General features: G+C 49.9%; 27 protein-coding genes, 1 long non-coding RNA gene and 3 other non-coding genes across 81 annotated transcripts; 15 read left to right on the top strand and 16 right to left on the bottom strand.

The window, feature by feature from the left end:
* The first annotated feature begins 3304 nt into the window (after positions 1-3304).
* Positions 3305-36310, top strand: CTCF (CCCTC-binding factor). Of its 12 annotated transcripts, none has more exons than XM_071814257.1 (13): positions 3318-3424; positions 11676-11788; positions 15090-15217; positions 24408-25185; positions 25842-26012; positions 26894-27027; positions 28492-28612; positions 29435-29584; positions 30829-30989; positions 31403-31585; positions 31986-32121; positions 33554-33724; positions 34728-36310. In XM_071814257.1, exons 3-13 carry the CDS (start codon positions 15164-15166, stop codon positions 34907-34909), a joined length of 2241 nt encoding a protein of 746 aa, XP_071670358.1. In that variant the 5' UTR covers positions 3318-3424; positions 11676-11788; positions 15090-15163; the 3' UTR covers positions 34910-36310. The 12 variants fall into 12 exon arrangements, with proteins under 12 accessions (XP_065704298.1, XP_071670358.1, XP_065704299.1 ...); XM_065848214.2 differs by having other exon boundaries at positions 3319-3424; positions 15123-15217; positions 24405-25185; XM_065848217.2 differs by having other exon boundaries at positions 3319-3424; positions 24405-25185.
* Positions 36311-40308: 3998 nt separating this feature from the next.
* On the top strand, positions 40309-66398 carry CARMIL2 (capping protein regulator and myosin 1 linker 2). The gene is made up of 39 exons (XM_065848489.2): positions 40309-40348; positions 41747-41838; positions 41961-42011; positions 42314-42373; positions 43637-43758; positions 44018-44115; positions 44643-44713; positions 45346-45419; positions 46339-46414; positions 46491-46579; positions 46943-47037; positions 47201-47287; positions 47531-47643; positions 48422-48499; positions 48775-48851; positions 48948-49052; positions 49300-49369; positions 49573-49654; positions 51394-51490; positions 52018-52075; positions 52597-52769; positions 53428-53496; positions 53826-53919; positions 54005-54100; positions 54864-54992; positions 55982-56412; positions 56850-56937; positions 57385-57501; positions 58015-58081; positions 59128-59402; positions 61970-62073; positions 62497-62902; positions 63154-63273; positions 63601-63637; positions 63802-63870; positions 64131-64445; positions 64626-64733; positions 65265-65375; positions 65479-66398. The coding sequence occupies exons 1-39, from the start codon at positions 40309-40311 to the stop codon at positions 65652-65654; spliced, it is 4620 nt and encodes a 1539-aa protein (XP_065704561.1). The 3' UTR covers positions 65655-66398.
* Positions 66278-75022, bottom strand: ACD (ACD shelterin complex subunit and telomerase recruitment factor). Of its 7 annotated transcripts, none has more exons than XM_071814249.1 (14): positions 74918-75022; positions 74281-74410; positions 72817-73024; positions 72279-72369; positions 71669-71748; positions 71423-71525; positions 70497-70531; positions 69953-70116; positions 69672-69759; positions 69437-69517; positions 68676-68774; positions 67445-68124; positions 67001-67077; positions 66278-66800 (listed from the first exon to the last, which is right to left on the bottom strand). In XM_071814249.1, the coding sequence occupies exons 1-14, from the start codon at positions 74998-75000 to the stop codon at positions 66737-66739; spliced, it is 1983 nt and encodes a 660-aa protein (XP_071670350.1). In that variant the 5' UTR covers positions 75001-75022; the 3' UTR covers positions 66278-66736. The 7 variants fall into 7 exon arrangements, with proteins under 7 accessions (XP_071670350.1, XP_071670354.1, XP_071670351.1 ...); XM_071814253.1 differs by having other exon boundaries at positions 67871-68124; XM_071814250.1 differs by having other exon boundaries at positions 69672-69756.
* A 1562-nt stretch (positions 75023-76584) lies between these two features.
* LOC136107275 (C-signal-like) lies at positions 76585-78854 on the top strand. The gene is made up of 6 exons (XM_065848200.2): positions 76585-77001; positions 77340-77391; positions 77570-77757; positions 78039-78197; positions 78322-78441; positions 78657-78854. Exons 1-6 carry the CDS (start codon positions 76855-76857, stop codon positions 78768-78770), a joined length of 780 nt encoding a protein of 259 aa, XP_065704272.1. The 5' UTR covers positions 76585-76854; the 3' UTR covers positions 78771-78854.
* A 475-nt stretch (positions 78855-79329) lies between these two features.
* LOC136107276 (C-signal-like) lies at positions 79330-84886 on the bottom strand. Its single transcript, XM_065848201.2, has 7 exons — positions 84728-84886; positions 84188-84239; positions 82339-82341; positions 81129-81316; positions 80360-80518; positions 79948-80058; positions 79330-79624 (listed from the first exon to the last, which is right to left on the bottom strand). The coding sequence occupies exons 1-7, from the start codon at positions 84869-84871 to the stop codon at positions 79511-79513; spliced, it is 771 nt and encodes a 256-aa protein (XP_065704273.1). The 5' UTR covers positions 84872-84886; the 3' UTR covers positions 79330-79510.
* Positions 84887-86874: 1988 nt separating this feature from the next.
* AARS1 (alanyl-tRNA synthetase 1) lies at positions 86875-103224 on the top strand. 2 transcript variants are annotated; one of them, XM_065848118.2, is made up of 21 exons: positions 86875-86982; positions 88037-88200; positions 88851-89039; positions 89715-89860; positions 90967-91158; positions 91584-91728; positions 92922-93067; positions 93617-93725; positions 93822-93972; positions 94346-94470; positions 94764-94908; positions 95547-95725; positions 96244-96357; positions 97096-97302; positions 97941-98125; positions 98557-98665; positions 99313-99426; positions 100310-100429; positions 100928-101014; positions 102454-102567; positions 102939-103224. In XM_065848118.2, the coding sequence occupies exons 2-21, from the start codon at positions 88057-88059 to the stop codon at positions 103122-103124; spliced, it is 2907 nt and encodes a 968-aa protein (XP_065704190.1). In that variant the 5' UTR covers positions 86875-86982; positions 88037-88056; the 3' UTR covers positions 103125-103224. The 2 variants fall into 2 exon arrangements, with proteins under 2 accessions (XP_065704190.1, XP_065704189.1); XM_065848117.2 differs by having other exon boundaries at positions 86893-86982; positions 87991-88200.
* Positions 103225-103324: 100 nt separating this feature from the next.
* Positions 103325-104795, top strand: EXOSC6 (exosome component 6). Its single transcript, XM_065848119.2, has one exon. The coding sequence runs from the start codon at positions 103325-103327 to the stop codon at positions 104171-104173; it is 849 nt and encodes a 282-aa protein (XP_065704191.1). The 3' UTR covers positions 104174-104795.
* A 386-nt stretch (positions 104796-105181) lies between these two features.
* On the bottom strand, positions 105182-112019 carry LOC136107341 (RNA-binding Raly-like protein). Its single transcript, XM_065848330.2, has 7 exons — positions 111917-112019; positions 109823-109901; positions 107780-107830; positions 107305-107453; positions 106849-106962; positions 106594-106760; positions 105182-106217 (listed from the first exon to the last, which is right to left on the bottom strand). Exons 1-7 carry the CDS (start codon positions 111951-111953, stop codon positions 106179-106181), a joined length of 636 nt encoding a protein of 211 aa, XP_065704402.1. The 5' UTR covers positions 111954-112019; the 3' UTR covers positions 105182-106178.
* An 898-nt stretch (positions 112020-112917) lies between these two features.
* LOC136107357 (C-type lectin domain family 18 member A-like) lies at positions 112918-118150 on the bottom strand. The gene is made up of 12 exons (XM_071814247.1): positions 118050-118150; positions 117218-117309; positions 116267-116491; positions 116081-116172; positions 115539-115660; positions 115343-115450; positions 114559-114651; positions 114312-114418; positions 114042-114171; positions 113868-113964; positions 113677-113768; positions 112918-113519 (listed from the first exon to the last, which is right to left on the bottom strand). Exons 1-12 carry the CDS (start codon positions 118147-118149, stop codon positions 113482-113484), a joined length of 1296 nt encoding a protein of 431 aa, XP_071670348.1. The 5' UTR covers position 118150; the 3' UTR covers positions 112918-113481.
* A 106-nt stretch (positions 118151-118256) lies between these two features.
* On the top strand, positions 118257-123475 carry LOC136107418 (fibulin-7-like). 2 transcript variants are annotated; one of them, XM_071814246.1, is made up of 9 exons: positions 118257-118369; positions 119829-120054; positions 120466-120622; positions 120777-120962; positions 121136-121261; positions 121418-121540; positions 121631-121768; positions 121868-122006; positions 122752-123475. In XM_071814246.1, exons 2-9 carry the CDS (start codon positions 119986-119988, stop codon positions 123110-123112), a joined length of 1299 nt encoding a protein of 432 aa, XP_071670347.1. In that variant the 5' UTR covers positions 118257-118369; positions 119829-119985; the 3' UTR covers positions 123113-123475. The 2 variants fall into 2 exon arrangements, with proteins under 2 accessions (XP_071670347.1, XP_065704536.1); XM_065848464.2 differs by having other exon boundaries at positions 118260-118369; positions 120777-120947.
* Positions 123476-124898: 1423 nt separating this feature from the next.
* Positions 124899-145067, top strand: ZDHHC1 (zinc finger DHHC-type containing 1). 2 transcript variants are annotated; one of them, XM_071814245.1, is made up of 11 exons: positions 124899-125033; positions 127066-127284; positions 128851-129026; positions 129648-129749; positions 130598-130722; positions 131023-131181; positions 134610-134722; positions 140168-140253; positions 140888-140957; positions 141622-141727; positions 142078-145067. In XM_071814245.1, exons 2-11 carry the CDS (start codon positions 127066-127068, stop codon positions 142554-142556), a joined length of 1635 nt encoding a protein of 544 aa, XP_071670346.1. In that variant the 5' UTR covers positions 124899-125033; the 3' UTR covers positions 142557-145067. The 2 variants fall into 2 exon arrangements, with proteins under 2 accessions (XP_071670346.1, XP_065704534.1); XM_065848462.2 differs by having other exon boundaries at positions 140864-140957.
* A 4991-nt stretch (positions 145068-150058) lies between these two features.
* On the top strand, positions 150059-154374 carry TPPP3 (tubulin polymerization promoting protein family member 3). 2 transcript variants are annotated; one of them, XM_065848665.2, is made up of 4 exons: positions 150059-150135; positions 151405-151596; positions 153072-153225; positions 153459-154374. In XM_065848665.2, the coding sequence occupies exons 2-4, from the start codon at positions 151409-151411 to the stop codon at positions 153645-153647; spliced, it is 531 nt and encodes a 176-aa protein (XP_065704737.1). In that variant the 5' UTR covers positions 150059-150135; positions 151405-151408; the 3' UTR covers positions 153648-154374. The 2 variants fall into 2 exon arrangements, with proteins under 2 accessions (XP_065704737.1, XP_065704736.1); XM_065848664.2 differs by lacking the exon at positions 150059-150135 and adding an exon at positions 150505-150795.
* A 6429-nt stretch (positions 154375-160803) lies between these two features.
* On the top strand, positions 160804-181110 carry KCTD19 (potassium channel tetramerization domain containing 19). The gene is given in 20 exon segments (XM_071814420.1): positions 160804-161038; positions 163091-163223; positions 165455-165515; positions 166316-166466; positions 167954-168079; positions 168314-168491; positions 169710-169870; positions 172820-172923; positions 173307-173449; positions 175342-175408; positions 175410-175426; positions 176468-176576; positions 177563-178104; positions 178106-178218; positions 178353-178415; positions 178615-178625; positions 179273-179462; positions 179893-180047; positions 180602-180703; positions 180998-181110. Coding segments are annotated over 20 exon segments (2760 nt in total). The 3' UTR covers positions 181097-181110.
* A 2127-nt stretch (positions 181111-183237) lies between these two features.
* Positions 183238-271837, bottom strand: PLEKHG4 (pleckstrin homology and RhoGEF domain containing G4). Of its 5 annotated transcripts, XM_071814242.1 has the most exons (24): positions 270988-271833; positions 255731-255928; positions 246557-248705; positions 241266-241481; positions 237614-237737; positions 236467-236560; positions 231377-231463; positions 229420-229536; positions 226577-226675; positions 225403-225551; positions 211768-211906; positions 209161-209283; positions 208438-208629; positions 192338-193287; positions 190648-190897; positions 189805-189894; positions 189244-189468; positions 188180-188350; positions 187499-187712; positions 186774-186890; positions 186421-186687; positions 185629-185825; positions 185029-185112; positions 183238-183782 (listed from the first exon to the last, which is right to left on the bottom strand). In XM_071814242.1, exons 1-23 carry the CDS (start codon positions 270988-270990, stop codon positions 185071-185073), a joined length of 6213 nt encoding a protein of 2070 aa, XP_071670343.1. In that variant the 5' UTR covers positions 270991-271833; the 3' UTR covers positions 183238-183782; positions 185029-185070. The 5 variants fall into 5 exon arrangements, with proteins under 5 accessions (XP_071670343.1, XP_071670344.1, XP_071670342.1 ...); XM_071814243.1 differs by lacking the exon at positions 185029-185112 and having other exon boundaries at positions 270988-271835; XM_071814241.1 differs by having other exon boundaries at positions 183238-185112.
* Positions 271838-285604: 13767 nt separating this feature from the next.
* SLC9A5 (solute carrier family 9 member A5) lies at positions 285605-300322 on the bottom strand. Of its 5 annotated transcripts, none has more exons than XM_071814237.1 (16): positions 300135-300322; positions 294488-294790; positions 293694-293860; positions 293351-293429; positions 292689-292866; positions 292337-292557; positions 291954-292156; positions 290963-291052; positions 290762-290832; positions 289917-290046; positions 289654-289742; positions 289392-289518; positions 289104-289274; positions 288352-288421; positions 288013-288144; positions 285605-287713 (listed from the first exon to the last, which is right to left on the bottom strand). In XM_071814237.1, exons 1-16 carry the CDS (start codon positions 300265-300267, stop codon positions 287247-287249), a joined length of 2631 nt encoding a protein of 876 aa, XP_071670338.1. In that variant the 5' UTR covers positions 300268-300322; the 3' UTR covers positions 285605-287246. The 5 variants fall into 5 exon arrangements, with proteins under 5 accessions (XP_071670338.1, XP_065704389.1, XP_065704392.1 ...); XM_065848317.2 differs by having other exon boundaries at positions 293694-293857; XM_065848320.2 differs by having other exon boundaries at positions 293694-293811; positions 300135-300319.
* A 1878-nt stretch (positions 300323-302200) lies between these two features.
* FHOD1 (formin homology 2 domain containing 1) lies at positions 302201-317793 on the top strand. Its single transcript, XM_065848424.2, has 22 exons — positions 302201-302424; positions 308074-308180; positions 308318-308382; positions 309710-309777; positions 309862-309967; positions 310160-310254; positions 310513-310624; positions 310904-310998; positions 311096-311239; positions 311359-311573; positions 311729-311839; positions 313088-313254; positions 313501-314396; positions 314642-314794; positions 314955-315137; positions 315411-315530; positions 315743-315904; positions 316004-316194; positions 316270-316462; positions 316542-316695; positions 316800-316976; positions 317366-317793. The coding sequence occupies exons 1-22, from the start codon at positions 302254-302256 to the stop codon at positions 317446-317448; spliced, it is 3768 nt and encodes a 1255-aa protein (XP_065704496.1). The 5' UTR covers positions 302201-302253; the 3' UTR covers positions 317449-317793.
* An 8015-nt stretch (positions 317794-325808) lies between these two features.
* HSD11B2 (hydroxysteroid 11-beta dehydrogenase 2) lies at positions 325809-341884 on the top strand. The gene is made up of 5 exons (XM_065848084.1): positions 325809-326101; positions 339919-340131; positions 340346-340531; positions 340774-340911; positions 341389-341884. Exons 1-5 carry the CDS (start codon positions 325831-325833, stop codon positions 341748-341750), a joined length of 1170 nt encoding a protein of 389 aa, XP_065704156.1. The 5' UTR covers positions 325809-325830; the 3' UTR covers positions 341751-341884.
* Positions 341885-342928: 1044 nt separating this feature from the next.
* ATP6V0D1 (ATPase H+ transporting V0 subunit d1) lies at positions 342929-376698 on the bottom strand. The gene is made up of 8 exons (XM_065848085.2): positions 376531-376698; positions 366810-366981; positions 353787-353965; positions 350628-350707; positions 346776-346853; positions 345794-345970; positions 344806-344883; positions 342929-344313 (listed from the first exon to the last, which is right to left on the bottom strand). Exons 1-8 carry the CDS (start codon positions 376658-376660, stop codon positions 344152-344154), a joined length of 1056 nt encoding a protein of 351 aa, XP_065704157.1. The 5' UTR covers positions 376661-376698; the 3' UTR covers positions 342929-344151.
* A 1532-nt stretch (positions 376699-378230) lies between these two features.
* Positions 378231-381157, bottom strand: AGRP (agouti related neuropeptide). The gene is made up of 4 exons (XM_065848495.2): positions 381050-381157; positions 379338-379528; positions 378962-379056; positions 378231-378517 (listed from the first exon to the last, which is right to left on the bottom strand). The coding sequence occupies exons 2-4, from the start codon at positions 379510-379512 to the stop codon at positions 378323-378325; spliced, it is 465 nt and encodes a 154-aa protein (XP_065704567.1). The 5' UTR covers positions 379513-379528; positions 381050-381157; the 3' UTR covers positions 378231-378322.
* A 2787-nt stretch (positions 381158-383944) lies between these two features.
* LOC136107559 (SNF-related serine/threonine-protein kinase-like) lies at positions 383945-389089 on the top strand. 2 transcript variants are annotated; one of them, XM_065848671.2, is made up of 6 exons: positions 383945-383981; positions 384662-385284; positions 386610-386751; positions 386901-387113; positions 387221-387358; positions 387512-389089. In XM_065848671.2, the coding sequence occupies exons 2-6, from the start codon at positions 384696-384698 to the stop codon at positions 388365-388367; spliced, it is 1938 nt and encodes a 645-aa protein (XP_065704743.1). In that variant the 5' UTR covers positions 383945-383981; positions 384662-384695; the 3' UTR covers positions 388368-389089. The 2 variants fall into 2 exon arrangements, with proteins under 2 accessions (XP_065704743.1, XP_065704742.1); XM_065848670.2 differs by lacking the exon at positions 383945-383981 and having other exon boundaries at positions 384371-385284.
* Positions 389090-389765: 676 nt separating this feature from the next.
* Positions 389766-389838, bottom strand: TRNAK-UUU (transfer RNA lysine (anticodon UUU)). The gene has a single exon. It is a non-coding gene; the product is annotated as a tRNA-Lys (tRNA).
* Positions 389839-390084: 246 nt separating this feature from the next.
* SETD6 (SET domain containing 6, protein lysine methyltransferase) lies at positions 390085-394385 on the top strand. Of its 2 annotated transcripts, XM_065848271.2 has the most exons (9): positions 390085-390158; positions 390344-390442; positions 390528-390672; positions 391168-391309; positions 391595-391789; positions 391966-392089; positions 392384-392564; positions 392794-392936; positions 393420-394385. In XM_065848271.2, exons 1-9 carry the CDS (start codon positions 390132-390134, stop codon positions 393729-393731), a joined length of 1368 nt encoding a protein of 455 aa, XP_065704343.2. In that variant the 5' UTR covers positions 390085-390131; the 3' UTR covers positions 393732-394385. The 2 variants fall into 2 exon arrangements, with proteins under 2 accessions (XP_065704343.2, XP_071670337.1); XM_071814236.1 differs by lacking the exon at positions 390344-390442 and having other exon boundaries at positions 390088-390158.
* Positions 394386-395973: 1588 nt separating this feature from the next.
* Positions 395974-454644, bottom strand: CNOT1 (CCR4-NOT transcription complex subunit 1). Of its 10 annotated transcripts, XM_065847928.2 has the most exons (50): positions 454487-454644; positions 453431-453516; positions 447935-448211; positions 443668-443775; positions 442881-442979; positions 442264-442332; positions 442111-442165; positions 441476-441679; positions 439966-440134; positions 437804-437930; positions 437406-437516; positions 436153-436323; positions 435497-435624; positions 434253-434493; positions 432532-432651; positions 431326-431448; positions 430943-431094; positions 426277-426427; positions 424712-424913; positions 424153-424299; positions 422982-423106; positions 421845-422131; positions 420443-420521; positions 419027-419257; positions 417771-417911; positions 416726-416905; positions 415521-415637; positions 414930-415040; positions 414272-414349; positions 413774-413951; positions 413149-413279; positions 412279-412575; positions 409846-409986; positions 409641-409745; positions 408937-409056; positions 408193-408387; positions 407144-407286; positions 406469-406577; positions 406206-406375; positions 404863-405115; positions 402535-402783; positions 401853-402016; positions 401458-401575; positions 400888-400989; positions 400449-400622; positions 399243-399392; positions 397987-398167; positions 397455-397587; positions 397217-397351; positions 395974-397071 (listed from the first exon to the last, which is right to left on the bottom strand). In XM_065847928.2, the coding sequence occupies exons 3-50, from the start codon at positions 448034-448036 to the stop codon at positions 396993-396995; spliced, it is 7155 nt and encodes a 2384-aa protein (XP_065704000.1). In that variant the 5' UTR covers positions 448037-448211; positions 453431-453516; positions 454487-454644; the 3' UTR covers positions 395974-396992. The 10 variants fall into 10 exon arrangements, with proteins under 10 accessions (XP_065704000.1, XP_065703999.1, XP_065704004.1 ...); XM_065847927.2 differs by lacking the exon at positions 453431-453516; XM_065847932.2 differs by lacking the exon at positions 453431-453516 and having other exon boundaries at positions 404884-405115.
* On the bottom strand, positions 416055-416200 carry LOC136107569 (small nucleolar RNA SNORA46). Its single transcript, XR_010652301.1, has one exon. It is a non-coding gene; the product is annotated as a small nucleolar RNA SNORA46 (small nucleolar RNA).
* LOC136107570 (small nucleolar RNA SNORA50) lies at positions 425815-425950 on the bottom strand. The gene has a single exon (XR_010652302.1). It is a non-coding gene; the product is annotated as a small nucleolar RNA SNORA50 (small nucleolar RNA).
* A 754-nt stretch (positions 454645-455398) lies between the features above and the next one.
* On the bottom strand, positions 455399-462968 carry SLC38A7 (solute carrier family 38 member 7). 3 transcript variants are annotated; one of them, XM_065848454.2, is made up of 11 exons: positions 462865-462968; positions 461211-461652; positions 460781-460979; positions 460550-460694; positions 459709-459807; positions 458929-458986; positions 458448-458562; positions 458074-458221; positions 457790-457989; positions 457472-457526; positions 455399-457378 (listed from the first exon to the last, which is right to left on the bottom strand). In XM_065848454.2, the coding sequence occupies exons 2-11, from the start codon at positions 461475-461477 to the stop codon at positions 457276-457278; spliced, it is 1389 nt and encodes a 462-aa protein (XP_065704526.1). In that variant the 5' UTR covers positions 461478-461652; positions 462865-462968; the 3' UTR covers positions 455399-457275. The 3 variants fall into 3 exon arrangements, with proteins under 3 accessions (XP_065704526.1, XP_071670336.1, XP_065704528.1); XM_071814235.1 differs by lacking the exon at positions 462865-462968 and adding an exon at positions 462399-462512; XM_065848456.2 differs by lacking the exon at positions 462865-462968 and adding an exon at positions 461822-461954.
* LOC139829032 (uncharacterized) lies at positions 462041-473405 on the top strand. Of its 4 annotated transcripts, XR_011741221.1 has the most exons (6): positions 462042-462261; positions 462383-468783; positions 469852-471276; positions 471402-471968; positions 472499-472549; positions 473118-473405. It is a non-coding gene; the product is annotated as an uncharacterized lncRNA (long non-coding RNA). The 4 variants fall into 4 exon arrangements; XR_011741219.1 differs by having other exon boundaries at positions 469852-471968; XR_011741220.1 differs by having other exon boundaries at positions 462043-462261; positions 469852-471517.
* On the bottom strand, positions 463872-475693 carry GOT2 (glutamic-oxaloacetic transaminase 2). The gene is made up of 10 exons (XM_065848115.2): positions 475543-475693; positions 470744-470900; positions 469109-469237; positions 468671-468730; positions 468389-468550; positions 468075-468179; positions 467002-467152; positions 466589-466754; positions 465496-465646; positions 463872-465014 (listed from the first exon to the last, which is right to left on the bottom strand). Exons 1-10 carry the CDS (start codon positions 475602-475604, stop codon positions 464892-464894), a joined length of 1266 nt encoding a protein of 421 aa, XP_065704187.1. The 5' UTR covers positions 475605-475693; the 3' UTR covers positions 463872-464891.
* Positions 475694-476937: 1244 nt separating this feature from the next.
* On the bottom strand, positions 476938-483074 carry CALB2 (calbindin 2). Its single transcript, XM_065848116.2, has 11 exons — positions 482944-483074; positions 480166-480242; positions 479908-479997; positions 479736-479816; positions 478869-478925; positions 478713-478790; positions 478512-478567; positions 478280-478319; positions 478121-478174; positions 477678-477749; positions 476938-477420 (listed from the first exon to the last, which is right to left on the bottom strand). Exons 1-11 carry the CDS (start codon positions 483032-483034, stop codon positions 477304-477306), a joined length of 813 nt encoding a protein of 270 aa, XP_065704188.1. The 5' UTR covers positions 483035-483074; the 3' UTR covers positions 476938-477303.
* A 2495-nt stretch (positions 483075-485569) lies between these two features.
* LOC136107120 (purine nucleoside phosphorylase-like) lies at positions 485570-499106 on the bottom strand. Of its 2 annotated transcripts, none has more exons than XM_065847936.2 (6): positions 498937-499106; positions 495502-495671; positions 495123-495226; positions 493585-493760; positions 490564-490754; positions 485570-489667 (listed from the first exon to the last, which is right to left on the bottom strand). In XM_065847936.2, the coding sequence occupies exons 1-6, from the start codon at positions 498957-498959 to the stop codon at positions 489450-489452; spliced, it is 882 nt and encodes a 293-aa protein (XP_065704008.1). In that variant the 5' UTR covers positions 498960-499106; the 3' UTR covers positions 485570-489449. The 2 variants fall into 2 exon arrangements, with proteins under 2 accessions (XP_065704008.1, XP_071670334.1); XM_071814233.1 differs by lacking the exon at positions 498937-499106 and adding an exon at positions 495840-495995.
* A 7222-nt stretch (positions 499107-506328) lies between these two features.
* Positions 506329-514912, top strand: CMTR2 (cap methyltransferase 2). 5 transcript variants are annotated; one of them, XM_071814230.1, is made up of 2 exons: positions 506329-506538; positions 507974-514912. In XM_071814230.1, the coding sequence occupies exons 1-2, from the start codon at positions 506423-506425 to the stop codon at positions 510285-510287; spliced, it is 2430 nt and encodes an 809-aa protein (XP_071670331.1). In that variant the 5' UTR covers positions 506329-506422; the 3' UTR covers positions 510288-514912. The 5 variants fall into 5 exon arrangements, with proteins under 5 accessions (XP_071670331.1, XP_065704484.1, XP_065704485.1 ...); XM_065848412.2 differs by lacking the exon at positions 506329-506538 and adding an exon at positions 506906-506961; XM_065848413.2 differs by lacking the exon at positions 506329-506538 and adding an exon at positions 507017-507206.
* The last annotated feature ends 3379 nt before the right edge of the window (positions 514913-518291 follow it).

Genomic DNA, 518291 nt, shown 5'->3' with positions numbered 1-518291 from the left:
GCTGACGTGTTCTTCACAGGGCTGTCAGGCACATATGTACGGACTTGTTCTCCAGGGACCACTCCTAGGGTGACAGCTGGGGCCTCATTTCATACAGAGACCAAAGCGTGCTCCAGGCAGACTCCAAAACTTAATTTAATGCTGGCTCTCCAACTCCACTACTGTCTTCCTTAATGCCGAGGGAGGAGAAGGATGGTGACTCCTGAGGGCTTGTACACCATGAGGGGGATGGAAGCACGGAGCTAGGAACAGCCGGGAACGAGAGGGATGAGTTCACCTGGGGTCTCGGCAAAGTGGTCGGGAGCTCCTCAGCTTCAGTTCACACAATTCTGCTCCTGGGCAATGTGTCTCTGGGAAAGGCCTTGCTCAGGCAACTGTTCTAGAAGGAGTATCTGCCTCTGGATGTCTAATTTGGACAGGCTTGGAGGCCGATTTTCAGGAGCACGCACAATCAGGACTGAAGCTGGGGGTTTGAATCCTCTGCAGATCAGCTCAAAAGCAGCTCCAACTAAGAAACCCAAGATCGACAGGTCATACCCCCAGCACATGTTGGTGAATAGATGGTCTGGGACACTTCTGGCAGAAGTAGTCCAGGAATAGGTGTTTGCTAGAACAACTTCTGTTTCCTAAGCAGAGACATTTCTACCACAAAAGCCAAGCGACCATCTGTCATAGCATGGCTACAAACAAAAGGCAGGGGGATCATCAGCACTTGCTCACTCCCAGACCCAGGTGAGTGTTTAAAGGAGCATAAGAAGCTATTTTACACATAGATCGTGCTCCTCTCCATTTTGATTTGTGTCTGAACTAAGTTTTGAGCTTAAAGCAGGATTTATGGCTAGACACGAAAGATACGCCATTCTCCCTAAAATTATAGCATGTGATGGGTTGACAGCTTAGAATAAATGTAAATGACTTTTTAAAAATTCACAGTACAGAATCTCGTTTCCCCAGAAATGTTCTTAGCAGATTATCCATGCCATACTGACTTAATATCCTCTTGCAACAACCTGCCTAGTGGACAAAGGGAAGGCAATCGATGTGGGGTTTCTTCTTTCATTTTAGCAAAGCATTTGATAGTCCAACAGGAGTTGGACTCCAAGATCCTCAGGAGTTCCTGCCAACCCAGGATCTTTTGTTCCTGTGATTTAGATTTCTCATGCAATGAAGACCCTGTAGGTTACAGTTGGAGGCTACACCCTGTCACCTTGTAATTAATTATCACTTTTTGCCATTGCTTTGTAACTAATTATTTTCTCCTTCAGCCGAGGCTGAAGAAACAAAGCTGCATTCTCGTGACTCAACACAGCTCGTCCCCTCTGGCCACTCAGTAAGTGACAGTTCACCCGCTGTAATGAATTAATGGGCTCAGCCTGGTGTCATAATCCTCAGAAGGGAACTCGGTCTCAGTTGTCCACAGCCTGGAAAGGAGTATCGGCACTCCCAGCACTGCTGTCGGCACTGCCACCAGCGCTCTGCTTCTTCGCAACGATGAGGAGAGCTGAGGCAGGAGAAACCTGTGAAGCAGGGTCAGGTACTGATGTCCTCACTCACCACCACCTCCTCAGCACACAGCAGCCGGGCAGGCCCTTCTTTCCACCACACAGCTCAACAGGACACCGACATTATTCGGACTAGGATTTAAGGGCACAATTTACACGCTAATATCTGCTACGTTTGCTTGATGGTTCTGTCACTTGCTAAGCAGGTTGGGGTAAAGCCGAAGCTGTTGAACAGCTTTTGCTCTGCCCCCGCAGGGACATCTAAAGAGGGAAAAAATTGGGGCAAGATTTTTAGTATCACTTTCAACTGTGGCAGCTTTAGTCCTTCCAGCATTAGTTTGTGTTGGGCTTTCTTCACATTCAGTCTTCTCTCTGAATTCCTGGCCTTACTAATATCCAGGGATTGGTAAGTGGACAAAGGGAGCCAGAAATGCAGCTTCCCTCCAATATATCTTATCTTTGTATTATCAGTATTTTAAACCATTACTCCAGCTCCATTTTATGTGTTTTTATGGTAAGACAATACAAAAAGGATGCAGCATGAGCTCACAGAAGTCTCCCCTCCTCTCAGCTTGCCTGTCAATCAGCTACAATTCTGCAACAACGCTACTGGAGATGAGAAAGTATGTTAAAGTCAGAAGATTCAGCAACACAGGAAACTGCAGAAAATGAAAGACACACGAGTGTCTGTGCTTTCACATATACATTTATGCATCTCACTGTGGATACCGTGGCTGCTTCCACCTTTTGGGGGTGTACGAAGTTGTGGACAGAAAATGCTGTGATGTCTGACTCCTGATGGGCAGGACCCAACCTTGTTAACTTCTCTAGATGCTCCCTACTTAATACCTGGCACCACATTTGCCATGCCTGCAGTCCTGAAGCTAAAATGAGCAGTACGTCCCATTCGATTATGAGCTTGGCAAGTCCAAGGTCCTTCAAAACATCAGTCAAATACCATCTAATTCCAGTAACTTATTGGGTGTTTATAAAACCACCCTAGAACTTTCCTAGAGATTAATTCACAACAGTATTGCTGACTCTGCTTCCATCTCGAGAAGCGATCTGGTCTTTCCACTGGCTAACCCGCCCTCAGCACATTTCCACGTGGGCTTTCCCTGTGGCCTCCTCCTCACGAGCTGTTTCCTCTGAAGCTGAGGCACAGCCTCCTGCTCTGGGGAGGCTGAAAGTTTCACTTAGGTGAAGGAGGGAGTTTCATCTTAGGTGAAGCTTAGGAGAGGCGCGCAGATCACAGGTGTGTGAGGGGGCACGAGGCCCGCAGAGCCTGCGGCCGGGGCACCGGGCTCTGGTGAGGCCGATCGGCAGCAACGCCGCGCGGTTCCCAACGCACACGTGGTCCCAGCCCCGATGTCCCCCAGACGGTGCCGCCGCCGGGCCGCCCCTCACAGCGGGCCCCGCCCTCCCGGGGCCGGGCGCACTCGCCGAGGGCCGCGGGAAGGGGCCAGCCCGGCCGCGGTACCGGCCCCGCCTCACCCCGCCGGCCACGCCCCCAGTGCTGCGTGACGCACGGACGCAACGCACGCACGAGCGCGCGCACCGGCCGACGCCGCGGCCCAGCGTTTGAAGTTGGCGCGCGATTCGCGCCCTCGCCCCGCCCGCCGCTCCCAGCCTGCCCCGCGCGGCCGCTTCCCCGCGCGCCCGGCCGTCCCTCCCCCCCAGCCCTCCCCGCTCCGGCCGCGGCCGCGGCAGCCGCGCTGGCGCACGCGCATTCCGCCCGCCCGCCGCCATTTTGTGTCCGAAGCGACTGTGGAGCGATTAAACCGCGAGCTGGTGCTGGGCGCTAGCGGCGGCCGCGGCGGGGCGGGCGGGGCGCGGCGCGGCGGCTCCGCGGGGCCCGTGGGCGGCGCGGGGCGGCGGCGGGGCCCGGCGGTCGGAGCGAGCTCGGCGGGGTGCGGGCACAGGTAAGCGGCGGCGGGGGGTTTGCAGTCGCTTTCTCCGGCCTCTAGGTGTCACGATGGGGCTCCGGTTCGGCTGGGGCCCCGCAGCGGCCGCCGCCGGGGAAGCAGGGGGCTTTGTCTCCCTCTATCGTCCCCAGCGCGGCCGGCGCCTGGCCTGCCACCGCCGCCATTCCCCACAGCGCGGCGCTGGGCTGCGGGCCCGCCCGGGCCTCCCTTCCCACCGTCCCCGCCCGGGCCGCAGCTGACCGGCTGGCCCCGACTCCATTTTCTTTTTCTTTGTCTCCTCCGCCGCGCCACCGGGGCTGATTGCCGCCCCCTCCTCCCCGCCACGCGAGCGGCCGGCACCCCCCCCCCTTCCCTTCCCCTCCCGTCCCTTCCTCCTCCCCTCCCCCGCCCTCCCCGCCCCGCCGGGCCCGCTCCGCTCCCCACCCGCCGCTTCCACCACCCCGCCACCCCCTCCGCCCTCCCGCTGTCTCCGCGCGAACCTCAGCGGGGCTCGGCCCGGCGCCCTCCACCCGCGGCTTCCCTCGCCGTCCGCTCGGCTCCCGCCCGCGGGGCGGCGGCGGCGGCTGCGTGTCCCGCTCCTGCCGGCCGCCGCCTCGCTGCGCTGGCGTGTGCTGCGGAGTGAGAGGCGCTGCGAGGCGCAGAGCGGGACTCGAGCTCCCTCTGCAAGGCAGGCTGAGCAGCGCCATGCAGCACCGGGACGCGGGCACGGCTGGGGGGCGCCCGCTCTCGCCGCGCTGCCCGGCCACCAACCCCCCCCGCACCCCCCGCCCCGCTCAACGCGGCCGCTCGCGGACGGCGGGGACCGCGGGCGTCCCCCCCGCACCTCCCCTCTCCCCAACCCTTCCCCTCCACCGGGGCCGCCACCGACCCGGCGACAAGTTGTGTCACTTGTTTCGACTCGGCCCGGGCTGCGGGCCCGCCGGGGCTCGGTGCTGGGCGGCCGCTCTCCGCAGCCCGGCGGTTGCTCGGGGATGGGCCTCAAAGCTCATCGCAAACCGGGGGTTTATTCCCTCTCTGGCCTGGGTTTGTTCGGCAGGAGTGAGGGGCGAGGGTGGGGGGAAGCACAAAACCCGATTCTTTCTGTGATGCAGAGGAGGAAATCGCACATGCTCCGTGTCCAAACAGTTTGCGTTTTGTTCTCTACATCAACTTGAAATTGCTCCGGTAAATGTGTTTGTACGGTGTCTGATTTGGCGTTGCCTTAGCTTTGTGAAACGCCTTCGATACAGGGGTTTTGGCACGCTGTATGCATCCTTTTCTGGTCCGTGTAATCCTCAGGACTTGCCTGCTGGTGAGAACGAGCTCGCTTTCCTGTTTGTGACTTCCTTTTTTTTTTCCCCAGTCTTTTCCCCCTTAAATAAATGCGTGACTGCTCCTCAAGTCCTGCCAGATACTGAATCCTGGTAATAAACTTCAGAGGTGTTATTAGAAGTATCTGAAATACTGTTTACCACTTCCATTATACTCATTTTTTGTTTCAGTGCAGGGAGTATGTAAATATTTTCTCAAGTTCTCCAGTTTATTCTGCTTGTGCAGAGCCTGTTGAATTTGCAGGAGTCTGTTGGGTATAAGAAATAGCTCCATATTGTATTCAAGCTGTAGTTGTTACTTAAGCTATACCTAGCATTTTGCTTTAGTAGGGAAGACATCATTAGGACTGAAGAAAGGAGGAATTTGAGCATAAAGACAAAGCAATGCTGCTTTTTTTTTTTAGGTTGATAGATTTCTTTTACTGAACTTCAGTTTTGCTTTTTTGGATATATAGGGCTAGCTCAATTTGAATGTCCCCTGTACTTGTAGTATACATGAAAGATATTGGGATGCACAGAATGGCTTCATAAACACTCTTGAAACTTCATAGGATATTTTTGAGGGTTAATGTCTAGCAAAAGGTGCAAAATTTTACTTCCTATAGCTTCAAGTGACCGTGCAGCTGAAATAATACATCAGGTGTTGTCCAGTTTGGACAGAGCTGGGGGAGCTGTCACTACAGCGTTAAGGTTGCTGGCAGCTTGTGTCTGCAGCGTTACTGAGGGAAGGAGCTATTTCAAGAACTGCTTTTCACATTAGCAGGCTGTATCTGGAATATGAACTGTAGCTAATTCATGTGGATCATTACCAGCTCTTGTGACTGCAGGTTGATACCTGCCTGAGACCATTGCTGTTGTCTTGAAAATGCCAGAAGCTGACCCACATTATTATTGTGTGTATTTAGCATTTACCCCAAAAAATAGAATAATATGTGATTACTAACTTAAGAATTTCTGTATAGAACCTATTCCAGAACTTCATTTCTTCTCTTCCCCTTAGTACTTCATGTCCAAGAACTGCTTTTCTAAGGGAGGTTTTTAGAAGTCAGTTGTTAGGCACGATGAGGCTCATCTGCTCTTTGAGAAGAGCCAGCCTGTTCCTTGCCCTTATCCCTCCTACTTTGGCAGATGCCTCATCGCTTGTAACAGCGAGCACTGTTGAGCTCTGACTTCTTGAGAGCTCTTCCTGCTCTGTCTAAACAGTTTTCTTGTATACCGGCTATTTCAGATGGATTATCTGCATAAAAACTCCCTGGTTTACTCATTCTGGCAACTCTTGCTTCTCTTACCTCTTCTTTACCAGAGTGGGAATGCTTGAGCATTAGGATCACAAATATTGCTACTTCCTGTGCTTGTATGTGCTCTAGAAATACCTGTAACAAGGAACAGTCACAGCTGCTACCTGCACATGTGAAGGCACACGCTGACTGAACTTCTGGTGTTCAGCTTTCACAGTGGAGCTGAGAGAAACCAAAGCCTTAACTGCGTCGCAGTTTTGTTTGTGTTAACTTACTGAACTGCACTGATTTGTTTGCTTAACTTTAAACCACTGTTCATCCATTTGGCTCTAGTTCAGATGCCCAGTTCAGTCTCTGTTGTACAAAACCTTGAAATGTCAATACAATATCAAGCTCTACTGCTCTGCAGTGCTATGTGGTCTTAGAGACAAGCACAGATTCAGGAAGTTTCCTTTTTTGTTGTTCAAAGGGTATATTTACTGCTCATAAAAGTGGTTAAGAACATGGCTTTATTTTTTTACATTTTTTGCTGAAACTTAGGAATAATCTTTGTCCTATACTGACTGTAACTTAAGATTTTTATTTTTTTTTACTGCAGGATATTTGAATTTACTTTAAAACACTCTGTTCTGCTTCTATCCTGCTTATTTCCAATAATCCATCATGCTTTGGGAGTTAAATGAGATCTGCTTATTCTAGGCATATTTTAAGACAACTAAATAGTAGCTGCTTGGCTGAGTGATCTTGGTGTTTTCTGATAAACAAAAATAACGCTGAAAAGTAGAATGAACGTTGGGTGGATAGTAAGTTTTATTTTTCAGGTCGTATGAACATTCAGGTAACTGTACACTGAACAATTCAGTTTTGGCATCTAATGTAAATTAAACTTAAGGTGAAGTTCCCCTCATTTAGTATTACAAAGACTTGGAAACTATCAAGCCTTAATGTCTTTTCAATATGGTTCTTAACAGGTGAAATACAGAAGTAGTAGAGACAGCTCTCGAGAACTGTGCAGTTAACGTTACTTAGGGGAGATCTGGGATAGAATGGTTTCCTGAAGAATTGTTCTTTAACTGTCCCTACAGATGAAGTTGAGAGTCATAGATGTTTACAGTTGCAAGGTAAAGGTTTGTTTTTAGAGATCCTTCAGTTCCAGCCTTCCCATGTTTTACTGTCAGCTACCTGAGGATTTCGGTTTGCTGTATGAAGCTGATATGGAGAGGCAAGGCCAGGTATGTTGAAAAGCATTTACAAGCACAAGAAGTGCAGCGACCAGGTAGGATGTGCTGGCCAGGTAACTCAGGGGAGACTGCTGTACTGATAGCAGCACAGCAAGCTGTGCTGCAGGGTATTTTCTTTGCACCCTATAGTTCAGGTGGTATGCCCAGATACGTATTTTGTCAGTCAACTGTTGGAATCATCTTATTTTTCTGTCATAGCAACAAACTCGTGAAGTTTATAGAACTTCATGGGTTTCACCGAAAAGCTTCACTCAAATGTAAAGACACTGTGAACTAAGTTCAGCTTATACTGAAAATCTTATTTTACCTCTCTTCTTTTTTCCCCAGAATCTAACAGTTTCTGTTGACATAATTGAACTTGTCAAATTCTAACAAAACAGAAGCCAAATCACAGATTGTTTGGAGCATGAAATATACCTTTGTCTGTATTAATATCATTATTAGAAGCTTGTATGTGTCTCATACATCAGCAGGTAAAGTAGCTGTCTGTAGAGGAGAAAGTAACTTGGCCCAATTGTAGAAATAATATTACTTACCTTAATTGGAATGTCAAAGTAATCCTTACCCCCTCTTTCAAGTGTTTAGAATTAAGTTGCTATTCTGAAAGCTTCTGAAATTCCTCTGTTTTTTTAAGGCAAAAAGGTAAAAAAGACACAAGACAAAACATAAAAAAATACCCCAAAAAACCCACCACCAAAGTACACTGGGGAGGTGAGTGAGGCCTTGACCAATGTGTTTTTTTTCCACTTCTAACACTGGACTGTCCCTAGCTGTACTATTGGAAGGACTACTGTGTAGTTGATGCACTTTGGAACACTAGGGAAATTCCAGGAGGTTGGAAAGGTGCTGGTGTGTTAAAAGGAGATGGAGTGGATGACTGAGGTATTTGATTGGCACTGCATGATGTTAATACATATATAGTTTACATGTACTACCAGCTCTCCCATTTGTTCTTAGTAGAGGTTTTAGTTAACAAGGAGAGGAAAAAAAAGTATGTAGTTAATCTTAGTAAATAAAGCTTGAATGAAATAATAGCTCATTAAATGTATTATTTGACTTTGTTAAATGTATCTGTATATATTGAGGGCCTTACAGAATATAAAAATTAATACTGAATACCAGTAAGTGCTATTAAGTTCAGGATACCTCAGGAATAGTCTGGTTGTGTACAAGACTGAACGGTTTCCATGGATGTTCAGCAAAAACTGGTGATTGCTTGTCACAGTTTGTTTTCCTTACTGATTTTCTTGGTGCACAATGTCTGTTGATCTAAATCTTTGCGTGATAAAACTGTGGTTCATGGAAAGGCAAATAGCACTAAGGCAGCCACTGTGATTGCCAGGTGAAGTAGATCCAGTCACATTTGTGTGCTAAGGCTGCTGTATGTGAAGCTATACACCTGGGAACAAGGTGATTCAGCTGAATGTAAATCAAGGCATGTGGCCTCCTAGAAAGCACTGACTGAGCTGCATTGTGGAGTCAGAGTGGCTAAACAGCTTAAACATGAGTTTCCAAGGTGATGCTGTGACAAAGAAGCTAATGTAGTTTTAAAATGCATTAATGGAATGAGTAGAGATGCATTCTTGCCCATGTGGGGTGGGCTGGAGTCATTACCAAAATATTGTTTAATTGTTCTGGCATCAGCACTTAGGAAAAAAAAAAGTGCCAAACAAAATTACTGTCTGCAAGGGAGATTAATCTCCAGTTTGATGGAGAGCTAGGAAGTAATGCCATGCAGTGAAGTGTTCAGAGTTTACTGTGCAGCTGCTCGACAAAACTGAGAGGTGACTTGATTAGAGTCCTCAGGCATCTCTCTGGCAAGGTAATACTGGATATTAGTGAGCTTTTTTTAATCTTACGGACAAACACAAGGAGAATTTGTAGCCAGATAAGTTTAAATTAGAAAAAAAGTTTTTCACAGCGAAGGTGATTAACCATTGGACTATGATATGAAGAGCAGTTGTGTATTTTTTACGGTCTTTGAATCAAGATTGTGGAAAAATTCAAAATTCAGCCAGCTACAAGGTGCTGAACTTTTGTTTCGTGTATGTAGAGAACTGTAATTCATAAGAGATCAGACTCAGTGATCAAATGAGAAGTGATCATGTGAAAGAAAAAAGATGGGGAGAAGCTCCTCTTACCACCTTCCGTCTTTTTGAGCAGAGATAGATTTAGGACTTTTCCTTAGAAATCCAGAACATGATCAAGGCAGTAAAATCTTCTGAACAGGAGAAAGTAAGCAGGTATTAATATACGTTGGAGGTGTGGAGGCGTATCAAAATAGAGCCCCATATATTTACTCCAAAAAGAAGTCCTTATCTGTGGCTACAGTATTAGTGAGCTGTTTGTAGGATAAATGTTACTCCCTTGCTGCTGGGTCATGTTCAGCTTGCTGTCTCCCAAGTAGCTGTAGGACCTTGTGAGCAGCACTGCTGTCCTTCCAGTCAGTCCCAGTGCTCAGTGAGGGTGAACCAAGGTGATTTTTATGGAATCCACTTCAGAAAATACAGTTTAGTAAAAGTGTTATTTATTCTATGTGTTACAAAATTATTTAATTGTATTTTATTTACTGCATTTACATGAACTGAGTGAAATTATTTTACATGCAGTGATCATTTTAAAGTGGATGCTGAGTAAAATACTGAATTAATCAGAAATGAAACTAGGGAGATTGAAGCTGCAGAAGAAGGAGCAAACAACGCTTAGTAATTATGTGCTACGATGCATAATGTGTGGAGACTTGACACAAGTGTCTGGCACTTTCCGAACTCTCCAGAAAGTTACAGTGAGTAGCCTGATGGTGGACTAAGCATCTCTAGGTAGAGACTGCTGAAAGCTTTAAGTACTTTTCATGAATTGCGTATGTTAAAAAGGTGGGAGGTGGGGAAATGTAAGCTTGAGAACAATCCCAGCTGCAGAGCTAACTTCCATATAATCCACGTGCTCCTCTGGATGGTCATTTCAACAAAAGCACCTGATGCTTGAGTTTGGGAACTCTGGTTTCTCTTGGCTGTTTATAAGATGGTAAATAGGGCAGCTCTGCTATTGCCGCTTGTGCTCGTTACAGAAATTCAGTCTGTGTGCAGTCTGATTACTGTTCTGTGGTTCCTAGAATTCACACAAGACCGACTTTTAGGTAGATGCAGTGAGTTTTATGGTGATCCTGTACCTTGTAGAAGGAAGAAATGGGGGAAATCCACCACAACTGATGGAAAACCTCTTTTGGTAAGAGAGCCTGGAAACAGTGTAGGTTCAGAAGGGGATCAGCAGCTCCAAAGGCTCAGATCCCTGATCCTGTGGCTGGGTGTTGGGATGAGGGTGGTAAACCACAGATGTGACTGACTGCTCTCCCTGCACAATGTTTCCCATTTGAACTTTTGGAGACAGACTGCTGGACTAGATGGACACTGATCTGTCTTTGCAGGGTATTATTTTAATGTTAGCGTTAGAAAAAGGATTTTTTTTTTCCCTCAACCTATTGATAAAAGCTATATAAGTGAATTTACAGCTCTTGCTATGTTGGGAATAACTCTGAAGCATTTAGGAAAGTGAAAGCTGTGGTTTCCCTGGAGAATGGAGTTGGCTTGCGTTGGGACTGTTGTGACCCCATTGCCTTTCACTCCTGTTCTGGCAATTGCATTGCCAGGTAATGACTTGGTCAGCTGAATTTGCTTCCTCTGTGTGTCCATCCATTCCCTCCCATCCCCAGCCCACCCCCCCAAAAAAAAAAAAAAAAAGTGCGGGCAACTAATATAAGTGGATGTGGAAAAACTGCAGCTCTGGGTTTGATTTAAGCCTTTTTGGAATCACACCTCAAAATATTTTTGGGTAAGTAGAGGCTTTCTGGAAAGTTGAGACCACAATTACTGATGGCAGCATTTAGTTATTTGTAAACTTTTTTTAGTGTTTTGAAATGGAGTGATAAACTTTGCTGTATGTTTAGAATCACTATCAAGGGAATTGAATTCTCCCATTTTTTAATGATGAAAGAAACATCGTTGCTCTGGACTGGCTCCTGGAAGAGCTTTTGGCTGCAGTGGAACTAGTAGTGATTTTTGGCCAATTATTTCACCTTCTTGTGTAGTTTCTGTGCCTTCTTTTATTTGATTTGTGGAACTGTTCCCTTGAAACCACCTATAACATCCAGAGATTTAAAATGAAAACAGAAAATGGTACTGAATTAAAAATGCCCCCCTGGTTTGGACTGTACATACTTGACATAAATGTAACAATACTACGTTTTAAAACAGGAGCTTTTTACAGTGCTGTTTACAGTGGAGGTGCAATATGAACTTTAGTTTTGCTTTCCCACTATGTACTGTGAGAGAACCCATTAGAGGTACTTCAGGAGTGTTCAGATAACAGGTTGGAAAAAAAAATCAAATTTTTAAAGACTGGTAGTTTCAGTCAAAGTTTATCAGATCATTAAAACCTTTTTTCTTTTCTTTTCTTTTTGGAGGATGGAAGAAGTTAGTGTTTTCCAGCATTCCTGCTGAGTATATAACTTACTGCCATTTCTGATCTTTGAAGAGAGATTTATCGCTTCCTGTGGCAATACTGAATACTCAAAAGGTACTCATTGATTACTTAATCCTTGCCTACCTTCCATATTAATGCATTCCTCTCCTTCCTGCTCAGGAATGACCACTGTTGACTCCTATCTGCTCTGAGCTACTAGAGCATTATATGAGCCCAGAGCAGTTTACACTTGGCTCCTGTAGTGTGTGGAAATAGTTTTGTCCTGTTGAAGCAGCTGCATCCTCTCCCTGTTCTACCAGCATTTTGACCTACATGAAGAATAATTTGGCAGCTTCCATGACAGTATGATGGAGGAAACTATCAAATAGTCAGATGTCTGACTTACCTGACATGACATCTGTAACATTTTTGCAGACATCTGCTTTGAGTGGCTTGTGCAAACAAATCCTTAGGCATGTTTTCTCCAGCTCCACCAAATTCAAAGAAGGGAGATAGCATTGAATGTCCTGCTCTGTTATCAGTCTGGCTCTCCCTGCTTCATATGTACATGATCCAGAGCAATTGTTGGTCAGTATGGTGTTTTAATATTTATTTATGTCCCAGAGCTGCGTTTTCAAACAGACTGTCCATGTGCTGGCAGCCAGGGAGCCTCTTCAGCCACCTCCTGGCACTCAAGATATAGCTTCTTGTTAAGATTCTAGAGAAAAGAGCACACTAGTTTCTTTAAAGACAGATTTTTCTTTTTCATTCATTTGCATTTACTCATTGTCCTGGGTTTTCTCCTGCAAATTAAAAAGAAAAATAAATTAGGTCCTTTGCCAGCACTGCTTCCAGCTTGTCTGTAGGAAGTTCATATAGGAGCCTTGTCCGATGTTGATCTTTGTACAGCCCTTCTTTGACTTCACTGGTTCAATCCTGGGGTCAGTGCAGGGCTGGCTTTCAAGTTAGATGACAACGTTTAGGGTTCTTTTTAGCAAATATTTTAAATAGCTGTAAGATTAGAGTTTCCACAACATCTCTGAGCAACCTGCTGCAATGTTTGACCACTCTTGTTGCAGCTTGCTTGTTGCATCTTGTCCTTTCACTGTGTACCTCTGATGGTGTGGTTTCATCTTCTCTTTACCCTCCTGTTAGGTAGATGAAGGCAGCAGCAAGGTTGTCCCTTGGCCTTCTCGCAGCTAACGGTGTCAGTCTGCTCTTGCAGGTCTTGTCCTTTAGAGCCACATCATTGTTTTCGCAGTCCTCTAATGGGCTCTTTCCACTGTATGTCAGCATACTAAGCTCAAAAATGGACGTGTGGAGCACTTAAACTTTCGGCTTATCCCTGTTTTCCTTCAAACTTATAAAATCTTCCCCATATGTCAAAGATCTGATTGGAATGTAAATTTATGCAAGGTATTTTATGCCAGAAAATACACTGGTTACTGTAACAGAAGTAGGCTGTCTTCCAGGAAAGGAGGATGGGAGTGGCTTTTCTTCTCCCTGGGACATTACCATGGAGTGGATCAGGACGACTATGCCTTGCAATTTTGAAATATGCGGTGCTGGGAAGCTTTGCTCCTTATGTTGTACATGAGCAAGCTGATGTTCCTTGAGCAGTGTCTGAGCTGCTTACTTGAAAACTCCAGTAACTTGTTTACTTATGGAGAGTCTGTATAGACCTTGTGAAAAGAGAACAGCAATGGTTGTGCTTTGTAGTAACGCACCATCAGTTGTAATCTGCACATATCCCTGTATCCCTGAATTTGTGTTGTCTATAGTGTGGAAAAGAAATACAATTATTATTGGTTTGTTTCTTTTTTCCTCTACTAGGAGATTGGGTGCAATATTTATTCAAAACGGATCCTTTCACTTGTTAAGTCATTTGCCAAGCAGAAGATTTGGTTTTGAAAATTGGAAGAAAACTATTTCTTGATTCAAAATTTCAGGAAAACCCAAGTTAGGATTAAAAAGTAGCAGCAGGTAAAAAGATGCTTTCATTCCTTTAGGTGTGCTCAATTGAAGAGTCCTGGTGTGTTTTGTCAGGTGAAGAAACTTCTGAGATAATACAGTTCCAGGCAGGAGGTGTTTGTTGTGCATCAAGTGTCTTCTGAATTTAGAAGTCCTTCACTCTTAAGGCTTTTCTGTGTTAATCTACAAGTCTTTAAGAAATAGCAGTGTTCTCCAGGATTACAAGTCAGGAATAAAAACTCAGCTACTGCCTGTAACTATTTTACATGCCAACCGCCGCTGTGCACAAGCTCTCACCAGCACAGAACTTGGCAAGGATGCAGCTTGTGTCAGCAGTCTTCGTGTGCCCTTAGCACCCCACGTATCCTCTGAGCATCCCCCTTACTGGTCAGCAAATGCATGTAGCACAGGTGATTTTTTACAGAGTAAGCATTAAATAAAAGGAGGTCAATTCCAGATGCTTTTTAGAAAAGCTTACTATCCCTGAACATCCAGAGCCCCAACAAACTTATCAGTAGTGCTCTGTGAAGCTGATAAACAACTAAAAATAGACTTGCCAAGGAGAAAATGAAGCCAGAACCCAGACTTGAGTGCCTTGTACTAAATAAATGACAGAAGAACCGGTGTGGGGGGAAAAGTACTTAAATTCAAAGGGCGTAGAACTAGTGTGAAATTCAACACTCCTTGACCTGCATCACTGAGTGCGGCAATATGTGCCTCGCTTTAGAATTACTCCAGTGGAGTTGCTCACTCTTCCCAGGGTTTCTAGGGTATATGCAGACTGAGGACTGAACAGGATTACAGATGAGAAATAGTGTGCTGACGTGTAAATATTTTAGTTCTGTAAATGTGGATATTTTAAGCTCTTAAGTGATTAGGGTAATGCTTTGCAACCTTTCAATAAGCTGAGGTTGTTCCTTCTCACAATAATAAGGTTAGAAGGCTGGTAGAGCTGATTTTGTTACTTTATTGATAGTGTTACTACATCAACAGTATGTAACAGGTTATATTTGCTCTAGTTTACATCCCTTTAACAATAAAAACTGCTTTTGTTTTGTGATTTGGTATTCCAAAGCACAGCAGGAAAAGGACATCTGAAGTAGGCATAACCGGATCTAAAATGTCACATTGCGCCCTTAATTTGACATGAGACATTCAGAGTTTTAGATTGTAGGAACCATAAATACTACAGAGTTTGAGAACAGACAGAGAGAGGAGTTTGTAAAACGAGTTAATTCTTCCTGGTGAACAGCATTAAAGCTGATTAAAATATTCTTTTGGTGCTCTTTATGATTTAAGTGAAGGGATCCTCAAGCAGTTATCAATGCTATTCTTAGACGTGTAGGACTACGCATTTTCCATTAAACAAGCATGAAACATTCAAACAGTGCTTTTTTTTTTTTCTCCCCCCCCCCCCCCCCTCTTCCCTTTCTCTTTTATGTAGTTTCACTAGTACGACTCATCTGTTCTGTTCCAGAGTGTGTTCTGACATCAAGAGCTGCATGAAGAGTAGCCATCATGAAGAGAACAAATCAGTCCAGGCAGAAGTGCAGAAGCGTCAAGAACATAAATGTAAATTAAGGGGTTTTAAAGTGTGGTATGTGTTCCATGCTGAGGCAGTAGTTTCCTGAACGCTTAAAAGTTACCCTGTGCTGGAAGAAACCCTCTTGCCATGCTTTTCTTTTGGCTGGCCTGAGTGTTTGGGCACACCAGAGACCTGGTCTGGATGGAAATAAGTATCTTTTTGGCTGGGTGACTCGTGGCCTGGATTAGTTTCCTGACCAGTTAGCTGCAGTCTTAGAAATGCTTGTGCTATCATAAGGAATAGTTTGGATGATGTGGGTGGGAACAAGCAGGCAGTTTAAAGGCAGGGATGGCTTCTCTGGCAGAGTTAGTGTGTCTGGAAATGAGGCCTTACTTCTGGTGGAAAGGTTTATTATCCTCCAAGGTCGACTACCTTTGTGGGATTTTTCTTTTTGCTGCTTCTGCTTTAACAGTTGATTGTAATGGCACTTCTAGGGCTTGATGTATGAGAATGTTTGGAACATGAGTCCAAGTGAATTAGATACATGTATAAAATAGGTTAAACTGCTTAAAACTTCAGCATGAGGACCACTGTCTAGGGCTCACCTGGGTTTGATTCTGTTTACATCTGTTCTAGGCATTTATTAATTCAGATGAACTTTTCTGCAATCTGTGATTTAGGCTCCAGGAGTTTGTCTTGTCCATCACCCTTTTCCCATGGGTGTTTTCAAAACTCTCCTGGAATTTCCTGTCCCTGCTGCAACAACAGTAAGCTACACATCTACGTTTGGTAGCCTGACATTAAGTTAACTACCACTGACTTTTAGTTTTCCTTATATGCAGTAGGGTGTAATTTGTGAGGTGACTAACAGTTGCTGCTTGGACAGCTGTTGTTCATGGGGTAGGACCCATGTTACCATCCCAGGGATGAGCATTTCCTGCTTCTCTGATTTGAAGCCTGAATTCCCTTCTCCAGGCAAAGTATCAGTAATTAATGAGTACTCATGCAAAGATAAAAGGGTACTTGCTCCCAAAGGTTTATTCTTGGATACTTGTTCATCTAGATGAAGCCTTAGCAGAAAACAAAATCCAAATACTTGTACCTTATTATGAAGTCACCAGAATGCCAGGAAACTCGTTGCACTGGTCTCTTTTCAGGTGTGGTACTGTCTGGTGTTGCTGTTTTGGTATCATGCAGCCCTGCATGAGATGGCCAAAGAATCCTGATCTGGTCAGCCTGATTTTGAAGAAACAACTTTTTTTTTCTCTTAGCAGTTTAATAGCCTAAATAAAAGCCTGAATTAATGTGGGAGGCGCGGGGGGAAATGTCCACAAATACGTGTTGATAAAACTATTAGCCTTTTCCAGTATCTACCTGCAATATTAGACTTTTTGTCATAATGGATTTTACAGACTGTTTTTAGCAGAAATAGTTTTCTGTTGTTCATTGCATTTCATTCAAGTATTCTACTGGTCTTTTGTGAGCTCCTTCATCACTGTTCTATTATGAGGTACTGTAAAAAGGAGGGACTGATTAGTTTTATGACCCAGCATCAGCTGAAAGTGAATTCCTCTGTGACTGCTGCTTCTAAAGTGTAACTCTTTCTGTATCTTACACCTGATAAAATTGCGTTTGTCCTTCTGAAATGAGCTGTTGGGTTAGAAAAATAGAATACCTTTCTTAATATATTAAAAAAGGAAACATTAAAAACCAGGTTGATACGGAAACGTTTAATTTGCATTTCCTCGCTTTCATTAGAGAATTCTCTGGGTCACTGAAGAACTAATGTCATCCAGTGAGACTCCACTAGCAATTGTTGGAAGAAATAGGGAAAATTTAAAACTAAAATTAGAAGAATGTTGGGAGTGGAAGGAGACATTAAGGAAGAATGGAACAAAGTTTAAGAACAAGAATATTTACTAAAATTGACCTTAGTACCTTCTCAATAGAACTTTAGTTCTCCAAATCTAAAGGAAAAACAAGGAGAAAATCTTACTTCCAGAAATAAAGCTGCAAGGCTTCCACCGGACTGCTTTATTCATTAAGGCTTACCACGTCAAGCTAAAACTCAGTTCTAGCCCAAGTGACTTGAATGTGTTCAGGATTTTTTGTCACTAACTGCAGTGGTCTTTGTTATTGTTTCTCTTCACAATGCAAGTTTCAAGCAGTTGATGTTATTGTGTTATGCTTTCCCCTCCATTGTAGGCTGCAGCTTATTACGGCAGAATTAGCTTTATTAGTGCTGGGGAACCATGATTCTGGGGCCTTTTGCTGCTGTCAGATGCAAGGATTAAGAGGGAGCTTGTTCTGCAAACAGCTGAGGAAAGATATGGAATTGAGTTTCCTTCTGTCTTGCTGGGAGACCCTGTATATATTCGCTCCGTTTTCATGTCTTACACTTCTTCCCTTGGGTTGTTGATCCAAAGTAACTGGTTAATTTTATCCTGAGTAATTGCAGAAAATCACAGGTGTGCTACTCGCAGACTGAAAAATAGGGTTCAGTGCTGACCAAAGGCTCTTATTGCTTTGAATTATTTCACAGGACGTGATGAATGTTTGAAAGAACTCTATGATCCCTGGGCAGCAGCAGCATCCAGGAGGATTATTTTTGTAGATTACAGAAAGAGAGTGGGGAAAAAATAGAAGGGGAGGGGTGGGAAAGCCTGGAGGTAGTTGTAGAAATGTCATGGGATGCATTTTGATTGTAATTCTACACCACACTAGCTGTGGGTAATCAATGTCAGGGACATGGCTTGGCTGTGCTCTTGGGAGTTCAGAATGGTGAAAGGTAAAGATTACTTTTGATAACATCTGGCTGAAAATGTGCTACCTTCACATAAGTGTATGTAAAAGGTAACTGGTTCACAATTAACCACTGATGTAATAAAGTAGTACTGTGCGAGTTTGATCACAGTTAAATGCTGCTGACCTTGAATAGGAAGTTGCCCACAAACTGACCGTGACCCAGAGGGTTGCAGGATGCTTGAGAGAAAGCAATTTCACTGGTAGATGGCACAAAGTGGAGGGACACAACTCAGTGTAGCCACCCAGCTTCTGGGCCACAAGGGTCTTGGTGCTGGGCTTTGCTTATAGTTCTAAGCTGGCACTGCTGCTTCAGGTGCCCTGGAACTCTTAACCTGCTCCCTTCTGAATGCCCAAACATTCTTGTGGGGTATTGGATTGGGAACTCAACATGTTCTAACATAATGAACTGGTTTTCCCTGCATTAGTTTTCAGCTGAAATTAGCTTGTGATTGAGTTCATTATGGTGACTGAATTATTCTGTCTATGCAAAGGAAGGCAAGAGGTGAGAGCAGCTCTTTTGGCAGCAGTGCTGTGTTTTCCTGTCTTATAGGGATTATGAAACCATTAGGCAAGTTAATAATCTGGTCTTCTGTCTGGTTAATGGGGAGAAAGGTGGGTTACTCTGGATGGTAATTTAGTGTAGGGATCCACTTCAAAGCTTTGAATCACTGTCTGGAAGGTTGTGCTCTTCTCCATGCCCTATTTAGGGAGGCCAGCCTTCCAGCCCAGACACCTCGGTTAGGTAAGCGCCAACAGGACTTCAAACATTGCCAGAGCTGACTGGCTGCGCTCGATCCCTTTGCGCAGGGTCAGTACTTAAAGAAGCCATCCTTCTACAAACAACTACATGTTTACAGTGGCAGCTGTCATTCCTGTAGCTTTTTTCCAGATTTCTTAAGGCTTCTTCACATTGTCAAATTCTGCTTGTGGGTGCCTGACCCTACAGAGAACTCTCCAAGCTCTTTTTCCTACCACCATTCCAATTGTGTTAGGATTTTTTGCTTCTACTACCACACTGTGTGGAGAACAAGAATTGACCTGCTTTGAGAAGAGGTTGCATGTACACCTAGTTCATGTTTGCAATTTCTTGCCTGTCTAGGGGTACTACTGATATACCCAGGAGACTGGGAGCAATTGTAGTGAATAGTGAATAAGAGCAATGCAGTGCTAGGAAAGGCTGTGTTCAATGCTTTGTGTTTAGTATAGGTCTATTTGTCTTAAAAAAAAGTTACATTAATGCCATGTTCATCTTGTACCAGGGTATCCCTGCTGCAGGAAATACAGAGACCTGTTAAACTGCATTGTCTTTGACTGAACCTAGTGGGAGGCTTTTCAGAAGAAAGATACGGCTGTTTCACGATGGGGAAGAGCGGCCAAGTTCTCCTGCAACTACCTTCCCTCTGCTAATGTCCTGAAAAACAGAGACACACTTATTGACTGCAAGCAGGAAGAAGAAAAAAAAGAAAAAAAAATGCCTGTTTGTCGTTGGATGCACCTTTAAAAGTAAAATCTTTCTCTTGCTTTAGGCAGAAATATTGCATAACTAGATCTTTAGGTGAGGTTTTTGCTTATTCCTTGTTCCAGCTTGCAAATGTTTACAGGGTATGCAGAAGAAACATAAGTCTCTCATGTTAACATAATCCTTTATTTCCACTCCTGTATCAGTTTTAATAAGTGGCTAATCAATAAGTGTCTGAGCCAATTTTGGAGTGGGATGTGTATGTGGATTGACTTGAGTTCAAAGTCTGAAGGTGGTGCATGGGGTTGTTTTGCTTGCAGTAGGGTAGCTGCTGATATTTTCATTATTTTATGAAAACCAAAGATTTATTGACAGCTAGCACATGGCTTCGTTGTTTCTATTGATTTTTTTCTTTTTTCCTCAAGTGAACTGTATAATATAGCACTAAGTCTGCTTTTCAATTGCTTTGAATGCCCCACAGTTTTTGAGAGTGTATCTTGTTTGGCAAAAAATTAATATTTTGCTTTTATTTGGTCCATGAAACTTGATGCAGTTCCAGGTTGTGGTGTGGGGTTTTTTTTTTTTTGGTGTGTGTTTGGTCTTTTGGTGTTTTTTGTTTTGGTGGTGGTGGTGGTTTGTTTTTTAGATGTTGGCTGAGAGGCAGGTAAATGCCTTTTTCTGACAGTAGCTTTATTATAAATAGCCCAGCTAGAAAAACATGCAATAGCACTACCTGTCCTAATACCTGAACATCTGTCTCTGAGTTTGTACTGTCTGCATTGACATCTAGAGCAAGTTGTCGTTAATGCTTCTACAATTAAAATTTTGCAGGATTGCATTAATTGAATGCTCTGTGTCTCAGTCTTTTTGTGTTGATGTGGTGACTTTTATCAGCCTTGCTGTACTGCAAGCAGTGTTAAATCATGTTCCTGTCTATTAAGAGTTCATACCTTCAAGATAAATACTTTGCTGGTTAGGTGTGAGGCTTTTGGAAGGGACCTGGAATGGCAAAATGCTGTGTAGTAGTTTGGCTGAGACCTCGTGTGCTGCAGTCAGTAGTGCTAGTTGGCTTTAAATTACTTTCTCTCAAGCAACCTTTTGATTCCTGTTACTGGAATAAGATGTCAGTTGTATCGTGTGCATACCCCATCTTATTTCTACTTGTTTCAGTTTTTTAGGTGAGTTGCTCATCAACTATTTGAGAAAGCTTAGGCTTGTTGTTTGGATGTCACAACTCATTACCTGGCTAATTGGGTTGTGACAGTGCGTTGAGCTGTTCAGTGACGCGGTGTGTCTCATTTGAGTTGGGAGAGCCCGTTGAGCGAGCATGTGTGTAAAGATGAGCTGAGCTATTAAATTAGAATTGTGGTGTTGATTGCAGATGTTCTTTGCACCTTCTTTAGTCACTCTCCTTTTGGAAGTTCTTATCTTTCAGGTTTTTTTTCAGTCTTGATTCACTGAATCATTTTCTGTTAACCTCCTCCTTTGTTTTCCTTTTTAGATTCAGTCATTGTAGAACTAAGCTATTGGTATAAGGTACAGTAACTGGTAGGAAGAGAGCTGAAGATAAAAGCCAGAAATAAAAGGTTGGGAGAATGGTAAGACAAAATACGTTCAGCAGTTTTTATTCCTAGTGTTCTGCTGTAATGCTCTTAGTTGTAGCAAACAACACGTGTTCTCTGAAATATCATAAATGTTTTCTCAGAACTTGCCTGGGTAATTTTCAGGAGTCTAAATGGGTAAAAAAGGTTGAGGAAGATCTGCTTCTGTTAAAATTAGTGGAAATGGAAAATCCTCAGCAAGCTGCAAGATCACATCCAGTGAGTTGATAGTATCTTCTGGTGCCTCCTCTAATAAATATAAAACTTTCCTCTAAAACCCTCTTTGTGAAGAAGGAGGATTACATTTTAAAAAAATAGAGAAAGGAAAAAAGCTAGCAAATGCTTTAAGACAAAATGGTTGAGAAGTGAAATGGACAGGCAGCACAAAGCTCAACACAGCAGAGATGGAGGGTCTCTCCAGAGAGCTGGTTTAATAGGTGAGAGCCTGTACATTTTGCTTCCTTTTCTCTTTCAAGTTTAGAGACCATCCCTTGTTGCCCCATTTTTGTTCGAAAATCCACACTTCAGAAGAAATCGTGGTAGCATGATGAAATTTTTGAGCTGGCTTAGACATGGCATAGGACTCCTGTATATTTCTTTATCTTCATAGTACATTGTTAATATAACCTGGAGTGGTTTGTAGTTTTCTTCAAAATATGTAACACTTCCTGTGCTGGCAAGAGCCTGGTTTAAAAACAATGGTTTTCAAATTTCTTTACTGAGAAGAACAGGCTGCAGTGCGTAGCATGGAATAGGCAGGAGAAAATGTTCATCTGTACGCTAAATTTTGAAGCGTGGGAGGTCTGAGTCAGGATGGACTGGAGGGCAGGGCAGGAGAACGTCCCTCTGTGCCGCTGCAGAGCGTCTCGCTCACCGCTGGAGGACAGCTGTGGTTTTCCGTCCGCTGCTTTGGGGTCTGGCTTTCTCAGGTTACTCTAGGGTAAGAGAAAAGCATCTCTAAGATAGGAGAGTTACACCCCTCATTGTGAGCGTCCTTTGAACAAAGTCTTGTGTGCAGGTGGTTATTTGGTCTCAGGGTAAGCCTGGCAAAACTTCCCGACCACGTGAACCATGTCCCAGAGCCTTCATGTACATGAGTGACCTGGTGTGACTCTGAGATGATACCTTCCTACCACTCTGGAGGACCTGCTTCTGCAGGATCCTGGAGGACACTGGCTAATCTTGGCTGTTTGGTTTGCTCTCAGGTGACTTAGGCAGGCTTGTTACCAACTTCGGTATTGGCATTTAATGTGAAGGTCCTTTATGAGAGTCCCCACTCTGCTCAGAGCTGCCTGTGTTTGTGTTGAGGTTGCTCACCTCTTCTGGTCCTCTACAAGGGACCAAAATGGAACTGCATTAGCTCTGCGGATGGACTCTTGCAATTTTTTCCCTCCATCTTAATTCTTTTGTTACCCCCCCAACTCCCTCCACCATGTTTTGTTTAGCTCTTTCCTTCCTTCCTGTTCTTGTTCAGAGACTTTTGGTCACCTGAAAATGCTTTTCATTCGCTTTCTCTCTGCACATACTTGAGATAATTGAAAAACAGTTTGCTCCGATTGTTTCGCAGTTGCTGTAGGCCAAAGACCAGCGCTCCGTTCTGATCGCCTGCTGGCTAGTGTTAAGTACTTACATCATCTTGTGTACTTCAGCTGTTTGTCCATATGGATTTGCTCTGACTTGAAAAGCTGACGGGTGGTAAAGGAAAGGAGAGGCCGGATTCCTGTAGGGAGTGCACATGAAGCCATATGTCAGTATTACTGGGTATCTGGTGCCACCTGGAGACTGCTGCTGCCCACATCATCATGAATATCAGGACTGCATATTAATAGATGTCTGAGGTCTGAGCAGGCTGAAGAACAATACGAGCTGTATTGTTCTCACAACAGAAGTGCAGGGTGTTAGAAAAGGTGGTAAAAGCAAGGACTTGTATGTGTCTTATAATTCTTAAAGCTAATGAAGACTGACAGCTGTTTCATGCTTATGTATCTCAAAAATGAGTACACAAGATAAATGTAGCTATTTGAAAGTAGAGTGGTGTGAGATTCAAGTGTTGAGCTGAGACAGGTTAAATAGGTTCTGTCAGCTGGTTTGAGAGACCAAGTGAGAGACCAATCAATTCACAAGTCTCTTATCAAATCTGGAATGGGAAGCTGAACTTAATCATAAGCTTTGCTAGGAAACTGCCATTTTTGTTACTTATTTCAGCAGTAAAATTGACCTTGGTAATCTCAACACTTAAGCAGTGGGTATAATGCTTCTGTTTGTAATGTGTAAACCACCTGAAACAAAAGTAGACTTGCAAAATACTCCTTTACTATGATATTTATTTTCATTTGGGGAAAAGGATGTAGCTGCAAAATTACTTTCTTTTAGCTATTATTACTCTTGAAACAGCCTTGTTGCAGAATCAGAATACAGGAATTTCATAGTATATCCGGAGTGTAGAGAAAAATGTTGGATTGTCTGAGGGGGAAGAAAAACTTGATTGGATGCATTTACAGACTTAGAGTTAAGGCCCACCTAAATGCTGAGCTTCAGTGTTACTATTTATGACTGTGTGGACAGATTTAACCTAGGTCCCATCAGAAATTATTCAAGTCCACCAGGTCTGAGTCCGCATCATTTAAATGGAAGTAAAATTTTACCTGACTCTGGTCTGCCTGCTGTGGCTCGGTCGGCCCGAAGAGGGCACCATGCATCATCTGAAGTAGGAGCAGGAATTGAACTCCATGATGCTCATGAAATATACGCTTGACTAACTTGATTATGTCCTTTTTTGTTGTTCAGAGAAATTTAAACATCCAGGAAATAGTAGCTTTTTTGACATGAAACAAGCGAGGCTGAAGTTCTTGTGCCTAATTCTTAGTGCTTTTTCTTCCTGGAAAAGTTCTGCAGTTCTTAAATGTAATACTTTCTTGAAAGCTGGCTTTTTACTTTTAGTGGTATGTTATTTTTATACCTTTAAAAGGTATAGCCAGAGATTGCCTCTGATATTGCTAAGCTATGTGAAGTGACTAAACGATCTCAATAAGGAATAATACTGCTTTACATCTTGCCTGTGGGATTTGTGGTCTTTGAGAAATGGGAACATGTGTATCGCTTCATCTCTCTCCTCCTTGCTTTCCTTCCTTTCCAAGAAACCTGTACAGTTGTCTGACTTCAGGCAGCGTTCTGTGATTGCCTTGGTTTACACTGGTAACAGGGTAGGGGTGACCTAGAGTTCTCAAATCTGATTTCTGAATATGATCACAGTATGTTGCTGCTGTTGAGCTGGTTGGTTTCGCTTGGGCTACTTGTCCCTCTCTGGGGGTTGTGCAGTTGTTAAAATGCACTGGATGGTGTGCAGCATTAATTCTCTTCTCTTTACAGCAGGAAGCTGAAATGGAAGGTGAGGCAGTTGAAGCGATTGTGGAGGAATCAGAAACCTTTATAAAGGGGAAAGAGAGAAAAACTTATCAAAGACGCCGTGAGGGTGGGCAGGAGGATGATGCTTGTCATATAGCACCAAACCAAGCAGATGGAGGGGAAGTAGTGCAGGATGTCAACAGTGGTGTGCAGATGGTGATGATGGAACAGCTGGATCCAACTATTCTCCAAATGAAGACTGAAGTAATAGAAGGTGCGGTGCCTCAAGAAACAGAGGCCACAGTGGATGATACACAGATCATAACACTTCAGGTTGTTAATATGGAAGAGCAGCCTATAAACCTTGGTGAGCTTCAGCTGGTCCAAGTACCTGTACCAGTGACTGTACCTGTTGCCACCACATCTGTGGAAGAACTTCAGGGAGCTTATGAAAACGAGGTTTCCAAAGAGGAAGAACCCATGATCTGTCACACCCTCCCTTTACCAGAAGGCTTCCAGGTTGTAAAAGTGGGTGCAAATGGTGAGGTGGAGACACTGGAACAAGCTGAACTTCAGCCACAGGAAGATCCCAATTGGCAAAAAGATCCAGACTATCAGCCACCAGCCAAAAAAACAAAGAAAAACAAAAAGAGTAAACTTCGCTACACCGAGGAAGGCAAAGATGTGGATGTCTCTGTGTATGACTTTGAAGAGGAGCAGCAGGAGGGTTTATTGTCTGAGGTCAATGCAGAAAAGGTGGTAGGCAATATGAAACCACCAAAACCAACAAAAATCAAAAAGAAAGGTAAGCTCCCCATCTGTAAGTGAATATTGTAAATGTATTTGTTATGATGGGACCTTGCAGTATGATTGAAGTGACTGAGTAGATGCAAGTGGGAGTAAAGCAGACATGCTTAATGTGACTTACTCTTTAAGAGTGCTCAGCTTTATTGTTTCCTGAGCAAACCTCCCATCTTCACCTAGGCTACAAAGGAGCTCATTTTCCTTGAGCGTGATGCTGTGGCGTTAGTATTCCCATAAAACTACAGTTGAAAAGGTTCTTCTCTTTGCTGTAATACATACATAAGAGTTAGTACATGTGGCTTACATCAGGAGCCAACATATAATTAGTTCTGTAGGTTTTTCCTTACCAATTTCTGGGAAGGGTAGATGGTGCAAAATACAGCAATAGGTATGTTTGATTTTTCTAAAAGTGTAAATTGAGGAATCCTTTTTAGAGTGCAGAAGGAACATTGAGTGCTGGCGTACTAATGAAAACTGAAGCCAAGCCAGCCATAGGCAACAACTGTTCCGAAGGATATGCGGTTGCATTTCATGGTACACGATGGCTCCTTGTAGTATTTACACCTTCAAGAATCTTTCCTATTCCTGGCTAATCTCTTACGTTATGCACTTGACCACAGTACCATCAAGAGTAAAGATTATTTCCTTCATGGCTAGGTGTAAAGAAGACATTCCAGTGCGAACTGTGCAGTTACACTTGTCCACGTCGTTCCAACTTGGATCGCCACATGAAAAGCCACACTGACGAAAGACCACATAAGTGCCACCTCTGTGGCAGGGCCTTCCGGACAGTCACATTGCTGAGGAACCACCTCAACACTCACACAGGTACTCTTGCTTTTGCGTGCACTGTTTTTGTAGGATATGCTGTGTCTTTAGAACAGATAGAAAACGAGAGCGGGTCTGTCTTGAATCTGTCCAGTTCTACTTACCAAACAAACTAAAAAGGCAGGAACTTTGCAGTGCTGCTGCTCATTTCTCATTTGAACACAGTTTTCTGCATGGGCAGGTCAGGTGCACATCTCATCATGTATGTAGGTATGTGAAATTACCTGACACTATATAAGATGTTCCACTTGTCTTGAATATTAGTAGTTGTGTTCTAAGGTTTGTGGTTTTGGTGGTGCTCATGGAAAAATAACATGAGAATGAGGCTAGAGCTAAACATAAAGGAATTGAAAAACAGAAAGAAAAAAAACATCAAAACCCTAACCCCAAGGACTAGATTATAAACCGGACCAATAAAACTTGTAGCTCGGAAGTGTAGCATGTTTCTGTTGCTCCTTACTTAAATTTCTAGTATAAAACTGAAGGTAACTGAACTGTAATTAACTATAAGCTTGTTGTGACCTTTCTACTGAAAAAAGTGTACTTCATATTCGTTGTTTTCTCTGCATATTTATGTCTAACTGGGTGGTTTGAAAATTGCAAAAAAGTGATACAAAAATTAGATAGTCTGTTTCCTCATTGAAAGTATATTAATTATCTGAGATATTCAGTCCCTTAGTTATTTATACAGAAGTTGTGATTCTTGTTTATTATTTGCTGTTCTAATCTAATCTTTCAGAACACAAAAGCAATGTTTCTAATTCACTTTAAAACAGACAAACAAAAAACAAACCAATGACAAAAAAACATCCCTGTCTCACATTTTATTTTGTCGCTAAACCTGAATGTCATCATCTTCCTGTTTTGCTGCAAACAATCAGGTACTCGCCCTCACAAGTGCCCAGACTGTGACATGGCCTTTGTGACCAGTGGAGAGTTGGTTCGGCATCGCCGCTACAAACACACCCATGAGAAACCATTCAAATGTTCGATGTGTGATTATGCCAGTGTGGAGGTATGTTGGTTAATTCTTACAGTGCTGAATGCTTCCTTGTACACTTCAAAGCCTGTTCAGTATCTGTTAGAAACTCTGTTCTTAGGTATTTCCTCTTTGGCCGCTTGTTTAAAAGGCTCTGAGCAAAAAAAAAAAGTTATAAATCAGTTCTGCTCTTGGAAGCAGATGGTGGGGTTTCCTCAGTTAATGAGAAAACAGTTTGAGAGCATTTATGCACAGAAATCCTAGGTGATCTCTGTTTCCTCTTTGGGAGACAATAGTTGTCATAGTTTCTTAAATTGTCTGACCTATAGGATGGTTGCAGGAATTGTAGCCTGCTCCGTGTTGAAGGGCGCAACCGTCTCCTGCTGCAGTGGGCTGTGCTTTCTGACTAGAGCTACCCTCCCATTTTAGAAATGTGCATTCTACACATTGTCCGTTTAGTTTTGGCTACATTCACCTTAATTATATAATGAATCTTTGCCTCAATGTTGGTGAAAAGCAGCTTTGCTAATATTGGGCAATTGTCTAATTTGCTCATACAAATTAAGCTTCCTTGAAGGCTCTGCCCTATGCAGTATTGTTACTTAAGCTACAGGACAGCTTTTATATTGTGATAGGAAATTTGAGCAAGATGATGAGCACCAGAATTTTGAAGAAATTAGATGTCTGCAGTGGAAAAAGGCTACAGTGGGAGAGCCTGAGCAGGGATCTGGGGCTTTTTTCCTCCCTGCACGTTGGCTGCAGTGCTGTAATTCCAGGCCCTGTGGTTCGAGTGCTGCATAAATTGTGTTGCAGTGGTTTGCGTAGGACAAATTAGGGAAGAGTAATCAAGTTGGTCCTTATGTGAGGTCGTGCTGTGTTTTCTAGTTGGTGACTAAGCAGCTTGGTCAGGCTAGAGTAGAAAATGCCTTAACACTTGTGTTTGTGCTGACCTTTGAGCTGGGTTTGTACCTTCTAAATAAAAGCAGAAGAGGAAAGGAATTAAGTCATACTTTTGATGGTAGGACTATATTTTTATTCTTCTTAGGAAGAATTTGCTTTATCTTCTCCCTCTCAAAGTAACTAGAGAGAACCTAAGAAAGCACCCTGTGGAGAAAAATATACTGTACAGTAGTCACTAACTCCCTACAGTGTTCCTTGGGTGTGTGCTTTCCCAGAATGCTTCCTTGTGTCTCTTCAGGGTGCTTTCAAATTTTAGTGTGTCTTCAAATGCTGAGATGGTTGGTAACACTAAGGTGAGCACAAGACTAAATCAGGCTGTGCTGAGTGTGCGAACAAGCATCAAGCAAAATTGGGAATGGGGTTGGGAGGTGAAGCAGAGTGGGCAGGAGCAAGTGGCTGTGGGCAGTGTGAGAGCAGCATTGAAATGTGCTTGTTTTAGTGGCAAGATTAAAAATGCCTTAAACTCTTGACTGATTTCTTGTACTTTTGGCAATCTGACCTGTTACCTGTGCTAACTTCAGTCTTGCTCTTGAATTGCAGGTTAGCAAATTGAAACGCCACATTCGTTCTCACACTGGAGAGCGCCCGTTCCAGTGCAGCTTGTGCAGCTATGCCAGCAGGGATACCTACAAACTGAAGAGGCACATGAGAACTCACTCTGGTATTGATGCCAGTTTTCTTCAATGTGGTGTTTATGTTTTAGTGTCAGAGTGCTGAGGCTGTGTACGATGTGTGCTAACACTTGAACAGCAAAGAAAATAATATTTTGTAGCTTAATATAAAACCTCTATAAAGTCTGTTGCTGAATAGAATGCACCATGATTTGAAAGTGCTCGAACTCGTAACCTGATAGTAATTACTGCACTGAGAAATGAGCTTGGAGGATTCTTATTTCCATTTTGACTGTGAGGTGATAAAATACAGACATATCCAGTACAAACGGAAGAAACGTCAGTTATCAGCGTTCCACCTCCAGTTTAAGGTTATAGCTGTTTACAGTTTTCTTGTGTGAGGGCAGTTGCAAAAGCATCTCACACATGTTAGTTTGTAAAGATCCTGAATTTTTTCTTCAATAGAATAGGGATGTTTCTTGACCAGAACATTACTGGAGCGTCCAATTAATCATATTGCTAAAAATGAAGGGGGGAAAAATGCCCTTGCATATATACATGAGCATTCAGAATCCTGTCCCCCCAAAAATATGATGCTACTTCCTGTCTTTCAGCAGCCTGTGTGTAGGTCTTCCATGCATTTCTCAGAGTAAAGATAATAATTTAACATGAGGCTCGTTGTAGAAAGATGCATACTGGAGCTAAAACTTCTAGAGAAAGAGACATTACTGAGGTCTCTGTAGAGTTGCTATTTCTGTGAACTATAGCTGTCTGTTGCAAGTTTCTGGGAGGTTGTTTGGTTTGGGGTTTCATGATAAGATTTCTTTTTAATAAAAGTACTTTTGCTATTTTTCTTTCTTCTGCTACTGAAGGAGAGAAGCCATATGAATGTTACATCTGCCATGCTCGCTTCACTCAGAGTGGTACCATGAAGATGCACATTTTGCAGAAGCACACGGAGAACGTGGCCAAATTTCACTGTCCTCACTGTGATACTGTTATAGCGAGAAAGAGTGACTTGGGTATGTGGCTGGTAATACACATTTTTAACTTACAATAGCTGCTGCAAACTGTAAGAATTTTCCGTTTCTTCTCATTATGTGAAAACGTAGTATGTTTTTCCAAGCACATGAGACAAGCTACTGTTTTCAGGCCTATAGATGCAAGGCATTTCTTGAACTTGGACTGAGATTACAACTGTGAATGGGTTGCAGTCTGACAAACCAAAAGATCATTTGGCTTGACCTCTTGCACATTGGAGGCCATTAAGTTTCATGCAGAGATATTTTCATCAAGCTAAAAGGTTTGAATTAGAAAAAATGGTTTAATTTTCCAGGATGTGGAGCTGCGTGGCACAGACAGGGTAGGGTCACAAAAGCCTTGAGTACTTGCAGCAGGAGAGTCTTGATCTAGTGAGCAGCACCCAGCAGACAAGCTCTCTTTAATGTTCTACGAGAAGGTGAAAAATAATATTAGGCCCAGAGCAGCTGAGGAGAAGGAAGAAGCCACGATTTGGCAGAACTTTCTGTCTACAGACAGTATATCACCCAAGTAATGGGAAGGCAGGCTCCCTTCCAATAAAGACACATGTAAAGTGCTACAAAGAGAGGCAGTTTGAGGGAATGGCAGTCAGTTGATGTCAGGAGAAAATGAGCTGATGTACAACAGAGGAAAGCTGCTGTTAGCTATGAAGGAATTTTCTTCTAATAATGCTTAGTCTACCCTGAGCTACCTCGTGCAGCTGTGGTATGCCCTTAGTTGGAGGATTTTAAAGATGTGACTAGAACCTCTGTCAGGTATTATCTGCTTGGTTTCCCTGTTGCCTTTTTAGCACTGTCGCTCTGACTTCTAATCCTGCAGAAAATCCTGTTTCCCCCAGTGTATTACCTGGCTTCTGGCTGTATCCAGGCAATTCAGAGTAGTCTTAAACATAATGGTCCACAAGGCACTTTAGTCTGACAACATACATTATCAAATGCAAGTGTGCCGTATTGGCACAGATTGCAACTAATAACCGAATCTGGAATCCCATGGAAAAAACTTAATGGAGTTTTTTGGCAAGACTTTTCTGTCTATAAATTGTTCTGGTTGCTTTTATTATGATTACGAGTCTCTTAGGTTTTTAGTTGAATCCAAAATTAACTATTTCGCTTTTTCGGCTCAAGCTCAAGAGTATGTGGAGGGAAGATCACTCAGGGGACTGTAGGCTAGTCTTTTGTGCTTGGAAAGCTGTGCTCATTAAAGCATCTGATCCTTTTCCTCCTAGGTGTCCATTTGCGAAAGCAGCATTCCTACATCGAACAGGGCAAGAAGTGTCGCTATTGTGATGCTGTGTTTCATGAGCGGTATGCCCTCATACAGCATCAAAAGTCTCACAAGAATGAGAAGCGCTTCAAGTGTGACCAGTGTGATTATGCATGCAGACAGGTAAGGTGGTGAGACTGGCACCCTTAACAAGTGTTAGAACAGGAGCTAAAAATATGGGGTGGAAATCTTAGCTGTTAAGTTTGACCAGCTGTCAAGATCAGGTTAGCTCTGTAAATCTTTTAAAGGGTGTGAAGGAAAGCTCAGTAGCCTTTGCTTCTTGGTGTAGTGCTTCCCTGTATCTTCTAAGTCACAGCCTTGATGTACCTGTGGACAAAGGGATAAAAGCCCGTATAGGATGGAAATGGCTGGGACTGGATCATGCCATCAATCAATGTTCTCGCATTCCTGCGGAATCACCCTTTCCTTGCCACTAAGGATAAAGTTTTGGCTTCCTTTTAGCTGAAAATCTGCTCTTCTGTATCCATATGTCTGAGTTCTCAAGTTACTTTTCCTGTCTTGGTTGTCTGTGTCAGGAGCGGCACATGGTCATGCACAAACGGACCCATACTGGAGAAAAGCCTTATGCCTGTAGCCATTGTGATAAAACCTTCCGTCAGAAACAACTCCTTGATATGCACTTCAAACGATATCACGATCCCAACTTTGTCCCTGCTGCCTTCGTCTGTTCCAAGTGTGGCAAAACGTTCACTCGCAGGGTAAGGCGATACTCTGTTTCGAATTGTGGGGTTTTGGTGTGGAATGAGGCTTTTAGCCAAGGGGAGTGGAGCATGTTTACCCAAAAGGAAAGGTGAGGTACAGGGCACAAAACTGACTTGTTAAATAGACCACTTCTTTCTGAGAGGAAAAAAGTGGAGAGGAGACCTGGTATGATGCAGAATTAGTACTAGCACATGTTAGCATTGTCATCATGAGCAATGTGAAAATGCAACTATATGAATCAAAGTTAATGACATTTAGCCATTTCCCCTAAATAGTCTTCATTAAAAGAGGCATAAGTTCCAGAAATGTGTTTGAAAATACAGACCTAGAATATCTGAACTTAAATTCAATGCCTGTTCTATTTTTTACTGTGTTTTTTTTAATTCCCTTGAGTAGAACACAATGGCCAGACATGCTGATAACTGCTCTGGCCTAGATGGTGGGGAAGGAGAGAATGGAGGAGAGACAAAGAAAGGCAAACGTGGCCGGAAGAGAAAGATGCGGTCTAAGAAAGAAGATTCCTCCGATAGTGGTAAGAAACAGCTCAATACATTCTGAGACTTACAGGTCCATGATTCAATGTGTTTGTGTGTGTGCTGGCATCAAGAAGAGGGCTTTTGAGAGGCTCTGGCTGATGGACAACATGCCAGAGGATGGGTTAGGTGCAGTTTGTAACAGAGTGGCTACTGTCTGTAAGCTTCTCCAGAACAGGGAGACGACACAAGCTGTGGGGGCACATAGTGATCCCTTTACTGCGGTGTTATTTGTGAAGGAAAAACTCAGTCGTCCCTCCTGGGAGAGGGAAATCTTAGTCATGTCTTCAGGAGGAAAATTCAAGTAGTCTCAAGACCAACCACTTCAAAGATGATTCTGCAAAAGGAGTATTGCTGATTAGTCTCTTATCTGGAGTGCTTTATGTAATTAAACAAGGAGTGTAGGTTGGGAGAACAGGGATCTCTCTGGCTAGAAAACGTGTATCTGAAATTTTTATATGGCACGCGTGTTCTATAGGATGAGTATGGTCAAATGGCTTGTGCAAACCTTGACAGCAAAGACGCTATAGGAATAAACACTTAAACTCGTGTGCCATATTCAACTTGAGATTTTGGGGGTCTTGGACACAGGTCCCAGCATCTGGGAGCTGCTGCCCTCGTTTCCTGCATACTTAACAGAGAAGGACTCAAGTACTGCATTGCCCTTTCTTGAGGGCTGGGAGACTTGTTCTTTGCTCCCTCTTGTTCTTGTATTTCATAGAGATTGTGTAGTGGCTGCTACCACTATTTACATGTGATTGGCTCTTTTATCCTCTCGTCCCTCTATTTTACCACACTTACTCCTCTCCAAATCACCTCAGCCCTTCCTGTAAATATCCTATGAGTAGTCCTGTGTGATCCCAAACTACCTGTCCCCGGTGTCTCACCCGCAGCCAGCAATTCCCCCATGCCCCTTAGTCTGAAAGATGATCTGGAGAGCTGCTCATTATGGTGGGTGCTGGGGCTGATGGCTCTCCTGGGAGCAGCCCAAGCAAGATATTTGTTCCTCAGAAGTCCTTGATTTGGGTTTCCACCTTCCATTGTGCACCCCTGTGCTCTTCTGGGTTGTGCAGGTGGGACTTTGATGGGCTGATGGCTCCTCTGATGGGGCTGGGAGTAGCCCAACAGTCTATTATTTGGTCCCTCTCCTGCCATTGTCTCTCTGAGCTCCTTTGTGGACATGCAAGAGCTTTTATCATGTAACCTAATGTAATTGTTTCCTTTTGCTTTCTGAGAGACAAGCTGTGCTTCCTAGTGTGGGGGTAACAGACTAACAGCCTGTGCTACCAGCTTCTCCACAAAGGCCTTGTTTGCCTCTTTCTTATCAGAGTTGGCTCCTTTTGGATGAGGTTTTGATGGTGGTTCTCTGTAGATGGATGTGTTTTATTCTTGTTTAAACTGAAGACTTACCTGATAAAATGTTTCTTACAGAGGAAAATGCTGAACCAGATTTGGATGATAATGAAGATGAGGAGGAGACAGCAGTAGAAATTGAGGCTGAACCAGAAGTTGAGCAAGAGGAGGCTCCTGCACCACCTCCCAGTAAGAAAAGAAGAGGAAGACCACCAGGCAAAGCTGCCACCCAACCAAAACAATCCCAGTGTAAGTCATTAATTGAAGCTCATGTTACACTGCCTGCTTGAGCTGCTTTTTGCTTGGATTGGGCAGTTCTTGTAGGAGAACTGCTCCCCTCAAGTGAGCTTATTTTAAAAGTGGATAACTGTACTTTTTCTGCTTTGCTGAGACTCACTTTTTGCATGAAACTTGTTGCAAGGATTTCCTGGTCATGAGGAAATGTAGTCACTTCAGACTGTGCTGAAAAAGAGAGCGTGTTATTTTTTCTTTAGTGTTATTCCATTTCATAAATGCGCAAACTGCTCACTACTTTTTGCACTAGTTATGGTGTCTCTACTAATGTACAGTTCATGGCAACGCAGCTATTACTACAATCACCATGCTGTTCTTACCTGTGGAGACTTTTGTAGGTATTGCCACAAACAAATGTGCTGCAGGTCTGGAGTTCCGAGCATAGCATCAGTGCAGAGGTCATTTTAATTGTATGGTTTTCTCTGTTAGATATCAGTAACTGCAAAGTCTTAAGTAAATAGATTCTAGGAACACAGCAGGATGAGCAAATTTGTTTTTCCAAGGGGTAATAGCTTCCCAAGTGGGCTGCCTGTCTGCTCAGTGCTACAAGTGTAGCCTGTCTCCTTCCTAGAATTACAGCTTGTGGAAATGGTTTATGCTGAATTTGTCACTAGTGTCACTGGATTCCTCTGAATTTGGAGTTTTGCCTTATAGCCATACATTTTGATTGATGACCAAAATGCATTGTTTGAATAATGTCTTAGTATCAAAAGGCATGTTGGAACTGTTGTAGCATATCATCAGACAGGGGCAAGGAAATTGATGCTTGGATGAACAAAGTGGGTTGAATTGCTTCTCACTATTGTGGGAATGTGAGTTGTGGACCCACCTTCCCTTTCCGTGGAAGAGTCTTTTAAGTATCTACCAAGAAGTTATGTGCTGAACATGCAGGCCAGCTCTGGAACCAGTAAAAAATTGGTCATTTTCCCTCCTCTCCTTTTGTTTTCTGTTCTTCTAGCTGCAGCAATCATTCAGGTTGAAGACCAGAACACTGGTGAAATTGAAAATATTATAGTTGAAGTAAAGAAAGAACCTGATGCAGAAACGGTAGAGGAAGAGGAGGAAGCTCAGCCTGCTGTAGTGGAAGCTCCCAACGGAGACCTCACTCCTGAGATGATTCTCAGCATGATGGACCGGTGATGGAGGAAGACCATGCTGGCTGACTGAACTGGCCTGGGCTGTGTTTAAGCGGCTCAAATCTATTTTTCCTTTTACCTTTTTTCTTGGCTTTGGGAAATGCATCATTTTAGACCATTTTACCAAACATACTGGGAAATAACTTCAAAATGATGTTAGAATGTGATTTAACTAGAACTTGCTGTTTTATGTTAGCATTACAGGATCATGGAACATTAGGAAATATTTTGGAGTCCTTGAGGGTTTCCTGTGAGATGCTTGATTTAGTTTTACTCTGAACTGCATTGTAAAGCTGGTCCAAGGGCCGTGTTTACATGCACCAAGTTTTAATATACACAAGTGGAAGCCTTGACTAGAGTATGTGGTAAACCACTCTGGACTTGCCCTTCCAGTTCCCAGAGTCCTCGAGCCTCCTTCTCTCAGTAGTGTTTTTAACTGTAAATGCAGACTTGGGAGGGTTCTAGACTTTTAAATTTTTTTTTAAATTTTATTTTATTTTTGCTTTTCCCCACTGACTAGCTCCAGTTCCCCAAGTCGGCTGCACACGGTAGTTTTGGCATGCTCCAACTGGTTTCTGTCCTTAATATGCTTTGCTTTCTGCAAAGCATTTCTGTAATGGTCAAGCTTGTAAATAACTTTTTTTTTTTTACATTTTAATCTTTTTCCATTAATTAAGAGGTATGCAAAAATGCGGTTTAAATAAACCCCAGTATTTTAATTCCTTTCAAACTAAGTGACAAGAGAATTGGTAGAGTGTAAATGTTGGAAAAGCGGTTGATAACCGATCACGTAGAGAAGAGACGTACCCAGACTATTGCTTGCAGAACAAGAGAAACCCACATGTGAAATCTGGTTTTGAAGCACACAGAACTGGCATTTGAAACATGTATAAGTAACCTTCTTTTTTTGAGTTGTAATTTCACGACTACATTTTCTTTGCTCTATCTTGTAGTTGTATTTTGTGTTTATGAATCCTATGTTAAGGCAGAAGTGGTGATTTACAAGTGGGTCACTGCAGCCCTCAAAACCTGGGCCAGGAAATTTTAATAGGTCAGTAATTATACAATTTTGGATCTCTGATAAAGACAAAAAAGGAATAATGTGAAATACAAATGATGCCTGTATATGAACTGTCACATGTTAAAATATGTAAGCTTTTTATAGAGCCTCAGTCTTGCTGATTTCAAACAAATTTTTCTTCTATGTATCGCTTTTAAGAGAGCTATCAGTTTAGCTATCAGACTCTAGGTTGATGCATTTTTGTACTTAGCTGTACTGTGTGATATTTTTCATTATTTTAGGAAGCCAACATGGGAAAAAATACTGTTATAAAATATGTAATGGGGTTTGAAAGCTGGGAAGGAGAATATACTGCTGTACAGCTAATAAATAATAATGGATTAATATGTGTGCTCACCGGCTGCTTTCTTGATATGTGTAATAACGGTGTGACTGAAGCTGCTCCTGCAGAAGGATGCTGCAGGCCCGACCAGGGACCGGCTCTTCTCTCGCTGGGGATGTTCCCTCAACCCTGTGCCAAGCGCGGGGTGTCTGTGACATTAAATCACGGTGTGCAGCCGGCAGCAGGTGAGTGTGAATGTACACAAGTGTCACTGCTGGAGGAGCGTGCAGGAGAGGTGATGGGAGATGTGCCAGGCTGGCCGCTCGCGAGGGTCAGTGCGTACAGCTCGAGCGAGAACTAATGCGGGAGTTGTTCTATTGGCTGCGAGTTTAAATGATTGTAGCTGATGGTTTAGAGAGCGGGAATATTAATTTCATTTCATTCTGAGAAGTAGGAGTGATACGTAGGTGGGGTTTTCATGCTGTGTTGTCTTAGTTACCTGTGAAAGCAGCTTAGAGCCAGCTGAGAGTAAGCAGTGATGTAACTGCAGCACACTGTAAGTTTAGGGTAATGCCTCGTATCACTGGCTTCAGAACAGCGATTGCTGCCAACAGCACAACACTGCTTATTTTAAAAGAAATCTGAAAAAGCGCAAGAGTAGCTAGACTCAGTTTTCGCTAGGTGTTGGGTGACTAGTTCCTGAGAGGATGATCCTTCTTAAACTTGCCAAGAGAAGCTGGAAGTTGATACCTGGAATGCTGAGGAGGATGGAGGTGGATGTCAGGGCTGCTGCTGCCAGGAGCCAGGTCGGGCTGCTGCTGCCAGGAGCCAGGTCTGGCTGCAGAAGCCGGTAAATCCTCAAGTGCTTTCTCAGTTGGATAACGAGCTTGTGTACTTGCAAGCCCAAAGATGCTTCAGAGGGAGGCAGTGCTCTGAAGATGTGGTTTTGCATGAGCCTGGAGCTTGGGAGGCTTTGTGCTGAGCTGGCAAACAGGATGTCCTCAGGATCTGTAAGGAGCAGCACCAACCATCTCTTCAAGCCACCCTGGACAAGTGGGGCGTTAGCGATACTGCGGTGGCTTCATTTTAACTGCTGACCTGTGATGGTGCCCCAAGGAACTGCGGTGTATGCTCAGGCACCCTTGGTCTGCTGCAAGACCTCTGCGCAGCAGCTTGTAATCCCAGATCTGAGTGACCCCAAAGCACGTGTCACCAGTCCTCCTGGAGTTCAGAGGAGCTGGAGCAAATGACTGAGTGGGGACAGCTTGATGGTGGGCTGAAAGGAAGAGAGCCTGAGAGGTGGATTTGTCCAAAGGCTACAGGTGTGGTTGTTCCCGAGTAGTCCTTGATCTGCTGGTGGTCTGATGCATTCCCTGGCAGCTCCTGCCTTGCTGGCCCCACCAGGCCTGGAGAAGTGAGGTTGATCTCTCAGGGACCACTGGTGGCTTCTGTTGTGTTTATCTGAGGAAATGATTTCTAAGCAGCATGGTGTAGTTAGTGTAATAGATATGTGTAGTGTTGTGGCATGCAGACTGGACCTGGTCTTTTATTGTGGGTTGTTTTTTGATCTTCCCCCAGAGACCCAAGCAAGGTTTTAGCGGGGATGAGAGCAGTCGACGTGTGACTATCTCCCTTTTTTCCTCAGCCTGGTGTGTTACTTCGCGGTCTGCTCAGTTGACCTGGTTTCTTTGTGCCTGTTCAGTCAATAGTCCTGTTCTGCAGCCTGGTTTTTATTTGATTTGAGTGTGGGCTCCTGCCTCGGGCAGGTATCTCTGCTCGTCTGCCTCTCTTGCAGGCTTCTGCTTTGCCCTTGATGGAGCTGCTCTGGAGAGGTGCAGAGCAACATCCCATCCTGTTCCTGAGGAGGCAGCTCAAGCCTGAATGTGAACAGGATGTCTCTGCTCAACCCCAGTGCTGTTGTTGATACTGGAAAAGCTGTGACCTATGTCCCGGACTGTGAGTGAAAAGCCAGGGCTGGTGTGGATCTGAGGAACATCGCTCCCTTCTGTTGCTGGTGCTTAGGCTGCTGTCATGGGGACATGCTGGAGGGTGGCAGCAGGACAGAGAGGGGCTGAGACCGGCTCTGCGTGACTGCTGCAGCCTGACAAAGGCTGGTTTGGCTTCCAGCGCTGAGAGCTCCCCCAGGTTAGAGGGACCGACTCCTCTGACATGAATCTGCAGGGGGCTGAGCCACTGAGGGTGTCAGTGTCATAGTCTGGTTTGTTGGAACAAACTGTGGCTTTTTCTCTTTGCTTCAGTGGAGGAAAAACTGACCTCTTGTACTCCTTTTTCCTCACATCATCGTAGCAGATGATTCTGCAGGTGCAAAGAGGACAAAGGTAGATCAGGGGACAGCTCAGGGAGACCAGGGCAGGGACACAGCTGTTGGCAGAGGTGGAGGAGACAGGGACACCCTTGGTAGAGCAGTTAGTGTTTCCCAAGCTGCCTGACTCCTGGAAGGTGGGCAGAATCCAGACCAGTGCTGACATGACCGGGCTGGTAGACTAAACTGTCTTTCGCTACCCTAAGCTGTGCTGGTAGGAGCAGCGGAAGAGCTGCAGAGAAATTGCTGGTCTGAGCTTGTGTTTAAGAGCAGACTGAAACACGAGCCAGAGCTGGGCAAAGTCCAAGGGGGTCTTCAGCAGGCAGTTGGGCAAGTATGGTGGGCAGCCAAGGTGGACAAGCAGGAAGGGAAAAAGGAAACGCACAGAAAGTACAAAGGGGACAGGCTGCACAGGAGGAGCTTGCGTGTGCAGGGATGGAGTTGGAAGAGCCAAAACTCAGCTGGAATTGGCCTTGGAGAAGCATGTGAGGACAAAAAGAACAGCTTCTGTATTAGCAAAGGTTTCAGCAGCAGGCAGACTTCGGAAAAATGCAGGCCTGCTCCTTAATAGAGGACTTAGTGGCAAAGGATGTGGAAAAGACCAAGATGTACTCAGTGCTGCTCTTGCCTTGATTTTTGGCTGGTGAGCTCTGTTTTCAGACCTCCCAGGGCTCAAGCCTAATGGCAGAGTCTGAGAGAAGCATCTGAAGGTGCTGAGGAACCCAGCCAAGGTCATCACACACACTCATCTTTGAAAAGTCCTGTTGAGCTTAGGAGGTTCATGACACCTGGAAAAAGGCAGATGTGACACCTGGAAAAAGAAGGCAGATGTCCCACCTGTCTTCCAGAAGGGTAAGGAGGAAGATCTGGGGAGCTACCCCTTTGCATTCTCCATAGAATCATTTTGGTCAGAAGAGATTCTTAAGATAGTATCCAACCATAACCTAACTCTAGCACTAAAACATGTCCCTGAGAACCTCATCTCCATGTGTGTTCAACCCCTCCAGGGATGGTGACTCCACCACCGCCCTGGGCAGCCTGTTCCAGTGCCCAACAACCCTTTCTGGAAAGAAATTTTTCCTAATATCCAACCTGTCTTCCTCTGTCCGCTCTTAGGGAACATCTTCTGCTACACTGATGCTCGGTGTGCTCCAGCATGTGGAACCCACTGGATAAATACCCTGCAGTGGGCATCAGCACCCATCCCTATTAGCCCTCCCTTACAGATGCCTGATGCAAGATGACAGGGCTGGGCAGATCTCCCGATGCTGGGAACGGTAGAACTTTTCATGCTCACCACCCATCTTTAGGCAGAAATATGTCCCCATGAACCAGCCTGGGGGGTGCTGTGGGGCAGAGAGAGGTCATGGACCCTCAACCCTTGAAGGCCAGAGCCATGGGGAGATGCTGCTGCTCCTGGCGGGGAGCACCGATGGGATGTCCTGCTGGCCCAGGTGAACCCAGGCAGGGGGAGAAGGGCTGGGCAGGGATGTCTTCTCCTCCTGGTGGGCCGTGGGCGCTGTCGCTTTCATTTCTCTTCTCTTGCTCAGGCGGTAAATCTCGCCTGACGGGGCAGGAAGAGGCACCGAGTGCCGGGAGGGGGAGGAGGCACCGCGGCGGCAGCGCTGCCGGTTGGTAACCTCAGCGCTTCCTCCCAGCAGGGTGCCTTTCCCGCGGCACCCGAGGATGCTGCCCTGACACCTGCATCCCCGGGCGGGTGACCCTGTGGTCCCAACCATGGCCTCATCCCCTGGAGGGATCCCTGCCGAGCTTCAAGGTAAGCATTGCCCGCTGCCGCGCTGCCGGGGCACTGATGCCACATGGAAGGTGCCGGTGCGGGGCCTGCTCGGCCGTGGTTTGCTGTGCTGGGATTGGCAGAGCCACTTTTGGGGTTCCTCAGCAGCTGTGGTTCAGGAGGGGTCTAAGCAGGGTGTGAGGGCTGCTCTTGCGCCACAAAACTCCTGTACTTGAGGATGCTGCTCAGGGCCAAAAGCATCCTCAGATAACAGCCTGGCTCCTCCATGGCTCCTGCTGCCCCGTTTGTGGGTGCAGTTGGTGCTGCTCACTCCTATGGGTTTGAGGGTCCCCCAATCACTTGGGGTTCCCTGGCAGCTCCTCAGGAGTCACTGCCTGACACCCTGCCCTGGCTCCCAGCAGCGCAGGGGATGCATGAAACATTGCTGCTTCCAGCTTCCTTCATTTGATCGATAGAGCAGAAAGCCACGGAGGTCTTGGGGTCCTATAGCCTCATCAGCCCCACCAAGGCTTGCGGTGAGTTGGAAGGAGCTGAGTCGCTGTGTCCCCACAGCCCAAAGTCCTGGCTCTATCAGGATGTGTTCTCGAGGGTGTTTGGCTCAAGTCACTGAACCCACAGGGCTCTTGATGTCATTGTGAAAACCTGGCTTGGTTTGAATGGCAATGAGCAGTTGGGATTCTTGTCCCGCTTCTCCGAGTGAGCAACGTGAATCAGGAGAGATGGGGAGGCAGCACAGGGATGCGATGCTCAAGGCAGGAGGGAGCAGGCAGGGGCGACGCTCATGGTGGTCTGTGGAGACTGTTGGAGTGACTGGTTTGCAAGTGGTTGGTGTGCATGACCACCCATGTACACCATGGCCAAGAAAGTTCCCCAAAAAATGCAAAAGTAGAATATGTCCCTGACTGCACCGTGGGGAGGCAGGACTGGGGTGCTGAGGTGTTCCCCAGTGGTAAGTTTGGGAAGGAGAGGGAAAGGAAGAGAAACCAGGACTCAGCTCCCAGTAAGCAGGATTATTCTGAAGCTTGTACAGTGTAAACCTGGCCTAAAGAGGCAAAATAGTTCACATTGGAATAAAATGACAGCTGCCCTAATAAACCTCAAAGCACACCCTGGAAAAAAGGCCCCAAAACTGAGCAGTGTGTTTGCCAAGGGGAAATTGGTGTCCCCAAAGCCCAGTGTTTGGTCAAGGCTACAGAAGCTGATGAGGAGGTAGATTTATTGCCCAAGCAGCAAATGAGACCTGAAGCTGATGAAGCAGCACGTGGCTTAGCTGAGAGAGCAACCAGGGTCTGACAGTTGGGTGTGGATGGACAGGAGTCAATTCAGGCAGGGATGGTGTCTCCAAGGCAGGAGGGCATGTGAGAGAGAACCAGGGGTGGCTTCAGCTAACTTGGTTCATGGGGATGTTGGTCTTTTCAGAGAGCATCAGTGCCTTCCTGGGGACAAAGAAGGTCCTCCTGGTGATGAGCATCCAGCTGCAGGTGAAATCCAAGTACTACGACTACATCTTGGTACGTGCAGAATCCAGCCTGATTCCTGCTTTCTCCAGGCAGCTGTTTCATGGCTGCAGCAGGGGACAGGGTGGCTCGTGTGTCAGCCCTGTCCCCTGTGACACCAATGTCCCTCTGCCTAGGTCCTGACGCCCTGGCGAGCCTACGTGCTGCCAGCGATGCTGCCAGTGAGGGTAAGTGCTGGGGACCCTGAGCTGCAGTAGTGCCCATTGGCTCCCAGGACAGCATCGCTCAGCGACCTGGTGCACTGGGGGCAGACGTGGGTCAGCCGGATTAGCAGGTCTGGAGAGCCCTCAGGAGCAGGATGAGGAGGCAGATGGGGGGAAGAGGAGGGGGGGTTTGGAGTCAGGGGGTTGACGAAGGCAGGGAGGGGGCATGGCCGGGCACTGTGTGGGGCAGTGTGGGAGCCAGGGCTCCGCCTTGGGCCCCCTTTCTCCACCAGTGCTGGGGCTGATCCAGCTCCTCTCACCCCCAGGTTCACAGCAGCTTCAGCTTCCTGGAGGTGAGGGAGATGACGGTGCAAGAGCCCAGCTTGGTGAGTGGCACCAACGCCAGTGGTGAACCCAGCCTGGGCACCCACCCCACCTTGTGTCCATCTTCCTCCATGGAAAACCCTGTCCCAGAGCCCCACACGTGGTCTGGGGGGGTGTCCTTGCTCCCTGTTGCACGTTGAGGGTTCACCAATGATGATCTGTGAGAGCTCCGCAGTGTACTTATCCCTTCATGCGCTCTAAAGAAATCCTCTTATAGCCTCACCTGGGGGATCGCCCTCGGGGCTGCAGGTGCAGGGGAGCACCCCAGGGATGCTGGGGGGACCGGGGGTGCCTGCACCTTTTCTCCCATAGCTGCAGGCGGTGCCTGGACACGGCACTTCCCGCTTCGCAGGGACAAGGTGACAAACGACTGCTGGCTTATCGAGGCAAAGCCAAATTTAGCAGGAAGGTGTTTTAAATCTCGTTAATCCTCTTAGAGCGAGGTGTGTGCATAGGGTAGATGCAGTGGGTGGGAGAGAAACGGGATGCCCTGGTTCAGATGTGACAGCTGAAACAGGGCTGTGGTCCTCGTTAACCTCTCGTCTGACTTTTGCTCATTAAAGCATCATCAGTGACCATAGCCCCAACCTCTAAGTAGGGTTTATGCTGCTTGGCAGGCTGCATGGCTGAGGTCCAGGAGAGAAATAAAGAGGAGATGGGTGGAGAGCAAAGGGCACCAGGTGCCAAAACCCTGTGGTGGAGCAGGGTGAGACATCTGAGAGGGGTAGGAAAGCCCAGGGGTTATTAATGTGCAGGCAGGCCGGGCCCTGGGCGCCTGTGAAAGCTCCATCCTCATGCGGTGCCAGGAGATAATTGTCATCTCGCTCCCACGCCTCAATCAGCGTGTAATTAAATCAGGGAGCGTGTTGCCATGGGATTTTTTTTTTTTTTCTGGTAGGAACAGAAAGCTAAAAAAGCTTCAAAACCTGATTAGATAAATTCAGGGAGGAAACCTCTGTTCTCCAGCTGCGGCTGCTGCAGGCAGTTAAGGCTCCTCTCACCCCTACTGCTTTGGGCTGCTTTTGCATTAGCTTAGCTTGAGTTTTGGGGAGGTTTATGCTTTATTCTGGCACATTATTATCTCTTTAATGTATTTTATCTGAATTTCTGATGCTCGCAGCCTTCCCTGTGCTACAGTGCTCTGACTGGGTTTAAAAGCAGCATCTGGGTGTTTGCAGAGAAAGCTGATGGGTGTCACCGTTGTGTCTGGGGCTTGGAGATGCTGCCAGCCTGCTCAGGCATCTCCCATCCTTTGGACCCCGCAGGTTGTCATAGAAACGGATGCAATGTCTTATGCCTTCCGGTTCATGTCCTTCGATGATTTGGAACAAGTTGTCATCCACGTCACCATGTCACTTAAGAAGGTCTTTCCAGACTCGTCCCCTGGGTAAGGATCTTCTGCTCCTCAGGGGTACTCGTGTTGGTACCAGAGCGACCTCTTTTCTCACAAAAGGCCAAAATATGGAATGGCTTCACAATGAGCCCCTTTTAATGAGAAAAGAATGTACTGATGGAGGCCAGATCGTGCTTCCTGACTGCATCACACTTCTGGCCACCCCCACATGCAGGGATTGTAGTGAAGTGTGAAGTAGCAGGCATGGTCTTCTCCAAGCCCACCACCATGCACCCCTCTGGTCCTTTCCCAGGATGCTGCTCAAGAATTCTCCCCCCAACCTGTACGAGAGGATCCGGCAGATCACGGACTCACTGGAGGAAATGCTGCAGAGTAGCCCTGGTCCCTGCGGTGAGTCAGGTTGGAGCACCCTGGGGACCACCACAACCCATCAACACCAGCTCTGCTGGGAGGGCACCCATGGTGGCTTAGGTGGGGAGGAACCCTGCTAGTGGGGTCTGTTCTCCACCAGACCATGGGGCAGGAGCAGGTTTGAGGGGATGTAGCTCCCCAGAAAGGAGCAGGACAACTGTGGGATAAGGATGCTTGGTGTCCACTCATGAGAACGTGTATGCTTCCACCCATCTCATATGGCATCGCTGCAGAGCAGACTTTTCCTGTAGTCTGGTTTGGGGTAGAATTAGCTCTGTGATCATCATGCAGTGCACCTCACCTGGTATCTACATGGATCAAGCAAAGCAAACCACAGCCCCTGACTTGTGTGGTCACTTTTGGTCTGGCAGGAGAACATGCAGGCCACTCTGGTCCCTTAAGGAGGGGAGATCCCTCACCATCCCTCTCCAGCTTTCTGCCCTTCCCAAAGGTCTTCTCCACGTTCCTGTGGAAGGTCTGCCATCAAGACTGCCTTCTCTTTGCAGGGGGGTTTTCAGAGACCTACGCCGCTCTGTGTGATTACAATGGCTTTGCCTTCCGCGAGGAGATCCAGTGGGTAAGCTGGTCTGTCCAAGTGAAAAGAGACAATGACAATGAGCCACCTGACAGGCAGGGAAGCAGGATGCTTGAAGAGCTGCTGGGGCTTGAAGCATCCCAGGGACATCCTAGGGATGCCTCAGAGCTGGGAACTGCAGTTTTGCCTGGCTGGTGTACTCTGCTCCTTGGTGGGGTGGAAGCAAATCACAGGAGGGATGAGACGCCTTGAATGAGGCTGTTTCGCAGACCATAGTGTAAGGAGATCCCCTGGAAATCTGGGACCTTGCTGGGTGTCCCTAGTTGAGGAGAAGCCTGCTGGGACCCAGCTACAGCAGAACTGCCTGTCCCCATCCTCCTCTGCTGGGACACTGACTTCAGCCCGCCTCTCCCCACACCCTCATTCCCACCAGCCTGGGGTGCATTGCCTTCCTCTGGCCAGTCCCTGCAGAAGTGGTACAAGACCCACCAAGCTGTCCCACCAATTTGGGACACACGCCTTGGCAGCCACAGCCCCAGGGAAGGTTTTATGCTCAGGTTTTAGGCATGTGGCTCCTCAGGGTAGGATGCCCAAAGGTTCAGCTCCCTCTAGCAGTGCCAGACACTCAGGTCCTACCCAGGTGCCAGGTCTGATCTATGTGTCCATCTGGGCAGGATGTGGACAACATCTACCACAGCCAGGACTGCCGGGAGTTCAACCTGCTGGACTTCAGCCACCTGGAGAGCCGGTGAGTTCCCCGCTGTGCCACCCGCATTGCCTCATGCCACACCAGCACTTGTCCCCATCCTCCCTGTCAACAGCAGGGTTGGTCCAACACACTCGTCTGCTCATGTCAGAAGCTTTTATTGCTTTACACGCTTCAAGAACGCCACATCTGCAGCCTGGCACTCCCCCGCACCAAACACAATGAGCCTCGTCCCATGGGGTGATGGCCTCGAGGGGCCAGGCAACGTCCCCTCTTCATTTTTAACATTTAAATAAGCCCATGAGCTTCTTACGTAGGTGAAAATCAAACGTCATGGCAGCTTCGGACAGCTCGTGGCTGTCAGGTGCTTCCCTATGCAAAACAACTGGTGCTGTTTTGCTCTCTGAAACTTGGTGCTGCTCCCTACCAGCACCACAAATCTCTGTTATAACCTCATAGTGGGGTCATAAGCTCAGGCTGTGTTGGAGTTTCCCCTGTGGGGCTCAGCCATATCTCCATCCTGAGAAAGATGGAGCAAAGACTCAGGTCTGGGGGAAGTTGGGTGCTGGGCTGGGGCATAGTGAGTCACAGTTTTGGGCTGAGAGTTTTGGGGAACAGAGGGTCTGTATTCAGCTGACCAAAAGGGCAGATGGTTTTAGAGATTTCTGTGGACCGGAAAGCCAAAAAGAAACTTGTTTCTGCTTGAGCAAAACCTGTTTGCTCTTCACATCAGAGCTCAGAATTACAAAGAAAAACCGCAGAGGTTTTCACAGATGCATGCAAAAATTGTCATTAATTTGATTTTCCCTGGGGGAATAATGTGGAGAAGCTGAGCTGCTGTCTGTGGACCCCAGCCCTGCTCCACTAAACACTGTGTTGGGGCACCCTGAGGTTGGGTGTGTTGGGGCACACATTTGGGATCAGCCTAGCCCCTGACTCCTTCGTCCTTGTCACCCTGCAGAGATGTGGCGCTGAGTGTCGCTGCCTTGTCCTTCAACCTATGGTTCACTAAGCTCTCCTGCAAGGACTTCAGGCTGGTGAGTGCTGGTGCTGTGGTGCTGGACATGCCAGAGGTGGCCAGGTTTCCAAAAGAGCTTTCTTCTCCCCCTCCAGAACCAAGAGATTTCAGAGCAACTGCTCTACATGCTCAGCAAATCAGTGATGCTGGAGGAACTGGTGCTGGAAAACAGCGGGTTGAAAGCGTAAGCAAAGTCATTGCAGGGCCCTGGCATGGTGATGAGCCAGGTCTTGGCAGCCTGGTGTTGTTCCCCTCATGTGCATGGAGCAGGGGCACCCACGCACCCCTCTGCCAAGGGGTGTTGGTGCCCCATCCCCTCCACAGCATGGAGTTCACTGGGAACAGAGATCTCCTGTAATCTGGAGGCCAGTGAGCATCACCCACCCTTGGAGATGCTCTGTTTTCTCTTGTTGGCTCCTCAAATGGAGCCAGCTCTGCCATGCAGACAGGAGCTGGTGGCATCTCCCCATAAGGCTACGGGGCTGCTGGCCATGTCTCCTGGAGATGGCTGTACCTTGCCTCAGATGGGTGGCCCTTCTCCCTGCAGTGATTTTGCACAGAGGATGGCCCAGGCACTCAGTAACCATCCTGACTCTGTCCTGCACACCATCAACCTTGCTGGAAATCAGCTGGAAGACAGAGGTACCCAACTTCTGGGCTGGGATGAGTTTCCACCTGTGAAAACTGATCTTCAACTCCGGATCCCACCAGCAGCTGTCCCATGCCATGGGGGCTGTCTCTCACGGTGGGACAGACACCTGCCTGCACTGGCACAGCTGCTCAGGGCTCTCTGCTCTTTCGTCAGGGATTGTTGCCTTTAGCCGGCATGTGGACAAGTGTCCCAAGGGTCTGCAGAGCCTCAGCCTGGCCAGAACCATGCTCACGGCCAAAGGTACAGCCACACATTCTGCTCCCTACCCAGTCACAGTTGGGAGGCTGGGCATGGTGGTGCTTGAGGGAGAAGCTGACAACAAAGGGGTGGCTGAAGGGGCTGCAGGGACAACCTGGAAAGACCATCATCAGGGATGGGATGTTTTGCTGCCCCAGCTGTAGCAAAGTGCTCCTTCCTCTGCTTCACAGCTGCCCCTGGCGCAGGGGACCCATGGGTATCCATCTCTTGCCCCCTCTCCTCAAGCAGGAATGAGTACGTTGTGCAAGGCCCTTGCAAATAACAAAGCCACTGCATCTTCTCTCCGGCACTTGGACCTCTCCGGGAACCCCGGCACCCTGGCTGGAGATGACATCATTGTGAGTGCCTGGGCTGTGATGGGATGACACTATCTGGGCTCCGTCCCGTGCACAAGCTTGATGGCTTCAGTCTCTTGGGGTCTGCCCTGCCTTGCAGGACACCAGGGACAGGAAGGTCATGGCTATGAAACCTCCCCACTTACCCGGGAACTGGAGGATGTGCTGGGGATCACAGAATCACAGAATGGTTGGGGTTGGAAGGGACCTCTGGAGATAATCTAATCCAACCCCCTGCTAAAGCAGGTTCACCAGAGCAGATTGCACAGGAACGCATCCAGGTGGATTTTGAATGTCTCCAGAGAAGGAGACTCCACAACCTCCCTGGGCAGCCTGGGCCAGGGCTCTGGCACCCTCAGAGTAAAGAAGTTTCTTCTCATATTCAGATGGAACCTCCTGTGCTTCAATCTGTGCCCATTGCCTGCCATCCTGTTGTTGGGCACCACTGAAAACAGTCTGGTCCATCCTCTTGACACTCACCCTTGAGATACTTATAAACATGAATAAGATCCGCTCTCAGCCTGCTCTTCTCCAGGCTGAACAGACCCGGCTCCCTCCGTATTTTCTTGTCAAAAAGATGGCCTAATGGGACGGTGGGAGATCCCACCTGGAACAGGGAGACATCCAAGGAGCAATTGGCATGGGACTGTGTCCCCCTGTGCAGGATTCACCCCTGTGTCCAGCAGGAGCAAGGCTGGAGCTGGGATTTCTGGGATAATGGGTGTGAGGGTGGTGGTGGTCAGGCTCCTGGGTGAAGCTGCTGAGAAATCTCTGCCCACAGAACCTGCAGAGCCTCCTCCACCAGTGCCGTGCACTCTCCCACCTCAGCCTGGCCGGCACGGACTGCCCTCTGGATGCTGTGAGTACCCACACGGGGGGTCCTGGCAGCAAGTCCCTGCCCTCAGCCTCCCTCGCGAACCTGTGCCACGCTGCTGGGAGGTGCTGCCACCCCATCCCAGCTGGGATGTGGCTGTGGAAACACGAGGAAGAAGGGAGCCCTACCACTGGGGCAGAACCCCCCGAGCAACCCCCACAGTTCGTCCCATCCCAGTACCCATCCCTCCCTGGGCTGTGTGAGGGGCCGCAGCATCGGCTGAGTGGTCCTTGGCACAGCTTGCATCTGCACTTCGGTAGCTCTTTGGAGCCCTGATCCATGGATGCCACACCAGCCTCGTCCATCTGGATCTCTCCAGAAACATGTACTCCCACAAGTAAGTCCCTGAAATGGCTGCAAGGTGAGTGCAATACCCAGGCAGGCAGCCAGAGCTGGGTAGCAGACGATGCCATCTTGTACACGCTCTTTTCAGGAGGGTGAAAACCATCTCTCCGGACATCAAGGAGTTTTTCAGCCAGGCCTGTGCCCTCAGGCATGTGTCTCTGTCAGGTACCAAGCTGCCTGCAGATGCTGTAAGGTGAGGTGGGGACTGATGGAGCTGTGAGTCTGCCAAGGGGGATGGATTTGGGGTGATCATGGTCGGGGGGACCTCAGTCAGGGCTTTGCATGTCAAGGGGACTGGATGGGGCTGTAGGAAGCAGATATTTGCTTGCCTGAGGAAGGATGTCTTCCCCAGCATCCCCCTCCCCCATTGCCTGGACACTGGGCACTGTGCTGGTGTTCCTGTTCCTCACAGCAATGGGTGACTTTGGTGACTCTTCCAGGGCATTGCTGCAAGGGCTGGTGGACAACAGTCACATCAGCGACCTGTGCCTGGATCTCAGCAGCTGCGAGGTGAGGGGCCAGCACCCATAGGTGTCATCAGTCCATCCAGGGGGTCCCGTTGTGGCAGTCGAGGAGTGGCAGGGAGCTCAGTCCCTGTGTGGGATGGTCCATGTCCTGTCTGCTGTGGGGCTGGGTGACCTTCCCAAAAGCAGGATCCTGTTTGCAGGGCTCGGCGCCTCCTCTTGTACTGATGTCTTGCTGTTTCTTCCAAGCTGAGATCAGCGGGGGCCCAAGTCATCCAAGATCTCATCCCTGACGCCAGCTCCATCAGTGACCTGGACCTGTCTGACAATGGTAGGTTGCCTTTTCCCTGGGCGGGTGAGGACCTCTTCCATCTGCAGGTCCACGCAGCACAGGCAATTTGGCAGAGGCCAGCTCGCTCCCAGCACCTCGTGAGCTTGTAGCAGTCCCCAGGGAGATGAGTAGGGTCTGCTGCGCTTGTCTGCCTCTTGACTGTGCTGATAAACGCAACATTTAATTGCACTTGTCACCTGTAAAAGTCCTGCAGCAGCAGCTGCAGCACTACAGGTGATGTCTCAGAAGGATGAAGGCATCCAGCAGCCAGCAGGAGATTCCTGCCTGAGAAATTATCACCTCATCAGGCTTTTATGGCTTGTTACACCCAAAACCAACCTCCCCCAAGGCAGGTAGTCCTCACATGCACTCTTCTCCCTCTACTTAGTGTCCTTCCCAGTGTGCCAGGCCTCTTCCATCATCTTCCAGCACTGCATCCCATGGCAGGCAGCAGTGGTGGCCCTTGCCTCTTCCCTCTTTCAGAGACGGCATCTCCAGCACAGGGTATGGGATGACTTCTTCCTCCCCTCCTGCTTCAGAACCTGCAGAAAACTTTTTCATTTCATATCTGTCTTGGCTGAAACCTCTTCAGCTCACTGAATCCAAAGTGGTTTCATGCTGCTGGCTTGGGGTCTGAAGCATTGGGATGATCTCCCTGGGCTGAAACTTTTTGCGCATCTCTGAAGGAGTTTGCAGCCTCTGCTGCTCACCTTGTCCCACTGTGGCCTCCAACCCAAAGGCAAGCAACCCAAATTACCACCAACATCACTTCTACCAGCTCCTAATTTTCCCTAAAAGACCCCAAACCTTAAAGCAGCCTTGCTAAGATCTCACAGCAGACCATGCAGCCCCTTGACAGTCAGGTGGCTCTGGGAAAGCTGACGTGGTTCGAAGTCTTTCAAAAACTTGTTCAGGCCACTGATGCTCCAAAAGCTCACTCTCTTACCCCAAATCTCTGGCCAACCTTTGCCAAAATGTGCTTCTATTTTTGACTTTCTTAGTCGAGCAGTTCCATGCAGGAAGGACAGTCCCATAGGTCATAGAACATAGAATGTCCTTGAGTTGGAAGGGACCCACAAGGATCATCGAGTCCAACTCCTGTGTCTGCACAGGACAACCCCACAGTTCACACCATGTGTCTGAGGGTGTTGTTCAGTCTCTTCTTGAACACTGTCAGGTTTGGGGCTGCGACACCTCCCTAGGGAGCCGGTTCCAGTGCTCCAGCACCCAGGTGGGGCCTTGGTGCCTCTTATCCTTGGGTGGGAGAGCAGATCCCTGCCCATGTCCCTGCCCTGTGGGAAGGACATCACCTTTGCTTGCCAGATTTCCCTGGGGATGCTGCAGCTGGGAGGACAGGAGCGCAGGCAGCTGCCTGCAAACTGTGACAATTCCTCCTGTGTTGTCCAGGGTGGCATGGAGGACATTTCCCTATGGGATGGCAGAAAACAGGTGCCATCTGTTGCTCTGTAAGTGCTCCCCCTGGTTCAGCACAGCCTTGGCACCCCAAATAGAGGGAGTCCTCAGGGACTCATTCCCAGGGACCCCAGCTCTGTGCAGGTCATTGTTCTACCTGGGGAAGCATGAAGAGAAGGAAGCTTGGGACTTGCCCTGGGCATGTCTCTACCACCCCAGAGCTTGGTGGCTCTGAAGGTCTCCTTTTGTGGGGGACGACTCTTGATGACACCTCTGTGGTCTGGACTGCTTAGAGCATCCCAGTGGGCGTCTCCCATCTCTCACAGGCTTTGACCCTGACATGGTGACACTGGTGCTCTCCATTGGCAGAAGCAAGTCCATTAGGCACGTCTCCCTGGGAAAAAACTTCAACATTAAATCCAAGTAAGTGCAAAGCTGCAGCACCTGGGCCAGGAGCCATCCTGGCACCATGCACCCACCTTGAGACTCTCTCCCCATTGAAAGGCCATGGGCTGGCTGGGAATGCCAGGAATTACCTGCCCATCTTGCCTGCTCCAACCCAACAGGGAGCCTGGGGCTGGGGGTGACTGTCACCTGCTACTGGAGCAGTCCCAGTGGGACCGCAGGTACTGCAGGGACAAGACGAGCCGTGAGGGAGAACAGAGCTCTGCCAGCTGCCCCTGCGGCCCCAGCAGATGCATAGATTGGATACTGGGAAAAAATTATTCACAGAAAGGGCTGTCAGGCATTGGCACAGGCTGCCCAGTGCAGTGGTGGAGTCACCATCCCTGCAGGGGTTTAAAAGACATGTAGATGAGGTTCTTAGTTACGCGGTTTAGTGCCGGAGTTGTGTTAGCAGTTGGACTCGATCTTGAGGGTCTCTTCCAAGCAGAATGATTCTAAGTGGGATGTGCGTGGGATGCACATGTAACCCCCAGCCTCTCTCACAGGGAGGGGCTGTTGGACGTCCTGCACCGCATCGTCCAGCTCACCCAGGAGGACGACTGTGTAAGTCCTGCTTGTCCTCAACTGTCCCCAACTTGTGCCCTTGCCTCCCCCTGCTGTGCAGCATGCGTGCTGGGGCGTTGTCCAGATCCCTCCCAGCACAGGCTGGGAGCAAATCTCCCTTCCGCTGCTATTCAAGTTCCTCTGCTCTTATTTTCTTTCGTCTGAAGCAGATGCTCAGGCAGAGAAGCAAGAGCTGTTCCTGTTCATCTGGGAAAGTGTGAGCCTGTGTCTGGCTAAAGGCACAGAGGAGATGCTTGGTGTAACCTGGCTGCAGCCCAGCTTTCAAAAAAAACCCTCTTTCCTCCTTACTGCCTGCCAGGCATTTAAGCTAAATCCAGGGTGTCGCGTTAGCACCCATTTTCCTCCTGGTTTTTTGGGAGTTCAGCATGACTTGGGCTCCACAAATCCAGCCCTGGATACCCACAGCAACTACCAGCCCAGGAATGGAGGCTGTGTTTGCAGGGGTGACACACATCCTGTTGTGTCCTGGCCAACTCTCCCCTTCCTTGTCCACTTTCCAGCCTCTCCAGTCCCTGTCCGTGGCTGAATCGCGCCTCAAACTGGGAACCAACGTCCTGCTGAGCGCCCTGGGCAGTAACACCAGTCTCATTGCTCTGGACATCAGTGGCAACGCCATGGGGGACACAGGGGCCAAGATGCTAGCCAAGGCCCTGCAGATCAACACGAAACTCAGGTAGCAGCAGCCCATGTCACCCTGTCGGTGCCCTTTCCAGCTTGTGCTGGATGCCCCTGGTTGTGATGCTGATGCCATCAGAGGAGGCTTATTGTGGCTCCTAGTGACCATGGACGTGGCCCTGGACCATTCCTGGCACATGGTCAGATGCTGTGACCATATCTTGCTCTCATTGCAGTCATCTGTCAGGGCTGGCAGGGGACATGTACCTCTTGCCAGTGCTTTGTCAGGCCCCCGCACAGCCCAGGATGCTGTCCCTACCCTACGTTCTGGCAGCAGTCCCTAAAAAGCCATCTTTTGACCAAATAGTGCATGCAAAGGCAAGGCAGGGTGCCTGCAGGGGATGAGGAATAGGGAAGGTTGTCCCAGGCAGGGCTGTTCCTCTTGGGGACATCTGCCACTGCCAGCAGGATGGTACCTGCCTGACCATGTCGTCTGTACCCGTTGTTCCCTTCAGGCACCCACATACTTTACTGTTGCTTTCAAAGTCCAAGTTTAGGTTTTGAATATTGACATTGAGATTTTTAACCCCATTTCCAGGCTTTCTGGTTCTTGGGGGTTGGCCTTGGGGCTCTCTTTTCCAGGCACCCGGCAGGTGGGCATCCACCTCAGGGCTGTGTGGATGCAGGCAGGCTCACTCATGTCCTTCTCTTTCCAGGACTGTGGTTTGGGACAGGAACAACACAACTGCCCATGGGCTCCTGGAGGTGGCTCAAGCTTTGGAGAGGTAAGGATGGAGTATCTTGGTCTTCCTGGCTTGTTATCGCTATGCAAAACAGCCTCCAGCATCAAGATGTCACCATTCTCAGGGCCTCTTGTCTCATCAAAACTGCAAGTACATCACACGATTGCATGCGGGTCCCAAGGGACTTGATCTAGAGCAACATGCCACTCGTTTGGTGATGGCACCTTCATTACTGACCTCAGGGTCAGGCTTGGGCCCCCAGCATGCACAGGGAGGGGGATCTGCTGTTGTCAGAGATACCGTGATCTTCTCCCTCCTCATGAAAGATGGGTAGGAGTTTTCCACCTGCTGAGCACACTGTTGTGTGGTAGGAATTACACCCTCAAGTCAATGCCCTTGCCCATGAGCGACGTGATGCAGGCGTACCGCAGCCACCCCGAGAAGACGGAGGAGGCCGTGCACAAGGTGAGGGGGACATGTGGCTGGTTGGAGTGGTGGGGCCAGGTGCCACCAACACCAGCAGCTGACAACAGCCTCCTGCCTGCCACAGCTCCAGTCCTGCCTGGCCAGGAACCAGCTCCGGCGCACGCTGCCCACCCAGACCTTTCGCCTGCAGCAAGGCATCCTCACCACCTCTTCTGAACAGGTTTGCTGGCCAAATTGCTGCATGGGACTTGTGTGGCTGCCCCAAACAACACTATACAGTTTGTGTGAGCTCTTGTGAGCAGGACAAACTCCTTTTCACCTTTTCTGAGTGGAGGAGAGTGGGGCTGCATGGAACAGAGATACCTGAGCAACCCTTCTCATTGTTCCCTACGACTACGTGAAAAGAGGTTGTAGCATGTAGGGGGTTGGTCTCTTCTCCCAAGTAGTAAGTGATAGGACAAGACAAAATGGCCTCAAGTTGTGCCAGGGGAGGTTCACATTGGGTATTGGGAAGAATTTCTTCCCTGAAAGGGTTGTTTGGCACTGGAACAGGCTGCCCAGGGAAGTGGTGGAGTCACCATCCCTGAAGGTGTTTAAAAGACCCATAGATGAGGTTCTCAGGGACATGGTTTAGTGCCAGTGTTGGGTTAATGGTGGCACTCAATGATCTTGAGGGTCTCTTCCAACCAAAATGATTCTCTGATCCATGTGATTCATGCATATGCAGTGCTGGGATATCTCGCTGCTACACTTCCCCATGCAGTGTGTCCCCGACTCCCTGTGCATGCTTGCAAGCAAATCCCCGCTGGGTGGCATCCCCAGTTATTAGGAAGGCATGTTCTGGGAGCTGTCGCTTGTCTGTGCCCCTACTTGCCTGATCAGGCAGTGCCGGAACATCCTTCTCCGGGGAAAGTCACGGCAAGGAGGGGAACTGGCAGTGCTGCTCCAGCATCGGTGCATGACACAGCCTCTCTGCGCTCCAGATGGTGAATGAGATCTGCCTGAGTGTGCAGAAGCACGTCGACATCCTCAGCGCCTGCCCGGGCAGGGAGGCGGAGGTGGACATCCTCTGCGCGGAGGAGGCCATCAGGAACGCCAACCTCTCCGTCAGTGTGAGTCTGCCACGGAGGGAAACCCCTCACCCCCTCCTGACTTAGTTTCGGGATCGAAGCAGGTTATTGATTAGTTAATGACATAATTAACTGGCAGTTGGGGAGCATCAGAATCATCCGTGCAACAGATGCACATCACAGGGCACTCACAAAATGTTAAAGGACAGCTGCAAATTTCAGAATCCCCTTCTAGAATAAGGCCCAAAATGTTCTTAGTCCCTTCCCCACAAATGCACACAGCTGTGTGCACACCCTCCAGGAAGTGGGGATTACGAGGGCACCCCCTTTTCAACAAGGGCACCCCGTGATCATGCAGCTCTCCTTTGGAGAGGTGGGTGCTCCAGCTTTAGGCACAACCCGTGGATGCCCACACTGGTGAGAAACACTCTCCACATCCCTGGGCTGGTCCCTTCTTGGGGCATCCCCACTCTCAGCGCCTCCAGCTGAATGCAGCCCAGTGATGAGGATGCAGCCCATGACAAAGGTCACTGCATTGGCTGGGCAGCTCCTGACACTGCGAGCCCTGGTTTGATCATCCTGGTCCTACTTCTCTCTCCCAATCACACATTCTCTTTCTTCTTCTACACTTCTCTTTAGACCACCTCCTCCTTCTTTTTTCCCAAATTTATTAGCAGTCCCCTGGGTATTTATCTGGCTGAGATGGGATTTAAGAAGATGGTGCTGATGGTAGAAAGGTGGTGAAAGGGATAGGAAAGGATCTCCCCTGATGTGGGCAGCAGCATGGCTGGGCATAGGGGGAAGGAGGCCCAGTGGGTGATGGGGAGTAGTTGAGGTTACAACTGGGGGGACACAGGGACTGTGAGGGGCCAGGATGCCCAACCCTGGCCCAGCAAAGCCAAAAGGTCACTGGATCTCCTCAACTTATGCTGGCCATGCTCTTCCATGGAACAGCCACAGATGCATGGAAGGATGGAAAGCAAGGATGAGGTGCCACGGTATGATCCATGCCATCTCTCTTCCCACGGCAGATCCTGCCCCTCTTGTATGAAGCAGGAAACACCCCATACCAGAATGGCAAGCTGCAGCACAAGCTGGAGTGTCTCACTGAAGAAGCATCGCAGATCTGCGGCCGGGAGATACAGGTGGACACTGCAGGGAGCTGCCGGTGGCACGAGATTCTTGTCAGCCTTGGCCCAAGGATGAGGGACATGGTGCCTCCTGGAAACCATGTGAATCCTAGTAGAAAAGACACTACAAACTCTTCTTTCTTCCTCAAACTTCAGGCGATCATGCAGGCAGTGCTGGACACGGCACACAACCTGTGCCCAGCTGTGGTGCAGAAGAGCAGAGTCAGGGACCAGCTGATCAATGCCATGTCGGAGCGGATCTACCTCCAGGACCACCTCAACCTCAGCACTGTCCTGGACCAGATGGTCAACGATGTCTTCAGCAAGCTGAAGTGGGTGATGTGCTATTCTTCCTTCTCACCCTGGGGTCAGATGGGGATTTTGGGGGCTCTACCAATCACTCTCATCCCCACATGGTGGTGGTGTGATGGGTCCTGCTGCTATGTTTTCCCAGCTGTGGCTTTGCTTCCTGCTCAGACCCAGTTTGGAGATGTCCCTAGGGAGCTGGGGAGTCCCAGGGGGTGATGTTACTGAATGCACATCCCTCTGGCAGGCAGAGGGGAGCCCTGACCATCAATGGAGGGGTGCACTTGGCATCCTCCATCCCAGCCAGTGCCTGCTCCCATTCCTGCTCTGGCAACACACACCCAGTGAGCCAAAGCCCAGGACATGTTCTGAGTGACTCTCCAGGTGCCATGGCTGAACACCCATCTCCCAAGTGAGACTTTGCCAGGGGGGATGGCCCTGACACCCCTCTCTCTGTTCCCAGTGAAATCAAGCTGTCTGTCACAGCTGCTGTGGCTGACTGCATCATGGATGCCGTGCTGGGAGATCTGACCATCGCCCAGTGCAAACTGGTAAGGGGGATGCCAAAGCCTGTGGGATGGGGATGAGGATGCAGGGCTGGGATGTGGGATGGGGATCTGGGTAGTCTGGCATTTCCTGGGCACCAACCACTGCAGTGACCATGGATTTGCCGTCTGGGAGGCAGGACAATTCCTACCCAGGCTGGTTGTCCTCCCAGGTTAATCCTCTCCCAGTGTAGTCATAGCAGATTTATCGTCCTGAGCAAAGTCCGGGAGCCACTGTCTGGTGGGGGATGCTGGGGTGACGCCAGGCACCGGCCGCTCATGCACCAGGGCAGGCGTGGGGCAGCTGTGTCGGGGCTGGCAGTCGGCTAATCAGCCCTAAATCCGCTCACAAATCCCGTCCGTGGGTAGAGAGCGGAGCAGCACGGAGTACGTAGGGCAACCGGGTGCGCTTCAGACCCCGAGGATAATTTAAGCACTTCCTAATGGTTTTAGGCAGAGAGCCTCCCCAGGCAAGGGCTCGACCTCCCGGCGCTGCTGCCGGAGCTGGCTGAGGATGATGCCGTCGTGCTGATGAGGGGCAGGAATGCTCCGGACCTCACAGCGGAGGAGGTAGGGTCTGACCCTGCTGTCACTGCGTGATGCCCGCGCTATAACTGTCTTTTATCCGCCTTACCGGATGATGCCAGGCTTAACGCTGCAGCCTCTCTGGGCGCACACACCCCTGGCACCCCCGCCAGGGCAGAACTAAGGCAATTAGTGCTGGGAAATGGGACCGTGGTTAGCCTGCCTGGCCATGCTGCCTGCACTGCTGACACCAGGAGCAGGTCCTTGCGGTGGCCCAGGATGGTCCCAGCCACACATAGCCCCTCTGGCTGACCACTGCTTTGGGACCTGGGGTCCAGCACAATGTGTGGTCCCAACTAGGAAAGCATCCAATTTGGCATCGTGGGTGATTTTGGTGTCAGACCAAGATGAGGGGGTGCAGCCCTGGGGCTCTGGGGGTGATGGAGGGATTGCACCCATCACTGGGTGAAGCCTGGCTGGCTCTGGCTGCCAAGGGATGTCGCTCACTGCAGCCAGCTTGTCAGCACCGAAGCCACCACTGTCATCCTCTCCTCGCAGTACAAGATGGCCCTGCGGAGGAAAAACAAGCATTTCAGGAGCATTCGGCCCACACCAACTGTGAGAAGTAAGGTCACCACGCGGGTTTCCCTTTGCTATGACTGGGTGTGGGGTGTCCCTGCTTTGCCGGGGGTGGGAGGCTCAAAGCAGTGACTGGAGGGGCTGCTGGGCAGAGCCATTTGCAGTGATGCTCCAGGCTGGTGGGGATCTAGCTCCTTTGAAGAGCCCCTTCTGGTGCCACGGTACAGGTCTGCAGGCAAAGCTCACCTTGAGCTTGCTGTCGTGTTGGTTTTGGGGGCCTGGCTAGTTCAGCCCTCATGGGTGAGAGGGTGAATACCCTGAACTCCCTCCCCATGTGGCTGGGCAGGGTTGGGAGGTTTGTTCATGACTCTGGATGCTGCAGCATCTCCCCTCACCCATCCCAGGGACCACCCCAGGCATGGACATCACCAACCCACCCAGCACCCCAGGGTCATGGCACAGGGGAGATGTTGTCTATGGGTGCTCCCGTTTCTGAGCTGGTGTTGTCCCACATAGCCCTGTGTGCTTTGGGGTGCCAGGATCTGGGGGGGGCTGGGGACAATAAGCGGGTGATGGGTGACTTCTGGCTTTTTTGGCTGCGATATGTATTTGGCTTTGGATGAAGCAGAGCTTGCACTGGACCCCAGCGCCTGTCACCCAGGTGTCCCCAGGGGACCCCTGATGTTTTTGAGCCCAGCAGCATCCTGACCCCCATCCAGCGGGTAACCGGGGAGGGGCAAGGACCTGCCTATTAAGCAAAGCAGGGTGTGATTGTGGGTGCTGCTGGCCGGACCTGCACTGGCAGAGCTTGTGCAGGCTGCAGGGTCAACTTGGTCCCTGCTGGAGCATCCCTCCCCTGCACCCCCCCGTGCACTCAAACCTCCAGGGACCCTGCAAAGCTGCTGGCCCGGGGGCTACCGTGCAAGCTCTCACTCTCGGCAGCCACAGCCACGCTCCCCTCCCCGTGGCGTGGCACGGCACAGCACAGCCAGCGCCCTGCCGACCCCAGGCACGCGGGCGAAGGTGACGGTGACAACGATGGGGAGGCCTGGAGAGGCCAAGTGCCAACCGGAGCCCTCTAACCCCTTGTAGGTGTCTCGGAGCTGGAGCCAGCGGCGGGCAGGGACGCCAGCGGGCTCCGAGCTCACCGGGCGCCGCCGTCACTCAGCCCCGCCGCGCCGCCGGCACGCCCTGCCTCCACAAAGGATGCTGAGCCTGCGAGCGGCTCGCTCCCCGCCACGCAGCCTGTCACCGCCGCCACCGGATCCCTTATGGACCTGCCGACCGCCGGCCAGAAGCTGGAGCATTGCACCAAAGCCAGGCCCCGGCCCAACCGCCGGCACAAGCAACCGCCCAGCAAGCCCAATGTAAGGAGGTGGAGGGGGGGATGGTTGACAAGGGGGTGGATTTGGGGATTTTTCCCTTTTCTTCTCAATTGGGTGAATTATTGCAGTCGGTATTTGTTGCAAGGCAGGAAAATGAGATGCGTGCAGCTGCGGCTGGTTTATTATCCTGCATTTCAGCCGCTGCCGGAGCTTCCTCAGAGGAGGGGGGGTGCAGCCTGAAAGGATGGGCAGGGGGGCTGGCGAGGGGGGCAAGGAAATCATCCATCCCTTTTCCTGCTGCCTGCCGGGAGATGCTGAGCGGTAGGAGCCGAGAGGGAGGCAGAGTGGGATTAAAAAGCCTGCAGAGTTTGGGGATAGAGGGCCGGCACATTCAGCAATGGCCCCAGCTGCCTCTCTCCTGTGCCCGATTTGCTCTCCCCCTTCCAAAACCCATCGGCCCCAAAGCACCGGCAGCTGCTGCAGCTCCTGGTGGTGCTGGTGGGGCTCTGCCAGCCGCGGTGGGGTGGGTGTCACCTCCCCCCCACCAAAGGGCGAGTGGCTGGGGATCCTGCCTTCACAGCCCCCCTCCCAAAAGAAAAGTAACTTTTGGGTGCAGTCAGTGGAAAGTCTGGCTCTGACACTGTCCCCAGAGCCAGATCCTGCCAACATCACCTTGTCCGCATGCCACCGTGATGCAGCTGGATCCTTCCACCTGCTGGAAATCCGTGGCTTGCACAGCCGTGGTGATGCTCACCCTGGGGCTGCGGTGGGACCAGCGCTGCTGTGGGGCTGGATGAGAAGCAGGAGCCGTTTCTTGCAGGTGGGGTGGGTGCTGGAGGCTGGCAGGGGCCTGGAGAAGGCCATCACCTTGGCACATCTCTCTGTAGCAGGATGGGCATGCTCAACACCCAGGGTTGGCCAAGACTTGGGTTAAGATGGGCTTTGATGGATGTGATGTGACAGGGAAGGCAGGTCTCGGATGGCTGGAACGGCTCCTGAGCAGCATCAATCCAGCTGTAATGAAAAGTCGTTATGGATTGAAATGCCACTGATGGGGAAGTGCTTCCCCCTTGTCAATAGGAAGTCACCGATGTTGTGCCATGTGCTGGGGCAAGGAAGGTGACACAGAGCAAGGCTCTGATTGGAACTGATTTGCCATGGGGATGGAGTGGGTGGCCTTCATGGCTGTGGTAGCACTCCAAGGTTGGACTTGAGGATGAGCATCAGCCTGAAGGATGGAAACATGGGTCCCGCCAGGAGTGTGGGTGTCCCTTTCTCAGGGCTCAGATGGAGGAAGCATCCCTGCCAAAGACTTCTCCCATGGGGACGGTGGGATCAGGAAGCTGGCCCAGATCTAGGAGAGCTTTAGCAGGATTTGCCATTGCGTGTCACCAAGGAAGGTCTGTTTTACACCTGTGTGTAATGAATGGATGCTGAGTGTGCACAGATGCTGCGCCCCAGCCAGCAGCACCCCAGACATGGCACCCAGTGAGGTGCAGGGGGCTGGCAGCCAAGCTGCCCTGCCTGCGTGGGCAGGATGAGGGGCCAGCAGGAGCCCAGGGTGGGCTGGAGCTCCTGTTGCCCCAGGGATGCAGCAGAGTCAGAGCTGGGATGCAGCTGATAGAATCATAAATCATTTTGGTTGGAAGAGACCATCAAGATCATCAAGTCCAACTGTAACCTAATTCTGGCACTAAACCGTGTCTCTAAGAACCTCATCTACACATCTTTTAAGCCCCTCCGGGGATGGTTACTCCACCACTTCCCTGGGCAGCCTGTTCCAGTGCTTTACAACCCTTTTCGGGAAGAAATTCTTCCTAATATTCAATCTAAACCTCCTCTGGCGTAACTTGAGGCCATTTCCTCTTGTCCTATCACTTGTTACTTGGAAGAAGAGACTAACCCCCTCCATGCTACAACCTCCATTCAGGTAGCTGTAGACAGAGATAAGATCTCTCCTCAGCCTTCTCTTCTCCAGGTTAAACAGCCCCAGTTCCCTCAGCTGCTCCTCATCAGACTTGTGCTCCAACCCCCTCACCAGCCTTGTTGCCTCCTTTGAACTCACTCCAGCACCTTTCTTGTAGTGAGGGGCCCAAAACTGAACCCAGGATTTGAGGTGGGTTCCCACCAGTTCTGAGTACAGGGGGATGGTTGCTGCCCTGGTCCTGCTGGCCACACTATTCCTGACAGAAGCCAGGATGCTGTTGGCCTTTTTGGCCACCTGGGCACACTGCTGGCTTATATTCAGCTGGTTGTCACCCAGCACCCCCAGATCCCTCTCTGCCAGGCAGCTTTCCAGCCACTCTTCCCTGAGCCTGTAGTGCTGCCTGGGGTTGTTGTGGCTCAAGTGCAGGACCCAGCACTTGGCCTTGTTAAACCTCATACAATTGGCCTCAGCCCAACGATCCAGCTGATCCAGATCCCTCCGTAGAGCCTTTCTATCCTCTAGCAGATCAACATAATGCGCTGACTGTGTTGGATACACAGCAGGACAGAGGGTGCTGGCACCCGTTCTCCAGAGACACCCACTTATAGGTGCACAGGCTGGGGTATTTGTGCGTGGGGGTATCTTTGCCCCTCGCCAGGCTGACAGCCATGTTTCCTTGCAGGTGCAGCCCGTGGCCTGCAAGAACAGCGAGGACAGGAGCATTACCCGTGTGGACGAGGGGCTGGACGACTTCTTTGCCAAGAGGCTCATCACAGAGGAGTTGCCGTAAGCACATGGGGGTGGTCAGGGTCCTCTGCACCCACCCAGCACCCTGGCACACATCCAGGATTTCACCTGCCCTGCAAACACTGCTGGTTCCAGTGGTAAAGGGATGCTGGGGAAAACACCCCTCCTTACGGCAGGCACCCAGCACCCCTCCAAGGGCAAGGCTGGTGGGAGAGGGTTGGGAGACAGCTGTGGGGTGCAGGATGCAGGGGAGGTTGTGGGGTCTGTCCCATGGTGGAGAGCAATGGGGCAGCACCCATGAAGTCCCACATTGGAAACAACTGCCTTTGCCAGGATGACATCATCTCAGCTGAGGCGTCTGGAGTCTAGATCCATCCTTTTGGGATGAGCAGGGGAGAAATGCAATCCCAAGCCCCTTGTCCCTCCAAAGCTCACCTTTCCCCATGTTCCATCTCTCCCCAGCGCCACGGCTCCAGAGACCTGCCTGGGATCTGCCCCTCTGGCCCCCTCTGGCTCTCGCACCCTCAAGAAGAAAATCGGGAATTTTTTTGCCTTCAAGAAACCCAAATCCAGCCGGGGCTCACGGTGTGAGAAGGAGCCTGAGGGTGGCCCTGCCATCCCAAGGAGCAGGCGCTCGATGCTCAGTGACATTTTACGGGCCCCCAGCAAGGCGGGCGAGGCGGGCAAGCCGCTGAGTAAATCGGAGGAGGGGGGGCTTGCTGCCGAGCCCCGGGCAGAGCCTGAGCACTGCCAGACCCCTGACTCTGCCCGCAGGATCCGGCCCAAGTACTCCCGGGAGGGCAAATCCCAGTCGCTCATATTGCTGTCTGGGGAGGATGAGGATGCACTGGGGGTCAGACATGACAAGGTAAGTGCCGCCACTGACCCTACTGTTTGATTTGGCTGGTGGGCACTGCTCCCCACCCAGGGTGCTGGTGTTGGGGTCAACCAGGGATGTGGAGGCACCAGAGTGATGTCTGAGAACATCCCTGCTGAGTTGTGGCCATATGTTCATCTCCTGGGGGAATAGCTGGGGCTGGCAGCATGGACCCGGGTGCCCCACAGGCAAGTGGGTGCTGTGGGTGCTGTGTCACTGGCAGGGCTGTGTCTGTCCCACAGAAGAGACACCTGGAGAAGAGCGAGGGTGAGCTGCCCAGCTCCTTCGAGCAGCGTGTGCAGGTCATGCTCCATCGCATCGGTGTCACCAAGGCCCCGGCCACTGAAGGCAAGAAGCAGCAGGTAGGGAGTGGCCCTGGTTTTGGGATGTATCCTGTACTAAAAGAGCAGATGGAGGTGGTGGTCCATGGGATGGGGATCCCCCAGCCAGGACTGGCAGCACCCATCCCTGTGCCGCCATTGCCTATGGCCTCTGTCCTGTCACCTGACCCTCTACAAAGGGACCGATATGTGAGCTCCTCTGCCACTCAGTCTGTCCCTCATTCCCTGGTATGCACACATCCCCTGCAGCCACCCCGGAGTCCAGCAACATGCTGTCCTCTGCCACCCACTGTCCCTCAGGGTGCTGCCACTCTGGCTCCCCATTACCAACTTTCTTTCCCTTTGCAGAGCAAAGACAATGAGATCAAGAAAGCTGGCTCAGACGGTGAGGGGCCGCGTCCTCCCCACCCTGACCCCCACCTGGCTGGGCACCCATGCGGTGGGCACTGGCTCCCAGTTGCAGGTCCCACCACATCTCCTCTCGCTGGGTGCCGGTGGCACAGGGCAGACCCCAGTGTGCTGATGCTGGCTGGTGGCTTGTGCTTGCAGGGGACATTGTGGACAGCTCTGCGGACTCCCCCCCTACTCTGAAGGCTCGCACGCACTCTGTGTCCACAGGTGGGTCACCGATGGGTTTCAGGAGGGTCACACAGGCTCTGTCCTCTCTGCTAGCACCAAGCAGTGCTATATGGGGACTGGTGGGCATGGGCACCCAGGCAGGATCTCACCCATGGGTGCCCAACCCTGGTGACGGCAGATGGAAACCCAGCCCCTTACCCCATCCCTGGGTTGGCTGCAGCCTGGATCCTGGCGCCAAGAGCCATCCACTGGGGCTGTCACCACCAGGCACCCACAGCTCTGCCCTGCCTTCCCTGCAGATGCACCCTTCCGCAGCCCAGCCACCGCCATGGAGCCCAGCACTGGCCCAGCCGAGCCCCAGACAGCCTGGAAAGCCCTGGGACGGCAGCTGCCGGCTGAGCCACAGGCCACCAGCTCTGATCAGCCTCAATGGTCCTTCATCCAGGCCGAGCCTGGTGGGCTGATGGAGCCTGGGGTCCGGGAGGGCTGGAGCAGCAGCCTGCCGCGGACAGGGAGGAGCGTGCCAGCAGCTCTGCCACGGAGGGTCAGCCACGGTGGGGAGATGGTTGCTGGCAGCCCCCTGCCCACCCTGCCTGTACCGCCTGACACCGAAGGTAGGGATGTGCCAGCTGCCTAAAGGCTCCCCAATACTGATGCTGGCAGGTTCTGTCCCCTTGGGGACGGAAGGCAGCAGGGACTCAAGCACCCAGCACTGGGTGCTGTTGCAGGGCTGCCAGGGGGTCAGGGTGTGGCAGGCAGCCCCCTGCAAAGGCACTGGGTGCTGCTTTTTCCAGACAACTGGTTGACACCACGGCTGGTGGCACCGCGAGGAACCAGCCGCCGAGCTGTGTCTGTCCATGAGGAGCAGCTCAGGGAGCCTGAATGCCCGGCAGAACTGGGAAGTAAGTGGGGGCTGGAGTGGGACCCCAAACCCCCCTTCTACCCCATGCTGGAGGAGACAGGTGGTGGCAGCTCACTTATATGGTGGTGCCACCTGTCTTAGCTGTCAGGTGCTGGGGTGATGTATGATGGTAATCATGGATGAAGGAGTAATAGTTTTAAACTAAAGGAGGGGAGATTCAGGGCAAACATGAGGAAGAAATTCTTTACACCGAGGGTGATGAAACACTGCCCCAGGTTATCCAGAGAGGTGGTGGATGCCCCATCCCTGGAGACACCTCAGGCCAGGCTGGACGGGGCTCTGAGCAACCTGAGCTGGGTGAAGGTGTCCCTGCTCATGGTAGGGGTTGGACTGGATGAGCTTTGAAGGTCCCTTCCAACCCCAACTATTCTATGATGGCATCCCTGCACTGGGACACTCCTGGGTGGGGGACTGGACACTGGGATGGGCTCTGGCAACAGCCGGGGTGCCTGGGCTTGCAGGCAGAGAGGCAGCAGGAGCTCTGACGTGGGACTGGGTTGTGTTTCCGCAGCCAGCACTGTCCCCATGCGCCTGCGGCGGTCGCCTGTGTTCAGGCGAAAAACCAAGCATGACTCCCTCCCAGAGCCAGAGGAAGAGCCCACACTCTCCTCAGATGCTGCAGGTGAGACATGATGCTTCCTTTTCCTTCACAGACCTGCTATAGAGGGTGCTGGGGTACAGAGGGTCCCCTCCCACACTCACCCCTGCACCCCTGCCCTCTCCAGGTGCCACGCCACAGGACCGTCCCCACGCTGGGCTGGAAGAGTTGCAGGCTGGAGCAGGCACCGACAGCAAGCGGCCACAAGCCCCGGCACAAACTGTTGCGAATGCACAAGACTCAGCAGCCATAGACCAAAGATGCCTGGTGCCAGGCCGGGGGGAGCCAGCCCGGGGACAGTGAAGCCCCTGCATGCCGCTGCCCTTTTCCCAGTAAAACCCTGCAAGCAAGTCTGCAGTGCCAGGGTGATTGGCAGCCCAGGTGCAGGGAGCAGAGCCGGGGCACAGGCTTGCTCTGTTCTGTGGCACCAGCTCACGATGGCATCAGTCACCTCTGGCTGCAGGGATGGCTGGGCCACCAGCGTCGCCCAGGAGGGCTGGCATGCCCAGGAACCACGCCAGAGCCTTTGGGATGCACCTTCCCCATTGGCCTCTGCCACCCCAGGGTGCAGGAGGGGCAGCTGCTGATTTTTAGGCAGCAGCCATGCTGGCAGCCAGACATTTTTAGTAAGCGTTACGAGGGCCCTTCTGCCTCTCCAGCTCCTCATCCCGTGGGTACCGACTCCAGCTCCCCCAAGACGCAGGCTTCCATCAGCAGGACCACGAGCCATGGCATTCCAGCACACAGCTCTGCAGCCCAGCTCCAGCCGCGCCGTCCCCGCAGCTCTCCCGAAAGCACCAGCGTCACCCCAACACCCCAGCGGCTTCCTCCCATGTCGCCCTCTGCTCCAGACCAAATGCATTCCTTCCACAGATGTTTACGACAGAGCAACACCATGCTTTTTTTTTTTTTTCTTACAAGAGCTGTGTATTTAAAAAATATACAATTTTTATTTTTAATTTCTACAGCATAACCCTGCGGGATATTTTTTTGTAACAAACAGCGTGGGACCCTATCTAAACCCAATCAATAAAATGTCCAAACTCCTGTGCTGCCTTTAGAGTGGGGTTAAGGTTCTGGGGCCTCTGTCATCACTGCTGCCCCTGCTACGGTGACACCAGGTCACCTCTTGTCCCCACTTGCCAGGCCAGGGTATTTGGAAAGGATGGAGAGTGAGAGGTGGGAGATGCTGAGTGTGCTGGCCTTCAACAGATCACCTCCCCAACATTTCTGGAGCCAGGGTCTCTGCAGGCAGGCCAACCCATTCAGTCGTCCCCTTGGGGACAGGGGTCCTGGTGTTCCCCCCTGCTTCCCCTAACTCCTCTTCCCAGGCAGCTCTAAATTGTTTTTGCTGAATCAGCCAAGAACTGAAGTGTGGGCTGGGCTCAGGAGTCCACCTCTCCGTCTGTGAGGATCCAGCACGCCCATTTCAGCATTGCCTTGGAGATCCTGTGAAACCAGAGGAAGGGAGCTGGAGTAAGAAGGGACCTGGCTGGGGACACTCTGCTGCACGGCAGGACGGCCCCATGACAACAGGTAAGGCAGAGTTTGGGGACCCGCTGCAGGGATGCAAACAGTGATACCGGCATCCCCTGTGAGCAGCCATAGGGGGGACAGGCGACAGCCCTACAAGCCCATCACTCACTGACCTGACAGATCTTATCTGCTCGCAGAGCTCGGGGCTCGGCGGATCGTATTTGTACTGGTCCGGCTGCTTCTTCACGTACTGCAGAAGCAAAGGAGAGGTTGAGGCTAGTCTGCCCAAAACACAGCCCCCCACCAATGTAGCCCAAGACCCTGATCCATGAAGGGAAACCCCCGGATCTAACCCCTCAATCTTTTCCTCCTCTGCCAATCTTATTTTACTCAGAGAACTGGAAGATGCTCCAATAAGTGTTGGTTCCCACCCAGCTCAGGCTCAACGTAGTGCCCAGATCCTCCTTTGGGAGGGTTGGGGCCACCACCTACATTGACACGTGCCTCCAACTCCCCATCCCAACCAGCCAGGTGAGGAAAGGTCTTGGGGATGGACTCTAGCAGCAGAGGGACAGAGAGAACCCCCCAGGGGACCCCAGCAGCTGCTTCATCTTTACCGGCTCCAGAGCTCTGCGCTGCTCTGGCCGTGAGCTGGGACCGCTCACTGGAGGTGCTCGCTCTTCCTCATCATCTTCTTCCTCAGAAAGCTCCTTTCCAGGCTCCTTTCTGCTCTTCTTTGCGCCCCGTGTGCTCACGAACTCCCCACTCCTGCCCGTGTCTCTCCCCCTGCCCCAAGAGGCACCTTGGGGATGCTGCTGGTCATTTTCTAACACCAGCTTTCTCTTGGTGCCCCCAGCATCTCCTTCCTGGGTCTTGGCACGAGCTGGACCACGCTCCAACATATCTGGAGGGAAATCTGTGCCACTGGAGTCTGCCTGCTCCCTATGAGGTGTCCCTTCGGGCAGGGATTGCAAGCGGCTGCTGGGCAAGACGGGAAAAACTGGAGAAAGAAACGGCAGGGTGGCCAGAGAGCACTCTGATACCTGTGGGGCTGGAGCAGGGCAGGGGACAGCGCAGGCTGGCTCTGCAGCCGATGTTGCCTGGGTGGTGCTGGTCCCCACCAGGCTGGTGTTGCGGTAGGAGTGGAGCAGGGAGGGAGAGGAGGTCTGCACCAACTCTGCCTGCGGCAAACGCTTGGGAGAGTCCTGGCTGCAAGGCTCCAGCAAGTCGGGGGTGTTGCTGTCAGCAGCCACATCTTGCTGGGGCTTTGGGGAAAGGTCGTGTTGAGAGGCCTTATCTGAGAACAGAAAATGCACAGTCAGCTTAGGCAGGGCGGGTGCTGGGATGGTCAGGCTGGGCAGGAGATCAGTGGGGCTGGAATGATGCAGGCACAGGGCAAGGGGAATGCTGCAGTACTTGTTTTTGGCTAGGGGAAAGCAAGCCAGCGTCCAGGGTGAGCTACATAGAGAGGGGACTCATATCTGTAAGTTGCTTATTAACATGGCACATAATTTATTAGGTTAATATGATTAATATATGATTAACATATGATTAATATATCTAATACGATGATGTTTAACTCCTGTAGTTATTATGTTAATTTTTTACAAACTATAAATGGACCTTTAATAGGACATGCTACAGTAACTGGTGGCTGCATTAGCTTCTGCCCTGTGCGTCCTATCTAGATGAGGTTCTTAGGGACATGGTTTAGAGGTGGACTTGACAGTGCTGGGTTAATGGCTGAACTCGATCTTAAAGGCTTTTTCTAACCAAAATGATTCTATGATTCTATGACTGCCTGCTGATGGTGAGGCAGGCTGGATGCCCTGGGGCATGGGGACTCACCCTCTGAAGAGTCCAAGGTCAAAGATATAGGGGGGAGCCTGTTCCAGGGGTTGTCCTGGGATCCCGTCGAGCTCTCCGACAAGGCTGTTGACTCGGCAGCTGCAATGATCAAGTCAGGGTAGGGGGGTTGATTCTGGCAAAGAAAGTAGCAGCCCCCGCCCAACCCTGCAGCGGCTACAAAGAACTGTGCATGGGGTCTCAGACAGAGATGGTGCGTGAAGGGAGCTCTGAGAGCCCTTTCCAACCAAAACTGGGGCATGCTCCAGCCAGATTCTCAGCCAGCCCCTGTGGCAGGCAGCAGAGAGGCAGACACTGCCCAGAGCACAGGTAGGTGGCAGGAAAACCTTCTCCAACACCCTGCACTGTCCAAGACAGCAGCTCACTTCATCTCCTCCTCTACGTGGAGGTACTTCTGCAGCAAAGCTTGGTGAGGCCAAGCGCAGTGAGGTGACACAACCCTGTGCTGAACCACAAGCCAGACAAGAGCCCGCACTTGGGCAGGTGACTTGAGCTCTGTGATGGCATCAAAGGGACAAAATGTTCTGTTGTGCTCCCAGCACAAAAACCCAAAGCTGCTCAGCTTCAGGAGGCTGCAGAAATGGGGCCATTGCCTGCCTGATCAAGACAGGGCTGGGAGTCCTGGTCTCCCAAAGATCTGGCTATGCTGGTACCTCCTCTGCTCAATCCAAGAAGATGGTCTGAGTCAACTTCACAGGAAGCTACTAAGAAGCTGGATGGGGTGTGGAGGTTCCACTACTCACGGCTGACTTGGGATACGACACTTGAGTCACCTGGGACCATTCTTTCATCGCCACTCTTCCTGGGATTTGCTTCACATGTGTCTGCAATGAAAGGGGCACTGTTGGTTGTGTCCCAGCACAGTGCACAGCCAGAGCAAAGGAAATCTTCTCCCCACCCCTGGGAGACCCTTATTTTACATTCTTGGACACTGAACTGCCCCCCTGCCTGTCCCACAGACAAAGCCACCTCACTGACCTGCATTGGAAGCATCGCAAGGAACTGCCTCCTCCTCAGGAGGGATCACCAGGGTGTTGGCTGGAACCTTGAAGACATCTATGCCCTGCTGAAATGACACACGTGATGTGGTTTTCCCTCAGCATTCCCACTCAAGGTGCTGGAGCCCACCCGTTGCTGGCAGCTGAACACCATCTCTCTCCTCAGCAAACCCTCAGCTCTGCCCACCACTCTTTCCCTTCCATCTCCCCACCTTCCAGAGCAGGGTGCCCACCACGAGCGGGCTCAGCAGCCAGACTGACCTCTTTTTTGCGCTCTTCCTCCCACTGAGTGATGGGAACCTCATCCTTTCCCATCGCTGGGGTCTCCTTGGGCACCTGTAAATCCAAGCATTCCTCAGCCTTTTCCTTCAAAACCTCCAGCTGGTTCTGTCCAATGGCATCGATCAGCTGAGAGATGGATGGCTCTGGAGAGAGAACACATGAGTATCAGTGGAGAAGACACCTTAATCCAGGCAAGCCTCACTTGCAAATGCTTCTACTCTCATGGCATGACTGTCATGTGCACTGCAACCTGCAGAAACAACTCAAAATTCTGCATTTCATCTGCTTCTGGAAACTTTCCTTTCTCCACACAGGCCCTGGAGCAGCAGCATAAGCATGAGCATGCAACAGCCCATGCTGCTTTAGCTGTCAGCACCACCTCGTCTTGCTTTGGGCTTAGCAACGTTGCCTTGTGAGATCTGGTCAGGTTTGTGCTACGTCTACCTAACACAGCCCTAGCTCAGGAGAGCCAGGAGCTCCCCCCAGGCAGCCAGAGTATCACGTGCCCCCCACAACCCTTTACCTGAGCTGGGAGCATTCTTCAGAGTGAGACTCCTCCTGCAACAACCAAAGAGAATACAAAGCCAGGTTAGGGCTCGGGCACACATGGGCCAGCAGCCCTTTGCAGCTCTCAGTCACAGATCAAGCACCCTGACTTGTGGGAGAAGCAGATTCCCCAACGGGTGCAGGATCCAGCCACTGCTCAGTATCCCAGGAATTCTCATCAGGGAGCCCTGTTCCTGAAGATGGACCCATGGAGACCCCTGAGGATCTCCAGAGTTTGGGCTCTCAGTGTAGAGTGAATCACAGAATGGCTCGGTTGGAAGGGACCTCTGGAGATCATAGTGCAACCCACCTGCTAACGCAGGATCACCAGAGCGGGTCACACAAGGCCGCGTCCAGGTGGGTTTTGAATGTCTCCAGAGGAGACTCCACAACCTCTCGTGGCAGCCCGTCCCAGGGCTCTGGCACCCTCCGAGTAAACAAGTTTCTCCTCATATTCAGGTGGAACCTTCTGTTTCAGTCTGTGCCCATTGCCCCTCACCCTATTGCTGGGCACCACTGAAAACAATCTGGTCCATCCTCTTGGCACCCACCCTTGAGATATTTATCAGCATAAATAAGATCCCCTCAGAAGAAGAATGAGACGTGCAGGGTTTCACCCACTCGGCCATGCTGCCCTGCTAGAAGCAGCAACTTCTCCACAGGTGTTTTCCCCACAGCTCTGCCAACCCAGAGAAAGAGGTTGGGGATGGGGAGCTCTCTCTGTCACCAGGACCTCACTTTGCATGGCCTGCTCCGCTCTGTCATGTCCCATGGCAGGTAGTCCCACAGGTTAACCAGGAGCTGCCATAACGTGTGCCTGCCCTCGCCAACCTGCTCTAACCCCACTCAGAGCCTCCATGGTGTCCGTGCATGTTCCCCAGCAATGGCCAGCCCCATACTTACAACCAGAGTTCCTTTATCTTCTGCATCACAGAGGGCTCCTGGTTCCTGCGGTACGAATAAAGCCGATTACTGACTTGCTCCACGTCCCCGCCTTCCTTCACAGCTTGGGATGGAGACAATTCCTCTTGAAAAGAGTCCCCACCACAAACAGCTCACACCAGGACTCCCAGGGTCAGCACCACTCTGGGGAGATGAGGACACTCCCCCACAAAGCAAAGCCCCCCCCGCCTGCCCCATGGGCCATACCCATCAGATGATTCCAGCCTCTGCCTCTCCATGGGCAGCACGATGAACCGGTGTGCTGTGAGGTAAAGCTCGCAGTCCTCCTGTGGGGAACAGAGCCCGTGAGGAACCTCTGCAGTCCCACCTCTGCTCCTGCCTCCCCTGGGGCCTGCAAGCACCCACACACCCACCCCAGCTCTGCCACCAACCCTCCCATCGAGGCGAGAGCCCCCTCACAAAAGACAACCCCCTTCAACCTGGGGTTTGTACCCTCCTGCATCATCCTGAAGAGCCACAAGCCAGGTTTGGGCCAGCCTGAGGCCACGGGGACACTCCTGAACCCCTGCAACCGAGAGCAGGCAGCTCTGTCACTGCACAACAGCAGGAGGTGACAGCAAGTGGCCCTGGGGGAGATGTGCCACATCTCTGTGGAGGACTCATGCCATCCCCAGCGCCCAGGCCAAGCCAGTGTCACTGCCACAGAGCCCTCCAGGGGCTGCAGGTGAAGAAGAGAGAAGAAAGGCCACCCATCGTCCACCTCCAGCTCCTCGCCACACGGCTGGGAGCAGCTCAAGCGGGCAGGAACCAAGGCAAGGTCAAGGAACAAGTTGCTTTTGTTCATCAGAGCACTTACCAGCCTGGCCTCCTCCCGGAAACACACTGTGTACTTCTGCAAGACAATAATTCTGCAAACAAGGCTGGAAAGTCTGAGCTGAATGTGAGTGCTAGAAAAAGAGCAGAGCAGGAACGTCTTGGAGAGATGAAGGATGGAGCTGGAATACCCACACACATGGTGGGCCTCCCCCAACAGCCATGCCAATCACCACGGCGCACCAGCACACATCCCAGCACAAGCACTCCTGGTTCATTCAACTTATTCCTGCTGCTTATCCCTGGCTCTTCTACCAGCACCCCACCAGTCTAGGGGTGAACAAATGAGGCAACTGAGGAAAGCACTGAGGGAACAGCCCAGGCTACTGTGGTTAATGCTCTGGCTCCTCCCATGGACTCTTCAGTCCTTTCTAATCCCATCTACATGGCATTGCAACTTCTGCCATCGACCCCTGCCCACCCCAGCCAGCCAAAACTGGAGCACCAAGCACAGGCATTCAGGCTTCTCCTCCTAGCACACAGACTTTTCCCACCCTGTGATGGCTTTAGCTTAACACAACCTGAAACAAGACCAGGCGGGAGCCCCACTAGCAGCTGTGGAGAACCGCTGTCCCGGCCACAGCCGAGACGCGGTGGAACCCACTTTTCCTCCGCCCGCAGAGCTTCGGATGTAATGACCACGCGGATGTAGTAGGAGCCATCTGAGACCTGTAGGACGGCATCTTGGAGGACCCCAGGATGGTCCGGAACAGTCGAGTCACTCAAAATCTATCAAGAGATTGAGGAGGAGAGGAAAAAGAAATCTCATTTACAGACTTCCCTGCTGGATCTTCATCAGCACAGACACAAGCAATCTCCTGCTTGGGAGCACGGACTGGGCCAAGAAGTAGCAAACCAGTGGTTTTACCACCTCCATGTCCTTACATGGGATGGGGAACAGGACCACAGGGCTTCCTCTTTCTCGCTGTCATTTTTTTCCCCCCCGCTTCTTATGTCTCCTTCCATTTAAATCATAAAATCCATCTTTCTCTTTCCTTTTCCTGGCAGTAAGGAGATACCTGACGCGCCTCAAACATCTCATCCGCAAAAGACATTAGGAGATTGCCAACAATAACGTTGTCCATGGTAGGATGCTGCCACAGGCACCCAAAGGCTGCAAGAGAACAGCAAACCAGAGCACTGGAGCTGGGTCTCTCCAGCATCCAGATCATGACCACAACCCATCAAAAAATAGGAACCGCATGCCCTGCCTGTGCAGGTCTCACATCTGCTTGTGCACCCGGTTGTCTCACAGCACCTTCATCCAACCCCGCTAAGTCCACAGCTGATGACCAGCAGCACTGACTCCACTCGGTTGTTTTCCTCCTGCTTCCTTCCCGCTGCCCAGCAGGCCCCAAACGGGCAAGAGTGCCCTGACTGAAGCTCTCTCCTGCCACGTGGGGCAGATCAAATGTCAAAGACATTGTCAACACTGCACATAAAGCTCTCCAGGATCTACACAGGATCAAGTGTTGTGCCTCGGAGCCCCATGACCTGAATCACCACCAAAGAGGCTCTCCTAAAAGAGCCAGTATCCAGGGGAGGATGAGCTCATGGTCCCACTAGAGCTCATCACCAGGAAAGTTGGAGGAGGCTCCAGACATCGCAGCAGGTTCTGCTTCTGCCTCCTGCTACCCACTGTCAAGCCCACCCATCAGCTGGCATGGTACAAGGAAGGACAGGACACAGAGAGGAGGAGAAGGAAGGCAAGGTGGCCTACAAGTGCCAGGTTAGGAGAGAAGGTGACTTTGGAGACTGTAAACTATTTGGATGAGAGCAGGGCACACCTTCCAGAGATGCAAAAGTCAGCCAAGGCCACCAGAAACAGGCAAAGCAATATTCATCCACCCCCCAAAAAAACCATCAGGGACTTTGAGGAGGTTTGCCCACCCAGAGCCAACAAATTGGGAACCACTGAACACTTTCAGGAATTTGGATTTCAGATGTTGTTGGTGCATTGTAAGACAGCCGCTCTCCGTACCTACCCGCAGGACCTGCCCGGCCAGGAGATTCTCATTGGCATCCAGCTGCTCATAATTCACCAAGAGGTTGGCAATCCAAGGCTGCAGGATGTAGAGCTTAGGAGAAACCATGTTCTTGTCTTCATACTCAAAACTATGGGAGAAGAAAGGACGCACCAAATCAGAAGAGCAAGATGCAGCAAAGCTCCAGCATCCCGAGAACAGCTTTACACACCAAACACAGCCACAGCCCCAGGGGTGGCTCAAATCCAGCCCAAATCTACTCGCTTCTCTGCACGGACACCCCTGCTACGGGAGGAAGATGGGCTTGCAGGTCCTGCAGCATCCCAGTCGTGATGAGGGGGGACATCTGGTCAGGTTGAGGACATTTTTTTCCAACTGTTCCCATATTGTTTATTATGCCCCAATAATCATTTTCCTCTGCCCAGGACTTGACCATCACTCTCTTAACTGTAAAAAGGGGAAGGGGTCTCTCTTTGCTGGATAGGGGCCATGCAGAGGGGTTGGGACGGGCAGGGGTTTGGGGATATGATGGGCTGGGGACTGCCAGGGTTGTGGTCAGGCAAGGGTTTGGGGACAGGCAGGAGTCTGGGGCCAGCCAGGGCTGCCGCGCCGAACTCCCCCGATCACCCCGCCTCACCTGGGCCCCGGCACCGACCGCCGCCCCTCCGGCTGCTCCCCCGCGCCCGCCCCGCCGGGACAAGCGGCCGCCGCCGCCGCCATGGCCGCGGGAAGGGAAGCGACAGTGGCCCGTGCCCCAGGAACAGGAAACGGGACGCGCTGCCCGGGATCCGGGGCGGAGCGGCTGGCGGTGCCCGCCCGACTCCAGCTCTACATGTATCGTCATTCTTGTCCTCGTTTACACCGCCCATCCACATCCCCAGCGCATTCCCAACCCCATCCACATCCCCGTTTCCAACCCCAATCCCATCCACATCCCCAACCCCACGCCCATGTGCATCCCCAGCCTGCACCTGGTTCCACACTCACCTCCAGGCTTTTCCCAGGCACACACAGACTTTTCCCTGTTGTTTGGTAGGTTTTCTGTTACTGGTTGCCATTTGGTGGTTCTGCGTGATGACAAACCATCACTGAAACACGACCTTGTTTTTGCATTATTTCCTCTGGTTTTGGCTCTAACAGCTCTAAGCAGCCCCAGATTCTCCCCCATGGGAAGAAGCATCCTTCTGTGATGGGCTCGCACACACTTTGCCTCTTCTTGAGGCGTTAAAGCTGCTTACCTGCTTAAATCTGGCAAGCAAACCAGGAAATGCTCCGACATGCTGGAGGGATGGCAAACACCTCCTCCTCTGGCGCAGGTCAGGGCTGACACCAGGACATGCACGTTGTGGCTCAGTCTGGTTGGTGTCTTTCCAGCTCCAGGCTGAGGTTGTGGCTGCACCAGTGGGCTTGAGTGAGCGCAGTGAAATGCCACGACAAGACCGATTAGTGCTACACAGGCGAGTAGACAGCAGGGTTTGTTTTTAAAGAAAAAAAACCCTAATTTATTAGGATCTCTGCATTAGGTAGCACACACAGGGAGGATCAAATTTCCAGAACAGGGGGGCTGGTTACTGTACAGTTGCAAAGGTCCTTGTAGCAGCATCTCCAGCTGGAGCAGGTGAGACTCCCCAGGCTTATACCTACCTAGTCCTGCACAATCACCTGCCTGATCTCTTGTTATTAATTATCTTAAACTACTTACAAAACATCTCCTAACTATCTTATATGTATCTTCTGCTATTACAAATTGTCTGTGCATGGTTTGGTCAACGCTGTAGCAGGAACCACCTGGGGAGGCCATGGGATACCCAGGTCCTCCCCATCAGCCCATGGAGACATGCAAGTGGTGCTCCTCCATTGACTTTAGACAGAGCAGGACCTCCTGGGGATTCTTCAGGCCTGTCCTGAAGCTCCTGTATCCACCAGTCAGAGTTTTCTTCGGAGTTCAGTATATCACCTCCATGCTGCTTGGTCTGCAACTTAAATACTAGAGATGTTGTTAGAGCAGACCCTCAGGAAGGTGTTCCTCTGAGCAGTTCTGAAGGTTTCCAAGAAGTTCTTGAGGGTGTAAGGGACACTCATCTGTCCTGGCTGCTTCACCCCTGGCTTTGGGGTTGCACAAATTATGTTCAACAAACTGTGCTGAACAGGGTCAGTGGGTTAACCCTTACCTGCCTGACCTCAGGTGAGGGCAGGGACAGAGCCTGGTGTCCCAAGAGGGAGGGCAGCAGTGGGAGAGGGCATCTTGGTGGAGGAAGCACGGTAGGACAGGCTCAGAAAACCAAGCAGCTTAGGTTTGGTGGAGCAGGGAAGGTACAAAGAATAACTCTCCATACATCCAGCCCAGGGTGTTCCCTGCCTGGGTAGGACACTCAGCTCACTCTGTGTCATTCCTTGGCTGCCAAGAAAGCTGGATTGTGGGTATGGACCACAGCCAAGAGACTCGAGTGCAGGCAGAAAACGCCGTAGAGCCTTGGGCTGATGCAAACCCTCGCGGGAAAATGCGAGATAACCCAATAGCGAAAGGTACCTGATGAGTCAGGGTGAAAGTACAGCAGTGGCAAACAGAGGGGCATGGCAGACCTTCGTGTCCACTCCGTTCTGGTGACTGGGGCCAACCGGGGAATCGGCCTGGGGTTTGTCCGGCAGTTCCTGCAGATGCCAAAGCCACCTGAGCGGGTCTTTGCAGCTTGTCGGGACCCCAAAGGACAGCGAGCACAGGTGGGGCTGGGAGGGGGTGGGTTGTGCTGAGGGATGGGAGAATTCAGTGCCAGGGCAGCAGGTTGGGCAGGGAAGGGGTTTGCAAAGGGCTGGAGCTGCAGCTGGGCTGGGACAGCTGTGGGACCAGCTGTGCATGGGATGTGCGGTGGGGACAGTGGCTCGTGGCCTGTGCAGGAGGCACAGATCCCCATCTGATGGGAACAGGGCAGCCAGAGCGGAGTGCTGGGCGCCAGGCAGTGCAGGGACGAGCTGGAGCAACACAGGTTTGCCTGGGAAAGGCTGAGCCTCTGCACAGCCCCTCCTGCCTCTCTGTGCCCATATGGTCCCCTCTGTTGCAGGAGTTACAGAATTTGGCCTCCAGGCACTCCAACCTGGTGATCACCCAACTCAGTAAGTACCCCGAGGTGAGGGTCCCTGGCCCCGGTTCCCCTTTCTGCGCAGCACCATGGCTCCCACAGCCCTGGCGAGAACCTGGGCGCTGCGACACCCTGGGAGCCCAGCGCTGGGAACACGGCGGGCTCCAAGCCAGCATGGGGACATGGGCACCCACCTCCCCTGTGTTCTGCAGATGTCACTGACCCCACCAGCATCAAGGCGGCTGCAGCCAGAGTGGAGGAGCAGCTGGGGGGCTCAGGGCTGAACCTCCTCATCAACAATGCTGCGATTGCCAAGATGAGCACGCTTGATGGCGAGACGCTGGAGGACATGATCCAGGTTTACACCACCAACACAGCTGGGCCGCTGCTGCTGGGCCAGGTGAGAGCCTCACCCCATCTGGGCTGTGCTGGGGGACAAAGGGCTGGTGGGAGGGGGCCCTGCTGCTGCTCCAGTGCTTGATGGGCTCTTGGTCAGTGGAGCTCATGGAGCCACAGGCTGGAGCTCAGGAGCTGGAGCCTGATGGGCTGGGGCAGTGGGAAGGGGAGGGAGGATGCTCCAATGCTGGCGCTAATGTTAACACTGTGGAAGGAGCTTGTCCTGTTCTCTGTGCTACCTCTGTGCACAACCCTATCTCCTTTCCTCCCCTTCTCTCCTCTCAGGCCTTCCTGCCCTTGCTGAAGAAGGCTGCCCAGGGGAGCCCGGGCTCAGTGCTGAGCTGCAGCAAGGCGGCCATCGTCAACATATCCAGCGCTGCAGGCTCCATCACTTCTCCTTTTGGTTGGGATAAGTTGCAAGTTGTCTCCTATCGCTGCAGCAAGGTACTGCCAAGCTGTGCCCGGGACAGATTTGCTTCCCCTTCCCTGACCCAGCCATGGAGTCTGCACATGTCCCTTGCAGCCACCCTTCCCCTCCCATCACCATCCCTGCTCTGTCTCCTTACAGGCTGCTCTGAACATGCTGACCAAGTGCCAGTCCCTGGGGTACCGGGAACACGGCATCCTCTGCATTGCTCTCCACCCTGGCTGGGTACAAACTGAGATGGGGAGCTCAAGTGGAGACACGGTAGGAGTTTCACCGTGGTGGGTCCATCAGAGCCCTTGACCATGACCTCCCTGCCCTGTCCCCAGATATCCAATGCTCCCATCTCCTCAGCTCCCTGCCTGGCCCCTCTGCGCAGGGCTGGTAGCTTTCCCCAACCCTTGAGCGGCTCCTGCCACTGGCTGCCCCCCTTTAGCCAGGCCTTGGGCACAGGCTGCCTCTCCCCCTCTGTCCCGCAGCCCCCTGTGACGGTGGACGCCAGCGTGCAAGGGATGCTGAAGGTGCTCTCCTCCCTCTCTGAGAAGGACTCCAGCACCTTCCTGAATTGGAAAGGGAATGTCGTGCCCTGGTGAAATGCCAGCCCGACCTCCTGGCAGAAGGACTCTGTGCTCCCCCCTGCCCCATGTCCTCAATAAACCCCTGACTGAGAGCTACCAGCTCTGCTGCGCAGCCCCGCTCCTCATCTGGGGGTGTGGGCGTGCCCGCTGCCATGTGCTGAACCCATGGCTGTCACTGGAGTCCCTGTGAGTGACAGTGTGCGGGTCCCATGGCACCGTGACCACCTTTGGAGACAACACCTCCAGGAAGCACTGGAGCCAGGGCAGAGCCCCTGTACTGGGCAGTGAGAGAGAGATTGTCTGAGCATCCGCGAGGCTGGCGAACATCCCAAGAACCCACAGTGTTGGCTTTGCCCCTGCCTACCTGCAGGGCACTGAGGGCTCTGCTCAGTCTGGAGTGCTCAAGGGGCTGGGGGTCACAGGGACTGGGGATGCTTGGTCACAGGCAGGAAAGATGGACACATGGCGCTCAGGCAGCACATGGGGAGCGGGTGGCAGACTCAGCAGGGTGTGCAGAGACAGAGCAGAGAGGCGTCAGCTCCTGATGTTTACAGAGGTGGGGGGTACAGGGCAGCTGAAGGGCCACATGTGGGGTGGGGAAGGGGAGAGAAGCTACTTCTCGTGCCTTTCCCCTCTCTCTGGCAGCCTGGGGCAGGCTGAGGGCGAGTGGGGCGACCACACGAAGGGGTGAACCGGCGAGTGGGAGGCTGCACAGTCAGCAAGAGGTGTCGTCCATCTGTCCGTCTGTCTGTCCATCACCAGGGCAAGCTGTTCCCTTCCCAGTCAAGGAAGGCTCCAGAGGTCTCCTGCGAGAGGCCGGCCAGCACACTCAGGATGCCCCGCACACTCTGCTCCACTGTCAACGGCGCCTGCAGAAGAGGACCAGGCGCAGTGTCCCTGCCACGGGCTGTGGCCAGCATGGAAAGCAGCCAGGCTTGGCCAGACTGGGGGAGCAGCACCCAGGGTGCTCGTGGGGGCATTTTTCCTTACTGCCACCCCCCTCCTCTCCCTGCTGGGCAAGGTGGACAGGGCTGGCTATCACATGCATTTGGCACATTGCAACTTGCTGCCTGCTCCCTGCCTGCTCTGCCCCAGGAGATGGTCCCAACAGCCCACACAACGTCCCCTGCCCTCCCTGAGAGATGGGGGTACAGCGGGGGACCTGCTGGCCCTCCTCTGCACAGCCCAGTACCTTCTCCGTCCCCATGTCGGTTTTCACCCAGCCGGGATGGATGGCAGTGCACAGGATGCCCTGGTCTCGGAGCTCTGCAGCCATGCACCTTGTCACCATGTTCTGGGCAGCCTGGAAGAGGCACCACTGTGCCAGCATGACCCAGGGCATGGGTGGGCAGGATGGGGGACATTTCCGAGCCAGAAAATGGCTGTGAAGGTGGGAAATGGGACTTGGCTCTGGGGTAAAGCATCAACACAACCCACCTGAAGGGTCAGTCCTATTTACTGCTGGTCTCAGTCTCTGTGCTTATGCTTGGGAGAATCTGACAGGGGGTGATGGGTGGCCTGGGGCAGGTGGGTCCCCCCATGGGCTCCCCTCCATGGACACAGGGGACAACAGAGCAATCCCAGCCCCTCCCCTGGCACCTCACCTTGCTGGCACGGTACGGGTACATGGGGGCCTCCAACACGCCGAGGCACAGCCCGATGGAGCCCAGTTTGGTGGAGACATTGATGACCGCAGCCCTGCTGCAGCTCAGCCCCTCCTTCCCCATGCCCTTCGCTGCCTTGTTCAGGAGTGGCAGAAATTCCTGATGCAAAGACACCGATGCTCTGTCAATACGTGACAAACGCCAGGCTTGAGGACTACTTTGGAGGTCTCTGTCACAGACCATGGACAAGCAGCTGGAAAGACACCCCTGGCAGAAGGGCAGAGATGGGGAGGACGCCCCAAGGATGGGCCAGGCTCCAGTCTTTCCCTTCCTCAGGAAAGGAGCAAGCTGGCACAGCCAGCCTGGGGCAGGGAGGAGCTCCAGCTGGGGAGGAGTGAAGCAGGAGACATTTAGATTGGATATTAAGAAAATGTCTTCCTGGAACGTCAGGCATTGGAACGGGCTGCCCAGGGAAGTGGTAGAGTTACTATCCCTGGAGGGGTTTAAAAGATGCATAGATGAGGTTCTTAGGGACATGGTTTAGTGTCAGTGTTGGGTTAACGGTTGGACTAGATGATCTTAAAGGTATTTCCAACCAGAATGATTCTATGGGAGATGCTGGGGCTCCTCGGCAGAGGAGACCCACGGTCCTGGTCTTGCCTCCATCAGTCTGTCTCATACGAGAAAGCAAGAACCCACTGAGCTGAGAGCACCTTTGCCATGGGGACCATCTCCCCGGGCAGGAGAAGCCCCAAATCTGTACACACACCTTGGCAACCTGGATTGGCCCGACCGCATTGGTGGCAAAGATGGAGAGCATCTCCTGCAAATCCAGGGAGCGCAGCGTGGCGTGCGAGCTGACACCTGCATTGTTGATGAGCAGGTTCAAGCCTTGGTCCTTCAGATGAGACTCCACAGCCTGCACAGCCCCTCGGATGCTGGGCAAGTTCACCGTGTCTGCCAGGGCAAAAAGCAAAGTGGAGGAGAGCTCCAGAGAGTCAGTGTCTGCTGGAAACTCTGCAGTGGCTGGAAGGGCACGCTTTAAATCAAAAAGAAAGAACCAGGTTTAGGAGGTCAGGGTGTGAAACACATCGAAATGAGCAGCTGTTTGTCCTCGCCTCTTGGTTTCACAGCCTTAGCTGAATCAAACCTGAGTTCAGCTCCTTTCTGGTTATCTGGAAGCTACTGGTAAGAAGAACATAGCTGTATCTGTTTTCTGTCCTCAAGGAACTGATGATTCCATGGGGGATGCTCAGTCCTTGCACACTGAGACTCCCAGTTTCATGCCCACCAGGGGCCAATGCAGTTGGATGGGCACATTTTGAGAACAGACACCATCTTTGGGCTAACAACCCAACTACACTCTTTGAGTACTTCCGCACTGCACAGCAGCTATAGGGGCTGTTAACATAGGGGGACAAATTAATTTCATTTTTAAAAATGTGAAGATCTTTCCTGGTTGATATCTGTTCTGACATAATTTAGAGCTACCTTTTCCTTTTTTAGCAATTTGTGCTTAAATTGATCTTCCACAGCACAAATCACCACAGCTTTGCAGCCATTTGTATGTGCAAATCCTGCCTTTTTTTTAAAAAAAAAATATTATGATTATTTTCTTCTGTTTAGATTTTTTTTCTTCACATCGTTACTGATGAGGATTTGGAGCTGACAGATGAGCTGAGCACAGGTAAAGAAGATTGGGCACATAACCTGCAGTATTGGATTGCAGGCTCTGAGTCTGAACCTCCACAGCTGCTCCAGCCAGGCTGTGTGGACAACCCCCCTCCAGCAACAGCCGACCTCCCCGAAACGGTGCTAACAGGGGTAAGCACTTCCAGTGCCTTTTTCATCATTTAAATGTTGTTATCTCTTTGAAAATCTGCTATGCTTTAATTGCAGGATTTCTTGGCTAAAGCAATGCAAGCAGTATTTTTTGTGCTCAGCTTTTGGATTTGCTTGTTAGGATGTGCATCCCCTACCAGCTGCTCACCCAACTGAAGTGGTTGTTGTTTATTTCAAAGAGGTCACCTAAACACCTTCAGGATCTGAAATGGGCCAGTTAGGCCAACATTAAACTTTGTATATTGCTTTTTAACAACCCAGCTACACTCCTGAGCCCTTAAGAACCATGAATATTCACGTGTATGGGCACGCTGGCGTGGGCCTTTGCCCCCCCAAGCACATTTCTGCACACATTTTTCACAGGGCTTAATCTGATGAGCTTGCTGGGCAGGGGTGGATCACAGACCTGGGTTTCTTTTTTGCAACACTTTGGCCTGAGTTGTTTTTCTGTTCTCGTGCTTAGGCAAGACTGACTTAGCAAAGGCTTGCAAGGCTGAGGACTCCCTTCTTGCAGTGTTGTTTATGCTGTGGAGCAGCAGAAAAACCCGTTTTCCTGGCATTTTTAACTATCCCAATGCCTTTATGGTGGTAAGCAAGTATTTGGGTAGCCCAGGGCTTGCACCACCTTGCTCTGTGCAGCATGGGACATCACAGAGGTGTCACGAAAACATTTGGGGGGAATTTAATGAGAATCTGCTGTGGAGCTGCCATACGTGAGGGGATGGAGTTTGGGATTTAAGAGCTGCAGGACATATCACGGGAGGCTGTTCAGTGACTTCTCTGTGGATAACGATCCAAAGGAGTTTGAAGCTCCATCACTCACCACGCGTGAGGGATCTTTCAGTTGCGTTGCTGAGTGGTTAATTGCTCGGGTTGGAGTAATTGCTCCAAGAAGCCTGGAGCAGCTTCTCCTTTTAAAAAATACTTCGTTATCATTGGATTATCTAAAGCTTTTTAGCTTATTTTTGGGCTTTATTTATAGCCTGTTTTTTGGGGTGTATGTGTTTTAGTAAAGGTTGTTTATTCAGTGGTCAGCCCCTTGAGATGTCCTTTTTATTTTAGCCACGCTTTAGTGAGCAAAGTGAGCACTGTCTTCTCATCACGTACTGCTGTTTAGGGCTCACAGATAGTTTTAAAGATGCTACTTTTTATCACAGAGAAGGTGTTCTAATTTAATGATCTATTTAACAGTAAGAGAGAGATTTTCTGCCTCCTGTCAGTAAAGGCTGACTTCAGGAGTGCCGCCTTTGCTGATAAACGCTAAAAATTTACTTCAACACTTTAGTTGATTTTAATAAATAAATAGGCAGAAACCAAAACGCTCTCTGCATTGCCTTAATTTAGTTTTCTTCTTATTGGCTCTTATTTAAAAGCTCTGGTTGCTTCCTACCTCATTTATAATAGTGATGGCAATTCTGTGAAAACCCTTCCTTTAAATGCTTCTTTTGGGTTTGGATGGGTTTTTTACCAATTCATCATAAAAAAAGGAGGCTCCAAGCAGCCCCTGCGCTCTCAGACACTGCTGTCTGCTTCCTCAAGACACATTTTCAGGAAAACATGTTCCTCAGCCTGGTGATCCTTATCTCCCCAGGCTTCACCCCAGCGCTGCCCTCCCCAGCGACCCCCCAGCCCTGACCAGCGCCCTGGAAACTTCTCACCTGCAAATACCCCAGGGACAGGGCATTGACCACTTCTCTGAGCAACCTGTGCCAGTGTTTCACCACCCTCACCGTAAACAATTTCTTCCTTGTACCTAGTCTGAATCTCCCCTCTTTTAATTTAAAACCATCACCCCTTGTCCTATTGCAACAGGCATCTGGATGCCTGCCCAGATGTGTGACCAGATGTGCGCCCATCCCTCCCCGCTTGGCAGGGCTGAAGCTGCCTGGCTGCCAGCATCACGGCAGGCTGCCCGACAAAGCTGTCCCCAAAGCAAGGGGAAGGCTAGAAGCCATGTTGGGTGCAAGGAGGTAGATTGCTCCATACCTAGCTGGACCAGTTTGATGCTGGGGTGCTGGGCAGCTAATTCTCGCAGGGCCTGGAAACAAAGTGATGGAGCAAATGGAGGGGGTTAGATGTCACCAGTGGCACCCCCAGGTCTCCCACCCCTTCTCCCAGGTCACGCTAGCTGGAGCTGGGACAGGGTGGCTTTGCTTTCACTGGGGAAGGAGTGTGGGACCGTTCCCAGCAGATGGGGCAGGAGAAGGGGTGCACTGGGATTGTGCATTGCCCCCCTTCCTTGGCCATCCCAGCACGGCAAAGGGGTTGGCTGGCCATCAGCATGGCCAGGAGCAAGTGCCGAGGACACAGGCACCCTGTCTGCCCCTCCAGCCTCATCCCACCCACCTGGATCAGGCACAGACATAACCGCGGGGCTTGGAGGCCATGAGACCCTGCTGGAGCACCGCCACCCCTGCTGCCAGAGCACCCAGCCAGGGCCAGACCCAGCAGCACCCGGCAGGGACCACAAATTCCCTTCGCCCGTCCTGGCTCAGGACCATCCCCGTGCCCTGTGCCCGCACTCACCTTCCCTCTCGGACCCTCGGGGTCACGGCAGGTAGCAAAGATGTGCTGGGGGGGCTGGGGGCTGGCAGCGAGCTGCCTCACCAGCTCCAGCCCGATTCCGCGGTTGGAGCCTGTCACTAGGACGCTCCGAGCCAACGCAGACATCTCTGCAGCCTCTGCGCCTGGTGGTGACACAGAGCAGGATTGTCACCTGCTCGGCGTGAAGAGGAGCCAGGCACAGCCCAGGGTGTGGCTCTGGGCGCCCATGGGGACGGGGACAGTGCCAGCACCAGCCCTGGCCCCTCGCCTGCCCCAGGCAGAGCCAGGATCTGGCATGGACCAAGGGCTCCACAGCACACAGTACCACATGTCTCCTGCATTACCTCATCCCCCATCACTCAACTCCTCTAAAGCTCCAGCTCCCAGAGTCCCCGCAACTGATGGAGAAGGGTCACCTCCACCATGACCTTGGAAGAGCACTTGGAAACGCCACCAGGAAGCAGAAAACCGAGTCCAAATCTGTTTGTGGCCAGTGATCTCCCAGTTCAGGGGGGTGAGTTTGGGATCGCTGAGCCCAGAGATGATAGTGCAAAGTCCATCTTGGGAAGTGCAAGGAGGGCATTTCTGGCACTGGAAGCTCAACTCATGCCAATGCTTCACCCAGAGCATCCAGGAGCCAGCAGAGAAGACCCCCCAGCTCCCTGCAGCCCTGTCCCCCCGATGCAGGAGCTCCAAGCCCACAGCCATTGACCTTCTCCTTGCTGGATGCTCACCAGCCCAAGAGGTGCCTGCAATGCCTAAGCTCCTGCAGCCCAGACCAGCCTGGGGATATGTATTTTTCGGAGGCAGGAGTGAGCAAGGTGCTAAAAGAAACAAAGAGCTGCTATGTAAAAAGCTTCAGCTGAAAGGGAAGAATTGGGGCAACCTGAATTTAAGGTGGGGAGGAAATGAGAAGAGTAAAGTGGTGGGGATTGGTCTGTCACATCTGGGTGTGCCCTAGGGACACATCTGTTGCCCAGCCTCGCTCAGCCCAGTGGAGGGGACAGAGCTGACTATTCCCCAAGTGTTTGACTGCTTCTGGGTCTGGCAATCACCAGAGAAATACTTGGGCCAGCAGCTGAGAGATGGTGAAGGGACTCCAGGTTTGGAAGATGTGCTTTCAGGTGACACAGAGCATGAAGCAGTGATGTTTCCTTCCATCTTCGTGGTCAGATAATGGCCCCATGAGAGATGAGCGTGCTGGGTGTGGATTTGGATGGTATCAGACTCAGAGCTGCTGCAGCAGGAGTTATTGAGGGTGTAATCACCCATGTGAGCAATTGCACTGCACAGGCTTGCACACCCCTGCTATCTGCAAGCAGCATCCACAGCAGAGTTCTCATCAGGAACCAACAAGACTGGAGTTTCCTCTTTTCCTTCCAGGCTCTTTGGGAAGGAGACAACAGACACAAGTGAAGAGAGGGGCAGGACCAGGCATGGTGGGAATAGCTGCAGGTGAGCTCTGAAAGGCAACCAGCAAGCAACCTTTGGAAATAGCTGACTGATGGCAAGAGGCCAAGCAGGACAGCAGCACAGACACGCTCATGGCTCAGGAACCACAGCTTGGGGCCAGAAGTGATGTTCTGGGGAAGCGGTGAGGCCAATCCACATGATCCCAATGCTGTGAAGGCACCTGGGGACCACTCAGGTTGGAGAGGACCTGGGAGGACTCTACTCCAAGCCCCATCCAGAGGAGCAGGGTCAGCAATGAAGATCAGGTTGCTTGAACCAGACCTCAAAGACCTCCAGGGAACCTGCAGTCTCCCTGGGCCACTGTTTCAATGCTTAGCTGTTCTCACAGTTAAATTTTTTGTTAACATGGCACCTGCACTGTCTGCAAGGCACAGGGCTGCACCAGGTGGGCCAGCATCTCATGGTGCTGCAGAGTCACGGTGCCCGAAGAGTGGGGGCTGGAGAGCCGTCACGGTCCCTACTGTTCCCCCACGCCCAGCCCCGCAGCAAGACTGGCACTTCTAAAATGGCGGCTCCCTGCCTGGCTTCAGCCCGACCGCATCACGTGGTCGTCGCCTCCCCGTCATTGCATCAGCCGGCCAGTGGCCCGCCCCAAAGTTCGGGCAAGAGGAGGGGGAGGGGCTGATCCAGAGCGACGGCCCCAACAGCCAATCGGATACTGGTGCAAGGCGGCGCGCCGGGGAGGGGCGGTGCGGAGCGGGCGCTGCAGTGGCGCCGGCGGTGCGGTGCGGAGCGGAGGGGAGCGACGGGCGGCGGTCGCGTAGGTAGGGCTTGAGGCGTTCCGTTGTGGTCTGAGGGGTATCCGGGGGCCACTGACTTTCGGGGGTTGCCTCCACGGCCCGGCTGTTCCCTGTGTCCCGGCTGGGCGCCCCCGGGCTGAGGGGAGGCGGCCTGGCAGGGTAGGCGGCCGGGGCGGGTAGCGGTGGCGGGCAGGAAGGTGGCGGTGCCCTGGTCTCCTCAGGCGGAGCTGCGGGGGGATGTCTGGTTGCCGGCATGGCTGCCGGGCACCGGCTGTGACCTCGCCTGTCCTCGGGCACTTGGGAGCGCGTGGTGTGTGGGCAGAGGCCTCGCTGTGCTGGGAGCCGACACTGCGCCGGGCCCGTCCCTCCCCGGCCCTTCCCTCCCCCTCGCTGCCCGTAGTCAGATGGAGCATTATGGTGCCTCCCGGCCGGAGCAGCAATTTGGGAGCCGGGCCCTCTGGAGAACCGCACTGCGCTGCATCGGCAGGGGACAGCCCAGTGCACCCCATAGGATGTAGCGGGGTGCTCACCTCCAAACCCTCACCTGTCCGTGGTGCGGGTGTGGTGATGCAGTTTCTCACCAGGAAGGTTTCCAGGGACCGCTGGTGCTGATCCTGCTTTGGGGAGGGAGGGGGCATGAGGGAATATTCAGAGGTCATTTCCAAACTCAGCCATTCTGTGATATAATGACCCTGAATGGTTTTAGGCATTAGCAATCCTCTCCCTCCCCTGCGTCCCTGGCAAGGCAGATATAACCTCTTGCTAAGCTCAATATCCAGGTGAACATGGTATTTTAGAAACATGTTTTCAAAGAATGGGATATCTTGAGCTCGAGCTCCGGAAATCAGGGAGGTTTGGGCAGATGAGATTTGGGTTTGTGTCGGCACCATTTGGGGTGACCTGATGGTTAAACTGAGGAGTCAGTGGGAGTAATTATCAATGTGGGGAGACCCTTTCAGAAGATGGAGACAATGATCCTGGTGTTATTGCTGGAGCTGACACCATGTAAGAATCCTGCTGTTGTTTCTTCAGACTGCGCCAAGGCCTTGCTGCTTTCTCTTCTGCTTGCTTTGGACAGCTGTGACTTGGAGCTTCAAGATGGAAGCCACGCTCACAGCTAGCCAGATCCGGCAACGGTTTATTGACTTCTTCAAGGAAAACGAGCATACCTATGTGCACTCATCTTCTACAATCCCCCTGGATGACCCCACGCTGCTCTTTGCTAATGCTGGTATGAATCAGGTGAGATTCCCACTCTGGCACTGTGGTCCTTACAAACAGATCCTGTAGCAGTTGAAACTGGTGAAGCTGTTTGCGGAGCTGTTTGTGTGGAAAGTTATTGTTTGCTCCGTCTTTCTTCTGGTCACAAAGAGATGCTTGGCCTGTCTGCCATAGTCCTCTGCACTCTGGCAAAATTGATAATGGCACTGGGAGAGGTTCCTGTGTCTGCTGGGGTGCTTGTGCAGCAATGGGAGCTCTGCCAGTCTCCCTTCCTTCACACTTTGGACCACTGCTAGTCCTGGCACAAGCGACTAACAGTGTCTTTAAAGAATGGTTGGGGCTGGGCTGCTGAAGGAGCTCTGCTGGGGATCAACACACAGTTTTCATTGATTTATTTTTTTTTCTGGTCAGCTTGGAATCTGGCTGCTTTCAGTCGCTTTGGAAGTCCTGGGGTTTGGTGGGCACCAGGAACACGTGCATGTTATAGCTAAGTGCTGCAGTCTCCTCGCACGCAGGAGACAGCAGGCTTGTTGTTTCTGAAAGCCGCTTTGGGTACACCTAGGCTAGTGATATCATGACACAGACAACACTTACTGCCTCGCTGTTGCTTGCAACGTTTGAAAACAGGTCCCTAGTGCTTTCCTTGATTGCTCTTTTTTCTTTCCTTTCAGTTCAAACCCATCTTCCTCAATACTATTGACCCCTCACACCCGCTTGCTAAACTGAACAGAGCTACCAACACTCAGAAGTGCATCCGAGCAGGGGGCAAGCACAATGACCTGGATGACGTTGGCAAAGATGTCTACCACCACACCTTCTTCGAGATGCTGGGGTCCTGGTCCTTCGGGGATTATTTCAAGGTAAAATAGGCTGGGTGCAACTCTGAATCTCGTGCACAAGATTACCCATCTCTATGAACTCAGCAGAGCGACTGCCCACAGAAAAGAGAATATCTTGTCACAGAGTGGTATTCCTAAGGTGCATGTAGCTCCTTTGGAATAAATGAGCTTGGAAGCTGCCTGGACCCTGCAGAATGTTTTGAGATTAATTACTTAAGGTTTAGAAAGCTGGTTATATTAACTCTGCCAGACTGGCATCTTCAGGCAGAGGTTTTAGTTTCTGTTCTGGAGCTGTGGGGAGTTGCATGTGCTGCGTGGCTGTGATAGACCTTCAAACAGGAGTGATAGAATAATGTTGTCCTTTCCCGAGCTTCTTGATAGCCTAGTGTTCAAAGCCAGGAAGAGGATGTTAAGAATGCAGAACAGCAGCAGAATTAGAAGGGTTTTTGGGGGCAGCAAACATGCTGGAAGTTAACTTATCTGCATGTGGGAAGCCATGTGAGATGTTTCTTGTACCCTGTTCGCTGCATGTGGTGGTTTGCCTATTTCTGTGCCGTAAGTCTGAAAGTTTTTGTCTGTTTCTTTGTAGAAAGCTGCTGATACCTACAGTAGCCAGTACTCTGTATACACAAGTGCTACATGTTGAAGAGAAGCTCTCTTTGCATTCACTTGCTGACTTCATCTTTCCTTCTGCAGGAGCTTGCTTGTAAACTGGCACTGGAACTTCTCACCAAGGAGTTTGGCATCCCCGCTGAAAGACTCTATGTCACTTATTTTGGTGGCAATGAGGCTGCAGGACTGCAACCAGACCTGGAGTGCAAGCAGATATGGTTGAATTTGGGGTAAGGCCTTTAACTGAGGAAGGTGCATGTTTTAATGAGCAATAGTCATTCAGCGAAAGAGGACGTCTTATGTGGCAGAGCACATGTAACAGGAGGTTTTAACAAAAATCAGTGTCACAAATAATTTTTGCAGGGTGGTGGAGCTGCCAAGCCAAAGGGATGCACTGGTATTAGATAGAAGAGACCGAGAGCTTTCATTTCAAAATTTCTTTTATATACTTAAGCACATAAGAAGTGTCTCACTGGGTCAGACCAGCACTGTCTAGCCCAGTGTGAGAAAATGTCTCACTGTGGCCTGCACTCTGTTTTTCTCCTCTTCTCCCAGCACCCACAGTCACTGGATTAGTTTGTTAGAGTGTGACCCCTCTACTCCCTTTCGCCTTTGTTTGGGGCCCAGCTCCTTTGGGATACGTCTGATTCTGTTTTGAACCTGTTGGATTTTTCTAAATCTCAGTTGTATTCTCCCACCCAGCCTTGTCCTTCTCTTTTCTGTGCTCCCTTCCTAAGGCAGATGTTCTGCCCTTAGGTAGTTTTAGTTTCCTTCCTCTGTACCTCTTCTACCTCACCCCACTTGAGATGAGCAAGCGAGAAACACCCTCAGTACTCAAGCTGTGGGTGGGCCAAAGCTCGATCATAGAATCATTTAGATTGGAAAAGACCCTAAATATCAGTGAGCCCAACTGTAAACCTAACACTGCCAAGCCCACCAGCAAGGTAGCAGTGAAGTGATGCCTCTGGTGTTGTGACTGTACTTGCCTCTGCAGCCTGCCACTGAGCCCATGACACACCTCTGTTCTGGGGGGCCAAACCTGCCTTGCGTGTATTAAAGTTGGAGATCTGCCTGTCTTCTTGCTGGTGGCTTTGCTGAGGTGTCATGTCAGCCTCTGTCTTCATCTGGGGTTAGTGCCAGGGCCTGACACTCACCTGACCCTCCTCAGCAGGGAACCTGGGTAGTAAGATCTTACATTGGTCAGGCCCAGGACCCTGGTGATTTGTCTACTCATCCAGGGAATTAGTGAGCTCAGATTTCTCTGCTATAGTCCTTGGTTGGGGAATTCTTGCCTTGCTGTAGGTCTCATTTGTTCAATAAGAGTTTCTTGTTACAGGCTGGCTGAGGGCAGGATTCTGCCTGGCAATATGAAGGATAACTTCTGGGAAATGGGAGACACAGGCCCCTGTGGCCCTTGCAGTGAGATCCACTATGACCGGATTGGGGACAGAGATGCTTCCCACCTGGTCAATCAGGATGACCCAAACGTCCTGGAGATCTGGAACCTGGTGTTCATACAGTTCAACAGGTGAGCGAGACCTGCTCCTCGCCTCAGGCTGCTCCAGCGTGACATGAAAGGTCACTTGGGCTGTGTACTTTTCTAACTGCCCCTGGCTTGCTCACCATTTCCTGTTGTCTGGGAGCCTTGTGATGCTCTGTCCCTCGGCCCACCTGTACAGAAGAGGTCAGTCACGCTGTCTTTGGGGCAGACGGGACATGTTTCTTCAGTTCATCTGCCAGGAGTTCAGTAGGGAATAAGTGCCATCCCACCCTGGGTCTGAGTCGTCATGGAGGGTCTTGTTATTTATCACAGTTGCCTTGTGTGTGACTCGTGTATGGGCCCATACCGTAAATCTGATGGAACAAAATCTCACAGAGATGGGGAGAGCAATGGGGATGCCCCTGCAGAGCCTCCATCCATAACGTCTTGTCTTTCTTTTTGTGGTCGGGCAGGGAAGCTGATGGGACTTTGAAACCTCTTCCTAAGAAAAGTATTGATACCGGGATGGGCCTGGAGAGGCTGGTCTCTGTGCTGCAGAACAAGATGTCCAACTATGACACAGACCTTTTCCTTCCTTACTTTGAAGCCATCCAGAAGGTATGAACTGGGGACTCTGGGTCTGGACTTGACCCAGTTGCTTCCATTCCCCAAATCCCTGGGGAGGTGAATGGGGCTGGTTGAACAAGGCAATTATGTCTCTGGGTCTTTGCTTTCCAAGCTGCTGCGAGCCCCATGGATTTTTACATTGTTGAGGGTAGGAGCACAGGCCAGCACAGTAATTGCTGCCTTGGGGCATGTTTTCAGAGGAAAACACAGGACAATGAGCAGTACAGCTTTCCTGTTTCTGTGACTTGTCCTGATTGCACACTCCATGGTCCTCTCTGAGTGGAAGATGCTCTGCTGTCCCATGTGGCCAAGCACCATCTTTTTGCCATGTGTTTGAAAGCACGTGGTGTTGCTGACCCAGCATCAGAACTTGTTCTTCAGTCTTCCACCTGAAACATGCTGATTTGTAGAAAATCCCCTGAGCGAGGAGGTCTTTGCTATAAACCGTGACAGTCACTTGCAGAACCAGCATGCTGTTGCTACATCTTCCTGGATAGGGGCCATGTTACCAGTGCTGGGAACTCTGCGTGCAAGTCCAAGCCTTGTTTTGCTCCATGGAAGCAGCAAAGCTTTGTGGCTGCAAATTGTGCTGGAAGAGCCCAGACTCAAGCCTCTCGGAGGGGATGAGGTATGGAGCTCCAGAGTTGGAAGTAGATGTTAAAGCCACTGGCTAGACGCAGCCCATGTGTCCTTGTCTGTCTGCTGGGAGCCTGGTTGTAGGGACTGTGCCCATGGTGTGAGGTTTGCACCACAAGCAATGCTGCCTTGTTACAGCAGTATCTTTCCTTTGGGTACAGATAAAAACACCCTAAAAGAGAGAAGCTTGGACTGTCTTCCATGTAACAGAATCTGAGAAGTTTCTTGACTGGGCAGGTTATGAGCCAGTGTGGAAAACAGATAATTTCCGTGCACTCTGTCCCTCTCTCTTCTATCCTGGGCTCTTTGTGTTGGGATAAACTGACTTTTCTTCTCTCTGGTCATGGAGATCATTTGGCTGCAGTGTCATGCAGAGCCTCGCAGCTCTTGGTCTTCCCTGCCTTCACTGAGTCACCTCTTTCTTCATCTGTGGCTGTGGGCAGTGGAATGGGGTTGGCTTCTGAGGCATGTCCCCGTTCTGCCATGCTAATGGTCGCCACTACCCATAATCATCCCCTTTTGCCCACTGCCTTCTACTCCCTGCTCAGGGCACGGGTGCCAGGCCGTACATGGGGCAGGTTGGTGCTGAGGATGCTGACGGTATAGACATGGCCTACCGGGTGCTGGCTGACCACGCACGGACCATCACGCTGGCTCTTTCCGATGGGGGCAGACCTGACAACACTGGCAGAGGGTAAGATGGGAGCTGCTGCCTCGCTAGCGCTCTCATTCTGTTCAGCATGGCTTCCCTGAGAGGACTGGGATCTCCTGTGTCTCTGGGATGCCTCTGAAATTGTCATGAGAGCAGTGGATAGCAGGGTGTTTGCTCAGTATATTTGACAATTGAATCTCTGTAGCAGGGTCCATGCAAAAGGTATGAGGGTTCTTGTGAGTACCAATCCTGCTGTGTCAGACCCCAGAAAAGGTCACTGTGGGCACACGGGCACAAAACCCTGCTTGATGCAGTGCTACTGTTAAAAAACCAATGAAGTTTGGGCGGGGGGGCTGTGCTGGACTCACAGGAGTGATTCTTAAGCATGTCATGAGTCTGAGTCACAGAACTGGTGCCTGGCACCTCACCTCTGGCTTGCTGCTGGTGTGAGCAGCTACTCGAAGGAGAATGTGGGGAGGGAAGCCTGTGCTTTTGGTCCTGGGAGGGGGTGGTGGCCTGTGGGTGCTGGTGGATCCCCTGGGAACAGCCCGGAGGTGTGACGTTTGCATGAGCAGCTCTGCTGTTCCATAGGTATGTGCTGAGGCGGATTCTTCGACGGGCTGTGCGCTACTCCCACGAGAAACTCAATGCCCCCAAGGGTTTCTTTGCTACTCTGGTTGATGTGGTGGTGCAGTCACTGGTAAGTTCTCCCTGGCTCTGCTGTATCTGCTGCAGTTTTCCTCTGCTGAGGTGTGCGGATCTCTGTGTTGACCGACTAATTGTCCTGGATGTGCAGGGAGATGCGTTTCCTGAGCTGAAGAAGGACCCAGATATGGTGAAGGACATCATTAATGAAGAAGAGGATCAGTTCCTGAAAACACTCAGCAGAGGGCGTCGCATCTTGGACAGGAAGATCCAGAGCCTGGGGGACAGTAAAACCATCCCTGGTAGGTCTGTGACTTCTGTCTGAATGCACCAAGAGGCTTTTAGTATCTCGCACTGAGTTAAGGCTCAGCTGGGCTGGGAACTGAGAGGTCATGGAAGGTGTTGGGGGACAGAGTTGGAGTCTAAAAACCATTGCTCAGAGCTGGGCAACCCATCTGGCCTGTATTCACTTGCTCAGGTTTCTAAGCTGCCCAGACACAAGATGATGGTGTGATGTCTCTGCTGTCAGAGAGGAGTCTTTTTGATTTTCACATTCACCAGACCTGTTCACTGTGGTGCAGAGCCAGTTGGGTGGGACAGAGACAGTCAGAAAGGGGGTAAAGGAGCAGTGTCTCGCAGAAAAGAAGTGATGACTGCTCTGCTTTTTCTCTGAAGGTGATACTGCCTGGCTGCTGTATGACACCTATGGTTTTCCTGCTGATCTCACGGGTCTGATTGCAGAGGAGAAGGGCCTTGTTGTGGACATGGAGGGCTTTGAAGAAGAGCGGAAAAATGCACAGGTAGATAACAGGTCTGGGGGAGCTGGTCTCCGGGCAGGGAGGATTCTCTTCCTTATAGTTTGCTGTCATGGATCTCTGCCCCTTTGTGTCTGCTCATGCCTCACTCTTACAGCCAGGGCATAGCACTGCAGTAGTGGTGGGATGAATATTTTCTATGCAGCTGGGGCTAAGTTTGCGCACTAACACTGCAAGGCCTGGGACCTTGAGCTCAGCCTTCATACGGAGCTGGTGGGGTGCTGGGAGCACCTCCCCGCTCTCTCTTTTTCTCAAACTTTGGTGCTTGTTGTTGGCAGCTGAAATCCCAAGGGAAGGGTGCCGGTGGGGAGGACCTCCTCATGCTGGACATCTATGCCATCGAAGAGCTACGGTCCAGAGGGCTGGAGGTGACGGATGACTCGCCAAAATACAGCTATGCTTCAGATCCGAGTGGTGCCTATGGTATGTAAAAACCTTCTCAGAACTATTCTCTGCTTCCACACCTTTCCTGCCATGTAATTCAGCAAGATCCTCTGGGCTGACCTTTTACAGGACAGGGGAGCGGGAGTGGAAATGTGCATGGGTGAATTGCCTGCTTGTAACAAAGGGAGCAGGGAAAGAGGAGGGCAGACTGTTCAAGGGCTGCCTTGCTGGTCAGGTCCATTGTTGCCAATGTGATCAGAGAGTCTTAAAGGGATTCCTGTTCCCTGCAGCTTTGTGTCTCCACACTTCCATGTTTGTGTTTCCCAGCTGCCCTTTTGCCAGTGTCGCAGGAGACTGCAGTTTGTGTTTGGTCTGTCCTCAGCACGCTTGCTCTGGCTCTTGCTGCTAATTCTTTGATTCAGTGGAGACTCAGGAGGCCCCAGGCTTGTAGCAGCACATGTGGCTTTTACTGCACAGGCCTCTGCCTTGGAGGGCACAGAATTGAATTTCCTCTTATCCAGCTAACTGTTGCCCTGGTTCTTTCTCCTTACCCCCTACAAATGTAGCTGCCATGAACTCCTGCAATAACTGGGAGATGTAGCTATGAGGTTCTGGTCCCATGTGGTGCCTACAAGGTTTTCCTGTTTCACTGACACTGCCTGTTCTCCTGGTGACAGATTTTGGGAGCCTCGTGGCCACAGTGAAAGCCATCCGCAGGGAGAAGAAGTTTGTGGAGGAGGTATCCACTGGCCAGGAGTGTGGGATAGTACTGGACCGAACCTGCTTCTACGCCGAGCAGGGTGGGCAGATCTATGACGAGGGCTACATGGTCAAGGAGGACGACGGCAGGGAGGATGTGAGTGGGCCTGAGGGCCTTTTGCAAGACTCGGTCTGAGCTGGGGCCTGGGCAGGGGTGCGCTGAGGAGGAGAAAGGGCCCAGCAAGCCCCAGCAATTTCTTGTCCATGTCAAGTGTCAGGAGTTGCACAGGTTTCCTTTTCGGGTGTACAGCACGGTACAGACGTGCTGGAGTTTCCTCCCCTTACTTCTTGGGGACCTGAACTCTGTGCTGCAGCATCAGGCTATTACCAAATGCGAGTGCCTGCGGTGGTGGTGCTGGGATTGCTATGCTTGGGAGCTGAGCTGGGGAACTCTTCCAGCTCTGCTGTGCCCCATAGCCATGCCGCACCTTCATGCTCTTCTCTGTTTTCTGGCCCTGCGTGCTGTGCCTGGGCACACTCAGCTTTCTCCTGTCACACACACCAGTCTGGCTCTCAACTGAGACTTTTCCAGTTGCAGCTCAGAGCTCTGGCTGGACTCTCTGTCTCCCTGTGGCCCTTGCCCTGCTCACTAGGGGTGTTTCCTTCTTTGTACAGAAAACAGAATTCACGGTGAAGAATGTGCAGGTCCGAGGAGGCTACGTGCTTCACATAGGAACTCTATATGGAAACTTGAAAGTAGGAGATCAGGTCTACCTGTCTATTGATGAGGTAAGACACGGTATAACAGATGACTTCATCTTTTGTCTCTGGATTTTGTCTTTGTTTCCGTTGATGTCGCTTGGGTGGCCTGGAGTTTGGGGCCTGCTCTGTCCATGGCACACGATGCAGAAAAGCTTGGCTGGCTCAAGGCATCTCCCACCTGGCACTTGTCTTTCTCTCACCACGAGGCAGATAATGCCCAGCAGGCTCAGTGCCATGCTCACTGGCTTTTGCTGCAGCAACAGAAATGCATTTATGGTCACAACTGAGAGATGGAACATGTACGGTGCTCCACTGTGTTGTGGATAACAGCAGAGAGCCTGGGCTCTCTGCCCTCCTCCAGACATTGCTCCAGTGCGCTCAGCCTGCTGAGTGTGTGCGGGGTTGAACGTGGTCTGCAAAATGCATTTTCCTTCCTTCTAGAGGCAATACCTGTGGAGCAAGAGGGAAGGCTTCCATCTTACAGTGCATGTCCCTCTTTAGGAGTGGAGATCAGTTTCTGCAACCTGGTTTGTCCTTGCCCTCTCTCCAGACAGGCCCAGCCAGGGGATTGCCAGGGAAAAGCCATGCACAAATTTGGTGGGGATCGTCCTGCTTCTTTAGCAGAGGCTCCAAGGCAGCAAGCATGATAAGTTGTTTCTGGTCTCCTGAGCTCATTGAGGTTCCTGTTGGAGTACACTACTGCTGCTAGAGGTGATCTTGGCTCTTTAGTGTGAGACCCTGTCTAACAGTGATTTCCTCCCTCAGACTCGGCGGAGGCCGGTCATGAGCAACCACACGGCCACTCACATCCTCAACTTCGCCCTGCGCTCGGTGTTAGGGGAAGCTGACCAGAGAGGGTCGCTGGTCGCACCAGACAGACTGCGGTTTGACTTCACAGCCAAGGGAGCCTTGTCTACCCAGGAAATCAAGAAAGTCGAAGGGATCGCCAATCAGATGATTGAGGAGGCAAAGGTGGGTACAGCCACTGGGTTGGATGTACTCAGGAAAAAAGTACCTTGAGTCAGGCTTTTGGATGTTCTGCAATACTGGGAGTTTGGCCCAGCAGGAATCTTTCAAGCTGCTGATGCAGTACTGTGCACAGATTGGCATCACAGGAAATTTTGAGTGGAAAAACTCTATTCATTGGTACCGAGCCCTGTCTAGGGTTGGAGTGTTTCTTTACCTGCTCTAGTGTCACATTAGCTACAAGAGCCAAGAAGTTTGGCAGTTTTGCAGGGCTGGATGGATTTACAGTGTACACCCAGACCCTCCAGTGATCTGTCCTTCAGGGCAAGAGAGTTGCTCTGCCTGGTGCCAGCCCCTTGTTACAACAGGCCCTGGAGGACCCTGTGCTCTGCTCAGGAGTCTGGTTCAAAATGAATGTACAGGAGCCCAGCAGGTCGGAGTAGCCAAACATTATCAAGAATTTTGAAGGGAGGGGACCTGTCAATTTTAGGATCTCTGCAGCTCAACAAACCCCAGTGCAGGTGAGGCACATAACTTCCCTTTCAGGATCTTTTACAGGAAGTCAGGATTCCCTGGAAACGAAGACCCTCAGTCACAAGTGACAGTACCAGCTCTTACCAGTGTCCCTTTCCTGTCTCCTGTAGACCGTCTATGCCAAAGACTGCCCTCTTGCAGCAGCCAAAGCTATCCAAGGACTGCGGGCAGTTTTTGACGAGACCTACCCTGATCCTGTCCGTGTGGTCTCGATTGGCATCCCTGTGGAGGAGCTGCTGGCTGACCCCTCTGGCCCTGCAGGCTCTGTCACTTCTGTTGAATTTTGTGGAGGAACGTGAGTATCTGAGGAAGGTCGTGGGGTGGCTGAAAAGGAGTCAGTCCCTGGGGAGCCTGGGTGCTGCTGTGGGTGCCGTGGGTGTGTGCTGGGCACAGCTAGGGCAGAGCTGGAGGTGGTGGTGATGATGTGCCTTTGCATTCCCAGTCCTGAATCAAACTGCATTTTAAATCATCCTTTGCAGGCAAGAAAATTACCTGTGTGCTGTCCCTGACCACACACAGTCTCTGACAGCGCTGGGAACATAGCCCTTGCCACCCTTTCCCTACTCATTTGCTTTTAATGGCTAGGTTGGCTTTTCTGCCTGTCCCTACGCTTGCTGCAGCACCCTGGCAGGATGGTTTTCTTGTTTCTGTGCTGAGTCCTGCTGAGATGAGAGGTGGACTTCTAACTCTTTCTTGTTGTGGGTCTTTTCTGGGTTCTTTCCAAAGGCACTTGCAGAACTCCAGCCACGCTGGCCCCTTTGTGATTGTTTCAGAAGAAGCAATTGCTAAAGGCATCCGGAGGATAGTTGCAGTCACTGGGGCCGAAGCTCGGAAGGTAAAGGGAGGCAGGAGAGATCCTCTGTGAAATCCCAAAAATTAACCCTGTGCTAAGACTCCTGTAGTTCAAATTTGCCAAATATCCCTGTTTGGATAGTCATCACCAGGGAGAACTGGTGTGTCTAAGGGGCTCATGGAAAAGGATGCTGCTGTTAGCAAAGGCTGTGCTGGAGGCCCCCAGCTGTGCTACAGCCAGAGGACAGAGCTGGAAGAGAGGTTGTGGCTGTAGCTGTTTTGTTAGAAGAGCTGAGGGTGGGTCCTGGAAGTGGCTGTGGGGTCAAGTTCAGGTTGTTTTGCAGAATGGGCTGCAGACCTAGAGCCCTCAGCAGCTGGTGAGATTGGCAGGAGAGCTGTGCAGTCTGAGAATTGTCTGCTACGGCAGACTTTGGTCCTGGGCTAGCTTGGGCTGGTGCTTGCTAGAGGAAGGGGGCTGGTGGGGAAGATGTTTTTCTTTTTTGGAGGATTTTGGCATTCCTTCTGGCAAAGAAGAGTCTGGGGGCCTGTCTGCCAACATCATACCCGGTTTCTGGTCAAGTGCTGCTTCCCCTGGGGCTTCAGTATTCGTAACCCCTTCTCATGGGGGTAGCCAAGAGCCCAGCCTGCTAAATCTCCCTGTGTGACTGAACTCGGGTTGTGTTCTGCTAGGCCCTCAGGAAAGTCGACAGCCTCAAGAAGCTGCTGTCAGCCCTGGAGGCCAAGGTGAAGGTCCAGACAGCTCCCAACAAGGATGTGCAGAAGGAGATCACGGATCTCAGTGAGGTGAGGATGGTAGCAGTGCTCTGCCTTCCTAAAGTGAAGGGGACCTTGTTTGCCGGCACTGAGTGGTATTAATAAGGCCCAAGTTCAGCTTCCTGCTCCTGTCCGAACAGCGCTGTGTCCCGTGGGTGCTGCAGCCAGCACCTCCTGCCTGAGTTCTCAGGCCCTGGGAGAGGAGGTGTTAAGGAAGTTTATTTTCCCTAGGCTTTCCTTAGCAGAGACTCAGGCATGGATTCCAGAAATTGTTCTAAAATAAAGAATTTATTTGCAAGGTACAGTCTACAACAGCACAAGGTTGGTGTCTCCTGAAGAAGGGCCCATCAGTGAAAAAAAACTTGGACAATTATACCCTCACAAATCCAGCCCCCACCCCTTGCACATCACTCTGGGCCAACTGCAAAATCAGAGTCTGGGATCTCCCTGTTCTTCATTGGATCTCTTTGTTTTTGTCAGGCAGGCTGTCAGTTGAAGTCCTGACTTATAGTTGCTGTTTTGCACCTGCAGCTGGAGAAAAGTAAATTCTTGGCAGACCAAAACATCCTTCTTTATCGTCTCCTATCAGACACCATTCTGTTCCTTTACTTATCCCCCAGGACGGAGCTCCCCTTACATTCTCGCTTGAAGACTCTGAGGCCTTTTTTACTTAACGAAGCAGAGTTAAAAGGTTCCCAGCTTGCAGAAATTACGCTAAGCAAACTTACTTGTGCTAAACGAATTCTATATAAGCAATCTCTAAAAAAGTTCTGTAAGAAGCAATATACCAAATAATTCAGTAAGCTAAGGCAGTCTATTCCCTGGCAGGAGAGGAGGTTCATGAGTGTGGTGCAGCATCCCCTGCCACAGACACTGATACCTCTGACTCTCTCTGCCCACCCCTGTTTTGCAGACACTGGCCACTGCTGTTATCCCACAGTGGCAGAAAGATGAGCTGAGAGAGGCTGTTAAAGCACTAAAGAAAGTTATGGACGACCTGGACCGAGCCAGCAAAGCCGACATCCAGAAACGAGTGAGCACAAGGCACAGTGTGGGAGGGTTAGGGAGGGCTCCTGTGGGAGCTTTGTTTGTGTCCAGTGTGGAAGGGAGCTGAGCTGTGGGGATGCCCCTCACTCTGTTCAGCCATCCAGCTCCCTCCGGAGGCATGGCTACTTCCACGCCTGTTCCCTGGGGTGAAGTGCTGGCAGCACATCTTGGAAATTGGGGTGCTCCTGCCCTAGTGGTGCCTCTGGGTGCATGGTATGGGTGGTGCGTGGTTCCTCCTCCTAGATCCCATTGGATTTTTCCGGAGGAGGAATCAGACATAGTACTGCTGCTGCCTTGCAAACCATACATCTGCCCACCAGCACGTTTTGTTCCTGGCTCTGCAGCATGAGGCTGTTCCAGGCTGGGCTGTGAGTGTATTGGGGCACCTTGGGTGCCTCTGTACTTGCAGGGAAGCTCCATCTGGGTGGTTCTTGTGTCCATATGCAATGTGTGTGCTCTAGTATCTGATTGCTGTTGTACTCAGGTGCTGGAGAAGACCAAGCAAGTCATAGAGAGTCACCCTAACCAGCCATTTGTCATCATGGAAATGGAAAATGGAGCTTCAGCAAAGGTATGGGAAGGTCTGGTCTCTCATGAAAACCTTCCTTGTGCCTGAGGAGCAGTTTCCTGGTCTCTGTTGGCTTGTGGAGGTAGTGCTGTGTTACAGAGCTGTCTCTCTTGCCACGTGCCAGCCCTGAGCAGCAGCTGGTGAAGAAGGGGAGGACCACTGCAATGCTCTCTATGTCTCACCTCCTGGACTAACACATGGGTTTGCAGGGGTGTGGAAGGGACCTTGGCCATTTGCTGAGCTTCCAAACCTGGTGGTGGATAGGGACCCCAACAGAAATCACATTAGGTCCCAGGTAAGACTCATCCAGGAGCAGTCATGACACTAAAGAGCAGGTCTGAGGAACTCTGAACAGCAGCTCTGCCAACCTACAGAAGTTGTGATGTTTGTGGCCATTGCAGATCAGCTCTGGGAGCAGCATCCCAGGCTGCAGGTGTGGACAGAGCCAGACCAGAGAGCTGCTCCCCAGCTCCTGAGCTCTGCTGCAGCAAGGTTCAAATTCTTTGACCAGGGCTGAAACTGCTCCTTGCCTCCTCCATGCACAAGTTAAGTTTCTTTTTGAGCGATTTCTATTGTGAACAAAAGCTCTCTCGCGTGCTGCAGTGCTGAGCCCAGCAAGTGCCAGGCAGCGGGGACTGATTGTGCCCTTACCTTGGACCTCTTGGGTTTTAATGCTCTATTTAAATTTCCTCTCCGGGAAGCTTACAGACGCTTGCTGGCTCTCTGTGGCCATCCCCACGATGCCAGCACTCCTGCTGGCATTAACTACCAGTGCGATGTTCCCCCTGGCAGAAGGGCACATCCCCAGGGAATGGTGGTGCCAGCAGCCTGAGGAGCTTTGTATTCCCTCTCCAGCTACAGCAGCACCACTTTGCTCACGGGAGGGCCCACTTGCTGGAGCACTGTGCTGCATTGTACTGTCTATGCGAGCAAGGATGATGGTCTCTTTGGGAATAACAGGCTGCCTGGCAGTTTCTCCAGCATGCCTGCTGTGTCTCATAACCCTGGCAGCTTCTTCACGCTGCATTTGAATCCTCCTGACTTGCCGCAGAACATCTGCTCCCTCCTGCTGGGAGCTCGCATCACAGGGCAGAGCATTTTTCCCTCCAGCCAGTACGCTCAGGCAAAGGCTCTCTTGCTTTGGGGCTGCATGGTCACTGATTCTGCCAGTTTCTGGATAAATGAAGGTGAGGAAATAAAAGCAGCGCCTCACTCCTGCCTGCTTACAGCCCTGAGGGTACACAGCCAGGGCTTCTGTCCCCTGCCAAGGCTTCTACACACCTGGGGTTGTGAAAATCACTCTTGTGAGGAACGCTGCAGGGTGCTGCTGGCTGGTTTAATGCAAGTCCAGATCCCCGGGATCTCCGTGGGTGCCGGGGGGTGGAGCAGGGCTGGCTGCGAGCACAGGAAAGGTGAGCTGCAATGACTTTGTCCTCCTCCAGGCCCTGAACGAATCTCTGAAGCTCTTCAAGACTTACTCCCCACAGACTGCCACCATGCTCTTCGCTGTAGATAATGAAGCCGGCAGAATCACCTGCCTGTGTCAGGTGCCCCAGGTAACGCCGACACTTCTTATCTGCCTTTCTCTGAGCCTCAGAGGTGGATCCACAGCCTCCAGGCAGTGACTATCTAACACTACATGGCCAAAACTCATGTGGGTTTGGCAAGAGCCACAACCTTTGTGCTTTGGGTTATCATCAGGCTCTGGGGGGTAGAAGAGGTGTGCCTTGCAAAGAGTGAAAGGGAAAGAGCCAGGAATTAGCATGGTTAAGTCCAGGCTGCCCCTGGACTGCTGGCCTAACTGTCCTCCAGGACCTGCACCTGGAAGAGCTTTGTCCTGAGATACCATGCTCATGGACCTTCTTTACTCACTGCTTGCTGGCTTCAGGTTGAGCTCCTTTAATATTTTTTTTCTTTTCCTACCCAGGAGACAGCAAATAAGGGCCTGAAGGCCAGCCAGTGGGTGCAGGAGGTGTCGGGCCTGATGGACGGCAAAGGTGGTGGGAAGGACGTCTCCGCACAGGCAACGGGCAAGAACGTGGGCTGCCTGCAGCAAGCCCTGAAACTGGCCACGGACTTTGCCACGCTCCGGTTGGGGGAGCTGAAGAACTGACGGGGGGTGTTAGCGCCCCCTCTCTGCCCTGCTGCCCATCCCCTGCCTGCTGCTGAGCCAACCCCGCCGTTCCTATCAATAAATGCTGCCCGTCCTGCGCGCTGCCGCCTCGGCTCTGCTTAACGGGGGCGGGCCGGGCCGGGCCGAGCTCCTCCTCCTGCCCGGCCCCGCCTGCTCGCTGCCCGTTTTCCCCACCGACCATGCCGCTGGATCACCGCCGGCTGCAGGGCCCGGAGGAGTCGCAGCCGCCGGAGGTTTGGGCAGCGGCCGGGGGAAGCGGGGAGGTACCGGAGGAGGAAGATGCAGCCCCGCGGGATCCCTGCGCCCTGCGGCCGCTGTTCGCCCGGGCCGGGCTGCTGAGCCAGGCGGAGGGCTCGGCCTACGTGGAGCTGAGCGGCGGGACTAAGGTTCTCTGCGCCGCGTGGGGCCCGCGGGAGGCGGCCGAGCCCGGCGGGGCGGCGGCGGCGGCAGGAGGGGGCTGGCTGCTCTGCGAGTTCCGCCGGGCGCCCTTCGCCGGGCGCGGGGCTCGGTGGCGGCCGGGCTCGGCGGCGGAGCGGGAGGCGGAGCGGGATGCGGCGGCGGCGTTACGGGAAGCGCTGGAGCCGGCCGTGCGCTTGGCCCGGTACCCGCGGGCCCGCCTGGCCGTCAGCGCTTTGCTGCTGCAGGACGGGGGCTCCGCGCTGGCCGCCGCCATCAGCGCCGCCGCCCTGGCCCTGGCTGATGCCGGGGTGGAGATGTACGACCTGGCCGTGGGCTGTGCCCTGTGCCGGCCTCCCGGGCCCGCCGCCGCCTGGATGCTGCAGCCCGGGGAGCCCGAGGAGCGCCGTGCCGTCGCCCAGCTCACCGTGGCTCTTCTGCCCGCTCTGAACCAGGTGTCAGCGGTGCTGGGCGGCGGGCAGGGCAGCCCTCCCGACAGCTGGGCAGAGGCACTGCGACTCGGCCTCGACGGCTGCCACCGCCTGTACCCCGTGCTGCGGCAGAGCCTGCTGCGGGCTGCCCGCCGCCGTGATGCCGCTGCTGCTGCCACCGCCACTGCCACCACTGCCTGAGTGCCGACTGTGCCTGGGTGGCCCCCGTCTGGGGATGGGGCTGCCTCCCAGAGCCTGCCCAAGCTGTCCCCAATGCTGCCGGAGACTACTGAAGCCTGTCTGACCCAAATCTCATGCTGCCAGAGACACCCCCAGAGCCAGCCTGAGCCAGCCCTTGGGCTGCTGAAGACCCCTGGAGTTGCCCATGCCACTGGAGGCTCAAGAAACCTACCCAAGGACACCGGAGCCTGCCTCCACCCCACCATTGGAGAACCCCCAAAGCAGCCACCACACTGCCCGAGCACCCCGGAGCCTGCCTGAGGAGCCCTGGCATTACAGGAGACTCTTCCCTCGTGGCCTTGCAGGACCCAAGCAGCCTCGCACGCTGAGAGACCCCTCTCCAAGCAGCCGCCAGAACTGCGGGACCTCACAGCCCACCCTGGGGTGACACCAGGACTGAGACCCCCACGTGGAGCTGCCCACCATGACCATCCACGCAGGCAGGACACGGGCAGCACTGAGCAGGAACCACATTGTGGCACAGACTGCATCTCTTGGACCTCCTGCCCAGGCCGCACTTCAGGGTGGCAGAGATGTGTTTAGTTGGTTATTTTTTTTACAATAAATCAGGTTTTTCTGGTGAGTTTTCTGCCTATATGGCTCTACTGGGGCCTCTGCCAGCCACAGGCAGAGGTGGAAGGATGCACTCGGGGTGACCAGCAGCCAGGCATCGGGATCACCTCTGCTCCTGCCGTCCTTCCTCGAGGGGTGAGGAGGAGCCGGGTGCTGCTTTGGGGTCTGGTTATTCCTGGGGATGAAGAGGAGCAGGTCCACACTAGGCTGGTAGGGAGTATTCTGGGTGAAGGTGGTAATTAATGTTTCTGTTGAGAAACAAGGCAGAGCTGCACTCCTCCTGCCTCTGGCTTGAGTTGCAGGGAAAGCAGCCTCTGAGGCAACAGCCCAGAAAGCACCCAGAGCCTCGGGCTGTGTCAGGCAGCATAAAAATAGGTGTAAAAATTACACATACACTTAAGATGGTTAAAAACTGCATCAGAGTGGAATAACCAGAGAAAAGAAATACAAATAATTTTTCTTTCCAACACAATACACTCTTTTACCAGAGCAAATTAGAAATACAGAACAAGTTCCTACCAGCGAGAGAAGGATGACCTGGAAATGAGGGACACCAAACCGAGATGCAGCGCTGGGGAGCACGGAGGGGGACAGCGATTTCCTTGGGCGCAGGAGCCCTGGCAGAGTTGCTCATGGGAATCCTGACTGCGAATGTGATCCACGGCCAAGAACAGCCTGAGGTAAACCACTAAGGAAAACCCATTTGGGAGCAGGGGTGACTGGGAGCAATTGGGTTTGCACTGCCCTGCTCTTGGCCCTGCAGCTGGTGTTGGAGCTGGGCTCAGTTCCACCCCTCCATCCCAAAATTCTACAAAAGCCCCACCAACCTGTCTCAAGGTGGTCCCTCCCCATGGCATTGTGATGGGATGCTTAGCGGCTCCAAAAGCCTCATCAGGCTGTACCCACACCTGCTGAACCTTGCTGAGCTGGTTCCTCGAGCTTGGAGACAGTGGTGGGCTTGCAGGGCAGGGGAGGTTGGGATGCAACCTGTGCATAGGGGCTGGGAACCCTGGGGTGCTTTCTCTGCACCCCACAGCACCCTTTGGGTGGGGGACTGCTTGCACGCAAGGCAACCAGGATTTGGGATGCTCCTCTGGGATACAGTCCTTTTTATCTTTGCTCCTCCCCTCCCTCCCCCAGCCACATCTGTTTATCCCTAGCTCTGAAAACAGGAGGAAAACGAAAACAAGCGCACTCAAACACAAAGGCTTCTCTTGCCACGGCTGGCTGGCGTCTCGCAGGGGTGGGACGCGGGGCTGCCGGCGGCAGGGATGGCCGTGCCAAGAGCGGGCACCTCGCGGCACGCATGGCACTAGCTGGAAGCCTCAAAAAGAAATACGAACACAAGAGGGAAGGGCTGGCCAGGGCGGGAGGCCACAGCATCCCAGTCCATCTACTGGCTCCCCTCGGGGTCTGACATGTGGTTCTTCACCTGCAGGGAGAAACACACAGCGTGGCCGTCCTCTGATGTGCCCAGGCAGCAGGATCAAACCTGGCACCCTGCCCAGCACAGGGACACCTGGGGTCCTGCGCCCAGCTGGTAGATGTAGGTGTGGGAGCAGCAGCTTTGATAAAGGATATTTTTACTTCAAGGGGGGTTTTGCAGCCTGTGCTGCTCGAGTAATGCACATGTGGGGATTTGGTGTTGGAGGCTGTCCCAGAGGCACCGGTGGTTGTATCCCTGGCACACAGGCAGGACAGCATCTCCTCTGCTCTGGGCATCCTCCACCAGGACCCATGTGGGCAGTAGGCGAGGACATATTTTAGGAAAGCACAGAGCCTGGCACAGGATCTGACCCTCCTCTTACCGTCTCTTCTGTGTCTGTGCTCTCCTCAGCACTGTCGATGTTGCGCAGGTCACTGTGCCCATCAGCTCCTGTCTCCTTGTTCCCACGGGGCTCCCGTGACCCCTCTCCTGCTGAGGATGGGGACTCTGCCCCCGTCTCTGCCCTTTTCTTCTCACTCTCCTTGGACCCTGCAAGGACAGAGACAGCAGAAATGTGGGGTATCTGTGCAAACATCAGCCCTGTCCTCGCAGGGTCCCTTTGTGCCCGTCCCCTCACCTGCGAGACGCTCTCTCCGCTGGTCCATGCGGTCCAGGCTCTCCAGCAGACTGTCCACCTGTGCCTTGATCTGGCTCAGCTCTCCCTTGATGGAGTGCAGCTCTTCAGCCCGCACTGCAGAGAGAGGAACCGTTAGGATCCCACCTGGCTCTGCTCAGAGCTGGGGAGACACGCCGTCCTGGGCAGTGACCTCTGGAGCATCCTCTCCTCCAGAGACTCCTCCTTGCCAGAGCATCCTTCTCTCCAGAGGATCCTCCCCGTAGAGCATCCTTGGGGAACAGGGACAAGTCCAGGGGACACCCAACAACCCAGCACAGTCTAGGCCATGTCTGCTGGAGCTGGGTACTTGTAGCAAAACGGTCAGCACTGAGTGGGACCTTTGGGCATCATCACTGCTCTGATGCACCAAGATGCAAAGGCCAAGTCTCCTCTTCCTCCCAGCTGCATTGCACTTACACTTTGTCCGTCCTGCCGTGGAGCTGGTGCTGCTCCTTGCCCCAGGCTGTGGACTCAGGCTGCTTTTTCTTCCTCCTTCCACATGAGTTCGTCTGGCCTTGACCGGGATGCGGTTAATGAGGGGGGGGATCTTCTGGTACTCGTACACCCTGAAAGGGCACAAGAGCACAGTGGTATGAGTGCAACCTCGGAGGTGCAGCAGCATCCCCTGCCAGCCAAGATAGCATCTCTCGAGGTCCCTCTGTGGTGAAGGACCCCCAACCTGGGCATTGCCCAGCCTACACGCTGCCCATGGCCCAGGTACACTGTCCCCGAGGCTGCCAGCCCAGGGAAGCTGTGGCGCTCACGCTCCCCGAAGGGGGCAATGCCATCGAGTTTATTCTGGAGATGGGGGAACAAATGCCCAGGGACACCCTGCTTTCTGCCTTTGCAGAAGCGTGCCCAGTCCCCCCTGCTCCTGGCATGCTGTGCTCACCGGTATGGGAAGTCGTCCCTGTAGAGATCGTAGTCCAGGTCGCAGTTACTGCTGCAGGAAGGGGAGAGAGAGGAGAACAAGTCATGTACACTGCGGGACCATGAACACCATGGAGTGGCAGCAGCTGGGCACAGCAGGGCAGGGACCCCCACCCAGTGTCCATCGCCATCCCTGGGGACATGCCAGAGGGTACCGCGGGAGCTGCCTGAGCTGCAGCGTGGTCCAGGGAGGTGGCTGTGCCCTGGCAGGGGTTTGCTGCTGCCACCAAGGGAGGGTGTTGAGGGGGTGGAGGGAGAGCCCCCAGGACAGCATCAGCAGGCTCTGCTCTCGGGAAGCTGCATTTAGAGCACCCTGATGTTAAATTTCACGGTCCCTGGCTCTGTGTGCACGCTGCCGGCTCACTCGGCTCCAAATTAAGAAGCGATCTGTCAAAGGATTGCCTCCAATGCGGGCAGGCGACATGCCGGTAATAAATCATGCACCGTGGACCAGGAATGAGGGGGGAGGAGGCGGAAGGGTAAAGATGCTGAAGCCCATTTTGCTGCTTCAGCTCTTGTGGAGTCAGGGAGCGTACGATTAAGCCTAACCCTAGGGACACAAAGCCATGCTCAGCATCACTGGGAGCAGGGAACCTTCCCCAGACATGCTGCTGGGACTGGGGGGGACCAGGACAAGGTCCCCCAGGGCTTCAGATTTTTCTGCAGATGAGTCTGTTGCTGTGGGACTGATGCTGAAGCTCAGGGAGAGCTGAAGGTTTGTGGGGGGTGGGGCTGACAGGCAACCTGGGCTGCCCTGCCTGTGGCTACCAAGCCCGAGTCAGGTTTGCCCAGCCCAGAAGGCAGGTTGGAGCCTGTGGCAAAGGCATCCCCAGCCCTGCTGCCACCCTGCCTTATTCAAGGATAATCCACATGGGGCACAGCTGGCAAGTGTCAGCCCTCCTGGTAAGGGTGAGTTTGCAACCCCCAGGGTGCCAGGACCCACCTGTTCCAGTTCTTTGCATTTGGGATTATTTTGGGAGCTTTTGGTCCAGCCTTTCTGCCTTGCAAGGTTCCATCACGGTGACAGGGATGGCGGGTCCTTTGCACCCCCATCCTGCCCCTCACCCAGGGAGGAAGGTCACAACCTGCCTTGGGGACAAGTGGAATGGGCAGCTGGAGAGGAGTCCTGATGCACACACAGGGCACAGGGAAGGTGCCAGCTCCGATGACTGCTGTTGCCCAGAGCCCATACTGAAGGAGATGGGGATGCCAGAGGCCACCCCTGCCATGGGAACACCAGCGGCTCCATGACACACCCAGTCTTGCGGTGCAGCGCCCAGCCAGGGACACAGCAAGGGTTTTCCCAGCTCAGCTCTTTGCTCAGAGCATCCCCTGGGAATGCAGCAGCTACCACGCTCCAATGGCCCAAGAGGGCCCGCGGTCCCTGCCCTGCCAGCGCTGCATCCCTCCAGCACCATGGCAACGGGCAGAGCAATTAGTTCAATCAGGGCGTTTGCAAAAAGCTCTCTAATGAGACAGACGGAGCCCAGCTCCGGTCCCCTCCTCATCACATGCCTGCTGAGCCAGGGAGCCAAAACCTCCCAGGAATGAGGAACTGCTCTTCTGCTTCCATCACTATCATCTATCGCCACCACCAGGGCCAACGCCACCCCTCTGTGCCTCTGTCTGTCCCCTGTGGAACAGCGTTTAAAGGCCAGAACTGCAGCCAGCATTGACAGGCATGGAGACCACCAGGCTCTGCTCTTCTCCTGAGTGCCTTCAGATGGGGAAGGGGGATCTCCACACCCTACCAGCAACACACAATGGACAGGACCCAGCGAAGACTGCAGTTGCCATCGATGCAGCCAGGCAGTGCTCCAAGAGCACCATTGGGATGGGGCAGGGACAGCCCATGAACCCACACCCACCACTACAGGCAGCCAGCACAATCAGATGGGCAAGTGATGGAGAGCAGAGGGAGGAAGAGGAACCAAACGTGGGACAGTCCCCAGCCCAAGCCAGGTGCCCCCCCGGTGCAGCCCCCGCCCCAGGCGCCAGCACTCACTGGTACAGGCTGCTGCTATGCTGCCGCTTCTGGCCCAGCCTGGCCCGGCTCAGTGTGGGTTCCCTGGCCATGTCCAAATCTGAGGGGAGAGAAAGGAAGGAAATGAGTGCTGGGAAAAAAGGAGATGCCAACACCCTATCCCACATGGATATGTCTCTGGCATCGGCTTCCCGAGGCTCCCAGCCATGCTCCTCTCCCTGTTGGAGATGTCCCACTCCAGAGCATGTGCAGGACAAGTCCAAGGCTGGCACGTCTCTTTAAGTTTTTGGGGAAGGACAGGAGCAGCCCAGGGTTGTGCCAGAACATAGAGCAGCTCCAGCAGCCCCTTCCCACAGTTGCCCTATCCCCAGGAGCCCAGCTGAGGCCAGGCAGGCCCCAATTAGGCTGGCAGAAAGCACCTCTTATTATGATGGTAATTAAACCCCAGAAACATTTCCCCCCACTGTGGTGAATCTCTCTTTGCTGTCCCCCCTGCTGGGTGGTTGGGCCATTTTTCAGAGACCCCCAGGCCAGCAGGATGGCAGCGAGTGCTGCCCACCACAGACAGGTGCCAGGGATAGGGAAGCTCCACACCCAGCTGCTTCACACTCTCAAAGGCTGCCCAGATGTGTGCGATGCTCAGAGGCGGGATAGAAATGTCCCCAGACATGCGGCTCAGTGATGCCACATCACACCTCCCGGTGATGCTCTTCAACCCTTCTTTAGGGCTTCACAGCCAATGATGTCCATTTAAAAGGTGCCTTGAATCTGTTTTCTCAGTATACATTTGAGTGCCACTGATGCAAAGCTTTACTAACATCTCCATATATTTAATTTTGTAAATCTGCAGGGCTCCAAAACCTCTCTGGCTGCTGGGGCAGGAGCTGGTGGGTGAGATGTTGAGGCATCCCTCTTGCATGCTTCCCCTTGGCCGTGGTATGACCAGTTGTCCCATAGGTGAAATTGTAGATGCACCAGAGAACCCTGAGCTTAAGCTTCCTGAGTCCTCCGGGAACACACCAGCTCATCGAAGAGGTCTAGACCTCCCCAGGAGTGTGGATACTGGTCATGAGTCCCCTCCAGCCCCATATCTGCCACAGCAAGGTCTCTCCATCCCTGCAGAGGAAAGGGCTTCTGGGGAAGATCTGAGCAGAAAGAAACCAGCACTCTGCTTTCCAGTCTGTCACCTTGTGTGACAAAGTCTGCGGGCTGGCTCTGATCTCCGGGTGAGCTGGGGAAGGTGCTCCACTTGCGCTGTGTGTGCTGGTTAACACTGTCACCCATTTTCTGTGGGTACAGCCAGCATCCTCAAGGACAGACAAGCTCACCGCTTAGGACCAGAGCCCACCGTTGACATCCCTCTCTCCAACCCATCACACCTGCCTGGCAGAGCCACGCACTCCCCTCACTGCCAGTGGGATGGAGACCCCAGCACCCCAGCCAGGGCCCTCAGCCATGGCCAGGCACCCCACCACAGGCCACCTGCAACCAAGAGGGCTGTCCTGTTGGGGCAGGGCACCCAGGCCAGCAGGGCTCCAGCACCCTGGGGCCATCGACCCTGCATCTGGACTTCCTTCCCTGTAATGGCAGGGGGGACATTGCAGTACTTGGAGAACATCCCTGTCCTGGGGGGTAATGGTATGGGGGACTTCCCAGTATTGGAAGGACATCCCTGTCCTGGGTAGGTAATGGAGTGGGGAGCATCCCAGTAGCAGGAGGACATCTCTGTCCTGGGGGTAATGGTACGGGAATCATCATGATGCTGGAAGGACACCCCTGCCCTTGGTGGGTGGTTAGTAGTATGGAGACAACCAAGCATGCCAGTACTGGGAGGACATCCCAGCCGTGGGCAGGGACTGGTATTGAGGTGGGAGGCAGGAGGCAGCTCGGTACCGGGAGGGGGCCCTGCCCGAGGTGGGATGCTACGTATGGGGGACACCTACGTGCACCAGAAGGCCAGCTGCAAGGGGACACCCCTCTCCCAGGCAGGGCAGCCACTGCCGGGCAAGCACCCCAGTGCTGGAGCATTTACTGGGGGGGGCGGTGTTTGAAAGAAGGCCGATCACGGAGGGGGCACCCGGGAGGGATGAGGGCCCGAGCCGGGTCGGTACTCACATCTCCAGCCCGCGTCCCCGCCGCCGAAGAGCGTCATGCCCCCGCAGCCCCAGCAGCCCCGGCCCCGCAGCCCCCGCAGTCCCGCCGCTCCGGCCCAAGCGCGCCGCCACCGGGCCCTACCAGCGGCGGGCGGAGAGGGGGGACCGCGGGCCGTACCACCGCTGCACGGCGATGGGGGAAGGCGACCACGCCCCGCCACGCCCGCGCCCCTCCCCAGGCGCAGCGATGCTTTATTGCAGCGTTGCTGCCTGTCCCTGCCTGCAGGTACCTGGCGGCAGCGCGGGGCCGGGGGCTCTGACTTCTTCCCCCCACCCCGCTGCAGCTGCACAGATGTGGTGGCTGTGCTGGACCATTCTCATCCTCCCCAGGCTGCTTCCCCATCTCCTGCCTCCAGCCCCCCTTGACTCTGCTCCCCTCAGCCGACAGCGCAGTTGCGCTCCAGTTTACCCCGTTCACCCCGAAGCCCTGAGCCCAGCCTTTCTGGTGGCTGTGCAGCTCCTGCCGTCCCTCCACAGAGCCGAGGCCACAGCGCAAACAGCCAGCACGTGGTGCCCTGAATTGTGAGGGTTTAATTTCTACCCCAGTCCTGCAATGGAGTGTGCTGTTTGGAAGGGAGGAGGGCAGGTGAAGGAGGTGGCTCCACAGCTCTGTGGTGGGTGTGTCCCTGCAGGATGCCAGCACGGGGACAGTGGTAGCAAGTCCCCTCCAGAGGCACCTGATAAGGACCAGCAGTGGGGCACAGGTTTGACCCAGCATGTGGGCTGCTGTTGCTTGGGGCTGTCCCAGGGCTGCAAGAAGCAGCTCTGGGCTAACACCACCCCTCCAAACAATCCCAGGGTGATGGAGACATGAGCTTGGGCAGGAGCCAGGCTGGTGCCCACCCCTCTGACCCAGCACCCACTCCAGGGATGGAGCTGGAGGTGCCACCCAGTGTGGGCAGGATGCAGGACATGGCGGAGGGAGAATTTGGTGGGTTTCGTAGGGAAAAGGAGACAAACGGCTTTTCCTAAGGGAGAGAGGGTCTTTATTAACCACTGGGCAGAAAAGGAGGAACCAGGTGATGATCAAGGACCAGGTGATGGTGAGGAACCCGCAGTGCCAGGCTGGGGGTTCCGATCCAGGCCAGGGTGACAGCTCAGAGCTGAACCCAGCCCCAGCCCTCACCCTGAGCCGTGCCGAAGTCTGTGCTCCCCCAGAAGCCAAAGTTGTCCCTTGTCATATTGGCACCCTGGTCCAGACACAGTCCAGCTGCCAGCATAGGAGGAGGATGCTGTTTGACCTGGCTGTTGCAGAGGCATCTCCCTGCCCTGGGGGCTGTTGCAGTGTGATGGTGACAGAGGAAGGTGAGAGGCAGAAGAAGATGCTCTTTTGGGGATGCTGATGTAGAGCGCACTCCCTTCTCACCAGGTCTCAGTGCCATGGGTCCGCTCAGTCCCCTGTCCCCTGCACAGGGGATCTGTGCAGGGGTCTTTCTGAGCCATGGTTTGGGCTTGGCATGGCACTGGGATCCTGTGCTCCAGGCTTGGCACAGCAGCCAGCACTGGCTGGTGCCTGGAGCTGCTGCTTCAGGGGTCCTGTTGCCACAGGGAGATGTGCTCCTGGGCTGCAACAGGATGTGCAGAGTCAGTGTTCCCCAGGTCAGGAAGGACCCAGAGGTCTGGGCAGGGCTAGAAGCAGGGGATAGACCTGGCAGAGCTGGGGACCGGCACCCCTGGGGCTTGGCACCCCAGGAAGGTGCGCCAGGACTCCCAGGCACTCACCAAACTGGCAGATGTACCGGTTTCGCGTCTTGCAGCGCTGGTCGTTCCAGTTGAAGGCAGTTGATGCTTGCATCTCCACGCAGTTCCCAAACCTGTGTCCCAGCAGGAGGCGGGTGAAGCCAGCCAGCGTAGTGGCATGGTGGTGACAATGCACAGAGCTCGGGTGGCCTCTGCATCCAGTGGGCACTTACCCCTGGTTGTCTGGCTGCCCGAAAGCGAAGCTGGTGAAGGAGGACGGCTCGCCCACATCCCAGCGGAAGGAAGCTTTGGACGTCTTGTAGGTGAGACCTGGGGGAGCGGGAGATGTGGTGGCACGTCTGCCAGCACCCCAGGTACCCCAAACCCTGCCCACCACCATCACCCACCGATCCAGAAGTTTCCGGTCTCAAAATCAGTGTCTGTCACCCTGTTACCGGTCTCCAAGCGGCTGAGATAGAAAGCCAGGATGTCCTGAACCTTCTGCGTTCTGATCTGGGCCAGCATCGCCCCTTTCTCCTGCAGGGAAGGGAGCAAGTCAGTCCCAAACACATGGCCTAGACCTGTGCCAGGCAGTGGAGAGATGCATTGGGGGACCTACAAGCACAGGTGGCATTTTTCAGCTTCAAAGGGATGCCCGGAACATTCCAGAGGCTCACCTGGCACTTTATTTTGGCCCCATAGTAGGTGTCAGCCTCAGGAGATACCATGAAGCAGTCACCGTCTATCTGCACGTCGCAGGCGTGGAAAGGGAACCGAATCTTTGCTGGGGACACAGGTGGGTGCAGGTGGGTCCCTGTGCTGGCAGAGCTGGCCCACCAGAGGACCCTTAGCCCCATTCTGGGGGTCCCTGCCTGTAGATTGCTGCTGGGACCCCGAAGCAGCCACAGGCGGGTGCAGACTCACTGCCGCACTCGGCGCCGCCGTAGCCCACATCGCAGAGGCAGGAGCACTCCTCCTTCCTGAACTTCCCGTGGAGGCACTGCCCGCTGCACCTCACTGCAGACAAGAGGGTGTGTTAGCTGGTGAGGGGGCTCCCCAACCCCTGTCTGCCCTCCGTGAGCTCGTGCTGTGCACTGGGGCACCATCCGTGCACACACATGCACTGAGCTGACCTGGTGCATGCATGTGCTGCACCACTGTGGGCACGCAGGCACTGAGCAGACTGTGAACACCACACTGTTTGTGCCATGTGCATGAGCTGCACCAGCACTGCGCACACATGCACCGCACCAGCCATGCACACGCATGCACCGCACCCATCCTTCACAAGCATACATTGCACTGGCGGCGCACACATTGCACTAGCCATGCACGTGTGTGCACTGCACAAATCCTGTGCATGCATGCACTGCATCAGCCATGCCCACACGTGTACTGCACTGACATTGCACATGCATGCACTGCACCCACTCTGTACGTCCATGCATTGCACTGGCCATGCACATGCATGAACCACACCAACTGTTTGCAAGCACATGTTGCACCAGCCATGCACACACATGCACTGCACTGACCATGCACTGCTTGCTCCTATGCACTATGCTTCCCCCATGCATGCATGCGCTGACCAGGCATGCACGTGCCATGCTGCTCATGTCCATGCATGCCCTCTGCCAACAGCATCACTTATCCTCATCCAGAGTCTCTCCCTAGAGGTGCGGGAGGCAGAGGTGGCACGGGTGCCCACCTTGGCAGTACCTGCCCGTGTAACCAGGCGGACAGACGCACTGGCAGCTGCTCATGTCGAGGCGTCCACTGTTCCTGCAGCTCATGCGACAGGGGTTCCTGGGCACCTCTGGGCACAGCAGAGAGGCGGCACAGGCGTCAAGGGCTGTGGCGTGGCCAGGGGCCACGGGGGAGCCAGGGTGACCGCGGGGACTCACCGCAGAGCCCGCCACTGTGGTCCCAGGACTTGAAGCAGCCAGAGAGGCCAGCCGTGCAGAGGGAGCACCAGGGTCCCTGTTTGTAGGGCAGGACAGGCGTCCCCGCCAGCTCCCAGTTGCCCCTGTGGCACCAGCGAGGGGAGGTGGCTGCCCGGCTCCATGCCACGCTCACACAGCCAGGCCACCCCCATTCCTGAGTAAGACCCCTCCCACACATCCAGGTCACACCCCCTCCAGAGTCAGACCCCGCCCACACTGTCCGGCCCCACCCACTCCCAGGGCGCAACCCCGCCCACATTCACCAGCCCCGCCCACTGCCAACAGAAGGCCACGCCCACAGTCCCAGCCCCACCCCTCACCACACGTCCCCATAGGCCAGGCCACGCCCCAGCTGGACACACCCCTGTGGAGACCCCGCCCACACAGCGGGAGGGGTTTCCCTAGCTCCGCCCATCCCAGGCCACCCACACCTCTCTAGCCCCGCCCACTCACACCGAGGCCCCGCCTCTCAGCCCCGCCTCCTCCCGCCCGGGTACCCTTACCCCGGGGAGTAGGCGCAGGCGAAGGCTTCGCCGCGGCCGCCGGTGCAGAGGTGCCTCCCGCAGCCCAGGTGTCCCGCTGTGGCCCACACCAGCTGTGAAAGAGGGCCATGTCACCTCTCTCTCCTGGCCTCTGCACCTCCCCTAGCCCCTATGTCCCTCCGTGTCCCCCCGTGCCGCCCTGCTCACCTGGGTGTAATGGCGGCAGGTGGCATTCCAAGCGCAGCGCCCTGTCCTGTAGTCATAGTGTTGGCCCTCGGCAAACCACCGCTCCAGCACGGCCCCGAAGCCCCCAGTGCCCGCCGGCAGCAGGGCCTCGCTCCAGCCCAGCTGCGGGGCTGTCGGTGGAGCACGGCTCTCCAGGCAGCTGGCTGCCCGCACCCCCGCCAGCCGCCCCAGCTCCTCGCTCCACTCCTGCGGCGATGCACCGTGAGCCACCGGCGGTCCCCAGGGACAGCACCAATGGGTGATGCTGGGGGACAGTGGGGAACAGACCAGGAGATGTTTGGGGATTGCCAAGGGGGTTAATTTGGGGGGTGATCAGGGACACCAGAGAGTTGACATGTGGGATGCTGCAAGGGATCCCAGGGGACCAGCCCTGTGTTTGGTGTGTGCATGTGTGGGGTGATCGGGGGACATCGAGGGCCATCACAGGACATGGAGGACCCCAAGGGATCAGCCTTGCCCTTGGTGTGAGCAGGTGTGTGGTGATCAGGGGACATCAAGGGCCATCATGGGACATGGGGGACCCCACAAGGGTCCCCGAAAGACCAGCCCAGCTCCTGGCGTGTGCACGTGTGGGGTGATTGAAAGACATCAGATGGGATGTGCAGAACCCCATAGGGGACCCCAAGGGACTAGCCTTGTCCTCATTGTGTGCAGGTGTGGGGTGATTGGGGGACATCAATGTTCATCAGAGGACATGGGAATCCCCACAAAGGTCTGTCCCCAAGGAACAAGCTCTGCCCTTGCTGTGTGCAAGTGGTACATCCTTCTCTGGGGGCCCCACACTGGCTAGCTCTTCTGCTTCGCTAGCTTGTTAACGAACTACTGTGTGACACACATGGGCTGTCCCCCTCTCTGGGCGTGGGGTGGGAGGTGGATGACACATCCAAGGGGGGACCCAGAACAGGGACTCACCAGCTTCTGCATGTTGGCGGCAGGAGGCTGCACTTTGCTTCTCAGCTTGTTGTGCAGTGAGAGCACCAGGAAGGTCTCCTTCATGCTGAGAACTGGGGGGGACAGTGGGGGGTGGGGATGGGGACAAGGAGGCCACAGAATGCGAGTGCCTTCCCCGTATCCCCAGCTGTGGTAGGACCGTTCGGAGGGCTGTGGGCCCCCGGAAGGGTCCGGCTGCAGCCGGGGATACGGGGAAGGCACCCGGGTCTCCATGGAGACTCAAGGGGAGAGAAGAAAGCGCTTTTGGGCTGGGAGCACAAAAGGGATAGGGGCCAGGCTGGGTTTGGCTTGCTGAGCCCCCGTCTTGCACGGGTGGGCTGAGACCGCCAGGAATGTACCCACCTCCCCCCCGGGTCTGTCCTACCAGGACCTAGACCCCATTGGATTGGACCCCATCACTAGCACCCACCACCAGCCCCAGGACCACCTCCCCCAGCCCCATCCCATCACCAGCCTCAGGGCCCCCCCATCACCAGCCCCATCCCATCACCAACCCCATCCCATTACCAACCCTATCCCATTACCAGCTCTACAACTTCCCCCACCTCTGTCCCATCACCAGCCCCAGACCCCCCCAAGCCCATTCCATCACCAGCTCCATAACCAGCCCCATGTCCCCCCTCCCATTCCATTCCCAGTCCCAATCACCCAAGACCCCCATTACCATCTCTAGGTGCTTATCACCCATCCAGTCCCCAGGGGATGGTGCTCAGGGTGCACCCCCAGCCCCCCAGCCCTGCTGCTGCCCCAGCCCCGTTGCCAGAGCAGACCCCCCCACCCCTTTCCCAGGTACCTCCTGGAGCCAGCACAGACAACTTCTCTGGAGCATCCAATCTTGTCTCACCCACCCTCCAAGCCAGGAGGTTGCAGACCAGCAGCACCAAGAGCTCCATGCAGGTGGCTGAGGTTTTGGGGGGACCAGACCCCCACAGCTCCGAAGGGAGGATCTGGGAGAGATGAGGTGCCCTGCAGCAGCCGTGGTGTCGGGGCGAGCTTGGCCGTATGCTCCTGCGTGCTTGTGTGTGCCTGTGTGTGTGTGTCTGGTTGCAGGATTTGATCCTATTCAGGACTCCAGACAGGCACCGCTGGTCAGCTCGAACAAAAGCTTGATGGGTGAGTAAGAGCTCTGTCAAAACAGTTGCTCAGTGGCGCAAACTCTGCAGACATCTCCCGGGGCCCCAGGGCTGCAGCCCTGCCGGGATGCCCCGCAGCGGGGTCAGCCCCCCGTGCTCTGCCTCAGCACCATCACGGAGCCAGGGTTGGGATGGAAAGGCAGGCAGGAGCAGAGGGTCCCAAGTGGCACCCGCTTTGGCGTGCTGGGAGATTGAATGCCAAGGGGCTGGGGGCAGCTAAGGCCCCCCCTCCACTGCCGGCCTTCTTCCTGCCCCATGAATTAATCATGCCGGGGAGGTAATACACACCACCATGGGCATGAAGCCAAATACCCGCTCTGGCGAGATGGACAACATGGTAACGGGGTGGGGGGCTGTGAGGGACGGGGGGCCAGCAGTGGGAGAGATGCTGGGCTCAGGAGGTCACATCTCAGCAGGAGACTGGGGTTGGGCAGGGGTCCTGGAGGCAGCGCTGCTCAGGGGGCTCAGTAGAACCCTGATGGCTCTGCCCAAGTGTGGGGCTCCCAGCGGCTGAGGGGGGGCTGGGGGTGCTCCCCTGGAACAGGGCAGATGTCTGGGCTTCAGACCTCCCTGCTCAGGGATGTCTGGGGGACAGGCACACGCTGCACACACTGTCATGCCCCTTTCTCTGGGCTGCCACGGGTGGGAGGGATCAGGAGCATTCCATCCCCATCCCCATCCCCACCTCAGCTATCTGGGCTGAGCTGGACATCTAGCTCCAAAAGCCTTCAGGTCCTGACCCTAACTCTAGCCCTGGCCTGAACCCTCGCCCTAATGCTAATCGCAGCCCCAGCCCTTACCCAAACGCTTCTGCTCACACTGACCTGCACCCTTGGCAATGGTCCTAACACTGGGCTTAACCCAAACCCTAACACAAACCCTGACCTTAGCACTAACTGTGAGCCTAATGCTAACCTCATCCCTAACCTTAATGCTGACCCTAGCATTAATCCTGACCCTAATGTTAATGCTGACTCTCATGCTAATCTGCCCCCCAGCTCTAGGCTGCAGTGGCGCTCTGGGGTCCCTCTCTAAGTTCCAGCTATGGCTGAGCTTAGTCCAGCAAATCCATGCCGAGGTTGGTGAGTCCATGGTGGTGCCGGGCTGCCCCCCTCAGCAGCCCCAGCCCCACCGAAGAGCCGGATCCCAGTGCTGACCCCAAATCCATCCGTTCTGCTGGGAGACTTTCCCACGCTTAGCAAACGCATGGGATTAACTGCATCCTGCACTCCCGTGTGCCGGGGAGCCCCGCAGCCACGGCTGCCTGTGAGGGGAGCCCGGCACCACCGGTACTGCCGTGAGTGCTGTAACAGCCACTGCCTGGCCCCGGCATCTGCTGGCCCTGTGACATGAAAGGCCCCAAAGCCTCTGATGTGCGGAGAGGGGAGGGAAGGGAAGGGAGAGGCTGGCGCCAGTGTCAAAGGGAAACTTTCCTACAGCTCGACCCCGGCCAACGGAAAAACCAACAGACATGTGGGCACACACTGTGGATAAATCCCAGTGAGTGCAGGAGTGCGGCTGCGAGTGAGCAGGGCAGAACTGGAGCATCAGCGTCTCGTCCCTGCAGCCTGTGTGCCCAGAGCCAGCCCTGGTGCGATGCTCCTCGTCCTGCTGCCGGTCTGGCTGGCCCTGGGCATCCTGCAGTTGCCCCTCGGCAGCACCCAGGTAAGGATCCTCATGCCCCCCACCCCCAACTCCCTTGCAGAACCCCCACTGGGAGCTTCTCAGCACCTACCTCGTACACCCCAGCACCTGGGATGGATGATACAACATAGCCGTGGTGCCTGTGGGCCTGCCCAGGGCCAGGGGGGATGGTCATGAGGCTAAACCCACTTGGAGTATCCAAAGTGCTCCTCAGCATCCAAATGCTGGGGCAGGACCAGGTGGGGCTGAGGCTGGAGCCAATACAGAGGCAGGAGCAGACCCCGCACTGGGATGGGGAGGAAGGGGCTCTGCCCAGGACAAGGCGTCCAAAACAAGCCCAAATATGCTGCCTACTCAGGAGGGTCCACCCAGGCTGCAGCAGGGTGGTGGGGGAGCTCGGTGGGTGACGGGGCTGTCCTTGTGTCCCCGCAGGAGTGCCTGAGCCTGCAGCAGGCTCTCGGGGCAGTGCGGCAGATGCAGAAGCTGCTGGTGGTGCAGGAGGCTGCCCACCTGCGAGGCACACGGGGTCTCCGGCAGCAGCTCTCTGTCCTCCAGAGCCACCTCCAGAGACAGGCCACCAAACGCAATGGTATCACTGGGTCACCACCGTGGGGTGACATTCCCATGGGGCCAGCTCAGACCTCTGTCGAGCAGGCTCGGCAAGAGACCCCCAGATCTTTGCCGGGCTGGCATCGGCTCCAGCCTGGAAATGTCCATTGTCACCCATGTCTATCTGTCTGCAGAGACCTGTCCGCAGCCAGCGGTGCCCCTGAACGGACGGATGCTGGGCCAGAACGTGAGAGTGGGCCATGACATTCACTTTGTCTGCAACGCCGGGTTCCGGCTGGTGGGCTCAGAGACACGCACCTGCCGGCACAACCGCACGTGGAGTGGCACCCAGCCCTTTTGCAGAAGTGAAGTGGAGCAGGGTTGGGTTGCTGGGGGCTCCTCCATCACCCTGAGCTGCAGGGTCCCTTTGTGCTGCTCCCTCAGCTGCAGGGAGAGCAGCGCAGAGGCTGCAGCAATGGGCACTGAGGCTGGGCAGCAGGATGGGGTGAGGATGGGCTTCTCCAACTGGTGTTCACGAGCTCCTTCTCCTCAGGTATTGACGACTGCTCCAGCAACCCGTGTGCCAATGGTGGGACCTGTGTGGATGGCAGCCAGAGCTACACGTGCCTCTGCTCCCCGGGCTGGTCAGGCCCCAGCTGCCAGAGCCCCATCTATGCCTGTAGGTGCTTGGGTTTGGGCTATGGAGGATGGGGACACTCATAGGCACAGCACCTGGCCATGCTGCACCCATCTCCCCATGCTTCCCTCTCACTTCAGCCCCCATCCTTCTCCCTGTGTCCCCCACCCCAGCAGTGACACCCTCTACCCCCTGCAGACTGGGTGACATTGAGCAATGCCTCCTTCAGCCGCCAGCCCCGCTGTGCCGAGGGCCGCCCGGGCTCCCGGCGCTGCAGCTGCGACACCGGCTTTCAGATGCGAGCTGGTGGCATGTGCCATGGTAAAAGGGGGGTGAAAATGGTGGGGAGGGAGGAAATTGAGTCTTGGTGGTGACAGGAGCTCCTGGCTGTGCCTCACTTTGTCACCCCAGATGTGGATGAGTGCCAGCTGTTCCAGTCCAACCCCCAGACCCGGATTTGCCTCTACGACTGTCTCAACCTCCCCGGCTCCTACCGCTGCCTCTGCCCCCCTGGATACCTGCTACATGTCGACCACAACACCTGCGAGGGTAGGAGCGGCAAGTGCATGGCAGGGAGCATCCCATGGGACCAGGCATGTGGTGGGGAGCAGCGGGGACAGCCCCACTCACCCCATGTCACTGTCACAGACGTGGACGAGTGCGCCGGGAAGCAGCACAACTGCACCCAGGGTGACCTCTGCATCAACACCTTTGGGGGCTACCGCTGTGTTCGCCCCAAGTGCCCCCCATCACGCCACAACACCAGCTATGTCAAGACCTCCGCCTTGTGAGTAGCACACATGGCTTGGGCTGTGTCATGCCCTTTCCCCTGTGTGATGGGTTCTACATGTGCCCCAGGGATCATATTGTGTCACCCAGGGGCACCAGGGAAAGTGCCAGCCAAATTGCCATATGGGGTGAGCTTTGTATGCTCCCTGATGTCCCATGTCACAGGTATTGGGATGCCGGTGGCTGGGGGTATGAGTGGGAGAACCCCAATACATGGTGGCTTTATCCAGGATGCTGGTCCCTCAGAGCCCCAGCCTGGGGGGAATGACACCATTTCCCCTCTGCTGCACATCCAGGCAGTGCTGTCAGCTGCCATCCAGCAGAGAAAGACCCCTGGTCCTGCTTGTGAGACTGAACTGCTTTGTGGCTGAGCCCAAGTGCCCCAAGCAGAGGAGTATCTCTGCTCCAGATAAGGGATGTTCCTCTGCGGGAGGCACATCTGAGCCTGACTCTGTCCCTGGCCTCCAGCTGGGACTGTGGTGCCCCTGGTACCAGTCTCAGAGCATGGCCCAGAGCTGTGTCCCTGCAAGGCACAGTGTTCACCTAGCAGAGGCAGAGATGGGACAGTGATCAAAAGCTGGGTGCACTCAGATGTGGCTGCCTTGGGTTGCTCTGCCACAGGATGAGCAGTGGGGCTGGAGATGCTCCCTGCACTGTTAGCCAGGCTTGTTTGCAAGGGTGCAGGCAGCTCCCTGAGAGGCCAACCATGGCGCTGAGCAGTGGTACCCCTTCTCTCCTGGCAGCCAGTGCGAGAGGAACCCCTGCCCCATGGAAAGCCGAGCCTGCCGCCTGGCCGCCAACTCCATCTCCTTCCACTACTTGCCACTCCAGGCCAACGGCACTGTGCCCCGCGTCCTCTTCAAGATGTCCACCACCCGCTTTGTGGGTGACAGCCTGCGCTTTGCCATCATGGGTGGCCGGGGCCAGGGGGTCTTCGCTGTGCGGCGCTCTGACCGGCAGACGGGAGAGCTGGTGCTCACCAGCCCCGTGGTGGGGCCAGCCACGCTGGAGGTGGAGCTGGAGATGAGCGAGTTCTCCCGCAAGGTCCTCCTGGGCAAGCATATGTTCAAGGTCACAGCCTTTGTGTCCCCGTATGAGTTTTGATCCGCTTTAGAGGCAGGTTTGTGGCCAAGCCAGGGTCTTTCCTGGGGAGTGACAGAACTCAGTGGTCGCGGTTCTTGTCGCATTGGAGACATCCCTCTCCTGCAATGCTTGCTCATGGCTGGTAGGGTGAAGCCGCAGCAGAAAGGGTGCCTGTGACAAAGGCTGCAAGGAAAGCCCAAGTGGCTGCACCTTGCATTGCTCTGCGGGCAGGGGAACCAGCCTGGGGGTGCCTGCTTCTGCCAGTCCCCCTCCTCTCTGCCTGCGTGGCACACGGAGGGGCATGGCAGAGTGAGCTGATGGTACGTGGCGTCCAGGTCTGGCTCCTTGTATCTTGTAAACTCTAATAAAAGAAAAGCAACCGTAGGAAGGGTGTCCTCCCTGCTCTATGCCTGCTCCCTGGGCAAGGCTCCTGGGGAGATCTGGGGACTGTGGTCACGGCAGGGTCCCCTTGCAGAGCTTGGGGTGCCAGAAAAGCTGTTGAGCCCACTCAGGATCATGCAGTGTCCACGTCCCTCCAAGCACCACTGTTCCCAGGGGACACGATGAACATCTCCGCCATGTAGGACTGAGAGTTGGGCTGAACACACTGCCCTGCATGTCCTGCACAGCCAAGGCTTGTCCCCAGACCCTTTGGCAGGTGCCAGCAAAGGGCAGCAGGGCTCCCTGGTAGCAAGTGAGCAGGGGACAGCGACCAAGGGCCATGCTTCCCTGTGGCCAGGACACTTCCCTCTGCAAGGGCCCTGGCAGAAGCCAGCTGCATGGGGAACAAAGCTGCAGCTCCACAGCTCACCAAGTGCTTGAGCTGCTTCCCTGCTCTGGACTAGAGGAGGGTGGGCAGTGAGGACAAGAGATGCAGCCCCTGCCACCACCAGCACAGCCAGAACCCCACACAGGGAGAGCCACCAGCAGCTGGAGGTTGAAAAGGTGATAAGGGCCTTTGGGGACAGCAAGGAAAGGACACCCCACCCCAGGACACCCTTCCCTTCACACACAGAAGCCTTCTTAGGTGAGCATCCAGCCAGCCCGTGCCAGTGTCCCTCGCACAAAGCAGCCGCTGTGCAGGGCCCGCAGGAGGCTCATAAAGATCTCCTTATGCTCTCGCCGCCGGTGCTGCCCGCCAGCTCCTGGGGCTTGGCGTGGAGGAAGGGGAAACGCCTCCCCAGGGTAAGCAGGGCTGTGGGCTGGGCTGGTGGGGCTGCGTCAGAAAAATCCACAGCTTGGCCGGTGTTGACTGAGAGAGGCTGGGATGCAAAGTAGAAAATGACAACGGCAAATATTTATTCCTGCCCATGAGGTGTCCCAGCCAGACTGGGCACCCCAAATGTGATTCTGCGCAGGTTTCTTGTATGCTTCAAAAGCTTCAAGTAGAAATAAACAAATATCTCAACTCTGGGTGTTATTCATCTCCTTGCACACTGGGTGAACAACTCAGTTTTGGGACAACAAAATGTAGTTATGGCCAGAGTTTTTATACCTTTCAAACCTTCAGGTGCAACATGACTTGACTAATCACTAGCACCCACATTACTGATTACTAATCATAGTCAAACTTTTGCAAAGCAACAATATTTTTTTCCAGCATCCTTGCTGCTTGTCTACTGAGCCAGACATCCCAGTCTTGTTACTGATTTAGCACCTGGGGCATGCAGCAGACAGGTTTTCCCCAGGTGTGGCGCTCACATAAAATCAGACCCTCCGTCCTCCTCCCCTCCCGCTAGCCCGGAGTGGCCATTTCGCGCCCGGGGTATTTTGGCCCCTGCGTCCCACCGTAGCCCCGGCCGTTGCCGTGGCGACGGGCCCAGCGGCCTGAGCTCGCTTGAGCCACCGGGTGTTGCCGCGCTGGCCTCAGCTGGAGGCCCCGTTACCCGCCGGGGCATGAGGCGGGTACGGGGCCGCTGTCAACCGCCTCTGCGGGGAGAAGGTGAGGAGAAGGGGGTGGCGGAGCTGCGGGAGGGGTCTGCCCGGCCCTCACCGGAGTGGCTGCCCGGGACCCGGCCCGGCCCCGGTGCCTCAGGCCGGCCAGTTGCATATTCCCTCCCGCCGCCCAGCGCTTGGCTGTCCCGGGACTGAACATGTGGAGGAGTGAACCTGATAACTCCCAGCAGACTTGCGGTTAACTAGTATAGTTAACGACTAGTATCAACTCAGTTGCTTCTCCTCAGTTTATGGTGACCAAGTAAGCCCTGATGGTGACTTCATACCTTGTTTTTCATATCCAGTGTTTTGTTAGCTGGGTAGGAAGGAGCGCCGGGCATACCCACATCACAGAGCACCCTGCTGGGAAGGGGAGATGCTGTATCCTCCGGTCTCTTTGCACATAGCTTTGTTTTTCATCAGTAGCAGCAGATAATCAGTGCATCAGCTACAAGAGACGCCCTCGAGTTGTAAGTGAAAGGCTCCTCTTGGAGCTTCGCTTCTCAAACGGGGCAGACACTGACACAATTCTCTTCCTGCCAGACGCTGCTGTGGGATGGCTGCAGCCATAGGGGTAGTTCAGCCAGGAGGCAGCTTACACGAGCTTTAGTTGTAGTTCACCACATGAAAAATTCTGTCAACTTGTTCCGAAGCTTTTAGCGGTAACTGTTAAACCAGTCTCCTGTTCTAAAACAGCAAAATCTTGCAGTGAACCAGGGATTTCTGGCTCCCTGGGCTAGGCTTTTGGTGGGAGAAAGGAGAAACCTGGGAGCTTCAAATAAACAGAGTGATTTTTTTTTGTAACAGGTAGCTCAAAGTGAGGCAGAAGCAAGTTTTCAACAACCTAATGAGAAAAGCATCACATGATTAGTAACTATTTCTCATCACTGATGAGCCAGTTGCCATGTAGCAATTTAAGCTGTGAATGCAGGTAGATACTACTAATTTCTTCAAAGACTGAAGTTAGTGTTTGGTTTGTTTTGTTTTTTTTCCATCCTGCTTCTTGATAAGACTGTGCTGATGAGCATAAATTACATTATTTTGTATTCTTACCCACAACTTCTTTATCAGTTGACCCCAAAAGATGTTTCCAGCCCTTTGCCTGGGACTGCTGCAAGATGTACCAAGATCAGAATTGTTCTGCTCGCTCTTTCAGCACATTGGCACACTTGCTGTCTGCCAGTCCTCTGGCATTTTTCTGATACTGGAACCATTATCATCTGACTTTTCTGTAAAGCAGAGCAGCTCAATTCTTTATTGTTAAAATTTCATCCTGGCTCTGTGGCAAATGAAAAGCAACAACTAATAAACCAACATAAACTGAAAAAAGGAGAAATCACTTTTGAGCTCTTAGCCGTTGTGCAAACAGGAGTCATAAACGTCAAGAACTTTCCAGGTTATGGTTTGTAACTCATCTTTGCAGTTAAATCTTGCTTTCTTCTGCCAGGAGTCCAGATGTGGTGGGACAGCTGAATAACCAAGCTGTTTCCTGCATGAATGTCCTGCATATGTAATTTTCTGTTTTGTCCTTCCAGCAAGTCTGCTTTATATTTCTGTTGTGGAGTAACTCCTGCTTCTTTCCCCCTTTTTTTGTCATTACATTATCAGTTTTTTGGTTCCTAGTCTTACCACTTGTTTTGCTGCTGCCAAAGGAGTCTCTGTTTTCTTGGATGCTGTGTAGCGCTAAATTGCGGTTCCAGACCATGTGCTCCAGCAGGGCCACCCTCTCTCACTACACTTCTCTGCACTAGCTGGAAGGAAAACATGCCATATCTAAGACAGGTGAAAACATTTGTTCTCCCTGATCAGCATTCTGACATGAACACATCCCCAGACCACAGCATATCCTAATTCCATCTCTGGACTGCCACCAAAATACCCCCTTTGATCATTTCACTCAATTTAAGTCTCTCCTCGGGTGTGTTGTTGTTTAGTCCCTCCAACTTTCTGTCTACTTTGGAGCATATCTCCAGGACTGGGGCTCAGTCACAATATTTTTATGTCGCATATTTTTTGTTTTCTGGTTTTGATTTATATAGATGAATATCTGCAATAAACCTCCTAATAAGACAGCTCCAGAAAACTTGAGTGAAGCTCTTCCTGAGGTGCAGGTCCAACGTGCTCGAAGGAATGGCTGGAGCTGGCCTCTGCACCTTTTCCAGATTACTGCCTGGTTGCTGTACCTTTTCTTTGCGCTGGTTGGCTTTGGAATCCTGGTTCCTCTCCTGCCTCGCCACTGGCTGCCTGCTGGCTATATCGTATCCTTTGGTGAAGAGAAGAACATGGACTGTACTAAACTGACAGTGGAACTTTTTTTAAATAGTTGTTAGGTAGCATAGAAAGCATAGGAGAAAGGAGCTGAGCCAGAATCTTTTTCTGAACTATAACCATAATCTTGATCTTCCCCTATCTACAAATCCCACTTATTTTGGGATCCTCTCTGCCCCTCTGCTTTAGGTAGGTCACTAATATTCTGCTTCTCTCTTTCATCACTCTCTGCTAAGGTTACTTTCTTTAGCTCTGAGGCTCTTCTGCTGTCTGCTTCTGCCTATGTGTCTCCTTTACCTCGTATTATTGTTCTACAAGTGTGCTGCAGGATTTGGGGGAAGTTGCACTAAAAAAGCCCTTCCTGGAACATCCTTGCCATGATGGGCAGCCACAGTTCCCTGTGCTGACTGAATATGTCTTGAAAGCCAACTTTTTATGTTTGATTCTGTGGTGTGATTGCTCACAGTGGTCTTACACATACCTATCTTACCCAAACCCTTGCTATTATCATAGTTCAAACCTTGTGGATTTGTCTATCAATTATCTTCATAACTCAGTCTAAAGTCCCTGTAATTCAACAGATTAATGTGTCCCAAGGCTTTATTACCAGTTAAAAAAGACACTAGTGCTTTACTGTGTCAAAGGCAAATCCCTTCCGATTCTGCTATGCAAGCCATCAGAGCTCTGGGCAGTTAGACCTCTCAAAACCTTCCTTTTTTTTTTTTTCTCTTGCTACACTGCTCTGTTTCCTGTAGATGTTAGTATGATCAATGATGTGCACAAAAAAACCCAGAAGATTCATTTTTGCATGCATGCTCATTTAATCACAGTATGTTGAGAAACAAACTCTTGAGCTCAGTGGTACTCCAGGCATGCAGGGTTGCTGCTTTCTATTCTTTGCAAATATCGGCAGTTACTTCAGTCTGATCAAAAGTACTTCTAAAGTGTATTTGCTCTTGACTTGCTACTGCATTTAGAAGTAAGAATCCAAGCAGATATTTCAAGAAACAATGACAAATTCTGGATACAATCTGTAAATTATGTAGGAGCCTACTTTAAAGGGGTGATCCTCTTGCTTGGGATCCTAACTGAGGAAAAGGAAAGCAATGTGATCAGGACTAGTTCCTCAATGTGACTTTTTTTCTTTTCTGGAAGTTCGGTCTTACGAAGGGGTGTGTGCATGGCCTTAACTGACTGTTCCTTTCCAAGGACTCTATGAACTAAGAAACATGGACCTATGCCACCGGTCTGCATGTGGGGTCAGATTCTGGTAAGTAAAGGTAATTTTTAAAAACTCCTGTGCTAGGAATGATATTCTGTGAGGCAGAGTAGAATAGAATGAAAGTTGTCCCTGTAGATTTAGTTATCTTCTTCTGGAGGATATTTATTACAGGGCAAATGTCTTTGTTAATAAAGCTTCCATTAATGTGCTGCAATCAGTTATATAGTGGTTTCTAATTCTGACCCATATATTTCTCATCTGTGTGAACTTTGTGTATTAAGGATAAAAAGATCTGTGTTAAATCAGTTGTACAATCCTTAACTGTGTACTTCAGTGTCCAGGAGTGTGTTTTATCTACCATTTAGTTGTTCATCTTACTGCAGTCTCCATTGATCCTGCGGATGCAAATGTGCGAGAAAAAAACTATCTAGGGCCTCTGGCCACCTTCAATCGTAATCAACACGCACATGTCATTGAAAACCATCATTGCCATGTCTGTGATGTCGATGTGTAAGTATCTTCTCTTTCCCTTCTACTAATCTGTTGTCTTCATCATTACACCTCACCATTAGTCTTTAATGTTAGACTGCAAGATTGAAATGGAGCCTCTGAAGCTCTACAGCGCATGTTAAACTTCATCATCTGGCAGGGTCCAGTTATTTGGGTAGATGCCTGCTGCCAAATGTGTGCATGGTTCTGTGTTTTCTTTAATTGCTCACATGTTGTGTGGAGAGGACTGTGCTGTTCCATGTCATTTGGATGTTGGTGTCTGACCTAACAAGGTGTAACTTGTCCATGTGTGCTTGTATCTGGCTAGATGCTAATATGATAGCAGGGAATACTTGGTGGGCAGAGATTGAGATCAAGCTTTGCAGAACTGCAGAGGATTTCAAATAAGAAATCTACAATCTCCAAAGTAGAAATCGCACAGTACATTGAAAAGACGGATTTTGTGGTGTTTGGGATTGTGATCCAACAAAGGCCAATATGTTTGGGTGTTGAAATATTCCTGGTGTAGGTTTTCTCACTCTTACCAGGATCTCTGCTGCTCTCTTCCCTTGTATTTGTGTCACTGGAAAGTCACGGTAATGAGCTGGTGCTGCCACACTAACACCACCCTTTCTTTGGCAGGAGTGCCAAGTCAAAGCACTGTGGCACTTGCAACAAGTGTGTGTGCGGCTTTGATCACCACTGCAAATGGCTCAACAACTGTGTGGGAGAGAGGAATTACTGGTAAGAGCCTGGCATAGTGACAGGAGCACAAGACTGCATCAGTAATGTTTCCCCTTCTCTTCCTAAGATTCTCTTGCATCTCAGTCCAGTCTGCACTCGGCCACACAGAACCACTTTTCTTTCAGATCCTGGCTGAGTAAAATCAGTCATGAGAAAACTAGATGGAAAATGCAAGCATGATTATGACATTCAGATAACCAGGGATGAAACTCCTGCACTTAGAACTTTGTAGCTGAACATCTATGAGCAAAAACAGATAACATAATCTTATTATTTTGTATTAGGAAAAGCTTATGGGATGTTAATTGGGTGTCCTTAATGCTTCAGAGAGCTGAGGTGGGAATAGAACTATGATTGTGCTGTTCTCGTCTCTGAAACAACCTGCAGCCAGATTGCATGCTTTCCCAATGAGACTTGCTAATTGGCAGGAGTAACAGCAGCATACAGGCACCTCTAATCTGTGTCAGGTTTAAGATAAAGAGTAAGGAGGCTATCACTGATTATTGCTTCTCAGTTTACTTTCCTGCACTGAAACCACATGGAAAGCAAAGAGTTGTTACTGGTGGGTGCCATATTACACTGATTTCAGATTTTGTGCAGGGAGCTCTTTGTCTGTTCCAGATATACCTGACTGTTTTGTAACTATGGTTGCTCTAAAGGATCACAGTTTTGTCCTTTAAGGCAACAAATCAGGCCTAAGACTGTTAGCTGGTATCTATCATAAGTGGAAGAAAGCGTCACAGTAATTTGGGATAGCTGTCTGTATCTCCATCTTTATTAGAGGCTGGGATTTTGAATTGTATATGTGATGTTACTGAAGCCACTCCGACTTTTCACCTTCTTGTCAGGCTCTTTTTGAATAGTGTGCTGTCTGCCCTTCTGGGCCTTGGGCTCCTGCTGCTCGTCGCTTGCTACATCTTTGTGGAGTTCTTCATTGACCCTGGGATGCTCCGCTCCGACCAGCACTTTGATGGTACTAGCAGTGCTTCAGTTGAGCATCTTGTGAATCAACCAGCAAATCTCTGTGTGGGGCTGGATTCTGTGGGGTCTCCTGCTGAGGAGAAACTCCTGTTCCTTACTACTTCAATTTAATATTTCTGTGAGAGTATCTCTGCTCTTCCTAAAGGCCTTGCGGACACAAGATTTCTTAGGCCTCCAGTGCATAATGGGTCTGCAGCTACTTTTGAGTTAGCAATATTTACAGCTGTAAAGTGTAATGAAAGATATTTAATACCTGGATAATTACTCACCTCCAACTCCTTTTGTTTTACAGCTCTGAGGAACCACACAGACCGCTGGTTTGTGTTTCTTCCTGCTGTTCCTGTTGAGACTCGGGCATCTGGCATTTTGGTCACAGCTGGGATTTTTATTTTTCTGAGCTTAATGACTGTGATCTTGCTCGGCCACCTCCTGACCTTCCACATCTATCTTAGTAGGTGTTATGTTCCATTTCTTTTTCTCTTAGCTTCTTCTACTCCCTCTGTATTCATTGTGTGTTCACCTGTGTCACAAATACATACACATATTGCAAGATTGCCATTGAAAAGGTAGAAAATCTGGGTTTAACGTTATACTTTTTTTTTGCCCCAATACCAGGCAGGCTTATCAGTGCATGTGCAATATGAGGCTTGCATTGTGCCTGTGCATTCATGTGTCTGAGCAGGTTTATCCTGGAGCTGAGAGCATGTGGGAGAGCAGGAGAGAGGCCAGGTGGGATGAACTAGTTAATTCCAGCTTAGTGGCAGTGATGACAGATTCAGATTGCCTCTGCTTATGGGTTTTTGTGAATCTCTTTGCTGTGCTCCCCAGTTCTTCTATTGTGTGAGAGAGCCTGTTTCTCTGTTACCCCAGAGAAATGCAGATGGTATTATCTAAATTTCTAACAGAAGACCTGATGTCCAAGTCAATGTCCCTTTATGGAAGTTGTACTGTTTCAAAACAGAAAGACTTGTGGAATTCAGAAGAGGTTTTCAGAAAGGCTCCACATTACATCTCCTACTTGTTGCTCTGTCAAGCAGGGATATTTCTGTTTGTTTATGTACAGATGCGCATCAAAAACCTTTTTTTCAGCCATTGTCTGAAATTAAGCCAATGCTGTTTGGCTGCTTGACATAAGTCATGATGAGTAAAGATCTTAGACTTGCAGTAGTCAGTCATGCTAAAACTAGGGAAGAAGGGATGTGGTGGAACAGAAATGAGGGCGGCAGTTACAGAGGATCCTTGGATGGGTTTTTAGGTTGTCAGCAGCGATGCAGATGCCAACACAAACTAGGTCAGCACAAACCAGTGCAGTTCCAGAAGCAAAATAGTAATGCTGCTGAAGTGTGGAGTTTGACGGGTGACTGTTCCTCAGCTGACATTAACGTTCCAGGCAGTGAGGTCATTGACCATCATTTTCCTTTTACAGCTTCTTTGAGCTTAGCTTAAATTTGGTAACACTGAAATTTCACTTTCTTGGTGGAACTGAAAGTTAACTTTCCTGGGTTGTGGCAATACCTGGAGATTTCAAAGGTCGATCTAGCACTGTAGGAAGACTGAATGCATAACAATGCTGGGGCTGCTGCAGGAAGTTTTCCTCTGCCTGAAAAAGTAAGGATTGTTTGGTTTAGTACCAAGCCGTATTTATCTTGTCTATGTGCACTACTTCCACCAGAGGGTGCTCCCTCCTTGGGATAAAGACGTGCTTTCTCTTGTCAAACAGATATGTGGATGTTACGCCAGTTCTGCCCTGGGTTTGAGTGTTGTTGTTGTTGTTGGAGTGACCTTTTTTTACCTCTTTCAGAATAAATTTTGAGCCAAATTAACTTGTATTTCTGACCCAATTTTAAATCTTTATGATTTACATGGAAACATAATTTAATTATTGTTAATTTTTGTTAATATCTTATTACACTGAAATCTGCTACCCTTTTGAAACTGGTTCCAGCTGTACAGAAGTGTGGTGTGTAAGTCCCGCTTAAAAGGAGCAATGTTACTGTATTGATGCCTATATTGTGTGTTACATATGAGTATGCATTAGCCTTACAACTGGGATTCAGGAAGATAAGACGAAGTATGTCTCCTTTAAATTCCTCTTGTTTCATACATATAAATGTCAATAGTCTCATCTGAATTCTTTAAGGCAGACAGTGTTGGAGTGAGCTGTCTAATTCCTTTTGGGACTAGAAATACCATTTAACAATTAAAACAATTACTGTTCATTAGTATTTCTCCATAAACCTTTTTTTTTTCCTAGTTACGTTACAGAAAGAAAATAGCACCCTTGTGAGTGGTATTGTCTTTAAATCTTATCTTTAAAAAACTGTCTTAAATCAGGCATGACTGTAAAATTTTTAGAATCTAGCTTTGTTACAAGCACAGCGAAATATTCAGAATTACTGTCCTGATTTTAATTATTCACTGCTATCGCTCAAAAGGAAGGTAGTAGGTTATTTTTAAAATAGTAGGTCCGTGTATTTGAAATTACTAGTCTTGATTGAGACTTAGTTCCAGAGGCATTCAGTGAAGCGCGGTACCTCAGAAGCCTGGAGGGGGGATATTTTCTTTTTATTCAATACTGAGAGGCCAATAGTAAGCATAATAAAAGTAAAAATTTAGTAGGGAATATATGAAAGGATATGGGGCTCTTCACAAGCTCTGATAATGTGTTGCAGTGTTATCCAACCAGACAAATACAGTATTTTTTTTTTTTTTACTAAATAACTTTATTAAAATATTTTAAAAGTAACACTGTTAAGTATTCAGAAACCAATGAACTTCAAGTTGGAAATGGTTTATAGCCCTTGGCTTATGGAGCAATATTCTGTTTCTCAAATAAAGCATATGGTACAATTCAAGGAGCACTGGCCAGCACCCTGCACTGTCCCTGTTAGGTGCATTCGCTAATCACTTGGCTGCAGACTCACATTCATTTTTGTGCTGTCTTCCTCGCCAATGGAAGCTTGAATTCTTTTTTTCTTCATAAGGTCATTGCTTTAACAGGAGGGGCATGTTCTCCTCTGCTCTCCCCACTTGCCTGTGAAGTAGTCCTGTGTTTAGGGTATGGATTTGAGAGGTCAGATATTACTGATATGCATGTCTTCAGGCAGAGAAAGGATTTTTAGTCTGGATGTTCCATATCCTGAGTATCTGCTTTAAGTACTATGCTACTGTAAAAAGGAAGAATGATTACCAGGCTGTGCACTAAAAACCTTCAGCATCTATTTCTGATTTTGTGTTTTAAGAATGTTTACTGTAATGGGGTCATTATGGGAGGAATGTCTGAGTTTTGGATGCTCATAACATTTAGGTCTCATGAAGAAAGCAAGCTGCTCAGAAATGTCACGTGCTCTTGCTCACTCAGAGAAGCAGATGTGTTTGTGGGAGAGCCCTTAAACTCGTACATACACTCAGGCATATATAAACTCTGAACTCATCTATTTAGCATCAGACAGGTTGGGCATTTAATGCTCACTGTTTTGGACGTTGTCTGGATGTCCTCTACAGGGTGCACTAATGTGCTGAATTTCTTCAGTTAGCATTGTGTACCTTCTAACTACTGACTAGGCTTTCTGTATGATACAGATCTTACCCTTACTGGGTATGAATAATGGATTAGCTCTGAAATGAGCTGAACAAATTACTGCAGTCTAGAAGGCTGTACCATGTATGAGACTTTAGAAGAACAGTGGGACTATAAGTGTTGTGATAATGACGATAAAGGATATAGTAAGATACACAGTGCAAAGGTACTTTTGGCTTAGAGTATCAGTCTTCTCATGTTTATAGTTACTATTTGATTGTATAGTTATTCAGACTGTTTGTACAGGTGTAATCAGGGAGTGGCCTTTCCTGCACTGACAGCTCTTTCTTTCCTCCCAGTGTGGAACAAATTGACAACGTACGAGTACATCCTGCAGCACCGTCCCCAGCAAGATGCGAAAGAGGGAGACAAGCAACTGGAGTCTTGTCCCTCTCAAGTGAGACCCAGTGAGGTACTTGTTCTGCTTTCAGTCCATTTCTCAAAAACAGTCTTTCTTGTCTGCAGTGTAAAGTTTGCTTCACTTTCGCAAGTTCCAAACTTTAGAGGTGGTTGCTGAAGATAAGACTTCAGAGGTAATTTGGAGTTGAGTAGGATATGAGAGAATGTAATATCTGTAATTTGATGAACACTTTGGGTATAAACAAGTACTACTTTCAAAGGAATTGATCCCACCCACTCTCTTCCTCCACCACTTGTTTTGGGTCCTGCACGATCCTTTTCTGCCAGCGCAGCTGTTTGTTACAGTCATACACTGAACAGGGTGGGGGAACTCATCTGAGTTAGAATAAACTTTATTAAAAAAACAGTTGAGCTCGTGTTTAGTTGGCCTGGCTCCCTCCCGTTTGGTTCACCAAGCAGTCACATAAATGCCTGTGTCAGCAGGAACAAGGGTGACTGAAGAGTGGGAAGGGTCCTGTCACTGGAAGGGACAGGACTGTCAGTTTTGCTGGCAGTGCACATTTTGCTGGCTCATGTGAGTGGTATCTCAAGTCATGATGGAAAGTGAGATAGGCTCTAAGACTGGAGAAACTGGGACTGATATCTATTCCTGGAGTTACTCAAAATTTGACAGAACAAATTTAGTACTGGCTTTGTCAAAGAGTTGGACTAGAAACTTCCAGAAAGTCTGCCTAGTTTAAATTATTCTGCGATTTTGTGACCCTCTGTAACTCCATCTAACTTAATGTGATTAAGTTATCTACTATACAGCCAGTTTTATATTTCATAAGAAATTAATTAAATCCAAGCTTCATCCTAGTACTGCGTGTATTGATACAGGGATCTATCTAGACTCATTTGCAGTTTTTCCCTATCCAAGCAAAGGGGTAAATAAGCTAATTCCCTTTCGTATAACGTGGAGACCCCAGCTTTTGATATGTATTTTTTCACTGCATTGGAAAAGTTGAACTTTTAGTTTAAACAGAGGTTTCCATAACAACTTAAATGTTTGGCACTTTGTCTCATAGAGCTCTGCTTACCATGAAGATTAACACAATAATAAAGTGTTAGCTCTTAAACATTTCCTAGTTACTGAATTTTGATTGATACTGAAAATAGATTTGAACGGGGTGGACTTGGTGTGTGTACACATTTGGGATGTAGCCATTCAATGATGTTCTGTCTCTGCTGGTGGTTTTCTAGATTTGTGTGAATATGGTTATTTTGAAGCAGCAAGCCTGGAAGGAGCAGGGTGAAAAGTGCTGTGTTTCAGGACTTCAGTTAGGGCTTCGGGGAACAAGAAAGACTGGATGATGCCCAGTAATGCTGTTAAGAAAAATGTGAACCCACCAGATTTTCCTTGTTTCTTACATAGCAACCAGAGATAAACACAAACAAATAGATTGGAGTAGGAGTACAGCAAGTGACTTGCCTTTTGTAAGCTGTGTTGACTACAGCCTTCTTTAGCTTGAACACAGAAACCCTTTGTAATTGATCCAAGATGTTGCAAGCACAAAATGGAACTCATCCTCTTCCCACTTTTGTCTTAACTGTTCATTCATTTTAAGGAATAAGAAGAAACATACATTTCCCCTTTAATCCTTGGTTTTGAGCCTTATTCAAGCTTGGCTGTTGGTTTTGGCTTCATTTTTCCATGTCTGTCTGTAAGTCTTCAGCTATATTCAGGTTAAAGGATTTTTTTTCAGGTTAAAGGATTCTTATGTGTTTGTAGAGTCCTTCTCAGAACATGCACAAAGTAAAAGCTCTAATTTTGCACACTCGAGTGCTTCAGATGTCAGAAAAAATGCAAAAGAGTTGCACATATACAGCTTTTGCCTGTATTACTATACTGAGAGCAGCTTGTGCAAGTTACAGGGGTTTTTTATTTGTTGGGGCTTTTTTGTTTATTTTGGTTTTTGTTTTTGTTGTGGTTTTTTGTTTTTTTTCTGGTTTTGTGTGGGTTTTTTTTTTCTCTCTCTTCAGGCAGTTGCACAGCTGTCCAAAGAAACGTGAACTAAACCAAAACCAGTGCTTTAATGCATAATTTCCTTCATACCAGGGAGCTGGCTTTCATAGTGAGGCCAGGTGGAATGTGATTTTTTTTTTTTATTATTTTTTAAAATTTTTTTTACTCCATCCCTCCACTTTCCTAAAGCTCTGAATTTACATTGGACACTGATTCAGGTTGGTGAGGTTTTATTTTAAAGAATAAACACGGAGTTTACTCAGCTTTCCTCACTCTTCCAATATTGCGTCTCTCTTCCAATGTCTGGTTAAGATCCACCTTGTCTTCGCTCTCAGCCTCAACACCTGTGACAGGACCCACTTTCCCTGGGAGGAGCCGTTTTTTTCCTGTTCAATTCTGCCTCCCCTCTAGCCTGACAACATTTCAGGGCTCTGGCTGTTGCTGAAATGGATGGTGAGAGCAGCTGCAGCAGGCAAGGGAGCTGAATTCATCCTGTAGTTGTAACCATGAACCTTGGGGTGGACACAGCTGGTGTTCCGCCCCTAGAAGAGGTCTGAGCATGACCAGGGCTTGCAAGGTGGCAATGAACTTGAGCGGTGTGTTGATTGAGCTGTATGTTTTCGGCAAGAGCTGAATCCTAACAGCCAAATTGTGAAGGGTGGCTTTGTCTGGCTGTTGGAGTGGAAGGATGCTGGCTGTCCTGCTAATGACTGGGAACAAAGGGAGGCTGGGACTCCGCGCCATGTTTGTAACTTTTGTCACACTGAGAGAACATTGTATTTTCTATTGACCGAGTCTTCCATTTGTTTCTGCTAGTCAGCTCTAATTGTTTACTTTCTTTTATGAGGCTGCTTTGGTTATACATAATTTATAGGCGGCTCAAATGAACAAAATAGATTTTTAAAAAGCTCTTTCACTCCTTGCTTGGAAAGAGTTGTTCATGATATTCTCAAGAGGTATCATTCATTAATCTTCTTTGAAATGCCAGGCCTGCAGCCTGCGTGCTGTTGAAATTGAGTCCTGATTGTTTTCAGTTATACTCTGCACAGTCTTACCGGGACATGTCCTGCTGCAGCTCATTTCAACCACTCTGTGCTTTCCTCTGAAACCACCTGCATCTCCCCATGTGTACGCTTACAGTGACACGAGGTTGTGTCTGGTTTCCTTCATTTGCGACTCAGGTGCATGAGGCGTGAATGTAAATGTTAAGAACTTGGTCCCAAAGGAACTCGGAGGAAACAGTTGTGCACATTTGGTGTTCAGTCAATGATGAGCAATGATTTGACTCGAGTTAAAAGTTCTATTTGAAATAAATATGGTCATTTTCCGCAGATAGTTAATTCTGCACTTGGATAAACCTTGTCAGTAATAACCCCAAATAGCATAATTATCACATCAGAAAGTTCTAATATTTGGGTTTGCTAAACCAATTCCCTTCAAATTTGATGTTACCACCAAAAACCAGCTGCTTGTTCCTTTCCACCTTTTTGACAAGACCAGTTAAACTAAAAGCATGTTACAAAAGCCTGAAGTCTTTTGAGTTTGGCAACTCTCTTATCTAACAATTACACAAGTACTGACACTGCAGAGGTTGATGCCAAGATGTTCAAAAGCAGCTAGTAATTTTGGAAGCATCTCTTCTGGCCCAGGCTGATCAGAGCAGCGTGCTGGCTCTGACACCAGCCCGTTGTGAGTGCTGAGGAAGAGCGCAGGAGCCATTGTCTCCAGTACCCTCTGCCAGCACTTGGCAATATGTCTTAGGGGCTTCCGCAGCGCAGAGCTTCAAATAGCGTTGTGTTTGCTGGTTTCTCACAGAAACCTTGCACGAATTCAAGCAAAAATTAGCGACGTTTAGCACCTGCAGCATCTGGTGGCAGTAGTTATTCACCAGTTGCTCTCTCCACTCATATCTGCCCTGAGCATTTCCTCTCCTGACTGAAGAGCCCTGCCCCATTCGCTGTTCCTTGTACAGAAACCACTCCTCACCTTCCCCTGGTGCTGTCACTCTCCTCTGTACTTTCTTCCAGGTCTTCTGTGAGGAAAGATGCTGGAATTCTCTAGGGAATCCAGTGTCCAGGCTGCCAATGAATTTATTCAGTAACATGAAACTGTTTTCTGTGTTCTTTTTTTGTATGCCTTTCCTGTTCATTCCTATCAGCTGAAATTATTTCTTGGCTGCCACTGAGCGTGCAGCTCCGTGCATTATCTTCTAGTTCAGAGACCATAGCTTCGTATGTAAAGTTTATGCTACTTTTCTCATATGCATGACTTTATATCTTTACGTCTTGCAATATTCATTTTCATGTGCCATTTTATCACCCCATAACTCAGTATTGGAAGAATCTTCTGCAACTCTTTGTGGTTGGCTTTAATTTTTATTGCCTTACATAAGGGAGTATCATCACCAGATTTCGTATCACTGTTCTGCTCTTTTGTCGACTGTTTATGAATTTGTTGAAGCGCTGAGGCCCTGGGTCTCCCAGGAACCCATTTGTGGAACGTCCAATGTTGATTTCATTTTCCAATTTGCCGATCAGGCTGTTCAGACAAACAGGTCTTTGTGAGCTTGTCTAAGATTTTTTGGAAGCTAATGCCTATTGCATGTAAAATCCCTCTGTCTTTGCCACCTAAAAGCTGCCTTAAAATGTATATTTGTCTTTATAGTCACTGTGTGCTAGAATGTTTAAGAGGAGTTGTCTTGTTAATTAATCAAGTTTAGGAGCAGCTGAAAAGTAGCATCAAGGTTCTCCTGAGCACAGTTTATCTTTTTTGACAATGGAATTTCATACCCTGTGTCACTTGGTACTCTGACCATCTTAAATGTGTCCTTTGGAGGGGGGACTGGGAGCCCTTTTCCATGATGCAGGCACTTTGATTTAGGAGGTTTATTTGTTGAGTCGTCGTATATGTTTATGAAAGAATGCAATCTTAAAATTCAGGATAGCATTACTTTGAGTTCAGCTATACCTGAGGGAAAGGTGCAATATATCACATTATTTTTTAAAAAAACAGCCCTGTTATTAGCCATACAGGATTCACACAAGAAACAGCAAATACTTTGTTTTCCCTGTATGTTGCATGCTTTCATTTTTCTTGCCTCTGTTTTGAATTTAGACCTTTTTTACATCTAGTGCTTAACTCCTGTGATTGAATTGTATAACTAATGGAGGCTCTAAGTGATATTTTGAATGTAATCCCAATAAATGATTCAGCTGGTCTCTGTGTGCTCTGATTTTATTTTGAGCCATATAAAATACTGGCTGGACTAACTGAATGAATGAGGGACTTCTAATTGTCTCAATCTTGGTTTTCCATCTTCTTAAGTAGCAGACTCCTGCTGCATTTCAGCTGTACTAGATTTAAGGACAGAAAATACCTAGCATGTGATTATATAAGGAGGAAGAAGACATGTCTTTAGGGAAAATCTCTTCTCCACTACGTCCATATCAGTCTGAAAATGTTAATTCTTCTTTTTTTTTCTTTTTTCCCTAGGAAGCACACTTTTTTTCAGGTAACCCTGGCTATACAGACCCTCATATGCAAGCAGAGGAATTCTCAACAGTAACTTCAGGAAAAGGGTGAGTGAAGTCATAGATAGGAGTCTCTTAGCAGCATGTGTGGTGAATAGGGGGTGATCACCAAAGCCACTGATGGACCCGAAGACAAAAATACCAAGGAGGATGGGGAGCACCAGTGCTGTGAGCAAGACATCGTGAAACCTTTGTGTTTCAGGAGCATAATTACCTGCAGGAGTAACTGCTTCCCCTCCTCTGGGAAAATATCTTTCCTAGAATACACTGTTTAGGCTATTTTATATTAAAGTTACTTTAAAGCTGCCTGATTTGTCCTGTAATTCCTATACTGAGCTCTTTATAGTTATATGATTTCAGTCTGTTGAGAGATGAATCACAACAGCAAAGTTTATAACACAGGCAAGCACTCATGGGAAAACAACATCCTTGTCTCTTATTTAAGCCTTGTCTATTAACTCATGGCCCTGGGGAAGGCAAAATAAACTCTTCTTAGTCTGCACAGTTGTGCAGGAAAAGTTACTTTGCAGTTTCGCTGGGAATATTGTGTGAAGCGAGGGATGCTTTGGTCAGGCTGATGATTCTGGTCCTCACTTTGCTTGCACATACTTAAGTCATGTCTAAGGGAATCACCTTGTATATTTGCTGTGCGTTTTAGTTTTCTGAAGCTTTATGTCCACAGCGACAAAGCTGACCCTGAGCAGAGCTCCTCCCCTGACCTCCCAGCTCTTCAGTTTGTGGTCCCATCGCAGGTAAGCAGACTTGCTATGTCCCTTAACCTCTGACACTGTTCAAATGTGGATGTTAAAGCACATTGAAGATGATGTGTGTGGCTATGAAGCTTGAGTGTGTGAAACAGCTGTCTGAAGTAAAGTTTGCTATGCTCTTGATACCCATGTGCCTATGTCCAGATGCTCTCCCCTCTTGTTCAAATGGCAGGTGGTAGTGCTCTCCCCCTTTTCTCAAAAAGCCAGTTAATCAAAGTCTAGTCATCTAGATTATATGAAAAATTTTCTTTTGACTATATTTGTATTTTGGACAAGAGCTATCTGTCTTTTGGCACTTCCTGTGCTATGTGACTTTTGGTCCCCTCCTCTGGTTTGACTCTTCAAATGCATTTGTCCACCAGGGTCTCATACATGCTCCAGCCATATGAGACAACAGCTTAAAGGTACCTACACACAGAGAATTGCTGTATGTAGTTAATGTATGTGTTCATTAAAGGTCTGTTCTCTCTTGTTGCTTTATAGTAACTCAGTCTTAAACTATGAAATATTCTTAGTCTTTGGTCATACCTAATGCTCATTATTAAAAATAGGAGATGTTAAAGAGAGGTAGCAATTACAAAACGTGAGTGTCTCATTACTTTGGGCTGATGAAGTGACTTCCCTTCTCTTGGGTCTCTTGCTTTTACAGCAACAGAAAAAAAGAAGGAAGACACATAAAGGTTCTTCCTCAGCAATGGACGACAGATCTCAAACACATGCTGGACCTTGGCCACCTTTCCCAGATCCCCAGTCAGGTGAGAGTGTACCAGTCAGCTTCCCTGCTGCTGGACTGGATTTCTGCTTGCTGGCACACTGAAGTGAAACGTATCATGAAAAACCAGCACTGGCAGAAAGTTAAACCTGTCTAAGAAGGAAAAATGAGTGCTCTGCGTGCTCAGAGATACTCTTGAAATGATCAGACTTGGGTACACTGCTGAGTGTAGAAATATGTACAATTTCATATCTAATTTTGCATAAATATATGTATGACTTTCTTTAACACTCGTGCATCAGCCATATCAGAGTTTTAGGGCCTTTTGATGTCTTTGTGGGGTTGAGGGATCTCTTTTCTTAAGCTTTCTTCTCCTTTTCTTTCCATCTGTAGAGTTCCCAGCCACAGCTGCTGCCTCCTCATCTTCCCACAGCCTTAGTCTCCTAGTGCCAGCTTTTCCTCTGAGAGCTGCTGTGCCCCCCAGCAGCATCAGCCTCATTCAGGCAGCGGGACCCCCAGCTGACTATCACTCAGAGTCTGCTGAGTCCATGGATGAGATTCCTGTGGCTCAAACTTGCCTTGGGAGCACGGCCCTTCGTGGGCCTCCTAAGAATAGCTCAAGCAACTCTCAAGACTATCTCCTGTCCACCGACAATCCCAGAGGTGACAGAAAGAAGAATCTGTATTCTGGGCACAAGGCAAAAAGGAAAACCTGCCAGCAGGACAGACATGTGGAACGAGACCTGGAACTATTTTCAAAGATTCCTGCTGTGTTTGTAAGTAAGAGCAGTGGAGAACTTCATGTCTCTCAGCCCCAGCCCAGTGAGAGCACATCTGAGCCACACCACAGAAAATGCACCAAACTCCAGTGACTCCCTGGAGGTAGCAGCGTCCCTTTACCTGATGCTGTTCATCCTCCAACAGAACGAGTTGAGAGGCAGAAAAAAACCTGCTGCATCGTTGTTTCTGGCTGTGGCCTCTTCCTAAGTCAGGAATGCCCCCAAGCCCAGTTCCACACTCCTTGTGGAGAGGGAGCAGTCTCCCCTGATGGGGATGTGTTCCCGCTGGTTCAGGACTCCAAGGAGTGCTGAGGGCCTCATCCTTGCACTGTGTGTTTGCTATCAGACTGCAGCAAGGCTGACCAAGGGCAAGAGGCAATAAGGTGGCAAACTTGAGGTAGGTGTGTTGTAGAAAGAACTCGAGTGTTTTCTATAGGGAAAGGTTGTGTCCTCCTGGCCCTCTGTACACTCACACTGCAGTGGCTTTCTGGGAGTGTGTGTGGGAAAGAGCAAGGCTTCATCTCCACTGTTCCCTGCACCTTGAAAACTAAGTTTCCCATCTGCCTATACCCTGTCAGTCTTTGGATCATGTGCAGGAGCTTCAGCAGGTGGTCAGGGAGTAACCTCAGGATTGCCCTGTCCCTATACCGCTTTCTACTGTGCACTCTCAAGCCCACTCCACCAGCATGTCCTCTGTAAGGCAGCATGGTTTGACCTGCTCTTCCTTCCCAGCAGCCTGGGGTGCCTCACCACTCAGCTTTCTCATCAGAAGCTCTGAGATACAGCAAGTCCTGAAACTTTTCCATTTTCTGGGCTGCCAGATCCACATTAGTCCACAGCCAAGCCTGGAGTCTGCTGTGGGATTTTTCTGCAATGCAGACACTGGGGCATGGAGCCAGTGCCTCAAGTCACAGCACCCTGTGCTGGTGGTGAGAAGCAGGGAGCGACAGCACCTCAACTTCCCCTGCCCTCTTGCTTCCCCAGGCAGCGTTCCCTGTTCCAAGTTCCTGGCTGAGTGCTGAGGCTGCCAGCCAGCCCAGATCTGCCCAGCAGCCAGCTAGCTGCTATCCCAGGCTCTGCAGTTATGCACACATCCCAGCGGGTCTTGCCACCAGCGTGGATGTGCCTGTCATGATTTGTCACTTGACAGCTGTGTAACCTGCACAGCCCCTGCTTCCCCAGCACCTTGAAAGTCAGCAGCTGGCTTGGCTGGTTGCACTGTTCCTGGACAGGCCCCTGGTGCTGCATGCTGGTGTGAACAAAGACGTGCATCAGCACAGAAGGGGAAGCCTGGGAGGGCTTTATCGCTCTACCAAATGTTTTGATACATGAAAACCACATCTGACCCTTTTTCCAAGACGACTGTGGGTGCAGGTTAGCACCCTATTTTGTTTTGTCCTTCCTTGTGTGAGTCAAGCTAAGCTGTTCCTCACGTAGCTCAGTCTGCGGGCATTCATCAGAAATGGTTCAGAGCAGGGCAGACTATCTGGGGACAAATGTCCCCTGGGCACAGCCAACATGGGTCAAGCAGGCTGGACTCCCAGCTTTGATGTACACACTTCCCAGCCTGGCTTGTTGCCTGTCATCCCAGTGCTCATGCTGGCTTATGTGCCACTTTGAGGTTCACACAAAGTCCACTTCCCGTGGAGCTTTAGGCTCAGACACGTTTCCTTCTGGAGAGCTCACTTCAGCAGGGATGCAGGAGGGCACCTGTTGTATGTTGAAAGTCTCAGCCCATTCCAGGAGCACTCCTGAATGCTTGCCCAGCTCCCTTGGAAAGCACCTCAGCACTGTCACCTGGCCAACACTGTGCTGTGTGGTACCCATGCAGTGGGAATTTCAAGTAGCATGTGCCTTCAAGAAGGCAAAGTGCTGCAGCTGCTCCTGGAAACACCTGATCCTTGCAGAGCTGAAGCTGGATTCAGGGAATCTTTCCTTTGTTGAAGGGTTTATGGGGTAAGTGTGTTTCAGAGACGGGACCACCTTAGCAGAGCACTCCCTGAGGACGGTCCTTGGGAAATCGTGGCAAGGCAGCACAGATACAATTGCTCACCCCAGGATTCTTTAAAGAAGGGCTTACTGACCTCCTCTGTCATCTGATTTTTGACTCCTGAAAGAGCTGGAATGAGGAGTCTTGAGCCATTGATCAGCAGAAGTGAAGTCTCACGTAGCTGTTAAATCATTGTGTCTAAATTTGCAAGAAGGGTTGGTCTGTAGTTACACTCCTTGCAGCTTCCCTTGCTGCTGTGGCCAGTGGTACCTGCCGGTGGTGTGACCCTTTGGAAAAGCAGGTGTGTGTGGGACCAACCCTTGTGGAGCAGCAGACATGGTATGGCTTGTCTGCAGAGACCGTCTGCTCTCTGATGGATCCTGGTTACACAAAGTCCTTCCAGTTGTTTCTCTTCATATCTGCTGTCATCCTGCACAGTAATGCTGGGCTAAGGGTTTGCCAAGGCCAGCTGTCCCTCCTCCCCCAGAAGGCATCAGTAATTTCTTTCCAGCAGGTCCCCCTGAGCAGACTTTATGTGTTTTCTTACCCTTTATCATATATGGAGCTCTTTAGCAGCTCTGTCCACAATAAAATTTTCTATGCCCTTTGCTAAATAGTTTCCTCCTTTTTTTTGCAGTCATGCATTTATCTGCCTAGTTGATGCGCCCCCCCCCCCCCCGTCACCCCCCCAATTTTTCCCTGCACCTCTGATGTCGTAACTGGGCTTTGCACCTTGACCTGTGTGTGGGTGACAGCATTCCCCTCTGTGCACCATGCTGCAGGAAGGCTGCTGTGCGCTTTGGGGTGAGCGGAGCCATGTTTTCTGCTCTGTCTCATCTCCAGGTAAGGAAATGTCCAGCATGTCCCAAGGTGGTGGGTTCTGAGCACAAGCTAGGAAGGAAGGAGCTGTCTACTGCTGGCCGTTTGCTGGGACATGACCCTTTCCAGGAGCACGGAGCCCTCCCTCAGGTTCAACATTTAGTTGTCCTCCCCTTCCCAGGCCAGGCTCACCTTCCTGTTGTTCTACTGAAAACAGCCCATAGTCCCCAAATTCCCCTGACATGTACATGGATACCCACCTGAGAAGGGTCTCTGTCTCCAGAGTCCTTGACAACCACTACAGTGCCCCACATGCTGCTGGGCTGTACTGGTTCTGTCCTGCAGGGAGCAGGAGCCCGTGCTTTTTGTTGGAGGCCAACAGGATGCCCTGAGGACCCTGATTTGGAAGTTTCTCTGGGCAGGGAAGACATCCTGTGCAGGGACAGGAGTTGGACTCGATCCTTGTGGGTCCCTTCTGACTCAGGACATTCTATGATCCTTCTCCAGACTTCAGCTGAAACAGGGAATGTTTTCTCCACTACATCAAGTGCTGGAGGAGACAGAATAAATCAAGACTGCAAAATATACTTTATCGATGTGTTGGGGCACCTGGGTGCTGAGCAAAGGGCCAGATCCCCAGCAGGACAGGCTCCTAGTGCTGCCAGTGTCTGACTCTGATCTGAACCTCACAGGTGGCAGGTGGGACCATGTGTACTCAGTGGTGTTTGATTGTGGCTGGGTTTTGTGGTTTTGCCACAACCACGTTAAAGGAGGATTGTTGAAGGTGCATATGGGGCACCCGATGAGTGAAAACGGTGAGACTGAGATGGTTTTAGCTCCTGGGAGAACTGTTCTCTACCCCAGCTCAGTTCCTAGCAAGGATGAACTTTTGCAAGTGAAGTTCAGCATCTCACCTGAGCTGCTTCAGGCTGGGAGGGCTTTTTGCAGATGCTGCTTTGCAAGATGCACATGCCTTTGGGGCCCTGGTGCTGTGTGTTGTATCTCACAAAGTTGTGGAAGTTTTCCGCAGCAGGCAGCTGGTCCCCTGCCAGCATGGTCACAGCAGGGACAGGCACAGCCTGGGCTCGCTCCTTCCCCACCTCATTTCTTTCCTTTTTGGACACTGCAGGTTCAGGTGTCAAAGGTATTTCTGCTGACTGGGTTAAGGTGACAGTAGAAGTCCTGGTGCCTTCAGCTCCCTATTGCTGCAGAAACATTGAGGTCTGGCATGCCCAAGCACCTTTTCCAGCACCAAATAAGACATGTTTGCCAGGGCATGAACTCTCCCATCAACAGGAGGCAGCATCCTGGACCAGTCATTTCTACCATGAGATGCTGTGGCTTTTTATTAGGAGCAAGCAAAGCATTTGCAGGATGGTGACAGCTTTCCGGAGTCCTCTAAAATCATAAATCGCAGTCCCTGGCCGCTTGCCAGTGGCTGTACCAAGCCTCTCAGCACGTTCGTCTCTCAGCCTTGGCGTGGGATGTACACCCTGCTTGCTTTCATCTTCAGGCCTGACTCGAGTTTCTTAGTTTTCTCTTTGAAGTCAAGGGGACATTCCTTTGGGAAACAATTTTTGGTGAGTCTGTTCCTATGCTCTGCTTTTGACACAACCTGAGAGCATCTCAAGTGGCTGCCTTGAGTTGCAGGAGGGGAAAAGGAAGCTCCTGCCAGAGGACAGAAGTTTCTGCCCCCTCGTCTCTGCCCGGTGCTGTGCATGCAGATCCCCCTTGGCTCTGTGTGCTGCTGGCACACCTGGCACACACATGCACACCGCAATCATGCTGCTCATCAGCTGCAGCTAAGCTCTGTTAATGCCTTGTGGACATGCTGTTGCTGGGGTTACCGTATACATATTGCACAATCTCTGAAACACTGCCCTCTGTTTTGTAGCAACTTGCGATAGAGAAGCAGCGTTCCCGCATAACCTCATCCCACCCCAGCTGCAGTTGAGCCAGCGACTGAAACGAGATGACTTTGGGGAGCCTGCAGTGCCCAGCCCCGGGGGAGGCAAGGGGCAAGGAGGACAGAGGGTGAGTGCAGATGGTGTGCAGAGGTTGCGCTCATGCTCTTGTGTGTGCTCTGAGCTGCACCCTGGAGCTATCGCTGCACGCCAGGACTTTTTGTGAAGGTGGGGAGATAGGAATGGTCCTAGCAAACACAAGCCCAGCATTTGAGACCGTGTCTTGATGACACTGAGCTGTGAGCCTCAGTGTGTCTCAGGCAAACACTGAAGTTACACAGCTCGTTAAGCTCCCTGAAACAGGAGACAGCCTGGGAATGTCCTGACCCTTGCTGGAAATCACAAAAAGGGAAAGATCTCTGGGGAGCTGAGCACTGAGCCGTGAACATGGTCCTCTACCACATCACAGGACCTGTGCAACCTCCTCCTTGGCTCCTGCCTGCACCGTGGGCTCCAGACCAAGTCACAGCCTCCTCCTGGGCTTCCTTTTCCGGACTGTATGAGGAACAGCAGGAGACAGCCAAAGACCGTGCTCCATCCCAACGGGGCTGTCATGGTGACAACAAATGCACAACAAACCACAGCCCTTAGGAACCGAAACCTGACCTGCTCAACCTGACCCCATGGGGCAACTCGCCAGCCCTGGCTTGGTGCCCTCCTCTTGCCTGGCTCTCTCCATGTGCCGCCCCTGGGCTCTTCAGGCTCTGCAGCCCCTGGGGCAGGCTGGAGCTCTGGCAGAAGAGCTGCTGATGTGCTGAGCTCCAGCTCAGCTCCTGCCTACTGCCAGCTGGGTGAATCTGGCCTCTTGTGCTGCCTGCTCCTGTCAGAGCTGCTGCAAGCTGGATGCTCCAGCTGGCGTTACTTGGGCTTCTCTCCGGAGCTGTAGGCTGGAAATAAGGCCAAAGACACCTGCTTCAGTGGGGATGTGCAGGGCAAGCTAAAGACACGGCTGTACCTTCAGCAAGACTTAACCACCTGCCTTGATATGGTAGCTGCAGTTACTGCCCTCTCCTTACAGCAGAGAGCAGGTGAGCAGCTCTTCCTCACTTTCTGCGGGGTGGGATGTCAGCCCTAGGTCTTTGCTGGCCTGGATGGAGGCTGCTTTAAATTCCAACTTCACAGCAAACCACTGTAACCTCTGAGCCTCTGCACTTTGGGACCTGCTTTCATATTTTACGAAGGGTGGGAAGCACGAGTGTTCAGGACAGAGTCCTCCTGGTGCCACCTCCTCCATGCAGTGCCCAGGCTCTCTGGCTATGTCTGAGCTCTACCAGGACAAGATGGACAGAGGAGAAACACTTTTTGGCAAGGCTGGTCTGGCCCTACTAGATAAGCATCCACACCTGTCCTTGCTTCCCTCCAGGATGTCTGTGCTGGCAGCCATGGGTTGCCACCCTGCCTCTGGCTGGGCTGTGAAACAGCAGCTTCTGCTGATGGAGGGGTCACAGGGTTGGTTGAAGGACATGACAAAGTGGAGTCTTTCATGTGGCTGTGACCATCTGGGGCTACCCAAAGGGACCGGGTACTGTAACATGCCCGCATCCTCTGGACACCAGCCCTGGCACACACCTCTGAGATGGGAGGTATAGGTAGTGACCCCAAATCACAGACCTGCTGAGTTGGCTGGTGGTCACCTCTGGAGGTCTCCAGACTCTGCTTGAAGCCAAGATCAGGATGAGTGGGTTGCTCAGGGCTTTGTCCAATCACAAGCTGGCAGCAAGATCTCAGCAGAGAACTTGTGCCCCTCAGCTGAGAGGGCGAGGTTGTTGCTGGGACCATATCCCAAAGCAAAGGGCTCTGGGTGCAAGAGCAGAACCCCTGGGGCAGCTCAGTGTCCTGTGTCCATCCTTGGTCTGCAGCTCCTCTGCACAGTGCCTAGGGCAGACAGAGACCAAGAGGTGCCAAAGGCTGCCTGTGTTCGAGCTGCTGCCTTGCTCCCCAGACTGCTGATTCACCCACAGGACCCAGCATGGCAGCAGCAAGTGGCACGCTGTGTCCACTCGGTGTGAACATCTGGTGATGCTGCAGCTGATTATGGAGGACGTCCTGTGCCCGCCAGAGCAAGGCTGGGGAGTGCTGGGAGTGCTGACATTGGAGGCGTCTGGTCAAAGAGCTGAGGTGGGGCCGTGAGTAAGTGATGTGGGTTGTGCTGGGGCTCCATGGCAACCACAATATTTGGGTGCTGTTTCAACCCTCAGCACCCTTGGAGCCCAACGTGTGGTCAGGCTTCAGGCCAGGGAAGCCAGGCAGCCGTGGTGGGCAGCACTGGCATGTGGTTGGCTGCCCCCAGTGTCACTCCAAGGGTGTCCCACCGGGCCATGCAGAGGGGACAAGCACTTGCCGTCATGGCCGTCACACCAGGACAGATGGCGTTTGTACCCATAGCCCGAGCAGAGACCTTTAGTCCCTAGTGTCACCTACCAAGAGGGACTGGTTCATCTATGGAGGGGCACACTGGCTGTGTGAGGCAGGGAAAAGGGCTTTGGGGCAGAGCACAGGGAAGCTGCCAGAGGGAAGCCTGGGGTGGCGGAGCAGTGGAGAGACCTTGGGGGGTGATGGAGAGCCCTTGTCAGCTGGAGAAAAGACCTTGTGGGGTGATGGTGGAGCCTTGTGGGGTGATGGAGAGACCTTGTGGCATGCCGATGGGGCCGTGTGGGGTGATGGAGAAGCTTCGTGGGGTGGTGGAAGGCATCCCAGAGGTGGTTGCATGGCTGCTGCCCGGGCTCCGCGTCCCCGCCCCGAGAGCGCTCCCCGGCCGTGCCGCGGCCCGGGGGAGGCGGGAGGGGGCGGCCCGGAGCCCGGTGCGGGTGCGGCCCGCGGCCCCTCCCGTCGCCATGGCGGCGCCTTAAACAGGCAGCGGCGGCCGCCCCCCCCCCGCCTCAGAGCGCGGCGCCGGGAGGTGAGTGACCGGGAGAGCGAGCGCGGCCGCGGCGGAGCCGGGACCTCCTGGTCCCGGGGCATGGCAGCAGCGGCTCCCCCCGGGACCCCGGCTCCGACCGCTGCGCGTCCCGGGGCTGGTGCGCGGGAGTGGGGGGGGACTGAGCGGCGGAGCGGGTCGCGGGGTCCCGCTAACCTGATACCCCCAAGCACGGGTGGCGAGCTCCAGGTGGGAAGGTCCCAGCTCCGCTGTGCGGGTCCGCGCGGTGCGGGGCGGCCCCGCAGGGGCTCGGGGCGGCGGGTACCCCGCGGGAGCCCGGGGACAGGCGGGGAGCAGCGGCTGCCGTGTCCCGCCTCCCCGCTCCTCCCTAGCGACGGTTGCCAGGCAACACTGCTCCTCCCTAGCGACAGTCGCCAGGCAACGCCGCTCCTCCCTAGCGACGGTCGCCCGGCAGCACAAGGGCTGTCGGCGCAGCAGCCGAGCCCTCTGCTCCTTCGTGCCCCTTTCTGCCTCCTGCCAAGGCCCTGCGGGGGTCCATCCCGATCCCCGCACCTGGGCACTGGGCGAGGTATCCGCTCTGTGCGTTGGGATGCTGGAGCCACAACTGGGTAGCGCTGCGCCCGGTCCTGGCTGAGATGCTGTGGGTGCTCAGCACATGGCAAGGGATGCTGAGCTGGCAGGGTGAGGCTGGCAAGACAACGTCGAGGGGGGGCGGGAGCTGGGGTGGGACAGCGGCCACAGCTCTGTGTGGGAACACAGAGGTCCATCTGCAACTGGGCACTCCAGTGCCACAGGCTGCAGGGCACTGTGATTGACCCAGCTTTGTGGGGCACGTTGCAGGGTTGGGGTGCTGCCAGATCCATGCAGGAGGATGTGGCTGTTGGTAGATCCAGCAGGCAGGGGAGAGTTAGGCTGGAGGCAGGCAGTAGTGCCATTTTTCATCATCGGCGAGCACAAGGAAGGCGGCTGCATTGCGTCATTCCTGGAGAGTGCTCCCGAGGGGACAGGCTGATGCGCTCACTCCTCGCCAGCCCCTGGAGCCGACAGCCTCACCGCTGACAGCTCTCAATTGGAACCTCCATCCCCTAAGACACGTCTCTGTTGTTGGCTTTGGGGCTTGTCCGAGGCTGCCGCCAGCTCTCACCCCACAACGCCCCACTCCTGCTGCGGTCCCTCCACCCTCGTCAGCCTTTATCCTCCTCCTCCTGCCCTCACAGAGCAACTGAGCTCTGCCGGTGCTGCCAGCCAGAGCCTGGGTGGTAACAAACAGCTCTGCACCTCGTCCTGCAGCCCCATGGCCGGGAGCGCTGAGATGGCATCCCTGGAGGAGAGCTTCCGCAAATTCGCTATCTATGGCGACACCAAGGCTACGGGGCAAGAAATGAATGGGAAGAACTGGGCCAAGCTGTGCAAAGACTGCAAAGTCACTGACGGCAAAAGTGTCACCAGCACCGACGTGGACATTGTCTTCTCCAAGGTGAAGTAAGTGACTCAGCTTCTTGGGGCCTCCAGCCGCTCAGAGGCTGGGGATGCTCTTGCGGCATGGGCAGGGTGACAGTGCCTGGGTGTGGTGATCCCAGGGAGGGGTGGTACCCGAGCTGCATGCCCAGGCCATCCATGGTCCCCCCATCAGGAGGCAGCAGGTGCTGCCTTGTGGCATCCTGCCTTTGGGGAGTTTGTGTGGCTGCTTTTGCAAGACCTGGTATTAAATTCATCTGTATTTGGGGGGTAGGAGGTTCAGATTTTGGGGCAGGGGCTGTGCTGTTTCTCCTGCTCCCAGGCATTGTAGTGGGCCTGTCTGGTTCTGCCAGGTTCCTATATAGCAAGAAGGTGCTGCAGGGAGCAGAGGAAGGTGTTCATGCGTGTCCCATGTAACATGTCACAGCCCATTCCTCGGTCTGACCAGCCCACCCCTGAGCTTGGTGAGAGGTCTGGTCTTTGCTCCTCAGAGGTCACAGGGGGCAGCTAAAGGGCTAAAGACGCCTGGGGTTGCTTTCAGGGTCCCTGAGGACATGGTGACACCAAATCTTCTGCACCAGGGTGCAGGAGCAAAGATGGGTGGAGAACCTCCTCCCTACACACCCTCTATCCAGGCATCCCCTTCCTCCCTGGTACAGCTGGGAGGGTCTAAGCATGGGGAGGTTTTCAATGCGTAGGAGAGTGGGTTGCTGTGCTGCCCCAGAGATGAGAATCAGGTACTTGTGGGAGAGATGCTCTGTGCACGCCCTTCCGAATTTGTCCAGATAAGGACTGCTGCCTGTCAGAGGGGAGAGCGTGTGGGACTGAGGGGTGACCTTATTAATATTTATAAATATATAAAGGGTGAGTGCCATGAGGATGGAGCCAGGCTCTTCTTGGTGGCGAACAATGATAGGAGAAGGGGTGATGGGATCAAGCTGGAACACAAGAGGTTCCACTTAAAGTTGAGAAAAAACTTCTTCTCAGTGAGTGTGACAGACACTGGACCAGGCTGCCTAGGGAGGTTGTGGAGTCTCCTTCCCTGGAGACATTCAAACCCACCTGGACATGTTCCTGTGCGACCTCACCGAGGCGTTCCTGCTCCCCCAGGGGGATTGGACTAGATGATCTTTTGAGGTCCTTTCCAATCCCAAACATACTGTGATACTGTGACATCCTAGGAAGCCTGAGAGCAGTGGGATGCATGTCCCCTCCTGCCACCAGCACCCAATTCCCAAAGCACTCCCATGCAGGGACGAGGTTTTGGCCACTGGGGACTTTAAGAGCATGTGTCTGGAAAGCTCCTGGAGCTCATCACCAGTTGTGCCCAGCCTGACCCATTCAGCTGGGAGTGCCCTGGCTGTAGCTGCATTTTGGAGGTGGCCGATGGGCCCGAGGCTGGTGGAGGACAAAGCCCCATGCAGCTCATCTTGCTGCAGCCCTGTTTGGAGGCACAAGCTGAGGTCATGCTGATGGCACCCTGGGTTTTGTGCTTGCAGAGGGAAGACAGCCCGTGTCATCAGCTACGAGGAGTTCAAGAAGGCTCTGGAGGAGCTGGCCCCCAAGAGATTTAAGGATAAGAGCAAAGAAGAGGCGTATGAGGCCATCTGCCAGCTGGTGGCAGGGAAGGAGCCCATTAACGTGGGTGTCACGGTGAGTGAAGAGGCCCTGGGAGCAGGAGGGTGGGGTGGGAGGGAGGACAGAGCTCTGCCTGCAGCTGAGCAGAGACACTTTCCAGGAGATGCCGTGGCCCTGGGTCGGCTGGGGATTGCACAGGTCCAGTGGGCACCGCAGGGTTCTCAGTGGGCATCAGGAGCTTGTATGGAGCAATGGATGAAGGGGATGGGGCATGTTCTTGACTCATGTGTCCCATCTCCCCACTGCAGAAAGCCAAGACAGTGGGGGCCGTGGAGAGGCTGACGGACACCTCCAAGTACACGGGATCCCACAAGGAGCGCTTTGACGAGAGCGGCAAGGGCAAGGGCAAGAGTGGGCGGGAGAACATCGTGGACAACAGCGGCTACGTCAGTGCCTACAAGAATGCGGGCACCTATGATGCTAAAGTGAAAAAGTAGGGACAGGTGCCCACGGCACCCACCCAGTCCCTGTGCGTCGGCCGTGAGGCCGGTGCTTGCGTCAGCCTTGGAACGTGCCCGTATGACGTGGGACCCGGGGGGCTGCACTGGGGCCAGCCCCAGGCTGGCAGGATGTCGGCCACCCAGCGCTGATGTGATTGGGAAGTCACTGGGCTGTGTGCTCTGCCCTGGCGCTACGTCTGTCCCTGCCCTGTGCTGTGACACCCCAGCCCCTCCTGTGCCCCCTGTGTTGTCACCCCCGGCCCCCCACCACTGGTAACACCCACCGTACTAACAGTACTGCTTCTCAGGGCTCCTCTGCCCCACTGGCACCCAGACCTTCCCTACCTCAGCCCTAGCTTTTGGGGCACCCTCCCTATCAGTCCCATCGGGAACAGCAAGCCTGTGTTCCCTGCAGACCTCCCGGGGACCCACCTTAACCCTGCACCAGTTACACCACAGCCACCTTCTGCCTCCCCTCACCACGGGGCTGCCCAGCTTTGCCGCTTGCCCAGCACCGCGGGAGGCTCACACCCTGTGGTGTTGCCAGGATGCTCCCAGCCCAGCCTTGGGATGCACCCTGGGGAGCTCAGTGTTGCCTGGCTGTCAACAGAGGTCTCTGACCTGAACCCCCGTGGCCCCCTGCTGCCTTCGCGAAGCCCAAACCAAAGGCTGCTGCAGACCCGCGCTGTAACCCGGCTCTGCAATAAAACCCTGTCCGCACTGACGCTCCCGGTCCAGTTGTGTTCTGCGGCATCGAGCAGCCAGAGCCCCTTTGCCCGCTCGTCCAGCTGAGCAGTGGGAGGCTGGGCTGGCTGTGCCGCCCCAGGAGAGCCACGGCATGGGCTCGGCCCTGGCCGCCGGCTGTTTTGGCAGCTCTTGGCTGGCCCCGGGTTGCCTGAGCAACTGCAGGCACACAAACACGAACGCCTGGCTGCCGCTCCTGCTCTGTTTGCAACCAAACACATGAGCTCCTGGTAACGATCCCTGGGAACGGATGGGGCTCCGGGATGGGACGGCGCCTCTGGGATGGGGTGATTGCTGTTGCGGGTGCTCGGGTGCATAAGGCGGGGTGCAGGTGCTGCCACCACAGTCCCAGACACGGGCAGAGCCTGCTGAAGTGCTGCCTGGGTGGCAGAGTCAGGCCTTCCAGCTACATACTCACCTCTGTGGTTATCTGTTTGGAACCAGGCTCCCTAAGTAACCCACAGGTTATTTGGCAGGTGCCTCAGCCACAGCACCAGCACTGCCCATGCCACGAGGCATGTGCTGGGGTGCACATGTGGCTCGAGTGGGCTCACTCCCTGCCATTGCACAGCCCTGCACCTTCTGCATCCTAGCCACCTGCTTTTTCAAACACAGGAGAAGGAAGAGATTGTCTCCTGGGCTGGTTTCAGCCCCACCCCCAGTGAGGGACTACCACTAAGTATCCACCAGTGACAGGGTGGGGGTGTGGGCTGGGGGGATTTTAGCCCTCCGTTGAGCAGGTCAGAGGGAGTTCGTGGCTGTCTGTTCCCCTAAATGCTCTTTCTGAGATCCAATGTTGCTCCTTCAAAAAGTTGTTGCTGGGGCAGGGGGAGGTGCGGCTTTAACCCTTTGCTGGCTTCATTGTCCAGCTGCAAAAACGAGGTGCAAAACCTTCCAGAGCAAGGCTGTCCAGCATTGCCCCACGGTCTGCAGAGCTGCCATCCACAGCCCCATCCTTGCGCACAGACTTGGAGGCTTTGTGAAGGAGAAACGTTTTGTGAAGAGGTGAGCGGATTCATCCCCTGCCTGTATGTGGCTCTGGACTGGAGCCGGTGGTGGAGCAGAGCGGGTACCCCTGTTGGGGCAGCTCTGAAGGGGAGTTGTGGGTGCTGAGATGCTTTTGATAGTGGGAAAGCAAGCCCAGGAGGTGGATTTCTTTCCAGTTTTAAGCTTGCACATGGCAAGAGCAGCAGCTCTGGCATCCCTGTGTCTAGCGGCAGAGGTCACGCAGTGGCTAGCAGTTCCCACTCACTGCCAAGCCGCCCAGCATAGGGGTGCTCCTTACCTGCTGCAGCTTCTCCTCAAGTTCACCATTTGCTCCACAGCTCACACAAGGCTTGCCCCTTCCAACCTTCTTCTTGTTCCCACGGAGGCAGCTCCAGCACATGCTGTCTGCTGCATGGGGACAGGGCTGGGTGGTGAGGGTGGCCATGGCCAGACCACTCTGGCCAGGCTGGTTGACACCACTTAGTCTGGTATCTCAGTCCTGCTCAAACCAGCCCCAGGAAAATTAGTGCTGGCAAAGACCCAGCAGGGTCTAACAGCTGTGAAGTGCCTAAGATCAGCCTGAAAAGAAGTCAGTTCTGAAGTGATAGAAGCAGCTTCCTGGGAACAAGAAGACATTGGTTTGGGTCTTATGGAAAACTTTCTAAATACCAGTGCGGTGAGCTCCTGGGAGCTGCTGGCTGCACATGTGTGCACAAGGCTGTGCTTTGCGTTACAGATGCATCATACAGCCCTTGTGTGTGGCTGAAGCCAGGTGGAGACATGGCCTCACGGGGAGGTAAGTGCAAGGAATATGGCCTTTAAACATCAGTCTTCATGACTAATGTGGGCAGGAATGCAGAGGTCCCCAGGACAGTTGGCACTGGAGCGCAGGATGAACAAGGAGAGGCCAGTTGGGGTGCCCATCCCTTGAGAAGACCACAACCTGAAGGAACTTCCATGGGACCAGCAGCTCCAGCTGTTTTCCCAGTGAAGCTTGAACTGGTGCCACAGGCTGCAGAGACAGCAGAGACCTTAAAATATTGGTTGCAGAACTACTTTCTTTGATGAAAATGACACAGCCCAAACAAAAGGGCTTGCAGCCATTTCCCCTGCACTAATGAATTAGCTCTGGCCAAGCATTAGCTCTGAGGTTGGCTCCACACCAGCTCAAGAAAGACATTTTGCAGCCAATGTATAATTGCCTCAGAGCAGAGGAGCCAGCGGGCGGAAGGTGTCTCAGCCAGAATTTATGTTGTTTGCATTGATCCAAACCCCAGACATGAAGGTTTTTTTCTCCTTCCCGTTTTTTTCTTCCCCTTGGCCACTCACTGGCCCTGCTCCCGCAGCAGAGGGACGTGCCAGACCTCGCACCCAACCCTGTCACCACAAACAGTCTCCACGATTTCGGACAACCCAGACCCTCTCACAGGCTGGTGTCCCGGTTTTACAGGGAGACACAGCCCAGAAGGCTCAGCTGACTGATTATGGTGGATTTAGCTGTAAAACGTGTTCTCTGCCCCCAAGGTCACTTCTCTAGTGAGTTTCTAAAATAATCTTGGAACCGCATCTGTACTTATTGAAGTGCTTCACACTTTGACAGCAAGTTGTATGCCTAGGACCGGGTTCTGGCTCCTCTGAGAGGTCATTTTCCTTTGGGATGAGTGGTTTGACCAGAGATAGCGCTGTAGACTGACCACCCTGTTTCTCAAGGATATAGATTCATTCCTAGAAGAGCAAGAGAGTGGATGACAATAAGCCCAGCAAGGACTTACCCTTTCTGTCCCTGTGTAGGAGCACCGGGAATAGCTGATAGATGTTGCTGTTCCAAAAAACTTCTCCCTTCGTGAGCATCCCTCTACGGAGTGTATTGCCCGGTATAGTGCAGATCCTTGGTCTCAGGCCAGGAAAACAGCTTCTCCATCGAGCTGTACCTGCGTTGCCTTCCTCAGCTCAGTACTTTTCCATTTTGCTGATGGTCTGATGGACAACGTTTTCCAAAATACACAGACCAGTCTGTAAATCATGTTCAGGCAAGATCCAGAGAGCAGCTTGTGCCCTGGTGGATCAGGCTCTTTCTCAGAGGTGTACATCTAAATCAGGGCTAGGATTTCAAATCCTTGCAGTCAGTGACCTGAGACATTGGTTTGACCACAAGTGATAGTGCAATACGTCATTGCCAGCTACGTGTTGCCAGCACTGTGCTGGAATATCGATTCAGGGCCATTTTAGAGGGAATTCAATTAACTAAATTACCATCTTCTCAGCACTGCATGGCTTCAGATAAAATTCTATTATACAGGAGTCATGCCTATTTTTTGTTAACATGACGACTGCGGCAGAAGTGTAAAAAGGCAGGGGAAGATAGGAGCAGGAAGATGCTGAGAACTACAAAAAAAGGCAAGGATTAGATTTGCCGGCTTATATATAGATACGCCAGCTTATACTGCATGAGATTTTGTACAAGATAAAACTGAACACAGGCCCTATTTAATATGTCTTTTGTTCCCTGTATGGTGGACAACTGCGTAATTGTTCTGAAGTGCAGCACTGATCAGAGCCGTGTGCTGATGGCACTGATGCAGTTCTTCCTAGTGCGGGTGATGTGTCATGGCCGGCGCATTCCTCAGCTGGACGAGGTTTGTGAATAGCGTGGCTGCTCTCTTCAGTGAACTGCTTCAGCAGGATGGTTTGTGGACACTAAAGACTTGGGCAAGATTGTTGCAGGAAAAGAAATTAAACAGCGAGCAAGCATTCAGGAGGGTGAACCTGCTGTGAGGATTTTTTCCAAAACTGATACACTGATTTCTATTTATTCAAAATCATATTTTAAAATGTTTGTGCTTGGAGCTCTAAGTTTGTAGCTTAGAGCTCTGTATTTCAAGATGACTACAACTACAGCTATGATTCAATTTAAGATTTCATGCATGGCTGGCTTGCAATGGTTAATAACTGACAGAAACCATTCAAAGAGATTGATAGCATGCGCTAAAAGAGCTGGAGTGCTCTGATCGCGAAAGAAAAGTCTTCTTTCATTTTGACCTGAGATACTACTTCTAAAAAAAGTAGTTTAATCAGGCCCAGAATATTCCTGACTTTCCGCTCACTGAACTGGCATTTTTGTATCTTGGCTTTGAAGTCTGTAACCAGTTCCAGCCTCCTGGAGCTGCACTAATGATCACCAAAATAGCTCGCTCATGTGCCAAAGCCCTGAATTCATCCGTTTGCCAGCAGTGCAGGGGTATTACAAGAAGCACACAAGTTAGGACCGGAGGAGCTCTGCTGGGACACAGGTGCCACCTCCTGCCGTGACAGACAGGCTGTGTACCCTACCTGTGCCCAGCCCACACCTCCGGCTGTCCCGCAGAAGAGCCCTGGTCTCCTGAAGGTTGGTAAGTTGTTTCACTTCCAGTCTTAGAAATTCCACTGGGGAACTCAGACGATCATTCTTCCGTAACAACTCATCTGAAGGAGACACAGGGAGAAGGTTGATCTTACAAGTCACTGCTGTGCCGAGCAGCTTTCTAATGGGCAGGGTTGTTCCACGGGACCAAAGGGGACCATGGGATCCAATGGCTGGAGGTTACACTCAGCACAAAATCTCTGGAGCTGCTTTGAGGGGTTGTGGAACATTCTTTGTCACCCAAAGTCTTGAAAACTCAAGGCATGCAAAGTGGCCAAAGCCCGCCCCACCGTTCAGTGCTGTTTTCCTCGCCCTGCAGCATCCAGGGCATGGAACCGTGCGGCCTCTGCCCCAGGGCAGGTCGGAGGAGATGCTCAGACCTCCTTGGCCTGTGACACTATCGCAGGTGGCATCACTCCTGCCGCCTTTTATCCAGGCCATTGAAGTGTGCTGGACAAATGGGGATGAAGGTTTGGATGGCTGTCAGTTTGCCTGTCTGAGGGCGAGGACAGACTGAAAATACCTGATAATCACATCTAGTTTGTAGGAAAGTTTGTTTTGGTCCTCTAGCAGTCCAGGTATCCATCCTGTGATGGTACTGATTCCTTATTACCTTACAGTAATTTTGGTCTTGCTATCCAGTGAATCAAAGCTCCTGAAAAATGCATATATATAGCATGGCTATATAAAGCTACATCAGCCACCATTTTCTTGGTGCCCAGGAGGCTATAAAGAAATCTTTCCGTTTTGCCCTGCTGTATTTGGACGTTTGATTTCTTGAGACACGATGACTAGAAGCAGCAGCCTGGTCCATGTTTTGTAACGTGGAAGCTGATACACGTCTCTCCTCCAGGCCTTCACCCAGCTGCTGCATCAGATAATCCATTTGTGATGAGACAAAACAAAACAAAATCCCCAAAATAACAAAGGGTCACAAATGTTAAAAGAAATGAGTCACTTTTCTACAGTTTTGCCAGTTCCTGGTAAGTCCCTAGAAGTCTTTCCAACAATGCTGGTGAGCCCTCTGAAGAGTGATAAGTGACAATGAGTGTAACATGGTGTGATTTTATGCTAACCCTTATGTCACTGCTTTGAAGTACTTGTTTGAAACACACTTCTAAAGAAAAAAAAAGACATTTTCAAAACACTCCTGCATAGATGTGCAAAAAATAACCTAAACAGCAAAATCTGAAACACAAATATATATTCAGGCATTTCGAACAGGGAGCTTAGTTGATGTCAGAAAACAAATCTAAACAGAAATGTTTCTATGGATTTTTTATTTTTGAGACCTAATTGGAAACAGATTTTAGCTTTGGATTTAAACATTTCCTTGCAGCATCTGCAATGGTATCCCTACATTATGCATTTTAGTCTCAAGGAACATGAGTATGAAGTTATTGAGCAGAGGAGGGAAAAACTCAGCATCCTCTTGCTCGCATTATTGCCACAGGTTTGGCCAGTGGTTTTGGGAAAGTCGTGCGTCCTGGTTCTCCTGGGATTTTTACCAAGTGGACTTCAAGGTAAATTACAAAACCAAGAGACCCTTATGCATTGATCTCCGCCTTTCTGCCCTCATAAATCCAGCATTTCTTGCTCCAGTGAGATGGAGCTTTGAGAAGAGTAACATAGGGTGGGTCAGCATCACAACTGGGTGAGCTTGGGCTCTTCTCTAGGTGGACCGTGTAGATTTTGAACTCCTGTCATGACAGATATCTCATTCAGCCCTGACACCTCATTTTCTGACTCAGTGCATCAGAGTGAGATCCACGGGGAAAAAGGTGACCAGATTTCCACTGGATCAAGAGTCTGATTTGATTTGATACACCCCACAGCCGTGTGTTTGTTAAACCCAACTTGAGGAAGGGAGCAGGAGCACAGCTGGAGGCAGCATAGAGAACCAGGACCTGCGACAGGTTGTGGTGCAATCATGCCGAGTAAAACACAAAACCACAGCCAAAATACATGTGCAACATCTGGGAAACACAGAAATTCAAACAACTATGGCACTTAGCCCTGGCGATGGCCCTGAAGATCGTCCAGAAGATGGCAAGTGTTGCTAGAAGTTTTGCTGTGTTGACAGACCCAGATCTTTCCAGGGTTGGACATGAGACAAAAATCAGTATGAACATGACGGCAGAGGGGTGTTTTGTGTTTGCGGGTTCTCCCGGGAAGCGGGGGGGCCGGCTGACAGCAGGACCGCTCTGCAGCGTGGCAGCTGCCCGGCCAGCACGCGTGGGCGGCGGAGGGTTTCAAAGTGAAACGCTTGGCTGAATATAGATGAAACTCTACAGGCGTCGTTTGAAAATGGGACCCATCCAACAGCAAAGCTTTTGAACTGTCAATGGGTTCACACTGTACGGCCGGGAGAGGACAATGGTGACTATTCTTTTGTTCATACCGTATTTATTTAAATGTTTTATGGTTTATTTTTCATAAAACAAACTCTCCCCTTTTCCCCCTTATGCCAAAATACAGTCTGGCAGCCCTTCCTTCACCCTCCCTAATAGATCTGTCATCTGAAACATCCAACAGTGCTGCAATGTTGCTGTGATTGGCTTTTTGCAGGCAAGCCTGCCAGGAGAGGAGGGCAGAGAAACCAGCAACTCCAAAGTATAAAATCCAACACAAAAATCTGCCTCAGTGCAGCCTCCAAGTTGCTGTCTGGGGAGATTATTAATAAAGCAATTAAATAAAGTTATCTTTGTGCCATCTGAGACTTCCAGCAATAACACGCAGAGCTGCTAATAGGTAAACATATGTACAAGTTAAAGACAAATAATCCCATTGATGAGATGTGACACAGTCCCAAGATGCAGTTATTATTTTACACATTTATTTATATATTAACATTTAATATATAAATTATCCCAATACATACAATTTATATATTAACATGTGGAGTTAACCTGCATTCATTTCAATCCCTCTTTTTTTTTTTAAATGCTGACCTTGTCACCAGAGAAATCTTTAAAATGTTGATGAGAACTCCTTTATCTTTATCTAAAGTCCTCCCTAAACTATTTAAAAAACAAACCCCTAAAAATCCTGGATGTTAACCACATTTAGCCCAGTAATGAGCCGTCATCCTCCAGATTACCTTGGCTTTCTTTTTTTTATTCCTTGGGTCTTGCTTCTCACCTGTTTCCTATTTTATCCAAGAGAAATGACAGAAACAGCATCTAATTAACAAAAGCTGTCATGTTACCATTGTGTTAATTGGCTTTTAAAATAAATTGCAGACCCGCCTCTTCCTCTGGGCCTTTGGGAGGCTCAGCCCTTGTTTGGGATGGTCCCTTTCCTTGTAGGGATCCTCATTTGGGAGCTCCTGGGGCCATCGTGGAGGTCTCAAAATCCTCAAATGCAGGTAAAACAGGCACTGAAGTACCTCATGGTGAAGGATTTTAAAACCGAGCCTCTCCACAGCACTGTCAGCTTTATATTAAAAGAGTGAATTTGAATGTGGTCTGATCACCAGGTGTACAAGCAAGTGTGAGCACTATGCTTTTACCAACTGATATAAAATTGGGGATCTTTGTTTCTGAATCACTTCTGAAATCAGAATTTGCCGTTTTGTTTTGTTGGTTTGGTTTCTTGTAATTAAATGAGCCCTAAAGCTTACATATTCATTCATTTTGGCTCAAGGTGTGAACTCCTCTTCCTCTTGTCTGTAGATACTTACTGATATGAGCATTATGAGAAGTCATAGCCCCTTTTAACCTTCCATCACACACACAGACTGCAAAACAATAAGCTCAGGGGAAAGACTTAACTATAAAAGCACCAGAAAAAACCACTGATGTTCACATAGCTATTTTCAGCAGTAACAGAAGAAATGAAAAGCCGAACTGAGGTGCAGCTTGCTTAAGATCCCTTCTTTGTATCTCACAGGCTTGTCCTGTTGGGTTTTGTGTTCGTTGTCTCATTTACTGGGTCAAATAACACATTATCCCTTTCGCTGCTGCTGCTTCTGCAGAGCTGAGGCAGCTCAGGGAGACACAGCAGCGGCTGATTCTGGCACATATTTTAACCAATCTTCAGAACTCCAACCTCTTGTTTGAAACCACTGACACAGTAAAAAAGAAAAAATAATGTCTTTGATGGTGTTTTATGTTTTTTTGTGGGTTTTGTTGTGATTTGTAGTACAAGTGGTACTTTAAAGATCTTTAAGTAAATACTCCTAGCAATGCCACACACTTGTATCTTAGGGTGAGTTGTTCAACAGTAGTAATTATGGGATTACTACCATTTTTTCATTGACTTGCCAGCTCACAAAAGCATGATTAATCTGTGTCCCAATGATGGGAAGTTTACGGAAGTGAGTACTGGAGCAGGGAGGAATTGGCTTCTCTGGCCCCAACCGCCAACGCGGGTGCCCCGACCCCTCAAACGAACGCGGCTGACGAGTCTCTCGCGGGGAGAGAGCGCCCTTCCCACACCAGGTAAGCGTTGCTGGGAAAAGGCTGCAATTGTAATTTGTTAATCAGGCTACCACAGCATCCTCGGGGTGTGTGAGCAGCCCCTGCTCCAGCTTTAAACCTGGCTCTGTGGTAACAGGCAACCTTGGCCAGCTTGTGCGTCCACCATCGCCCCAAACCCACCAGCTGCCCATGGCCCCCCTGCCCCAACCACCAGGCTCCTGTCACCCACTGCCCCACTTTGTCACCCTTGTCACACCTGGGTGTCTCCCCTGGGCCTCTTGCCCATTGCCCAGCAATGCCATTATGTTAAGACCAACCTCTTTCTGTACCCCCTTGTATACGAAATAGCCTAAAGACACTCCAAACATCAGCTATCATCTTCCATCACTTTTTTCTGCTTCAAGAATTGTGTTGTTCGTTGTCAGTAGAAACTCTGTCTCCTCGGTTTTGGGGGGTAGCTGCTGTGCCAAACACAGGCTTTTTTTGTCTGTTTATTTTCAGCCATGAATTGACTTTTCTGTCCATTTTAGTAGGCCACAGACTAATCCACATCTCAGTGTGATACAATAATGTGAAAAGTGGCTGCAAGGCTTAGCTGTGTGTTCCTGTCCTGCTTCAGGTCGTTGTTCTCCCTGCTTAGCTGACAGCCATGTATGTGCTTACCGAGCATCCTTATTTTCTTTCCTGTCTCATCAAGAAGATTGTGACCAACGTAATAATAAATATCTGCATCTTAAAATAGAAATTAACTGTATAATATGGTGTGTCCATAGGCACACAGGTTGTGTGGAGGGGTGTACCATATTTATTTGCGTTTTATTACTTTTATTTTAGTATTTAAGGAAGACATTTGTCAGATTTCACTTGCTGTTCTGTGTGACAAGCTCAGCATAAATATAGACCCGGTTGTTCCAAGGTTTAACCGTAAGTATTACACTATGTAAAGCCTCACGGCTTGCTGACTTGTCAAGGCCCATGATCATAAACATATTAACTAAGGAATGTGCAAGTGAATCGGAAGGTAATTCTCTTGGTCATTTACCCCATGCTTTATTTTTTGTCGCGCTACTGTGGAATCAAAAACAAAATGTGAAGTGCAATTGAGTTTTAAAATAAAGCATCACATTGTTTCAGAGTTTACATGCTCATTCTTGCCTCTTGACATGTTTTCCTCTTCTCTTTAAAGGAACCAGAGAGCATTATGGAATCTACGGGAGAGGAGTTAATTAATTTTAATGTTGGTGGCTGGTATTTCTCAATTCCCAAAAGTAAAGTCGCTGAGTTTCCTGAATCTCTGTTGTGGAAATAAGCTTCTGTACAAGATCAGGGTGAAAATCTAAGATTATTTATTGACCAAGATGGTTTTATATTTAGGCACCTTCATTATTACATGCAGACTTCAAAATTATCTTTTATCAGCTGCACTGAATTGAACTTATTGTATGAGCAAGCGTTGATTTTGCAGCCGACACCTTTATTACAGGTAAAGTAAGATATTCTGTGTGGCTTTTCTAGATTTTCTTTTTCCATTCTTAGATAATAATGTCAGTAGGAAGATGTCAAGGAGTTTGCATATATCACTTTATCGATGCTTGTGATAGGTATCCAAACAAATAATTGCCACATTCAACTTGTCTGCCTTGGTTGGTGAGTACAGAAAACGTTACAAATTTCACGCTTGACCTTTCTGTAAGAGCTCATTCAACCGTCATTACTTGCTTTTTAAAACTAAAGTTAAAGCAAGCAGAGGCTGCTATCTGCTGTTGTGCTTGATGACAATTATACTGACTGATCTTGTTGAATATGAACCTCTTAATGTGAGGAAAGTCATGCTGCCCTTCCTGTTGTTCCCTGAGAAGGGTCAGTCTGTCTGAAAACAAATTCATCCCAATGGGACACCACCGAATTCACTATCCTGTCAAACGGGGAAGTGATGATTCTTCCTCTCCTCCTATTCTGTAGCTGTGTAAACAAATGTTAAATGGATATCTGTAATGAATAATTTGCTATTTAGCTACAAATACTTTTAATTGTAAATACAGTGTAGTTGTGCCAGTGAAGGCTGAGTCCGTACTTCCTGGCTGGATGAAATGTGTGTTTTTCTACTTTAATATTTGCTTTCCTCTAAGTTTAATCTAAACTTTGAGTTTCTTTTTGTGGAATTGTCTCAAAGATACTATTATGCTTGCTATTTTTAGCCCAAAATGTTAACATTTATGGTTTAACATGAACATTTTTGGATTTTCTTTTAGGACTGTGTTTAAATATGTAGTATCTCCAAATAGGTTGGGAGAGGAAGACCACCCAACTTCGGTAGTCTTTTGTATTAGCAAACTGTACATGCTCACATATTTAATCTGTTGTGCTATGGCTGGGAACACTTTCCACTGAACTAGAATCCTTGCATTTTCCAGCTTTTAAGTTCTTCTCAGTGTAACCTTATTAATTCCTGAAGGCATTTTACACATGTGTTTTAGAAGTCATAACCATGGCTCTAAAGTTACTTTGTACTTAATATCATACAACAGTACATAACTGTTTGTTCCAAGTTTAAAATAATTTGTTTATTATTCAGTACAAGATCAGGAGATACGGACAGTTAATCATTCCTATCACTGAACCAGACATCGATTCCCCTTTCTAACCATTGAATTCCTACAGCCTGTCATAAAGATGTTATTAAGAAGAGCCCAAAGGGTCTTTGAGGCTTTGTGCTGGGTTCTTGACTGTTTCTAGTGTTGCATAAATAAGTATACTATTGTATACTTCTACAAATGTCAGTGTGCTGCCTTGAATTGCAGAACTAGACTACAAGGAAGTGCCATTAAAACACAAATGTTGAAAAATAGTTGGCTTTTTTGGAATACGTTAATGGCTCTAATTATATTACAAGTTCTTATAAGTGTTCTCTACAAGTTAATTCCATTTACCTTTAGGTACCTAAAACTTAGGAATGTATTTGTTCTGGTCTTATATAATGTTCCAAGGCGTATTTTGGTGGATGTGTATTATCGCATGGCATGCATTAGACTCTTTCCCATGGCTGCTTTTGCTTTTTTGATTAATTATTTGAATTAAAGTAATACATAGAAAAACCTTACATATCTTGGCAGATTTTAGATAATTTGAAGGACAGGAAATACGATTTACATGTCCAGCCTGCGGATACACCAGTAGCTGAGAGAAAATCTCCAAATTACTGGAGAATGCGAAAATGTACCAGCAAGTCATTGGAGATTCCTCCTAACAGTCCAGCATTCACAGGTAAGTGTCCCAAATTGACAAGTTCTTTTGCATCCTTAGGAATACACAGGGACCGTCCTCAGTTGTTGCACATATGGGATGTTTAAGTCTTGCAAAATTTATTTTTTGAGACTTTTTTTTTTTAAAATAGTTATCTTCATTTTTAAAAATAGGAAAGTCCATGCAAATGTTTATTCCTTTGTGCTGGGCTGTAAGGCTCCATCCTTTGGTTGTACAAATCTGGTTGCACAAATTTTAAGTGTTGCATGAGATTAACGCACTTTTATTTGCCTTGCTGTACTAGTCAGATCTCCAAAGTGTATATCTGAGTTCCATTCTTCTTTATTTATGTCTTGATTTTTCTCTGATTTTCTTTGGCTAGGGTTGCATGCAAGAGCTCCCCTAGGGCTAGTGGATATACCTTTACTAGATATAGGAGATGACGTGAATTACTGTTTTTTTGCCACTAGATTTGGTGGCAAAATATCCTGTACTAGTTAATGATAGTAATTTGCTGTGGCTGCTTGAGAACGCAGCCCTGATCGAGTGCGAGTGCAGCGAGTTCCGCTTCATAGGTAACTGCTCTTTGTTTTAATATTCTGGTATGTCTAAATCATTTTAATATTAAACTGTTTCTGTCTGTCTTCAATAATACTTGTTAAAATATCACAGTCTTTAATATTTTGATTTTCTTTGGCTTGTTTTGCTGTTTGCCAGTTTTACTGCCCTGTTTATCAATCAAGAATCAAAGCCTCTACCTGGTGGCTTCCAGAGTACATGTGCCTAAATTTACTTGCTTCTGGCCCTACTTATTTGGGTGTTATTAATCCAGTGGTTTTCCAAACTAAAATGCATTAATGACATCAGGTACTGGAACTGCTGTTATCAATCAGTAATTAGGGTAGAAAAAGTTTACATGGTACCTCTAAATCTCTAGTCAGTCTTTTATCTTTTCACTAGTAAAAAACCTCGTGTTTCACCCATTAAATAATCTTCCAACTTCAAAAAAAAAAGACAGGTACTTCTCAAAAGTATGTCAGGATCACATAACTCATATATTAACAGTATTTAATCCTCTGTGAACACAGTTAAGACAAGACGGATATGAAATTGCAACACTTTTTCCCTGCCAGTCCTCTGATATTGGCATATGAGAAAACGTGTTTAAATGCACAGTGGGATGGGGCTGTGCCCGGGGAGAAAAAAGCAGCCAAACAAACAGGAAACCTCTCACAGGAATTTCTCAGGATGCTGTGATAAAATAAAACAAAACTAACCTAATTCTGTGCTTCCGCTGTTGTTTATGCTGTGTCTGATCTCCTGTAGCGTAACATTTGTTTTCAGGACTGTGTTTTCAAAGTGTTTCCTGGTGTACATGTATTATCTGCTGTGTATGCGTGCATTTGCAAATAGTAATGTTGAAGGAAATAAGAACCTATTTTTGCTAGATCTGAACAGTGGACAGAGATGTCAGCACACATTTCCTATATTTTATTTCTATTTTCAAGTTAATTTTCTTCGCTCAGAGAAGATGTTGTTGCCTGACGACTTCTCCAACATAGATGCCTTGGAGGAGGAAGTTTTAATTCTGGGAATTCCTGAACTTATAGATGCTGTGAAGATCTATAGAGGTAATACAATGCACATAGCTATATATTTTCTTCCTTGTATGCATTGATTTTAATGTTATCTTGTGAAACTGAGGGTTTGAAATGGAGATTCTATTGATACGATCAACACTGAGGTGAGTAGTCTTAGCAACTCATTTCCATAAAACGTTGAAAACAGTGGCAAATTTGATAGTGATTATTAACTGCCGATCTTCTGGGGCGCTGTATTGACATCCTTTCCTTGCAGGCAGCTGCTCTGTGGTATCTCCCACCACGGCAGAGTCCAGGTGGCGGGGGGGACCCCACTGTTCACCATGGCACTGGGGCTGCTGGCCAACTACCCCGACTCGGCGCTGGGACAGCTCTGCGTGGGCAGCGACCTGGGCAGGAGCCGCCTGCACGTCTCCGGCCATGGCGTCCTTTTCCAACACGCCAGGTACCCGCCTGCCTTCACAAAGGCTGTTTCAGCGTAACTTCAGGTTCTTTCAAAGGCCTGTCCCATGGGTTTTGCAGTTGAAAAGGAGTCTTATTCTCAGCAGCTTGTCTTTTAGAATTTGTATTAATTTTTCTGTTAAACTTTCAGGTGACTGTAATTACACGAGCTGGCATCCTTCTGTCCTATTGTAGGCTGGTAAACCTAGAATTCCAAAGTGGTATATGGAAATTCTTTAATGATCCCGTGTTCTTAAAATATACGTTCTACAATTCATTCAGAAAACTTTGTACAAGATTTCCAAAAGCATCTAAAGGCTATGGGTACAGGCTTTTCTGAAGTCACCCTGCTATGTCTAGTCCAAGAAAGAATGTAGGCTTCTGAATACTGTGTTTGAACCTGATCCTTTGAGACATACTTCTGCCTATAGTTAGCCTGATTGCTCAGATTTACCATACCAGTGTACTGGTTTAATAAAATCTCTGTCGTGTAGGAAAATGGCTCCTTAGTGAATCATTAGCACCACTCTCCTGAAACAGGTGAAAATGTAAATGTAGAGGTCAGACATCTATCCTGTGTCAGAGGGATTTGTTTTAACTGCAAACACTCACTAGGTGAGTCGTAAAGCTAGACATTAAAAGACACATTTTAATACTCTCTATTAAAAACCGTCTTCCATTTTCTCTCACCTGCTTGTTGTGATTTGAATTAAGAAAAGCAAAACAAATCACAATGAACCAGTTGGTTGTTGAAGCCTGCCACGCAATTAGATGGTCAGCCGCGCGTAATTCCATCAACCACAGATAGAAGAACTTCCTGCAGCTTGTAAGAAACTTCAAATTTAGTGCCAACAGATAATAGCCAGTCTGTAAAGGGTGATAGAAAGACAGCAAGAAGATTAAACATGTCCACCTCATCTCTGTCCCTGGCATCTTGTCTGCATGTGCTGTTGGCACTAGGGAATGATCCAGCGGAGGAGAAATACCATATTAAAAGCTTTATTCAAAACTATTGCAGATCATTATTGAATGGCTCTATTGCAATAGCTTTATTTGTCAATGTCAGATTGTTCTCAATACAAAAATGATGGGGAAAATTATAAGTAAAGCTTGGTAGGTGAAGGTAGGAGAATTCATGTTACCTGACTTGTACTCATCAAAAATAAGCAATGCGATGTAAAACAAGGATTGCAAGTGTAGTGATTCCCTTTCTTTTGGACAGGAATTGGCTGGGAACTTGCCGACTCCCCCTCACTGAAAGTATTTCTGAAATCAAAGAGCTCTGTGCTTATTTGGACAAAAGAGACACCACATAGGAACCAATGAAAGATGCCTTAAAGTGCTACTTGAAACAGCAGATGCCAGCAGAGAGCTGAGATTATAGTAAGTCAAGATTTCTCAAGAATTCTTTCATTTTAAAGTATAATGAGCAGTACTACCTGAATACAACTATTCAGCCAGTGATTTACATCTACATTTAAGGGATCATTACAGTACAAAAGTGACCTGAAGGTCTCATTGACTGACAGTGTCGGTTTTCCTAAAATGTGCTGTTAGCCCTGTTGGTTTATTAACTGGCTGCTGCTGATCAGTGAACACTCGAGGAGTTACATTATTTTCTAGGTGAAATATAAAGTAAGTCTACACTGGCTTTAGGTAGTATTATCCATATATTTCAATAATTTTACTTTCTAATCTTGTCAGTCTTATTAATTACTGAACTAATTCTCTGAATCAAGTTCCTTTGAGTGTAGACCATCCAAGTTACTTTCATCAACACATGTTCTACCTTGAAAATACTGGGTTTCTTTTGCTCCGATTTTTCTGATGTGGGACTGTTCTTACAACTCTTACTGTTAAACTAAATAATCTATTTCTAACCTCCAGCCACAATTAGCCCTTGCTAAAACTGACCTCTAACATAAATGCTGTTTCCTCTTCTCCTCTACTGCATTTGTAGAGAAATTATTACATTTTGTATCAGCCCATATTGTGGCTTCTTAACAAGAGTTAATATGATTCCCTGATTAACTGAGGGATTTTTCACCTATCCCAGTTTCCTCATATTAACAGAATTTAGGCCAGAAGAGATCTCTGGAGGTCATTTAGTCCAACTCTCTGCTCAGAGCAGGGTCGCATAGGTTGGGTTGCTCAGGACCTTGCCAGGAAACACTTTGAGTATCTCCAAGGATGGAGATCCTGGAGCCTTTTGGACTCCTGTTCCAATAGTTGAAAACCCTTGTGCTAAATGAAGTCACACACATAATTTCCTATGTTCCAACTTTTTTCCATTGCCTCTTGACCTAGCACTTTGTACCTCCAAGAAGAATCTGGCTCTGTCTTCCCTACACCCTCCACTAGCTGCAGAAAATAAGACCCTCCCCTAACCTCTTCTTCCTAAGGCTGAACACGGACAGTTCTTTCCACATTTCCTGTTATGCCATGGGCTCCAGGAAAGATAAATTTAATCACACTCTTTACAAGGTAATCCAGTTGAAAACTCTCCAGTATTTTAGACTATGCTACTACTAATTCTGCTGGAATTAGCTTCCTCAGTAGATCCTACAATCTCATTCACAGTTCCCTATTCCAGTGGTGGAAAACAATCACTTTGGGATAAACGAGTGCAGACATCCCTTTGTCCCATCCAAGTGCAAGGCTCCAGTTTGTAGGATACTAACTGTATTTCCTATCGTTTATTTGCAAATCTGACTTCTTATTTTGTAGTTGTGACCTTACTTCACAGAATCTCAGAATGTCTGGGATTGGAAGGGACCTCTGGAGATCATCTAGTCCAACCCACCCACTAAAGGAGGTTCACCTAGAGTGGATCGCACAGTATCACTTCCAGGCGGGTTTTGAATGTCTCCAGAGAAGGAGACTCCAAACCACGCTGGGCAGCCTGTGCCAGTGCTCTGGCACCCTTAAGACACTACTTCCAGTTTACTCCACCCTCAAGGTCCTCCGAGTCTTTCTGTAGGGGATGATTATCCTTCCCATCTTGACCCATCAGCGTCTTTCCCCAGAATAAGGTGAAGTGGCTTATGTTTGAAGTATTCTTCCCTACCCCACCATGTGATGGGTGTGTATGCAGAAAGGAGTGAATCTTATCAATTCTTAAATGGAATTATAATCCTTGAGAAGGAGGGTTTGATCTTAAATTGAAACAGCAGTTAATGAATTCTGTGTCATTACTGTGTGGCCTGTTGGATAACACATGCTACAACAAAATAACTCTGACTTAAATGTCTTAATAAATGACTCTTCAATTTTACATGTGTTATGGAAGATGGATAGTCCCACTATAGCAGCTACATCAGATAAGCATTTGCTAGTTTGTTAATTGTTTAGAGATAGTAGAATCTATTTATATCATTATGCATAGCCCTCCAAATAATTTCATTAAGAGTGCGACTTGCCTGTATCCTCTGTAAAGGTATGGTGTAAGAAATACAATTCTCCAATCTGGAGCCCTTTTCAAAGTTAGTTGTTTGGGGATTTTTTTAAACCATTGCTTTTGAATGCAAATTATTTTGATTTTCCTAAAACAGTGTCCCAGAATTAACTGACTATACATAGTAATGTGAACTATACTATTAAAGATTTTGAAGGAAACTTTCCTGGATCTTTGTTGTCACACTAAGGTAAGACGTGGGCTGAACCCAGACTAAAATATATCCAAAGCTGTTATGTTAGATCTGCTCTCTGTGCATAAGAGCTCTTTGAGGCTCACGCCTGCCACGGCACTGTCATCTTCAAAGGAAATAGTGAAGTGCGGTTCCTTGCAAAGATGGGAAATTATGTGATAGCTCAATTCCAGGTTGCCCTGCAATTCCACTAACTTTACATGTGCTGACAAGCTGAGTCTTCACTTCAAAAAAGTGAAAAATATTTAAATATTTCAGTTTTCCCCCTTATTTTCAGTACTTTGGAAATTATTTCTTTCTGTGGCAATGTAGCAGTATGCTTATCTTCACTTACCTTAGCTGACATAAATGAGCGAACAAGACCATGCTACTGCACGTGGCCTTCTTGCTGTTGTTTTGCACCTGTTGAGAGGTGGTTTGGCTGCAGCGTGGATGCACCACGTTACCCACAGCTCAGATATCACATCCCGACCGGCCTTTTGCTTGCGGTTGTGTGTGATCCCTAAACAAAACAGGAGAGTTCCAGCTCTTTGTGCATGGACTACACGTCACTATTTCATATAATTATGATTTGCGATATTTTGATGCAAAATCCCATGTCCTATTAACTTTGTATTTATAGCAAAATAATTACTACTTGCACTTACTTTAGCCATCACCTTTCTGTTTGTTACTCCATCTCTAGGTGCGGATTGGACAGCAGAAGTATCCGCATGCTCCCTCCATCAGATTGTGAAAGTTTATGTAGGAAGTAACTGGTATGAAACTTGCCTACAGACTTTATTGAAGGTACGGATAACTAACTGTATTTGCGTTGCCTCCACATGAACCTTCCTAAGACAGAATCTGTAGTTCTACAGGCTAGAATATGTATTTCTTGCAACGAGAATTATTAGAATGGTTTTGACCTGAAAACTTAGAATAATCAGAGCTTCACATGTAGACTGGGAATTTCATATTAAGCGAATATGTTCAAGTATTGGAGGGAAATAAATCTTGGACTTCCCGAGAAAGTACTTCCTGGGCTAATAATATAAGTATTTTGATTAATAATATAAATAGACTTGATGGAACCAGTTTAATTCTGTTACTGAGAAAGGAAAAATCCTGTTTGGATTTCTTTCTATGACTAACACCAGAAATCTGTTCTTAATGTATTTTTATTTCTGTAGTACCCAGAGCTGCTTTCAAATGACAAGAAAGTCTGTTGGATCACCTGTGGTCAAAGTCTTCTAATCCGTGGAGATGGGGAAATGTTTCAGCACGTTCTCAGTTTTCTAAGGTTTGGGAAATTGTTTTTGCCAGCTGAATTTAAGTAAGCAGAGTGAATGTGTTTCTTTCATATGATTAGGTGTTGTACAGGAAGCAAACACGGTGATTTGTTTTCTGATTTTCATAGAAACATTGTACAAAAGAATTAAGACTTTTCCTTTAGTCCTGAAGCAAACTATTCCATCTAAACATAGATTATTTGGATTGAGAGATTATTGTGAGATAAGTTTTTGTGTCAGTGTGTATGCCTTTATTTTAACGAGCGATATGGCAGCCACCTGTACCGCAGGGTATGTCACAAACTGGTGCACTGTGTGCACGCCTTTAGCAAAAAGGAAAATGTTTTTATTGGTGAGATCTTTGCACCCCTTTTCAGATTCGTCTTCTTTCTTTTTTTAATGGCAGCCAAGTCTGGTTAGTCCAGTTAAAAACCGCTCCACCTGCCCCCTCTGCTGGTACCTCTGTTCTAATGCTTAAAAACAGATCTTCCAAAACTGGGGTGGTACAGGAATGGAGGAACACGGGGTGCCTGAGAGGAGAGGGCCCCCTCCCTCCACACACACATCAGTCCGTTAGGTCTCCAAACTGTGTCAAACGTCAGAAATTGAGATGGCTTGAAACCTCCATTTCCTGGGGATATTCCTGGGATATTCCAACGCGTTTCACTTGCCCTCGAGATTACCCAGAATGGATCCTTTCGTGCTGAGGCTTCTCAGAGCAGTTACCCTGGGACCGATGATTCTGCCACCGCTACACCTTACGATTTTTGCATTCAGCCTGGCATCAGAAGATCTTTTGGGCTCTTCAGTTCTCAAATCCCTTGTTTGTTGGATCGTCTCTAGTAGGCAGAATATCTTCACAACTTATCACCAGCTGATGCAGTCATTTTTAGCGCATGTGGCTATTTCCACAAGGAGTGTGAGAGTTGTTTTTTTCCCCCAAAGTCAACAAAAACATTACACCAGTGGCTTCTTTGATATAATAACCACTGATTGCTTTCATGTCTGTCATCAAAGGCACAGGCAGCCAGATGTCAGACAGGACAGTTATATATACAAGCAAACTGAGCACGTCTGGGAATGTTTCTGGTCTCTGGGCCAGCTGCCTTTCTGCAGCTGATCTGCTTCAGCCTCCCGGAGATGTGTCTTCATTCCTCCCGACCATGAACACAGCTCCTGGAACATCTGGATGGCCAAACCCTGCCTGGGGATTGTTGTAAGCAGGACCATGTTAATAGCTTATTAGCAGGGATAATCATGTTCTAGGGCTAGAAGTATTTCTGGGAATGGTGGATGTTCCAGCAGCCCATTGAATCCGTGAACCCTCATTATGGGATTCCCTATGGAAAAAGTGTCATGAGCATCACAGAGCAGAGTAGGACTCCTGTTTCCCAAAATCAGGTCTTACCATCCGGAGCCATGCCTAATTAAGGAAAAAAGGGAGAACAGTGGTTTCACTTAACTACTATAGAGGGGCAGTCGCTGGAAAAAAGTATCAAAAATAGTAAGTTTCACAAAGATTGAGAGGGATGCTGCCGAACACCTCTGGTTTAGAAGCTCATTTATTTTGGTTGCACCTTTTCAGAAGTAGGTCCTCTAATTTGGGGTTGCTGACATAAAATACTGACTCTGTGGAAGTCAATGGTAGTTAATGGTAAAATTTCTATATATATGTGTCAATCAAACCAGATATATATTTTTTTAATTGTTGTTTAGATGCCAGATGTGAAACAGAAAAAAAAAATTTGTTTGGGTACTTTTCAGTATTTAAAATGAACGGCTATTTGTCCGTCTTTTAAAAGAAAAATCACTTGTCTGAATGCATCTTTTGTTTTGTGTAGTGACTGCCTAAACTTTCCAAATTATATTTGGAAAAGATAATCTGGTAAGATGGTTTTGTAGTGATTTTACAGTTCGGTTGATTTATAACTTACAGAGAATGGCCTCTCTGCTGTCAAGAAGCAGAGGAGTACCAGATCCCTTCTCTTTTAGAGGCACTTTATCAATCTTGACGCATACAGGTAGATAAAAATTCTCTTATTTCTTTCTGTTTTCAGTCATATAACGTCTTTTCATCTGACCTAGCAGTGTTTGTCCTTTGAAAGGAGCACAATTTTCTCTGTTCTTTCTGAAACAGCCACTGGAGGATGAGCAATTCCACTATCATTTGGGCCACATTTTCCCCTGTCAGTTATTTGGAACAGGAACAGAATAGTCCTCAGGCTGTTCTCCAATAACCAAGGAAAAAGGCAGCTGAGATATCTCCCTAAGCCCAAATATTGAGAATATTGCAATGCGCACTGAAAACTATAGTACAGGGATGCCAGGCTGAGCAGATAGAGTCTGATTTATGAGCTTTGGCTCAGCCCTGGCTTTGCCAAGCCCAGCTGGTTTGTGCAGACCCCCTAGATGATTCACCAGCACCACAGGGTGCAGAATGGCAGATCTATGGTGCAGCATCACAGAAAAGGATTGAGATCAGTTGGAATTTAAATCTCGACAAATTAGTGTTGAAAATGAGCCATGACTTTTTGTATATTAATTCACCATTGGACATTTTCTTAGAACTTATTTCTCAGAATTTATTTCTCAGTTGCTGACAACTTTTAAAATAAGATTGGATGTTTCTCTAAAAGGCATTTTGCCAATAAAACCGGAATTAGCATTCAGCGTTACCGGAGACCAGGCCACATAATCACAGTGGTCTTTTCTGGCCTTTTAAAATCTGTGAATGTGCAAACACTGGTGTTTTCTTCTCCAGTGTCTCGCTAGGCAGACAGACAAAATGTTAAACCACAGGCCCTTTGGAAAGCCCACAGAACTGAGACATTTCAACTCCCGAACACAGAGAACTTCAGAAAATGACCGAGAATGGCCCTTCTCTTCAGTATTTTCCTGGGAGAGCTCTAGAAGTTGGTGGGTTCTTATTCAGGCTGCTCACAGGCCATTAAGGCATTTTAAAGTTGAAATACATCTGACAGTGACTGGAAGTCCTTTTACAGGTTGACCGGGTGTCACCTCTGGAAAAAGTTCTAAAACAATTTTAAATATTCATTTTCTAGATTATGGATCCAGAAGAATGAATTGCACAATGGAGTTTATTTTCCATGTAGAAGATTAAGTACTGAGTCTTGGAATAAGGAACTTGAGTTCAGCGAAGACCCCAAAGAAGTAAGGAGTGTCCTGAGGGCTGGGCTTTTATTTCTGTTTTTATCCAACGACTGTATGCTGTGAAGTCATACAGGTCAAGGTCCTCTGGTCTGTCTTATCTTGGTTTAAATCCCACAAGCCTACACTCGATTAGATTCTCCTTTTGGTCTTGTGGTTTGTGCTCCTGGTCCCTTAGGGAGTTTCTGTCCCCGGGGGAGAAGTGTTTTTAGGCAGATCTCAGTGTGACTTGGGAACTGGGGCACTTTGCTGGGTCACAGGAGATCCGGGCTCTGCCCCTCTGGGCAAGGAGGAGCTGGGAGCCAGATCTCTTGGTTCGCAGGTGGTGAAGATGGGAGCAGCAAGTTTAAGAAATGCACTCAGGCCAGATAAGGTCCTGCAGAAACTTTATAGTCTTTGAAGTCAGGGGAAGGGGGAAAAGGACTTTCTGCTCGTCTTTGAATACTTTTAGTCCTTGGTTGGACACCAGCAGCCGAAAGTTGCCTTCAGTCTGCTAAAGAAGGTGAAATGCAGGTGCTGCCTCTGTAGCATTTACACGCTGACATCAAAGTGGTCCACCCTGTAGTTTAAGACTGGTTTTAACGTGGTAGAGTGGTTGCACAGCTTGCTTTAACTTGCCAGGCAATGTTTCTTGTACAGAATGTGCTGCTGTCAGTTCAGATAATCAAAATCAAAAATTGTAGTGGGGATGTTGAGGTGCTGCTTGTGTGCCTTGGCCACTGCAGTTATCTACCTTCAGGTTCAGCAAAATTCAGTGGTAAGAACGGAGGTGATTCAGGACAGCACAACATCAGGGCCGAGTTATCAGGGCTGGGTTTGGGGAGCCTTGAGGGACTGGATCCTCCCCAGAAGTCAGAATGCACTTTCCAGGATTAAGAACTCAATCCTTAAATGCTTATGTTAGGATGAGTAAAATACATCAGTTATTAGAAAAGACAAAACTTTCTTCCATACCAATTAGAAATAACAACATTTCACTGTATTTTCAGGTGTACTCGTTTACAGCTGTGGATTCCAGTAGATGCTATGTTAATACATGGAGCAATATAAGAGATCTGACTGGAAAGCAAGATGCCAGTGAGGAGAAGGCAAAGTGCTCCAGAATGATTTCACAGGTGAGAGGGACAAAGCGGACGAACACACCTGGAGGATACGGTGCATCCTTGGACAGCCTGGTCAACTCCAGCTGCCACAAGGATTTGTTAAGCCCCCCGAGGAAGAGGGGAATGAGAAGCAGCTTAACAAAGAAAAGAGGAGAAAGTAAAGACTCAGCAAGTCACATCCAGAAATTAATTTCCCTGGCAAAGGAATGGGACACGGTGAGCAACAAGTGGTGCGATTTTCAGCACGTGAGAACGTCTGGCGCTTGTATCGCAGGGTATACATCTCAGTGCAACACTCCCCGAAAGAACAGGGGTGTCAAAGCTCCCATTGCCTCTGCTCCTGGGAAAATAAGCTTTACAGGTCAAGGAAACCATCGCAGTACCCAGTACAAAGTCGGCGCTGACGGAGAGCAGCCGGAGCAATACGTGTTCACACAGTTTGCCAGTTGCTCCGAGTGCCGGAACATTTCAATTCAGCACCATGAAAGCTACTGCTGAACCAGGAAACAACGCAGAGAATATAAACAGGGAGCAACTAGAAGGTAAACGACTGCTTTGGGATTGTTGTTTTCAAAATTATGGGAGTAATTAACTAAATGCCTTGCATAAAAAAGATACTTTGATCATGTTAATGAATTTCAGTGAGACTACCTTTTAATTGTTCTTCTGCTCATAGGAAGTTTTTCCACTGAGGAAAGACATAAGACCTTGCACATGAAACTCATCCCTCTAAAAGACAGTGAGTTGATTGCCAGCTGCTAAGCAAGGGCTGGATTTTATGGATTGTCTATGCAGAGTTTACTACTCAAAGTGTTTTTGCCAGAAAGGTGGAGCTGGTTTTAGCTTCACTGTCATCAGAGCTGTTCTTTCACTGTCTCCTTGTTGCTCTGCCTGTGGAGCTGTGCAAGGAACAGTGAAGCTGGTTTGATGTGCTTAAGTCGTCCAGAGAGTTGGTTACAGAAATCTGTAAGATTTTATGGTAAATGTGGAAGTTTCTACAGAAATGTGCAGAAGTTAAAAAAGATTTATCTGATTAGCCAAGACACTAAATGCAAACTCAAGAAACCTCAGTGGAAAGTCCCAGTCCAAGACTGGTTCTGACACCCTGAGAAGGATGGGATTTGCTCTTTTCCGCTTCCACCATGGGCAACATGGCAGGTTTTCATAGAACCGTTGACAAAACAAAAGGTATTAATGATTGTTGGTGTTTTTGTTACTATAGCAGTGCAAGCCAGGTTGTTATTTTCGTAGAAACAAAAGCCCTCTTTCCTATCACGTGAAAGAATCTCAGACAGCTGTGCCTGGGTTCCGTTAAGCAGTATGTAGTGGTTGCTCGGTCTGACTTTTCCATGTGAAAGATGGAAGCAGAGAAGACCTGTAGTGTTATACCTGAGACTGCAATTTGGTGTCAAGGTTGTAATTTACTGTCTAGTGGTGTTTCACCTTTCCTGGCAAAACATCACAACAGGATAAAGACAGAAGGAGGCATGACTTTGAAGAGAAATTGACAATATTGTCATCGTACTTAAAAATGTGTTTCTCCTGTTACCACTGATCGAGGCTTTCCTGTAAAACTCGAACTGTGCTCCTTCGCAGAAACAAGGGTCAGCGAACCAGCAGACCTTGCTCTGGCAGACCAGAGATGTGGGGTTGATTCTTAAAGCTGAGCATCCTCCGGTTTTAGGCAGTGACGGCTTTTGTGCGTGCGATGGGGAGAGTGTTGTGTACAGCGCCCAGCTGGATGGCAGCCGGCTGGAGGCTCCACAGGCTCAAGCACTGTCTGAAGGTGAGGAGCTGGCAACACCTCTAGGCCTTGCTGCAGAGTTTTCGGTTTGAAAAACCACTCATGGTTTGTTTTCAGTCCTGACGGGCTGAGCAGCTCAGGTTATCGCAGCCGAACTGCTGCTCATGTAATTCCTCAGAACAGCTGGACAGCAGCTGCCCAACCCAGCAGGTGCCTTCAGCATTTACAGGGAAGCTCATGAGGAAAGATGCAATGGTGTGAAATCTATACTACTTTGTTTTAATTCAGGCAAACTCTTACATTAGGCTGAGATATGAACACTGGCTGTTAGGCCTCGGGTGCAGAAAAACCTTGGACAGCAAAGGCATTAAAGAAGCCAAGGGCTGGTTAACTGAAGTGGTGAATGATAAAACTACGTTTTGTTGTTTTTTTTTTCCTAATGTATTTGTGTTCTTTCCACTGTTCCTTGTAGGTATAGTTTTTCTTACCTTTGCTCTCTCGCACGAGGAGATATTCTACGCCAGGAAGTGCCACTTTTTCCTGACTGATGTCATCCTGGACTCATTAAGGCAGAAGGATCCCAAAGAAATCACAGCCAAAGTCGGGACCCTTGTGAACAGGCTTTGGGTAGGTACGAGTTCCCAACAGCCCGGACGAGCCGTCCTTGCTCAGCTTCCCCAGGCGCTCAGGGTGGCAGGAGTTAGAAGCTCAGCTCTTCATTGCTCATGCAGCAATTATTATAATAAGCAGCAGCGTGTCCTGCCCCTGGCAGCCTCTGCCACCCCTGCTGTGGGGTTGTGGCAGAAATAAAGGCCCAGCTTTGGGGGGCCAGGAACTTCTGGGGTTTTTAATTTGCATTGAAAGTAACTGATCCCAGCTGTGGATCTGCTTTAAGAGCTCTGACCAGAAGTGTTTTCTTCTCCTGTGGAAGAGGAGGAGAAAGGAATAAGGAGAGGGAGTTGGGGAGCTGGACTCTGTGAGCGCGCGGTGCAGCCGCTTCCAGCCCGTGCGGGATCCTGCTGCCCCACACCGGCCTTTTTAACCTTACCGACAATTAACCCTGGCCAAGGCCGGACTGGGAACTTCTCCCTCCCATGGGCAATGTCACTAACACACAGTATTGCTCGCCGGGCACCTGTAAGCACACCTGCTTGTTGATATGACAATGTCATGTATTTTAGACTCGACAGATCACACCCAGGGAGTTTGTTGCGGATTTACTGAACATGGAGTGTTTTGAAGGGAACGGGAACGTTCAGGAAGAGCTGCTTCAGTGGGTGGAAGTAAGTAGTGTTTGCCACCAGGTGATGCTGCAGGGCTGAGCCTTTTCCAAACACCGCTGGCTTCCTGTTCAAATTAGTTCACTGGTCCCGGTTTTGTTTGCAGATCAAGTTAACGGGTACAGTATTTTATGTCATGTATACTCCTAATAAATTTAACATCGTGCTGCTTATTTACAAGATGGCCCACAAAAAAAGTAGGCAGAAGACTTTCAGCATTGTTAAGAAACGAGTCAGTGATGCTGCTGTTCCGCAGTTGGGTGATTTAATGACGGCCTCGGTTTTGTGCTTTTCCAGTTTACTCTGCCCCTGGCATGGAAGTACAGCTGCTGCCTCGACTTACTGATCCACAGAGGGTTTGCTAGGCCTGTCTCATGCTTTGCCTTGGAAATTTAAGTTCACAGAACATTAATAAAAATTTGACTCAGCTACTTCTTGGAATGTTTTTGTTTTCTGGTGGGCAGGGGAGGGGACACAACTCATCTGGCAATTAAGAAAAAGCCTTTTTGCTCAGCCCTAACTTTGGACAGTGATTTTGTTTAGTCAGGAATCAGTAGCAGTCTTCTGCTTAAGGTAAGGAAGGAGGAGATGTCTTACACCTCCATTAGTGACACGTGGGGTTTATTTAACAGAAGATGATGCTGTCACAAGGCCAGATTGCAGCTTCAGCCCCCAGGCACCTGCAAAGCTGCTGCCTGCTCTGGTCATGCTGCTTTTCCACCCGTGACCCAGCGTTTATCTCACTCCTGGCTGCAGATGCAGATAAGCTGTACCCTCAGATGACTTCCTGGCACCCGAAATTAAAATATGGCAAAAGCTTGTTCCTTCCCCAGAGCCTTATTTAGCCAAAATGAACAAAAGAATCCCGTCTGCTAACATATTTGTTAATATTATTTGCCCAATAAAATTAGGATAATAATCAGAGCTTTAGAGCAGTTACTTCATGATTTATTTTAAGCACGTTGTGCAGATGTGACACTTTGCTATTCCTGCTTTGAAAGCTCCGCAGCTCTGGGGAGAAACGCTGACGCTTCTCATGGTGTGAACTCAAGCGAGACACCGTCACTTTCATCCTGTCTAACCACCTGATTAAAGAAACATCACTTCAATCTCCCACCTAAACTCTGAAGGCATTAAGATGCCTCAAGGAAAACTGCTCTCCTCAGTGCACCCATATCCCCCTCTGCAGCCCAGGTTCCCGTGCTGAAGTCAAGATACACTGCAAACAATATTCATATAAAGAAAATAACCTTTATTAGACAAATCAATCAAACCCTGAAAAAACAGTCAGGTAAACATTACTAAAGGTTTTTCCAGCAATGCAGAAACCTTTGAAACTGAGAAATTCAGGAAGTTTCATGTTCCTTTTGTTGCATTAGTAAAGTCTCTCCCTCTTGTGCCACGAGCTATTGCTGTCTTAACAGCCCAAAAATCTTGCATTAAGTCAGCAATTATTTTAAAACAGTAACTTTTAAAGAGTTCCCTGTGCAACTGTTTCCCACACAATTTTGTACAAATGTGTCAAACTCTGTTCTCTTTGTCTTGAAAAAAAAAAAAACCAAACCAACAAGGTTTAAAAAAAAAATCCAGCTTATTAAAAATAAACAAGTGTTTTCTGTACAGTACAGGAATTTCCAAGCGTGAAGGAACATGGGCTTTACACTGAGGGTAACTCAGCTGGTTGCGAGGTTTAACACCTCAACTGCAGCACAGCGCTGGCGAGGACCAGGCAGCTCCCTCACCCCACAGCTATGGGCAGAAAAGCACAGATTAACAAACTCCGGCTCCATCTTCAGCAGGGTCAACGTGACACCAGCTGGTGGAGCCTGACTGACAGCACTCCATAAACCAGGAGTAAACAGGAGCTCAGCAGCAAGTAACTACAGTTTCCAAAAATGCTAATTTTCATTTCCTTTAAGAGCACAGAGAGGGCTTTACAGCCACGCAGTGAGCTTTGATGTTACTCATGAATAGGCAACATTGGAACACTCCAGATGAGATGCATTTAAGGTTCAGCATTATAATCAACCTTTTATACTTAAATCCTGTAGGTCTCAAATGCTACCACCATCCAAAGCCCCTCAAACGAGCCAAAACCGAGAGGGGCCGAGTCAGAGGTGAGGCAAGCAACCTGTCACTGGCCCCCCAAAACATCAGGACACAGCACGCTGCAGTTTGAACATTGCCTGGGTGACAAACCCAGCCTGACAGAGACACAGAGACTTGCTGCAAGGCCAGCAGCCGCACAGAGTACCAGGCTTAAAATTAGAGATAGGAAATCTGGTGATTTGTGCTCTTGTGTGACATCTCTGTGGCTGCTCCGGAGCCCCTGCTCTGCCCTGGCCTTCCGACTGGCATCGGGGACGTCTCCACCTGGGAATCTTCCCCCTCTCCCGGGGAACGTGCTCAGGTGTGAGGTTCAGCTGGCAGTTGGTTAGTGCAGAGATGGCACAGCGAGACAAGGAGCTGACAGGTAGTTAAGACAGAGATAAGCTCAGCACTGAGGCACTGCAAGAATCATCTGAGGAAACAAGTCATTCTAACAATGAAATTGGTTTTATTAAAACAGAAGTGTTAAGCCAAGAAAATAAATTATTGCTATGATAGACATATTTAGAACATAAGGAAGGACATTAAATCTTGAGCTCCAGGTCAATATAGCCCTGAAACAAAGTTACACTACTTTTCTTAAATACCTCAGTTTCTCTTCATGCCCTTCCAAAAACTTTATAAAATGTGCAGCTTACAGAACAAATAGTAACAGAGTCACTCGTAACAAAAATCTGTACAGCTCATAGCTTTAAAAATAATACTTTTTTTTTTTCCAAACTGCTATGTTACTTATAAATATAGGGCTAACAAGTTTTGAATGCCCAGGGTCCCATCCAACACCAAAGCTATTACATGTAGTTGACAGAAACCTTCTTGGGACTTGCCCCCAGCCAGAGGTCAGGTTTGGGTTGTCTGAAAGAGCCTAATTATGTGTTAAAAAAGAAAAAAAAGAATCTTCATGGGTGAAGACTGTCTCCTCCTGCTGGTCAGAGGCCTGGGGTCTTCAGAGAGTTTGAAATGGCAATCAAACCTGGAACACAGCACCGTGCAATGGGTTAGACCAGCTGGACCCCCGTGAGAGGGCAGGATCCCACAGGTCCCTCTGTCCTGGCCAGTAGTGATTTTTGCAAAACGCTTGAAAACCACCGTTTGTCAGAGCTGTGTTTTGGTGGGGAGAGAACGTTTTACTCTAAGAGCCTCAGGCAGAGGGCTGCCTCTGCACCTCAGGACTCACCCCAAGGCTACGTGCTGCTGCCCCACCACACCACTTCTGTGGCCACTTCAAAGGTCTTGTCTGTGTCTCACCCCAGAGGGGCTCCAGAGCCCAAATTTTAACCTTGGCTGGTTCTGTTTAGCTGGTTATGAACTCCAGTACCTGCAGATCACAAGCCAGAGGCCTGTGTGCTTCTAACACTCCCACAGTACCAAACCTACAAGGCATCTACCTCCCTGTGACTTGACTGTTCACCCTAATCCTGCCTTGTTCATACCCTCTGCTCCCTGCCAAAAGGGCAGCTCCGTCCTAAGGACAGAGAGGAAAAAGCTGAGCCAGAAGCAAGCTAGTTTGAGTGGGTCACGACATGACTTTCCAAGGGCTGTCACCCACATGTAGGAAGCCCTGCCTGGCTGCAAGTCTTGCCAGGGCTCATCCCTCCTCAGATCAACAGCAACTTCCTCACAGACAAGACATCCTCCAGAAATCTGTACGTACAGGAGAAGCTGTACATACTGGCAGCTCCCGCAGGACATCATGACCATAACCTAAGCAGGTTCCTCTGCCTGGTGATGTGCAGTTTCCTGCACATCAGGTTCAAAAGAAACTGTGGGACAAATCCAGCTTGGGGAGAATACCACAGATTCCCCACAGGAGTTCAGAGGGACTAACAAAGAGTCAGATTTCAGCAAACAGCCACAAGAAACAGATTAGTAGTTAGACAGCTGGGCAGCGTTCAGAGGAAAGCAGCTCATCTGAAAGCTCATGACTAGATGGTGCTCAAGTCTCTACAACCTGAAAGTGATTTTGCTTGTTTGGCTTCCACTCCTTCGGGCCAGGGAGGCATCAGATCGGCCGTTTAAAGTGACGTCTCTACAGAAGCCATCTCTGTGGGAGTGGGTCTTCTCTAACCAGATGAAGCAGAGTCTCAGAGATAGGTCAGGAATGTGTGTGGAACACTTCTCATCAAGAAGCAGAGGGTGAAGTTCTCCTGACTCAGAGCTACTGACAAACCTGACCAGCACTCAGAGTGGCTGGAAAATCCCCTTCAGGGGCTACTTACAACAACTCCGCTTCCTTAGGCAGTATACGTGTGCAGAGGGGCTCACACTATTGTCGAGGAACTTATGGTGACCTGGCCTGCTTTCTGCAGAGGAGAGAAGCCAGCGTTAGTACAGGGTTAGAAGACAACAGCATCAGGACACGATCTAGTGAGAAGGCAAGCAGCTGAGAACTCTAAGGAACATAAGAGGAGACACACTGACATCTCAGAGTGACTGGCAGAGTGACTCCTGCATCTCACTGCTCCCCCAAAAAGGCCCAAATCTCCCAGGAAAGGAGCTTAGCAGCATCCGCAGCAGACCTCCAGCCATCCCCAACCCATGACAGCATTACAGCTCATGTGTGCAGCATCCCCTCCTGGTGTAGCCTCCAGCACTGCAGGTCCTTTCCAGTGCATCTCCTCAGGGACCTTGGCCACAACAGGGAAGGCTCTAGTGACAGAGGAGCTTTCACCTGCCCCAGAGAGAGGTCACTCCCCCACAGGGACTCCCAGCCCAAAAGGAGCATCTTCAGTCCCACCATGAGAGACAGCGGTTTGAACCAGGGAGGCAGTTGCAGGAACAGGCAAAGTGAAGAGCGTATTTTGGCTGCTGGCACTTACTGCAGAAATGTACTGGCTGTTCGTGAACCTGGGTTTCTCCTCCATCGCAGAGCTGTGTTGTGAGCCTAGGGGCATGTAGGGGGGTGAGCCCACGTCTTCACAGAAGCTTTCTTGTGGGATGCTGGAGACACAGCCGCTGTCAGAGCCGCTGGAGCCACTGCCTGACATGCAGTGTGATGATTCTGAGCTCTCTGTTGCTGGGGGAAGAGAGAAAGGCCACTCTGATGACCACGAATTTGGCCTACATGACCTGTACTTGATACTTGATAATGTATCTGTTTGCAAAGCCACTGGCCACACAAGCCCACAGATAGGCCACACTGCTATCTGGGCTCCTTTAAAGCTATAGGCAAACAAAATAACCCAAGGAAGTGACGCAAATTTTGCTGGAGATTGGTATAGACTGGCCAGGGAAGTTCATACAGCAAAGCCAATGAGTCACTGGACCAGGCTGGTGACAGCAAGGGACAGTGTGCCTCATTACCAGAGAGGTAGAGACACAAGCATTGGCCTCCAAGGCCACAGTAGCCTCAGCACGTGGCACCCAGCCTGCCACGGGGATCGCTGCAGATCTGTGGGCACTTCATTAACCCCTGCGTCCAAGCAAACTCCCCATGACCACCAAGACAGAGCTGGCATGAAGGGCAGTGGCCTCCTTGTGCCAGTCTGGATACGAGACAGAGACTGCCATGACCCCAGGGAGCCTGGTCTGACTGCACAGCGCAGAGCAAGGCATAGGGGACAAACCCGCACATTCCAGGATGCATCGCAGAGCAGCAGGCTCGTACGTACTCAGTGACGGCTGGCTGCTCGTCTCGTGCTCCAGCTCATCTTCCTCGATACAGGTGCCAATGTCAAAGGGGCGGCGGGGTGCCAGGACACCTGGCAGCAGAGCCTGGTCCAGGTACATGTGGAGGTTGAGGGGTCCCAGCAGGGAGGAGGAGGAGGAAGGGCTGTACGCAGTGGGGGTGCTGCCAGCGGAGAGCTGCACCTGTGTCCTTTTGTATGGGTTGGAATGGTCAAACAGAGACACTGCAATTGATGCTCTGGTCCTGGCGCCTGTCAGAAAACATACCAAAAAGGCCTTGAGTGCCATTCCTGCCTAGCTCACTTGGGGCAAGAGGTCAGGCACAGCTGGCACTCACCTCTGCCTTTCATGATGTAATCGATAGCGCGGTCATTGATGGCTGCCTCGCTGGGTTTGATATCCAGGAATGGCTTGTTGCCTACACCCATGGAGACCATCTCCTGCATTCGGATTTCTGGAGGGGAAAAGACCCACAGCTACATCGTGAGGTTGATCCAACCCACCCCACGGGTTGTAAGCAACCCCAGGCCAGAGCACTTCTGGGCAAGGCTGCTTCTGAACTCCTGAGATTAGATCTGTTCTCTGCTTGCTCCCCAGTCCCAATGAGTCTCCACAGACAAGCAGTCATGCCCTGCGCTGGCCAAGTAGCTCAATGCCATGCCACCTAGGAGAGTCCTGCCAAGCGGGAAGCCTGGGGTGGAGAGGAGGGATTTGGCCAGACAGTTGCCACTCCAGAAGTGGGCTAGAGCAAAAGGAGAGCAGTGAGCCTTTGGGGAGGAGCAGTGAGCCTTTGAGGAGAGCAGCCCACGCTCACACCACCAGGAACCCTGTGCTAGTATTTCCCATTTCTCTCATGAAGTCCAGCTAAGTGTTTACAGTCACTGAGAGCTTGGCCCGACCAAGCTCCCTGGGGATGAGTGGCAGGGAAGGGACATGCCCAGCCAAGCCCAGCCCATGCTGCTCAGACCACATGCTGGCACAGAGCTGCTCGCTGTGCAGAGCTGCCCACTAACAGGCTTCAAACCTACTCAGGACAGCACGAGCTGAACAGGGCTCCCGCACCTTTTGCGGCACAGACGCCCCGGGAAGGAATCACACCTTTATTGCGGGCTGCCTGCTGCCACAGGATCTTGGCAATGTCACTTGTCCAGGCCTGCTTAGTCTCAGCTGAGCTGGCCTGGAGGATGTAGGTGTCGCTGGACTTCCGCCTTCGGAACCAGATCTCAAAGCGCAGGCCGCTGTCTCCGGAGTTCTCTGTCAGACCGATGTCTGCAGTCTGCCAGAAAGAGTGAAGCATCAGCTGGGGCTCCACCAGGAGCAGAAAGGGTAAACTCTGCCTGCACCTTGTGCACCCCCAGCTTGGCAGATCCAGGGAAGGAGCCTGAGAGTCCAGACAGAAGCAGGTATCATCTGGACACAGCTGAGCAAAGACAGCCCAGGTAATTCCCAGTGCTTCATCCCGAGCCAGCAACACCTCCCTGCCACACATCCCCCGGCTCTCCCTCATGCTCCCTGTCCCTCAGAAGGCTTTAGTCCCACATCTCACAACACAGAGGGGGCACAGGCATTCATGTGTGAAGTATTCCCTTCTGGCTTCACTGCATGGCTTGGAGAAGACTTAGCAGTGGTGGGAGCAGCTCTTTGGCTGAAGATGCTCCTGCTCCCCATTTCAGAGCCAAGTGCCCACAGCAAAACCAGCCATGGACACCTCCTGTACAAAAGGAGTTGCAGGACTGCCCTTACCTTGAAGGAGCGCTTGTAGATATACACGTCAAAGCCACCCTCAATCCTCTTGGGCTTGCTGAACAGGATCAGGTCCTCAAAGAGGAAGACGTGTCGCTGGCACTTCCTACGGCCCAGCCAGATGGTGAACTCATCCTGCCGCACCAGCTGCCCCTGCTCCTTCAGGTTCACCTGGACACAGGGAACATCCTGGTAAGAGCCAGCAAGATCAGGCCTGGGCAGCCCCAGATTTAGTGAGCATGGTCCCATATGGCTGTGACGCAGGCAAGGAAGTGGCAACTCCCTGTCATCCTGTTAGGACTCTGGAAGAGGAAGGATTACATGGCATTGCTAGAGGACACATCAGGCTGAAACAACTGCCTCAGAGCCCAAGGGAGAGCCGCACCTTTCTCCTAGGCATAGCCCACAGATGACCCTCTCATGTCATGCTATACAGATCTGTGACAAACCTCTGGGGTGGCACCTGGAGGTAGCTGTCAGAGCTTTATCATAAGAGGGAAGAAGGGAGCTGAAGAGGAGTCTCATTAAACTGCCAGGAACATATCTGGGCCAGTCCCTCAGTTCTTCCTGTCCCAGACCCATCTTCTTCCACCCTGAATCCTGGGTTTTTTCCTCCTGCAGTGCTGCACTTTCCCTGCCTTTCCTTCAGTTCCACCTAGCTGATTTTGGCCTATCCTTGGCAGCAGCATCAGTCTGAATTCCTGCAATCTGCCTGACTCTCTTATCACCAGCCTGACAGAGAGGGAAGGGTCCAAGGCAGCCTGCATGACACCATCTGCAAGGACTGCCAGGCTGCCTCATGTCACCAGGAAGCACCTGGGAGTGTGTTTATGACAAGTGGCTCAGCCAGATGAAATGACAGCATCCAGGCTTTAATTCCCAGCACATCAGGAAGACCTTGCTCTGTGCCTCAGTAGTCCTGCTATGCTCTATCAGCAGACTGGCACCCTGACCACTCTGGGAATTTGAGGGGAGGCTCACCATATGATCCATGGACCCCAGGTCTAGAGAAAGGGGAGAAGTGTTGCTCTGACTTTCTGGGCAGGGGAGGACACTGAACGTACGTCACAGTCGCGGATGGCATCCATGGCCAGCAGATCGTTTCCGTGCCGGAGCTGAAACTTCACCATCTCCTCAGCCGCACGGAGGTAGCCCAGCTCCTGCTCTTGTGCCTCACTGCACTCCTTGATCAGGTCCTTCAGGAGCAGGGCATATTTGCTCATCCGCTGGATGGGTTTCAGCAGGTAGGAGGCCAGGTCCATCTTATCCCCAAGCTGTACCTGCTTGAACTGAGAAAGGCAGCAGAGAGTGAAGGCAGCAGCTTCCCATGGAGCACCCTGTGCCCCAAGGCAGGCACTGACACCCACAGCTTTCCTGACTGGGGGACTCTCTTCATTCTGCAGGGAAATGCAAGGCCACAGGATCAATGCTGCTGTGTGCTGGGATCCTTCCCAAAGTGCTCACCGCATCTCTGCCCCTGTCTCCCCACATACACTTGGGTAGAGAGCCGTGATGGGAAAGCAGATGTGGTGCTGAGCATGCATTTAAACAAACCCAGCTTTCCTGCTGCAGGCATCAGTGACCTCAACACCAAGAGCAATCATGATGCAGGCAGTGGAATTTACCTTGAAGAAGGTATTCCCATGGCTGGCCAGCAGCGAATCTGACTTCGGCTTGTTCTTGCTATACAACGCATACATCCCAAACTGGTCTTTCTGCAAAAGAGAAACCTGTGTGAGAGCAGTGCCCATCCATGACACAGTGACAGCCCTGCCCTTGGGTTGGTTACTCCAGTACTTCTGCCTCTCGCAGGCTGCACCAGACCCTCCTATGATATCAGGAGTGACTTTGCTTCAAGTTCATTAAAAGCCAGGGAATTTTCCTGTCTTCCTACTCCTACAGTAGCTCAGACTTTTTAATCCATTGTCCTGTTACCCCCTTGCCCCTTACATACCCCAACACATACCCTTCACCTGGTAGCAGCAAACACACATGGGGTAGCTGAGCTTAAGACTGGTACCCCGTGCCTCTCCCTAGAAGCTCTTTTCAACACGAGCCGTGAGTCTGTATCTCCCCGTTCACTGAAGTCATTCCACACTGACACCACAGACAGAAGACAGGGTAAGGGATGTCCTTGCAGAAGCAGATGGGCTTTAGGGAACAGACATTTTGCTGCCCTGGCAGTGTCTCTTGGTAGCAAAGAGCAACAGTAAAGCCAAAGAACACCTACTGCTGCCTGGGCTCAACCTCACAGAGCCATCCCAGTCCAAGCTCGCATTTGAGGTGGCAGGCTACAAACCAGCCCAGCACAGGGTAGTCCTCCCACTCCCGAGGAGCCACAGCCCACTAACATGTGGATGAGCAGTCATGTTTGGCCTGTGCCCAGCAGTCATAGGCACTGCTGGGCACAGGAGCCACACATCTGTCCAGAGGAGCCCGACCCCAGGAGGAAGGTGCTGATGCCTTACGTGTCGCAGGAAGCAGTGGCTGACCCGCAGTGGGTGGTTGCAGCAGCTCTCGAGCTCTCGCAAGAAGTACTGGCTGTGGAAGTCATAGAGTTTCTCCAGGTTCCCAAAAATGACACTGCGCTTCCCACGCAGGTCCTGGGGGAGGTCGAGGCGCTCCATCTCAGGGAAGTAGCTATCGATGATGTAGCAAAGCGACCTCACATATTCCCGCTCCGTGGTTACCATCTCATCAATGATGTGCCGCAGTTTGCTGCAATAAGAAACACTCAGCCTTGAAGGGACCTGGACTGCATGGGGCTGCAGCAGTCAATGAGTGCCTGCAAAGTACTGGACTATCCATAGAGAAGCTCTACCTAAGACCCAGCACAGAGATGAGATGATCCCTTAGCACCATCCAAGCTCAAATTCAGAACTGCTGGTGATGGCTCTGACCCTGAGCACCAAAGCTCACGGCTGATCCAAAGAACTTAGTTGGCTTTTCTGTGCAGGAAGGGTGAGCCCCAGGCTGGTTGTGGGTCCTGACTCAGCTTCGGCAGGACACACAACCCTGAGCCCACCATGCAGCCCTTGCTCTGGACACAACAGGCTGCAGTTCTAAGGCAACAGAAGTCACAATAACTTCTGTGAGGAGGAGTCAGCCTGATGACTTGATGCTGTGGGAGGAAATGTTAACTCTTGGAGAACACAAACTCCAGACTCAGGTGCTGTTGGGCTTGTCCCAGTAAACATGCGAGTGGGAAACAAATTTCGTACCACTTCATCAGCAAACAGCAGTTTCCAGCACAGAGTGCTCTGCACATCTCTGAAAGGATCGCACCTGGGTGCTCAAGGTTTCCACTGTGAGGCAGTACAGCACCAAACACAACTATTCGAGACGTGATTGCCTTCCTTGCTCTCAGTTTTCTCCCGAGTCAACTCCTCTGGCTGCTCAGAGGACAGAACAACAGGATCACCCCAGTGCCCAAAGACAGGAGGGCTGCTGCCTCTCTCCCTTGAGAATCAAAGCAGTTAGCCTCTTATCTGCTAGAGTGGAGGCGCTCTGTGGTCCCCCTGCAGCCAGCACTTGTTTCTCATCTCTGACACCATTTTTTTTTTTTTTTTAAGTCTTTTCCAAAAGAGAGAGCAGCTGAAAGACCGACCTGGTGACTCCCTTTCAAAAACAGCTCACACCCCTGGGATCTCCATATCCCAAGCACATTTCAGTACTACAACAAAGTTAAGTTGAGATCCTCAAGGACAGAGAAGAAAAAGAAGAGAACAGAAGTCAGCTGTTGGCCACACAGAGATCTCAACCCCAAGGGGCAAATACAAACCTTTTTATCCATGAAGAGGCTGTTACAGGGTACTGGAAATGCCCGGGTACAGCCCTCCCCCGAAAGCAGGGGTGTGATGCATTACACTTAGCTCTCCCACTGCACCTGTACTGCCTTGCTAGGTTCCCAAGTGCTACATTTCTGCAAACTCTCATCCCAAAATGCCAGCAATGTTCAGAGACTCCCTCTCCTGCCTGCGAACTACTCTTTCCCCTGTTATGAAGGAACCACACTGGGAGGGAAGCTAGAGCTACATCTCCATCTATCTGCCCTGTATCCATCACCAAAGTATCTGTCACTGCAGAGCTCTTCACATCTTTGCCGGTTGCCTCCTCACTACCCTGAGGACCAGAGCACTGAGTGTCACAGTCACTTACCTGCCCCAGCTCTTGGCATCTGACGCAGAAAGGCAGCCCCTCTGTCCCTCCAGCAGACAGTCCGCAGCCCAGCTGTGAGCAGCTTGCTGCCGCAGCGCAAAAGTCCTGTCCACCAGCTCCGTGCTGCTCACCTCCAGCCCCTTAATAAAGACACCGGTGTTGCCATACCTGGCCGGCTCACTCAGCGTCCTCTGGCAGCCTGACCACAGGCTCTCACCACAGGTGAGGTCAAAGCTTTGGGCCTTGCGGAGCATCCTCCTGGGAGGTGGCTTCCCAGAGGCTGGAGTGGAGGTGCAGGATGGCTTCACCTCCAGGGTTTCCAATATGCTCTCCAGGTTTGGCTTTTCTTCTGGCAGCTTTGGAGACTTGGAAGGCCCACTGGCAAAAGAAACTCTGCTCGAGTGAGGACCAGGGCTGAGAGCAGCTTGGCAGGCAAATTCTTCCCCAGCACTGACATCACCAGCACAGCTCAGGGAGGGTGAAAGAGATTTCTCCTTAGTCCACCCTGGAGAGCAGTTGGGCCTGTTGTAGCAGTGGGATGCGCTGCAAGTCCTGTCCCAGTGGGATCCAGGGGCGGCCCCCTCGGAGTGCCTCCGGTGGGACAGACTGCCAGCCTCGCCACCGGCCCGGGGCTGCTCTCCTGCAGCTGCTTTGTGCTCTGACAGCAGAGACCTCCTTGTTCGCAAGGCTGCTTCGAGTTTCTTTTCAAAAACCAGCTTCGTCTCCTGGCATTTGGACCATGCAAATTTCCACTGCTTGAGTCCCTTGTCACTCTTCAGCTCACAGGCCAGCTCCTTCATCTCCTGAAACCGGGCATCGCTGATGTCTGGGTGCTGTCCCTTGTAACTCTCCAGGCACTTGATCACACCGGCACAGTGTTCGGCGGAGCTGCAGTCCTCCATGCTGATGCAGGCAAGGTGTCGCATCCCTTCCAAGGCCCACTCGTACGCCTGCAGAGAGCGAGAACAAAAGGCAACAGCCAGTCAGAGGGATTTGGGGAAGAATAACCCTAATTCGGTGCCTAAAGACAAGAAAAAGGATCAGTGTGTGGCCACCACAGTTCCTCGAATGTGAGAGGAGGGGGGGCTGCTATTGTCAATGGGGCTTAACAATTCAGCAAAACAAACAGCTCCTTATGCAGAGGCCTTCAGCTGTGCTGGCTGCTCTGCCACCACCCCACCAGGTTCCCAGGATGCTGGGCACCCCCACTGCTGGACACGTTTCTCCTCTCTAGGCAGGGGGTCCCAGAGGAAGCTTTTTCCAAGACTGCAGGAATTAATCTTTGTTTAAGACCTGGAACTCCTTCACCCAGCCATTCTCACCACTACCATGCAGAACAAGGTCTAGGTGGCATCAGTAAGCTGCAGGGAATGGGATTGCTACTCCCCATGCTGTTTCCCCAGGGCTGATGGCAGGCAGAGGCTGGGAGCTCGATCAGAGCTGGGCTCTGTGGATTGAACAAGAGGAACAGGACAAGATGTGGTCCAATGTGACAGATTTAAGGTAAGAGGGCACTGCTGTGACAGCAGGAAAGGGGTTAATGAAGCACCTTGCACTCAGACCTGCCTGTCATCAATAAAAATCAAGGAAAGGCAAATTTTTCAGGCTCATAAGCCACTGCTTTCTCTATAAAGCAGGGAGGATGACAAAGTTTAACTATAGTGTGGATAAGATGTGACCAGCTGCCATAGGCCTGGTCAAGGAACTTTACACGCCTAAGTGAAAACAGTTATTCGTTAAAAATCAGATGCACAAGGCAGGGAAAACATCCAGGACAGGCTTGCCTGGCACCCTCCACCAACTGCCCAAGAGCAGGGGATGTGCAGATACACCACAGGCTGCCCTTCAAGTGAGCCAGATCATTTCTAGCACTTGACCTGTCAGCTCTGCATACCTGCTATGTTTCTGCAGAGAAACAACACTCATGCTTAGTGCCAGGAACAAAGTGACCTTAAATCATTTTCCACCTGTTGTGAAATAATAATCCGCCTTGCTGTGACAGCCTTCACTCAGAGAGCTCAAAGCACTTATTTTTATGCAAAACAGAGCCTCAGACACCAGGGAAATCCACTCAAGCTCTATGCAGACACAGAACAGACACTGCATCCCCATCAGTGACGCAGTGGTCCAACAGACCAGGTGCCAGGCTCTTCTCTGTTGGTGACAGAGGTAGGCAGAGCTGGAGGTGCTTCATTCACATGGTGCCTACCCCAGGATGGGGATGGCGATGAGAGCCAAGCAAGAGCTCAATGCCAGCACACGAGGGGTAGCCTGCAGACTGAGCAGAGTCACTCCAGGGACAGATCCCACATCCATCCACAGCGCTCTTTTGAGCTGCAGCTGCACGGTGCACGTGCAGTCATCCCCATTACTCATGCAGAGCAAGGAGCTGCTTCAGCAACACCAGCAGCTGCTCAGGGAAAACACTTCTCAAACAGCCCCATGCAGTCGCAGCACAGGACAATCAGAACAGCAGCAGCCCCCTCTCCCATAACCCTGCCTAGTGCAGCTACAGGCCCCTGCCCTGCCTCTCGCTTGATCCAGGCCTTACTCTTAGACTTGCCCACTGCTGGGGGCCACGGGGGTGTGCAGAAGCAGAGGACATGCCAGACCCTGGTGAGAATTGACATTTATCTGTGATGCGCAGGGTCTTTTATTCCCTGGAGAAAGAAGAACATGAAGATGAGGTGAAACGCTGACTGCAGCAGAGCCTGGCGGATCTGCACGGCAGTGACAGATGGCCTATTTTGCTGGGTTTTTATGAACTGCTCCCTCCAGCTGTACGCAAACCAAACACCAGCCCCTTCCTGCTCTGCCCTGAGTAAGACCTGGCTGCCAGTATGGGCTAAGGGTGCATCTCACCATTCTGGCTGTGGAGGTCACTGGGGGATCCTGACTGAGGGCTACACGTGACCTGCCTTTTGCTCACTGATGGGAAAAGCTGGGCTCAAAAAGCTCATGGTGCTCTGAAGGAGGGTGCTGAGAGCAAAGTGCAGGAGAGGCACAGCCAGGAGGCCTGCCTGGCCTTTACAGCAGCCAGCTGGGAGGGGAGCTATTCTGTGAAGGCCTTTTCCAAGGCTGGGGACCTCACTTCCGTGCACAGAGGAAAAGGAGAGAAAAAGAAGCTTCTCTTACTTCTAGGAAACTTTGTACATCTGCATGAGGCCACAGAGAGGAGGAATCAGGGCTGCAAACAACACAAGGAGGCAGCCCTGCCACCTCTCATCTTCATATGATATCTGTCTGTTCTTGGCTAGGACTCCCAGGGCTGCGCAGAAATGACTCTGAATCTCACTGGCATTTCTTCCATCCCCAGTGCCTGTCGCAGGCCAGTGAATAGCTCAGCTTTGTTCCCTGCACAATAGCAGCAGCCCTCCACACCCCGCAGCTTGCTTGGTAACATGCTAAGCGGCCACCAAGGCTTTCTTCAGTCACACCATCCGCTTCAGTTTGCCCTTTCAGCACACAAAATGGCAGCCTGGGACCAAGCATGTCCCAACACCCAGGAGAGAACATCCTTGTACAGGGAGAGGTATTGCTGTCATCTCTGTCCTGGTTAGGCTGTACACCAGGCTCAGCCAGGATACTGTCCTCCAGCCGTGGGGCATTTGAGGAGCAGGCAGCCCTACAGCTTCTCTGCAAAGCTGCAAGAGCAGCTTGTAAGAGGAGGCACCTGTGTGCAGGGAAGCAGAGTCTTCCCAACTATGTCTGGAACCAGGCAGGAAGGAGCCTGCACCTCGGCTTTTCATCTTTACAGACAAGTCATTACTGAAACTTTCAATTACGGGATTAAAGACAAATGTGCTTCCTGCGTTCACAGGGCTGACCTAACCAGCAGCTGTGTCAGCAACAGGTTGGTCCTGCAGAGCTGCAGGGGCTCTCTGGGACGTGCTGTGCTGAAAGGAAGAGCCAGGGACTTCACCGAAGCACGGTGTAACCCTCAAGCCCTTCACCCTGTGTTGTTCCCTGCTCATTTCACCATGGGCAAGGCTTGCGGTGCACTGAGGACAGAAGCTCCTGGAGTCTCTTGCCTTTGGCACCTCCAAAGTGCCATCTGCAAACATGTGCCGATAGAAACTACTCGGCCCTGGCTCAGGGCACATTGCCAGTGCTGTGGGGGTCCTGGATCCACACCTGAGCCATCATATCACACCTCCCCAGCCCAAGCCTATCACAAACCCACCACATCCCTCTCATACTCAAGGTCCAGTGATCTCTCATACACCTTCTAGGTAGCCAAGACAGGAGACAATCACCATGCATCTGCAGACATATGCTAGAAGGGGCAATTTCAAGGGAGCCTGCCCCTGTCCAAACCTTCTCCACCTCTTACTGTGGGAGAAAAAGATCATAACTGTATTTTTCTTGTTACATAGGAAACTGGAAGGCTGAATGATCAGAGGTAGGCAGATCACAAGCCCTTCAACTTTCTGCAGAAGAAAAATGCATCTAGGTGGGTGACTTTGCTGCTAGAAGGTTTCCTTCTGAATCTGAAGGGGCTTCATAGCAGAGCAGAGATAGAGGTGGTGAAAAGCCCAGGCTGACCCTGGTAAGAGCAACAATACAGATGGGGATGCGAGAACAGCTGTGGGTACAGTGACTAAAGCCACAACAAGAAGACAGGCCAAGTGCCCCATCCTTCTGTGACTATATCCCAGGACTGCAAGCCCCCGACACCCCTGCTTTCTACAGCACATAAAGAGGGAAGCAGCAAAACAGCTGGGAACAGTGCCAAGGACAGCAAAAAAGAAACCAAGGTAATCAAACAAGCCCTGATTCAGCTTGCATGAAGGCCCCTGTGCTCCACTCTGCTGTTTGTTAGCAAGACATAACTAATCGCAGGTCTTTGTGGCAAGAGACAACTGCACAACTCCCCATTTAACAAGACCTCATCTCATCACTACTAACTTCACTCTAAATGCCCTTAACTTCAGCCGTGAGTTTGGAGAGCAAGACGAGGTTGACTTGCGGCAAAAGAGACAGAACCGGTGCAGCCAGAAGTGATAAAAGCATCACAGGGACCGATCCCAACAGTTATATGTGGTGCCATGTAGGCACTGACCCCCACAGCTGCTCTGGTCTGCCAGCAGCCCAGGGACTGAACCGAGATGCCAGATGCAGCACTCGCAGCACAAGAGTGACAGGCCACTTACCAGAACACAAGTCCAAAGTAAATGCTGCTCCCTTGCATGAAAATGTCTGCTTCTCCTTGAGCTTCTCTCATTACAGATATTCAGTTGGGCTTACTGCCTCTAAAATCCAACTTGACTTTAGGTTGCTTTGAGAACCAACCCCTGCTCACACCACCAATGTGTCCCTTGTCATAGGCTGCTGCACATGCAGCATTAGCAAAGACCTGTGACTGGAGACTGCCTTGTATGTTGACAGTTCAGAAGGACCACAGTTGAAAAGTTATTTTACATCAAAATATGTTGAAATCAAAATTATCCAAGCTAAAACTTTACTCTCACAAGAGCTGTCAGCTGGCAAACAGTGACAATTTGGTTTCTCTGCTAACTCATAGACCCAGCAGCTACAGGAGAAAGTGGTCGGCTCACCACTCACTCGCATCTGATTTGTACTCTCCTCAGTCTCCCACTTACTGAGGGACAGCAAGACTTCAGGACCTACACATGTTCCCCTGGCAAATCAATTAATCAGTTAAAAACAGACCTCATCCTACCTTCCCATCTGTGCAGAGGGGGTCCATCTCCTGGCTGGTCCAGCTCTCTGCTGTACATTACCATCCCCTGTGGCTGGACTGAGGCAGGGCCAGTGCTTCAGTGCATGATTCTCTGCTCCAGCTATTCACAAGCAAATGCTGCTAGTCTAAATACCAGATTGAGGAGCCCTGGAAACCAGAGACAAGGCAAAGGGGGAAGGGGCTGTGCTTCACACAAGAACTACTGAAGTGTGGGGAGAACACTGTGACTGGGCACAGGCCAGATCAAAAGCAAAAATGGGGAAAGAAAACATCCCAACAGACAAAATTCAAACTAAACTGCCACCTGACACACAAGAGCTACGGAGAAAACAGTGATTCCTCCTAGACATTGTGATGCTTTTTCCACATCTCTCAAAGCCAAAGCCCCTGTTCACTTCTAGCAAGATTTGCGGCTCTGCAAACAGGCAGCTGCACTTGGACACACAAGACATCATGCAATTTCAGAGCATAAGCATTTCAGCAAAGCCACCAAGTTAGAAGTAATCTCCTCTCTAGGCAGAGGTTCGCAGTTATTCTCTTCCCCACCCTGTAGCATTTGACTTTTCCAAACTGCATTTGAAGTTCTGCCTGGGATTCATTAGCAGCAGAAACCAAACTAATCAAAACTGTGTCCTATGTGGGATGTAGCTGGTAAAAGCTCAGCTTCAAACACTGAGGAAAGGACCCACCCTCTCGAAATAAAAAGCTAAACCATTTCTGAGTTGCTGTGTAGCTCACAGTGCTTCCTCTCCTCCCTCCAGGGAAGGGGAGACCACCAAAAATCACCAGTTTGCCTACAACTAGCTGCAAAGGAAAGCAAACTTTAAATCCTATATTTGCATTTCTGCCTGTTACCAAGTGCCAGATACTGTACAAACACTGCCAGAGGGCAAAGGATGAGAAAAGCACAGACTACAAACTCCTTGGATTTAAGCATAAGACAGGAGAACAGGCAGATACCCACAGCTGGGCAGGAAAGAAGAACAAGGGGTCAGGGAAGCAACACCGGTCAGGGTTGGTCTCGGCACACCACAGCCCAACCACCAAAGAATGCTTATTAGGGCAAGGTGCCTCGAAATCCTTTTGTAGTAGCACTCCAGGTGAGCACAAACAGAGCTCAAAAATCCCTTTGTTTCCCCTCTGGGCAGTCAGGCTTGACAAGACCAGGGGAGTCTAATTACAGGAGAATATAATTGGATAAAATAGGATTGCACATGATTTCTGCTCTCTTGATGACAGCACGAGGACCCAAAGGGCAAATGTGGCTCATTGTGCTGGAGCTGGCGTACAGGACAAGTGTTTGCCTTTTTTTCCTCTCTAACTGCTAGGCAACACCTAGGGTAGCTCCATTAGGAACAGGCTGACTCCACCGATGAATCACGACAAGCCACAATAACCCCTGCTTGGGTACAATTCAGAGCTTCCACAAAGCAGCCTCTGCCAGTTTCACTACATATTTATATACATACACATGCATATATTTATGTCTATGTATGTGTAAAATGACTCCCTAGGAAGCTGGGCAGCAAGTTTCTGAGCTTCGGCCTCCCCACAGCTTCCACTGCTCTGCAGCCACACAAGATTTCCCATCAGCTGACAATGGACAGTTCTGCCTCAGTATTTCCTTTTTGTTCTACAGTCCCTCATGACTTTGCACCTTCTGGTAGATTCTGCATTGATGTTCGCTTCCCCCCATTTTTTTGATTTCTTCTACTTTTAAAAACTCATGAGCCCAGAGGACCAGGTTGAGTTTGCTCCCAGTAAAATCAGAATCTTTAACATTTGCATTTGCTGCAAACCAGCCTTTTCACATGTGAGGCACTGCCCATCTTTTCATTAGCATTGTGCATTCATTGCAAAGCTTTTTTGTCAATGAAATTCTGCTCACAACCCCTTCTAACCAGAATAAGAGCAGATGCTGTTTCTCTGCCTCAGTGAATATTGTCCTACTTCTTTTCTGATGCTTCACCAGTTACAAACTCAAACTGCGTGTCTGCTTTGGCAACTGCCTTTCTCTCTGGCTGCTCCTAACAACTGGGATCTGGTGGCTGGTCCTTCATTTGGCTACAGCCTACACCAGTCACTGCAGAGTCACGAAATCATCTAAAGATTGACTTGAAAGAAGGGACACACATTGAGTGTAACTTACTGTAGGCTGGGAAAGCAAAAGGCATGAAAGACCAAGTATGTGGATGCACAATCACTGCCTAGAGAAGGACGAAGAGGAATGGGCAGCACATTTTCAGGTTTCTTTTAGTGAAGAGGAGAACTGTCCTCTTTGGAAAGCCCTGAAAGCCTCATGTTACCAGTCAGATTCAAGGTCAAGCCACAGTGCGGTGTGCAAGTCACCAGAGCTGGCAACTTGCACAACAGCAACAAATCACTCTGTTCAGAGACTGATGGCACCTCCAGATGGCAACACCTTCGCTTTTCCATCTGTCCCAACAGCCATATCATTACACCGTACAAATGCCCCACTGTCACAGCACACTACAGGCCAGTGAGGACAGACTGGACTGTCATAGGTGTCTTGTCTGCTCCACACTGGCTCCTTTTTAATGAGGTTCTCTGTGCCCAGCTGGAGACTGGTTAACCTCCAGTATGCTTTTGGGCCTGGATGGAGAAGTGTGGATGTTTTCCGTGTAGTCTTCAATTCAAATCCTTTCCTGTGAGGAGCTGAGTAAAACTCCACTTAATTATTCAGTGATGTGCAGGGATCTCTCTGTACTGCACTGTCGGTGCTTGTGCCTCAGGAGGTGTGGAGCTGAAAACCAAACCCCAACACCCAGCACATTTGTTGGGCCTCCCTGCTTCAGGGTAGCGGACTGAGCCAGAAACAGCTCCCCTGTTTAAAAGCACATCAAGATGTCATTGTAGGATGCAAGCCCCTGTGAAGCAGCCAAAGAAAGGAGCCTGGTCAGAGGCAGCGGGTGCTCAGGAGAACTCTGTCCATATGTCCAGGGCTTTGATATGCAGATAGAAGCCATTGTGAGCGTCAGCCCCATCTGTACACTGAGGGAAGTTTCATGTCCAGACCCCTTGAACGGATCTATTTAACTCCCGTGACTAAAGGGAATTCCAGCCTCCAGGAGGATACGAGCATCCAGATGGATGCCAACACACGAACATTCAGAAAAATCTGTCACCCTGTGCTGCTCCTGTCCCAGGATCAGAGTGAAAAAAAACACCCAAACCCAACATTTTCCACACAGGCACACGGCTGGGGTCAGCTGAGGAAAGACCTCTGGCAGCATTAGATCTTACACCTCAAGTGCAATGTGCTCCCCTCGCAGCTCAGCGGCAACTCAAGCTGGGAAATCCCTAAACCTGCTGGAAGCAAATGCTGCTTCCCTGTCACTAGTGACTAGTGTCATGATCCCACAGGAGATCTGATCCCACCCAACCCACAGAAGGGGAGCCCCAAACTTTCAGACAACTGTCAGTTTATGCTCATAAACAGCCAAGGACACCAAGGAATAAGACAGCAGATGTTTTCAGCATGTCAGGCTTTGCTCCCCTGCAGAATACGATGGCACTTCTGGGATCAGAGAAGGCAGTTGAGGGGTGAGCAGCCTATGTTACATCTCAAAAGGTGCTATGCACTGGCTGGCTCACCCAGCCTCATCTTCCTGCTGTGCCCTCCAGTGAGGAGGAGGATTTGGCCAGCAAAGCAGGAGGGAGAAGGATCCCAGACAGACAGATCAAGGCTTTGGCCCCCTGCACATGCCACAGACATCACACAGACCTAATACTGGACTAAAGCAGAACCTGAGGGGCTGAGGCAGGTGCTCAAAGGCATCTCAACCTAAAATGCCTCACCTTCAATTGCGAATTCTGCTTGGATTTAGCACATGAAAAGTCCAAATTAATTCACTGCTGCCTTAAAACACTGAGGGACAAATTTATGCACCAGTCTCTCACCCGTGTTGTGCAACAAGAAAGGAGCACTAAGTGCTGGTGCTAATCACCATTTAGCATTCACCTACTGTCACGGAGCTTGTGGAAACCACAGGCACTGCTGTGATGCCAATTTGGCAATAAAGTAATTGATGAAACACAAGAGAAAGTAGCCTGGGCACCAGTAGGTATAGCAGTGAATTACTGGAGAATTCATAAAACAGAGGAGTTTCAAAATCAGTAAGTTTGCCAGACAGAAAAACAGGGGGGAGCTTTAAGATGTAGCAGGTCAGATTTAAATGGTCAGGATTTCTTGTTTGTGCAAGAGGGTTATCTCAAACTAAAGCAAAGCAGAAACTTTCTGATACACGAATACCTTTTGATGGGAAAGTAAACATTAGAGGCTTATTAACCTTGCAAGACAACTTCTCCAGCAAAAACCTGTCAGGAAGGAGAAGGGAGAGATTTCACACATTAACCTTGCACGAACTCTGCCAGAGGATCTATTTTCCAACCTCGAGGATTGTTCCTCCAGCTGCTTCAGGCTGCACATGAAAAAGGACACCCCTGAAATGGGAGAGCAAATCAGACTGGATGTCTGTCTAGGGGCACGACTTTACAAGTGAAGAGAAGACAGAAAGATGAGACAGCTGCTGTCAGACAATGCCAAAGCCAGACAACAGTGGCTTCCCGTAGAACTGTTTCACAGCATCAGGAAGGCATGGTACGAATTCCTCTCTGTTGTGCTACTCGGACATTCACCATCTTCAATACCTGCACCAGTAATCAGACGAAGACTGTTTGGGAATTTCAGCAGTCCCCAGAAAAGTAAAGCCAATCTCCAGGCAGAGGTAGAGAGAGAATAGTGTGTATTAAGCCTCTCCCAGAGACTTTATTATACACCACGTGAAAAACCTAATTTGCTCAGAGGTGCTGGGGGGCAAAGCCATATTCTGACCTGCACAAGACATCTTGTAAGAGGCAAGCGTTTTGGCACGGTGACCTGCGTCTGTGTTCATAATAAATACATTACGGTAATGACACATCAAATGTCTCTTTTGCCAGTTTGGTGCTAAGTTCTACTCTCCACTTCTCCTCCAACCACATTACCAGAGCAGTGAATCATAATGCCCTTCCAGTAAAATTCTCTCTCAACTTGGGTCAAACAGCCTGCAATAGAAAAATCAAACTTTTAGGTCACAGCCACCAGAATTCTTTCCAGGTTTCCACAGACCACCACTCACAACCCTTCTTTCCTTATGAAAGGTGAAGCAAAAAGAAACATCAATAATTTCCTGCCTGAAGGGGACTTGATTTTTTTTTTTTTTCCTCAGAACCATCACCTGCTACATTATATCTGGTACATCATCAGAAACCAAACACAGCAGAAAACAAGATATCAGCAGGTCACTGTTCTGAATCTTCTGGGGAGACGTGGGAGGTAACGACATCTGCAGAATTCAGCTAATTTATCATGCTCTGGATTTCTGCTGTCACATCTAAGATCAGATCTATCAGAGCTGGGAACACTGTGCCAGCAGTTCTCAGTCACTCACAGGACAGGAGCCCAGCAAACCCTGGAGTTTGGGTGCTTTTTTCACTTGGATCTTGAGACAGGAACTGCACAGGGTGACAGCAAACCTTGGAGCAGAGCAGTCCCCCTCTTGTGCTGCCTACAACCTTTAACAGAAGCCCAAGCAGTCTGAAATGTCCCACCTGCCCTCTGTGTGCACCCAGCTAGTCCGAGAGCACGCAATCCCAGCAAAAACTTGCAGCTGCAGTTAAATTATGCCCACTGAAATAACCATCTAATAAAGAGAAAGAGGGACAGGCACTGCTCTGTTACAGACAACGCAACCCTGGGATTCAGAGAGACCATGCAAAGACACACACAACCCACAGGGATCTGTCTGAGTGCACAAAAGGCACACACAAAGCATTCTGATTCATGCTGGATGTGTACAGACGTGCACAAGCAATGGAGTGAAAAGCCTTCTCTACACTGTTTCCAAACAATCTCAATACAAGTCACACGTCAGCCAGCGCGCCGGACACTTGGTACTTACAAGAGGGTTTGCTGTGTCTGTCTGCTGCCGGAGTCAGGCCGGGTGTATTTGCCTCAGAGGGAAGGTGCATGGAGATGTGGAGAGGAGGGATGGGGAGAAGGGCCCCAGCCCCGCTCTGGGCCCCAGAGGCAGCAACACTTGTTCAGGGGATGGAGCGCAAAAAGGCTGGCATTCCCACAGCAGCAAGGACAATGGGGAGGGATGAGGAGGCGCTGCCATAATCAAATGCAGGCCAGCTGGCCCTCCCCCAGGAAGGGCAGGCACCTCCTTCAGTTGCCAAAGGCTTTGTTTTCTAAGCCACAAAGAACAAAGTGGCTGAGGAGGAGAGCCAGAGAAGGAGGAGAGAACTGGCTGTGGGGGGCAGATCCGCACGTGAGTGTAGGTAACCCACACTGCAATAGATGTCAAAACAGACGGAGCGGGGTTGGGCAACACTACCTGCTCCAAGCAGAACTCAGAAGCAACTGCATGCAGCAAAAAGAAGCCAGGGATGCCTGAAGATCACTGCTGAGGAACCAGGATCAACACAGGCTGATGGCCAGGTCTCCTTTGAGGAAAGGGATCCAAGGGTGGCAGCCAGAGAATGCTGCTGAAGGAATGGCTGATGGAGCAGAGCCAAAATAAATCCCAACAATGGAAGAGCTACCATTTCTTGATCCTCCTCACCCCAACGACCCTGAGCATAGGGCCTCCCAACAGCTTCTCTCAGGAAGCAAATGCAAGGCAAGGGCCCAAGCTGCAAAGAGCTCCCAGGCCATGGCAGGTCAATGCCCGCACTTTCCCTGAGCACCAAAAGAGGCAGCATCTTGCACAACTTCCTCATCAGCAGGAAAAAGCTCCTGGGACCGCCTCAGGCCCTCCTGTAATGACACAGGCAGTTTAGCTGTGATGCTTTGGGCACCATACAGCTGCAGGGCATGCAGGTGCTGAGCTGGTGGGATAAGACACTGGACTTTCCAGCTGTGTCAGTGCTTTCTTCCAACAGAGAGACTTTTGCCAGCAAGCATCGTACACCTTCAGTATTGACCTTCTGCAGGCCTGCTTGTCATCCCAGTGCTGGCAGAGTCCGTGCTGTGTGCTCTGCCTCATCAGACATGCCACTGCCGGTTAGGTCACTGTGGTTGTGACACAGCACACAGCTCTCACGTGGGCCATTTCGAACCTGTGGACACAGGCAGCTGGGCACTTCGCTCGCTTATGGTAAACTCAAGAGCATGCAGAGACCTGAGATTTGAGTGACCTGGGAATATATTTCATCCAAAGAGAGCTCAAGAGAGGAAGAAATGTGAAGGCTAAGATAAGGAAGGAGAGGGATACTTGCTTTAGCTCCTCCTCGTAATGATGGTGTGCCTACGGCAGTGTTAGTGTGAAGCCAGGACAGGCAGTGAGAAAGAAGGGTACTGGTGACCGCCCTTGCAGGCACCCCAGGACAAAGCAGATGTCAGTGCTTTTGGTACATCATACACCCCTGCTTGCTCAGCTTCCCAGTCCTCCTCCAAAGCACTGTGTGGTGCCAGCTCCCACCACAGCCTTGGAAACGAGCAAACAAGGGACAGAAGCCAGACCAGGCTTGTGGAGCCACAGGAAGACGGCATGTCCCCCAGTATGCCCACAATGGGTCTGTGGTACTGACAAACAATCCTCTGCCAGCAGTCAGAGATGGTGAAGGTAGCTTCTATCACCACTGCTTCTGCCTCAGCCCAGCCATCATCCAGCCCTGGTGCCATGTCAGGCACTAAGAGCTCCAGCCACAAAGGAAGCAGGGACAAATGGAAACATCCAGCTTGGCACTGGTCATGGCTTTGGGGAAGGAACCCTGCCAGCCCATGTGGTCTGGCCCAGCTCAGCCTGTCTCATCATGGAGAGATCTGAGAGGCCCTCAGGAGCTGCCAAGCACATAAAAACACAGTAAAGCTTCTTGAAGGACCATATGGGGTTGTGCTGTCCTGCCCCACGGCCTGTCTAGCAGCCACAGACAGCACCCCACAAAACACTTGTCCAACACATGCAGAAGAAGGGCCATTCCTAGCAAACTGCAAGGTACGTGACAGATGAATACCATGATCCCTGTGGCGAGTGCTCAGCTCCCTTGACACATGCTGAAATGTTTGGAGAGAACTGAGCTTGCCAGCTCATTACCATAGTGTACATTGCTTATGCATCCTCAGGCTTCTTCCCCAAATCCTGGGGTCTGGCACACTCTTTACAAGAAGAAAACCAAGGACATTTCTCAGTTTATACTCCTGCTGTTGATCTCCTCAGATATTAGGGAAGAGAGAAGGGGGTTAGGCAGGCACTAACAAGATCACTGCAGGAAGGTCAAAGCAGTTCAGCATCAGAAGAGAGTGAAATCAGTTTAGATAAAATCTGCCTTCTCCCATCTCCCAGACCACACCACTGACTTTGCTTTGGGAAGGCAGAAAGCGTTCTGGAGATCAAGATCAAAATGATCAGCACTGAAAGAACTTTCATGCTGCACAGTGATTTCTGCACTCAACCTACTCAATCCCCTCCACACCCCTGGTTTCGGTTTGCCACCAGTTCATAATACACACGTTATATTTACAACACCAGTGCTGTTTATAGTTCTACTGAAACCAGGGAGATCAAAATCCTCCTCCCTCACTACACGAGATGCCTCTTCTCCACACCAAAGCAGCATGCAAACACCCCGTGCTCACTCAGCTTTCACGGGGGCTGTGCAGCATGAAAGGCACAACCAAGAGGGATGATGCTGCTGCCACTGCCAGGGACTGCATCAACCAATAGTCCACCACAATGAAGTTGTATGTGTGGTGCTATGACGCCCTAAGAAAAGCAATGAGCCATCTTTGGGGTCTGTGTAACGTTTGTGCCCTTGGGGATGGCCCAGGCTTTGAAGCTGTGGAAGAACACCCACTGCTGTTGAGTCACGTCTGACTACCCCAGCAGCCCAAGAGCTACTACCAAGATGTCGTTTCCATGCCTGAACAGAGGACAGAGCAGCCATTAGATGCCACAGTCCACATCTGTGCTCCAGAGATCTCCAGCTTTGGCTGGGTGAATTCGTATGGGACTGATGTCTGGCTTGGCCACAGACTCACCAAGATGCCGAGCAAGTCTTGGTACCTTTGTGTGCCTCAGCTTATCTGAAAAAAATATGACAAAACTCATCCTTCCCAGGATCCCCCACGAATGGAACAGGTGTTCAGGGACCAGAGCAGACCCTGAACATCTGTGCTCAGTAAGTGAGCAGAGTGCAGGTTCTTGCCATTCTCCTACAGCACAGATGACACTCTTCTCTCCACTGGGGAAAAAAAAAAAATAAATGACGCATTTCTACAGCAAGAAGGTCCCCACCCGCAGAGCAAACTGCACAGATGAGCTAGAGCAGACCTGCCAAGCAACACCAAACAAACTCAATCCTCACATGTCCTGACAGCAATGTTCAGGACTGCCTTCTCCACTCTCCTCCCTCGCACAGGATGCTTCTCCATGTTTTCATGTTTAGCTGAATTTTCTCCCCCCTCCTCTGAGCACTTCTGGCTGCCAAGGCAGCTCAAAAGACAGCAACTAAGTGGCACCTACATCTGGTACAGCTTAACGTTTCGTGTCTATTCCTTCCGGAATTTGAGAACTTCAATATCCAATGTTTGTACAAGAGTGGAATAAATGGAGCAGAGGCTCCCTGGCCTTCTGTGATTTCCAAAGCTGTATTTTAAACTGCACTTAGAAAATCCTACTGTTTATTCATCTGCAACTTTAGAAATTAAATTACACCAAATCCAACTGCAGGTCTGCTGAATGGGTGCATATGCAATAAACTAAACAGGCGAGAAGGCCGGGCAGTCAAAGTCACCACACGCATCCTCTCCTCCTGCTCCCCAGATGCTTGGGCCAACCCAGTCCCCTTGGTCCCTCAGCCACACTTCCCAGCACTCTGTTCTGGTGCTCCATTTCCTCACGCAGACCTCCACAAGAAAGAGCTGGGCAATATGTAGGGCTGAATAGCAGAGAGCTATTCCTGATGTGTCAACATGCTGAATTTACCAGCATGTAAGGATACAGTATGAAGAAAAATGCAGGCAACCTATCCTGGCCTGGTGGCAAAGACCGGCCACAAGTAGCCAATCTCATGGCCCTTGGTGCCAGCACTGCGATGATTCTTTTGTCCACTGCTACCACGAGAGGGGCCTACAAGTTCAGACAGCAGAAGACCTCTACTCTTGAAGAAAATGTCCACATCTGTCAATACACACCCACCCCATTTTCCATGTATTGACTTCAAAAATCACTCCAGACATATGAGCATGAAGGGGCTTTTGCAGGTTACAGATCCAATTCCCTGTTAGTGCATACACCACATTTCACATCTTTCACAAACACCCAAGCTCTGGACTGAGTCCGAGCAAGCTTTTTACACCCTCCTCCATGCTGCAGATGCTTTGTCTTACCTTGTCAAAGAATTCATACAGCCTGACCGTCTCACAGATTCGATGCCTGTTTTCATCCAACTGAGTGCAGAACTCTTCCAGTTGATCTTTGTAGGTCTGCAGCTTCACCCTGTAAGAATGTACATCCACAGAGGAAAAGTCTTCCCATCGATCCATCTTCTTTAGTGCTTCCTGCCCCCTTCTGCAATATTCCTGAAAGCAAAATGGGATTGTGTATGAGAACAGAGACCTGACACAAATGTGGATAGTAGATAGTCTTCAAGGTCATTAACAGGTAGGGTTAATTAGACTGGTTTTTAAGGTTCAAATCACATGAGCAGGTATCTGTTTACAGCAGAATTCTGGAGAGTCCTGACCTCTGCTATGATTTTACGTGAGCCACACGGAAGCTTGTAAAGGCCTAAACAGCAAGGCCACAGGTCAGTTACGATCCAAAAAAAGACAGCACTACAAGCACATCTAGGGATTAACAAAAAAAAATTCCATTTTGCATTACAGTAGTAATTTTCTCAGGACTGGCAGATGCTGAGGGGCTGAGCTGGTAGCTTTGTCTACAAGAACACAGCAGAGAAGCCAAATAGCATAAAGGACGGCACACACCTTAGTGATGAACCCTCTACTGATGCCATCTTAGCATCACAGGTTTGGCTGAGCATGTGCAAGGCACATACGCTGCCAGCTCAGACTCTGGAGTATACATTTTTCCAACCAGACAATACTTACACTGGCAACAAGATCAAACTCCCTGAACTGCTTTTGTGCTTGAAGCAGCATCTCCAAAGAATCGTCCAGGTTGATTGTTTCCTTTAGCCGTTTTCTGCCAACATTCTCAATCCAACTGCTGACCTAGGAGAAAAAGGAAAAGCTCCATTATTAGTCACCCTGTGCTACTCACCAAGGTAGGCCTTTATGTGGAAAGAGCAAGTAATTGCTCTCATTATGCTGGTCATTTCATTACTGAAAAGAACAGGCATGTACACTTCTCCTCCTATCCTGGTATTTCAGCCTGAGCCTCCTGCTAGGAGTTTTTCCACTGCAGGTAGCTGAGTAATTGCAGAGCTCTGCTACTGCTCACTAGCCTTAGGCACAAACAGGGCAAGTAGCTGCTTGGGCTCTGTTTCGCATGAGCAATGATCTAATGCAAGCCCTGCAACTTGTAGGTTGGCCTGATATTCCTATTATTGTTACCCTCAAGTGGGATAAAATCTCCCTGCTGCCAGATTTCCTGTACCACTTCCCTTTTCTGACTGGCAGGACATGAACTACATCAGTGTGAACATACTGATGGATTCACTTCATCTACAATATTTCATGGTTCTCTGGGACTCTCAGTTTCTGGTTTTCTGAAGGCAGATCACCAAAGAGCTGTGCAGCAACTGCAGGTTCCTCAACAGAACCCAGACGCTGCTGTAGTTACAAGCCTATATCCTCAAATATGGGTAGACAACTGACTTGTATCTAGAGTGTCCTGAAAGCAAAGCAGACACAGAAGGTCAGGCAGGAAAATACAGCATCTTCATCAACAGTAGGTTTTAAAAACAGGCTAGTAAACTTGTCTGCAATGCTTCAGGCATAGCTGCACCTGGGGGAAGGGACAGACTAAAAGTTTCTTAAGGCCCACACATCCTGTTTTCCTGGATCATCTAAATCCATATCCCAACTCAACCCCACAGTCGAGGACAAACTCCCAGTCTTGTGGACTGAAAGAGGGTCAGTGCCCATAGAACAAGCCCACCAGCAAGAGACGGGATTGGGGTGCATTCCCAGGAGCAACTAGGCAGGCTTAAAAGCAAGAGTAGCTGCTGCCAGCAATGCTGCCATCATTGGTGATCTGCAAAGTTAGCAGGGAGCAATTAGTTTTGCTCAATTTGATAAATTTAAAAAAAAAAAAAAAAAAGATCAGCTTAAAGCAGGGACCGGTTACAGAGCCTGCCTTCGTGCCTTTTTTGATTTCTCTTTGGTATTGGGAACCTGTGTGTTTAAAGGAGTCTTTACTAGGTTCTTGCATCACACTTCTTGACCTGAACACATATTGCATGGTGCCCAAATGTCTACCTCTAAATGGGAAGTCATTACAACTCTCAGATCCACCTTGGCCTGTGAAAACAACAGGTAGGATACAGACTCATCTGCAAATCCAGTTTTCTCCAGGAGAGCCCAGAATCCTAGAAGAACAGTGGTAGAACTGGTCACAGTACTGGTCTTTAAGGATGCAGGTTCCTAAGGTGAGCTCCAAACAGCACACAACCCTTCACACACACCAGGTAATAAGTGATATATGAAACTTCTCACTGTTTACAAGCTACAGCAAAGGAAACTATGCAACTCCCTAATCTCGAGGTTGAGTTCAGGCTTAAAGAGCACATCTGTGATCTACAACACTGAAAGAACCAATCAGATCTTGTAAAAGGCTCAGACAGCCCGAGCTACGTTATGACTTTTTAAGGACCTCTATCTACACAGCTACAGGTTTCAAAGGTCTTTCTGAAAAACAGTGCCTGCTTGCTTCAGTTATCCCACAGCTGTTAAAAATCTCAATGAGCACCACATGAAAGGAATTTTAAGTTCCCACAGAAGTGCAGAAAGGTGGGGGTGTTAAGTACAGCTCCTGGGCTAAGGACAAGAGGTTGTTCCCCTGCCTGGACACTGAATCTAGGGCTGCACCCAGAGGCAGCAGCTTGCCTGGGGCTGCAGCCAGAGGGGAAGGAGTGTGCTGGGGCTTATCAGACAGCAGGGACCTGAGCAATCTAAATCTGGGGAATCTGATCAGAGTGCATAGCACACATAGGCAGCTAGCGTGGGGTACATTACGCGTGGCTCATTCAGCAGCAGGATATAAGCAAATCCTCAAGGATCTACAGCCTAGAGGGGACACAGATTCATTGCCAGCTTGTTGCTATCACTCTGCTGCTTCTCAAGGCAGAGCATGAAGAATGGTTCCTCAACAGTCTTGCTAGGAGGGTACTTTTGCTGACCAATGAGAAAAGACACCCCATCTCCAAGTGTACTGCCAACCAACAAGCCACCACATTGTGATCTTTAAGTCTGGAAATACGTCACAGACCTTTATGGGGTTTGACTGATCCACACCTAGAGAGCAGCCAGGAGACTTTTACTTGGCATCGAAAGATACCAGGCAAAATAGTGGCTTGGTTCTTAGCACACCTGAAAAATCTGCCTTAAATCCTTATGTTCAGTTGTTCTTTTTAAGGGTCTACAGGCATCATTCTATACCTTCACACAAGAGATCAACAGGCCCGGTACCTGCCGTAGGATATACAGTCTGAGGGTGGCAGCAGGAAGTCACTGGGACTGACAAACAGGCCTTACCTCCTTAAAACATTCTTCCACTTTCTCGAAATCCATCACCAACTCCAGTTCCTGGATGCGTTTGTTCGACAGCATCACCAGTCGGTGAACGCCCTCATCAACTCGATTATAAAGGACACTGGCAGCATCAAGCGCATCTCTGGAAAGGGACACAAGTCTGGTCAGGGGTTTTGTGTTAGGTCCTTATCCCAGCACTTCACGTAAACGTGACCTGGCTAACGGTGGCACTTCAGTCATCCTCCCTGTGGGACCCGTAATGGACATCTCCATAGGGAGAACAGGAGAATAATGTTGCTCCCTGCACCTTCCTGTGATTCACCTCTCTGATTGCAGTGCTGGCAACCTGGCAGGAAGGACAAGAGCATCTCCTCCCAGCCAGGCTGCTTGCAAAACCTCATGTACTTGTCACATTTTCAGATAGCATACTCAGCTTTTTGTAAATGCAGATTATTGCATCAGTGTGCTTTCACAAAACACAGGATCAGGCAGACTCAGTGTCTAAAACCACCATTGCAATTGAATTGAAATAAGCAGCAATCACTGGAAAGCAAACCTCTCCTAAATGACAACAATATAAAGCACCTGACGCCCCACTCACTCTCAGGAGTTGCCACCAGTCAAACAAAAATGCAAAGTGTATAGAACCCCAACACCAAGAGAAATCGAATTTTAGTGTTGTGCTGCAAAGATGCAAAGACAGAGCTCCCAGAGGAGGGGATCGGGCTGGAGCCCAGTGCCCTCTGATGCTGGAGCCAAGGCCTCAGCACATCCTAGCAAGATGATGAAGGTTGATGAGTTCCTTTCACATATCACAACACCTCCCAACACAGGTTTGGGTGAATTATAGACAGGACCCATGAAACAGAATAGCATTGAAGCTTTTTCTTTCTTTCTCATATTTATTCTCCTTCTAGACGTCTTTTGCTTTTACAAGTATGGATTCAACAGATGCCTACAGCAAAAACTACAGCTTCCTTCAGCTGTGCTCTACAACAGCATGTCCAGCTGCCCAAGCATCTCCTCCTGTGCTCTAAACCAGTTTTCATTCTGCAGTTGTCTTACAACCCACTGGCTTATGAGAGCATGGCTTTTTTATCATATTATTAAAATTATCCAAAGCACTTGTGAAATAGGTAGCTAATAAAACTCTGAAAGCTTTGCTCATGGAAATTATAGCAAGCAATTCAGCATTCACATTTACTTCTTTCTGGGGTTACAGGCGATCTTGAACCTATGAAATGCAATGGAATACAAGCATTTAGTGGCATCCATCCTGTAGTTTTTTTAGGTAGTACTTAATTGACATGAGGTAGTCCAATAGGTCTGGACAAGTAGCTCTGCATAGCAAAAATCCACAGGATTTTTCCATTCAAAATTCCGCCCAGTGGACAAGAGCCAACTGCTCAAACCTCAGGCACTTAGATACTTTTGTTTTTCCTCTTGAAAATGCCATTAGACTGAACGAATTTCTCCAAAGTGCAGCCAAAAAAACCCCTGAATTGTTTCTGGACTAAGATCAGTGCTACTGCAGTGCAGAGGGGACAGGTTCTCTACAGAATCTGTAAGCTTCAATGGAAAGATCCGAGCTGTAACTCTGCTCCCGCGCTTCCCAAAACCACCATAAACAAAAAGTGATGATACGAGCCTTCTGTTTTGTAATCCTTTCCTAGAGACGGAGCCAGATCCAACCCAGAAGACTTGCAGCAGCAGAGCCACAACCACTGTCCAAGTTGAGCTCTGGAAAATGTGTTTACAGAGCAGGTTGAGAAGGCCAGTTCCCGTCAGCAGTGGTGACACAGCTAGGACAGCTAATGAGAAACAGTTCGGAAGATTGCTGGAAGTTATATTTGGCAAGAACATTAATGCTGTTGGGTTTTGTGTAGCTGAGCATTATCTATCAGGTCCAAGCTTCTGAACAAGGCTCCAGCAAATACTGATGCCCAGACAGGGATACACCCCTTGGTCTTACTCCCACAGGTCTGAAGTCCCTGCTGGCATGAATGCTCTCATCCACCCGGGAAAGCACACCGACACAGCAAATGCTCTTCCTCCCACCAGCACAGACAAACAAGCTCCTAGAACTTCAGCCATTACTGGCTCTTATATGAAAACCTTTGCAATTATCCTCTCACAAGGCAAAATATTTTTCCAACCTATTTCTCAGCTTCCATGAAAATCACTTTGGTGTTGATGCTACTTTTTTGACGGCACCCATCAACAAGCTAGACTGACCTGCTAGACCTTTCTGCAGCGGAAGTCCTTATGTCCACCCAAACCCACGATAAAGCAAGGACGTGAGTTTTCAATGCTTAGCAAGATATCACAAGATGGTAACACCACGGCATAGCAACTGGAAAGAAGATTTCCAGTTCTTGCATTGGCTTACCTAGCACAGAGTGTGATCTGGTTCTCTGCTCTCATGAGAATCCACTTGGGAGTGCTGCATTCAGCCCTGAGGCCCCAAGCACAAGGACATGGATCTGTTGGAGCGAGTCCAGAGAAAGGCCACGTAGGTGATCAGAGGGCTGCAGCACCTCTGCTATAAAGACAGGCTGAGAGAGTTGGTGGTGTTCAGCCTGGAAGAGGCTCTGGGGAGACACTATAACAGCCTTCCAGTACCTAAAGGGGACCTACAAGAAAGCTGGAGAGGGACTTTTTACCAGGGCATGTAGTGATAGAACAAGGTGTCATGGCTTTAAACTGAAAGAGGGGAGATTTGGATTAGATACAAGGAAAAAATTCTTCCCCATGAGCGTGGTGAGGCCCTGGCACAGGCTGCCCAGAGAAGCCGTGGATGCCCCATCCCTGGGAGTGTCCAAGGTCAGGCTGGATGGGGCTCTGAGCAACCTGGTCCAGTGGAAGATGACCCTGCCCAGGGCAAGGGCGTTGGAACTAGACTATCTTTAAAGGTCCCTCCCAACCCAAACCATTCTATGATTCTGTAGGAGAACCACAGAAACCCATTCCACTCCTTTTCACATCTGATAGAAGAAACTCTAGTTGCCTCAAATCTGAGCATTTCTCCTTGACAGGAGTCAGTCACAATGTGGGCTGAAAAGCTCTAAATATTACAGACTCCCACACAGCAGACAGCACATTTCCCAAAGTCACAAAACACAGGCTCTCCTTGAAGACAACACTGCAACTTAGGGGAAGTAAAAAAAAAATTACCCTCAAGGTAGACAGATAGGAAGCAATTGCAAAACAAACATGTTTTAAGTATTTTTTTAATAAACAGAATTCACAAGCTCATTGTGTAAAGAGGTAAATTCACTGTGCCATCAGGGACAAGACCAGTCTCTTGGAACACACACGAGATCAGTATTTGCACTCCAGGAAAAGTAAAGTTCAAAACCACAGCAATGAAATACTCCTGCTGGCCCACCCACTGAGCCCAGAGGAGCCCACGTCAGGAAGAGAATAGGGGCTCAGGTGAACCGCTTGCTGCTGAGTTGAAGGACTGAAAATAATCCACCCCAAACAACAGTGCTCTTCTGGCCCCACTCATGTTCCTTCCACAAACGGAACTATCCCAGATTATTGGTACTATTAGAAAACAAAAAGCTAGACTCTGAAGATGCAAATTAGACCAAGCCTCCATTGCATTTGCAGAAAGCAGTAGGAAGATCCAAGCTAGAGTCCCCAGTTTAGCAGTGAGCATTCAGCCCTCTGCACCATCAGATCTGATCCATGTCCCAGCAAATAATGCAGCAGCTATACACGTCTACAGATGACCAGTCACCTTCCCTCTATCTCAGCTGATCCAATGGCTCTAAAAATGGCATCCTGGTACTGAATGTACACATGGAAAACCTTTGCTCAGGCACCTCAGACATACCTAGAGTGAGTCTAGGAGGCATTTAGGAGCTTATACTGTAAGCAGGGACTGGACAGAGAATGTATTTCAGGTAAGAGGGCTGGAAATTAGTTTGTGTTTTCATTTAATGTTGGGCCGTTTATGGCATATATCATAAAAACCCTTACTCTTGTGGCTTAAGTAATCTTGTTTTCTGTGAATGCTCACACCAGGGTATTAATGCACTTATCAGGGCACAGCTCAGCGCCCCAAGGCTGCCCCTTCTCTTGGTCCTGCCAGTGGTTTGCACACAAGCTGCCTGGGAAAAAATAAGCTTCCAAAGAGCCCCTCCAGGCTCAGAGCCCCAGAGAGACTCCAGGTGTGCCCTCACACCATTCCTCCTCCTCTGCCAAGGTCCTCCAGCATCCCAGCACCTCAGTCCTTTGGTTCAAGGTCTAGCCATGCTGTTTTCACACATTCTGCCTCACTTGGCAGGCATTCATTAAAGCCCCAATGTCTAGTTGTTGGTCTCCTGTTGCATCTCCAAGGTAACTCCATTCATATATTGTCAGCTCCTGACAGGTCACTTTTACCAGCCCGACAGGCTCCCTGACTAACATCCATCTTTTACTCTCTTACACAGAGGAAAATATAACCCTTTCCACCCCGTAGTATAAAGTAGGTGGGCAAACCAAGTCAAACAAAGAAACCACTCACAGTCCATGGGAAAGTTTGTTTTTCCAGTTCACTTTGGCACTTTCAATGGTCACAAAAAGTATCCATTGGGTAATTAAGAGCATTTTTCCAAATCTCTGGACATTTGTTTACCTATCCATGCACACCCATCCATTTGTTGATACCCATCTTTAAAATTTCTTCCTAAAGCATTTGTAGCATACTAGTAAATTCGACGATATCCTGCCAGAGGGAGTTTCATGGGAAAATGATACTTTGCATAAACAACTCTCTTTTGAGTCAGCCTTGGGAGTTTTTCATTCCTGTCCTTCATTGCTTTCAAAGCAGCTTAAAGTAAACAAACCAAATATTGAAAATTTGGTTGCAGAAAAGGTGACTTCCATCTTGCCACACAAAAGGAAAACACCTGGTTGTTAAGCACTTTAAAGATATTTTAATAGAGGCCTGTGTAACTCTGAGGAAGAAAAGCAGAGAGTTGTTTGAAGTCAGTGGAAACTCTCATCTAAGTTTAGATTTGTTTGGATGCATTGCAATTTCCCTGCACATGTGAGTGGGGTAATAAGCGTCTTTCACTACATTCTTCCATGGTCAAATCATCCAAAGTAATTTTGCAATAGTGCAGAGTCAATATGATTTATAGCATAAAGGAGTAGCTTGATGTCAGTTTATGTTTCCTCAAATCCTGTTTTCATTGGGCAATTATCGTTTCACTGGAAAAGGTTCCAAACATCTTCAGTTTTCTGGAGCAGTGCCAAGCAGTTGCATAATGGTAGGGTAATTTTAAACCTATAATTTAGAAAGACCATTTCTGTCTGAATCCATCTTTCAAAAAAAAAAGCTAGCTTTGGAGAGTTACACTTTAGTTTTCAAAGCAAAATACCTCATTTGTTTTCAAAAATAAATAACCACAGAAGAGGTACCCAGCAGGCCTGCAAAAGCAGGTGCTGCAAGAGCCATGTCTGCCTGTGCCAGCAAGACACAGACAGAAGAACACAGGGAGGGAAGCAGCAGAACCATTACTATTTTGCAACTTACTGTCTGCCCCTTGAAAAACTGCTCTAGCCAACAGTAGGAGGAACAGCTGAAGTGAAGGTTAAAACCAGAGCTCAACCTCTGACTAACCTGGGTCCATTTTAGAAAAGCAAAAACCTGCAGGTGGAAGGAACACTAGACACAGAGCCTTTTGCTAACATATTCAATGGGGTTTAGGCAAATGCATTCCAGATAATTTGCCCTGGAAAACCAGCTATCCCTGATCATTCTATGATTTAGGAGAAACAAAGTCAGATGTTATAGCATTAGCCTCACCTAGTCTTCCACCCCTGCTGCTGAACTTCACTTGTAGATGTCTCCACAGGTTTTGGCAGAAAAGGAGTAAGACCTGGCAACTAAGAGATTTACAGGCTGGCTTGGTCCAAGGACATCACCCAGATCATTTCTGCTGATGCCTTGGCTACAAATCATTTACACATCCTAAGCAATGCTTCAGAAAGAAATCTGTCCAGCTCTGCAGGGAGAGTCCTGTGTGCCTGAGGGCTGTTTCACCAGAAGAGAAACGCATTACAGACTTTCTTGGTCATGAATGCATTTTGGTAGTAACCTGTCCAACTGCCATATTTGTAATAATCCCATAAAGAAGGTTGACTTCAAATGCAAGCTCCTGTTCATCAAGCTGAAAACTTCACATGCAGCTGAGGTTAAAATTCAAACTGGCCATGGCGAAGTTAATGCAGATATTGCTAAATAAACTGTAATTATTCTCCGCAGCACACAAATAGCCACGGTGCTTTTAATTATCTAATAGAAGTGTTTGAGAAACTGTGTACAGTTTTTAGAACCTCAAAGTGTCCTTAGAAAGGCACAGAGGTCAAATACCAAGTTTGGGGTTGGCTGTGGGATTCCTGCCATTCATGATGGGAACAGAGGATCTGGCTGAGACCACAGACCTGACTGAATCCCTCCTCCCCGCATTACCTGACAGGCACACACACTGGGAGCAACCCATCCAATTAATACAACACATCACAGAACATAATTGCTAGGAGAACTTTCTCTGGAGCACAGTTTATTTAAACATGTTTTTTAGCAGAAAAATACTCTGGAGTCCCTTTTAAAAGCAAAGGGATTGATGCATACAGTTAAACAAGTGTCCAAGTGTGGTCCCCAAGCTGCGACCTTTGATTCTTTCACCAGCCTGGCTTGCATTCAGTTACAATAAAACTGTGTTCAGACTCTGGTTGACTTTAAATCCTGGTAATATCCAGAAAAACTGACTGGAAAAAAGATTATAAGAAATCCCAAACCAAGAAGTAGCCTACTTGTGGGGAAAGCTCATGGCGCAGAGGAGCCTGAGGATGTGGAAACGCCATTCTGGGAACACCAAGCATCAAGCTGTGGTTTTCTACCAGTCATAAAAAGCTCCTACCTCCAAACCTTTTCCCATGCACATTAACCTATTTATATTTATACTTGTTATCTAGGTCGACTGCACTAGTGCTGGAGTTAGGACCACCAGGGTTTCAAGATGCCCTGCTCAAATATATAACCATTGCCATTTAAAGCCACATACCTATTTCCCCGATACATCCTCCTTTTGCACACTCCCAATGTTTACGATACATATAATAGCAGGGACTGTGCTATTAACTATGCCAGCAACAGCAACATCTACCCCTACTAAGGCACATAAAACACGGTGCTTGTGGGATGGTCTGGGCTGAGCCAGGAACTTCACGCGGTTCAGCTAATATCCTATACTGGAAACTTTTTGAAATTTTTTCCATAATATTTTTAAACAGATAAAAACACAGCATGTCACTAATTACCTAATGCCCTGTTGGCATGCCAAACGTTGCAAACGAGAACAAGCAAAACTGGAGTCTTCTGGGTAAATTCCCACTGATTCCAGGAAGATTTAGGACAGTAGAAAATAAACAGCAGAAGGGGATCTAAGGGAGATCATCTCATTAAAAGCCTGAAAGAACAATGAAAACTTACCTAGACAGAGCTCTGCAATCTTTTACCTCTCTGCGAATGCCACAACTGGTTCCACACAGCACTTCATACACTCATAATGACAACAGCTCCACGCTCCTTTACGTGCAGAGCAACGACGTTTGTTTAATGCGAGCATAAGTGCTTTTTACCAGGCTAAAACCACCACGCAAACAGAGGGAACAGGTTAGACTGTAACGACAATGCATACCAAGCAGCACAGTATGTGTTTGGATAGAAATGTCGCCGTGTGCTCCTCCCTCCACCTGACAAACAAATAAGACCGTGGAAGAACACTGTACCGCCGCTGAAGGGCAAAGGTTTAGTGCTCGTCAGCATCTTCTGTGTCACCAGCAACAGCACAGAGACATCTCAGAGTAGAAAGCTGCAAATCTTTGAGGGCAGGATTTAAGCACAGTTTTTCATTATTTCAAAGTATACTAGGAGCTTGTCCTAAGAAAGATATGAAGGTTTTAGGATTAGGTTCACAGAAGAAACATGCAAAGGACACCTATTAATGGAAGATGCATCTCGCAGACCTCGTTTCGTAGTATGAGAGGTTCCCAAAGTTCCTAGAGAGGCAAGAAGATGAGCAAGCACTAGTTAAGCAAACGAGGAAAATGACATCAATGAAAGGAACACAAGCATTGCCATGTTTTAAAGCACATACAAATGCACAGAGTAGTGCCTATCAAACTTGCCACAGCACAGACAGAAACAAACACATCTCTAAAGCAGTAAGGGGTGGCAGAAGACAATAATACCTCCAGGAATGATTTCCCAATGTAGATTGCCTGACCATGACCACCAGCATATGACAGCAGCTGTCGGCTTGCAGGCACACACCTTTTGTCTTCGAAATCAAGAAGGCCAGCCATCCCAGTATCCCCAGCCAGAGACTTACACACCAGACACCTGTATTTCCTCTACTCTTGTCCCATGTTTTGGAAGACCAGCTTAGTGTCTCTGCCTAGACCTCAGACAGCCAGAGCTTCAGAGGGGGCTTGTGCAGTCCCTCAGCAGGCCCTCTGAGAGCTTGTACATTATCAGAGTTTACTTCTGTCAAAAGGAACTCACACAACACTTTGCAGAGCGCCATGTGCCTGCCTTGGAGCATCCCAGGAGTTGTTAGTAACAGGAGTCTTGCTAAAGATCCACAAATATGAGCTCCTATAGCTATAACCTAGTGCTTCATCAACAGCAGAGATCCCTACATTAGCTGCCACAGCTTCAAGCAGGCCTAGCGCCTCAATAGTGCATGTAGAAGCCAGACTCAAGAGCTGCAGGGGCTGTTGGCTTTGAGATCACCCTCTTTGTTGCTGTAACTGAGTCAGGTCCAGCATCAGGAACCTGGCAGCTGCTGCTCAGAAGTCTGCTCCACGCTGCCCATTACTCTCGCTCAGTTCAGTCCCCACCCAGGGCTTCCAACCAGATCACCAAGCCACACTAAAAATAGCCAGCTCACAAAACCAGCTCTTGGCTGCAGCCACTCCACCCTCAAAGTGCAGAGACTAACTATACTGCCTTCTGCAAACAAAAGGAGAATTCACTCCTCCATCTATTTATAAGCTGCTTTTTCACAGCTTGCAAGCACAAATTCTTTCCAGATGAGGAGCTGAGGGGGGAGAGATGATGCTTTTTGTGGTTCCATGTTGCCCAGAGCCCAGCACCCAACCTGGTCATTCCTTCACCACCTGAGGTTCTTCTCTTTCTTTCGGCTCTCACATCTAGCTTTGTGGCTATCTTGCCCATCAACACGCAAAGCATGATACAATCTCACTCTCGTGCCACACTGAGAACTCACGTTCACTGGTAGAGCATGCACTGGGTGTATTCTCGTTAAACTAGCATAAAGCATCTTTATATTAATATGTTTATACCTTCTTTACTCCACTTCTGACTCATAGCGTATCTATAGGACAAAAAGCATCACTGGACACTTTGTCTAGGCAAGCGTTCCCAGCTCTTGGCTATGCTAGAAGAGAAGCAATAATGAGAGCAACAGTGGAAAATGTCTGGCTAAAGACCAGGTTAAAAGTCTCCCTGCCTTGGACTGAAGTTGGACCAAGGGTTGGACTTGACGATCTCTGAGGTCTTTTCCAACCCAGTCGATTCTGTGAATTCTGTGATTCTGTGAACTGCCTCACTTTACTAAGAGCTCCCACTGCTGCTATCTGGCTTCTGGCAGCTTCTCCGCCACTGCCATCATAAGCCTGGAGAAGTCTTCGAAATCCACCACAAAATAAGCAAAGCATTAGTCCACATCCCAGAACTGGCTGAGTTGTCTGCAAGCCACAGGTTGGTTGATCAATACAGTAGATATCCAGAAGCCAAAGATGCACCTGCTAGCCAATTCTATGTAACTTATTAAAAAGATGGTGTTTATTAAACATTTCCTGTCCAAACATGTAAAAATAAGTATCAATAGCATCACAGCGATGGATGTCTCTATGCCATTTGTTCACATTTCCCAACAGGAACTTCAGCTAGGCTAATATCTCTGCATTTCAATCCCCAGAAAGGCTGGGACAGCAAAATTGGAAGTTTTCAGCTAACAGACCTGGAGCAGCACTGAGTTTTCAGCACAGCAGGTGGTGTGACGGTAAACGTGCTGGCTTTAGAGCCAGTCAGTTCCACCACCAGCAATGTCACCTTCAGCAGTCTACCTGCACCTTTAGGTGGCCAGTTTGTGCTGAAGATATCACCACAGCACTTAAAGATGCCACAAAGATACTGGCTTGTCAGTACCACACCCACGCCAACTCTAGGCCAAGTCCAGCCTGGTCTTCCTGGAGGTGAGAGGGCAGTGTGGCACCAACCAAGCACACAACATCCCCTTAGCCAATTCCTGTGGTGGGCTGCTGGCAGGATGAGTGTTCTGGTAACAGAGATCCTCATTTCTAAACCAGGAAAAGGCTGAGATCCAGACAGACTGCTTGGAGAAGTCTTTTTTTTCCCTTTGTGGATAAGCAGCAGGATAGACAAGGCTATCATTTACAGTGGTACTTGGTGGAGAAAGGAGTATGGAAACTCTTGGTCAGCTCACATTGGGAGCAGATAGCGAGTAGAGTTACCAGTCAAAGGCACTGCTGTGGTGTTACAGCATCTCTCGGGATGGGAACATCCAGGAGGGACTCCTGAAGGCACTTAAATATCTGTCAGAAAAACAAAGGGATGTCCCACAACTCATCTCTCCTTCATGACCACATCTCTGATGGGATGAGTTCAATTTCTGCAGGAAAGGAACTGTCACTGGCTTAGCAAATCCTCACGAAGACTGGCTCAGACCTGAGCAGTAATGAGATCCCACTGCTCTGTGTCCTGAAATGCTCCAAAGGGCATCTCAGTTCCCCAGGAGGGCAGAGCATGGAAACATGCCAAAAGCTACCCCAAGGGAAGAGTCTCATTACTAAAGACTAAAGCAAGTCTTGTTTGCTCAATGCTCCAGAAAGGTATTCGGCAGATAACATCTGACTGCTCAGAGCACAAGCCTGCTGCCTTGCCTGTTTTAGCATACTGTCTCTAACCCACAGTCAAGCGTTTTCAGGTGGGTTTGTTCATCTCTATTCTTACCACCTCCTGGTACTCTTTTTGCCATGTGAAGCCACAAACTAGCAAATAAGTAAACCATTAGATTGGCAAAACACAGCCTCTGCAAAGAAGCAAGTCAATCTTTTGTTTGTTTAATCGCCAGGTGATGATGCAGCTGGGCTTGTCCTCTTTGTGCCTTTAGAGAAAAATCACTTGTTTTTACCTTTAGCTCTGCAGTTCTGGTTGGCATATTTTAACTAGCAGGAACTAAGAGTCCAGAAAACTTGCGCACTTACAATTTTTGCCTGTACTTATGTGCAATTCTTGCACATTTTGGCAGTTACCTGCTCACAGCTGGCCTCACAACTTTGCCTAAGTAGTATTTGCAGTCATGACCCTCTGCTTGATCAGGCTGTTGCACAAGAGAGAAGAAAAAAATTAAAACAATAGGACATGTAATTAACAGAAGAGCCAGAAAGTGGCTCAGAAGAATAAAACCACTTGACTTGCTTTTGTAAGTAATTTGATTTCAGGTATTGGGGGAGTGGGTGTGAAATTAAACACTGTTAAGCATTGATCACAATTTTACAATTCAAAGTTCAGAAAAGCAAAACAACAGGTCCTGGGGCACAACCAATCCTGTTCCACTTTCACATGTCACCAGAAATCTAATACTGGACCCACATACATCAACAGCCATTCCGTGCTAGCTCAGTAGGCCTGCTACAATATTTTGTCCCTATCCTAATTTGATCCTATTAGTTAAAGAAGCCTTTGAAAAATCATAACCACAGGAGCCTTTACAGGGTTAGCACAACTCAGAACCTTTAATATTTGCACACCAGTTTGGAGAGAAGGAGCAAATACAGAGCCATGGAGGATCTAAAACCAATAGTCCCTCACACAAAGTTCTCTGGCCAAGTGGTAGAGCTTTTTCCCCATTTAAAAGGATTCTAGAACAGGGAAGAGTTTCTTTAGTCCTCTGCCCCAAGTTATGTGACAAGCAGGCATTCCCTCAATACACGGACTTTAAGTTTCTGCAACTGCACCACAGGCTACAAGAGAACTAACTTTCTCCTACTACATTTACACTCCTCAGGCTAGAGAGCACCACATATATTTGACCTGTTGCACACACACTCTTCATTCATACTAGCAGGGAATAAATAACCTGAATTTAATACAGCCTCAGCATGCACTCAAACACTGCACAATCAAAGAATTATGTGTGTATCCCCCGTCCCCACCCTTGCTAAGGTAATCAAAGCAGTAAATTGTCCTTAGGGCCTCTGTCGGATCAGGTTTCAGAGTTTATCATTTCCCTGCACAAGAACACATGCTTAGCTTAAAAACAAAACTAAACAAACATAAAAAGCATGCACATTCTCCCCAAGATTAAGTTGTTGTGTGTTGTTTAAAATAAAGAAACAAACCAAAACGTAGCCACCCACATTATCTATGCTCCTCACATCATGTTAGAATGAACAAGAAATACTGTACTAATTCTACCTAAAAGTGCATCAAGAATACTTCACCAGTTCAGCAAGGAAATTGTCTCTGCACAGCCTGCCAGAGCTCCTGGCAGGAGTCACAGCAAGCACAGTAAAGACATGGTTACACTTATTGCCATACTCCCCTCTCAGCACCAAAATGCTGACCCTCATACCCCTATCTCCCAGCGACAGGTAGCAACTTGCACTATCATCCACTGGCTGAACTTTCAAAGAGAAATGTTGTTCTTTTCCCAGTGTTTGGGTGAGATTCCCTGCAAGCTATTTTGTTATCTTCTCTCCATTCCCTCCCTTAAAACCTCCCAGCTTGTGATGGCAATAGAGAGTTTAACCAGAGCACAAGGCTGCAGATGTGCGGAGCCATTCCATGCCACCCTGCTATTCGCTACACCCTCGTCTGCACCCACATGCCAGAATTTATCTCACACTTGGGCTGGAAGCTCCAGGGTGCAAGGGCTGCTCTTTCTAACTTGCTGTTTGCACAGTGCATAGCACGGAGGCCTTCACACACTGATAGGCTTCAGGTGTTTTAACAGTACAAACAGGAGTTGTGCAATGCCCTGGGGATTTCAAACAGCTGGCCTCTCTCAGTCCCCGCTTCTCATACCGATTCTGCAAATGGGCAGTGAATATTTGTTTGTGCAAACCATACCAATGTGTGAAAAGATCAGAGCTCGCTTCAGCCAGAAAGCATTCCTCACAGTTAAGGTCCTTGGAAATCCCCTTGCATAAGGAGTGCCTCAGTAAATCATACAGTGATAATGCCTTGGACCTAAATATTCATCATTAGTATCATCAAGACAGACTTGTGTTTTAGAGGTGCGCAAAACATCAGCCCTCTCTCCAATACAGAAGATAAGTCTGATCCGGCTTGGAAAAAGAACTTTAAGCCATTTAATTGAATCCACCCAGACAAGTTTCTGGACTGGGGAAGAGCAGAAGAAGATAAGATTAAAATTCATTACACTTTTCACCTTTGCTGTTTCCAACAAAAGTCCTTGCTACACAAAGCTGCTCTCTAGCCTGCACCAATGATGGGTCATCTCACAGAGACTCCCAGGGCTTGCTTTTTGCTCATCTCCATCTCCTCCCACTCTTGGGGCTCACCTGTAGTCGTGAGTGAGGGTGACACAAGACTCCTCCTTCCTCAGCCTGGCCAGGAGGGCTCCACCCTCCAGCTGCAGCCTGACCAGCCGTGAGTCTTCAAGAATGTTCTTCATCAACTGCCTGTAACTCCTCAGCAGCACAGCTGCTCCCTGGAGGGATTACAAGAGCGAGATGAGGAGTTACTGCAACTGATAGGGAATGAGGGAACACGCAAAAACCTGTACCCAGCCCAAAACACACACACAAACCACATCCCAGCTTGGTCCACCCTAGGAAAGAGGGAGGTTGGTTCCCACAGCCATTTCTCTCAAGCCTGCCAAGTCCAAAGTGATCAAGAGTTCTCCTTATGCTCCTGATACCTTCCCCACCAGGCTAAAACTGAAACCCAGTTCCTGTCACTGTCCATACTGCATTTACTAGGCACAGAGAGAATGAGCTTTCTGGCCTCATTTTCTACTCTCAGCTAACTCTGACTGCTCTTAGAGCCTGGACCTGCACAGCTCCAGGCTGTGGGATGAGATGCATATGAAGGGTTTATAGAAATACACGTGTGCAGGAAGGCCAGAGAAGCCACCATTGTACCTTCCGTTGTTCTATTGCTGTGACAATGCAGAGCTGGCAGCAATTTCCTACTCTGTCAGGTGTACAGCACCTTCTTGAGGGCAAGGGATATAACGTGTTTGCAACAACACTGGCTCAGTCTTTGTACCTTTCTCCTCTTGCCCACTTCCAAATTTCTGTTTTGGAAGCAGCAAAGCTGGAACCACAGCACAGCCTTGGCCTTGTGAACACCATCATCTATATTATCACCTAACTTTATTCCAGGTCATTCAAGCCAACCAGGTGTGGCACAGCCTGAGGCAGCTGCTCAGTACTAGAGACACCAAAGCTGGTACCAGCTACAGAGCGGTGGAGCTGCCAAGAATGCACGCCAAGGCTGGAGCAAGCACCCAGCAGCAATAAGCACAGCTGAAGAGCAGATCTCTGGAGTGATGCTGAGGGATTACAGAACTAGATTCTACCCCCAGTGGAGCCCCCATCACTTCATTCAGCTCAGCTTCTATGAGTCCCGCTGCCGAAACAGCTCCACAGCGACACACAGCACTCGGAATAACCTGCTACTACAGCTTGCAAATCGAAAGCTACAGCTGCACAAGGTGAGGGACACACTTACCTCAGCTTTTTCTGGTAATTTTCCAGATTCCACTTTATGAATGGCTCCCTGGAGAAAGCCACAAGCACCTTGGCATCCTTGTAGCAAATGTTCCAGCTTCTACAAGAAGAAAGGACCAAGGTGGAGATTATTGTCAGATGGTTTACAGAAAAGCTGTCTTTTCAGCTTGCAGGAGGTTAAAAGTACAGAAATCAAGACAGGATCAAACACGTTAACCGAGGCTTCAATTATACCATTTGGTGAGGCTGAATCAGCAAAGAGAGGCCCATCAGGGGCTTCAGATGCATCACTCTCCATCAAGGCCTCTATGCAGCCCTTATAAACTTGCAGACCTATGGTTTGTATGGGAAACACTTTAGAGACAAAAAATAATAATAAAAAAAATCTGTTCGCTTATGTCCCACATTCTTCTACTATTAGTGTTTCTTGTAACTACCCACTAAGATGAATCACTGTGCATGAATTTTGGAGGAACAAAACATAGAACAAGTACTTGGAATCTCTCTACATTAAATAATTTCTCTTCATATTAAAAGTAGTGTAAATTAAAGATTAGGAAACCAGAAAGCTTCTACAATTAAGCACCTTCAACTACTGACAAATCTGAAATGGCTCCTCTTTTCAGGGCAGCGGGGAAAAAAAAAATGTACTAAAAAATAACCCCTGACATTCCACAGAGGTTCATGAGACAGTACTTTTAAGCAGTCAGTGATATAAAGCCTAAATCAGAGAAGGGAGAAGCAGCTATTCCAAAACAACCATGCTCAAAACAAAACAACAAAACAAAAAAAGCATCTGTTTGAATCTTTACTGAACTGAACTCCCTCCCTGGAATGCTGGAACAGTCCCAGCAGTGACAGATTAGCAGGCAGGATGCAGGTGAGATCACGGAGACAGGAAATAAATGCTGTTTGACACAGAGCTGCAGATCTAAAGGGGTTGAACATATGGGTTATTCCCACACACAGCACATCCCATAAACAGGCAACCCCAACTAACTCCCTTCGCTAATGTTTTGTATGTTAAAATGCAAGATGCAAACAAGAAGTGTCCTGTCATCATGCTTGCTCCTCCAAGAATTCTCCTTCTGCAAGGACAGAGCACCAAAGCTTTCAAGATTTTCTCAAACTCTGTCCAGAGAACTAAACCACAACCTCTCGAAAAGCCTCTCTGAAGTTTATTTGGCCGTGAGTGAGCAAAGCCAATCCCAGGCACCAAGATTAGTCTTCTATACACTTACTGCATTGGCACAGGTTCATACTGGCACTTTTAGATGCAAGCTTAAAAAACAGGCTCTAAAATAAGTTGGAAAAGATAAGTTCACATTTGGCATGCGCTGAGCCTAACTGCTGAAGCTTGCCACCAGCACCGCAGAGAATTATCAAGGATATCTTAACCAGCTTCAAATTCTGCACTGTGTGTCATGCAGCACTCTGGGCAGAGAGATCACAGCCAAAAGACCATGGAATCTCTTGGAAGCAAAGGTGACAGTTCTGTCATCCAGCAGCATGAGCAAATCGAGCTCAACATGAAGACAGCCCATCTGTGCACAGATTTACAGAGATTTAATCCTGTCTGGTCTCAGCATGCCAAATCATGTCTCAATACAGCTTTTAAAGATTCAGCAAGCACATGATCCACAGGACTTATGCTCCCTCCACAGCACAACTGTACACAGAGCTGGGTTGTGGCACCACAGATGCTGCTTTTACAGACTTCTGGTAGTCTGCACATACCCTACTGCACAGCCAGCAATACCTGCAGTCCTGCCACAGATCAGCATGTGCTGCACTGGTGGCTGCAGCACTCAGTGCTTGCAGCAGCCTCTGCCAGGGCTGCCTTCTTAATAAACTGTGTCTAGGTGTTGCAGTTTTGGTCCATCTACCCCTGAGGCTTAACCTGGCTCAGCTCAAACATTTCCACAGGGCTGGGCCTAATCCACACCTGAGCACAGTTCACTGTAGATCTCTTGAGACTTTTCTTGATAAAAGTACAAAAATCAAACAGGATCCTAGTATCCAGGCATACTCAGAGCAGTCAAACAACAGGGAGAAGGAACTGATTGCTGGGACTACCTCCTGCCATTATCTCGGGTCCAAGACTCAAAGAGAATCTGCATGTTTCTTTTGTTTCCTTGCCTGGTTTGGCTAGCTCTCAAACAGGAATACAATGCTCCCCCTGGGCTGAATCTTTTCTGTATTTTTAGTTTAGATCCTTTCTAAAAGAGTTAAAATTTGATGACAGCTTTGTTAAATAAGTGAATTATAACTAAAGGAGGAAAAAGATGTTCCTAGAAGTAACTGAACTGATTATCAGGAACTTTAAGTCTCACTCCTGTCAGGGCTGCAGTTTTTACTAATGAGCTCTTAGCCTGGTCTGGGGAACCTGCTCCAAAACCAACAAGCTCTAACTATTTTTATTATGCCTGAGTTCTTGATTGTTAGTTCAATAACATCATGATATTAAAACCTTCCCCTGAGATCAGCATAAGAACTGTCTGCCCTTAAACCTCAGAGTATAACTGAAGAGAAGTACCACTGTATATCACAATAAACCAGGATTTTGCTTCTTCCTTTGCTTCAAAATATGGTGAAATCTGAATTAACGCAGTTCAAGCAAATGAGTTAAAAACAAAAGTTTTTGTTCCTGCAATTATGCTAACAGGCCACAGTGTGCATCCATTTTATGAAGACAGTATCAGTATTCTTTTGATAAGAGATTAATTTGCATACACAGCTATTACAGGAGCCATTATCCTTTAATGCTTGTCTCCTCTTGCTTCAACTCCAGCACCGCGCCATTTCTTCTCTCAGACACCAAAGAATACGAGACATCTTACTCACCATGCGGAAGCTTAACCAGTCCCGGTGGCAATAAGGGAAAGTCCCATCCAGTTCTAGAGGCAGCTGTGAGCTGTCTATGTGCTTATGAAGGGATTTCATGGAGGTGAGAACTTCAAACTGCACACGAACAGAAGAAATAAAAGCACATACGGATCAGGGTGTGAGTATTGGAGGAGGTGGGGAAGGTTAACAGATGATAGTATCCTTTATTTCTCTATCTGTCTTGCATAGAAACAAGGCACATGGCATATATCTGCAGTATAAGTACAATATGAACAAAACAAAACAAGGACACACAAACAAAAAAAAAAAAAAAAAAAAATCAATCCAGTCTTAGAGCAGCTTGCTGTACAGCTTAGTGGGTGAACCCTGAGGGAACGCAGGCCACAACATGCCGTTTCAGCAAGCAGAACATCTCTGATGGGAGTCTGCCAGCAGTTAGTCTTCTCCAAAGCCAGTGTCTCCGAGTATAAGCAGAGCAACTCCCTCAATACATTCCCAGCTCCCTCGTATGTTCCCACATTGTGCTTCAATTTGAATTTGTTTGGAGAGTCTGAGCACTTAAATCCAGCCCCCAGTTTCCCCACCTCACTTCCTGGAAAAACAGTCAAACAGAGCAGGCTCTGCCCTGCCCTCAACTCTCATCACAGCAGCTCCAAGCGTTTCCTGGATCCTCACACAGATAACTTGCCTTCTGCAAGTCTGTAGGACCTCAGAGCAGTTTTATACACAGAAAAACAGACAAGTGGTCCTGCAGGTACATGGATGTCAGCTCAGGCACTCAGCAGACATTAAGCTCCCACACACACACGCTGAAATTTCCACCTCCTTGCAAAATACTGATGATGCTTCCAATTCCTCCCGCATGCCCATGCCTTTCTTAGCCTTTGCTCTGCTCCCTCCTACGCACTTCAGGTTTATTCAATGTGCTTAATGTCTGCTGTAGCTCTCCCTGTGCGCACACGCCTGCAGCCCCTTCCTTTCTTCAGATTCCTCCACATGGGGGCTATGAGGAAATGGACTAATAGCTTTTGTTATTCTTCAGTGTTTCGGGGCAGCAGCACACCACACGCAGAGCAAACTTGATGCTGCTCACAAAGTCTACAGCCACGGGAGCCAAAAGGAAGGTCCTGGCCCACTCTGAAGCCTACAGGTTTTCAGCAGGCAGAGAATTTCAGTTCACTCTCGTAGCTTGTAAGTCTTAGAGCATGAGATGATCCAGGTGCAGTCTGGTGCGCTATTCACTCACTACAGACTGGCTAAGAACCTACATTTCTTATACAGCTATGGAATACCAAAGACAGATCTACTTCTATTGGGGGTGTTCAATGACATTGTGATGATTTTTCCCTCCTCTATTACCACCTCATATTAGTCTTGCCAAGCACTTCAGCTGCAAAAGCAGCCTCACAGACTTCTGCCTCCTCTCCCCGCTCCTGCAGATGTCTCTCAGCCACTGACAGCAGCAGCTATGAGGAGAGGAAACATGGGAGATGCAAAATCCAGGAAAGCAACAAGTGCCTTCAAAGGATGGAGCTCAGGATTTAGCTTAACGTGATCTCTTCCTGACCAAGGATTTCCCCCCTTCTTAACAGGAGAACATGAAAAGCATCCCTGTCACTCCTTATTGTGCAGGGCTCCTCCATACAGCTATCCACATTCCCAACAAACTCCGTGTCTTGAGAGCCCCAGCAGACTGACATAATTACAGTGCAAATGTCACTGACAGACTCTGCAATAAACACAGCATGACAGAGATATGTTCAGCTTGCATAAACTTTACCACCCTATAAATACCACACCTGTAAGAGACCACAGCCATAAAATACAGAGAACAACTACAGAGATTTCACGTGAGAATAAATATACATCAGTGGACAGAGATCTCGCTGTTCAGAGAGTTCAACAGAGGATGTCAAGAGCTCTCTAGGAACCCCTGGATGAACGGTTCCATTACCTGTACTGCTGGTGGCTTCTCCATCCGAAAAGTCAGATCTCTTTCAACCAGAAGCAGTACTCCATGAATACAATGAGGATCCACGTCCTACAACAGAACAGAGTGCAAATCCATTACTGATCTGCCTGGGACACTAAGGAGAAGGTACCATACAAGATTTGTACACAAAATTGCAGTTTATCCTTCAAAGGTGTTTATGAAGCCTGGACCACAGTCACCAGGTATAGGAAAGGCCATTCTACAGAGCACCAAGGTTATGTCCCTAAGGTAGTCTGCATCAGATGAACTAGTTCTGCAGTATTTAAGGAAGCAATGAAAGAGGTCAGGTCTTGGCTGTACTACAGAAACTTTGCCTTCTACACAGGGAAATGTGTCGGGGAAAAAAAAAAAAAAAAAAAAGAAAAAACCAAACCAAAACAACAGCATGTTCAATGTCCAAGTTTTTTCTTGATAACTTTCCTGGTCACTTCTAACTGAAAGGAAGTTTGTGGTTTTGTTTTTGTTTTCCCCCCACTGTACCAAAAATGTCATCTTTACTTACTGCCAACTCACAATCAAGGACTTGCATCCTGTTGCTACTGTTAAACCAACAGAAATTCCAAATACAAGGGACATCTGGCATCTGTAGTTTAAACTCTGTGATCCAGGAGCAGCTCACCAATTTTAGAAGCATTCTACAGGGAAGTGAGAAACAGGCACAGAGCGCGACAGCAGGAAGAGGGAAACAGCAGAAAGGTCCAGACCATAGAGACAGGACCCACCATGTACATGATGCCTGGACCAGGATAGCAAGAACAGCCACGTAAGCTGTCATTCCACATGGTTAAATAAAAGCCATCCCATCTAGATGTCTCCCAGATGGTCTTTGCCTCTGCAAATATCTTGGAAACTGTCAAGCAAGAAATCCTTTCTGGTATTGCCTGAACTACAAGGAACCTGCCACACAGCAGGCCATGCCAGCAAGGGAAACCCGTTAAAATAAATGGTATCAGCAGAATTTAGGGTTAAATGTCTGGCATGAGCAGCAGAGCCAGAGTACAGAGGCAAGTGGACCAGCAGAGACTGATCCACCTAACCTGACAATGGGTCTAGTACAGCAATTAAGTAACAACGCCAACTGAAGGAGACCAAATTCTTCAAGTGAAAGTAGCAGTAGAGATTCTAGAGCAGAGGAAAAGACCTTTCCCTCATCTAATCCTAAAATATGATCCTTTTGAACTGGCAGGAAAAAAAATCCTAACTGAAACACCTCCCAAAACAGTAAGAGGTTTCCAAGTCTTCTCAAATCCTCTTCTCCAAAACAAATTATTCACACTTTCACTGTTATCTGAACACTGATCAAAAGGCCAAAAATAATTTACTGCATAATTAGCCTATGTTAGGTAAATACTGAAGCTCATCTGAGGAGAGGATGGGGAGGTATTACAGCTGTTTCAGCAGCTCTGAATTTCTCTGCTAGAAAGTACTGAAGGATGAAGACTAACCACAATTTCAAGACAGATTATGGCACTAAATAAATTTATTCTTTCACAATGCCTCTTCTACTTCAACAGTCATGAGATGTGCAATCTGAGTGAGGGATAAAGGTAGTGATGGTGTAACACGAGGTTACAACAACAGCCAAAACACTCACTTGTTTGTTACTCCTGAAAATAGAAACTGAAAAAGTCATTCATAAATAAAGCTGCCAGGGAAGAAGGTCAGGGTTTTCCAGTCCAAGAAGTAGTCATATTTCTAATGAAATCAAGTCTTTTTCCCCATATTTTTTTTCTTTAAACAGTTGAAGATAAGTCAGTTTCATCCAGCACTAAAGGAGCAATCCAAATGGAATAAACCAGTTTACAGGAGCACCTCGGGAGACAGAGCGGGAAACAGCAGGATGCTACTTGAGGAAATCTTCCTGAAGCCTTCCACACAATCTCTTACCACCTTTGGTAACAAAACCAGCTCTCTGGAAGCAAAGAAACAGAGTCCCTCACATGTAAGTGAACTCTTCACCTCCCAAAACAGGTACAGTGTGGACAGTGCAGAATAGAGGGGCATCGTCAGGAGTTAAGAAAGCACCAGGGTAAATACCCATTCTTTTATTCTTCTTTAAAAAGAATATTAGATAATTTCTTCCATCTTTCTCAGACTGAAGTTTCCAACAGTCTTCTGGCTTCCTGACCCACATGGAAGCCCATGGCCAGACTTAACTCTGCTGGCCCAATTTGAAACTCAGGCTGCCAGGAATGCCTGTGCAGATGGCACAGTCCCCAAATACCACAATCCATCTCAAAGTGACCACTTCTAAGGGAGCTGTAGGTCTTTAATGTCAGACCAAGGTCCTCTGTACTTCTGCAGTAATAGGGCATGCAAATATACCTCTTGAACAGAAAGGTTTGCATAGAACCCTTCTGCTTTTAACTGTTACTGCATCTTCGTGCTCATAAACAGACTCCTCCCAATCCAACACACAGCAGGATTAAGTGTTTGCACTGATACACAAAATTCAAAAGAATTTCACTCCACAAAGACTCAGGTAGAGGAAAGTCCCACAGCTATCTGTTCACTGGAGGCCAGTGCACGCATTCCACTGACCATGTCCTGCCTGCTCACTGACCAAGGGATCAGCCCAGCACTACTGAACAGGTCCCCCAGAATGGAGCTTCCTGGTGACAATCTGTGACCAGACATCACAGCAGCATTTACCTCTGCAGAAATCCTTGCTCCAAAGCATCATTATGCAGCTTCCCACAGGAACAAGCACGATCTATTCTTGCAGCACGTACACACTGCACATTTCCCTTCACCTCCGTACAGAGCTGCCAGAGTTCTTCCTGCTTCTTCCTGATTTAGCTCTGCTGCAGCGCTTTACTCTGCCCCTGCTCCCAGTGCTGGCTGGGACAAAAGGATTTCCCAGCCACTCATATTCTAAGAAGGGTGAAAAAAAATCTTGCAGAACACAAATGCCCCCACCCTCAAGGCAGAGAAGATGAGAAGCTTTCACCGGTTTACTGAATGGCTGTAGGCAGCGCAACTGACAGTCTCCCAGTGCTGTGGGGAAAACTACCTGCAAGCACCAAAAGTGGTCTATGAGCACTTCATCACATTCATGAATTCATTCTGGAAAGATGGAGAAGTGGAAGAATTTCCTTAGACTGCCAGATCTTGACCCAGAAACCTGTGGAATGAGTCTTCCTTCCACAGGGAGCTTCTCCAGGGTTAACAGACCCAAGCACTGCAGCTGGAAGGGACTCTGCTTTAACACATCCCATCTGTGCTCACCCACTGTGAAACTCTTCACTGCTGAGTCAAGAGGAAAACAACCCTTCAAAACTGAACAAACAACACTGGATCTCAACGGTTAACAGATTCCACCTACATTATCATAATAGGCTTCACAGGAGGCAGGTAAGTAAAATCCTGTTGAAGTAGAGAGCACAACAGCAGAGAAATGAGCTCCAGAAAAAGTCTGTCAGGAGCAAAAGACACTGAGACGTGTGTCAGGGACTTCAGAAAAGGGTCCAAGGTCACAATCTGTTCAATGACCTTAGAGGCACAACATACAGTCTTCTCTTCTGCATCCAGTAGCCAGCAAACCTTGCTGCATTCTGGAAAGCTTAGCTTGCCTCACTGTAACTACAGTCAGTTTTCTGTATTTCTCTGTCCTTGTTTCAGAGCAGATGAGAGTACATCCGTGGGATCACAGAGGCAAACATTAAGCATCTCCAAAAGGCTCAGAGGAGCCAGAGGATTATTCCTGTGCCATAACCAGATGATGAGCTAGGTGAACAGGTCTCATTTAGAGTCTGCAGAACAGCCAGAATAAGGATCAAAAACCACACACAAAGTAATCAGGCTCTGTCAGTCAGTGTTACTTGGAGCACACACTCAGCTCCATCAGTACATTAATCCCTGTTAACTGTTGCACCACCCTGATAACGAGGTGCTCAGAGCCAAACAGCCATCACAGCAGGATATTACAGAAGCACTGCAAAAAGCTTCCTCCCCCTCCCTTGTTTCAGAGGGTAGGAAACTTAAGGTTAGAATGGCTTTATTCCTGCCATGCTTGCATGAGACTGGGCCCAGTCTCAACATGTTACTGATTTCCAAATCATCCCACTAAGACACAACCATGCAACTTGGTCCATTTCATGGGCAATGAAATGCTCAAAAGCTTTAGTGAGCCCACTGCCAGGTGGGCACAGCACAGAAGAGAAAATACTTGTTTGTTACCTCTGCAGAACTGAGCAAGGCACCAGATTACTCCTTGACCACAGAGAACGAGCCACTGATACAGCTCCACCCAGCCCAGGAAGCAGGAGACCAGACCTCTGACTCAGCCCCAACTCTCAGATGTGGCACTGAAGCACATAAACCACAGAGACACCAGCCTCATTAAAATATTGCCCTGTTCTACTTCACAGAGTTTGAGTCATGAGAGACCTAAGCTCTGACTTAAAAGGAACACCTGCTTAAACAAGATTAGTCATAGCTACAACCCAGCATCTCCTTGGCTTTCTAACAGCAGCAGATAGCTTCTAACTGGGAGCAGGGGAACACAACCCACTTGCTTTCCAAGTGACTGATATGAAAGCCTTTGACCTGAAGCAACATAGAGTTACAGCATATCTGATTCCAATCATTCACTAACAGCCACATCAACAGCTGCATGTGCTTTTCCACCTGGCATGACAAGCAGTGTCCTTCCTTTCCCTCCACAGCAGGCTGAGGCCTCTCGCCCTCCCTTCTCTGTGGTGGGAAAAATCCCTGCATATTTCACACAGCCTCTCCATGCAGAGACAACATCTCTAAGCATGATAATTCATGACAGCATTTAGACTCTGGTACAGGCTGTCCTCAGCACAGAGCTAAAGCTAATGTGGAAGGGTGGGGAGGGGTGTTCTCCCCTAACTCAGACTTGCTTTGTTTTTTGCTTTGTCTGCAGTCTGGCAAGTCCAGGTCTTCCTCCTAAAACAGGGCTGGGTGCATAACCCCACCTCCCAAAGCCAACTGAAAGCCAGGTGGCAGATGGAGACATAAGCAGCAGATGGAGATGACAAGACAGTAAGCCAACTAGTGTTCCTTTGCCCAAGCTCAAGGCTCACCTGCAATGTGCTGAATGCCTTGAAGAGAGCAGGAACCGGTGAACAGCGACGAGCATCCACAAGAACAGTTAGACCCAAAGCCTGACATTCTGGTCTGCAAGGACAGAGAAAAAGAGGTCACATTATAGCTCTGTAATGACAGGGCTACCTTCTTCTAACCAAAATATACACACTGAAACAACCACCTGGATTGCTCAGTTTTTGCCTCTGCTATTTCCACTTGAACTTCCTTTTTCTCCAGCTTCTAGGATACATCTCACTGACAGCAAAGGTGTTGACACCCACTCTGGGTAATCCACACAGGAAAACCAGTCCTTTCTAATTGCATTCAGGGACAAGCCTGGTCTTAGCCACAGTGCTTCACAAGAACAGCTATTCTGGATCAGACTCAAAATCTGCCTTGCCCAGAATCAGATTTGAAGGGAGAAGCATAAGAAACAAAGCATGACGAGCAGAAGCTTTCTCCCGGGTTAAACCTACTTCCTTTATCAATGGTTTAAAGGCTCCAGGGAAAAAAAAGAAATAAATTAAAACTCACTAACAGAACCTGAGTGTTACCTCTTATTAGTTCAATCACCTAAAAGTGAAACAAAGTTTCAGTAGAGCCTGAGATGAGTTCAGCAGACAGTCTGTAATAGTGAAAGGAAGAGTAGCTGCAGTAAACTCCAGCTTGCAGACTCCAAAAACAATTGTTAGCCAGACATCAGGGTAGATTTTCTCAACCCTTGCAGATCCTCATTCCCTTTCAGCTTGGAGGCCTGGCCCTAAAATTTCATGTCACAACACTGTATCACAGAGCTGCTGCACGACTGCCCCATCATAGCTCCTAAATCCCATTTTCTGGGCTAATGAAGGATAGCAAGAACAGCTAGGATTCAGGGTAATGCATGAAAACATTCAGTACATACCTAATTCTATCACACTACGTGCACAAGGCACATACAGGATAGCCAAAGTGCTTACTGAACACCAGCCAGTCCACCCTAGCAGGAGATTCCCACCTGTACGGTTTCAGGACTGTCTGGACCAGGCTCCTAAGCCAATACAGCCAACCTGTCCTACTCACTGCCTCAGCTTCCACCTCTGCGACAGGCGAAGCAGACACGGCAGCAGCTGTCCACCCTGTCAGCCCAAGAGTGTCACAAACCTTGGGATACTATGCAAGTACAGCAGAAGTCGTACAAGCTCAGTGGTGTTGCAGTGGGGGTTTAACCAGATTGTGTTCCTTGTTGTTATTATGGCCACTGCACGTCCTGATTTATCTCTGGTACCTGTAAAAAAAAGTAGGGGAAAAAAAGTCACACAAGGAAGTCAAAGTTGCTTGGTTTAAGGTACCTATGCCTTCTATTCCCCTACTACCACCCCATCACCTTCCTGGAAATGGTCCCCAGAACCAGATATAGTGTGTGCTGCAGACTGCAGTAGGCTATAAGCACATTGCAAGGTGCTCAAACGCTGCCCCAGAGGGAAGCAGCTGAGCTCTGCTTGTCCTTCTCTCATGGTAGTGTTAAATTTGGACTGCTGTCTTCCACCTGAACACATTCTTCACAAAATATGGCTGAAGTTCGCTAATGATAACCCAACCTTTTGAGAAATGCAAGAATCTCATAAACTCAAGATAAATAACCTCACCTCTGCTTATGTTAAAATGTTCACATTGCTGTCTGACAAGACAATGCAGACAGGTTTGCAGAACAAGATGCACTACTAGACTGGGCACACACACTGCAGGCTGAGCCTAGCGTGGTACCAGACATCTCCGCCTTGGAGCAAAGCCCTGGAACTGGAGCCTGGAGCTTCTCCTCAGAGGCTGCAGAGCGGACAGCCCAGGAGCGCACTCCTGCCTGCCTGCAGCTGACAAGAGAAGAGTTGGTGCCAGGCTTGCATTAGTTTCAGAGCTTGCTCAAGGCACAGGGAATAGATAAGGCACAGTATGGGCAACACAGCTGAGCTGTGATGTGTTGAGGAAGGAGAAACCCCTCTGCTTCACTTAGCCATGACAACAGTTCTCTGCAAAGTCTTTCTGTCTCTTCTGAACTTTATTGCTACCACAGGAGATATTGCCCTGGCCACCTCTCTCTCCATCCCAGGGACTAGCATGCAAGTTGACAGGTAAAATGGATACAGATGGACAGCCCCAAGCATGAAAAACTGTCCTGGTGTGATCTCAGTCTGTCGCTAGGACGTGACTTGAGTAAAGGCCACAGACACAGATGGGCATCACTTAGAAGCAGAGCCTTCTACCTCCCAGGGACCAGAATGGTGGCACAGGCATTCTGCTAACAGCAGGGACAAAATCTTTCATTGTGTGATTCAGGAGGAGTTTTATTACTTGTGAAATACGGTATTTTGCACGCTGTATAAGCAAAGAGCTGGAGAGAAATTAGTAAAATTTTATTAACATACCCTGCTTCATAAGCTAAGGGGATAATCAGAAAACAACAATGACCAAAAAAAAAAAAAAAAAAAAGCACTCAATTACAGGAAAGATGGCTCAATAACCAGGCTCAGTAAAAAAATTATTACTCTGAAGCAACATCTTTTGTCCATCAGGGAGGCTCGGTATCACCAGAACTTGATTAAACCTTGAACTTCCATATAGGAGCCAGGGAATTGCCTGACCAGGTCAAAAAAAAGCAACCGCAGCCACGAGGGCTAGGTCTCCAACAGTGGCATAACCAAGAGCATAATTCAAGAGCAGAATGCAGAAGTGAAACCCTCTTGAAAGGAAAATTTCTTCCTAATTCCATCAGCTACTAGTTTATTAATTAGCTCTTATTCACTATTCATTATAAACAGTATCCTTTCTAATGTAATTATTATATCATTACCAATATCCAACACAAAGTGTGTAACTGAGTGGTGAGTGTGTTCCCTCAGGTGTGAGGATTGCACACTGAAATCTAAAAGGAGACATGTGAGAGATGTCAGTCAAATCAGATACTGCTTCTACAGAAACCATGATTCCTCTCTTAGACAAAAACTCCCTTGGAAGTGGCATCAAACCCAAACCTTGCTTTCTTCAATGCATTTCCAGGGCACATCCCTTCAGCCCATATTCAAATGCATTTGCCTAGTTAAACAGTTGTACATTCTGACAGGAGTCTGTGACAAAGGAAACAACTAGAGCATTAGATCGCATAGACGGGCTTCTACAATAGCATGGACTATGAGCTCCTCTTAAAGAGCCCTCTCTCGAACCCTGTCATTTTTTGGCTGTTGTACACAGCATAAAAATGCCCACCCTGATAGCAGACCAAAAAATTAGAAATCTTCCTTTGGGGTTTGTTCTTAACCGTTTAACCTCCTATGGCAAAGTTACATGTTTGAACGTAAATCTGCTCTGCATCTGGTTTCTCATTTCGCCTTTTTCCAGAAGACTGGAAAAGTTTTATTTCCCTTTCCTCCTTCCCTGCACAAAGGTGTTTTCACCTCATTCTCAATCGTCTTATAATAGATAAACCACCTCCCAGTGTCTTGCCATAAGACATCCAGTTCAGTTACAATAAAGTGTTGTCACCCTTCTCTGAACCAATATTCATCAATTCCTTTTATAACAAAGTCATCAGAACAGCCCAAATTATCTGAGAGTCAACGCCAACAAGTACACAGAGGTAAAATCACTTTCTTAATCTGACTAGTCATCCCCCCTCCTTTACATATCAAAATTGGTCTTGCAGCCCCAGCACTGAGTGGGAAATCCCTGTGCTCCCTTTCTGCTCTCCTCCCCAACTTCTCCACGCTGCACAGGTCCACCTGACCTCTTCCCTGCTCTTTGGCCAATTTTCAACTCATCCATGGCTCCTGGGCTGATCAAACACAGTCATCTTTCTGCTCCACACTGGACAACACCCTCACCAGCCATGGAAGGAAGTGACCCCACAGGGTCAACTTATGCAGATGCTGCCAAAAGGTTGTTTCACATTGGAGAGGTAGAACTCACTTCCTCTGCTTTACTTCATATTTGGTTAAACACAAAGACCTCCTGTGTGGGCCCTGCACACCAAGCAACCCTGGCTGCTCAGTCCAACAGCCTCAGCTTTGTATATCACTCTGCCAGTATTTGTCCCATCCAAAAGCTTTATCTGCAGCAATGTGATACTTGTTGCTACACCAGATGTAAACACTAAATATTGTTTGACCTACAACCGATCTCACCAGAACAATTCTGGGAAGTCCTTCCTTGATAGCTAGTTTTGTCATCTGCTATTTAGCTACACTATCATTCATCCCACACATTGCTCATCTACACTTCATTGGGATATTTCCTTTCAACTCTATGTGTCATGAAATCAAATGTTTTCTAAAAATCTGTTCTATCTATGCAGCAACATTTAATCAACCAAACTTCTAATTACCAAGTATAAAACTGGTTTTACAAGAGCACTGTCAAATAGCATCTTCTATACTCCTATCCTCTAATTATCTACCAAGTGAATCAAGTTCCCATTATTTTGACCAGGTCTGATGTCAGGCCCACCAGCCCATCATTAGCTGCATCCTCACTCTTCTGTTTGAACTACTGGTATGAGCACATAGATTTGGCATTTCTGACTCATGCATGCCTGGTTCACATTTTGAGGCTCCTGGGAGCAAGTTAACATGACTTTTATGAGACGGAAGTTCTACTTCCTGTCCTTCCCACCCAGAAACTTTAGAGGAGTCAAGAAGCGTTGCTTCTGGAGAGGTTTGGGGTGAAAAGAACGGAACTGTCACCAGTCCACAGCACTGCAAACTGCGGCTCATCTCCCTTGCCCTTCCCCAAACCATGCTTCCCAGACACAGGCTGAGCTACTCACCAGGCAGGCAGGCAACTCCACTCCTGAGCACTTCTGGATTCACCTCCTTGACTATGGCAGATGCAAACCGACCACCCCAGGCACTTCCAGACAGTGGGGATGTTGGAGGAGTAACAGCTGTTGAAGTTTCCTCCTGGGCACTGGCTGTACTCACTGGTTTCAACGCATCTGTGCCAGTTGCTTCTTTTCTCATCTCTGCCCCTTCCGACACCACCTCTGTAAGACAAGCAGCAGTCAGAAGCTTGAGCAAAGCTCCACCCAAAAGGTCCCAGGTAAGTCCCAGACTGGGGAGGGATGTGCCCCCAGCCCCAGCACTCTGCAGCTCCTCCAGTCCTCGTGCCAGTAGCATGCATGTTCCACAACTGGCTATAACATTAATATTACTGTAATTCTAAAAAAATAAAGCAATTTGTTGTGAAGTTTTCAAGTTAGAAAAACTCAGTTAAGATCAGGATCACTGTGGTCAAAGTAATTTCTAAAGGTCCACGTATGCTCAGAGCCTGAAAGCCTGGCGCGGTACAAGTCCCTGGCTAAGCCCCAGCAGCCTGAGCGTGCTGAAGTGATAAAGCAGCTCCTGACAGGGAGAGATGTTCCATCAGGGCAGAATTACTCCCCCAACACCACTTCCAGACTAGTTCCTGAAAATATTAAGTCAACTCAAGGCTGGAAATTAGCTATAGAGACCTTGTTCTGCTCATCCAGATTGTTTTAATTAACAGTTAACATGAAAGTCTGAAACGTATTTTAAAACCCCGAGGAACAGGGTGATTACACCAATCGGCTCTGTGGAGAACTGTAGAAAACGGTTCCTTTGCTTGACACCTCAGCTCTTAAGTACAAGTTATCAGAATCAGATAATTCCAAAATTAAATGTCTTAGCTACCACACGGAAAATAATGTTAGTTTTATCAAGTTTCAATTTTCACATAGAAGCAGCTGGAGAGAGGAAAAAAATATATATACCTATTGTGTAAGAAGTTTTATTCCCCATTTCCCAATATTATAAGAATTAGAAGCCAACAATGTGTCTTCAACAACACATCTTCGGCATCCTAAGTACTCAGTTAGGCTATCCCACAGTTTAGCAGAAAGATATGTTAAAGAAAAAGCTATACTTTGCTGTAAGTCCTGATACTTCAGTATCTACCAACGAGAAGAAAATCAACCTATCTTTAGGAAAAGACTGGAGCATTTATTTGCTTGCTATGAAGTCAGACATTTTAATTGCTATTTAAAATTAACTTCAACCATCCTACCTTTCTGCTACATCAACAATGCTGACACTTGACTCAGTTTATTTACTAACAGATTCCAATACTTCATTAAAGAGCAGGACTAGGAACAAAGCAGTCCTTGAAGTGGCTTTCAATACAAGTTTTAGCAGTGAAGGAGATTTGCAGGTTGAGGCTCAGCCCAAACTACTTTCAAAATTGCTAAGTGGGTGAGAGAAGCGCCCTGAGCAGCATGGCTCACTGAACAAAATTACTTGACAGTGGGGGGTAAGCCAGGAGGGGCTCCAGGGCTCTGCACCATCGAGGCCATGATGGAGTAGCTGCTCATTACTCTTTGGTAACGAACCTCTTGAGAGAGCATCCCTGGGACCCAGCTTGGCACCTGCTGCATTTGACTACATAAGCTGCTGTGATGGTGTCAGGGTTCTGCACAGTGACGGGACACATCAGAGCTCAGGTCTGTTGCTAAGTGTACCTCAGCCTCCTCTTTTCAGTGACGCAAGAGGTCATTCATTTTGGACAACACTGCTGGATCTTCCTGAAGCAACATTTCAGACAGGCATTGATCTCCTGTACTTGGGGTATCTTGAAGATCAAAAGAGTCATGCCCCAAAAGTTTCACATTAAGGACTGAAAGACTTTCTAAGGAGAGCACAGAATCATCTTCTCAAGAAGCTGTAAGGCCTGGTAATAAGCAGAACCACACGGTTTGTAGTAAATGAATCTGCATTAAACGAGAAAGCCTGCAAGTAGGACCAAAAGGTGGCATTTAAAGACGACAAGAAAAGGAACATAGCTATATGAAGGACAAGAGAAAGACATAAATGCACATGGTAGCCCTGCCTTGGATATCTCTTAGGAATGAGGTAGCAACTCTCAAAAGGTAGACAAGAGAAGCATTTTGCTCAGCCCACCAGATACAGTCCCAGAGAAACCTCACTGGAGTTGTGGAGCCTCCAGACTATGTATATTTTGCCCGAACAAACCTCTTCCCTAAGTTTTTTCAGGCTCAGTTCAGCTCCACAGACCCCACCTCTCTGCCAACAGGTCCAAGCACACTGTTATTTGCAATCTGGGGTGGAGGCATTTACTAAAGCGGAAATTGTAGAATGTGGAGGATTACATCAAAAAGCAAATTGAGAACTGAGACATCTGAATTTGCCATGTTTGCAGGTTCCACCTTTCCCCAAGGTTAAGGAAGTGGTAGAGAAGGATTTGCTTGTGTGCATTTCAAAGAGACATTAGCATTTTTCCTGCAAACTGCCCCAGCACCACTATCATCTATGCTAACATCACATAGGAACAGGCATCGGGAATGGAATGCCCTGCTGAATATGCCCCAGTGTGGTTTTTCAGCCAATTTATTGAATATCAAGATATTTTCCACCCCCAAATACAGGAATTATTTCCAGAGCTATAAAGTTTCAAAATTCACTTAAGGTTAGTCATTAGGGAAACACAGCAGTCAGATTTCCTGTGAATGGAACCAGTGTAGATTTTAATCCACCAACTCAGAACAGCTCACATTTGACTTGAAACCTAAGTTAGATCATATTTGTCCAGAAAATTAGCTCAGTCTGTGACTGGGAGTGGAAGGGGAAAGAGTTGAGCGACAAGGAAAAATCTGTAGATAACAGCAAACTCAAGTGCCCCAGTTTTGAATGTGTATTTTGACATAATCTACTTCGTCTGCCAAAACAAGAGCAAATCGTACATCTGCTTACCAGTACTGAGGTGTGAACTGCCAATCTGAATTGGCCCAGCAAAATTTAAGCTTTCTTGTTATTTATAGTTCAAGCAAGATATCCAGAGTTTTCAATCATAGTAGCAAAAGAACCCAAACAAGACACAGAGAAGCTAAGTCGCCTACAGACTGACTGGAAAAATCCATTGGTAGGACTGAGTGTAGGACATTTGGTTCACCTTGTAATTCTATGGCCGAGTTATCTTATTGTATCTCTGAGGGTTTAATAGGGTTAGATAAGGGGATGGCTTGTTTGGATCTCAAAGCAATCAAATGTAATTGAATGGATTAAGCTTATTATAGTTCCAGCTATAATGTTTAAGAAATACTCCTGGCATTAACAGATATTTGAGCTGCCGTGTGCCTTGAAGAGTTTGGTTGGTAGGTTTGGGGAGTTTTCCCGGCAATTTAGGTTGTTTCTTCTGCTTTTGAAACTCCAAGATGACACGTTGGGTTTTTTTTAACTGCAACGCCAAAGTGTATCATCAGAAATGGGCCATGAATACATCGCTTATTTCAGCCAAATCCCCAGAAACATTTAAATTGTCTGTCATTCAAGAACAAACTCCGCACATACCCCAGAGGGGTCTGTCATTGTTGAAATCCGCAGTAGCAGCCAAGATTTGTCCTGTGGATTAGCGAAAACATCACACTTATGATCTCGTACACGAGCTGGACCTGTCTAATTTTAGACAGAAGAGACAGCAACATTGAAAAAGCAACCACCAGAGCCATGAGGAAAGCATCCACCCAGCACTCAATGCAGCCTAGGTTTTTCTGAGGTCCAGTCCTTTGCAAACATCAAGTCAAGCCAGGTTTGGCTTGCTCAGGGGAACAGATACCCACAGCATGGCTATTTATTGGCATGGATTGCCCAAGAGCTACAGAGAGGCAGAAGGTGACCTCTTTTTTTTCTGGTCATATTGATGGACACTCAGAGAGAGGCACACTTCTGAAACAGAAATTTGAGCTGACCGCTCTATTTTACAGAGGGGAATGCTTGTCACTCCAAACATATCAGAAATGCCTGGCAATCATGGGCTTGCCTAATTATGAAATTAAATACTTTGGTGCAGGTGATAATGAAATTCCGTTTTAATCAATGGACACTTCGGGTCCATTAGGAGGTCATGGTAAAACGTGACTTTTGGACACTTGAGAAAGTAGCTGTGTTTGCAGCCAGGAGTAGTACCACAGCAGTGATGTAGGCTCTGATCCACACAACTTCAGACCAGTGAAAGCATTACACTGGGAGCCCATCCCAAGACAACTAGCTCTTGTTCTGCTCCTCCAGAGGGTCTGACACTAACAGTGTAGGTCTCTACCTCCAAGCCTTTCACAAGAGACCTCACTCTAATCTTTCAAGCTGGGGAATTTTCCTAGCCAGGGGTCCCAGGGAATGAGAGCTGTTGAACTGGAATGGCATGTTTCACCCGCCCCCGCCACACACATGCTCCTCAATGTGATCTGCATATCTAGCTACAGCTTTCCAGACTCAGCAGAGGCAAAGCCAACATCATGTCTGCGCGGTTACATGCTACCTACTTACAGCCTGGTGCAAAAGGCACAGAGATCCGGATTCCCTGTTCAATTCCTTCCAAAGGAGCATTAGCTCCAGCACAGCAACTCAAGCATCACAAACTCTGGCTAATACCTGCTTGAAGATATCGTTTGAGTTGAAGTTAGATGCTTAATTTCTCAGTGCTCTCCCACTCAAGTTAAACAGCTCCTACTTGAAACCTCACTAAGCTGAAGAAACTTCACCGGAGGCGAAGGGAGGGAAGAGGAGGGGAATCCTTCAACTCTGCAGTTTGCATCTTAAACCAGTTACCAGCACACACATTTGTTGATCTTCAGGTCATGTTACACAGCTAGTATTTGACTGTGGCATTCACTGCTACTTCCTCTTGCTGTACCTATCTTCCTAAAGCAAGTTTCCAACTACAAAAAACTTGTACAGTTAGACAGTCTCTCCTCATACATTCCTATTGCATGCATCCATAATGTACACATGATGAACATAATGGGTGGAGGTCACCAGCAATCAGGTTAGCCAAAATTAAGTCTTTTAAACTGGAACTTTGTTGTGTATCAATGTAAATTTGCAAAGAACTATTAAACAAAATACCTACAACAAACCCACCTCTGAAGAGAAAGCTAATTTCAAGGCACAAAACCAACAACTTGATCATTAGTATTCTTGCTATTACCCCAAAGGCTCCTAGCAGCTATACTTGCCAGCGGTACTCCTTGAGAACTTTGCTTTCAATCAATGTTCTCAACCAGATAAACACACAAACATACAATTCCTGTACCTTTAGGAGATGATACCCCAGAAGCTGCCTCTTGGTGGGAGTGCAGAGTAGCAGGCTCTGCATCCCCCTCAGTGGGTCCTGAGGACAGTGGTCCAACTTCCAGTTCCTCTTCAATGGATTCCAGTGTTTTTAAGGCTACAGTCTTCACCTTTTCCCCATAAGAAAAACTTCTCTCGTTCTCCTCCCCTTCCTGCAAGTTCTGTACTGCAACACACTCTGGGTTCAGCACAGAGTTCTCTTCACTTTTACTGTCCTGGTTTTCTGACCATTTCTGTGACTCCTCACACCTTTCTCCAAACCTCTGGGTTCTGAATTGTCTTGAGCCTTCCGCTCGTGCATCAGGGCCCAAAGAGTCACTGTTATTTAACTGTTCTGCTGTCTGATCTCCTCCTGCTGACAGAGCAGTTGCCAGTAGCATGGCTTCTTCAGCTTTCTCATGCTGACAGGCAGAGACCTCTTGCTCTTCACCATCTGACAGGAGTTCATCTGTAGGAGACTTGACAGAACAGTGACTATAAGTAGTCTGACTCTCATTTACAGTCAATATTTTTTCCATCTCTTCAACTTCCTCTGGGCTGTCCCTTCTTTCCAGCTCAAATTCATCTACTTCTTGGTTCTGTTCTGGAGGATTTAACGGAGAACTAAGATTTACTTTCTGATCACTGCAGCAAGCACCAACTGCTCCTGCATCAGCAATGTCCCCAGAAGAAGAGCCTCTCTCCACACCTACATCTGAACTCTCAGGAGTGATAAGCAATGTAGTGGCCTGGATTGGTGCAATGCGTTCACTGACACTCTGGCAAGAAACATCAGAACCTTCATTCAGTGTGCAACGTGGTCCAAAAGGCACAGGGACAGACACATGAGAGGCATCCATCTGTGTCACCTCATTTTGACCCTCAGTCAGTGGTTTTCCATGTATCACCTCCTCTTTAGCAGCAGTACCATCTAGAATTGTTTCTGGGCTCTGCTCTGATGTTTCAGCACCAGAATTTCTGCTAGGATCATCACTTTCTTCTTCCATGTTTCCAGGAGCACCAGGCATTTGTGCTTTGCTGTTGACACTCTCTCCAGCACACACATTACTGTAGCTGCACAGTGCATATGGCCAGTCGATTGAGTGTTCGCTGCAGGTGTCTTGCTCGGCAGATGAATCTTCTGCACTGCAGGCAGGAGACTCAGACACAGAAAAACTACTTCCCATGTTTCCAGGACTGCCCGATATCAGCTGACCTTCTGGAGACAGTTCTCCACGTGCCATCATTTTGTTGCTTTCCAACGGAATTACATTTTTGAGAACTTCTGTAGAAGAAGTTTTCAGAGTGTCCATTTCACAGTGCTCCTTCTGCATAAGTGCTGACTGAATTAAGTTCTTGGAGTAGGTACTGTCTTGAATGACAATAAACCTGTGGTTGCCTTTAGACGTATTCACTCGTGTTCTGGGCTGAGTCAGATAATTTAGAGCTAGCGACCGGGTTAAAGAGCCTGCTTGTGGCCCAAACCTAGGCAATGAAACTTCTGTCAGCTCAACATACTCCCCTTCAAGGTCACTGTTCAAATTGTCTTGAGGGACAGGACTTGTAGAGGCACCATTGACAAGAGCTTCACTCAGCTGCGGAGCTGTGCTGCTAACGACCAGGTTATCTTGATTTGGACTTTGTTCCTGTAGATACTGAGATCCTGGGTCTGTTGAACTGCACTCAGCATGGTCCATGGGGAGGCACAAAATGGAACGTTCCTCTGTTATTTCTGGAGAGATGATATTGTTTTCAATTATTTTTGGCTTATTTATAAATTCAGGATTAACCACTTTATCCCAGGGGACACGAAATATTTTATCATCAGTGGTTAGTAAACAGTTTTCCAGTGCTATACCCATCCGCTCTCCATTGAAAGTACTCAACCATTCCAGAGTAAAAATAGAGGTATAGGAAACTTCCGGAATCACGACTTCCTCTACATTATGCTTGTCTTTCGCCAAACATTTCAATACAATTCGTGGAGACTTCTTCAGATAGGGGACCACCTGCAGGTAGAAGTCACCAGGCTTCAAGATTCGCCAGTCAATAGAAGCCAGCTGGACTACAATCTTCTCATGAACACACAGGGGCCAGCCCTCATGGCGAAACAGTAAACCACAGTACTGAACCTACAGAGAAAAAAGAAAGTGTTTTCAGCATCAGGAACAGACCTCAGGTCAAGCTTTTGCACAAGACAGATCAGTGTTTCTCTTTCACAGCTGTAGCAATAGAACAGCTGAATTTAGGGCCTTTGGTTATTGATGTAGGGGAGTTTTCCATACTGCAGTCTTCTCTTTGAAAAGCAGAAACAATAAAAGCTACCAACACAAATCACCAGCATCTCAGAATTAGAATATGAACTAACCAGCTCCCCAAAGTCTCAGCCCTGTTTTGAAGCCGGTCAGCACAGACAGGCAGAGGTCGAAACCCCAGAACCCCAGTGTAGAGAGATCAGGAGTTCTCACCTCCCTGTGGTCAAGCCAGGAGACCCTGTCTCTACCTCACTTCTGACTCATTAGGACCAACTGGATTGACTAAGAAATTGAAAATGCAGACCATACAGCATCCCTACACAAGTGTCATTAGAGAAATGCAGGCAGACAGCAGTGTGTTTACAATGCACAGACAAAACCCACTGTCCTCAACTAAAGACCAGCCACAGCCTTAACATAGAAAGTGGCTCTGGAAACACATCATTTCCAGAGCATCCACAGTGAGTACAAGGTTGTACGAGGTACATTTGATACCAACCTGCCAGGAGGAGGCTGTAGATGCACAAACCTCACTGCACAGGATGTCACTAGTCAGCTTGGCACTGCAAAATGTCTTTTCTCTGGTGAAGCAGTGGTTGGTCTTTAGACTGAGGTCTACTGTGAAGAAGGTAACAAAAAGCTTGACTGGGGAGTGAAGGCAGAAGGAAAATGCCAAGGTCTGAGGACTTGTTTTTATTCCCTAATGTGCTCTGCTGGAAGATGAAGCCTGTTCCACTTAATTCTGGTTAAGCCAAATTGAAGAGCATGAAGCCAGGCAAAAATCAGTCATCTGGTGCTATCAAGACTTCATGCACGACAGGTGGAGACAAGTTGTGTGGGACGCAGCAGCAAGGGATGGTTGCAACCTGCCAGCAAACTGAAGGAGATACTGCAAAGACAAAGCAGGAGAAAGGAGGCAGCAAATGAGGAAAGCACAGCAGAACCACAGAGAAAGAATGCAGCAAGTCCCATCAGCAAGCTGCTAGGAACTACATTTGTCATACCAGGGATTTCCTCATTACCAAAACACAGCAGCACTCAGAACAAGTCTCAGACAAATCCCAATCAAGTAAAAGAACTGAAGTTTCATGGCTGAACTCACTTGACTCAACTGCTTACAGCTTTATCACAACTTCAAAAAAAAAATAAAATGACTGCTTTGAACTAGACTGTTTGGGTAAAGTAAGATTTAAATTGAGCTATGACGGAAGCCATCAATTTCATGATGAATTTCCTCTTTCTCAGTCAGGAGGAGGGCTTAGATGGGATTCACCTGTATCAGATGAAAGTCCAAACACTTTAGTATTGTCAGCATTAGACCTCAGACATTTTCTCTTGTTTCTCTTACATGGTCACATGGAAGACTTGACAGGAAAAGCAATTTACAAAAATGCCATATTCTGCAGGACAGGCAGATTAAAGAAAAAAAAACTTTAATTCAAATATTTTGCCATATAGCATGAAGGAACTTCCTTGGTTATCACACACCTTGAAATAATTGGTAATGGCATCAAGTTTCTTTCCTACGTTTATCAAGCTTAACGTTCAGCCCAGCCAGGTTTCTTATCCTCACTGCAGCTGACGCAAAGTTGCTCAGAGGCTTGAAAAGCCAAATCATCCTTTAGATTGAATAATTCCTCCTCCTCAACCCTGAAGCTTGTTCTCTGGATGTGTTCCCATTGCTTAAAATTATTAAGCCATGTTACATCACCTTAGTAAGACTCCCTTGATCATGTCTTAGACCTGCCAGAAGCACCCTCCTTAGTGATGCTTCATTTAAAAAAAAAAAAAAAAAAAAAGCGTTATATTTCCTCATTCCACTTTTTCATAGTGCAAAGCATTGCAAGCCACTCTGTATAATGGCACCAACACTTTCCAACTGTGCTAGAAGCATCTCTTAAAGCTAGAATCACACTTGTCTTTTAGTCACGTCCGTATGGTACCCCAGTTACCTGCTAGTTTTTCTTCCCAAACTGACGAACCCCAGTTCACAGCAGAAATTCTGTCCATTGTTTTGTGGAGGCACGTGCTTGCCCTCCCAGTCTACCATTATAAAAACTTAAGTACGTAGTTTTAGAGCTCATGGTGTGTAATACTTTTATCACCCTCCTCCTTTAGGTTATTGCTCATGTCTCCCAGACTGGTTTCATCACAAAATATCTGTCATCTGCATATTCTTACCTTCTATGCCAAAGTCATGGATGAGGACTAATGTGTGTCTCATGCCTTCTGCCTCCAACTCAGTTTTCACTAGAGTACAAACACCCTCCCTTTCACCAGTTTGTTATCCATCTTGCAATACTTGCATAAGCCTCCATCCCTTTGACACAATAATTAATTTTGCATATGACTCCATAATAAATCTTTTACAGAAGAGATTAGACAACAAAACATTTCTCTGTAGGGAGAGCTGGTTTACAAAAAGGGCTTGTCTTACACTACCTGCCATGGAGAAAACCACAGGAAAAATGTTCTCCAGTTAATTCAGTCCTCGCTCAGCGCATGTTGTTGTACACTCAGCTTGTTCTCTGTATTTTGTTACTAGCCCTGACTTAACAGATTCAATAGAAATCCCCATTATCAGACATTCGGCATTACATGGTAACTTCTTCCACATTCCAGGATGGAGACAAGCCAGTCCCTTTTCTTCAGTGTAGGCAATTAATTCCCTATCCAATTCAGTCATGGCAATTTTATTTCTGTTCACTCACTGCAACTGCCTCACTGTTGCACCTACATGCTGTATCACTATTAAACTGAATCTTACTTTAGTTTTTATTTGCTTGAAGGATCATATTGATACTACCTTTATATTCTAACCTTGAACTCAGAGCAGACCCACCTCTCTTCTTTTCTCTTTCTATCAAGTTAGAGTTAAAAAGCACTACAACCTAACCCACAGTTGCCTGTACTTCCCTCAAAGACAGGCGGAGCTAAGCCTTGCAGTCTTACATTCTTACGCTTTCTGATGCCTCTACCAGCCAGTTTGTTCCTTACACAGCACAGTTAAATTCAGCTAAGACCTCCTTTTGCAGCACACAGTTTGCACAAGTTACTACTGGCTTCAGCAAGTCTCAGGCTGTATATACTTCACGGACTTCTCCATCAAGCGCAAGACTTGCACAGCACCTCAGCCAATAGAGCTTTCACCTCCTACAGAAAGTGCCCAAGCCAAGTATTTTGTACATAAGGTTGGAAACAAAAACAATTTGCAGTTTTCCAAACAAGACTAAACAATCGCACCCTACATCACACCAAGCCCTCTTCTGCCATTAGAATATCTCCTAGTAGATATATTAAGACCATCTGTACCCAAGGGCCTTTCATGGGAAGAAAAGGTACATTCAAAATAAAGGTCAGTTCCCAAACTATTAGACTGAAAAGTGAGCAACACAATCAGCAGTAGCATAAACATAAAGCTGAATTCCATCTGCATCTACCTGACACAGAGTTTCTGTTAAAACCTGAACACAGAGTAACCTATTTGGAGACCATTCATACATTTAGAAATCGACAACCCAACAGGTGAGTTGTCTGACTACGGATTGATGAGTAGAAGAAAACTCAGCAATAAAAACCACAAAAAGCAAAATGCAGAATGCCTTGAAGTAGCAACCAAACAGGAATGTAAGTCCTTCAATAGCCTAAACATTTCAGAATTTTAGAACTTTAGAAGTGGAGCATCCTCATGCTGCTCTTGTTCCAAAAAGCACATTCTAAGGGAAGATTACACAAAGAGGCTTATTTCAGTTGTTCTAACATTTCACTTTGAGGCTCAAGTATTTGCTCTTCTTGTATCCGTTCACTACAGAGCCAAACCAGGCTTGTCAAAGGAGTGCCAGGAACAGACTCTATGCCCAGCAGTTGCAGCCAGGAATAAACTGCCTCTGAGGAAAGGGCTGGGCATCAATGACACAGATGGCACAAAGGTGGTAGCTCCCAGAGCTACAGGGGTGGGTAGGCTGGAACAGACCAACAGTCCACTTAGCTAAGGATGCTATCTGAAAGCAAAGGGCAAAACCTGGTTTCTTACTCTGTGTTAAGCAGAGACAGAGCCTTTGGCACAGGCCTCCACACTCCCTTCTCCAGCCCTGAGGATCACATACAAACTATTAATTTTAATACACCCAGCTAAAGCCCATGGACTTGTCTAATACTTCATGAAGCCACTTACACTCTTATCACTGCAGAAGCTGACAAAAGATCTAGCTCTCTCAAGATTTCCTACAATAGTCAGTCAGATAGGAGTTACTTCTTTTCCCTTTAGTGTGTTTAGGAAAAGCTCACACGGACCAGCTGAACTACAAACTAAGGAGTAAACATTGCTTTTGTTTAGACTCTCTAAATGGGGGACAAAACAAGTAACATGAAATAGTCCTGTGATTTCCGACAGCAAAAACAAAAGAAGGGGCACACAGTGGAGGTTTGGGGAAGAGGAGGAGTCCACAACAAAGGAAAGAAATAACTTGCAGCAATAAAAATTCAAACAAGTAGACTTGTAAATAAAATATAGAACAGCCTGGGCCCAGCTCTAAAGACAGTACAAGACACCTAGACCTTCCCTTGATCCCCTTGAACTGCCACTCTGAAAGCATAAAATCATGAGTCGAGGTCACAAGCAAGGAGGAAAGGCTCCAGGCATCCAGCTGTGCTCTGAGGCCTGCACATGCACTCTTGTCTCTTGCTGCACACTCTTCCAGACATTTCATACCTCAGCAAAAGCTCCTGATATCTAATGCTGAGCACCTCATTGGAGGTGCTGCCCCACCACCCCCATACCTTGTGGCTACTCAGCAAGCCACAGAGTGCCAGGCAAGCCCTGAGCTCTCCCCTATTCCTTAGCCTGTGACAGGAGAGTGGCTCAAAGCACAGGTTCTGCCCCTGCACCTCCTCCCCAACTAGTGCTGCCTGTGTGTGACAGCCCCACCACACTGGTTTCCCCCTCCACCAGGACACCGCAGCCACCACCACCTCCCTCAGCTCCACATCACCTGTGTCCTCACTCTAGGCCAGCCTGGCAGGCTGCCAGCACCCTGAGCTCCTCCAGGGCCCACAGCCCTCACAGCTCTCCCATCTCAGGGCCCCACAGAGCCCACCACCCTCACCTCTCTCCCACCTCCGAGCCCCCCACAGCTCTCCTGCCACAGGGTCGCCCAGGGCCTATTGTCCTCTCTCCTGCCTCAGGGCACCTCAGAGCCCTCTGCCCTCACACGTCTCCCACCTCAGTGCATCCCAGAGCCCACCGCCATCATACCTCTCCCACATCACGGTCCCTGAAGCCCACTACCCCCACCTCTCTGCCAGCTCAGGACCCCTGGCACCCACCAGCCTCGCACCTCTCCCGCCTCAGGGTTCAGCGCCCCCTGCTCCAACAATCCCCGGCTCGGCGGGGCCACCATGCCTATCAAGGCAATCCCCTGCTCCTATTGGCTACTGCAGCCTCAGCTTTCCTCCTATTGGCTACCGGGCAGCACACGGCCCTCCCCCACAGGGGCCTCCGCCCCGAGGGCAGCCACGGCAGCTGGTGGGTGCGTGGCCTCAGCAGCCCCTGCCCGGCCGCCCAGGGAGCGACAGACCCCCCAAACTGGCACCCTCCCTGCGGGTCACTGTCCCAAACACCTCCCCGTTGGGAGAGCAGCACCGTGGGCCCAGATCCCTGCAAGCCACGGATGGCAGAAGCCAGGCTGCTTTCCAACCCTCCCTGCCAGCCCCTCACCTGCCCAGGGCACCACTGGGCGCTTGGGAGCTGCCGGGATCTCAGGGAGTGGGGAAATTGCTACCTTGCCTCCTTCAGTGAGGGAGGTGGTTTGGGGAAAACTGTGAAACATCTTGCAGTAATTACTGGTTCGTACAAACTAAAAGCCTTTTGTTTCTTTAAAGGGGAAAACCACGCTATGCACTGTCAAATTAGAAACTGCAGCTAGATATACCCATGGAATAATTCCTTGTGCACAACCTTGGATCTCCCTGGGCTCACAAACACACGGCTGGCACCAAGCTGGAGGCTGGTGACAATGTGGAAGGACAAACACTGCACCAAAACACGTGCAAAGTGACCAGCTCCCAGGGCTTGTTCCATGGATCCTTTGTATGTGATGGGCGTTCCCCCACAGCATTTCACCTCCAGACAAAGGAATAACTGACTCTTTCAGCTTCTATTTCATTTTTTTTTTCCCCTTCCAGAAGTCCCTTGCCCACCACCATAAGGACTTCTATCAAAAGCCTGGCCACACACACACCTTCTAGGTTCAGAGACAAAAAGGACAAAACAAATCCTAGTTTTAGGTTGTTGGGATTGCCTTTTTTTTTTTTTTTTTTTCCATCTTGCAGACTTTGAGCAAAGTTTGTCATGGGGGCATTTAACTTATCATTCTTAACGTTTTAGACTCCCAATAGTAAAGTACGTTAATCTTGGACTCGTTCTGGTATTAAGTATAATGCAACTCCTCAGGACTACTGAGCCTTGCAACCATTCGAACAACCAAAGAGGAGCCAGAGTTCTGGGAAAAAGCACCGACCGGCAGCATTTTGCCCCACACAGGCCCCTGCCAGTGGTGGGAGCCCAGCAGCTTCATACACAAGGCCAGGGAACTGCTGGGGTTAGAAGGCACTTGAGTGAGCCGTATCCAGCAAACCCTTGGCTAAACTTCCGCCTCTGAATCCCTTAAGCCTTCTGTTTGGTGTTCCTGGTTATGGAAGATGAGGGCACCGCTCCTCATCTGATCTCTGCATGGTTCTGCTTCAATAACAATTTCTCAACTGTTTCCTAATTGTCTGCCTGCCCTCCCACCTAGGCTGCCGTACACATGCAAGCGCTTTTTGCCAGCCATTTTACATACAAGAGCAGAAAGAAAGCTCTCCCAGAAAGCCCACACAGGCCTTAGAGGGCATGATGTACTCACACAGGCATCCTGCTGAATGCACTGCAGGATGTGCTTGGCTGGAATCAGGAAGTCTATGAGGTAGCGCAGTCCATCCCCACGGTACGTCTTCTCCACCACATCAAAAACTTGGCACAGAACAGTGGCTGCAGTAGCCTCAAATGGAGGGTAGAGTGCTGATAACGTACTCTGAATGCAACCGTCCAGCGACTCCGAGTCCTGCCAAGAGAGACAGCGTTAGTGGTACCACGGCACGATACCCCCCGCTGCCCTGACGAGCCCTGCACCCAGGAGCACAGCCATCTCCAGATGCAGGAGCAGAGATCAAAGGAGCAAACTGCTGTTCTTTCTAGCTTCTTTTAGCACCGGCGGTTCCAGGTAAACACGAAAAACCTCTCCCAAAACGCGAGTGGAGCGCTCGCAGTGCGCTGTGCACAGCGCCGAGATTTCCCAGCTTCTGCTTACGCAGCAAGTCCTTCTCCTGGCTGCGCTGGGTGGGGCTGCTATTAAACCATTACCACAGCACGTGAGCGCGTGTGAGCGAGCGAGAGTATCATGGGGTGGACGCTTCGGCAGGCCCCGTGTTTTGGATACCTGGGGCTGGAGATGCCGCTCAGCACTTGGGTACATTAAAGCCTAGTGTTAAAGCTCCTCAGTGGGCTGAGGGGATTTGCTGGGGCAACAGTTGGGCTGAAGCTACTCAGCCTGCCGCGCTCAGAAGTCGCTGCACAGGATAAGTTGATGGAGCTGTTTGGTACTGGGGAAAGCCGCTCACCAGTGCAATTCATCATTATTCAAAGCTGCTTGCTTCTCATGAAAGGCTCACTCCAGGAATTTTCTGCTGCCTTTGGTGCCCGAGCACACACATCGATATGTAGGGTGCCGGTTTCCTGCCCGGGGATCAGATGCAATGGCTTCTCTAGTTCCACCTTCATTTGAGAGAGTCTGACAGCCAGAGCCTATTCGTGGTGTCAGGACCAGTGCTAGAGACTAAACTCTGTCTTTTGTATGGGTGTAAATCAAGAGAGTTTGCAAAAAAATAATGAAAACACAAATCTGTACTCATCTGGAGAGAGGATCAAGATTCCTCCTTTCCCTTCTATTTTAGAGGGGACCTCTCTGGCTAACTTACAGCCAGTGGGAGTGAGTTTTGCTACAAAACCAAATGAAAGTTTACTCAGGTGTCTGGCCAGATCCTCATCTGATCTAAATCCACCTCCCTTCACTAGAGACAAGAAAAGCATTTCAGCTGCTGGCCCAGAAGCCCTACAGCCTCCTGCAGAACAGGAACAGCTGCATGGACATGCCTGAAAACATACCTCAGTCTCACAGCGAGATTAGGAGAGAAAGTTAAACAAAGCAGTGCCACAACAGCTTACGCCACCACTGAGGAGCAGTGGGATGAAGGGATCAGGAGGAAGCAAACCATTTCACTTCTTCCACTCTGAGGGGGCACATGTTCACCACTCCAGATACCTCCATTGGCTTGAGAACACACAACAGTCTCAGAGGAATCCTGAACCGACCTGCAGCCAGAGCAGAGATGATGCTCCTCACACAAGCCTTCCCATCTCCCAGTGATCTCAACGATCTTTGAATTCCTCTTTTTGAGGGCCGGATGTTTCAAGCACAGCATACACTCCCTGCTCTGTTGTAAACCTTGCTTTGTAGGACAGCCTGCAGGATTGCACAGGAGAGACAAGGATGCCCAGGCAATGCCTGCCCCGAGCTGGCAGAATGCTGGTGACAAGCAAACCACACATTGCCTGTGGCACAGCACCACTTCATTACTTCTTCTGCTGTTTCTCCTGTTGTCAGCAACAAGGCAGGCTAAATCGCAGCAGGCTCCTAAAGTGTTTGCAACTCTTCTGAGAGATCAGCTGCCTCCCTGCAATACCCCTGAAGGTCAATGCAACCAGATAAACAAAGGTTAAGGAGCTGGTTTTCATATTCTTAACCCAAGGACTCAAAAAGCAGGAGGTCTGTGTGCACATTTCTAAGTGTTGAATGCTAAGATCAAGCATTTAACCCCAATCGTAAAGGGGAGCAGAAGGCTGTTTTAAACGAGCTTCTTTCCACTCAGAATGATAGAAACCCTCAACTTTTATTCCATTAATTGAAATTAAAAGCCTAGAAGTTTCCAGGCACTTCCTCCTCTGCAGGAACAGGTCTTCAGAGAAAATCTTCTAATAGAGATCATGGAGGTCAAGAGAAAACTGTTGAGAGCTGACAGTCTGCAGCCCTCTGCACAGTTCTGGTCAAGACCACCCCAATACAGGGTGCGAAGGGGGACTTAGCAGAGTTCAGGAGATACAAGAGAAATCAGACTGATAGGAACTGTGGGATCTGTACAGACCCAAAAGGGCTGCCTAATTAAGAAGTGTTCCCTTTACATGCTATCCCAGAACTACTAAAAAAGGTATGGTGGAGGCTATAGGGTAGAGAAACAGGTACCAAATCCAACATGAAGCCTCTCACAATTTGACATATTAATTATATTGCTGAATATTGATATAACACTAAACAGTACACATTGTTCCTCTCCCAAGCTCATGTGAAAAGACAGAGGCAAAGCGCAGCCAGCTGAAGGCGAGCACAGTTCCAGTAACCTCTGTTGACACCAGTCTGTACCAGCAAGCATCTGTGCCCTTGTCAGATAAACCTGGCCTTGACACAAGTGCTCTCCCACCTGGCACCAGCCACCCAGCCAAGGGCTTGGGCACTCGCACAGTAGCATTATGGCTGGTAGCATTTGAAAACACTTTCCTTATGACCCTCCACAGGTTCAAAATCTCAGTCAAAACCAGCAGGGGGGAGGCAGGGTGTCCTTCCTGTATTCTGCCCCATACCTCTTCCCCTGCTTGAGCAAAGTCAATCCTTTCCCCCCCCACCCCCAATTAAATCAGTTAAGTTTACTGTTGCAAACAAAACAAAGAAGTCAAAATATTTGCACATGAGTCAGTGCATTGCTCTAAGGTTCTCACACCATTCCTGCTGCCTTAGCAAAGCCTTCACAGGACAATTATTAACATTGGCATCGAATCAAAAATACTGTATATGGTTAAAATAAACCAAGTTGTATGTTATCCTTCCTTTAGTAAAATACAGAATAACCGTAGCCTGTAGCCATTGCAGAGTTCAGTGCTAAGAGTGCACCCCTCCGCACAGAGGCTTTATCTCTCTCTGGCCAGACTATACCATGAAGCCATGAAAGCTGTGCAGGCTTTAAAGGGGCAGAGAGAAGGTTTCAACCCCTACCATTGGTGAAAACATCTCCTTTTTATACCAAATCTCTGCTAATTCCACATTAAAAGCCCCCAACATGGGAGCAAATTCATACATGCCATCGTGTTACACATGATTGTAGCACAAGCATCTTTGGGCAGCTACAGAACAAGGATGGATGCAGCCTTCATGTGCCGCAGGTGAACGTGGAGGAAAAGCTGCTTTCCAGTGCTGCCACCTGCCCAAGGTGATCTCCCAGGGATGGGTCCTGCCCAGGTGGAGGGCAGAAGCATGGCAGAGCCTCAGGGGCTCTGAAGCCACCTTGAAACACGGAGTGTGAAACATGGCAGAGCTTGGAGCCTGCAACAGCAGCAGATTCACTTCTGATCATAAACTCATTGAACCAACTCACAATCAAGGGATGGGTCCTCTTTATTTGTGCTAATTCTCAGATTGCAGAGTGGCTTGAGGAAAGGGCCTCAGCAAGGGCTGCAAGAGCCTGCATAGTCCTGCTGTTTAATGCTGGAGCGCAGGTGGCCAGCCTCATACATCTCACCTGCAGGCAGTGCCTCCTGCCACACACATGGAAGAGCCATGGTTTGGAGACACAGGGAACTGATACAAACCAGCTCGGGACAGCAAGAGAAGGGGATAGCATCCTGTGCTCCAGAGGCTTATAAACCTGAAGTCTAGAGCTCATCCTACCTAGAAACTACATCCCTTATCTCAAGCAGGTAATGCAACCCTCAGCAGGCATGAGCAGAAACCTCTGCAACCAAGGATGAGGGGACAGTGCCCAGAGAGGGGAACAAGCTAAACCCAGCAAGAATCCAAGGAGGCGGCACTCCTGCCCTAGCACATTTCCACCTCATCCCATGCCCGCCTGCACAGGCCCCCAAGAGCTGGCGGAACCCAGCACAGAAGCCTCCTGGAGAAAAGAGGAATGCAAGTCTCCGGCTTCCCTACCTCCAACAGGATTGCCACATCCCCCTCATGGGAAAGGTCCTGGACACTTGCTCCTTTTAGCCACCCAGCACAAAGGCAAACAGGAGCGCTGTCCAACCAAACCAGAGAGCATCTCCCCAAGCAAAATGTGTCTTGGGACTCAAATGCTGCTTTGTCAATACAGGGGAGGGCCTATGAACTCCAGCTCGCTGCCACCACTCCACCACACACTCACCACACCTCCCAAAAGAGAAACACGCTTTTAAAATAACTCTTCTATAAATCAAGGCGCTAAATAAAGCCCAGCTTAAGGTCACGTCCGGCCATACTGGCTTTCACTGCTCTTCAGCTGGGAGCTGGCTGCCGGTGCAAGGGCTGGAGCACACCAAGGGAAGAGGAAAGTATCACACAGGGACAGGCTGGGCTCTGTGGGCAGAGCTGTGTGGTGGGGACAACCCAGCATGGTCCAGCCCAGGAGGGCTGGGGAGAAGGGAGAGGCCAGAGGGGTTTCACAGCTGGAAGAGAGCTTGGGTCTGAATGGGGGTGGAAATGAGCGGGGTGGACCCCCCTGATATAATGGGAGCCACAGATGCTGTGAAATGAATAGAGGGATGAAGACTTGTGGCAGCAAAGCTGTGCTGTTCGGCCCTAAGAGCCCCTTTCCCCATCACAAACTGCAGCAAGAACCAGGAGCCAGGGAGAGATGAAGTTAGAGTGCCTGGGCAGAAGCCCCAAGCCAGGACTAACAAGCAGGCAGCAGGATGAGAAGCCCAGGATCAGTTACAACCCTGCTCAAGGAACACATCTACCTCTCCTGGGGCAAGCAGCTGCTGCAGGACAGGAGAGGAGCCTGCCAAGAGGCATCCAGAGTAACCAGGAGTTTCTTGGGCTTTTTTATGTGCACTGATTGAATTTTCTGCCTATCTTTGTGGGCACAAAGCTACATAGCAGCTCCTGCCGCTGGGAACTCCTGCCATGCTACGTTTCTCTCTGACTCAGGACTAAACTTCTTCTATGCGACCTGCTGCTCACCAATTAAGTCTGAACCCTGGAGAGGTTCCAATTGGTTTGGAGAACAAGAAGTCAGCCTGCCCAGGGAGCAGAGACAAGATCCCAGGGCTACACACCTTGCGCAGCGTCAGAATACCCGCACCTTCCCAGCAAGCGCCTGGGACAGCAGTGCAAGTGGCTCAGGACAACGCAAGTCTGTGCGGGGAATGGTTGCAATGCTGCTGGACCTGCCTGGGCCCACAAAGCCTTAGCAGCATTTTCCCCACAACTCACTCAAGCACCTTCCTAAGAAGTCAGTGTCTTGCTCAATAATGTTGTCTACAAAATGCTGAGTCTTGGTCAAGGAGAACATGAAGAGGCACAGATCTTCACAGCTGACAGCCCAGATGCTGTATGAAGACTCCTAAAAACCACCAGTATGGTGAGACCAGACTTAACTATTTCACCAGCCCATGATTTTATGGCAGACAATGCTCCTTTCTAGCAGGCTGGACTGGCCCATGTAACACTGAGGATACATCTTGCAGCAGGAATTTAGCTAAAGGATCTGCAGCTCTGCTCTAAAAAACCTAGACTCCCATCTGAGCAGTCAAAGAATGAAACTATCTACCCCAATGTGCCCCAGTTAAATCCAGCAACTGCCGTGGCTTGGCAGAGCGAGGAGCATGGCTGGTGGAACAGAGCCTGAGAGGCTGCGAGCACAGCGAGCCGTGCCCATGGTACGCCCAGCTCTGAGTCACCGAGCGTCTCGGCTCCCGCTCAGCAGAGGGGCCTTGCCAGGATCTCCCACAACTTTGCCCTCCTTCTGCCAGTTGCCCAGAGCCTGGCCATGTCCTTCACACACCCCTCTGCCCATGTACCAACAGGCAATGCAAAGGCAGGACAGGGGAGACGAGAGTCTGCAAACGTGAGGGGAAGAGAGACGACCCAACCCTCCCACACCCCAAAACTGGAAAGCAGAAAGAAGAGGAAAACTGGGAAGAGGTAGAGCTCCAAGCATCGCAGTGCTGGCCTGTGGCCCCCAGACAGCTTTGGGCTGGGGAGAAAAGGGGCGCTGAGCAGGGCTGGGATCGCTGGTCCCTCCGCCAGCAAAGGCTGCCGTGCTGCGCCACTTGGCTGGGGCTGCTCAGCTCTCAGCTGACGTGAGAAACTTCATTTCCAGTAAAAACAGACCTCTGGGCTTTCCATGAAGCCTTTCCACTTTCTGACATAAAGCCGAAAGCCAGGCTGCTTTGCCATTAAAATAGAGACATCCATTCAAAAAGGCCTTTGGCTGAAAACAAGGCTTGTTTTTCTGACAAAATTTGAGATTTCCCACTCCATTTCTGCAGGGAGGAGAACCCTCCCAGCCCCATTTCCTGAGCCACTCTAATCACAGCGGCAATGAATTCAAGAGAGAAAAATCTTCCCAGAGCAAGTGCCAGCTCCCCCCTCGGCTGCTCGCTCCGTGGCTCAGGGGGAGGCTGGGAGGAGGGCGCCTGCCTTCGGCACCCTGCCTGCCTCTGGATGTTTTCACTAAAATAATGTACTATTAAGTGGTGCAGCTATAGAGGTAGGTATTCACACTGCTGTAATTACACCACCTTCCTGTGAGATAACCAGGAATGGCTCTACCTGCTCTTTGGGCTATTGTTTCACGGAGAAAAGCGCAGCACCCAGTTCCACTTGGGAGGAAAGTGTTCCCAGTCTCACCCGGGCCAGCTTCATTCACGGGCTGTACCTCTGAAAATGAGCTGCCTTCTGTGTGCCACCATGCCATGGTCATAGCCCAGCTCAGTCTCTCTGCTGCTGGGGCAGGCAGGATGGCTCCGCAGCGTGTGGATAAACCAGCTCCTACAGCCTTGCAGGGAGTGGTGCTCCGCAGACAGAGCCCGGAGAATCATTTCCAGATGCCTCCCTCTGTTCCCCTGGCCGTTCTCCGGGTCGACGCGGCTGCGGCAGCCAAAGCAGCTCCTACTGGGCAGCATGCGGGATTATCATTCCAGGCACTGCAGGAAAACAAGCGCTTGGAAGTGATTAACTCATGATCTCTCATTTAATTAAACAAAGGGAAAAATGATGTATTTGCTTTTCAGCTCTGAGGTCCCACTTCTGCGCATGCTGTAGGTCTGGGCATGCTCAGCGGGAGAAAGGCAGGCCCAAAGCTGGGCGATCACCTCGTTAGCCCGCAACTGGTTTGTTTTCACTCAAGAGGGATCATCCTACATTGCTTTGAAAACCAAGTGTGACTTCCTGTGAGCCTTAAGATTTGGAGCTAGTATACAGCTATACCAATGCTGTTCTTGTGCTGGAGCAAAAGGCAGGGAATAGTAGGGTGCAGAAGCAGCCACATGCAGGTAGATCCCTGTCTCTATACCACGGTTTAGGTGGCCAAACGCAGGCATTAGCATACAGTAACACGACCAGCACCTGGGGCTGCTCCCCTGCCTGAGAGCCCTGTGGCCCAGCAGGACGTTTACATGGGTCTGAAACAGCAACACAAGAAGCAAACCTGCTGTTAAGATATCCAAACCCCAATATTTATCTATACCAAAGACATAACCTGGGGCAGTCCTTCAGGGAGGGAAGCAGTGTTTTCACCAGCCCTCCCTCTACTCACGCGTGCCCGCAGGGAAGTGGCAGCTTGCAGAGCTCGCTCGCTGCTGTTCCACCATTGCCTGACCATGCTGCTTCCCCGAAGGAAACAGCATCACGTGCACTTGGACACAGCATTCCAGCACCAGTTCCCACCAGAGATCTATATTCATGTTGCGGCTCTCTACCCTTTACTTTAGGCTTTCATACTCCAGGTTCTCTGAACAGGGCCTGTGGCTTTCTCCCTTGTCCGCACAACATCCAACACATCAGAAAAGCTGCTGACAACTGCTGAACAGATTAGAGAGGCCAAACTGGGGATGAAATACTGACCCACAATCCAAGAAAGTCCTCTTATAGCCAGAGAGAAGCAGAACTGGGAAACAGAGATAAGCCTTTCCTCACAGGGAAGTGTCCCGCCCATAGCTGAGCTCTCAGTGAACTGAGCAGAAGGTGGGTCTTACCCAGAGCAAGGAATGAGCTCTGCTGCCAAAGGCCTGTTACTTTCTATTAGCAATAGATCAGGCAGATGATAAAGGTGTTTAAAGGGCATGTAAGAGAACACACAAAGCCCTGTCCTTAAACAGACATCTTCCAGCTGAAACAAGTGCCTCCAAGTGTATGAGAAGAGCTGTGTATAAAACACCATCATACAGCTGGAGACCAGCTTATTTTGGTTTAGTTTAATCAAAGGATTAAGTCCTTAATCTGAAATAACTGTCTAAGCACAGATTTTTTTTTTTTTTTAAATATCATTGGCATAGATCTAACCAGGCAATTAATTAACAAAGCTTTGCATCACACAGAGCACAGCTTTGGGTACTTTTAAAACACCCTTTCCAGTAACAGACTCATGCTGGAAGAGCATAAATGTATGGTTGCTGTGGTTTCACTGCCCAGCATCAGCAGCATACACCTCCCCAACCTCATCGAGACCTCCGGGCTCTCCTCTTCACTCCCATCACCAGACCACAGGGGCTGCCCTGTCTTGGGCACTGACATCCAGCCACGGCACCATTTGCCATGGTCCAGCCAGGGATCTCCACGATCTAAGTGTCACGTTCCTACAACAGGCTCGTACAAGGCTTGCTAAATCCCCTCAGATATCACAGACAGAGCCAAGAATTTCACAGGCCACTTCTACATAAGACAAGTCCTAGGACATTACAGCGGAATCCCTTTCTTTACAGGGCTCTTCTGGTAAATGCACTAAAATTCATTCTCTCTGCTACCCAAGAGAATTGCTTGAGCTCATTCATCTCATTATTACAGTATTTGCTCCACTGTCAACTTCAAACACTGGCATCCATCTGGCAAACCAACCTGAGCAATAGCATCTTGTACCCCTTCCTGTTTGTGCCTAATACCTACCAAATAATGGGGCACTCTAGGCAGATGGAAGATTTGTTTATACCAGGCAGCTACAAAATACCCAGGGTAAGTTCTTAGCCAAAAAGGTCAACTCATTTTAACACCTTTTAGTCAGAGGCATGAGGCCATAGCCAACACCTTGTTTTCAGACACCCATCTGGGGGCATCTTACAACAGATGGGCAGCCTCCTGTGCTCAAAGAGAAAATTATAATCCTTCAGCAGGACAGCTGATGAGTGCCAGAAACAATCTTCACAGGCTCAGCATTTAGATTATTACTTATGGGGCAGCTTTGCACATGTTCTGAGCTCAAGGCTGTGGCTGGGTCACGTTCAGATCCACTCTTTCCTCTGCAAGGTGCATGAGCTGCTGGACAGACTCACAATGGAACTGGTGGGTTCACTGTCTCTTGCAACCTTCTTAACTAAGGGTGGATGCTGCTAAGAAAATACCACGTTTTAGTTAAAAAAGAGCTCCCAGGCTCTATGTGGGATCTAGCTAACACATTATGGTCCCAGTGTCCCGTAAGAGATGAGCCATAGTTCCTTCTGGCTTTAAGCACTCTGTATTACCGTGTGCTTGTGAAATACAAGTCCCACTACATCGAAATGCTCTGAAGCTGCCTAGCAATTCCAGGAAAAACTGGCTGATTGCATGAGAAAACAGTAACTGCACAAGAACCCTTCCTTGAAGGAACACATCCCTGCACACCTTTGATATGAGAAAGCAGCTGGCAGTAGCGATCAGTTGTCACCTCTGAGGAAGAGGCTGTGAGGAAGGCTCAGCCAGAAGGACAGAGCCGGCAGCCCAGAGATGGCCATGGCTATGCCAGCTCAGAAGCAGTGGGGTCTGTGCCATGCAGGGAGAAGTTGTTCTGGGCGAAAGGACCCAGATTCGCTCCAAGACTCTCCAGGCTCACTGGAGAACAGACACACACATGCTCAAGCTTTTCTGCCTCTGAGCAGCCGAGCCTGGGATTTAACACTTGGAGGAAAACATTTCCCCCATATTCAGATACAGCGCTAAGTGCATGCCTCCTGGACAGCCAAGTAAATCAGTTATAAATTCAGGGCACTGCTTCTACTAAACTCCTGGGTTAGAAAGGAATAAACCCAGGCTTTTAAAGCTATTCCCTTTATAGATTTAAAAAAAAAAAAAAAAACACAACAGAAAACGGTCTCACATGTCCCATTATTTCCATACATATCAAAGGAGGGTGGAGATTTAACTAGAGATTTCTAAAAGACATCTTTGTGCACAGAAGGGATGTATGCCAAAACGTGGGTGGTTATAAGCCCAAACACAAAAGATAATACATCCACAGGCATTTTTCCCCTTGATCCATTAACGGGTCTGCATACCAGCCTCCTGAGCGTATGAGAAGGACCTTGTTCAAAAGGTAAATGTATTCAGAAAGATGACAACAGACAGCAAATAATCCACATCCTTTGGCCACGTTGGAGACTCAGCAGCACTAGGTTTTTGTTGGGAGTTACCAAGACTTGACAGGCAGCCCCAGGGAAGGCATCTTCCTGATGGAACCTGCTCAGGAAACTTCACAACTTGTCTCCTGCAAACAAACACTACCACACCTCACACAGGCTGCAAAGCTCAAGGTGGACATCTAGCTCATATCTCCAGAACTCCTACAGCTTTTCTTCCCTGCACCACGCAAACCATCATCCAGCTACAGCACCACATCCCATTGGGGCTGACCATAAGACCCCATGGAGCCTCCCCTCTACCGCATCCACTGATGTCCAGGAGAAGCACATGCAAGTCTTTGTCTGGTCCCCATTGCTCTTCAGCTGAGCCATTTGATTCCATTCAAATCAGTAGCTGGTTGCACCAGCTGAAGCAAAGGGTTCATCCTGGGCATCCCAGCCTGATGGCAGGATGGTAAATTTGAGCAGACAGAAAGACATTCAGAATCATTCTGTGCTGCTTTGATCTTGGAAATTTCAACTTGGTGCCCAGCGATGCAAAAAAATGGGATACATGTAAAACCAGCCAGGAGCACTTACCACAAGAAAGGCCCCATTTTTTTGTTCATTTTTTAATGAAAGACTAGGCCAGGCAACAGAGATGAGCCACTCTGTACAGCAGAGAGATATTAGCATGGTCAAAGCTTCAGAGTCAACAAGGGCACATCCATTCACTTCTCCAAGTTGCAAGCCAGGTATCTTGAGTGGTGTAGAAAGCACAACACAGAGCATCCCACCACCAGAAGCAGACAGCATCCCCTAGCAGGCCAGCCTTGCTTTTTATTGCACTTCAGTCAGCAACACAGCCAATCCTGGTGCTACTGCTCACCTTTGCAGACCTTGGCTATGTCGAGCTTTGCAGGAGAGGAACAGGGAGGTGCCACATGGTTAGAGCACCAGGAATAAGAACAAAAGATGCTCTGACATTGGGTCCCCACAGGTTGATTGAGTTTATAGCTTCTGCAGAAGACACCTTGACTGTTTTAGCAGAGATTTTTACAGCACTTCAGTACTAAGGGGGCCTGTAGCTCCTGTATCTGTGACTTCCCTGCATGCTCAGCACTGATGCTCAGGTTCAGGCTGTGCCCACAGGCTATAGGGTTGAGTTTTGCACAGCTTGGTTGCAGACAGGTTTATTGCATGAGCTGAAACTAGAAAATTAGGCTCTGGGAGCTGAGAGGCTGTGACTGTGCCCTAGTATATAGAGGCAGACATGCTGGCTGGCTGTATTTTCTGAAGTGACCAGCAGCAAGACACCCACAAGGCTCTCGTGTTCCAATGTCTTCTGCCAACTTCCCACCGAGGAGCAGGGTGCACTGAGCAAGGTGTCCCTAGGAGCTGACTGCACATGCAGGTAGGTAGCCAGCACCATATCCAGAGGACCATGCTACAGAACACCAGTTTTCAGAAAATAAGCACTGACACTCAGCATACATTCCTCCTTGGACACCTGCCGTGTCACACTATAAGCACTTGCTGTCTTGCATTCCCACCTGGTACTAAGAACACATTCGGTGATTGCTGGGCAGACACGTGCATGCAGCTGGCCTGTCACCTACATTTAGCCATTATTTTCATTGCTACAATGAACAGGACGTTCACCTGCCCAGGATTTTTGGAAAAAAGTAGGGCATTAAACACAAATTGTCATCCTTGTTACCCCAGAGAAGATGCTTTCAAACCACTTCCATGTGCTCAGGATTACATCTCTGGTCTTTGTCTGCGTTCCAACATCTTGCTCATGGCTTTGGCACAGAAATAAAGAAAGAAGATCCCCAATGCTTAAAACTCTTTGTGATTCCCAGAGTCATTTCCTTCCCACCCTAGGGGAAGGCATAACCGGAGGATAAAAGAAAGTATATTTTTTGCTGAAACCCATCCTCTCTCCTGCCAGCATAGATGTAGATGTGCCACCTGAACTTCTCAGGAAGACACCAGTATCTGCACATCTTGTGATACACACACGCTCTACACATCTGCATGATGACTGGAGACTTGGCACATGCCACTGTATGGGAGAAGTAGCCCGGGCAAGACCAAGGGACAGCTGTGGGAGCCTCACTGATCTCATGCTCTGGGTCTACAATGTCCCAGCTCCCATTGAAGGGCAGCAGCAATCACCCTAGCAAAGGTGGAAAAGTAGCCCTGGGCTCTTTGGCCAGCCACAGCAGCTTGAGTGACTTCCCAGAGGCGAAGCTGTCCCTCACAACCTGAGGACAGAGGCTGGAAGCAGACCCCTGGATGGGGCAGTGGAGGAGCGGGGCTATCACTTGCTTTGCCTCCAGCCAACCCACCCAAGAGCACAGGGGTTTGTACCTGCCTGGGTGGAAACTGTTCCTCAAGTGGAACGCACTGTGGTCCGTACACCCTGACCATCTCCTGTGCCCCATCCAGCAACAGGCACCAGGCAAGGTGAAACCCGCTCCCTCTCCCATGGAGAAGAAATCCCTGCCATGGAAGAAGGGCAGATCCACAGCCACAATGAGACAAGCAGGTTAGAGAGAGCTCAGCCAGGCTCCTGCCTTCCTCACACCGTGGGGTTTTCACAGCTGCAAAACTCAGTTCTAGTGGCAGTAGGCTACTTTGGCCTAAGGTATCTTACACATTGTGTGCTTTATGCATCCCCCAGCTGCAAAAACCCTGTGTACCCATACACATGCCATATCATCCATAACACCAAAGCATGGCAGACACCTCATGAAGAGCAATCACCTGCCTCACACAGAACAGGGCAGCCAGCAGTTGCACCACACCAGGCTCCCATTGGGACCCAAGCATCTGAGAGCCCTGCAAACTGCCAGAGGTCATGGGGAAGTCTCATGCAGGCCAGCACATTCACCTAAATGCAAATCTTTTGCCTGCAGGGTTTGGTTGATTCACCAAGACACCAACTCAAGGCAAACAGAACAGTGTGGAGCTACAGTCCCAACTCAGCCACTCACAGATCACACTTCCCAAACTGCAGACTGGTCTACCATAGCATTGGGAACAGATACCTGCCACATAGCACAGGTGACAATGGCATGGCCAGCATCCATTGCTGGGTCTGTGGCAGTTTGGCCTCTGATTCCTGCTCCTTGAAGCTGCCAAGCCTGAACTCAGAACCTGTGAGGCACACGATCCCTCCTCAGCAGTGACACATGGTCCCTGCACACCCACAACCCACTGTGGCACCTGGACTGGCCGTGGCACTGCTCTCTCTGCATGAAGGCCCCTGCTTCAGACAGCTTTTGCATCACACATTAGAACAAGGTGAGGGACCCAAACTGGGGATGAAGCATTTGGGAATCAGAAAGGCACCTCCAGTTTGCAGGAGCAGAGTAGCAGCGGCCAGTTTCTGACTCAGGCCTCCTGGAGCAGAGCTTCACAAGCCCTGCCAGCTCCCATGGCAAAATGCAGCCTGCAAGGAATGGCACCCACCCTGTACAGCCCCAGAGAGTGCTCTCCTTTGATTTCAACTTCATACAATAACCAACACAGACTGAAAATTGCTGGGAACATACTAGGTATGGGATGAGGGAAAGAGCTCTCCTGACTGGAGCAGGGAAGTGGAACAAGTGAGATGCCTGCAGGCCTCCACAGCAGGATGGGATGGAAGAGGAAAGTGCACCACAGCTCTGACAGAGCCACCCATAAGGGTGCAGAGAACCACGGGGTCTTCAGCAGAAGAGCTGGAGGGTGGCAAAGGGAAAGAGACATGGGTCCATCAGCTCAGCTCAGGTTGCAGAAACCAAAACTTGGGCAACTCTTCCATCAATGAAAGACAAGCTTCTCCAAGCCCAGAAGCTGAACTTTTAAGACAAAGCAGGTCACACAGCCAGGTACAGCAGCAACGCAAGCTGCTTGTCCCCCTCATGGACTTTGTTCTCTCTGCTGTGGAGAGGCAGCTCGTGACACAGCAGGACTCATCCAGGAGATTTAGAGCTGCTGGGCACATGGATCCCAACCTGAGCCCAGGAACAAACCATCAGAAGCCAGACCGGTGCTGTGGGATCTTGTCACAGGGCTAGCGATCCCTCCAGCCTCTGCTGCCCCAGGGCTGGGCACCTCTGTTTGCAGGGCAGTGCCAGTGTGGCTCGGCAGGGGACAGCCCTGCAGACACTCCCAGGGAGATGGGGTGCCCTGCTGCCCGCTGGGCACGCCAGTCTCTCCCCTCCCAAAACAAGGACATGCAGAACTTGACACTGAAAGGATCTTTGCCTGGCTCCGGGGGTTTCTCTGAACCCCTGGCTGCCCACCTTGGATGGGAGAAAAGAAACAAACGCTTTCCCTTTCCCTGGGCTCTGCAAGACAGTAGTGGCCACAGCCCCAGAGCAGGACCAGCAAAGAGCAAGGGCAGGAGGAGAGCTCAGCATCCAGGCAGCTCAAAAAGCAGGGCCCTGCTTGACCTGCCTTGTCCCAGCCCCTTGCTCCAGCATTGCACCCTTGATAAGCACCCCATGAGGGACAAGTGCCAACAAGAGCCCCGTGTCCCTGCAGCCACCATCCAGGGCTGGCACCCCAGGGTACAATGTGCCATCCAAGTAACGGAAAGTGCCACAAGAGCCATTTCCCACTCCTGGCATTAGCGCTGTGCACCGGCTCCCGGCAGGCTGCCCCAACAGCAGCTCCATCACAAGCACCCGCACTTGTGCCCAAGGCAAGACCCCTTTGCAGAGATTTCCTTACCATGTTCCCGGCCTCCTTTATTCCCCCTCAATTCCGAAGGCAGCGTTTTTTCTCTTTTTCCTCCATGTGTGCGATGGGGCGTCTCCTCTCCCCTCCGACGTGAACCACCGAAGCACTTTGAGTTCTGGACTGTAATCCAAGCCCTCACCGCCCCCAGCACAGCTCCAACTAATCTAACTCATGACACTACCACGGCTGAGCAGGGGACCTCGAAGGTTTCTCTGACAGCCAACTTCAGCGCTAGACGGCGAAGGGGCATTGCAAACACAGGGTGCCGCGTTCCCCAGCCCTGTGGGGACCTTACGGACACAGGCAGAGCCAGCAAAGTTCACAGGCTGCTCGTTACAGCATCGATGCTATCTGCGTCCCTGCCCTTCGCACAGACCTGCTTAATGCAGATGCTCCGTGGCGGGGAGCTGCCTTTGCCCGGGAAGATGTGAATAGCTGCTAGAGGAGAACAAGCCCACGGCAGGCATCCCGAGAAGGTCTCCAGCTTCCCAAAGAGTTTTCCAGCAAAATCCTCCTCTGGCCTCCTCTCGGCTTGCTTTTCTCTAAATCCCAGAGAAGTTTCTCCTCTCCACGCGATTCTGAGGCAGCACCCACAGGTTAAGCAAAATGCTGAGAAATAAAAAAAAAAGAGCGCTCCGAAATACTGTTTTACTAACTTCTAGAGGGAAAACAGAGACGCAGTGGCCGCTTCAGGCAACAGCAACAAACTGCATTGGTATTAGGGGAGAGATGTGGAGACCTCACCCCCTCCCAAAGGAGGAAGTAATTTAACATGGCAAGTTTCTCCACCCCTCCATTAATTGTTTAAGATGGCCAGGGGCCAAAATACTGCCCGAGCAGTGGGAGCAGCGGGGAAGGTCACCGAATAGGCAGGCAGCAGCCTACAGAAGTGACAACGGGAAAGGGCAGAGCCACAGAGGCGGAGAGGGAGGGGAGAGGCAGGTGCCGCAGGGCATCCCAGGATCTGCTGACACACAAAGGCTTTGTCTAACGGGAAGCGGGCGGGAAGTGACACACAGGCAAAGCCGCACAGCCCTGGACGTGAGATGCCTGGCCTGGCGGCAGGGCCTGGGACAGGGAACTGCTCCCCCAGCTTTGTCCAAGCAGGTCTGGGCACTCTCAGTGGGGACTGACACTCCATCAAGGAGTCCACAGTGCTGGTACCTGGCTGTTGTCCCCCCATCTGGGAGAGGTCACACAAACCAGTCCAGCCCAAGAGGAAGGGTGACTCAAGCAGGACCTGAGGACCCACAGCAGGAAGAAAGATGTCCTCTGCAAGGGCAGGCTAGCTGAGGAACACAGGGCACTCAGCTGCTGAAACTAGAGACTGCTACCAAACCCCTCTGCTGCCTTAGCTCAAGGGGCAGACCCCATTAGCCTTCCCAAGCCTGGCCCCATGGGGCCACCAGCAGAGCCCACATGAGCTGGTCCAGATCAAGGGCACCTTCAGACCCTCCTCTTCCAGGGCAGACTGCCAACAGTTGGCCCTAAAACCCATTGCACATGATGGCCTCACGGCATGTTTTCAGATGTAACTAGCAAAAAAGGGTTCTAGCAGCCCCAAAGCAAACCATTCAATACACCAGCTGCCTGATGAGCTGTTGAGTTTCCTATGGGTAGCAATGATGGCTGACAGTCCCTGCAGGGATGCAGTTTGCTTTATTTAAGCAGAGAGAGATGTCCTCCTAAAAGAGGACGTGACACTGACAGTGGACCAGAGCTGAGCAGCTGCCTCACTGTTCAGTGCTGGTCTTTCAAGTAGTCCTTGCTTGCAGAGCTCCCCATGGCCTCTAACAGCCAATCACCCTCTCCCTTCAGCACCAGGGCACTGCCTGTAGCACACCACAGCAGCAAGAACCTCAAGCCCACGTTAGGTGAGATCAGTTGATAATCCCAAGCTGGGTGAAGGAGAGCATCCCTGCCCAGCACAGGTACTACCTAGTTTTTGTTGTCCACAACAACAGAAGGAATTTGTGATCTTGTCTGTGGATGCAGGAGATCCCCTCATATTCATAGCAGGAGGATAAGGAACACGGCATACTTCCCCAGCAGAGCCTTCAACCACAGATTTCACTGTCTGCACAAAGCTATGTTTGCAGAGTAACTTTGCCCTTCACCTATTCCCCAAACACATCTCCCAACCCACCAACATGGCCACACCTTTGCAACATCCTCCCGCAGGTGCTGGGAGTCTCCCTAAAGCCTGTCCCCCCGCTCCGAGGAAGGAAGGACAGAGAGCAATGTCCCTGCAGCGCGCGAACGGCACGCAGCTGAGCACGACAAACCTCGTGCTATCAGAAGTGCTGAGCTATTTCTGTTGGAGGCACAGCCCCAGCCGCAGAGTAAAAGGAGGCAGAAGAGATCCACCATGCCTCTCGTGCCCAGATGTTTTATGGAGATCTTCTTGCTGTTTTTCTTCAACTGCAGCAATACATGCATGTTTCCTTTCAGGAGGCCACAGCTGTGCAGGGCTAACCCAACTCCTTGCACACAACTATAGTTACCCAGCAAACAAGTCTCTACAATTATCTTGGGGTCTGCAGAGGGCCAGCCTCTGAGTAGAGATCTGAAGCCTCCAAGCAGACTGGGTACCGAGACTGGGCTCTTCAGGGCTACTCCAGCAGCAAGCCAGAGCCATGACCAGTTGTACACAGCCCGTTTGAAAGGCTGCTGCAGGGCTGGAAGGGGCCCCACAGGCTCCTGCACAAGCCAGGATCTACCTCACTTTTGGAAACAGAAATGTGTTCTCCAGGCACAAAGGGCAATGCAGACCCAGCTGGGGCTGGGACAGCCTGAGAGCCCATGAGGATGAAGGGGATGGAGCTGAGAACCTGCTCCCATGCTGTTACTGAACCAGTCAGGTCTCCTGCTCCCAGACCTCTGGCAGCAGCTCCAAGGTGAGAGCAGCTTTTGGCTTTTCTCAGCCCTTCAGGTGGCTTGCACAGGCCTGGGAGCACAAGGTTACCTCCTTCTTTAGCTCTTAGTTATCAGATAAGACACTGTCAAGCCACCGAATTCCAGCTCTTTGAGGGCCAGAAAGAGAAAAGCGGCATTTTCAGGGGTTGGTGTAAGAGTTTGCAGCATTCCCATAAACACGGATGAGGAAGGCACCATGTAAGCACACAGAGCCCGTATCTGGTTCCTATCCCATTTTTCACCCCTGTAACCAGGGACAGAGCCAGGTGCTCCCCACACCACACAGACACCACTCACTATCCAGGTCTTACTCAAACCATTTAGCCACACTTTCTGCAGTGCAGTGGCCAGCCTGGTTGTAGATATGATCACTGAAAGTTCTCCTCAAGTTCCCAAGCCAGCACTACCCAGGACAATGCAGGAAAGTCAATGGCTGTAGCTATTTATTTATGGAATCAGAGTGGGAATGGGTTGTCTAACACAAGAGCAGCTTAAAGCCCAACCTCACTTATACTCCATTTGCTACACCACGCAGAAAGCTCAGGAGCACCTTCCCCCATCAAGGCTTTCTAGGCTGAAAAGCCCGAGTCCAGCTCACCCCCATCCTGGTTGGAGGCAGTGACGTGATTTCCTGTGCTGTGCCACTGCGCTAAGGGGAACATCGCACTGCTGTTTACTCATGGCTGGATCCTAATATAGCTTTTTTATTATTATTTAATTGCAAAGTGGTCTTTCCCTCCTCTCCTGCATTGTAGATCCATTTCCCACACAAGCACATGGGAGACAGCTGTAGCCAGCACTCCAGTGGGTGTTAAAAAGCCCCTCTTGACTGCGGCTGACAACAATGCTGTGCTTGTTCCCCCACACAGTCTCGCACTGTCTCCCCGCAGGAGCAGCTCCTCACTCTTGCACAGAGCCTGCACTTTCCTCAGGCTTGGTTTAATTGCTGAAGCTACTGCAAAAGGCTGTTGTCATCCACCTCTGCCAGCAGAGATCTGGGTACTTCAGCTTCCCAGCCAGCAGACCTAGGTCCTCTGCACGGCAATTTTACCCCGAGGGAACTGCTTTGGTACCTGGCTGCAGTGGCAGCTGAGTACTGCTATGCACAACCTGTCCCAAAGACAAAATACGGCAAAAGGCAGCAAATGCTGACATCAGGAAGGATGGGGAGTCAAACTTTGGAGGCTGCGAGGCCTCCCCGGAGTTGAAAGCTGAGGGGGTGGGAGAGGGGTCAGTACACCAACTGTTCTGAAAACTTCAGGGGTTGTAACTTCAGACCCTCATCTTTTTTTCTCCCCACTCCCTTCCCCTTTGTTAGATCTGGTTTCTGGAGCTGCAGTATTTCTCAAACGCCTGCTGAAGCCGTACCACAGCCAAGAGCTCTGTAAGAGCTGGGAAAGAGCACAGGAAGAGGCAGGCAAGGGACCTCTGCCTTTGAGCCACCGCTAGCAGACTTCTGCTTATTTTCAGCCGTACAAAACAGGGAAAGCACAATACTTATACCAATAGGACTCAGCTGTGCTGGAAGAAACATAGGACAGATGTTTCAGATGCCACATAAGGACATCTCCTGACCTAAGGGAAGTTGAGCAATATGCATGTTAGCTAGACGATTACACTACAGCAGCCAACAGCTCTTAGGAACACCCCCACGCATTCCACATTAGTGTAGCATGATTAGTTGGGTAGTCCTCAGCACAGCATAGGGACTTCCAAAGGAAAGGAGAGCGCAGGAGCAGGCTGTGGCAGAGCAGTACTCCAGGACCTCCAATCTCTGCTAACCCACTGATCAGCAGATGTCTACAAATCTAGTTCCAGGCATCTCCTCATCACCGGACTGGGGCTCTTTGCCAGTGCCCGTGTCCACACACATGGCTACGCAGATGTCCCGTGGATTAAGCTGTGCCCTGAAAACACAGGTTTGAGAAAGGTACATTACAATCCCATCAAGATACTCGCTGTGAAGCCCTTTCCTCTTCCACTCAGCAGCCTGTAGAGGACACAAGAAGCCACCAAGCAGCAGCATTAGATCTCATTCAGCACTAACAGATGTCTTAAGACCAGTGATAGATATTTGCTTGAAACAGGTTTTGTCAAATAAAAACAAGTGCTGCAGCAAGTAGAGCTGCAAGCAGCCCTTTGTACCAACATTCAGGAAAGAAATAGTTCTCCCCCCACTAGGGAGACAAGAGGGGGTTGTATGCAGTTTAATAATATTTAAACCTTTCTTTCAGATCACACGTAAAGCAGGCCTTGGTTTCACAAAAGCACATCTTGGTTTAACTAATTAATTTGATAATCCCCTATTTGCAACCCTCAGGAGACATTCAGCTTCTAAAGCAAGTAATTAGCACTAAGTGGCAACCTCATTGTGAAGCCCAGTCTGATTAGGGAAAAAATTTCTTAAGCCAGAAATATAATCGCAGTGTGATTTCCCAGAAGGACTGGAGGGGAGACTACATAACAACAGCTGGTCATGCTCACCATTTGAAGGAACTCAATTACTAGGTCTCAAGCTACACTTCAAGATCTTGTTCAGTGCCACATGCAAACCTAGTGTGCAGTTAACCATCAAGAGGCTTTACAGGAGATGTTTTATGGGTACAGAAGTCAGGAGGGACCCACTTAGGGCTCTCAAATACCCATGTGTGCTACAGGGTGGGGAAAATTAAAAATAAAATCCCACATCAGGCCTGCTGTAGCACGTTTGCAAGCTCATAGTGTGCAGTTCCACAGGGAAGCAATCCAAGTGGGGAAAACCATCTCTATAGCCTCCCTGGACAGATACAAAGGCACACCTTGATGACACACAGCATCTCCTCCACACAAGCCAGTTGGGCTCAATACATGCAGAGTATTTGATAGTCTAATGCCTGCTCCAGGCACCCCCAAGTGCTCAGGGTCTCAGCTCAGCAACAGCTCAGTGCTAGCACTGATCACTGCCAGAGCCCACAGGACAAAGTTGTACCTCTGCATATGCCCAAGACACCTGTCTCAGGCTGAGCAGCTTTGGGCTTCTTTAACTCTGGGCAGTTCTTGTGAAGGCACAAGCCTTGCAAAGTGTCCGCGCTGCACACCACTCTTGGGTTAGCGCTTCAACAACGGCGTTCTCCAGAGACTTCTCCTTAGGTGAAAAATCATGAATGCACCCAGGTTGGGTAGGAGCAAGGCTTGGATGGAGATTGGGCCTTCTGCCCTGACCAGGCACCTTCCCAATAGGTACGTTTTCTCTACAGCACACACACTGAGATGTTTCCCCACTGGGGTAGACTCCCCTGCTTGGGTCCTGGGTCTCAGCATCCCAGTGCTCCTACCACTAGGCAGGTGCACTGGTAGGCAGGATGGGATCACCCTGGAGAGAAGACCCCAAACCACCCCCCAAGAGCCTTAAACTGAGACCTGTAGGACACAGAGCCTGGCAGGGGCACACCTCCATGGACGCAGATGCAGTTAGGAGAGCTTACATCCTTTAGGACAAGCTGCTTGTTTGTCACCCTGGAGTTCAGGCACTGCCTGCCTTTCCTGAGGACAAAGTGCTCTTGGCTTAAAAATTCATCTGTGGTTTCAAGACTGCTGCTTGATAACTCACCACTGTCTCTGGTTAGAGAAGGACAGATTTGCTTTCTCTGAAGAGCAGCATAAAATTGACCCATCTCTTTCCAGATCCCAGATTTAACGGCATAAGACAGTCATCTGTTCACCTTGCCTGCTGGCAGTGATGTTGCATGCTATTTAGTCCCTGCAGCACAGGTTTACCATACTCTCCAAGACAGCACACTCACCTCTGAGCTAGACGTGCCTGCGGGCACCTACACCTGTCCTGCTCCAGCCCATCAGCCACCTCCCCAGCCTCTCTCCCACAGACATGGGAGACATGGAGCACAGGGTCTCACAGCACTGAAAATGTCCTCAGTAACAGCTGCCAGGGCCAGCTCCTCTCTCCTGGTCTGCCTGGCAAAGCAAAGGTTGCAAGGAGAGACAGACAGACACTCCCCCTTCCTGTCTCTCTGCACCACCAGGAGCACCCCCTGTGTGCCCCTGCTCTGTGCCAGGCTCACACCTGAGCAAACCAGCACCCATGAGATACCTGCCCAGCCCATATCAGAAGAAGCAGACACAGCCCTCAGCAGACACCCCAAGCAGGTTCTAAGCACCAACCATTACCAGAAAAAGGGCTGGGACACACTTCTGGGCTGGAAACATATCCCTTCTCTTCCCAAAAGCAACCTATATACAACCATGCCTGGCTAGGAAGTAGACCTACCAGCTATAACCACCCCACTGCAGGGGAGCAGGGACACCCCCCTCTGACTACTGCCTGAAGTCTCTGTCCCACAGGTCCTACCTGGGTGACAGCCAGGGCCCACAGTACATCCTTCACTCTGCTCCAGGAGCTCTGACCCCCAGGCTGCTCTTCCCCAAGTGCACACCCTGCCAAGCCTCCATCCAGCCCCCCCAGCCCCCCACAAACCCCACACTTACAGCCAGCGCTTGCAAAGCCTGCGCCCAGCAGATCCCAGCAGATCTTGCAAACCATTCTCCCATGGCAGAGCTTCTCCAGAGAGAGGGAAAGCTCTCACCTGCCTGCAGTTTGCTCTTCGAGATCACACAGACAGAGAAGCAGCTGGGTTAGCTCAGCACTCACTGGGACAAAGCAATAGCCCCAAGGTGCAGCTCCAGCTGTGGGCATGCAATCAGTGCTTTATACAGCTGTATGGGCGTTCCCTGGGACCAGATCTCATGTTGCCTGCTGTGGCTGGGCTGTGTTACCCACTGAACTTGGGCAGTTCCACTGTGAGTCCTCCAGGTGCTTCTCAAAGTACTCTCAATCCTGCTGGTATTTCCAGCAGGAGAATGGCAGCCTGGTCAGAGCTGAGCGATGGTCTCCCCTGATATAGGAGTGAACTGCTTTGTCCCCCTCCAGCCTTGCCCAGCTGGTAGCAAAGGGGAAAGATCTGGTTCTTTGACCTCAGTCTCAAAAGAGCAGCTCCACAAGGCTCCAGGCAGAGTTTCAAATCACTCTGCAGTGGGCAAACAGCAGTTTGGGGTGAGGGTCTTTACTCCAGGGGAGTCTGGAGTCAGCTCTGCTGACTGCAGATCCAGAGCACAGGACATGATGGGAAAGTTCCTCAGGTGCCCCGGGAAGGGCTGGTTTGACAGGGATGGGAGCAGTCTGCCATGGTATATCTGTAGCTGGCAATCAGTGGAGTGAACCTCAAGGAATGCCTACAGCAAAGATGCCAGGCAGGAACACAGAGCAGGTGTGACACAGGGCACAGCAGGCTCCTGGAGGAGGTGGTGTGATATAGATCATGGTTCCTACACCAGGGACTCTTTTTTCCCAGTGCAGGTTGGGGTGGGCACTTCCTCCCTATGGCACCAGTGCTGGAGAGCACCAGCAGGGAACAGCATGATTTAATCCCACCAGCAGCAATTACAATGTGTCTCCTAAAATGAGACAAGCAGCTTCCTCTTCAGCCAGGCCAGGGCAGAGGGCTCACACCTCCTGTCATCAGTTTCTCTTGCTTTCTTCTCACTCACCCTTCTTCCATCACAGCTGCTATTCTCTTCCTTCTTGCAGAGGAATCCCAGATCAGGACAGGGTAAGGACAGCTACGGAGCAGCCATAGAGTCACAGAATAGTTCGGGTTGGAAGGCACCTTCAAAGCTCATCCAGTGCCACCCCTGTCATGAGCAGGGACATCTTCACCAGATCAGGTTGCTCAGAGCCCCGTCCAGCCTGGCCTGGGATGTCTCCGAGGATGGGGCAACCACCACCTCTCTGGGCAACCATGAGAAAGGACCAGGAGCCTTAGACCTCTCTAGCATTCGTATAGGACCCGTGGTGTCCCCGTGGTTAGGCTGGGACCATGTGTCTCTGAGAGAGCTCAGCAGTAAGTGGGACAGGTGGGTCAAGAGCTGTGGGGCTGACACTCCTGCTGTCCCTGGAACATCCTGAGTGCTCTGCTCTGGAGATTCCTGGAAGTACGGAGAGTTCAGCAGCCCAGTCGGAGCCAGCAGTGCTCAGCCCTCTGAATCCAGGCAGCGACTTCCTCACCACTGCTGCATCCGTACAGCTCCACGTGTGTGTTCTTTGCTGCCTTTTCTTCAAAAATGCTTGGGGTTTGGGTCACACTTTGTCCCTGACAAGGCAGACCCTGCCTGTATTTGCTGCTGTGTGAGGTGAAGGCATCTGAGGAAGAGCGTGAGCTGGAGCCTCACCCAGAGCACTGTCACCCACGGCTGCGTGGCAAGGTGTTCAGGTGTTCCAGCAGGCAGGGACAGGCAGCTGCCTGCACATCACAACCATCGGCAGGGCGGTGGGCAAACGGGAGCAGCTCACCCTGCACACAGCTGCTCCCCTGACACACCGAAAGAGACCTAAAACTATCACATACGTATTATTTTATCCCCCTAAGACTACCCCTTCGTGGCAGCGCGGGGCCCTTGGCGCTGCTCGCCCAGCTCAGCCCCCCGGAAGGGGCCGCCGGAGGCCCCGCTGGGGAGCGCGGCCGCCATCTTGCAGGGGCGAGGTCTCGGCGCGGGGCGACACCTGCCGGCCGCGCTGGGCAGCGGCCTCCCCGCGCACCCCCGTTTCCCCCGCGGTAACGGGGACCCGCGGGGCGGCTCCTCCAGCACCGCCGGCCTCCAGCCCCTGCCAGCTCCGGCCGCTCTTCCAGCCCGTAAGCCCTCGGTGCGTCACCCTCACCGCGGGGGACATGCTCCCCTCGCACCCCAGCCTCCCGAGGCAACAGCCCTTTGGCTCCCCAGGGCCGAGGGGAGCATGGGTGCCCCCCGTTTCTAGCGGTTTTGGGGCAGTTTGGTTTACTTTAGCCAATCGGCACCCCACGTGGAGCTGGATTTGTAGACAAGCACCGCGAGGTAGCTGCTAGGCTTCCGTCACTCTATTGCACTCTGCAATTTCCTGTTTGCTTCAAAAGCTGATTCTGCTAAGGGGAAGAAAAAATCGTCAAACATTTCTAACAATTCTGCCTGTTCCCTTGCAGGAGAAAGCAAAGATCGGACTGAGCCTAGCAGGGGTCAGCCCTGGTGAACCCGTTCCGGCAAACACGAGCTCGTGCTCCTTCACCACCGGCTCCCATCAGCGACGGGGGAAAACATAGTCATAGAAGCGTAGAATAATTTCGGTTGGAAGAGACCCTCAGGATCATCGAGTCCAACCATAACCTAACTCTAGCACTAAACCGTGTCCCTAAGAACCTTGTCTACACACCTTTTAAACCCCTCCAGGGATGGTGACTCCACCACTGCCCCGGGCAGCCTGTGCCAATGCCCGACAGCCCTTTCTGTGAATGATTTTTTCCTAATATCCAATCTAAATCTCCATAGTTCTTTTCTTTTTCTTTTTCTTTTTTTTTTTTTTTCATCTTTCTGGGATCCCTTTGTGAACCTTTTGCCAGCTTTCTCCATAAATAAGCGAGGGTAGGGATGCCTACTGAAAATACAGGGTGTTTCAAAAAGGTGGACCAAATTTCGTGATAGCAACATGTTACGATTACACAGTAATTTACAAACAGTTTAATGAGTTATCAAGTTTTAGTAACCTGCATTAGTGCTCTGTGTTCCCTCCACCTGCTGCACAGACAACGTTGAAATGATAGTTGAATTTGTACACAGCGATTTCAGATTAGGTCCATCTTTTTGAAACACCCTGTTTATGTACCTACACGCCTGTATGTGGTAGAGAATATCCTGGCCCTGCGAGGTGAGGCTTTCTGAGAAAAGAGGCAGGACCCTAAGTGTCCAGGACGAATCTGTAGGGGGTGATTCCTGCATGAATGATGCTTACACGGTGCCAGCACCAGCCATGCCTAGAGGAGGCTCTCGGGCAGCTCATGATTCATCCACAATCAACCACGATTGATCCCGTTGCCTGTGAGAGTCTCAGAACCCCAAAACTGCCAGGGACAGGCACACAGCGAGGCCCCAGGTGCATGCACAGCCCAGAAAGCACAGCCCAGCCTGCCCTCAGCCAGCTGAGGAGCCAAAGCAGAGCTTTAACCAGCTCTCCAACTTCAGCAGCGCGGGCTCATCTGGGTTCTGGGAGGCAAAGCTTGTGCATGTGCATTGCTGCGAGAGAGGAAAGCACAAATACAGCAGAGCTGCCACAGAGTCTGGTTTCCACTGCGCTCCTATGGCTTTTCCAAGCCTCTCGTCTTCATGGGCTGCCCGTAGGCTCGGGGCAACCTGTGTTCTGAGGTATACCAGACCAGCCACCTCCCCAGGGTGCTCTCAGCACCCTCCCTCCCTCTCCAACTGACCCACTGCAGGTTTCATTTACCTTTGGGGCAGCCTGGCTGCGTGGCAGTAGGTGGCAGGCGAAGGTGAGGCAAGAGGATCCCAGCTGGCTTCTTCAGGAATCTTCTCCTTCCCCAGGGCTGTAAGGAACAGCTCTGTCTGGCTGTGGGGAAGATCACAACTCTAGGCTCTGCGGTACTCATAAAATCAAAGCCCCCACCATGTCAGCATCCATCCTGGCTGTTCTGCAAGAGTCCCCGAGAGTGGCAGCCTGGCCACGCAGCTGCGTTTGCTCCTCCAGGCAAAAGTAAAGGAGTATAAACCACAAAGAGGGGGATGGATCACCCCACCCAGCTCCTGCTGACCTATAGATCCCACTGATCTTGTCTGTCCTCAGTCTGTCCACACTGCAGCTTGTACTCTCATACAGCCAGGGTGTGAGGAAAGCCTCCTGGCCAGCCCTGCAGTCTGGTGGGTGGCACAGCCACTGGAGAGGGTCCCCAGCTCTGCAGGGAGCCTGGGGATGTTCACTGTCGGCAGCTGGTGGGGAGACACAGGTGAGCGGAGAGGCTGGCTCCACACACGCCGGAGGGGTGCAGCGCGATGCACAAAGGCTCTCCCATCCTGGCCGCTCTGCCCTGGAATACAGCATGGGAACTGCTGCCCAGCTCAAATCTGTTCCTCATTATCCGCCCCAGCTGCCGACTGATCCCAGCTCTGTCACCACTCGCCGCGTGGCCCCGGCCGGCTCGTATCCCGTCAGCCGAGCCACTTCTACACAACTTCACCAGGCAGTGCAGCAGGCAGAGTGGGGCCAGGGTTTGCATCCACCCCTTCGGAGGTAATGCCAGAGTGAAAATTAATAGTTTCCTCCACCAACAGGCAGAGGAGGCTTCCAGTGAAAGCAGGGATGGCTGCTTCATGTGCAAAGAGTGGGAAGGCAAACACAGCAGGATTCAGGAGAGGTGTTCAGTCTGATCATATCCAGGTGAGATGGACACCTGGACAGATGGACAGGGGCAGGAAGGAGCAAAGAACAGACTGAGGTGTTTCCAAAATGTGTGTACCAGATATGATTGGACTGAACATCTCTCCTAGATTTTCCTGCATTTGCCTTCCCACTGTTCTTTGTGAAAATGTGTGGCCAAAGCTTCTGCCATGCTTTGTGCTTGCTGAGACCAAGTGGGAGGTGAGAAGCTGGGCTCCCTTTCACTAGCTTCCCAGCATTTGTGCCTGTATAGGCCATTGTGAAAACATCACATCAGGGTGTCAGAAGTGCTCCAGAAACAGAACAGAATGAAAAATCACACAAGGTTGCCTGTGAGTCAACAGTACTCTTGCTGCAATGGAGAACGTGAAGCTGGCAGGTTTAAGGAAATTATTATTTTTTTTGACTTGGTACCTCTGAGACACAGCTGGGTACTAGCTCCAATCTGGGCCCCCCCAGAACAAGGTATATACATATAGGTGTACATACATAGGTATCAGAGAGAACCAGCTTTAGGAAGACAAGGCAAACAGGGGAGCTACCTGCAAGGGGACACAGAGAAACCAGAACCCAATCCTTCTCAGAGACACACCTGGAAGGACAAGAGGCAACAGCAACAAGCTGCACCAGGGCACATTCTTGCTGGCCATAAGGAGAAAATCATTCTGTGCAAGAGAGGTGCACCTGTGGTGCAATTCTGCGACAGAGAGATGGTGACACCTCCATTGTTGGGGACTTTTCAAGCCCAACTAGACTGAGCTACCTGCTGTAGCTTTGCCACCAAGCCCTGCATGGAACCAGGCTTGGATCGCAGACCTCCTGAGCCTAAAATTTACCTGATGCTCCCACAAGCATTGTGCAGTGACAAGGTGATGATTTTAAGATGATTCTGCTGCTTAGCTGACTTGCGAGATGGCCAACACCAATCCACCGCCCACAGCTTGGCTCTCTCATCCGGCTGATGCCCCTGTTACCAGAGCTGCTTTACATCTCCTGCTGACTTCACAAGTTTTGGTACCACAGACAAACTGGAGCTGAGTATTGGAGAAAGTAAATCACTGTGGAAAAAATGTGCAGATTTAATGGCAGGCTCTAAGGAGAAGCCTGCGTGCAAAATGACGGGTCTGCAATAGCAAGGCAGCTCCGGGATGGGGTTGCTTATAATAACAGTCAGAGGGCTGTATGTTCTGGGTTACAGCTCCTTTGGTTATACTTTACTCAGTCCTGGAGAAGCAGAAGTTTGGGCACATATGTTCGTGGTTTGGCCTGGTTCTTGTGTTTTTCCACTGAAGCAGTGCAGTATTTTTAGGCTGAAAGAGACAGTTCTGTGCTATGCTGGAAGGATCGGAGCAGTCCTGTGCAGGAAGGACACTACCTGCTATCTCTCTCTGTAAAAGGAAATACAGAAAGTGGAGAATAAAAACTGATAAAACCCTGTGGGGAAAGGTGTAGTAAGAGCCACCATCCCTGATCACACTGTGGCTGGGGTTGAGGATGGGAAGAGGGGGCTCCAAGCTGCTGTCTGGTGGCATGGAGAGCCTGCACATGCGTTAGCTGCTGGGCTCAGATGTCTGTGTGAGACAGGAGCAACCAGCCCCACTAGTTCCCAAAACTGAGATGTCTACTTTTCCTCCTCTGAGGACCTGAATGCTGCAAACCCAGCTCTTCCAGGAAGACGACCTGGCCCACACAACCTGGTGCGCTGCCAAGGCGATCGCGTTCTGCAGGAAACACTGGCACGGAGGTCCGGCACGCAGAGCACAGCTCGGCCAGCATCACTGCTCGGTGGGATGGGAGGCAGATGGGAAACGTCGGGAGGAGCAACAACTTCCAGAGGATCCAGTGCAAAGCCCTCGGTGCGAGGAGCTGTATAGGGAGCCTGCCAAAAAGGACCTGGGGGTGACGGTAGATGCCAAGTTGAATACAAGCCAAACATTGATCTTGTGAATTAAGTGAACCACATTTACTCTTATTTAGGAGAGGCAGAGCCAGCAGACTGAGGGTAGAGCAAAGCCAGCACACGGTGGTGCAGGGTTCCTGTGATCCAGAATAGCCCGAAACAGACCCATTTGAACTATAATTTTGGCAAAAAGAGAGGAAGCTTGGACCTGGGAAGATTTGGGCTCCCAGCACCCTGCTGCAGTGCAGGCAGCCACGACACCGGGCAGCAAGAGCCGGGTTGCCTGCTCGCTGCTCCCCGAGGCACGGCCTGCCAACGGCGGCAGGCAAGCTTCTCTTTGGAAAGACTGTCATATTTTCCGCAAACATTATCAAAACTAGGAAATCCAGTTAGGCACAGTGAGTCTGTAAGGGGGGCTGTGGCCTTGGGTGGAGAAGAGCAGAGAAGCACAAGGACATGGTGCTTGCAAGGGAGAACCCAACCAGGAGCTGCAGGAATCAGGACGTGCAGAGGTTCCCAAACAGCAGAGAGACCAGCCCATGACGCCTGCTCCAAATCTGTTTATTGAACATTACAAAATACTCTGCATATATTTTCACATTAAAACAATATTCTTGCAAATAAGATATTAAGTCTTGAGTCATTTGTTGTGCCCATGGCTACAGAAAACACTGACCCAGCTAGAGATTTAGTATGGCCCAATATCAGAAATCAAAATCAGAATAAGGCATACCAGAAATGCAAAACTATAGAAAAACCTTTTAAAAACCTCATGCTTATCTGGTGGGACAGGTACAGAGCAGAAAGGTCTTCAATGAGCCCTGCTGACTATACCAGGGGTACCACCAGGTTGCTTGCCCTATGTTGGGCTCTGTCACCCCATGCATCTCCATGTCCCCTTGACACCTGCCATCTCAGCATGCCCACATAGCTGGAACAGGCAGTTATTTACCTGCTTTGGGGCATTAACAGCCCAAATCCCCGTTCTTCCCTAAAAGGTGCATCCCCAACCCTCCTGTGTTGCCAGTGCTCAGCTGCTGTGCTGAGCTTTCACATGCTGAGTAGTTCCTGGGGAGCAGTTCTTGGCCCTTGGGCTCACACCAGGAATAATTCCCTGTGTGGGCCATTGCCACCAGGTCCCACCACCTTCTTAGGAGGGACCAGGGGTGGCTGGGAGACAGGTGATGGGGACAGACCTTTGAAGGTGCACTCAGCTCTCACCCATCACCCCTTTTCCTGGTGTACATTCATACCTGCTGCTGGCTCCACTCCTCCCACCATGACAAGCCCTCCCAGCTGATGGGCCCCAGGCAACTGGAGGGACTGGGATGTGGGCAGGATAAATGCCAAGAATGCTGTGCAGGGCAGCTGCCTCCTAACAAAACCAGAAAGCTGAACACCGCAACTATTGGGAACACATCCAGACAATAGGTGTGAGGCTGGCACAGCACGTTGGCTGCTAGAAGAGTCCCTGTGCGTACAGGTTCACTAGTCCGGCTCCTGGTGGAGCCAAACCCCAGGAGCGCTGCTCCCAGTCCTGAGAAGGTCATGGCCTTGCATCTGCGGTACCTCTATAACCTGGAGAACGTAGAGCTGCCATGGTGAGGAGCCCATCTCTGCCCTCCTGGCTGAGCTCCATGCATGCTGTGAGGAACCAGCACTGTGGCCACCTTGAAGTCAATGGCTCAGTCACTGGACGTGGATGGGCTCTCGTGCACTGGCCACTGCTCGCAGCCCTCTCCCCAGGGGTCTCCTACTCACAGCCAGGCTGGAGATCAGCTCATTCTCATGCATCCGTGAGCAGCCAGGAGCCAGCACGTGTGCACCTCAGGGCAGCACAGCCATGATGGGATTGAGTCCAGTCCCTGGGAAGAACATCTCTGGCCTCCCAGCTGCAGAGATGTGTAGGGACCAGAAAGAAAAAATGAGGTTTGGGGTCTGTGCCTCCCTAGGTGGGCAGGGGCTGGTACTTGCTGTTGCAGCCAAAAGCCCAATTATCAAGCAGTTTTGCATCAGTGTATGGGCAAAGTCCACCTTGGAGTGCAGCTCCTGGAGGAGTACTGGGTTCTCCTGCTGCTCCTAGAGGTTATGGAGACACACACAAGCTTTGCATCGCAAGACAGCAGAGGAGTCAGCGGGTCACAGCCCGTCTGCAGCCCCCAGTCCCTTCCCCATCCACAGGCTGCCTCAGAGGTGGCTCGCTCTGTTGAACATCAGCCACCTGGGCTCCGTGGTGGGCACCATCCTGCCCTGCTCCTCCGTGGCCATCAAAGGCTGCAGCTCCTGCTGCTCAGCACCATCAGGGCTGCTGTCACTCTGCGACCGGCCGCTCTTAGAGATGTGGCTGGGGAACTGGAAGCAGGAGCTCTGCTCTGACATGGCTTGGTTCGCAGACTGGGGTTGCTCTTCCAGCACAGGGCAGGCAAATCTCCTGTGCTGAGATCCACTCTCAATGCCTGGAGGGGAAGCGATGCTCTCCAGGGAGGAGATGCTTTGGTTCCACGCCTTCTGCATATCCACTGGCACGATTTTGGTGGTCTCCGAGGAGACATAAACAGCCAGATCAGCCTGGTCTCCTTTCCACGGCAGCTCCTTCTCTGCCAAGGTGGGTGATGGCGGGATGATGCAGGGGCTGGGGCAGACATCCAGGCTGCCTGGGGGCGCAGAAAGAGAGACAGTGGGAGGGATCTTGCACAGCTCTTGCTCTCTCCCTGGGCCCTGCAAACACTGCAGAACCAACCACCATCGCATGGCCAGCTGGCCCAGGGATGCAGAGGCACCGGGAAGCTCAGGGACGCTCCGCCATGCCTCCAGAGCCACACAGAAGAGTGACTATCTCATACATGCTCTGCTGACTATGGTATTGCCCAGACCAAGTCAGTTTTGGTCCCCAGGTGGAGGAAGGATGAGCTGCCCACTGCCAGCTTGGTGGCACAACAGCACCAGTGCCTACCAGGAGTTGTCTTTCCCTGAAGAACCTCATCAGTGGCTCGAGCGATGAATACGATCCCTTCGTCATCCTCTCTCTCCGTCTCTGAGCTATCACTCTCCTCCTCCTCTGAGCTGACCATCACCAGGACAGGAGCTAAGTCAGATGAAGGGAGTTGGTTTGGAGGATGTGGCACATGGTGGAGGAAGGACTGCACCCACCAGAGAAGGACTTGTTGCTGGTGCAACCCTGGGTGCTGTTGTGCCACCAAGCTGGCAGTGCGCAGGCATAGCGGGTTGCTCCATCCCAGCCCACAAGGTCCCCTTGCCAGGACCTGCAAACCTCACCTGCCATTGGTCTTACCCGCCTCCTGCCAGGGGACATTTCTGTGTGTCTTCCCATTGGGAGTGTCGCTGGTCAGAGAGATGTTCTTCTGTGAAGGAAGAGGGACTGGCTGGGACCTGCCCCATGCAAACCCACAATCCCAACCCAGGTGACCATTGTAAATCAGGGTAACCCCAGGGCCACAGATTCCCACCCCAGTGAGATGGCAGCTGGCAGTCAGTGGTTCCCAGTCCTTAGATGCTGGGTCTTTGAGGCCCTACAACAAACTGCTCAGCTGCAATGGCTTCAAAAGCCTCCAAATGAGAGAAGACACCCAAGACTAAATTTAAGATGCAGTGTCACACTTTTGAACCTGGATCTGCACCAACATTCAGGCTACTTCATACTGAGCACTCTTGGAAAACAAAAATGGAGCTCCTCCATGGCTTGAGACTGCTTTGGCCAGGGAGGAGCGGCCCCACAGCAGTGCTGACGTGGTGGGGACGCATGGACACATGACACCCACGTGCTCATGTGGAGCATACGCAGGACTGAGATTGAGATGAGATGAGATGAGATGAGATGAGATGAGATGAGATGAGATGAGATGAGATGAGATGAGATGAGATGAGATGAGATGAGATGAGATATGAGCCGCTCTCCCTGCTGGCTTTGGAGCTGCCAATGCCCTGCAGCACCTCACCTCCACCCCAAAGGATCTCACTGTCTGCATCCTGGGAGAGGCCAAATCTCAGAGCTAGGAAGGGAGCAGGAGGTTGGGGAGCACTTGCCTTTTTCCTGCCCTTTTCTTTCAGCCTGGCCTTGCTCTTGGAGGAACAGACATTGTGCTTTGTGGACTTGAAGGTCTCCAGCCGCCTCTTCATGTTCTGACGGAAGATTTCTTTATCTTGGCGCTCTTGTTTATCTGGAGAGATGAAGTGACGGCTGTAGCTGGCCTTGTACTGGCCGAGGGAGAGGCAAAGAGACACAGGGTGAGCAGCTAGCCCTACAGAGCGTCCTCCATCCCTGCTCCTCTTACAAGTGGGGTCAGCCGCACGACACGGCCAGGGAGCGCTCACCCGCCGGCGGGGCTTGTAGAGGCTCCCTCGCAGCACATGGTGCATGGCAGCGTCCTCCTTGTCCCGGCGACTCCGCACCGTGTCAATCACCTGCAGGTCCAGGCAGGCACCGCTCCCGCTCTCCCTCCTGCAGGGAGATGGAGATGCTGGGCTCCATGCCTGCATCCCTCCAGCCCTGGTACAAGATACCCCTCAGGGAAGAGGGCAGCTGTGAGGGTCCAGTGAGGTCTGCCCAGGGACTCAGAGCGATGCTGCTACTCACAGGAGGTTTGTGACTGATGACTCTGACATGGATGTGCGGCTGGGCATGGAGGGCAGTGCCAGTTTGGCAGCTGAGAGCACGTGGCCACCCTGGGAGGTGGGAGAACAAGGCTGGCATTGGGGCAGGAAGGACCCAGCTGGGCTGGGGGGTCCCCACTGCCTGGCCAGAGGGTACATGTGTGGTCATACAGGGGGGTATGGCCACCCCACACGAGCCAACTCATCGGGACCATCCTGCCACCCAGCCCCACCACGTGCCCCAACCTGGTCAACAAAGCTGATAGCATCACGGATGTTCAGCTTGTAGTAAACATCCCAGATCTCATCCCGCAGCCTGTAGGCAGATTTCCGCATCAGGAGCTGGCTCAGGTACTTTTTGTCGAACTGTTCCCACCTGCCATGACGTGAAGACACAGGCAGTTTAATTCCCATGGGGTATCACAGCCAGGGACCCCCTGCCCACGCAAGGTTGCGAGTGTCCAAGCATGGCAAAAGCAGGCTGGGCATGCAGGACCTGGCTGTGCCCAGGGACACACTGCCAGGGAGAGCCAGCAGGGAGGGGACACGCGGACCCTTTGTTCCCACCCAAGAGGAAGCCAGAGACCAGCGGGTCTGTGGGAGGCAATGGAAGCGGGATGGGGGCGGCTGCCCCGCTGGAATGTTTTGCCTCCAGGAAACAGGCTTTTCCCATCCTTTTCCTGTCACTGTCCTGCAGATAAACACTGCCCAGGCTTTCGCAGGGCTGTTCCTTCCTCAGTGCCCAGCACAGCTCCATCCATGGGGAGGCACAGGGCCATCACCACCACCACAGACACCCCATGGCCCCCCAGCAGCTCTGGCGTGGGCAAGCAATGCCAGTTCTCACAGCAGCCCCAACCACACCTGCCCAACCTCTCTCTGGGATGCTTTTGGGACCTCAGTCTGCTGCACAACAGCAGGCAGAAAGTCCCTTTCCAGATCGACTGATGGACAGACATAAACCCTTCCTGGTTCTGCTGCCCTGCCTAGAGCAGGGGTGTCCTCCAGCAGGGACCCTGCGATGTCCCCATGACTGGCACATGTCCCCACCCACCTGATGGCTGGCAAATGATGCTGGGTAAGATACTCACTTGTCCCGCCAGTAATGGTAGCCGTGGTGTCCCACAATGTCCTCCACCGCTGCCAGGATGTGGTCAAAGGCCTTGAGCAAGGAGAAGAGGGTGAGAGCGGTGGCAAGACTGCGGGTTCCCCAGAGGTGCTGAGGCCATGCGTCGCCCTTGCCCAGCCCTGGCAGTGCAGGGAGCTGGGACATCCCCGGTGCCAGCACCTACGTGCTCATGCAGCTCCTCGTTCAGCGTGGGCTTGTGGTGGTCACTGCGCTTCACCTTCAGCCATGTCACCAGGGGTTTGATGGTGAGGCCCTGGAATGGCAGGAGAAGGCAAAGGGAAAGACTGGGAGGGCGAGAGGGTACATGGCTGGGGCACAGGGAGCAGAAGCAGCATGAAGTGACCAGGGACAGCAGCTGTGCCAGCCATGTGTGACCCTACCAACCCAACCCCCTGTGCCTGGGACCTGCGCAATGGTCCTGTGTCACATCAGGCAGAGACCATTTTGTGCCCCCTCAATCCCCCTTCCTCTAGGCTTGTGTCCATCTGCTGTGCACTCCCCTTCCCGAGGAGGAGCCCGAGAGCCGGGGGCCATCATCACTCTCTAGAACTATCTGAAAGGAGGTTGGAGCATGGAAAGTGTTGGCCTATTCTCCCAAGTAACATGTGATAGGACGAGATAAAATGGCCCCAAGTTGTGCCAGGGCACTTTTAGATTGGATATTAGGAAAAATTTCTTCATTGAAAGGCTTGTCAGGCGTTGGACCAGGCTGCCTGGGGCAGTGGTGGAGGCACCATGCCTGGATGGGTTTAAAAGACACAGAGATGAGGTTCTTAGGGACATGGTTTAGTGCCAGTGTTGGGTTAACAGTTGAACTCAATGATCCTGAGGGTCCCTTCAAACCAAAATGATCCTACGATTCTATCAAAAGCTTTGTAAAGAGAACAGCCTGGCCAGGCACACACAGGTGCTGCTCTTGGAGCCCGTGCCAGAACAAGAGGCCAATGGGCAAACAACGTGGGCCACTGCCCCACCATCGTGACAGTCACCACAGCGGTGCTACACATCAGCTTGGTGACAGATAGGGTGCCAGGAGGCATCGAGGACCAAAGGTAATTTGAAAAGAGGTTACTTGCCCCAAGCACCCGTCTGGACCCCAGGCCAGCTCTGGGGAAGAGGGCAGCACTGGAGGAGGTCATGGTGCCCATCCTCACCTGCACAATGACAGTGAAGAACACCACCACGATGGTTGTTGCCACAAAGTAGTCCTTGGCTTTCACCTTCGCCCTGTCCAGCAGGATGACCAGAGCAAAGGCCACGGCCCCGCGGAGGCCACCGTATGACATGACCACCTGGTCAATCCTGTCCAGAGGGATGAGGCGGAAGCGGTTGAGCACACAGGTCTGGAGGACAACACCTAGGGAAGAAGGAGAAGGCCTGGGATGCTGGCAGAGCCCTGCCTGCTCCTGGAGATGGGGCAAAACCCCAGCCAGGAGCTATGGCTGGCCTCACGCCTCAGCCTTTCTTGGAGGATACCACTTTTTGGCACGAAAGGGGCTGCGTGCTATCAGCCACAAGCACAGCAGGGCAAACTGACCCACAGCTCTGAAGAGCAGGATAAAGAACAGGGTGCCCAGCACCAGTGCTGTGTCCCATGCCCACTTGGAGGTGTCCACAGCTGAGATGCCCAGAAACATGAAGATGATGGTCTCTGAGCTGCTCGCCAGTGTCTTCATGGTGTACTTGACTGTAGTGCGGGATTTCTGGGAGATGTTGGCTTCCACGTATTTCTTGCAGCAGATCCCACAGAAGGTGACTCTGCAGAGAGGCAGAAGAAGCTGGCATGACCCTACAGTGGGAGGAGGAGTCGGTCTGCTCACTGCCTCCTGCTACTCAGCACTGCACCCCTAATTTCCAGGACCCCCCCCAGGGGACACCCCATTACTCACGCAAGGATGGAGGAGAGTGAGACCATCTCGGCAGCAAGGTACGCGACGTAGGCCAGGAGGAAGACGAAGAGCGGCTCGATGATGCGCACACGCTTGGTGAACCGCGTGATCAAGGCGAGGAGGAAGGCAAAGAGCAGCCCCACAGCCGTGCCCCCCAGGCTCACCAGAAAGAAGGAGGCTGGTGGTGGGAGAAAACTCATAGAATCATAGAATCACAGAATAGTTTGGGTTGAAGGGACCTTCAAAGCTCATCCAGTGCCACCCCTGCCATGAGCAGGGACATCTTCACCAGCTCAGGTTGCTCAGAGCCCCATCCAGCCTGGCCTGGGATGTCTCCAGGGATGGGGCATCCACCACCTCTTTGGGCAAATTGCTCCTGTGTTTCACCACCCTCATTGTAAAAAATTTTTCCTCATGTCCAGCCTCATTTGCACCATAAGCAAGTGAACCCAGCTCCTCTGGCCCGTGGCCATACCACACTGGGTTGGGCAAGCCTTGTGTTCCCACCCAGGTCCCCACCAAAGCATCCCATGATGATGGCTGGCATGTGACAACCGGGATGGAGATGAAAGAGCTGTGGTGCTCAGTGCCCACTCCACAGAACCCGTGCTTGCCCCCCACACTTTTCCAGAGGAAGAGGAGCTGGCAGGGCACATACTCACCTACCCCCTTCACGTAGTCCGTGGCATGGATGCGTGCTGGGCCCAGCTCCACAAAAGAGTTGAAGACCTTGTACAGCACCTGCAGGCAAGGCAGATCCCTTGGGGAAGGCAGGGTACTGCCCTGCCTTGAGGGGGAGAGCACCTGCAGGCAGGATGGACCCTGCAGAAGAGGCATCACCTGACCCAAATCTGCCAGGTGACACAGCTTATGTTGGCAGGCAAAGTCCCCCAGGACCAGGAGAAAGAAAAGACCAAGAGAGTATGGCATGGGTCTGTCCACAGCTTGGGGATGTCACCCCCCCAAGTCGTGCGTCACATTAGGGTCCCCCAAACTCTAACTCACCACAGTGACAGCATCATTCAGGAGAGACTCGCCAAACACGATGATGAAGAGGGTCTCATTTACATGGACCTCTTCAAAAACGGCCAGCACTGCCACAGGGTCCACAGCTGAGATGAGGCTGCCGAAGAGCAGGAAATCCATCAGCCCAGCTTCAATGCCTGGATCTGCTAGGACAGAAGGACCATGCTCAGGTGGACCACCTGCCCCAGAGCCCCAGTCACCAGGCCAAAACAAGCCTGTCCCTCATCTGCTCCCAACTTGGGAGTGCAGCGGGCTGAGCCCAGGGGTGCTCCCAGACCTCCCAGGTCCCCCAGGTAACACGGGGCTCAGCACACCCTTGCTGCAGCATGAGCGGAGCAGGACTTGGATGTCCCTCTTTGGCACCCAGATATATCGCTGTCCCTCTGGCAGGTGTGCACTGAAGGAGGCTCAGCAGCTCCATCTCAGGTCCAGGTATCAAGCAGTTCCTCAGGGCTCAGGAGAGCTCAAAACACAGCCCAGGCCAGCCAGGGCCAGTGGCTCCAGCCAAGGACAGGGAACGCAGCATTGAGCCAGCCAAGCTAGCCAAGGTCAGCCACAAAAATAGCAAAGACATGAGTCAGCCCAGTGCCAAGCAGGGTCCATTTATCCCACATGCTTGATGGTCCTGCCAGAACACCAGGACCCCTCTCCTGCTATAATTCCTGGGAATCCATAGCAGGGTCAGGCAGCAGGCTCTGAACTTGGGGGTGCTTTGCACCTCCGACCCATCTTTTTGGGGATGTGGCCCAAGATGGGCAGCCCTGTGCACCCACCCATGAGCCCAGCTTGGTGCAGCCCCCAGAGCGCAGCACCGGTGGTGAAGGAGTTCCAGAGCGTGCCCACCACCGCGTAGGTGAGGATGGCACCGATGTTGTCGAAGAACAGCCGGCTGGGCATGAAGTAGCCTGAGTCTAGGACGATGGGGGGCAGAAGGAAGAGGAAGAACATGTTGGGCTCCAGCTGGTACTCGGCTTTCTTTGCCACGGCCAACACGATGCCCCCCAGGCCAAGCCCCAGCAGGATGAGGAGGCAGCTCTCTGGGACGATGGATGTCACCTTCCTTGACAGGTGGAAAACTAGAAGGAAAAGAAGAACGCAATCCTCAGCCAATTGATCATATGGACAGAGCATCTCAGACCCAGAGGCTCCATGGAAAGGTTGGCTGATGCACGACGGACCCTGGGATGGACAGGGGAGAACCTAAGACTGCTTTGTGGCCATGTATGCCCAGAAGACATTCCAGCTAGCTCCCAGGTCAGGATTTCAGTCCCCAACTTTTTGGGATCTCCCTCTCCTCTCCAGCCACTGTCTACCAAGCCAAACAGCAGCACATTTTGGTTTTTATGGCCTCTGGTATCTGTGCTTAAAAGAAAAAAGACAGCCAGCGAGTATATTCACAGTGTTACAAGCAATGCCAGATGCTATTCAAGCGAAGGCATCCTGGTTCACCAGGACATGTTACCCCCACTCAGAGATGAGGATGCTCAGCCCTGGCAATGAGGTGACCTTGTTCGCAGCCATCTGAGGAAGCAGATGGAGCAGCACGTTGTGGGAATGGCAGGATGTGCAGTTCCAGCTAAATAGCCTTGGACAGGTTATACAGCAGTATGTTTTTTATGAGTGTAAGGAGTGATAGCCCAGGCCGGTGAGAACGATATCTCAGGTTGGAAAACCACCCCCATATGAATGACGTGTGAATGTTGGACCTGGGCGTGTGAATGAGTGGGTCGGAATGCTGCCCACAAGATATGCATGCGAATGTGACTGAAAACTGTCACAACATGAGTGTGGTGTGTTTGGGATAACATTTTTTCAAAAAACACCCTATCTAACCTCTTGGTCCAGCCCTGTATCTGTAAACCTATAAACTGAGAACTGTTAACAAAAATCAGCTCAGCCTGGCTCAGCTCTGCCTAGCTGTGCTCTCGCTGCTAACAAGAACTCTGTGTGCATCTCTGTCTGCGTCTGTATGCGTCGCTCCTCGTCGCACGCAGCGTGCAAACCACTGCAGCACAGGCCAGTCAGCCGCTCTGTGCCAGAGCACAACATTCCTCAGCACCAGCTAACCCACCGGCATGCAAAAACCAGGTGCACGGGAGCTGCAGATTTAGAGATGCTTTGAATAATCTGTTTGCTCCATGCAAGGTTTGGACCAAATATTAAACTGCTATGGAACACGATATATCTTTTTAAAGCAAGCAGTGTAAGCCCTGGTATTCATCCATCAGCAATGTGACAGGGAGCATGCAGCTCAGGCACAAGCCAGCAGGATGTCACACCAGCCAGCATAGGGGACTTGCTCCTCCAGACAGCCTTGTCCCCAAGGCTAGGGCATCTTGTGTAATCTCAAATTATTCCAGCTTCCAGGTGGGCAACCCCCCCATCCCTGCAGATTTCTCATCCCTAGTGTAAGGTGCTGTGTGTCTGCCACTCCCCTAAGGGCAGTGCTTGGGGAAAGGCTGTTGAGGGTCATAGCAGTTTTGCCCCCTCATCGTTGAGTTACACCACTGCTTATGACATCCAGCCCAGCTCTGTAGCATGACTTGGCCACCAGACAAAGAAACCTCCTCCTGGGGAGTGGGTTCCTCCAGGCACTTCCAGAGCCACCTCTGTCCTTGAGCAGGTACAAGGGACACCAGGGCAGCCTCTCAGCCATCACTTGGCTGCAAGCTCAGCCCTGCTGCCAACCCAAAACCCAATCCCTAAAGCCCTTTAGCTGGATTAAAGGTGCCCATTGCTTGTGCCAAGTCACCCCATCAGAAAGAAAGCCGTGCTGTGGCCACATGTCAGCCCTAGGTCACTTGGTTTCTTCCCTCCTTAGGAACCCCCATGGAGAGACCATAAGCTCTGCCTAGCCCAGAGTCCTGTTTCCAGTGGCAAAGACCTGGACAGGAGCCCAGGACCAGATTTCAGTAGGTTTCCATGTCTTTATGCCCTTGTCATTCTCCTCTGAACCTGTCCCAGTCCTGCTCTGTCCCTTCTAGGATAGGTCTCAGTGTCCCTGAGATGCGGATATCCTGGCAACTGAGGTCATGGCCTCCCGATATTTTCCCTTTCTCCTTTCCTGACACCTCTTAGCTGATGTACTTTCCTTCACTGCAGATGGGCACTGAAACAGAGGAGAAAATTTAATGTCAAAGATCTGGCTGCTAACTAGAGACAACGTCTTTGAGCCCGCTACTGAACATGCAGGCTAAGGGCCACTTATTTCTCTCATTGAGACCTCCACAGCAACCTGTGCTACTCCTTGGCATGGTAAGCCCTGTCCATGCCATTCTCCAGCACCGCTCCCCTGCCATAACACACCAGGAACACTGCCGCAGCCAGCACGGGCAGCGCAATCTGCAGCTCCATCACCAACGTCCTCAAGGGGAAAGAGCTGCAGGGCACCTGGGGCCAAAGCTTTGCCATCACTTTGCAGCCAAGCACCCTGGCCGCAGAGCCCGGAGCATCCCCCTCATGCACAGCTGCCTTGAGCATCCCCCTCATCCCCAGCTGCCTCCGCTCACTGCCAGCGCTGCCGCTCAGCCATGGAGGCAGTGGCGACATGGACACTACAGCTGTTCAAGCAAAGGCTGAGCTTCAGCCCGGACGAATTCCTGCTAAATGACTGCACACGCCATGGCAGAGCCCTGTTCACCCCACGCGAGCCCAGGGAAAGCAGCACCAGTGGGTGAACGGCGCTCGCTCAGTGCCTGAAGCACGCTGTGAAACCACTTTCCACCCACAGGAAGAAAGCTCTGAAGTTTTCAAGTAGGGAACGAGGCGTCCAACCCATTTTCTGCACACTCAGGAGCATTGCCAAGATCCCAGCTCCCCACTCCGTCAACCCATCTGCACTCCCCGTGCTGCAGAGATCTGCCCTGGCTTGGCAGGAGAGACCTGGGAGAGCCCACAGAGATGCTATGGGGGCACGGGGACATGGCTCCTACCTCCATTGTTCTGTCCCTTGAGCCAAAAACTTGGGCAAAGGAGGGAGCAGCATCAATGGGAAAGACCCTGCTTGTCCAAAAATCCCCTGGCTGCGGGGGGATGCTGCCACCCTCCGCAGCAAATGACAGCACACGAGCTCCTCTGTGCTGCAGGGAGCAGGCAGCGGGGACAGGCAGAATGAGCTCTAATTTTACATGCACTAATCAAGGATTTCAGCATTAAAGGTTCCCACAGCAACAGTAACTTAGCCACATGTGAATTAACTTCAGAGCCATAATCCATGCTCAGGCATCCATAATGTGGGATTTGCCATTGGGAAGACTCAAAGCCAAAAGCTGCTCCGCTTCTCCAGTGCTTGGGAAATGGTGAAAGACCTGAACCAAGACACAAGCAGCTGGGGACAGAGGTGACGGTGCCACAAGCAATGGGGTCAATGGAGCATGTGCTGCAAGGAGAGAGGGTTGCGACCCACGGTGATACTGCTGGGTGGAAAAACATCTGTCTGCCAGCAAACCTCTGCCCACGGGGCAGCTGTGGGTGAGAAGCAGGTTTGGGTCCTTCATTTCCTTCTTCCTCACATCACGTTCAAGCAGATCCGTGCTCCAACCAAGTACAGAAAAGGCAGCAAAGCCCGGGTGATGCCTCACTGCGCAGGAAGGCAACACCCAAGGCCAGTTTTTCCCCTCCCCGGGCGTTTGCTGGCTCGGGGCACCACGGCATCGTGACCGCCTCCGAGAACAGAGCCTGCAGTGTCATTTCCCCATCTCCCAGGCATGGGGCCGCTTCCTCCCCTGCAGTCACAGGGCTGCGAGCTGGCAGCCCAGCGCCGCAACCACAACGGTTTCTCTGCGCCAGCCTACGCCTGATGTCCACAGCCGGCACAGCCTCCTCTGCTCCCCGACATCCTCTGCCCCCAGCTCCAGCTCCTCTGTGGGCTCCCCTGTGCCCTGGGGACCCCACTGCTGTGGTGCTGCCTGCAGACCTGCTTCCAGGTCTGGGTGTTGCTTGCAGCTCCAGGCTTCGAATATCCATCGGACTTACCAGATGTGCCGAGCCAGGCAGCGCAGAGCTACCAACCATCGAGGCTGTGCCTCCCAGATGGAGAGGGAGAGTGGCCATCAACTCGCCTCAGGCCTGGAAGACGTGATGGGGCTAGGGGCTTAGGGAATGACCCCAGCTCAGGCCCCCATGCCCCTGCTGGGACTGCTGGGGCAAAGGTGAGGGGACAAGGGAAGCACATCAAGGAAAAAGCACCCCGAGAGCAGCTCCAGAGGAATGTTTGAGAGAAGAAAATAACAGCCAGGGAAAGAAATCATCTCTCTGATCTTCTGCAGGTAGGAGAGACGTGCTCAGCAGCTGGAGGTGGCACAGCTGCAGACACAGGGTTGTATTTTTAGGCTCATGACACCCTTTAGTTAATTCCTTGTAATGCTTTAGGTCTCCCTTGCAGAAGACAAAGAAGGAGAGAAGCACAAGGTCCACGGCAGTGGTTTTGATGATGCTTGGGAGAGGCGGAGGCCAGCTGGCAGTCACAGCTGTAGTTGTCCCCCATGTCCCTAGGGCTGCTGCTGGCCCTGGCTGCTCAGAGACTCCCCAGCCTAACTCTGAACCCACATTTCTTGAGCTGGCTCCAAACACAGAGGGAGCTCACACCCCTGTCAGGGGGCCCGTGCCCCCATCAGGGCCCCAAGGGAGGAAACCTGCCTCAAGGTCACAGCTTTGTCCCCTGCACCCAGCACAGCAGGCAGAGGCACTGTGGGGGACCAGCCCTATGGGGCCCTGCTTGGCACCCACACACAGTACCCCAGGTACCAGTGGGGGGCACAGCCCTGCGGCAGCTCACTCGCATCCTCCTTGCACCTTCCCACGCAGCCTCTTGCGGCGGAGCCTCCCCCCAGCTGCGTGGTCCTGTGCTGGGGAGCACGAGGATCTGGAATGACCCACTGGAGGGGTCCACAGGGATGGATCTGTCCCCACACTGCTGGGGACACACCTTGCCCAACACTGGCATCACCAACCCCTTCCCAGGGCTGAGGGGGTCAAATGGCTTCCAGCCCTGCTGATGGTGGGTGCTGTGCCAGCTGCTGGGGCACGGGACATCCTGTCGGGCATCTCTGCTCAGCTCCTCGTCTCCTGAACCCTCCCTCCTCTGCACCCATCGGTCCATCACTTGCAGGGAAAACAGGCTCTGGGCTCCCACATTGTCCCTCGGGCTGTACCTTCACCTTGTCACCACTCATCATCCCACGGAAGAGAATGCAGGATGTGGTGTGGGGTCGTGCCAGGCCACCGCAGCCCAGCTGACAATGTTGACCAGCCAGGCTCTGGCCATTTGACCCCCTGACCCATGTCGTGGCATGCAGTGGCACCCCTCGCCCCAGACACCCCCGTGCCCACCGGGGATGCCGCATCCCATTCTGCCTGCCCCGGGGGTGTGCGCAGCTGCTCCCGGAGCCCCGGAGGACCGGAGGAGGGGGGTACACTCACCGATCTTGGCCAGGCTGGCCACCAGGATCCAGGCGGCCACCAGGCAGGGCGCCTGCACCTCCCGCCACTGCCACCGCAGCAGCTCGGCCCCGGCCGGGGCGGCGGGCCCGGGGGAGGCCGCCGGGGGCTGCATGGCCGGGGGCTGCACGGCCCCGCGCCGCTCCCCGCAGCTCCGCCGCTCCCGGCGCCGCCGGCGTCACGCGCACGTGGGACCGCGCCGGGGCCGCCCCCCCGCCCCACGACACGGGCTCCGCCCGCCGCTCCCCGCCCCGGCTCCTCCCCCCGCCCCGGTACTGCCCCGCGGCCCCTGCACCTGCCCCGGGGCGCGGCACCGCCCTGCTCCCCCCATGCATCCCCCCCACTCCAGCTCACCTGAACCCTGGTGCCCCCTGCCCGCCCGTGATCTCTCTTGAGTTCCTCACCCTGCCTCAGGTCTCTTGCACCCACCAGATTCCCAATTTCCACACCTCACCTAATCCCCGCCCCCTCCAGCCCAACCCCCTCCTGCTGCCAGCTGAGAGCACTGATCTGTCCCCAGCCTCCCCTCTGCCCCATGGCTCCTGCGTCCCCCTAACACTTCCAGTCACTCTCAGGAAGACACCCCCAATACCCCTAAGAGCTCCTACTTGCTCACAGCCTCCACTGACCCTGCTGTAGGAGGCGCCCCATCTCCTATATACCATCCCTGTGTCCCTCAGATCCAGGGTCCCCCCATCCTGGGTGGGCAGTGAAGGATGCTCTGACACCCCAAGGAGTGGGGATGCCACCTGCCAGGGGGCAGGAAGGGATGCTGGCAGAGTTCTTCATGAAGAACCAGCTCTGAGCTGTGTCTGTGTGTCCCTGGAGCCAGGACAGAAGAACATCTTGGCTGGGCTGAACCCTTTGGCTGATACTGCCTATGGCATGGGCACACTTGGACATCAAGTGCCAGGCAGAGTGCACTGGAATGAGTTCCAGGACACCTCCCTGGCAGCCGCAGTGGCATCACCTCTTCACATCTCTCTGACCCAGCACAAATGTGCAGCACTTTCCAGCAGAACAAAACAGCTGGGAAAAGCAGTCACTGCTGCCACCCCCTGCCAGCCGGATCCTGCCAGGAAAGGCAGCACAGGAACGGCCTCGCAAGTGCTGAAGCTGAGGAGAAACTGCCTCCCACTCCCCTTTTAACTTGTCAAATATACGATTAAATCTTCCCTTTGCTTTGCCTCCCCCAGGCTGGTCATGCCCTGCCACCCTGACCTCTTGGACCCGGCCTATGCTGCTTCTTGGGCATCTCTGCTGAGCACCCCACAGTCCACTCACGCCTCGCTGCTACTGGGAGCCCGGGTTGGAGCCAGAGGTGAGGGGAAGGCTCCCTGCCCTATGCTCCATTGTGTTGGGCCACCATCACTGCCCAGGTAATCAGTCAGAAAGAAAGTAAAATTCCCTTTGCGAAATCTTTGCCTTGCTGGGCTGTGCTCAGTGTGCCCAGTGGTGCTTCATGCTGAGTCCAAGAGTGATGAGACCTTCCTGTGTTCCCAGTCCCATCCCTGGTGCAGCTGTGATCTGGGCTGTGTCCTGCTGGGGGGTCCCAGCTCTCCTTTGGGTGCTCCTTTCCAAGTATGGCAATGAACACTGCATCATCCATCTTGGGTGCCCTCTTTAGCATCAACACCTCGGATGCAAAGCGCCCTCATTAGCATCAACACTGGCCCCGGGAGTTGTGCCACTGCTGGGGAGGTACTGCTGCACCCCTGGCTCCGGGCTGCCCAGGACAGGGCAGCTCATTCCTCCATCGCTTTCCCACATGCCCCAGAAGAGGGAGTCTCAGCCCAGCCGCCCACCCGTGATCCAGTTCACCGGGGTCGAGCAGCCCCACCAGACACCCCGGGGCAGCCCGGAGCCTGCAGCATCCCTGATGCCGCAGCATCCCTGATGCCGCAGCATCCCGGCGGAGCATCGCTCCGCGGCGGGAGGCATCCCGGGCCGCCAGCCGCCGGAACGCCCGCGGGAGGGCGCGCCGAGCACCGAGCGGCCGCTACCAGGGAGGGGCGTGGTCGGGATGGGTGTGGTCGGGGGGCGGGGCTCCTCCGCCCCCACCCCCGGCAGAGCGGAGCGGCGCGGCGGCAGCGGCGCTGCCATGGCGGAGGCGGTGGTTCCATGCCGGATCCAGTACCTGGAGGACGCGGATCCTTTCGGCTGCGGCAGTTTCCCGGAGCCGCGGCGAGCTCCGGTTTACGCCGTGGAGGAGGCGCTGGCCCTGGGTGTGCAGCTGCCCGCGCTGCACCGCCTGCTCGGGGCCCCGCTGCCGGTGAGGGGGAGCCGGGGGAAGGCAGGGAGGCCACCGGGCAGGGCGGGGGTTGTCGGCTGGAAGGAGCGGAGGGGCGAGGGATGGGGCGGTGTGTCCCCGCCGCAGCGCAGGCAGCGCTCCCGGAGTGAGTCACGGCAGAATCCGTGAGCCCCGGCGGGAGATGCCAGTTCTCGGGCGGCCCCGGATGAGTCGGCGGGGAGGAAGAGGATGTGCTTGCTCAGAGCAGGGGGAACCCGGGCAGGAGGGAAGCACAACAAGGGCAGGAGTCCATCCCTGTGTTGTCGGGGCTGAGCGGGGCAGCGTGCTTTCACGCCAGCATCCCTCTTCCACACCGGCTACCGGGAGCGGAGTTGAGCCTCTGTGGAAGCACACCAGCTCCTTGACACCGGGGACCAGGCCAGCGTCCCCACTTGCTGCAGCACATGTGTCTTGGGGAGGTGACGGGGGAGCTGTAGGGCCACCAGCCCCCTCGTCCCTCCGGTTCAGCTGCAGCTTTGCTGCCGGAGAACGGTGCGGAAATTCGTGCTGAGCAATTTCCTCCGGCCGGCAGGAAGGCGGGAGGCTGAAGCTGCAGTGAGGTGCTGCGTCTTGCTTGTGTGCCATCAGGGCTGATCCAGGCTGGGAAATAGGATCTGGGGAGTGGAGGACATGGAGGACCTTCCATCCTGGGTATCTTCTGTTGGCATGATGCCTTCAGAGCATCCTTTACAGGATGGGGACAGGCTTGTTTTCCTCCTCATAAACATGGGACCTGGTAGACCTTTGGTAATGGCTGAGCATCTCTGTCGTGCAGGCAAGGGAAGCAGGAACCCAGGCAGGCAGGAGGAGTGTGCCCTGCCTGGGAGAGATGGGGGCAGCAGGAGGGGCAAATCGGCTTGGTGTGCCTGGCACTGAGCTTGCTGGCCTGCCAAGGGAGAGGGAATCACTGTGAGACCTTTGCTTGCGCTAAAAACCCCTCCCTATTATCCGCCTTTTCATTTTTTCTTGGAGCAAAGCAACCACGTCTCATGTTGTCACCGTCATGGGATTTTTAGATGGTGACTAAATGGAGTTTGTTTGGGAACAAGCAGCCCTGAGACATGACGAATGGAGCAAACTCAAATTTCAGGCATGACCTCTCCTCCCTGGGCAGGAGTTGGCTGTAACAGGATCGCTGGCCCGGGGTGCTGCTGTGGTAGCACGGGGAGCTGGACACAACGTTCCCGAGGGCAGGAGCATTGCAAGGAGGTCTCATGCCCAGCAGAGGTCTGTTAATCCTGGCGGTTCAGGCTCTGTTACCTGCCAAAGCCAAGCTCCAGATGCTTTTTCTGTGGTTTCTGTGCATCACCCCATGGCAAAATCACAGGTGAGCGGCTAGGACCCTGCTTTGGGATTTTAAGCCAGATTCCTGGTTATATAGGTTATATAAGCTATATAAGTTTAAAAACATGCTGCCTTCATTACGCAAAGCTCTGTCCCAGCATGACAAGCTGGGGTGCTCACTTGTGTTTGCACAAGCCAAAGTCTCCATCAGGAGCCTCCTGATGCAGGATTTACACCCTGCAAAGTGAGGTCAGTCTCTTGAGCCACCCAATTCAGTCCAAATTTGGAGCTGGCAGCCCAGAGCCATGCAGACATCGTTACCCTGGCACGACTGGCTGAAACCTCCCTTGGTGCCCTTCGCGCCAGGTAACTCCATTACTTGCCACCCTAAAATTAGTAAATGAACAGTCGGATTTTTCCCAAGGAACCAGCTGTAAAAAATTCAGCTGGGGATGCCTGGTGCCAAGCTTGTCCTGAGGTGACGTGCACTGGGCAGTGTGCCTGGAGCTGCAAGGCACCGGGAGGAGGACGCAATGGCCAGGAAGGAGCTGAACTGGGGGTCCCTGCATCATCGGTGGAGGACTGAACCACAGGCACCCAGGGGATGAGCTGCATTGGGGGACCAGCCAGGTCCTGTCCTTCGTGGGCACGGCAAAGCTGCTCCCTGAGCTGGGAGCAAACCTGGAGATGATGAGCAGGAGGTTTCTTGTGTTGGCATTGCTGCCTTGAACAGCCTGTCCTGCCCCAGGACATGCTCAGTGCTTCCTCTCCCTGAGTGCGACCTGCCACTGATGACTTTTTCATGCTCTCCGGAAAGCTTGTTTGTGCTTGAAAATACTTTCCCGCTTTGTTTGCCGCCACCGCATTGTTCGGCTCCAGGCCGATACTATCTTCTCCGGTTTTCCAGCATTTTTCTGATACCCTTGGGTGATGCTTGTGCTGGGTGTGGGGGTTTTCTGAGCCTCCGCAGGCAGGTTTTGGCAGGACAGATTTTTTTGGCTGTCCCTTCAGTCCCCAAAGGCCACTGTTCTCCCTTGCTCCCAGCACTATCTTGCCTCTGAATCTAGGGATTTTTCCAAACAATTGCAAAACCCAACAGGCTGCAGCTCTGCTTTCTCTTTCCTCTCCCGGAAACCTGGGGAAGAGCAAACAGCTCGCCGGCCTCAGGGTCATCAGCTCGCTCTTCCACTCACTGTGAGCTCTCGGGCTTGCTAGAGGAGAGCTGCTGGGGTGGCCTCAGTGCACACGTGAATTGCACAAGCCCCGTCACACCAGCCCTGCTTGTTCTCTCCTGTCCAGCTCAAGGAGGACTTCATGGACACTCCACTTAACCTCTGGCAAGCACGAAAGTAGTGAGACAGTGTCATCGGCAGCGCTGCTTTCCTCCCGACTTAACTGCTTTGAAGCTCTGCTGTCTGCCTCTTATCCAATGCTTAGAGCCAAGTACTGGTGCTCATCAACTTCCGTCGCTCCCTGGCTCTCGGCATGGTCCTCGTGTGGCTTCTGGGACAGGAGCCGTGGCCTGGCACTTGTGCCATGGCTTTACCAGGACACCTGCTGCTTGCCAGGACTGTGGTGCTCCTGCTGTTGATGAGAAATGAGGGATCTGTTAATGAGCAACAAGCCTGGCTGGAGGAGCTTCAAGAGGGAATGTGTGCGAGCAAATGTGCAGTGCTGGGCCAACTCTGAGTGACCTCCAGAGATCCCTCCTGACCTGGGTATTTTTTTTTTCCCCTCCATGATAAGGCAATGGCAGTGCTCCCATCCATTTGCTGCCATCCATCAGGCAGGAGTGGACAGGAGACTGCAGCTGAGTGCCATGGCAATAATCACCCTTCGTAGCCCTGAAATCAAATCGTGGTGAACGTGCCTGGTTGCTGGCTGGGGTTGCTTCTGCAGCATAACTCTATAAACCATCGCTCCCCATGTGTTTTGGAAGGGTGAGCAGAGGCTTCTGATGCCGAGTGTTTCTGACCCACCGGTGCCTTGTGTTTAACTGCTGCCTCAAGCTCTGCCTCAGCTGGAACAAACAATATATATATTTTTTTCTGTAATTTCCCCATAGCCTCCCTAGAAGAGCCACAGCAACATTGATAAATTGTTGTTACCACAAAAATAAAGTGCTAGAGACGGGGGGAAAGTGTTTCCTCTGCTGGCTGATAAAGAGGAGATTCACTGCCCGGCCTTGGAGCATCCTCCCGCATGGGGGTTCCGTGATAGGGACGAGCAGGAAGATGTGATGCTGTGGTGGGTGGCATGAGTTCAGCTGTGGGTGGAGGATGCCTCTGTCTCAGCGGTGGAGATGTCTCCATCACACACCCATGGTTTGGGGAGGACAGTCCAGCTGTGGGGGAAGCCAGCTTTCCCTGGGAACTTGCTTGGCATGGCATCTCTGCCCTTGCTGAGCTTTGAAGCGGCTGGGTGTTGGTAGGATCAGGGAGATCCGTGTGTTTCCACCTTCCCCATGCCTCAAGTTTGAAGCGACAGGATGGATGGAGGACATCAGTGCTGCTGTGGCGTGGCTGGGGCTCCCGGGAGCCGCAGGCTGGATGTGTGAGCGTGGGACGCTCTCTTCTTCCCCAGCTCCGCTCTGCCTGCGTGTCCTCATGACTCTCAAAGCCCAGCTCATTTTAAAATAACACTTTTACAGGCAGGAGATGGATGGATCACAGCCACCCTGCACCAGGAGCTGTCAGAACCCCATAGCTCCAATGTGCCATCCCCACCAGCACAACCCTGAGGTCCTGGCTCAGATCCTGCATGGTTCAAAACCTCATCCAAGGGTGCAGGACTAACCCTGGCCCTGGGGCAGTCAGTGCTCCCTGGTGCGGAAGTGCTGCCCTGGGATTTTTGGCAGGGGACAGCCCATCCCCATCCCTGAGGGTTGGTGCTCGCCAGGGGGGTTGCAGCCAAACCCAGACCCAGCGCTCAGAGCATCATCCCTCGTGGGGAGCGCTGCCAAGCTCGCATGGGAAACATGCAGGGTCGTGTCCCAGGGGCTTGGCCTCCCCCGCCAGCTGGGCCATGTCACTAGCCCTGGTAGGAGCTGGGGACATTAACTCCAGCTTGTCAGGACTCTGGCAGCCCAGAGATGGCAAAGCTTTGTACTGGAGCTGTGAGGTTCTCTTCACTGTGTTTGAATGCCCGGGAAGATGCAGGGATGGCTATGGGGATGCCCAGGAGGATGCAGAGATGTGCAGGAGGATGCAGGGACACCTGAGGGAGTGCAAGAGAGGTCTCCCATGCCCAGGAGGATGCAGGGATGCCCAGAAGAGCACATTCCTGGTGCAGGAGTGTAAGCTTTCCCCAGCAAGCAAACCCTGCGTGGGGGATCAGCAATACCTGCCGTGGAGGCAGAGTTGGCAGCCAGGAGCATTTGCTCGGTGCCAGCAGCCTGTGTTTGGTATACGTTGCCATGACCGGCTGGTATGGCCAGCAACCAGAGGAGGTGGAGCAAAACACTAACAACATAACTAATGTATCCAACCTAAGGGCAGTGCCCCGCCAAATTATCCCGAGGCTTAGTCAAGGTCGTTAATTAATGCACATGGCATTTTTCCTTGCCCTCTCTTTTGTTGTCACATTTACAGTGAAGTCATACGTCTGAGCTCTTGCATGATCTTGTGACTTGAGGAGATGGGGCTTTCATGGAAAACAACGTCAGAGAGATGCAGGAGCCGTACCCAGCATTACTGTGCGTCGCCAGCCTGTCCGAGGGTAGTCAGGGCAGGGTTTAATTATAAAACCCAACAGTGAGCTTTTATCCCTGGTCCTTGGCTCCTTAAGCAGTTACACAGCACTGCTGTGCAGTTTTGGAAAGGAGTGTCAGGTCCTCAGAGGTGGGGCAAACTAGAAGAAGCAGGGGGCTTAGCCAGAGGCCGCCATCCCGGTGGGATTTGCCCAGGTGCCGTGGCAGTTCCCACAGATCCAGTCCCCCAGGCGGAGGTGACTCATCTGCCCAGACAGTGACACGAGCCCTGGAGGAGATGGATCCTGCCCAGGTCACACCCTGGCTGACTCAGGGGAGCCCCAGGGAACGAGTCAGCCTCTTGCTGCGGCTCCTACCCAAGGGGTTTATGAGGTGCCTGATGGCAGTGCGGCCACCCTTGCTCTGCCTTTTCCTAGCCTGGGGCTCCACATTTCTCCCTTAATCTGCAATCAGGCTGGGGTGCTGGGGAATCTCTCTGCAGGGCCAGTGCTCAAAGACAGGGTGGGACCTGCCACCCTGATTCAAATGCCTGGTGAGTTCAGTGAGGGCAGGAGGGTGACCTGGGGATGCTGCATCCTCTGGGAGCCAGGAGGAATGTGATGGGCACAGGGGCTCAGCCGGTTTGTCTCCATCCCCAGCTGGAGGACTGCACGCTGCAGGTCTCACCCTCCGGGCACTACCTGGACCTTGACTTGTCCCTGTTGGAGCAGAAGGATGATTTGGAGGGTTTCTATGAGGAGGTCAGGTGAGGCACATGGGGTACCCAAGCCCTATGGGGATGGGACACAGGGACCCCACATGCATGTGGGCACCGGGGGCCACGGGTGAGGGGCTGTGGTGGTCCCAGTGCAGGTTCTCACACAATGTTTCGCCCTACCTTAGGAAGGGGAGACGGCCAACTCTGATCCTGCGCACGCAGCTCTCCGTCCGAGTCCACGCCATCATTGGTGAGTCAGGGCTGCTTCTTCCTCCAGACTGGCCTGGGGCTGGCAGGTCACCCCCCACAAACACAGAGTGGGTTTGGCATCCACGTTTGGCTTTTTGGAATGGAGACAGGGAACAATGCAGCCCAGGGCTGCTGTCACCCTGTAACCCCTCCTAGAGGTGCAGAGGACATGGTCCTCGTCATGCTGATGGGGAACTGCTGGGTTAATCCCCTCCATCCACAGAGACTGGAACTCTTGCTTCTTTGGCTGAGAGCCCACCGCCCACTGCAGATATTCTGGGTCATTCAGTCGAGCTCTATATATAGTTTTGGAGGATATAAACAAATACCTCTCACACAGCAGAAAGCGCTGCTGCGGCTTCGGGCAAGTCCTGCAAAATATTCGGGAGTCTCAAGCCTTTTTTCTCCTTAGTGGGGGGAAAGCAAGTGCTGAGCAGAGCAAAATGTGAGCTGGGCACCAACTTTCGGAGCGGTGCGGGAAGGGGCACAGTGTGGAGCCCTCTCCCTGCAGGAAGCCCGGGGTCGGGGTCGTGCTCTTTGCCGGCAGTTCCCAGGCTCCAGCTGAGCCCCGGGCTGCTCTGCTTTCCCTGTCTGACAAGCCGATAAGTGAGTGGAGAAGGCTGCTGAGACCTCGTGTTTTGCAGAGCCCTCATCGGCATGTCTGAAGGCCTCCTTGGACAGCTTGGTTTTGGCTTGTTACAGCTCTGAAACTGACCCAAATAACTCGGGATGCTTGGATAACTCAATTTTTGGATGTGGGAAGCACTGGCTCCCGACGTCTCTGCTAGTTTAAGCGGAGCTTTTCGACTTTGCTATGTGCTGGCTTCTGCCACAGGCACCATCCCCATGAGCACATAATCTCCATCCAGTCTCCAGCCTGGTGACCATCCTTTTGTCCCCAAGCAGCTGGTGTCATGCTGCCATCCTTCTCATTCCCATCCTGTGGTTCTTCCCAAGCTATGGAGCTGCTGGACCGTGCCAAGGCTGTGCCTGGGGAGCAACAGCTATAAGTAGCTCTGCCTCCTGCCTGTGTTCCTGTTTCGGTTCTGCACAGGAAACCAGAGGGGATATTTATGTCATTGCTGGGCAGAAAAAAAAAATAAAGGAAATAGGGAGGTGGCAGAGCTGAAATGAGTAGTTGTGGAGTTGCAGCTGCTTCCACCCTGTGTGTCTGACAGCCACGCGGTGCCAGCTTGCCGGGGTGACGGCTCAGTGGTTGAGCCAGGACAAGGGGCTTTCCCAGGCATCAGGGAGCATTTTGGAGCCCTCGTTCAGCAGCGAGCCCCTGCGGGTCAGACCATCCCACCACATCTCTCTTTTCCTTCCAGAGAAGCTGTACAACTCACAAGGGCCAGAGCTGCGACGCTCACTCTTTTCCCTCAAGCAGCTCTTTCAGGTACGGTGATGCTGGCACAGTGGGGGTCAGTGGCGCCCCTCTTGCCTTCCCGCACTGCGGTAATGCCTGGCCTTCACCCCACAGGAGGACAAGGACCTGGTGCCAGAGTTTGTGAACCTGGATGGGTTGACGTGTCTGATCAAAGTGGGGGCAGAGGCTGACCAGAACTACCAGAATTACATCCTTCGGGGTTGGTATTTGGGTACAGGGCACTTCTCATCCCTGGGGAGGAAGGCTGGCATGCAGGGGTGGGGGGAGAGTGAGTTTGGCTGGGATACCTTGCAGGCAGCTGCCAGACCTTGCCCTTGGTGTGCTGATGCTGGGGAAGCCCTGTCGCAGCCCTGCCCGCCCCGCCGTGACCTGCCTGCTCTCTGCCTTGCAGCCCTGAGCCAGATCATGCTTTTCGTGGACGGAATGCAGGGTGTCATCAACCACAATGAGACCGTCCAGTGGCTGTACACGCTGTCAGGAAGCCCGGTAAGCACCTGTGGCCCTTGGGGGGCTGCCTGTGCCCCCTGCTGCACCCCTGCCTGTTGCTGTCCCCCAGGCATAGTGCCTGAGTAAGAGGGTCTCGCTCCAGGTCCCTTCCTGGTGCACCTCCAGCCATCAGCATCACAGCTGCAAGCTGGTCCCTGACCCCACAGCAAAGCCCCCAGCCCTGGGGCATGGGCACAACCACCCCACAGTGCCCTGGCAGCCCTCTGCCACTGTCCCAGCTGCCGTCCCTTGTCCCAGTTTCGCCTGGTGGTGAAGATGGCACTGAAGCTGCTGCTGGTGTTCGTGGAGTACACAGAGCCCAACGCCCTGCTCCTCATCCGTGCTGTCAATGCTGTGGACCAAGCAAGAGGTGGGTGCAGCCTCAATCACCTGTGAGGTCCCCACTGGTCGTAAATTCATTTTGGTTGGAAGAGATCCTCAAGATCATCAAGTCCAACCATTAACCCAACACCGTCACTAAACCATGTCCCTAAGAACCTAATCTATGCATCTTCCCTGGGCAGTCTGTTCCAATGCTTGACAACCCTTTCCATGAATAAATTTTTCCTAATATCTAATCTAAACCTCCCCTGGCGCAATTTGAGGCTATTTCCTACTGCATGTCACCTGCACGTGCCACTTTTCCCAGGCACTTGCCCATGGTCCAACCTGATGGCCATCCTGGAGCAGCGCCACGGGGCTGACACGGAGCTGCTGGTGTTCACCATGACGCTGATCAACAAGGTCCGGGGAAGTAGCTGGGCACCCCTGTGATGCCACACTGGTGGGGCTTGGTGTGGGTCACACTGGTCCCAGCAAGTGTCCCTCTTGTCCTACTAAGACACTGGCAGCCCTCCCGGACCAGGACACCTTCTACGACGTGACGGACTGCCTGGAGCAGCAGGGCATGGAGCGGGTGGTGCAGCAGTACCTGGGCAGCAAGGGCACCGACCTTGACTTGAAGCAGCAGTTCACACTCTATGAAGTGAGTGGGGCTCCTGTGGGATCCAGCCACACGCCACATCCTGTGGCAGCAGGGAGGGTGGGTGTGTGGGGTGGCAGGGGGGCCGTGCCCGGTGCCATGCCCCCCCGGCCTCTCTGCAGAGCGCTCTCAAGCTGGAGGATGATGTGGAAGAGCCACCCTCAGGGGGACGCAAGGAGAGGAGGAGGACGGACGAGGGCCGGCGTGGGTGGCGATCACAGGGTGGGTGCCCGGAGCCCAGCCCCGATGCCCAGTCACTCCAGGGGTCCCCTGGCACCCCGAAGGAGCCCCCCACTGAGGACACCCCAGCAGTCCCCGCACCGAGCAGCCTGGCAGAGTAAGTGTGGCTGGAGGAGGCCCATGGTGGGGATGCTTCCAGGATGGTGAAGATGCTGGGATGTGGTGGGAGACACGCTTGGGTCCATTCCTGGTGCCAGGATGGAGGACAGCCCTGCAGGAGCTGCTCTCAGTCCCTGTCACCTCCTCTTCCAGGCCCTGTCCTGGCAGCATCTACAACAGTGCGTCCACGGTGCGGCTGTCCCTGGCCTCTCGCCAGGCCGAGAAGGAGCAGCCCCCGGGCCCGGGCGAGCGCAGCGTCTACAAGTAAGCAGACAGGAGGGGCTGGGTGTATGGGGGGTCCCCCAGGGCTGTTGGGGCGCTCCCAGGAGCGTGGTGTGTGCCTGTCCCAGGGGAAAATGGTCTGGACTGGCACCGGGACTGAAGAGAATCGTGACTGGGGAATGGGCATCTAGCAGGGTCCAGCTATGGGCTGCAGGGCATCCTTCAGGGACACACAGCTCTGCTCCAGCTCCTTCTTGCTCCTCTTTTCTGCCCACGCTTGCCCTCTCCTCTGCCCACTCTTTCTATCTTTCCTTTTGCAGGCTGCGCCAAACAGCTCCTGTCTGGTAAGTGCCTGGGCTCTGCATGCGTGTACTCCCTCCTGGCATGAAGCTCCAGTGGGAGCGGGCACTGCCTTGCACCCACCTCGCTGCCCCATCCCTCAGCTCTCCCCTCTGCCTGTGGGACCCCAGCCTGCTCCCCTCATTTCCAGCATCCCCCACAGGGTGATGGTGCCCTCTGATCTCTCACTTCTGGGGTGGAGTGTCCCTGCTGGGGGTGGCAATGCCCCGCCTGGGGCTGGGAGGGGGCTGGTATCACCATCCTGGTGGCAAACTGAGTGGCTCTGGTTGGGGGGGACAGCACCCAATGCCATGTTGTGCCCAGGCAGGAGGGAATTTGCTTGGGCTCTCCCAGGTCCCCATGAACCCCAGGGTGACAGCAGGGCAAGGGTCCCATGCTGGCCAGGTGGGTGCGTGCAGGGGCGCATGAGCCGCAGTGGGGGGCTGCTGCCAGTGGGGTCTAACCCCTGTTTTCCCTCAGGCGGGAGGATGTCCCCTCCTTGCATGGGGACAAGCCTATTTTGAGGAAGTTTGAGTAAGTAGAGGCATGTGTGTGTCTCCAGTATTGCGCTTCCTCAGGCCAACAGGGCATGTGGCACAGGAGATTCCCCACAAGTCTCTGCCTGGACGCCCTCCTGGGTTTTGCAGCTTTTGGATGAGGGTTGTGGTGAGCACCAGGTCCATGGGTCTGATGGGTGACAGCGATACATTGATGGGATAAGCCTTCAGCTCCTTTGGGGCTGTGGCATCCCCGTCCCTGAGCTGTGGTGGTGTCACCTGTCTCTCTGCTGGGCTTGGAGAAGGTTGAATCCTCCAGGTCCCTGATGTGGTGTGACTAGTGCAGGGTGTTTCAGGGGCTGGCTGTGCAGTGTGACATGGCGTGGTTTGCTGGTTGTCCCTATCATCCCTGTCCCTGCCTTGCTCCCAGCCAATATCTGCCCCTGTCTCACAGAGCTCGCTTTTTGGAGAACCTGGCTGCAGCCCAGAAGGAGAAGATCTCTTCCATGGCCAAGGGACGGCTTGACGTCCTCAGCGATGCTGTGCTGGAGCATCCTGCTTCTTTCTTGTGGGACAGGGACAGCGGCACCCCTGAGCCAGGCACGGAGACACCCAGCATAAGTAGGTGCTTCTGGGGTGTGTGTTCCTGGCTCCAGGCTCATGGGGGTCCCGGGGGTGGGTGTCAGTGGCACCTCTGCCCCCAGCCCACACCTGTGAAAACCAGAGCCATGGGGGAGCTGGGTAGTACCTCCCCGTCCCGCTCTGAACACTGGCATCCGAGCACACCCCTCGGGGAGCGGGACCCCTACCCCAGCAGTACCTGCCTCTCCAAACAGGCTGTCCCAGCATCTCCCCATGTCCCTGCAGGGTCTCGCCTGGCTCAGCCGGACACCACAGACTCCTGCAGCACCATCTCCTCTGACACCAAGTTCATGCTGGACATGCTCTACGCCAAGGGCTCCTCAGAGCCGGGGAGGGAGAAGGTCTTCCCCAAGGGACCACTGTCTCCCCTGGTCCAGGGTGAGGTGGACACGGACATGGAAGGAGGTAGCAACCGGGAGCAAGAGGGCGCCTGGCTCTGTGGCAGAGCTCCAGATGGGCCAGTGGCCAGTGCCCATGCCAAGTTGGCACGTGCCATGTCCAGTGTAGATGCTGAGACTCACACGCAGAAGCTGGAGAACACTGGGATGATGCCCATCAAGAAGGATGCAGAGCTGACATGGGAGCGCCTGGAGGCCAGCCCCGGGCAGCTGAAGATCAAGGACCTGGACTTCACTGATTTGGGGGAAGAAGAAGACTTTGACATCCTGGACACGGGCCCCATGGCCAATGGCTCCTTCCTCTCTCCCAGCATTGAAGCAACAAGTGCTGGAACTGTCATGGCTCCCCCTCCACCTCCTGCCATCCCTGGTTGCCCACCACCTCCACCTCCACCTCCCATGATCCCTGGTTGTCCACCACCTCCACCGCCACCTCCTGCGTTCCCTGGCTGCCCACCGCCTCCACCTCCACCTCCTGCGGTCCCCGGCTGCCCACCCCCACCAGGGCTGCCAGGCCTCACAACAACAGATGGCCCCTCCCAGGCCAAGAAAAAAAGGACAGTGAAGCTCTTCTGGAAGGAGCTGAAGCAGCTGGATGGCACTGTGGGGCCAGGAAGGTTCGGCCAGGCGACATTATGGGCATCCCTGCAGAGCGTCGAGGTCAATGCTGCCAAACTGGAGCATCTCTTTGAGTCACGGTCAAAAGAAGCACCGACTTCAAAGGTACCAGCAGGCTGACACCCATCAGCCAAGGGGGTTTGAGGGTTTGAGTCTGTTAGTTGCTGGAGGGACCCTAGGTGGGGACCGTCACCCCTATCCTACGCTGAGGAGCCCAGAGGCTCTGTGGGGACAGTGATGGGAAGTACGCGGGTCTGGCTCATCACCAGGTCCCTGATCTCCCCATGTCCATGGTGTTTTCATGAAGGTGAGCCCTTTCTCTGTTCCCATCCATCCTGTCCTCCTTGCAGAAGGCCATCGATGGGAAGAAGGTGGTGGTGGTGCTGGACCCCAAGAGGAGCAACGCCATCAACATTGGCCTCACAGTGCTGCCACCTGTGCACATCATCAAGACGGCTGTGCTGAACTTCGATGAGTTTGCGGTCAATAAGGAAGGGATTGAGGTGAGCACCAGAGAAGCTTGGCCCCTCCAAGGTGCTCATGTGGGTAATTTCCCCTGGCCAAGAGGCCACCATGCCATGACATCTGCACTGCCAGCCCTGGGGTGACATATCCCATGGTGACATGTCTGGAGCTTAACACATCCTGCTTTGCCTGCTCTAGAAAATCTTGACCATGGTCCCAACTGAGGAGGAGAAGCAGAAGATCCAAGAAGCCCAGATGGCCAACCCTGATGTGCCCTTGGGCTCTGCGGAGCAGTTCCTGCTTGCCCTGTCTTCCATCAGTGACCTCACGCCCAGGCTCCAGCTCTGGGCCTTCAAGCTGGACTACGAGAGCCTGGAGCAGGTACAGAGCCATGTACCACATCTGCCCTCCACCCTCTCACCATTGCCAGCCCCAGCAGTGCTGAGCACTGAGCCAAGCCTGTTCCTGGTGGGAACCATCATGTCCAAGTTTGGGAGGTGCCATCATGGCTGGGGACAGGTTGCAGGTCTCCAAGGCAATCATGGGCTTGGCTTGACGAAAGTGTGGTTTGTCCTCATGGGAAAGGGCAAATGCTGAAGCTCCCAAGGGAGAGGGTGGCCAAGGGGTCTCACCTGCATCTCTTTCCTCAACCAGGAGATTGCAGAGCCACTCTTTGATCTGAAGGTGGGCATGGAGCAGCTGGCCAGAAATCACACCTTCAAGTGTATCCTGGCCACGCTGCTGGCCATGGGCAACTTCTTGAATGGCTCCCAGGTGAGGAGCAGGGTGCAGAGGGATGTGGCCTGTCTTGAATGCCACAAGGACAGGACCCGCCATGGTGCATGGGTACCCAAGAGGGACCATGAGAAGCCTGGGATGGCACCTGAAGCTGGGTGGTGCTGGTGGGGGCCCAGTGGATCTGCAGACTGGAGGTCTACTGGAGGAGGAGGGATGGAGAGGCCTTGCTGAGTCCATTGGGGTTTCAGAGCAGAGGCTTTGAGCTGGGCTACCTGGAGAAGGTCTCAGAAGTGAAGGACACAGTGCACCGGCAATCCCTGCTCTACCACCTCTGCCAGATGGTGGTAGAGAAATTCCCAGAAACCACCGACCTCTACTCAGAGATCGCCTCCATCACCCGCTGTGCCAAGGTGAGGCAAGCCAGATGACACCTGGCAAGGCAAGGGTGTGGGTCCCACGGCTGCCCAGCTCCTGCAGCGTGACTGAGGGCTGGTGTCTCACTCTTCCAGGTTGATTTTGACGAGCTGGCCAACAGCCTGATGCAGCTGGAGCGGAGGTGCAGGACCTCCTGGGACAACCTGAAGGTGATCGCCAAGCATGAGACTAAGCCAGTGCTGAAGAGCAAGCTGACAGACTTCCTCAAGGACAGCACCCAGCGTATTGTCGTCTTGAAAGTGGTGCACAGGCGTGTCCTCAACAGGTCAGTGGCTCGAGGTCCTGGGGATGGGAACCCTGCAGTCCCGTTGGTGGCCTACCATGACTGATGTCACTGCAGGTTTCACTCCTTCCTGCTGTACCTTGGGTACCCAGCGAGCACAGTGCGGGACGTGAAGGTGACAACCATCTGCAAGCTGCTGCGGGAGTTCGCTCTGGAGTACCGCACCTGCCGGGAGCGCGTCCTGCAGCAGCAGAAGAAACGGGCTGCCCACCGTGAGCGCAACAAGACCCGTGGACGGCTCATCACCGAGGTACAGGGACGCTTGGCTGGCCACTGCCACCAGGTGATGTCCCCCAGGTCCCCAACACCCACCTCTCCTCCTGCTGCAGACTGAGAAGTTCTCTGGCATTGCTGAGGCTGCTCCGCCGCCCGCCGTGGTGTCCAGCAGCCCCGAGGAGCAGATGGAAACGGGACACGAGAGCATGAAGAACCTACTGACCTCCCCCACGGATGCCCCTGCCCGCCGCAGCCGGGCCAGCCGGGGTAGGAGTTGGGGTGGCAGAGGCACACAAGGCATGGCTGGCTGGTTGGGCATGGCCGGCTGGTTTGGCATGGCTGATGTCAGCATCCCTGTTGTCCCCATGCAGGGACAGGACACACCACCCCAACCCAGGGCTCTCCAGCCCAGGAGGATGTTCCCAGCTCCCCAGACGATGCTTCAGATGAAATCATGGACCGACTGGTGAAATCAGTGACTCACAACGCCAACCCCCGGCCCTGTGCCAACAAGGAGCGCAGGAGGTCCCGTGGCAATAGGAAGTCCTGTAAGTCCCACCCCTGTCCCTGTGCCCTGTCCTGTTTCTGTCCCTATGCTCTGCCCCTGTTCCTGTACTCTGCCCCATAGCAATGGGACCTGCCCAGATGCCCTTTCCCATCTTTGTGTCCCCATCCCATCTCTGTTCCTGTGTTCCGTCCCCATGCCTTGTCCCAATTCTGTGTCCCCATGCCATGCCTGACTTCTTCCCCACTGGCCACCTTTGTTGAGCCTACCAGGCCACAGCTGGAGGTACCCTGAGACCAGACCATGTCCTTGCACCCCCCGCCCCCAGCACTCCCCTCCCCAGGGCCACCGTGCCTGGGCAGGCACTGGATACATGGAGACCACATGTGCTGCTGCCAGCACTGCCAGTGCCATGTTCTCCTCTTCCTGCAGTGAGACGGACGCTGAAGAGCGGGCTCAGCGATGACCTGGTGCAGGCGCTGGGCCTGGGGCGACCACCTGGCATGGAGGTTTGAGGTGGCCCAAGGGGGCTCCTGCTGCTTCCCACCACCAGTAGCCCTCAAGGCAGGACGTGGTGGCAGCCCCTTGCTGCTCCAGGCCTGGCACACTCTGCACCCTTTGTTTCACCTTTTTCTGCTGGTCTCCAGCTCCTGGAGGTGCAGAAAGCAGATGGGAGCGATGCCCAGGAGCTGCTCCATGCTGGTCAGGATGGAGGATGCTCAGCGCTCGTGTGTGGGGGTGGAGGCTCGTGGTTCATCTTCTCAACAGTATTAGAGGGGTCAAGGGGCTGGACCCAGAGAGCCCCTCTGAGAAAGGGGTCTGGCCCGTGGCCACTGTGGCAATAAAGTGATCTGATGTGCTGCTGGCTGCCAGTGTCCCTTGTCCCCGTGCCCAGGTCATTCTGCTGCTGGGCTGGGGTGCTGGAGGCACTTGATGCCATGGGCTGGAGCAGGCACTGCTGAGGGCCGTGGCAGGAGATAAGGAGTGATGGTCCCTCCAGCATCCCTGGGGAAGCTGTTGCTGTAGTCCTGAGCAGGACCTGGATGCTGCCAGCAAAGTCCCAGGGTGAGCCCTGCCAGGGAATCCTGGTGTCCCCATCCCAGTGGAGCCCCAACAGGCTGGGGTGATGTGGTACCCTCACCTGAGCCAAGCCAGCATCCCTCCTGCTGCATGCCCAGTCCTGCCGCCCATGGCCAGCACTCGGCCTGCAGCAGCCAGCCCTGTGGCTTGCAGGCACCGTCATCCCTCCCAGGGACAGAGTGATCCCCCCTCTACTGGGGCACCCGGGGGGACCCTGCCAGAAGGAGCAAGGACTGCTGCCAGGCTCAAGGCTGCACGCTCAAGGCTGGAGTGGCAGCTCAAGCGCAAGGCCATGGTGCAGCATTATCAAGGGTACATTGCCACATCCCAAAACTCACCTCTCCCTTATGCACTTCTCCTGGGGGATTTTAGCCAGATCAGAACCTGGGTCCGAGGCAGGGTTGTTCCACTCCTGGAGCAGGTCCAGGGCATGGCAGCCACACTGTCCCCTGTGAACCTGGCCCTGGCCAAGCTGCAAGCCTTGTAAACATCTCCCTGTGCTGGGCAGAGACAGGCTGCCTCATGGTGTAAATGCAGCCAGGGCAGCATCTGCCTGTCCCGGTGGGGCCTGGGAGGTGTTCAGACAGGAACATGCCACCTCCTGGTCCAGCACCGCTCCTGCCATCCTGGGCATGGATTAAATCCCGTACTCGATGCTGGCCATGATGCTCCCCATGGGTGCTAGACAGTGGGCCAGCACCATTTCTGAGCATCCCCCTCTGCCAGCTGCAGTGCTTTGGGTACCGTCACCTGTGGCAGAGGCATTTGGGAACAGTGTCACGTCATCCATCATGGTAGCTCCACCTTGGCGCTGCCCCGGCGCTGCCTCCAGCCCTGAATCCCGCACAGCAGGTCTCTGTGGCTTTCAAGGAATGAAGAAAAACTTCACCGGGCAGGGCAGCTTCTTTTTCCCAGCTGACCTCTGTCCAGGGTTGTCCCTCTCTGTGAGGCTGGATGCACTGGTGGCCTCAGAGCAGCCAGGCAGTGCCAGTCTGCCCCAGCTTGCAAGGTGCCTGCAATGGTCCTGGGTGGCTTTGGGGACAGCGGGATGCCATGCCAAGAGCTGCAGGTGTCCCAGAGGTGCCTCAAGTCATGGTCTGGTTCTCCTGCACTCCAGGTGCTTGACTTGGGGCTGCAAAGAGAGGACGAAGAGATCATAACAGACAACATTGAGCCACTCAGATGCACAGCAGGAAGGAGAAAGGGGTGGGAAAGCATCTGCCTGGCTCCCTGCACCTGCCCCAGGTATCCAAAGTGACACAATGCACATGACAACCCCAGGACTGTTGCTCCCGAGGGTTTGCTGAGGGAAACTGAGGCAGGCTGCTGGGAAATGCCCCACCACTCCCAAGTGATTTGGCAGCACTTGGGGAGGCCATGTCCTCAGCAAAGGCCTCCATCAACCCCTGTTTATATTTTCCAGCTAGTTGTCTGTTTTGTTATTTTTTGCAGCCTTGGTGATATTTCCAGGATTCCCCATCCGTCCCCAGGCACACGCTGCCCTTGAGCGGCGCCTGAAGTGCTTGGCTTGGCCGTGGTGCAAGTAGCTTATGCCAAAAAAACACCAGGCACACGCAGTCCCCCAGGAAGGAAAGGGGGTGGGATGATGCTGGAGGCTCCTTTGTGAGCAGAGGCAGATTCGTGGGCTGCCACATGAGGCTTGGTGGGGACCCAGGGCAGCATCAGCAGAGTTGGGGCTGGGGTGCTGCACCCCCAAGGAAGATGCGCTGGGTGGGATGAAGTGACCCTGCCAAGGAACCTTGTGGAACCCAGCACCTCCATCCCTGTCCACGCCTGGGCTCAGCCCCTGTGTCTCCTGCCCACGCCAGCCCAGTGCCACCAGCTCTGTCCTGCTGCCACGAGGGGGCACGGCGGCCACACGCATGGTGAAGCCACCCGAAGTGACGCCTCGTGTCCTGCCATTCTTTGGGCACTTGCCGCTGGCCTTCGGTTTTCTGTTCTCCCTTCCACAGCACCCAGGGGGGCTGCACCCCCACCTCTTTCCCCAGCGGGACATCCTGCTGCTCCTGTGTCCCCAGCGGGATGACAGTCACGTCCTTGGTGCTGGCCATTTGTCTGGCTGGCAGGGACAAGCTCCTGTCCCCCTGCACCCGTCTGTCTCTCCAGTGTTTGTCCCTGGCCCCCATCCAGATGAGGGGGGTGAGCAGGGGACAGTGGAGATGAGCCCAGCTCCACTTGCTATCATATTTACCCTCTTCTGTAGCAGTTTGGTGGTGGAGACCCACTTCCACCCCTTCCAGAGCCTGTGCTGGAAGATGTCCCCTGCCTCCTCCATGCCACCTTGCCAGCACTTTCCTAGGGACTGTCCCAGCACAGGGTCCTCTTTGCCACCACGTTCTGAAGTTAGCTCCAACCTTGTGCCGTGTGGACACGTCCCCACTGCTGTCCCCAAGCTCAACTGGAGATCACCCATGGTCCTGGGCTCGTGGTAGCCACAAAGCCCCTCCACCTTGCATAAGAAACACAAATCCCACCAGAAACAGCACAACTTCACTTTTGTTCACAGATTGGAGCCATCCAGAGCACTTCTTGCAAGTGCTGGTGCACACTGCCCACCTCCCAGGAGCATTGCGATCCTCTGCCTCCCCAGAGTTCCCCCTGCTGTCTCAGCTGGAGGATTCCTCCTCTACCTCTTCGCCCCAACCCTCTTGAGCAACCTGAGGCCAGCAACATGCTCTGCTCTGCAATCGTCTTCTGCAGCAGACAGAGGCGTGGGACAGGAACCAGGTCACTGCTGCCGTGACCTACTGCCCTCTCCCTGGGGGGCAGAGGTGGCAGAATATCACTTGGAGCGTGACCCAGATGGCTTCCCCAGGGATCTGTCTGGTGGTCAAGGGAGAGCCACATTTCCTCTGTCCCCATCACCCTAATATGAAGGTAGAGGCCCTGTGATGAGCATGGAAGAGACAGGAGATGGGAGGGTGATGCTGGGCTGGCAAAGCAACCCTGGCATGGGTACCACACATGCCACAGGAGTTGGGGGATATAGAGTACAAGGCATTAGCAGAGCCGGGAGCAATTTGGAGTGTCACCAATGCTTCCTGGCCAGGTCAAAGGAGCAAGGTCCCTGCAGCCCAAAACGAGGTTGTTTGGAGAGCTGTGGTGCACAAAGGCTGGCAAAGGGGCTGCCAGGGTCATGTGGGCAAGCAGGCATGGTGACACGGGGTCCTTACTAGGGTGAAAAAGCCCAAGGTCAGGCTGGGGAGTGGCTTCCCAGAAGGTGAAACCTCTCCTGAAGCCATGAACACAGTTGGAAGCGGAGCTGTGTTTTGTAAATACTGGGGGATTCTGCGCAATCTGGAAAAAACAAGATGGGCAGGAATTTTCTGGAGCCAAGGGGATTTGCAGGGAGCGGGGTCTGGGGTCAGAGCTCAGCTTGATGCTCCGTGGTTGCCAGAGGGCTGCCCTGAGTAGCAGCCCTGGTCCTCCTGAAGGAGCTGCTTCAGGAGCAGAGAGGTCCTGCCAGGAGCTGGGGAGAGGATGGTGCTGTGCCCACCATCCAGCTGAGGTGCGTGGAACCCCCCATAGATGGAGGATCCAGGCCTGGGACTCAGGCTGATCCCACTAATGGGGCATCACAGCTGGGACACACAAGTTGGAGGGTGCAAGTGGTCACCTGTGTTCTATGGCAGCAAAATGCAAGGAAAGCCCCCAAAAAGTCCTCAGTCATGGTTCAGAGTAAGTTGGATGGAACAAGGGATGGAAAGTCCTTGGCAGGGAGAAGGGAGAGAAGATCCCAGCACAAAGGGTCAAAGTGGTTTCTTGGGTGACTGTGGCTCAGGTTGGCCATGCTGTGGGGAGTGCCTCCAGGCTGGGCTTTGGTAGACCCTGTGTTTTGTTTACATGCCCAAGGCTTGAGGAAGGATCACGAGGATGTTAAAACATTGGGTGCAGGAAACATCTTCTGGAGTTGAGCCTGGTTTAGCTGAATCAGAGCCACCTGAGGATCTGCCCTCCCCAGAGAAAAAAGCCACAATAACAGGGAGCAGAGTCCAACCAGAACCAGTAGAACAGAGCGAGTTCAGTGGTAGGACACGAATACTTGATGCTGGGAGTGATTAATCACTGTCCTCTGCAAGACACATTGGGTCAAAATGAAAGTTAATTCCAGGCAGTACAATGGCCTTTGTCACCCCTAAACTGTGTCTGGCCCCAGACACCAATGGGCTCCAGGGTCCCACATCTTCACTGTGAAGAAGGGTGGACCCACATACGTCCCAAGGGCTCTTTGAGGGCATGGCATGGGAAAAAAATGAGCTTTTGTTAGTGAGGAACACTTCCAGCATCCCCTTTCCCATGCGCTTGATGGTCCATGGTAGGTACCCAGTTCACAAGTGATGGCCAAGGGGGTCCCATACCCATGGTCCCCTCTCCTGGGATAGCTGTTCCTGGGGAAGGACTATACTCCATGACATGTGCAAGGACACGAGTGCTGGCACAAGCTTCAGTCAGCCTTGAACACACAAAAGTGTCCTGTGAGGTGTTTGCCTGGCTGGTGTTTCCTAAGGAGATAAAGCTGTAGAAGAAGGACTTACTGTTTTGGAGAAGATTAAGTACCTGTGGGAGCAGTGTGGATGAATCACATCCCTCATGGGCTTAGAGCCCCTGGAAATGGCTCATGGCATTGTTGAAAACAATGTCATGAATCTTCTGCAGATGAGATTAGGGAGTGGAACAATTATCTCAAAACCTGTTAGTCATGGGAGGCTCCATGGAGCTGGAGGAACAGCCTAGGGCAAAGGGAGCACTAGGAAGACATGGTGTCTGTCCCCCAGGGACCTGCATGAGCAGCCCAGGAAGGGTGTGGGAGGTGGCTGCGGTCTAACCAGCTCCGCTTCCCCTGAAAAGGTGAGCTCTAATTAGCAGAATGGTACGGAAGAGCTCGAATAGGTCAAAAGGTAATGGGGCTATCAGTAGTGTTTCCTAACAGCACAGCACGGCTGGGAGGCACCCTTCGGTGTTGAGCAACGGGAAGATGAACAAGGCCAGGTGCTGTCTTCAAGGGAATAGTCACCAAGGTCACCCTAAGCACACGCTGGCCTTGTTGGGGAGCTGGGGAACAGCCAAAGCTGGCAAAGGGTGCTGGTGGTCCAACCCTGCCCCAGCAGACCTCTTGGTGAGGGCATCCATGGAAAGCCCTGACTGTGGCCAACACAGCACACCATGGCTATCTACAACCCATCTTTGGGGTGTCTCACAAGAAACGCATCCTGAGACCATGCGTGAGGAACTCCGGAAGGGATGGTTGGATGGACAGCCAACCTAGGTCTCAAGGAGATGTGTCAATTCATGTTGCAATTTGGGAACAGCCCCTGCTGAAACACCACCATCAGTGCAGACTCTATGTTCTGTCTCTCTCTGTAAAACACTGTATCCCTCACCCTGCTCCCTTGCATGTCCCAGCACCTCTGCCTCCGCTGGTGTGGCGAGGGATTCTCTCTCTGGAGACCACATCTTTGGAAAACAACCTTTCAACAACTTTTCAAGCCCTGGTGAAGCAATGGGAATGTGATGTTTAACAGGGTACTCTTCAGAGCCCAAATCACCCAAAGCTCTGCCTTTTGGCCACCTCCATCGTTTTCACCGAGTTCAGTAGCCCTGCGCCACAAGTGAGCGGATCCCTGAGGGACAGCCCACGGCCATGCAGTTGGCAACATCCCTCCTCCTTCTCCTCTACCTCGCCGGCATTCCTGGCATTCTCCTGCCTGGAGGAGCAGGGCTGTGAACCCAACCAGGTCCCACCACCACACCCCAGCAAAACCACCCCAGCCTGTTTGACTCTGCACTTTTGCAGAGCTGCCACTGCCTCCACTGACGAAATGCGTTTTTCCGCGGGTACCACAGGGGTTGTTTCCAAGAAGGATGGCACAGGCATCTGTTGCCATTGCCACCACCATGCCAGGGCTTATGGAATCTGGCAGGGCCGACCGGCACTGATGGCAGCCTGGCTGGCATAGCCTGGCTCCTCCAGGATCAGAAACCAGTGTTGATCCTGGCACACAAAAGCATCTCACCCTCCACACAGAGGGCACTGAGGGTCAGGCTCGTGGCAAGAGCCAGCAGCACTGCATGGCACGGACACATGAGGGATTATCAAGTACAGAGACTTGGTGAAATATTAAAGCAGGCACTTAATAAAGCAAGCCCAGCGGCAGCAATTACCCTGTGTAATAAACCTGGAAAGGAGAGGACTTTGCCCCCCCAGCTGGGGTAATGCAGGGAGCTCCTGCCAGCACTTGACAGAGGTGGCACAGACCTGGCGTCCGGCACTGCGAGGCAGAGCTTCCACACCAGCCGGGGCAAGCCAGGAGCCAGGCTTCCAGCACAGCTCACCGTGCCACAGCCCTGGAATAACGCGTGGCAGGGTGCTGACTGTTCCAGGTGGCAAACCAACAATGGGGTGCTGAGAAATGGTCTGGGATCACTCAGGGGTTGTTAGCCCCACATCACAGGGTTCCTAGAGAGGAGTTGGGAATTCATTCACATCTTATAACACCTGCCTGGTCCAGGCACTGGGAGAAACTGAAGTGTGGCTGGCCCAGGTGCCAGACCCTGAGTGGCACATGGTCCAGCACCCTTACAGTGCTCCTGTGGCAAACAAGCAGGTCCTGCAAGGGCAGACATCCATGGAGGGGTGGTCCCAGGGGGAGGCCGTACCCTGTGCTCCCCGTGTCCCAACGGTGTACGGGTGCTGGAGGCACTACCTGTGGCTCTGGCAGAGGGCAGGGGATCTGCCCACCCATCCTGTGGGGCTGACAGCACTGGTGCATCCTGCTAGGAAGCTCTGCCTGGCACAGACACTGAGCCAAACCAGGCTGGGCTTAAGCAAGCTGAGCAAGCCATGCTGTGTCAAGCCGTGTTGAAGCAAGCTAAGCTGAGCTGAGTTGAGCTGTGCCTACCTAGCTAGATGGTATGATGTCCCAAGCTGTGCTGAACCAAGACCAGCTGAGCTGTGCTGGAAGTCGCATGACATCTTGAGATGTGCTGAACCAAGTCAAGCCGTGCTGAGCCGAGTCGAGCCATGACAAACTGAGCCAGGCTGTGCTGTGCCAAGCTGAGCTGTGCTGAGTGGAGCTGAACCAAGCTGAGTTGAGCTGCACCTGTTTAGGTGGCATGATGTCCTGAGCCATGCTGAACCAGCCTGAGCTGAACTGAGCTGTGCCGAGCTGAGCCATACCTATCTAGGTGGCCTGATGTCCCGAGCCATGCTGAGCCTTGTCAGGCTGTAGGTGGCATGATGTCCTGAGCCATGCTGAACAGAGTTGAGCTGAGCCATGTCGAGTTCTGCTGAGATGAGCTGTGCCTACCTAGGTGGTATGATGTCCTGAGCCGTGCTGAGTTGAGCCAATCCAAGCAGTGCCGAGCTGAGCTGTGCCTACCTAGGTGGCATGATGTCCTGAGCCATTCTGAACCGAGCTGAGCTGAGCCGTGCCTACCTAGGTGGCAGAATGTCCCGAGGCTGGCTAAACTGAGCTGAGCCAAACCAAGCCGTACCGGGCTGAGCCGTGCCTACCCAGGTGGCACAATGTCCTGAGTCGTGCTGAGTCGTGCCGAACCGACCCGGAGCTGTCCCGGTGTCCCGCGGGGCTCCGCGCCGCCGGTCCCAGCCCCACTCCCCGCCGCGGTCCCGCTGCGGTGCCGGGCCGGTCCCGGCGGTGCCCGGTGCCCCGGCTCGGGCCCGTTCGTCTCTCATTGGCGGGGGCGGGAGCGGCCCCGCCCCTTTCCCACCGCCTGGGCGGTTATAAACGGGCGCGGCGGGGCCGGGCGCGGCGGCAGCGGCGGGGCCGGGGCCCGGGATGGAGCCGGGGCTGGACCGCTGGGCGTACGGCGCGTTGTGGGCGGCGCTGGCCGGGAGCCTGGCGCTGCGGGCGGCCCGGCGAGCCCTGGGGCCGGGCCGGGGGCTGGTGCTGCCCCTGGCGCTGCTGGCCGGGCTGCAGAGCCTGTGCCGCGCCTGCCTGCCGCTGCCCCTGGGGCTCGCCCTGGCCGCTGCCGCCGCCTGCCTGCTGCTGTGGTGGGCATCGCCCCGCAGGCTGCTGCCGGTGGCGGGCAGAGCCGTCCTTGTCACAGGTGAGTTGTGGGGACACGACCTCGACGTCTCGATGGCCCCGGTGTGTGGTCGGGGTTGGCGGGGAGCAGGGCATCCCGTGGGCACCGGTGTGGTGCTGCAAGTGGGGTCCCCCTGGGTGCCATCCTGTGCTTGGGACAGAGCAGTGGCACGGCCACCATGGTCATCCCTCCTCCTCCACGTTCAAGCAGAACTGGCTGGCCTGTACATGCTGTTGGCCCTGCCCTGAAGTGAGGAGGCTTTAGAGAGTTGAGCTGACCTCTGCAAGTGGCTCCTTGACTCAAGCATTGACCACCAGTTGCAGTATGATGCCGGGAGCTGCTTCCTCCAAAAGCTGGGAGATTGAATAGGACACGTGGTAGGGCTGGTGCAGAGCCGTTTTGGAGAACCTTGGCTGCCCTCCCCTCCTCTTTGGAGCCATGCTTGTTCTTAGAAAGCTTCTTGTGGCACCTCTAGAGGCTACAGTGGAGCTTGCTACCTGTGGCTGAGCACCTCTGGTTCATCCAGAGGTCTGTCCTGGGGCTGCAGGGGACAAGTGAGGCTCTTACCCCTCTTTGCAAGGGCATCCTGGAGAAATGCTGCTCAGCTGCTGCCCAGCTCCTCTTTGGGCTGCCTGGCACAGAGCTCCTCCACGTGGAAGGTGTCTCTGTAGGGGATGTGCTGAGCACCTAGGCCAGGCTTTGCACAGGCTTGTAGCTGAGTCTTTTGGGGATATCTTTGTGTGCAAGTGCCTTACCCTCTCCTTTGCCCTGGCAGTGGGTCTGGAGGATGATGAATGTAGCGGTGGCCAGCAGGTGCTTTGCTGTGAGACAAAGGCAGCAGACACGGGATGAGGAGGAAGTGCTGGATCCAGGGTGGTTGTTACCACAGGTGTGCTGGGAGGGTGCTGCAGAAGGGAGGGAAACCTGTGGGCATAACTGTGATGGTGGTCCCAAGGATGGCAACCTACATCTGGTGGGAACTTTTTGGCTGGGCTTGGAGTCTGCCAAGTTGCCAAAGGGTGTTTGTGCGTTTCTGAGAAAACTGGGTCTTGTGATGGGAACTTCCTTCGAGGAGAGGTGAGAGCTGCCTCCTCCATCCAGCTCAAAGGGCTCGCAGCACCAGTGGGAAGCGGAAGGAGGTCTCTCTGGATGAGGAAGGCAGAGGATGAATGCATGATTCAACGGAGTAAAAGTCAAAGCCGCAGCGGGGCAGGGCTGCCTGCGGAGGACATGTCTGACAGCCGTGCGCTCGCAGGTGCCCTGTGGCACACCAGGTCAAGCCAGCCCTGGCTCTGTGGCACTGCCTGTATAATTAGTGAGTCAGTGGCTGGAACAAGGTGTTCTTGCTCTGGTGTGTTGAGGTGACACCTCTGCAGCTCTGGTGTGTTTGCTCCCAGCTGTAAATATGTTGTGGTTTTACAGGTCCAAGGTGCTGCCTGCAGTGCAGGATCAGTATTTCCTTACTGCTGCTCCAGCAGGTGCCTGCCAAGGGGCAGACGCGAGGGCTGCTCTGCCTGAGACAGCATCCCTTGCTTGAGTATTTGCATAGGAATTAGCCTGTTTCTTTTGCGGATTAATTCCAGACACCTCCTGGCAACTAGGTATTGAGTCGCTGCTGGTGTCTCTTTTGGTGTCTTCTCTGGGGGCAGGCGGAGAGGGTAAGTAAAGGAGGGAGCTCTTGGAGAAAGGCAGCTCAGCCTTCCTCCTGTTGCCTATGGGAAGCAAAACACAGCAGAGGGAGAAGCATGGAGTTGGGTGCCTGGGGATGCCAGGCATCAGTGAAGGTGTGTGAGGTTGGCGACAGGGCTTCTGCTATGCTGGATGTCATGCTGGACCCTGCAGGTCAACTGAGAAATGCCACAAAGTCCCCTCCTGATGCCTGCCATGGAGAAGTGCAGGTCCCAGCCCCAAAAGCTTTGGGCATTGTTTCCTGTTATATGCACTTCTTGGCCATTGGCTTAATGCTGTGGCAGGGAGTTGTACAGGTTCAACTGCTGCACATCCTGGTTGAGGTGTCCCAGCTCTTCCAGCTGCCCACTCTCCCAGACCCACAGGAACAACCCCAAGTCAAGCTCTACAAGTGATGTTCCAACCCCATATGCTGGTCTGGACATCACTGGCTAATCAAAATTTAGTTTATGGGAGGTGTTGAAGGGAAATGAACTATGCAGCTTGGTGGGAAAGTAGCAGAGCAGATGTGAAGCTGCTGCGGAGCAAAGGTACTGACCCTGCAGTAGCAGCAGGGACTAGAAAGTTGTGGTGTTCCCATCTGTTGCAGGTTTGTATTCCAGGTGTTGCGCATGGGGCTGGGGCTTGGCCAGAGCAGGAATAGGCAGTTGCCTGGTCCTGCCTGCCGCTGGAGAGGAGCGAGGAATGCTGCGGTCTCCCATGGTGCATCCCCCGGGCTAGCGAAGTAGGTGGTCACTAGTCCCTGTGGTACTGTGTTTATCCATGGCTGTGACCTCAGGGCTCTCGCTCTGCATCCTGACCATCCGGCTTCTCTGGGAGTGCAGCTCCAGCATATGCAGCCTGGCTGGAGGCGGGGGGCCAGGAAAGTGTTAATCCTGCCTTCCTGGGGGAGGTCACAGCTGTTTGCAGTGAGGAGAATGCCCTCCTGTGCAGTGTGGGCTGGGAGAGGTCAGCCCTGGGAGGACAGGCAGGATGAGGAGGGGAGCAGAGATCAGCTGCTCTGACCCAGGCTGAGATGAGACAGCAGCCATCTCCACGCTGACCTTGATGTGCTGTCCTGAGCCAGCCTGTGAGTCCAAATCTACCTTGGAGACAAGCTCATGGTCCAGCACAGGTTTTGGCCAAGTGTGGGAAGCTGCAGGGATCCCAACATGCCTGCGGTGTGGGCAGGCAGGGTACGGGCAGCTGCCTGACCTGAGGCTGATCAAGCACTGGAAAGCTGCAGCCGTCACCACCAGTGTGTGGTCCAGGCACCCCAGGGTGCTGATGCTGGTACTTGGCACCCGTGTGCTGGTAACTCGCCGGGAGCAGCCTTGGTCTGAGCATCAAAGGACTGGTTCGTGTGTGCGTGCCCATTTCCAAATCTGAAAACAGCACCGTTGGGTGTCCTTGGGTCCCCCTGAGCTGTGTGAGCAAAGAGTGTTGCTTGTACACCTATCTCATTCCTATCTGGATTGATATAAAAGCACTCCAGCCTCTGTAGCCTGTAAAAGGGGTATGGTCTGTGAAGACAGCTTTGAGAGAAGGTGATGAGCTACCACTTGGCCTCTCCAGATCCAGACTGATAGCACTTTATGCAAGGATTTGTTCTGGCCTGGGTTGGTTTAGATGTCAACCTAGATCATCCTTTGGTCCCTGTGGTCTTGGTGGGTGCCTGTGAAATTCAGTGAGTCCACAGAAACTGCTGAACACAACTGAATTCAGTGTTTGGAGGTGGTGGAGGGATGGCTGGGAGCATCTGTGGGTCCTGCTGTGCACCTGGAGCAGTTGTGAGCCCCTTGCTGTTGCGTAGCTCTGCTGTGTGTGGCTGGCTCAGGGTGGTTTTTCAAACAGTAGTTAACTGCCTGAATTATGCAGATCCTTGGAAAGGACCGAATGCAAACCAGCCTGTAGAGCTTGCATGCCTGCAGGGTTTGGCCAGAGCAGAGGGAAGGCAGGAGTTGTGTAGCAATGTATTGATTCTTCCACTTCAGCTTGGAAGGGAAGTTGAAAATGGTGGATCGCTGCTCTGTGTGTGAAGATTGCACCTGAATTAGTTACACAGCTCTGAAATAACCTGAAGCCATAGGACTGCTGCCAGATGTGTTGGGTCCCTTGCATCTTTGCTTCTCCTTGGTGCAGCCTACAAAGCCAGGAGGCACCTGCAGACTGCTCTGTCCCCAACAAATCATCTTCGTGAACACAACCAGTTGGCAGGTCGGGCTGCTCCAGACACAAACCTGCCACATTCTCCTCTCTTCTCCTCCTTCCCCACTGCAGGGGAAACTCTGTTTTCCCGGTGAGGCTCTCTTGTTACGATTGCATGCCCCATTAGCGATCTGAAATGGGTCAGGGCTTCAGAGCGTGTTCAAGGTTAACAGAGGTTTTGCAACTTGATTGTAGTCAAGTGGAGCTTCGGTGTTTCCCATGGACTCAACAGATGTTGAAGCATCTGGTGACTGTGGCAGGACGAAGTGATTCAATCCAGATGTCAGGACTCTCGCTGTTCTGCCGCCAAGGTAAATGACTCTTCTTGGTTAAAAAAACAAAAGGCAGCATTGCTCCTGTCTGGACTCTGATGCTGTCTCTTAGACCCTTTTTTCAGCTAAACTGGGTGACTGGGAGATGTTAAGGGTCTGGACTTCGGAGCTGTTGAGTAATGCGTGCTGGCTCTGGGACGGGCACCTCCACTCCAGGGCACGGCTGGAGCATGGGCACGGTGCGTTCACAGCCTGTGTTTGCTGCTGAGCCTGCCAAAGCTGGGCAAAGCTTCATGCAAAGATGCTGTAGCTCTCCATAGGCAACTTTTATGCTGCTTCTGGAGCTGGTGAGCCAGCTATGGGGTACCTGGGGTATTCTCCAGGCCAGGTGCAGGCTGAAAATCAGCTCATTCCCAGGAACTGCTCAGGTTTTTCCAGGTTGCGTTAAAAATTAACAGCAGAGACAACTGTTCCTCCAAGCTGAGGGGGGAGTAGAACCAAAACTAAACACCCAAACTCCACCCCTGGTGTACAAGCAATGCTTTGCATATTTAAAGAAGGAAAAAAAAAGTGCAAGATAGAACTCTCTAGTTGTGGGTTTTGCTGCTGGTTTCTGGGAGCAGAGGAGGAAACCTGCTCTCTCTGCCTCTCTTTGCAGGGCTGAGGCTCTCCCCACACTTTGTCAGCAGCTCTCCACGGTTTTAGGATTCTTCTTCCTCTTGCTAGGTTTCTTTGGAAATAGATAGCTACCCCTGCTCACCACAACCACGTAGATATGTACACTCAGCTTTCTCCTTTATCTATTACATAAGCACTTTCAAAGCCCGCTGATGACACAGACCTGTTGGGATGGTTTTTGTTTGGTGGTGGTGTTGTGGTTTTTTTTTGTTTTGGTTGGTTTGTTTGGTTTTTTTAGCACTGTTAACCAAAAATGATGAGCAAAGCTAATCAGGAGGAAAAGCGCCTCAAAGTTGCACACTGTGGGAGAATGAAGTTGGTAGAAAAACCCAAGCTGGCTTGATTAGTGCTCAGGGTTACACAGGGACATGAGAGCAACAAAGCTGAGACTTCCCTGCAGAAATGAGATTGTCAGATGGGAACGGATGCTTCGGAAGGAGAAGTGTAGGCAGTCGCTGCCCTTTAGTCCAATGAGCAGCACATCGTTAACGAGGTCTGGGATTGTGTTACCCACTGTTGAGTCTAGCTCTCCCCTTAAGTCAGGATTTGCTTGCAGAAGAGCTGTACTGCTTTACTGCTGGTAACACAGAGGCCATGGACTTGGACAGACAGGGTTTGTCTTGAGTGGGAATGGGGTGGGAGAGGTCTTCAGGATGCCTCCACTGAGTCTGAGCAAGTGTTTGCCTTCTCCCCATAGTCATCTTTCAGCGCTGTTCCAAAACCCCAGCTGGGGACCTGTGCTGGCCCAGCTGACCTGTGTGGGAGGAACAACTGCAGGGTGTTCGTATGTCTCCACCTCCCGATGTCCTTCCTGCCATCTCAGATCTGAGCTGCAGCCGTGGAGCCTGCGAGGTGGGAAATGCCCAAGACTGTTGCTGCCATGCTGGCAGTGTGTTGCTATAGACGTAGTTTGGGACTTTTGGTGTGGTGGGTTTGTTGTTTTTTTTTTTTTTTTTTTAAGCATGTTGCCTCCTTCTCCAGCTCTCCCTGGCTGCTCAGGTGTATCCACTGTCTTCAGTTGCCATTCTCATGTCCCAGCCTGTGCCTGTTTCCTTCTCACCTCGGTGGATGCCAGCCCCTGAGCTTTATCAACTTTCCTGTTGGGAGCTGGCTTCCCTGGCACACATGGGGCTGTCCTGGGATTTGCTGGCGCTCAGGCTGTAATCTTGAAAAGGCAGTTTTCAGCTTTACAGACTTTGTGGTGGTGCAGCCTCCTGCTGGGCAGCTGACCCTGGGGAGCCAGATGGTGGGTGCTCCTCAGGCAGGCTGGGGATGGAGGAGGGGTGGGCTGGGGAGCTGAGGTCTGGGAGGAGATACCTGCCCTGATGTCCTCTGCAGAAGCTCTGAATGTCTGGCATCTCCTTTCAAGCCTTTCTCCGCTTTTCTGGTGGTGATCTTCTGATCCTGGGTCTCTCAGCTTCCACCAGACACACCCTTGAGCAGATTTGTGATCCCTCCAAACTCTGCCGGTCATACTGCAGTTTGGCATAAACATCATGCTGTGCACATGTGCTGCTCATAACCCTATCCAAACACACTGTGACCACTGTTTGCTTTTCTCCAGGGTCCCAGTTACCAGGTGGGGACAAGCTCTATCATCTGGGGTGTGCAGCCATCCCATGGTGACTTATTTTCCCACTTCAGCCGGTGTGCTGGGCTCTGCCTGCACTCTCCCAAGGTGAAGAATGTGTGGGTGCTGCCCTGTGGACCTCCATTCAGCCTGGTTCAGCACACTATGTCTAAACACATCGGCCTGGAGGGCCACCTTCATGTACTTTGGAAAAATGCACCAAAATAGCCTTGTGATACTCAAATTCTGACTCTAAAGAGCTGGTGAGAGCTGCAGGTGGAGGGTGAGGAGGGTACAGCTTAAATCAGATACAGGAGGGCCTGGTGTAGCTTGAGGTGGCCATGGGCATATGGCTCTCAGCCTGGAGAGCTTAACAGCTCAATATATTTCAGAAAGCTGTCTTGGCTGAAGCTCAACTGGTGCTCACTGAAGTGTTTTGCTCAGTTTCTTAAAAAAAAAAAAAAAAAAAAAAGACAAACCAACTGAGCTGCGTGTGGTTCTGCAAGGTGCGAAAGAAAATACAGTTGGTACAACTGGAGAGCCCAGTTGGGCTATGGGGATGGGCAGGGCTGGCACCTGTTTTTCTGCTTGCCTGGACTTGTGGCACGTAATGGGAGTTTATTCTTGTGACAAGGGCAGTGATGAGGTGGCACCTTACAGGCAAAGTAGAATTTCATCACCAAAATACCCCTGAGCTGCTACAACTCCACTGAAACCTCTGTAGCTTTATTGTGGTGCTGCACACTCTGAGCTGCTTCACATCATGATACCCTGGGCTTGCTATGGAGCGAATGCTTTGGTCGGCACTGCCCCAGCCTGGCTTTGTTCCTGCTGGCACTATGTCCCAGCCCCTGTGACTTGTCCACCTCCCTGGTGTGGTGGGTGGACCAGCGGTTCAGATCTCTTCCATGGCTGACCTGACTCACCATATGGCCGGAGGTTTTCCTGGTCCTGTGGCGCTTTGCTGTCCCACCTTCCCTGAAGTGTCCAAGGTGGTGATGGCTTCTGGTGGCCCACACAGAAGAGCTGATCTTCCCTTCTGCTGCTTTGTGGATAGCTTAGCCCTGCCTACAGCAGACTTTAGGCATGACTTTCTGCCTCTGAGAGATGGATATGGGGCTTGGCTGGTGTTTCTCCAGCCTACTGAGAGTCCCTGTGGAGCCCTCGTGCAACTCAGGGATGCCCCAGGAAGTGCCCAAGCCATGGCTGTGCTGCCATTGCATTGTTCCCCAGGAGCATCTTCAGTGCTGCATCCCAGCTGTGGCTGGTGGAGCCTTCTGGCTTCCCGGCCTGGTCCCGCATGGCCTCTCCAGAGCGCAGGCGGACGTGTTACAGGCACCGCCTTTGCATCCGCACCCGTCTGGCCAAGCCGTCCCTGGGCCGCAGGTGTCCTTCCCAGTGACAGCTCTTGCTGATGGATGGCTCTCGCCAGCGCCGTGTTCCTGTTTCACCATGTTCCCTCTGAAGGTGATTATTAACCCAGTTATCGCTGTAGCTCTTCACAACTTCGTCTTCTCGGGGGATATCCATCCATCCATCCCACATTAGCTCTGACGTACAGGCTGTGCCTTTTCCCAGGTGACATCCACACTGCCGTCTTCTCCTGATCATCCTTTCCTGCAGGAAGATCAAATCCCTGAACAGAAGAGTCTGGCTGCTCCTTTCAAGGAGACAATCTCCCTTGTGGATGGTGGCTGCTGGAAGATGTGTTCTGGCCATGGGAGGTGGTGAGCGGCTGCTTCTAGGAAATTTCTGTGCCATTTTTCTGTGAAACCCTGAAGTGTTGCTGGGAGGAGAGGCACTTCCTCCACCCCGCCTGTTTGCAAGCCCTGGTTGGTCCTCACTGGCAGCAGCATCACTGCCATGCTGGGGCTGGGTTATCTCCAGGGCTGTCTGTGCCTGTAGCTCCCAAATCTGAAGAAGATCCCAGTGCTTTTGTATCTGCTGGTGCAAGCACTTAGGCTGAGCTTGGCAGGTCCAGGTGCTAAGCTGCCTTCTCCAGAGCTTAAAGCCTGCACTAAGGATGACTGCAAGCTTGTGGGTGGATCCTGACCTCCTTGAGCATCTCACCAGGCACTGGCCTTGTAGAGGAAAAGGTGGTTGGGCTTGTTTGTGTCCCAGTTGGGCTCTTTTCTGTTCTGGTTGGGCTCGTTGCTTTCCTGGCTGCACTGGAGATACGTGCAATGTAACAAGCTCCTGGCTTCATTACCCCCACTGCTTGCAAGCAGCATCTGCTGCCCAGCTTTGGCAGGGGGGATAAGGCATCTGAGTGGCTTTTAGGGACAGGGAGGGCTGTAGCTACCCACATTGATTTATCTTGTGGCTGTTCTTGTGTCATAGGGTACCCAATACTGATGCACCAGTGCCTGCTTCTGAGAAATGGGCTTTAATTCAAGAGCCGTGGGTGCATCTGCACCAGCCTCAGGGCTCCTCGTCATCTCTGCCTGGCTGCTTTGGGTTGTCTAGGCAGAAAAATCAGATTTTCTCCCTTCTCTTTGGTTTGTGAAGTGAAAGATATCTTCCTGAGAGGAGGTGATGGCGTGTGAGTCTTCAGAAACACTTGGCTAATCTGTTGTAATTCACACCATCTGGCTCTTGAACCAGGCATGGGAGGGGGTTGGGTCACCCCGGTACGCAGACCAGTGCTGGGCATCTGCAGCTCAGTCTTCTGCCATGGTCCACAGGTCCCCCTGGTGGGGCTGGGGGTCTGCCTGATCCCCACCCTGTGGGACCCACCGGAAGGACACAGATGTGACACTTCATTCTGGGCTGCAGGAGCTGTCAGCACCCTGGTAATCTCCCCGCGGCTGGCTGTGCCATGTGGGGATCCTGGGGTGCAATGTGTGCCCGCCTTGGCTCAGGTCCTACCCAGGGAAGGAGGCTGAGGCTTTGCAGGGACACCCCCTCAGGCTGCTTGGGTTGGGGAGGCTTGTGTGTTGTTCCCTTGCCAGAGGTTTGGGGATGGGATTTGGGTCATCCCTTAAGGTATCTCCCTGGGTTTAATTTCATTTAATTTGGCTCGCGGCTTCCCAAAACTGGGTACTGAGAACCAGCAGCAGCACCGTCACCTGGGCTTCTGTCACCTCCTGCCACCTTGGCTGTGTCCTCCAGTGCCCAGATACAGGGGCTGCTCCTGGGGGGTCCGAGGGGAGTGGGGACACCCCGCTGCTGGCACAGTGTGCTGCTGAGGGAGCCGCTGGCTGGGGTGTGGTTTCCTGTTGATGGTGAGGCCTCCGGGTGGGGTGGGGGCTGCTGGTGCCCCTGCCCAGCCCCACTCCTGCAGGACCTCGGGTGTGGGCAGGCAGTGGGTGATGGCTGGATGGGGCAGCCGTGGTGGCTCAGCTGCCATGGGCACAGGTGCTCCTGCCATCCCCTCCCTCTCCAGTGCCCTGCCAAGAATTTGTTCCCTCTTGCCTGGGGCTGACATCACCCCTTTATCGCTCCTCGCTCCGAATGTGTGTGGCATTCGGGAGGTGTTGGCCACAGGGCCCTGCCCTCCCTACCCAGGCTTTTGCTTGGTGATTCTTCCCACCCAGATATGCTCTGTGCAGGAGACCCCTCCCTGAGTCACTTTTTGGGTGCCACATCCCCTCCAATACCACTTTGCCCTGGGATTCTCCCTCCACAGGATTCCCATGAAGCTCCCAGGGTGACCGTCCCGAAGCAGCTGAGCCAGAATCTGTTCCCGTTGCACCCGCTCTGGTGCCCAGCAGAGCCTCCCGCCGGGCTCGACCCTGTCCCCGCCTGGAGGAGCTGGATCCGAGGTGGTGGATCCTGCCGGGGCCAGAAGGCAACACCTCTGAGCAAAATGTCAGTCATGTTTAGCTTGGCATCCCAGGCAGGATTTGAGCTTGAGCCTATGGAAACAAGCAGCTCAGCGTGTTAATCCGCTCAGCCTCGGTGCCTCGGCTCCCCTCTGGCTGATCGTGTCCTTGAGCCCAGCGCCATCCTGGGGCTGGGAGGCTGGTGACAGTAGTGACAGCCCTGTCTTGGTGAGGTGTCTTGGGCAGGATGGTGGGACATGCAGCCCAAAAGCTCTGTGGTTTTGGTGTGGACCAGGTAGAGGTTGCAGGATGGATGTCCTGGGATTTGCGGAGTAGTGGCAGGGCTGTGGGGGCTACATAGGTCACCAAGGTGATGGCTGCAGAGCTGGGGAAGGGACAATGTTGCTCTGGGTGTCTGACTCAGCTGACAGGCACCAGCTGCCTCCGGGCTTGTCAAGAGATGGAGCATTCCCAAAAAATTCCCTGTGGCCACCCTGCTGTCCATCCTTACCACGGACTGCTGGCTCCCCATGCTGCCAGGGCTGACCCTGGGGGAGCTGCTCCATTGGAGGTCCCAGGCTGGGGTGGCTGTGGAGGGAACAGCTCCCAGGGAGCTGCTGCTGTGCTCAGGCACCCATAGGGCTCTGGGCAGCTTTGCAGTCACACAGTGCTTTTCCAGCCAAGCTGTGCTTGTGATTCCTCAGATTTTGCAGGTCTGTGCTGGTCCTATCCCATAGTGCATGGCTCAGGGATGAGGATGCTTGGATCACAGCTTCAGGATGAAGATGCAGGGATTGTGTCCTGAGGATTAGCATGCTTGACTATTGGTTTGGGGATGAGGATGCACAGCTTGTAGCTCCATGGCTCAGGGATGAGGACACATGGCTCACAGTGCAGGTGGGAAAGCCACTCTTGCATCTCAGGGGGATAAGCAGTGCAGACCCGTGCCACCAGCCCTCCATCACATACCGTGCTGGCAGTGGGCACAGGCGTAGGGGGGTTGTGGTTTGCACGTCCTGGACAGTAGCTGTGTTATCACCCATCTCAGCTCCACTCAGCAAACCGCGGTGTTGATTTTGAGCATGTGTTTGTGCATGGCAGCCTTGGTGCTGCCTCCAGGAGCGAACACCTGAGACAGCAAAAACCCGGTGCTGTGCCTGACTAAGCTGAAAGAAATGTGCCTGCACCAAAGCAGAACCAGTTGCAACCGAGGCTCAGGCTCTGCTCCCGCTGCAGCAAAAACCTCTGGCTGCTGGCCCAGGGCCCATGGCGGGGGATGTGATGGGGAGCTGTGACCCCCTGGCCCTCCTCCGTTGCACTCCCTATGCTGGGCTTCTCCTGTGCTCCGTCCAACTGTGGTCAACTTACACCGGCAAGGATGCAAAACCAGTTGGCAAGCTGGGAGCTGGGGCGGGAGGGAGCTGGCGCCGGTGTCTCCTCGTGATGCAGCATCCTCGCAGCAGCACGCCTAGCGCCAGCCTCGCCGGGGCTGCGCAGACTGGCCGGCTCCGGCGATCCCGAAGCCGGGACAGCGGTGATGGCTCCTGTGCCAGCCCCAGTGTGGCTGGTGGCTCGTGCCAAGCATGGCCCTGGGCGAGCTGCTGTGCTTTGGGGCCATGTGTTTTGGTCCCGGGGGTTTAATTGTCCCTCTCTGCACTCTGGCCATGCCTCAGCCTGGCGGCCAGGAAGTTGAGCAGCAACGGAGACCTTAAATAACACCAGAGCATCCTCGCCCTCCTGGCCCCGGGCCTCCCGCCAGCCTCCCAGAAGGTTTTTTTTGTGTGTGTGTGAATAAATTAAAACTTCCGAAACAAATCTTCCGACCGCCCCACTCCACTGAGGCAAAACAAACCCTGCCTGCCTCTGATAGCTTGCGGCTGTGTTTGCTTCTTCCTTGCCAGGCTTGCCTGAAACAAGCCGGCAAGCCTGGCGCTCTCGGGTCTTTGGGATGTTTCCTGGTGTTTTGATGCTCAGGAGGTGATGGAGAGCTTCATGTTTGGACTGGAAGTTTTTCTTGCTGGCTGGAGCGGGAGCAGCGCAGGTAACAGTGTCCTGGCGGCAGCGGTGGGCAGGGTGGTGGCTGCAAGCACTTTTATTTTTAAGCCTTATCTTTATTACAGTTTTCTCCTGCCCTGTTGGGAAAGGCAAAATGTACCTTATCTGGTTGGCTGCTGGCAGCACGACCTGTTCCCGAGGCGGGGAGAGGCGGATGTGCCACACCAGCAGCCTGCGGCACCTTTGGCATCCCCTGTGGCACCAGGGGGTGATGCCGGGGTGATGCTGGGTGATTCTGAGCCAGGCTGGTGCGTGCCCACGATGGGTGCTGGGTGTTGTGTGGGAAAAGGGGGATTCCTGCAGCCCCTTTCCCACGAGTTGAGCACCTCTGGGTGTGTTATCACTCGAGCCTCTGGCCAGGGACTTCAGTTACCTTTTTTCTGACGCAGCAATAAAGCAAAGCTGAGTTGGGGAGGGGCATGCAGATGCTGAGCTGGTGATGACATAGCTGGCACCTGTGAGCTGGAGCTGGCAGCACCCCAATCCCAGGCTAAGGGTGCAGGAGCAGGGAGCTGGGGGGAACAGCCAGTCCTTGTGCCCACCCCAGGGCTGGCAGGTGGGGTCTGGGGTATCATGGGGGCCTGTGGAACAGGTGACAGGACTCCAGGCCACTGTTGCGTCCATCCCGGGGTGGTTCCAGGTGCCGGATAGGGCCTTTTCTTAGGGATGTCCTAAGGAGCACCCAAGGGTGGCAGGCAGGAGGGTGCAGGGGGCATGGGGCTGCCCCTCCAGCGCTCCCCTGTTAATGGTTAATGTGGCTGGGCAGCGGTGGTGGCGCATGCTCCCCCAAGCTATCAGTGCAGCCATCGGCCCTGGGAACAGGCTGTACCTTGCTGCCAGTGTTTGTTTGCAGCCCGGCTGCTCCAACCTGGCCACCAGCCCCATGACACCCAGCTCCTGCCTGGGCTGTCCCCCAGCCACCCTGACAATGGCTTTATGGGTGACAGTGTCACCTGCACTGCCTCTACTTGAGGTGAGATGGACAAGATGAGGCTGGAACCCAGGCACCACCCAGTGCTCCCTGGCATGGGACATCTCCACCAGTGCCCCCTTGGAGGATGCAGAGTGGCAGGAGCAGAACAGGATACCTTTTTTTTTTTTTTCTCCTCTCCATTTTTAATCTCCTCAGCACCCAGCCCGGTGATGGGTTGCTGTGCTTCTTGGCCACCACTTTTGGGAAGCAAAAATCATTCAGGGAAAGACAGTGTCTTCCATGGAGCCTTGTGCCAGCTCCCAGTGGTGCCTGATGGAGCTTTTAGAGGATATTTTGGGGGGTGATACCTCCTGCCCTGCATCGCTGCTGAACTCTGGGCTGTCCCAGTGCCTCACTGTGCCTGCAGTTTTATCTGCACCTTGCATCAGAGAGGCACCCAGGGTGATAGGGTTGCAGATAAGCGAGTGTTTTCTTCCTCCTCTGTGCCATAGAGAGAGAAAACAGCAGCTCCACAACCTGCAAATGCCCCAGAACAAGGTCATGTCCCTGGCAGGTGGGAGCTGGAACGGGGTGATTGAGGGCAGGGGTTTTGGTCCCTGGGGATGGAGAGGCAGAGTTGGGCAGGGTGGCTGGGGGCTGGGGACAGTGGCTGTTACCGGCCACTGCAGGGCTCCTCTTGGTTCTCACAGGCTGCGACTCGGGCTTTGGGCAGGCGACGGCGCGGCACTTGGACTCCATGGGCTTTCGGGTGTTCGCCAGCGTGTTGGACCCGCAGAGCCCTGGCGCCCAGGAGCTGCGCAGCAGCTGCTCATCAAGGCTGACACTGCTGCAAATGGACCTGACCAAGCCAGAGGACATCCAGCGCGTCCTGCAGCACATCCAGGCCCACACCAACAGCACAGGTATGTGCCCTTGGCCCCCTGCTGGGACGCAACACAGCTCCCTGGGACGCCAGCTTGTGGCCAGCATGGCAGTCCCAAACCTCCATGTGCCTCCCCATTGGGGGCTGCACCCTTGCATGCCCTCTTGCCAACAGCCTTGTCTCCGTGATTCCCCAGCAGGACCCGGTGGGGATCCCTCATTCAGGTCACCTCTTTGAGCATTCCATCCCTGCAGGGCTCTGGGGTCTGGTGAACAATGCCGGCTTCAACGACACCATCGCTGACGCCGAGCTCTCACCGCTGGGCAAGTTTCGCACCTGCATGGAGGTGAACTTCTTCGGCTCGCTGGAGCTCACCAAGGGGCTGCTGCCCCTGCTCCGCTCCGCCGGTGGCCGCATCGTCACCGTCAGCAGCCCCGCGGGTGAGCAACCTGCCTTCAGCACAGCCCCCAGACCCCTGGGACCCCCAGCTTGGGTGTGGGTCAAGTATCCCTGGGGTGGTGCAGCTCCAACTCCCCCTGGGCACCTCTGCTTCCCCGGGCAGCTGCACCAGGCTGGCACCTGAACCCCCTTCCTCAGGCTGTGGCTGGGAGCACAGTCCTACGCAAGCCCTCCCGCAGTCCCTACCCAAGAGCCTGCTCACTCATCCTGTCTCTCCTGCCAGGCGACCTGCCCTTCCCCTGCCTGGCAGCCTATGGGGCATCAAAAGCAGCGCTCAGCCTGCTCATGGACACCTTTCGCAGCGAGCTCCAGCCCTGGGGAATCAAAGTCAGCATCATCCTGCCCGGCTACTACAAAACAGGTAAGAGGGTTGGCTGCCTGCACCCGCTTGCTGGCTGTACCAGAAGGCAAAGGAAAGATACCCTGGGGAGGTGGAAGAGATGGTGATGAAGCAATGGCAGGAGCTGCTGGCAGTACAGGATGCAGCTTCTGAGTATCCCCAGCCACCTCCCTGGGGACAGTGGCCATTCTGGGGCATTTAGGCTCCTGTTGGTGAGAGGCATGGTCAGGATCAAGTGCCAGCAGATCCTTGGCCACTGGGGCTGGCCAAACCAGCTCAGCCATATTTACAGTAGTACCATCCCCATTTCAGGCAGGATCTGAGACCTCTGGTCCAGTCCTGGGCTACAAAGAGCCACCATGATGCTTCCCCCATGGCAGAGCTTGGCAGGGGTTTCAGCAGGACCATCCTAAGAGGCTGGGTAGGGACCAGGGGCCCCTGGCACCCATGCTGGAGGGGCTGGAGGAGGGGGGGTCCATGCAGCTCACATCCTTGCAGGGACAACATGCGACCCTGCCTTCTGGAACCTGCAGAAGCAACGGTTGGTGGCCAGCCTGCCCCAGGAGCTGCTGCAGGCCTACGGCGAGGACTATGTGGAGGAGATCAACCGCCAGTTCATCCAGTTCATGAAGGTGGCGGTGGAGGACCTCAGCGCGGTGGTGAACAGCATCACAGACGGGCTCCTGGCTGCCAACCCAGCCGTGCGCTACTACCCAGGGCAGGGCCTTGGGCTGATGTATTTCATACACCGCTACCTGCCCTACTTTGTCCGAGACTTGTTCTTGAAAGGATTTTTCATCAATCCCAAGCTGCCTCGAGCGCTGCGGCAAGAGCACCACAGCGAGGGGAAGGTGAACTGACCTCAGCCCCCAGGCGGTCGTGGGGCAGGAGCGAGCCTTCTCCTGGGACTTCTATGGACGTCAGCCCCCAAGCGCTTGCACGGCCACTGGCATCACCCTCCTGCACCCTGGGGGAACAATCAGCACTAGACGTTAAAAACCAAATTGCTTTCCAAAAAATCAGGCAGATCTATTTTCTATTGTGCGAGAATCAACATTTTCTAGAGACTTTGTTTTTTGTATTTTTTCTAACCATGCATCCTCCAAAGGAGCCACCCGTGCCTGGCTCAGCGGCTCTGCACCACGGGCTGGGATGTACCTCGGGCATTTCTCAGCTACCCAACACCTTCCTCCCTGCTGTTGGAGCTGCATTTGTCTCCATCACCTTTTGGCTGGGTCAGGCTCAGGACCCTGTGGCCGCTGCTGTGCCAGCCCCTGCCTCCCTGCCCTTCCTTACACACTCCACATGCTCCCAGCAAGCGCAGGGACAGAGGCTGTGGAGCTCTTCACAAGATGAACTACATGATTGTCACTTTTTAAATAAATCTGTTCTTGATATGCCACTGGGCTCCAGCACTCTCCTTCCGCAGCGCAGCGTTGCGATGTTTGGTCAGGGCAGAGCAGAGCTGGGTGACAGCTGGCACCACACTGAGCACCGTGGCAGGAGGGGCCACAGGTAGCCCCAAAAAAGGGGTCAGCCCATGAAGAAGAGCTTGCTATGCTCTCCCTTACTCCTCACCCCTACCCCAAAGACTTCCTGCTGCTTTGCTCTGATTCCATGGCCCTGTTGGGGTGAGAATGGAAGGGGTGACAGTGCCACACAGGGGCAACCCCACACAGGAAGGCCAGGTGCAGAGGGACAAGCTTAGCAAAACCAGGGGACGTGCCACACAGCTCCCTAACCACAGGGCTCACTTCCTGCAGGACTGCCCAAGCAGTGAGGGCTTTATCTACTCAGCACCCAGCTGCACTCACAGACCAGGCACGGCACACAGCTTGGGCTGGAGTGAATGTTCAGGGACCAACGGGTAGCACAATGTCCCTGGCTGTGACAGAAACAAGTGTCCCAAGTCATGCAGGAGCCACACCAGCCTCCACCCCCACAAATACCAAACTCCCTGATTAAGAGAGCCCATGTCTGACATAGGCTCCTTGTGGGGATGTGAGAGGAGGTGCCCAAGGAAGCAGGGAGAGCCTAGTGCAGGAGACAGATATTTATTGGTGTAGAGAAGAGAGGATCACAGGATAACAAACACTGCAGAGGTGACCACAGCACAAGCTGAGATGGAGACACTTCATTGATCCCTGCACAGCAGCAGCACCGAGCACATGTTTCCCACCAGTAAGGCTTCTCCACTGCCACAGGGCACCTCCCTGACCTGGGCTCACCAAGACAAGGAGCAGCAAGGAGCAGGGCTGCCACACCATGCCCAGGGCTTGGCTCCCACTCCCTAACCACAGGCAGGCAGGGCCTGGACAGGGCATGGGACATTTCTGGTACCAGACACCCTCCTCAGGGTGCCCATGGGCCAGCTGTGCCCATACAGCTCCACAGCAGCACCAGCCCAGACCGCCACACAGAGGAGGAGGCTGCACTGTCCTGGATGTCTGCCCCAGGAGGGTGCAGGGGTCCAGCACCATCCACAGAGCCAAAAGGAGCTGCAACGCTTGCACAGTTGTGTGTAAACTCCAGGCTGTGGGTCTTCAGAAGAGGAAGGAGCTCAGCTAGGTTATGGAGTCTCTCAAACTGCAGGGCACGAGTGAGACTGGTGAGAGCAGCTTCTGAGGACACAGCGAGGCTGCACTAGTGCAAATGGTGCTGAGTGGGGACACACAAGCACTCTGGCTCTGCCTTTGCATTCTCACAGGTTCCATCCCAGTCCCAGGTAGGGCTGCTCCGTCTCTTCCAGGTCAGGGTGAGCTACAGGAGGATGCAGGGACTGCACAGCAGCACAGCCTACGCTACAAATCACAAACTAAATCTCACAGGAGCAACACTGAGGAGGCAGCGTGCAGAGCACTGACAGAGAGGACCCCCAGCCATGGCAGAGCTGATGTGTTCCTCTGCAGTGGCGGGAACCCCTCGGAGGCAGCAAACCCCTGGCTGGTGCTTGCTCTAGGAGCATAAGCGCATACAGTAGATTAGCACAGCAACACAGGGACTACGAGATACACAACAGGAGGTGTCACTCCTGCTACACACAGCCAAGCCTGTGACACTGGTCCCTCCAGACCCCGCACAGCACACACAACTCAAACTTCAGCTTCTGAATAATTTAACTAGCAACTGTACAGTTTCTTCATCTGAGCCAGTTCCACAGATGGGACAATCCTGGAGTCTGGGCAAGGGGTAACTCAGGGCATCAGACGGGGGTCCCTCTGGACTCCAGGGGCAGGAGGGTCAGAGAGGAGCAGAGTAGGGTTAGAAGATGGGAATGTAGTTGTCAATCTTGGTCCTGTGCCGCTGGGCGATGCACTCTGCGATCCACACAATGTTGCGGCACTCCTGCTCCTTCAGCTTCACAAAGGCGTAGAAGACTCCGAAATGGAACTGGTTGAGGAAGGCCAGCTTGTTCAGCTTCACCTGGAGAAAGCCCAAACAAGGACATGTCACTTGTCCACCTCAGACAGGAGGAGCTGGTCAAGGCAAGCGTGGAGAAGCTTGGGAGGTCCCATGACTGCCGCAGCAGGCTGGAAGGCTCAGCACAGGTCTCTCTATGTCCTCAAGGCAGCTCCAACCTGAGCACAGGGCTCAGGACAGGCTCCAGCATTTGAAGGGGGAAATATTTATACTCTCAGGTACTGCAAAAAATCCTCCTTTCCCACAGAGTTATGCTCTGGTTTTGCTGTCAGTGGACCAAATATCCACCAGCAGTTCCAGACTTGCCTCTCACACTGCTCTGATCTGTTGCAGTGAGAACTTGGACTGAGCACCATGCTGGGCATCCTGTTCCTTCCTCCAAATTCATTCATCCGCAGCACTGCTGCCAGGGCAGCAGACAAGCTTGCTACCACCCCGAGCTTTGCAAATGGCACAGGCAGGAACATTCCCAGAAATGTCTTGGTGCTCACTCACCTCATGCTCAAAGAACCTGTCTTCAAGGGTCTTGTCTCCAGGGTTGCTGCCAGCCCCTTCAAAGAGCAGCTTGTACTCCTGCAGGAAGACATTACAAAAGGATGTACCCAAACCCCAAAGGCCTCCAAGCTCAGCAGCGTTTGGGGGCCCTGTGCATCAGACACCCCAGCCACCACATCAGGTCAGCAGAGGACATAGAAAAGTCAAGACTGTGCATACATACATTGACAAGGGGATGCTGCCAAGGCTGCACTGCATACACACTGGCTGAGGGCAAGCCTCGGGAAGGCAGAGAAAGCCTTTATTTCATCTGTGAGCTTGTCCAGCCAAAGATCCTATCCTTTCTCTGAAATGTGCAGTTCTCAAAGCCGTATTGTTGCTTTCACCCTTCAGGAGGACGCAATAGGTACAGACCCCTCCATGTACAGACTGGAGTCTTTGGGACAGACCTCAGTGCCTGCAAACACTGTCACTGGCTGCTTCAGTAACAGGACACAGAACTCTGATTCCAAACAGGTCCCCAGTCGTGCACAAGAACAGCTTACGGAACCCAGACACATCCAAATGTGTCCTCCCAGGTCAGCGTTTCCCCTGCGACTGAACCAGGGCTCAGCAACCCATGAGGGCTGGAGATGTGGCACATGACTTCTCATCCCAACCAGCCAAAGAGGGATCATCATTGCTGCTACATCAATATCTCAAGGGTTTGGTGGCAAGGACTGTCCCCACACCCTGGGACAGGGCACACAGGACACACCTGGTATCCCTATCACCCCTGCAATGACAGCTATGACTAACAAGCCAAAGGCATCCCAGGCAAGTCAAATCCTTCTTGGCCAAGCAGAGCACAGGACTATCAGTGGCAGCAGAAGACAGGCATCCCTGTCCCCAGGCTGTCAATCCGCAAGTTCCCCCAGATCCCCAAGAAGCTCTGATCCAGAGAAGGTCCCTCCACCAGTTCCCACAGCCCTCAGCCCAAAGCACTCACAGGGTAGTAGTCAGCAACATTTTTGACTTGTTCGTAGTCATCTGCTCTGGCCAACTGAGCCAGGCCCTCAGGGTAGAGCTTGCCACAGTGCGGGAACAGCTTTGCTCGGTCCTCCTTGGACAGCTCAGTACCAAATGAGTTAATGGTGATAATGAAGGCCCTCCGGTCAGCTTCAAACTGCAGGAGAAGAACAGTTCACTTTGGGATGCAGCATCTGATAGAGCACTGGCACAGGCTGCCCAGCTGGGTTGTGGAGTCTCCTTCTCTGAAGACATTCAAAACCCACCTGGATGCGATCCTGTGTGACCCGCTCTGGTGAACCTGCTTTAGCAGGTGGGTTGGACTAGATGATCTCCAGAGGTCCCTTCCAACCCCGGCCACTCTGTGATTCTGTGATATTTTCCGGAGGCCAGCAGGTACTGACACTGCTCTAAAGAGAGCCATGTCAGAGTGCAGCGCAAGCAAACTGCCTGGGACAGCTCTCCAGTGCTCAGCCAGGGCAGGCTACATGTGCAGGCTCCCAGTAGGCCCAGTAGCTGATGCCTGGGGAGCAGTCAGGTAAGGAAATCCCCAGCCCAGGCACAAGCCAAATCACTGAGCAGAGCTCAGCCCAGGTCAAGGAGTCTCTCACCTACTGCCCCCGAGCCCTGCACACCCCACAGCTAGCCTTGGCACAGAGAGAGGCCATGCACTGAACGGCTCTTGTTGTTCTCCTGCTCATTAGCCATCTCAGAGGATGAAGATGTTGCCACAAAGGCAACAGATGTGTCAGCATCTGGCAAGAACAGGACTGGGGAACCAATCCTGTCCACAGCCATGTGCAGGCACCATTTCCCTAGGTCTTCCAGTGAGCAGGGAGAATGTACATGGGGATGCTGAAGAATATCTTGAGCATCCTTTGTGCTGGCAGGCGAGCTGGCCTGAGCACAGAGCAATGAATATCACTGTAACACCAACCAGCTACAGGCATTTCCAGACCTACCTCCAGAATTGGGCACATGGCATCTGCTGTGGTACCTCCCAGCGACTTGCAGAACTTGTAGAAAGATTCCAGGTAAGCCTGGAAGAGAGAGGGCAGATGAACACTCATCTACACCGCTTCATCTATTGCCCCAGAGGGCTGTTCAGCAGACAGCCAGCAAGCAGGGATGTTCCCAGACACTTTGTAACACAGCATGGATGCTCTCACCCCAGGTGAACTCAGATGGCAAGCCCACACAATAGACAGCACTTCCCCAGGAGCTGGAGACACGGAGGATTGTGGCTGGGTTTGTTCAAGGGACTGCATGAGTTTACTGCAGGCAAGATCCCCAGCCAGCAAGGTTAAAGCTTATTTTGCTCCTTTGAGTTGTCTAACTGCAAAGTATTTACTGAAGTCTCACGTGGTTTCCTGACCTCAGTCTAGCCTCCAAAAACATGCCAAGCCACACAACTATAGCTGCAAGACCTAAGCTCAGAAAGTACCGCTGTGTAAGCAGAGTCAAGAGATGAGACAGGACATCTGCGAAGGAAACCGGCCATTCTCTGCAACTCTCTTTTCACACTGCAGCCACCTGGTCTCCATCCCAAGTGGAGCACTGCAGAAAACATACAAGGCTAGGCATAGCTATGCTGCCTCCAGGAAATGTAATCCTTTGTGGAGATGTACTGTAATCCAGCTGGTAGATGACTGTATCTCCCAGGGGGAACCTATGAAGGCTGTGCATGGCTAAAAGTGCTGTTCAGCAAAAATATTCTCAGAAGAAGTCATCATGTGATAAAACACCTCCCTGGACAGAGAGCTGCAACCAGAATGACTTAAAAGGGATGGAATAAAATGATACTGAAACATCACAAATCTCTGCTTTGTTACAACAACTGTAGGACTGGAAACGCACCAAGAATGCACGTGCTGGACACCCTCAGCCTCCGCACAGGGAAAGCACCTGGATTACTGTGTTCTGTAAATATTTGTTACCACGTAGTGCAAGAGGACTCTGCTGGGTGAGCATCACACAAAGACACATCATCTCCAGCACTTGCCACCGTTCAAGTGCAGGAGAGCACAGAGCATCAGTCTGCAGAGTCACCACAGGAACAAGGACATGGATAAAAGACTCTGCCTGAGGCTGACAGAAGAGGGAACCTGGATAAGAGGTTCAGTCACTACCTCCACTGTTCTCAGAGTTCACACATAAACCTAAGGTTTTATAAGTAAAACCAGGTGAAAACAAATATCCAGCACTCGATGAGGGTCCAGTATCACTGACACTATGGAAACACAGACTGTAAAACAGCCACCATGGTACCCTCCCCTATGGACCCCTCTGCAGATGCCAGCAATTTACAGAAACTGTCCAGTGTTCTGAAACCCTCACCCCAGAAATGGTGGTGTCTTTGCATTTAATAATCCTTAATGGACTTTTACGGCCATGAATCCACACTTTTACCCTCTGTTTCCCACTAGCCCCATTTGTCTGCCACATCCAGCCTAAAGGGACACCTGTAGCCTGTCCATCCAGGTTGACTTTTCCAACACTTTCTGCAGTTACCACCACAGCCCAGATTCACTCCTCTTCCAAGTGCAGGATCCCAACCATTTTTGTAGTTTCGCATACAGAAGTCATTGTACCCAAACCTCTACACTTGTCCTCCTTAGCAACTTCTCCTGCTCTGCTGCTCGTATTCAGACATGAGAGAGTAGAGGAATGAGACTGTTCAGGATAAACACTACAGATGTATGCAGCAGCACAGTCATATCTGCAATTCTCTTCTTTCCTACTCTTCAGAATAGATTGACTGGTAGAGACACTTGCTTAGGTCAATCATAACCCAAGATTTCAGTTAGTAATAGAAAGGAACAAGGAAATCCTTGCTTCTTTGCTTCTCCACAATTCATTTGCCTGATTTATTTTACTGTCCAGTCACAAAGCTCCTTCAGCTGGTTCCTAGAAGAAGGTCGCCAGCAAAGGCCAACAGTCAGTCAGCTTCACTTCAACATATCCATTAAAGACGTGGAAAAAAGGGAGTAAGCACTCAAGATAACAATGCCAGCACGCCTCCGTTGCAGGACTCCACTGCCATCTGCCCTCTAGACTAAGAGCTGTCTGCTTACTTTTAACCTCTGCTCCCCATCTTAACCATATTTCCATTTGAGAACCTAATCGCTTGTCACTGCTTACAAGAAACTTTTGTAATTGCTTTCTTCCTGTGAATTCTGCTCAAACTTTCTGTCTACATGCCCACAGATTCCTTCAAAACACCTCCAGCAGGTTTGGCAGGTAGCACATCTCCCTCCCACACCAACCGCCCCTGGACACAGGCGTCCATCCCGGGCACCCGCTGGCTGTGTTCCTCAGAGCAGCACTGCCCAGATCTCAGACCTGATTTTATTTCCCTCATTTGCCTATGAAGACCATTTGCACCTTATTAAAAACTTTCCAGTCCCTGGGGAGAGAGGTGGATTCAAGTGAGAGTCTATAAGCAGCAGTTACCTTTTACATTCATGCAGCCCCGTGATTTGTTGCTGACAGAGCCCCTGTGCTCCCCAGGGGCTGCTCTTTAGCAAGAACCAGTCCCAGCACATGCCAAGACATCCCAGGTATCTCTGCTTCAATTTGGGGGTAGGAAGAGCAGAATGCAAAGCAGTATCAGGCCTCAAAAGGGACATGGGAAAGGATGTGACAGCTGGGACCCAAGATGACAGCATCCCCCAAACTGCTCTCCCTGTGCTTATTCTGCTCCCCACCTTCCCCCACCACAGAGGTCTGCACCCTGTAAGGGTATGGGTGTTTATACAGGCAGGCAGACCTCCCCCCTTACAGCAAAAGCCCAGTACATGCCAGAGGTCACATGCAGCTGGGCTCAACTGCCAACACACAGCTCCTCCTCACCTCCCTCTGCCTTCTTCCCTTCACGCCTGACCTGTTCTATGCCTCTCCAAACAGGAGAAAACACACTTTCTTGGGAAGCAGAGGTCACACTCACTGCAGGCTGGCTGTGACCAGCCAAAACAAGGTTGGCAGATACAATCTGCATCCCACCCTTCATCCGGAGAGTTGAGATGGAGCGATAGCCACAGCCTGCACATAAAGACGCTTTGATACTGCCAGCTAAAACCAGACCAGCCCTGCAGAGGACAAAACAGCTCCCCATGCAGGCTCAGGACAAGGAGATCCTTATAGCCCCTCCATATCCTTCTGCCAAACTTTCCCCAGCCTGCCAGACTCCTCCACGTTGGCTGCACCTTTTACATTGCTCTACTACAAGCATCAAACCCCAACCACAGCCACTGAAGGCTTGAGAAGACTGTTGGAGGCTCTTCTGAAAGAGCCCAAGACAGAGAGCCAAGCCTGTGGAAGTCCTTCAACCAAGTTTAAGACCTTGCCACTTCAGCCCTTTGACTGCAGTTAACCACACACCTTAACTCATGTGGTTAAGGAGTAGCCTCCTCCTGCCTGCGGAAATTTATTCAAAGGCAGAACCTCTGCAAAATCTCTTGCACAGTTTCTTGACAGCTCAAAAAAAACAAACAACCCCACTTTGCCTCATTCTGGTGCCCTGACTCTGCAGAGCTGGGTGATTGGATGCCAGGCCCGTCTGAGAGCCACTACAATTTCACTTTCCAATTCATACAACTTGTTCTTTATCATGTTTACTCTATCACTACACCAGGTGAAAAAGAGAGAGGGAGCAAACTTATTTTTACGTCTACTCCAAGAGAAAAAATACTCCCCTGTCTTTGGTTGAAGGAAGCCAGTACAGGTTGGAGTTCCTGACCTGAGAGAGAGCTGTAGTCACATTAGAAATAAACAGGGAAGTTAACGTCTCTTTCCCTCCCCAGAGACTCATTTACCTTATACAGCGTGTTTCGAATTATTTCAATGTTCATTTCATCCAGGTCCTGTTCAGATATGCAGTCTTGGAAGAAAGCAGCTGAAACAAAGCCACAGAGTTAGTGTTGCCTTAACCAGACCCATGCCCAGCACCTTCCAGAGTCCTCAACAATACCAGGCAGAAGCACGCCCTATGTTGTTTGTCCCTCCCAGGACTGGCCCTTATCTTCAGTAGCCACCAAATTACCACGACTCCAAACCTCAGGCTCCACCATGGCTCCCCAAGGCCACAGTCATTTTTGGGGCTCTCACATGAAAAATCTTTCTTCACTCTTTAGTGCTATGGTTTGCTTAACAGCCTATTCTCAGCAGAAATTCTCAGCTCTACCCCCCAGCATCAGTGCCAGAGCAGCCTGCCTTTAAAAATAAGCAAAACCCAAACTGCTCCCAGATGCAAGCACTCAGAGGTGACAAGAGAGCTTCCAAATTGTCCGCTACAGCATGGCATCAGCGCTTGAGCATCTGCAACACAGTACCTTGTGAGTCCCGAGGAAGCTGGTGCTTCTCCTTTCTTCTCCAACATTTCAGCTGTATTAAGGAGGCATGGGGACACCACAGCTCCTACAGCCCACGACACCCCACGTTTAGAGTCAGGAGCTGTTTCCCCTGCTCAGGTCTATCAGCCCCATTTTCAGCTAGAGAAATAAAAGTCCTCACAAGAGGTGGGAGGTAAGCATCCTGGAGACACGATGAACTACTGTTTTTTGGTAGAGTGCTCAGCCCTACGTACTTTGCTAGAGTATCTCTGGGAGGGAGTGTGAGAAGTCATTGCCACTTAAAGAACACAGAATTCATACTTAACACAGGGTACTGCAAGCTGCAGATAAAGACTAGTCTTGTAGATCTAGTGTAACATAATGCTGTTGTATCACTCATTTGTGAGCAAGAGCACAATAAAATCCATTGACGAGACTTTTATGACTTCTTCAACTCTCACTCAGCAACCAACTTTGCTGAATTTGCTGCATAGAGAAATATGATCTTTCCCAGCTTACGCAGTCCAGCTGTGGGTAAAGGACACTGCACTCACACTAAGAACTGCCCAGTGCTCTGCTCTGTGTGACAGACCGTGTACGATGTGGGCTCACACCTTCGGCATGCACCCCTTTTACAGCACAAGCTCCATGGCATGGACAGCAGCCACACTGGGGGTCTAGAGAGCCCCCAACAGGGGTTAACCCCCACAGAGGTTTCTTTGCAAAAGCATCAGGGACCAATGCCACGTAGCTGGAGGAGCACTGCTCCCTACGGTTGGCAAAAACGCAAACAGAGTGTGCCAGGACTGGTTTTCACTGCAGGACTCACTGGCTAGCCTGGATAGCTAAGCAGTGGCTACTTCAGAGTAGCAGAGGAATGAGAACACAGCTATTTCAGTTCTTGGCCTTCCAATATCCCAAATTAGGCTAACGGCAAGTCTTATTTTGCCCTGCTAACCTATGAAAGCCATTTGGGGTTAGGCATTCCTACCAAGCCACGTAGCTATTCAAGTACTTTTAGGAGATAGAGCTGCTGTTTCTTCGCGTGTGGTCACTGGAAAGAGTGCAAGTTAAACAACTGGAGCCTGCGTGCCTGCTTGTTTAGGCAACACAGCTACTCCCCATACTCTCCTGCTGAAGAAATGCCACACTAGATGGTACACAGCCTCAAGGGCATGGCCAGGGCAAAGGTCTGAAGAAGAACTCAGCCTAGCTAGGGCAGAAGCAGGCAAAGCTCACTTGTGTGCAAGCACATGAATGCAACATGCAAAGACCCTCAACTGCCAGCCTCATTCTTCAGAACCACCTCACCAGCATAATGGGGCATTTTCACTCCATACGCAGCTGGAAGCTTTAAGGTCTCTGAGAGCTAATGTCTTTGAAATACTTGGTTCTTATTCCCAAAATGGGAAAGTTCCCACTTACTGGTGAGGAGGATTTTCTTCCCCCACATCGCCCCTACAGCAGGCTCAACTCAGCTGCATGCAGAGCCTCTGTTCTCCTGCTGCGTTGCTGCCTTACTTTGCAACCCAGATCCTGAGACACGCTTTCCCGCCTTTGCTGGGCTCCACCTGGTAAGTCATTTTCCCATGACAACTACTTCACCTGTCCCATTATTACACAGAACATTTGCAAAAGCACTTTCAGTTCCAAAAACAACTATTTCTATCAATGACAATATGATGATTTAGACTGTTTTGTTCTTTCTAGCAACCCTAAAAGAATGATTAATCACTGACTCAGGCATACCTCATACATTTTTGCCCACAGATGCTAACCTAGAAAGTCTCCTGTGACTACCTCTCCTACTGCTGCAAAAAGACTTCCATACTTTCCCCAGAACCACTTCCTACACCTTTTATCTTCAAAGGACATATTTTTCTGACTGTTCATAAGACACTTGGTCTTAGTGTCACGTGCCTCCTGGTCAAGGCCCGTAGCCCTGAGATACGATAACCCAGTGCAGGGTCCTGCTACACAATGAGCTTAAGAAGGCTTTCAGAGATTTCCCCCCACACCCCCTGCTGTTGTTTGGGGGCTTTTGGTATGTAAAGAGCTTTCCTTTATTTAGAGCTAATTTTATCAGTCTCAGAACAAGACTGGGCATGTGCAGATCTCTATAATTATCTAAAAAACAAGAAATCACTCAGTGGCCAAACTACAAGTGCTGGAAATTCAGTGACTCTTTCCAGCAGAGGACCTGATACCCCTTCACTAAGAAAGCACACTTGCCATGTGTCCCATGACAATAATTAAAAAGACCACATTGTCTAAGAGCTCTCAAACTTTCCCCTTCCTCCCTAGTTTCAGGTCATAATTCCCAGAAGAGCTGGTAAACAGACATATCCAGCAGAGCAGATCTAACCACACCTAGACTGACCTGACAGCTCAAGGCCTGGCTCACACAAACCAAATGCCCTGCAGTACCAGTGTCCTGGTTTGGACATTTGTTGAAGCATACAGAAAGCCAGCTGGTCCTCCAGAGGAAAAACTGGCAAAGGACAGGCATAAACCTGAACCCAAGCCCCTCACTTTGGCTTCCTGGATCACAACTTAGACTTAGTCAGACCTAGTCAAGCTGGGGGGAAAAAGGGATATCTGCTCTACACACAGCTGAGAGGTATTTTGAATGGCTCCACTCACCCAGGGGAGTGTCCACCAGGATTGCATTGTAGAGCTCCGCAGGCGTCTGAGCAATGTTCACGGCTTCCATCTGCTCAAAACTTCCCAGAGGATGACACTTGGGCACCAGTTCGGAGATGGAGCGCTGGTGCAGGGTGCCAGTGATCAGCAGAATGACATTGTCGATCATGTAGCTGTACCTGGAGGGATACAAGAGGAAGCCTGTCACAACACAAATAATACAAAAAATAGCAGCTGGCACCAGATGAGCACACATCTTCAGTCCCTGTGAACATCTCCAAAAAGACACGCCTTTCACACAAAGAATTAGTAAAGTTGCTTCCTTAATGTCTCCTTATCATGCCAGCCAAGGAAAAGAGAGTCAAGCATAGTCCCAGATGTGATTTACGCTATGGCTCAATGACACCACGTGGGCATCTCCTACTCACCACTGAAGAGTATTTGATTGGAAAGGACTTCTGGAGGTCTCCAGCCCAATGTCCTGTTCCAAGCACAGCCAGCTCAAGGCTTTGTCCAGTTGAACTTTGAATTATTTGCAAGGATGTGTATCTCTCAGCCTCCCTGGGGCTCTGCTCCAGTGTCTGGTCACACTAACAACAAAAAGCCTTTTCCTAAAATCTAATCAGTCTCTCAGCCAAATCCCATGCACCTCCAAGAGGAGCCTGGTTCCAGCTTTCCCACACCCTCTCACAAGTAGCTGGGAATATTTGTCCTTCCAGTATTCCCACTGCTCTCCTCATACTGCCATGCTCTGTAGAGAGCATATGCAAAAGTCCGCATGGCAGGACATCTGCAAAGGGGCATCTGCAGATGGCCTGACTCGAGCTCAGCTTTGTTGCCAGCAGCACTGCTCCATCTTGTCAAGACTACAGAGAAAGGGTCACATTTCTGCAGTCCCACTCCCTTCCAAAAACATCAGGGTTGACAGTTCTGGCATGATCTTCATTCACACACTCACAAAACTACACATGAGCTTTTCCACACCTCTGCCATCAAAAGGTACACACTTTTTTGCATTAGCCCATTGTATGATGTCCCTAACCAAGTTCTCCACTTAAATTTTACAGGATTAGCAGATTCAGTCTTTGGCACCGCAGTAACAGGACATTCAGTCTGGAACCATGGCACTCAGCACAAGTTCCATGGGCACATGCCCGTCATGGCCCTTCTCATATATCCATATATCCATGTCTCTTGCACTGAGGATCCCACAACTGGGCACAGTGCTGCAGGTGAGGTCTCACCAGTGCTGCATACAGGGGGAGGATCACTTCCCAGTCCTCCCAGTCCAGCCAGAGAAGGGAGACACAGCTAGCCTGAAGACTGGGAATACAGGAAAGGTTGGTGGCCTTCTTCAAGTAGAAGGTCCAAGCAAGGGACCAAAGCATCATCTAAACACAAGGAGCTGAGAGGAAGTGTCCCCGGCAAGAACAGGAGTGCTGCTTTAGGTACCTTCACCACAAGCTGAGTCACAAGCCAACCAAGCCAAGAACCTGAAAAACATCAAGCAATATGAGGTTTTTTCAGTCAGCAAAAGATGCCATTGCAAATGTCCCTCAGCAGCACAGGGAAGAGACACAGATGCTGGAAGAAGAAGATAATTGGGATTTTACAATCCCTTGTTCTCCCTGCTAGAGCTCTAACTCTGAAGAGTCAGATGATAGAAAAGACCTGAAGAAGCTCCTTGGCAGGAGCTGCTTCAAAGCAAACAAGATCAGGCCTGAACCAGAATGGCAGAAGGCGCCACACACATCTGGAGCCAGAGCTCTGTTGAGGTTCAGGCTTCCCATATGTACCTGAGTACTGAAGAGAGGGAAGTTCAGGTCAGCACACCAGGACTGGAGCAGAGACAGGGACAGCAACACTCTGCACATTTGTCAGACAGGCATTGGGATGATGCTGGTCTTTGTATTTCTGAGCTAACCAGGAGGACATAGTGCAACTCTGTTTCCCTTTGAACCACATCAAAGGCAGGTAAGCAGAACCAGCTAAAGGCAGATTTTGGTAGTTTTTATTACATGGGCTTACCACCTCTCAAATATGCTCAAAGGGCACATCCATGATCAAATCCACACCTTAGCTCCTCAAACGGGTGCTGCTTTTTCCTCCACACTGCAGGGCTGGGTAAGGCACCTCCAGGTCCCGTTATTTTTGCAGAGAGCCCTTCTGTGTTTGCAGCCTACCTTTCCAGGGACCTTCAACCTAGAACCACAGCAATCAGCACAAGCTTTTTGTACTAGGAAACCTCCTTTTGCCCTTTAATCCACAAGATCATTATCCTCCCTCCTGTTTGTGCAACTCTCACCATGGAGATGATTGCAATCTCCAGGACAGCAAGAAGAGCCTGTTTATGAGAACGGAGGGTAAGTCCCTTGCAGTAAGCACCTGGTTCCTGGTAAATACAAGCATCTGCACCCTCACACAGATGCATCTCCATGAGGTGTGTCAGACTCAGGATACAGCAGATCACTGCCCAGCTCCACCACCTGCCCTCAAACTCAGAAGTTTGCTTAGTGCAACACAGAAGCTTTCAGGAAAGATCATATGTAGGACCACTCTCACCAAACTAAGTCAACAACAGACCAAATTTGATTCTTCAGCCTAGTCTACAGTGAAAGAAAAGGCAAGGAAACACGGTTATTGCACACAGCATACCTCTTTCCTAGTCCCAGCTTGCCACAGATCTTGCTCTCTGCAAGGTATTTGCAACCTGGAAGGAGTCTAGCCAAAGTCAACCACACAAAAGGAAATGAGGGAAAGTGCCTGGAGCCCTTTCTGTTCACAGGTCTTCAGAGCAGCTTAGCTCCTGGCTTGCTGGAGTCACACTGAGCTCATCCATGCACAACCTGCCCAGCTCAGCATGAAAGCCACAGCCAGGTTTGGGGAGAGCAGCCCAAGTCCAGCCTTGTTGTGAGAAGCCCCTGCTTTCAGACCAATGGTCTGAGGAAAGACAAGCCAGCTGGCTTCCACTGCCAGAGCGCAGAGCATGGCTCTCCCCATTTCATTCATACCCCTTAACTTCCTTGTTTCTTCATCCTTCAGGGAAGTCTGGGGAAATGCACAGTCTACAGATCAAATGCCAAGGCCTCTAAGGGGGCCTTTTCGAAAGAATATTTTACTTATATTTTGAAAGAGTATTTTACCTATCAAGACTACTTAAATTTTGCTGTCAGAGAAGGATTCATCCCTGCAGGAGGAGGAGTTACCATGCGCAAGACAGAAGGGAAATTTCTCATTCACATTTCCACTGTGACAGCATTTCAAACCTTTACGATAACAAGAGAGCTGCAGCAGGACAAAGGTCTTCTTGTGCCTGCCGAGGCCAGGCAGACACCAGCATTAGTCCCTAATCCTTCCTGAGAGCTCCCGTTTCCTTCAAGCAAGCCCAGAGCACACTTACACTCAGTCCCTGCTTCATCACAGTAAAACCAGCCACAGCTCAGTCAATCATGACTATGAGGAAAGTCTTCTAGTGCCAGGGCAGCTGGAAAAGCTTCTCATCTGTGGAAGGGGCAACACTTGCTTTCCCATGCCAGCTCCCAGCAAGAACACATCTGCCTTCGTTAGCACAGCTGTACTAATACCATAGTAGAGGTCCTGGATACACTGGTATTTCTTCCCAGGCCCAAAAAACTCAATTTATTACGACGGCAGCAGTTTTCCTAGGAACTTCCAACTACTCGTTTAATAGAATAGCTTTTGTCATCATCCTCCTCACCTCTTATTAGGTTCTGACCAGCTTCAAATATTTCAGCTTTCATGGTTAATGAATGTTCAGACCCTTTCAAGAGCATTTTAACCTTCGTGAGCAATCAGTGCAGCTAACAAGAGGACCAGACTATGAAACACGTTGGAAAACAGGAATAGTTGGCCACTTGCAATACCACTAAGTCTTACTTGGAGCCCCCTTGGCACAGAAAAGAGATTAGGATGTAGGATGGTCTGGTGGAAGACTGGAGACAGGTAGAAGGATCAAGAAGCTCCTTGGTGAGGATGAACCTCTGCACCAGCTCACTGGGAACACTCAGGAGGAGTTCAGAGGAGAAAGCACTACATGGAGGCTCTACATAAACTACAGCCAGTGACATGAGGTGGCAGGGCTTTAGCTATGTGGTGAAATGGCACCTTATCTCAAGCTCCCAACGTCACCTCCACAAAGACCACAGCAGAACTCTCTCAAGCAAGAACGTATTTCACACTCCTGTGTTGAGCTGCTGTCTGCCCACACAGGGAGATGGACACAAAAAGTGTGGATGTTCAGCCCAAGTCTCACATACACAGTTATGCCGTGCCTTGCTCTTCCTGTCACCCGCTGAACCGAAGTGTGGTGTATTCCAGAAATTCACATTCACAGAAATACAATTTCAGTCAACACCAAGAAGCATCAGTAATGTCTCACAGAAGAGTAGAATTTCTTATTAAAGAGTCAGCAAGCATAGAAATATCATCTACAGCAGGGGACAGCTGTTGGCTTACAGCTTTCTCAAGTCTGAGACAACCAGGACCAGGATCTTCACTCCTTCAACACCCACTTCAGCACAATATGCACTGGGCAACACATAAAAAGAACAAAGCCAGGCTAGGATATGCCAAAAGGTGTGTGTGTGTGTGGAAATGTTCTTTCCAGCAGCAACAGGTCAGAGAGATCATTCTCATTGCTGCTTTTGGGAGGAACAGTCTGAGGTAGGCACAGCAGAGACCTCTCAGAGAAAACAGAGGAGAGCCAGACCCCAGAAGCGAAGTTCTGGGATAGCCATCCATGGACTGCTATCCAGCAGAATCAAGGAGAGCATACATACACGTACAGACACTTTGACAAGAATGCCTTCCTCCTTTTGTAGTTACTTAAGTACAGTCACAGATAAACGAGACATGCAAGAAAGATTGCAATGGCTTGCTGAATATTGGAAATATTGTTTTTTTAGCAGGGGAGCAGGTAAAACGCATGAAATCTCATCACATGAGGCATTTACAACTTGACCTGAAGGCAATCAGGCATAGCCCTGCATGGCAGCGACCCCAAGACAGTTAGGGCTTCTCCATCCCCCACTTCCTAATCTAATCTAATCATAAAGAGTCATTGTCATATAGCAGATATGTTGGCTTTTTTATTGCTTTCTGTTCCAGGATACTAAAGAAACCATAAACAATACTGCAAGTGGTCACAAAGCATGACTAATGACGGAACATTGCACGACCTGTGTTTCTCAGGGATTCTCTGAAAACCTGGCCAAACCGTAACTTAACGGCTGCTCTGCCCTGCAAGAGGTCACAAGGACAGCCCTCGGGGTCAGCAGCAGGGGCAGAGCGCAGCAGGCTGATGCACAAGTGCACGGCAGGGAAGAACCGGGCTGCAGCTCGGGGGTTTTGCCAGGGTGGGTTAAGGTATTGCATTGCTCAGGCAACTTTAATGCTTTTCAAAACCAGCATTAGACTTCTAATGCAGACTAATGCTAGCAAGGCAGAAGTCACTATGTGGCTGCATTGGGGTTACTCAGATTACTGTAGAAGCATTTGTTTATTTTGGGATGAAAAAGGGAAATCTCCAGCAGGATTAGAGCAGTGCTCTGCATTCAGTATGAATTCTAGAGACAACTTTAAATTATGATGAAGTTTTGACTATAGTCACTTCAGGATCTAGTGCTTCTTTCTTGCAGCTCATCCAGCTCACATATTCAGGAGCTGGCAGGGAAGTAACCTAAGGAAAAAGTTTGTGGCTGGTTGAACCGCTGCTTCCTTGGGGTTGTGCATAAGTACACAGTCCCATCTGTACAACCCACTGGGTTTGAGACCTGAGCAAAGGTGCTGGTATGCAGAGCCACTTCTCACACCTCACTGAAGCTCTGAATGTAAGCAGTCATGGGGGAAAGCAGTGCCCAGACTTCAAAGCCCAAAAGAGCAGCAGTCAACACTAAGATTAGCACCAACAGCTGAGATGCTTGTATCTAGAGTGTTGTTTTACGATAATTAGGAAATAACTGTACAGCTGTCCTGAACCAGAAAGCAGAGGGATATTGCACACCCAGAAGATATCAGTGCCTCACTGAGGCTTGTTCAGGTAATAGACAGTAGATGAACTGAGTCAAATCCTCGGATGAGTTTTTCAGCCCAGACTAGAACAAGTCAGATCAACAGCTCCTGGCCAGGAGCAGTTTCACCCCTTGTCTGCAGCTGAAGCTCTGGCAGTTCAGGGAAGAGCAAGAGTAGATGCAGCACGTGACGGTCCCTGCTCAAAGCGTGCCGATCTCTTCCTGTCTTTGCACACTCTTTCCTAGAGTCACACCAAGAAAAACCACACCTAAGTGGTAGGTTCGTAAACCTGCCAAAGAAAAAGTTGAGAATTTAATGGTTGCCACCACAAACCAAAGGCACTCAGCCAATAAGTGGGTGCCCTGCTAAACTTAGATCAACAAGACCATTTCACAGCAAAGAGTTTTAACTTCACAGAACGACAGAGGCTGTGGCAGCCTTTCAAATCCAGGCATGTTCTCAGCATTAATCTATATTTAGCTGCATGTCCACATGATTTTTACCATCTTCTAGCGAGCCTAGGTCTCCTGGGACACTGACCTCAGTTTTCCAGTGGTATCATCCTGTAATATATAAGCAGTCATACAGTGTCAGCTGTGTTAAAGGCTAATGAGAAAAAAAGCTAGATGAAGTACTTTTCATTTTGAGGCTTTATGAATATGACACTGTGTTCCAGATGTAAACAAACCCCTTGAAGCACCAAGGGAATGTTCTTAACACCTTGCAGTATCATGCAAGAGTCTCTGGTTGCTTAAATCTGATGCCTCAAAGATTGACCTCAAAGCTTGAGAAACACTAGTCTGGTATGCAAGGCCCAGTCCTGGCACTCTGTGCCGTGCTGAACAGACTTCAGCACTAATTACATTTTAAATATTGACCGGAAACATCTAATCATGCTGCTTTTACATACACCAGCTGCAACCTCAAACTTCCATCTACTGTTTTCTTACCTTCTTTACATGTAAAGCACTAAAAAGCCCCAGACATTCCAAGGATATAAAAGAACAAAAAACGCTGCACTGTGCAAACTCACATTGGCCTCAAAACTGCTGAAAGCTAAGAAAGCTTGAGTTTTATGGCCTAAACACTCTTCCTCAGTTCTCAGTGAATGTGTGGTCTGGGCTGAGATAACATGCAGAACATCACTGTGCATACAGACCTGCTGCCAGCAGAAGGCAAGAAAAACCATCATCCCAACATGACGTGCAGTAAACCACGTGGGGTAGACACAAGAATTTGCTTGGCCTGTAAATACTGAAGTACTCTGCAGTATTTAGGCAAAATTCTATAGAATTATTTACTGGACTTCAAACTACCACACAGCATCTGGAAAAGGGCACTAGGATCCCAGATGCCCTCAAAAAGTCTTCAGAAGCAGGACCCTTGGCCTCCAGGCCTTCTCTGGGCTGAACTTGCCAGCCTAGAGCACTGGGTGAGGCAAACAGACTGAAAGGTAAAAGGAAAATGAAGGCTGCTAAGGTCCAGCACCAGAAAACCTTGAGAACAGTTTCAGTCAAGAAGTGAAGCGTGTTACATGGGGACACAAGTGTCCAGTAAACGTTCATCCAACTGAAGGCACTGTACACACGGTGACCTCTGGAAAAGTTGCAACCACACATAAACTGATCAGAGAAGCACTGATAACCTCTTAACATACTCCTTCCCTCCCTGTTTTATGACTCTAACAGACACACTGTTCAGTCTGTGAAGGGGAAGATTGTGAGAAAGAACACGAGGGAAACGGAAGGACTGCTCCTGAGAGCTGCAGCACCACCAGAGGGATTCAGCTTTAAACAAAATCCAAGAAGATAGCTAAGTCCACACACTGCCTCTGGATGAAACAGCATCAGCTTGGATAGGGATGTTATCCAGGGGCAATGTGTTCTCACCTGATCACCCTCAGTTTGCATGCCAGAGCCCCTTTTTGGGCCTGCAGAGTTTCATCAAAGATTTCTCTATCTTACTGAAACATGGGCCTACAGCTGCAGCTCCTTAGTAGCATTTTGTTGTATCTTTGCTGCCACCAAGAACGTTTTGCTAGCTTTTCACATCGTTACTGTGCTTTCTAGGGATCACGCTAACACCTTCCAAGTGAAGAACAGCACTGGTCAGTGGGAAGAGGGACATCCTGTTCCAGTTCAAATCCACTGACCAAATGAAGCATTCTCCAGGCACTAGAGGTCTGGGGAAAAAGAATTATGTCCTCAACATAATATACAGTGAAATCTGCCTTTGAAAGAGTCCAATTCCAATGAGGACATCCCAAATCACAACATTTTGAAAGATGACTTCCATGGCCACCACTTAAGCATGCAAACCCCATCTATTTGCACAGACCTTGGTCCTGGGAAACTCCACTGAGATCTGTATCCTTTGGGTACACGGGAGAACAGGTGCAGTTCCGATGCCACCATCCAGAGGACACAAGCCTGTCATCATTTCCAGACCATTAGTTACATGGCCTCTTATTTTGAATATTGCATAATCCCTCCAAGAACTTGGCTTATCAGTTCAACTTTGCACTCCCTGCAAACAGGGAAGCTGTTTGTCAGAAACCTGTGCTTCTCTGCCAAAACTGTCTCTGCCAGAAAAGGCTCATAAACCTTTTATTGCAGGATCCCCAGCTGCTACGGTAATTTTTGCTTCCCAGTCCCATCGCTGCCAAGGAGTCAACAACTGATCAAAAAGAGTATAACGTACTTTTAACTAAAGCAGCATTAGGAAAGACCCTTCATAATGTTGCATTTGCCCAAGTAAACGCAAGTGCCTGTAACATATAGCCTTTGGAGTTTTTTCTTCCACTAGAAAGGACTTCAAAAGCATGTAGTCTATTTTGTAACCTCTGCAGTTAAGCCAGGATGAACACTCCAGTATATTTAGAATAAAGACAGGCAACTTCCTACTCCAGAGAAGAGGATTGTTGCTCTTCAGCTCAAGTAGCAATTGAAACAACTTGGCTCCAGGAAAATCACTGCTGCAAGATGAAGTTTGAACTCAAAAGTTGTGCAGCAGAAACTAGATCTATCCAGTGCAGGGGAGAGGTAGAGCAGGACTGGGTCAGGGAGAAGGTAATAGAGGGAAGTGCCAGCTAAGAAAAATCATGTGCAAGGGGAAAAGGTACATGCAGTCTCATCAAAAACATGTCTTGTGACCACAAAAACATGCCGAAAGCCAAGTTCCCAGCTGCATCCTCAGGGCAACAAAGAACCCGGCTCCCAGCCTAGCAGACAGGTAAGGTAAAGACAAAAGATGACCTAGTCTGTCCTCTGAGGATGGGCTTGATCGCAGGTTTGGAAAATATATTTAGACTCAGTTGCCCCTCAGACCTCACTCCCACAGTGACCTCGGCTTCTGCAGGTACCAGCAGCTCCCGCACCTGAGCACAAGCTCGAACCCTTCTCTGCCCACCAGCTTGTTGCAAGGGCTCAGGGGGCACAACAGCTGACGTCAGGCTGCTGTGAAACCAGACTTCCCAGAGCAGGGAAGAGACTGTGCTGAAGCAAGGGAAAACACAAAACCAAAAAACCCACACAACACAGAAACACCTTTCCAACCCCCTGAAAAAACACTAAAACTGAAAATCTGATCAGACTACAGCAGGCTAGAGTCAGGAGCAACACCACAATAAATGATCCTACCTAAACTGTATACAGCAACACTGGAAGGAAGGAGAAACAGGACATGGCACCACGTCACCTAACACAAAGAACAAAGCCTTTACAGAAAGGCAGGGCAGCACATCACTGAGAAAAACCCAAAACTCACTTCCATCCCACAAGTCAATATGTACTTGTTGAATTCAGGAAGTGGGTTTTGCTGTTTCAAGTACACTTAATACCTGTTTGTCGCTGCCCTACAGAACACTGCTGCATTCCCTCAGCCAAGCAGTTAATTGTTTGCATTGGAGCAGAGATCTTAACAGCCAATTTGTGCCTATCGGTCAGAAACTACTATGATCGGCTAAAAAACACAGGGAAGTACCAGCAGTCTCCCAGTAAGACGCAGGGCTAGCAGGTGTTTTATAGAGACCGTCGCAGGCTCAACAAGTTGAGCTTTTCCTCGCCACAACACACAGTGGCAGAGGCCGCCATCTACAGCCACCACTAGAAAAAAACAAATGGGAAATCGGCCAACTTCCTCAATATTTTGGTACTAACAACACAACACTTGCCACAGAAGAGTTCCTGGAGAGGATCAGAGCCAGGAAAGAGTCAGTGTGGTGCCAGGAGAGGAGCACAACAGGACTTTTAAAAAAAAAGAGAACCCTACACCAAAAAAAAATCCCATACCACCAAACTCAGTGGCAGCAAGAGACGTGGGGAAATAAGACCTTGCTTTGGAGTTGCTGCCTTGTTGCATTCTTAGATATTTCTTTTTCATGTGCTTTTAAACACTGTCCTTTCCCCTAAGCTCACAGGAAAAGTTAACTCTTGCTCACCTCCACAGGTGACCTTTCTTGGGACAGCGAACACCTGGGGACAGGCACCATAGGATGGGAGTGCCACCTTCCGGCAAGTCATGGCCAGCGCTGCCTCGTCTCCTCGGAGCTGGGCAAGGAGAGCTCACCAACACAGACATCCTCCTAGGTCTCCAGAGCCCCAGCGCCATTGCCATTGCTGCTTCTCCTTCCAGTGTCCTCACCTAGCTCATGGGCCACTTAGAAGAGAAAAGAGAAATGACATAGCATGATCCCACGTGGGGATGAATGGCACAGCTTAGGCAGGTTGGCTCTGGAGCAGCCAGAGGGGACAAAGACTGTGTCTTCTCCTGAGATCAGACAGCTCCCCACATCTTCTCAGCAATGTACCCTGCATCAAGATCTGAGCAGCCTCCAAGAACAAGCATAACAGTCACCTGTCAATCAACTCAAAACCAGCCCAGAGGTCCAGCAGGACATTCATGAAGGAGAAAACCTCACTGTTTTTTAAATGCTTGATCCACCGCCTGGCACCAGCCATCTACACCTTGGCCACTCTTGGTGAGACGGTACCCAAGTGTTTACCCAGGCTCAATGGGCCTGTCTTGTGCAAGGTTACCCAAAATTTAAAATAAGGCAAAAAATATAAGTACTTACACAAAGGCAGTAGTGAATTTCAGAGCTGAAGTGGACATGCTACAAAACATTTCTTTCCATTTTAAGCCAGATACACCTCCTGCAATTCCACTCAATTTTGAAAAATCTCTGTTTACAATCCAATGCGACTCCCAAGAGTCCCAGTGAACTTAAGCTTTCCTCCTGCAGGAGGCAACCCTGCAAAAACTTTCCATATCTTTCTACCATTTTCTATTTCAGTTCAGCCTGTATAGTTTTAGCACATGGACACATTTGGTCGAGTACAATTTCTTCTTCTGACCACCTGGTACCTCACTTGCCCTGAACTGTCTTTACCATTTCCTGCTCAAGTTTCATTAACTACCCTAAAATAAAGGAGTGGGAAAGAGTCATGTTGAAAAGGCAAAGATAAATCACCCCATCATGACTGTGTGTCCAGCCAGAGTGGAAGATGAAGTGGCACAGGCTTGTCCCAGCGTCACCCAGGGCAAGCAGGATGACGCAGAACCTCTTGTGTGCACAGGGACAACATCACCCCCAGCACTGCCAACATCCTTTGGCCAAACACCTCTAAAGACACTGCCCACACACAAGCCTGGGTAACATGAAGGCTAATGGCACAAGTACTCACTGTCAGCCTCTGAACAGAACTGCTCTCCACTCCAACTATTTGGGATGCACATGGGAAGCTTCACAATGTTAGTAGATCATCTTCTCAGAGATGCAAGTTAAAGTCATGTTCTGTTGAACAAGAAATTCACTATTGTCCATCTATATCTCCTTACTGGTTAGAGAAGGCCACTGGCCTGCAAGCCAAACTAGAGCTTACAGGAACACACACTACAGAAAGGAAAAAAGACAGTTTTACTTCCATGTTTCAGATGCAAACTAGCACAACTGGCATCCCATCAAGGCTAGCAAGTTCATTTTATGACTGATTAAAACAAGAGCACAGGGAAGCAGAGGGTTGTGCAAAACCGCTAGGAGAAGATACTTGTGAGAACACTGCACTATTTCAAGCTTTTCACATCAGCTGAAACTGCCATGGAAGTGCACCCATCCCATATCTTTTCATGCACTGAGAGAGATGTGCTGAGGCTGCTGCAGCCCTGTCTTTCTCTGTTGCACATTCCAGGCCCTCCCTTGCCCTAGTTCTGGTGTTTGTTGGATCCCACTGAGCTGGTTGAGAAATAAATCAGACAAAGATTAACCCCAAAAGAGAAAAGTTGTTCAATTTTTGTCCAGTTTAAATCCCTGAACCAATCTGCTTTGGGATTGGAGGAAGGCCTACAGCCCCTGGAGTGGGATGGTAGGATCACAGCAGCCCTGACAAAGGCTGATCAACCTCGGTGGGTCAGGCAACTGCTGTCATGCACATGCATAGCACGTGTATGTTCTGCAGCAGGATCACATTATAAAAATCCCAGGAACATTTAATGCAAGGGACAAGGGGAAGTGACAGCTCTATTAGAGACTGAAACAATTCTGCAGTGGAAGGCAACTATGCAGCAAGGAAGCACACAAACCCTGGGAGCAGAAGTCTTTAACAACATACCCTGTTTCCCTGAAAGTAAGACCTACCCTGAAAATAAGCCCTAGCATGATTTGTCAGGATGCTTGAAATATAAGCCCCACTCCAAAAATAAGCCCTGGTTACAGTTCATTTAAAAAAGACAATTTAAGTAGTGTCCAGGCAGCTACGCAGGTAAAAAAGTAAAATATTTTGGAGCAAAGGTTAATATAAGACGCTGTCTTATTTTTGGGGAAACAGGGTATTGATACTGTGGTGCTGGTTTGAGATCTCCATATACAACCAAAACAGTTTCATTCAAGAAGCTGCACAGAACATCACAGCTGAGTGTCAAAAGCTGCTCTGAGAGCCCTCAAGTCTGGAAGAACATCGGCATTTCAAACGCTGCTCTTGAACAGCTGGTACTCACGTGATGAAGTCCAGAAAACTTGCTAGGGGCTCATATGCATGGTTCCTCATGTGACGAAATTCCACCACCATCTTCTCCTTCAGCTTGTCATCTATGACAGAGACGGTGAGCGGGGAGGCTTCATTGGCCAGGAAGTTCCCATAATCTGTGCTCTGGAGGTGCAGTTTCAAGTCTGAAAAAAGAAAGAATAATTCCACTCTACAGGGTTTGTGTTGGGGTTGGGATTTTTTTCGAGCATACCCAAGAAAGCTGTTGCTCAGCACTTCTCTGGGCATTCTCTTCTCTGAAAGATCACCTATACAAAACCCATGTGGTAAGTCATCCACTCAACATTTGCGCTTGGTTTTATCACAGACAGTCCAAATGCAGCAAAGGCTCAGTGTTTCAACATATCAGCCTTGCCCCATCTTAAAGAGTGAACTGTGACACACTCTGTGTAACCGAGCACACACCTGTGCCTCCTGTCCACTATGCTTGATCAAGGTGGAAAGCTACTGATTTTCTAGGAAGTATTTGCTAGTAGTCTAAAAAACAAAAACAAACAAACACACACAAACCCACACAACGAAACAAAAACACACACTTATTAAGCACTTCTTCTAGCCTAAATGGTCCTGGTTGAAGGCTTCTCCGAAGCAATCACAACCAAGAACCTATCTGCACCCACAAGCAAGTTTCCTCAGGTACTAGTGATGTGGAGGGATCTGAAAAACTTTCAAAGTCAGAGACATAAACAGCAACCTTGAAATTATAAAGCAGCTAGTTATTACATTATCAAGTCAGTCCAGATAATTGCACTAATAAAGACAAGTCAGGCATCAAGAGGCAGAGAGGGGCTGGTGAAGATGAAGGCCATTTAAATCCATCTCGTATGGGCAACCACTGCCCAGGATGGAGGACCATGCTCAGAAGCCTTTCCCCCTCCCAGTTCCAAGTAGAAGAAACTTTCGTTTCTTCCATTACCCTTGCTGTAGGTCAGGTGCCCAACCAAGCCGCAGTCCTGGCCAACAAGCAACCACAACATGCTGAGCTCTGTCAAGATAAAAGCCCTATTAGAGCCAAAAGCATTTAAATGTCTCTATGGAAAAACTGAATCCAGAACTGAGGAACGTCATATAAGCCTACTCCTCAAAGCTCTACTAGTTGCTCTGGTACATAACGTTCATCTTCCTCCAGCTTCGCCTCAGAGGGTCAGTTCGGCAAACACCCTCCCAGGGATTCAAGACCTTTATGGGGAAAGGAGAGTAGCTAGAAGAGTTTAGTCAAACCAGATGTGAACACACTGTCCAGAAAAAACAAAAAGACATTTCCCCCTGGTTTCTTTGAAGCAGGAGTACTGAGGCGGCCTTTCCCTTCCAGTGAACTGTGCGAGTCCTCAGCATTATGGCACAAGCATCCACGGCACTGAGGTCAGAGCAAGGACCCAGACTTTGATGGTACTCTTACTTTTAGTAAGGAAGTCTGGATGCAATGAAGAAAGCTACTTGCCCAACAACGAGCACCATGACTGAAGCAAGGCAGAAACTTAACCCAGATCTCTGCTTCTCGGACTATGCTGCAGCTGAACAGCTGTGGTTTGTTCTACCATGTTTTTGAGGTGGGAAGACATGGTCCAGATAACTCAAGACAGTGGAGTTTTCAATATGACCCTTGTCACAACATTAAACACTGGATCATGCTGAAACTCCAAATGCTCCTCACCTCCATGCAGCCCGCACAGGATTCTTATTGATAGTAATGCTTCCCAAACCCTGTAAAAAATCCAGCTCATGGGCAGCACCCTGCTTGTGAAGAGTTCTCACCCATCTATTTTGCAATTACTTGATTTTTGACAGCTAAGATATACTCACAGAGAGGAAATCTACCAGAATTACATCTTAATGAGTTTCAGTCCCTTTTCTGAAAGCTTTTGCACAACCAGCTTTGAGTCCGAGTTGAAATTAAGTTCCACTGTCAGATAAGGGCATGATCAATTTGCTTTAGGCAGACGCTGGAAAAAGCGTCAGGCTGCAAGGGAAGGCAGAGGGGACTGTAGCAGCTACATTAATATACCTCCCGCTTTCAGTTCTCCATAATTATGCAGAGCTCTAATGTAAACTAAAGCTGCCCAAAAATGCATGTGATGTTATTTTGCAGCTATATAGGACCTTGGAGCGGAAGCAGCTAGTGCATATCTTACCATATCTTGCTTCAGGAGGGAAGCTTCCAAAGCTTTCAGCTTGTTTCCTCAGCTCCAACTCTGCTACACCAAAACCATCAGTTCCTTTTGGTGTCGTGACCTGCAACTCTGGTCTTACTTTTGAGGCTGCAAGAAGTGATCTTGCTATCAGGTCACTTGATGTTAGAGACCCAGAAACAAAAAAAGTAGAGTTTGCTGTACCATTCACTGCCAGGAGGTCAGAGCTGCATCACGTTCAGACCAGAGACCGAAGAGCTGCATGCTGTGTCTCGCAGTTTCTCCCTCAACAGCTCCAGGCAAGCTCCCATGGGCTACTTGGCCAGAGCATTTTGTCCTGCTCGATGAGGGGGTTGCTCCCACACTACACAGCACAAGAGCCAGCACATCATTATGTTGCAATTGGAATAAGGGCCACGTTTATATAACACTTGGAATTGATTTTTATGGGGAAAGACAGCCACAAACTGCAGAAACTAAACTCTTTTGAATCTCTTAGAATCCAAGCAGACAGAATAGAACATATTTTCCAAAAATTGGACTGGATTTGTAAAGACTGACTCAATGCATCTCAGGGTGCACCAGCGCCTTATGTGAGCCTGTCCTCCTCCAGCTGCTGGGCCGGTCACTGAGCTTATCCAAGGGGGTTTGCAAGTTTTTAATAAAAAGGACTAATCCCGTGGTTTCACAAATCCCCTGCCAGAAGAGCTGTCCCAGTAGCACTGTGACTACCAAGTGGACCCACTGCTGAGCAAGCCTCAAGCTCTCCAAACGCTGAAGTTCCTACTTCCTAACACAAGTTCAGACACAGCTGGAGTTGGCCTCTGGGAGCAACAGCAGCACCTCAGCAGGGGCAGCTGCCAGAGATCCCTCACGCTGCATGTCGACGAGACGCTGGCTGCGAGTCTTCTGTCATGCCTCTTCCCCAGCTGCCTGCTGAAAGGGAGAGATCTACATCTACAGCCCAGCCACTCCCAGCGAGTTCCTCCAGATGCTGACTAACAGCAGCACACAGCCTCAACCCAGCCATTGCTTTTGAGAGATACGTTTGCCTGTTTCGGCATTTTTCCAAGCGGTTCACGCACTTTAAGAAACACACTGAGCCAGCATTTGGCAAGGGAGGGCTTGAATTACCACAATGCTTTTGCTCTCCCTCCTCCCCCACAAAAGCTGGTAAATTATGGCCAGGTCACAGTTCCCAGAAAGCTGCCTTGTGCAAGAACATGACAGCTTCTCAGAACGACAGCTTTTGCTGCTAAGCATTCAAGTAGGGTAGTGCTCAAGATTATCATGACATGTACTTACAGCCACCTCCTTTCAGCTCTCGGATCAGGCTCTCTGGTTTGGATGCAGCTGGCTGTACATGAGGCACAAACACAACCAAAACTTAATTCAACACACCACTGTGCCAACACCACACCTCAACATTTCAGGTGACATTTTCTTGAGGGACTTCAGATCCACAGCAATACTACTATCCTCTCCTGCAAGCTTGCTTTGTCATAACAAGGAATCAAGCCATTACTTAGTCTTTCAGACATCTGTCAGTCAAAGCCTGTCCTCTAAGCCCTACTCAGACAGTGACCCATGGCCTCACCAGCTCATCCTTCCACCCCTTCCTTCCTCAGAATCCTCCTTGCAGAGGTTTGAATTAAGTTAAGGGCTCAAGCACTTCCAGGCAAGGACAGATTTGTCTTCTCATACACAGGCATGGAATTAGCTTTTGCAACTTCCAAGCTGAACTGATGTTTTCACACAATTATCTCTTGTAATCCAAACATCTCACTCCAAAGCACCCAGGGCCATCTCTGTATGTATAAAAACTAAAATACCATTTGCCATCTCCCAGGCCTGAGGCAGTAAAGCAGCTGAGGGACTACACAGCATTCTGCAGATCAGCTACATTGCCCACATCTCCATTCCGAAGGCTGCAGCCATTACTGGTTTGTTACCATCTGTTCGGTCTGTTCATAGCCACCATAGACACTCCTGAAGCTGCTTCTCTGAAATCTCACCCAAGAAGCACACGGAGACCCATCATTCCCCTTAGAATTTAAGACCCCTTCTGTGGCTGCACACCACCACAGTGACGTGTCACCTCTCCTCTTCTGTCAGGCAGCAAATTCCTCTGGATCATAGTTGGACACAGAGAAATGTCTTCTCTGGCCCTTTTCCTCACCAGTGGTTCACCTCTAGCTCTTCACGTTTATTTGAGATGTCCTCTGTACCAAACAGCAGCCTGTGTTTCTAGCCCAGTCCTTCCTGGGGTTAAACTCACCCCTCCCAGAGTTTTGAATCCAGGATGGCCACGTCTTGCCTCCTTTGGAGAGCTTCAACAAGACAGCTCTTTCCTGATCCTTCCAGAAGGTGAGGTAACCTCTCCTAATCTGCCTGCATCCTCACCCCTACATACCCTTTTTTCTCTTCTCTATCAGCAGACCACACTAAGTCGCTAATTCAGCTGTAACATGAGAGGTCCAGTACATATACCAACAGGACATTGTCCCAGCACCTAGTGCAGTGGTTTGAGAGGCAACAAATCATTCAGAAGCTAAGAGAAACAAGGCAGAAAACAGTCTTACACTGCAGGAGTCAACAGCAGATGAAAAACAAGAGGAAAGCACCAACAGGCTGCCAAGTGGAAATACCTGCCAGGAAATCCAGACACCATCATCTTCTAATGAGGGGCAGGACCCAAACAAGGGTTGAAGCTGCACCAGTGCTGAGAAACTGACCTCAGCTGCTGCTTGAAGTTTAGCTCAGAGAAGCTATGAAGCAGGTCTCTGCCCAGTTAAAGAGGCCAGAACAAACAGCAAAGAGCCTCTGCTGAACCCTGCAGGAAGCCAGAGACCACAGTGTTTGTTTGCCACCATGATTTAGCAGGCCATGGAAGTGCCATCTTTCTTCCAATAAATAGTGATTTCCTTGAGCTTGTTTTAACAGGACAGCTGATTAACCAGCCCCAGTGAGCAGTTACACTGGAAGACACAGGACAAAGCCCCGAGATCAGCAGGACAGCCTTCTGACTACTGCTCTGTTGTGGCACAAGCACCAGCAATCACGGGACAGGAATGGTCTGTACCCTCCTCAAGTCTCACCCTTCCCATACGCTCTGCCTCATCTGGGGACAGCTCTTGGGGACAGGGCCAGTCCCCCTGCACAGTCCCAGCAAGCAAGGGTCAGCTTTCCACAAAGGGCTCCAAGATGTCAGGAGACAGAGAGCATCATTCTCATGCGTTCAAAAGGTCCCTACCACATTCTGGTTTGGCTTCTACACCATCAAGTTCGGGGTTTGGACTGAACCATTCTCAGAGTTCAAGATGGATTGAAGCACGACCACACTTGAGGACCATCAAGTGGTTTCTCCTTGCTTGGTTGTACAGCAAAGGAGCTGCATAGGAAAGGATCCATCCCTTTCCCTCCACACCCAGGAGAATACCATGAGTTCCACCATGGACCAAGGTGCCAAAAGCACTCTTGTAGGTAGTCTGTAGCTCTGATAGGAACACAGCTTCTCTACACAAGAGAGGACACACTGCCCACACAGTTAAGCTGAAAGAGAAGCCAGCTCCAGCCTTTTGGGGCCCAAATTCCAGCACCACAGTGATAAAATGGAAGAGAGAAGGATAGCACAGCCTCTTCCCCTCTTCTCTCAGTGAAAGGAGATATGGAGAGCACTCAGTACGTAACACCACAAAGCAAAGAGGGGAGAAAAAAAATCCTTGGGACCGTGAAAGCAAAAGCACACACTGCACTCAGCAGAAGCCTGATGCACATAGGACACACTCCCCAACATCCACTTGTTGGAGGCAAGAGCCCATAGCTCTGCTCAGCCAGGTCATTGCTCCAGTGCGTCCAGCTGTCCTGCGGTGAGACAACAGGAAGACAGACAGACTTCACCCAAAGTGGATCACCCATGGGCTCAGTACACTTCAATATATTTCATCACCTCTTCTCTGCATGGAGAAAGAGGGAAGAGGACAGAGTGGGGGAGAAGCGGATGTCTTTACACTGAAGAGGCATTTAGGACAGCAAGCCTTTATCAATCCACTCCTGAGCTGACTGAAAGCAGCACTTCCCTTCTGGGCAGCAAGGACTATGTAGGGCAACCCTGAAAATACTCTTCAAACTCAAAAACCAACCAACCAACCTGTCCAGTCTTGGTTGATTCCATACCATCCAGCCCTTTATCAAGAGTTTAGTGCTCATTGTGTATCACTACAGACACATTTGACAGGAAACAGGGCTTCAGCACATGTGAGGATACCATCCAGGCAGACCTCTGTGCCCTCCAGCTGCTGTAGTGGGACAGCAGACCAAAAACCTAAGAGTATTCACAGGACAAATCCACAGCAGACTGCTAAACTGCAGGCTGAGATGCACAAATAAAACATGACAGACCCCTGCAGGGGCACAAGACTAGTTTCACACACAGCTTAAGCCGAAGACCAGACAGATCCCATACCTCCACATGCACACCACTGGTTCCATATGGTGTGCAAGTCCCCAGTCAAGCCAACTGCACAGACAGAGCAGGAACACACACAGAGAGGTGGTGGTGGAAACACGCAGTGTTTGGAAGCCTCTCCCAGCAATGGCCCACACTAACAACTTTGAGCCAACTCTCTGCTGCTTCCCCGGTGGCTGTTTCACAGCCTCATTATCCAGCTAGAAGGTGACACGTCCTGCTGCTGGATTCCACCTTACTAATAGCCTCTATCACATTGGCCTGCTGATAACCTACATTCCGGTCTCAGACTGAGCTCTGCTTCTTAAAAGGCAGCACCACTGTCCAACTGCATCAACAGCTTTTTATTCTCCAGAGATGGTACCAGACCTTTGACAGGCTACTGTGGCTTTTTGGAGCCAGAGATGGCTCACCACCCTTTTGACAGCAGAAATCTGGGTGATTCATAAACTTATTATCCAAAACAGACTCCACTCAAGAACAGATCTATGCCTACACTGCTGAAACAGAGGAAAGCAGCTCTAAGTCCTTCACTGACACCTTGTGTCAGAAGCAGGAATTGGCTACAACAGAGAGGGCCAAGTAGGTTCCAAGCAATACCCAGCACGGGGGTACAGCACACAAGGACCTCCTGCTGAGAGACAACTAAAGCACCTGGACTTTCGGAGCTGAAATAAAGGATTAAACATATTCTTGCCGAGGGTTTCAAGAGAAACCTTAAACCAAAACAGCTCTCACACCCTCCCCTCCATGCTGGTCATGTTTTCCTGACCCTTCTTAAAGCCAGCCCAGCCTGCCTGATCATAGAGAGCCTATTTACCTCTATTTCTGACTCATCAAGATGTGAGAGCTCAAATCTGCCCCCTTTGAGATCAGACAAGCAGAAAAAACTGAGGACCACACAGAAAAGCCTGACCTCTTCCTTTTGGCAGCACTAAGGGGTGAGTCTAAACCCTGAAACAGAGAAGTCAATTCCATTGTGCTTCCAGAGAGACCCAAACACACAAGAGGGAGCAGCATTTCAGACCTTGAAGCACAACATCCTCTGAGCAATGTCAATACCAGTGACCAGCCAAACACCCAGTTCTCAGGGCCAGTCCCAGAACAGCCTTGGTCCTTCAGGATTTCTCCACAGCCAAGGTGATAATTTGCTCCAGGACTGGGACTAACTGCAGAGCCAGACTCGCACTCAATAGGCAACAGCAAAGACAAAACAGAAATGATACAGAAAAATGTATGAATATTTCACACCCAAGTACTTATTCCGGCTGCTAAAAAGCTAGCCACTGTCTGGACTTAGGGCAGACAAGCACCTGGGAGAGAAAGAATGCATGTTAAACATCTGTGGAGCACAGAAAACGGGCACTGAAATGGGAAAAGTAGAACTAAAGCGACAGATGAAAGAAATGGTGTGACCACAGCCCTGTGTAAGTGGCCAAGAGCAACATTCCTTTGAAGGAAAATCCTTCTGCAAGAGCACAGAGGTACAGAAAGGCAAGTGGAGAAGGGATGAGATTGGCAGTGAACTCAGAACTGCCTTCAAGCTCTGAACAGAGCCTGACGAGGAGTACAGCAGCAGCCACCAGAGAGCTGTCAGGGATGAGACAGTAATAACATTGAGACAAACATATGGGAACTCCAAACAAACTCATTCCAAACGCAGAAAACACCATTCCAAGGGAGACTTACATTTACATGACTTGGCTCAGAAGGCAAGGAAGGGTGAAAAAAGAGAAGCTATGAACACATAAAGACTCCAAAGAGGAAGTTATCTGCAGGGAAGGTGATAAAGTGATAGTTTAAAGTATGCTGAGAATTCTGAATAGCCAGAGAAGAGGAATACCTCCCACTGCCCTCCTTCAGGCCCTGGGCTCAACAGCAAGAACATCAGAGACTGCTGCAAGGAGAGAGCTGCAAAAATGTCCAGCTGAAAGCGGGCTCCTCTCCAAAGCAAAAATATCCTGAGTATTTTTAAGGTAGAGACTGAGGCACATCACAACATTCTGTTCCCATTCTGTTAACATTTGTGTGAGCAGCTCCAGGTAACTTGGATCCAGGGTTCAGCTGGCCAAGGATCCCTCTAGACACTCAATTTAATTTAAATTCCTCAGCGATGATCTTCAAGATAAAGCTGATGCTTAACTAGTATTTTCAGAATAAAGAATGATCCAACAGTTATAGTTCCATTGACCAAAACAACCAATCTCTCTGGATAGGTATGTTTCTCATCTATTTCAACAGAGATCTGGTTCTGATCTTTGTGATTTGTGATCCAGGTTCTGGACACCAAGGAACGAAAACTGTTAAGAAGGCCACTGATACACAGGAATAGTTTAGCATAGTCTAATTGAGATGATGAGCTGACCACAGGTAATGAGCATCACTGCGCAAAACCTTCACAGCTCTCCAGGTTTGTACACACTGATCTACAAAAGAAACAATGGCTGGAAGTTGGAATTAGCCTGGAAAGAGACCTCAAGATTACAAGGGGAGGGTAGTTCACCAGTGAACTTATTAACATCTGCACCAGAATTTTTTCCCTAGTAATCCTTCAATAACAGTAGGTATTTCCCTAGATGACCTAATCTCTTGAAAAACTGATCCTGGGTATCAGGGATTAAGTTACCCCAATAATCTTACTTCTGGATTTAAAAAGGCTTCCTGTGCTGCCTGCTATTTAGGAAGCGAAAGCGCTGAAGAAGCCTGACAAACCAGCCAGACTCCCAGAAACCACAGGATACGCACCACAGCTACGTGGCCACCTCGAAGTAACCGGGAGCTTAAGCTTCCTCAAACCGCCGCATCAGCTGTTGCAATCACACGGGAAACCGAGTCAGCTGAGCTCAGGGACAGCAGCCGGGGGGGAAGGACCAAGTGCCTGCTCAGCCAAACGGTGAAGAGGGGATAACGCCTTAAAAACACCGCTGTGGGCCCTTTTCCCACTGTCACGCAGCCCCGCACCTCCCCACCGCCCTTCCACCCTCACCCCAGCCGGGCTTTCCCCTCAGCGAACCGGCCAGGCCTCCCCTCCGCACAGGGGGTGCCCCCGCCCGCCTCGCAGCGCCACCGCCACTCACCCTCCAGGCTCTCACACTGCACCAGGTTCACGTAGTCCCCTTGCCGGAGCACCCCAGCCTTAAAGCCGCGCACTAGCCCTTCCAGGTAGCCGTTGTCCACATTAAAATATAGCTCGGGGAACGACGACATGGCGACCAGACAGAACTAATCCCCCCCTCCCGCCGACCCACCCCCAGCGCCTCACGTGACCCGCGCACGGCGCGTACGTGATGACGCTGCGAGCGCTTCACCCCGCCCTCCTTCACAGAAAGAGAGAGTCACGGAGTCGCAGAATGTGAGGGCTTGGAAGGGACCTCCAAAGATCATGCGGTCCAATCCGCCCGCCGGAGCAGGAACACCCAGATTGATGGAAAAACTTGTCCTTGGTGCCATCTCAAGGCGTATCAAGGATAAGAGGGTCATTAGGGGCAGTCAGCACAGTTTGTCCAAGGGGAAGTAGTGCTTGACCAACCTCATAGCGTTTTATGAGGACATAGCGAGGTGGATAGATGATGTATGTAACATCATGTAGGTGTTCCTCCTCTGGTGGGGGGATTGGACTAGATGATCTTTCGAGGTCCCTTCCAATCCCTGACATTCTGTGATTCTGTGATGAGATTACCCAGGAAGGTGTCCAGGCAGGTTTGAATGTCTGCAGAGAAGGAGACTCCACAACCTCCCTGGGCAGCCTGGTCCTGTGCTCCACCACCCTCACCGTGAAGAAGTTTCTTCTCATATTTAAGTGGAACCTCCTGTGTTCCAGTTGTTACCATTGCCCCTTGTCCTATCATTGGTTGTCACCAATAAGAGCCTGGCTCCATCCTCCTAACACTCACCCTTTATATATTTATAAACATTAATGAGGTCACCCCCCAGTCTCCTCCAAGCTCAAGAGCCCCAGCTCCCTCAGCCTTTCCTCACACAGGAGATGCTCCACTCCATCATCTTCGTTGCCCTGTGCTGGACTCTCTCCAGCAGTTCCCTGTCCTTCTGGAACTGAGGGGCCCAGAACTGGACACAATATTCCAGATGTGGTCTCTCCAGGGCAGAGTAGAGGGGCAGGAGAACCTCTCTGACCTACTGACCACCCCTTTCTAATCCACTCCAGGTACCATTGGCCTTCCTGGCCACAAGGGCCCAGTGCTGGCTCATGGTCACCCTGCTGTCCACCAGGACCCCCAGGTCGCTTTCCCTTACACTGCTCTCTAATAGGTCATTCCCCAACTTATACTGGAACCCAAGAAAAGCCTGAGGAGATAGTGGTGGAGAGCAGCATGGTGGCGGCCAACAGCAGCGGGGATGGCAGGCCCGGGGCCGCTGTGCCCGCCACACTCCCCCATGCGACCTCCTCCATTGCCAGGGAACAGGCTGAAGCCCCCCTCAGCCATCTCTTCACCTGTGCACTAGGCTTGAGGTTTTCCCCTGGCACCCACCTGTGGGTTTTTAGGGCTCTTCACAGCGTCATTTTACCCCGTGGTGGCATATGGGTTAGCGGTGGAGGAGGTGATGCTCTGTGCTGGGGGTGATACCTGTACCCCTCCTGCTGGGAGACCACTCATCCAGCCAGGAAGGGCCCTCCAGGAGATGCTTGTTTGATGTGGAGGTACCCTGGACTCTTGGCCATGTGGACACAGTGCTCACCTGGGCACGGGTACCCCGGCCATGCTGCCACCCCTCTCACCTGAAATCCCAACCAAATACATTCAACCCTTCCTGCTCGTTGACAGGTTTTGCTATCGGCTGGTTTATTAGAGCTACGGAGGAGGCAGCAGCGCGCGCGGGCAGGGAGCAGGCGGCCCTGTGGCACGGGGGTCAGTTCTTGCCGCAGGAGGAAGCGGTGCTGAGTTTTCGGCAGTAGCAAACGGAGTTGAAGAAGCGGCAGTAGCAGGTGGCGCAGGGGTCACAGCAGGGGACCTGCTGCTGGCCAAGGCAGGACTCGAGGAGGCGGATGCAGCGGCGGGGGGCGCGCGCTTCTCGCCCTTCGGCTTGCAGTTCTGCAGATGTCGCCTAGGAGAGAGGAGGAGCAGGAGGAAGAGGGAAAGGATTGGTGCTGAACCGCCACACCAGAAACAAATGTGTGTGAGAGAGCCAAGAGTGGCTGCTGAAACCTGCCGCTGCCAGCAGTGGGAAGCTCTGTCACATTCAACTTGGGGCCCAGATGATTGGAAATCACTGCTGAGCCCCATGGGCACTCTGCAAGCATCACTGTCTCATCCACCACATCTCAAGGCCTTTATGCACACATTTATTTTGAAGCGCAACCTCGACTTCAGTGAAGGATGCCATGCCTGCTGCCCCAACACAGGGACTGGGATCCGAGCCAGGCAAGACACAGCGCTGCCCGGTGAGCTCCTGCTCTGTGGAGGCTTCCAGGGGCACAGAGGAGGCTGCTGTGGCCCGAGGCCACCCCACTCTTTGGGGGTGTCTGTCAGAAAGCTAAGGGAGCGTTACCTGTGGTTCCAGCGTGCTGGCTCTCCGCACAAAGTCACCATTGACTTCTTGGACCTCCTGGGCCACTGGCTCAAACCCCAACCTGGGGAGAGCTCCTGCGACATACAGAGAGAGGAGACTGCTGGGGTGACCTGCTCTGATTCTGCTTCCCATGGCTGTGTTCCCTCCCTCCCCCAGACAAAAGACCCCTACTCCCTGCAGGCTGCCAGGGCAGTGGGAGGGATGAGGCTGCTCCCACAGTGACAGAAGCTGTGCTACTTTGAGGGGATCCCCTGTGTCTGACCCCAGGTGTGGGGTCCCCTCTTCTGTTTTGGGGGCTACATCAGCAAGCGGCTGGTGGGGAGGCAGCAGGAGGACAGGGGACCACAGGACTCACCCGCCGGCTCTGCAGACATCTCCTTGACTTTCTGTAGCAGGCTGGAGTAGTGAGCTCTGTCGATCCCCTCCAGCCTGCCATTCTCTTTCTGCAGGTGGCTGTGGCTGAGGTCGGCACTGAGGATGGCCTGGATGCCCTGCAGCAGCCCACAGCACAGCAGCAGCACGTTCAGCATGGTCCTGGGGGACAACCTGTGCAGAGGGTTCCTGGTCAGCATCACCGCCCGAGCAGCACGGCGTTGGCAGGGGGCAGCCTGTGCCAGTGCAGCCGCCATGCCAGCACAGCTGCCACGCCAGGCTGTTTGCTCTCTTGCACTTGAGAGCCTTTCTTGGGCCACCACACGCCTGGGAGCTTCACATGGACTCTCCAGGTGTGCCGTGGAGCACCCTGTGTGTGGGCACGTTTGTGATCAAGCCATAGAGGCTGAGCAGCAGAGGGTGGACTGAGACATGAGCTTTTTTGCAGCAGTTCAGGGTCTCCCTGCCCCATGCACAGCTGTCAGAACCTCCAGACCGTCGCAGTGCTGTGCATTCCTTGTCTGTGTGTGCACAGGCTGCGGCTGAAACATCCAACACGGCTCCTGCCAGGCACTTGCACTCACAGAATGTGGAAGTGCCGCTGGTTGTAAAGACCACAAGCTAATATGTGCTGCCTGGTCTGCATCTGGGCTGGGGTGTGTGACCAGGACCTTGCAGACAACAGCCAGTGCTGGGACATCACCAGGTCGCCGCATACTGCCACTGAGGCAGCTGTGTACCCACCAGCAGCTCCATCCTGTGCCATTTTCCACAGCAGCGCTGAGGGCAGCACCGCCCAGGGCCCAGCACAGCACTGCTTCTTGCTTAGCTCCTCTTAACACCTCCTTCTCCTAGTCCCATGTTTTCTTCCCACTCTTCAGCCACCAGCCCTTGAGCCACTTTTCCATGCTTAGCCTTCTGGGTGAGTTTACAACAAAGCAACATCACATGGTTGAAACATGGGAGACCTCCTGCACATTGCAGCTGGAACAGAAATCTCCCCAAAAGTCCCTGGGAAAGGAGGAACTGCTTTGCTACAACTCCTTTGGCAACCAAACCACAGGGTTTGGCCACAATAAACGTGGGGCTTTGAGAAGATAAAGTGTAATGCAGGGACTGGCAGAAAGAGCAGGCGGGGATGTGGTCTTGCCTAAGGACAGCAGCAATGGGCTGGATGTCATAGCTAAGACCCTCCCAGGGGTCTCAGGCCCCTCTGTGCCACCCAGTCACCTGAAAATCCTGCCAACACTTGGCCGCATGGCGTCTGTGTGGGAAGCGTTGGGATGCAAAGTTCCCTTTCCTGGGACATGGGTACATGATCACGAGGTGCCCCCCTAGTTGGACCAGCCTGCGGTTTTCACCTGCCCCCAGTGCAGGCCTTGTTTCCCCCTCCCTGCTCACGAGGGGATCCAGCAGAAGGGAGGAAGATGAAGATGAAGCCGTAATGCTGAGCACAGGGTGAGGCTGGGGAACAGGGGTCGGCAGGGGGATCCTCAGTCACTGCCAGCAGCCAAGTCCCACAAAACCCAATGACTGCTGCATTGGCCGCCTTGGGGCTCCAGCCCTGGCTCCAGCAGCCCTGAGCTCTCCTCACCTCCCCATCCCCACAAAACTGCCCGGCTCTTTGCTGGGGAGCCCCACAGCCATGGGAATTGCACCCCAACACCCCCAGACCCTTCCCGCTTAAGCACTGACCTCTCCTAGCGGAAAGGGGGTTTGCCAGTCGCTGCTCCACTGGGCTCGCTGGGAGCGCTGCTACCGCTCTCTGCCTCAATGTCCTCCTCCCCGCATCCTTACTGGAATTTATATCGGCTTTTAATTAAGTGCTGCAGCCACATGACTTTGCTAACTACCAGGTAGGTGGGCTTCTCTGGAAACCGGGCTTTGTTTGGCCGGAGAGGCTGAAGAAAAGCTGCTAAATTAATGTAAACTCTGATTAAGTTACAAAAGACGTATCCATCATTAGCCAATTGACATGACAAATGCTTTCTGACCACCTGCAAAAATGAAGGGATATTTTTCAAGTTTTACATCCTTCTACATGACAAGAAGGAGACAGAAGATTAAGTAATACATTGTTCAGAAGCAGAGTGCTTAGTTTACATGTAACTAATAATTAATAGATGCATTGTAAGTGAAAAACTGAACAATTACAACTAACATCATAAGTTATTTCTTAGTATAGATGTATTGCATGTAAAATTTTTCAAAAATTGTAATGGATATGTAATAACTATGTGAATATAAGCAACACAAGAGCATCCAGTCTTGGGAGCACTTATGGAGGGTGATCCCCAGAGCTTCCCAGCACTGTCGGTAAAGAATGTTGCTTAACACTGTGACTCTGCTGTTAAGTTTATTTCTTTGTTTCAAGGCAGCCGCCGGGCGATACACGGGAGGCAGTATCCCACTCTGCGCCCCGCACAGCTGAGGGGAGGAACAGATCCCCCCAGCCTCAAACTCCACTATTTCTTTGGAGTGATTCCCAATGCCCTTCCAGACCACTTCTCTTTCCAGCTGTGCACAAATATTCGCAACCTGAGGACATCTCCTGGTTCCCAGTTAGAGAAACACCAGGTCTATAGGCTCCTTTCTCTCTCAAGGCACACTGAGCTCTCTACCAGTTTTCAAAGGGAATATTGCCCACCCACAGCTCCAGGGAGGCATCCACCCACAGTCCAGAGCCTCTAGAAGTCCTCCAACTCCTGACCACTTGCTGCCTGCAGGTTCTCCAGGCTCCCACCTCTACTAACTGCATCTCTCCTTCATTTATCCGTTGGAAAACCTGCAGCTGCCCAGAGCTGGGAGCTCTCAGAGCTCCCATGGGCTCGACTCCACTGGGGGAAGGAAGGAACCAGCTGCACGGTTCTCCACAGCGTTAATGCTGGATTTCACAGCCATCATATGTGGCTCCTTGAGCTTCTCAGTGAGAGCCACTCCAAAACCAAAGGGACCTGAAGCCAGCCTGATGCAGCCTCAGCCCAGCAGTCACAGGGCTGGGCACTAGTGGAGGCGGCAGCTCTGCAGTGTCTCACCGGCCAGGGCTGCAGGGGTTGCGTTATGGCTGCAGCATCCCAGCACACCACGTGCCTGCTCCTGCCATTTCAACAGAGAGCTTCAAAGCAGCGTTGGCGTGTGTACAATAGGCAGCTGCAAGGGTATGGACCTGCAGCACCCAGGTCCCCATCAGGAGAAGGACACAACTCCAACACACATGGGCTTTTTGCCAAGAGGAGCCAGGGCCAGAAGGTCCTGCGGTGGGAGATGCTGCTCACGGGGCCTCCACAGTCCCCTCCTGTACTGACGGCAGCAGATCCGAGAGCCATTTGCTAGAAATCCCAGCAACAGAAGCCAGGAAGGAATCACCTTCCCATTCAAATCCCCAGCTGCACACCCAGGGTGGCTAATTGCCCAGGTGCCCGGTGTCCCAGGGGCTGCCAACTCCTCTGCTTCCCCTCAGCAGCCCCCTCCACCTGCCCGCAGGCTGCCCGCTCCCAGGTCAGCCGCTTGGCCGGGCTGCTTCTGGAGACACCCATGTCCTCACATGGCTTCAGTCCTGCAAGGAAATGTGGGGACAAGATCTGAGGGTTCAGTTTCCAGTTGCAGGCAGCTGCTGGAAGCACTCAGCACATGGGTGGGTCCCCCAGCGCACAGCACCCAGCTGCCCCCTGCACCCCACATGCCTGGATGAAGACTCATTTTGGGTCAGAGGCAGATTTGGCAGCCCCACTGTTCCCATTTCCACTTCCATTCCCGAAGCCTGGGCAGGTGCTGGGTGCCCCATCCAGCCCCATTCCTGTGGCAGGAGCCGCTTGGCAGCCCAATCCTCCCCGTTCCTCCGTCCCCAGCCCCGGGAGGATCGGGTCCCCAGTCCACGCTGCCCCCAGCCCACGCCAGCCCCCGAGCAGAGACCGCAAGCCAGCTCATTAGGGTCTGTTTGCAGCCTGCGGGGCTGCGGGCGGAGGATTTCTGGGAAGGCATTAGCGGTAACGAGGATGGCAGCGCTGAGAGCTTTTTAATCTACAGGAGTTACGTCTGCTTTGTGCGCATCCCCCCGGCCAGTAACGAGATAAATGAGGCAGCCGGCCACTCGCTGGGCCGCTTCCAGGAAAAGAGGGATCATGGCGGGGGGCGGGGGGGGACACACGACAACGGGGGTCTGGGAGGATGACAACGGGGGTCTGGGAGGATGACAACGGGGGTCTGGGTCTGCGACCCCAGCTCGGTGCTCCTGGCCCTGAGCAAGGGTGAGAGCAGGCGATGGAGATGCCTGTGAGCTGGGCAGGAGGGCAGTGGAGTGGGAGCCTGTCCCATGGTGGGACTCACGGGGGATGCAAAGCGTGGACCAGGGGCTCTTCCTCTCTCCCTGGAACTGGCCCCAGCCGGCAGGCGGCTCATTTAGCTCATTGCCGGCCCTCAATACCGCTAATGCGCCCCAAACGGGCGTTAGTGAGCCAGGCTGAGCCCCCGCCCGGAGGCTCCGCGGCGGGAGGTGCGATGAGCATCACCCCGGGCTCAGCCCCCGCGCACCGGGCCCTTTAAGGCGCGAGCCCGGTGCCGCCCTGACGTCAGCGGGGCGGGCGCGCCCGGGCAGCCGCAGCCCCGGCGGCTCCAGCTGCGGCGGGCGGTGAGTGCGGGGGCTCCGGGGACACGGGCTGCCCGGGGGCTGGAGGGGAGATCGGGGTGTGGGGGTGACCAGGGTGCTGGTTACCTGAGGACTGGCAATATGGGGGTGCCCAGGGTGCTGGAGGTGGGAGTATGGGGGTGACAAGGGTGCTGGAGAGCTGGAGGCAGGGGTATGGGGGAGCCCAGGGTGGTGGGAGATTGGAGGTGGGGTGTTGGGGTGCCCAAGTTGGTTGGGAGTGGAGGTGAGGGTATTGGGGTGCCCAGCGTGCTGGAGACCTGGGTGTAAGTGTACTGGGGTGCTCAGGGTGCCATGGTGCTGGACACCTGGATTTGGGGGTATCAGGATGCCCAGGGGTGCTGGGGAGTGGGGATGGGGGTATGGAAGTATCCAGGGTGCTGTGGACTGAAGGTGAGGGTTTTGGGGTGCTAGGTGCTGGGGACCTGGATGTGGGGGTATTGGGGTACCCCAGGGTGCTGAGGAGTGGAAGCAGGAGTATTGTGGGATGTTCAGGGACTGGAGGTGAGGAGTCAGGGGTGCCCAGGGTGTTTGGGACAGTGATGTCCTGGGGATCCTGGTGTCCACGGTGCTTGGGGCCTGTGTCAGGAGTGCTGGGGGACGTGGTATTTGGGGATGCCCCATCCTCCACACCCCACATTGCTCAGCAGCTCCCCCTCCAACAGCGCCCGACGCCCGTCGCTGTGTGACACCGCCACCATGGCCGGGGCGCAGGGCTGCGGCGAGGGGAAGATCGCAGGGCTGTACGACCTGGAGCGCACGCTGGGCAAGGGCCACTTTGCGGTGGTGAAGCTGGCGCGGCACGTCTTCACCGGGCAGCGGGTGGCCGTCAAGGTGATCGACAAGAGCAAGCTGGCGGGGGAGGCGGCGGGGCAGCTCCTGCAGGAGGTGCGCTGCATGAAGCTGGTCCAGCACCCCAACGTGGTGCGCCTCTACGAGGTCATCGACACCCACGCCAAGCTCTACCTCATCCTGGAGCTGGGTGACGGCGGGGACATGTTCGACCACATCATGCGGCACGAGGGCGGGCTGACCGAGGCGCGGGCCAAGCACTATTTTGCCCAGATCGTCCACGCCATCTCCTACTGCCACAAGCTCCACGTGGTCCACCGCGACCTCAAGCCCGAGAATGTGGTCTTCTTCCAGGAGCAGGAGGTGGTCAAGCTCACTGACTTCGGCTTCAGCAACCGCTTCCAACCCGGCAAGATGCTCACCACCAGCTGCGGCTCGCTGGCCTACTCGGCGCCCGAGATCCTGCTTGGGGATGAGTACGATGCCCCGGCTGTCGGTAAGGGCGGTGGGGTGCGTCCCTGGGGACGTGCCTCCCACGTGGCCCTTACTCGGAGCGTGGCCCTGCCGGCCGGGTACCACCTCACTTTTGGCCCCTTATGCCCCGTGCCCTGGTGGCACTGCTGTCCCTGCGAGGAGGAAGCCTGTCCCTTGGGTGCTCAGCTGCCCAGCCGTGCCCTGGCACAGGGTGGCTCTCCCCGCCGTGACCATCCCTGCACCCGCTGAGATCCTGCAGATCAATGGTTCATGCCAGGGAGGGGGAAAAGCCCGAGCAGGCTGCAAGCCTGGCGTGGCATCCACTGGGGCTCAGGAGGAGCAGCGTGAGGGTGCAGCTGCTGGCAGGCCAGTGCTAGCGATTACTTGGGGGGGTGATGCCGGAAGGAAACTTGCTCAGGATGCTGCTGTTTGGGTGGAGGAGCTCTGAAAGTTTCCTTTGCTCCATCACTGTGCTCAAAACTGCTTCCTTTCCATGGCTCCCAGCACCCTTCCTCCCCTGGCCAGGGTGCAGGGGGCTGGGAAGACCATCCCAGGGCACAGGGAGCTGGGCTGGGGGCACCAAGAGACTCTGCTGGGACAGAGGGGACGTGGGAGAGAAAGCGGGACCTGAGCCAGCTCCGCTGGAATTAAGGGCAGGAAGATGTAGCAGAACAAAACACAAGCCCTTAAAGGAAAAAGCCCAGTGTTGGCTCAGGGAGAGGCGGTTCCAGAGCTGAAAACGGGGATGGCTTGTGGAGACAGCAGAAAAATAAGCTGGTGGCGCTGCAAAGGGAGGTGACAGGAGAACAACGGCACAGATGAGAGATTTTCAAATGCAGGCACTTAGCTTAAGAAGCTGAAGGTATTAACAGAGAGCCCTGGGGTGTGCTCAGCATCCTCAAAAAGCGCTTTTCCAGATCTGTACTCAGCAGGAGGAGCAGGTGAAGATGCTGCTGGCTCTGTCCCTGTCCCCTGGGCAGGGCAGTGATCCCGCTCTGGCTGAACTCTGTTTGGGAACTGGGAAGCAGAGTAATGACATTAAATGGGTGGGTGACTGGGGAGGGGATGGAGCTCGGGGCTGACCTGGGAAAGAGAATAAGACCTCAACTATTTTGCTGAAGCCCCTTGAGACTTGCTTCGATGTGGGGATGGGGAAGGTCCTTCCCCGCCTTGGTGGGGCTGTGGTCCCCCTGTCCATGGGGCAGAATGTGGGAGCATCCCAGCAAGCGCTGCTCTCTGCTGGATCAGCACTGGGGGGCTGGTGGGGTGGCCCCCTGGGGTCCCTGGGGTTGAGGCTCTCTCCTGAGCCATGGCGGGTGCAATCTGAACTGCTGCTGCTTCTTGCAGACATCTGGAGCCTGGGGGTCATCCTCTACATGCTGGTGTGCGGCCATCCCCCCTTCCAGGAGGCCAACGACAGCGAGACCCTCACCATGATCATGGACTGTCGCTACACCGTCCCCCCGCACGTCTCGGCACAGTGCACGGAGTAAGCACCGCTCCCCCCGCCAGCCGGCCCCGACTCGCTGCCCCCGGGGGTGGGAGCCTTGTCCCCAGGGGTTGTCCCTGGGAAAGGGGGGTAAAGTTGCTGAGTTTGGGGTTCGCGTGCTGCAGCATCACCCCTCTCCCCCCGATCAGTCTCATCTCCAGGATGCTGCAGCGGGACCCGAAGCAGCGAGCCTCCCTGGAGCAGATCGAGGGCCATGCGTGGCTGCAGGGGGTGGACCCGTCCCCCGCCAGCCGCTGCCTGCTGCCCCTCACCTCCCACAAGCGCGTGTCCGAGGAGGAGCACGAAATCATCCTCCAGGCCATGACGTGCGGGAACATCGCGGACCGGGACACCATCCAGGAGTGAGTGACAGGGCGGGATGCCGAGGCGGGAGCCACTGTGAAGGGCTCTGGGGGTCCCCCCGAGCGTGTCCCTCGTGCGGTGATGTGGATCCCTTGGTGCCGCGCAGGGCGCTGGAGGCCGACCGCTACAACCACATCACGGCCACGTATTTCCTGTTGGCGGAGAGGATGCTGCGGGAGAAGCAGGAGAAGCAGGGCCACCGCCTCAGCCTCGTCTACAACCTGGCCAAGGAGGTGCAGAGCAGGTGAGCCCCCCACTGTCTCCCATCCCATGGCCTCCCCTGTGCCAGCCCAGGTTCCCCAGTGTAAGGTCCTGGCCAGTCCCCTGTCCCCTTCCTTGCCACAGCCCTCACAGTGCCAAGCTGGGTACTGACACCTCCATCCCTCTCCTTTCTCAGGACCAACTTATCAGACACATTCGGCCCCGCAAGCAGCGCTGGTGGCCTCTCGCCCTTCATGGAAGCATCAGGTGGTCGCACCATGAGTCCCCGGCTGCCCCCCGGAGCGGACCTTGTTGGCCGGCAAACCCCTGGGACCCTGCTGAAGGTCCCCGCTGTTGACACCACCATCACCAAGAGCACCCCAGCCCTGCAGCAGATCTGTGAAGAGGAAGAGGAGGATGAGGAGGAGGAGGAAGGGAGACCGAGCACCATGGAGAGGAAGAGCAGCTCGCTGAACCAGGAGCAGATGCGAGCCTTCCTGCATGCCCACTGCCCGCCTTGCCGCGGGGAGGTCTGGGGGCCGGGGCCTGAGCTGGGGATCCGGGGTGGGCGCCTGGGGGCAGCCTGGGCTGGGAAGGGAGCGAGCGGGGGCCGGGGTCCCCTGGTGGCACGAGAGGATGGAGCTGAGGTCCCCAGGAGGGGAGAGAACGTGGAGCTGGGAGGGTCCTTGGCAGAGCCCCCCAGGGAAAGGGCAGCCACCCCGCCACCCCAGAGCAGCCCTGCTGGGGTCCCTTGGGCACAGGGGACAGAGACAACGCCCGCCACCCTCCCGGGTCCCATGGACAAGTCCCTGGGGCCCACATCACCTGCCAGCCCAGCCCAGCGGTCAGTGGAGAACTTGGGCCTGGGCGGCACTGAGGGCGTTGCAGAGAACGTCATCAAGCTGGACCCAGGCAAGAGCAAGGGGGGCAGCCTGCGGGACAGGCTTCTGCAGTTCCCGCTCTGCGAGAAAGCCCTGGCCTTCAAAATCCGGCCAGGCTCCAAGGAGAGTCTCCTCTCCCTGGGGCAGTTCAACTGCTGCCATGTCATTTAACCCCTGGGGCAAGGGTGCAGGAGGACACCCGCTCCCCGCTTTGGTCCTGCCTGTGCCCCATGGAGCAGTGGCCATGGGGTTGGCGGGGGACACAGTGACCCTGCTTTGTCACCCGTGGTGGCCGCCCTGCCAGCACCCACCCCGGACACCCGCTGCCATGCCAGGGGGCTGGGCTGGGACAGACCCCCAGGACGGGACTGCCCGGGGCCGGGGTGAGGCGGGTTGGGGTCTGTCCTCACGCCCACCGGTGTGTCCCCAAACCCTGGGGCTGCTGGGGCAGCTCATGGCCCCGCCAGGGTTGGATGGACCGTGATGCATTTTTTTAACTACTAGAAATAATTTTTTTAAATAGTCTATTTTAATGTAATTAAATAGAGATTGCTATATCCCCCCAACCCCTCCTGGGACAGCAGTTTCCCCACAGCGCCCATGGCCCCAGGCTCTCCTGCCCTTGGTGGCCGTGTGGCAATCGCTTGTCTGCCTGCAGCCCCCCCGCCGCTCCCCCCAGCCGGGACCAGGCACCGCGTGTGACCCGTGGCCATCCCTGGCGCCTCCCCCGCAAATAAGCTTCCTATTTATTATCTCTTTGTTTTCTTGCTGGCAAGAAATGAATGACGACAGAGGCGTGGGCCAAAGCTGTGCGGCACACGTGCGTGGAAGGGATCGGAGCCGCTGGGAAACGAAGTTCGCCGGTTCAATAATAAAATAAGCTCGTGGGTTGACGCGGGTGCCACGTCTCGTTGCAAAAACGCCCCCATCCTCCAGTCCTGCAAGGGCCAGGGCACCAGGGGAGGCTGCACGGGAGCGTCTGCCCGAGCCACGGGGGTCGGGGGGACTGGTTTGGGGATGTGCAATGGGCGCAGGGTGTATCCAGAGGGTGTTTCCCTGCCCAGGGCTGTTTTTGCCCTGCCTGGTTGGTGTCCCCAGTCACATCCCTGTCCCCGTGGAGGGGGAAAGCAGCTGCCACCACAACCCCTTCTGGGGGAGTGAGGTCTGGCGGAGTGTGGGGTCTCCCTGGGGTTTCAGCCTCTGCCTAGATGGGCTCCAAAATGGAGGGGCACCGGGGAATAAGGCCAGGGGTGGGGAACATGCGGAACATGCTAAGGCGAAGGAGGGCCTGGCACAGGCCAAAGATGTTGCCCACCTCCGGAGAGGCTCTGAGCCCCAACCCCAGGGTGGGGGCAGAAGACCACCCCTCAGCCCCCATTCCAACCCAATTCTCTTGCCAGCTCTGGAGTTTTGTCCATATCTCATGTTCTTCCTCCATCCTATTTCTCCCTCCTTTCACATCTCCCTCTTGGGGCACAGGGTGGTTGAGAACAGCGGTGGCCTGTGGGTGTCAGAGGGATGGAGCGAGCCCGGGGAAGCCCCTTCTTCGCTCCTAAAGGATAAAACCTTCGCCTGAACAGGGGCTTGAACCCTGGACCCTCAGATTAAAAGTCTGATGCTCTACCAACTGAGCTATCCAGGCTCCTGTTAGGGCAGCCGGGGGGGGTATCCCAAACAGACGGCAAGGACCCCAGCTCACCGCGGCACCAGCGGGACAACGTGCGGGGCCCTACGGGGTCGCCAAATCTCGGAGAGACCCCCCCCAGAGAGGCGGCTGCAGGTCAGGCCCGCCCGGCGCGTTTCCCCCTCTTCCTCTCGCCTTTTCTGTCCCTCCGCGGCCACCGTCAGCCCAGCCGGCGGGGGGGCGGAGCTTCCCGCACACCCGGAAGAGCCCGGTGGTGACCACGTGGTAGGTGACCACGTGTTCGCAGCGCGATGGCGTCGGCCCCCAAGAGGCGCAAGGTACGGTGGGCACGGACCGGCACCGGAGGTCCCGGGACCCCGCCCGTGTGCGCCGGGGTCAGTGCCCTAGTGCAGCCGGGGGGCTGGGGAGAGCTGACCCCGGCCCGAGGGGGAGCGCTCCGGTAGCGGTCCCGCGGTTCCCTCCCGCCCCCCGCGCTTCACCCCGAGTTTTCTTCCACCCACAGGCGGCTGCGGGGAGCAGCGCCCGGGGGAAGGGCAGCGCCGACCCCCTCTCCGGCTTCCTGGCGTGGTGCGGGCGGGCCGGGGTAGAGCTCAGCCCGAAGGTGAGGCGGGGCCGGGCGGGGCCGGAGCCCCCCGGGCTCCCCTCCCCATGTCCCCTCACGGGTCGCCGCTCCCCTCTCGCCCAAGGTCCGGCTGAGCAGGGAGGGCGCGGTGGCGGGGTACGGCATGCTGGCCGCCGAGGAGCTGGAGGCCGGAGAAGTCCTGTGCACTGTCCCGCGCAGCGCGCTGCTCTCCCAGCACACCTGCTCCATCCAGGCGCTCCTGCGGGAAGGTGAGCACCGCCTCGGGGCTGCGGGGCGGCTCTGCCTCTGCTTGCTCCAGCAAATGGGTCTGGGATCAAGGCTGGGGTTGCTGGAGCAGGGACCCCTGGGACTCCATTACTTACTAAGGGAATCTAACGCCATGCAAGCAGAGAGGAAAGCCCATCTCTGACCTTTCAGTGACAACCACCCCTGGGAGGGTGCTTTCCTCAAAGCTCAGGACAGACTGTAGTACGAAAAGCAGTTTCTTTCTTGCTAGAGGGATCCAGAGCCTGGGCGTGAGGACAGCAAGGCCATGTGTGTGGGGGTGCAGAACCTAGAGCAGGTTGTGCTTCAGCTCAGGATAAACCCAAGACAAACAGGAATTAAAGCAGAACTCCCCCGCTCAGGCTGAAGACAGGTGATGAGGCCTGCAGTAGCTTCATTCGTGGAAGACTTGTTCTCAGAGGAAAAGACTACAACCTCAAATCAACTTACGTTTTTCTCCATCATCTCTGGTTCCTCAGGCCAGGAGGCCCTGCAGAGCCAGTCCGGCTGGGTGCCACTCCTGCTGGCCTTGCTACACGAGTACACAGCCAGCAACTCCCCCTGGCAGCCGTATTTCTCTCTCTGGCAGGACTTCAGGAGCCTGGATCACCCCATGTTCTGGTAAAGTGAAGCCAAGTGGGTCTGCGGAGTGGCCTGATGTGACAGCTGAGGGCAGGCGCAGTCCAGGGGCTGCCGAGTGAGAGCCCTGGGGTTGGACATGGTCCTGCTGCCAGCTGTGTCCCTCTGTCCTAGCCCTGTCAATGGCAGTAACCTAGGGACCCTCCCAGGCACAACCAGAAAACAGGAATCTGTAGAGCACCAGAAAGTGGAGGTTTTGAAGGAAGGAGTTTATAGACCCTACTCCTAAGGCAGATGAAGATAAATGTGCTGTTCTTCTCACAACAGGCCTAAAGAAGAGCGAACAAGGCTCCTGCGGGGCACAGGCATCCCAGAAGCTGTGGACAAAGACCTGGCCAACATTCACTTGGAGTATAGCTCCATCATCCTGCCCTTCATGGAGTCCCACCCCAACATCTTTGACCCCAAACGGCATACACTGGAGTTGTACAAGGAGTTGGTGGCATTTGTCATGGCCTACAGGTGAGAAGTGAGGGCTTTGCTCCGATAAGGAGCAAGGACAAGTAGTAGGATCACAGGAAAGATTAGGGGCTGTGGTACTTAAAAGGTTGTAGTTGCACAAGAATGTAAGTATAAGGTGAAGTTTGCCCTGTGCTGAAAGGTCTAAAACTGGCTTGTCTTCATCTCCCTTCTTTTAGCTTTCAGGAACCTTTGGAGGAGGAAGATGAAGATGAGAAGGGGCCCAATCCTCCCATGATGGTGCCTGTAGCAGATATTTTGAATCACGTGGCCAACCACAACGCCAACCTGGAGTACTCTCCCGTGAGTGCACAGCCGCTGTGCCAGGCTCGTCCCGCTCCGGTTCCTCTGTGCTGCAGGGCTGTTGGGAGCAGTGCCATGGCAAGGCCGGCGCTGCACCCCACGCAGCTCTGCTCACCTGCCACCCAGCCTGGCCTGCATCTCCTTCATCTGAAGCTATTTTGCTCAGCATACTACCCTGCTGTAGGCCTGACTTTAGTTAGGAAGAGCTTAGGTCATCTGAGCCTCTGAAACACCTTGTTTCTGAGCATGGTAGATGACCACAGCTCTGAGAGCCTCTCCTCTCCCTTCTTGTAGCAATGTTTACGGATGGTCACAACACAGGCCGTCACCAAAGGGCAAGAGATCTTCAACACATATGGGCAGATGGCCAACTGGCAGCTCCTACACATGTACGGCTTTGCAGAGCCATACCCAGGCAACACCAATGACACGGCCGACATCCAGATGGTGACAGTACGCAAGGCAGCGCTGCAGCGTGAGTGGCACCCGGAGCCACTTTGGGAAAGGAAGGGGTGGGCAATCTCTGTTAAACAGTGATGTGGTGAAGCAGGGATGAAGGGTGACATGAAAAATACACTTGTTCCACAAGCACTTCAGGTGCTGGGGCTACACCTCAGCTTTCTGCCTCCTGTTTACTCCTCTCCATTCACCATCAACCACTGCAACCTGAGTGTGGTTTGCAGCTCTGCTGTTCTTCAAAACAGGTGCCAGAAGTGAAGCACAGCAGCAGCTGGTCTCAGAGCAGTGGGACTTCTTGTGCCAGCTGGAGATGGTGGGGGAGGAAGGTGCCTTTGTGCTTGGCTGGGATGAGGTGCTAACAGAGGAAGAGCTGTCTGTGACCCTGAAGGTAAGCACTGCTCAGGAGGAAGAGCTTCACAAGGAAGAGCACAGGTGCAAAATGGTTCAGTGAAGGGGGAACAAGCATGTAAAGGCATTTTGGTACCAATAGTCCTGCTGGAAAAGCAGTAGGAGTGTGTTTGCCCAACTCCCAGTACTGTTGGTCATCTTCCTTTCCTGAATGAGCCACCCACATGTACTTACAGACCAGCCTGGACTGGCTGTGGCTTCTGCTGTTGTAGAGAGCTCTGCACCTTTGTAGGTAGCAGATGAGATGTCCTTTAAGACTGTTCCCATCACCCAGGTTTGCTGTTTGAATGTTCCTCTAAGTTATCTGTGATTAGGTCTCTTAAGCCAGCTTTATTCTCACCTTCAGTGCAGCTGAGGAGTAACTCACCTGCACCATGTGGCCCTAAGACCACCCTTCTCTAGAGAATAACACTCAATGTACTCCCACTGCCAGTGACTTGTCTCTTTGTCTGCATTGTTACAGGTGCTGTGCATGTCAGAAGAAGAATTCAAGGAATATAAAGAACAAGATGGCTGGGAAGACGACAGTGAGGAAGAGGAAAACTCCGTCCTTTCTAACGAGTCTCTCTCAAGACTTAAAACCCCTTGCAAGAAGCTCCTTTATGACAGTGTGCTGCTGACCCTGGAGTCCTACGGGTCAGACTTGAAAGCAGAGCAGGACTTGCTAAATAACAAGGAGATTTATGAGAAACTGAGTCGAAGGGAGCAGCAAGCTTTGCATGTGCGCTACGGACAGAAAAGGATCTTGCATCAGCTGCTAGAGCTGGTACATTAGAAACCTCGCTGCCCCGGGAATGAGCTGCCCAGACTGTGCGCAGGAAGGGAAGGTCAGACACCTGTGCTACAGCAGCAAGACTGTGTGGCATGATTGAATACGAGCCCACTTGTCCATCAAACAGCATGTGGCTTTTTAGCTACCTCTACATAAACAATCTTCCACAACACAGAAGTGGTTTTGGGTGGCCTTATTTTACAATGAGAGCTCTGGAGCACAATTACCACCCTCAGCTGGAGGACTTAAGAAAGCCCAGACCTCCTAATGGCTGTTTTAGGAAGGCAGACATACACTGCCAGAAGAACAAGTGTGATCCCTCATTCAGCATCAGAAATTTAAGGCAAGACCTGCTCCTTGTCCCAGTCCAGCTGGTAGCTCTTACAGATGTTCAGCATAAACATCTGGCAGAGGAGATGCTGACAACACTAAACTCTTTGACTACACTTAGTTGATGTTGAGTGTTTTAAGACTACAAGCCCATCCCTCTGTTTTTTATGTAGGCTCAATATAGTAAGGTATTTCCCTGAGCTCAACCATTGCCCTGCATCATGTTTAGCTACATTACCATTTTCCCCCTCAGCAGTTTTTGCTTGACAAAATGCTGGAGTTTTGTAGGACAAACTATATTTAATAAAGATGACGTTTCTTAACCCAGCCAGCGCTGTCTACTTCAACAGGATGCCAAGCCCCATATAAGTGAGGAATCTTTGCTGCTGCTGCGGTTAGAAGTATTGCCAACAAGCAGAACCCAGACTGTACTCATGATGACAAAGGTCAGCTGCAGCCCTGCCTGCACTGCTGGGGGCCACGCTATTTAACAGTACTGAATACAGCTTATTTTCATTCCCCTTTTACAGTGGTGTAACGCAATGGCTGTTTAGAGTCCAGTCTGCCATCTTGGTGCTTCTCTCCCCACAGCAGACTAGATTTCACACTACAAAAGTTTGGTCTTCATTTCTTAAACATGAGATGCGTTACACCCAGGGCCTCTGCTGGCACAGACACTGGTACTGCTGGGGGAGCTGACACCAGCACCATTTGCTCTGACAGTACCAGCTGCAGGTTCCTACGCTGCCAAGAGAGGATATGAAGTGCAGTGGCCTCCTCCATCCTACCAGCCCAACTCATGTCACTGGGATCTTGGCTAAGTCCTGTCCACCTTCCATCCCCTCCTTACACCAGCCTAAAAGTTCTTAAAGCCTACAGGAAACCAGCCATGTACAGAATCAGAGAGACCTTTGTGCTTTGAGTTGTTAAGTCAATAAGCTCTGCATATGGTTTGCTAGAGTTAAATAGCAGAAAAAAATCAATAATCCTGTGGCATCTGGACTAGATAAAGAAAAACTGGTTGCTGACAATTCTCTGTATCCTAAGCCAATACAGGAGGAAGAGTAAGCTGGAGCTGCAAAACAACAGAACCAAAAAATTCCGACTTCAAAAGGCTCAGTTTCAGCACAACTGCTGACCTGACAAAGAAATGCTAGGGAATCGTAGGAACTGGCAGAAGACTACTCCTTGGCACCCAGGTGACTGAAAAAACACTCCCTAGAAACAGGTCAGGGACGGAGAATTCCCTTTGAGCTGCTGTCCACTGGCACAGTTGGCTCAGCGGTCCCCTGGAGCTACTTACTGCTCTGTGCAAACGCACAGCCAGGTACACAATCCCTTAAACCTGAGCAGGATGTCCTGACCTCTGCACCCATACAACAGCAGTCAACCAGCTTTACCAAACTAGTATTGTTACATAAAAAGAAAGCAGTGAAGCTCTGTTTTCTAATGTCTGCTAGGTCACAATGCATATGCTACAGGAGTTTGCAGTGCTGGCAACACTAAAGCCACCTACCCACCCTTAGGACAGCTAATGAGCAACCCCTTGCACAGATCCTGGCTGAAGTGATCTCACCCACAGCAGGGTGCAAGTGGTGAGAAATGTGGCTGCTCTGCTGTCTGTGCCCTGAATCCCTGCGCTGCAGCAGCTCCTTTCCAGCACAAATTCAAACTCCACTTACAAACTCACAGCTGAGATATTTCTCTCTCCACACAACTGTCCTTTCACATTTCAAAGCAAGACCCATGACAGTTCTCCCATCTGACCTCACACTAGAAAACAAGTTCAGTTGTTCTCAATAGGCAGTGGCCAAAACTGGAAAACTGCAGATTCTGGATGGGTGGAACAGACTTTGAAAGACACCAACTGGCCAGGCAGGATGGAACTGGAGAGAATAAGCACAGTGGCACGTGCTGCATGTCATGACTTTAATGTGTAACTACAGTATGCATACATACAAGAAGTGGGAGAACTAAAGCCCAAGAACTAGAAAGGCTACAAAATACAACACATGGACCAATACTTTACAAAACATTCAAAATCCTTACAAAATGGGCTGTATTGGTCCTTTGGGTTTTTAAAGTTTTTTTTTTTTCTCCGTTTGGATTTTTTTTTTTTTGTATTTTTTTTACAAACTTATATTGTGTGGTCACAGGGTGGGGGGTGGGAAAAGCTCTAGATTTAACCCCCTACCTTCCAAAATTTACAAGTGTCAAGAAAAAAAAAAAAAAAAAGAAAAAAGCTATAGGCCTGGTCTCTGCTTTCTTTACTAAAAACAGCTGACCCTCTCCCAGAGGGCCTGAGGTGTGTCTTCTCCAACAGAAAGGAGGCATTCTCTGCCTGCCGCTCCACTTGCTGTCTGTCAGCATTTGACAAGGGTGGGGGAAAAGCAACACTGAACCTTAACCCCTCCCTCACTCCATATTCCAAACACATCCACCTTTTTTTTTTTTTGTAAAACAACTTAGTGATTGAAAGGTCCCCCATCCACATAACGAAAAATAAGTTACATAATATTATAACTGGCTTTTCAATATTCTTTGGGAGTCTGGGAATGTCAGGACAAGGAGGTCTGCCCCAGACAAGTGCTTGGCATCAGCAGCTGCCCCTTTATTACAAGCTGGACAGGCACCAGTTACCCACCTGCCTTTTACACAATTTGCACAAACCCAAAAGTCCAGACAAACGTTTCTGTTCCTTGTATTTACACTAGTTCAAAATGATATTCACAGCATCTTCTGAATTTTGGCCAAAAGTCAAAAATTTGTTTCAAACTTTGGAACATGCCCAACATAGACTTTCAACCCATGGTCTGTTGCGTCTACCCGATCAAAGGGGCTGGGAAGGTCAGGAGGAGCCTTACAGAGTCTTCTGTCAGTCGATGGGACGGGGGTCTCCAGGCTGGCACACTTACAGCACAAGATGCAGCTCATCTAACTGGCACCAGTCCCTTCCATGACTTGCTGGGCCTGCTTCTGCCCCATGCAGCACTGTGCAACTGACTGGAACAACCTGAGCACAGAAGCAACACAGCGTTAGGTGCATCTATGGCAGCAAACAGTGCTTCCACTATCAAGGACCAAAAACTCTGTGTGTGACCCAGCCCCTCGCTTCAGAGATATTGTTTTAGTGATTTTTATGGTTAAATTATACTCACTTCTCGATTTCTGGAGCACAGTGAACAAACTCATGGTTCCAGAACTTAAATGCTGGGTTTTTTATCAGCTCAATGAAAGTAATAAGGAGACCCCAGGGATGAGGCCTATTTACAATCAGTCGTTCCAAGAGAACCCTGAAATCCAAAAGTAAAAACAGTGAGAACTCAAAGATCAGAAATACCCAAGGAAGGAGAGCAAAAAGGTGAATGCCAGCAAGTTAAATGCCTTCCCTCTCACCTGGTGATCTGCTCCTGGATGGCCTCAGTGTTGGCCTCTGCAAACAGGTACAACATGGTGCAGCTGAAGTAGTGGGTGTGACTGTTGGGGTATCGCAGCTGATTGGCAATTGCGTTCAAGAAAAGGTACCGGCCTGCAGAAGAGGAACAGGGAGTCCATATGGTTTCCCTTCCACACATACAGAAAGGAGTAAAGAAGCAACTTGTATTGCTTAACGTGAAGGTTTGTGAGCCTACCTTATGAAAGCATAAGAAACAAAACCAGCTTAAAATATGAAAAATCTTTATCAATCCAAGCTGATGAGGCAGTACGAATTCCACTTATCTTAATTAAACTTATTATTCCTTTGAATACCTTGAACATCAGATTTTAATACTGCTCCTATATTCATAGTTTAATATTCCAACATAGCATTACTTACTGTGAATTCACTAGCAGCTACATGAGGTGATTTTCTGCATTTCTCATTGCTCGCACAGACAATATACCGTTAAATTTGATATCGCACGAACTAGAGGTGTTTCCAGCTCACCTTCAGTGTCCAGGTCTACCGCCAAATTCTGGAAGATGTCCATGTGAGCCGAGTGGGTGATGGTGCTCATAGAGGGTGTGCTGCCTTTGTTGTGAATGTGCGCAATAGCTTGAGTACCTACGTAGAGCACCAGTGCATTAATCAGCTGGATGTTGTAGCGGTTGCCAGGTTCATTTGATACCTAATAGCAAAGATAGGAAACCCATTAACATTCTATATTCCTTCAGCAATTGAAGGTACAGCATGTACAACAACAGCATCCAAGTATCTTCTTGATTATACAGACGACAACAGTTAGACATCCACAAATTCAATTTGGCATTTACCTCTTCATAATATAGCAGTTTTATATTTATTTATTTTTTCAAAAAGCATCAGCAAAGCATTGACAGACCCAACAAACCATTTTTATACTCCCTAGAAGAATAAAATCAGGTAAAGGCAACCTGAATTCACACGCAGTGCCAGAGGCTGGCTGAAACACACAGCACCTGCCTGAATGCTCCAGTCTGAGCCATCTTCTGAGAAGGTCCAACTTCAGTCCTGAAGTCTGTTGCAAGCCAAGCCATGTGATGTATGAAATAATGTTGACTAACAATTCTGAACCAGGCTTTAGCTAATTTGAAAACCGCAACCCCCACCCCCCCTTTTTTTTTTACTCCTGAACCATGATCCATACATTCCTATAACAATCCATTTGGGGTAAAAATTTAACTAGATTTTTAAAAAAACCCTGCAATCAATAAAACCTGTTGAATCCCAGATAGCACATGGATAAACAGTGCTGGAGTCATGTGATGGAAGCCACAAGACTTCAGAAAAAAAAGCAAGCTTGATGCGATCAGCTCTGACTACATTCTTCCCTAAAGCTTTGCAAGGTTGTGCACTAGAGACTTGGAAGCAGAAAAGTTGAAGTTTTAGATAACCCTACATTCACTCACATGAGCATTTGGCAGCTCATGTAGATAAAACCAACTTCTTTTAAATTCGATCATTTTAGGGTTATTGAACGTCTACATTCCTCTTTCCTTAAATTCCACCTGACTGAAACTCCTTAACACACAGACTTAAACATCCTGCTAAGGAGCGGTAGAGGAAATACTCAAGGTGTACATTTTCAGAGGCTTTTCTACTGCCTGGAACACATACTTGCTACACCCCAACAGAATTCCTGCAAGAAAAAAGGGTGACTCAGCCAAGGAGATAATTTGTGCCACACTATTTAAATTCAGCGTCCTCAGAAACCAGCCACTCACTTGTAGGTTGCTGCGCAAGTCAGACAAAAAGGTGACTGGAGAACGGGTTTTGAGATAGGAATCCAAATCTTTCTTGAACTGAGGTGGCATCACTCCAGTGAAATTCGTGAGTATTCGTGGTGCAATATTAATCTCACTTAACATGTCCACCTGTTGATAGAAAACCCAGTCAGCTAAACCACAAGGAACAAATTGCAAAAGCAGATCTGTAAGCAATATTACATCAACTACTTCTATTGCTTTTTCCTACCAGCAATGAAAAGGAAACACTAGGTTTTTGCAGATTTCAGAAGAAACTTGGTCTTTAATGTGCAAACTCAATAGATGACTACTGACTCAAAGAACTGAGAGTAGAGGATAAACTAATTCAAGAGCCGTAGTGGAATTCAGTCACTGCCTTTGAAGTCTCCTTATCTACACTCAAGACAGTTTGGTAGTTTAGAAAAGTACAAACATCCACATAAATCAAGAACAACCTTCAATCTCAAGAAGGCTAACTGAATGAGTATCTGCAGCTTTACTCCCATCACCCTGCATAGCTCAGGCAATCATGAATAATAGGACAATGCTTTAGCACTGTGAGAAAGTTTACTCCTAATCCTTCTACCATTAGGAGGCTGGCACATGCCCAAAGACTTAATTAGATAACATTAACACTTTGCAAAGTCTCCCCCCATTATTCAAGAAGCTTGCTTCAGAATGGTGGTTTATCTTATTAAGAAGGGTACCATCCATGTTTCTCATCAAAAATTATTTACAATTGCATAGGGCTTGGACACACAGCTCTTAAATAATTACTTAACTAAATTTCAGTTCACAGATCGTACAGAGCAGAAGCTGTACAATTCAGCTTGAGCTGAACACAACTGAGACAAGAACTGTTGGCTGAATGTTCAAACAGCAAAGCCACAAAGGCTGCTTAAGTATCTGTTTTTCAGTGAGAAATAAGACACTAAAATGATAAAGATGCCCTTGCCCCAGTGCTGTATATGCCAGTCAGATCTGGGGATGCCATCAAGTCTCCCTCTGAAAAAAGAAAAGCCCTCTGTGATCCACACAAAAGCTGAGTTTTTGAATGGTTGCATTAATTCAAGTATCAGTTAAAGTTGTGCCCAAAACTCCAGTTTCTGCCAAAAAAAAAAAAGTATGAAAATTATATGGAGCATTAAAGCTTCCCATTATCCAACTCATGAAAGTAAGTCCTACCTTTAGATTGGGGGTGAAAGGGTCTGGAAGCCTCATGTTTCGTGGGAAGGCACTCAAGATCAGATTCCTTAGCTGAATACAGTTAGGTGGGATCACGTCACAGAACCCATAATGGTAGTCACAAAGAAATTCTGGGAAATCATGCAATAAGACCAGCAACACACGCAGAGTGCCCTGTGAAGCAGAATTAATATAAAAGAGGAGTGGCTGTTGAAACTGCCCAAGATCTTGCAGAGCCATCCTTCTATGTCCTGTGGTTAACATTAACAGGAATCAATTAATCTGGGAAGGCAACCTGTTTGTCCCCTACCAGATTTGCATTTAACTCTAAGAAATAAATTATAAAAGAAAAGTGAATCCTATTTTGCTACCACAACACCTCTACTTTCAGACAGCTTAGTTGGAAGTGGCATCTATTAGCTGACATATTTTTTTTTACCTTGTAAAGAATTTGCATAGGTTTGGTGAGTTCCACATTTCTAAGGAAAGGAGCCAAGTACTTGAAAAGATCAATCAGTAACTGGGCATACATAGGCCAACCCTGTCAAGAAAAAAAAATAGCAGGTGGAAAACATGCAATGAAAAGCAATTATCTTAAGTTCAAAACTATAATTATATTGGTCTTTATATGAATCTGGACTGAAACTTTGTCCTACTGCTAGCTCTAGCACTGAGTGCGGCACAGCTCACTGCAAGAACTGGAACCGCACATCATGCGCTATGGGTGTTCCCACAATACTCAACAAGCCATTCTGAATTTACAGGTTTTGGTCTAGACTACAGCCCTTCTGGAGTTTGACAAAGGCATGTTTGTTAAATTCAGTTCATTCTGTATTCCACCATTTATTGACACAGACTCTCCTCCATGCAGTTAGGTTACTGTGAATATGGAAGACGACAAAAACAGAACAGCCATGCCAGTAGTGCACTTCAAGAGATGAAACAGCACCACACCAGATAAGCATCTGTGTGAGCCTTTTAATTCAGAAGAGATAAACTGCAGCCACACCTTCTGCTGTGGTGTATGTGCCAGCATTCTTGCAATAAATATCCGATGGGAGATGAGTTCCAGCCAGGCATAAACAAAACCTGGAGCTTTTGTAGGCCTCAGGATGTGAAATGTGTTACTGAAAGAAAAGTTAGAGCAGGTTAGAAGTGCACAGCAATAAGACTGCTTTTCATAACATTGAGGGAAAACATACACAGCCCTAAAAGCAAGGCATTTTAGCATCTTGGGGTTTACCAGTCATTGTCCTTAAAACAAGCAAGTGGACAGCCTACAGGAGAACCAGTTATTCCAAATGTGACTAAGCCACCACAAAGGAATGATCAGAGAGCCTTCAGATGAAAAATCTTGATCCTGCCAGGAAAGGATGAGCATTATGGCCAATCTCAAATACATACCAGAAAGCTGTGAGTGTCTGGAAGTTGATGGTCTCCAGCACATGCTCAGGAGCATTTAATTCCAACAGTAACATGATGAAAATGCGATGGTAAGGGAGTTGCTGAAACTCACTTTGTCGAACATCATGGTCTTGCAGAAGAACTCCAACCACAATACCAAGAACCTGAAGAGATCAAGACATTTCAGTGGTGACACTAAGAATTACTTTGCAAGTCAGGCTATTGATAATACTTTAACCATCAGCGAAAAAATAAAATCAGCAGAAACTGGCAATAATAATAATAAAAATAATCTAGTTATGGAAAGAGTTATGTAAATTAATGATATAATCTGTCTCAGCAACTCCCAACCACTATACTTTGCTCTTCCTTTCCCATGGATCACAGTCACAACAACTGACTGGGCACTGCTGGAAGGTCTTCACTACTCCAGACCATGTAACCATAAACCAAGTACTGTTAGAGGCCCTCACAAAAGTTTCAAGTTTGTTTGATATGAAATCTTCGTGAACACTTAACATCTTGATGCTCCACTCAACAGTTTATCAGTTCAGTGACCAATCCATTGAAGTCCCCATCTGATAAGTTAGCAGTAACCTAATTAAGGTCTACGTTTCACATTTATCAAAGTTATACTAGATCATGCACTTTGAATGCCTCAAGTACAGAAAAGGTTCCCAACCTTATTCAGAAGGTTGATCTTTGTAACAGTGTTGGTTGCCTCCCCAGAGTGCTTCACTAGCAGCGCAATAAGTCGCACAAAGGCATCCAAATTATGGTAGCACTTGGCTCGAATCATAGTGGGGTTGGCAGCAGGATTGTGCTGTTGCTCAGCCTGAGCACGATAGCTGATTTCAACACACATTTCGGTGCAAAGACGGAAAAAGCGGGTGATCAGGTCGTCTGTTTTTAGGATTCCTTGCTGGTGCATCTATCCAAGAAAGAAAAACCCTCAGAACCATAGCTACAGGAAGTTCATTTTACAACTTATTTCAAACAATAATTTACAAAGCACCCACCTTGCCTGGCACCATTAATTTTACCACACAAGACAGATGGGCAGCAAGCTATCTCTGCCACTCTTCGCTAAGGTTAATATTGTCAAGGTGACATGAGGGTGGCAACACAGTTTTAGAGAAGACAGAGTCCTTTGGTCCCCATTCTCTTCAACCATCAGCACAGCTGAGGAGCCTGTTTCAGTATCAGTTCTGCCTCCAACACTCAGCCTTGCATGAGGGACAGCAAGAGGCAGCAGTAGTTCAGTTGAGGAGCTCACAAGCTCTGGGAATGGCAGCTTCGGCTACCAGCTCAAGAACCATCGCTATTTTGCAGAAACATGCCGCAGAAGCAACCTGCATCGGGATAGTGATTTTTCCCTCACATGAACATAACATGCAGAGGAAGACTGGGTGGTTTTTCTTCCTTGGAGGGGTTGCTGTTATTGTTTCTTAATAACATTTATATAAATACATATATATACATAAATATAAAGAGACCTCTTTATTTGTTACCCACATTATTACAGCCATAAAAATGAAAAAATTGCACTGCAGGAAGCTTCCGGATTTTGCATAGAGCATCTTCTAAACTCCTGCAGAGACATGAAGCTATGGAAACAGCATGGGTGCCAACTTGGAGAATTTCTAGTATTTCTGGAGAAACTTTTTTTTTTTTTTATATAAGGAATTAACATATGTGCCTTCAAAGTTCTATGCCCTTCTTGTCCTACAGACTAGTGGCACAGAAGCAACACTTAATTTAAGCAGCCAAAATTATGGTAATTAAAGTTCAGTCATAAAACCTTGTTTAATGCAGTTACTACAAAATACTTCTTTAAAACCAATAGCTATGGCCTGTACGAAAAAAAAATTATATTTAAACACTGTACTTCCATATATTTCAACTGCTATTTCAAATCTGATCAATTATGTACAAAAGGTAAAGAAACAAGTGTGATGAAGTGAAGCAGGTCTAAAGTGCATTGAGTATTATAGGTACACTCTACTGGAGTGTGCTTTATAAGTACATACCCTTTAAGGTATCAGAGTAAGGTTGCACAAAGAGGTAAAACTTCATTTTTAAGTGCGTTTAACACAAGACCCATTTAGAACATTAAAAAAAGATGTTACGCAGTGGAAGACCAACAGAAAGCAGCTACAACCCAGTACACAAGGCCACTAAAGTCACATGAAAAAAATCACTACATCAGTCAAGATCTTTATGCACATGTTGTAGCTTGAACTTTTTTTCATCAGTAGCTGCAAAACCTGTAGCATTTCCGTGGTATAAACACGGAAATCTAAAGAGAACACAATGCAAATGAACTAAGCAAGGGGTTTCCTTGCAGCTGCAGTCAAAGAGTTGCCAGAAACAGTTTTGGAGAGATGACAGCAGATACAAAGGCAGTTTGTTATCACACAGGTTGGGTCACCGAGGGCATCGCCCTTCTCACTCACACCTAGAAGGCAGATGTGTGCTGCTCATCACACCTGGTAAGGTGCCCAGGAGCAAAATGTGGGAAGTTGTTTAAATTTAGGCACCACTTTAGCTAATGAAGTTTTCAGTTTTTCCTCACTCTAATGGTTCTAGTTAGGAAAAGGATTCCCTTGTTCACATGGTCTGGAACAATTCACCTGCATCTCTGTCCATTAGCAATTTCCTTCTGTAGGCTCTCAGAGCTTCTACTGTTACCCAGAAGGAGCAACACTAGTCAAGCTTCACTGGACAAAGTCTGTCAGAACTATTCCCAACAGCTCTCAGCTGAAGTTCTTTTTCCACCAAACGTACGACAAAACTCATGGTCTGAACGGACAGCTTGTTGCTACAGTATCTGAAGAACATGATTTGGTGAAGAGTAGGTGTTTCTACAGAACTTTACCACCAAAACCAGACAAAATCTTGATAGTCAACTGCCATACACCTGGAAGTTTCAAAAGGATGTCTAACATGGGTTATAACACTGTTTTAAAATGGAGGGCATCACACCCTACTGATGTTGAATAAAAAGCACCTTTCTTTCCAAAAGCTCTACCTGTCCAACAAACGCAGAGAATGCTTTGGTACTGTCACGGCCCGCGGCAGCTGAATGGTAGAGGTTCACCCATTCCCTCAGCAGGTATTCCGCCTTCTCCCTCAGACCTGGCGGATCATCATACTCAGAGGCTTGGGAAATTCCTGAATGCATCATGAAATTGGGACCTCCATGAGCACGGTCAATCATTGCTTCGTAGTTTGATCGGACCACTTCCATCAGCTGGGGTAATCTAATGCAACAGACCAGAGCAAGAGCTGGGTTAGAACTTCTCCTGCTCTGGAAGGCACATGAACTGGGAGCTCACACAAATATAGCTGAAAGAAAAATTAGTTTTTATACTAAATCTTCATATCTCCCAGTCCTCATTGAAACAGCAGAAATAAGTCAAGAAAGCAGATGCATTTATGATGAAAGAAGGAACACTGAAATCATACAAGCTTTGAAGTTCCCCTCCAATTCATACAGCAGCGTGCTAAACCAGCACCAGAAGTACCGGAAACAGCTTCACTTTTCCAGATTTCAGAAGCCCTAAAATGCACCAAGATGATGAGATGTCAGTGCTAAACCAGCCTGACTGGGACCCTCAGTTTGGCTGCAGTGAAAGTCAAGTCATACAGCAGTCAACCCACACCAACTGCAGACAAAAGGACCTTTGTTTTGGGACATCCCACCAGCAGTTGTGGTGCTGGTGATGGCAGCCACTGCCACCACCAGCCAGCTCCTGGGTGCTCTCTCAGCAACCCAGAGTTGTCCAAGCTCCAATCCATGTCGTTCTCAAACCCAGCAGCAATTGCTTCCACTTTAGTAACAGGAGGCCTGCAAGTCCCACAGGTATTTCCAGATTTGCTGCATAATTATCTGCCTGCACAAGCCACGTGAGATTGGCAGATGATTGTTTTGTAGATTCTAAACAGAAAATTGTCTAAAGAAACAAGAAGGATCATCTAATTTGATGAATTGGTTGTGATTAACAAATAACCATGTTAACACCTAGATATTTAAATAGGTAAGACTATTGGCTACATTTGTGATAAAGCAGGAATCCAAGCAAGTTTCTCACATTACCACAGTATTTTTGAGCACAGCACGTAGATTTTTCTGCTCAAGCATTCAGTTTGACATCATGCTGCAGCTGCCTCTATTTTGACATAAAATCAACATAATTACATTAGAGTGACAGTTTAAACTAACACAGGATTGCAACCCCGAAGAAAGTTTAAAGCTGTATGATTGAATGACCTCAGATGTTGCTTATATAATATTTCAAATAATAAATTAGCACAGGAGAAGTCATGTATTGCACAGTATTTCAATCTCACCCTTCTGGAGCGTTTCCTCTGGAATGAGCATTAATCCTCATGAGTGTCTCAATTGTGTGAAACAAATCTGCCTCTGTTACGTGGGCGACACTTCTCTCATCCACCAACAGGATCTTTACCAACTGCATGGCAAACGCCACAGCCATGTAGTTCAAACCATTCTCCATTGACTGTCAACAGGAAAAAAGCAATTAAAGTTCAGCCATCATCTTACAATGGACTGATCAGAACTCTTCTCCTCCGAAAGAGGAAGTTCGCTTTACCTGAGCCAAGTGAAGGTCGTACTGCTGCATGTTAACAAGGTGATTGCGGATTAGCAGCTCCACAGCTTCCACATTGTACTTATACTCATCTCTGCATTCAATCAGGCACCTGAAAAATTAGACTTCTTTTAAAAACTGTACTTCAGCAACACAGTATAAGCCAAGCAACTCAATTCTAATGCTTCAGAAACTGCACCATTCACTGCGATTCAATGACTCTGCTCCAAAAAAAGCCTCTTCTAGAGCATTCTCTGAGGCAACGTTTTGAGCTCAGAACAGTCAGCCTCAAGCATTTGTCACCCCGCACAAGTGGTCACAGCAACCCTTCAACAGCTTCAGTTTATTCAGCATAAGAAGCCTCTCTTCTGGGGGTGCTTCTGCTATAAGCATATACCAGTCACAGTCTGTGACAGTATAGAGACATTCTCTATAGAACAAGGGGAAAAAAAAAAATCACAGAGCATCTCTAATGATTAATTACATTTCAGATTCCTATCATGTTCTAGGATAGAGCAGCATTATCAGAAGATCTAGTTACTTCTGACAAAAAAGCTAGTTATTTTTCATCAAATGGCAGCAACAGAAAATACTAACAGGCAAGTGATTCAAATTAACACAGTAGCTCCCAAAAGAAGATGAAAGCTACACCAGTGTTCCTATTGTCTCCTAACTGACCTAGTAATTTGTTTATTACACCACGGAGATCCATATGCGCGGCCATCCTGCAGAGCCTTCAGCACAAGCAGATGACACTCACGATAGCGAAGCAGGAGGTCGGCATCTGCCCCGCTGGTGGCATCCAGTAAACCCTCTACAGCCTAGAACAGATGCAACCTGTTAGCAGAGGATAAAACGGGTCCTTTTCCAAATCTTCTGCAAATCAGATCAGCAAGAGTTAGCACCAGAAGATTCAGCAGACATGCAAAAAACCAATTCAGCCGTTGCACTGACCATTTGGATAAGGCTGGGTGAGATTTTACCAGCTTCTACAGCATCTACACCTTCACTGTACACAGCTGTCCTACCACAAACAAGCCTACGGCCTCTCTATGCCCCAGTGGCTTTATGTAAGCACCAAGTAGTATGAAAGACCATATTAGCTTGTGCTGCAGCTTCTGTAAATCAAATTATCTTTTTCCTTTGTCGACACAGCTTTTGCTTTCCCTACTAAACTGGCATAATCTCAATGAAAAGTCATCTTTCCTTCCCTCTATTTTCTCCCTGTCCTGTGAGAGACGTGAGAGTGAGCAGCTGGATGGACTGGCCAGGGTCAATGCACCACATGTGCTCATTTATCAGTTACTGCAAAAATACAATACACAAGTGTGCTGCTATAAATCCAGCAGTATACTCAATACTACCCACCTACAAAGGCAGTTCAAACATCATCTTAGCCTCCAAATTATGCCCAAATCAAAGGCTGCTGTAGCACGGAACAGTTCTCAATCTGCCACATCTGAACAAAACTCCCCCAAGTCCCAGGATTCTGTACCTGCTTCTTCCCACAGCAGCCTGGCCACTGTGTGTACAGACACCAAATTAACACCATGGCCCTCCTACAATTTTATTTACTGAATTTCCGAAGACAGCAATTGTTCAGTATAGTTCACCAAGCAAGTTCCACAGGATGCATGAAGACACACTCATCCGCAAGACAATCCACAAGCCAGATGAGTAATAAACTCTTGGTGAGTTGTTACAGGAGAGGAGTTGTTGACACTCACCTTTTGCAGTAGCCCAAGTGCAGCAATAGCATCACGGGAGTTACGAGCCACTACCACAGCCTCCAAGAGGCTGCGCAATGCTTGAGCTTGAGGATTCATGGCCAGGGTGTGTGGGATGGACTGCAGGTGCTGCTCCAGTTCTGTCATACATTTGTCATAGATTTGTGCTACGTCATCTGTGGCCCAAGCTTGCTGCTTAGGAGAAAGTGGCAATGAGTGATTTTTTTTAAAGGATTGTGTCAGAAAAACTCAAATACTGATTGGTGGTTCTGCCTTGGAAATTAGAGCATCCAGAATTTAGACCTCTACAGTATTGTGGTCAGTTATCTTGGCATTTTAAATAAATATGAGTGAATTAAGCTGCGGAAATAACTAGCAAACAATTCTAGCAGTCTTTAAGACCAAGTACACAAACAAAAACCTGTTCATTATCTCAAAATCCATTCTCGCCATTCATGATCTCCAAAAGTAAGCTGAGATTTGAATAAAACATTTCACTGCTACTGAAACTACATGTAGTACTAATAATTTGCAGATCTTGTCCCAATTTAGGTTGCAACCCTTACCAGTATAAGTCTTACATTGCCAAGAATTTGACTTTAAAACTAATGCATCTTTCAACCACTATTCTCAAGCAATACAACTGCCTGATTCTCGCTAGTCTTCTAGGAAAGGACACGAGTTCTGCAACATTCACCAAAAGAGCAAGAGCACCCTCAAACTGATTAATTCAGAAGTCTCTACCTTCATAGGCTGAGCCAGGAATCCTGTAGGCTGAGTTAAGTCATTGGTAGGCAAGAAGCCAGGGACATTACGTGCAAACTCTTCATAAACAGCCAGCTGTTTTGGGTCCACACCTCCAACCTTTGCAATGAAAAAAACAGGCATCAGCCTAATCGTTAAGAAATGAGGGCAGTTTGTATAAGGCGTAGCTGCTCAGTCACATTATTAAGCAGAGTGGCTTAAACATCAAAAATTAGCGTTCATATGCTCCACACTGAGGTCCTGTCTCTCCTGCTACAGCTCCTAACAAGTAGGATTTTGCTTCACAACTGGAACCCACATTCCCAGAAACAGGAAGAACTGAATATGGGTTCATGCATGTCCGATGCACAAGAGAAATGCTCTGCTGAGAGCATAAGGTATGTCCTTCAAGGAAATAAATTATAAAGGACACAAAACAATGAGATAGACCAGTGACTCTTCAGTGAAAGCAGCACAGAGGAAGAAACACAAGTTTTAACATCCTCAAGGATTTAATGAAACGACATGAACTCTCATTTTGGAACAAAATATTCAAGTGTTTCCGTTACTAATGAAGCTAATAGCAGTTACACTGTTAGACAAGACTTACAACATACAGCTCAGTTGAAGCTGCACCACCCACTGTTCATTATCAGGAGCGGGAAAAGAACAGCATCAGAACACAGCTCAGACCGTATCCTCACCTTCAACCTGATCTGTTCTGGCATCCGCTCAGCCTGGTAAGTTAACACGACAGGATCACAGTACCGACGACCCTCTTGTCTAGCATGTTTTCTGAGCTCAAATTCCTGGAAAAAAGCCCCAAACACCACATTGAATTTTAGACACTGAGTCTGGATGTATATGAGCACATTTAATACCTTTAAAACACAGGAGTCCCATACTTACAGTTGCGAGCCTCTTGTCCATCTCAGGGCCTGCCTTTTCCACAGCTGTCTTCTGGATAAAGCAGCACGCCAGCTCACAGTTATCCTGCGCTAGCTGGGCAGCCGCCTGCTCCATCATGTCCCTCTGTTGTGGGGAGGCTGCCTATTGAAAACCACGATAATCAGTGAAGGCTGTAAATTTTCCTTGTATATTACTAGCCTCAAAATCTGCACCACTGACCATACAGAACAGCAGCAATAAAAAGGAATGCTCTTAGGAATGCACTCTCTTTGCATGGAATATACAATAATAAATTTAATTTTGCATAGCTTTGAATAAAACATGTAGGCAAGACGACAGTAAAGGCTTTCGACAAGGAACAAAACAGCAGGAGGTTCTCCATCTTCTCCACCAACCTGTCTCCAGGGCACAGAAATAAAGCCCTGCTTCAGACTGATGCACATACAACAGATGCTAATGCAGGAAAACTAAGCCCTGCATCACAGCCTAAAAGTTTTTCTGCTTCCTAGGCTGTAATCAGAAGATACAGAGGTGCATCACTAGCAATGCAGAATCACAGTCCTAAGCCTGTTTCAGTGGGTTTCCTTTCTGGTACAGATTTTCTTCTTTCCCTCTTCGACACTGCTTTAAGAGAATCCTGGGCAGATGGACTTATTTTTCAGGATGCAAGGCAGCAACTCCCATTGGAAATGGAATACACATATAAAGGCAAACAGTCCAATCTACCTGGATTTCTTTGTCCATTAAGATCTACCCCTATTTCATTAATTCCTGAGAACTACACTGCTTCTCTCAAATAAAAGAAATTCTTACATGTTAGCCCACTTCATACAATAAGCCAGATGCAAATTTTTTGATGCCTTGTACAACACTTTTTCTGCAACACAATGTTTTCTGTAATTAGCCCTTAAGAAAACTTCCTTGGATTACAGCTGGCCCTGTATCAATGCCATATGTCTTCAGGGATAAAAACAGCTTGACTACTACGTTACATTTTTCATAGCATTTATGACATTTTGCAAACAGCACCATACACAGCACTGTCTTCCACAAAATTTGAATTACTTTCACTTACACACATTCTTCAGTGGCACATCATACCTGGTGGATACACACAGCTGTAACACCAACTCTGTCCCCATAACTAATGTGTCACATCTCGACCTTCTCATACCACCCAAAAGACAACTGGCATTTCCCCAGCTACCTCGCCATCTGAACTGCCATCACATCGGATGAACCACAACAAGACTGCACACCAAAGGAGTACTTGTGCCCCTCCTATCAGACAGAGAACCAGTGCTTTCTCTTATGGTTGCCAGCTTGACACCCAAACTCGGAATCATAATTAGCACAGGTGCTAAGAGCGGTCAAGGGCTCAGCTCACACTAACAAAAGCAATACTAAAACTGTTTACTCCCATCCTTAAGATAGATGGAACAAGATTCATTTGCATGCCTTTCCTGCTCTTCATCTCAGCAATCAAGTTACTTGAAGTTCTCTGTCAATAGTGCTTGAGGTGTGGGAGTTACACCACAGACCACCCATCCCGTACCTGCAGACGCAATTCTTATTACCATTTTGTAATCCCTTCAGACCATTAAGTTCTGCCCTCTTGAGCCAGTTACCATGCAAGAGGGCAACCCCTTTGCAAAAGGGGCCTTTGCACTGTCACTCCCTGACAGATGGGAAATAGTGACATGCCCTTAAGCAAGGGGTATGCAGTCCATTTAATTTTTTTTAATCCCTGAAAGCATAGCAATGCCTTGATCTTTCCAAGATCCTCACGCTCTTGTGTCTGTCGCTGATGTAAGCACAGCAAGATTTCTGGGTAGCAGCTGCTGTTCTGGCCAGCAGTTCACAAACAGTGTTCCATTTAGCCAAGAATGGGAAGCTAGTGCTGCAGCTCAAATTTTCTTCATTAAGAGACTTGAAAATATCCTCTAGAAAACCCAATGAATTAACAAGCTGTACAGAAAAATGTTGACTTCATATCTGCTAACAGCACAAGGAAATAAAATCTGCCTGAAACACCCATTCTTGCTGAGACAATCCAAGACATCACCAGCAAGTCCCAGAAACAATTCAGCCTTCCCCACTCTGGCTTTTTTACCTCAAAACCCACAGAAAGATAAGCATTCCAAGGTGATGGGATCAAAATGAAGAGAACATTGGGGCAATATAAAAGGGTAGTCAGGAAGTTTTAGTGCAACACAGTAGGATTCACCATGCAGGTTTAAGATGGGTCTGAAATAACAGCTCATGTCAAACATGTTTGTTGGTTTGGGTTTTTTTTTTCCACTGAATTCATCTCCACACTAGTTAAGACATGTAATTAATCAACAAGTCTACAGTGTGGAGAACTGATCTGCTAATGCTGGATGTCTACAGTCCCATAAACTGGAAATAAGCTTCAGACAACGTGAATCTTACCCTCAGCGCAGTAGCAAAACTGTTTTTCAAGTTGGTAGCTATGCTCATCAGCAAAGGTTCCCTGCAGGTAATCATGGCCATCCCCGCGGTCAGGTTCCGCATCATGTGGTGCGCGGCCACACGCATCCGTGACTCTTCAGAATCCAGTGCAAAGTCCTTCCTGACTATCTGCTCACAAGTAGTCATGGCAATCTTGATGGACCGATCGACCACTGGATGGACAAGCTCTTGCACTGCTCGCTCTATCGCCTGCCGCACACACTGCTTCAGCTGCGGGTGGGCTTGAAACAGCGGAATCTGGAGGAGGATTAGAAAGTTAAGCGAGAATATTGCAAACTAGAATCCCATCTACTCTAGACATTCCCATTTTCCAATCGACTTTTAAGTGTACTGTCACAGCTCGCCTACAGTGCAGCACTCCTGTGTTCCATATCCAGACATCACAATGTCTGTTTGATAATTCTTAAATGGCGATATCCGACCATTTTTCTTCCAAAGTTGCAGCTGAGCATAATGCAAAGACTAACTTGACAGCTAAGTCACTGACTAGTCGTAAGGAACAAGGAAGCTACTCTTTAGCTTCCATTCCAATAGCAACTATCTCAACTGTTATGTATTGCCAGAAATGAATTGGATACTAATGTAAATGTCACAGTGAAAGATCACTTGACCATCTGAAATCGTCAGTTAACATTAACTACTAACCACCCCTGAAGCTCTCCATTTGATTACTTGTCAGCACTCATCCTCCCCAATACTTTGAGAAGTGACTCTCCAATAACTTACAAAATGCTGCTTGACCAGCTGAGATCTCTGGCAAAACTGGTGCCAAACACTTTTTCAGCAAACCAAATCAGCTCAAAAACTTACCGTTGGATTTAGGGTAATATGTGGAGCCAACCCTCCTAAAGAATAGACGTTAATGTCATGATAACTGTACTGGGGCTGTGGAGGAACTGTGGCTGTACAAGTGGTGCTGGTAGCTGGAGTTGTAGAAGCAGCTGTGGAATACAAGATATTTGTACTGAACCGTGAATGAAAAGCAAATGCTTGTAACAGAAGTGCTTCTCTTTTAAACCAGCAAGTGACCAAAAAGCAAAACTTTGATCATGAAGCCTACTAAACCTCTCAAGCAATTTTTATTCTCCATTTTCCCAATGATAACTGCCAAACTAGCTTCAGCACATTTTAGTAGAGATGTTTCTTCAGATACCTATAACATCTGATGTTTTGTTAATAGATCAACCTGCTTCATTCCCTTCTAAGGGAGTGCTACACACGGTACATGTAGAATTAGTCCTCAGGATGGTTTCCTTTCCCTTCCCGTCTCCACACTCTCTACACCTACTTCTATTACAAAACCATTCAAGTGTTCTCAAGGATTCAGCAATATTACAATAGCACATGTAGATTCACAGTTTTCTTCATAATAGCATAACCTGTCTTATTTAAGCTTCTACAGTGTGGTTGTGGATTCTATACAAAATGTACTTACTAGTTGTTGTGATGGGTGGTAGCTCTTCTGGCTGCTTCACATCCTTCTTTGGAGCAGACAGCTGTTCGTCCAGGTTTTTCAGACGATCCTTATCTTTCAGGAGACTTCCAGGTTTCAGCTCATTGATGTCTAGTGCAAGATTCTTGCAGAGCACCTCAATCTCAAACTTCAGATTCAACTGCACAACAATTCTAGTTTAGGTTATGTCATAAAGAAAATACCCGAAACGTTTACTGGGCCACTTGACTCCCAAGCTTCCTATTCTAACCCCAGGCCTTGTAGAGACTTTGATAGTGACTGAGGATTAGACAAATACCTTGCATGCTGACCTCATAGGAAAAGAGTTTCATCCAAGTTCTGCCAAATTAAGCAATGCCCAATTTTCCCCAGGCTAAAGAAACTAGAAGTGAAATTTGGTCCTTCACAACATCCTTCTTGACTGGTATGTCAAGAAAACCTCACACTCAGCAGGTACAGGAAATAAAACCAGAAGTTTACTTTTAGATCATGTTCCTGATGCAGCTCAGCTAAAACATTCATAATGGCCATCGTCCATGGGTTTGGAGGCCTGAAGACCTAAAAGAGAAAGAGGAGAGCAGTATTACACAAACTTCTTGAATAATTTGGATAACTTATGACTGAAAATTTTTGAAACATGAACACCTGTGTGTGCATACAGCTGTGGAGAAATTTGTACAGCTGCATTCAGGGTTGAAGTGAGTATTCTGTTTGACTGAAAGTACTAGGTGCTAGTTGAACATTAAACTGGAAACACAATGACTTGGTCCTTCTGAGAGATCAGTTCTATGTCAAGCAGAACAGACAAGAGCTGATCAGGGTCAAAAAGGGGTGGGAGAAATTAAAAAAATGCAAGAATAAATAAATCCTAGAACCTTTTCAAAGGCATCCTTCCTTTTCTCAACAGATACCACAGCACTGTTCAGCTAACACCACCTATTCAGACTGCAAAAACGCACAGGCCACATACTTTCCTCAAAATGGAACTCCTTCACTTCAAGACCTTACATTCCCTTTTCTTTCTCTTCATGAAAATCAACCATTTTTCCCTTTATGAAAAAAGCTACTGCAAGACTTACTTTCTGCAAGACTTATTTTGCCACTTGAGCAATAACTCTGTCAGCACAAAGTCACTTACCACACTCCTGACACTGGATTCTAAGACTTTGGCAACAAATGGCACTACATAAAGCAATTCCTGCTGTCCCTTAACGTAGGCTTCCAGTAGTAGTGATTTCACATCCAAATCCTGAAAAATACAATCAACAAGTGAAAAGGGGAAGAGGGTGGAAAAAAAAAGGCAAGCACACTGCATAGATTCCACTTACACAGTATTTCTTTATAGGACATATTGGTAAAGTTGAGTCATAGAATCACAGAATGTTCTGAGTTGGAATGGACAAAGATCATAGGGTCCAACTCCTGTCCCTACACAGGACAACCTGTCCTTGAATTTTAGACTGCTAAGCAGCAGTTACTTTTTGAACAAAGATTTACAGATATACATTTTTAAATGGGATGACTACACTTACTTTGTCAAGAAATTAACTATTAATTTTCCTGATTAAAAAAAACGTAGAAGTGTTAAATGACCAACTCCAGAATCATATTTTGTACTTGGCACACAAAAGAGAGGCACCAGGAAGGTGACAGCTTCCCAAATACCCTACGCTACTGCATAACAGCACACCAACTCATGCCAAACAAATCTGTAAAGACAGAAACTCACCGTGTGCAAGATGGGCTTATTTTTAGCCAGCGTAATCATTCCCAGCCAGTGACCAAGGTTTTTTAACAAGGAACGGTCTGAAAAGTTGGCTGCAGCTTTATCTGATGTCAGTAGCACCTAATGAAGAAAAAGCAACTTGAGCAACAACTGGAAGACAATCACAGATTCAGAATCAAATCCAACAGCTGATCTGACTTAAGACCTAAAATTTTAGGATATTAAATTCTGAGCTTCAGTCACATTACAAAGATAATCAAGAGCAGCCTTCAAGACAGCACCCTGTAAATCTGCCCTGTAGCAAATGCAAAATTCCTTTATTTCAAGAGGATCAAAAACAGGATTAGAATTTTCCAGATCTTAAAAGTTACTCTGTCAAGACTGTTACGATTACTCAGTTAGTAAAGTACAATTTGTGAAGGCAATTCTTCCACTTAATGTTTCATCACAGACCTGGAGGCTTCAGTTTACACTTCTTGAGAAACCATTTAACTCTTATTTCAAGATTTCAATCACGTCACAGCATTTTGCTGCTAGTTCTGTTCCTTAGCTGCAGAGGAGCATCAGCTGAACGGAGCAAAGAACAAGGTCAGCTGTGCTCTAAAGAGCCAGGAGATTCTTTAGCACTACAGCGTAACCCACGGTGGTCAGGAAATTCCACCAACAGGTTTAAAAATAGTGCTTGCTTGTCAAACTTCTTTCATCTGCTCATCTCTTCCAAGCTACTGCTTTTCCCTCCTCCTCCCCTTCACATCAGTTTTGCCCTCTAGTGAATTTTGGTTGTCACACCCCACTTTCTAAACCCTCCCCTTCCTCTTTATTCTTCGACCAAAACAGCAGAAAGTGTGGCTTTCTTATCTTTATACTTTCCCCACACAAAAGAACTAGACCATAAGCAATATTCCCCTAGGTTATAATTTGCAAGCCTCACACAAATTTATAGTCCACCTACATAGATGAATTCAAATGCAGATTTGCCCTCTCATTATTCAATCCAAATTAAATCTCTGGTACATTCCTGACTGAAACCAGAAGAATCCTCGTATTTACAGAGGTAACCTGCTAGTTCAATTGTAAGCTAGCAAGTAGATTTTTTTGAATGATATTTCATATTTGAAGATCAGCAACACAGTAAGCAAATAGCCTCAGAACAGAACCCTCTTAAATCTTTAAATCTACCTAAGTATTAGAAAATTTGCACTACTCACCTTGATATTTCTGTAGGTTTCATTCAGAACCATTTTATTAAACTCTGGATTCTTAAGCGTGTCAAGGAAGTTTGAATATAAGCTGTGAAAATTTGGCTCAATACTGACTCTCTTCATCACCAGATACTGTGATACCCAAGGCATGAACTCTTCTTTCACTGTTTCCTTCAACTCTTCAACCTATCCCCATACCAGAGGAAAAAGCACACCAGAGAAGTTATAAGATGGCCACAAACATCTGGGGTCAGCTCCAACCAAGAGCTGTGTTCAGTCAACTTCTTTTAACAATAATGCTCTTCGTTTTTTTAAAAATAGCTTTCACATCAGTGTGTCATTATCCAATGAACTGGTCAACCAGTAAGGACTTAATCATAAAATGGGCAAGGCACAATAATTTACTTCCTCCCCATTTTTTCAGCTTTTCACCAGGTAACTGCAAAATACGTTGGCACGTTATGTTAAAGCCGTCTGTCCACATGACAGAGAGCACGGGTGGCAGCAGTACTGCACATTTCTACTAGTTCAGAAAAAATTCCCTGAATTTCTGCTTGAAATAAGAGCCCAGCAGCTGAACCTTGCAATATCAAACAGTACCCAGCCTATTTATGATGTGAATGTCTGAACTCGTATTAATGTTTCTCAGAAACTTGTATTAGTATTTTTTCAGTGCTTTCAAATTATAAAAACATCAGAATGGACTACCCAGCAATTATTCAAGGCATCTACTAGAAGTGATTTCCTGAAAACAAAGAATTACAGACATAAAATACTTTAGTACAAAGGATTTACCTATGCAGAAACAAGGCAACTTGTGGGAGAAAGCAAGATTAAGAACAGCTTTCACCCACCTCTCCTTTACCTAAACTGTTGTACCTTTGAAGAGATTCAAGCAGAAAGTGTTGGAAAATACTATTTCTTTACAGTGTGCTCCCCCCTGTTATTTTGCTAGTTGGAATTTTTCTACAAACGTCACCCCCCACCATTTCAGAATAGATTTCCAGGAATATGCAGTAAAATTAATTTTGTAGGGCTCTTCCATACTTGCCTTCTGTGTCATATTTGACTGAGACAGATTATTGAAGATGAAAGCAATTTTTTCCTGGACATTCTCTGGAGGTTCCACAATTCTCTCAGTTTGATCTGTTGCTACTAACAGCGTATCAATGTTGGTAGTATTAATGGAAGGCTAGAGGGAGAACAAAATGTTCAGAACAATACCTCAAGGCAACATCAAAAGAAACTCTGCTCTGTTTTATCAAGTGAAAAAACAATTGAGCTTTGTCAGGTGACACCTACTGTCTCCGATTCATTTTCAGCAGCACTCTAATAAAGCCCAGTGATTTTTTTACTGTACAAACAAAGATCAATACTGAGCAGAAGAATGCTGCTGCACAGGAAACCTCTAGCACTTACATTCACATACAACAGGTGCCATCACAATGGCACCCCTAAGGCCTGGAGAAAGTCACAGTGCAATAGTGAGCAGCACTTGGCGCAGTGGTGAGTCTCTGGGAGCACTGCAGGGCTGAACTGCGAAGGAGAAATCCCAGAGCTTCGTCTCTGAGACAGCATGCCAGCTGCAAGGCAACAGAATGCGACCCACATCCCTACAGCTGCAGGTCTACACCCAGGGCCTTTAGCACCTGGGGACACGGCAAGTAGGGAAAAGGAGGTACAGTTTTACATCTCCGTCATGACTTGAGTTTAAAATTGGGCAATATAAACATCTGAAAATACTACCTATATGACATAATCAGGTGGGAAAGGCATTAATAACCGCACTATGAACTGTCCCCCACAATTTGTGCACAACACTTTCAGCCACCTTTGGCTTTTGCCTCCTTTAATTTGAGGAGCTCTTTTAAGAGAGCTGTACAAAGACAGTACCAGGAAGCCCGACAGATTTGACCTTACAGTGCATCAGTTATCATACAGTAACAGCTCTACACATCCTCAGCATACAAGCAGGACCAAGAGCTTTCTGTGGAATAGCAGATACTGTCAATCTGTCAAAGCTGTAATAACTCTGCATAACAGTCCAGAGATGTGTTTATACATGTGACTAAAGATTTTAAAACCCCTCTGCAGTTAGAACTGCTGGGTCAAATGAGATTCAGTGTGCACTAAGCGTTGCCAAGCTTCAAGCCAAATATTTCAAGAGCCCTACTGCAAGTCATTAAGAGAAACAATCATTCTGTAATTGTCTTAACAACTAAAGCCTCAATTAACACATTTCTACTTGGACACCATAGTAATTCTATAGTTTTGTGATCAAAAATACATTCTCTACAAAAACATTACCGGCACATCTTTCTTGAAGCTGACTCCAGTCGGTCGTGTAATTGTAATGGTTTTTGCAACAGTGGTGGTGGTTGAGGTGGTTACTATAGTGCTGACTTGGCCAGCAAGAGGAGCTTTTGCTGGAACTTGGGCCTGGGCCTGAGCCTGGGCAAGTGCAATACTTCCAGGGGTGGTGATTGAACCCTGCATCTTCACAGGAGGATCTCTGGATTGCTGTCCGTATTCTATGTACTAAAACAGGGCAAACAAGCACATACAAAACTTCACACACCGCAACAGAACTGTGAGCTGCCTTTTAGCATGAGCAGTATAAAGGTTTGCCAACAATCTTTAAAAGACTTGACACTAACACCTTTAAAAGGATCTGAAAACTACAATTGAATACCCTTATAGAGCACATCTTGACGCTGTTTACTTACTTACTGGAGAGGAGCCTTGAGCTCTCAAGCATCAAGAGACTTGACATCCTTACATTTTACAGAGCACTACCCAAAACCTCCATCCCTGCAAGCCTGGGATAGCAGAGCAAGAGGGGAAAGAGCCTAAGAGAAATGTGTGAATATCAAGAAACTGGCTAAATAGCACATAAGGCAGCTAGAAGTCTTCCCCAAGGCCTCCTACAGCTACACAGGAATGGTAAAGTCTGAAGTCCGCAGCCAGTAAGCAAAAGCACAGTTCTGAAATGTCCAGTTTTAAGATTTTTACATCCTCTAAAATAGCTCCACAGCAGAAAATTAGTTTATTTCCCACTGTAACACAGAACACAGAAATTGGTAACATCAGACAACACATGGTCATTTAAGGGTCTGACACCTGTCAGTGAAGCAGACTGCTATGTGACTCAGCAGCTGTGGGCAGATGGCCTCTCTACCTTCAGGTGAACATTTTTCCTTGTTTAGACTACACTCTCACACTCTGCCACTGGGATCAGCTTTTCTGTAGTTCTACCAGACACCATATGATCAGCACTGCTTTGGACTACAGGTCCCATTACTACCCATTACTCTAATCAGACCTTCAGGACTGAAATTTCTCTCACCTTTATCTGGATTATTTTAGCAGGTCTGAGCACGAAACTGTATAAAACCAGCTGGATGCCCTCCATTACAGGGCCTGTAATGTGAATCCGTTGAAAGACTTTAAAACCTTTGTGCAATACCATGTGTCCTGTTCAATGATGCAGTTATGCTCAGGCAGCTATTTCAACATAAGCAACCCAAACAGATTTATGGAAACAGAAGAGGTACCAGGTGACCACCTTCACCCAAAAACTTGTAAGAAAAGGCATTTGATTTTTGTAGATGTGCACTACCTAAAATTGTGACAGCTCAGACTACTTTTCCAAAGGAAAACAGGAATTTGTTCAAAAGAGCTTAAAATCACAGAAAGTCAGTGTGATAAAACAAACATACTCACCTCCTGTAAATGATGTGGGAACTGTATAAAGTGACTAATAGAAGCCAAGTGCTGACAATACTGGGGATAGTCCTTCAGTCTGTCAGACAAAACACACATTAGTCAGAAACATAAGCCCAGATCAAAACCAGTATTACAGAGAAATACAAATACAGCACTGGTATGTCATTCCCATACTGCATCACAGAACTAATTCTGGACTGCTTACAGCAGTCGTGCTTATTATAAACAAAGCATTTTCTATAAAGTAGCTTTTGTCACAAAATCCAGTTGAAATGAATTCATTTAACAGTGAAACACAAGGTTTATTCACAGCAACTCAGCTCATCCTACATCTCAGTACTTCTGACTGAGCACACAATTGCATTTACACTCAGTGTTTGCACTAAGGTTACTGAATAAGTCATTTTTAGTCTGGTTTGGTGCATTTTAAACAGCACAGACTGTCCCTAACACAGAAGCTTCACCTACTCACACCAATTATTACAGTTCAACTTATGGATGCTGGACAGTGTTACTACTCATGGAGAGTAAAATCTCTAGGTCCTGCTTAAAATGGCTCTTAGGGAGTAAGGAGGTGGCAAAGTCTCCAGTATGTTGGCCTTAAGTGTCTTTATTCATTCTGCTCAGCAAACTCCACAACAAAACATCCAACTATGCATGCTTCAACAACAACTTTTAACACATCTGCACAGCAGATGAACTACAGAGGAAGAATAAGGACAGAAGATAACGTGCGCCTTGCTTGTGAGTCCATACTTCAAGTCTACACATCTGTAGTCACTAAATAATTCCAGGAAGCTTTCTAATACTTTTCAAGTCCAACTATTTTCTTCCAGAATGGAAATTTTTCCCATGGGTACACAATCCTGCCTACTATTGCAGCCTGCCTGGAGAGTTTCCTCTATCTGTTTTCCATTAAGAGTTTTGAGAAAGTGCTGGTTTGTTTTTTGATACTTTTTTCCATACTTGAGATTTCTGTGTAAAACCAAAGTCCCAGACCTAGCCAGTCTTTCAGTAACAAATAGTGCAAATAGAACCTTATTGGAATGCACCTGTAAAGAGTGATTACATTCACCCCATTCCTAACAAGCTGACAACTTCATTTAACTTAACACTTCACTGAATTATTTTTTATAAACAAAGTCTGCTAAGCAGGTTCAGCATCTCAGTTTGTCCCATGTTTATACAGGTACTACACTGAACATTTTGATTTAAAGAAAAAAACTCACCCTTTAACTAACACATTAGCACATTTTTTTTTCAGCTCAGCATTTCTCTAAAGTAACCCTGAAGTTGAGATGTGTAAATTTCTAACACATTTAACCAATCTCGTGCTGCATATTTAGAGCAGGTTCAAGGTTAACAAGATGTTACAAGTACTACAAAAAACCACACTCACCTATTTTTAAATCTATCTAGTGCAGCAATACCAAAATAGTACATTTTGGATGCAAAAGGCTTTCGTAAGGCTTCAAGAACATAGCGCAGGGCCAGGCCCAATGCCATATAAGTAACCAGTCCTTTCTCTATGATCCCACCGAAGAGGCAGGCTGTTATGTGCAGCTCTTTATCTGGGTACTGGGGAAAGAAGCGGTATTCCTCAAACAAGTTCCTCAGCATACAGTTAAACACTTCTCGTTCTCGTTTAATGTTGGAGTCCTTAAACCTCTGCAGCATTTCCAAGACCTGCAAAGAAATTGGAAATTGTTACCAACAAATTTGCTTTATTTCAGCCCTTCTGCATCTTCAGGTTTCAAGAGCGCTTGCACCCACTAATGTAAACTCCACTACCATAAGCTAGACTGCAAAGTAACTGCTTCAAGAAAACCTCATTTCAGCCAGCAGACATTACATCACTACAACTTTCCTCTTCAGATTCGAATTTTCTCCCCTTTGTTTTAAGTGGCTGTCTTCACATAAAACCTTTTTGTGACTGCCTACACCATTGCTTCCAAATTAGAAAAATGAAAATTAATATTCAGTGTCTTCCATAATTTATAACCACACAAATACATTAAAGTAAATTTGAAGTACTTCAAAGAGCAAATACATCAGACTGATAATTACTCTCATAGAGACTAATCAAAATAATTAACAAAACACAGAAGGCAGAACTTAGGACACCTTTATATACTTAGAAGTTGCAATAATTTTTAGACATTTTAAAAACAAATGTATTCAAGATAAGTGTAATTTATACAGACTACGCACACTCTAGCACTTGTTTTGAATATACAAAGTTTCCATTCCACATTGAACTCTTTCCACTTCATATTATTTTAGAAGTCTTAATTAGATATCTGAAGTCTTCAGTCCACAGAAATCAAAGCTGAATGTAATGATCAATTGCAAGTTTACTCTGCATATTTCTAAGGCAGCATGCTTTCAATTTACTTCATTAAAAAAGCAGTGCTGCAAGCATCTACCATTAGCCCTTTATAATTTTCCACTAAAGTAATATATGAAGGAATAATTACTATCAACATTACAGCAAGTCTCTGAGCAGGTGATACAACTGCTGCAGAAGTGAACTCACCTCATCTACAGACATGGTTGGATGTGGTGGATGGTTGTAAATACGCTGGAAGTAGCTGTTTGCCTCATCATCTATTTCTTTGCTAAAGTGCTGATTAGCCTCTGGCCACACCTGAGATAAGTCGGCTGTTAAATAAGGAAACAGATAACATGCTCAGAACAACTCCAGGCAGTCAGGATTTCATCTAGTCCTTTTCAGCTCTTCCAATCTGTACAGAACCTGCTAATTCTCCTGAAAAGCAGAAAATGTAATCTTTCTAGTAGATGGGAACTGTTGTTTAAAAAATCTGGTTTTCATACATTATATTTATGCAAAAGAACTAAATACTAAGAATTAACCACATACTGCTGTATTTCTAGAACCCACTGCCTCCCAAGCAAACCTCAACTGATGCCTAAACTAAATGAATGTAAACCGGACTAGAATAAAGCATGCTATACAACACTGACATGCACACAAGCTTTCACACAAACTTTCAGGCCAGTCAGTGAGCTTTAAGCAAGTTCATACTGAATGCTCAAGCCCAAAAATATAAACTAATTGTTAACTACAAAAATGGTACACATGTAGAGATTGGTAACTTTGTGCTTATGGGTGAGCTATCGAAGGAGACCGAGATAAGTAATAAGAGCAGTGTGGAAGGTTTAGCACATAGCTATGCTTCCTAAAGGTGTTTGAATGCTTCAACATTTCATTGTGAGTGTACTTCAGAGGCATAAATGAGTTAAGGATAATATCTGACTGCTAAGAACCAAATTATTCTGTCCAAAACCCACATTCCCATTAACTTATGTTAGTCTGATTTCTTTCCAATGTTGACAGGTCAAGCAGTGAATTGGACTGCAAGTTGTCTGCTGTAGGTAGCTTTGTTTAACCTTGCTACAAATAGCAGGATGACATTTCTGTTCAAAACACATCACAACAAAAAAAGAACACAGAAACACACTGTTCATGCAAATCCATAATGTTATATTTTTACTCTAGCACCTTGTTTTTATCCCCCTGGATTATTTGGCAAGCTTTTAGAAGTACATTTTTTAGACCTCACTACATAATAAAAGCCAAATTTCTAACATTTATCACCTACAGATTCAAGCCTCCCCTGAAGAAAATGCAGATTAACTGCAGACCACAGTCACACTTCACAGTCACAGACAACACTACCACTTACAAGGTTTCATCTTACTCTGCTGGAATGTAGGCTGGTTCAGTCCAGATGTGCTCAGCTTCCTTTGCACGAATGGATCATTGTTCACCGCAGGAAGGCCCAGGGCTCCGGTTCCTATGCCAGTCAGGCTACCCGTACTAAGACCACCTACTGAAAAGTAAAACCGTAGTAAGACCACCCACTGAAAAGCAAGCGACTGGTCATCTCAATCGCACCCTTCCCAGCATGCACTTACCACGCCCAGCATTTGCCATTGCCAAGAACTCAGAGCTATACAGCCTCATAACTACCCAATATCAAGCAGTTTTATCTCAAGCAATTCCTCACCTCTGTCTCAAACTGAAATAATACTGCTAAAAATTTGTCAAAGCATCTTGACTTTAGATATTTTACTCATTGCAGCTGCAACATTCTGAAGTGCTGGCTCAGCAGCGACCCAGGAGCACAAACTGCATAACTCCCTCAAGACACCCAGCTGTTTGTCCAGTATTTCCAACCACAGCAATGACAGCACTTTAGCTCTGTGTCAAAAACAGAAACCACTCCACCCAGATAGCAGTACCTGGAAGCTGTGAGGAGAGTCCTCCGATGCCACTGAAACCCGTTGTCTGGTTTTGCGTGGAAAGAGGGGGGAACGCTTTTGCTGGTGACTGAGGAGTACTGAACGCAGAGCCCAGGTTTGGAGGGAAGCCTTGCATGCTCTGGGTGTGAGGAGCCGCTGAGCCACCTAAACTAAGAGATGCCATTCCTGCAAGCGAGTCGATCTGAATGAAGAAAGGAAGATTATACACAGACAGCCATAAACCAAAAATCAAGCTTTTGGCAGGTTTTGTATAAAGGCAACTACATATAAAAACATTACTGAGATTTTCTGATCGTTACTTTAAATTCTGAAGTCATCCAGATTACCCCAAAAGATCAGTTTGTCTACAAAATGCCATTTCACTTTTTATTCTGTAATCCCATAAAATCCTATTCTATCAGCGGTTTTACAGAAAGACTGATTGTTCCATAGTCTCTAGTTAAGTGTAACACAACAGCAAATGCTTACAAGCAGGAGCACATAGAATTTAATACTAGAGCAGTTTATGCTCTGCAGTTTGTGACCTCTGACCTCACCCCAAGACTTGCAAAGGCTACTTCACAACAAGCTCATAGAGTATTTGTCACTGTCTGAAGGATCCCATGATGCCCACTTCTCACAGCTAAACGCCTGAATGCAGGCTTCAACAAAAATCATTAATACCTGAGTGATGAGTAGGAGGGAAGGCACAGTACCAGCTGACAAAGCAATAAATTAAGAGCTCCTGGCTAGAAACAGCAGAAAAACTGTATTGTCTGTCCAAAAGACAGCATGGATACAGACTAACATCTGCTGCTTTATTTGTTCACATCACTTATCTGCAGCAGGTTGCCAAGATATTTGGTACATTTGATGAGCAACTTCATTAAAGTAACAATTTACAAGGAAACTGCTCTCTGTATTTAGTTTACATAATCTACTGATGCTTCAGACATTCTTAAATGCTGAATTGCCACTACTCCATGTGAAAAAGCTTTTACCATTGTACAATCTGCCATTGAATTTAATTGCTAGAAGCAAAACCTGTCTGTAATGTGTTGCTCCCAGAGGAGGAAGGGATGATGAGTGGCAGGGAGTAACTTAAATGTACCTTGTTTTTAAAAGAGCAGTTCAGTTGAGAGCTGAAGAGCCCCAGTTATAACAAGTCCTTACGCTCTAGCACTGTTGCTTGGCCCGTGAAGCTACAAACAAGACACATCAGGTTCAAAGGCAGTGCTTAATTCTCAAAAGTCTTAGTAAATTTTAGCACTTAAAATAAAACCTCAGTTATTTTAAAAAAGCCAAATCTCCATCCCTCTTCAGTGCTCCCATCCTGCTATACTTCAGTTACTACTTAAAGACAGTTGTGAAGCGAAAGACAGTTCTGAACTACAACCCTCAGGCATTGTTCTGTAGTTATTACCAAGTTATCTAGACATGCAAGCAGAAAATCTAAGGGAGCCACATCATCTCTCACTTAGTCCTGCCGAAAAAGTTCCAACAGTGCAGCAAAACTAATGCTAAGCAACAGCACCTTCTAAAAATGCAGCATTTTGTTTATCTACCTGTACAGGAGAAATGGCATCCAAGCTGCTAGCACTGGGCGGGCGTCCTTTTGGCATGACTCCAGGTGGTGGCTGTCTGGCCTTGTTCATGACATTACTGCAGTTGGCTACCATGGTGAGGATGGTCTCTGACAGCTCCTGAGAAACACTCCTAGAACAGAGCAGTACAATAGTGAGCCATACAACACTGATAAAACTGAGGCCCCTAGCTTATTTTGTTCTCCTATGGGAACTGGAGCCATATCTCACACACAGAAGTTGCAAAACAAACCCAAGAGAAGCTACATTTTACTTGGAAAACTTGCATTAGAGCTTGGCCCAAGAGAAATGGCTATATACTAACAGAAAATTCTAAACTGTAGTTCTAAAATTTCATCTCCAATAGTATATTCTTTCATTTTCAAAAATTCCAATACTGCTTTACGGTTACCCCAGCAAGTAATGACTTACAGAAGGCTGGGATATGTATCTGCGGGGTTCCAATAGCCCTTGGGAGAGCAGACTATTTACAACAGTCTTTGCCTCCTGCTGTCCACATAATGGGCTATATACAGCTCAGCCTCATGAGTTAGACACAGTAACTGATGCTATGAGTCCTTGCCCAAATCCACTTCTCAAGGCTCCTTCCTGTCCCCAGGGTTCACCATTCATGATTATTCCCATTCTTAATCTCATTACACACAAGGCCTCTCCAAAAGAAGAGATACGACTAGAACTTGGACTACACAAAGACAAGGATGAGTGGTAAATACCACCACCCAATTCACTAAAATTCACCTGTCCATAAACTGAAATACATGCTTCACACACCAACATTTAACGAAAACAGAGACAGGAAACCTAACTATTCAAGGAAATTATGATCAAAAGCCAACAGAGAAGTCAAACGTAGGCCTGAAGTCACTGCACCTCTTTCCAAAGCATTCCATAGCTGACTGCCAGTTTCCCAAACTGGAAGGAAAGCCAGCTCTGCTGCTGACCTACCTAACCACAAACACATACCACCAACATGTTCCTTTTGGAACACACAGCTAACTTTTATAGCTTTCCCAAACTTCAGTTTGACCTTTTTGGTGAGGACAGTTAAAGCAACAGATTCCTTCCTGACATTGCACAACTATACCAGCACAGCTCTGTTAACCTCATCTGGTGATTCCTCATTTTAACTCAATTTTCAAAAGCTTTTACTGCACAGGAACCATCCTGATGATTAAGGCAGGAAAGCAAAGTGCAGATCAGTTTTCAGTTTTGGCAAGTATTCCATTGCAGGCTTACACAAAGTTAAGGGCTTTCAGTTGTTCTCCAAAGCCAGTGACCCACTATATAGTGTGGGAAAAAGCTCACCCAAGACAGACAGGGGAATCTGGGGCAATACCAGAGGTGAGCAGGATTCTGTACAGGACAACAAATACTTCATCAGCTGTTTCATATACCGACTCCTTTATGTGCTTTAACATCCTCTCACCAGGGCCTTGTGTCAAAGACTTTAAAAGCAAAGGGCTCAGGAGGTATGTATCAAAACACAGTCAGGAACCTGCCAAAAAACCCAAAACAAAACAACACAAAACCCAACACCAACAAAAGGGAACTGTTTTGAGAAAGTGCAACCAGACCTGACAACAGAGCTCCAAGCACAGCACACGGTAGGCTCAGTATCTACTATATGTATCTGCCCACATCCCAATGCCACAGTCTCAGAAATCTCAACATTTAACATATAACTGATTCACAGTTTTTCCTGATGCAGGAGGCATTCCAAGATCACACAGCACTGCAGCTAACCAAGGAACAGGACCAGGGACTGAAGAGCTGAGTTCACACACAATTCGCCCTCTTCTTTTGTTTCATATCAGTTAAATTCGCAGTCTTTATGCTTAAATATAATACTACAGCATGCTTTAGTAAAACAAATGCCAGTCTGCTGTGGGCAACCCACAATGAAGACTAAGACACACTTAAAATCCTAGAGTTCAATACTTATGAGGACCAGCTGGGACATTCATGCTTTAGAGCGGGCCACTAATGTTATGTCCTGCCTTCTAGACAGATTGAAGCTGAACTTTATCATGTCACAAGACACACTGCTGTAACAAGATGCAAACATCACAATATTTTTAGATAGCACAAAACTGCAGATTTTCACAAAATAAACCCTGCGCTTGAGGCACATGATATGAAGTGGCAAGTAGGTGGGCACGATTTGATAACCAGATCTTAAAGAAAGTATTCATATTTTCCAGTTCTATGTAGAAATATATTCAAGCAACTAAACTAATCAGAGCCATTCCTGGAAGAGAAGTAAGGGAAAACTACAGCATGGAGAACTCCGAAATGCAAGCAAGGAAGAGAGCCAGGGACCACAGTCAGCCAGTTCCAGAGGAACAAAACTGTCACAGTTTGTTGAAATAGGTTCATACCTCTTGTATTTTTTTTTTTAACCCATTTTTACGAAGCAAGGAAAGGCCTTTTCATTCCCTTATGCGCCAGTAGCCAGAAGCCTGTTCCCTTCTCGAGGCAGGGTCTGAGAGCGAACGAGCACTCCCCACGCTGGGCACATTTGGACCACGCTGGACACGACTGCATGGAAGAGGCTCTGTTGCCTCTCAACTCACCATAGCTCCTTGAGGGGAGGACTTGTCATGAGTTGTCTGTTACCAAATCACAGCCTTGGTCAGCCTGCGGTGCCCGCAACCACCCTGACTTCATTTGAAAAACACTCAGTAATAAAAGGAACACTTATTTATTTTTGAAGCCTTACTGCTACGTGATGCCACAACTGCAATGTTCACCAGAAATAAACATGTTGCACCAAAAATAAAGAGTCTCGGAACATGTGGGGTCCTTGTGGTTAAGAAGAGAGTCTCCCTGGACACAAAACGGGACATAAAATAACTGCAGCCTAATTAAATAGCGAGCTCCTATATTGACAGATTTATGAAATGGCAGACTTCAGCTGGTTAAGTGGAACTATCCTCCCAGACGTATTTAATATTTACTGCAATTTTAATCTAGTCTTTACAATGCCTGCTTCCATTTGTGACTGAAACCTAAGCTAATCAAAGAAATTGCTTAATGAAAGAAACTCAAGCATTTTATTTTTTAAAGCTCAAAGAGAATAACTAATGGAAAATGGCTGCAAGTAGGTCAAATTCTTGCATAAAAGGGAATACAAGTAGCTATAAAAAGAAACCAAAAGCTGAGAGAATTGTGCCAGTAGAGAACTAGTGGCTTTTGGAATTAATTGAATAAAAACAACTTGGTAACGCATTAAGATTCAGAAGACAGGGACATTAGATGCAAGTCTACAGTTAACTATTAAACCTCTAAAATCTGGACATGGCACCACACAAAATAATGAGCAAAGTTAATTTGTGAACTATAGTCTCAGAAAATGCAATTTGAGTTGAAAAATGACAATCCAAGAAGTGTGCTGGGCCATCGTACCTCAGACACAATACTTCAAGCGCATTTTGAAGTTTAATTGCACAGGTCCCAGTAAAAATCAGGAGTATTCTTTCTTCTAAACATCTTAGAGGTATCTTCAAAGGTACCCTTACAGGTATCCTTCCAGTTCAAATACCCATTGTGACAATGCTGTGTTGATGACTCACTTCCTAGCACCTATATGAGAGCCAGGAATCATCCTGGATACCTTTAAAAATGTTTTTTTTTAATACATGTCAGGACAACACTGCCTAAGCCAAGGTTCACAATATAAGCCTTTGACCTGGTAACATGCGCTTGGACATGACAGCCTCTTTTGGTGTCATAATTCAACACCAAAACCAGCACCACCTCCAGCTTTCAGTCTCTCTGGCTTCTAAGTCACATTATGCTATGCCTAGTTATCTTTGAAGTACTGCTGCAGGTAAATGCTATCTTGATCTGACAGTATTAAGAAGTGACACCACAAATATCTTGCAACATTCAGTCATTTTTACTAAATGATAACAGTGTATTTAAAAATGTATTCGTTCAACTGCAGTTTCCATTAGTGTCTCTGCAGCCTCCCCCTCCCTCTAGCAGACTAACACAGCTCTCTGGGACCCACACTTTTTTCTTCTGGACTTCACCTAAACAATCTGATCTGCAAAAGATCTTAGACATTTTCCAACTTTTGACTGCTTTGACTGTCAGTACTTCAGTGAAGACAACAGAAGCGGCACATGTCTAGTTCCAGTCTCAATTACACTACAATCACCACTTCCCTCTTCTACACATAAGGATTGCATTAGCCCTTTCTGCCGGGTAATAACCACACATGGAGGTATTTGCTTAACACAATTGCAAAATCTTTTATACAGTCACTGTTTTCCAATATGCTTTTCCATTCTGTAGCTATGTCCTGTAATCCTTTTTGTTCAAATTACAGCCCTGCAACTAGTCATTAACAACCCAGGCTCTGACTAATGAGCCATCTCCCAGTTATCAGGATCACCTCACCAGTTTGATTATAAAGACAAGAACACTCCTTCCAGCTCTTGTGACCTAGCCTACAAGAGAAGGTTCAGTGCAAAATTAAACATGCTACTGCATCTATCCATGCAAGCTTACCTACTCTCATTAACCCCATTCTCCATGTGAAATTCTAAACCAGCTGTGACCATGTGCCAGCAAACAAGCTGCAAGTAGATAAGACATTCAGCACAAGCAATATAATCCTTACCCAGCACAAGCTTGCAGACATGCCAGCATAGTTGCCAAGGTTTCTGGAGGAAGCTGAGCACTTTTGGGTTGATCTTTTTCTGGAGCAAGGCCACCCAGGATAGATGGACATCTTCTTTTTAAGAAAGTCATACAGGCCTGGATGAAGGGCTCCTGAGGGAAAAAAACGTTGTCTTAATCTCCCAAACTGCATCCAAGACACTATTTCAAACTTGGCAATTGCACTGTGGAAATAATCGCGCTAAGCTATTACAGTTCAGTGAAAATGTTGAACTATCAGACCTGGACACTTTCCACACCTTTAAAGCTACTTACACAATCATTAAGGTGACTTAAGTTAGCCACTGATAGAGCGCAGAAATAAAAAGAAAAATCCTGCTTTACCCCATGCTCCCGAATTTTATCTGTGAGCCATTTGTCAAGTTTGAGGTATTCCCGTCGAGAGGCAAGTGCAGCAAGGTCAATAACAAAGGCAAATGGAGTACCATTTAGCAGCATTGACAAGGCCTAAAGAAAAAAAAAATCAGAAGACTACAAGTAAAGACACAAGGATATTCCTTCTCCCTTCTTTCTAATCCCCATATACTTTTAGTAAAGAAGTCTTGCTACCACATGCCGCTATGCTTTCTCTGTCAACAAAAAGATCAGTACCATCAATTCACTTACAGCTTGCTCGTGAGACAAATAAGCAAGAGCTCTCCTTTTAAAGCATGAACCTGCCTTCTTTGAAGCAACCTTGTGCTTCCAGTTTTAAATTCCTCTAATGAAAATCCACCAGCAAGTGGCCAAGAGCTAGCAAGTGGATACTACAACTAAATGAAATCAGAAGAGCCTAGCATCTCCCTGCAAACAGACCTCAAGGCCCTCAGAGCCGTTTTGAATACATCTGCTCAAAGCACTCATCTTTGAACACAGTAACTGCTACAACAAAGCTGGACTAAAGCAGCAGTTGATGCTCTTCAACCTGGAGACACCCAATTATTTTGCATCTAACTTTAGGAAGCGATAAAGGCCGCAAAGAAGTCAGTCACAACTTCCAGTCTCTCTTGTAAACGTGTAAACAACTGAAAAGAAGTAATATTCTTAACAAATCCCTACTCCATTAAGCTTAGTACTGCCACATTCACACATATCTGAAGGATTATTTCTACATTCCCATTTCAATGACATTCAAGGTTAAAAGAGTTGAAGCTCTTCCTGGATTCACAGTACATTCACACAGCAAACAGTTCTATCACACTGCTTCCCAAGTTACTTGTCAGCTAAGCCATGATAACCAGCTCTACTGCAAACAACAAGTGAAATGTCTTGGGTTCACAACTGGACAAGCTAGAAATCATCCGTAGTCAGGTACCACAACTCAGCTGAAGAGCACTTAAAGCCACATGAACACAGGCTGGTTTTGGTTGCTTTTCAGTTTTGTTTTGTTTGCTTGAGGTGCAGCACCAACAACTGAATCCACACATGGTTTAAGAAAGTAATCCACACTAAATTAGTCACGTCTAACTTAAGCTTCGCCTTTGTTAAAAGATGAGTAAGTCTGCGTAAGACACCAGACAGAAAATAATGGCAGCGTTTTGCAAAACTCACCTTCAAGTCTTGCGCCACATCAAGAATACGTGACAGTTTTGCCTGGTCATACTGCTCCCCTCTCATGTACCATTCTGCCATCGCATGCATGATAAGCTGACGAATTGAAGGAGACTGACCCTAAGGAGAATCAAGTCAGGATTGTACTTCATGGTTTTAGGAAAAGGGTGGACTATGTGAACATCAAGTAAGATATTTTACCTCTAAAGTATTCAAACATACTTTCTCATTAGCTGCAGAATTTGGTTTCAGAGTTGGGCTTGTACCACACAATAATAAATTATTCAGGAGCTACAACTAAAGGATGTAGAATAACTACAAATGGTAAGTACGTACATCCCCATCTCTTTCCTGCCACTGTACAGGTCCGATTTCTCTCAATGGTAGAGAAATTGCTTTTTAGGAATATGCAAATCTTTTACAAAATGTTACACCTGACATGCTGTCCTGAAACAAGGACTGCAATGTGACCTTAACACAGGAGAAAAAAAGCATATCTAGCTCTTTGTTCACACAGCGGCAATCGTAAACTACAACGCAACTAAGGTTTCGATAGCTGCAAGGGTTCTGCTTATGGTTCCCTCACATGGAGAAGAAAAACATCAAGTTGTGTAGTGGCACCATGTCACATGGCAGTCATTATTTTGTACTTTACTGGGAAGGCTACCCTTCAGAAAAAACGCGTGTTCTGCCATTTCAAGACTTTATGCAAAAAGCACATCACCTCTATCCTACCCCCACCCTGCCACTTCTTCAGTTCAAAGACTTTTATTAGGAAAAAAAAAACAAAACAAAACACACAACATATTCATAGCACTTCAGCTAGCAAACAGCCATAATTTTGCAGTGATGTTTCCTAATGCAGCTTCTACCCCACTCCAGAGGTTTCCTCTGCCTTGAGTTTCTTCTTGTAACTCCTATTGGCTTAACTACCAGCGGACACAATGTTGAAGGCCACACCAAAAGTCAAATCCATAAAAGCCCACTTGTTTGCCCACCAAAGCATGGTGTATGTATACATAGCTACCCTGTCTCTAAATGGAAGCTCCCCTTGAAGGTCAGCAGCCAGTCTTATTTGCAGGAAACACCCTAGATTCTTAAAACCTACAGTATAAGTATTTTCTTTATACCTAGAACAGCCTTAATATTTTAGCAAGTAAAATGGAGGTTATTCTGGCTTAACCCCCCTGCCCAGCTCTTACTGTTTCAAGGTTCTACACTTTACAAATGTGTGAGGCTGAGAGTTCAGTGAGGGGATTGTTGCTGGTGTATGTGGTTGTATTCAGGTTTTGTTTGTTTGGTTTTAATAAAACTTTTGTAAACTCTAAAACTAAAAGGCTAAAAACAAACATACAAACAAAAACCACACAAAACAAATAAAACCAAACAACAACAACAAAAAAAATCCCACCAAAACAGTCAAATTTAACTTCAGCCTCTCTACTTTTCCTGGAATATTTTCTCAGTGAACATTATTTCTTTGTTCTGAATATATTTTCCCAAAGAAAATAAAATCACAATACTTTGCTTCAAGACAGAGACAAGACAACTCGTTACAATTCTCATTACTTTGCATAAACCACTGATAATTTACCTCTTGGGCTTTGAATTACCCAGTTTATAAACCAATGGAAGCACTGTTGTTCTAAACTGTTCAGCCCATTTAACACGCTTTCAGTTACATGAACAAACTACAGGCACACTCCAGTGAAAATACTGACCTGTCCATGCCATGCATAGTGCAAAATGATGGCAGAGTTGGGATGGTTGCCAAGGAAAATTGGCATGAGCGTGGAGATAAGTTCATGGCGCAAGGTGTGCCAGGATGTGTTGATCTGCAGTAAGGCCAATACCAACATATCTGGGCAATGTTTGATAGGAAAACTGAAGAGCTGCTTAACCTGCTCATACTGTCCCACTTCTGCCAATCGTAATAGAGATTCAATCAAATCCAGGCTCTTCCTAACAAAAGAAAAAAAGAAAAAGAAACAGACAACCCACCCCAAAAAGTTACAAAGTAGTTATGTGACAAGATCCTGGATTCAAGCATTTTGTAGCAACAACCATAACATGACTTAAAGCAATGCCCACTGCAAACAACCTAATACTGCAGCTCCTATGACATATAGTCAAGCCTACAAGAATATTCTTAACCATGAAAAATAATTAAAAAAAATTGAGAGCTAAGAGGTTCTAATTCTATTATGGAAGAAGGAGAATTGAAAGCTGATGTTGAAGAAAAACTCAGCTTGAGGTGGGTCAATTGGATAATTTAACTTGAAACATACTTCCAGAAATACAATCCACTGTTTTTCCACACCTCAGTCACAGCCTGTGAAGCTTAATGAAGATATTCTTGTTTTGTCTGCCTCACAGACAAGTAATAATTGCCACCTTTCCCAATTTACCCATATTCTCCCATACTCCAATTTCCTATTTTGGAGCATACAACAGAAATAGAAGCAAATATATTCACTGAAATCAGCTACACAGCTATATCTAAAGGGGTGTAAAGGTCAGCTCAGGAAGTCAAATTAGTCAACTTTGTGCAATAACTCAGCAATAGCTACATAAACTTCTATTTAAATCCCAGGATTTCTTTCACACAAGTAGAGCAAGTTTCACTAATGCCATCCCAAGAAAGCCAGGTTTAAATTCATACCTCCCTTTATCCCCTGCTCTCAGCTCACAGTATCTGCCAAAACACATCAGCAGAAGTTCTCCAGACAACCAGTAGACTCCAATAAAAGCAAGAACTGGCAGTACATATTCAGATATTACAGAAGGTCAAAGTTCTGATAATACAGGAACTTTCACTGCCTAAATCATGGAACAAATACTAATGGCTGATCTATTGGGATGTACACACAATTTCAAATAAATCTGGTTGCATTAAGCCACATTTGACCAGACAAGTAATCTTACTCTAACTCTAGGTATGAAAAGCAGGGGAGAGCAGGTTTACCATGTAGCAATTTCTCGATTGTCATCCTCTGGTGGTGCTTTCAGGATGTCCGTAGCAACAGTATGACAGGGGTAGTCAGCAAAACAGAAGATGTCGGGATTTATGAGGGAATGTTGAATGAAGGAAAGCTGGAATATAAGACACCCAAAAATAGTTTAGATATATAGAGTTTCAGGTTCCTTCCACTTTAGGAAATCAATAAAGCAGCAGAGATGAGCCAAGATTTACTACCAATGTGTTTTATGCAAGACTAAACCTCACACTTCTCCCAGAACTTATGAAAGCAACAGATAACAGGTGTGCTGAGGGTGCTTGTTTGCACAAAGTTGTAACCTTTTTGTGTAACCAGGTAAAAACCTCAGAGCACAGCGATGCAGCAACAGTTCTACACTGAGCTGCATTACCCATCAGAACTCTGCTAAAACCGAAGGTGCTGTCACACATGTGTAGCAAGTGACCGCCCTCCCAAACAACCCAGATACCATTCAATTAAGAAACTGTACTTCAGTAACATATATGAGAGGCCTATGACTTATAAGCCAAGTTCACGTGTGGCTTGTCTAAAAATTCACATTACCAATCCACATTTGCCATTCAAGAAATTCAGGAATTTCCCAAGTGCTGTACAAATACAGCAGAAATGTTGGTAAACCCACCTGGCCCTCTGCGTGCTTCCACGGTCTGTATATGGCGTTAACTGGAAAAACTTCCATGCCCAGCCCTCTCTGGATGCCAAACACTACAATATGCAGGCCCTTGCTGTCACGAATCTGAAATCCCGGATGGTCCAATTCATAGGTAACTACTTTGAAGTCCAGGCTAGGATTCTGCAACCAGAAAAACAATAAAACAGTCAACTTTCAACATTAGAATCTTCAGTACTGTTCTGTAAGGAATCCTTTTCATCGGTAGTTTATTCAGCTTAACACTCACCCAACTTTTAGTTGAAAGCAAGGTTTTTGTTTTAAAAATAACACAATTTTGATAGTCCTGAGAACCTGACGCAAGTTAATGTCTGAAACTAGCCTGTGAGATCGCACTTCAAAAAAACCCGTCCTAAAATCACCTAAACACATAGCTCCTTTCTTAACGTGCTAACTTATTCCTTTTGTAGGCTGCCATATGCCCTCCAAAAGGCAAAAGGGCCTGACCCGCTGTCAAGAACTTGCTTTTCCTAGTGAAGAATGTACACTGCAAGTACTTGCTAAGTACCTATTAGATTTTCAGCAACAGTGTGAAACCATAAGGATGAGGGAGCTTAGCGGGAACTACAGCATTGTAGAACACAGACCACTCCTTCCAGAGATAGATGAGCACCAAAGGCAAAGCTAGGTGTATGTTCCAAGGTTTAAAAAAAAAAAAAACAATGACTCCTGAATAGATGAGAGGCAACATACAGAAAAAAATAAAAATCACCAAATATAAGGTAGGCAAAGCAAATGGTAGTCATGTTTCACAGAGTTAATTACAAAAATTGCTGCTTATGAAGTGGTGGAAAAACTTCTCTATTTCTCAAGTGCCATTAGAAGCAAGAAGCATTTAGAGTTTTGGAATGAGTAGCTACAAAAATACTTTGGGGTTTCATTTTCAAAACAAGGTGCCTGATGCACAAAACTTTCCACAGTCAGAAATAAGTTCAAACACAACAACCCCCATGGGAGTAGTGTGGAATAAATCTCAGGTTTCACCCAAGTTAGCTATTCAGGCAACTTTATTTCCCACAATTCCTCAAAACATTCTTGTTCATGAGAAAAAAAAATCATCAATCACTTAAGCGCAGTGGCACAACTACATTAATTAGACCCAAGGGTCAGTCAGGTTGCTAGGAGCTTAAAAAGCTTTATATTCAGAGACGCATCCTTCTTTCAGATATTCTGCATAAAATACTTAAGATGCTCACAAAACTTACCAGCTCTTTAAGAACATCAATTAAGACCTCCACATTCCAGGTATGGGCTTGTGCTCCATCACTTTTATCTTTCCCATCACTCCAAATCCCACTGCCAGGAGCCGAAATAGACTGCAAGTTAAATACACTCAATCAAATACTAGTTAAAAATAAAGTCTCAAAAGCCACTAGCTGCAGAACTCCCTGCACTATGAAGTTAAGTAGAAGTTCAGACAGGTAATGGCACCAGTTGCACACTTCTGGGAATCTTTCATTCAAGAATATATTGTAGACATTTATAGCAGAACAGTTAGTGTTGAATAATAAAGCAATTCATAATGTATTGAGGCTAGCATTTTAATTCCTCATTTTCTGTTGACTAAAAACATATATAATCCCCACCCCAGCAAGCCACTCACTTGTAATGGAATACCATCTGTCAATCCCGAATGAGTTCGAGCCATCATCCCCAAAACCCTGGCAACCTGGGCAGCCGTGACTTCCCGCACACCAAACTGCATGATTATGTTGCGACATTCTTCAACACTAAGATGCAACAAAACAGAGAGCTCTTAATACCAAAGCGGGTTTCACTGTGGCACAACATAAGACAAACCAAAACAAGACCTGTGAGTACAGCTGGGACAGCACAGACTGTTGGGAGAAACTAACCACAGACTGTAAAACGTGACTCAAGTTGTTAGTCAAATTATCCACCATAACAAAATTCTAGGACAAGCAAGAAGAAAAATTCAGCAGAATGTCCATGCAATTATTCCCATGAAATGCACTGTGCCATGTATTCAGTTCAAAGCCAGGTCTACTTAAGCAACAGTGAGAGATGTTTCACAGGCTATGCTCTATCAAAGTAAATGCACAGGCCAGCTTTAGCTGTTTGCTGTTAAAAGCACTTCCATGTATTGACCTGTGATACAGAGCTTCAGAGACTGAAGTCTTCTGCTAGCTTAAAGTGAAACAAAAGCTTTGAGAATGCACATTTCAAAATGACGTGCGCTGTTCAAAAGGTAAGTTGTGCAAGTACACCTTTTGGCCTGATGCAAGTTATGGCACCTTCAATTTCACAAAAACCTTTGAGGACCCAAAAGAGCAAACAATGAGCAGATGCTTAGGTTTCAATTTTAGAACCGAAAGCCTTTTTTGTAATTTTTGCTTCGTTTTCGGAGCACACCATAGTTAGGCCAACACGATTTACAGAGCATCAGTATAAACAATATTTTATTAACATGTTAACAAAGACTAATTTTCAGTATCTTCCAACACATTTATATTGTTTCCTTACTTCACTGTTTAAACAAACTTTTCTTAATATCTTTGAGATTTAAACACCCTTTCAAAGTAGTCAATAATATTTTTTAAAATAGAGAATCACTTACTTCGCTTATGCTTCTTATTGAGTCTTAATCAAAAAAAAAAAAAATAGGTTCATATCGAGGGCTAAGATTAAGGCCCCTTCAACACTTGCAGGCTTCTGTCACCACTATCGGTGTTAGAGCACTATCCTAAATCCTTAAAAAAACCCCAGCATTCAAAAACTGAACTGAATTTGTGCAGATACACAGCAGGAAATAAACCTTTAATGTATTCAGATGAACTCTTCAACAGACAGCTAACTAAAGTCTAGCTTCTCCTTCCACTTCCCTAGTAACTACTCCAATTCACACAGGTATCTAAACAAATAGCCCATGTAATGGATGTAATGCAATACTTGTGTTAGGTGCTATAAGCAAAGACCTTCAGTCCTGCTCACACCACTCCTGTAAACCCCACACAGATCTATTGATGACAGACCATTTCACACAGCTCCAGCAAGTCAGCAGAACTGCCCATCTAACATTTCAGACAATGAACAGAGAGCAAGAATACGGAACACTGTTGAAGATGAGGGTAATGTATGTCTACAAATATACACACAAACCCAGGGCGAGTTTAAGACAGCTGCATTTTTACCAAAATAAGTCTAAGCAGACAAAGGCTGATGCAGCTGTCAAGATACTCTAGCAATTGTGATCATAATTAGATTCTACAGCTACAAATAATCCCAGTCTTACTGTGTACCACACTGATCAAAACTCAATACAAACAGAAAGCTGTTGCTTGGAGTGAGACAAGTACTAACTTCAGTTCTTCTGCAGTCTGTTTCATGAGGACAGTGAGCTAACACGAGTCAGTCACAAGAGCAAAGTTTTTCCAAAGATCTAGTCAGATTTAGTTGAAATTTATGTCTATCCAGACACTTAGTTTTTTCTTAAAAAAAAAAAAAGGGGGGGGGTGAAGGTCATATTTTTATAAAACCTTTAAAAGGAATTTTAATACCTAGTACTTTAATACCTTTACCTAGAGCTTCTTACCATGACAAAATCCTACACAATTTCAACAGACATGCTATATCCATTATGAGAAAGCAAAATATAAAACAGGAATCAAAACAAGTGACTTCATAATACTTAATGGCTTTTTAGTTGTTTTAGTACTTAAAGTCCCCTTTACCTTTTGCCTCAAGAAACAAGAACCAAAACCATCACCAGCCAAGATGCTTGAAAAATCACATTTTCCTACAAACCTTGTACAAAAGCCATAGCCAACTTCCTGCATGAAATCTGCCAGAGAACTCTCCATCATGGTTTTGGCTATCCCTCCAGAATCAGGCAGGATCCTGTCCATTAGAATGTCCCGTTTTTCAGGGTATAGAAGTGGTGCAAGCACCACAGGGCAACGCTCCTGGGGAAAATCTAAAGGCAAGAGTAATAAAAACAGTGTCAAAACCCCAGAACACCAGTTGCACGCAAGTGACTTGCTGTGCTAAGAGTTTCCTTGCTGTCGCAGAGATCAAGAGGGTACTCATGCAGCATCCCTCCATCCCACCTCCCGCTTCTGTACTGGCACTTGGATATCCCTCGAGAACAAGAATGTAGAATAGACTAAGTTCGTGCAGGTTCGCTGCAGCTGCCCAAAAGGCAGCTGTGCTGGTGCCAAGTTGAGAAGTAGATTGTTACTAACAGCAGTCATCCAAAAAAAGCACAGAGGAGGCAACAAAGCAGTAGAACAAAAGCCTCTCTTCCAAATCAGGATGTATTAGGAAACAAAGGAACTGCTATTGCGTCTAAGAAGTCTAGCAAACCTAAACTGGGCACTTGGGCACGGAAAGAGAGAATACTCCCTTCTTCCTTCGAAAATTTAAGAGAGACAAAGTAATGAGAGGATCAGATGCATGGATGGGAGTTCTGCTCACAGTGGAAAGCAGCAGACACCTTATGGGCGGGCCTTCCTAAGACAGCATTATCTTTAAGATGATGCTTAATGTCTCCATCCCCTTCAAGGCTTTTCAGAGAAGAGTTCCCAATTTCCCAAACCAAAGTGAGGGGATTTACAGAAGCTAACACACTAATCTTCATTAAAGTAAGCATGAACTAAGAAGTTGTACAAATAGAACAAATATTTTGCTCTTGCATAAAGAGAGCCTTCTTCTAGGTCTGTGCAGAATCTAGGAGTGGGTTGAGTTAAATTCAGTTAGCTTCTTGAGTCCAAATCCCCCTTATTCTGATGAGTTTGCAGTAAACACTTCTGGTTCAGAAAGGAAGAGACTACCATATCGATAACATCCCCTGCCATCATGCAATGACGATGGTACCTTCTAGGAAATGAACCAGAGTTTATTCAAAAGCACTTCCCTCACTGTGCTAGAGTTTCCTCACAGATCTGCACCCAACATAAACAAGCCAGTGCTTAAGATCTACCTGCTTGAAATGTAAATATATTTTCCTTACACTGGAAAGAGTTCAAGTTTTTCAACTACAGTGCACTGATTTGCTTTACTTCAGTCTACGAATACCATCCCACATAAGAAAGCAAACACAGAACTGAATGTTTATTTATCACAACTTTTAAAAAAAACCCAAGCATGAGACCAAGTTACTGCTTGTTGAATGAAAAACAGAACATTACCACCCAAGGCCAGAACAGTGGCACCAAGCTCCCCACCATTTGGGCAACCACCTGCACTGACAGTAAGTTATGCAAATCCATTTCAAAGTTGGCATTTAGTCAGCGCTCCCAAACACCACCGCACTTACCTCTACGTAATGTTTTGAGGAAAGCGTCAATCTGTTCCTGTCCTACCCCAAAGGCTCCCTTCTGCCCAAAGAGGAGATGGGAGAGGAGAAGGTGCAGGACCTCTATTGCAATATCTTGGAAGCCACCTTCTTGATTTCCACTGACGTCCGCGTCAATGTACGAGCGCAAAAGATCTGGGAGTTTCTGTTTGATAAACTGGGCAGCTGTTGAAAACAAAAGAGGATAAAGTCAAAACCTGAAATTTCTTTTTAATATGAAGATTCTTTCTAGCTAGGTACCAGGCTCTTAATCTGAGTTTGGCTACCACAAGCTACAACAGGTCCGATTTAAAGAGAAGTCTCAGAATCCATACCTCAGAACTCAAATACTAACAGAAAAATAAAAGGTAAGATATCACAGTGCCTCAATTTGAATGATTATCTAGCAAGTTATTCAGGGAAGGGACCTTCAACTTCATACAAAACGACTGTGGTATCTATTGCCCCTCTCAATGGTGTTAAACTTCAACAGCACCACTAATTGCAAGGTCTTGCGTTCCTCAGGTGACACAGACACACATCTATACATCTAGAAAGCCCATTGCTCAAAAAGAAAAAAGGCATCTCTGCTGCAGTGTTTTGGAAGTTTCACTTACCAAAACCTCGTAGATCTGAGCTGAAAGAGTTCAGTAAAGCGAGACCAAAAATCACCTACAAACAAGAACAAACATCATAGTAAGGGGACATCATCCTTTTAACAAGCTTAGTCAAAAAACATTAAGATGTTTTTGAAATAAGAGTTCACCTACCTCTTGAACTTTACTTAATTTGATGACTTTACTCAATTGGGCAAATAAATGGGGTGAAGGCTTTAGACTCTGAAAGAGGTAAGAACAGTTAAATGGAAGCTGTTATGGGATTAGTCTCATTCATAATGTGGCAGGCTATCTACAGGCCATTTGCACGTCTGGAGGATGAGTAACTATTCTGCTGCAGTTGAACACAAAGCTTATATGGCTAAACAAACATATTCAGAACTATTTTTTGATAAATCTAAACTAAAAGTTCCTACTGTATATCCAGCTCTTTTACTATTAAACCACTATCACAGCTTTCATATTGAAAGAAACCAGAACACTGATGATTTATTTTGGTTGTGGCTACCACAAACAAGCCATAAAGTACTAACTTTAGATTAAGCTTTAAAATTAGTTTGCAGACATTCTGAGTAATTTAATAATTTGCTCAGTTTAACAACAACAACAAGAAACAACTTCTGGATAAGCTCACTTCTTGAAGAATTTACTACAACCAATTTTAGCCATTACAAAAACAGGAAAAAACACAAGGGAAGACTAGCTGGTTTCCTACAGACCCATTCCATGCAGTTTCTGACATGGGGATTCCCTTCAAGAAGCATACAAACCTTCTGATAGTGCAACGGATTGTCAATGGCGTAGGACAGCGTCGAGATAAAGTTTGGTTTTGTAATCAGCGACGCACACTCCTGGATCAGAAATTGAGTCTGAAAAGAACAAGATAACTTCAACACTCATTTTGTTTGGTAACAGGACAATAAAAGAAAACTTCTACTGTTCACTGTGTGCAGCCAAACTAAACAAAGGTGCTTAAGTCTTGTAAGTGCCCAAATTCTCATTTACTGGTTTATTTTCAATCAAGTTTTCTTTAGGTTTAGTTTTTAGTTTGGTTTTTCTTTTAAGGCAAAGAAAGTCAAACATTCTCCATTATATAGGCAATGTTTCGTTTTCTGTAAACATCCTCACACATTGTAATAAGCAATTTAAGAACATTTGATTCCTGTTTATGAACTAAAAAGTCTGTGGCAAAATTGCTTAAGCATGAAAACACTCCTGCAGACATAGTCAGCACCACAGGTGCCAGTGAGTGGATTTGGATGAAGTTTTAAAAGACAGACTTTCAAAATAGAGCACTGCATGTGGTAGAAGGAGCAGTTGTACTAAACTATGAGTTTTTCCAGATTAAGGGGTTGTAAGAGTCAGATATCAACAGCTTGTTGTCTTCTGACTTGAGGACTGGCAAAAGGTGCTTGCAATTGAAAGGCCATATATCAAGAAAGAAGTTTGCTTGAAGTTACTACCCCTAATCTGTCTTTGTACTTAAAATGGATCAAACTCTACTGCAGATTTTTAACAACCAAAACTAATAAGCAGATGCCTCGGTGCAAACTTTACCTGATGAAAATCTTTGCCACTGCTTTTACCATCGCCACTGAAATCCACGTGCGAGAATAGACAGCGTAGTAAATGCCTGTCTGCCTCGGGACCGTGCCTATTCACAATCTGGAAAAAAATGCAAAAAGCAACTTGGTAGCAAACAGTCATCACAGAGTAAGATCTGGGTCTAGTACTATGAATACAGCAATATTTCTAGTGGTTAAGACACCTACAGTTTCAACAAAACCGCTAAGAATGTCCCTCTTTAATCAGTAACCTAGAAACCAAGACATAAACCCTATTAGCAAATGAAAAGTATAAACTAGGAGATAAAGAATCTAGATACTAGTCATTGACACAGAAGTCATGCATTTCACAAGTAGTATTCTTAAAAGGTCAAGTAAAAAAGGGGTTTTCAAATCATCTAGAGGATTATTTCAAGCTTCTCTTCCACCAAAGCAGCCCAGAATCCACACAGTGCCGTAGCCCCATTTTTCTCCATTTCTTCCCACAGCTACGGTGTGTAACTCTGCCAGAGGACAGCCTTGGGACAACTTGCACCCCTGTGCTATGCCTACATAGCAGGGATTTATCCCAGAGATAAGCCACCATCCAGCATCCTTACTGATCTGGTCTCGACTGACTTGGCTGCTGTTACTCCAGGGTCTCTCAAGACATTAAGGGAATACTACACATGAAGTGTTTCCTGCCATTTAATGAGAAAAGATCATCTCAAACCTGCTCATTAGCAAGTTTTAAAATCAAATACCACATGCTGAACACCTGCAGCTGAAACCTTTTACCAAGTCCTTGCCCTGTCATTAGAGCTCATTCAACTGAATTTTATACCTCACATCATAAACAGGTGATCTGCAACACCTATCACTCACTACTAAATCTTATCAACACTATTACATTTTTGTCTGCATCCCCTATCACTTGCCTTAAGTTCAACTCTTGGCTACAGAGCAGCTCATCAGCTCATTGCTTGAAAAACATTCAGTTTGTTTCAGTGCTTATCCATTTATTTAAACCTCACCTCACTAGACATTATTTGTTTTTAATAAAATCCATATTGGCAGAAATTTGAAGGGACTTAATCACCAGTAGCTTGCCTCTTTTGTCCAAATAGTAGCAGCTAGCACCAAATCCAACCTTCAACTATTGGCAAAATTTTTGCCATAGTTTCCCCCTTTATTGCTGTAGAACAGACACAACACATGCCAGTACAAACCAACAGCTCTGCGCACACTCTGACTGCTTCACTCCATCACAAATATCCTGTTTGCCGGTAGCTTCTTTGCACAAAAAGACAAACAGCATTGCTTGAGGCTGTGTCTGCTCCAGCTCTGCTGTTTCCAATTGTTCTCATCTCAATTCTTCAACCGTTATCTGACATTATGTTTCCCTTTCCCTCACAACCTGCTTATTCCAGGGGCTGCCAAGTTTTGTTCTGCTGGAAGGAAACATCCGAATCAGATATAGCTCTGCTTCTTGACCAGAGGCTGGAATATATGTGTTCGTGAGATGTCAGTCCAGGGTAAACACCCCACTTCAGTTATCAGTGCAAAAGGCTGCAAAACTGAATTGACAACAAGTTCTACTAGTTAGCTCAGGCTTCAGAAAGCAGGCAATTCATCTAAGCAATCCCAATTAAATATATAGATTTAGACGTGGTAACAAGACTGGCATGAAGCTGGATCAGACTCCTAGGGAGATATCTGGTGCCACGACCATGATAAATTCAAAGCAGATGGAGGCAGAAGGAAACCGTACATACTAAAGCCATCAACATAACCTTTCCACATCAGAATTAGATTGCTTCCTTGCATAAAAGTTCAAAAGGTTAATAACTTGAAAGTTTAACATATGGGGAGGAGCGGAAGAGAAGACTAGAAGTTCAGTGCAGCATCTTTCAACTCTAACTACATTCACAGAAAAGCTTTCCCAAGAAACAGCGAATGAAAATTGCTAGTTTTCCTGCAGAAAGAGCTGAAAGAAACTTTTGTATTGGCAGTCTTCATACACATTTACAAGATGGTGTATCTGATAATGAAATAATCTGTAAAGACTTTTTTTTTTACAATGAGGGTGACTGAGCACTGCCACAGGCTGCCCAGAGAGGTTGGAGAGTCTCTATCCATGGAGGTACCCAGAAGCTGTCTGGACATATTCCTGGGTAACCAGCTCTAGAAGTCCCTGTTTGAATAGGAGGTTGGACCAGATGAGGTCTCTTCCAACCTCAACCAGTCTGTGGTTCAGGATAAAGTCTGACCCACCCATATTTGGATTTATCACACAGAGATAAGTTTTTGTCTAGGCAAACACAGGCATAGATCAAAAGTAACTCTGCTTTCCTAGATTCAGAAAATTCTGCTTTCCCAGATGAATCTGTCCACAAAGCCCTTCCCTCCTTTCCAACCAGGCTCTCCTTAGCAATACTTCAGGAAAACAAGACCACAAACACTCACTTCAGAGGAAGCCATTAGTCTCTCTGACAAATGCATTAAAGGTGTTTTTTTCAAACCTACTTCCTATTTTTTAAGCAGTCTTAGAGCATCACCCATGTTAAATGACTACTGAAAGCATATTTAAGCATAAATCAGTTCTTCAAGTCTTGCCACAGTGATGCGTTTAAATGCAAATGCCACTTTGGTCACTTGTGACAAGAATAAGTGCAAGTATGGTTTTCCACATACTCTGTATGCTTAGATATAAGCTTTGTATAATAGAGTGAATTATGCCAAAAATTTACACCACTGTACTGTGAGACAATTAAAGTATGTAAAAACAACCTCTTAAACTTTCTAAGGAAAAATTGTACTAGCAACCACAAAAGTACAGTAACACCAGGAAGTTAACACCCCCCCCAAAAAAAACAAAAAACAACAACAAAAAAAACCCAAACAAACAAAAAAACCCCAAACACATACACAAAAAAAACCAAAAAAACCACACAACAAGGGATTACAGAGATTTTAGGAATTTAGTCTTGAAATCCAAGATCTGTCTTGGAACCGAACACACACAAAACAGCCATTTCCATAGACCAGTTTCCAGACTCTCAGTGCAGCAAGTCTAAGAGATGTGCTATGAAGGATAAGGAACAATCTGTCCCCATCTGAGAGACCCATATTCCAACTGAACAGCAGATCTACCATATCTCCTCCCAAATCAAAGAAATGTTTATTATCCCTTACTTAAACACTCATGACAGATCTGCAAGTCATGGCTCAGTCACACCTTGCTGCAAAAACAGTCTGGTAAAGCCAACAGCAATCGAAAGGACAGCATGATCTCAGATGAGGCCCTGAAAGTACTGAGCTTGCAAACACATGGAAATTTTACAAAAGTTACACGAAATTTATTCCTTTTTATCATTTACAAGATTGTTTTGAGCAGTGAATAGTGCTGCAATCAACCCCTCTCACCTCAAGATAAGTAAAGAATGCACTTTTAAAGAAGTCAGCTGTTACCAGAAACTCACTCGGCTCAAGCCCTCTGGCCTCCTACTCTGATCCAAATCACTGCAGGACTGCACTAGGGTAAGATAAAAAAATTTAACTGGCCCAGCTGTCTGCTGGGAACTGAACTAAACCAGTTTCTAAAACTGGCTCAGTAGCATTCACTTCCTCCTAAACACTCCTCTGCAGATAATGCTTTTCAGTCCATCCTGCTTGTCAGAGCTATTTTTAAAAGGGTCAGTTAAACCAGAATTCTTGCCCAGATCTTAGATATTTGGGTTTCAATCTAGAGTAACTCTGCCTGCCCTCTGAAAACCCAGGGCCAAGAAAGTCAGCTTGGCTTCACCACCAAGCCACACTTCATCAAATGAGGATCAAAAGACTTCACCCAATGTAAGCAAAAGCATTCGGATATAGGTAATTGCGTACCCACATTTTCAGTGCAAAAACTCTGAACAATAAGTGTATATATTCTCCTCTCTGTCCCGATCTGTGTTCTATGGAATGTCCAAAAACTGAAAGATGTAACCTGAAGGAGCTAGGAAAGCTTTGATACCACACTCCAAGAGCAGCAGTTAATCCTAATACTCAACTACCAATACTGGTCCCAGGCTCTGAGCTGCCATATCGCACAATCTGACAGATGAAACCAACGGGAATATCAGAGACACAAGCTGGAATTCTCAGCACTGCAGAAACCAACACACAGTAAAGCAGATGAGAGCCCTGCAGAGTACAGCACAAACAGGAAGAGAAATTTCATTTGACACTCCCATTTTTTCTTTCCAAAATTTCCTTTGTAGCATCATTCGTTTACTTACATGCTGTATTTCCTGCTGGCTGGCGCGGTAGTTTTTCTTGGTTAAATTGTCCACCAGGTAGCTGATTTGAGACAAGGCCAGCGAGAGCGAGTCAAGATTCATTGCTGGTTGGGGCGGAAGCAGGCGGCCGAGCCCGGCGCAAAATCACCATTATTCCCCTTTAGTCACCTCAGAGACAGGTTAATTTTTTTTCCCCCAATTAACCTGTATCTGGTTCTGTGTTACTTTCTTCAGCTCTTCTTTCTCAGTTGTCTTCCTCTGTTCTGAAACATGGCACCTGAAAAAACAATAATGCATTAGATATAAATTCTGTAACAACTTCACTGTTATCTTGCCACATAACCAGTCAATTTAAACTAAGTTTTTCAGGACTGTTTGTTTTGTTTTAATTAAAAAAAAAATATAATCTTTAAGCTGTCTGCATGGTGTTAAAAGCAGTCAGTAGTCTCTGTATTTTCTACTACCATCAGAACACTATAGGGTAGAAAGGTGAATCCTAGAGAATTCAGTATTATGCCTCAGAGATTTTCCTTTTATATTTTTGCTTACAAGTTAGTTTGGTAAACAACAACAAAAAATTGACAAAGAAATTGATAATACAGACATGTTTGATACCTTAACTTACATAAACCATTTGCCATAACTTTGTCCAGAAGGAAAAAGAAGTACTATTAAGTTTTCACAACACAAGCTTAGTTGTTTCCATGCTACCGAACCACATTTATTCATTTCTGCATTTTGCCAGTCTGAAAGAGCTAACAAACAGCTCTGTGAGAAGAATGACTACCCTTTCAGCACTGTGAAAAAGAAAACAAGATGCATAATGAATTCAACACTGCACAGCAGAGGTCAGAATCATTCAAACCATCAATCACAAGTTTATTAAAAAAAAAAAGCTTTTTAGCCATCTCTGCAATACTTTGCCTCACTACCATGAAAGTAGTATTGCACTCAACCGTATGCACCAAAACAAGCAATTGTGAATGAGCAACCCATGCAAAGAACTGCAATAAACTAACCCTAACATTTGGCTTGTACTGAAACAGCTTTCCAGTGAGCTACAACAGCTGAGCTTGCCAGCTTGATAAATTTCCAACAACAGAAAACTTGGCACTTGACACCTGTCAGTTAAATTACAGATTGCCAATGTGATAAAATTGCATCCCACAGTAAGTCCTGTACAACCAGCAGCCCGAGGAGTCTCGAAGGAAGCCGTACACTGCTCCGAGATGCAGCACTCTAATTTATCAGAGGTGGAATCAAGCTGTAGAGTCCCTGTTTTGAAGTTCTACTTGATCAAAACACAAAGGTCACCAGGCTTCGTGCCAAGAGTCTGAAGACAACTTTTTCAGAATAAAAAACCCCACTGCTCTAGCATCTTGAATCTATGGACAGAATCCCCAGTACAGGATTTCTGCCTCATCATGGAGATGATGGCACAGGTGATACGTTAACTTGGCACATACAACACTTGGAGCAGCCCCTGCGGCAGCACAGCTCCACGCCGGGCATCTCCTGAAAGGATCCTACAGGAGCAGCATGGAAGGAAGCTGGAAATATTCCTGTCTAGGACCAGAAAAATCTTTCCCCCTCTCCCTTTATATAAAGGTTTTCACTCACACTTAGAACTACAGCTTATTTAACACCTGCCTAAACTTTAAAACATTTTTGCTCACCAGACAGGGAAGAATCCAGTCAAGGCAGCAAGACACCTGGAAGGACGAGTACATTTATACACAACATGTGGGGGAAACTTAATCTCCTCTTCGTCCTCCACAGGCACCAAAAGCATCAGGAGTAACAAATCCTATCACAAGGGATGAAGGTTATTCTGCTCTTTAGGAAAAGTTTATTACATTCAATAAAATGTGAGTAAACTATCTGTAAGGGAAGTAAAATCATCATTTGACATCCAGACTTTCATAATGCCGTAGAAAACCCTGTGTACTCCTAGAAGCTATAGATTTTATTACACCAGAAAACCCCTTACATATTGTGAAAAAGAAATTTTCAAGGGATAATACTATTCAATGACAAGGCGGTTGTGCTATCAAAGCATTGCAGAAAATGTTTAAAACTGCAGCACGAAGAATTACAGAAAACTTCAAATTTTTCTCTTTTTTTGTACATCTGACAAGCTACAATTCATTACCTTCAGATGTTTACAAGCCCAATGACAGCTTTGCAGGAAAGGAGACAGGCACAAAAGTTAAAGATTTCTCAGTATCACAATACCTGTTTGGTTTTGGTTGGTTTGTTTGGGATTTTGGTGGGTATTTTTGTTTGTTTGGGGTTTCTGTTGTTGTTTGTGGGGTGATGTTGTTGTTGTTTTCCTTTGGTTTTGTGTTTTGTTCTGTTTTTTTTAGAACTCTATTCCTCTTTCATAACAATCCAGAAAGTGTCATTGGGCATGGCAAGTACACACTTTCCAAGACATTCATACTGGCAAGGTGTAACATATGGGACCAACAAAAAGCTTCTGGAAAACATTTGTTACAAACACAGCAGACAGACACCAAACCACCGCAGGAAATTCAGTCCCTACCAGAGCACCAGATTTCAGCAACCAGGCTGAAGAACAAAAGGACTAGTTGAAATGAGGACTCAAGAACAAGACACAAACCAAAACTCCAACTCCATCACTTTTAAGGCAATGACAGAAGTTGTGGAGTTTTCCCTTTAGGCCCCTGGGAAGAAAAACAACATTACTCTGGGTATTGTTCCCAAGACCAATGCAGACAGCACAGCAATCACACCTACTCCACCCAAAAATCAAGCTTTTAGGTGCTAGAACTCTTGTTGAGTTTAGCTCAGTGGTAAATGCGATCCCCTGCAGAGCACTGATGCTGATCAGCCCACCCCACCAGCATCACTGCTCTCTTCAAAGAAAGGACTACCACCCCAACACGCTTTAATTGCAAGAAAGCACAAGAAAATTTGCCCCTTTCTAACTGCAAAATCTGGCAGTGCTGTGGGAGAACCCAAACCAGCGGTTAAAATGGGATTTTCCCTTTCAAGGAAGCAGCACAAGAGCCTGAGCAGACACTGACACTCAAGGACAAAACACAATAGCTGAAGGAAGCAGCTTCCTATTTATGTTCTAAATATATGGTATGCACAGTATGTATGCTGATACACAGAAAAAGCCTGACACCTCTCATGAGCACCAGACTAATGGCATTTCAGAGTTCCAAATGCTGCAATCTAACTTACAGTAGTATATGAAAGTCAGAGTAATTAAGGGAGCCCTGCCCAAAAAGCAGATTGTGCACAGGTACCTCCCTGGTCATCCAATGCAAGGCTAAAATTCAATTTATACAGCACTGATTAAGAAAGCTATGAATGCTATGCAAAGCAGACTTTATTTTTAGATGCGTATACTCCTAGCGGGAATGAATCTCCCTACACCAGCCTCAATTCAAGAAGCTTTCAGTCCATGGGGCAAACCTGCCATCTTTACAGGTTCAGAAAATTTAAGCCTCAGACAGAACTAGTTTACAAAACAACCTAAGTCCACTGACAAAATTAGCTACTTTAAATTACAGTTCCTATGATACAATAATGGATTAAGCTATCGGACATGAGAGCCAGAAGCTCTTAAAAGAGCACAAATTTCATGTTGTGCAATATGACTTTTAAAAAGGTAGAAAATATTTACTGAAATCTGCAGTATTACATAGCCTCAACAGTTCCTAAGGAAATGAAGAGGCCATCAGTAAAACATTTGGCATCCTTTTCAGTAGATTCTTTTCAGTAGCAGAGTTCTGTTGGGTTATTAAAACATAAATATGATAAAAATTTAGGCAAGAAGCCAAACATCACAAGATAGAGAGAGCTAATATGTTAACCAGCAGATGGGTTTGACAAAAACACACTCTACTAACCTGAAGCAGCACTAGGAGTAACTAAGTCTTGCTGCTGAAGATGACAAACCCAAAGCCTTCCACAAATTTGGAAACAGCCTTAGCAAGGAAGTAATTTCAAAATTACTTTAAGTCAAACATGGGAATTATTTTAGTATTTTGCAGAGGTCAGCAACTAGTTCCACTGGGTTTCAAGAGCTGTAAAGATTTGGGCCAAATGTACTGCATGTGGAAGACAAAACAGCTCGAGTGACAAACAGGAACACATTCAGCAATTAGGTTCTAAACTCCTGTCAAAAAAACATCATATACAACATGCCAAAAGTGGCACTGCAAACCTGTTCTTCAGCACATGGTCTCTTACCCACTTCTCAAACCCACGCACACAAAACATGGGGAAGAGCAGCACTCCTCTCCGAAGCCCCACATGAGAAGCCCTCCAAGGGGTAAAGAAGGTTCTGAATCACACCATAGGTAAGTTAGACTTCAGGATGTCAATCATATTGAAATATACAGAGAGAAAAACCTTACAGTCTAAGTCACATTAACAGCAAAGTAAGTTTCTGATTAATTTGACCAGTTCAAATTCAGGTGTTTACAAGTAGAAAAGCCACTTGAACACTCCAGGTACTGGAAAGCTACACACAATTCCAGTCAACTGGAAGCCACAATGCTGATTAGACACAGGAACTTTACAGAGAGCAGCTGAACTAAGCACATATGTTTGTTCCCATACATTAAGGCCAGTTAAGCTTCAGGTGTAGAACCTACCTCAAATATATCAGGCGTGCACCAATCACGACACAACCGCTTCAGGCATTTTCACATCTCAACTAGGATCGTTTAAAAAAAAAAAAAAACACCCACACAAGAAACTCTCACTTCCTACTTTCCCTTCAGTCAAACACTGTAGTATAAAGTTTCCATTGAAGGGAAGTTAAGGAAATTTAGGGAGCTGTTCTCAAAGGTTTTGTGCCATTTTCAGGTCCAAAAACCATTTTGGAACAGTGAAATGCTATTTCAAAAGGCAAAGGAGAACTGCAGGATTCATAGTTAGGATGGCTATAGAACAAGAGAGAAATCTGACTAAAACAGTGACATCCTCAATCATGATTCTAGGGATTATGAATCCTCAATACAATTTAGCAATAACCTGTCCTGGGGTCACAAAATGTCACTGTCCACTTTTTCTAAGTTTGGTTTGCACAGTTTCTCTGCCACTTACTCAACTGAACACAGACAGCAACCATTTCAGCAGCAATTAAAACGAATTAAATATCTAGGGGCACTGTGCTAGAAGGATAAACTGCATAAGGTATTTCTCTAAAGAGGAGAGACAGGTAGACAGCAAGCTTGCTCAAGTTTGTTTTGGAGACACCAGGCCAATGGGATCAACAGTTAACCACAAACTTAAAAGCATAAGGGCAGAAAAAACCCTACAAGACAACAAGTCTAGAAAGGACAAACACATATACTTTCAATTAAGTTTGTTTCCTGTTCATCAGAGTCATCTCACCCGGACTCATCCTGCCTGTAATTTTAGTCAATACCAATATAGTTACCTTAGAAACAGGAAACACTTAAGTCGTGTGCACTACGGATGACTTGTCAGGTGTCAGACCTGTTTTCTTACCCATTTAGAAACGCGTTCCACCGAGAGCAATGTCTTGCTTCCTTCTAACAAGTGGGATTCAGAAACATCCAGTCTAAGCTCATGACCTATCAACAAATTAAGTGTCAGGTTTTGCATTTTTCAGTGTTATCTCACTTCTGTTGTAAATACAGCCCAAAATTGTCTGCGGTTTGTTGAAATTAAACTATGACTGTTCACTAATGTTATTGTATAAGGAGAGCACGGTACTACTCCGAGTTAGGGAACTATTGCAAAGGAGCTATTTCTAACACCACAGCATTTGTCAAAACAGCCAACTGTTGCTACTTCTAGTTTCAAAATAAGGAAGTCAATTTTACTGGGCAGCGTGTTCTTAACCGGAGAGCAGCGCTGAGAAGCGTTTCTTCCATGTGCTCTGCAGGAAGGTTACGGCACCGGCTGATTTACTATAGCTCACTGTTTACAGGTTGTTTCCTTTGGGTAAGTCACGATAACGCCGATCTTCTAACGAGGCCACCGGGGCGGCTCGGGGAGGCCCAGCCCCGGCCGCCGAGTCTCTCCGAGCTCCCCCTGTCACGATCAGCGTTACAAGAGCGGGCGGGGGAGAGAAACGAACACAGCTCAGGCGCCGGAGCCTCCCATGCCCCTTCGAAACGACCGCGCTGCCGCCGCCAGAGCCTCCGGCCCGCACCGGGAGCCGCGGGCGGCAACACGGACCTGGAACACTCGCGCCTCCCGCCCGGGCCGGGGAAAAGCCTTCAAAGTTTGTTCGGCGGCTCGTCCCGCGGATCGGGCGGTGGGTGAAAGACCGGGCCGCGGGACAGGGCCGAGGGCCGGGCGGGGAGCGGCGCAGGCCGGGCCAGGCCGCGGGGATACCCCACACGCACCCCGGCCGGGGTCCCTTTACCGGCCCCGCCACCTCCCGCCCAGCCTCGCCACCGCTCGCCACCCCCACGGCTGGGGCACCCACCGCTCCAGAGGATCTGGTGCTCCCGCACCCCCCCCTACTCCCCCAGCCCACTCGCGGGGCGGCCAGGGCGCGGGTCGAGGCTGTGCGGGGCGGGGCGCGGTGCTCACCTCAGGTGGTGTAAGGGAACCGGAACGGGACGCCAGGCTGGGGCCGTTCGCGCTTTTATCCTCTCGCCTCCGCCGTTTCGCTACAAAATGGCGGACGGGGTCGCGCGCTCACGTCGCGGCCTTTCCCCTCCCCCGTCCCCTCGCGGCACGCCAGCAGGGGGGGGCAGCGGGGGCGCGGGTGGGCGGGGCGTCCGCCGAGCCTCCAGTCCCCTGACGCGGCGCTGCGCCAATCAGAGCGCAGGGCCGCGCGCGACCTGTCCAATCAGCGCGCTGCGACCTCTGGGGGACATTCTGCCGTCCTCCCCCCGCCCTTCCCGGCCCTCCGCGCGGAGCCAGCGCCGCGCGCCCATTGGCCGGGAGCGGACGGAGTTCTTCCTACCGTTGTGGCCAATCAGAGACAGCAGGGCTCTCCATGCACGCATGCGCACTAGCACGCAACCCGAGCTGGCGAGGCCAACCAATGAATGCGGGGCGCTACGCTGGGGCGGGGCGGAAAGGGGAAATGGGGGAGAGCGCCAAAGTGCGCGCGGAGTCACGGGGGGGGGGGGGGCGGGGACACCCCTCCCCAAGTGGTGCGGTCCGCCCCGCCCCCCTGGCGCCGCGCTCCCGCCCCTCGGCGGCTGTACGGCTGTAGGCACCGCCACCCCCCTCCCGCGCAGCGCGGTGGTACGGCCCAGGCACTGGAACGGCTGCCCCCACATTGCCGTGGTACGGTCCCGGGATCGGGCTCCCACGACCCGTCCTGGGAGCAGTCACCTCTGGCAGGGACCACCCGCCACGGGGGCAGCACCAAAACCCACCCCAAAACTCAGCCCGGGTGGCGTTTAGGGCCACGGCGTCATCCCCACGTCCCACCCGGGAGCACCTCCCTCCCCCGGCCCCACAGACAACAAACAGCTGGTGCCCACCCGGTGCATGCACCACAACGTCACGTTTATTGAGTCGAGGTCCCGCCGCTTTCTGCGGGCAGAAAATACATTTTAAAAGGCCGGTGTTTTGTAAACAGTCAGGGGAACCGTAAGGCAAACAGACGAACGGCCACAGCACCTCCCTGCCCCCTGCCCTCCGCCACACAGACCCCCGGGTGACAACCAGAGCTGTGGGACACCGCGTCTGCTCCTGTTTCGGCAGCGGGACCTCACCTTCAGGAAAGCCAGAGCCGCAAAAGCCACTGGGTACCAAACCCCTAGAACCACAGAACAGTTTGGGTTGGAAGGGACCTTCAAAAGTCACCTAATCCAACGCCCCCTCTCCACCTTGCTTGGGGACAGGCACTAAAGGCATCTTGGCGTTGGCATCTGCTGAGCTTTGAGCATCTCTGCGGGGCCCCACGGGATGCGGCTCTGTGGTCCAGCTGCCAGGAGAAGCGGTGGGCAGGGCTGGGTGGTGGTGGGGGGGACACCCTTGTCTTTATGCCCAGGGATCCCCAAGCCCCAGCACCGGCTCTCGGGCAGGAGCCGGGTGAAGGGGCTCAGGAAGCAGCCGGTGCCATGCAAATGGGGGGTTGCTGGAGCCTGGTTTTGTCTGAAGCTGAGGGCACAGAGGCCAGAGGTACCTTGGGGGAGGCAGGAGGGACATGCGCCTTCACAGAGTCCCTCAAACATTCACATTGTGCTTGAGGCTTTTTCCTCCTCCCTCTGGGTTTCCCCATCTCATCCTGAAGATCCTCATCACAGACACAGCAATAGATACACATGAATTTCTCCCTCCCCCAGGGTTTTGGAGGCCGAACAAGGAACAAGGGAACTCAAAGACTGAACAAGAACAGTTTGCTGTTGAGGTTTAACTCCCTCAACCAAATCTGCAGCTGGGGGAACTGCTCAACCCAGCAGACACGGAACTGAAACTATCAACCAGACACACAATGTAGGGACAGTCCAGAGCAACACCAGCCATGGAGAGTGTAAACGACCAAAGGAACAATAAAAAACAGAATAATACTGACTGCTTCATCCCCAAAGCATCCCTGAAAACCTACACCTGACCCCATCCTGTTCCCTGGACACCTCCTGGAAGAACAGGATTGGAAATATGGAGAAGAGCTTTGCTCTAGCATAGTGTCTCCAGTAGGACGATGCAGCCACAGCACCTTCTCTAGCAAGTGAGCAGCCCCTGGCAGGGGAAGGATTGCACTGGTGTGTCCCTGCCCCGGGCTCGTCCTCATCCTCCAAAAGAAAAAATCAGGCTGAAGGTGATGGTTCCACTTTGTAATACAAAGTGCAGCCCAGGCAGAGGGAGATGTAAGAGTAAGGGCAGGGGATGAGCCACAGGAAAGTGGAGTTAAACCAAACCAAACACTGACACAGAGGAGGACGACAGGGATGTCGCCCTGTCTGATGAAACAAGATTACTAGTTCCTTTTTTGCAAAACACACAGTCTCCCTCCAATGTTGGGAGAAGGAGTTAAAGCTGTGGAGAGGAGCTCCACCAGCACAGGGTACACGGGTGGGAGCAGCACGTCCTCGCAACCCCCAACCGTGATCCCTTAGTGATGTCTCAGGTAGCAATGTCCACCCCGGAGGGGCAGAAAGGGCTTGACCTGGACTGCAGGTCCCCTTGTAGTGATGCTCTGGCTTCACCAGGGAGGCAGGGCTGAGAGGAGAAGCCTGACTGCCTGGTGCGTTAAGACAAGATACAAACCACCGCGGGGCTCTTTCAGCCAAGCCCCAGATTACAACTCGCCTCTTGGATCTTCCCAACACACCAACATGTTTTCTCCTCACTTCCCATTGGTCCTAGGGGAAATCTGCATCCCCACAGCAGCAGCACAGTCCAGCCTGGAGGAGGAGTCAGGCTGTGAGATCCACAAAGATGGCGTTGGCAGTGGTCTGTCCAAAGATGAAGGCTCCGAGGGTGACCATGAACACCCCGTAGCTGACCTGGGACCACCAGCTGCAGATGCAGGAGGACAGGGGACATTTAGAGAGGAGCTTCACCCCCATATCCACAGAGGAAGCAGGGAGAGGGGACGCACGTTTCGGTTACCTGATTGCCCTGGTTTCTTGGATCTCGGAGAGCTTGGCTTGAATCAGGCACAGCCCTGAAAGGAAGGGGGGCAAATTAGAGCTACATGAGGACTGTCCTCTGGGGACTGAACAGACACCCCACATCCAGGGAGCTGCACTCACCACTGCAGAGCAGAGAGGCCTGTCAAAACAGCTGGGCTGCCAACCCACCTTGTGCCACATTTATGTCCTTCTCTAAAGACCTTCTGGTTCCTGCGTCCCCATCCCAACCTCTCTCTCTTCAAGGCACAAGGCCAAAAGACTTCCGTCAGCCCCCAAGCATCCCGAGATGCCCTACCTGGGAAGATGAAGATGAAGCAGGCAGCCAAGCCCCCGATGACAGAGATGACTTTGCCGATGTCAGGGATGAAGAGAGCCAGGAGGAGGGTCAGGAGGAACCAGCTGATGGTCTGAAGCAGGCGCCTCCTCCGCTCCCGAATCACGTCCTCCTCCACTGTCACCCCGGTGTAACGGAGCCAGAGGCCCTCCAAGACCGCCCTGCAGGCACAGACCCGGGGCAGGGGGGTTTCCCTGAGCTGCCCCTCCTGCCCACACCAGCCCCTGCCTCCTCCCAGTGCTCACCGGCCACAGAAATGCAGGATGGGGTAGGACGTCAGCACGCAGAGGATGATGAAGGCGCGGGCAAGGGCAACGGGGATGTCGTTGGATGGGTAGGACAGCAAAACGTCCTGCTCCACACCAGCCCCAAAAGTCAGGAAGCCACAGACACCTGCCGGGAAGGCAGCAGTCAGTGGAGGACAAGGACAAGCCTCCTGCGCGTGTTTTTGGGGGACCAGACTCGGATGGACATGGTATGGGAGACATTGCAGGGGGGTTTAGATGGACTCTCCTCCTTTCCTGCTCTGTCCCTCTGCTGACCAGAGGACCCCTGCTCTCCAGAAACTCACAGCTCCTCTGAAGACCGTGCCTCACTCACGTGGCATCCCCTTGCTTACCAGTGCCTGTGTAGACAAAGAGAGCGATCACCATGGCCGCTGTCACCACCGCCCCCCAGGTCTTCACCTCCGGATGCTTCATGCTGTTAAAGACGGGCACGCTGCTCACGTGGCACTGCCAGGGACATGGAGAGAGAGTGGAGACACACAGTGTGCTGAGCCAGAGTCACAGAGAGCCATGTGGGTTCCCATGCATGATATCCTCGGGTTTGTCGTGATATCGTGATTCCCCCAGCTTTGTCACAGAAGAAGAAAAGCAGGGAACAGGCTGCCCCAGACCTCTCAGCTGGGGTAAAACTGATCCATCTCCATGCAGGGATGGTGAGATGTCAAACTGGCTTCAGCCCACTTGCAGTGCCATGTGGTGAGCAAATAAAGGAGGGTTTTGGCTGAACACCCAAGGGAGCATCCCTGGACCACACCGGTCCCCAACCCAGGTGACTGCAGGGTGGGAAGGGGAGCTCCAGGTTCGTGGCCTTACCTGAAACCCAAAGCAGATGGTGGGCACGGCATTGAAGACGGCCGTCCAAGTGGAGGGGCTGGCAGGAGAGAAACACCCACTGGTCAGACCAGGGCCCCCCATGTCCCCCACCCAGCCCCCCCAGGCGTACTCAGTGATGGGCTCACTCTGCTGACCTGCGTCTCCTGCAGTAACTGTGTCCCCCCACCCAGGACCCAGCACTCCTCAAAGACCAGGGTCTTTCACTGAGACAGAATCAGCCAAAATTGGGGACTTAAACAATAAAAGAATCTGTATGAAAAAAAGGATCTACTGAAGCAGTGCCAAAAACTGGTCTAAATTTTGCTCTGCTCTAAAATTCCCACTGTCTGAACTTGGTCCAGAAACATCCCCAGACTGTGAAGGAGAAGACAAGCCACAGGGGCTGTGCTGGACAAGGAAATAACCAAAATCATCCTAAACAGACACAGTCCTGGTTGCTGGGTGAGCACAAGCACTGCACAGGGAACTCTGGGCCTGGCTGTATCGGAGTGAGAAGTCAATCAGTGCTCCTCAAAACCTCCGATGGAGCTGTGGGGACTTCCAAGAGGTCTTTTTCCTCTCCTTCACCACCTACTTCTCTGAAACATGCAGAGATGCAGCCACTTGGGAGCTTCTGGCAGCAACACGCAGTGTCTCCAGGCTCAGGAATGTGACTTGTGAAGGGTTTGTCCCCAGCCTTTGCAGCCCTTGCCCCTGCAACCCTACCTGGCTCTTCAGGGCTGTGATGGCCACCATCAGCATCCTGGCTCTTACACGCACCTGGTGGGGATCTCCACAGGCACCAGCTCCTTGTCAGGCCAGATGTACTTGATGATAATGACTGCCGTAACGTACCAGGTGCCAATCACGCTTAGGGAGCTGCAAGAGGGGACAGGAGGCCATCAGTGTGCTGTCTCCCCACTCGGCAGAGAGTCTCCTCAAGCCTCTCCAGCCTCGTCTTCCTCCCTGCACAGCACAGGCCACCCCAACCCTTCCCATCAGGACCACCCCTGCTCTCGCTTTCTGTGGGAATGTGCCAGTCACTGTCACCCACTGTCCCCAGAACTGATGCCAATGCAATCCTGCTGTGCTCAGGGGCTGTCCTGTGCCACTGTGGGTGCTGGACCTGCCAGCAAGGTGATGGGCTGGGTTTTGGGGAGGAGAAAGAGGCGAGTGTTAAAGAAGTCACACTTCTCAGGAGCCCTGGTCTAGCTGCAGGGTGACATCAAGATGGCTGGTGGAGCAGGGCTGGCCTGCACACCACCCGGCCTGGGGACCCTTACTGGCTCTCCTTTCTGCTGACTGGCCAGCTCTAAAGACAGGGGACAACACAGTTGAAAGCAGCTCCCCTGGCTTCCTCCAACAAGCAGAAAAGAGAAAACCAAGCCCTGCAGTGTGACAATGTGGTCACACGGGGCTCAGCAGCTCCTCTGCTTCCCAGATAGGGAAACCGAGACACGGGAAGGCAAAGAAGGAGATGTCCAACCCCTCAAGGGTGAGTGGGCAGATATGGCACTAGAACCACAGTGTTTCCACTCTGCATCCCCTAGGACCATGCTTTGGTGGGTGCTGGCTGTCGCATCCTGGCGGCTCCCAGCCCCGGAGGGCTCTCCCCACCCACCTGGCATATTTTTGGAAGCCGATCTCCTTGGGGATAGAGAGGGGCAGGATGAGGAGGAAGGCGGTGATGCTGATGGTGAACTTGCGGTCCGTGTACCAGCGGCTGCTCTCAGCTTCCCCAGGCTCCGTCACCAAAGCAGCAATGACTGTGGGAACAGCCAGGGCGGTCAGGTTGTCACCTTCCATCCAAAGGGACAGCAACCGTATATTTTTTTCCATGGGACACACTTACTCTTGTCCTCCTGGTCTCCAATGATGATGAGGAAAGCGATGCAGGTGCCAAAGGTGTAGACAGCAATGGCCACCTCGCACAGCACGCCAGGCACCTTCCCGCAGACAGCCCACACCACCTCCTGGTAGGTCCGCTCGTTGCTGGCCTGCGAGCAGTATGCCAGGATGACCAAGCCTCCGATGATGAAGATCAGCATGCACTGGGGTGGGGAAGAGACAGGGAGGGGACATTGAGGCAAGAGCATGATGCTCCCCAAAGCCACCCCGGACAGCCAGCCCCAAACACACAAGAGCATCTCCGGGGCACCTGACCCAACAGGGCTTCCTCCCAGGAGGTAGCTTCTCCCCGAGGCCCTTCTGGGACTCCAAACATCCCCACCACATCCCCTCCCAGGGTGGGACATGGGACTGTCCCTTGCCCACTCTCTCACCATCTGCAACGTGATGCCCACGGCCACACCACCAGCCATGCTGAAGGCGGCAGGGAAGTTGAGCAGCCCAGCCCCGAGGGCTGCGTTGACCACAATGAAGACGGCTCCCAAAGCCGACGTGGCCCCCAAGCCATTTCCTTGGCTCTCTCCGCTCTTTGGCAGCGTCTCCACGCTGGGGCTCTGCAGGAGCCTGGCCCGTTCCCCAGCATCGGCGCTCCACTCCCAATCCTTGTAGTCACTGTTGATGCTCCCGGTGCCCTGAGCCATTGTCCCTCTCAGGGTGGCACACACCACCGTCCACGTGCCACTAGCGCTCCCGCACCAGGCCCAGCCGGCCACCTCGAGGAGGGTCCTTTGCCAGCACTGGCTCCATCAGGCGGGGAGGGCAGCGAACAGGCAGGCTGGGAATGCGGCAGCACAGGGGTCAGGAACTTTGCTGCTCCTAGAACGGCATGGAGGAGGACACCGTAAGTGTTAATTAAGGTACGTTAACAAGGGGCAACCTGGGCATCAGACAGGGACACAGATGAAATTAGTTCCCTGGGTCTCAGCCTTGGGGTCACAGCACCCAGGTGTCCTCACAGCAGCAGAGGTATGCCAGGAGGACTCACCTCTCGTCTCCCGAATCCAGGGTGAGGACACTGCTGCCGTTGCACAAGGGACAGCGCCCAGACCATGGGGCTGGGGAGCTGCAGCCTCACGGCAGGACTCGCTTTTCTGTGGGCACGAGACCCAGCATCACAACTCACTTCCTGATTTCCAGCCCAATTCCTGCAAGCTCTGCAAGAGCGGCCGTGCACGTGCTCCTGGGTAAAGGTCAAGGCTGGGCTCAATACGAGCGGCCAGCACACACAGCAGACACACCGTGTCACCAGGGAAAGCAGGACTGGCCCGTTCCAGTTCACCCCCAGGGTGACCAACAACACGAGACGTCTCAGAAGGTTTTGGACCTGAAGACCTGGTGTTTCCAGCACCACAGCCCTCAGGGGTTGAACAGCCCAGATCTCTCCCCAATGCCTCCGAGCTGAAGGAGATCAACCCTCACAACCCGGTAGGACTTCCCAAGGCCGTACGCAGCCAAGGGAAATCTCTTCTCAAGAGAAATCTTTTTTTTTTTTTCCTAGACCACACCACCAGAGGCTCCTCCTGACCAGCCCACTCTTTGCTTCTAGGCTATTCAAACCCCACCTTGTGCTCCAAATATGCTTCAGCGGTTTCCGGGAAAGGAGAAAATCCCCGCAAGTCTGCGAAGGGGAAGCAGAAGAAAGGCAGCGCTGCAGCCCGAGGGTAGGAGCGCACAGGGGACACGTCCCAGGTCCCCAGGCCAGTGGATCTCCTGGCACGGTGGGTGCGGTTTGGCTGAACCCCCTGCCCGACCAAGTAAGGGTCGATGCTTCTCCCATGGCCGGAGAAGGATGCTGCGGGGTGCCCGGCTGTCCTTTCACCCCAGGCACAGCCACCAAAGCCGGTGACAACCACAGACCCCAAGACCAAGCGCTTCTCCGCGGGTCACCCACACACCCCCGGGAGAAACAAGGCCGGGAGCTGCTGACGCTCACCCCGCTGCCCTCCGGGACGCGACGCGGCCCCAGCGGGTCGTTGGGCCCCCCGTGTCCCCCCTCTCCGGGTACTCCCGTGCCCCGGCCCCACTCACCGGGCGGCGGGAGCCCCGCTCCAGCCCCGGCCCCGCTCCCGGCTCGGCGGCGGCGCAGCCCGGCCCCGCCCCGCCCGCTGCACGCCGGGGCTTGTGGTCCGCCCCCGGCCCGGAACCTGTGCCCCAGCCCCCAGGACCAGTGACCGGGGGGTCCCCGCTCCGGGAAGCCCGTCCCTGCCCATCCCCACCGCTCTGCGGCTGGGAGACCCGCCGGCAAAGGCAGGGGGAGAAGGCAGGACTGTGTGCGCCAGCTCTGCTTTTATTGTAACAGAGAACAAGCTCCAGAAAGGCCTAATGCAAGGTGGGAAGGGTCTCCACAACCTGAGAGCAGCTGCGGAACCGGGAACCGCAGCACAGGAACCCACAGCGCCACGGGCAGCACCCGCGGCAGCGGTAGCAGCACGGAAGGTGGTTTATTGCACAAACGGGAGCGAGCAGCAGCTGCGGGCATCAGGCCCTGTAAACAATCATCGCTGTTGAAACCGTCTGCCAGGGAGGTGCAGCAGGCTCCAGCCTTCCTCGGCATGGGGCAAGTGCAGGGCCAAGGAGCAGCAGACAGACCCATCCTGGCTTCCAAAAGACAGAAGGGAAGGAATGAGAAACAAGGACTGCTGTGCTAAATGTTGTGGCACAGCTGCAAAGCAGAAAGGTGTCAGTGGATGGAGGCAGCTCAGGCAGACACAGAGGTAACCCCTCCAGCTTCGCTCCTTGCAAGGGGAAACTCCATCGTGCAGCAGAGCCAGGCACGGGGCCTGCAGCCTTTGGGAACTCACGCTCCCCCCAGCAACATCTGTGTTCAACCCCATAGGCTTCAATTTGAGCTTCATGACACCAAATCCCCCTCAGTGCTCTTGGGGCACATGGGTGGGAGCTGCCCTCTCTCTCTATAGGATTCTCCCATTAGGGTTTCACTGACCATACCAGATCCCCTGTGCTGGCACTTCCCCCAGACGGAATATTTGGTACATGGAAGGGGCAGGATCCAGCTGTGCAATGACAGGAGAAAGTTCTCAGCCCAACACAGCTATGCACCAGTTTATTTGGATTAAAATTCAGAGTCCAGTGAGTCACAGGGCCTCAGGCAGACTCAGTATAAAAGGGCAGAATGTTTTTTGAGTCATCAACTCTCAGACTTCCCTTAGGATCTTTCCCTCCCATTTTCTGGTGTCACCAGAAATGTGGCTGAACAGAGCAGATGAGGGACACCCTGCAGCCCCATGTGAGGATGGACACAGCAGGGCCCACCTCTTGGCACACCAGACACACACGAACACTCCGCTTTGCAGGGAGGGCCACTGGGTAGGAACAGGAACAGGGAGATGCAGAGACCAAGAGAGTAGTTGTCAGATGTTCTTATTGGGGAGGGGTAAGAAATTGTTTGACTTCAGGGTATGGGAGCATAGTCAGGAGAACCAGGCAGGTTGAGAGGAGGGACACAGGTCTGGCCCACACACCAATGCCACTGTGAATTACACCTGAGATTCCCAGATGGAAAGAGAGAAGCCAACAATGGAGCAGATTTTAGTGAGAAGTCCTCAGAGCTGGTTATCAGCCCTGGGGCAGGAGGGTGAAGGAGGACAGAGCCTGATGGCAGCATGGACCAGCTGAGGAGGTCACGGGAGCACACCTGAGCAGCTCCCCCACCCAACTCCCCATCCACTGCTGCCTGGACCAGCAACCAACAGCCTCACAAAGTCTTCTCATGGAGAAACAAGTGTGGAGAAGCCTTTGGTGCCTACACCAGTAGGATGGCAGTGCTAAGCATTTGCTCCCTCCAGCACAGATGGGTGTTGGGGTTGATGGACAAGGATGACAGCAGGGGACAATGGCTGTGATGATCAGGAACCAGCCATGTCCCTGCCCCACAACATGGGGTGGTTTTCACTAGGCTTCTACAACAACTTATCTACAAGATACATTCAGCAGCAGCATAAAGCATTGTGGTTGGAATATTCTGTTTCCTTTCCCTCCCCATCTTCAGCTGGTGGGGAAGGGAAGGCCACCAACTCCAGGCCACGCATTTGTCTTCACTTTGTGACTTGATGGATTGCATGAGCCAGGTAACCTACGTTGCCCGACGTAACTCCCGCCACAGAGATTCGTCCGTCCTTTGTCATATAGATGGAGAACTCCTTGATCAGACGCTCCACCTGGGGTGAAAGAGCAGAGATGAAACTGCAGGCCAACCTCTAACTCTGTCAACAGGTTGCAAATTTACCCAGCTAGCCAGAACAGAAAGCAAACTGGGTGCCAGCAGACATGGTATCCCAGTACCTGCAGAGTCAGCAGTGCCCCCAGTAAACCAAGAGATGCTGCTCGGCTCTCAGGCAACATGACTGCAGATGTTCAGCTGGAAGAGTCACCTCACTTGAGCTGACCTTTAAGGTCACCTTAGAGCGGTGCCAAGTGACCACTTCCTTTGAAAGTGAAGCAGGCTGCGTCTGCTTCCAACCTCAGTAAGCGTAGTGGGGAGCAGAGCAAGGCCTGGCTTCCCAAATTCTCCAGTGCTGCTTGGAAGAAGCTCCTCCTGGAGGAAGAGGTGCCCATAAGGGCTCACTTTGGAACTTGCAGTCAGGAGCTTACAGACAAGTAGCACAAACGACACCTTGAGACCACAGGAACTGCCTTTACCTGCTCAGGCTTCAGCCCTGTAAAGCAGAACATGCCAATCTGGTCAGTGATGTGCTGCCAGTTGTGGGAGGATCCCTCTTTCTTGAGGTTGGACACCAGCTGAGTCCGCATGCTGATGATCCGGTCGGCCATGCCCTTCACCTCCACGAGCCTGAGAAGCAAACCCAGGAGCCACTTAGAGCAGGGCTGGGATGCACCAAAGCTGCTCCCCCTCCTCCCTTAGCTACCAGGAATCAACCCTCTCAAGCTGGAAGGGCCTCACACCCCCAAAACACGGGGAATGCAGATAAGCCAAGACCAGAGCATGTGAACCTGTAGCTCTAGCTGAGGAGCTGCTTCTTTCTCCTGTTACCTGAAAATCACTGCTATTTATTTATTCCACAGCCATTGGATGCTACTACCAGAGTATCAGCATCTCTCACTTCTGAAAGCCACAGCTGAGTACGAGGCCTCATAGCAGCACTGCCCAAACTCAGATAAAATAATATCTGCAGATAAATGAAGAGTGCGGGGGTGCCTCCCAGCGCAGGCAGACATCCCCTGCTCCAAGGCAGCACAGGAGATGTCTCTGCTAGGACCTAGATCAGTCACAAGTGTCAGCCTTGCCAAAGGGACGCAGCTCCCAGTGAGGCCACAGCACACTGCCAGCCTTTGTTCTGCCACGCCAGCTGCTGGCAGGGACTTGACACCAAGGGGCTGGCACAGGCTGATGCCGGGAAGCAGGCTTAGGGCACAAGGGTCTTATTTCCAGGTGGCTTATGCTTCCACTTTCCCCATGTGAGACATACTACACAGCTACAATGCCTCAGTCAGTCTTTCACACTGCTTGGATACACAGCTCCTGCAGCGCTCAATCCCAGGGAGCTTTATCCCCTCCTTTACAGTGTTTTCTGTCTTGGTAACACAAGGGAAACCTGTGTCAGGCTGGTCCAAAACCAGCAGGATTTCTCCAGAGAAAAGGGGTGACACATAGTTCTGACTGTACCGCCAAAGCTCTGAGCTGTCCAGGACAGCAGCAGGCAGTGAGGACAGCACAAGGCTGCCACAGAGACTTCACACCTCCCTCTCATGAGCATTAGGAGCTCCCTCTTACCACTCCTTCCGTAGGTCAGGGGTGTTCAGGATGATAGAGGCGATGCGGGCTCCGTTCAGGGGTGGGTTGGAGTACATGGGGCGAATGAGGATCTTCAGTTGCGATTCGACTCTCTTGGCTTCCTCTGCATCACTGCAGACCACCGTGAAGGCACCCGCACGCTCTCCTGAAATAGGGGCAGTCAGGTCCTAGGCTTTGCCCCCCAATACCCAGGGCTGGGGCAGGATTTATCCAAATGCCACATAGCCTTAATGGAGCCCTGTTCTCTAGAAGGGTCTCCACCAGCTCCCAGATTATTTCCTGTACCCAGCACTGCAGGATGAGCACAGGCAGCAGAAAAACACTGGCTGCTAAACCTGGGGTCCTTCCAGCAGCCTGGATGAAACTATTTCCACACCACCTGCCCTACTCACCGTACAGCCCCATGTTCTTGGCGTAGGACTGTGACAAGACGACGTTGATACCCTGTTCGATGAAATGCCGCACAGCCCAGGCATCCCGGTTGATGTCCCCGCTGGCAAAGCCCTGGTAGGCCATGTCAAAGTACACAAGGAGGTTTCGTTTCTGCCAGCAAAGAGGGGAGAGAGTATCACAGGAGCTGAACACCTCTAAAGGGAGCAGGTAAACAGGCTGAAAAGAGCCACACAAGCAGCAGCCTGCTCAACTGCAACTCTTCTCCTCCAGAAGCAGAGCCATTACCCTTCATTTGCCACAGGGAAGGCAGCCCAAAACCCACCACTGCTCACCACACATCAAAACAGCAGGGCAAGACCCTACCGGTGCATTTTTGGGGTGTGCAGCCTAACCCAGAAGGCAAAAGTGCATTCAGCAGTAAAAATTTATTCCATGTCTCCTAACACTGGTTTCCAGGAAAAACAAATGGAAACCCTCTGGGCAGGTGCCAGCCCTTCCAGTGCCTCCAGGCAGATAACCCAGCCCCACTGCCCCTCTGTCAGGAGACCCACAGCCATCTGTAGGCCCCAAAGGCCACTTTGATGTCTACTAATTATCAGGACACTACTAAGGCCAGGCATCCCTAAGGCAAATTTTACTGGTTACAGCTTGGGGGAGCAGCAGGGAGGAAGAAGAGAAGGATGAAGGAAGAATCTGCCTCTATATGTTTCCAGCTGAAACTTCTGAGAAGACACCAGGCACATGAAAGATCTTCCAGCATTTTAAATACAGCAGCACTGAGAGACCCTCTCCAGCTATCCCAGCTCAACCTTTCAAGCCTGCTGCTCTCCTCTGAGGTCTCCCCTTCCCTGTTTGCTGGGAGGGCACCAGCAAAGAGTCTTGATAGTCACCTAGAACCTGTAAGGGTGCACTTGTCTTGCTCCTGTCTTCAGCACAAGAACATGACAACCATCCTGGCTTCAGGGAAGGGAGGAATCTTTAGTGTAGTGAAGACCAGATACCACCCATGAAAGTCCAGGGATATGGTTATCCCAGGAACTGCACAGTACCCCTGGGACACTCTACTGCTCACCTTCACCACAGCTGCCAGCTCCTTCCACTGCTCCTGCCGGGGATCCACCCCAGTGGGGTTGTGAGCACAAGCATGCAAGAGGATGATGCTCTTCTCTGGAATTTTCTATGAAAGAAGTTACAGTAAAGGAATTATTAATAGCACCTGAGCACTCTCCTCAGCAGCTGACACTCTTGCCCTAGACAGCTTAGATAAGCTCTGCAACTCTTCTAGCCTTGATTTGGTGCCTTCAGGCATCATATTTAGGCTAAAGCAAGAAGATCACCCATCACCCCACATCACCTCCTTGCTTCCAGGCATGAAAGGCAACTCACAGAAATGTCATCTATGGCTCCAGAGAAGTCAAGACTGCACGTCTTGGGGTCATAGTAGCGGTAAGCCTGAAGTTGCATGCCAGCATCACGGAAAATGGGGGTGTGGTTACCCCAGGATGGTTTGGGTAGATACACATCACGACTGGACTTGAAGAACCGTTGCTGATAAAGACAAAATACAGTGTTCAAATATGTTGAACAGATTCAAGCAGTTTGAAAACCCCAAAGATTCAACTCTGGTCAAAACATGTCCTTTCCTTCCCCCACCAGGCAGGGACTCACCAAAAAGTTGGCTCCAATTCGCAGAGATCCAGTCCCAGAAATACCCTGCACAGTGACATACTGCAAGGGATGAAACAAGTACATGAGTCCAAGCAGGCATGGTATGATACAGGGTAAGTCCAGGCATGATGTCAGCACTGGCAGAAGCACAGCTCTGCAACAGCTCACCCAACTGGGGACATGGGGCTGGAGGGGTTGCATGGGTCAGCAACTCCAGTTGCAGGGCAGAGAGTTGGGACCCCTGGCAAGCTGAAATCCCCTCCTCAGGACGGGCTGTTTCACTCCAGCCTTCCGAGGACACAGTTATCCTTGGGCTTGGCCAGCTTGCAACTTGGAGGCAGGAGTACCTGACAGTCCTTCCACTTTTGCTGGGCACCCACATACCAACCATAAGTCAGACAGTGCTGCCCACCCCCTGTTCCCCAGCCCGCTCCTTACCCGGCCACTCTTGAAAACTTCACTGTTTTCACCCAGAGCCAGTGCTGCAGATGCCCGGGTGAAATCCGCCAGCCCCCCAATGGGCAAGTACTCCTTGTCCATCTTTTTGGCTGCAATCTCGGCCTCCGCCTGGGAAGGAGGAAACATATTCAGCAAGGAAATCACCACTGCAGAGAGGAACATGGACAGCTCAAGGTCGCTTCTCTTTACATTTGCTCACTCAAATTGGCAAAGGTTGGTGGGCAGGAGTTTCCCTCAGAGATCAGGGCTCATTCAAAAGCCAGGGCAGCCATAAACTTTTCAGGTGACGCTCTGCTTTCACCACAGCACATGGTCTCTGGCAGCCACCAGATCCCTGAACAGGTGCTACCATTGATATGGCAGAGCAAGGACACCCAGCACCAAGGGACAGCACCACTTTCAGCTCATTACATGTCAGTGCTGCCACACAAGGACATACATTTCTTTGCCCAAGCAGGAACTGTCCCGCAGGAAGGCAAGACTTGACTGTTACTGAAAAGCAGAGATTGTCTCTACACAGGGAGACATCCCAGGTAGGGTAGCGAGCCCTTTGTAGGGCCTTGTCATTCTGGGAATTTTAGTGAATTAGAAGGAGCAGGTTAAAAAAAAAAAAAATCCAGAAAGCCCAGGCAATGTTGGAAGCAGCCTGTCTGAAAGCTGGCTCACCCACCCCTTAAACATGGCTCCTCTCAGCTTGGCTAATATCGACTTCTTTCAAGCAGATCCTGCATCAGAAACCAGTCCAAGTCCCTGCCTAACACAGAACCAGAGAGTGGCAGCAAGAAGAGCAGACAAGGAGCCACGCTCAGGAAAAATGTTGTGACAGAGGCATCTAGAACACTCTGGGAACCCTATCAATGCTCCCAGAGAGGCAGGGCAGTCCCTGGCAGCATCCACATACCACAAGGAAATTGTTCCTGTGACATCACCAACGCTCCCTGGTTGTGACTCAGCTGCAGTACTTCCTGACACAGGGACAGCGAGGGCAGGGGATGGCTTTGAACCCCACACTGATGAAAAACATGGACAACACACCCTCCCTACCCCAAGGACACCAGCCAGTCAATGTACATGTCAACTCCCAGCTATTTAACGGCCTATTTCTACGCTTACGGCCCTGAAAGGCTTGGTAATCTCCTCAAGGGCAGTGTCCACATCGAGCTACCTGGGCTGGAGTTTTAGACTGGCTTATGGAGAAACTGGTAACAACGGCTCAGCAGAATTTCTAAGACTAATCCATTAAGGGGACAATGTCAGCTCTTTCCTCCCATGCGGGCTGGCCCAGGGAACATCAGCCTCTTCAAGGAACACCTTGAAGTTCAGAGGACAGCTGGGTTGGAGGGCTCGTGGAAGTCAGCAACAAATTAGATTTACCCAGATAGGAACAGGACACGTGTTCTCTGTTTTATCCACTGCTACGTAACAACCAGCTGTTGTGTCTCAAAAACTTTAGTACTGCTAAGGGAGACATCCAGGAACGCTGTCCTGCTCTGTCAGAGACAAAGCTTATTCTAAGGACCAACAGAAAAACCTTGCCTAGAGGTCTTGCCCCTCCCTGACCCCCCCAGGGCACCCAACAGCTGGATCCACCCCAGCAACCAGCACCAGGCTCACCCTGCGAACACAGTTCAGGACAAAGGGCTTCCCGTTGTCATCCCGGTACGCTCCCACACCCAGGTTCATCTTCTTGGAATTGGTGTCGCGCTTGAAAGCTTCTGTCACCCCCAGGATGGGGTCGGGGGGACCCATCTCCACGTGAGACCACCATGAGCTGAAGGGGAAAACAAAAAGGAAGCTAAGAATTAGGCTTGAGAACTGGGTAAGGACAGAGCTAGAGAGAAATCCTCAAGGAAATCTGGTCTTTAAACCACTGGAAAAGGTACAAGCAGTGGCAAGACAATTTATTCAGGAGGAATAAAGCCCAGCTCCTCTATGCTATCTGGCGCTACATTTTACGTTGCAGAATGGGCAAAGAGCCTCAGTTCACTGAGGCTGAAGATGACTGACCTCCTCCAGGTTGTTAATGTGTAGAAATGGCCCTACTTGCCTTATGTGCCAACACCAGAAAGGCCCCAGGAAACAAGTCTTAAACTCTTAGGTTCTGGCCAAGCACCATCTCTTAACAGACCGGAGGCGGGATCATGCAGGTTAGTCCCCTCCAGGGAACCTTGCCAGACACAGGTAATTGCACTAAGCACAAATATGGAGCCTCTTCCAAACTCCCGGAAGGGCTCTTGTGCATGAAAACTAATTTGCTTTTCTTGCAGCACAGCCTGACCTAATGAAGATACTTCCTTGCCTGCCCAGCAAACTCTGCCTCGCTTGAAGAGGGATGTTGTAGACAAACGCTGTTTCCCTGGAAATCGCAGAGGACACTTTCTTTCCGCTGTGAGAAGTGACAAGCTCTGTTGCAAAGGCCCCTTCCCTTGCTGTTGAGTATGGAACCTCCCTGTGTCAGCAGGAGCTTTGTGCCCCATGCCTCAGCAGCCACTGCACAAACAACCTGCCTCTGCCCTCTTGGCAGGACATCCTGAAGACAGAGAGGTTCTCTTAATGTCAAGGACAGACCAGACCATGCTATAAAAAGAAATCTGTTATTCTCTCTTTGGCCACAGCCTCTGCCCAGTCCCACACCCAGGCTTTGCAGGCTTGTAGATAATGCAAGAGAAGCGGTGTGGTGGTTTTTAACCTGCCTGGCAGAGGGTTGAAGCTGTAACAGCCCCTTCCAGAAGGCAGGATTACTAAAGACAAGGACTCCACGTAGCTCTGAGCACCCTGAGCCTCACACCAGCACTTACCCAGATCCCCAAGCTCTGGGGGACAAAGCACACAGCACAAGGTACATTTGGGTTATCTCCTCTGGGGAAGGGTTGAGTCTGGATTGCTAAAGTAGAAACACACAGCCAGAGGGCTCCCACAGCTAATACTGCCACATATCAGCTTTACAAAGCTTTGCAGCCAGGGGAAGGATGCCTCCTGTGAAGATAACACCCTTTCCCAACTCAGGAATGCTGTCCCGGGGCTGGGTTTTGCCCCAGGCAATGCAGGCAGCCTCCAGCCACCCCCTCCTGCTTGGTGTGGGGACAGACAGCAAATCTGAAGGCAGCAGGGCCAGGCAGGTTAAGGAGGCTCTAACACTACCTGCAGGTTAGCAGAATCCACAGTGTCATCTTCCCCCTCCACTCTGCCCCTGTTTTGGGTCCATTTAGACCCAGTTCAGTCACTACATAAGCATACTTTGCACTAACACATGTACATGGATTGTATTTCATCAGAGCCCCAAATATCACTTGCCCTTTTTAGACTTAACTGCTCTTCCCATCAGTACAGTATTTCTAAATAAAAAGCCTCCGTTTCTCTTCTTGACAGGCACTGTGAAAAATAGGGCAGCAACACACGTACGAGGCAGAGCCACCTCAGGTAAGTTTAAAAATGGAAGATGTGTTTATCATTTTCTAGACCACTAACAAGTTTTAATTACCTCTGGTTAAGCACAGGATCAACTTAGAAAGGAGGATGAGTCAGTCGTGCCAGGAACACGCACCCTGCAGAGGGACGCAGTTGCAGTGGGTGCGGAGGGAGAGACCTGGGCAGCCAACCTGAGCGGGACAGGCCAAGGGGCTGGTGGGCTGCAGGTTCAGGCAGCGTGTGATGCTGCTTTGAAAAAAGCTCTCCCAACGCTACAGGGGCCTGGCCATCTCTTTTAAAGAGTGGCTGCTTCCAAGACAGTGCTGGCACAGTCTTTCTGCAGGGCTTTTCACCAAGAAGCTTATGGTGTTTTGGGTATTTAGGTCCCGATCCTGCGAACACTTAAGCAGGTCACTGGGATCTAATACACTGCTGCTGCAATTAATGCTGATCCTGCGGGTGTTTACCTAAGCTGCAGCACTCTGAAGAGTTAAGTACTGTTGTTCTGAGCCGGTCTTACTATCAGCTTAAGGCAGCGAAGGGTAGGTTTAGGACTGATTTTCCTGTTCCCCGCCTGCAGGTTTTGGGGTGAAGGCCAAAGAAAGATTCTTCTGCTGTTTCCAGGGAGGTGAGCTTGCAGGAAGACAGGACAAAAAAGTCCAGGCTGAGCTGTCCAAACACATCAGGATACTCAAGAGATCACAGAGACAGAGCTTTCTAGGCAGAGGTTTGGGACAAAAGATCTACCAGGGATTCAAGGCCACAAGTCCTAACACACTGCTACCCCTACAATACTGTAACATTGTCATCTCTGCACTGTTATATTTTATTTTGAGCAATGAAAAGAATAAAGGTCAAAAGTTATAAACTGGCTGTTCTCTCTGCCAGGCTGGAGGTATTTTGGTGCAGAAAACTAAAAACTTGATAGTGAATGAAAACCAAAGAAAGCACATTCTCCAGCTACAGCACTGGTGGCCCAACTCAGAGTTGAGATGCTGAGCAGAGCTGGTGTTCAAGTAGCCTCCACACTCTTCAGCCTGGATAGTCTTCCGAGGCAGTTTACTGCACAGCTGCAAGTGTGTGATACATGGACAGAGAGGGGGTAGGGAAAGGCACCAGGAACTGTGTAAACCAGCAACAAACTTTAAAGATGTAGGTGGAACTCACAGCCTGAGCTGCAGAGACCTAACTGTGTGCTGATGGACTCTGGCCAAGCTCAGAAAGCTTGCAAGCATTTACAAGTCCAGTGAAGGCTTCTATTGTGAAGAGGCCAATCTACGTTCCCTGAGGTACAGCCACATAAGAGACTGGATTTCAAAACCTCTGCCAAAGCCCCTACGGCAGGTCTGCAAGCCAGGGCAGAGTGGAGTGGCCAAAGGCAACTTCGGCCACACCGTGGGGATACCACAACTAAAGCAAATATTTAAACAAGAACAATGCCAAGAGGCTCCTGGTTACTGCCCTCCTTTCAAGCCTAAAAAAAATCCATTGTCCCAGTCAGCTTGGGTAAGCTTCCAACCAAGAAAAACATCTAAAATAGCTGCCTCATCAGACTCAGTTATCACCTTAATTAGCATTTGTGTGTCAAAGGAGCCACTTTAACCATTTTGTATCTCTTCACCTCTGTCCTGATTTCAGAAAGCCCCTTCCAAGTGTAAAGCAATGGTAACAGCTTCAGCTTGCTGAAGATAAGGAAGCAGAAAACTGCTAATCACTGCTTGGCCTCCCCTATCTCGGGCAGAAGGGATGTTCTGCATGTCTTTGGTGACCTAGATTCAGTTTGGTAATTTATAATTTGCTGTAGAACAAGCCTGAGAAACGCAAAGTGATTGCCAGCAGGCTAGCATACCTTTCACAGACCTGCTAGAGACCAAGAGCAGAAAACACAGAGACAGGTGCTCCTCCATACTTACAGAGAAGAGCCAGAAGGCTCCCTCAAGAAAAGCAGGGGCAGGGAGCATTCATCTCCCAAGGCAGCAAGGGGCCATGCTGGACAGTTAATCAATATCTATTAGCCGCTTTTATCCTGCACTGACAAGGGCTGGGAGCTGTTTCTTAAGGCTTCCCCAGCCAACATGGGCCAGGAGTCAAAGGGGCTCTGGAGAGAAGTATGGCCTTGCCCAGAGCCCTCTGCACATTCTGCTTCTTGTCCACCTGTTGATGGTGGGGCAGCACCTCAGCCAGCACTCTGCAGCTGTTGAGCCAGCTGTACCTTGCGGAGCTGCTCTGGGCTGCACCCTGTATCCTCCTATCCATCCATCCATCCATCTGCTGCCTTCACAGGCCGTGGAGTCCAGAGCTGCCAGCACAGAACTGGTGCTCACAGAAACCCCCTTGTTCACACCCCGCTCATGCCAGGTCTGAGAGCATGGCTCTAGTGCAGGCAGCGCTGCACACTGGCAGCACCATCCCCAGCCCCACTTCATGGTGCATGAGGTCGCTGCAGAGCCACCACACAAGTGCACGGTTCCCAGCTCCATTTCACGGTGTGCGGGGCCCCTTTGGTCCTGCTACATGGTGCAGGACAAGCAGCAGGACCCCAGCCCCACTGTACAGGACCCCTCGGCCCCACTGCATGTCGCAGACTTCCCGCAACCCCATTCTGGGCGCACAGCGCCAGCAGCACCCGGGCCCGTTTCCCGCTACTCAGGGCCCACGTTACACAACCCGGTACCACGGTGCCCGCGCCGCGCGCCCTCCACAGGGGCTCCTCAAGGGCAGGCTGGGGGGCGTCGGGCCCGGCCGCAGCCAATCAGAGAGCGAGGAGAGCCGCGCGCCCCCGACCCGCGGCCGTGCCCAGCCAATCCGCGCGCTGTCCCGCCGGCAACCCTTTTTCCCCACCGCGGCGTCACGGGCAGCGCCTACAGGCTCCGCAGAGGGACACGCTTCCGACCCGCGGCCACCCGACCCGCCCCCTCACCGGGGCGGCCGGCACCGGGGGAAAAGCTCCTCCGCCGGCACCGGAGGGCGGCCCCGGGGGGGCTGAGCCGCTTCTCAGCCCTCACCTGGCGCGGGTGGCGGCGAGGCGAGGGGCGGCGAGAAGCCAGCGGGTGTGCAGGAGAGCCATGGCGAGCGGCAACGAGCGGGTCGGGCTGGCGAGCGGACACTTCACGCTGCGGGCACCGGTCTCACGCCCCGCCCCGCGCGTGCGCCGCCCCGACGCGGGGCGGTGCCGACACCCGCCTCCTGGCGGCCAGGAGGTCTTAGTGCAGCCGCGGCGCCCGCCCCGTCCCGCACTGTGCTGGGGTGTACTGGGATGTACTGGGGCATGGAGGGGTTGGCTGGGACGTGGTGCTCCGCCTTGGGCCATCTCGAACCAGGCTATACTGGGCCGTGCTGGGGCATAGAGGACTGTACTGCACCGTGCTATGCTGCACAGCGCTGTCCTGGACTGTGCGTGGCTCTATAGGACCATACAGCACCATATGGGGTCACACAGGTCTGTAAAGGGTGGTATGGGGCCACACTGGGCTGTAATGGGCTGTACAGGACCATATGGAACCGTACGGGGCTGTTCTGAGCTGTACTGAGCCATACTGGGCTGTACAGGTTTGTACTGGGCCATACTGAGCCATACTTGGTGCATATGGGACAGTATTGTACCATACTGGGCTGTGCAGGGTTGTACTGGGCCATACTGGACTGTACTTGTCTGTAAAAGACTGTACTGCACTATACTGGGCTGTATTGGCCATCCAGGACTGTATTGCACCATAGTGGACTGTACAGGGCTGAGCTGGGCCATACTGGTCAGTAAAGGATTGTACTGGGCCATACTGAACCATACTGGGTCATCCAGGACTGTATTGCACCATAGTTGGCTACACAGACCTATACTGTGCCATACTGGGGCACAGGGGCTGACCCCCCATGTTCCCAGCACTGCACTCACCCCACCACCACGGCCACCCCACCTTGCACCCCCTGACACCCGTGGGGGGCTCAGCCTTGAAGCCAGCACCTCCTGCATGCCCCCAGCACCCATCTCAGTGAGAGGCCACTGGGTGGGGGGACCAGGGTGCCCACCCCTGCCAGCGGGAGAGGTGGCACTGGGACTCCACCAGCACTGCCACCCCAGAACTGGTTTCCTAAATTGGGTGGGAGGAGGGTGACACACAACCCTTGGGATCTCCCTGAAGCTTTACCAGTGTCTGGGACGGGTAACCGCGAGTTACTGGGAAGTGTGCTGCAGGTCACCCAGCTGGGGACATCAGTGTCCCCAGCCTGCCTGCGCTCTGCTCCTCAGGAATTCCCCCCCTGCCCAATCTATAAGGGCTTTCTGAAAAGCTCCATCTCTCTCCCTCACCCCCCACCCAGCAGCCGTGTCCCCAGTGAGGCCATAGGGGAGCCCCATCTTTCCCTGCTACCCCCTGTGGGACGGGGACAGTGGGGCTCGGGTCTAGCAGTACTTGAATTTATTTGTAAACTCTTCTTTGGTAAACAAGAAAAACTTAAGAAGAAAGCAAACAAATGAAAACACACACACCCCCGCCCCTGGAAAACAAACAAACAAACAAACCCACAAACAAACAAACAAACAAAACAAAACAAAACAGGTGGATGGATTTAAAAAAAAAAAGAGCTTTCCCCCCAAATTGGGACTTTAACAACCCAAGAGCTGCTGGGGGGCACTGGGAGGGAGGTGGGCGCTGAGCCACCGAAATGGGGGGCCCACCACTCCCCCGTGTCCCCCCAGCAGCACTGTAGTGGTGGGTGCTCCCCCATTGTGCTCATTTTTGGGGAGGAGGAGCATTGTTTGGGGGGTCCTACATGGGGGGCTCATTGCAGAGCACGATCTCCAGCTCCTTGCGGTAGAGTTTGCCCCCATCAGAGAGGTTCATGATGCTCTTCCTGTAGTTGGTGAGCTGCTGGATGTTCATCTCCTGCAAAGAAGGCAGACTGGTGGGGCTGGGCACCCCAATTTCTCCCTGGGGGGCACTCCCAGGCTTGGGACAATCCCCCCTCCCCAGGTCCAGTGCAGCATCCCGTGGGGACGCAGGGTTGGCATCTGGACCAGCATCTCTCCTGGTCCCCAGGGAAGAGGGACACAGGTGGAAGATGCTGCTGGGAGAGGGGAGGAGGCACAGGGGGGGCTTGGGGGCACCCAGGCTCTGTACCCCACTTAGTCTTCTCCTCTTACTTTCTTATTCTTCTCATACAGGTCTTTCAAAAGCGCGTCCAGCTCGTTCTCATCAATGAAGCCACTCCCATCCTGGGTAACGAGGGAGGGACATCAGCGGGGACAAGGACACGAGCCCCACAAGCCCACCCTGGGCATGGGTGCGGGGGCACCCCCAGACCCTCACCCAGCACAGTCCAGGGAAAACCCAGCACTAGCCCCCCAAATCAGAGCAAGGAACTCACCCAACCAAAACCATGTGATTTTGCTTTGGCTTTCGTTTTTTGTGTTTGTTTGGTTTGGTTTTTTGTTGTTGTTTTTGTCTGTTTGTTTAAATCTTTGTTTTGTTTTGCTTTTTGGTTGATTTTTAAAATTTTGTGTGTGTTTGGGTTTTTTGTTTGGTTTTGTTTGTTTTTTTCAGAGTTACATTTTTTGTGTCCGTTTCCCAGGAGCCGGCTCCCTACCTTGTCGTAAAAGGCGAAGATGGCATTGAACTCCTCCGAGGACAACTTCATCCCCTGGGCAGTGGCAAGGGACACCAGGGTGTGAGAGGGGGAAATGGAGCCACAAGTAGGGAGCAGGAACTTTTGTTTTCAATATTATTATTATTATTTTTATTTTACCTGAAACTTCAGAAGGAAGTTTTCTTGCACAGGCAAAAGTCTGAAAAAGGAGGAGGGCAGGAATGAGTGGGAAGGCACCAGGAAAAGACATTTTTAAAATCCAAAATTACTTTTTGCTCAGAAACAGAAGCAAATTAAAGAGGAAAACTGTTTTCCTTGGAAGCTGGAGCAGACTCTCCCTAGAGGCGAGTGTTTTGGGGTGTCTTTCCCTCCCCACTGCCCGTGACCTTACCGGGACATCTCTGAGAGCCCCAGCTTCCCGTCACCATTCATGTCGAACATCCGCAGCTGTGGGGACACAAGCAGCACCCGGTCACCCATTGCCACCTCCTCTCCCTCCCACCTGCCGTGGGGTGGTGAGACCCCCATGAGGGGACCTGCGCTGCCCCTGGGAGAGTCGTGGACCCTGGAACCACCCGCAGGGCCCACTTACGATGGTCTGTGTGTACTCCTGCAGCTTGGGCTCGTCGTAGGGCCGGTTCGCCTTCTTCAGCAGGTCCGACAAGAAGCCCTGGAAGGACAGGGCTGTGCTGGATGTCCTCAACCCTGGTGGGGACACGGCTCAGCCCACCCCCTGCCCACAGCCCACCTTGAGCTCGTTGGCTTCGATGTAGCCACTGCGGTCCGTGTCGTACCTGCGCCAAGCCTGAGAAGCAACCACCGTGAATGTTAGCGTGGGCTTGCGTCCCATGTTTCCCCCTCGACATGTGTGTATCCCCATAGCCCGCAGCATCCCCCACCACCCATCAGAGATGGCGTCATCTCACAGCTCCGGTCTCAGCTCGTGGTGGCATCACCGGTACCACCTGCTCTCCCTTGGGTGCTGGATGCTTTTGTTCAGCCCCATGCCAAGAGTTCAAGCACTATTATCCTCACCCCGACATGCGAGGCCGGGCTTTAATATTTAATTGCATCCCCCAATTAAACAATAGTGCCCACTTTCCCCCCTGCCTGTGCCAGAGAGCACTCCTCTTTCAGCTATTGCCTTCACTTTGGCTTCATTTTCCAAGCACAAGCTCCCCTCAGGATGCTGCACATCACCCCCAGCTGAAGCCCACAGTGAGGTCTTGGGGTGGCCCAGAGCATTGTTGTCTGCGTCAGCACATCCCTGGGGCATTAGGGACTGACCACCCCAAAGGAGGAATGTACAGAAAAGCTTCAAATCCTCACAGCTCACCTCACCTGGAAACCAGGACAAGGTGCTGAGCTGCCCTCAGAGGTGCCTGAGGAGCACTGAGGACTGGGAACTCATCACACTCCTGCTCTCCCCACCTAAACCAGCACCATCCACACCAGCATGCCCCCACCTCCCCTCCTGATGCTGAGCTTAAGCCAAGAGTTTGCAGGAGGCTGGGGTGGGTTGGGCAATGCCAGCTCCAAATCGTCTCTCCGTGGTGGAGCTGGGTACTGAGGACCAAATCTCATGGGCAGCCCTGGCACAGCCCATCCCACTCACCTCCATGAACTCCGAGCTGGAACCCACGTGCTGGCGGAAACACAGCAGGAAATTCTCCTCCGTGGGCAGGATCTGGGCCAGCTGCAGGGAACATGAGCATCGGGGTGGGGAACATGAATGTCAGGGGAGGACCAGGAGCATCCTGAGGATCAGCAGAACCAGCACCACTCACCTCCGCCATCTCAATTTTGCCGTCCGCGTTTTTGTCATACTTGTGCATGAACTCCTTCATCTTGTCACCCAGGTTGTCATTCTTGGAGTCCTGCCAGCAAGGAGAGGGGACGAGGGGCATTAAACCTTCCTCCCTGTGCCAGTGTCCCCCGCCTGCCTCACTGCTGGGAACCGGCAACAGTGCCCGGGTCCTGAGCCTGAACCCTCCGGCAGGAGAGAAAGGAGGAAGAGGGGGAGCAAAACCAGGAGAGGTTCTTACCACACCCGCCCCCTTCCTGGCGCTTTCCAACTCCTGGAAGAAATTTTCCAGCTCTTTGCCTTCGATGTAGCCATTTCCTAGGGAAGGAAAAAAATGCACTAAGACCCCCCCTGGTGTCAGAGGGTGGGAAGCGAGGGAGGTATGCTCCCGGGGGACACAGTGCTTGTCCCCCTCCACACCGGGACATGTCTGTGAGGTGACTGTCGCAGCAAAGAAAAGCCATCTGATGGCGAGTGTTACACAAACGCAGTGCTACTCGAATTTGCGGAGAGCTGGAGCCCCACGTATTGCAGCTCAGAGGGGGCGCAGCCCTGCGCTTGTTCCCTGCATCCGCTTGCAGGGCACAGGGGCTTTGTCCCCATCCTGTTATTTGTGGCTTTTTCTGCATCTGATGCTGTAACCAGGTGGTTTAACTAAACCTCTCCTTCCTGAGCGTCCCCCATCCAGCACTGCCTCCTCTTGACTTACTGAGGGCGTCAGCAAGGGCAAACAGGGGGCAGAGACAAGGCACCCAGCACAGCATCAGCCCCCGGGTGCAGGATCAGCCCTGGGATGGGGTCAGCACCCAGGGCAGGGAGCCCAGAGCTCTGAGGTATCTGGGGGCTCAGAATGGTCCCTGTCTCATGTATCCACCAAGGAGGGACAGCCCGAGCTCTTCTTTGTGGGCATCCGCCCCCAAAACCCCTTTCCCATTTCAGCCTCCGGAGGCTTGGACTGTGGTGCCCTGCTCTGCACCACCTTTGGTGTTGTCACCTGTGGGCTCCCAGGCAGCATCTTCTCCCCGCTGCAACACAGCAGCTGGGAATAACCTGTCCACAACCTGGCTGGAAGCACCTGGGGAAGCCCCAGGGCACCTCCCTCCCACCAGATGAGCAGCATCCCTCCCAGGAGGGCATGAGGGGCTCTGGTGATGTCGGGGTGCTGGTATGAGCTGCTGAGGGGCTTGGGTTTCCACTGCCCTTCCCAGGGTTTTGCATTTGCAGATATGGGAGAGCCCCAAGCTCTTTCCAGTTGGAAAAAAAGAATCAGCAAGAGTTTTGAGCCAGGAAAAATAATAGTGCCAAGAAAAGCCATGGCCGGTAGCTTGTTTTCCTCCAAGCAGCAGCTTGGACGGGTCTGATCCATGTCCACAGAGCGGCAGGGTGTGAAGCCGTACAGAAAATCTCCTCTGGAGAGCCACGGCCGTTCTGTGCAGCTGCACCAGCATCCCCGGAGCCTCCCCGTGCTGTGGAGCTGTGGTTGGCAAAGCGAGAACATCAAAGACCCTCAACGGAACAACATCTCCAGAGCATGAGGAAATAGGTAAAAGTCCCATCAGAGGGGTTTAAGTGTGGGGAAGAGCTTGGATGAGACAGCCCTATCCACAGGGGCATGAACCCCGGGTCCCTCCATCACCCTGTGCCCATGGGCAGAAGGAAGTGGCCGGAGCTGTTGGCGTTCCCACCCGATGTGGCCGGACACTGTCCTTGTCAAGGCCACCATCTCCCTGGCACCTGAGTTCCTCCTCTCCTGGGCACCTTGCCCACGGGCCACACTGGACCTGTGCCTGCTCCTGTGTTTTGGAGATGACGGAGCACAGCCAAGAGCGCAGCTGGACACCCACACCAGGAGCTGCCCGCTCCCACAGGGGTGCAACTGTCCCGCCTTCCCCAGCCCCCACAGCTGCCCCAGTGCCAGCTCCAGTGGTGACAGTGACAGCCATGCCAGTGTCCCTGGGGCTGCAGGAGGGGCCCCAACGGTGTGGCCAGGAGGACACCCAATGCAGGCTGAGCTCTGGCTCCAGCAGTGCAGCTGGGGACGCTGCATGATGCTTTCCCAGAATTTTGGTCCCCAAACCTCCCCCAGGGCTGGGAGACTCAGGGAAACGCAAGAGCTCTTCCCTGGGCTGCTCTCTTTCACAGCACCACGGTGCTGAAAGAAAACTATTTTCTCACTAAAATGATGCTGTCTTCTGCATTTCCCCCCTTTTTGGGGGGCTGGCAGCGATGGGGACAGGGGGTGGCATGTCCAGCTGTGACTCTGTGGGGAGACAACATCCCCATTGGGGACACAGCCACCGCCACAGCATCCCTGGGGAGAGGTTTTTGCAGGGCTGGGGAGCAGTCAGGGAGGGACAAATTGCTCCAGCCTTGGAGGGGCCATTCCTCACTCTGCTCCAAGCAGGGGACATTCTCTGTGTCACCCCCCACCTCCAGGACCATGGAGTGGCCCTGTGGCAAGGCTGGTGGCTGCACTGCCCCACACATCTCTGGGCAACCCAGGCACAAAGGATGGGGAACCGTGGGGGCAGGGGGCTGGAAGGGACAGAGGGTGGGCACTGGGCAAGGGTTTATTGGGACAGGGCACCCTGGGAAGAATAGGATCCCCCGGCAGCACCCAGAGGTGACACCAGTCCTGAGCAAATCCCAGCTCTCGGAGGACCCTGCACCCCGGCAGACCTGGAGCGCCCCTGGGCTCAACATCCCACGGGCTGGGGCTCCTGGAGGGTTGCGGTGCTGGGACGTCCCGTCCTCTCCCGACGGGGAGGTCCTGTGAGGGCCGATCGTTCCCCCGATCCCGGAGCTTTCCCGACGGGGCTGCACCTCGGGAACTCTCCATCGCGCCGGGGACCCTCCGTTTTCCCCGGGCTGCGGTGGCAGAGGCTCTCCCTCCTCCTCTGGGCTCCCCGCGACGGGATGCCCGGGGACTCTCCATCGTCCCTCCCGCTCCCGCGCTCCCGGGGATGCTCATCCCGGTGTGTGAGGTGTGACGGCGGGTCCCCCGCGCCCCGGGACTGACCGTCCGCGTCGAAGTGTCGCCAGACGTCGAGGAACTGGGAGGCGGTGAGCTCGGCCAGGTGGAGGTGCGGGGCCTGCTGCGGGCCGGCCATCTCCCGCTGCCGCCGCCTTCGCCGCCGCTGCCGCCGCCGCCCGTCCGCCGCCGCCTTTTATACCCGACGCCGCCGGAGCCGCCCGGCGCCGCCAGGGGGCGCAGCCGGCACGGGACACCGGCCGGCAACGGGGCGGCAGCGGGACAGCGCGGGGTGACAGGGACGCTGGGACATCGCGGCGCGGGGGGGGTGACAGGGACATCGAACGGTTGAAAAAGACACCAGGGGGGTGACAGAGACACCGGGGGTGGAGGATGACAGGGACATCGAGACACTGGATGGATGACAGGGACACCGGGGCACTGGTGGAATGACAGGGACACCGGCACTGCAGTGGGGGACAGGGACACCGGGACACCCGGACACCAGCACACGAGGACACGGGCACACCGGGGCCGGCAGGCTCTGCACTGGGTACCGTGAGGGGCAGTCTGTGCCACTTGTCTCTGCCTTGTCACCTACCCCTGCCCTATGTCACCTACCCCTGTTCCGTCACCTGTCCCTGCCCTGCACCACCAATGTCTGTCCTGTGTCACCCGCCCTGCCCAATGTCACTGACCCTTCCCCTGTGCCACCCACCCCTGCCCCACACCATCTATCCCTGTCCTATGTCACCTACCACCGCTCCATCACCTACCCTTGCTCCATGCCACTTGCCTGATGTCACCTACCCCTGTCCTGACCCTTAGCCCTGCCTTGTCACCCTGCCCTGGCCTGCCATCCCCTCCTGCCTGTCACTCCATCCCTTCCCCAAGTCCCTCCATCCTTTCCTGTGCCACTCAGCCCTAGCCCTGTCACCCAGCCCTACCCCTGTCACTGCGTCCTTGCCTTGTGTCACAGCATCTGTGCACCTTGTCCCTGCCCCTCTGTCCCACTGTGCTTCTGACAGCAGCTTCATGGCTCATGATTTACTGATCTCGGCGGGAGGAGCAGGACAGAGGCAGCGCCAGTGCCACCACCACCAAGGGACCATGCACTGGCCACAGCAGGACCATCAACCCACGACCCATGGCTGGGTGAGGACACAAAACTTGGACACTGTGCCCGTCTTTTGAAGGAAAAAATAAGGAAACCTCAGATAAAGGCTTTGCCGTCCATGCTGGAGGGGGTCTCCTGGGAGGGATGGGAGAGATGCTCACGCCAAACACTGACACTTTTCACCCTCGCTCCCCTTGCTGCTCACTGGCTCATCAGGGGATTTTCTTTTCCCAAGTTTTCCCAAACAGCAGGGAAATTTCCAGGCCCAAACAAACAGCCACACACGGGGTTTATCACTGGCTTGAGCACAGCCTGCCCAGGGGAAGCATTGCCATGGCTACGGGGAAAAAAATATAATTCAGATCCAGTGAGAAGGCTCAGCTGATAGAAGTGCTTAATTAAAGATGAGAAGAAGGCAGAAAAGTTTAGATGTGCACAGAGCAGGGACATAGTTGGTGGCAGGCAGCTGCGGGGAGTTCTTGGGGGGACTGCTCATCCTGCTGGGTGCTGGCGCCTCTTGTTCTTTGTCTCTTGGCTACGAGAAAAGGGGGTGCTTATCCCAAATCACAGAGCCCACAGCCCTTTTCTGGGAGGAAGCTTGAGGAGTGGGAGATGTGCCCAGGCTTGGCTTTAATGCCATGGGGAGCTGGGGCAGGGCAGGATGCCAGACTCAGGCCATGGGAAGGCAGATGCTGTGCCACTGTCCCATGGGGTAGCCAGGCTGGGACCCAGCACAGCAGGACAACCTCCCTGCTGCACAACACAGCCAACAAGCACACACAGGGACACCGAACAGTGTCCCAGGTACTCAGTTCACATTTCTGGGGTTTGGCATGGAAGTGAGTCCTAAAAAACTTATTTTTCCCTTTATTGGAGCACAATTTTCCTCAGCAGAGCCTGTTGCTTTTCCAGCCCCGTCCCTCCAGAGCAAAGTCTTCCTGGGGGCAGAGAGTGGACACCCACTACCCTGCCACGCAGGACTGGGTTTAGACATGTGTCCCCACACGTACCTGGCCTGGGGAGAGAAGGGGGACAGGGCAGCATTGGAGCCCCAGCACTGGTCCAGCATCCACTCTATTGGGAGCAGAGCCCCAGCCCACAGTGGGGTGGCTCTGGGACAACAGCCTGACACTGTCCCCCTGCTCCAGGACATGCACCTCTCCACTGATGAAGACACCAGGTTTCTCCAAGTTGGGACCTGAGAGTGAAATGTGGGCTCCAGCAGTGCCCTGAACCCACTCCCTGCTGTCCCTGGGGACAAAGCACCCAGGCGGCAAGAGCGGCTCATGACTTCAGAAGGGCTCTGCTAAGATTGAGAGAGTTTTAGAGAGCAGGCTGTGAAGCGTTACTCAAGGAAGGCAAATGATGGTTGTCCTTTGGTTTAAAGCCATTTCCCAGCATGGGTGTCCAGGCTTCGGGCATGGCAGGAGAGGACATTCCTTCTGCAAGAGAAAAGGCTGGATGGTCCCCTCCAGCCTTCACCCATGTTCTGGCTCTTAAACCAACTCATCTCTGAAAGTGCCATGAGATCTTTGAAATAACAGACCATCACGCTGCTTACAGAATCAGGCTTTAATTCAGTAATGAAATGAGATCAGCCAGATGCCATGACCTGCATTGCTCCTCCTTCAGCATGGCAGGGAAGAGTTTAATTCTTTCCAGCACATGAAATCCTTGCAGGGAAAGCCTAAAGCATTTGGGAAAACAGAAAGACCCACACACCATAGCAAAACCCCTTTAATTCAACTGCAGGTTTTCAGTAAAGAGAAATGTCTAAGGGAATTTTGATAACTTGAAGGCAAAGAATATGTTGAGCTGCTGAGCTGAGACAGTGCATTTTTTTTAAAAAAGGTTTTTCCATTTACTTTTATGTAGAAAAGTGCGCAAACGGCAAATCTCATGTAAAAGAGAGTCTGGGAAACCAAGCCTTGTAAAGCAAACGGGATAGAGCCGACAATGAGATTTGTCTGGGGCTTGGTTGCAGGGCTGTTTCTCAGATAACAGCTTAAAAACTTAGAGTATGGTCCAGCCAAGGGTTTTATCAGAGGTTTGCCCTCTTAACATCAGGCTTCTATGTGAATCACACATGAGGGCATTGATACAACACCTCCATCTTCCCCAGAGGACTGGAAGCAGCAGAAGTCCATGACCTGATAAGTTTGCCATGCACTCTGCCAGAAGGCACCAAGAGCACAAAATAAAAGGCACAGGATTGAGTGACGGTGCTATGTCCCACAGAAAGTCCTGTGAGCAGCATCAAGGAAACCACATTCTGCCTCTGGTGCAGAGGACTTGCCATTCCAATACCCCCACAGCGCATCACAGCCTTCAGCTGCTCAGAAGTTAGTTGAAGTCGTTTCATTCTTGCTATTTCTTCATCTGAGAGTTCCCCAGCCCAGCAGGATCAGTGAGAAATACCTGTGCAAAGTCCTGGACAAATCCTGACCCTGATTATCCTGAGCTTTGAGCCCTGCTGCTCTGGTCCCCAGGGCTGCTCTCCAGCCCAGAGCTGGATGCAGGGGACTCCTTCCTCTCTAACCCATGGTGTTGGCTGAGTAGACAAAACCACTTTTTTTCCAGGTTTTATTTCCTCCCAGTTTCTTCCCTACATATCTTCCCCCACTTGCACCACTGTAATTCAGTTTTTTAAAACTCATCAGCAGTAAAGTAAAAATAATAATAATATAAGACTCTCCAAAACAAGATGAACCCACTTGTTAACTCTATTTCCCCTCTTTCCCCTAAAGCATGAACAAGATCCCTTCCAAGGTCACCAGGGCATCTTCCTTATCATTTACAGGGCCAAAAATCGGGATGTTACAGGGCTCAAATGCTATTTAGAAAATGTTCCTTTAGAAACAAACATGATTTCCCAAAGATTCAGTTGCATGGTGATATTCAGATTAAATTTCAAGTTGTATTTAAGGTGTATTCAGATACAAGTGCAGAGCCTGGTTTTCATGCTCTGCCTCTGGTTCAACTGGAGAGAGGAGCAGACCCACCTGCTGAAAGCAGGTGCCAAGATCCTCCTCATCACCCCCAGCCTGGTTTGAGAAGTATCAGCCCAACCGGGGGTTTTTGGGATGCTTCCCTCCATGCTGCAGCCCAGCCAGACTCTGATTGAGTCCACTGAAACCCCAGCTTCAGCTCCTCCGGCTGCTCTGTAGTTACAGCTAGCTGCACAGCTGTCTTTACTCACACTTGAGACTTTGTATTTACCAGCTATTAATTAGATGAATGTTAAGCACCATTTTCTAGGCAGGGGAAATTACCTGTTCTCTCTCCACCCTGTAACAAGCCCATACTGGGACAAATCTGAAAAGGGAGCAGGTAGAAGTGTTTCCTTCTTGCTTTGCACATCTGCCACTTTTCCCATTTCACTGCTTCTGCTGTCACTGCTGACAAGCACTTCACTCCCGCTGGACCTGAAAAAGGAGCAGCCTTGTGGAAGGCGGAGCTGGAGTCTCTCTGCCTTTGCATGTCACCAGCAGAGCTGGTCCCCGAGACCATCTCAACAGTCAGAGCCACCAAACGGAAAGGCCTGCTGTCTCACAGGGCTCCTCCGAGCACCGAGAGCTGCTGAACAAGTGGCTTGGCCATTAGAGCACAGGCAACAAATCCTCCTCCTACAGAAGCCTGCAAGACCAGGCTGGGCAGGTATTTGTCAGGACTGACCAGAGATTACCCCGCACAGAAGAAGAGGGATGGGGTGTCCACCCCAAGATCTCCCCTGTGTCTGAAGTGCTACTGTTTCATGGAAAACATGCATAGCACAACTCTGTTCCTCCTAGTGGCAACATTTGCACCATAAATACAGCAGCTGACACCAGTAATTGTAGCACAAAGGGCTTCAAGGAAATACCCATCTGGAAAAAAAAAAAAAAAAGTCACCAGGCTACAAGGTCCTTCTGCACCCAGAGCTGAAGAAATGTCACAAAGGCTGAAGGCTGCAGTGGAGGGCGAACATCGATGATAAACAACTGATCAGCTAAATTTAGGAAGGCAGTTTGGGAGCTCTCCATGATCAGTTGGGTGTCTTCAGTTCAGAGCACTGTGTTAACTGAAAACATTTAGCTATGACAGTGATGGGCTTTATAGAGATCTCCAAGATAAATGAAGGGAAAAGGTTACCTCATAATTACAGTCACTGTTTCACACCCAGTTACATATGCAGCTCAGCTTGCCCTTCGGGAACAATGAATAATGCACCATTCTGATGAACAGTCACACTTCCTTGTTAGACCACCAGCATGCTGGTAGAAGAAAGCATGGTGGCCTCTCCTGTTTGTCCTTTACTCACTGTTAGGCTCAATTTCTCCATATAAGAGGACCACAAAAGTCAGAAAAACATACCCATTCCAAAATGATTTTCACAGTAATTTCATGTCTCTGAACTCCAACCAACCATTGGTGCTCTTACATCTGCTGGTGGGGTGAAACGCTGGTTCATACTGTGATATCTCTGTCATGGGACACCAAAAGGCAACGAGTCTCCAGTGCAAGTGGTTCAAGCTGCTGATGTCCAAGACACACAGACACAAGGAACAAAGCCAGGCAGAGCTGGACCTGGATCGTGTTTAGAGCTTGGCCACTTTCACACGGTGGACACACAAGTCATGTCTTGTACCTGAGCTGCACTTTCACCCCCTGTAAAACAGGGTGATAGTGATTCAAGGGTGGAAACAAGAGAGGCATGAGGGGGTGTTTGGGACATGCTGAATTGTAGTGAACAGCTGGTCATGAAGAGCCAAGAAGTGAGCGGGGCTTTCTGGTGAGACATTCAGGAATGGTAAGGGAACACCACCCCATGCATGGGGATGCAGTGGTTTTCAAAGCTGTAAAGTCACTTGCAGCCTGCCTGCTCTGCAGCATTGCTTGTTCCAGACAGCTCTCATCTTTAGTCTGCCCCATTTTATGTATCCAGATCCTCATCCAAAACTCCAAGTCTTTTCATAGGCTTCTGCTAGTTTCAGATCAGGTCCTATCAAAGCATTCTTAGCAGCCACCAAGCCCTGCGACCAGCTCTTGACATGGCTCACAGCACAGGGGCTCAGTGTGGTGGGGGAGCAGAGACTGAAGGTGCTGCAGAGACACAAGTACCACAGCTGAGAAACACCAAACACTTTGCAACAAAACAAGAGGGAACTGGAGCCCACAGTACTGAGGGGCTCATTGCCAACACATGGGTTTGGGAATCTGCCAGAGGTCAGACCCTGTTTAAGTGCTAGAAAGCTGTTCTGGTCACTGGATGCTAACTGGGAGATCATTCTGGTTAAATTCAAAGCAAACCTCTGCACTTGCTCAGCAAAAATACAGGGACAAAGATCAAAAGGTCTATTCAAATCAGGAGAGCAGAAGGAGACAGTCTCACCCACAACTCTCCCCCAGCACTTGCCAGCATTCAGACATTATGGTATGAATGATAAGTGGCCAGAAGTCAGGGAGAGTTTGCGCTTTCCCCCAGCTTGCCAAGCAGGTGTGTGACCAGTTTCTGCAGGGCTTCAGCCCGGACCACCGAGACACGCAGGACTTCCTCGTGGTTGGCTTTCTCGTGACTGTCATAGCTGGTCACCACTTTGTTGGTGATGAGGGAGATCCCAAGGACTCTGAGGCCACAATGCCTGGCTACAATTACTTCTGGAACAGTGCTCATGCCTACAGTAAGAGAGGGAAGGCCCAGGATGAGTGAGGATTTACACCAAAACAAGATCTCTCCAAAGCTGGAAACCCTGATTGTACCTTCAGCACATGCCATTGTCTCATTCTCCCCCAGCTCTCTATTTCTGAACCATGTAATAGTTCAAGGCAGTGACACTTATAAGGCTGTAATAGTTACAACCCTGCTCAGCACAATAAACTTCCCACATTTGATTCCTATGCGCTATGTCTCTCTCCCCTCAAGATGTGTCAGACTGCTTGCAGCCCTGCTAAGAGAAGTACTGAAGTGCTGTGTCATTTGGCTCTTCGTCGACTGAAAAAAAGCAAATTGCAAAGAAAAATGGCTTTGTGGGAAGCTGAGCTCCTTTCCTCACACAACACAAACCTGCAGATACTAATGAATGGATCTCCGTGAGATGCTTCAATGGCCCAGGAGTCAAGCTTGAGGAATGATATGGATGATAATGCTTATCCTCTTCATATACAGCTGGGGAGGTATCCATAAATTAACATCCCTAAACAATCAACACTTGTGGAGGGCTGCTTTGTAGGGAAGAGGCCCAGTGAAAATCCTTGCAGTGTCAGAATTTAATATGATGATAGAAAAGGACTACGTCTTATTGGGGCTTACTCAGCCCTGCTGAAGTTGAGCCATCTGAGCATGGGAGTTTTGTGTTCGGGAAACAAACAACATTGTGTTGGGATCCCTGTTCTGGGCAGCCACAAAGACACAGACCCTCTGCAGATCCATCCTAGGAGCTGTGCTAAAGCCACCACGGAACTAAGCAGAAATACACAGAGCTCATTTCTCCAGGCCCAGCAGACTGAAAAAAGTCAGCCTGTAGCAGAACTAAATGTTTAATCCATGTGCCCAGCCAAGCCTACCAGCTTACCCACAGCATCCGCTCCCAGCGCCTGCAGCATGCGGCACTCGGCAATGGTTTCGTAGCAGGGACCAGGCAGCAGACAGTACACCCCTTCTCGAATGAAGCTCAGAAAGCCCAGCTCCTGTGCGCTCTCCATTGCCAGACCAAGCAGATCTTGTTCATAAGCATCTGACATGGAGGGAAACCTCACCCCAAACCTGCAAGGCAACAAAGAGTACAGCTGTGGTGATATTGCTACCACTACGTTCCCTCCATCAGAGTTCAGGGATGATCATCCTTTGGAGAAAAGGGAAATGTTAAGGGCAGACCTGCTATAGATGCAGCCTGTCTCATCCCAGCCTCATCATGAGATACTTCTGCCACCATGACATTCCTGCTAAATCTAATCACCTGAGACACTCAGCATGCAGAGCTCATGGCTGTGGGAAGGTCTGGCACTGTGTTCCTGCTGCACAAACCCTCAGGAACTGTCTTTCCAAGGTCCCTGTATGCAGGGAGCACTAATGGTCAATTCTCTTCCCAATAACTTCCCACAGTGACTTTTAAACATTGTCCAGACAGCTGCTGCCCTTTGCTTCTCCTGCACAAGTCTGTAGACAGGCTCCCTGTGGCACCAAGTCCCAGCAGCTGTCCCCAGTGACAGGGTTTGCACAGGGCCTGATGGAGCATCAGTCACAACATTTAAGACTCAGGCAGCTACTAAAACAGGCTCATGACCAGGGATGCCCCGTACCACAGCAGCAAGGGCTGTCCCACCCCTGTGTTGACAGGCACATGCTCAAAACACAGAGTTGGCTGCACTGGACAAATCTCATGAGATTTGAGTCTTTCCCCCATTACATTTCTACATTAGACCAGCTTGAAGGGCCTCAAGGAATGACTCTCTTGGCAAGGCAGATGAACAAAGCTTGCTAGTCAGAAAATACAACTCAGGAAAGAGCATCCAGCTCTGCACTTGGTTTCTGGCACAGTAAAATCAGGCCAAGCACAAGCTTGGAGACTCTTCTAGGACAAAAGTGCAATCCAATTGCCAGTTTGAGATGCCCCAGCAGGTTCTACATGCCTCTCAGCTGCCTGTCCAGATCCTGCAGGTCTCATATTGCACCTGCCAGCCCCAGAGAATGGGTATTGGATACTCAGTAGAACATCAGATGGTATGAAATGTCTACATTAAGGCAATGGCATCCTATTCCAGGTGTCCTCCTTTGTGGGAAAAATGGGAAGACTAGCACATGTTGGATCTCCAGGGCTGTATTTTAGGTAGCCTTCATCCTGTGCTTCAAGGCTGGGTCTCTTGCTTGCTTTGGATCTTAAGATAAGAGCTCAGTTTTGTTCCTGACTGAGCAAAACATACTATTGATTTGAGTAGAGCAGAAGAATATGGCCAAGACTGGTGTGCTGCTGCTGAGAAAATCTGAAAAATAAACTGCCAGCCATATCTACCAACTCAGTTCAGTAGGAGTGGACCAGGTCCCTCATCTAGGCTATTAAAGTTCCTGCTTGTTTTCATGTTCTTCCAGCTGAATGTTTAGGGCAGTAGGTGGTTTATTTAACATTTATAAACACTAAAATGTTATATAAACAAAAACCAAGCTTTTCCATCTGGTCTGAGGTAATAAGTATTCATCACCATGAAAATTGCTTCTCTCTCCTGAAGGATGGCCAGCAACGCGGAAGCCAATCTCTAATTTATTAAATTCAGTCCTCAGATTCTCACAGTATATTTCCTTTCCACATCACTTCATTGCCTCTGGTTTTACTCTGCTGTGCTTAGATAAATCCTTCCTGGTAGCTGAGCTAGACTGGATTTTAGGAGGACTTTGCTCAGCTAAAGCTCTGCAATGCTTTGAAAGTTGATTCATAAAGACCTTTTGCCCATGTTGATGCCTTGGTCAGCAGTACAAGAGTCACCTCCCAGAGCACTGCAGCCTTCCCTGGGAAGCTGCTCTTGGGAGGCAGCGAGACAGCTACACTGCCTTTGAACCTTGTCCAGACACAGTTAATGTTTGGTTGGCATTTCTCCTCCTGGTCCTGAGTGACTGTGCAGGTCCAGAGAACTTAAAACACTTCTCCATGTGGCTTCTGTGCTTTTGATCCTTCTTTCCTCCAACTCACAACACTACCTATGAAGATGTAAAGGTGTTCTGCTTCAGATGGGTACTGTCCTCTTGCCATTTATTTCTCCCGAGGCATTTGCTAGCACCTTTCAGACTTCTTCAGAAGCAGGAGCCAGGTCTGGTGTTATATCAGGAAAGAAATAACTAACTGGAAGCCAGGTAGACCACCTTACTCTCAGCCAGAACTTTCTTTTTGGAAAGGTCCCAGGACAGTCCAGATGCCTGCCCTGTAAACACATCCTTTTTCAAGATGAAGAAAGAGCTGTTGAAAAATGCTGGCTGGAGACACAGGAGTTCACCAGATTGCTCAATGAAGAGGAACCAGCAGAGAGAGGGACAGACAAGAAGAGACAGCACTGGGTCTCTTTAGCAGATGGTACGTCTGGTCATGTCAGGAGAAAGATCAGAAGCCTACTTTCATAAAACAAAACCTTCTGGAGTTTTGCATATAAACTCCTTATAGGCTTGCAAGAGCAAGCACTAGCCAAGGAAGGATACTGGGGCAGGCAGGGCAGGTGGCACAGCACACAGCTACTGCTGTGACTTTACCCTCAGGGGTACCTGGATCCAAACTTGACCTCAGTATGTATTTGCCAGCAGGCACAACTGGCAATCCTAGCCTGAGGCTGGAGGAATAAAGGATTAATTGGTAACATGGGGGCTGAGGGGTCAGCCAGGGACTAGTAAAGATCTGTTCAGCTACAGCACCACTTGAACTCCAGTGTTGGATAACAGGAGATAAATCAGGACAGGAGCAAAAGCCAGTAACGGAGCTGTGTTGGAAGACTAAACAACCTGCCATGCAGCTGCTTTAAGGCAGTGACACAAATCCTTCATTAAAACCTCAGAAATATTGTTCTGCTCCTGCATGCCAATTTTGCCCAGTTCTGGGATGGGTGATGCTTCTTACCTCTCATCATTGGGTCCACGCAGTGGATTCTGCCCTCCCAAGCCAAATGTGCTGATGTGGTCTCTAATGAGCATGAGGTCCCCCACTTGGAAGTGGGGGTTCAGTCCCCCAGCAGCATTGGTGACAATCAAGATCTCCACACCCAGGAGAAAGAAGACCCTGACAGGAAAGGTGACCTGCAAGAACCAAAGGCACATATGTGACGAGTATCACAAGTAGTAGACAGCTGCTACTACTACATTTGTAGTATCACAATTCGTGGACAGCTTACATGACGCAGAGAAGGGTCTATGAGACTACAAGAAGACAAAACTTTTTCTCCAATTTTAAATATTCCTCTAATTTAAATAGAAAGAATTTTAGTTTTGTTTAAACATATTAAAATCTAATCTCAAAATGAATACCATTAATATTCAAGCAGAGATTTCCTACAGTTGCACTAAGGTCAAATAAATGCAGTACAAAAAGAATATGCAGATAATTTTTCCTCACAGCCAAAGCCTCGCAGAGATCAAACCACTGTGCTGATTGAAGTAACTACTTAATGCTCATGGACTTGAGTGTAATTGATAAACCAGCTTTTTACAGCAATGATGCATTTTGCAGAAGCAGATAGATTCTTTTATTCATTTCATTTTATCCATGTTAGTTCACTTCAGTGACCTGCTCATGCAAAATTAAGGAACTACTGGGAACTGGAAAAAAAATTTTAAAAGCTTGATTTTGAAAAGTCTGGAAGGAATTGGGAGGATCTGCTACCTCTAAATGCCAAAGAAGCTGTAGGCAGAAAATTTGCTAACTATGGACATCACTTCTTTAAGAAATTAGTTAATTTTAAAAGAGAAACATGTTTTGATATACCTAGTATTGCATCAACTGCATTAATTTATTTTTTCTATGGAAAGTTGAGTGTTTCCAAGCATTACAGTTTACATCCAAATGCAAACTGACCTCAGCCACGAATAAAACCTCAAAGCTATCCAAATAAAAAACAGCCAAAATAATCAGCCAGTAAATAACAAATACTATTGGTGTTTGCAACATAAACATATATACATGCATGTTAGGTAATACTTGAATATTCACATAGTTCTGTATGTTAACTGGTAAAGTATACCAAGTTACACTAGCCAGGGAGTTTTTTCTAGGTAAAAAAGAGCTGTAAACTCTATAAATGCAAAAGACCATTAACATAAATTATTCCTATAACTCAGTTTCCTGATTGCTGATTTAAATCTTTATTAAAATGAGTTAAAGCATGTAAATCAATCTGCCTTGTATGAAATACTGTTTTGCTCTGTGACTACAGCAGGACCAGTCACTTTGTATGGCTGCACAGCATCAGCTTCACCTGGCAGAAGCCAACTACCTCTGTTTGAACTCCCCATTCTACTTTTTGTAGAGAAATCTAAAACCTAAACAAGATCCTTTGCAAGAGCCATGTAAGTTCATTGCAGGAGGTAACCTCCCACAGTCACTTTCGCATCTTTTACAACATATTTCCCCTCACATGAATGATTTTCTCAAGCAGAACTCACCATGCTGACAGAGAATCCTTCGTAATAGTGGAAACGTCCCTGCATACACACGCAGGGTTGTCCATTCAGCTCCCCAAACACCAATCTGCCAGCATGCCCTACAACTGGAAATTAATAAAATGTCATTCTCAGTACAGGTCTCGAGGTGTTCAGCTTTAGAGGGATTTGTCAGTTGATGGTTCTGCATTACAGTGGGGCCAAGTGCTGTGAAACCTGGAGCTGAAAGTTTAATACCACACCACAGAAATATATGGGTTTTTTTACTGTGAACACACATTTCACCACTGAGGGACTGAGACCAGTGCCAAGTGGGGCACGTTGTCTTGAGTTCTCTCTCTGCAAGGCTTTTGCAGGTTGCTGATGGACGGGTTGTGCTAACCTGTGCTCCGTGGGAAATGAGGGATGTCCTCATACTGAAAGACTGTTTTGTTATCCAGCGCATCGGCCAGGCCTCCCAGTCCAGATCCACAGATGATGGCGATCTTTGGGCGCTGGGCGGTACGGGCACGTAACCAGTCTGCCGTTTCCTTGTACACCTCATAGCTATTTCTGCAAAAGGAGAAGAGGTCAGTGAGGCTATCAACCCACCCAAAGAACAAGCTTCAGAGGATAAAAGTCCTGAAAAGCTGTAAAGAAAAACAAATTTCATTAAAAGTAAAATAATAGGAGCTTCATTGGTATTATTGAAGATGTTTCACTTTTAATCTCATATTTTACCTTGGCCACAGGCAAAGCATTTGAATCCTCTTAGCTGGTTTCATTCTACAGTGGAGAACTGGCTAATGATACCTAGATCACAGACATGTCACAAGGTATAACCATTCCAGCTTCTGATGGGCTCCGGTCTCTCCTGAGTTACTGAAAGAATGCAAAAGTTCAGTTAGACAGAGAAATTGCAGCTTGTATGTGCGTACATGAGAATGTCCAACCTCTGATGGGGAAAAACACAAGAGGACACAGGCCAAGGGCACCTGTACAGCACAGCTGGGGTGTTGTGCTCATGAAGGAGTAGACACCATCCTCTGCAGTAGGTGGATTACTGGGACACGGGACAAGCATCTTCTACAGAAATGGAGAACACAATCTTCATAAGATTTGAGTGCCATCAGCTCTCAGTGCTTCCATCTGGGGCTGGTAATACATCTCAAACATCCACTTCCTTCCTACCTTGTGGTTTCAGCACAGGAGGCTAAACATGAGGATCTCGTTCATCCTCTCCCACAGGCTGTGGGTGTGACCCACAGCCTCATCCTAGGCAAGAGGCCCAAGGACATCAGTCTATGTCAAAACAGAAATTTAGAACAGGAATTTGGGCTCCTGGGCTTACATGATCTCATTTAAGAGCAGGACTGCTCAAATGCCTTGGCAAAAAAACTCTCTTATCCAGTACAGAGGCACATTGAAAGAAGGTGGGATAGAAGTTGGCATTGCACTGCCTGTTGTGTATCTGTCTCCTGGGAAGAGAAAGGACTTCAACTTTCAGGGCTGTCAGCCCAGTATTCATCAGGTGCATTAATCACAGTTTTAGAACATAATCAATAGCAGAATGATCCCATAATCCTGTTTCCAATAGGACAAAGCAGGTATCTTATAAAAGTCAATATCAAGGCTGATTGGAAGCTCTCTTCAAAAGCAAGAGCACTGACAGCATTTCTTGATGGCGACTCAACCGTTATCACTGATGAGTAGAATTAGAGACTGTATATGGTGGAGAAGTGGGTCACGGAGTGAACCAACATTGGCAGGGGCAGCAGGTCCTCTATATGAAAAGCTGATCTGCTTACTAAGGCGTGAGAGAATCAGATAGCAAGAGGTTGAAGGTGATGTAAAACTGACTGGAGAAGATGCTCATAAGCAGCCACAGCCTGCTTTTTTTTCATTTTTTAATCAAGTCTCTTGTTTCCAGAGGTGCAAACCTCAGTCATGTTGTGATTGTGCTGTCTGCAGCCTTACGGGACACACAGAAAAGCTTCCAAAGTGGTGCTGTACACTCCAGGAGGTCTCAGACCATTGATGAAGAGGATTCGGCTGTCAGCATACAACTGGTTCTTCTAACTGGAACATCATATACTCAAAGAAACTCAATTCCATGTTTTTTGTTTCTTTATAATGAAATGATCAGTAGTTATCGCACAGGTATCTTCTGTGAGCTTTTCATTCTCCTTGCTGTCCAGCTCCTGCTGTATGTCCTGTCCAACATCTGATACATCCAGCTCATGGTCTAGTTACAAACTGATGTCAAAAATACCTCACTATGTCAGAAACTTGTGATCAATGAGAAGAAACAACTTCCACATGCACAAATTAAAATGAAGAGTCATGCTTAGCTGAAATACTTTTCAAAGGAAAAGTCTGGAAATGAGAAAGTTTATTTACCATAGCATATTTTTGCATTTTCCATGTGTACCAAGAGCTCCTGAAATAAATAAAAGCTATGGAAGCAACATTAATGAAGCCTGCACTTGACTATATTATCCCTTGCTGTCAGATAAAAGCTTTAGAAATGCTTTACATACATTAACAAATGATTCTCCCCGAATTTCTCTGATGAATAACTATAATCCTCGTTTACAAATTAGAGGGAACTAAGAGAATTTAAATGTAATATCTATGCTTTTGACATACCTGTGGCAGTAATGAGAAAAGAATGAGGTCACCAAGATCTGCTCTTCCTCGTAACCATTAATCCTCCCCTTTTTTTTCCCAGTATTTTTTTTAAAAGGCACATACATTCTTGCAAAATAACAATAAGGAATGGATATTACTCCTATATCCCCCAAAATTTTAGGAGCGTGGGATGAACTCCATTCAATGTCTGCTGACAGAGCTGTGCTGAGTTTGAGGGCCTTTTTTTCTTCTAAACAAAAGACATTAAAACACCAAAAGGAGTTTCAGTGAGTACAGAGGGACCTTGCAGAGCCCCCTCCATCCCAAAGCTTTTGGACACACCTGAGCTGTTCCCAGGGTCGAGAGCATAAAGATGCCAAAATTAATCTGCAGTGCCCTCCTTGCAATATTTAGTTCTCAGAAATCTTCCAGCAAAGGGGACCAGCAGGCATAGATAAGTTCCAAATGCAAAGAAGATACCTGCTCAGTGGGAGCTGAGGGGAGGTTTGACCCATGGGTCACCAAATGCAGCATTTAGCCTGGAACTGCATGAGCCGGAGGTCTGTGCAAGCTTTTTGACAGCCTGAATTAATACATGTAGCACAAGGCGCCCTGTAGCTACTCTATCTCCAACAAAGCACACCTAATAATAGTGCTCAGTAGCGTCATTTTGGATTAAATCACAGGATCAGCTGAAAACACAATCCCCTTCATTGTGGTTGCTGTCATCCGCTGGAGAAACACATCTGTTGCAAAACACAGGACTGTCACCAGTGACAGATCTTCCATGGCATGAAAAAAATCCCCACCTTCATTGTGCTTCTAGGTTGGTCGAAAGCAAAATCTATGTATAAAGCAGATACATGCCAATAAACAGATAAAACATCATGTTTCAGAGAAGGGCACGCCACCATACGTATTGGCAGAGTATGCCTCTCCAAAACACAAAATCTGCCTTTTTTGGCCCATAACCTCTCCCAAGGTCACCTGCTCCTTGCTATATTTCATAATACCAGCACCTGACACAGGCAGATGGCCAGATTCCTCTTCAGTAATAAGACATTTACTTCTGAGCAGCCCTTGTTTGACATTAAGCACACAGGAGGAAAAAAAAAAAGGAGGAAAAGAAGGCGAGGAAAAGCGATGCAATTCCACCGGCCCCTTCCAGCTTGGATGTCTGTGCATCCCCTATTTCACAGCACCTTACCTGTCTTCCTCAGCATAGGCCATCCTCCTCCTCTCTGCTTAACCCACAGAAGGGGATGGTTGCTGGAAATGGAGCTGCAGGGTTTCAATTAACCAGAGAGCAGAGGCCCAGTGAACCTGCAAGAGCTGCTGCTGTCTCTGGCACTGAGTCAGGGAGGTGTGTCCCGGCTTCTCTATGCTTTTCCCCTGAGCATCTCTAATCCCCGAGTAGGAGGGGCATGTTCAGGACAACTGCTTTTCCGGCCTCACCCCCATGACACACATGTTCTGGAGCTCTGCAGAAAGTTTACACGCGTGCTTCACAATGCAGATGGAGCCTAGAACGTTCACATGTCCACGCACAACTTTCCAGATAGGAGCAGCTGACAAGGGATCTGCAGAGATGTGCACACTCGTGTATCAACTGCGAACCGACCAGCAGCTGGAGTCACCTGCTTGTTTGCAATTCAAACGTTTAAGCATGCCAACTCTGCAGGGTGACCTGCACCACCTACTACTGCAACAGGCAACAAGGTAATTCCCATATCTCACATAGTTCTCTTGCCATTCTTTCATGGGAAGCAGCGGTGAGGTCCCATTAGCTTCCCCCAGTTGTTTTTTTTTGCTCACATTTAATTGCCTCACCCATCTCAAAATGAAATACTGCCTGCAGATATGCTAAGCCTCTGTTCAGCTGATTCCATTATGGAAGATATAAGGAAAAAAACCATCAGGGGTCCCACCATCTGCCCCTCTGATTTTTAGCTCTGTTCAATATGGAAATGAAGCTTACACCAACCTTGCCATGTCCTTGCAACACTGTCTCATCCCAACAACTGATGTGAACCACATTTTACAGAGCCATAAATGTGTTTTAGACAATTGAGTGCCAAAAAAATTCAAGCAAGTCTGTGATAAGTAGAGACCTTACATGCCCCAGGTAAAAGGCTACAGCTACACTCACAGCTTACCAGATCCAGAAGGGACACAAGGGACTAGAATTTATAAATATCCCCAGCTGAGAGAAAACCTCAATTAGAAGTTTTAAATCCCTAGACAAAACACCCAGACATTTAAAAAATTAGAAAAATCCAGTGGCATCAGTTTCAGGCCTCATAATATTTCTTATTACTTCCATTCACATTTGCTTGATGGTCTTCAAGACCTAACATCAAACATCCCCTTGGTTGCCCCAGGAAACTCAGACAACATCAAAGTCAAACAAGATGATAAACACAGCCAGAAAAACCTGGACATTTTTAGAGATATTTACTTCATGTTGGAAAGCAGAAACCCACAGTGACCCTCTCGACGCCAGCACAGACTGGGAGTCTGTAACAGCCAGCAGGATTTGGGCATCATGTGCAGCAGCAAGTTCTGTTGATAAGAGGTATTTGTCGAGATACAATTGGCACTAAAACAGGAAATGGATCTGAACAGAAACCATAAGTGCCCTTTCCCTTCTAATTCTTGACCTTCTTCCTCATGTTCACATTTCCACTTCTTATTTACCTTCTCCTAGAAAACTTTAAATGCTTCTTCTATGAAGACCAGCAGGCAGGAGTGCTGCCTCTTCATGAGCCAGTGCTACAATGCTGTGCCCTGCTCTCAGTTTGCTTGGGGCCACAGAAAAAAAAAAAAATCAACAATAAGGGTCTAATATTGCTCCATCATTTTACCTTCTATGCCCTCTTTCTCATTCTGTTTTTACCACACTCCCCCTTTTTGTCATTCTCCCTTGTTCTTGTCTTTCTGAACCTGAGCCATCGCTATCTCTGTCTGTTCTGTGTATACTCTTTTGTTCCCCTTCAGCATTGTTTTGCTACAAGACACAGTAGGCTGTCAGCAGAGATGGCTGTAGGTAAATTTAACTGCATCAAACCAAAAAGGCTCCACACCGCTTGTCTTTCTATGCAAGCCAAGGTGCCAAAGGACTCCGCAAGTCACTGCCAGCCCAAGCAACCTTTGCCCAAAGCCAGCGCCTTAGAGCCACCGCCCAGCTCCCTCTTTTCTTGCTCTCTGGGAACACATGCTCCTCTTGCCAGCACTCTTGACTTCTTTGAAAGCCATTATTTGCTCCTATTAAATTAAATGATATAGCAATGTTAGGTCCTTAATGTCGATTTTCCATACAGTTCTTTGGTATCAGCAGAGTTCCGATGCCCCCCAGATATGTTCCCTTGTTTAGCCTTAACCTGATTATGTTCATTAATCCGATTCCCTTTTGCAAAGCAGACAAGAGAGATCAGACAGCCTGAGAGCTCTTCCCAATTCGCTCTCATCTAAGACAATCTACTCCCTAGTTTGTATTTACATGGAAAACAGGATTATAAAAAAGGGAACATTTTATCTATGTTTCTGCAGTGTCTGTTATTTAACAGCAACAAAAAAATACTCAAGTTTTGACCTGTAATGGTGCATTGGCTGGACAAGTACTAGATAAAGGTTCGCCTAATAGAAAAAATTAATTTGAGCACTGAGGGCATTCATGCCAATAACACTGTAGGGAGGAAGAAAAAAAGTATTAAGCTTCAGTTCCTGTGCAAGTATTCCAAAGCAGATCTACCTAAAAAAAAAAATAAGTTATTGAATAGATGGCATGGTCCTTAAGAAAGACTATTGACAGTCCTCCATCCTGAAAAAACTCCCAGTCATCTCTTATTCTTGCTGTATGTATGTGTCTGCAGCAAATAGTATCTATAATCATGATCTTATTGGCTTGGGTGTCATTCAAATCCTGTTTCTGTAGCTGGAACTTCAACAGCTACAGGATGCAGACACAATCACCTGAAATAATTACAACAATGCTTTACATTCCTAGAACAATTTATATCTAAAGAGGTCTTGAGAAATGTTTCACAAGCATTTCATCAAAACATTTAATTAATGCTCTAGGGTAAGTTTCCCACTTCCCTGTGCACTCATGGTATTGCAGCATCAAATTATCTTGCAGTCTTCTCATGTGCGATGCACATCATCCTTTTGGGGAAGAGAACTGAGCTGCAGAAACATCAACAGGGTGTTGACAAATTAAGTCAGCCTGGTCCAGGAGAAATCACCCCCCAGCAAAGTCCTGCAGGCACTACCATGCCCTCAAGGGCACAGTGCTCACCTTCATCTCTGTCCAGGGGGCATTTGTCCTTAATTTCTTTTACTTAGAAAAGCCAGGACTCTGCCTCAGTGTTTTGGAGGAAGGTGAAAAAAAATTACTGAACATATCCTAAGAACTCATCAGGATTTTTGCAGTAATTTGGAACTAATCATTTGCTAAGCTCATCATTTGTTTGTACACTGGCTATCCTAGACAGCCATAGGAGTGTTAGTAGGAAGGTAAATAAAATCATATTATATATCAGAAAAGTTATTCCTCTATGGATTATATTAATAGAAACCTCTAAGAGGATGTGCCTGAAGTGATGTGTGATGCTGCTTGTCATACATCTTCAGGAAAGAGAACTCCAGCCATAGTGAATGCAGAAAAGGAATGTCCAGGGGAACAGAAAACAGGGCATTCAAAAAGCTTGTCATGGTTAGCTGAGCAAAATGAAAGCTACGCAACGTTCCAATGAGAGCTTGAAAATGTTGCCATGGAGGCAGGAGAGATGCAGAAACCTAAGGCTAAAGGATAAGAATGGGGTTGTGGCCATGGGAGTTTCTGTCAAGGAACTCAGCAGAAATGGGGTATAAAGAAAATTATCATTAGGGGATTTGAGGAAAGGGAGTTGGTGTTTTCTGATGGGATAGAAACAGCACAACCAGGGCTGAGTGGTACATCAGGCTGGGGATGGATGGATGGGCTGTGTGCTGTGAAAGCTCTTTGAGACAGGCAGAAAAAACAGAGAGCTCATGGGAAAATGTAGTGGAGGGCTGCAACAACAGTTTAGTGAGAATAAGGGGAAAATAAACTATGGATCCCAGTGGACTAGAGTCTATGAAAGACCAGATATCCCTCCGGCCTACAATAAATACATATGACTTGAAAAAAAGAACTAAATATAAGGAAGAAGGAAGAAGTGCTTTGAGGCCTGTCAGAGAAGAAAATAATTCCCAAATAGTTAAGTGATACTACACAGTTATACATATCAATAATGACTATTGAAAATACATACATTCCCCTATTCAACAAAAGTAAATAGGGTTCATATCCTGGCATCGCAGGCAATGCCAGCCTGGAGCTCTGAGTTTGTGTCTCCATGGGAAGAAGAGCCCAAGATCACATAGGATCAAAGTTTATTCTGTTCCATGATCTAGTTTTCTCTCAATAATTGATACTACTTTCACACAGTGGAGCTCAATGGCAGACCCTTCACTGGTCTCCAAAACCATGCTCCTGTTTCCCCAAACCTGTCTTCGGAAAACCCTGCTTTCTGGAGGTCAGTAGATGAACATACTACCAATTGTAGCCATGGTCCAGCAGGATGTATTGATGCTGTCCTAACGGGATTAATGCTTCCTCATTATCTCATTTGTGGTGTAATATCGCTACAATATTAAGTAGCCTATAGGTTTTTTCCTTTTAATTTCCATTTCAGCTTTTTTTTTTTTTTTTAACTTAAACAAGCAAAGGTCAGGCAACTGTAGACCATGTTACTAATTGTCCACATCAGACATGGTTTACTGAAGTCTCACAATTCACCTTTGCTCTAGCAAACTGTGGTTGCAATTCCTCCAGCAAGGAAAGCAAAAGGCAGACCTGCCCAACTTTGGGCTCCAAGCCAGCAGCAGAACAAGAGCCCTTATGGACTTGTGCCCAAGGTCACACCAAGCCACTGCATTAAGTGCAATGAACCATCCCAGCCTCAGACACCACATATCCATTTCTTGATATAGCTGAGAGCCACAAGACATGTAAGGTAAGAGAGACAGCCCCAGACAAGGCTCAAAGGGTGTGTGATGGAAACAGCTTCTTAATAGTCACAGCTCTCCATTGCAGGATAGGGCTCAGCTGGATGTGCAACCAGTTCTAGGCAAATCAGCAGCATTAACCTCACAGTCCCATGTGGATGGATGGCTCCTCCTGGCATGGACTAGGGCCACCCAGGTCATAACATAACCCCAGCATGGCAGTCACAGCTGAGCCCTTCAGAAGCCCCATGATGGCCTTTCAGTTTTAATTCAAAGTATTCCTTTAGAAATGCCTACAAAAGACTTTTAAAAAACCACACTGGCATAGCCAGGCCTACAGGTAAGCGCACAGCAAGATCCTCTAGAGACACCAAAAAGGCTGAAGCTGGGTGGGATTTGTGAAACTGATGGGTCTTTGCAAATCCCCCTGGGGAAACTACTAGCTCCACCTATCCCTGTAAATCTCTGCTTGACATTTAATATTTGATTGGCAGTTTTACAAAAATAGAAGACTGTTACCTGCCTGTCTTAGAGAGACATTTAGAGACCAGAACCACAGAATGTTAGGAAATGGAAAGGACCTCGAAAGATCATCTAGTCCAATCCCCCTGCCAGAGCTGCCAGTGCTGTCTCCACAACTTACAAACATCTTGCATCCTGCACAGTGATTACTAAAAGCATGGTAAGACCTCCTGCAAAATTACACAGGTTTGGTACTGATCTTTAGAAGGGTGAGAAGTACTGGTGTCCTACAGGATCCATGAAATTCCTTCCAGCATATCTGATATAATCAAAAGAACTCCCAAATGCTCCAGCAACACTCCTCAGCTCCATCACATGCATGTTTATACTATTCTACACATATATATGTTTTTTTAACTGCCAAAAAGAAAAAAAAAGCCAGAGGCATAAACAAGACTACTTTTAACCAAATATTTAACTTCCAATGTTTGATTACACAATGCTTCCTTAAAAACAGATGCTTCTGTCTGGGGCTTTCAGTGCCACAGCTGTGCACACATCTTCTGATCTGATAGGAAGGATAGAAGATTAGCTCCTCAGGAAGAAAGAGGTATTTTCCCATTTTGAGTGTCTCTCATAGACAGAAAAGATGTTATCTATCTTAATATCGAAATATCTGCTTGAACTTCTGCTCCAACAATTTTGGCAAATACAGAAGAAAACTAAAGCTAAAAAACTGAGTTAAGAGTTTAATTTCAGAAAAAGTATCATTTTTTTTTCTTTCAAGTATGCCATCCACTTATATTTCTCCTAGTTTGGAAGCTTACAACTTTTCTTTTGTAACATTCTCATTAATTTTAAGTTTGTCAAAGCTAAGCATAAGAAAAAAACAAAAACTATTATTTGCTGTATATAATCAAACTTAAATACAGACCTCAACAGATACTAGAGAGACTACAACACCCTCAGTAACCCACCTCACTAGTCATTCACCTGTTTTAATTAACTTACCCCAGTTACCCCTCCCTTTAAGTAGCCGAAGATATTGATTGATTGGAAAGTCATTTTCAAACAGGCCAATCAAAGAGTGAAGAGGCATTGCAGACATACATATAAATCTTCCATCCAGACCCAAGCACTTTCTTAGTGAGGTAAAACTCCTTGGTGATAGAACAGTCTGTAAGTATATTTTTGTTGCACAGTTTTTATCTGAGTTGGTTATGCTAGTGTTACCTTAAGAAACAGAATTAAAGAAGAAACTTCAGATCTTCATTTGGGCAAACAAGAAACACAGGGATTTTTTTTCTGTGCTTCAAGCTTTTTCAATTTTATAGTAATATTCTTTCACTTTAGGAAACAAGCAAGTAGCTTAAAAAAGCAGAGGGAGGTTGTCTGTTTATAGAGTTACATGTCCAGTTATGACTTAAACATGTAAATCCTCTAATATACATAGAACAGGAAAAGAGATTGTTTGCCTATATGTTATTATATCCTTAAGATGGATATATCTTTCATCAATTAATAAAGTTTTCCTTAACTATATCAGTGTTGGAGTCCCTTGTATTCATAGGACTGAATTTCTGTGGTAAAACTGCTTTTGTCTTAAGGCTGTGCTTCATCAATGAGAAATACGTGAGAGTGCAAGAGTCAATAGTAGCAAGTCTGCCATTAAAGCAAAAGAATTTCTGCTAACTCATGGTACATTGTTGGGTGTTTGCTCCCAAATGAGCTGCCAAGTGCCTCGCTTCCTAACCTGCCTATAGGAAAATCCCTACACTATTTAAAACTTTGAGAGCAGCTTGCATTCTCTTCCTGCTGTAGTAATTAATCTGCTTTAACCTTCCTGCTTCTGTTTGCAGATTAGGTGTTGTTTTGCTGTCTAGAAAGTGTATGTGTGTTTCCAGGGATCCTGAAATGGATGCTCAATTCTGTTTATTATTGCTCTGTTAATATTTTAAGGCTCTTATTTCCTGCTATTGCAAGCCGGGTGTGAAGAGTCCCCTGGAAACTTACAAAGGGCAGCAAAGTGGGTTATCACATGCAAGTACGTGTTTGCGAGTCGCAGAGGCCAAAGTACGCTCTCGAGAAGCATCATCACCACTGGCCTGGAACAGGTGTCCTGAGATGTCATCTGTAGGGCTGAGACACGGTGGTGCTTTGCTCTGGTTCCTTTGTCAGCTACACCTGGCTCTGCAGGGTTGATGTCCCAAGTCTTCATGCAGGGAGAGGCAGGGTGCTCAGCCACAGCCCGCCCTCTCCAACACGGTGCTAGCAGATTGCAACAAAGCCCTCCTGCCTGTACTTCTCTGAAGAGCCTGTAAGTGTTACCTTGTGCTGAGTAACTTCTGTGAATGTTTCTCACTTCTTTTGGGCTGTGTCACTACTGGGAGGTGACTCCTCGGGGGTTTGTGGGGAAAAGCATCCTGCTGTTTAGCTCCTCGAATGTGTGACCTCCCTCCTGCCCGAGCAGCCTTTGCTTGGGCAGTGTGAAACCTTGATGCTTCGCACCCTCTCCCAGGATTAATAGTGATGGGTCTCTCCATGCCTCCACCTGCTTAAACCTGCTCCGAAAATCAGTTCTATATTTATTAAAAAAGATAGAAGTAGAACCTTTGGTGGCGCGGGGGAGGTGCCTTTGGGCAGGGCCGCAGGGAGCAGCCGGGGCGCGGCTGCGGGGCCGGGCCGCGCAGCGAAGGGGCCGGGCCTGCCTCGCTTGCTGCTGCGCCGCCGCAGTCCGCCGGTAAGAGCGGGGAGCTCCTCTAGACCGCGCGGAAGCCGCGGCCTTGCGTAGCGAGCGGGCGGCTCTGGGTGGCGCCTCGGCCGGGCGCGGCTTTACGACGGGCCGGGGCGGAGAGAGGCGGCCGGGCCGCAGTGGCGCGGTGCCGGGGGAGCTGTACCATGGCGACGGGCGGGAAGGGCAGAGCGGGTTTCCCCGGGGAGCCAAGGCCCTGTGAGCCCCCGGTGTGTGCCGGGGCTGGCAGCGGGGTAGGGCCGATCCGAGCGGCAGCTGGCGTGCGGGGATGGGCGAGGAGCTGCGGGGTGGTGAGGAGCCCAGAGCCCTTAAGCAGGCTTGAGTCGAGGCCAGGCCTGTGGGGACTGGAAATAATAAAGCATGTGACTGCCCGTTTCCTTGTCAAGTGTTGGGTGATACCTTGTTCAGGGATTTGCTGGTGTGGGCTGTAATAAAAAGGCCATTCCTCATAGCTGGTATTTAAAATGAAGTAAAACTAGTATAGGGTACAGTGCTTTCTTCCCCAGCACATATTGTGAGAAAGGATTAGATTAGAACCAAAGTACATCTGCATAAAGCAAAGTGAAACTAGTACTTTGAGGGAGATGGATTAATACTGCCATAATCAGATGGAAATATTTCTGGGCCACTTGTTTAATTTGTATGGCTTGTGGTATGTTCTTTTGTGACTGAAAGATACTTAAATATAACTGTTTAGAGCTATATAGTCAGCAGAATATTCAGAGGTCAGAGAAGAGCCAAAGCAGCAGCCAACTCCTTCACTTTCTATGTAATGCATGGAGGGTGATGGAACCTGTGAACCTCCTAGTTTCCAAATACCCTTATCCATGGCAGACCTCATTTATTTTCCTCATTGGTATGTGATTCTGTGAAGTATTTCTCTTATTCTATAATACAAAAGTTAAGCAGAAGAAACTTGTATTTTTGAAAAAAAGCTTTGCTTATTTCTGTATAGTTGTGATTGGAGTGACATGGTTTATTCTGCCTTGCTGTTGTCCAGGTTGCGAATCAATCCAAGAATGAACAAATGCAAGAAGCCTTATGTTAACCAGACTACAAACCTTGAGAAGTTCAGTCCTGAAATTATTTCTGAAATTGAGAAGCTCTTTGCAAAGAAGTTTACTTACACTAAGCCAGTGAATAATGAATGGCAGCTTCCAGATCCCAGTGATGCTTTTACATGTGATCACAAGGAATTCAGCTCACTTCTGGCTCTGAAGGACTCAATGAATGATGTGAAGAATCAACTGAGTGATAAGAACCTGGATGAATGGCATCAGCACACCTCATTTACCAATAAAGCAGGGAAAATAATTCCTCATGTGAAGAAATCTGTGAATGCTGAGCTGTGTACCCAGGCCTGGTGCAAGTTTCATGAGATCCTGTGCAGTTTTCCTCTTCTCCCTGAAGAAGCTCTTCGGGATGGAGAACTGAATTCTGTCCACCTCTGTGAAGCACCTGGAGCTTTCATAGCCAGCCTCAATCACTACTTAAAATCCCACCAGGTCCCTTGTGACTGGAGCTGGGTAGCCAATACTCTAAACCCCTATCATGAAGCAAATGACACCCTTATGATGATCATGGATGACCGTCTCATAGCGAATACGTTGCCGTGGTGGTACTTTGGCCCAGATAACACAGGTGATGTGATGACATTGAAACATCTAACAGGACTTCAGAACTTCGTAAGTAATATGGCCACGGTTCACTTGGTAACTGCTGATGGCAGTTTTGATTGCCAGGGAAATCCAGGGGAACAGGAAGCTCTTGTCTCACCCCTTCATTACTGTGAAACAGTCACTGCTTTAATGATCCTGGGCACTGGAGGATCCTTTGTTTTGAAGATGTTCACGCTGTTTGAACACTGTTCTACCAATCTGCTCTTTCTGCTAAACTGCTCCTTTGAGGAGGTCCATGTTTTCAAGCCAGCCACTAGCAAAGCTGGAAACTCGGAGGCTTATGTGGTTTGTCTTCGTTATATGGGCAGAGAAAGCATTCATCTGCTGCTTTCTAAGATGATACAGAACTTTGGAGCAGAAATGGTCAACAAAGCACTCTTTCCCCAGCACGCAATACCAGAATCCTTTCTTAAAATACATGAGGAGTGTTGCATGTTCTTCCACAAGTGCCAGGTAGAGACAATCTCTGAGAACATACATCTCTTTGAGTGCATGGGAGAAGCAGAGCAGATGAAACTGAACAAGTTAAGAGATTGTGCAGTAGAGTTCTTCATGCAAAGACTTCATTTGAAACCCATTGCCAGAAATAACTGGCTTGTCAAGAAATCTCAGAATGGTTGCAGCATGAATGCAAAATGGTTTGGGCAAAGAAATAAATATTTTGGTACATACAATGAAAGGAAGATGCTGGAAACCCTTACATGGAATGATAAAATGGCAAAGGGCTATTTTAATCACTGGGCTGAAGAACATAGTTTAAATAATGCTGGTAAAATGTGCATCTTGGAAGGATCGTCTTCTAACATTGAGTGTAGCTTGTGGTACATTTTGGAAGGAAAAAGACTACCAGTGGTAAAATGCTCTCCATTTTGTGATGGTCAAGTCTTGGAAAACCTTAATGAAGCTATGAAAGAATTGATGGGGGGGAAGCTGAAAAGCAGAAGCATGCTACAGCCTTGTCACTCATGTGAAGTTCTCCCTGGGGAACTGATAGTGGCAGAAGTGTCTGATCTTGCCAGGTGTCATCAGGAAGCCTTAAATGAAAGGTGTAGTGACCTATTCAAGTGCCTTGTGGTGGGCTTGCCATCCCTCTGTGATACTGAAAGCCAACCCAGTATGGAAATAAAGCTCCTGGATTCAGCCACACTGTTGACTTTCAGCTTCTCTTTGCTTTATGACGGAGAACCAAAATACCAGCAGCAGCTTTTGGAGTGTGTTCTGCATTCTCTGAATCAGCTTACAATGGGAGATGCATTGATTTTGCCTGTCCTTTCTTGTTTTACACGCTTCACAGCTGGCCTGGTCTTTATACTGCACTGTTGCTTTAGATACATCACGTTTGCCTGTCCCATCTCCCATGAGCCACTAAGGACAAGTGCTGCTTTGCTGTGCATTGGGTACCGAGGCCTCCCAAGTCCAGCTGTTGAATATCTGCAGCATCTGAATAAACTAATGAGCTCTTTGGTAGACACGGAATCTCCCCAGCAAGTTCTGCAGTTTGTGCCCATGGAGGTTCTCCTCCAGGGCAAGCTGTTGGAGTTCTTGTGGGATTTGAACACGGCCATTGCAAAGAGACAGCTCCACTTGATTGTGCAAGTGAAGCAGCAGCAAATGCCTAGTGATATTTCACTTTAGAATAATTCTAGAATAGAACAGGTTGTTGCTGCTAGACCTTGTGTCACAGGCAGATAGACGGTGTTAAAAACAATGTTAATGAGAAAGTAATATTGTTGTAAAACCTTAGTGTGACATTTTTAGTGTTGGGAGGATGTTTTGAGCTATCTATCTCACATACACCCTGTTGGCCTGTTGGATTGACCTGAGGCTTTGATCTTGGGCATGGGAGACTCAGCAGGAACTGAAGTGTCCCAACACACTCCTAGTAAATTTCTTTGCGGACCATGTAGACCAGAACTGTGGCCTTCATGCTGAGAGGTGCTATGGTGAGCTATACCTCTTGCATGAGGCTACACGATGGCACATCCTGTTGTGTGACGTTAGCCCTCTTCTGCGGAGCAAAATGTGGGAGTTCTGACTCGCCTGCTTACATTTCCAGGGCTTGTAGAAGCCAAAATGTGAGGCTTGGACCAGACCGCTCAATAGTGTGCAAACCTGATGTAATACTTGAAGGATGAGTATCTCGTGAGCAGGCAGCTGGCTCACAAAGGCTGGGTTAGAAATGACTGCCTATAAGCAGTAACAGAGATGATTTAATTTTGTTTGAAGAGCAGCCAGCTGTGTATGGTTTTTGACAGGTGATTGTGTGGCTTTGTCTCCCCATCAATGGACGGGCTCTTATAACTTTATATGGCTTATGAGTCCGTAAAATTATTTGGAACTCCTAGTACAAGTGAAGACTTACATCTGTCAATGGCAGCAGGTATTAATGAGGAACTACAAATTTTGCGGGGGTCTAAAAACATGAATATTCACAGTTCTTGTGTATCAAGAAATGTTCTGGGTAGCACTGGAGGAGCATTAAGCTGAAGAAATACATTATAATGTTCTTTAGGAAAGTACGATTAAGATTTCAGTTGGTTCCCCTTAAGGATAAAAATGCTGAAATTGGTAACTAACTGTTCCTTTAAGGGAGTCAGATTTTATTTTCCACATTGCTCCTGTGAGAGCTAAGTTTTGAGGCCTAACTTGTGTAGATTAACATTTAGTTTGAAGTTTGTAGTATATGTGGAAAAACCTACTCAGAGGGAGAAATGATGTTTAAAGAAAAAATGGCTTTTTGTTGATAGGTGCAAAATCTCATAGAAAAAGGTTGAAAGAGTGGAGTTAGTAAAAAGGAAAATGTAGTCTCCTGATGAATTACCAATCACCTTCTGGAAGCACTTCTAATTATATGATGTGGGAGCTTGAAGGATAATTGATGACTGGTAAGGGAGTGAAAGCATTGCTGAAAAACTGTTTGGTCTGGAGTTGCTGCATGTTTAATAGGCTTTTTTGCCACGTTGATTGGGGCAGAGTTTAATGCATATAACAGTTCATTTTTTATTTAAGAACTTCATAGGTGAATGAATTAGTGGCTCAGATCTGACTAATTCATAACATTTTCTAAAAACTCTTGCTTTTTATGGTTGCACATAAATAGAAGCTGCCTAAACAAAAGCTTCTGGGTTGGTCGTTGTCTGTTTTAATTTATTTAAATGAACTTGCCATTTTTGCTGTGCGCTGAGTCATGCTGCTTCTCCGGCCAGGCAGAGGGAACAGAGACTGCAGGTTGGGAGATATATGTAATAAGAGATCCTCCTGTAAATCATCTTCTGTATGTGTAAACTCAAGAGGGCCAGAAGGGCCACAGTTGAATTTCACTGAGGGTTGCAAACAAATACTGAAAACCAAAATAAAGAAGGGGGAAAGAAATATTTAGAAGAGTGAATGATGAGACAGCATCAAAGACCATCTGTAAAAGTTGTTGTCTGAAACAAAAAGGAGGATAATGGTATTGTCCACCAAAGACACCCTGATGCCTCTGCCACTGTTGCAGAGATGATCAATGCTTCTGGAACTCCCACTGGCCTGAAGCATTTGAAAAGATCTCGTAAAGCAGCAGTGTATGGGGTATTTCATGTGCAGGGCTGTGCTCACACTGATATTCTGCCATGGTGGCATGAGTAGCCAGAATCATCCTGTCTAATAGGTACTTAAATAATGGTTTTCTCACTAACATTAGTCTAATATTTTTAAATCATTATTTTATAGTGAAGTAAAATCCTGAGGTGACAGGACCATTTTTTTTTTTTTCACTTTCCTTGGTCTGTTCTATACAGCCAATGAACTATGCAGACTTACTTGAGATTCCTCCTATCCCATCATTTCCCATACCATCAGTCTCCCTTTTTTCATAAATTTTTAGGAGAAAATCTTGCAGATGGTCACAGAACTTTTGGGGGCAGTTAGGACTGTCTGCTTCAAGATACACTAGACTGACCTGGCGGGGAAACATAATCAGTCTGTTCGGAAGTACCCCCCGAAAAATGTGTGCACGTTCTCCTGCAGAAAGCCAGGTCTCTAAACTGAAGGAAATCCAGTGTCCTGTGGATCCTGATTCCCCATTTGATCTGGATCTTTTTGTTGTATTTGGCAGACATGGGGGATGACAGGAGAAATGCTTTGACAGCAGCTGTGCCTGTTAGAAAGAATGTGGTTTGGAGAGGTGTTTTCTTTTTCTTCTTTATTAAGATTGTTTTAACGGCAAGGGTTTCAAAGTTAGGAGTGACACTTGTCCTTTTAATTATGAGAATCCTGCATTGTCCAAGCTGTCTTTAGACCAAAGATTTATTTGAGAGAAGTGACACCTATTTTCTTTTGTGACTTTTGGAATATGTAAGAATACATGAGAAGAATGTATTGACCTTTGTGGAGAGGGGCTGATGACTCCTGCCTTCATCAGGGCTGTCAAGTTTTTGCCATTTTGATTTGATTTTGGGTGACACTTGATGTAGTGTTTTGGTATCTTGGCTGCTTTTAAGTTGTTTTTTTAAACCTGTTTGAAGATGAACTGGGTATTGGTTTTCAGAATTGGGAGCTTCACATTTCACACAGGGGGAAAATAGAGGATGTGGAGAGAATAAGTTGGTTATGATGTGATTGAGATTCACATGAACTTAAGGTAAATGTAGTTTTACAGTCCTGCTGTTGCAGGTTTCCAATACAGGACCGATATCTAGGCCTACTGATTAGCTATGAACTACATTATTTTTTCTGAAAACTTTTGGATCTTTTGTTTTAAGCCAGCATAATGTTTTGAAATCAGTTGTGTGAGTGCTGGATTTATTGCGTACTCCAATGAGTGAAAATACTGATTTTCTTTTTAAGTTGAATTCCAGTAAAGACTTGCTACTATTTTGACTGATTTTGTATTGTATTTAGATTCATTTGGATGTGCACAGATTGTGTGGGTTTTTTTGCCACTGGGTTTCCAGTTTAATTTCTACAAACATAATGAGATTTATAGTATGAAATCTGGTAGTCTATTAAAACAGTACTAATTGGTGTGTATTCATCTTAATTTAAGCTGGATCTGTCAAATTACTGGTTGTAAAAGTAAAATATGTAACAGAATTGTATTCTATTGGAAAAACAACTTGGTACTTAAGGGTAAAGGGATTAATATTGCCTGTGTAGAAAGCAGGAGAAAAGAAAACCACACCTGGGTTTCTGGCCACCGAGCTGGGTGCTTTAGGATGCAGGACAACATTGAATCCTTGGTTCACTGGAAGGAAGGGTTGACTAGTAAGTTGAAGCCTCAGCCTCTGTTACCGTCCCTAAAAACTGTCTTTTGTTGTCCCTTTAATTTACGCTTATTTTGATTCTTAATGGTGGAGTGGGGGCAATCCTGTGTAACTTGTCTTACTGTGTGGGATGCTATGAAATGGTGGTGTTTATCTGTACTTGTCCCCATTTCTCAGTTTTAAACAAGAGCGTCCAAATTTCACCTTGTAGCCTTTGAATATTAGTCTCCTTTTTAGCACTGTGGTGGCTGAAGGCTGAGATGAGAATTTCCTTGCCAAAGTCTGGTAATGGTTTCTCCATCTTGTTCTTGCAACTATTTTTGTGAATGCCCTGCTGGTATCCTTAGTTCTTTGTGCACATCAGTCGCTTGACAGAAAGATCAAATGGAGCTGTTTATGCCAGAAAAGCGCTCAGCCTGTGACTGTTCTTTGCTTACTCTTTAGGCAATAATTTGGATTGCCATCGAGCCCTCTCTTGTGACTCCTTATGGGTCCAGAGCTGATTTCAAGTCTTGAGAATGAAATTTGCTAAAAGCATTAGCCGGTGGCTGTAGACACTTAAAACAAGCGGAACCTTTAGGAAACATTTAAATGCAGGAAACTCTTTGACCAGCCAGGAGAGGCTAATGTAACATGCAGCTGGTGGGGTTTGTTAGCCTTTCCTTGCTAAAAAGTCTTAAAAAAAGACTTTGAGGCATAATCACCTGAACAAACAGTTCAGCAGTTGTGTGCTGCTTTGCTTGTACACATGGATATGTTCATGTTTGTGTGTGTGTGGAAACCTGCGGGATTGTACAGCCATGAAGCTTTTGATTTGTAACTAATCCATGTGTGCTTTTGTTCGGAAGGATGGATGTATTTTCGAAGTAGATGAAGGGCTGTTGGTTTACATGGCTTTGCATATTTGCATTTTGTCTGCAAATGAGTGTTAAGAGACCTTTTTTTTTAATGAAAAAAGGGGAAGGGAAAATAAATGTTATTTGGAGGAAAATAAAGTATTTTATTTTAGGTTTTAAATGTTTCTATTTACGTATTTCTTTACCAAACATGCAACAAAGCAATGAAGCACAGTAGGAAGAAGTCTGGGGAGGTTTAATATTTCATTTTTTTGAGCCACAGTTCCCTCATCTTGCTGCTTGGATCCAACCTTGCTGAGTGAAGGATACAGGGTCATTGGAGCAGCCTGGTCAGTGGGGGTGGTGTTTGGTTCTCACTTTCTTTAACTGTCTTTAGCTCTGCAGTTTACCAGTTCAAAGAGAGACTTCAGTCACAAACGTGGTCAAAGCAGCATGTAGGAGGCTTGCACAGTTCCCTTGGCCTTATCACAATCTGTGTCCCCTTGTGTGGTTGCTGGAACTTACTTTACAGCCAGGACTTTGTCTTAATGATCTTCAGCTTCTCCTGGCTGTGACAGCCACTCTGGTAGGACAAGGCTGTTATACACTGTATTTGTCTGCAAAGTCTATTATTAATTCTTATCCAAATGTTTTCATTCCAAGTCCTTGCCTTGACTGAATGTTATTACTGAGAAAAAGCTGTGTGCCTGATTCCTCAGGGCTGGCTCTGCTGCACTGGCGAGGGTTCCAGCTGATTGTCTTTGGCTTGGCTGTGCATATCTTGAGACTGCTTGCTAGCTAGTTCTGATTGCAATTATTAATGCTAATCTTTTTTTCATTGCCTTTCTGCTTTGGAAGTCAACTCCAGATTAGGGAGCTGGGGAGAACGGTTTCATGTCCTAAAGGTATGAGATAACACAAGAAATACTGTTTTGATACCTTAATTTCGTTATAGCTAACAGGTAATTGTTGGGGAAATCTCTAAACCAGAAGTGGTGTTGAATGTATGCTGGAATGCAGGACAGGGCTGTCTCACTTGATTTTCCTGAAGCTCAATACTAATCATTGGCTGTTAGTGTCAAAATGTACTTCAGGAGATGTGAGGAGTTTGGAAGTGAATGGCCTTTGAAATGAGGGGGTTGGTTTGGAAGAGCATGTTAGAAGGGTTGTCAGGTTGATTTTGGTGGAAATATTGTTTAATATGGTTTTACTGAATTATAGGAAAATGTAAATGCTCAGAAATGTATTAAAACTCAAACAGTTTTATGAAATATTTGCATTCCAAATAGAACGGTATAAAAACAGTGCCTAAAACCATGAAATGGCAGTTTAGAAACTCAGGGGAAAATGTGGATGTCTTCATTTTACTGTTACAGATCTTAAAAACTGCATATGACTTCTTCAGCCCTTAAAGTCAACTTATACACATTATGTTGATTATATATCTTGTTTGAATTTTGATAGATCTTAATATGCTAGCATGCCTGCCAGTTTTTAAGTAGTTGGTGTTGAAAGCAAAGCCAAATCACTGAGCACAAAGCAAATCAGCTTTCTCCCTGCCTGAACAGATATTTAGCAAATTCTTTTTTACTGTGTTGTGTCAGGTCCTCAGTATCCCCCAGCAAGATTTGAGAGATGAAACTTTACCTGTAATACAAGTCATATTCGAACTAGTGCATCACAGTTTGTGGCCCCTTTTATTAAAACAATATTTTTCCTCCGTAGGAAACTTGAACACATGTATTAAAGCCCATCTTCATGGTGCTTTACTAAATGAAGATAACTGTTGCTTGTTAAAGAATTGAGTTGTCTCAATTGAGGGGATAGCAGGGAAGAGTGACTGTCACTTGTTGGCAGATTGATTTGTGTAAATTGGGGGACAGCAGGGAGAAGTGGTTCAATATTAAAATCTTATTTGTTGCTGAAGCCAGAGATCATTATCTGTATAGCTGAGATGAATGCAGCCTGATATAAATGAAAGCTCATCTGGAGGTACCCCAAGGTCCTAAGCTGTCAGGTACCTGTGCCTCAAAACAATGACCCAGTAGCCAGTTGGTAATGAGCCTCAATTAGGCTGAGGACTGAAGGATCTGTGGCAGTTAAGTGTCTTAATTTAAATCTAGAGAGTTAAGGTGATGAAATACTTGCTGTATAATCAGTTGACTGCCCCAGGTTGATGACAGAGCACAATTTCAGTGCTATTGAGTTGAAATGTCATCAAATCTGTCTTGGGGTCACAATTAATTTTAAGGTGACTGCTGAATAACTACATGTTCCCTCAAATAATGATGGTCTCCAAGGGCTGAGTGTTTGGTGGAGAAGTGGGGTTCTGGGGCAGGACAGCTGCTGCTGGGGACACTGGAATCATGGAACAGTTTGGGTTAGAAAGACCTTCAAAGCTCACTCAGTGCCACCCCTGCCATGAGCAGGGACATCTTCACCAGCTCAGGTTGCTCAGAGCCCCGTCCAGCCTGGCCTGGGATGTCTCCAGGGATGGGGCATCCACCACCTCTCTGGGCAACCTAGGACAGTGTTTCACCACCCTCAGTTTAAAAAATGTCTTTGTGTCCATCCTGAATCTCCCTTCCTTTACTTTAGAACCCATCACCCCTTGTCCTCTTGTATCAGGCCCTGCTAAAAAGTCTGTCCCCATTTTATCAGCCCCTTTTAAGTACAGAAGGGCCACAATAAGGTCTCACTGAAGCCTTCTCCAGGCCACCTGAGCACCTGGGGTTCCCCACCTTCATTGCTGCAGCAATGCCGGTAGAAGGTACCCAGCTATGGACCTTGAGAAAACCACGCCACACACTGCATAGACAGTGTATAGAGCTCTACATGGAATTGGATCAGTAGCACAGGATGTTTGGATCGGTGTGCCTAGGGCTGGGCTGGCTATAGGATTCCCGGCTGATAGGAATGGTGATGTTCAGCAGCAGAGACTTGCTGTTGCATCTGAAGAACACACAGCGACGTGCATCTCTTGGAACTGGTGTTGAGTGTTTGCCCAAACTGAGAGGGACCTGGATCCAGCATTGAGGAAGGAGACCTGGTTCAAAAAATCTTCCCTCTGCTCTGTGGAAATGCTGGAGAGCCCAGTCCTCAACTAGGGTGAGCTTGCACTCTGTGTTGAATACCAGAATAAGCTGGTGTCGAGGGTTGGGATTGCGGGGTGACAATCAAACCCTGGCAGATGTATTGTTAACCTCCTCTCCCCCCCACTTCCCCCTTTTGCCCCTCCCTCTCCCCCCTTCCCACTCAGGACAGGCGATCGGGAGGGAAAGAAGGACAGAGAGAAGAGAGCTGGAAAAGTTAAAGATGTTTTACTAATGCTACTAATAAGAATAGAGAAAATAATACAAAATATACAAAACCAATCTTGTAAGTCTCAGCAACTGCAGAGCCAGCACCCAAAGTCCTGGATTAGACTCTGTAGCCAACCGGAGCTGGATTCAGTCTCTCACTAGGCCTCAGTTCGCAGGGACGACCAGCAAGGTCCTCTCCTAATGTCAGCCATGAGGAAAAAAAGGGAAAGAGACAAAAGGGACGAGATCCTCGTGATC

Source organism: Patagioenas fasciata, chromosome 13 (genome assembly GCF_037038585.1).
Source record: "Patagioenas fasciata isolate bPatFas1 chromosome 13, bPatFas1.hap1, whole genome shotgun sequence".
NCBI lineage: Eukaryota > Metazoa > Chordata > Aves > Columbiformes > Columbidae > Patagioenas > Patagioenas fasciata.
Note: the sequence above shows the minus strand (reverse complement) of the source record. Positions and strands in the feature narration are given on the sequence as shown.

Excerpts from the sequence above, each read along its gene's own strand:
- CTCF (XM_065848214.2), top strand. The coding sequence starts at position 15,164 with ATGAAGAGAACAAATCAGTCCAGGCAGAAGTGCAGAAGCGTCAAGAAC. Across the intron at positions 27,028-28,491 it reads GTGATTATGCCAGTGTGGAG|GTTAGCAAATTGAAACGCCA; the intron begins GTATGTTGGTTA and ends CTTGAATTGCAG. Across the intron at positions 32,122-33,553 it reads AGAAGATTCCTCCGATAGTG|AGGAAAATGCTGAACCAGAT; the intron begins GTAAGAAACAGC and ends TGTTTCTTACAG.
- CARMIL2 (XM_065848489.2), top strand. The coding sequence starts at position 40,309 with ATGGCCTCATCCCCTGGAGGGATCCCTGCCGAGCTTCAAG. Across the intron at positions 41,839-41,960 it reads AGTACTACGACTACATCTTG|GTCCTGACGCCCTGGCGAGC; the intron begins GTACGTGCAGAA and ends CCCTCTGCCTAG. Across the intron at positions 47,038-47,200 it reads AAATCAGCTGGAAGACAGAG|GGATTGTTGCCTTTAGCCGG; the intron begins GTACCCAACTTC and ends CTCTTTCGTCAG.
- ACD (XM_071814249.1), bottom strand. The coding sequence starts at position 75,000 with ATGGCGGCGGCGGCGGCCGCTTGTCCCGGCGGGGCGGGCGCGGGGGAG. Across the intron at positions 70,117-70,496 it reads GAAGAATGCTCCCAGCTCAG|AGCCATCCATCTCTCAGCTG; the intron begins GTAAAGGGTTGT and ends TTCTCTCTCCAG. Across the intron at positions 67,078-67,444 it reads AGCGCAGAGCTCTGGAGCCG|TACGTGAAGAAGCAGCCGGA; the intron begins GTAAAGATGAAG and ends TTGCTTCTGCAG.
- LOC136107275 (XM_065848200.2), top strand. The coding sequence starts at position 76,855 with ATGGCAGACCTTCGTGTCCACTCCGTTCTGGTGACTGGGGCCAACCGG. Across the intron at positions 77,392-77,569 it reads CCTGGTGATCACCCAACTCA|ATGTCACTGACCCCACCAGC; the intron begins GTAAGTACCCCG and ends TGTGTTCTGCAG. Across the intron at positions 78,442-78,656 it reads GGAGCTCAAGTGGAGACACG|CCCCCTGTGACGGTGGACGC; the intron begins GTAGGAGTTTCA and ends TCTGTCCCGCAG.
- LOC136107276 (XM_065848201.2), bottom strand. The coding sequence starts at position 84,871 with ATGTCTGCGTTGGCTCGGAGCGTCCTAGTGACAGGCTCCAACCGCGGA. Across the intron at positions 80,059-80,359 it reads ACCCGTACCGTGCCAGCAAG|GCTGCCCAGAACATGGTGAC; the intron begins GTGAGGTGCCAG and ends TGCCTCTTCCAG. Across the intron at positions 79,625-79,947 it reads CCGACATGGGGACGGAGAAG|GCGCCGTTGACAGTGGAGCA; the intron begins GTACTGGGCTGT and ends CCTCTTCTGCAG.
- AARS1 (XM_065848118.2), top strand. The coding sequence starts at position 88,057 with ATGGAAGCCACGCTCACAGCTAGCCAGATCCGGCAACGGTTTATTGAC. Across the intron at positions 100,430-100,927 it reads AAGCCGACATCCAGAAACGA|GTGCTGGAGAAGACCAAGCA; the intron begins GTGAGCACAAGG and ends TGTTGTACTCAG. Across the intron at positions 101,015-102,453 it reads AAAATGGAGCTTCAGCAAAG|GCCCTGAACGAATCTCTGAA; the intron begins GTATGGGAAGGT and ends GTCCTCCTCCAG.
- EXOSC6 (XM_065848119.2), top strand. The coding sequence starts at position 103,325 with ATGCCGCTGGATCACCGCCGGCTGCAGGGCCCGGAGGAGTCGCAGCCG.
- LOC136107341 (XM_065848330.2), bottom strand. The coding sequence starts at position 111,953 with ATGACGCTCTTCGGCGGCGGGGACGCGGGCTGGAGAT. Across the intron at positions 107,831-109,822 it reads CATAGCAGCAGCCTGTACCA|CAGTAACTGCGACCTGGACT; the intron begins GTGAGTGCTGGC and ends CCCTTCCTGCAG. Across the intron at positions 106,963-107,304 it reads CACGGCAGGACGGACAAAGT|TGCGGGCTGAAGAGCTGCAC; the intron begins GTAAGTGCAATG and ends CTCTCTCTGCAG.
- LOC136107357 (XM_071814247.1), bottom strand. The coding sequence starts at position 118,149 with ATGGAGCTCTTGGTGCTGCTGGTCTGCAACCTCCTGGCTTGGAGGGTG. Across the intron at positions 116,492-117,217 it reads CCGCCAACATGCAGAAGCTG|GAGTGGAGCGAGGAGCTGGG; the intron begins GTGAGTCCCTGT and ends GCATCGCCGCAG. Across the intron at positions 114,172-114,311 it reads GGGCCAAAATAAAGTGCCAG|GAGAAAGGGGCGATGCTGGC; the intron begins GTGAGCCTCTGG and ends CCTTCCCTGCAG.
- LOC136107418 (XM_071814246.1), top strand. The coding sequence starts at position 119,986 with ATGCTCCTCGTCCTGCTGCCGGTCTGGCTGGCCCTGGGCATCCTGCAG. Across the intron at positions 120,963-121,135 it reads CAGAAGTGAAGTGGAGCAGG|GTATTGACGACTGCTCCAGC; the intron begins GTTGGGTTGCTG and ends CCTTCTCCTCAG. Across the intron at positions 121,769-121,867 it reads CGACCACAACACCTGCGAGG|ACGTGGACGAGTGCGCCGGG; the intron begins GTAGGAGCGGCA and ends TCACTGTCACAG.
- ZDHHC1 (XM_065848462.2), top strand. The coding sequence starts at position 127,066 with ATGAATATCTGCAATAAACCTCCTAATAAGACAGCTCCAGAAAACTTG. Across the intron at positions 129,027-129,647 it reads CATGTCTGTGATGTCGATGT|GAGTGCCAAGTCAAAGCACT; the intron begins GTAAGTATCTTC and ends TTTCTTTGGCAG. Across the intron at positions 129,750-130,597 it reads GTGGGAGAGAGGAATTACTG|GCTCTTTTTGAATAGTGTGC; the intron begins GTAAGAGCCTGG and ends CCTTCTTGTCAG.
- TPPP3 (XM_065848664.2), top strand. The coding sequence starts at position 150,770 with ATGGCAAGGGATGCTGAGCTGGCAGG. Across the intron at positions 150,796-151,404 it reads AGGGATGCTGAGCTGGCAGG|CCCCATGGCCGGGAGCGCTG; the intron begins GTGAGGCTGGCA and ends CTCGTCCTGCAG. Across the intron at positions 151,597-153,071 it reads ATTGTCTTCTCCAAGGTGAA|AGGGAAGACAGCCCGTGTCA; the intron begins GTAAGTGACTCA and ends TTGTGCTTGCAG.
- PLEKHG4 (XM_071814239.1), bottom strand. Across the intron at positions 237,738-241,265 it reads TGGAGTTGCCTGCCTGCCTG|GTACCAGAGATAAATCAGGA; the intron begins GTGAGTAGCTCA and ends TTTTTTTTACAG. Across the intron at positions 225,552-226,576 it reads AATTACCAGAAAAAGCTGAG|GGAGCAGCTGTGCTGCTGAG; the intron begins GTAAGTGTGTCC and ends TAATCCCTCCAG.
- SLC9A5 (XM_071814237.1), bottom strand. The coding sequence starts at position 300,267 with ATGCAGCCCCCGGCGGCCTCCCCCGGGCCCGCCGCCCCGGCCGGGGCC. Across the intron at positions 294,791-300,134 it reads GGCCAGCCTGGCCAAGATCG|TTTTCCACCTGTCAAGGAAG; the intron begins GTGAGTGTACCC and ends TTTTCCTTCTAG. Across the intron at positions 289,275-289,391 it reads TCTACAAGCCCCGCCGGCGG|TACAAGGCCAGCTACAGCCG; the intron begins GTGAGCGCTCCC and ends TCCCTCGGCCAG.
- FHOD1 (XM_065848424.2), top strand. The coding sequence starts at position 302,254 with ATGGCGGAGGCGGTGGTTCCATGCCGGATCCAGTACCTGGAGGACGCG. Across the intron at positions 310,625-310,903 it reads TGCTGTGGACCAAGCAAGAG|GCACTTGCCCATGGTCCAAC; the intron begins GTGGGTGCAGCC and ends CACTTTTCCCAG. Across the intron at positions 311,240-311,358 it reads AGCAGTTCACACTCTATGAA|AGCGCTCTCAAGCTGGAGGA; the intron begins GTGAGTGGGGCT and ends GCCTCTCTGCAG.
- HSD11B2 (XM_065848084.1), top strand. The coding sequence starts at position 325,831 with ATGGAGCCGGGGCTGGACCGCTGGGCGTACGGCGCGTTGTGGGCGGCG. Across the intron at positions 326,102-339,918 it reads CAGAGCCGTCCTTGTCACAG|GCTGCGACTCGGGCTTTGGG; the intron begins GTGAGTTGTGGG and ends TGGTTCTCACAG. Across the intron at positions 340,912-341,388 it reads GCCCGGCTACTACAAAACAG|GGACAACATGCGACCCTGCC; the intron begins GTAAGAGGGTTG and ends ACATCCTTGCAG.
- ATP6V0D1 (XM_065848085.2), bottom strand. The coding sequence starts at position 376,660 with ATGTCGTCGTTCCCCGAGCTATATTTTAATGTGGACAACGGCTACCTG. Across the intron at positions 353,966-366,809 it reads AGTTTTCTGGACTTCATCAC|GTACAGCTACATGATCGACA; the intron begins GTGAGTACCAGC and ends GTATCCCTCCAG. Across the intron at positions 344,884-345,793 it reads ATGTTGCTGACTACTACCCT|GAGTACAAGCTGCTCTTTGA; the intron begins GTGAGTGCTTTG and ends GTCTTCCTGCAG.
- AGRP (XM_065848495.2), bottom strand. The coding sequence starts at position 379,512 with ATGCTGAACGTGCTGCTGCTGTGCTGTGGGCTGCTGCAGGGCATCCAG. Across the intron at positions 379,057-379,337 it reads GATGTCTGCAGAGCCGGCGG|GAGCTCTCCCCAGGTTGGGG; the intron begins GTGAGTCCTGTG and ends TGTATGTCGCAG. Across the intron at positions 378,518-378,961 it reads CCAGCACGCTGGAACCACAG|GCGACATCTGCAGAACTGCA; the intron begins GTAACGCTCCCT and ends CCTCTCTCCTAG.
- LOC136107559 (XM_065848670.2), top strand. The coding sequence starts at position 384,612 with ATGCCCCATCCTCCACACCCCACATTGCTCAGCAGCTCCCCCTCCAAC. Across the intron at positions 385,285-386,609 it reads GTACGATGCCCCGGCTGTCG|ACATCTGGAGCCTGGGGGTC; the intron begins GTAAGGGCGGTG and ends TGCTTCTTGCAG. Across the intron at positions 387,359-387,511 it reads GCCAAGGAGGTGCAGAGCAG|GACCAACTTATCAGACACAT; the intron begins GTGAGCCCCCCA and ends CTCCTTTCTCAG.
- SETD6 (XM_065848271.2), top strand. The coding sequence starts at position 390,132 with ATGGCGTCGGCCCCCAAGAGGCGCAAG. Across the intron at positions 390,159-390,343 it reads CGGCCCCCAAGAGGCGCAAG|GCGGCTGCGGGGAGCAGCGC; the intron begins GTACGGTGGGCA and ends TTCCACCCACAG. Across the intron at positions 390,673-391,167 it reads CCAGGCGCTCCTGCGGGAAG|GCCAGGAGGCCCTGCAGAGC; the intron begins GTGAGCACCGCC and ends CTGGTTCCTCAG.
- CNOT1 (XM_065847928.2), bottom strand. The coding sequence starts at position 448,036 with ATGAATCTTGACTCGCTCTCGCTGGCCTTGTCTCAAATCAGCTACCTG. Across the intron at positions 434,494-435,496 it reads AATCGAGAAATTGCTACATG|GAAGAGCCTGGATTTGATTG; the intron begins GTAAACCTGCTC and ends TTCTTTTGTTAG. Across the intron at positions 422,132-422,981 it reads CAACCATGTCTGTAGATGAG|GTCTTGGAAATGCTGCAGAG; the intron begins GTGAGTTCACTT and ends ATTTCTTTGCAG.
- SLC38A7 (XM_065848454.2), bottom strand. The coding sequence starts at position 461,477 with ATGGCTCAGGGCACCGGGAGCATCAACAGTGACTACAAGGATTGGGAG. Across the intron at positions 458,222-458,447 it reads CTTTGTCTACACAGGCACTG|GTGTCTGTGGCTTCCTGACT; the intron begins GTAAGCAAGGGG and ends CCTTCCCGGCAG. Across the intron at positions 457,527-457,789 it reads CTTCATCTTCATCTTCCCAG|GGCTGTGCCTGATTCAAGCC; the intron begins GTAGGGCATCTC and ends CCTTCCTTTCAG.
- GOT2 (XM_065848115.2), bottom strand. The coding sequence starts at position 475,604 with ATGGCTCTCCTGCACACCCGCTGGCTTCTCGCCGCCCCTCGCCTCGCC. Across the intron at positions 469,238-470,743 it reads TCCTGAACTGTGTTCGCAGG|GCGGAGGCCGAGATTGCAGC; the intron begins GTGAGCCTGGTG and ends CCTCCTTCCCAG. Across the intron at positions 468,551-468,670 it reads GAATTGGAGCCAACTTTTTG|CAACGGTTCTTCAAGTCCAG; the intron begins GTGAGTCCCTGC and ends TGTCTTTATCAG.
- CALB2 (XM_065848116.2), bottom strand. The coding sequence starts at position 483,034 with ATGGCCGGCCCGCAGCAGGCCCCGCACCTCCACCTGGCCGAGCTCACC. Across the intron at positions 479,817-479,907 it reads GCAAAATTGAGATGGCGGAG|CTGGCCCAGATCCTGCCCAC; the intron begins GTGAGTGGTGCT and ends TGTTCCCTGCAG. Across the intron at positions 478,320-478,511 it reads GGGCTCTCAGAGATGTCCCG|ACTTTTGCCTGTGCAAGAAA; the intron begins GTAAGGTCACGG and ends CTCCTTTTTCAG.
- LOC136107120 (XM_071814233.1), bottom strand. The coding sequence starts at position 495,883 with ATGAAACCAGCTAAGAGGATTCAAATGCTTTGCCTGTGGCCAAG. Across the intron at positions 490,755-493,584 it reads CGTGGACCCAATGATGAGAG|GTTTGGGGTGAGGTTTCCCT; the intron begins GTAAGAAGCATC and ends GTTGCCTTGCAG. Across the intron at positions 489,668-490,563 it reads GCTGGGAGCGGATGCTGTGG|GCATGAGCACTGTTCCAGAA; the intron begins GTAAGCTGGTAG and ends CTCTTACTGTAG.
- CMTR2 (XM_071814230.1), top strand. The coding sequence starts at position 506,423 with ATGTCCCAAGTCTTCATGCAGGGAGAGGCAGGGTGCTCAGCCACAGCC. Across the intron at positions 506,539-507,973 it reads TGTACTTCTCTGAAGAGCCT|GTTGCGAATCAATCCAAGAA; the intron begins GTAAGTGTTACC and ends GCTGTTGTCCAG.